The sequence below is a fragment of the Brassica napus genome, chromosome A6 (genome assembly GCF_020379485.1).
Source record: "Brassica napus cultivar Da-Ae chromosome A6, Da-Ae, whole genome shotgun sequence".
NCBI lineage: Eukaryota > Viridiplantae > Streptophyta > Magnoliopsida > Brassicales > Brassicaceae > Brassica > Brassica napus.
Genome location: NC_063439.1, coordinates 6,352,537 through 6,881,597, shown reverse-complemented (window position 1 = coordinate 6,881,597; position 529,061 = coordinate 6,352,537). Strand labels below are relative to the sequence as shown.

The 529,061-nt window shown below is 36.5% G+C and overlaps 112 protein-coding genes, 6 long non-coding RNA genes, 3 other non-coding genes and 7 pseudogenes across 173 annotated transcripts in view; 53 read left to right on the top strand and 75 right to left on the bottom strand.

Moving 5' to 3' along the window:
- Nucleotides 1-294, bottom strand: part of LOC106346704 (translation initiation factor IF-2, chloroplastic-like) — a 5,117-nt gene extending 4,823 nt beyond the window's left edge. Inside the window, exon 1 of the mRNA XM_013786113.3 lies at nucleotides 1-294. This exon is cut by the window's left edge and continues 1,565 nt beyond it. The gene's annotated coding sequence lies outside the window, so the exon portion shown is untranslated.
- Nucleotides 295-529: 235 nt separating this feature from the next.
- Nucleotides 530-4,869, top strand: LOC106346705. Of its 4 annotated transcripts, none has more exons than XM_013786117.3 (7): nucleotides 530-799; nucleotides 989-1,154; nucleotides 1,540-1,666; nucleotides 1,895-2,241; nucleotides 2,338-4,105; nucleotides 4,218-4,468; nucleotides 4,548-4,869. In XM_013786117.3, the coding sequence occupies exons 1-7, from the start codon at nucleotides 648-650 to the stop codon at nucleotides 4,617-4,619; spliced, it is 2,883 nt and encodes a 960-aa protein (XP_013641571.2). In that variant the 5' UTR covers nucleotides 530-647; the 3' UTR covers nucleotides 4,620-4,869. The 4 variants fall into 4 exon arrangements, with proteins under 4 accessions (XP_013641571.2, XP_013641570.2, XP_013641569.2 ...); XM_013786116.3 differs by having other exon boundaries at nucleotides 531-799; nucleotides 1,892-2,241; XM_013786115.3 differs by having other exon boundaries at nucleotides 531-799; nucleotides 974-1,154.
- Nucleotides 4,870-5,444: 575 nt separating this feature from the next.
- LOC106346706 (CASP-like protein 2A1) lies at nucleotides 5,445-6,759 on the bottom strand. Of its 2 annotated transcripts, none has more exons than XM_013786118.3 (3): nucleotides 6,424-6,759; nucleotides 6,004-6,124; nucleotides 5,445-5,910 (listed from the first exon to the last, which is right to left on the bottom strand). In XM_013786118.3, exons 1-3 carry the CDS (start codon nucleotides 6,639-6,641, stop codon nucleotides 5,635-5,637), a joined length of 615 nt encoding a protein of 204 aa, XP_013641572.1. In that variant the 5' UTR covers nucleotides 6,642-6,759; the 3' UTR covers nucleotides 5,445-5,634. The 2 variants fall into 2 exon arrangements, with proteins under 2 accessions (XP_013641572.1, XP_013641573.1); XM_013786119.3 differs by having other exon boundaries at nucleotides 6,004-6,092; nucleotides 6,424-6,718.
- A 3,445-nt stretch (nucleotides 6,760-10,204) lies between these two features.
- Nucleotides 10,205-11,482, bottom strand: LOC106351342 (glutathione S-transferase U26-like). Of its 2 annotated transcripts, XM_048782391.1 has the most exons (3): nucleotides 11,327-11,482; nucleotides 10,892-11,231; nucleotides 10,205-10,718 (listed from the first exon to the last, which is right to left on the bottom strand). In XM_048782391.1, exons 2-3 carry the CDS (start codon nucleotides 11,207-11,209, stop codon nucleotides 10,374-10,376), a joined length of 663 nt encoding a protein of 220 aa, XP_048638348.1. In that variant the 5' UTR covers nucleotides 11,210-11,231; nucleotides 11,327-11,482; the 3' UTR covers nucleotides 10,205-10,373. The 2 variants fall into 2 exon arrangements, with proteins under 2 accessions (XP_048638348.1, XP_013646604.2); XM_013791150.3 differs by having other exon boundaries at nucleotides 10,892-11,419.
- A 692-nt stretch (nucleotides 11,483-12,174) lies between these two features.
- Nucleotides 12,175-13,310, bottom strand: LOC106346708 (glutathione S-transferase U25-like). Its single transcript, XM_013786120.3, has 2 exons — nucleotides 12,869-13,310; nucleotides 12,175-12,674 (listed from the first exon to the last, which is right to left on the bottom strand). The coding sequence occupies exons 1-2, from the start codon at nucleotides 13,181-13,183 to the stop codon at nucleotides 12,330-12,332; spliced, it is 660 nt and encodes a 219-aa protein (XP_013641574.1). The 5' UTR covers nucleotides 13,184-13,310; the 3' UTR covers nucleotides 12,175-12,329.
- An 894-nt stretch (nucleotides 13,311-14,204) lies between these two features.
- Nucleotides 14,205-15,322, bottom strand: LOC106346709 (glutathione S-transferase U24-like). The gene is made up of 2 exons (XM_013786121.3): nucleotides 14,873-15,322; nucleotides 14,205-14,758 (listed from the first exon to the last, which is right to left on the bottom strand). Exons 1-2 carry the CDS (start codon nucleotides 15,185-15,187, stop codon nucleotides 14,426-14,428), a joined length of 648 nt encoding a protein of 215 aa, XP_013641575.1. The 5' UTR covers nucleotides 15,188-15,322; the 3' UTR covers nucleotides 14,205-14,425.
- Nucleotides 15,323-20,187: 4,865 nt separating this feature from the next.
- On the top strand, nucleotides 20,188-22,157 carry LOC106346713 (ribokinase). Its single transcript, XM_013786126.3, has 4 exons — nucleotides 20,188-21,009; nucleotides 21,238-21,423; nucleotides 21,500-21,695; nucleotides 21,806-22,157. Exons 1-4 carry the CDS (start codon nucleotides 20,350-20,352, stop codon nucleotides 21,898-21,900), a joined length of 1,137 nt encoding a protein of 378 aa, XP_013641580.1. The 5' UTR covers nucleotides 20,188-20,349; the 3' UTR covers nucleotides 21,901-22,157.
- Nucleotides 22,158-22,394: 237 nt separating this feature from the next.
- LOC106346714 (exopolygalacturonase) lies at nucleotides 22,395-23,484 on the bottom strand. Its single transcript, XM_048782389.1, has 2 exons — nucleotides 23,163-23,484; nucleotides 22,395-23,070 (listed from the first exon to the last, which is right to left on the bottom strand). The coding sequence occupies exons 1-2, from the start codon at nucleotides 23,472-23,474 to the stop codon at nucleotides 22,540-22,542; spliced, it is 843 nt and encodes a 280-aa protein (XP_048638346.1). The 5' UTR covers nucleotides 23,475-23,484; the 3' UTR covers nucleotides 22,395-22,539.
- Nucleotides 23,485-28,309: 4,825 nt separating this feature from the next.
- On the top strand, nucleotides 28,310-29,058 carry LOC106346716 (VQ motif-containing protein 1). Its single transcript, XM_013786133.3, has one exon. It carries the CDS (start codon nucleotides 28,636-28,638, stop codon nucleotides 28,930-28,932), a length of 297 nt encoding a protein of 98 aa, XP_013641587.1. The 5' UTR covers nucleotides 28,310-28,635; the 3' UTR covers nucleotides 28,933-29,058.
- Nucleotides 29,059-29,074: 16 nt separating this feature from the next.
- LOC106346715 (E3 ubiquitin-protein ligase DA2L) lies at nucleotides 29,075-31,465 on the top strand. Of its 2 annotated transcripts, none has more exons than XM_013786128.3 (9): nucleotides 29,075-29,376; nucleotides 29,557-29,762; nucleotides 29,865-29,916; nucleotides 29,998-30,043; nucleotides 30,153-30,234; nucleotides 30,327-30,471; nucleotides 30,562-30,625; nucleotides 30,796-30,862; nucleotides 30,950-31,465. In XM_013786128.3, exons 2-9 carry the CDS (start codon nucleotides 29,562-29,564, stop codon nucleotides 31,283-31,285), a joined length of 993 nt encoding a protein of 330 aa, XP_013641582.1. In that variant the 5' UTR covers nucleotides 29,075-29,376; nucleotides 29,557-29,561; the 3' UTR covers nucleotides 31,286-31,465. The 2 variants fall into 2 exon arrangements, with proteins under 2 accessions (XP_013641582.1, XP_048638344.1); XM_048782387.1 differs by having other exon boundaries at nucleotides 29,082-29,376; nucleotides 29,551-29,762.
- Nucleotides 31,466-32,911: 1,446 nt separating this feature from the next.
- Nucleotides 32,912-34,922, top strand: LOC106346717 (interactor of constitutive active ROPs 1-like). The gene is made up of 3 exons (XM_013786134.3): nucleotides 32,912-33,240; nucleotides 33,454-33,551; nucleotides 33,639-34,922. Exons 2-3 carry the CDS (start codon nucleotides 33,538-33,540, stop codon nucleotides 34,633-34,635), a joined length of 1,011 nt encoding a protein of 336 aa, XP_013641588.1. The 5' UTR covers nucleotides 32,912-33,240; nucleotides 33,454-33,537; the 3' UTR covers nucleotides 34,636-34,922.
- Nucleotides 34,779-36,867, bottom strand: LOC106346718 (splicing factor YJU2-like). The gene is made up of 7 exons (XM_013786135.3): nucleotides 36,569-36,867; nucleotides 36,110-36,259; nucleotides 35,880-36,014; nucleotides 35,612-35,728; nucleotides 35,396-35,515; nucleotides 35,222-35,285; nucleotides 34,779-35,139 (listed from the first exon to the last, which is right to left on the bottom strand). The coding sequence occupies exons 1-7, from the start codon at nucleotides 36,764-36,766 to the stop codon at nucleotides 34,934-34,936; spliced, it is 990 nt and encodes a 329-aa protein (XP_013641589.1). The 5' UTR covers nucleotides 36,767-36,867; the 3' UTR covers nucleotides 34,779-34,933.
- Nucleotides 36,868-38,329: 1,462 nt separating this feature from the next.
- Nucleotides 38,330-43,137, top strand: LOC106346720 (ubiquitin carboxyl-terminal hydrolase 15-like). Its single transcript, XM_013786137.3, has 15 exons — nucleotides 38,330-38,558; nucleotides 39,148-39,703; nucleotides 39,815-40,184; nucleotides 40,253-40,406; nucleotides 40,502-40,576; nucleotides 40,658-40,791; nucleotides 40,876-40,964; nucleotides 41,036-41,121; nucleotides 41,210-41,372; nucleotides 41,466-41,589; nucleotides 41,665-41,822; nucleotides 41,895-41,979; nucleotides 42,050-42,262; nucleotides 42,348-42,409; nucleotides 42,476-43,137. Exons 2-15 carry the CDS (start codon nucleotides 39,300-39,302, stop codon nucleotides 42,990-42,992), a joined length of 2,634 nt encoding a protein of 877 aa, XP_013641591.1. The 5' UTR covers nucleotides 38,330-38,558; nucleotides 39,148-39,299; the 3' UTR covers nucleotides 42,993-43,137.
- LOC106346728 (heme-binding protein 2) lies at nucleotides 42,993-44,148 on the bottom strand. Its single transcript, XM_013786145.3, has 2 exons — nucleotides 43,679-44,148; nucleotides 42,993-43,563 (listed from the first exon to the last, which is right to left on the bottom strand). Exons 1-2 carry the CDS (start codon nucleotides 43,942-43,944, stop codon nucleotides 43,134-43,136), a joined length of 696 nt encoding a protein of 231 aa, XP_013641599.1. The 5' UTR covers nucleotides 43,945-44,148; the 3' UTR covers nucleotides 42,993-43,133.
- A 4,525-nt stretch (nucleotides 44,149-48,673) lies between these two features.
- BNAA06G38390D lies at nucleotides 48,674-49,097 on the top strand. Its single transcript, XM_013791152.3, has one exon. It carries the CDS (start codon nucleotides 48,674-48,676, stop codon nucleotides 48,950-48,952), a length of 279 nt encoding a protein of 92 aa, XP_013646606.1. The 3' UTR covers nucleotides 48,953-49,097.
- Nucleotides 49,098-57,457: 8,360 nt separating this feature from the next.
- Nucleotides 57,458-60,515, top strand: LOC125610228 (annotated as a pseudogene).
- Nucleotides 60,516-63,461: 2,946 nt separating this feature from the next.
- On the bottom strand, nucleotides 63,462-65,632 carry LOC106346730 (solanesyl diphosphate synthase 2, chloroplastic). The gene is made up of 6 exons (XM_013786147.3): nucleotides 65,204-65,632; nucleotides 64,951-65,075; nucleotides 64,745-64,872; nucleotides 64,560-64,663; nucleotides 64,353-64,480; nucleotides 63,462-64,110 (listed from the first exon to the last, which is right to left on the bottom strand). The coding sequence occupies exons 1-6, from the start codon at nucleotides 65,442-65,444 to the stop codon at nucleotides 63,562-63,564; spliced, it is 1,275 nt and encodes a 424-aa protein (XP_013641601.1). The 5' UTR covers nucleotides 65,445-65,632; the 3' UTR covers nucleotides 63,462-63,561.
- Nucleotides 65,633-71,513: 5,881 nt separating this feature from the next.
- Nucleotides 71,514-74,979, bottom strand: LOC106346731 (SH2 domain-containing protein A). The gene is made up of 12 exons (XM_013786148.3): nucleotides 74,632-74,979; nucleotides 74,257-74,448; nucleotides 73,962-74,171; nucleotides 73,793-73,876; nucleotides 73,640-73,717; nucleotides 73,399-73,563; nucleotides 73,083-73,328; nucleotides 72,703-72,992; nucleotides 72,466-72,628; nucleotides 72,053-72,390; nucleotides 71,902-71,979; nucleotides 71,514-71,823 (listed from the first exon to the last, which is right to left on the bottom strand). Exons 1-12 carry the CDS (start codon nucleotides 74,788-74,790, stop codon nucleotides 71,805-71,807), a joined length of 2,022 nt encoding a protein of 673 aa, XP_013641602.1. The 5' UTR covers nucleotides 74,791-74,979; the 3' UTR covers nucleotides 71,514-71,804.
- Nucleotides 74,980-75,408: 429 nt separating this feature from the next.
- LOC106346732 lies at nucleotides 75,409-83,927 on the bottom strand. The gene is made up of 4 exons (XM_013786149.3): nucleotides 83,471-83,927; nucleotides 82,574-83,163; nucleotides 75,722-76,237; nucleotides 75,409-75,627 (listed from the first exon to the last, which is right to left on the bottom strand). The coding sequence occupies exons 1-4, from the start codon at nucleotides 83,724-83,726 to the stop codon at nucleotides 75,484-75,486; spliced, it is 1,506 nt and encodes a 501-aa protein (XP_013641603.1). The 5' UTR covers nucleotides 83,727-83,927; the 3' UTR covers nucleotides 75,409-75,483.
- Nucleotides 83,928-85,616: 1,689 nt separating this feature from the next.
- On the bottom strand, nucleotides 85,617-87,540 carry LOC106351345 (protein SRG1). The gene is made up of 4 exons (XM_013791153.3): nucleotides 87,118-87,540; nucleotides 86,607-86,854; nucleotides 86,198-86,525; nucleotides 85,617-86,123 (listed from the first exon to the last, which is right to left on the bottom strand). Exons 1-4 carry the CDS (start codon nucleotides 87,376-87,378, stop codon nucleotides 85,878-85,880), a joined length of 1,083 nt encoding a protein of 360 aa, XP_013646607.1. The 5' UTR covers nucleotides 87,379-87,540; the 3' UTR covers nucleotides 85,617-85,877.
- Nucleotides 87,541-88,593: 1,053 nt separating this feature from the next.
- Nucleotides 88,594-92,025, top strand: LOC106346735 (trifunctional UDP-glucose 4,6-dehydratase/UDP-4-keto-6-deoxy-D-glucose 3,5-epimerase/UDP-4-keto-L-rhamnose-reductase RHM1). 4 transcript variants are annotated; one of them, XM_048782384.1, is made up of 4 exons: nucleotides 88,594-88,783; nucleotides 88,991-90,567; nucleotides 90,662-91,106; nucleotides 91,469-92,025. In XM_048782384.1, exons 2-3 carry the CDS (start codon nucleotides 88,999-89,001, stop codon nucleotides 91,103-91,105), a joined length of 2,013 nt encoding a protein of 670 aa, XP_048638341.1. In that variant the 5' UTR covers nucleotides 88,594-88,783; nucleotides 88,991-88,998; the 3' UTR covers nucleotide 91,106; nucleotides 91,469-92,025. The 4 variants fall into 4 exon arrangements, with proteins under 4 accessions (XP_048638341.1, XP_013641605.1, XP_048638342.1 ...); XM_013786151.3 differs by having other exon boundaries at nucleotides 91,464-92,025; XM_048782385.1 differs by having other exon boundaries at nucleotides 91,409-92,025.
- Nucleotides 91,521-95,785, bottom strand: LOC106346734 (probable alpha,alpha-trehalose-phosphate synthase [UDP-forming] 3). The gene is given in 17 exon segments (XM_048782386.1): nucleotides 91,521-91,886; nucleotides 91,961-92,059; nucleotides 92,161-92,291; nucleotides 92,373-92,460; nucleotides 92,543-92,675; nucleotides 92,677-92,897; nucleotides 92,980-93,097; nucleotides 93,192-93,379; nucleotides 93,482-93,582; nucleotides 93,675-93,723; nucleotides 93,820-93,908; nucleotides 93,980-94,130; nucleotides 94,209-94,310; nucleotides 94,415-94,529; nucleotides 94,629-95,014; nucleotides 95,207-95,310; nucleotides 95,391-95,785. Coding segments are annotated over 17 exon segments (2,568 nt in total). The 5' UTR covers nucleotides 95,518-95,785.
- Nucleotides 95,786-99,987: 4,202 nt separating this feature from the next.
- On the bottom strand, nucleotides 99,988-105,510 carry LOC106351346 (probable alpha,alpha-trehalose-phosphate synthase [UDP-forming] 2). Its single transcript, XM_013791154.2, has 16 exons — nucleotides 103,901-105,510; nucleotides 103,716-103,816; nucleotides 103,159-103,544; nucleotides 102,953-103,067; nucleotides 102,748-102,849; nucleotides 102,514-102,664; nucleotides 102,284-102,421; nucleotides 102,083-102,183; nucleotides 101,805-101,992; nucleotides 101,595-101,712; nucleotides 101,354-101,512; nucleotides 101,146-101,268; nucleotides 100,945-101,032; nucleotides 100,717-100,847; nucleotides 100,482-100,580; nucleotides 99,988-100,380 (listed from the first exon to the last, which is right to left on the bottom strand). Exons 1-16 carry the CDS (start codon nucleotides 104,040-104,042, stop codon nucleotides 99,988-99,990), a joined length of 2,535 nt encoding a protein of 844 aa, XP_013646608.1. The 5' UTR covers nucleotides 104,043-105,510.
- A 7-nt stretch (nucleotides 105,511-105,517) lies between these two features.
- On the top strand, nucleotides 105,518-109,619 carry LOC106346736 (ATP-dependent DNA helicase 2 subunit KU70). The gene is made up of 18 exons (XM_013786153.3): nucleotides 105,518-105,641; nucleotides 105,762-105,839; nucleotides 105,918-106,034; nucleotides 106,119-106,233; nucleotides 106,489-106,594; nucleotides 106,707-106,824; nucleotides 106,942-107,025; nucleotides 107,118-107,176; nucleotides 107,379-107,556; nucleotides 107,653-107,729; nucleotides 107,841-107,988; nucleotides 108,074-108,135; nucleotides 108,224-108,284; nucleotides 108,400-108,492; nucleotides 108,590-108,710; nucleotides 108,792-108,894; nucleotides 109,009-109,165; nucleotides 109,259-109,619. Exons 1-18 carry the CDS (start codon nucleotides 105,576-105,578, stop codon nucleotides 109,370-109,372), a joined length of 1,857 nt encoding a protein of 618 aa, XP_013641607.1. The 5' UTR covers nucleotides 105,518-105,575; the 3' UTR covers nucleotides 109,373-109,619.
- Nucleotides 109,620-110,466: 847 nt separating this feature from the next.
- BNAA06G11430D (precursor of CEP13) lies at nucleotides 110,467-112,714 on the bottom strand. Its single transcript, XM_048782383.1, has one exon. It carries the CDS (start codon nucleotides 111,471-111,473, stop codon nucleotides 111,189-111,191), a length of 285 nt encoding a protein of 94 aa, XP_048638340.1. The 5' UTR covers nucleotides 111,474-112,714; the 3' UTR covers nucleotides 110,467-111,188.
- Nucleotides 112,715-112,931: 217 nt separating this feature from the next.
- LOC106351350 (F-box/FBD/LRR-repeat protein At1g16930) lies at nucleotides 112,932-115,872 on the bottom strand. Of its 2 annotated transcripts, XM_013791157.3 has the most exons (4): nucleotides 114,784-115,872; nucleotides 113,744-114,676; nucleotides 113,492-113,632; nucleotides 112,932-113,398 (listed from the first exon to the last, which is right to left on the bottom strand). In XM_013791157.3, the coding sequence occupies exons 2-4, from the start codon at nucleotides 114,659-114,661 to the stop codon at nucleotides 113,111-113,113; spliced, it is 1,347 nt and encodes a 448-aa protein (XP_013646611.1). In that variant the 5' UTR covers nucleotides 114,662-114,676; nucleotides 114,784-115,872; the 3' UTR covers nucleotides 112,932-113,110. The 2 variants fall into 2 exon arrangements, with proteins under 2 accessions (XP_013646611.1, XP_048638339.1); XM_048782382.1 differs by lacking the exon at nucleotides 114,784-115,872 and having other exon boundaries at nucleotides 113,744-114,755.
- A 5,800-nt stretch (nucleotides 115,873-121,672) lies between these two features.
- Nucleotides 121,673-124,298, bottom strand: LOC106351351 (annotated as a pseudogene).
- Nucleotides 124,299-125,664: 1,366 nt separating this feature from the next.
- Nucleotides 125,665-127,014, top strand: LOC106351352. Its single transcript, XM_022687215.2, has 3 exons — nucleotides 125,665-125,865; nucleotides 125,957-126,028; nucleotides 126,212-127,014. Exons 1-3 carry the CDS (start codon nucleotides 125,769-125,771, stop codon nucleotides 126,448-126,450), a joined length of 408 nt encoding a protein of 135 aa, XP_022542936.1. The 5' UTR covers nucleotides 125,665-125,768; the 3' UTR covers nucleotides 126,451-127,014.
- On the bottom strand, nucleotides 126,983-131,877 carry LOC106351353 (F-box/FBD/LRR-repeat protein At1g16930-like). Its single transcript, XM_013791162.3, has 3 exons — nucleotides 128,418-131,877; nucleotides 128,176-128,316; nucleotides 126,983-128,087 (listed from the first exon to the last, which is right to left on the bottom strand). The coding sequence occupies exons 1-3, from the start codon at nucleotides 129,444-129,446 to the stop codon at nucleotides 127,821-127,823; spliced, it is 1,437 nt and encodes a 478-aa protein (XP_013646616.1). The 5' UTR covers nucleotides 129,447-131,877; the 3' UTR covers nucleotides 126,983-127,820.
- LOC125575848 lies at nucleotides 130,885-133,880 on the bottom strand (annotated as a pseudogene).
- On the bottom strand, nucleotides 133,824-136,051 carry LOC106346737 (F-box/FBD/LRR-repeat protein At1g16930). The gene is made up of 4 exons (XM_013786154.3): nucleotides 135,595-136,051; nucleotides 134,602-135,520; nucleotides 134,373-134,513; nucleotides 133,824-134,290 (listed from the first exon to the last, which is right to left on the bottom strand). The coding sequence occupies exons 2-4, from the start codon at nucleotides 135,517-135,519 to the stop codon at nucleotides 133,988-133,990; spliced, it is 1,362 nt and encodes a 453-aa protein (XP_013641608.1). The 5' UTR covers nucleotide 135,520; nucleotides 135,595-136,051; the 3' UTR covers nucleotides 133,824-133,987.
- Nucleotides 135,908-137,363, top strand: LOC106346738 (annotated as a pseudogene).
- A 352-nt stretch (nucleotides 137,364-137,715) lies between these two features.
- LOC106346739 (dol-P-Man:Man(6)GlcNAc(2)-PP-Dol alpha-1,2-mannosyltransferase-like) lies at nucleotides 137,716-140,680 on the top strand. Its single transcript, XM_013786156.3, has 10 exons — nucleotides 137,716-138,087; nucleotides 138,187-138,274; nucleotides 138,368-138,527; nucleotides 138,662-138,879; nucleotides 138,997-139,292; nucleotides 139,426-139,537; nucleotides 139,626-139,764; nucleotides 139,901-140,097; nucleotides 140,188-140,277; nucleotides 140,376-140,680. The coding sequence occupies exons 1-10, from the start codon at nucleotides 137,804-137,806 to the stop codon at nucleotides 140,505-140,507; spliced, it is 1,716 nt and encodes a 571-aa protein (XP_013641610.1). The 5' UTR covers nucleotides 137,716-137,803; the 3' UTR covers nucleotides 140,508-140,680.
- Nucleotides 140,681-140,795: 115 nt separating this feature from the next.
- Nucleotides 140,796-142,932, top strand: LOC106346741 (ubiquitin-conjugating enzyme E2 36). The gene is made up of 8 exons (XM_013786158.3): nucleotides 140,796-141,003; nucleotides 141,180-141,207; nucleotides 141,305-141,391; nucleotides 141,755-141,813; nucleotides 142,142-142,183; nucleotides 142,277-142,350; nucleotides 142,479-142,576; nucleotides 142,679-142,932. Exons 1-8 carry the CDS (start codon nucleotides 140,968-140,970, stop codon nucleotides 142,714-142,716), a joined length of 462 nt encoding a protein of 153 aa, XP_013641612.1. The 5' UTR covers nucleotides 140,796-140,967; the 3' UTR covers nucleotides 142,717-142,932.
- A 29-nt stretch (nucleotides 142,933-142,961) lies between these two features.
- On the bottom strand, nucleotides 142,962-145,098 carry LOC106346740 (ACT domain-containing protein ACR11). Its single transcript, XM_013786157.3, has 10 exons — nucleotides 144,757-145,098; nucleotides 144,616-144,661; nucleotides 144,404-144,526; nucleotides 144,198-144,292; nucleotides 144,027-144,111; nucleotides 143,872-143,931; nucleotides 143,672-143,727; nucleotides 143,452-143,557; nucleotides 143,282-143,350; nucleotides 142,962-143,196 (listed from the first exon to the last, which is right to left on the bottom strand). The coding sequence occupies exons 1-10, from the start codon at nucleotides 144,912-144,914 to the stop codon at nucleotides 143,134-143,136; spliced, it is 861 nt and encodes a 286-aa protein (XP_013641611.1). The 5' UTR covers nucleotides 144,915-145,098; the 3' UTR covers nucleotides 142,962-143,133.
- Nucleotides 145,099-145,324: 226 nt separating this feature from the next.
- Nucleotides 145,325-147,741, top strand: LOC106346742. The gene is made up of 7 exons (XM_013786159.3): nucleotides 145,325-145,863; nucleotides 145,947-146,113; nucleotides 146,240-146,454; nucleotides 146,531-146,785; nucleotides 146,910-146,996; nucleotides 147,079-147,251; nucleotides 147,392-147,741. Exons 1-7 carry the CDS (start codon nucleotides 145,415-145,417, stop codon nucleotides 147,501-147,503), a joined length of 1,458 nt encoding a protein of 485 aa, XP_013641613.1. The 5' UTR covers nucleotides 145,325-145,414; the 3' UTR covers nucleotides 147,504-147,741.
- A 186-nt stretch (nucleotides 147,742-147,927) lies between these two features.
- Nucleotides 147,928-150,626, bottom strand: LOC106346744 (uncharacterized membrane protein At1g16860-like). Of its 5 annotated transcripts, none has more exons than XM_013786162.3 (5): nucleotides 150,289-150,626; nucleotides 148,959-149,807; nucleotides 148,726-148,881; nucleotides 148,438-148,649; nucleotides 147,928-148,342 (listed from the first exon to the last, which is right to left on the bottom strand). In XM_013786162.3, exons 2-5 carry the CDS (start codon nucleotides 149,796-149,798, stop codon nucleotides 148,150-148,152), a joined length of 1,401 nt encoding a protein of 466 aa, XP_013641616.1. In that variant the 5' UTR covers nucleotides 149,799-149,807; nucleotides 150,289-150,626; the 3' UTR covers nucleotides 147,928-148,149. The 5 variants fall into 5 exon arrangements, with proteins under 5 accessions (XP_013641616.1, XP_022542935.1, XP_013641614.1 ...); XM_022687214.2 differs by having other exon boundaries at nucleotides 150,419-150,623; XM_013786160.3 differs by having other exon boundaries at nucleotides 148,959-149,873; nucleotides 150,289-150,616.
- Nucleotides 150,627-156,241: 5,615 nt separating this feature from the next.
- BNAA06G11320D lies at nucleotides 156,242-157,338 on the top strand. Its single transcript, XM_013786163.3, has 2 exons — nucleotides 156,242-156,782; nucleotides 156,874-157,338. The coding sequence occupies exons 1-2, from the start codon at nucleotides 156,556-156,558 to the stop codon at nucleotides 157,094-157,096; spliced, it is 450 nt and encodes a 149-aa protein (XP_013641617.1). The 5' UTR covers nucleotides 156,242-156,555; the 3' UTR covers nucleotides 157,097-157,338.
- A 538-nt stretch (nucleotides 157,339-157,876) lies between these two features.
- LOC106346747 lies at nucleotides 157,877-158,858 on the top strand. The gene is made up of 2 exons (XM_013786166.3): nucleotides 157,877-158,370; nucleotides 158,518-158,858. The coding sequence occupies exons 1-2, from the start codon at nucleotides 157,983-157,985 to the stop codon at nucleotides 158,595-158,597; spliced, it is 468 nt and encodes a 155-aa protein (XP_013641620.1). The 5' UTR covers nucleotides 157,877-157,982; the 3' UTR covers nucleotides 158,598-158,858.
- Nucleotides 158,859-158,964: 106 nt separating this feature from the next.
- LOC106346746 (putative pentatricopeptide repeat-containing protein At1g16830) lies at nucleotides 158,965-161,239 on the bottom strand. Its single transcript, XM_013786165.3, has one exon. It carries the CDS (start codon nucleotides 160,870-160,872, stop codon nucleotides 159,046-159,048), a length of 1,827 nt encoding a protein of 608 aa, XP_013641619.1. The 5' UTR covers nucleotides 160,873-161,239; the 3' UTR covers nucleotides 158,965-159,045.
- Nucleotides 161,240-163,387: 2,148 nt separating this feature from the next.
- On the bottom strand, nucleotides 163,388-163,584 carry LOC125576024. The gene has a single exon (XR_007314560.1). It is a non-coding gene; the product is annotated as a U2 spliceosomal RNA (small nuclear RNA).
- Nucleotides 163,585-163,747: 163 nt separating this feature from the next.
- On the top strand, nucleotides 163,748-164,567 carry LOC111198567. The gene is made up of 3 exons (XR_002652542.2): nucleotides 163,748-164,070; nucleotides 164,150-164,233; nucleotides 164,296-164,567. It is a non-coding gene; the product is annotated as an uncharacterized LOC111198567 (long non-coding RNA).
- A 7-nt stretch (nucleotides 164,568-164,574) lies between these two features.
- LOC106351354 (protein FAM32A-like) lies at nucleotides 164,575-165,847 on the bottom strand. 2 transcript variants are annotated; one of them, XM_013791163.3, is made up of 3 exons: nucleotides 165,736-165,847; nucleotides 165,062-165,222; nucleotides 164,575-164,965 (listed from the first exon to the last, which is right to left on the bottom strand). In XM_013791163.3, exons 2-3 carry the CDS (start codon nucleotides 165,210-165,212, stop codon nucleotides 164,712-164,714), a joined length of 405 nt encoding a protein of 134 aa, XP_013646617.1. In that variant the 5' UTR covers nucleotides 165,213-165,222; nucleotides 165,736-165,847; the 3' UTR covers nucleotides 164,575-164,711. The 2 variants fall into 2 exon arrangements, with proteins under 2 accessions (XP_013646617.1, XP_013646618.1); XM_013791164.3 differs by having other exon boundaries at nucleotides 165,062-165,219; nucleotides 165,736-165,809.
- Nucleotides 165,848-167,094: 1,247 nt separating this feature from the next.
- Nucleotides 167,095-167,768, bottom strand: LOC106351355. The gene has a single exon (XM_013791165.3). The coding sequence runs from the start codon at nucleotides 167,658-167,660 to the stop codon at nucleotides 167,205-167,207; it is 456 nt and encodes a 151-aa protein (XP_013646619.1). The 5' UTR covers nucleotides 167,661-167,768; the 3' UTR covers nucleotides 167,095-167,204.
- Nucleotides 167,769-168,307: 539 nt separating this feature from the next.
- On the bottom strand, nucleotides 168,308-172,570 carry LOC106351356 (U-box domain-containing protein 35). The gene is made up of 10 exons (XM_013791167.3): nucleotides 171,949-172,570; nucleotides 171,774-171,865; nucleotides 171,551-171,672; nucleotides 171,273-171,460; nucleotides 171,129-171,183; nucleotides 170,615-171,047; nucleotides 169,724-170,134; nucleotides 168,732-169,484; nucleotides 168,548-168,633; nucleotides 168,308-168,442 (listed from the first exon to the last, which is right to left on the bottom strand). Exons 1-9 carry the CDS (start codon nucleotides 172,124-172,126, stop codon nucleotides 168,577-168,579), a joined length of 2,289 nt encoding a protein of 762 aa, XP_013646621.1. The 5' UTR covers nucleotides 172,127-172,570; the 3' UTR covers nucleotides 168,308-168,442; nucleotides 168,548-168,576.
- Nucleotides 172,571-173,320: 750 nt separating this feature from the next.
- LOC106346748 (50S ribosomal protein L20) lies at nucleotides 173,321-174,671 on the bottom strand. Its single transcript, XM_013786167.3, has 2 exons — nucleotides 174,379-174,671; nucleotides 173,321-173,669 (listed from the first exon to the last, which is right to left on the bottom strand). Exons 1-2 carry the CDS (start codon nucleotides 174,562-174,564, stop codon nucleotides 173,475-173,477), a joined length of 381 nt encoding a protein of 126 aa, XP_013641621.1. The 5' UTR covers nucleotides 174,565-174,671; the 3' UTR covers nucleotides 173,321-173,474.
- Nucleotides 174,672-174,998: 327 nt separating this feature from the next.
- LOC106346749 (protein HIGH CHLOROPHYLL FLUORESCENCE PHENOTYPE 173, chloroplastic) lies at nucleotides 174,999-178,742 on the bottom strand. The gene is made up of 14 exons (XM_013786168.3): nucleotides 178,631-178,742; nucleotides 177,918-178,527; nucleotides 177,412-177,624; nucleotides 177,112-177,316; nucleotides 176,946-177,021; nucleotides 176,694-176,829; nucleotides 176,491-176,595; nucleotides 176,264-176,344; nucleotides 176,086-176,175; nucleotides 175,917-175,982; nucleotides 175,783-175,839; nucleotides 175,606-175,683; nucleotides 175,407-175,454; nucleotides 174,999-175,302 (listed from the first exon to the last, which is right to left on the bottom strand). The coding sequence occupies exons 2-14, from the start codon at nucleotides 178,509-178,511 to the stop codon at nucleotides 175,231-175,233; spliced, it is 1,821 nt and encodes a 606-aa protein (XP_013641622.1). The 5' UTR covers nucleotides 178,512-178,527; nucleotides 178,631-178,742; the 3' UTR covers nucleotides 174,999-175,230.
- A 2,846-nt stretch (nucleotides 178,743-181,588) lies between these two features.
- On the bottom strand, nucleotides 181,589-189,410 carry LOC106346750 (histone acetyltransferase HAC12). 4 transcript variants are annotated; one of them, XR_007340253.1, is made up of 17 exons: nucleotides 188,725-188,855; nucleotides 188,418-188,532; nucleotides 187,979-188,240; nucleotides 187,553-187,900; nucleotides 186,154-187,379; nucleotides 185,635-185,931; nucleotides 185,264-185,542; nucleotides 184,979-185,107; nucleotides 184,686-184,886; nucleotides 184,464-184,606; nucleotides 184,066-184,378; nucleotides 183,811-183,950; nucleotides 183,549-183,627; nucleotides 182,717-183,109; nucleotides 182,361-182,581; nucleotides 181,864-182,189; nucleotides 181,589-181,833 (listed from the first exon to the last, which is right to left on the bottom strand). XR_007340253.1 is itself a non-coding variant. In XM_013786171.3 (17 exons), the coding sequence occupies exons 2-17, from the start codon at nucleotides 188,769-188,771 to the stop codon at nucleotides 182,075-182,077; spliced, it is 4,308 nt and encodes a 1,435-aa protein (XP_013641625.1). In that variant the 5' UTR covers nucleotides 188,772-188,837; nucleotides 189,220-189,410; the 3' UTR covers nucleotides 181,589-182,074. The 4 variants fall into 4 exon arrangements, 3 of the variants coding, with proteins under 3 accessions (XP_013641625.1, XP_013641626.1, XP_048638334.1); XM_013786171.3 differs by adding an exon at nucleotides 189,220-189,410 and having other exon boundaries at nucleotides 181,589-182,189; nucleotides 188,725-188,837; XM_013786172.3 differs by adding an exon at nucleotides 189,011-189,401 and having other exon boundaries at nucleotides 181,589-182,189; nucleotides 188,725-188,837.
- A 432-nt stretch (nucleotides 189,411-189,842) lies between these two features.
- On the bottom strand, nucleotides 189,843-191,708 carry LOC106346752 (NADH dehydrogenase [ubiquinone] iron-sulfur protein 8-B, mitochondrial). Its single transcript, XM_013786173.3, has 8 exons — nucleotides 191,505-191,708; nucleotides 191,064-191,142; nucleotides 190,935-190,988; nucleotides 190,776-190,867; nucleotides 190,577-190,690; nucleotides 190,416-190,483; nucleotides 190,188-190,299; nucleotides 189,843-190,093 (listed from the first exon to the last, which is right to left on the bottom strand). The coding sequence occupies exons 1-8, from the start codon at nucleotides 191,556-191,558 to the stop codon at nucleotides 189,998-190,000; spliced, it is 669 nt and encodes a 222-aa protein (XP_013641627.1). The 5' UTR covers nucleotides 191,559-191,708; the 3' UTR covers nucleotides 189,843-189,997.
- A 257-nt stretch (nucleotides 191,709-191,965) lies between these two features.
- Nucleotides 191,966-195,399, bottom strand: LOC106346753. The gene is made up of 9 exons (XM_013786174.3): nucleotides 194,575-195,399; nucleotides 194,380-194,509; nucleotides 193,805-194,310; nucleotides 193,645-193,725; nucleotides 193,295-193,399; nucleotides 193,071-193,184; nucleotides 192,894-192,977; nucleotides 192,696-192,767; nucleotides 191,966-192,565 (listed from the first exon to the last, which is right to left on the bottom strand). The coding sequence occupies exons 1-9, from the start codon at nucleotides 194,893-194,895 to the stop codon at nucleotides 192,305-192,307; spliced, it is 1,674 nt and encodes a 557-aa protein (XP_013641628.2). The 5' UTR covers nucleotides 194,896-195,399; the 3' UTR covers nucleotides 191,966-192,304.
- A 1,220-nt stretch (nucleotides 195,400-196,619) lies between these two features.
- LOC106346754 (cold-responsive protein kinase 1) lies at nucleotides 196,620-199,103 on the bottom strand. 2 transcript variants are annotated; one of them, XM_013786177.3, is made up of 7 exons: nucleotides 198,785-199,103; nucleotides 198,428-198,509; nucleotides 198,193-198,308; nucleotides 197,895-198,105; nucleotides 197,582-197,825; nucleotides 197,357-197,507; nucleotides 196,620-197,285 (listed from the first exon to the last, which is right to left on the bottom strand). In XM_013786177.3, the coding sequence occupies exons 2-7, from the start codon at nucleotides 198,483-198,485 to the stop codon at nucleotides 196,875-196,877; spliced, it is 1,191 nt and encodes a 396-aa protein (XP_013641631.1). In that variant the 5' UTR covers nucleotides 198,486-198,509; nucleotides 198,785-199,103; the 3' UTR covers nucleotides 196,620-196,874. The 2 variants fall into 2 exon arrangements, with proteins under 2 accessions (XP_013641631.1, XP_013641629.1); XM_013786175.3 differs by having other exon boundaries at nucleotides 198,428-198,515; nucleotides 198,785-199,102.
- A 1,261-nt stretch (nucleotides 199,104-200,364) lies between these two features.
- On the bottom strand, nucleotides 200,365-203,395 carry LOC106346755 (probable methyltransferase-like protein 25). Its single transcript, XM_013786178.3, has 12 exons — nucleotides 203,164-203,395; nucleotides 202,990-203,085; nucleotides 202,823-202,906; nucleotides 202,678-202,752; nucleotides 202,288-202,368; nucleotides 202,014-202,153; nucleotides 201,704-201,910; nucleotides 201,447-201,621; nucleotides 201,270-201,353; nucleotides 201,061-201,190; nucleotides 200,846-200,982; nucleotides 200,365-200,765 (listed from the first exon to the last, which is right to left on the bottom strand). Exons 1-12 carry the CDS (start codon nucleotides 203,284-203,286, stop codon nucleotides 200,583-200,585), a joined length of 1,515 nt encoding a protein of 504 aa, XP_013641632.1. The 5' UTR covers nucleotides 203,287-203,395; the 3' UTR covers nucleotides 200,365-200,582.
- Nucleotides 203,396-203,654: 259 nt separating this feature from the next.
- On the bottom strand, nucleotides 203,655-204,846 carry LOC106351357 (B3 domain-containing protein At1g16640). Its single transcript, XM_013791168.3, has 2 exons — nucleotides 204,624-204,846; nucleotides 203,655-204,176 (listed from the first exon to the last, which is right to left on the bottom strand). The coding sequence occupies exons 1-2, from the start codon at nucleotides 204,690-204,692 to the stop codon at nucleotides 203,841-203,843; spliced, it is 405 nt and encodes a 134-aa protein (XP_013646622.1). The 5' UTR covers nucleotides 204,693-204,846; the 3' UTR covers nucleotides 203,655-203,840.
- A 2,348-nt stretch (nucleotides 204,847-207,194) lies between these two features.
- Nucleotides 207,195-210,054, top strand: LOC106346756. Its single transcript, XM_013786179.3, has one exon. It carries the CDS (start codon nucleotides 207,363-207,365, stop codon nucleotides 209,847-209,849), a length of 2,487 nt encoding a protein of 828 aa, XP_013641633.1. The 5' UTR covers nucleotides 207,195-207,362; the 3' UTR covers nucleotides 209,850-210,054.
- Nucleotides 210,055-210,739: 685 nt separating this feature from the next.
- Nucleotides 210,740-214,480, bottom strand: LOC106346757 (protein PAT1 homolog). The gene is made up of 6 exons (XM_013786181.3): nucleotides 214,278-214,480; nucleotides 213,950-214,021; nucleotides 213,587-213,738; nucleotides 213,441-213,497; nucleotides 213,242-213,305; nucleotides 210,740-212,900 (listed from the first exon to the last, which is right to left on the bottom strand). Exons 2-6 carry the CDS (start codon nucleotides 213,981-213,983, stop codon nucleotides 210,913-210,915), a joined length of 2,295 nt encoding a protein of 764 aa, XP_013641635.1. The 5' UTR covers nucleotides 213,984-214,021; nucleotides 214,278-214,480; the 3' UTR covers nucleotides 210,740-210,912.
- Nucleotides 214,481-217,856: 3,376 nt separating this feature from the next.
- LOC106346758 (serine/arginine-rich splicing factor SR45-like) lies at nucleotides 217,857-221,041 on the top strand. Its single transcript, XM_013786182.3, has 12 exons — nucleotides 217,857-218,307; nucleotides 218,435-218,509; nucleotides 218,604-218,692; nucleotides 218,846-218,892; nucleotides 218,965-219,045; nucleotides 219,138-219,291; nucleotides 219,372-219,570; nucleotides 219,643-219,708; nucleotides 219,851-219,964; nucleotides 220,250-220,316; nucleotides 220,418-220,455; nucleotides 220,766-221,041. The coding sequence occupies exons 1-12, from the start codon at nucleotides 218,120-218,122 to the stop codon at nucleotides 220,833-220,835; spliced, it is 1,188 nt and encodes a 395-aa protein (XP_013641636.1). The 5' UTR covers nucleotides 217,857-218,119; the 3' UTR covers nucleotides 220,836-221,041.
- LOC106351358 (beta-amyrin synthase 1) lies at nucleotides 221,026-227,634 on the bottom strand. The gene is made up of 18 exons (XM_013791169.3): nucleotides 227,068-227,634; nucleotides 226,566-226,779; nucleotides 224,589-224,774; nucleotides 224,390-224,479; nucleotides 224,107-224,304; nucleotides 223,773-223,857; nucleotides 223,521-223,687; nucleotides 223,264-223,455; nucleotides 223,059-223,172; nucleotides 222,855-222,974; nucleotides 222,653-222,775; nucleotides 222,455-222,553; nucleotides 222,313-222,369; nucleotides 222,025-222,215; nucleotides 221,759-221,936; nucleotides 221,597-221,677; nucleotides 221,443-221,526; nucleotides 221,026-221,330 (listed from the first exon to the last, which is right to left on the bottom strand). Exons 2-18 carry the CDS (start codon nucleotides 226,770-226,772, stop codon nucleotides 221,229-221,231), a joined length of 2,274 nt encoding a protein of 757 aa, XP_013646623.1. The 5' UTR covers nucleotides 226,773-226,779; nucleotides 227,068-227,634; the 3' UTR covers nucleotides 221,026-221,228.
- A 3,870-nt stretch (nucleotides 227,635-231,504) lies between these two features.
- LOC125610227 lies at nucleotides 231,505-232,658 on the bottom strand. Its single transcript, XR_007340252.1, has 3 exons — nucleotides 232,528-232,658; nucleotides 231,932-232,085; nucleotides 231,505-231,790 (listed from the first exon to the last, which is right to left on the bottom strand). It is a non-coding gene; the product is annotated as an uncharacterized LOC125610227 (long non-coding RNA).
- A 1,214-nt stretch (nucleotides 232,659-233,872) lies between these two features.
- LOC106346759 (UDP-glycosyltransferase TURAN) lies at nucleotides 233,873-236,973 on the top strand. 3 transcript variants are annotated; one of them, XM_013786183.3, is made up of 16 exons: nucleotides 233,873-234,009; nucleotides 234,206-234,304; nucleotides 234,390-234,423; nucleotides 234,494-234,549; nucleotides 234,648-234,785; nucleotides 234,857-235,005; nucleotides 235,101-235,190; nucleotides 235,271-235,337; nucleotides 235,442-235,505; nucleotides 235,578-235,683; nucleotides 235,773-235,915; nucleotides 235,997-236,169; nucleotides 236,250-236,302; nucleotides 236,378-236,453; nucleotides 236,548-236,676; nucleotides 236,763-236,973. In XM_013786183.3, exons 2-16 carry the CDS (start codon nucleotides 234,212-234,214, stop codon nucleotides 236,784-236,786), a joined length of 1,395 nt encoding a protein of 464 aa, XP_013641637.1. In that variant the 5' UTR covers nucleotides 233,873-234,009; nucleotides 234,206-234,211; the 3' UTR covers nucleotides 236,787-236,973. The 3 variants fall into 3 exon arrangements, with proteins under 3 accessions (XP_013641637.1, XP_013641638.1, XP_013641640.1); XM_013786184.3 differs by lacking the exon at nucleotides 233,873-234,009 and adding an exon at nucleotides 234,014-234,061; XM_013786186.3 differs by lacking the exon at nucleotides 233,873-234,009 and adding an exon at nucleotides 234,020-234,125.
- Nucleotides 236,932-239,229, bottom strand: LOC106346760 (post-GPI attachment to proteins factor 3). Of its 2 annotated transcripts, none has more exons than XM_013786187.3 (6): nucleotides 239,093-239,229; nucleotides 238,560-238,671; nucleotides 238,143-238,395; nucleotides 237,848-238,044; nucleotides 237,586-237,773; nucleotides 236,932-237,501 (listed from the first exon to the last, which is right to left on the bottom strand). In XM_013786187.3, exons 2-6 carry the CDS (start codon nucleotides 238,652-238,654, stop codon nucleotides 237,203-237,205), a joined length of 1,032 nt encoding a protein of 343 aa, XP_013641641.1. In that variant the 5' UTR covers nucleotides 238,655-238,671; nucleotides 239,093-239,229; the 3' UTR covers nucleotides 236,932-237,202. The 2 variants fall into 2 exon arrangements, with proteins under 2 accessions (XP_013641641.1, XP_013641642.1); XM_013786188.3 differs by having other exon boundaries at nucleotides 239,018-239,097.
- Nucleotides 239,230-240,621: 1,392 nt separating this feature from the next.
- LOC106346761 (molybdenum cofactor sulfurase) lies at nucleotides 240,622-246,352 on the bottom strand. 2 transcript variants are annotated; one of them, XM_013786189.3, is made up of 21 exons: nucleotides 246,130-246,352; nucleotides 245,614-245,712; nucleotides 245,300-245,358; nucleotides 244,889-245,207; nucleotides 244,650-244,776; nucleotides 244,174-244,279; nucleotides 244,042-244,087; nucleotides 243,753-243,791; nucleotides 243,527-243,683; nucleotides 243,249-243,351; nucleotides 242,993-243,109; nucleotides 242,770-242,847; nucleotides 242,575-242,676; nucleotides 242,342-242,441; nucleotides 242,123-242,233; nucleotides 241,950-242,014; nucleotides 241,706-241,860; nucleotides 241,388-241,620; nucleotides 241,183-241,316; nucleotides 240,989-241,099; nucleotides 240,622-240,887 (listed from the first exon to the last, which is right to left on the bottom strand). In XM_013786189.3, exons 1-21 carry the CDS (start codon nucleotides 246,230-246,232, stop codon nucleotides 240,789-240,791), a joined length of 2,463 nt encoding a protein of 820 aa, XP_013641643.1. In that variant the 5' UTR covers nucleotides 246,233-246,352; the 3' UTR covers nucleotides 240,622-240,788. The 2 variants fall into 2 exon arrangements, with proteins under 2 accessions (XP_013641643.1, XP_013641644.1); XM_013786190.3 differs by having other exon boundaries at nucleotides 241,183-241,313.
- A 4,853-nt stretch (nucleotides 246,353-251,205) lies between these two features.
- LOC106346763 (LOB domain-containing protein 3) lies at nucleotides 251,206-253,133 on the top strand. The gene is made up of 2 exons (XM_013786192.3): nucleotides 251,206-251,608; nucleotides 252,682-253,133. Exons 1-2 carry the CDS (start codon nucleotides 251,432-251,434, stop codon nucleotides 252,994-252,996), a joined length of 492 nt encoding a protein of 163 aa, XP_013641646.1. The 5' UTR covers nucleotides 251,206-251,431; the 3' UTR covers nucleotides 252,997-253,133.
- A 264-nt stretch (nucleotides 253,134-253,397) lies between these two features.
- Nucleotides 253,398-255,765, bottom strand: LOC106346762 (uncharacterized protein At4g15545-like). The gene is made up of 9 exons (XM_013786191.2): nucleotides 255,220-255,765; nucleotides 254,935-255,003; nucleotides 254,783-254,839; nucleotides 254,588-254,660; nucleotides 254,437-254,511; nucleotides 254,117-254,350; nucleotides 253,984-254,029; nucleotides 253,819-253,897; nucleotides 253,398-253,733 (listed from the first exon to the last, which is right to left on the bottom strand). The coding sequence occupies exons 1-9, from the start codon at nucleotides 255,487-255,489 to the stop codon at nucleotides 253,641-253,643; spliced, it is 996 nt and encodes a 331-aa protein (XP_013641645.1). The 5' UTR covers nucleotides 255,490-255,765; the 3' UTR covers nucleotides 253,398-253,640.
- A 1,389-nt stretch (nucleotides 255,766-257,154) lies between these two features.
- LOC111198566 lies at nucleotides 257,155-257,604 on the top strand. Its single transcript, XM_022687212.2, has one exon. The coding sequence runs from the start codon at nucleotides 257,224-257,226 to the stop codon at nucleotides 257,491-257,493; it is 270 nt and encodes an 89-aa protein (XP_022542933.1). The 5' UTR covers nucleotides 257,155-257,223; the 3' UTR covers nucleotides 257,494-257,604.
- A 3,334-nt stretch (nucleotides 257,605-260,938) lies between these two features.
- On the top strand, nucleotides 260,939-261,918 carry LOC106351360 (auxin-responsive protein SAUR41). The gene has a single exon (XM_013791170.3). The coding sequence runs from the start codon at nucleotides 261,345-261,347 to the stop codon at nucleotides 261,780-261,782; it is 438 nt and encodes a 145-aa protein (XP_013646624.1). The 5' UTR covers nucleotides 260,939-261,344; the 3' UTR covers nucleotides 261,783-261,918.
- Nucleotides 261,919-265,589: 3,671 nt separating this feature from the next.
- On the bottom strand, nucleotides 265,590-269,993 carry LOC106346765. The gene is made up of 4 exons (XM_013786194.3): nucleotides 269,761-269,993; nucleotides 269,417-269,686; nucleotides 266,787-267,979; nucleotides 265,590-266,699 (listed from the first exon to the last, which is right to left on the bottom strand). The coding sequence occupies exons 1-4, from the start codon at nucleotides 269,761-269,763 to the stop codon at nucleotides 265,793-265,795; spliced, it is 2,373 nt and encodes a 790-aa protein (XP_013641648.1). The 5' UTR covers nucleotides 269,764-269,993; the 3' UTR covers nucleotides 265,590-265,792.
- Nucleotides 269,994-278,275: 8,282 nt separating this feature from the next.
- Nucleotides 278,276-279,289, bottom strand: LOC106351361 (vitellogenin). Its single transcript, XM_013791171.3, has 2 exons — nucleotides 279,019-279,289; nucleotides 278,276-278,922 (listed from the first exon to the last, which is right to left on the bottom strand). Exons 1-2 carry the CDS (start codon nucleotides 279,238-279,240, stop codon nucleotides 278,407-278,409), a joined length of 738 nt encoding a protein of 245 aa, XP_013646625.1. The 5' UTR covers nucleotides 279,241-279,289; the 3' UTR covers nucleotides 278,276-278,406.
- A 5,938-nt stretch (nucleotides 279,290-285,227) lies between these two features.
- LOC106351363 (transcription factor MYB58) lies at nucleotides 285,228-289,895 on the top strand. Its single transcript, XM_048782375.1, is given in 3 exon segments — nucleotides 285,228-288,958; nucleotides 288,960-289,187; nucleotides 289,266-289,895. Coding segments are annotated over 3 exon segments (954 nt in total). The 5' UTR covers nucleotides 285,228-288,815; the 3' UTR covers nucleotides 289,849-289,895.
- A 5,526-nt stretch (nucleotides 289,896-295,421) lies between these two features.
- Nucleotides 295,422-298,463, top strand: LOC106349855. The gene is made up of 7 exons (XR_007340251.1): nucleotides 295,422-296,522; nucleotides 296,589-296,672; nucleotides 296,856-297,009; nucleotides 297,125-297,444; nucleotides 297,519-297,641; nucleotides 297,721-297,822; nucleotides 298,062-298,463. It is a non-coding gene; the product is annotated as an uncharacterized LOC106349855 (long non-coding RNA).
- Nucleotides 298,464-302,611: 4,148 nt separating this feature from the next.
- Nucleotides 302,612-305,321, top strand: LOC125610226. Its single transcript, XR_007340250.1, has 2 exons — nucleotides 302,612-304,013; nucleotides 304,089-305,321. It is a non-coding gene; the product is annotated as an uncharacterized LOC125610226 (long non-coding RNA).
- Nucleotides 305,322-309,142: 3,821 nt separating this feature from the next.
- Nucleotides 309,143-312,852, top strand: LOC125610225 (annotated as a pseudogene).
- BNAA06G11060D lies at nucleotides 311,794-312,315 on the bottom strand. Its single transcript, XM_013789821.1, has one exon. It carries the CDS (start codon nucleotides 312,313-312,315, stop codon nucleotides 311,794-311,796), a length of 522 nt encoding a protein of 173 aa, XP_013645275.1.
- Nucleotides 312,853-316,352: 3,500 nt separating the features above from the next.
- Nucleotides 316,353-319,218, top strand: LOC106346766 (thiosulfate/3-mercaptopyruvate sulfurtransferase 1, mitochondrial-like). Of its 3 annotated transcripts, XM_013786196.3 has the most exons (13): nucleotides 316,405-316,486; nucleotides 316,573-316,663; nucleotides 316,745-316,924; nucleotides 317,046-317,105; nucleotides 317,231-317,293; nucleotides 317,601-317,725; nucleotides 317,830-317,992; nucleotides 318,096-318,155; nucleotides 318,344-318,402; nucleotides 318,506-318,587; nucleotides 318,673-318,736; nucleotides 318,823-318,890; nucleotides 318,985-319,218. In XM_013786196.3, the coding sequence occupies exons 3-13, from the start codon at nucleotides 316,805-316,807 to the stop codon at nucleotides 319,087-319,089; spliced, it is 969 nt and encodes a 322-aa protein (XP_013641650.2). In that variant the 5' UTR covers nucleotides 316,405-316,486; nucleotides 316,573-316,663; nucleotides 316,745-316,804; the 3' UTR covers nucleotides 319,090-319,218. The 3 variants fall into 3 exon arrangements, with proteins under 3 accessions (XP_013641649.2, XP_013641650.2, XP_013641651.2); XM_013786195.3 differs by having other exon boundaries at nucleotides 316,353-316,663; XM_013786197.3 differs by lacking the exons at nucleotides 316,405-316,486; nucleotides 316,573-316,663; nucleotides 316,745-316,924 and having other exon boundaries at nucleotides 317,053-317,105; nucleotides 317,601-317,729.
- LOC111197983 (serine/threonine-protein kinase RHS3-like) lies at nucleotides 318,984-321,984 on the bottom strand. The gene is made up of 3 exons (XM_013786200.3): nucleotides 321,754-321,984; nucleotides 320,917-321,515; nucleotides 318,984-320,558 (listed from the first exon to the last, which is right to left on the bottom strand). Exons 1-3 carry the CDS (start codon nucleotides 321,790-321,792, stop codon nucleotides 319,664-319,666), a joined length of 1,533 nt encoding a protein of 510 aa, XP_013641654.2. The 5' UTR covers nucleotides 321,793-321,984; the 3' UTR covers nucleotides 318,984-319,663.
- Nucleotides 319,337-319,409, top strand: TRNAR-CCG. Its single transcript has one exon. It is a non-coding gene; the product is annotated as a tRNA-Arg (tRNA).
- Nucleotides 321,983-322,995, bottom strand: LOC106346770 (mediator of RNA polymerase II transcription subunit 22b-like). The gene is made up of 3 exons (XM_013786205.3): nucleotides 322,750-322,995; nucleotides 322,530-322,595; nucleotides 321,983-322,339 (listed from the first exon to the last, which is right to left on the bottom strand). Exons 1-3 carry the CDS (start codon nucleotides 322,930-322,932, stop codon nucleotides 322,106-322,108), a joined length of 483 nt encoding a protein of 160 aa, XP_013641659.1. The 5' UTR covers nucleotides 322,933-322,995; the 3' UTR covers nucleotides 321,983-322,105.
- A 332-nt stretch (nucleotides 322,996-323,327) lies between these two features.
- Nucleotides 323,328-325,836, bottom strand: LOC106346773 (dihomomethionine N-hydroxylase-like). Its single transcript, XM_013786207.3, has 3 exons — nucleotides 324,778-325,836; nucleotides 324,215-324,488; nucleotides 323,328-323,940 (listed from the first exon to the last, which is right to left on the bottom strand). The coding sequence occupies exons 1-3, from the start codon at nucleotides 325,756-325,758 to the stop codon at nucleotides 323,573-323,575; spliced, it is 1,623 nt and encodes a 540-aa protein (XP_013641661.2). The 5' UTR covers nucleotides 325,759-325,836; the 3' UTR covers nucleotides 323,328-323,572.
- A 684-nt stretch (nucleotides 325,837-326,520) lies between these two features.
- Nucleotides 326,521-332,712, top strand: LOC106351364 (cation/H(+) antiporter 1-like). The gene is made up of 4 exons (XM_013791172.3): nucleotides 326,521-328,263; nucleotides 328,370-329,347; nucleotides 329,779-330,707; nucleotides 331,004-332,712. The coding sequence occupies exons 1-4, from the start codon at nucleotides 328,105-328,107 to the stop codon at nucleotides 331,281-331,283; spliced, it is 2,346 nt and encodes a 781-aa protein (XP_013646626.3). The 5' UTR covers nucleotides 326,521-328,104; the 3' UTR covers nucleotides 331,284-332,712.
- A 5,858-nt stretch (nucleotides 332,713-338,570) lies between these two features.
- On the bottom strand, nucleotides 338,571-342,863 carry LOC125610224. Its single transcript, XR_007340249.1, has 3 exons — nucleotides 340,699-342,863; nucleotides 340,423-340,612; nucleotides 338,571-339,877 (listed from the first exon to the last, which is right to left on the bottom strand). It is a non-coding gene; the product is annotated as an uncharacterized LOC125610224 (long non-coding RNA).
- An 11,796-nt stretch (nucleotides 342,864-354,659) lies between these two features.
- On the bottom strand, nucleotides 354,660-356,597 carry LOC106346774 (organic cation/carnitine transporter 6-like). The gene has a single exon (XM_013786208.3). It carries the CDS (start codon nucleotides 356,367-356,369, stop codon nucleotides 354,804-354,806), a length of 1,566 nt encoding a protein of 521 aa, XP_013641662.1. The 5' UTR covers nucleotides 356,370-356,597; the 3' UTR covers nucleotides 354,660-354,803.
- Nucleotides 356,598-359,000: 2,403 nt separating this feature from the next.
- Nucleotides 359,001-360,828, bottom strand: LOC106351365 (organic cation/carnitine transporter 6-like). The gene has a single exon (XM_013791173.3). It carries the CDS (start codon nucleotides 360,716-360,718, stop codon nucleotides 359,162-359,164), a length of 1,557 nt encoding a protein of 518 aa, XP_013646627.2. The 5' UTR covers nucleotides 360,719-360,828; the 3' UTR covers nucleotides 359,001-359,161.
- A 2,749-nt stretch (nucleotides 360,829-363,577) lies between these two features.
- Nucleotides 363,578-366,547, top strand: LOC111198848. The gene is made up of 3 exons (XR_002652961.2): nucleotides 363,578-364,686; nucleotides 364,970-365,315; nucleotides 366,222-366,547. It is a non-coding gene; the product is annotated as an uncharacterized LOC111198848 (long non-coding RNA).
- Nucleotides 366,548-367,044: 497 nt separating this feature from the next.
- LOC106346778 (inosine-5'-monophosphate dehydrogenase 2-like) lies at nucleotides 367,045-371,377 on the bottom strand. Its single transcript, XM_013786211.3, has 6 exons — nucleotides 370,875-371,377; nucleotides 370,071-370,666; nucleotides 369,811-369,990; nucleotides 369,439-369,696; nucleotides 367,586-369,339; nucleotides 367,045-367,446 (listed from the first exon to the last, which is right to left on the bottom strand). Exons 1-5 carry the CDS (start codon nucleotides 371,278-371,280, stop codon nucleotides 369,268-369,270), a joined length of 1,512 nt encoding a protein of 503 aa, XP_013641665.1. The 5' UTR covers nucleotides 371,281-371,377; the 3' UTR covers nucleotides 367,045-367,446; nucleotides 367,586-369,267.
- On the top strand, nucleotides 371,359-377,342 carry LOC106346779 (putative cyclin-B3-1). Of its 2 annotated transcripts, none has more exons than XM_022687211.2 (21): nucleotides 371,359-371,727; nucleotides 372,014-372,053; nucleotides 372,134-372,194; nucleotides 372,264-372,296; nucleotides 372,412-372,466; nucleotides 372,561-372,609; nucleotides 372,693-372,786; nucleotides 372,936-372,971; nucleotides 373,202-373,253; nucleotides 373,399-373,444; nucleotides 373,553-373,643; nucleotides 373,792-373,846; nucleotides 375,240-375,527; nucleotides 375,618-375,731; nucleotides 375,871-375,960; nucleotides 376,055-376,216; nucleotides 376,315-376,374; nucleotides 376,467-376,565; nucleotides 376,657-376,835; nucleotides 376,925-377,072; nucleotides 377,158-377,342. In XM_022687211.2, exons 1-20 carry the CDS (start codon nucleotides 371,713-371,715, stop codon nucleotides 377,058-377,060), a joined length of 1,755 nt encoding a protein of 584 aa, XP_022542932.1. In that variant the 5' UTR covers nucleotides 371,359-371,712; the 3' UTR covers nucleotides 377,061-377,072; nucleotides 377,158-377,342. The 2 variants fall into 2 exon arrangements, with proteins under 2 accessions (XP_022542932.1, XP_013641667.1); XM_013786213.3 differs by having other exon boundaries at nucleotides 372,558-372,609.
- Nucleotides 377,289-378,621, bottom strand: LOC106346780. The gene is made up of 2 exons (XM_013786214.3): nucleotides 378,101-378,621; nucleotides 377,289-377,958 (listed from the first exon to the last, which is right to left on the bottom strand). Exons 1-2 carry the CDS (start codon nucleotides 378,424-378,426, stop codon nucleotides 377,469-377,471), a joined length of 816 nt encoding a protein of 271 aa, XP_013641668.2. The 5' UTR covers nucleotides 378,427-378,621; the 3' UTR covers nucleotides 377,289-377,468.
- Nucleotides 378,622-379,679: 1,058 nt separating this feature from the next.
- LOC106346781 (metal tolerance protein 10-like) lies at nucleotides 379,680-382,489 on the bottom strand. The gene is made up of 6 exons (XM_013786215.3): nucleotides 381,855-382,489; nucleotides 381,188-381,300; nucleotides 380,847-381,092; nucleotides 380,603-380,683; nucleotides 380,283-380,513; nucleotides 379,680-380,201 (listed from the first exon to the last, which is right to left on the bottom strand). The coding sequence occupies exons 1-6, from the start codon at nucleotides 382,042-382,044 to the stop codon at nucleotides 379,860-379,862; spliced, it is 1,203 nt and encodes a 400-aa protein (XP_013641669.1). The 5' UTR covers nucleotides 382,045-382,489; the 3' UTR covers nucleotides 379,680-379,859.
- A 98-nt stretch (nucleotides 382,490-382,587) lies between these two features.
- Nucleotides 382,588-386,658, bottom strand: LOC106346782 (glyceraldehyde-3-phosphate dehydrogenase GAPCP2, chloroplastic). Of its 2 annotated transcripts, XR_001270530.3 has the most exons (15): nucleotides 386,398-386,658; nucleotides 386,034-386,122; nucleotides 385,878-385,945; nucleotides 385,752-385,790; nucleotides 385,500-385,600; nucleotides 385,182-385,294; nucleotides 384,937-385,036; nucleotides 384,647-384,793; nucleotides 384,486-384,546; nucleotides 384,289-384,386; nucleotides 383,909-384,051; nucleotides 383,733-383,816; nucleotides 383,563-383,652; nucleotides 383,349-383,458; nucleotides 382,588-382,861 (listed from the first exon to the last, which is right to left on the bottom strand). XR_001270530.3 is itself a non-coding variant. In XM_013786216.3 (14 exons), the coding sequence occupies exons 1-14, from the start codon at nucleotides 386,488-386,490 to the stop codon at nucleotides 383,404-383,406; spliced, it is 1,281 nt and encodes a 426-aa protein (XP_013641670.1). In that variant the 5' UTR covers nucleotides 386,491-386,657; the 3' UTR covers nucleotides 383,088-383,403. The 2 variants fall into 2 exon arrangements, 1 of the variants encoding a protein (XP_013641670.1); XM_013786216.3 differs by lacking the exon at nucleotides 382,588-382,861 and having other exon boundaries at nucleotides 383,088-383,458; nucleotides 386,398-386,657.
- A 221-nt stretch (nucleotides 386,659-386,879) lies between these two features.
- LOC106346784 lies at nucleotides 386,880-390,235 on the top strand. Its single transcript, XM_013786217.3, has 13 exons — nucleotides 386,880-387,136; nucleotides 387,403-387,612; nucleotides 387,704-387,754; nucleotides 387,928-388,058; nucleotides 388,151-388,267; nucleotides 388,372-388,491; nucleotides 388,689-388,750; nucleotides 388,953-389,122; nucleotides 389,199-389,252; nucleotides 389,365-389,474; nucleotides 389,566-389,679; nucleotides 389,798-389,926; nucleotides 390,022-390,235. Exons 2-13 carry the CDS (start codon nucleotides 387,403-387,405, stop codon nucleotides 390,047-390,049), a joined length of 1,296 nt encoding a protein of 431 aa, XP_013641671.1. The 5' UTR covers nucleotides 386,880-387,136; the 3' UTR covers nucleotides 390,050-390,235.
- A 253-nt stretch (nucleotides 390,236-390,488) lies between these two features.
- On the bottom strand, nucleotides 390,489-391,301 carry BNAA06G10880D. Its single transcript, XM_013789826.1, has one exon. It carries the CDS (start codon nucleotides 391,299-391,301, stop codon nucleotides 390,489-390,491), a length of 813 nt encoding a protein of 270 aa, XP_013645280.1.
- A 3,415-nt stretch (nucleotides 391,302-394,716) lies between these two features.
- LOC106346785 lies at nucleotides 394,717-399,593 on the bottom strand. The gene is made up of 9 exons (XM_013786218.3): nucleotides 399,351-399,593; nucleotides 396,625-399,097; nucleotides 396,475-396,558; nucleotides 396,190-396,342; nucleotides 395,922-396,085; nucleotides 395,700-395,847; nucleotides 395,460-395,582; nucleotides 395,291-395,378; nucleotides 394,717-395,060 (listed from the first exon to the last, which is right to left on the bottom strand). Exons 2-9 carry the CDS (start codon nucleotides 399,007-399,009, stop codon nucleotides 394,858-394,860), a joined length of 3,348 nt encoding a protein of 1,115 aa, XP_013641672.2. The 5' UTR covers nucleotides 399,010-399,097; nucleotides 399,351-399,593; the 3' UTR covers nucleotides 394,717-394,857.
- A 902-nt stretch (nucleotides 399,594-400,495) lies between these two features.
- Nucleotides 400,496-401,994, bottom strand: LOC106351366 (F-box/kelch-repeat protein At1g16250-like). Its single transcript, XM_048782373.1, has 2 exons — nucleotides 401,874-401,994; nucleotides 400,496-401,753 (listed from the first exon to the last, which is right to left on the bottom strand). Coding segments are annotated over exons 1-2 (525 nt in total). The 5' UTR covers nucleotides 401,876-401,994; the 3' UTR covers nucleotides 400,496-401,230.
- On the bottom strand, nucleotides 400,619-401,173 carry LOC125575537 (F-box/kelch-repeat protein At1g16250-like). The gene has a single exon (XM_048734973.1). It carries the CDS (start codon nucleotides 401,171-401,173, stop codon nucleotides 400,619-400,621), a length of 555 nt encoding a protein of 184 aa, XP_048590930.1.
- A 150-nt stretch (nucleotides 401,995-402,144) lies between the features above and the next one.
- LOC106346787 (syntaxin-51) lies at nucleotides 402,145-403,578 on the top strand. Its single transcript, XM_013786220.3, has 5 exons — nucleotides 402,145-402,485; nucleotides 402,581-402,786; nucleotides 402,868-402,968; nucleotides 403,041-403,085; nucleotides 403,287-403,578. Exons 1-5 carry the CDS (start codon nucleotides 402,271-402,273, stop codon nucleotides 403,416-403,418), a joined length of 699 nt encoding a protein of 232 aa, XP_013641674.1. The 5' UTR covers nucleotides 402,145-402,270; the 3' UTR covers nucleotides 403,419-403,578.
- Nucleotides 403,579-403,652: 74 nt separating this feature from the next.
- LOC106346786 (probable protein phosphatase 2C 6) lies at nucleotides 403,653-406,250 on the bottom strand. The gene is made up of 5 exons (XM_013786219.3): nucleotides 405,398-406,250; nucleotides 404,863-405,210; nucleotides 404,685-404,802; nucleotides 404,383-404,606; nucleotides 403,653-404,314 (listed from the first exon to the last, which is right to left on the bottom strand). The coding sequence occupies exons 1-5, from the start codon at nucleotides 405,650-405,652 to the stop codon at nucleotides 403,811-403,813; spliced, it is 1,449 nt and encodes a 482-aa protein (XP_013641673.1). The 5' UTR covers nucleotides 405,653-406,250; the 3' UTR covers nucleotides 403,653-403,810.
- A 225-nt stretch (nucleotides 406,251-406,475) lies between these two features.
- Nucleotides 406,476-409,277, bottom strand: LOC106346788 (probable ubiquitin receptor RAD23a). Its single transcript, XM_013786221.3, has 12 exons — nucleotides 409,054-409,277; nucleotides 408,761-408,922; nucleotides 408,390-408,428; nucleotides 408,259-408,297; nucleotides 408,097-408,170; nucleotides 407,819-407,996; nucleotides 407,613-407,738; nucleotides 407,477-407,542; nucleotides 407,246-407,293; nucleotides 407,054-407,163; nucleotides 406,850-406,934; nucleotides 406,476-406,756 (listed from the first exon to the last, which is right to left on the bottom strand). Exons 1-12 carry the CDS (start codon nucleotides 409,117-409,119, stop codon nucleotides 406,640-406,642), a joined length of 1,110 nt encoding a protein of 369 aa, XP_013641675.1. The 5' UTR covers nucleotides 409,120-409,277; the 3' UTR covers nucleotides 406,476-406,639.
- Nucleotides 409,278-410,717: 1,440 nt separating this feature from the next.
- On the top strand, nucleotides 410,718-412,503 carry LOC111198847 (vesicle-associated protein 1-4-like). Its single transcript, XM_022688174.2, has 2 exons — nucleotides 410,718-411,346; nucleotides 411,494-412,503. The coding sequence occupies exons 1-2, from the start codon at nucleotides 411,059-411,061 to the stop codon at nucleotides 411,716-411,718; spliced, it is 513 nt and encodes a 170-aa protein (XP_022543895.1). The 5' UTR covers nucleotides 410,718-411,058; the 3' UTR covers nucleotides 411,719-412,503.
- Nucleotides 412,504-415,617: 3,114 nt separating this feature from the next.
- BNAA06G10790D lies at nucleotides 415,618-416,073 on the top strand. Its single transcript, XM_013786223.3, has one exon. The coding sequence runs from the start codon at nucleotides 415,637-415,639 to the stop codon at nucleotides 415,916-415,918; it is 282 nt and encodes a 93-aa protein (XP_013641677.1). The 5' UTR covers nucleotides 415,618-415,636; the 3' UTR covers nucleotides 415,919-416,073.
- Nucleotides 416,074-416,155: 82 nt separating this feature from the next.
- TRNAK-CUU lies at nucleotides 416,156-416,228 on the top strand. The gene has a single exon. It is a non-coding gene; the product is annotated as a tRNA-Lys (tRNA).
- Nucleotides 416,229-416,383: 155 nt separating this feature from the next.
- Nucleotides 416,384-417,974, bottom strand: BNAA06G10780D. The gene is made up of 5 exons (XM_013786222.3): nucleotides 417,551-417,974; nucleotides 417,230-417,447; nucleotides 417,016-417,144; nucleotides 416,796-416,927; nucleotides 416,384-416,720 (listed from the first exon to the last, which is right to left on the bottom strand). Exons 1-5 carry the CDS (start codon nucleotides 417,882-417,884, stop codon nucleotides 416,607-416,609), a joined length of 927 nt encoding a protein of 308 aa, XP_013641676.1. The 5' UTR covers nucleotides 417,885-417,974; the 3' UTR covers nucleotides 416,384-416,606.
- Nucleotides 417,975-419,256: 1,282 nt separating this feature from the next.
- LOC106346791 (tubby-like protein 8) lies at nucleotides 419,257-421,601 on the top strand. Its single transcript, XM_013786224.3, has 9 exons — nucleotides 419,257-419,998; nucleotides 420,098-420,212; nucleotides 420,324-420,500; nucleotides 420,593-420,648; nucleotides 420,751-420,847; nucleotides 420,919-421,008; nucleotides 421,078-421,170; nucleotides 421,256-421,323; nucleotides 421,419-421,601. Exons 1-9 carry the CDS (start codon nucleotides 419,601-419,603, stop codon nucleotides 421,492-421,494), a joined length of 1,170 nt encoding a protein of 389 aa, XP_013641678.1. The 5' UTR covers nucleotides 419,257-419,600; the 3' UTR covers nucleotides 421,495-421,601.
- A 34-nt stretch (nucleotides 421,602-421,635) lies between these two features.
- Nucleotides 421,636-424,599, bottom strand: LOC106346792 (AP2-like ethylene-responsive transcription factor At1g16060). Its single transcript, XM_013786225.3, has 8 exons — nucleotides 424,321-424,599; nucleotides 424,150-424,232; nucleotides 423,906-423,914; nucleotides 423,427-423,515; nucleotides 423,179-423,252; nucleotides 423,014-423,064; nucleotides 422,808-422,884; nucleotides 421,636-422,175 (listed from the first exon to the last, which is right to left on the bottom strand). Exons 1-8 carry the CDS (start codon nucleotides 424,515-424,517, stop codon nucleotides 421,727-421,729), a joined length of 1,029 nt encoding a protein of 342 aa, XP_013641679.1. The 5' UTR covers nucleotides 424,518-424,599; the 3' UTR covers nucleotides 421,636-421,726.
- Nucleotides 424,600-426,275: 1,676 nt separating this feature from the next.
- Nucleotides 426,276-429,103, bottom strand: LOC106346794 (phosphatidylinositol-glycan biosynthesis class F protein). 3 transcript variants are annotated; one of them, XR_002652540.2, is made up of 9 exons: nucleotides 428,889-429,103; nucleotides 428,735-428,800; nucleotides 428,423-428,465; nucleotides 428,146-428,200; nucleotides 428,004-428,052; nucleotides 427,815-427,882; nucleotides 427,626-427,734; nucleotides 427,283-427,504; nucleotides 426,276-427,183 (listed from the first exon to the last, which is right to left on the bottom strand). XR_002652540.2 is itself a non-coding variant. In XM_048782372.1 (8 exons), exons 1-8 carry the CDS (start codon nucleotides 429,078-429,080, stop codon nucleotides 427,067-427,069), a joined length of 699 nt encoding a protein of 232 aa, XP_048638329.1. In that variant the 5' UTR covers nucleotides 429,081-429,103; the 3' UTR covers nucleotides 426,276-427,066. The 3 variants fall into 3 exon arrangements, 2 of the variants coding, with proteins under 2 accessions (XP_048638329.1, XP_013641681.1); XM_048782372.1 differs by lacking the exon at nucleotides 427,283-427,504; XM_013786227.3 differs by lacking the exon at nucleotides 426,276-427,183 and having other exon boundaries at nucleotides 427,201-427,504.
- Nucleotides 429,104-429,417: 314 nt separating this feature from the next.
- Nucleotides 429,418-431,590, top strand: LOC106346793 (heat shock 70 kDa protein 5-like). The gene has a single exon (XM_013786226.3). The coding sequence runs from the start codon at nucleotides 429,456-429,458 to the stop codon at nucleotides 431,397-431,399; it is 1,944 nt and encodes a 647-aa protein (XP_013641680.1). The 5' UTR covers nucleotides 429,418-429,455; the 3' UTR covers nucleotides 431,400-431,590.
- A 717-nt stretch (nucleotides 431,591-432,307) lies between these two features.
- On the top strand, nucleotides 432,308-434,452 carry BNAA06G10720D. Its single transcript, XM_013791175.3, has 2 exons — nucleotides 432,308-434,026; nucleotides 434,107-434,452. The coding sequence occupies exons 1-2, from the start codon at nucleotides 433,912-433,914 to the stop codon at nucleotides 434,346-434,348; spliced, it is 357 nt and encodes a 118-aa protein (XP_013646629.1). The 5' UTR covers nucleotides 432,308-433,911; the 3' UTR covers nucleotides 434,349-434,452.
- Nucleotides 434,453-434,937: 485 nt separating this feature from the next.
- On the top strand, nucleotides 434,938-437,290 carry LOC106346795 (magnesium transporter MRS2-1-like). Of its 2 annotated transcripts, none has more exons than XM_013786228.3 (6): nucleotides 434,938-435,197; nucleotides 435,291-435,449; nucleotides 435,546-436,155; nucleotides 436,226-436,693; nucleotides 436,781-436,828; nucleotides 436,922-437,290. In XM_013786228.3, exons 3-6 carry the CDS (start codon nucleotides 435,565-435,567, stop codon nucleotides 437,150-437,152), a joined length of 1,338 nt encoding a protein of 445 aa, XP_013641682.1. In that variant the 5' UTR covers nucleotides 434,938-435,197; nucleotides 435,291-435,449; nucleotides 435,546-435,564; the 3' UTR covers nucleotides 437,153-437,290. The 2 variants fall into 2 exon arrangements, with proteins under 2 accessions (XP_013641682.1, XP_013641683.1); XM_013786229.3 differs by having other exon boundaries at nucleotides 434,939-435,197; nucleotides 435,294-435,449.
- A 102-nt stretch (nucleotides 437,291-437,392) lies between these two features.
- Nucleotides 437,393-449,400, top strand: LOC111211018 (putative cyclic nucleotide-gated ion channel 7). Its single transcript, XM_048782371.1, has 10 exons — nucleotides 437,393-438,036; nucleotides 438,236-438,571; nucleotides 438,947-439,186; nucleotides 439,484-444,151; nucleotides 444,473-446,291; nucleotides 446,377-446,947; nucleotides 447,028-447,240; nucleotides 447,319-447,632; nucleotides 448,029-448,377; nucleotides 448,447-449,400. Exons 5-10 carry the CDS (start codon nucleotides 446,245-446,247, stop codon nucleotides 449,176-449,178), a joined length of 2,226 nt encoding a protein of 741 aa, XP_048638328.1. The 5' UTR covers nucleotides 437,393-438,036; nucleotides 438,236-438,571; nucleotides 438,947-439,186; nucleotides 439,484-444,151; nucleotides 444,473-446,244; the 3' UTR covers nucleotides 449,179-449,400.
- LOC106346796 (photosynthetic NDH subunit of subcomplex B 1, chloroplastic) lies at nucleotides 449,163-451,167 on the bottom strand. The gene is made up of 7 exons (XM_013786230.3): nucleotides 450,694-451,167; nucleotides 450,464-450,614; nucleotides 450,191-450,381; nucleotides 449,863-450,120; nucleotides 449,684-449,789; nucleotides 449,504-449,589; nucleotides 449,163-449,418 (listed from the first exon to the last, which is right to left on the bottom strand). The coding sequence occupies exons 1-7, from the start codon at nucleotides 451,110-451,112 to the stop codon at nucleotides 449,250-449,252; spliced, it is 1,380 nt and encodes a 459-aa protein (XP_013641684.1). The 5' UTR covers nucleotides 451,113-451,167; the 3' UTR covers nucleotides 449,163-449,249.
- A 2,778-nt stretch (nucleotides 451,168-453,945) lies between these two features.
- On the top strand, nucleotides 453,946-460,727 carry LOC106346797 (annotated as a pseudogene).
- LOC106346798 (cinnamoyl-CoA reductase 1-like) lies at nucleotides 460,618-469,145 on the bottom strand. Of its 3 annotated transcripts, XM_022687204.2 has the most exons (6): nucleotides 468,849-469,132; nucleotides 468,593-468,747; nucleotides 467,984-468,169; nucleotides 467,519-467,871; nucleotides 461,821-461,913; nucleotides 460,858-461,029 (listed from the first exon to the last, which is right to left on the bottom strand). In XM_022687204.2, exons 1-5 carry the CDS (start codon nucleotides 468,979-468,981, stop codon nucleotides 461,835-461,837), a joined length of 906 nt encoding a protein of 301 aa, XP_022542925.1. In that variant the 5' UTR covers nucleotides 468,982-469,132; the 3' UTR covers nucleotides 460,858-461,029; nucleotides 461,821-461,834. The 3 variants fall into 3 exon arrangements, with proteins under 3 accessions (XP_013641685.1, XP_022542925.1, XP_048638327.1); XM_013786231.3 differs by lacking the exon at nucleotides 461,821-461,913 and having other exon boundaries at nucleotides 460,618-461,029; nucleotides 468,849-469,145; XM_048782370.1 differs by lacking the exon at nucleotides 460,858-461,029 and having other exon boundaries at nucleotides 461,829-462,483.
- Nucleotides 469,146-469,720: 575 nt separating this feature from the next.
- On the bottom strand, nucleotides 469,721-474,265 carry LOC106346800 (sister chromatid cohesion protein PDS5 homolog E-like). 4 transcript variants are annotated; one of them, XM_048782369.1, is made up of 13 exons: nucleotides 473,622-474,265; nucleotides 473,346-473,549; nucleotides 473,067-473,248; nucleotides 472,857-472,983; nucleotides 472,596-472,784; nucleotides 471,686-472,432; nucleotides 471,494-471,589; nucleotides 471,336-471,409; nucleotides 471,199-471,250; nucleotides 471,022-471,108; nucleotides 470,859-470,902; nucleotides 470,693-470,767; nucleotides 469,721-470,611 (listed from the first exon to the last, which is right to left on the bottom strand). In XM_048782369.1, the coding sequence occupies exons 1-13, from the start codon at nucleotides 473,661-473,663 to the stop codon at nucleotides 469,993-469,995; spliced, it is 2,538 nt and encodes an 845-aa protein (XP_048638326.1). In that variant the 5' UTR covers nucleotides 473,664-474,265; the 3' UTR covers nucleotides 469,721-469,992. The 4 variants fall into 4 exon arrangements, with proteins under 4 accessions (XP_048638326.1, XP_048638323.1, XP_048638324.1 ...); XM_048782366.1 differs by having other exon boundaries at nucleotides 473,791-474,265; XM_048782367.1 differs by having other exon boundaries at nucleotides 471,494-471,586; nucleotides 473,791-474,265.
- Nucleotides 474,266-474,456: 191 nt separating this feature from the next.
- On the bottom strand, nucleotides 474,457-475,754 carry LOC106346799 (40S ribosomal protein S12-1). 2 transcript variants are annotated; one of them, XM_013786233.2, is made up of 5 exons: nucleotides 475,700-475,754; nucleotides 475,452-475,516; nucleotides 474,961-475,261; nucleotides 474,810-474,875; nucleotides 474,457-474,682 (listed from the first exon to the last, which is right to left on the bottom strand). In XM_013786233.2, exons 2-5 carry the CDS (start codon nucleotides 475,457-475,459, stop codon nucleotides 474,623-474,625), a joined length of 435 nt encoding a protein of 144 aa, XP_013641687.1. In that variant the 5' UTR covers nucleotides 475,460-475,516; nucleotides 475,700-475,754; the 3' UTR covers nucleotides 474,457-474,622. The 2 variants fall into 2 exon arrangements, with proteins under 2 accessions (XP_013641687.1, XP_013641688.1); XM_013786234.3 differs by lacking the exon at nucleotides 475,700-475,754 and adding an exon at nucleotides 475,627-475,698.
- A 138-nt stretch (nucleotides 475,755-475,892) lies between these two features.
- LOC106351368 (probable CCR4-associated factor 1 homolog 7) lies at nucleotides 475,893-477,316 on the bottom strand. Its single transcript, XM_013791176.3, has 2 exons — nucleotides 476,982-477,316; nucleotides 475,893-476,823 (listed from the first exon to the last, which is right to left on the bottom strand). The coding sequence occupies exon 2, from the start codon at nucleotides 476,762-476,764 to the stop codon at nucleotides 475,934-475,936; it is 831 nt and encodes a 276-aa protein (XP_013646630.1). The 5' UTR covers nucleotides 476,765-476,823; nucleotides 476,982-477,316; the 3' UTR covers nucleotides 475,893-475,933.
- Nucleotides 477,317-477,524: 208 nt separating this feature from the next.
- Nucleotides 477,525-480,907, bottom strand: LOC106346801 (factor of DNA methylation 1-like). The gene is made up of 8 exons (XM_013786236.3): nucleotides 480,692-480,907; nucleotides 479,450-480,362; nucleotides 479,190-479,371; nucleotides 478,980-479,069; nucleotides 478,601-478,888; nucleotides 478,311-478,523; nucleotides 477,924-478,156; nucleotides 477,525-477,704 (listed from the first exon to the last, which is right to left on the bottom strand). The coding sequence occupies exons 2-7, from the start codon at nucleotides 480,354-480,356 to the stop codon at nucleotides 477,926-477,928; spliced, it is 1,911 nt and encodes a 636-aa protein (XP_013641690.2). The 5' UTR covers nucleotides 480,357-480,362; nucleotides 480,692-480,907; the 3' UTR covers nucleotides 477,525-477,704; nucleotides 477,924-477,925.
- A 139-nt stretch (nucleotides 480,908-481,046) lies between these two features.
- BNAA06G10570D lies at nucleotides 481,047-481,556 on the bottom strand. The gene has a single exon (XM_048782365.1). It carries the CDS (start codon nucleotides 481,508-481,510, stop codon nucleotides 481,154-481,156), a length of 357 nt encoding a protein of 118 aa, XP_048638322.1. The 5' UTR covers nucleotides 481,511-481,556; the 3' UTR covers nucleotides 481,047-481,153.
- A 16-nt stretch (nucleotides 481,557-481,572) lies between these two features.
- LOC106396136 lies at nucleotides 481,573-484,327 on the bottom strand (annotated as a pseudogene).
- Nucleotides 484,328-484,942: 615 nt separating this feature from the next.
- On the top strand, nucleotides 484,943-486,661 carry LOC106346805 (Golgi SNAP receptor complex member 1-1). Its single transcript, XM_048782363.1, has 5 exons — nucleotides 484,943-485,271; nucleotides 485,472-485,714; nucleotides 485,866-486,033; nucleotides 486,122-486,235; nucleotides 486,354-486,661. Exons 1-5 carry the CDS (start codon nucleotides 485,233-485,235, stop codon nucleotides 486,465-486,467), a joined length of 678 nt encoding a protein of 225 aa, XP_048638320.1. The 5' UTR covers nucleotides 484,943-485,232; the 3' UTR covers nucleotides 486,468-486,661.
- Nucleotides 486,662-486,715: 54 nt separating this feature from the next.
- Nucleotides 486,716-487,862, bottom strand: BNAA06G10550D (uncharacterized protein At2g39795, mitochondrial). The gene is made up of 3 exons (XM_013786239.3): nucleotides 487,524-487,862; nucleotides 487,074-487,393; nucleotides 486,716-486,979 (listed from the first exon to the last, which is right to left on the bottom strand). The coding sequence occupies exons 1-3, from the start codon at nucleotides 487,767-487,769 to the stop codon at nucleotides 486,817-486,819; spliced, it is 729 nt and encodes a 242-aa protein (XP_013641693.2). The 5' UTR covers nucleotides 487,770-487,862; the 3' UTR covers nucleotides 486,716-486,816.
- A 156-nt stretch (nucleotides 487,863-488,018) lies between these two features.
- Nucleotides 488,019-489,945, bottom strand: LOC106346804 (DCN1-like protein 4). Of its 6 annotated transcripts, none has more exons than XM_013786243.3 (10): nucleotides 489,863-489,945; nucleotides 489,608-489,686; nucleotides 489,343-489,427; nucleotides 489,148-489,222; nucleotides 489,020-489,056; nucleotides 488,870-488,953; nucleotides 488,722-488,782; nucleotides 488,538-488,644; nucleotides 488,378-488,443; nucleotides 488,019-488,296 (listed from the first exon to the last, which is right to left on the bottom strand). In XM_013786243.3, the coding sequence occupies exons 2-10, from the start codon at nucleotides 489,684-489,686 to the stop codon at nucleotides 488,201-488,203; spliced, it is 690 nt and encodes a 229-aa protein (XP_013641697.1). In that variant the 5' UTR covers nucleotides 489,863-489,945; the 3' UTR covers nucleotides 488,019-488,200. The 6 variants fall into 6 exon arrangements, with proteins under 6 accessions (XP_013641697.1, XP_013641694.1, XP_048638318.1 ...); XM_013786240.3 differs by having other exon boundaries at nucleotides 489,825-489,941; XM_048782361.1 differs by having other exon boundaries at nucleotides 489,828-489,911.
- A 536-nt stretch (nucleotides 489,946-490,481) lies between these two features.
- LOC106351369 (ribonuclease 3-like protein 1) lies at nucleotides 490,482-491,943 on the bottom strand. Of its 4 annotated transcripts, none has more exons than XM_013791178.3 (4): nucleotides 491,728-491,943; nucleotides 491,400-491,607; nucleotides 491,009-491,123; nucleotides 490,482-490,888 (listed from the first exon to the last, which is right to left on the bottom strand). In XM_013791178.3, the coding sequence occupies exons 1-4, from the start codon at nucleotides 491,779-491,781 to the stop codon at nucleotides 490,735-490,737; spliced, it is 531 nt and encodes a 176-aa protein (XP_013646632.2). In that variant the 5' UTR covers nucleotides 491,782-491,943; the 3' UTR covers nucleotides 490,482-490,734. The 4 variants fall into 4 exon arrangements, with proteins under 4 accessions (XP_013646632.2, XP_013646631.2, XP_013646633.2 ...); XM_013791177.3 differs by having other exon boundaries at nucleotides 491,400-491,610; nucleotides 491,728-491,933; XM_013791179.3 differs by having other exon boundaries at nucleotides 491,009-491,120; nucleotides 491,400-491,610; nucleotides 491,728-491,933.
- Nucleotides 491,944-492,803: 860 nt separating this feature from the next.
- On the top strand, nucleotides 492,804-495,340 carry LOC106346806 (extensin-like). Its single transcript, XM_013786245.3, has one exon. It carries the CDS (start codon nucleotides 493,092-493,094, stop codon nucleotides 495,207-495,209), a length of 2,118 nt encoding a protein of 705 aa, XP_013641699.2. The 5' UTR covers nucleotides 492,804-493,091; the 3' UTR covers nucleotides 495,210-495,340.
- A 101-nt stretch (nucleotides 495,341-495,441) lies between these two features.
- On the top strand, nucleotides 495,442-496,601 carry LOC106346808 (chlorophyll a-b binding protein CP24, chloroplastic-like). The gene is made up of 2 exons (XM_013786247.3): nucleotides 495,442-495,865; nucleotides 495,975-496,601. Exons 1-2 carry the CDS (start codon nucleotides 495,639-495,641, stop codon nucleotides 496,522-496,524), a joined length of 777 nt encoding a protein of 258 aa, XP_013641701.2. The 5' UTR covers nucleotides 495,442-495,638; the 3' UTR covers nucleotides 496,525-496,601.
- Nucleotides 496,602-496,647: 46 nt separating this feature from the next.
- LOC106346809 lies at nucleotides 496,648-498,784 on the bottom strand. Its single transcript, XM_013786248.3, has 5 exons — nucleotides 497,793-498,784; nucleotides 497,581-497,663; nucleotides 497,309-497,420; nucleotides 497,174-497,226; nucleotides 496,648-497,099 (listed from the first exon to the last, which is right to left on the bottom strand). Exons 1-5 carry the CDS (start codon nucleotides 498,664-498,666, stop codon nucleotides 496,956-496,958), a joined length of 1,266 nt encoding a protein of 421 aa, XP_013641702.2. The 5' UTR covers nucleotides 498,667-498,784; the 3' UTR covers nucleotides 496,648-496,955.
- Nucleotides 498,785-499,450: 666 nt separating this feature from the next.
- On the top strand, nucleotides 499,451-502,402 carry LOC106346810. The gene is made up of 5 exons (XM_013786249.3): nucleotides 499,451-499,916; nucleotides 501,480-501,536; nucleotides 501,637-501,699; nucleotides 501,788-501,859; nucleotides 501,951-502,402. The coding sequence occupies exons 1-5, from the start codon at nucleotides 499,578-499,580 to the stop codon at nucleotides 502,047-502,049; spliced, it is 630 nt and encodes a 209-aa protein (XP_013641703.2). The 5' UTR covers nucleotides 499,451-499,577; the 3' UTR covers nucleotides 502,050-502,402.
- Nucleotides 502,403-505,208: 2,806 nt separating this feature from the next.
- On the top strand, nucleotides 505,209-507,368 carry LOC106346815 (mediator of RNA polymerase II transcription subunit 15a-like). 2 transcript variants are annotated; one of them, XM_013786259.3, is made up of 8 exons: nucleotides 505,269-505,343; nucleotides 505,411-505,519; nucleotides 505,623-505,740; nucleotides 505,862-505,973; nucleotides 506,146-506,266; nucleotides 506,502-506,616; nucleotides 506,714-506,825; nucleotides 506,973-507,368. In XM_013786259.3, the coding sequence occupies exons 3-8, from the start codon at nucleotides 505,643-505,645 to the stop codon at nucleotides 507,027-507,029; spliced, it is 615 nt and encodes a 204-aa protein (XP_013641713.1). In that variant the 5' UTR covers nucleotides 505,269-505,343; nucleotides 505,411-505,519; nucleotides 505,623-505,642; the 3' UTR covers nucleotides 507,030-507,368. The 2 variants fall into 2 exon arrangements, with proteins under 2 accessions (XP_013641712.1, XP_013641713.1); XM_013786258.3 differs by lacking the exon at nucleotides 505,411-505,519 and having other exon boundaries at nucleotides 505,209-505,343.
- Nucleotides 507,369-508,372: 1,004 nt separating this feature from the next.
- Nucleotides 508,373-510,503, top strand: LOC106346816 (mediator of RNA polymerase II transcription subunit 15a). Of its 5 annotated transcripts, none has more exons than XM_013786261.3 (7): nucleotides 508,373-508,451; nucleotides 508,824-508,899; nucleotides 508,996-509,107; nucleotides 509,274-509,391; nucleotides 509,585-509,696; nucleotides 509,881-509,992; nucleotides 510,273-510,503. In XM_013786261.3, exons 2-7 carry the CDS (start codon nucleotides 508,835-508,837, stop codon nucleotides 510,312-510,314), a joined length of 561 nt encoding a protein of 186 aa, XP_013641715.2. In that variant the 5' UTR covers nucleotides 508,373-508,451; nucleotides 508,824-508,834; the 3' UTR covers nucleotides 510,315-510,503. The 5 variants fall into 5 exon arrangements, with proteins under 5 accessions (XP_013641715.2, XP_013641714.2, XP_013641717.2 ...); XM_013786260.3 differs by having other exon boundaries at nucleotides 508,387-508,451; nucleotides 508,792-508,899; XM_013786263.3 differs by having other exon boundaries at nucleotides 508,407-508,451; nucleotides 508,827-508,899.
- A 152-nt stretch (nucleotides 510,504-510,655) lies between these two features.
- Nucleotides 510,656-513,689, top strand: LOC106346813. The gene is made up of 10 exons (XM_013786255.3): nucleotides 510,656-510,893; nucleotides 511,157-511,274; nucleotides 511,482-511,593; nucleotides 511,759-511,879; nucleotides 512,117-512,240; nucleotides 512,368-512,479; nucleotides 512,663-512,783; nucleotides 512,899-513,019; nucleotides 513,127-513,238; nucleotides 513,352-513,689. Exons 2-10 carry the CDS (start codon nucleotides 511,177-511,179, stop codon nucleotides 513,406-513,408), a joined length of 978 nt encoding a protein of 325 aa, XP_013641709.2. The 5' UTR covers nucleotides 510,656-510,893; nucleotides 511,157-511,176; the 3' UTR covers nucleotides 513,409-513,689.
- Nucleotides 513,690-514,386: 697 nt separating this feature from the next.
- Nucleotides 514,387-516,947, top strand: LOC106351314 (mediator of RNA polymerase II transcription subunit 15a-like). The gene is made up of 10 exons (XM_013791128.3): nucleotides 514,387-514,489; nucleotides 514,698-514,811; nucleotides 514,920-515,034; nucleotides 515,206-515,278; nucleotides 515,470-515,617; nucleotides 515,767-515,872; nucleotides 516,007-516,079; nucleotides 516,281-516,356; nucleotides 516,512-516,623; nucleotides 516,699-516,947. Exons 2-10 carry the CDS (start codon nucleotides 514,714-514,716, stop codon nucleotides 516,753-516,755), a joined length of 858 nt encoding a protein of 285 aa, XP_013646582.2. The 5' UTR covers nucleotides 514,387-514,489; nucleotides 514,698-514,713; the 3' UTR covers nucleotides 516,756-516,947.
- A 591-nt stretch (nucleotides 516,948-517,538) lies between these two features.
- Nucleotides 517,539-526,991, top strand: LOC106346638 (mediator of RNA polymerase II transcription subunit 15a). 4 transcript variants are annotated; one of them, XM_048782356.1, is made up of 11 exons: nucleotides 517,539-517,654; nucleotides 521,607-522,063; nucleotides 524,112-524,173; nucleotides 524,331-524,405; nucleotides 524,646-525,075; nucleotides 525,170-525,240; nucleotides 525,449-525,523; nucleotides 525,801-526,053; nucleotides 526,224-526,299; nucleotides 526,463-526,574; nucleotides 526,668-526,991. In XM_048782356.1, exons 5-11 carry the CDS (start codon nucleotides 524,646-524,648, stop codon nucleotides 526,722-526,724), a joined length of 1,074 nt encoding a protein of 357 aa, XP_048638313.1. In that variant the 5' UTR covers nucleotides 517,539-517,654; nucleotides 521,607-522,063; nucleotides 524,112-524,173; nucleotides 524,331-524,405; the 3' UTR covers nucleotides 526,725-526,991. The 4 variants fall into 4 exon arrangements, with proteins under 4 accessions (XP_048638313.1, XP_048638310.1, XP_048638311.1 ...); XM_048782353.1 differs by lacking the exons at nucleotides 517,539-517,654; nucleotides 521,607-522,063 and adding exons at nucleotides 523,475-523,562; nucleotides 523,927-524,029; XM_048782354.1 differs by lacking the exons at nucleotides 517,539-517,654; nucleotides 521,607-522,063 and adding exons at nucleotides 523,504-523,562; nucleotides 523,943-524,029.
- The last annotated feature ends 2,070 nt before the right edge of the window (nucleotides 526,992-529,061 follow it).

Below are 529,061 nucleotides of genomic sequence, written 5' to 3'. Positions count from 1 at the left end.
TAACAAAAATTCACAATAACATCAGAAGCTTTATCTCATTCCAACGGATATCGACCAAGACAACTTCGAAGTTCAAAAAGAAATCGACGAATTATAATCCGATATCAGAAGCTAATCAATGAGCAATTTGGATAGAGAGAGAGAGAAGAGATAAGTGAAGGAGGGAGGAGGAAGAAGGAGAGGGATAACTTTGAAGTTGAGCTTGTGTGGGTGTGGCTGCTTCTATGCCTGAAAATTTTCGCGGATTTCCGATAAGGCCATTTTTTACAAAAACAAAAATTAAAAACCATAATAAATCCTTTTTTCGGTTTTTCCTCTCTCGATAGGTTTTGTCCGAAAAATTCTGGTCCACTAGATTTTCTGTCTGAGAAGACATCAAGTTAAGCTATTGGGCTCGATAATAAAAAAGCCCATTTATAACCGTCTGCTGCGTAACTGACACACGTGGCGTTATTCTAGCCGTGAGTACTACGGAGGGCAACTTCGTCATTATCGATAAGAAACAGAGCATTAAACAAAAAAGTAAATTCGATTAATAAATAACGTAGAGAGAGAGAGAGAGATTGTTGTGACTTTTCTCTCTCTTCTCGACTGTGTGTTTGCAGCCCCGATTTAGAGAAACGAGAGAGTATTGTTGGCGGAGAAGGATGAAGGAAGACGATGTGAGTTCGCGAAACGTAAACCCTAGAAGCAACCGGAACAGTGTAGCCTCGGCTTCCGCTTCCGCCTCTGCAGCTCCCGTTGACAGTCTCCGCCGACGCGCTAGATCGCCTTCTCCTCCTCAGACTGCTGCCGCCAGGTTAACCAAGTCCTAGATCGAGTTCCTAAAGTGATGAATTGTTGTGTGATTTTTGATTTTAATTCGATTCGTTTGTTGGACGTTTCTAGGGTTTTCGTTTTCTAGATTTGTTTAATTTGCAACGATTTCGAATCTTTACATTTTCTGGTAGTGCTTCGATTTAACTTGATAAAGGTATGTTATTGATAGCTCTGTGGGAGCATCTTCTCCTGCTGTTCCGGTGAACGCTGGCAGTGTGGATTGGACGGGTCACGGGCTTGGATCCTCGGGGCGTTCGTGTAGGCCTTGGGATAGAGGGGATTTACTTCGACGCCTTGCCACTTTCAAGCCTTGTAATTGGCTTGGCAAACCCAAAGTAAGAGTCTTTGTATGTTTTCTCCTTTGTATGTTCATGCTCACCAAAACTAGATCTTTTTGAAACAGGCAAAATCTGTAGTGCCTGTAGATTCTTTGCGGTTCCAACAGTATATTTAATGTGCCTTTGAGCTGAAAAGTCAAACATAAGAAGTCATGAAAATGATGCATGCGTTACATATAAAACGGGAATTTAAAAAATGAGGAAGAATAGTTTAGGTTGGTTCATTTTGTGAGGTTATATACGTTTTCTTCTTTCTCTCTTTTCTTTTCGAATGGTCCTTTCTGTATCTTGTGGTATATGTTCCAACTTCCAAGTTTGCACGGGTTGAAGGAGATGTTGTTTGATTAACATTTGTCTTGTCGTGGTATGTTTTTGTTTACAGACGGCTAGTTCTTTGGCTTGTGCTCAGAAAGGATGGGTAAGTATTGACCTGGACAAAATTCAATGCGAATACTGTGGATCCAGTCTGCATTACTCTCCCCCACAGCATCAGTTAAATCATCCCCAAGGTCAATTCTTGTTATTGTTACCAAACTGAACTTCTTTTTCTTTCCAACTGCTCACGAATTTTGATCAATAACCAACTTCTACCAATGAAAAAGAGTTTTTGTTTGGGTCGTAGTCTCTGTCGCTGTGATTTCTTTTCTCAAGTAAGAAAGATTATTAGACATGAAATATGCAGCTTCGCCTTATATGCTGTTAACGTTTGATATTCCTTGTCTATCTTTTGATAGCAGCTGATAGCAGCAAGGAAGAATTCTCCAAGAAGCTTGATGACGCACATGAGGGTTCTTGTCCTTGGATAGGAAATTGCTGTCCAGAAAGCTTAGTTCAGTTTCCTCCAACTCCTCCATCAGCCTTGATTGGAGGTTACAAGGATCGTTGTGATGGGCTCCTACAGTTCTATTCTCTTCCCATCGTTTCGGTGTCTGCAATTGACCAGATGCGTGCTTCAAGACGACTGCAAATTGACCGCCTTTTGGCACAGCCCCAAGTCTATGCCCATGATGATCCCAGTTTAAGAATGGATAATATCTTAGCCGCAGAAACGTCCAAACAAGAGGCTCTCAGTAATTACTCTCGCGTAAGAACTCATGAACATGTGACTTTAAATTTGCGAAACTTCACGCTTGCTAGCCATAGGCTACTGTGTTTCTAATTTGAGTTCATGAACATGTAGGCTCAAAAGCTGATAAGCCTATGTGGATGGGAGCCTAGATGGCTTCCAAACATCCAAGATTGTGAAGAACACTCGGCCCAATCAGCTAGAAATGGGTGCCCTTCAGGCCCATCTAGAAATCAAAGTCGTTTTCAAGATCCTGGTCCAAGCAGGAAACAGTTATCGGCTTCATCCCGAAAAGCCTCTGGAAACTATGAAGTTTTGGGTCCAGAATATAAATCAGAATCAAGATCACCTTTGTTGGATTGTAGTTTATGTGGTGTAACCATCAGAATTTGGGATTTCCTGACCACTTCTCGGCCAGTTCCACTTGCGCCTATCAATGCTAATCTTCCCGAAACAAGCAAGAAAACGGCACTGACACGTGGCAATAGTGCAACAAGTGGAATCAATGGGTGGTTTGCTAATGAAGGCATGGAGCAGCAGCAAAACGAAGATGCTGACGAGGCTGAAACATCAGTTAAGAGGAGAATAGCATCAAACGCAGGTATAAGCTTCTATCAAACTGCAGCTGGGGCATCATCCTCTGCGCAGCTGAACATGTCTGTGACACGTGATAATTACCAATTTAGCGATAGAGGAAAGGAAATTCTGCTAAGGCAGCCATCAGGAAGTGAGGTTGGGGACCGTGCTGCTTCGTATGAGTCACGAGGGCCAAGTACTCGTAAGCGGAACCTGGAGGATGGTGGAAGCACGGCTGATAGGCCTTATCTACGGGTACAACATACAGACAGTGTTGAAGGGACTGTTGTTGACCGTGATGGTGATGAGGTTAATGACGATTCAGCAGGGCCTTCAAAGCGTAGCCGAGGCTCTGAAGTGCATGAAACTTATCTTCCCTCTTATGGGAGAGAGTTATCAGTGGGTGGGCCAAGTCACTCAGTAGATGCTGAAAACGAGAGGGAAGTAAATAGAAGTGACCCATTTAGTGAAGGCAATGAACAAGCTATGGCTTTCCCAGGTGCCAGAGACTCCGCACGTGCTTCCTCTGTCATTGCGATGGATACAATTTGCCACAGTGCCAATGATGATTCTATGGAAAGTGTGGAAAACCAACCAGGGGATTTTGATGACGTAAATTATCCCCCTGCGGCGACAGGTCAAAGTGCCGATCCTTCTGAACTGAATTTCAGCAATCAAGCTCAGCAGAGTGCATGCTTCCAACCAGCTCCGGTTCGGTCTAACGCTGAAGCAGGCATTAGCAGCATAAATGACGGCGAGGAAGTAATGAACACAGAAACTGTCACCGCTCAGGGAAGAGATGGACCGAGTATAGGCGTCAGTGGGGGTAGTGTCGGAATGGGTGCAAGTCACGAAGCAGAGATCCACGGAGCTGACCTTTCAGTCCATAGGGGAGATAGCGTTGTTGGGGACATGGAACCTGTTGCGGAAGTCATAGAAAATCTAGGACAAAGCGGTGAGTTTGCACCGGACCAAGGCGTTACTGATGATTTTGTTCCTGAAGAAATGGACCGGGAAGGTAGGCTCGGGGATATTCAGGATAGGGTGTCTCAGTCCGTTGCAAGGGCGGACAGTGGCTCTAAAATCGTTGATTCATTGAAGGCTGAGTCTGTTGAAAGCGGCGAAAAGATGAGCAACGTAAATGCGTTGATGAACGAAGATAGTGTTCACCCATCATTGTCGTGCAATGCCATTGTGTGTTCTGGTTTTGAAGCATCTAAAGAAGAAGTGACCCAGACGTGGAACGAGTCTCCGCTCAACGCCGGCTTTGCACTCCCTGGATCAAGTTACACTGCCAATGACCAAGGTCTGTATAAATTTTATTCCTTTTGGTTTATTAAACTCTACTGATGCAAACTTCATCACTTTGAAAGAGAGTAGTATGATAAGTATAAAAGCATATACTGATTCATTTTCAGGGCCTCCGAACGGAGATAGCAACGATGAAATTGTGGAGTTTGATCCAATAAAGTATCACAACTGCTACTGCCCTTGGGTAAATGAAAATGTGGCAGCTGCTGGATGTAGCAGCAACAGCTCGAGCTCTTCAAGTATCGCTGAGGCGCTTTGTGGATGGCAATTAACTATTGATGCCCTTGATTCGTTCCAGTCACTCGAGAATGCTCAAATCCAGCCAATGGAATCAGAATCAGCTGCATCTCTCTGCAAGGTTTTGCAACAACTTCCCTTTCCTTTAATCAGATGATCTGGAAATTGACACTTCTTGGCTTAAATTGTCTTGTATGTAGGATGATCACCGAACGCCTTCCCAGAAGCTCTTGAAACGCCACTCTTTCATCAGCAGACATGGGAAAAAATAATAAATTTACTTGCGAGGTACTATTGCAAAAAAAAAAAAAAAAAAAAAAAAAAAAATCTCGATATATAGACCAGTGTGATCACTGGTTAGGTTCTTTAGCTTGGGTTTATCTCGTGGCAGTAAGAACTCTGCATAATCTCTTGAATTGCAACCTGTGTTTTTAAGTTTGTGTAGTAAAGTTACAGATACCTAAACAGAGGTGAGAGGATGATATACTCAATAATCTTATATTTAATTCTTGTTTCTAGTTATGTTTCTCCCTGCTTGATCCTGTTTATCATCATTCTGAAATCTGATCAACAACTCTGGTTGGATCCATATCAATTTACAAGATAATGGGTGCCTTGAACCGTTGTTTTGTAATTAACTACAATACCCCGTAAAAATTTTCATTTCTCCCATTACTTGTTTTTTTTTAATGATTTTCATTTTATACCATTAATGGTGACTAAATGTTTTTCTTCCTGCTTGATCTGGCTTCATCATAATCCTTATTCTAGTCCTAATCAACAACTTTAGGTTGGATTTGTTCTAGTTACTAAGTTAACGAGTACCCTCAAACGTTATGTCGAGGTTGCAAGAGTTTTTTATTTCTCCGGTAATTTTGTAAGGGTCTGACTGGTGATCCTTCAAGAAATAAGAGAAATGAATAAAAAAGGAATAAAATAGCAGGAATGAATATAAATGGTTGTTCCTCATCAAATTTGACAAAGAATAATTTGTTTTTTAATTTTCTACAAAAAAAAGAATGAAAAAGAATTATTATTCTTTGTGAATGATGATTTTTTTTTGAAATGTTAGAGAATGTATTATTCCTGGCCGTTCCTTGATCACCATTCATATTCATATAATTCTCATGTCTAAACATCTGCAAGGAATGGTAAATAGGAAAAAGCAAGCACGCGAAAATGAACATCAGATTACAAGCATTATATTCTTGATAAAAGTTATTAAAGACAGTAGAGACATTGTAAACACGACAAATTAGAGATGTCTTAAATAAAGAAAGCTACGGATCAACTTCCAAAGACAGCAACTTCGACGTTTTTGTTGGAGTCAACGGTGGCTGGAGGATCAAAGCGAGTAAAGAGCTTATAAGAGGAGATAAGAGAGAGAACGACATAAAAGCAAACCACAACGAATGTGATTATAACAGAAGCAGTGGCTTTATGGCAGAAACTGCCAAATGAACTGCACGCATCGCTCCACGTAATGGCATCGTCTCCTTTGTAGGCTAAGTACAGAACTTCAGTAGACACAGCTCCAGCAGCAAGAACCACGTAGGTCAGAATCTGACAGAACCATGTTATGAAATTAGTTTAACTAGTTTTATTAACGGATGGTTTAATAAATAAAACCGAATGTATCAAGAACTAATATGAGACCTGGTCGAGACAGAAGAAGGTCCAAACACGAGGCATAGTGGAAGAAGAACCAGGCATGGCTGCAATGGCTGCTGAGAGAAGAGAGTAGCCTGCACATATTCCATTTGCGTGCACCAAGTACCTAATTGTAAGCTCATTATTACCACTCCTAATAGTTACTTTTTTCCTTTGGTTTTACTGGTCCAAAATAATTAATAATTATGTACATATTAGGGTTCTGATTAGTCTTCCAAAAATATAAATAGATGTAATATGCACATGTATACACGTATGTAGAGTCAATCTGTTGGAACTACAGCGATTATCTTGTTTCCTATGACATTAGGTACATCATCTCACAAACTCTAATGGTATATAATAAGCAAGAAGATGTCACTCTAACATAACTATATATAATATATCTAAGCATGGAGAAGATACCTGAACGCTGTGAGGTTGGAGTAAGAAACTTCGCCGTACTCATTAGTCTGAGAGTCTTTAAGCATGATAACAAGCGCCGCAACACAAAGACCCACCGGAGCTAACCGGAGCATTGTCTCGGCGGTTCGGATACCAGTACTAACCTCCTCCCACTTCTCTGTCGCAGCACCAGCGGAAACACTGTGGCTAGGCTTGAGATGATCATCAATCTTCTCCATTTTCTTAAATTTCTTTGATTTTTCCTCTCTCTAGTTCTTGTTATGGTTGCTTGAGGGGAAAATGTGGTTGGTTATAAACAAGTGGTGGTGATTTTAATGTGTGATATTAAATAAAAAGCAAGTGTTGGATCGATAGGGTTGGTGAAAGCATTTAATTTCGATATTCATTGACACTCCTCGCATTTCCCTAGGAGAAACATTTAAGGGGTTTCTAAATTGACAACAACGCTACAAATGTGAACATTCATAGGTCCACTATGATCTAGCTAGACTGTATAAATTAATTTGTAAAGCTCTATAATTAGTTTTACAACTTTGTATCATACTTTCTTACGATGGACTCAAGCTAGAAAATCACCAACCCTAGGTTTGAACTTTGAAGCAAATATTTCTTCGTTTATGTTTACAAAAATATAAACCATGTTTATAGGATACTGAAATTAGAAGCTGCTCCAATCTCGTGACCGACATAGATCCAAAGTTAGTTGTTTCTTTGCAGAGAACAAATTAAATAGGGTCGTAGTGTTGCTATGTTTTATATGATCACATGGTTAGCTGATTTAATAAAAGCAGCTAACTTTGAATTATATTCCACGATGAATTTTTGGTGGATTAATGAATACTCTTAATTGGCTGTAAAATTTCATAAGCATAAAGCCATATCCATTATGTTGTTGGGCATAAAGACATACTCCGTCTAGGCTTTCTTTCTTTGTATCACAATATATGAATATTACTCCATCCATTTCGAAAAGATTTTAGTTGCCAGCGTATTATTTTCCGTTATTATTCTGATAGCTAAATACAATATCAGATTTCCGCTATTTCAAAAAGATTTTAGTCACATCTATTAAAAAAACATATCAGATTTTAGTTACCAATACATTATTTTCTGTTATTTACTATTTCCCACAATTTTCACTACAAGAAAACAGCGGTATTCTGACGGACGTTCCGACGGAAAATGAATTCCTCGGAATATACCGAGGAATTTCCGAGGCAATTCCGAGGAAACACAAAATTTGGCTTCCTCGGAATTTCCTCGGAATATACTGACGGAATTCCGAGGAAAATTCAGTTCGTCGGAATATTCCGACGGAATACCGAGGAAAATTCAGTTCGTCGGAATATTCCGACGGAATACCGAGGAAAATAGTATTCCTAGGAAAAAACCGATGAATTCCGAGGAAATATTATACACGTTAGAGAGCCGTTGGGGGGATTTTAAAAATTCCGAGGAAATTCCGAGGGCAGAAAGGTTTTCCTCGGAATTTCCTCGGAATAGATCTTGTCGATTTAGGGATTTGATTATACATTCCTTTTCCTCGGAATTTCCTCGGAATTTCCTCGGAATTTTCCGAGGAAATTCCGACGACGATAGAGTTTTCCTCGGAATTCCCTCGGAAAATTCCGAGGAAATTCCGAGGAACTTGGGGTTTTAAACCGAAAACAACGTTTTACGGATTGAATAACACGTATATAACCTTCATTAAGTGTCTTAACCAGATTATGAAGTCAAACTTTGGTGTTTTACCCAATAACAAACACTTTTACGATTGCATGAACGAAAACCACACAACATAAGAGAAGCACTTATACACTTTAACAAACGGTAAAGAGAATACTTACAATTATTTTTGAAATTTTGTTATTTCATGGTTTATGATCATCTATACAAAGAATCCTCAATAGTATGCATTATAATTGTATAAGAAATGAAATACGGCGAAAATAATCGATGTTTTGAAACCCCAAACCCTGGTTCCTCGGAATTTTCTCGGTAAATTCCGAGGAAATTCCGAGGAAACCTGGTTCCTCGGAATATTTTCATTTAACCGGGTAAACCAAGCCGCCAAATATTTCGCGAAAATTGAATTAATGATTTCCGAGGAAATTCCGACGGATATAGTAAATATTTCCGAGGAAATTCCGACGGATAATTTCCGTCGGACCCCTCATTTTATTAGGTCGAGCCCGACCTTCTTCCCCATTTCTCTCCGCCGCAATCTCTCTTTCTCCTGCGATTTCGTCGACTCCTCTCTTCTCCCTTGCGATTTGCGGCGCTTTCTCTCTTCTCCCTCGCGATTTCCACCCTAATCCTCATGTATGAACCCTATCCCACTCTTTTAGGTTAGATTTGTATGGTTTTTAAGTAGATTTGATGATTTTGGAATGAGATTTATAGATTTTGTTAGGGTGAATGGTAGATTTATAGATTTTGTTAGGGTGAATGGTAGATTTGATTTGTATCACTTGATTTGAATTTTTTTTTTTAGTTTTTATTAATTTTGTGGTTATAAAAATCGAATTTGTAATTATATATATATTGAAAACGTTTTTTGTATATAAAATCTATTTTTTGCATTTTAAATTCATTTATATATTTATTAAACATTTTAAAATCTATAAAACTTTTTTAAGATTAAAAATCATATATATAATATTTAAAATTTTTTTTGTGGTTATAAAACGTTTTATGTATTTTATATAAAAAATATAAATTTCTATATTTATTAAACATTTTTAATATTATGAAAACTATTTTTTGTAATTATTTAACATTTTAAATATTTTTAAAACTATTTTTTGTAATTATTAACTGTTTTTGTGATTTATTTAAACTATTTTTTAATTTTTATACTATTTTATATTTATTAAAACTAATTTTGTATTTATAAAACATTTTTTTTATTATAAACACTATTTTATTATTTTTTGTATTTATAAAAACTATTTTGTATTTATAAAAAGATGATTTCATATTTATAAAAATATTTATATTTATTAAAACTAATTTTGTATTTATAAAACATTTTTTTGATTTATAAACACTATTTTATTATTTTTTGTATTTATAAAAACTATTTTGTATTTATAAAAAGATGATTTCATATTTATAAAAATATTTATATTTATTATAACTAATTTTGTATTTATAAAACATTTTTTTATTTATAAAAACTATTTTAGTTTTTTTTGTATTTATAAAAACTATTTTGTATTTATAAAAAGATGATTTCATATTTATAAAAATATTTATATTTATTATAACTAATTTTGTATTTATAAAACATTTTTTTTATTTATAAAAACTATTTTATTTTTTTGTATTTTAAATATATTTTCTATTTCAATTTTAATTTTATATTTTCGAATTTCAATTTAAAAAAATAAATTTATATTTTTTTTTTAATTTTGGAAATATTCCGAGGAAGTGTATCCCTCGGGATATTCCGACGACATCTTCCTCGGAATATTCCGAGGAAATTCCGACGAACATGTGGTCCTCGGAATTTCCTCGGAAATTCGTTTCCTCGGAATTCCGTCGGAAATTTCCGAGGAATTTCTGAGGAAAAATGAAATTCCGAGGAGTTATTTCCGAGGACTTTTTTTGTCGGTATGTCGTCGGAATAGCGTTATTCCGACGACATACCGACGATATTTTCCCTCAGTATGTCGATGTTTTCTTGTAGTGTTTTAACCACTAAAATCTTTATAAACACCATTATATTTTTCAAATTGGTTTTCTTGATTTAATCATTTCAGAGGATACTAAGCGTAAAAGAGGAAACAAACATTTTTATTATGGATAATCCTACTTTAGAAACTAGAAAGTATTAAAAAACAAAAGAAAATACAAATTTCACATAAAACAGAACATAACAGTCTTCTTGATATCAAACCATCTTTTTCCTTATGTGTTCAGACTCATTTCGACAACATGACAAAGATCTACTCAGCTCGCAATTTCCTTCTGAGGACATAAGCATACTCGACAATCTTGTCAGAATCAGCTATTGACATAACCACGCTCTCTCTCTCTAAACACCTCTTGGTCCACTGAGTCAATTTTGGGAACTCTGCTTCGATACTGAACTCACCAAACTTCTCAATGGCTTTGAACCAGCTGTAATATCCCATCAGTGCAATGTCTACGAATCCGAAGACATCCCCACCATAGTAAGTTTTGTCTCCAAGCTCCGTTTCAAGTGTCTTGAAATGTTCAAGCAATTCTTTTTTGGCTGTAACTTGTTCTTCCCCCGTTGTTCCCCATACTTTCCATGATGGGTCGTAAAACTGAACACACACGACACAACATCAAAGTCATAGATCATTAGAAACTGTTGGATGATACGAGTACTTATATATATATATATATATATATATATTTTTTTTTTGAGTACTTATATATTTAATTCAAAGTGATCAAAAGAATATTAAAAGATCAATATCGAAGGAGGAGTTTTGACCTTTTTGTCGATGAAAGCACCCCAGAATCTAGCTTGAGCTTTCTGGTAAGGATCAGAAGGGAGGATAGGATATGTATCGGACCAAACCTCGTCGATGTACTCGAGCTGGATAAGAGGTTCACAGATCTGTTTACCTTTGTGGATGAGAACCGGAATCTTCTTGTGAATTGGATTCGTCTCGATGAGCGAAGATGTCTTCGCCCTAGGGTCTGTCTCCTTGTACTCATACGCCACTCCTTTCTCAGCCAAAGCTATCTTCGTCGTCCCCATCCCGAACATGCTTGGCCAATAATCAAGAAGAATCACTTCGTCGGCCATTTTTTTGAGATCCAGTTTAGCTCTGTTTGAACACAAACTGTTTTTAACTATACCCACTTACTATTATTATCTTTCTTGAAAATTTAGAATGAAGATATGAGATTAGTAGTTTAGTACCTTCTAGTTTTTTTATATTATAGTATCCCCGACCACGAAATAAGGGTTTCCTAGTTTAGCGCTAAACGTAACATGACATGATTATCTTTTAGTATTCTGTTTCTAAATTATAAAATCCTTATAGAATATGTGGACTATGTTGTTCACGTTTACGCCATGACTTAATTATTTCTTACATTAAATGTCAAATAACATTACGATTCAGATCACACTATATTATTGAAGAGTTTTTAAAATTAAAGTAGTATTGTACGTATTTTTAATCTTAGAAAGTGCCCTATTTGCATAAAGCAAGGCTACAAAGTTTGACTTATAAGATCATCACGGTCCGTGTACTCCCATTAAAATCTTTAAAAAAAGTGTTTTTCTATTTTTTTAACTATTTTTTTTTGGATTAAAAAAAAATCTAACTGATCACGAACCATCATATATCAGTTGAGCCCGCGAATAATTAACAGATTCCACGGAATTGAATTCTTGGCAAAAGAATTTAAGAGCACCAACTTGCACAAAAACCTAAAAATCGTAAACTCCATATAATTTTATAATAATTTTTTTTAAGGACTCCAACTAAAGATTATTGGTGGACTTGCTCTAATATGAATATACGATCAACTAAACCATTCCTTCGGTAGTAGTTCAAAAAAAAAAAGCCATTCATTTAGTATAAATTTAGTGAAAGAACGTCTAAGGTTTAACATCTTAATATAATATGAAACCAAAAGATGAATTTTTGTGGTACAGGTTTCACCTATAGCCGTTCTTCTAGTGTACTTAGTCTTGGATGCTTGCATTTAGTTATTGGATCTAGCCTATTCGGCCCGAAACAATAATCACGCCGGGCCAGGTGGGTTGAACCATTGAAGCATTTATCTTATTGTAAACCATCGGTGGATGTTTACATTATTATGATGACTCCAAAACAGAGCAAAAACACGACAGAAATTGAAAAAGGGTAAAAAAAAAAAAAAACAGACAGAACAGAAACTAAAATGGAACACATCTATTCCATACCAAGTCTTTTCTTAAGCTCAGGAACGTACTTAGTGATCTTGTCTGGATCAGGAAGAGACTTAGCCACACTCTCTCTTTTCAGACACCTTTTAGCCCAAGCAATCACCTTTGGACACTCCGCTTCGATGCTGAAGTTCGCAAATTTCTCATATGCGTCAAACCAGCAGTAGAACCCGATCAAGGCTATATCAACATAACCGAACGTTTCGCCTCCAAAGTAAGCCTTGTCTCCAAGCTCGGTCTCTAGCGTCTTCAGCACCTCGATGAACTCCTTCTTCCCCGCTTCTTGCTCCTCGCCTTTCCCTCCCCAGAGAACCCACGTCGGACCAGACACCTAAACCACAATTGTTAATCAGATTAAACCAAACACTAATCTCGATTTTCTTGCCCTATGAAATCTTCTCTTACATTTTTTCCGAATGAATGTTAAATTTATTCAAAAACCAAACTACTTCATTTAACAATGAGATGTTTTACTGTAAATTATAATTTTAAACCAAAATATTAAAAAAAACCTTCTCTTTCTACCTTCTTGTCAATGAAGTCTCCCCAAAACTTGGCCTGAGCTCTTTGGTAAGGATCAGAGGGAAGGAGTGAGTTTCCCCCTGGCCAAGTCTCGTCGATGTACTCGACCTGGATGAGAGATTCACAAACCGGTTTACCATTGTGGATGAGAACCGGGATTTTCTTATGAACCGGGTTCATCTCGAGGAGAATCTGGCTTTTGTTGAATAGATCTTGTTCTCTGTGCTCAAATTTGATGTTTTTCTCCTCAAGAGCAATCCTCGTCCTCATCCCGAACGCACTCGGCCAGTAATCCAGAAGAATCACTTCGTCTGCCATTTGTTTCTCTTGATAATTAAGCTCTCCTCACTGAGATCTTTTATTTATTTGTTCTGTGCAAAGTGTAGTGTATGATGAAGAGAACCAAGTTTCTTTAATTTATAGCGGATATATGCGAAACATAAACAGCGGTCGCATTTTGCTTGCTAAAGTCTTATTTATATTAATTCTCTAGATTAAATTATGAAGTTAGTGAAAATGATATATTCAGCCAGTTCAAAAGTTTTTTTTTCCTTTTATAGTTGATGAAATTAATTCAATCTCTGACTTCGATGTCAAAGGGTTTGTACTTTGCTATGTTGAACTTTCATTTTGAGTTCTTCGATTAGATTTTTAAAACTAAACTAATTTTTAATTATTCAGTGAAACTTATACTTTGTTTTCTGATACATCTTTGATAAAAAATTAAATCAAATACTATTCGAGAGGTTAGTGACGGGCAGAAAGTACTTATTTCGGTGGACCTACTCATTTTAAGATGTTGACCACGTGTTTCGCAAGAGAGACGGTTGATTACGCCACTGCTTACGTCATCGTAACTTTTGACTCTGGATTTCAAACAGCGGTCAACGCCATGGATACTTTAAGGACACATTTAATTTAATCAAAATAGTGTAAATCAATAGTGTAAATCTTAATAATTTTGACTAACAACAGTAAGCAACTTGAGTAATAAAATAGCTGTTTGAAGAAAAAAAAAAGACTAACAACAGTAAGCATGTTATTTACTTTACTGTTCATAAAATGATAAAAAATATTGGGAATTTTAGAATACATTGGGAAATGACTATATGAGCTAGTTTTTGTTATATCAAATTTTTGTAATAGAAAACCACATGGATCATAACATGTGAGTCGATGCTAGAACTTTGGAAGACACCACAAACCGTGAAAGGTAATTTTTATATAAATAAACAGTTAAAGCTAAGTAAGTTTATATTATGGAAGTTTTGTAAAGTTTAGCGTGTTTTGAACCAATCTAACTGCAATCATAAGAAATAGAATAACTGGACTGCTGTAGTTTCATGATTTGACACACATCCTTTATTATAGACTTTTCAACGTATTGAAAATTCATTTCCAAATACAGTGAAGATACAAAAAAAAACCGACAATCAGATCAACACTTACATGCACTTAAACAACCTCACAGAATCACATTATTAAGCAGAAATAAACTTTAGATAGATAGAGAAGACACAACAAGAGCAGACATAGTACAACAGAACACCATAAGAGGATCTACTCGACGCCAAGACGCTGGGAAATGAACGTAGTGACCTTCTCCGACTCAGGCAGGGTTTTAGCGACGCTCTCTCTCTTCAAACACCTTTGGGCCCACGCAGTCAACGTTGGACACTCTGTTTCGATACGCATATTCCCAAACTTGTTGTAGACTCCAAACCAGCTGTAGAACCCAATGAGAGCTATGTCCACATACCCAAACGTTTCGCCTCCGAAGTAATGCTTGTCTCCAAGCTCGGCTTCTAGCGTCTTGAATATATCTATTAACTCCTTGGATGCTTCCTTCTCCTCACCTTTTATCGCCCAAATCCTCCTCGCCGTAACATTCACCTGATATAATCCATTTTGGTTATAGAAGTTGCAATATTTGGTGGAGAAAAAAAATCAAACCAAACCAAGACACTTAAACCGAAACCAGTATATATTTTTACTAAATGAAAATACCTTTTTGTCGATGAAATCTGCCCAAAACTTGGCATGAGCTCTTTGATAAGGATCAGAAGGAAGGAAGGGGTTTTCACCGGGCCAAGTCTCGTCGATGTACTCGACCTGGATGAGAGACTCACAGACCGGTTTACCATTGTGGATGAGAACCGGTATTTTCTTATGAATCGGGTTCATCTCGAGGAGCAAGGAGCCTTTATTCCATAAATCTTGTTCTCTATAATCGAACTTGACTTTTTTCTCCTCCAGAGCGATCCTCGTCCTCATCCCAAACATACTCGCCCAGAAGTCCAGAAGTATCACCTCCTCTGCCATTGTTACTCACTAAAAGCTTGTTTTTTACTTTCTCTTACGTTTCTTTAGCTAATATTGTGTTGTACTGACTGAATTGAAGAGAACTGTAATTGGTGATTTATAGGGGTTCTGAATCGCATTTTGCTTGCCCTCGAATAATAAGAAATTGTATTATATATTGAGGAGAATTTTGATTCGACTACTCTAGCTTTTTGTCGTATTTTAAGCATAGTCAAGAGACTAAGACTATTATTTTATATTGTTGTATTATACTATCATATAGTTTAGTAATGTTATTGAATACTAGGATTAAACCCGCCCTACGGGCGGGTGAATAATTAATTTAAATATATTAAAACGTATAATTTATCACGTCAAATTTATCTTTTTATTTTACAAATCATAAACTTAATTAACTGTTAAAATCATAAAAATATAATTTTTTTAAAAAAGTTTATTTTAGTTTAGCTTATATCGATATGTCACATTGACTATTTTTAAAAATGAAACATATAACTAATAGTTAAATACAATGTTAAATTTTCTAAATTCTCATTCACTTTTATACACAGTCACACACAAAAAATTAAAATTTATTATCATAAACTAAGTTTGTCATACATTTGCTTTGTAATGAAAACTTGTCATCTGTCGACTCGAAAAAATCGTTTCTTTTTTCTAAGAACAAATCATTTTCTCTTCTCTTATGTGCGTTGCCTCTTGAATTTTTTTGCGAAAAAACTCCACTTTCACACAATCAGATTTTGAATTGTGAGTTGTGTCAAAAAAAAAAGATCTCTCTGAGTGATTTAGAGACTTCAGGATAAAAAAAATATTGGTTCACAGAAGAGTAGTGAGTTGGAGAAGAGTAGTGAGTCGTTTCAAACAGTTTCAGCGCATGTTTTCTCTTCTCCTTAACCTTTCTTCTTACTCTCAAGCTTGATCATGTTCTTTTTCAATCAGGGTAGTGAATTTCTTTATTTCTTTTTTCGTATTTGCTGCCTTGACTTCTCTTTTGTATAGCCAAAATTGGGATAATTGTTTGAATCAGTTAATGTGTTTTTCTGATATTGAGTTTTGACTAAATCTAGTTTGGATACAAACTATAAAAATTGGATCCATGCGTGTTTAGCGATTTCTAAAGTAGAAGCCTTTATCATCATTTGACTTTGTCTTTTGCAGATTTATATTTACACCATTGTGGCCGTTTCTTGTTGTGATTTCATCTCTTCTCATCTTTGCATTCTCTCTTTTTTCATCTTTTTCATATCTTCTTCTATTTCTGTATGTTTCTTTATTAGTGTGATTTTATTATTTTAGCTAAAAATTACACGTCAAATTTATCTATTTATTTTATAAATCATAAACTTAGTTAGCTAAACAGAATCTAATTATTTTAAAAATCAAATCACAAACCATAAAATATAATTATTCTTTCAAGTTTGGTCTAATTTAGCTTCTAACGATGTCACCTCGATTATTTTTAGCAAAGAAACATTTAACTAATAGTTGTAGCTTTAATCTAAATCTTATGTTAAATTTTTAAAACTGTCCTTCTTTTTATACACAGTCACACACAAAAAATAAAAGGATATTATCGCAATTAAGTTTATCATCATCTGCTTTTATCGTGGAAACTCATCATCTTTCGACTAAAAAAACAGTTTTTTATCTAAAAATAAATCATTTTTCTTCTTTTATGTGTTTGCCTCTTGAAAATTTCCTCGAAAAAACTCCAGTACACATAATCAGTTTTTGAATTGTGAGCTGTGTCAAAAAGGGTCTCTCTCATTGATAATATGACGAACAAAATCATCATATGTTTTGACTCTAAAATTCATACTTTCAGCCCACATGCAGGTGAATAAACAATAAAAATTACTAATAACTAATAATATGAAATGTTGCTTAGTAATTGAGAAAAAAATGACATTAAAAAATGCTATAAGACAGACAAATATTGAAAACATTAATGTTTCTCGCTCTTAAATTCATATTATGATTGTGTTCAAAAAAAAAAAAATTCATATTATGTATATTTTTCTTCTATTATTGAATTTATTTGCTTTTACTTTTCTGACATTTAAATGATATTAACATGATATTATATACATTAAATATAATATAATTTTGAAATTTATATTATCTCCTCTTATAAAACATAAATTTAATGTTTTCCATTTTGTTGCGTCGTATTAACGAAAATATGTTTTTAACCTGAATTGTAAATTCAAATATAAGAAGAATATACATTAATGTTTTTCATGTGAATTTTTAAATTTATATTTTTAACATAAATTTACTATTTTTATCTGTGTATATAATTTTGAGAGTTATTAAATAATTTATCAATAATTTGTATGTACTTAAAAATATTTATGAAGATTAATTAAATTTTTTAATAAATATATACGAAATAATATGTTCTAGTAGATCAATATGTAATGTAACCAAAATATGTTTTATCCGAAGTTCAATTTTCCAAGTGATTTTTTTTAATGAATCATATGTTTCATATTAAAAACTTATTATTGGAAATGTTTGAGAAAAATTGTCATCAATTTTGAAAATATATTTATACTGTTCGTTCATGAATATGTTTAGGTGTTTTGATTTTCTTCCAGGTCGTATTTTTTTGTTTTCAGTTTGGTTCTGGTTATTGGTTTGGATAAAACAAAACCCGACAACATGTGTCACTTTCTTGTATTTATGCAATATGAACATGTCCTTTGCTTTATGAAATTGTAAGCCTTAAATTCGCTATAACAGATACTCTGAATAAACTCAGATGTTGATCATTACATCCCAAACAACTATAGACAAATATGCTAGAAGTAAGACTAATCCAGAAAATACCATCAAGCATATCATGTATTTCACGGACTCACACTCTTCTAAACATCTGTCCCATGTACCTGCAATGTATTTATATGAAAAAATTGTTTTTAGTAGGACCAAACATCCGTAATGTATCAAAGCGTATAAACCTTGACATTTTTTACCTTTCAAACATAGTTAAGCAGCTTGTGGATTAGTATGTGGAGAAATATGTAATGTTGATCCATTCACGATTCTGAGAGAATCAATGCTGACATCATGGTAGTACCATATTGTGCGCACAGTTCATAAGCAGAATTATGCCATCGCTAGAACAAACATTTGATTGGTCCGCTGGTAATAGAACTCCATCTAACCTGAACCTACAGCTCTCAAACCATTCACTGAACATGAAATCCTGCAAAGCTAGGCTCTTGAGTATTTCTCTTTGTTTAAGGGAAGTGACCTGTGAGAGATGTGAAGCACTGAAGATTGTATAAAGCTCTCCAGATTCTACTCCATGATCTACTGAGTATCCGCATAGCATGTTTCCCATCTCTTCTCGATCTGATTTTGCATCAGGGCCTTCACGTGATCTTATAATCATCTAAAGATGATAAAAATAAACACATTAAAGTTTATATAATCACAAATGAAAACATCATTAGAAGCTTTACACTTACCTTTTAAGTTCGATTGTTTTAGAAAACTCTCAGTGCAATCAGCTCCCCAAAGAAGTCCCTTGTAATTACTTTCGCTCAGACCATCAGCCATCCACGGACACGACCATAAAACATGGTTAAGAGTTATATTCCCATCATCATTCTCGCCAACTTCTCTCCTGTAAACCCTGTCAAGTTCCTCTAATGAACCCAACAATAAAGTGCTATCTTCATGGACCCGAGAGGAGCTTTGAAAGAGGCCGCCATGATTTGTGTAGACACATTATCTGCAAAATCAGATGCGAAAGGTAACGTTTTGAAACAATCGATACACTTGGAATGTAGCACTGGACCGTGTTCACCGTATCTGTCACATGTCTCTTTCAAGAAACCAAACTCTTCTGCAGAAACTCTTGTTTCTGAGCTTCCACTAAGTAAAAATACCCTCGCAGGCATCAAAATCTGTAGTTATCAATCAGAATCTGAGCTTCCACTAAGTAAAAATACCCTCGCAGGCATCAGAAACACTTAAAGAATCTAATTAATTGTAGAGACTATATATAAGTACCATCGAAGCTAAGAGATTGTATCATCATGGTCTCACCAGATGCGGCTGATAAGCTCCTCACCGTTCGGATCACCAACAACACTACTCTCCATTTATCTTCCACCAACTTGGAATCATGAAGACGACACCGTACCGAGCATTCTCTGTGGCATAAACTTCAGCGTATTTGAATTCACATCGCTCTGCTGAACTTTAGCTACATCCTTAATGTTAGCCACAACATAAGAAGAATACAAAGAAGAAGATATGTTCAAAGAAAGAGAGTATCATCACCTCCATAATCAACACCAATAATGAGTTTCACCACAACGGTCTCACAGATGGGTTTGAGGAAATCTGCAGGTGTCTTTGTGGTTCCGGAAACTCTTAACTCCACTTCCACTCATCTTACTTTGTTAATCTGAGAACGATCCTTTATGCAATTGCAAACACAAACTGAGAACATTGAAGGAGGAAAAAAGGGAGCTGAAACGAACCCTTGTAGAGTATTGATGGATCGATTAAGGGGAGAAGACGAAGTGGTAGAGGAGAAGGGAAAAGACTCGCGACTTCAGCTCCGTCGCAGACTTAGGTCTAATCAAATGAAAGAAGCCCAAACCTAACTCAAACGAAGCCCACACATCTAATTGCATTGAAAACAAACTTTAAGCCCATATCTAAAAACGAAATGTTCTGATTGGTTGAATATTTTTAGTGACGTGGCATAGCTGAGAGTTGAGATTATCCCCTTTTAGTATTGTATTGATACGTAATATCTTCATGAGATTTGTAAATAAAAAGGTAAAAAGTTAGTTATTCAAAATTCTTTTGTTGTGCTCAAAATAATTTAGCACATAATCTGTTATGCTCAAATAAGTTGGTTACTTCGTACTTATGAGTTATGATCCATTTCTCCTATAATTGCGTTTGCTTAGGCCACTGCGTGCGTCATCATCGCATTTATGAGTTATGACGGTGGATACTCGAATTAATCACGGTTTTAATAAATCAAAATCTGGATTATACTCGGCACGGTTTAGTAATTTTAGAGCGTGAGTTTCACGTAAGAATCTTTAGTTCAACACTTCGAGTTCGAACACAAAGTTCTCTTCAAACTAAAAATTTCTGCGTTGACTCCGGCGAACAAGCGTACGACGATGATAATGAAAGGGATTTCACTTTCTCAGTCGAATACTTTCCATCCAAACATCAAATTCAATCGATCGAATCCTCCTCCGATCAACATTATCAATCCAATCCTCCGCGTTCCGAGAAGATCCCTCCGTGTTATCTCCCTCTCCGTCGACCCATCGGCAAATCAGAACGCTAAACCCACCGTGAAACCAAACGCGCCTCCGCTGGTGGTAGTGGGATCCGCGAACGCCGACATCTACGTGGAGATCGAAAGACTACCCAAGGAAGGGGAGACGATCTCGGCCAAGACAGGGCAAACGCTCGCCGGCGGGAAAGGCGCGAACCAGGCGGCGTGCGGAGCGAAGCTGGATTATCCGACGTACTTCGTCGGTCGTCTGGGAGAGGACGCGCACGGGAAGCTGATCGCAGGTGCGTTGGGGGGTGGGTCGGAAGGGTGTGGAGTTCGCTTGGATCACGTGAAGTCGGTGAAGGACGAGCCGACGGGGCACGCGGTGGTGATGCTGCAATCGGACGGTCAGAACTCGATTATTATTGTTGGTGGTGCTAATATGAGAGGGTGGCCTGAGAAGATGAGCGATGATGAGCTTGAGGTTGTTAGGAATGCTGGTGTTGTGTTGCTTCAAAGAGAGATCCCTGATTCCATCAACGTTCAAGTTGCTAAGGTCAGATCGATTGATGTATTGTTCGTATAAAGTTTGTGACTTTAATCGTTTCCAATCTTGATTACTCTCAAAGTTAGGTACTTTAGTGAGAATACATCTTGTCTTTTGCAAGTAATGTTTGAAGGATGCAGCTTTAGGTGTAGATGATACAATGGTGTCTTGCAAAAGATGTAGGATTTGGAATTGGAACATAGATTGATCATATGGTTGTGTCATCGTGTCTTGCAGGCTGTGAAGAAAGCAGGTGTTCCGGTCATCCTGGACGTGGGAGGAATGGATACGCCCATTCCGAATGAGCTATTGGATTCCGTCGACATCTTGAGCCCGAATGAGACTGAGCTCAGTCGCTTGACCGGAATGCCTACTGAAACTTTTGAACAGATTAGCCAAGCTGTTGCAAAGTGCCATAAGTTGGTATAAGTTCCTTTGGTTAATCTTTTTTTTTTAATGGGTTTTGGGTTGATAAGGTTTAAGCTATGTTTTTCCTCAGGGAGTTAAGCAAGTTCTAGTGAAACTTGGTTCCAAAGGGTCTGCGTTATTCATAGAAGGGGAAAAACCGATCCAGCAGTCAATTATACCGGCTGCGCAAGTGGTGGATACTACAGGAGCCGGGGATACTTTCACAGCAGCGTTTGCAGTGGCTATGGTAGAGGGCAAGTCACATGAGGAATGCTTGAGATTTGCTGGTAAATTAGTTGTATATGAACTCTTAGGAGTCGAGTTTTCTAACCCATAAATCATTTTAGTTTTGTCTCATTTTCGGTTTAATGGTTCTTCTTTTTTCCGGTTCCTACAGCTGCAGCTGCCTCTCTATGTGTCCAAGTAAAGGGTGCAATACCCAGCATGCCTGATCGAGCATCCGTCTTGAAGCTCCTTCAATCTAGTACTTAAAACTGATACTCTTTCAACTCAATCTTCTTACGGATAAAAGCTAGTCAGGTCACGAGAGAAGAGGTTGAAGCTCATCAGTGGTTGCATTAGTTACACCAAATCAATGATTGTGAATAATGTGTCTTTTGTCTCTTTGAACATCAACTCCTTTTAACTTGTCTTGTGAGTGGACTGATTTCATTATTCTCAAAGAGTCAAAGTCTCCAACACAACGTTATCATTGAGAGATATCAAATAAAAATGTCATATTAAGCTAATTCAATTTCTCTTTGGAACTGGCTTCTATGATATAATCACATTTACACCAGTAATGAAATCATACCAAAGTCAACTATGGACAGTATTCAGTTCAAACAACTCGGAGGAAACATCTTGCCACGAGCAGAACCATTAACGTACTCACACAACGCGGTGGCTGGACCGTCAGATCCATTATGTATTAAGTTGATGTCAATTAACTGAATATCTTTGCATGGAAAGCTTTTACTGCATTGCAGATTTACAGCCACTTTGTTCCTCGACGTTCCCCAAATATTCTTGAACGTCACGTTTCTTATCTGAACATGAGAATCCCCCTGTCATGATCTAATCTGATTAAAAAAATTGAAAAAAGTAAGAAAGATAAGACTGTTTCTTGCGTTAGAAGCTTACTAATTTCGGGCAGGGTGGGTAAGGACAATACTTCTGATCAATGTTGATAGGATGTCGGACATCAACCATCTTGATATTCTCGTACAAGAATCCCGAAACTGTGATCTCAGCAACCGAACATTCCCATGTCTTGAACCTTATACCGTCGCTTGTCCCGTTGAAAACCGTGTCCCTAACCGTAATATCCTCCACATTCTTTTCTTCTTTGTGCTTTCCCAAGCTTCCGACACTGATCCCATGTCCAGGACCACAAGTGATGTTATGGATATCGAAGTTAGTGTTTCCCGAGAGGATTGCGATACAATCGTCTCCGGAACCAATGTGACTGTCCCGAATCTTAACGTTGCTGGACATACCAATCTTGATTCCGTCAGTGTTGGGGCTGTTTCTAGGAGCCGTTACGTTGACGTGAGAGATGTTGAAATGATCTACGCAGAAGAAGTTCAAGTGTTCCGATTTGCTGTTGAGTGATATTAGTCCATTGATTCTTGATTTTCTCACGAAATCGAATGCCATGTTCTGCAAAATTATTAGAGATTAGAGAATATAGGCTTTTCTTTAACAAATATTTTATCAAAATTTAAATTTAAAACGAAAGACGAATATCGTACCGCTGGTAGTCTACGATTCATGTCGAAGTTAGTGGAGGACCAAGAACGACTTCCTTGGCCGTCGATAGTTCCGTGGCCGGTGACTACGAGATTGTCGACGTATTGGAAATTTATCCAAGCGTCTTGTTTGATATGCTTGGGATGTAGAGGAGCCAGTAATAATCCATTGTTGAAGAACATAGTTTTACCTTTGCATGGTCCCTTGAACATGACAGCACTCATATAGAACTTTTTTCTTGGTATGTAAATTTGATTTCTTCCACTATGTGCGCACGCATCTTCCCACGCTTTTATGAATGCCTGAAACACCATAGTGAAAAGCCAAAAAAAAAAAAAAATTAAATATTGTAGATCTTCTATACTAATACAAAGGATTTTTTTTTTTTTGTCTTCGTATACCAATCTACTAGGATAAGACCCGCGCCTTGCGCGGGATTAAGTTATTATTTTTATTATATTTTGGAGAATAAAACAATAGTTTAGCTTCATTTGGATTAGGGGTGTTCAATCCGGATATTGGGTTGGTTTCGGTTCGGTTTTTTTCGGTATTTCGGTTAGTAAAATATAACTACTATTCTAAATCCATCTTTACTTTGACTTTAGTCTTTCACGTACTTTTGAAAGATTTCAACTGGACGACTAAATTGATCAGCCAATCTTGTCGGTTTAAATCATTAGTATTTATATATATATATATATATTTAGTTTGAATATTTATTAAATAAAAATTCATATGCGTTATATTTTATGATCATTTGTAATTTATTATAATAAAAAAAATAATCTATTGATCACAAAATTTTCAGAGTGAGAATATTCAAATTTCTAATAATATATAGACGTTTTGAAAAATTCAAAATATAACATATAAGAAAAAATATAAATGTTTTTATTATATATTTAATGTGATTTTTTAATATCCTTCAATAATATAAAATTAAAAAAAAAACTAAGATACTAAAATTGTTATCAAATATTTATTATTCATAATAATTAATTTTGATATATACGTTAATCATATTAGGTAATTTCGTAGCTTCTAATTAAGGAAAGTGCAAAAAAAATTTGGTAGATTATTTATCAATTTGATAGTTAGTTTAATAAAAAATATAATGTAAGTTAAAATAAACCAACCTATTTTTCTAAGAATAGTAGTATATTTTATATAGTCATTTATTAAATGAGAATTTATAATCAAACAGTTCTATGATCATTCATATCATTTTATAACTGAATATTTAAATCATCGATAACAAAATTTTCAATGTGAAATCTTTAATAAGTTTATAATTTACAAATGTTTTTGAAAATTCATTGAAATTTTAATATTAAAATATTTATGTAATCTTATGGTATATAGTATAATATATATATATATATATATATATTTTATTATTAAATGATATTTTTTACTCATATGGTTTTAAAATCATGTGTATCTTCTTATAATATTAAATAAAAGTTCATATTAATAAAATTTTATGATCATTTGTAACTTATTATGACTAAAAAATAATCTGTTGATCACAAAATTTTCAGAGTGGAGATCTTCAAATTTCTAATAATTTATAGACGTTTTGAAAAATTCAAAATATAACATATAAGAAAAAATATAAATGTTTTTATTATATATTTAATGTGATTTTTAAATATCTTTTAATAATATAAAATTAAAAAAAAACTAAGATACAAAAATTGTTATGAAATATTTATTATTCATAATAATTAATTTTCACATATACGTTAATCATATTAGGTAATTTCGTAGCTTTTATTTAAGAAAAGTGCAAAACATTTTTTGGTACGTCATTTATCAATTCGATAGTTAGTTTAATAAAAAATGTAATATAAGTTAAGATGAACCAACCTATTTTTCTAAGAATAGTATATTTTGTATAGTTATTTATTAAATAAGAATTTATAATCATACGGTTCTATGATCATTCATATCGTTTTATAACAAAATATTTAAATCATCGATAACAAAATTTTCAATCTGAAATCTTTAATAAGTTTATAATTTATAAATGTTCTTGAAAATTCATTGAAAGTTTTAATATTAAAATATTTATGTAATCTTATGGTATATAGTGTTTAATCTATATATATATATATATATATTTATTTTATTATTAAATGATATCTTTTACTCATATGGTTTTAAAATCATGTGTATCTTCTTATAATAAAAATGTTAAACCATTGATCATTAATTTTTAACATAATAATTTTAATAGTTTTAGTCATTTATTGTCGTTTTTAAAAATTCAAAATATAACATATACGAAAAAATCTAAATTTTATTTTTATAGCTAATTTGATTGTTTAATTTATTTTAATAATATAAAATTAAACAAAAAATGATGGAGGAGATATAAATTGTTATCAAATCTTTATTATTAAAATCATTAATTGTCATATATATATTAGTCATTTATGGTAATTCAGTAGGTTTTATTTAAGGAAAGAAAATATCATATCATATCATTATATCATATAGTTTGACCAACTTATGTATCTAACAACATATAAAAATCGAATGTGGACCTACTTATTTTTCAATTGAATGTAATTGACTATCTAATTGAATGCCACCTATGCATTGGGGCCTTTTTTAATTAATACAAAATTGAGGTTACATCTTTTCAAATGTTCCGCAATTAATATATAGGGGATTGGATTTATAGGATTCTATTGTATATTTATGGTTCAACCAGTTAATATGTGTTGTTTCAACGTTTTCGTGCCCAGCTTCAAATTTCCTTGAAAATATGACTCTTTTAGAAACCTAAACCTTTAGGGGATACAAAAGTAAATTCTAAAATATCTCATAACAATTTGAGTATGAAGGATAATGGTGTTTTTAGATATAAAATAATCATAGGAAAATTAAACGGGTAAAAAAAATTAATGTCATGTACATTAACATTATCAGTTTTGCCGTCGCCTTTGGCACCATATTTTCGGACATCAAAGATTTTCCACGTGCCCGATCGACTTGCAACCGCGACGACCAAGAGAAACATACACAAATTCTTAAACACATAACTAATGCAAGCCATGTTTGATTTTTGGAGGATATCAGAATTCTTATATGAGTATTATTTTGTCTTGTCTTGGTCAGGTTTAGATCTTGAATCTCCCATCCAAGGGACAGTTTAGGATCTCACGAAAATAATCCAATTTTGGCACTGGCTTCATTCGAGCTAGATTGCTAGAAATATGTAGAAAACAATTGTGACTAGTTGACCAAAAAAAAAACAATTGTGACTCAGTAGAGTCTATACAAAGCTCTTTTCATTTAATACAAAATTTAATTAGCAATAAATAGACACTTTAAACTAGATACGGTGTCTTTAAAATATATATTTAATGCCATGTTTTTATAAAATTCTTTAATTATAGATTTGTATCCAAACATAAATAACTATAATTTCAGTTCGCACAATATTTTTGTTTTCAATTGGTACTATATCGATGTCTACATAATGCAAAAGCATTTGTAAAACATAGAAATAATGAAAAATAAAAATTTGTTGATCGACTTTCAGGATCTCATCACAATAAAGAAGAGCATCAAACCTTATCAGTTATATTGAAGTTTTGCTACATTATAATTTCACAGCCACTTTGTTCCCAAATGTCTTGTTCCGAATGCATGTGCCCTCTGATAAATCATGATCGGGCTTGTTGGTTAAACACTAATTTGACAGTTTAGCAATTAAAAGACATAGGTTGCGAATTAGCTTTTTTCTAAATTTTTGTAATTCAAAAATCAGTATGATAAATTATTATTAATTTTTTTTGAAAAGTTTAAATCAAACATCAAATTATTATATATGATATTTTTTCTTAGATTAAATACACTTATGATTATGTTGAAATTTAAAAAAACACTCACATATTAGATATATTTTAGAAATTATTTTATACAAATGTTTTTGTTTGATTAATATTTAATTATAATTTACTTTATATCTAATTTTTTAATTTTATAATAGAAAATATTATTTCCATATAACAACACAATATATATAAGAATTATCTTATTTTTGAAATATGTTTTATCAGTTATCTAATATAACATATAAATCTAATATTATATATATAAAAAAAATTGGTTATATATAAAAATAATTAAAAGGTATCACTGAGTTTGGAGAAAAATAACTTTGTAAATAGTGGTATAGAATTTTAACTTTTATAATAGAAAATTTTATTAAAAAATAACAACATATTCATATATAGAAGAATTATCTTATTTTGAAAAATCTAAAATTATTAATACAAATTCATTTTTGATTATATGATCAATTATATATACAAATCTATTAAATATATTATCGGTTTTAATCTTAACCACTTTAATTTTTAATATAAAAGTTATAAAAATCACTTTGCAAATAATAGTATAGATTTGCCCGCATATAAAATAAGAAGATACAAGTGTTCTAGGTTGGTTTCACGTGATGTGATGTGATTCCATATTCCATCAAATAAGGCGTGCTTAGTTTGACCCAGTAAACTAAATAATATGATTCTTTCTCGATCATTAGTTCCTGATAACAATAACAAAAGTTCATTTATTATTTGGTCCACCGAGCAATATGATTCTTTCCAGATCAATAGTTTCTTGATAATAATACCAAAGTCCATTTATTATTTGGTCAGTCAAGGCTGCTTGAATTCTTGACGGTCAAACCTGTTTCACTCATACAAGAACAACGTCAAAGACCGCAGTATATAAAAACAACTTAATTGACCATATGTAGTTTTTTTTTGACAAAAACCATATGTAGTTCTTTTTTTCTTCTTTTATTATTGTCAAAAGAACATAAATTTTGTTTTTTCTAATCTTATAAAATTCTAAACATCTATCACATATGTTTTTTTGTTTAAATATATATATAGAAAATGTCTATGAAAACTATTGGTGAAAGGTAGCAAAATAAACTTTTCACGAGCACAATCTTAAAATAAAGTAACAGTCTCCAATTTCATTTGACCCGTTGTTTACCAAACTCTAAAGTAAAGGTTTTTTTTAATGCAATGTTAGTTAACCGAGTCTAATCTCCTAAGTAAGTGGAAAATCTGCAACAGTCTTTATATTTAAAAACTCGTTAGTCATGAAAGCCTGTGAACGTAACTCCATACGTAAGCATGTTCCAGAATCAAAATATCATTTCAACTTACATATAATTGCTTTTATATAGTTTAAAATTCCATGCTATAGCAATAAAAAATTGCTATTATCCACATAGTTCGTGAAGGATTCGCCACCAATTGTTTCTGAAGATATAATTAAAATAATATAATCTTTTTTGCTGTGTCTATATATATATATATAAAGTCCCATATATCTGTCTACCCATATAAATAGAACAAACATCTAGAGATTCAAAAGGCAAAGTACTCAGAGAGCTAAACCAAATTCTAGTTTTGTTGTCTACAAGAAAAACCAAGTCATCCAAAAATGTCTAGAGTGAGATCTGAGCCGATGAAGGTTGTCTTCATTAACACACAGTACGTCCAGACAGATGCTCGTAGCTTCAAGACGGTTGTTCAAGAACTCACCGGTAAAAACGCCATCGTCGCTGACGGTCCTTTCGAGTTCTCAGGCCATGATTACGGCAGCAAAGACTCGTCACCACAGTTTTCCGGAGGTGGCGGAAGAGAAGCAGAAGGAGGTGTAGAGACGACGGAGTTCGATAGCTTTTTCAGGGAGATGCCTCCGGTCGGCGAATTGTACAATCTATGGTCAGAAAGTTAAGTTGTGTTCAGAAAGCCCATTGGGCCTGTAACAAAGCCCTAATTTACTAAATTAAGAGGCCCATGTAAAACACCGAATCGATCGATCCTTTTTGTTTAATGTATATAAAGAAATGTTCTGCGTTAATTGTGAAACTCTAATAACACCGAAACTCACGCGCGAAAAAGGCGCGTGAAAGAAGGAAGAGGAAGAGTGAAAACAAAGAGAGATGACGATTCTTTTCTTCACTCTTCCACCGTTTCATCTTTATCATCATCACCATCTATCTATCTCTCTCTTAACTTTTCGTCAAAAGATGATACGAAGTTCTCTTTTAATGTTGTGAATATACACATTATACGTAGAGAAGCACACACACACACTCTACTGTAGCTCTCTCAGAGACCAAAGTTCTGATCAGAGTTATCTATCTCTGCCCTCGAGATTCTCTAGAAGCTTGTTAAGGTTTCTTCTTTTGTTCTTAATTATTCATTATCTTCAAGGTTTAAACTTTGTTTTGTCGTTTCAGTTCTTATGAATTGTCGGAAATTGAAGTTTTAGTTTGTTAGTTTCCGAAAAAGGAAACATTTTTGGATTATTACGAGCTCTAAATTTACTAAGTGTTATTGGTCTACCAAGAGACAGGTTCGATGGGTAATAATCTGGGAAAGAAGAGACAAGTTGTGGACGAAAGATACACAAAGCCACAGCAAGGTTTATTATACATGAACAAAGATGTCGACTTCAAAAAGGTTAAGAAACTCATCTTAGACTCTAAGCTCGCTCCTTGCTATCCTGGTGCTGAAGAAACCACTTGTCACGATCTCGAAGAATGTCCCATTTGCTATCTGGTTTGTATTTATTGGTTTATACAAAAATTGTATTTCCTTTCAAGAAGATGAAACTGAATGTGAATGTATCATGTATGTTCTTGTTGTTGTGTGTGTTTGTAGTACTATCCCAGCCTCAATAGGTCAAGATGTTGTTTGAAAAGCATTTGTACAGGTAAAAAAATAATTCATCAACCATAACTAAATTTAGAATCTTTTGCATTCATGTGTTTGTATCTTTTGGTTTAATCTACAGAGTGTTTTCTGCGGATGAAGAATCCTAGTTCATCTCAACCTACTCAGTATCCTTTTGATTGCTATTTGTTAGGCATCGAGCTTTTGATTGTTATGTTAGGCATACAAATTTTAGTGTCTCTTCTTCTCCTTTGTGTCCTCCTTAACATATACGAGATGTCCGTATTGCAAAACATCAAACTATGCTGTTGAGTACCGTGGAGGGAAGACTAAAGAGGAGAAGAGCATTGAACAGATTGTAAGTCACATAATGATAACAGTAACTTACCTTTATATGAGGGATGAGTATATGCCTGATTATGCCCATTTTGTTTTTACTATGTTGTGAAGGAAGAGCAGCGAGTTATAGAAGCCAAAATAAGGATTAGGCAGAAGGAAGTCGAAGAAGATGAAGAAAGAATGCAGAAACGTCTGGAATCACCTTCTTCTAGGACAAGTGAAGTGACAGCTGATACTGAATATGGTTCTGCTGCAGGTTAGTTCTCTCTGTTCAATATTACTTGCATCCTTTTAAAATTTTGTTTTCTCTTGGTCAGCAATATCAGTGACATAACTTTTTGAGCAGAGGAGGATGAGGAAACTGTTTCATCTCAAGACTCATGTCTTACATCACACCCTCGGGTTAGCAGGTTAGTGTTGAGATAAAACAACCATACTTCTGCATTTTCTTTAGTTCTGTTTTCTCTTGAAGGATTTTGATGCTCGAGGAACAGTTACAATTAGGAAGGACTATATGGTGGTCTTGTTAAGTTGTCTCTTTATCAATTTGTTATTTTACATTTTCATATCATTTCTTCAGGGATGGTGAGTTTGACTATGATCTTGAGGATATAATGGTGATGGAAGCAATATGGCTCTCGGTTCAGGTGATTTATTCAGTTACTATTTTCAAGTTCCGTCATTTTTGTTGAACTAAGATAAGCCTTTAACTCTGTTTGTTTGTTTCTGAGCAGGAACCTGGAAGTCAGATGAATAACTCTCCTGAAGAAGATCATAATGTAGGACCATTGATGCCGTTGTCTTCATCATCTTCCCCATCTGGTGGGCTAGCTTGTGCAATCGCTGTTCTTGCTGAACGCCAGCAAATGGTTGGCGAATCTTCCTCCAATCAAAACGTTAGCATTTCATCACACAACATGGGTCCGGGCATGTGCAACAGCAGTCATTACAATGCCATGGAACAAGATAGTAACCATTACCGTCAAGCAACAGGAATCAGCGATACAATGAGATCTGATTTGACTGACGATAGTGGCAGAGAGGTTTCCAGGGAAGTTACATGGCAATAGTGTTTCCCAAAGGAAAGCTAAAGTTCTTCATAGTCTTTGCTTTATGTATATGTTAGTGTGAGTTTGGTGATCTTGGATTGTAGTTTGCAGGATGTTTGTTGATCATTTCATACATGTACCAATAGGAAAAATATTAAATGGTTTTCAGTTTTTTAATATAAAAGGTTTTGATTATCAATATGAACTAATATTGTTATAGGTTGCGACTTGTGATGGATAGGATAATAGTGGGAGGATGATGCTAAGGGACCGAGTTAAAGCAATGAGTTAGTAGTTGAGCAAAACGAAGAGAATATGCTTTGATCTCTTGCTTTGGTCTCTTTGGTATTACATGCAAAGATGAAATAAAACACCAACCTGTGTTAAATAAAAAGGTCGCTTGATGATGCAAGTTTTGGACTTGATTACTGCTAATGTGTGAGTGCTCTCTCACAAGAAAGCGTCAAATAGTTTAGGTTTTAATTAGTTTAGAGCATCTCCAATGTAAAACACCATTTTTTCCTCCAAAATGGAGTAAAAGTGAAAATGAAGTAAAATTGCTCCAATCATACTCCATTTTCCACTTCATAATGGAGTGATGAACAAACAAAAAATAGATTACTCCATTTATGGAGTAAATTTCATTATGGAGTGAGATATAAAGTTGGGTTGGAGCATTCCTTACTCCATATTCACTTTTACTCCATTTTAGAGAAACAAATGGAGTAGGGATGGAGATGCCCTTATGCAATATCTCACTTTAAAAACCCACCAGCCAGTCAACCACTAAAAAATACGCACAAAACCATTTATGCATTCCAAAATCTAACCCAAAGAATACATATAGTATTACAACATATGTTGGCAAAACCTAAACCAAAGAATATAATGATTCACTATTTTCACTCATCTATCTTGAAAACAATTAACTTTTGTTATATCTTATTTTATATCTCTTAAAACATATGTTAATTACATGATTTCAATTTTTCACTTATCAAAATATTTTTTACAAATTTTCTAAATTATTTCTAAGTAGAACTGGTCCAGACAACTTACGGGGGTTAGAAACGTAAAAAAAATCAGTTTTTTTGTTTTTTTTTTTTTTTTTTTTCGACTAAGTTCCGTTTATATTAAAAGATCAATTTTTTTGTTTGTTCACAAGGGGGTACTTGTAATTTCAATAATCTTTTAAGTTACTTTTGCATTTGATTCGAGTTTGAATTTACTTTTTCATTATAAATCAAGTTGTGAGTCATTTGGCAGTTTTCCCAAGAATTATTGTAAACATTTTTCTACATAAATCCACATTTATATCACCAAAACAAATATGCACGTAAATAAAATCAAATATCTTAGATTCAGTTCTCAAACTTTATCATTACATACTCATTTTCTAATTGAGTAACCATTGTCAGGCTTTGGTATAGGGATATTCACTCGTGTGTTATTGACTTATTCGAACCCAAAACCAACCAAAAAAGAGCCGACTTATATAATGATTATTATAGAAACATGATTATTATATGTCTTACGTGTATATGTGGACGTGATTCAGAGACTGAAAATTACATGTTGGTCCTTATTGGCCCCCAATGGTCCCTCGATTTTAAAACTGAAAAACTTCACTACACCCAATTTCGTCAACAACTTTATTTCAAATCTTCAAAACTCACATCTCTCTCCATTTTTTTTTTAATTTCATCTCTCTCTGCTTCTTGATTTTTGAGAGTGTCTTCAAATAAAGCTGTCTGTTTCGAAATTGTGCATGCGTTACATTACAACTCTCTCTCTCTCCTCATCTTGGGTCTTCTTCTGGTTTTATGTCGTTGTTACTTGTTCCTATTAACTCACAATCAGCCAACGACAATCATCTTTCTTTTTCATATTTAGTTCACACACTCTTTTAACTATTTCCACACATTCTCCAAGTTACCTCCGGAATCTCAAATGCAAATAACTCATCTTTCTTTAAGGTAAGTTTCAAACCTTTTTCCTGTTGGATCCTTGCTTATAAAGTGAAAATGAACATAAAAAGGAAAAATCTTTTCAAATTTCTTGTAGCTTTAGAATCATCTTCATTGAGAATGATTATTACCTTGTCTAAGTTCCTTGAAAAGTTCCGACATGAGTCATGGCTTTAATAGTTGCTGTAATAAATGACATTTCTGGTTTTATATATTCTTTAGATTTTCATAACAACTACATAACCTTCGAGCCTCCACCAACTTTGGCTTCTGTCTTAGTTAAATCCTCTGCAGAAAAGACCCAACATGCCAAGACCAAGGTAAATATTTTGACTACATACGATATTGATCTCTGTATGTATGTGGTGTGTGACTAATAAAGGTTGTTATGGTGTTGTCTTCTTTAGAGTTTCAGAGTTGTCTCAGAGGCAAGCTCCGAAGTTGAGGACATCGTCGTCTACTTCTGACTTGAGTCACCCCAACCGTCTGATCAGTACTGACCGGAGTTCTAAGCTTGGTGTTGACCGTAGATCTCCTAGAAGCGGTGGGGCTCCTCCTGGTCAGAAGAAACTTGGGGGCCGAATATCTGATCTGGAGTCGCAGTTAGGACAAGCACAAGAGGAGCTGAGATTGCTCAAAGAGCAGTTGGCTAATGCTAAAGCTGTCAAGGAACAAGCTCAAGATGAGCTTCATCATAATGTCAAATCTAAGAAACCAAACCCTCAGGCTCTAGTGGAAGGACCTGCTTATGAGGCTGATACAATCGATAGAGACGAGATCCCTGGAGATGCGCAGAAAGAGACTGATGTGTTTGAGGTTCCTGTTGAGAAGATTGCTGTAGTAAAAGATGAAGAAGCTGAGAACTTGGTTGCAAAGGAAGATGAGATAAAGATGTTGAAAGCTAGACTGTACGATATGGAGAAAGAAGATGAATCACTAGGCAAAGAAAACGAGAGCTTGAGGAGTCAGCTGAGCGATTCGGCGACAGAGATGTCTAACGTGAAAGCTAATGAAGACGAGATGGCTTCAAAGGTGAGTCGGATGGGGGAAGACTTAGAAGAAAGCAGAGCAAAGACAGCTCACTTAAAGGAGAAGCTCGAGTCCGTAGAAGAAGCGAAAGAGGCTTTAGAGGCTGAGATGAAGAAGCTTAGAGTTCAAACCAAGCAGTGGAGGAAGGCGGCGGATGCTGCAGCTGCCGTTCTTTCTAGAGAGTTTGAGAGGGATCGATCTCGGTCAGCAGAGAAGTGTTTTGCAGGTGGGTTGTTTGACCCGAATGCAGAGGTTGGGTTCCTGGAACCGCCGGGGGTGGCTGATGATTCTGATGATGGATTGGGAAGTGGGAAGAGGAAGAGTTCTGGGATGAAGATGTTTGGTGAGTTGTGGAAGAAGAGAGGACAGAAGTAAGTTGCAGTTACCATTTCTGTTTTTTTTCTTCTTCTTCTAATTGGGATGCATTTTGCTGTATTTATGTGAAGACTTTTGTAAGTTGGTCAGCTTCATCATCAGAAGCTAACTATCAATCCAAATCATTACCAGATTCTCTGCTATTGTCTGTAAAATAATTTTATGAACACTCAAGAAATATGCATCGTATGATCGCACCATCAACTCAGTTATAATATAGCACATGGATGGATTCAATTCTAAAACAGTGATATAGAACTTTGAGAGTGCGAAACCTGTTGGCAACCGAAAATAAAAATCAATCCTCGTCTTCATCACTGCCATAGTTCTGGAATAAAGAAGCTAATCCGGCGTTAGCCACAACGTCAGTCTTCTTCTCCTCGGGTTTTGCAGGAGCAGGAGTCGTCGAAGAAGCTGGCTGAGATTGCTTCTTGATGACTTTTATGTGAACGGCTTTGAAGGGTTGCTTGCTGGTAGCTCGTTTCTTGGGCTCCTTCGGGTTATCTGATTGAAATGGGGGTAAACGTTAAGAAGATTAAACTGAAAAAGGAAATTAAAAACTTGAAAAGAAAAACTGATAACTAACCTGCAGATGAACTAGTCAGAATATCTGTGGGGTTGCTTGGACTTTCTTCTGATGCCTTTCTCTTCTGTATCAAAATAAAAAGAATTAACAGTTAGTCCTGTTTCCAATAAAGGAGACACAAGATGAGCCATGTCTGCAAACGTTTAGAGAAATAAATTTAGATGAAGGAATAACCTTTGAAAGATCTGAAGATGATCCTTCTTTCTTCTCCTTCTGAAGGCTGGGATAATCATCATCATCATCATCATCCTCATCGTCTTCATCTGCAATTCTCCTAACAACTTCTTTCTGTTTCTGCATTTAGATGAAACAAGAGATATTTTAAAAGTTAAGCAAAACTAAATGTCATGTGAAGAACAACATTTACAAAAGAAGGATATGAACACTTACACCAAATATCGACTTTATAACTGCTTCATCTTCTTCTTCTATACGTTTGACCTTCTCAGCGCCTGTTCTTTGCAAGGCCTCCAGCATCGCATCCACGCTCACAGTAGCATGTCTAGACTGCAAAAAAAAAACCGAATAAAAGGAAAAAAATCAGTACAGACAGACTGATTCAAGCATGTAACTGAAGCAAAATATAAGCAAATCTCAGAGTCGACCACTGAGATCAAGAGAGAGAGAGAGAGAAAGGAAGAAGGCATCAGTCACATACCTTCATTGATTTCATCTCATCAAGAGCGGCTATAATATCCATCTCTCTTTTAGAATCCAAAGTCCTATTCTCCAAAGACTTCATAGCGTCCCCCATCTCCTCGGCATCTCTTTTCTGTTGTTCCTTATCAACCGCCTGTACACAAGAAAATACATAAGTAATTTAGTAAACTACAAACTTGTAGTTCAACAACAACCCACAAAGAGCTAAACATTGTCTGAAGTCCTTACCTCGTCTTCAGCACGCCAGGGTTCATAGTTACGACTTGCCCCAGATTCCACAATGTAATCAGAGTTCTGTGGATCCGTCTTCATTGTCAGCTCTGCAGAGCACTTGGTGCACTTGAAGTAAAACCTAAAGATTTGAATCCCTAGATACGTCTGAAACAAAACCAAAAAACTATCTGGTTAGAAAAACAGCACATCAAACAACACAAAGTTTAACTACTGAAGTCGTTATGTTCAAAGTCATCTCCTTGAGACCAAATCATCTAAACCCTAAAACCCCAAATCTGAAATTTTTTTCGGGGCAAGTTTCAATTCAAGAACTGAGGACAATAATTACCCTAATTAATTTCACTGGAATCCTATTAAAATCAAATAACACTCTTATTAAGCTTCCGAATCAAAACGATAAGCGCTACATATAATACGATCCGAAGAAAGCGAAAGAGAAATAGATTCAATTACCTCGCCAACGACGTCTTCTTTACGCGAATTGAACTTGGTTCCCATGTAGATATAGTTTCCGCAGGTGTTGCATCGGACGCTCATGGGAAGCATCATCCGCACCTTGATCTGCTGGTTCTTCGGTCGCCTGAGCCTGGGAAGCTTCGACGGATCGAAGTCCGGCGGGTAATACTTATTAAGCACCTTTCGTTCTCCCATGTCGTCTCTTTCCTCTTCCTCCTCAAGCTCCTTCCTCTAAACAAGATCGCAGGTAAAGAAAGGAAAATTGTGATTTTAAAGCTTTTGGTTCTTTCTCGGCTTCCTTCGTATTATTTATATCTCTCTTGGAGCACCGGCACTATATATCGGGTCATGGGCTTGAGTTATTGGGTTATACTTAATGTTGGGCTAAGGTAAAAAGGTCAAGCCCAATAACAAGATCATAATGATCTTGAGCTAAGCCTTATACTACAGTCACAAGAGAAGCTAACTATAATTTCAAGATAAATCAGATATTATTGTAACCTTAATACAAGAATATTGAAATTACGTAAGAAACCATGAGATTTTATACAATTTGAAAATCTCTCTACTTTCAAACTTTGCTTCCTCCACCGACCGAATGATCCGACAAGGAAAAGATTCACTTGCGGCTGAGCTTCCATTAACTAATTCGGAAACAAGGTCGTGCCAACGAGTAACTAAAGAGAGTTGAGATTGATAAATATAAAGTTCTAGTCTTTAGTTTGATTATGGAATAGTTATGGACTGGTTATGTAAATAACGATAAAATTGTGGTTAAACTCGTGCAAGATTCACTGAAAGAGGGTGACAGTACAACCCTAGAACTGCGGGTCCCACCTAAGTTTTTATTGAAAGTCGTCTTATAGAATATCCAACGGCCAGGATTCGAGATGTGAAACTCATATCGCCTTTTGAGATGAATGGTACAAAACGTGGGACCCGTTTCACTGACAAGTTTAGAACAAATAGCTTGACGCCACGTGACGAATGTCTATTACGAGATGATGCCACGTTCGTGGATGAGCTTGACTAATTTAGCTATTTCAAGAAATCTGCAATAAACATTATTCGTTTGTGTAAGAAAATTGTTGATTATTCATTATTTTATTTTGTTGATAGTACAATTCAAAGTAAAAAACTAAAAAGTAAACTTATTACCGTCAGAAATAGTTTTAGATCTTCTAACAAGTCATTTTCATACTTAGAAAAAAAGAATTACGTTAAGAATATTAGCAGATCTGCATGTATTTTAGGAGACTGAAAGTCTATTCTATACTCTCTCCGTTTCGTAAGTAGTTTTAAGAAATTTTTTTTTTTAAATATAAATAGCTTTTATATTTTTAGGTAATTTTTATATTTATTGAATATAGTGTAACCAATCAAGTTAAATATATTTATTTTTTCTTAGTTAAGTTATATCTAATTTATTTATTATACAATATTTAAAACATAATAATTTTTTTAATTTTTGTGATTTTAGCTAAAACTACTTACATGAAAGGAGTTTTTTTTTTTTGTCAACACATGAAAGGAGTTTACATTATAAAATGGAAGGAGTAGTAAATTCGCTTTCTTTTATTTTTCACATACGTAGTAATAAATTCCATCCAATCCTCACATTCATAAAGAAATATTCCGACATTAATTGTCATACCTATATTTTGGGGTAATAACCAAATTAGCCCTATATTAGTTAATTAACCAAATTTGTCTGCTTTAGTTTTATTTTTAACAGTATCCTGAAGGACGGAGACAGAGTATGCGAAGAGTGTGAAAGCGAAGAGTGTGAACTACACAGGACGAGGAGAGAGAAAGTGTGTTTTAGAAAGAGAGATAGACTGTTTGTGTCTTACCCATTCGAGGAATCAAAGCATCTTTTTTTCTTTCTCGAGCTCACAAAGAAGACGAGACAGAGAGAGAGAGAGAGAGAGATAAGGGGGGAGAAGCTAGGGTTTCTCTTTCTTTCGCATTCGTCTAGCTAAATAAGGTATTTTGCCCAAATTCTCATAAAGCTTGACTCTTTCCTTTTAATGTTTGACCATTTCTCTCAGCTTTTGTACTTTTGTCAAACTTCTTCCTTAATGGTTAGATTCTAAAACAATGGAGGCTTTCACGAACCTAAGATTGCTTTTTTTTTTAATAGCTAGATTCGTCTCTCCTTGAGGTTTTGAGTGATTTTGAGCTGCTTCAGTAGAATAATCCGTACTGCTTTGGGTTCTTTCCTTGGATCGTGACTAAACGATTTGTTTTGTATCTAAAAATTTTGGATCTTTATGGCTCATCTCTTACTTTTGTTACCCACTTTTGCTTTGAGTCGGTGGATTTGTAAGACCTGAGATGCTTTATCATGTTTTGGGGGTTTCTTCATTTTGCAAGAACTGAGAGTAGATTCAATTTAATCTGTAAATCAGATGGATAATCAGAAAAGTTATATTTTTTATAGGCTAAGGTAATGCGAAAATAGGAGTTTTCATGAGTCATTAAGCTAATCAATCACTTTTTAACGGTTAGATTATGGTTCTATTTTTTTTTTTTTAATGTACAGAAACTCATTCAGTTGGTGTACTTAATTGCAGTGTTGTTCCATTTTGGGAAGTAGTTTAAGTAGCGTGAAGTACCTGGAAATAAAGCTTCATAAGAGTGATTTGAGGATTTTGTGAGCTCATGTAGTTTGACGAGAGACCTCTCAGAAGCTGTAAAACCGGGTCATGAATGCGTGGCTAGTGACATGCTCGAACCAAGGGGAGCGGACATACCAATATTGTTCCTGGTTCTGGTTGTACTTCCTGTTGTAGCTTACATACTGTTAGGTAAATGGAGTGAAACTTCTGAAAAAAGAGGAAAGGCTAACTTGCTGGCTCAGATGGCAGCTGAAGAAGCTTTTAGAGCTGAGACCGATGTTAGGGGTGTAAGATTTGAGACTATGGCTACTGAGAATAGGGCTCCGAGAACCAGGACCAAGACTGTTCCTGCTGCGAGTGGTGCTGTAAGAGAGGATTTTGTTGCTGAGCTGAGACCTGATTCTGTGGCTGCTACATGTGGCGTCCCTGTTAATACTGAGGGACATGTATGTGCAAGGTGTTTAAACCCTGCTAAGACTCGCTGCTCCAGATGCAAATCTATTAGATACTGGTATATCTCCACACCCCATTTTGATTTCAGATAAGTTTCTTGTTTTTTCATTATCTAAAAATGTTACAGACATTTTAACTAATGAAAGTCTTTGATTTTTGACGTTTGCAGCTCTGGGAAGTGCCAGATAATTCACTGGAGGTTAGCTCATAAAGACGAATGCATCCCTGCGGAGACTTGCTCTTCTTCATCAGAGAGGGTTTCCTTTGAGAATGATTCTGTCTTGCATGACAACGGCATGGATTCTTCTACAATGTATAGTAATAGTATTAAGCAGACAGCGAAGGGAAAGACTTCAAAAAGCTCTGTTGAATTTGCAAGCGAAGGTATCTCTCAGATTGATATCACACCACGAATTAACACACAAGGGAGAAAAAGCGTGGGAAAACCAAATTCTTCCAAGTCCAACCGAGAATCATTTAGTGGTGAAGCAGCTGCTTGTGCTGGTGGCGATAACAAGAAGGGTCACACTAGACATAAGGTAAGCTTGTTCTTAAAACATTTATCTCCATGTGCTTGAAATCTAAAGCCTAGTGATTTTGCTTGCAGTCAAGAAGCAACATCGGTGCTGTGGAAACAAACTCTAGAAGGCATTCTGTTGATAACTCTTGTATGCAAATGAATGGGCAAACTTTTGAAAGTGGTATGCAGGAAAGTTACAAACACAATTTGGGAGCGAGCAGCTCTTATGCTTGTCCAAACGGTAAGGCCTAATTCCAGAAGCTAATATAAGTTAACTCTAGTTGAGGCTGATACTGTGTGAGATTTGCATCTTCTAATGTTGTTTAATTTAAATAGGGATCAGAGCAGCTACACTGCCCAAATCTGCATGCACAGAGACAAGTAAGAAGGGACAAGTAGCTGCGGTATCAAGTGAGTAGTCTCTGAGACTTTGCTTTGGCATATAAGAATTCATTTGTAGTAATGTCTCATGTTTATATTATCTATATCCAGAGACTCTTAGGTCTAAGGATACAGGCGTGGCTGAAGAAAACAATGGCAACTCCTCAAGCATGGGTTCAAACTTGATGAAAATGATGGGTTTAAGAAATTCCTCAAAGCATGATGATCGACATAAGAACCTGAAGGTTAGTTCCCTTTGGCTCTTTGCTAATTCAAGTTTTATATTTTAGTTTTCTACTTTTTTTTGAGTCAATATCTCTTATTTGCAGATGCTTTTTCCATACGAGGAGTTTGTTAAGTTCTTTCAGTGTGAAGTGTTTTACTTATCACCAAGGGGCCTTGTCAATTGTGGAAACAGGTTTTTACTTCTTTCTAAATCTGTTTTGTGTAAATGGTTTTTTAATACATCAAATCCCTTTTCTTGTCCAGTTGCTATGCAAACGCTGTGTTGCAGTCTCTAACATGTACAAAACCACTTGTTGCTTACTTGCTTCGAAGATCACATTCAAGATCATGTAATGGTTTTTTCCCAATTAATCTTTGTAGCATTAATTCGTACAAGAGTTAGTTACATGGATAATGAATGCTAATCTTTTGAAACAGGTTCTGGGAAAGATTGGTGTCTTATGTGTGAACTTGAGCAACATGTAATGATGCTTAGAGCATCTGGAGGTCCCCTTTCTGCTAGCAGAATCCTCTCACAGATGCGAAGTATAAATTGTCAGATTGGTGATGGGAGTCAAGAAGATGCTCATGAGTTCTTAAGGTTTTTTTCGTACTAGTTCTTAAATGTGATTATATTTTACTGTTTCATTTCGATTTCTCATGAAATTACCTTATATTTTTGACTTGGATGTAGGCTTTTGGTTGCCTCTATGCAATCCATATGTTTAGAGAGACTTGGAGGCGAGACTAAAGTGGATCCAAGGCTGCAAGAAACAACTTTAGTTCAACATATGTTTGGTGGACGTCTCCGCTCAAAGGTGTTTGGATCTCTCGTCTCCAAAAATTATGTCTATTTTGACTGTACATATTCTCACTCTTTCTGTTTAAACCAGGTGAAATGTTTGAGGTGTGATCATGAATCAGAAAGATATGAGAATATAATGGACCTCACACTAGAGATCTACGGATGGGTAGAATCTCTTCAAGATGCATTGACTCAGTTTACTAGACCAGAAGATCTCGATGGAGAAAACATGTATAGATGCAGCAGGTTAGATCCAAAACACCACAATGCTTGTTCTTCTTTGTTGGTATTGAAACTAAATCGTTATTGAAAATGCAGGTGCGCTGGATATGTAAGAGCAAGGAAAGAATTGAGCATTCATGAAGCACCAAACATTCTTACCATTGTTCTCAAGAGATTCCAGGTATCAGTTATTTCAAAATGACACTACTGATTACGCCCTTGGGTTCATTTTCTTCAATTTTCGTTTGCAGGAAGGAAGATATGGGAAAATAAACAAATGTATAAGTTTTCCTGAAATGCTGGACATGATACCTTTCATGACAAGAACAGGAGATGTTCCTCCTCTTTATATGCTTTACGCTGTTATAGTTCACTTGGATACTCTCAACGCATCTTTCTCTGGTCATTACATTTCTTATGTCAAAGATTTGAGAGGCAACTGGTTCAGAATCGATGATTCCGAGGTAAAAAAAAACTAATTTGCATATCCCCCTATTCGTTAATAAGCCAAACGTGTTCTGAACTTTTCTGTTTAAAAAAACTATGCAGATTCATCAAGTGCCAATGACTCAAGTTATGTCAGAAGGAGCTTATATGTTGTTCTACATGAGGTAATAAACCACCTACCAGTTTGTGAACTTCTAATGTTTGCTTCTGAAATTATATAACTTTTGCAGATCGTACCCGCGTCCTCAAAGAGGAGAACACAACGGGAAAGCTCAGGTTCGGCATCCTCAACCAAGAAACGAGATGAAGGAACAGAGGAAACCGGTAAACCGCTTCAAACCGAGAGCGGACTACAACAAGAACTTAGTAGAGTCATCATCAAGCGAATGGTCTCTCTTCACGAGCTCAGACGAAGCAGCTTCATTCACCACAGAATCAACCAGAGACTCTTTCAGCACCGTAGACTACACAGACGGCTGCCACGTCCTAGACTCTTCTTCCTCTCCTTTCTCCATCTTCAACAACTTACACCACAACGTGGAGCCGTCCCCACACAACACCGTCGCCTGCAGAATGTTCTCGGGTACCAAACCCGAAACCCGGTATTTCGTGGAGGAAGAAGCAAATCACAACAACTCGGTCGTGATGGACGACATATCATCCCACGGTTATTACCAGCAGAGTATGTATGTAGATTATGAGACTAACTGTCAGGAACAAACTTACAGTTATGAACAAAACTGGTAGTTAGAATAATTCTGTCTTTTAAATCTCTTTAGGGGTAACTTAACTCGAGTTCCCTAACCCGAAACATTTTGTCTTTTCATGATAATCAACATCTTGTCTGATTTTTATTTATTACATAATTAAAAAAAAAAAGAGTTTCACTTAATCATCCATTTGAAAGGGTAACCAAATCTCATTGACACGACCAATGAACTCGAACGGTGAGTTATACTGAGCCACAGTGTAAGCTGAATCAGCTCCAACACCACCGTCTTCTTTGCTTTTCTCTATGGCGTTGGCCCAAGCTGTACCTTCGAGGCTAGCAGACAGCGCTGCAGCTTCTTCTCCGACGTTATAGTCGGAGACGAAGCCGCTGAACTGTCTCACCGCCACGTACCTAGGGGTCCATTTCTGAATGTGGAGATTCTCGGCTGGAGCTGGATCAGGCTGGTTCTTTTTGGGGACGTAGAAGGAGACAGTGAAGGAAGATTCACAGAGAGGACCGTCGCTTGGTGAGACTTGGCTGATCACCGGAGCTGTCATCTCAATCTTCTGATGATACTCGTTCTTCCCTTGAATGTACGCAAACAACCTGTCCACACATTGAAAAATTCAATCTTTTATCCGGATTAAAACAAAAAAAACAAAATCATTTTGACAAAAATTTTTTTTTTTAAAAAAGACGAGACATGAGTTTGTGTACTTACTGGAAGAAAGCTGTTCTTGTAGCATCCTTGAGAGATATGTCTTGAATCGGTTCAGTGGAAATCCAGACCGTTGTATCGTACCGGCGAATCTCGTACCCGTTTCCCGCGTGAACCACCTCGTAGTTTGGGCACTCGATTCTGTTACACGTCGGCGGGAATTTCCCGACAAGACCCGGTTCGGATATTGGGTTTAGAAGGTCTGAACCGCCGGAGAGGAGGCTGAGGAGGAAAGAGAGCTTGAGGAAGCTTAAACCGGCTAGTTCCATGGCGGTTTTCAAGGTGTGTGTATAGAGCTAACTGGTTGCTTTGTTGCCGGACTTATTATAGTAATGGAGATTCTTGTTACGTCTTCTTAGATTGTGTGGTTGATTTTAGGATAGGTTTTGTGTGTGTGTAAGAATAAAACGTTTGGATCTTTTCTCTCGTTTCTTTTTCACGTACACGTGTAGCTAAAAAAAACTACAGGGTGCATGTTTACATAAAAACAAAACTTTAGGAAACATTTGTAATAAAATTAAACTATAGATTACTTCCATAATGAGGAAATAAACATACTACCAAAACATAAGTGATGAAGAAAAATCAAGGGAGCATTAGTAATACCATAAAGCAAAGTGAGCTCTGTGATGAAGCAAAGTTAGGGGTGATTATGTTTTATTAAAAGTACAAGGATGAATCTGTAAGAAACAAAACTAGAAGGATCATCCTGATATTAATACTACAGAGGACTATATGTGGACTGTGAAGAACGCTGAGACGTGTTTGATGCTCGAGCAAGGCCCCAGAGAGGGAGAGAGAAACTAAACAATCGCTAATAAACAAAGTTGTACCCACCCGGCGCAGAGCGGTTCGGCCCAGAAACATATCATGGACCCGTACGAAATTGCCCCAGCGGAAGTCATTTCCTTCGTTCTTGAACGAGCATTGACATGCTGGTGGATTATGTGCGTTATGTTTTGAAGACATGTTTCATTCTTTATCTTTCAGATCGTTTGAATCCTCAAGTTTTCTAAGGATGATTGATGTTTTAGTATCTAAACATTCATGCATGACTTTGAAGAATCAATCATACCGACTTTTCCAAAGCAACAAAGATGACTCCTATAAGTCACGAAACTTTTTAATCGATGTTTTTTCATGTTTTAGACCATTTCAAAACATTATGCATTTGTCTTTTAGTTTATTTTCTTTTATATCAATTTGGGAATGTAATGACGAAATATAAGACTAAGAATTGCCCACCTCAGCTGCTGAAGGTTCTTAGATTAATCATCTGAATCTCTTTTGTGGAAGTCATTGGCACGTTCTTGGTTTAAGCTTGCCATGTTTTTAAAAAAGATTTGACTTTCGTGATCAAATGTCAACTATGTTTTGATGCATATATGTCTTTCAATCTATATTTTCGAAATTCTTGATGTATGAATTGGGCAAAGTTTTGATATCCAAAAGGAGAAAGTTCAAAGCGCCTGAAGTGTTGACAACGATCAAACAAATAGTAAAGGTCTAAGCTTTTTATATTCTATACTAGTGGTTTGTCCGCGCTACGCGCGGATTGTTTGACATCTGAATTATATAAATTCGTAAATTCTTTTGTTTGTTTGTTGTATAATTTACCAAATAATTTTTTTTTTGTTTCTGAGAAAATTTTCATGTCGGACATAACAAAATTAAAATTTTGGAAACCGTTAAATAGACAGATTGTTTTCATAAAATAGCAATGAAATTTTCTTACTAAAAGGAGATGTAAATCATGTATTAAATTTTATTTGTGCAGTACATAATAGTTGTTCTGTTGTGAATTATATTCTTGACGTATGAAAATGAAACCGGCTTAAAATGAAATAGACAAACTTAGTGCTTATAATAATAGCAGTGGTCACATCTCTTGGTAATCTTGTTTGGTGGCATAACATTGTATACTTAGTTGTTTGTAGAGTGGTGAGATAACAATTGAGTTTCTAAACTCAAACTCCATGTAAAGTTTTTTAATGTGGTTCCATATATTGATCCATTATGAATGTGTGATTATCCAGTGTGTTAAGTGGATCATTAGAGAAAAATTGAAGGGTCATGGTACCAAAGTGACGACAACCTCAGTCCATGAAGCATCACCTTTAGAGGCTTCTAAGTTGTTGTTAGTGTCATGTTCTACGATCACAGCCTGACCTTCTGGTCTAGTTTGGTTCTTGAGAAGAGAGGAGAGAGAGAGAGAGAGACCGAAAATGTTTATAGATTTTGTAAGTTTATCGTTTTACTATACTTTTTTTTTTGCTTAAATTGTTTTACTATCATTTTTTGTAAGCTAATTGTATTACTATCATTGCTATATCAAAGTTTTTTGGTTTTGATTTTCTGTCAAACATTCTTATCATACTGTCCATTTTAATTAGTGAAAATGAACTGACCGACCATAATATTTTTACCACCAGTTACAACAGTAGAGACAAATGAGTTGATAGTTAGAAAACAACGGTTATGGAGAACATTAATTTGTAGTAAAGCCCAAAAATATATTTGAACACATTATACTTGTCCATTTGTGCTGAAAGTGAAAAAATAGAAGAAAAAAAAAAGAAAAATGATATGCTGCTCTTAGTACCAAGCTGACGTGATAAAAAGAAAAGTGAATAGAATTCTCTTATTAATTTAGTAATTTGATTTTTTCTGGATATGTCTACACACATATATATTCAAATATGGGTTTTATATCTGTTATTTCTTTGTGTTTTTGAACAATAAGGATTAGTTTTTTTTTTGTTTATATTTATATTATTTTGTATTTTAGTGATTTTTTCAATTTTTTCTTTAACTATATTTGTTTCAAATTGTAGCTACATATTTTTATTTAAAATGTGATAGTTACAATATATTTTAACTAAGGATAATAGTTTCAATGTTTTGTTTTGTTTTAGAAGGTATATAAATACTTACTATTGTATAAAATTTAATATGTTTAAGAGTTTTGCAGAAAATCAAATATCTATACTATTATTTGCGAAGTAAATTTTTGCAACGGAGCTCTCACGTTAAAAGTTAGAGTGGTTAATATCAATTATACCCTTAATAAATTAAATATATAAATTAATAAAAAATAAAAACGAATTTTATTTTTTAATAATATAAGTGATTAAAGCTAAGAATTATCCAAAATCTAAAAATATATTTAAAAATAAAAAGATAATTTCTGTATATATTATAATAAGATAATTCTTATTATATTGTGTTGTTATCTTATATATTGTATTGTTATCTTGAAATAATATTTTTCTATTATAAAAATTGAAAATTAAGATATGAAATTATTTATAATTAAATATTAATAAAAAAACATTTGTATAAATAAAAAAATTTGTTATATATAAATAATTTGATGTTTTATTTAATTTTTAGAAAATATCAATAAAAATTTATCATTTTGGGTTTTGAATTAATAAAACATAAACTAATAAATGTTCACAAAAAATTAGGCCCGCATGTGCGGGCAAAACACCTAGTATTAGTATATATGTATTGTTGTCAGTTAATTTAATCTATACTATCATGAAGACATACTATCAGACATTTCTTCAACTTCCTGAAGAGCTGTAGCGTAAGCTTTATCATCTGAATAAGCTTCAAAGAATACCATTCACCTCCCATCGTGGATTTGAACACAAACATAGGAAAGTGTTTCGATAGAAGGGGGATTCAAAGTGAAAGGGGCGTTTGGAAGGAGATAAGCCATATGATTGAGAGTCATAGAGTTTTATTCTTGGATATATATGCCACATTTAATGGGAGAGAGTGGGATGAGTGGTGGGAGCAGTGTTAATGGCTTGATTAATGTAGAACAGAGACGAAAACTGAAGCAGTTACACTTGCATTGATCAGAGTTCATGAAATCCGAAGAGGCACCGTGAATGTTCTCTAGCAGCTTAGTTAAAGACAGAGTGACACGTGTCAAATTTTGGAATAGCAAGTGCTGAGGTGGCTGCTTGTGGAGAGTTTCTCTTCGACTTTATTATTATAGATTTTGTTCGTTCATGGCTTTCGAACTCGTAGCTGTCCTTACAGAACGTTACTTATATAATAGATCGGCGCATTTTGAACCTTTCTAGATAATGCAAGTAGTCAATGATAAAGTTGTGTGGTTATTGCAACAAATTAATCTGTGAATCAGATAAGTGGTCCGTGGAAGAACAAGTCTAGTTTTACTAATTCAGATTGCCACAAAGCTACTCTTTTAAAATGAAGTTTTATTTTGTAGTAATGGTTTTCTTGACGTATACATAATCAAATTTAGAAGTCTTCAAAGCCTTGCAAGAAAAAAAAGATCGGTAAAGATCATTTATCCACGCTTAAGCTACATATTGAATGCTATCACCAAATATTATTTCTATAAGAAAACTCTTTTCGCAAATCCTGAACGAACCGGTCACTGAAATAGACATCCATGGTGATGATGATCTTTTCAAATGTTATTGCCAAACCATGATGGAAATGTGCAGTTGAAGCCAAAAATAACCTGCGTTTTTTTACCTTGGAACGCAATTCACTAATCTGAAAACACAAAAGAAGTTGATGTCTCTCTTTCATAATTATGTGCTTAAACTTCTTTAGAACTCCGAAATGCGTAGTGAAGTGATGATTTATTAAAACAATTAATATATTTTTTTCCTGTAAGGAACTTAACATATTTGGTGAAAAGGAAAGAAAGAGACAAATGCTCTTGTCATGCTTACCCACCTTTATCCGTTGAAAAATCTCTCCACCGCATACCCCAAAATATATAATTTGTATTCTTTATCCTAAGTTTTTTCTTATAAAGAGATGTGTAAACACACTAAACATTTTCAGATTTTACAAGCTTTCTTCTTATATCTCCCAAGGGGACCAGATAATCAATCAATATACACATAAATTGGTTCCACCACTTTTCTTGATTTCTCCATTTGAATAGATTCTGTGTTTTTTTTTCCGGTAAACCAACACGATCATGATCTGTTCCCAAGAAGAATGGATGCTTACACTTGTATCGTTGCGATCCTCTGCATAGCCTTGTTTGCAATCAATCTAGTATTTTCTTGTTTCACTTGCTTTTCCATTCTACATAGCTTCATGACACAGACAGACCGAGACTTGAGTGAACTCAGGGAAAATCTCATTGAACCGGAAGAAGCTGAACCAGAGGAGAACGTAATAACCATTGCAGTCTCAAGTAACCAAGGATTTTCTGACTCCATCGAAGGTGATAATTGTGGCCAAGATTGCTCGCATGATATTTGTGCTTGTTGAAGAAAAGTTGATTTATATTTTTACACTCTTCTAATCATCTTTTGCAAATTTTCTTGGGTATCAAAATCCAAAATTTCTTTATTTCTTTCCCTTTGTGTATCGTGAGAGATATAATATAGTCTGAATATAATGTATTTATACTGTCTATATATACATTTAGGTCAACATGTTTTTTTTTTTGCTAAACTGTAAATATCATAAATGAAGAAAAGATTTTACAAAAGTATCATCTTTGGTCTGAACCAACTTGGCAAAAAGAAAGAAAAAACAAGCTGGTTCAACAAACTAACTAGAGACTAGGGACTCATCTAATCCACATAGCCATAAGATCTCTGAATTTCTTGTTCTCCCTCCTCGAAGAGATCACATTTCTCAATTCCTTATCAATACTTCTGAAGACTGCCTCTGCGGGTAGAGAAGTCTGATTATGAATCAAGTTATTCCGCTGTTTCCAGAGATGAAATACCACCGTTTGCGTTGCTAGCTTCCTGAGCAGAGATAGTCTCATTGATGCAGGGGCTCGGATCCAAGAGAGCAGCTCAGCCCAGTCACTGAATGGAGAAGTAGGTGGGTGGCATCTATGGAAGACGTTTCTCCACACATCAAGACTGTACTCGCAGGTCAAAAATAAATGCTCCCTGGTTTCGGGATCTTTTGAGCAGAAGGAACATAGAGGTGAGATTGGGAGTCCCCACGTACTAAGCCTTGCCTTTGTTGGCAGCCTATCATAATTGGCAGTCCACATTGTGAATGCATGCTTCGGAACTGATCCCTTGAACCAGACGACATCGTGCCAATTTTGAATCATCTGCCGTGGCCTCAAAGCTTCCCAAGTGGCAGAGGAGCTGAAAACATGAGAAGGAGAATCATCAGCAATCCATTCATAGCCATCATCAATATCATGAGACAAAGGAAGTTCTATAGTAGTAAGATATGAGTGTAGATCAACTTCCTGTTGAGATCGAGGATGAGGGAGAGACCATGTTAAGCCTCTGGCAACATCAGCTACTACCGCCTCTATCCTGACTCTTAAAGCTCTTGGACCAAGAGGACCTAGGTGCGTGATCAACTGACCCAAAGGTGTCCACGCATCAAACCAGAAACTTGTTGCTTGACCGTTACCAATCACAGGTTTGCAGAATCTTATCGCGAGAGGTCTGAGCTTTAGCAATCTCTTCCATGCCCATGAGTCAGTCCGGACTGCTTCAATAGACCAAAAAGACTGTGAAGATAAATGGATGTCGCGGTGCCAGTCAGCCCAGAGCGAAGAGGAATTAGAGAGCAGTATCCAGATGAATTTTAGACACAATACTTGGTTCCAGACAGAGAGATTACGAAGACCCAACCCGCCTTCCTGCTTAGGTAAACATACAGTTGACCACGCAACCTTTGCAATGCCTCTCCTTTCAATGTTTCCAGACCAGAGGAAACGGGAACAAAGCGATTCAATGATCTTAATGCAACCCTTAGGAAGCATGAAGGCTGAGCACCAGAAGTTGATGATACCAAATATTACCGTTCTCAACAGTTGTAGTCTTCCCGCAAAGGAGAGGGTCTTGACAGACCACGCCCGGAAGCACTTCGTGACTTTGTTGACAAGCGGAGAATACTCCGAAATTTTAAGCTTACGTGACATCAACGGGAGCCCAAGATAGCGGATGGGGAAAGCACCAGATGGGAATCCATAGTCCACTAGAGAAGAGGATTCCCTTTGGTCCAAACCCGCGGTGAATAGCTCCGTCTTTGTAGTGTTCATGGACAAGCCCGACCATGAAGCAAAGTCATCCAAGCATTCAGCTATACCATGTAGGCTGTTACTGCTTCCGTCAAAGAAGATCATAACATCATCAGCAAACATTAGGTGAGATATCTTCACATTCTCTGTTCGCGGATGGTAGCCAATATTACCAGCATCAAATCTAGCAGTGAGAAGCCTTGAAAGACATTCCATAGCAAGAACGAAGAGATATGGGGACAAAGGATCCCCCTGTCTTATTCCTTTAGTGCTGTTAAAAAATCCACCTAGAGCGCCATTTATGGAAATGGAGAAAGATGCAGTGGAGAGGCATTCCTCAATTAATCTGATGTAGCTTTCAGGGATGGCCAGAGCACGAAGAGTTGCAAGGATAAAATCCCATCGCACACAATCGAAAGCTTTCCTGAGGTCGACTTTTAACATGCCACGAGGTGAGATGTTTCGCGTGTTGTATCCATTAACCAAATCGGTGGCAAGCAATACATTCTCAGCCAAGAGTCTTCCAGGGAGGAAAGCTGATTGCGACTTAGAAATCATCAGGGGAAGTATCTCTTTGAGTCTAGAGGCGAGCAGCTTCGAGATTACTTTATAGACCGTATTTAAGCAAGAGATGGGCCTGAATTCTGAGGGATGGGACGCATTGGGGATCTTAGGGATAAGGGCAAGAGCTGCTGAGTTCCACTGTTTAAGAAGGCAGCCAGAGTTGAAGAATTCTAGAATTGCTTCAGTCACCTCCGGGCCAATTATCTCCCACGTAGCTATAAAGAATTCTGCAGAGTAACCGTCGGGTCCACCGGTTTTGTTTCTGGGCAGTGAGTAGAAGGCCTCTTTGATGTCCTCTTTAGTAAACTGTTTATCAAACCCAGCAACCTGCTCCTCAGAACATCTAAAATCGAATAGGAGATCAAGATCACTTTGAATAAACATCGATTGAGAGGCTTCACTTCCCAAAAGCTTCGAGAAGTAATCAACACAGAGCTGCTGAATACCCTCCTGCGACTCAATTCGTTCCCCTACGTCTGAATTCAGGAAATGGATATGATTTATGGCTTGTCTGGTCGCTGCATACCTGTGAAAGAGCCTGGAGTTTCCATCTCCAAAAGCCAACCAATTTATCCTTGACCTCTGGAAAAAGAACGCTGCTTCAGCAGAAGACAGATCCTCCCATTCTTTTAAAGCCTGAATTTCAGCAGAAGCATTCATCGTTGAGGGGGAAGATAACAAGATTTCTTGCGCTTGGATAAGCTTTTCATGAGCTTCAGCCGTTTTCTTCTCAATACCGGAGTAGTTTAGACGACTGAAATCCTTGATGCACTTCTTGAGTAGTTTAAGCTTTTTGGAGACTCTGTACATTGCAGAACCGGTGACGCTGAAAGAGAACCAGTTGACGCAGACCATTTCCCTGAACCCCGGGCTCTTTATAAGGAAGTTGTAAAATCTGAAAGGTTTCTTAGCTCTAGCGCGCTCTGGATCGAGTGAGATTGAGATGACTGCATGATCTGAGAACTCCGGGCTACCGAAGAAGGCAACCGAGGAGGGAAAATTGAAGTACCAGTCGTCATTCACCAGGCATCTGTCGAGCTTTTTTGCGATAGGTGAATTCTTCTGCTTGTTCCACCAAGTAAATGAAGTGCCTCTGAAGTTAAGGTCTTCGACATTAGCATTTAACAGGCACTGGCTGAAGTCCCGCATTCTCTTATCCAGGTTCAGTGACAGCGGTTTAGAGTGCTCTGCAGGTTCTCTAATTTGGTTAAAGTCTCCCATGATCATCCAAGGCTTGGAGCTCACGGCCTGCGAAGAAGCTAAGGAAGAGATTTCTGCCCAAAGATTAGTACGCTCATCAACATCATTAGAAGCATAAATGACAGAGATAATAAAATTTGATTGAGAGGAGGCCCAATTAATCTCGACAGTGATCATCTGAAGAGATTTGGAGATAACAGTTACCAAAATCGAGGGATGCCAAATGATCCAAATTTTACCCAACGGCGAGAAATCATAGTTGTGATCAGCAGACCATCCTGGGAATATATCCGAAACAAACTTATTTAACTTGAGCTGCTTCACATGCGTCTCAAGCAAAGCACCAAAAAGAGGAGAGTTCTTCCTAAACCATCTTCGTAATCCGCTGCGGTGACTGTATTTATTTAAACCGCGTATGTTCCAGCAAAAAAGATCAGTCGACATAAAAACTAATTTGTTTTGGGGCCCCTGCCCCGGTTTCCTTTCTTCCCTGAAAAACGTTTCTTGTTTCGCACAACCTCAAAATCAGGTTCGAGTCTGCTGAATTCACCCTCTTCCAACTCTGAGTCAGTGGACTCAACATCCGATGAATCAGGCTGAACGTCTGAGTGAGAGGACCTGGAGATACCTGAGTTACTTCTATTGATTGAAGGAAGAAGGTAGCTCGCCGAGGCGCTGGTCTCCCCCCTGACTATGTCCTTAGTAGTGCCCAGCTTGGTTTGATGTGGAAACTCCCGCATCGGCGTCAGCGTTTGATTTGGCTGAGGAGGAATCACTGGTGAAGACTGTTCAGCAGGGAGGTCAACATGTTTTGATACATGCTCTGTGCAGCATATATATACCACTTTTTGCTTGAAGTTATTTTTTCTGCAGCATATATATACCATCGAAAGTAATATAAAGCTCAACAACGAAGTTGATAATTGACAGAGACATCAACTACAAAAGAAAAAATATTAGGAAACCAGAAACACAAAGACAACTAACTGCTTATAGTGACAGATTTCTCTTTTTTTGTATTATTTTATCGTTCAGTAACTGTATAATAATAAGAAAAAAACTGAAGGTGATAAATCATTTTAAATGATTGATTAGATATAGAGGTAAATAAAGCGATGTGAAACTTTAATGATTAAAGAGCAGTTAGTTAATGTCATAATCCTTCCCACGAACTCAAAGTTCGATGGATGAATTTAAGAGTATTGATCATAGCCCACCACATGTACCTTCTATTAATAAACAAATAAATGTAATCTATCGTTTTCCAGAAACAGTTGCATTGTTGTTGTGCATCCTCAACAAGTCATCAGGAGTTGCAATAAACCAACTTCCATCTTTCTGAGCCGACAGCTTCTGGTTCACTGAGTCAATAACCACACTCACATTCCCAAACCCATATATCTGAAGACCATTGTGCATTCTATTCGGCTTAGATTTGAACAGGAGCTCCTTCTCCTGCGCAAATACTTCCAACACTTCTTTCAAACTCAGCACCTCATTGTCATCGACCTGAGCCTTAGCCTGAGCCCTAGAGCTGTAAAATGGGTGGGCTCTCCAATGGCCGTCTATGTCCAAATATATTTGGGCTTCCATTAGTTATACCTATATTTCGAAATGGACTTTAAATGGTCAAAATTGGAAAACCATTTAATCTTTGAGAGTTTGTGGAATTGGTTAATATGGACATGGACGGTCCAATTAAAAAAAAAATTCTAAGGTTTCCAAAATTTGGGAAAAAATTGAAAAATTTCATTTCATTGTGAAAGAGAGTTTATGCGACTCATTTGGCGATTTTGGTGATTAAAACTGAGTTCCATCGGAGAAATCGAGTTTTCCCGCCAAAACCGTAAAATCGAGTTTTCCCCGTCAAAACCGTAAAATCGAGTTTCCCGCCAAAACCGTAAAATAGAGTTTTCCCGCCAAAATCACAAAATAGAGTTGTCCCGCCAAAATCGCAAAATCGAGTTTTCCCGCCAAAACCGCAAAATCGAATTTTCCCGCCAAAACCGTAAAATAGAGTTTTCCCGCCAAAATCACAAAATCGAGTTTTCCCGCCAAAATTGCAAAATCGAGTTTTTCCGCCAAAATCGGAAAATCGTGTTCTAACAAAACCGAAAATCGAGTTTTCCTGCCAAAACCGTAAAAAATCGAGTTTTTCCGCCAAAATCGCAAAATCGAGTTTTTCCGCCAAAATTGGAAAATCGTGTTCTAACAAAACCGAAAAATCGAGTTTTCCAGCCAAAACCGTAAAAAATAGAGTTTTTCCGCCAAAATCGCAAAATCGAGTTTTCCCGCCAAAACCGCAAAATCGAGTTTTCCTTGCAGGATTGGAAAATCGAGTTTGTCCGTCAAAACCGCAATGTCGAGTTTTCTGCCAAAACTGTAAAATTTGTAGGCTTATAGATTAAAATTTTAAAAATTTCTTATATGGTCCATTATGGATTCCATGGCAGCCCATGTAAACATGAGTGTTAGTGGGTCTGGTCGTTAATGGACATGGTTCGTAATGGACATGGTCACTCTTTGTCCACAAACAATAAATGCATAAATGGATATGGGCTAATGGACGTGGACTAACCCAGTTTACGGCTCTACTGAGCCCGAACCAGCTCAAAGTGTTTCTTATCTTGTGCCTTTGCCCTTGGCTGAGACACGTCTACTCCTTCAACAGCTTCCATCAACATATCTAAACCACGTTTCAACTGAATCCGGATCCTCTCGTTTGCTGAAAGCTCCTGAGGGAATAACCCTTTCCATCCGTAATACCATTCATGGATCTCTTCGAACCTCGGTTTAGAGAGTAACCAGTGGTACAACACATCCAGCCATCCGTAATACCATTCCTCGGCCTCAAATGTGCATCAATAGGAGCCACAATACCTTGCTGGTTCTTCCCAAGCCCACCTCCCTTGTACCCCATCTTTGCAAGCAGCTTCATACCAATTCCTTTAGTAGCCTTCTCAAACTTACCTATATCACCACCTAAACCATCATCCTTCCTCTTGAAATCTCTTCTCCACCTTCGCCTTCGCTCTCATCTTCGCCCCCGCAGCTATCTTCTTCCCAAAAGCACCCGGCAAGAGACTGTCCTCCTCATTAACATTAACATCAACCTGATTAATCACATTATCCTCACTATCTATTTCATCACTACGTTCACTATAATCCCTAACAACCTCTTGATTAGGCATAAAGGTACCTGCAGAAACAAAATTGACTGGCTTGGTTAAGTCGGCTTCCTCCCGATCCATGCGCCGCCTCGTCCTCCGATCTCCGCCGCTAGAATCATCGGAATACGAATCGCTCTCGGCGAAGACTCCGTAAGAAGCGTCGTCCATGGCGAAATCAAACAGATTCCAAAAACTATCCGCGATTGAACCCAAATCAAGCAACTCGGGGTTTGTAAGTATCGAAAGAAAAATATTTACAAGATTGAGCTTTTTGAATGATATGATGGGCTTATTTATTTGTGTATCAGAGCCCATATGTTTGTTTAACTTTCTCACGTGCTGTTATTTTTGTGTAACTCTCACAGTCTCACGTGATCTCATCTTCTTCCTTTTGGACTCTTGTTGTGGCCAGCCAAAACCTTATGCCTCTTGATACTGAGAGTTAATAAAAATAAAATCGAGTTTTGCCTATAAACATGAGTTATTATGTCTCGTGACCATTGGCTAGAATTAATAGCGATTGTTTAGTAGTTTGTTCATAAAAAAAAATTGGTAAAGAAGGGTGAAAATGAAAGAATATTACATCTCAAATAATACAAATTACAAGGGAAGCATTAGGTATTTTAGCAAAAAAAAAAGGGAAGCATTAGGTAACAATAAATATATTACAAAGGTTTTATTGTTACAACCAAAATATTTAATTGTTCAGTTTTTATTCTAGAAACTAAAACTGGTGTATTCTTATCAGACTAACATGCATGTACACAAATCTAGGTACTAGGTATGAGTCTTTAATCCATACTCCCGTTCATATTAAGTGTCATTTTAGTGAATTTTTTTTGTTATAAAATAAGTATCATTTTCAGTTTTCAATGCAAAATTTATTAATTTTATTCTATTATTTGTTTTTCTATTTGTTGAAATATGGTTAGGTGTATAAGTAATTGTGTTTTTATATATAGAAAACATGCAAAATTAATTGTTTTCTTAATCTGTGTGCAAAAATCTAAAATGACACTAAATATGAAACAGATGAAGTATTTTCTAAAATTACTTAATCACGTTTTTTTGTTAGGAGATAGTTTCCCGTTCTTAATTAAAATTGACAATTATGGTGATTGTTTCAGTTCTCCATTATATTTTTTTCAAATTTCCAATGTTTTTCTTTCTGATATAAAAGTCAATATTTTCTGGTTCACACAGTATAATTAATATAGAGTCAATAAAATTTAGGAATATTTTGTTTTCTCTAACCAACTTTTGTTTGTTTGCAACAATATAAACACATTCTCATCTGTCTTTAAAGAAGAGTTGTTATATTCTGTCTGAACCAATTCAACAAAATCCCTTTTATTCTGTACAAACGACACAGATTTGGGATTTTAGACCACAACACATCCATAAACGTCCTACCTTTTTAGACGTTATTACAACTAAAAGTCGGAGCTGACTATGACTAGACTTTCAGTTTTGTTTCTTTCAAAAATCTTGTTAAAACGTTGAAATCTATAACTACAAATTGTATTCACGGTATAGAAATACGCATTAGTTTAGCGTTGCGATAAGTTTTTTTTTTCACTAACCTTAGTCTATTTATTATTTCTTGAACAAAACAATAAACTACTCCTAGCTAATTATCAAATAAGCTTACGTGATAACTATTTTAATTAACCAACAACGTCTGTAGCTGTTAGGTCTATTTTGTCCGTCGTGGATTTTAGTAAATGATAATGACCCTAGGCTACGCGTAATTGCATTATATTAAAACTTAAAATTAATTGATATGGTTGGACGAACATTATCTCATATAAATTATTAATGTTATATCACATGCGTTTCGTAAGAGAGTTGACATTGCTATTCATCGTCTCCAAAGAACAACGCCACCTGGTTTCATATTTATTGTCTGCCATTAAATTAACTTTACACTAACAAATCAATATCGATTACTATCTAAGTTTTAACTTTGATAAATTTTAAGAATTTCATATTATCTACCTGAATTGCGTGAGAACTCTCCTCTCCCTAACGTATACGACAAAAACAGACTCCAACACAAAAAGGAGAAATGAAAGTAAATGGAAGTATCATAGAGTATATTAAAAGTGTCAAAAAGAAAAAAATACACAAATATTCATGCAATAAAGCCACATGCATGTAGCGTAAGGAGAGGAAGACAAAATTAAATTTTTGGAAATACACACCAAATAACTTTTTTTTTTGAACATTACACCAAAGAACTTGTTGTTATAAATTCATTGCCAGTTGCACATACAGCGATTTATTACATACATCTTCTCTCTATCCTGTGTAATATAAACAAGTTTTATTATACGTTTATATCTATTCACGCAATACAGCTGCCTCCAACATATATAGTCAACTGATGAAATTATAAGCATCATCATTATAGTCTTGTCTCCTTTCTTTTCTCTCTTTTTCATAGATCAATAACAAAAAGATATAGATGATTGAGATAATTGCAGTAAGAAAAGTGTTCTTGATCGGAGTTTCGATCTTGATACTGAATTGGGTATGGAGAGCCGTGAATTGGGTTTGGTTAAGGCCCAAGAGACTGGAGAAATATCTGAAGAAACAAGGATTTTCTGGAAATTCTTACAGAATTTTGATGGGAGATATGAGAGAGAGTAATCAGATGGATCAAGTTGCTCACTCTCTTCCTCTCCCTCTCACCGCTGATTTTCTCCCTCGCATGATGCCTTTTCTCCATCACACTGTTCTAAATCATGGTATGTCTTTTTTTGTCACAAAAATCATGGTATGTCTATCAAACTTAATTAACTTAATTCTCAAGTTTTTGGTGGTTATATATAGTTACTTGAAGAACATGTGAATCTAACTAAGTAAAACCAACTAGACTTGACTTTGTGTTAGATTCATAATTTTTTTTAAATTAATTTGGTTTGGAGTTGCTCATCTTCATCATCTTGGTTTCTATTATTTTCAAAGATATTAACCGAGAGATTCATCAGAGCAAGGGACTAACAGAGTTTATCTGTGTGCATATATTATAATGTTTTTATCTGTACAATCGCATAATTAAGATCTAAATCTGGTATCTTTTTTCTTCTTCTTATGGTTATAATAATCGAAATATAGTTCTTCTTATGGTTATTATAATAATAAATAATCACTTTTTAGCGTATCCTATCAAATTACTTTTCTCAAATACATGAATCATTCTTGTATGTGTGTTTGTTTTCATATGTAGATTAGTTAACCTTCAAATTAACAAACGGTAATGCTTTTTCTAAAAAAATAGGGAAGAAGTGTTTCACATGGTACGGACCGTACCCGAACGTGATAGTAATGGATCCAGAGACACTACGGGAGATAATGTCAAGACACGAACTCTTCCCAAAACCAAAGATTGGGTCACACAATCATGTTTTCCTCAGTGGTCTTCTCAATCATGAAGGTCCTAACTGGTCCAAACATCGAAGCATTCTTAATCCTGCTTTTCGTATCGACAATTTGAAGGTATTTTTATTTTTTGGTGAAGTGATGAAAGAATGAATATACACTGCTCATTTTGACTCTAATAACTATTTTAGCTTTTTTATAATCATTTTTTAACTCTGACATATTGTGAACTTCATGGACGTCATTTTCGGCTCATTCTTTTGATTTTGATCAGTTTCATTCTCTTTTTCCCGTTTTCCGAAAAGAAAGTCAGATATGCGTAACGTCTTTTACCTGTTTCTCTCGGTAGTTGAGAGTTTTTAAAACAATAAATACACTAATCATTTACTGTTAGATATTTTTCTAAAGAATAAATTTAATTATTGTTTCTAAATGAATAAATATTTTAAAATAATACTAATTTAAAGAAAAAATAGCAAACAGAGAAAAGTCAGCAAAGAACTAGAATCCAACACAACTATAAAAGTCTAAAAGGGAAAGAACAGAAAAAGCCAAAAAGACATGTTACAAAAGGGTGAAATCATATTTCAAATCACGAATTTCTAACACAATTTTTTTTGGTCGGCATGACCATTTATCATTTCATTATCTTTAACCAAAAAACTCATTAAATAAATCGTTTTTTGGTGCAAATAAATAAATAAATAAATGTTTATAATCAACAAATCCCATCGTGACCTTTTTGCATAATTGCATGAGACTGGTTTTGATTTTTTCAATAAAATGATATTTTATTTTGGAAATGGATATAGAGCATACTTCCAGCATTCAGCTCAAGTTGCAAAGAGATGTTAGAAGAATGGGAGAAATTAGCATCAGCAAAAGGAACAGTGGAACTTGATTCATGGACTTACTGTCATGACTTGACAAGAAACATGCTTGCTCGTGCTTCTTTTGGTGATTCCTACAAAGATGGCATCAAAATCTTCGAAGTCCAGCAAGAACAAATTGATCTTGGTCTCCAGGCTATTCGTTCCGTCTACATCCCTGGATCAAAGTACGAAAATATATAATTTTATTTAATTTAATGAATTTTGCTGATTAAATTTCATGTTTTCTTTGCAGATTTTTGCCAACAAAGTTCAACAAGAGGTTGAGAGAGACCGAAAGGGACATGAGGGCTATGTTTAAATCTATGATTGAGACAAAAGCGAAGGAGATAAAAAAAGGAAGACAAGCCGACAAGGACAGCGACTTGTTGTTCTCGATGTTGGCTTCGAATACAAAGCAAATCAAAGAACAAGGTCCAGATTCAGGGCTGAGTCTTGATGACCTGATAGATGACTGTAAGGCCTTCTATCTAGCTGGTCAGAATGTGACTTCTTCATTGTTTGTTTGGACTCTTGTTGCTCTAAGCCAACATCAAGATTGGCAAAACAAAGCAAGAGAGGAGATCTCTCAGGCGTTTGGTAGCAACGAGCCAGATTTTGAAGGGTTAAGCCACTTGAAAGTCGTAAGTATTCATTTTCAAAAGCTACTAAACCACACTACAATAAAATAAAATAAAAATTGTTTTATGAACTTTTTTTTTTGGGCCATTATCTTTAGGTATCAATGATCCTCCATGAAGTTCTCCGACTCTACTCTCCAGCTTACTTCACATGTAGGGTAACTAAACAAGAAGTGAAGCTAGAGAAATTCTCTTTACCCGAAGGAGTTGTTGTCACAATACCAATGCTCTTGGTGCACCATGACCCTGATCTTTGGGGAGAGGATGTGAAACAGTTTAAGCCCGAAAGATTCGTCAATGGAGTTGCAAGCGCAACCAAAGGAAGACTCTCGTTCTTGCCGTTTAGCTCGGGACCTCGGACTTGTATTGGTCAAAACTTCTCGATGCTGCAAGCTAAGCTCTTTGTGGCAAAGGTTCTTCAACGGTTTAGTGTAGAGCTCTCTCCATCGTATACTCATGCTCCTTTCCCAGCTGCAACTACGTTCCCACAACACGGAGCTCATTTGATCATTCGCAAAATTTAGAGGAGGTAGAAAAAACAAAGGTGCTTCCTTTTTTTGTTCATCAACAAAACAGAAACTCGAAAGTGTAGTAAATGCAGTTTGAATCCGGTCTTTATTTGGATGATTTTGTATATATAAAAAACAGATTCAAATCTGTAAATTTCAACTTTTTTTTTTGTTCACGAAATTGCTCTTTGCACAATTGTTCAATCACACGCATAAACCATACATACTATACAGATATGTGGCGGTACAAAGGCGGGAAACGCCTCCAACTAATTGAGTAGTTGAAGTTTTATAATTTTAAAATAAATGACACTAAATGACTGTTTTACCCCTCAGCTCGTGCTGTGACTGCTGTCACACATGTGTTTTCATTTTCATATAGTACCGGCAAAACTTAATCATCGAGGCCTTTGTTGTTTTGTTTGTCTAATTTCTACTTCGTTACAGAAAAAATTATCATGCTTTTTTATATGTTAAAAGGAATTTGTCACGTGAAGTGAAATAGGATTTGTCATAGTTTTGTTGAAATCTCGACAAAATAATTAACGAACATGCTTTGAGCTTGTTTAGTTTAGTCTAATATATAAGAGGTACATAATCAAAGAAGATAAAAGGAATATGAATGGTTGGAGAGAAACATGAAATAGTAGTATTCAATTGTTTTAACGATTATCTATAAATATTTAGAAAATGAATAAAAGATAGATATAATTAGGCCTGGGCAAAAGATCCATAACCCGAAATCCGAATCGAACCGAACCCGAACAAAAAAACTCGATCTGTACCCGGTCCGAAATATAAAAAAAATCCGAATGGATATTGTAAAGTGGTACAAAACATATTTAAACTCGAAATGTTATTAACCAAACCCAACGAGTAACTCGAAAAACTGAAAAAAACCAAAAAATCTGAAAAAATATCCGAAGAAACCGATCCGAATATCCAAAATAATATACAACTAGATTTTGATATATGCTTAGAAAGCGCGGATTTGTTTGTTTTTTATTTATTGATCGAAAACTGATTTACAAACTACCATTATTTTTGTTTCGAACCATAACAATTGAGTTTTTAAGTTTTTATCATTTGTTTTTATTTTTCTTTTCAAAATATGGTATTTCTTCGAAATATGGTAGTTGTTCTATAATAATGTTTGAGTTTTAAGATTTGTTTTCATATCCGAACTAGATTCATGGCTGAACCTATAGACCCGATACATTGTATATAATCCGGTTCGTATTTAATGAGAAATTTGTAAATTAAAAATCCGATATAGCCCAGTAAAAATAAAAAAAAACTCACTATTAACCTGTGATCTGATACCATTGATCCGACAAAACATAAAATATCTGATAGTATTTTTAAAAAAAATTGATTAAATTACTCATATATTTTTAATATTACATAAATCAGTGATTCCTTAGAATTTGATGAAATTTTATTATGTTATCCAAATAAAAAATGATAATATAAAAAAACTTATTGATATGAAAATATTAGTTTATATTCTTAATTAGTAACTTATTATAAGTTTGTGTTTTTATTTTAGATTTAAAAATTTATTTTAAGATAAGTTTTTAAAATATTATTGAACACTCGTAATTGCCATATCAATATTATGTATAAAATGACATTATGCATGAAAAATGATATTCAAATATGTATATGATATATGATGTAGGATATAGGATTTTGGTTTGTATTGAAAATCTGTATAATATTCAAATGATCGATTTTAAATATTGATATGTATATTTAAGAAAATAATATTTTCATGTTTGTTAATTTATTTATAGGTCATAATATATTTATACTTATATTCAATTTAAAGTTAGTATATCTTTTAAATATATATATATATATATGCTCATTATTTATATATTCATTTAGATGTATATGTAGGCTCAAAACCAAAAGACTTAAATGTTATTAATGAATTTTATTAAACACTTGTAAAAATAAGAGTATTTTTGAGAAAACTGCAATTTTCGGTATAATTTGAGAATTATCTTCTTTTAATGGTATTGATATAATTATATATACTTCAAATATTCAATTTCATATTTATTTTCATATGGTATCTAACAATAAGTATTTAAAATTTAAATAACTACCTTAAATACTTAATTATATATAAATAAATATATATTTTTTATGTTTTGCTTTTAAATTTTAGATTTTATTTTTAATATATATCTGAACTGATTCGATATAACCTGAATCCGAATGATATATGATTACTTTATGGGTTCTATGATGTCATACAAAACCGACCCGATGTGTTATATTCGAATCCGACCCGTACTTGCAAATTTACTAAAATGGAACCTAGGAGGTGTTATAAAAGAAAACCGAAATTCGAAAAACCCGATCCGAATGCCAACGGGTACCCGAACGTCCAGACCTAAATATAATATAAATATATTAAAACGTTCAATTAAGCCAAGAAACTGTTTCATTATTACTTTTATGACGAGTAAAAAAATAAAATATGTGTGTGAACAAATAAGAGTGTTACAATTTCATATTCCCTGAAGCTAGTCAATCCTTTCAAGATTAAACATTACCATATCCTCGAGAGCTGATCTGAAACCACTTCTAGGAAGACAACTCAAGTTCGTTAAAGCAAGCTCTGCTTTCTCCTTGGCCAACTCTTGAGCTCTCTTGATCCCACCACCACTTCTAACCATTTCAATCGCTTCTTCAAGCGATCCAGGCTCGCAAAACTCAGACTCAATGATCTCTCTTAGCCTCGGCTCATTCTCTAGGGCGAAGATCACTGGCGCCGTTATGTTACCTTTAGCTAAATCATTTGCTGCAGGCTTCCCTAGCTGCTCTGAGGATTGAGTGAAGTCCAAAATGTCATCAACTACTTGGAAAGATAATCCAAGATTTTTCCCGAACTGATACATTTGCTCTGCTACTTCGCTTTCGACGCTACTGAATATTGCAGCTCCTTTGGTGCTTGCAGCTACTAATGAAGCTGTCTTGTAGTAACTCTTGAGTAAGTAGTCATCGAGCTTGACGTCACAGTCGAATAAACTCGATGCTTGCTTTATCTCACCGCTTGCAAAGTCTTTGATCACCTGAAAAAAGATAAATCAAGATTTTTTTTTCTTTGAATAAAAAGGTCCGGAGCCGATAAACAACAACATGTAATATTAGTTTTGTTCTTGAGCATTGAGCACCTCTGACATAATGGTCATTAAACTTTCCAGTTAAGGTAACGACCTTTGGTGATAAACCAAGATTCAGACTTATAGTGTTGTTGTATTGTCTGTCTACCTTCTTCCAATCTCAAGAAAAAGGAAAAGAATCTTGTACTAACCTGACTTATGAGCTTAATGACTTCTAGGTTCTCAAGATTAGCCAAGTACCATGACGCTTGAGCAAACATGAAATCACCAGCTAGCACAGCTACTCTTGTTCCGAAAAGCTCGTGAACCGTTTCCTTTCCTAACAATCACAAAAAAAAAAAAGCTTTAAGAACACTTGCCAGATAAAATGTAAATCCAGATCAAAACTTTTGTCTCACCTCTTCTCATATCACTTTCGTCTAAGACATCGTCGTGTATCAAACTTGCGGTGTGAATCATCTCAATGATCTCAGCTAAACGCCGATGCTCTACCGTAAGCTCCCTGCACCAAAGATTTAACTAGAAATCATCATTTTTATTGCTAAAAGATTACAAAATCTTTAATGACAGTTGTATAGATTACTTTAGGCCAGCTAGTTCCGCAGTGGCTTGTGATACGAGGAAGACCAAACCAGGTCTCATTCTCTTACCACCAGCACTGAATATTTGCTCAGCTGCAGATATCAGAACCGGATTCTCTGCACCAACAATCTAATAACATAGAAGAGGCACTTACACTTAACACTCTATCTCTCACTTTTAAGACACGAGATAGAAGTAAAAACTAACCGAGAGAAGATTGTCGTTCAAACTCTGTAGATCATCAGCCACTACTTCAAACAGACTCTCCAAAGATATTGGCTTTCGTGACTCTTGCCTCAGATTGATCATCACTGTTTTATCTTCACCAAGACCTACACAATCAGAACCCATCAAACTCCAGAACCGAAACAGAGGAAGCATTTAATTACTTAACCAAACCAAACAGAGCAATCATTCAATTGATTGTTTTAAGAAGAAAAAAAAAGCTAAATATCCATACCATTGACCAGAGCACTCTCCTTGGGTTTCGCCGGAATCGCTTTGCAGCTCCCTGAATCTCGCCGGAGAAATACCAAGTTTCCAGCACCGTAGCTTCTTCTACCAATACTACAAACTGTCTTCGAACAGTTCCCAAAGAAGATTCCACGAGTTGTAGGAGAAGAGCTAGAAGAGCACCCGCATGGCATCAGATCAAGAACACTCGTACCACCCAAGTCTATATTCCGACAAGACATCATCATGTCTCGAAACTTCGGAAACTGAGAGTCTTGTTAGATTATGAACACGAGGGAAGTGTAAAAAGTCTTGATTTTGTTTGGGTGGACGAGACAAAACCACATGAGAACTCTCTCTCAAAACTCGACCTTTGGAGGAGAACAAGAGAGAGAGATTTTGAGATTTGTTGTGTCCGTTTTTTTATTCAATATACAAATGGTGAGAGGGAAAAAAAACATTACTTTATCAGTTCAGAAGCTGATATGTCACCACGTGTACAGTACCTATTGGTTTATCATCTAAGTCGTATCAAATTATTTCGATATTATAGAATATCCTTTTCCGATATCAATAAAGTTAGGAGCTCATTACAATATTAATTTTTTTTAGATCTCACTCAGTAACTTTATAACTCTTTTCCTTACCCTACAATAGTACAATTATTAGGTTCTAGAAAAATTAAATACTCTTTCCGTTTTTAATATAAATTATTTAAAAAAAGAATTATGTTTCAAATTATATGACGTTTTCTATTTACTATGTAAAAATTATTAACACTTAATGTTATATGACCAATGATAATATACATTTTATTTTATTATTAGTTAATTTATGATTAGGTAAATAATAAATAATATTTTTGTTTAAAAAATATAAAAAATTAATGATTTTCTTAATCTACGTACACAATTCTAAAACTATTTATATTAAGAAAACAGAAGGAGTATTAACAAAAGAAAAACTGAATTACATATTTACTGTTGTCAAAAAAAAAGAATTACATACTTGATACTTCCATCCATTTGCATGATTGCAGTTAGATTATTAACTTTCTTTTTAGTTATCTTACAATTTTAATCCATGTAGTTTTACTTTTTAAATGACGTGTTCATGCCAATGAACTACCAATCAAAACTTAGTAATGTTATCTTGTCGAATACATTATACATCATTTTTTTTGTCTGAATATGTGATTTGTCTTAATTTAAAGTTATTTCTTTAATCTATATACTAATAAAAGTGAGCTTTTGAGGCTCCATAGGGCGTCCACATCAGCGAAAAAAACATCTTCTAAAAGATGACATGTGGCATTAACAAAAAAATAAAAATAAAAATAAAATACATGTAAAGAAAAATAAATAAATATACAGTATAAAAAATTAAAATATTACATTAAAAATAATAAGTAAATATACAATATAAGAAAAATAAATAAAAAGTAAATATATAATATAAGAAATATAAATATTACATTAAACATCTACCATAATTTATCATCTGATATAAAATAAAGAAAATTAGAATACGTAAATTTATAATTAAAAAATGAAAAAAACTAATTTAACATCTATCTGAAAAATATATCTATACTAATAAAAGAGAGCTTTTGAGGCTCCATAGAGCGTCCAAATCAGCGGAAAAAAACTTCTTCTAAAAGATGACACATGTAATTAACAAAAAAAAAATATACATATAAATAAAAATAAATAATAAGTAAATATACAATATAGGAAATAGAAATCTTACATTAAAATAATAAGTAAATATATGATATAAGGAAAAATAAATAATAAGTAAATATAAAATATAAAAAAGAATAAATAATAAGTAAATATAATATATAAGAAATAAAAACATTACATTAAATATATATCGTAATATTATCATTGGTATAAAAGAAAAAAATTAGAATAAGTAAATATCTTATTATATAAAGTTTGGTTCTTCAAAATTGCTAATTAACACGATTTTGACACATGACAATTATATATTTAAGATTGTAACATGTGTTAATATTGTTTTTTTTCCTAAAATTATTTAAAAAAAAGATAACTGTAAAAAAAAATGATAGTAATTATCCTTTTTAAAAATCTTAAACCAAAAAATTGTAGAAGAGTGTTTAATGTTAATTTTCTTTTATTAGTTCTTAAAGTTGTTAATTAACATGATCGCGACACATGACAGTTATATAATTAAGATTGTGACATTTGTTAATACTATTTTTTTTTCTATCATAAAAAAACTATAATTATTCACATATTAACACGATTTTTTGAAAAAAATAATTGTAATTTTCTTTTTTACAAATCCTATACCAAAAATGATTTGTACAAATAATTTATTTAATATTAATTTTTCTTTACTAAAATCATAAACCAAAAACAATTTGTACAAATAATTTTCCTTTTTCTAAAATAATAAAGAAAAGATAACTGTAAAAAAATGATAGTAATTATCCTTTTTAAAATTCTAAAGCCAAAAAATTGTAAAAGAGTGTTTAATGTTAATTTTCTTTTATTAAGATCTGATTTTTTGAAAAAAGTAATAGAAATTTTCGTTTTTACAATTCCTATACCAAAAACGATTTGTAAAAATAATTTATTTAATACTAATTTTCCTTTTCTAAAATCATAAAAAAAAAGATAACTGTTAAAAATATTAATAGTAATTATCCTTTTTAAAACGTTTAAACACAAAATTGTAAAAGAGTGTTTAATGTTAATTTTCCTTTATTCAAATCCTAATTAAAAAGATCATAAACCAAAAGGAACTACAATTATTCACATCTATATATAGGACTAAGCTCTCTCATATTTTGACACTTCTCATATTTGATCAGCAAGCATAAAGAAAAATATTAGGTGAGTTTTTTGGTCATCGCATGTTCTTTTCTTCTTATAAACTGATGTTAAATTTTTTTTTCATTATTGTCATGCTGGGCACGTAAGTTGTTGCCACAATAATGCTTAGGAGTTTGTACATACAATATATAATTAGTTATGATGTTGTACATAAGTTAATGTCAACGCCAATTTATTACTTTAATACGTTTAATTATGCTTATGTGTGTTCGTTCTATTTATTATTTTCTAACTGAAATTGTAATTCAATTTGCTACTAGGAATTATCAAGAAACAATGGCTTCAGAAAGTTATTTAACACTAGATCATTTAAATAAGAAATGTCCTTACCGTCGTACTGAGTACGTCTTACTAGAAAGTGGGAAGCAAGAAATTTAAATAAGAATAACGAGCTTATAGGAATAAATTTTCTCCTACTTGATAAGATGGTAAATATTTTATTTAAAAAAAATATTATATAGTTTTATTGTTAAAAATAATTTGTTTATTATATAGGAAAATACAATTCAAGGTTGTGTGCATCCTTCTCTTATTGAAAAGTTCGGAGATGGATTACATGAAGGGGCCATTATTGAAATCTGCAAATTTAATTTGCAAGATTACAATAAAAACTACAAAATCTCATATCATAAATTTCAGATAAGATTGACCGAGAGAACAACAATTGCATGTGTGGAGCAACAATTACCTCAAACATCGCTTGAAAATTTTCTATTTCGAAACTATGAAGAGTTTGCTCAACTGAAAGATTCAACATATGATTTATATGGTAATATTTTGTATTTTCTTTGGTCAGTTATTTCTTTATCTTTCCCCTTTTGACTTCGCTTTATATCTTCAGGATAGTTAAATCTCTTGCAGTATTGAATGCAAAGATTGATAGGTTTAAATAATTATTACATCGACTGAAGTTGGATCCTTTCGTATAGAGTCTGCTTGACATTGGTTGATGCATTTGTATGTTTAGTAGGTCATTGATTGATTGATTACTAGGAACACATAATCTGTTTTTTTGTAGCAATTTGGTTGTCAAACATCATATGTTTCTGTCAAATTATTCGGTATTTGTAATGAATTTTGCTTGAAATAACATTATTATATAACACGATTTTTGTTACAGATGTAATCAAATATATAAAGAATATTGAGAAAACGGATGTTCTGTCCTCCGAAGAGTTATTCAACTTTATTGTTAGAAAGGTATATTTTTCAATTCCAATTCTATTAATCAATTTCGATTTTTATTTTTTATTTCTCTTTTACAAAAATTTTATCTTATACAGTAGAATTGACATACAAGCAACACTATGGGCTGAAAAAGCAGAACTATTTGAAGATAAATATCGCGCTTTGAAAAGTAATAATATTTTTCTTATCATGACAAGTGTTTTGATCAAGACATATCAAGGTGTCATTTGTCTCTCAGCATCTTCTGGGACTAAATTCTATTTGAATTATGATTTTGATTCTGTTACCGACTTTCGAAAAAGGTACTATTTAAAAGTTCAGTTCGGGTTCGGATAACCTATTTAAATAATTTTTGAAAATTTAAAATTCATTATATACTTTAAATCCTCAAAATCAATAAATACAATAATATATTACATATAAATTTGAATAACATATGTTAAAACACCTAAAATTGACATATAAATTGGAGCTGTCAAAAAAAAACATATAAATTGGTTTGGTTTGAACATTTTGATAGAGAATCAATAGAAATTTCAAATATATTTTGGTGTTTTCAGTATATTTTAGCTATCTTAGACATTTAGTTTTAACTATTTGTTTATATTTTCAAGTGTTTTACACACCTTAAAAGTATCTTATATATTTTGGATGTTATTAATATACATTAAATCTAAAAATAATTAATATATTTAGGTATATAAATCTATTTAATATATATTCAGATACCCAAAATACTTCGTTTCATTTCTCTAGATACCAAAATTTTGAACCCGTTCGAATATTTAATCAATTTCAATTCAGGTTCTATATTACTTTTTGGATCGGGTATGGTTCAGTTTTTTGGATTTTGTTTTTTTTTTGCCCAGCCCTATATTAATCTCTATTTCATAGTAACATACGAAGACGTTTTCATTAAATTAATATAATAAAAACATGTTATAAAAAATCTTTTAAAATCATTCCAAATTACTATTAATATAGCCTTGCATCATTCCAAAATACGATTTGAGTTGAACTTGAACATGATTATTCCAAAACAGACGATATAGTCTGATCATTAAAAGGTGAACTATTTATAAAAAACAAAAACAAATTATTAAATATTGTAAAACACAAAAGACAAACATCATAAATTATGTAGAAAACAGATTTAAATTCAAAAATGTGTCCACAACATATACATATATTCTAAAATTGATGTAAAATTTTTTTACATTCTTTATATGTTTTCATAAAATTAAAAATCAAACAAAATCCGTGCAACGCACGGGTCCATACCTAGTAAAAAATAAGAAGAAATAAACATTAAGTAAATATACAATATAAAACATGGAAAAACTAAATTAAACATTTATCTGAAAAATATATAGTTAAATGGATAGTGTACATTTAAATAAATAATAAGCAAATATATAATATAAGAAATATAAATATTACATTAAACATCTATCGTAATATTATCATTTGATATAAAAGCAAGAAAATTAGAATAAATAAATATACAATATTGAAAAATTCTCTAGGATAGCCATTTTTAAGTTTTTGTTACAAAATAGCTATAAATGAGAAAAATGACCAAAATAAGTATTATTAAAGAGTAAAAATACATTTATACCCTATGATTAACTAACATAAACTTATAGTTTAGAGTTAAGGGGTGGGGTTTTGAGGATAGGATTTCAAATTTTTAAAAATAAAAATTAAAAATTAAAATTTTCAAAATAAAAGGGGCTATTTTGGTCATTTTCTTTATTGAATGCTATTTTGTGACAAAAACTTAAAAGATCTATTTGAGAGAATTGCTCTACAATATAAGAAAAAATGAATAATGAGTAAATATACAATATGAGAAAGGAAAAATTATATCAAACATCTATTAGAAAAATGTATAGTTTTCTAATTTTTTCTAAGGAAATATGTATTCATACAAGCATATAATTTAGAATTTGTTGTTGTTCAGAATACAACGTTCAAAAAAAAATATATGGTTGACATTTGAAAATAAAAATAGCCCCGCGCGTAGCGCATGTTAACTCCTAGTACTATATAAGATATGGCATATCTAACTTTAATTACAAATCTTTTTAAATTTGGAATAGAGACAACTAAGTACTACCATAATCAATTTTAACTTTTACAACTAGGGAGCATGGACCAGCAATAGTTGGGGTCATAAATGGCCACGCAAATTTATATAATCAAGCCTACGAAGCAAATTTCGTATCTCCTTTCTTTCTTGTCGGAAACTAACAAATATCTCAATCAGTTTTAAAAAGAAAACAAAAATTGCTTTCCACTAATTAATTTTAAAATCACTGAGCTTTACAGAAGTTGGTAACACTAAGAGACTTGGCTAAAAGTTTTAAGGAAAACTCATAACGTCGGAACAACCAAACACCACATTTTTTTTAAGAAAACACAACTTGCTTTCCACTAATTGATTTTTACATCACTGAGCTTTACAGACGTTAGTATCAATAAGAGACTTAGCAAAAAGTATTAAGGAAACCTCAATAATAACAGACAGTTGATTGTAAGAGTGTGTTTTGACATTCAAATGCTCCTTACGATCCTGCAAAAAGATTCAACAAACCAAAATTTCAAGACCTTTACTCTCTTTGCTTCAACCAAAAGCTATTATATCTCTCACCTTCCAAGCCGAGATAGCTCAGGTTCCGCCAATAGCATATCTTGCAACGGTTTCGCATCTGTGTACCTTTCGCTAGAACTACAAAACAAGAAAACAAATGTCACAAGATAGAGAGAGACATAAGAGAGATAGAAATAGAGATCTTTCTTACTCGCAGATGTGATCGACAGCAAGCAATCGATGACGAATAACGAAATCACGACCAACGTAAGTCACAACCAATGAACCAGCATCAGGATGTGGCCAGCTTCTTGAAGTAGGGAACCTGAGGATGAAAGTCCCCGGTTCTTGACTTTGAAGTGAATGTTCCGCCTCTTCTTTAGTAACGAACCCTTCTATCCATTTAGGCGAACAAGAGCGCCACATCCCGTTAATCAATCCTCTGGATATAGAAGTAGCAACAGGGAACAACCAACACCACATCTTCTCAAAATTCTCTTGAGTTATGTAATCGTAGCATCCACATATCCTCCTTAGTAGCTCAAAATCCTGACAAACAATGTCACATTATGAAAACTAAACGTCCAAATCAAAACTTTGATATATGAGAAAAGAGAGAAGAACCTGGTGAGTGAGAGATCTACTGCTGCATTTAGCTATTCTCATGAAATGTTCTTCAATCTCAATCACCACATTGTCCCAATGAACATTTTGATAGTTCCGGGAGATCAGAATCCACGCATTTGTTCCTTCTGCTATCAGCTTTCTCGCCATTTTGATTTGATAACTGACCAAAAATAAAAAAGAATCACGTTTCAACTTATTCTCTGTGATTGAGAGACTGATTAAGTATATATTTACCCGTGATGGGAGCACCCGGAGTAGAGAGAAACTTGATCTGCAAACTCAGAAACTTCCTCATCCCCTGCGTTGTTTGTGATTTCCTTCATAATGAGAGATCTCTCTGTCAAGTTTCCAAGGCAGTATTTGAAAATCGTCGAGTCTGAGATTGTATATCCTCTAGAACCCGTTGAGCCTCTAACTTCAGTGTTGTCTGAGTCAGTTGAAGATTGATCTTCTTCTTCTTCTTCCTCTTCTTCGTCCTGGTTCTGAGGTCCCCATGCCATACTAGTACCATTTCCACCCTCAAACTAACTCAGAGAAAAACAACAATGCAGAATAATTAGTAAGCTTTGGCATAGAAAAAGAGAAATGTAAATCAGAGAGAAACTGGATTTTACCTCACTCTCAGGAATCTTTTCTTCTCCAAATTTGATTCGTTTCATAGACAAGGAGCTATCTGAAGCTCCATTACTTGATGGCACTCCTTCAACTAAAGGACTCAACCTTTTAGGGGTAACAGAATCACCACCGGTCCTTGAGATGCAACGCATCTGGTTGGTAAAAGCTTCGAGGAACGGGTAACATCCCTTGTTTGGTATTTCGAATTTGATACAGAACAATCTCTTGTCACACTTGGAATAATGCTTTAACCAAAAAAAAAAGTTAGAAAATGCCACAATGTCACTCACAATGGCTTAGACTTACAATCACTACCTGAGATATTTTGAGTTTCAAGGAAGCACATCCGTTCAATAAGGTGCACGGTTTATCTTCCGCTGAGAACTCAACTCCATCATAGCTTACAAGAAGGGGAGCCTCCAAGTCACTAGTCTTCTCAACAGGCGTCCCGCTATTAGCATACAGTAGAGAAGCCACAACCTAGGTGTGATCAAACCAATCAGACATGTTTTGCCAAAGGTAAACAAGTTTAGACAAAAGAATAAAGAGTATAAACCTGCACATCCTTGCGCACAGGTTGTCCAATAGCATTTGATAAAACAACATCCAAAGAAAAAATCATCCCGCAAGATGCCTATTAAGAAAACAAAGATGTTCAGTGAGAACATCAAAAGCATAATACAGTTAAGCAATAAAAAACTCTTTAAACCTTTTCGCCAACAATACTCCAAACACCATCTTCATCTACTTCGCAGGTAGATGGCTTCTCAACAGATAACCATAAAGGTGGGTCCTGCGGCCAAGAAATGAATAGCAAAATAAAGAAACATAGGAGAAAGAGTCTTTTAAGACGGCAGATACTTTAAACAGATAGATACCTTTGTGTAATGATTGTTTACATGGACAGTAGAGGGCAAAACTTCTCCACAGTGGATGAAACCTTGAACGCTATAACCATCTCCACCAACACTAAACAGCGAAACCCTTCGCACATTATCTGAGTTCGTGCCATTGGTCATTACAGAAGTCAAAAGTTTCTCTCCTACCATCTTTCCACAAATGTAAAGGCGCATGTAGTTTCTAGAAACCTAAGAAACAAACAGAAATCAATAAATTCAAAGAGTTACTTATTGATATAAAGAGTGTTGTGTCTTCAGAGATGTTATTTATTACCTCACAACCCACATGAACCCATCTTTGAAGAGGGAACTCAGCCGTTGTAGAAACGTTAGGAACCTCGGTCCACGAAGCAGTGTTTACAGGGTCAGGAGCTTCCTTGTGAAGGAGTGTCAACGGCAAAAGGATCATCTTCTTGTTTTCATCTAGCACCAGGAAAGGCGCACTAAAACTCATGTCGGAATGAACCTAAGAAGAAAAACCGTTAGAAAATCTCAAAAGATCCACCCATATCTTCCCTCTATTCCAAAGGTTGAAACTTTTACACGGATATGCGAATCTACTCTATTACAGAACCGAACAGATGAACATTTTTCCGACAACACAAAACATAAAAAAAAAAAAGATTACTTTTAGTTCTCGAGACCTTACCTGTCTGATGATTGTTGAAGGGTACGTGGTGGAATCCAAGAGATAAACCCAGAAGCAGAGAGAGAACGTCTCGAACTCTTGCTTCTCCACTTCGACATCGACATTGAAATCCTCTAAGAGAGAGTACTTCTCGGTGTCGAGTGCACAACCATCCGCCATTATAACCACCCTGAAGGAAGGAAGAAGAAAAAGCTCTCGACTTTGCGAGCGAAGCCCTTGAGAAAAGAAAAACTTCGATCGGGAGAAAAGGAGAGACCTTTGCTATCACTCGCTTTTCTCGTTACACAAACAAACTCAATCGGTATTAGCTTTAAAGGAAACTGAAAAGAAAGGTCTTTCTCTGACGGCTGTTAATTAACGGTTGGTACCGTCTTCCGGTGGTTTCAGTCTATAGGGAAGATCAGGGAATAATCTAGTGCTGCGCGATCACGGTACTAAACTGTATCTAGCCAATCAATATTTTAGATCTTTTTACTGGCCTTGGTACAGTAACATTTCGTCTTTTCTTTTGTAATTTGATTTGGTTTATTCTGATTTGATACAATACAACTATGATTTTATTTGGTTTTCTGTTAAGAAAAATCAAAGTATAATTAAAATTTATTTAATCATTAATATATTCATGTTAATTACAATATTTTAACCAATAGTCGTTTAGTTGGTTCAGACTCTGTTACACTAAAATGTATAATAAATTTCAGTCCGGTTTGACTATTTCGAATTGTTTCGGTTTGTTTTTCTATTTGGATGCCCTAAACATATCTTTCTCAATTCCGATGATATTAACAATCAAGATTCTTGATGAGTTCATTGACATATGTCTTCTATAAGCATTTAAAAGAAAAAATTACACTATTCCACTTGAATACCGGTCTTTGGTACAACAATGTCGAAATCAGATACAGTCCATTCTGCAATTTGGTTCTTGCTCATATATATTTCAGTTCCTAAATCTATTGACGACCAGTGTCTTTTCACCGGTTCTGTCCCTGGATCCTGCAAGTTTGTGTTGTAAACAAAAAAAATTGTAATAATGTATTTACGTTAATGCTAACATGCAGGTATATTTATAGATGGATTACTACAGTACCTGGTAAAAGTGAAGTGACTGAGAGAGTTTTCCGACATCAAGTTCCCAAGTTCTCGGATCTCCAATCCAGCCTTGTCCTTTCTTTGTCGGATACCCAAACTCTTCCCACACAGGATGAGGCAAGATCTGCAGAATCTCCTGCGGCTGTGGATTACTGTACGGGTCGCAAACATCGTACGGAGCTTCCGCGAAACGCGCGTTTCCAGGAACGCAGTAGTAGTGATACGCTTCGTAAGGGAACCTCTCCTTGTCCGTCCTGTGAACTTTAGTCCCGTTTGGAAACGCGTGCTGCGGTGGACAAGCGCCTAGCCGGTTGGGGCTGCAAACGGCCGTTGACTGGGGGTTGATTATCATCTCGCTGTACCTAGTGACGTCGCTTGTGACGTCACCGTCGCATTCGCTACCGTCGTTTTTCCAGCAGCTTCCCATGTCCATTAGATAGAACTGGCTCCCTGAACCGCCACCTTTTAGAATCTCTAGCTTGAATCTAACCTTGAAGTCCGGCGATTTCAGCGTCTTGTGCGTCATAGAAAGATTACAAAAAAAAAAATTATCAAAATTATAAAAAAAAAGATTACAAAACAGAGTATTTTAGTTCCAAAACCATTATAGAGTTACATGTATGGAGTCATAAATATTTTTTTATGTTACTCTTAATAAAAATATTTTTTTTCTATACCATGGAGAATGTACAATCTACGTATAATAACTCTTAAAAATTAAGGGATTTATCTCTTTGGAGAATGTACAATCTAATGAAACTTAGAATTGGAGAAAATATCTCTTTTTCTCTCTTCTCTCTCCTCATCTGTTCCCTTGTTACTGTTCACTCGTTCTAATGGCAGGAGTTTCCTCGCTCCAGCAAGCGTCTGATCCACCAGATCCTGGAGCTGATAACCATGGCTCTGGATCCTCTCTTCACCCATCCCAATTTCCACCGTTACCTCTTTCCCCTGAAGCCGCATCAAAGCCTCAGGTTACTCCTCCAATCCTCCCTTCCTCTCCTTGGGGTGTTGGGAAGATGGATACTCTTAGGTCTCCGGATAATCGCTCTACTACTATAGTCAACCAGGAATCTTTTTCCATGACTATGGATATTTCTCCTACTATAGTGCCGATTCAGATCTCTGAAAAAGGATTGAGAAAATTACAGGTGCTTCCATCAGCAAAAACTAAAGAGATAGACTGTATCTCTGCTCAGTATACTACCCTTCCAGCAAAGACAAAAGGGTCATCTCCTCCTACCGCAGCCATATTATTTGGTACTGTAGCAAACCCTAGACTTGATATCACTACTCAGTCTACAACGGCTTCAGAGTCTTCAAAAGACCTCCCGCCAGCTACAAGACCAGAGATAGTACTAAATCTTTGCTTTGAATCTAAGAAGGTGACTCCTTCTCTGCCAGACTCAGATCCTCCTCCAACTGGCCAAGCTAAAACTTCTGGTCCAGCGGGTCCAGCAGAACCGTCTCCCACAGGGGAAGCAAACTCGAGAAATCTCCCTCGCAAAGATCCTCAAGCTAGCGGGAATTCCTCTAAGCCTCCCCCCTCAGATAGCACTTATGCTGGAAAAGCTAAGATGGGAACGGATAGATCGTTGGAAAGATTAGCTCCTGTGACTTTCTCTCCAGCAGGAATTCCCCAAGTCAAAATCCCAGATGAGGTCTTCAATCGTGGAGCTGAAGCACATAAAGATTTTGTCTTGGGAGTCTTCACTGGGAAAACCCCTTCCTACAGCCAAATTCAAAGCGTACTGACTCACATTTGGGGAAAAGGCACCAAACTGGTTATCCATCTCAGGCCTCAATCTCACTCTATGCTAGTAAAAATTCCTAATGAATACATTCGCCGGAAAGTTGTAGAGCAAGAGATTTGGCATATTGGGACTTCTATGTTTTATGTCGCACAATGGAGTGCCCAACTAGCCATTACGCCTCCCACGATGGACTCCATACCCCTTTGGGCTCATGTTCGAGGTGTTCCCTTTGATCTCTATACAAGAGAGGGGCTCAGTCTAGTGGCTGGCAATATTGGAGATCCGGTGGAAGCTGATGAATTTACTATTCGAATGGTCAGTCTTGATGTCGCTCACGTCAAGGTCAGAGCTAACTGTACAAAGCCTCTCCCTTCAGTGGCTGAGCTTATCAGGAGTGACGGAACTATCATCTCAATTTCGGTTACGTATCCTTGGGCCCCGCCGACTTGCCCTTGTTGTAATCGCCTAGGTCACCTTGAGCAAAGATGTCCTAACGCAAAGTGGGCTCCAACTGCAAAGGGTTCATCTAATGCGCCAAACACTGCTAATCAGCCTGAGCATCAAAAATCGCCTTCTCATTCTCAACCAGCACCCTCATCTCCCTCTAAGGACAAGGGAAAAGGACATCTCCATCCCTCCTCTTCTTCTGCTAAGGATGATGCAGTTGCTGCTGCTGCTTCAACCAGAGATTCGGTTATTACTGCTGACTGTTATACACCGTTTGATAAAGCCCTTGAAAGGACCATCTTCTCTAAAGATACTCTGGTTGCTATCCCATTCTCGCCAGCCATCGTATCTCATGAGGGTGGACCTCAAGTTTTGAAGCCGTTTATAAATGTCTCCTCCTCCAAGAAAAGAAAAGGATCCCATCTGAGTAGAAGATCTTCCCCTGAGTCTACTGGAGGGACCATCAGCGCAAATTTATTCTCAGAAATTTCTTTGGCTAATCCTTTTTCTCTATTGGAACCCCGGAATCTTGGGCATCTCTCTGCAACAGGCTTCTCCTTCAGTATTAAGGAACCGGATGGGCAATCTGGAGATTCGGTTTCTGTCACAGCCATTGTGCTTCCTGAAGGATCTTCTACCCCTGTAGAGGGCTCTTCTCCTCCTGGGGGAAGAAACACAAAAAATCTTTAATGTCAGTAAACATAACTTTTTGGAATGTCAGGGGATTTAATGATAATGCAAAGCACCCGGCTTTTTGGCACTGGCTTAATAGTAATAATATCTATTTTGGAGCAATTTTGGAGACTCATATTAAGGAGTCAAATCTTACTCGGATAATGAACTCCGTCTGTCCTCAGTGGTCTTTTGTCTCTAACCACTCTGAAGATGATGACGGCCGAATAATAATGTTTTGGAAAGCACCTGCGGCTCTTAGTCTTCTGCATAAGTCAAGGCAAGAAATTACGTGCGAAGTTGTGTACCCGGGACTACCTACTTTCACAATGTCGGCTATTTATGCTGATAATACAGTTGATGAAAGGAAGATTCTGTGGGATACCTTACTGGATGTAAAAGCTAGTCTTTCGCTTCACAATTCTCCTTGGATCATAGGGGGAGACTTTAATGAGATCATCCACTGTGCGGAACACTCCTCTCCTGCTTTCAACAGCATCACACCTCAGATGATAGAATTCAAGGATTGCATTGATGAACTTGAAGTTAGGGATCTTCGGTTTCATGGACCGCCATTCACCTGGTCAAATAAACAACCATCTGATCCTATTTCTAAGAAATTGGATAGAGTGATGATTAATGAGGAATGGTTACTCACCTTCCCAAATAGTCTGGCACATTTTATGCCCCCAGATTTCTCAGATCACACTCCAAGCCTTGTCAATTTGGAAGCTGCTCTTCCCGTTGCTGGCACTCGGCCGTTCAAGTTCTACAACTTCTTAACAGCTCATCCAGATTTTTTAGCTACAATCACTGAAGGTTGGGAAATCTCACAGCCTGATTCTTGGTCTCTCTCTAGCCTAAACAAGAAGCAAAAGATCCTCAAGAAGTATCTTAAGAAACTCCACAAGCACAACTACTCTGAAATCCAAAAAAGAGTAGGAGAATGTAATCAAAACCTCAAGGATCTTCAGCTGGAATCTTTGTCCAATCCATCTGAGGAAACCTTCCTAGCTGAGAAACTCTGTACTGAGAAACTACATCATCTTAGACGTGTGGAAGAAGCCTATTTCCATCAGAAATCCAGAATTCAGTGGTTAAAAGAGGGAGACCAAAACACAAGCTTCTATCACAAAGTAGCAATGGCAAGGAACTACTTCAATACAATCCATGAGCTTACTGATATCAATGGAATAACCGCCACTACTCCAGAGGCGGTAGGCCTTCTGGCTGTCCATCATTTCACCAACGTTTTGGGTCCTCCCTTGACAATTGCTGCTCCATCTCTACAGCAGCAGGTCGACCAAGCAACAGTGTATTCCTGCTCTCCTGTACAAGCAGATGAAATGGTCAGGATACCAACAGTGGATGAGATCATGAGAACAATGTTTAAGTTGAATCCCAACAAAAGCCCCGGACCAGATGGCTTCACATCTCGGTTCTATAGCTGCTCTTGGCATTATTTGGGGAAAGAAGTTACAGCGGCAATCAGCAAATTTTTTACCACAGGAGATTTGCCTACTGCCACTAACTCAACTATCTTGACACTAATCCCCAAATTCCCTGGTGCTTCTTCCATAAAGGACTACAGGCCTATCTCGTGTTGCAATACTACTTACAAGGTTATTTCAAAACTCCTAGTTTCGAAATTAAAACCCCTGCTCCCTGAGATCATATTGCCTAATCAGTCAGCGTTCATCAAGGGAAGACTACTTTTAGAAAACTGCCTCCTAGCTTCTGAGATAGTAAGTGGCGATCACAAGAACAAAGGGCCAAAAAGACTAACCTTGAAAGTAGATATTGCCAAGGCTTTTGACTCTGTCAAATGGGATTTCATCATAGCTACCCTCAGCTCTTTGGATCTGCCTTCGCAGTTTATTCAATGGATCAAAGAATGTATCTCGACGACGGCTTTCTCTGTTGGAATTAATGGTTCACTCCATGGCTTCTTCCGTGGTACTCGAGGGTTGCGTCAAGGAGATCCGCTTAGCCCTTACCTGTTTGGTATAGCAATGAATGTGCTGTCACACAAGCTTAATAAAGCGGCTGAAGATGGAACATTTGGGTATCACCCAAGATGTAAAGATTCAAAACTTACCCACCTCTGTTTTGCAGATGACCTCTTGATCTTCTCAGACGGTTCGCTTCCCTCATTGCAAGGCATCATCTCAGTACTTTCCGACTTCCAGATAATTTCAGGGCTGGCAATCAGTCCTCAGAAATCATGTTTGTTCTCGGCTGGCATCTCAAATGTGGAGATTGAAGACCTTGTCGCTTCTTCCGGAATCCCGCAAGGCTTCTTGCCTATGCGCTACCTAGGCCTCCCATTGAACACAAAAAAGCTTTCGCTCATCAACTGTGAACCGCTACTGCAAAAAATCAAGTCAAAAATGAGCTCTTGGACAGTAAAATACCTGTCTTTCGCAGGAAGACTCCAACTCTTAAGCTCAGTGATCTCGGGGATTATCAATTTCTGGTGTGCTGCTTTCATCCTCCCAGTGGAATGCATCAATCAGATCAACTCGATGTGTGCGGCCTTTCTATGGAAAGGTAATCTGGAGGGGAAGTATACAGCACGCGTGGCTTGGGATTCAGTTACGACACCTAAGGAAGAGGGGGGATTAGGCATTCGAAGTATTGCATCATGGAACCGTACTTGCACTTTAAAGCTTCTCTGGATGCTTTTCTTTAAAACAGAATCTGTATGGGTAGCATGGATCCATCAGAATGTTATTAAAGATAAATGCTTCTGGTCAATGAAAGAGAGCCAATCGCAGACTTGGTTATTCAAGCAGATATTGAGATTGAGACAAACAGCAATCAATTGGATGAGAATATTACCAGGAAATGGGAATTCAATCTTCTTCTGGACAACGCCATGGTCTCCATTTGGCCAACTCATCAACTTTGTTGGTCATAATGGACCGAGACAGTATGGTATTCCCCTCTCTTCATCTCTAGCTTCGCTGTGGGTTGGAGAAACTTGGGATATAGGTCCGGCAAGATCTCAGGAGATGGAGCAAGTCCAGATTTTTCTATCAACTGTATCTCTTTCAGAACATGAGGACATGCCGGAATGGAGCAGACTGGGTACCACTCCTGCAACCAACAACAAATTCGTGTCAGCTAAAGTCTACAACTACATAAGGGAATCAAAGCCTTTGGTTCCGTGGCATCATGTGGTTTGGCTGAAAAAAGGAATTCCAAAGTGTAAGACACTTACTTGGATGTTTGTACTCAATAGGTGCCCCACTCGTGATAGGTTACTGTCTTGGGGATTGCAGACGGATCCTCTCTGTCTTCTGTGTAACCTACTTCCAGAGAGCAGAAATCACATTTATTTCTGTTGCTCCTTCTCCTCTGGAATTTGGAGAAACCTTGCTGCGAAACTTCAGTTTGCCATTATCTCAGACGATTGGGATGATACTTTGCAAGGTCTGATCCGTTACACTGGTGATAACCGGTTGCGCTATCTCACAATCCTATCCTGGCAAACGCTGATTCATGAACTATGGCGTGAGCGCAACAATAGGCTCCACCGATCTCACTTCAAGTCGCAGGAAGCTATATTCTCAACCATCTCCTCCACCGTCAAAAACCGTATCTCATCGCTCCGTGAAACTGACCCAATGGAATCGAGTGCCTGCATGCAACTCTGGTTCTCTCTACCGTGAGACCTTTCGATTACTTCATTGAGGAAGACAACGAATATTTTGATTCTGGGCTTTATTTCTTCTACTGCAAAAGCTCCTAAGCCCATGTTTTCCTTTGGGCTACTCTCTCTCGAGACCAAGAACCATGTGGGGCTCAGAATGAATTTACTAACTTTATCCACTAGAACATTGTAATATTCTCACATTATGTATGCTTTTGCCTCCTTTATAATATATGCACCAAATTTTAGCAAAAAAAAAATTAAGGGATTTCATTTAGCCGACCATAATCAACGAAAAATGAAACAGAGGATTGGATCTTACCATCTTCATCATTCCTCTAGTATCGTAATGATACCCACCGGAGAAGCCACGAGAAGCGTCAGCTCGTAGATAAAGCATCAACCATGGATACTTAGAAGAAGTCTTCAACAAATGATGAAACACCCAACTCTCATTACCACCAACTTTCTTCTCCCATTTCACCTTATAGTACGAGTTATTACCAACCACGGAATCATCTTCTTGGTCAGTATCCAAATCCCAAGTCCCATAAAAACTCCCACTCATAAGCCCTTCTTGATCCACAATGCTTGTGTACTTGTGATGCATCGATGGCATGTTCATACATCCTTTTCCAAAACATGGAAACCTTCCCGTAGGAGGAAAAGGTTTCGCCTTTTTGCCGTTTTCCGGACAAATCGCAGCTAAAGTATCTGTGTTACCGTTCTTCAGCATTATCATCCAAAACTGCCATGGGTTTGGGTCGTCTATGACTTGACATTTGTTTCCTAAGTATATCTCCTTTTGAGCAGCGTAGATATCTGCGCTTTCTCCGGCGTTTATGCCTCCGTATGTTCCGTTCTGTACACCGAGTCTATTGTCTACTTCGTCAACTTTGTGGTTGATCTTCACTACATATGTCCCAATAACATAACAAAACAGTTTTAGCTTGAGGTTTAAGACATCAGTTCTTTCTTCACATCTGCGTTTGCGTTTACAGTTTCTTCAGATGAATCTATAATCTTAAACATCTTCTCAAGCAAAAATTATTTGTTGGTATTGACGTCAGCTATTTGCAAAAATGTTATAGAGAAAAACAGAAAATTGTTTGAAATTTCAAAAATGTGAAAAGATTGTTTGAACTTTCCTTTTTTGGATGTAAACGCAAACGCAGAAATTGCATTTGAAGTAAGAACATAACAACAATGTGGATCTTACCGGGCAAGCTAGAGTAATCGAGATCAAAGCAATCTGCCATTCGTGGGCTTCCCATGTTCTTAGCTTCTTCACCAACCTCGTTGCATTGGTTCCATGATTCTATAGCTACCCTTAAGCTATCATTTTTCATCCCGGGATCTCCCAAAGCTGATGCATATTGGATATTTATTGTTGCACAGTCTGATCCGACAAAGGAATATGAAAGAAATGAAAGTATAATCATAAGTTTGAATGACCCATAGGTATTCTTCTCCATTATCGCAGAGCTAAATCTCTGAAATTTTTCTTATTCTATTTTAGTTAGCTTCATAAGTATATATACAAAGCAGAGGCAACTCCATGGCTGGCGTTATGTGGTAACAAACACATTCTTTTAGTTTTCTTTTCTGTTGTTAACAAATTTAACCAATACTATTAAAATGGAAGGAATTTAAATAAATCTACTTAAAAAATTGTTTGGACCTTTCTTTTTTTTTTTTTTTTTTTTGTCTTCTTTATATATCATATATTATCCCTATTTAATCTCACTTTATTATCAGCAAAATAAATATTATTAATTAGGCTTTGGACGTTTAACTTAAAAAAAGATAATTTAACTGATACAACCCATTCAGAAAAGAAAATTATAAATTCAATTAACTTTTGTTACAGAAAAAAAAATTAACCAAATTAACTTTAGACTTTTTTTTTACAAAATCTCAAATTATGAAGACCGTTTTATACATAAATACATATAAATGTAACATTATTTAAATTGTATGGATTTCTAATAATAAAATATCTGTCACAAACTGATTTTTTTTATAAAAAAATTGATAACTTGATAGAAAATTAAAAAAGGAAAAAAAATAATACTTGCTTCACTATTTTGATAGATTGATAATTAATATATTTATAAATAAACTTAACAATATTTGTTAAAAGAAATTTCTTATACAAGTCAAATATATATTAATATATCAAAAATTTATAAAACAAAAAATAAATTATATTTTTCTCAGTGGGTTAATAACGGTCTTTTTGATTTTCAGATACTTTTACTATATTCATTTTATTATATTCTATCTCACTATATATGAGTTACTAGATCTTACGGTTCGACCACAAGTCTGATTCGGATATGAAAACTCAATGAAAACATTGTATCGGACTGAAATAATAATAATAGAACATCTTTTAAATATTTTAGATATCTAATAATAAACATAAATTCATTTAATATTTGAGTTTACGATCACCAAAAAATACCCGTGTTTCTTAAACGCGGGTCAAAATCTAGTTATCTCTTTAAAATTATGAATTTTCTGTATATTTTTCAACCAACTAAAAATAGAGGTTAACCCTAATTTGTAAGTTTTTTTCCTGTTTATCCATTTGTAGAGAATTATATGTTTTTAAGAAAAAGTACTTCCGTCACATTTTACGCTTGAAGAGACCTGTTGTTGTTATCCACAAGACTGCAAAAGAGGTTGGTAATACGTTAAGTGGAATGTATATCTTACGTTGAGGTTTCTTAAGTTATCTAAAGAATCTTGTGAATTAGTTTTTCCTTACAGCGCACGTTAAGACAAAAGCTACTAAGTTTAGGAGTCGGACAGAATTAATTATTTCGCGACAAATCCTCCACTTGTAAGATATCAGTTTGTGAATAATGTGATCACTATTATTAGGTAAAGCTTTATTATTGATAAAAACATTATTGTCTTATTATAGCAACATGTAGAAGCATTTTATCTTTCTTTTTAACAACACGTATAAGCAATTTCAGCTGGAAAACTTGCCTTTAACAAACAAGATGTAAATAGAGAGAGAGAAGGAAGATCAGATCATAGAGATTGTTTGCAGAAGAAATCAAGAAAACAGAGGAGTAGAACAGAGTAGATATAATTTCTTGGTTCACAAGGCATCAGTTTCTTTAGATTCTCAGACCATGATTGCCATCTGGAATGAACCACCGCTTATTCTGATTTTTTTTAATATCATTCCTCATCGTCCATATTCCCTAACCAAGATGGAGAAATATATATAGATTGAAGGAGTGTGGTAAAGCTGTTTTAACATATTAGGATGGATGCAATGTTTTGATATTATAAGTTAATTAGGAGTCATACGATGACGGTGATATGCTTAATTCCACGAATAGCATGAGACTAACACATAATTTGACTATTATTGGAAAGTTGAGTGACGTGTGCTACTATTCTTACATAAGTACCTCTAAGGACCACTAACGCTAAGAAGCCAAGACGCAGAAGCTATGGTCTTATGATACCAAACATACAAGCTATATTCACTGGTTGTTTAATATCTAAAAGATTTAAACCAAAGACAAGAGAAAAACAGTAACAGAGACATGGACTAGTCTGGAGAAGGCAGAGTTTCTTGGGAAACAAGATACCACATCCCCTTAGATTCTCATTGCATCGAGGTAAGCTTTTCCGTAGAGTTCACGGGAGAACAAGCCCTTCAAGTAGTCTTTAGTTATCAGGCTTTTAAATTTTGCACATTTCTTTTGCTTTTCAACGAGACTTTTCGCTGGAGAAATTTCTTTATTCAGTCCTGGATTATGAAATGTCGCAAAAGACAGCCTTTCTTTCTCCGAGTTCACCACCACGCGATGCTCGATGCTTTTGTATATCCCGTTCGTTATGATCTACATTGCACGTTTATCACAACATCTCTACTAATATGCTATCATATTATATCTTTCCATATAATATGGCTTACCTCTAAGACGTCTCCAACGTTGACAATGAAAGCGTTTGGGAGGGGTTTGACAAAAACCCATTTGCCATCTTTCTTGATTTGGAGACCTTCAACTTCATTTACCTGTAACAGTATGGTGAGTGCGACCGCATCGGAATGCGGAGTTAAACCGATCACCTGATGGGGCTCTGGACATGGAGGGTAGTAATTCATCCTCATACTCTGGAACATATCATCAGCAAATCTTTCTTCAATTTCCTCAGGTTTAATCTTCAGGACTTCTCCCATTTTAGCTATTAAGATCTTAGCTATGCTCTTAACTTTAGCGGAATACATCTCTAATGTGTCTCTGAAAAACATAAAAAAATGTAATTAGAGAGAAGTTGTGGAGTTAGTTGAGAATGTTAACACATTTGTATGCATGCAAAACCTAAAGGGAAGAGGTAGCTTGGGAAATAAGTGAGGCTTGCGTAATTGAGCAGGTTGGATTATAAAGAAGAATATATCTGCCCAATCGAGTTTCTGATCTTCTGAAAGTACAAAAGCTTGTCCGAAACCTTCCATCTCATCTGGTTGCTGCCAGAACATCTTCTTTTCTTCCATGGGGAGGTTGAAGAAATCATGGATCTCCAACTTTGTTTGGTCCAAGAAACATGGGTCAATTCCATGGTTCACAAGCTGTAAATGAGTAAATGACCATAAAGACATAACCACAGTGAATAATACTGAAGAAGTGTTATACTGTAAAAAAAAAAAGAAAGAATAGGTATCGTTTTCTAAGAAAATAGTAAACTCAGACGTGACAATTTTAAAAGAAGCTCCACAATTTTTTTTTTAAAGAAGCTCCACAATTTTAAAAGAAGCTCGACAATTTTAAAAGAAGCTCCACATGACGTATAATATAGGTTATTTTGTAAAACAAAGAAGTTAAGAGACTTTGCCTGGAAAAATCCAAATTCTTTGCAAGCCAAGTCGAGTTTCTGAACCTCAGAGTCAGCGTCCATGGCGGTGGAAGAACACAACCGCTTCATGTCGATGATTGGGATATTGGGTATTAGACCAGAATCATCGGTCACTCCAGACTTATCTTGGTCAGGCTGGACATACCTGGGAGGAACGGTTGTGATCATCTTCTCCTTCACCATCTCTTGAACCGAAGGAACTATAATAGAGCTCCACTGAGTTTCTCCTTTGGCTTCCATAGCGGCTTAGTTTCTTCTTGGATGAAACAGAAAAGTTGATGTATATAAAGCTAAAAACCGACTCTATCTGATTTATGGAAAAAACTACTTAAGAAACAGAAAAATGATGTATATAAAGCTAAAAGCCGACTCTATCTAATTTATGGAAAAACTACTTTTTGGTTTTATCGAGCATATGGAATGAATGATCATATTGAACCATAAAAATATTACGTTTAAGTAAGTATCAAGCGGTTCACTCCGATCAAGGATTTGTTTTTTTCCCCACATGCAATTTTATGAATTATTATGATTATATGGAAATGGGTATAGGACGATGTCGCAAAGATCACATCATTTCTTCTTCTTGTAATATTTACCATATAGTGGTGTCACATATGTAATCAAAGTCAATTGATCGTTGAAAATGACGAATAAATCAATAGGCGGTGCGTGAAGCCACATAGCCAATGTCCCAAACGCCGCAACGCGGTTAGAAAGTCTGTCACCACGTTGAGATCCACTCATCGCTCCACGATGTCCTCATGTGCAAATATTCACTTTCGGTTGTATATATATACTCATTCTTACAGTTGTTATATATTTTCCCAACATATATAAATACATACATTTTTCCTTTCAGTATAAATATCAATTAGATTCTGTTTACGTAGACAACTCATGTCTTGAAATTGTACTATGCTTATATTTTAAATCAAAATAAAAAGAAAATTTTCAAATAATTTCTTTTAAGTTTTTATCACAAAATAGTTCTAAAAATGACCAAAAATAGCTTTTTTTATTTTTAAAAAAATTTAATATATATATTTTTTTAAAAAAATTAAAACTCTATCCTCAAAATCTAACTCTTTAACTCTAAACCCTAAATCTAGATTATTTAACTTCAAGTTATAAATGTATATTTTATTCTTTAATAAAATTTTATTTGATCATTTTTTTTATTTTGAATGATATTTTTATAAAAATAAACTAAAAAGAACTATCATATGAAATTTCTCAAATAAATATCATAAATTTTATTTGGGAATATTTGAAGAAAACTGTAAGCTCTACAGCTATTTTTTTTTTAAACATTAAAACTCTACAGTGACACAAAAGCGTTTCACACCAAAATTGACTAACGCGCCGGCCAACACGCACCACACGCTGTGCACCAGCCAGCTAACGTTTCACGGACCCGTAAATTAGTAAGGACGAGAAGGGTGGAATCGTCAAATCAAAAGTGTTAATAATAATTATAAATTCAATTCAGCGACTGACTCCGTCTTCTCCAATAGCCTTGGGTGCTGACTTTTCCTTCCTTCTGAAGACCCCCCCTTTGAATTTATTCCTTCTTCTCCTTCTTCCTCTCACATCTCTAGGCCTTCGCTCATCATCCCATTTCCTAATCCTCACAGATTCAAAGGTACGCTTCGAGTTTCCCCGAGAATGTTATTGCATACTTTTATTTATTCGTATGATCATTCTGCTTCATCTGTTTACTTACGTTAATTGTAATCCTCGAGCTTGCTGTGTAGTTGATTCTCTGATCTGGATCTGCTTCATAGCTTCGATTAGTTAGTTAGATCCGTTGATTTCAAACTCAGATCTCGATTCGATTGATAATCTCCAGGAAACTTGATGGCTTCTTCATACACTCCCAAGAACATTCTAATCACCGGAGCAGCCGGTTTCATCGCCTCGCACGTCGCCAACCGGCTCATCCGAACCTACCCGGACTACAAGATCGTCGTCCTCGACAAGCTCGACTACTGCTCCAACCTCAAGAACCTCAACCCCTCCAAGCACTCCCCCAACTTCAAGTTCGTCAAGGGCGACATCGCCAGCGCCGACCTCGTCAACTACCTCCTCATCACCGAACGCATCGACACCATCATGCACTTCGCCGCCCAGACTCACGTCGACAACTCCTTCGGCAACTCCTTCGAGTTCACCAAGAACAACATCTACGGCACCCACGTCCTCCTCGAGGCCTGTAAAGTCACTGGCCAGATCCGGCGGTTTATCCACGTCAGCACTGACGAGGTCTACGGCGAGACTGATGAGGATGCTGTTGTTGGCAACCACGAGGCTTCTCAGCTTCTCCCCACGAATCCTTACTCCGCTACCAAGGCCGGAGCTGAGATGCTTGTGATGGCGTATGGGAGATCGTACGGGCTTCCGGTTATCACCACGCGTGGGAATAATGTTTATGGGCCTAACCAGTTTCCGGAGAAGCTGATTCCTAAGTTTATGTTGCTGGCGATGAGGGGGAAGGTTCTTCCTATTCATGGAGATGGGAGTAATGTTCGTAGCTATCTTTACTGTGAAGATGTTGCTGAGGCGTTTGAGGTTATTCTTCACAAGGGGGAAGTGGGACATGTTTATAATATTGGTACTAAGAAGGAGAGGAGGGTGAATGATGTTGCGCAAGATATCTGCAAGCTCTTTAACGTGGACCCTGAGGCTAACATCAAGTTTGTGGAGAACAGGCCTTTTAACGACCAGAGGTACTTTTTAGATGATGAGAAGCTTAAGATCTTGGGATGGTCGGAGAGGACCACTTGGGAAGAAGGGTTGAAGAAGACGATGGAGTGGTACACGCAGAACCCGGATTGGTGGGGTGATGTTTCTGGAGCGTTGCTTCCCCACCCGAGGATGCTGGTGATGCCTGGTGGGAGACACTTTGATGGGTCTGAAGAGAACTCTGGAGCAGTCGCTTTGTCTGGAAACTCAAGCCAGAGCCAGATGGTGGTTCCTACACCCAGAAGCAGTGGCTCCACTCAGAACCCTTCACTGAAATTCTTGATATATGGTAAGACAGGATGGATTGGGGGATTGCTTGGGCAGATTTGTGAGAAGCAGGGTATTGCTTTTGAGTATGGGAAAGGGCGGCTTGAGGATCGGTCATCCCTCTTGCAAGATATTCTGACTGTTAAGCCTACCCATGTCTTCAATGCTGCTGGTGTGACAGGGAGACCCAATGTCGACTGGTGCGAGTCTCACAAAACTGAGACAATCCGTGCCAATGTTGCAGGCACTTTGACTCTGGCTGATGTCTGCAGAGAGCACAGCCTCCTGTTGATGAACTTTGCTACTGGTTGTATATTCGAGTACGACGAAAACCATCCGCTAGGTTCAGGCATTGGCTTCAAAGAAGAAGACACACCAAACTTCACTGGTTCTTTCTACTCAAAAACCAAAGCCATGGTAAAATCTCATGATTTCATGTACAATATAAGGTTTCCTCTTTACTTATACGTTCTCGTTTTCTTAAAATGATGTTTGTTGTGACCCGTCATAGGTTGAGGAGCTGCTTAAGGAGTTTGATAACGTATGCACACTAAGGGTTAGGATGCCGATCTCCTCTGATCTCAACAACCCGAGAAACTTCATCACCAAGATTTCCCGGTACAGCAAAGTAGTGAACATCCCAAACAGCATGACCGTGCTGGACGAGCTTCTTCCAATCTCGATAGAGATGGCGAAAAGAAACCTGAAAGGGATTTGGAACTTCACCAACCCCGGTGTTGTGAGTCACAATGAGGTCCTGGAGATGTACAGAGACTACATCGACTCTGACTTCAAATGGGCGAACTTCACACTAGAGGAGCAAGCCAAAGTCATCGTGGCTCCAAGAAGCAACAACGAGCTGGACGCATCTAAGCTCAAGAAAGAGTTCCCTGAATTACTCTCAATCAAGGAGTCTCTGATCAAATATGCATTTGAGCCCAACAAGAGAACTTGAGGTAATATAACTTATCTCAGTTTTGTTTAAACTGGTTTGTTATTAGTTTCTCCCATTGAGTCGTAAGCCAAAAGCAACTTAGCTTTGCCTATATCTAGTTTGGATTCTTATATGTTATTGTTTTGTTGGTATTGTGTTCTTTCATGTTCCACATTTTATAGATAAAAAAACATCATTTCTGTATTATTTGCTGATATTAATACGAACGGTTAAATCCAGAACCTAGATTTATGGTCTCTAGTTAAAGCATTTGATGGTAGAAAACTCTCTACTTTTATTTATTTTTGTTTCTATGAAGAAAAGATTGGTACACCAAAGAAAATGAGAAATCCACTAAGGTCATGCTCCTACATTTCAGAGCAGTGGACTCCTCTTATTATGCAAAATAACTAAACAAAAGACTTGGAAGAAACGATTAGAGTTTGGTCTCTTGGCCCTCGTTGGTCTTCCCGTCTGTGGAGTGTTTCAAATCCGCGTTTCCATTGCGAGTCTGATGTAATTCGCTATCAGAAAATGGGTGGGCCATTGTTGTTGTATCTGCAACTGCAAGACTGTGGAGCAAATCCACAACATCTTGAGATGAGTCAATGACATAGCGAGCTTTTGAGCGAGATTGTCCGATGGCCACAGAGAAGTAATTCTCGTTTTTGAGGTCAAAAACATTCGGTGAAACCTGCTTCTTCTTTAGGGAGTGAATACTTGAAGAAGACTTCGACCTAGTTACATGAGATAACTTGGACGGCACGATTTCTGATTCGAAGAAAGTGTAAATATCTTCGTCCTGTAAAATATATCGTTTAGCTTGATGGAATTCTGAATGAGTAAGGTAGGGATATGTAATAATATAAGCTTTACCTTCTCCAACAAGTAACCACTACAAAAGACATAATCAATGGGTGTGGTCATTGATATTTTACGCATCATTTCTCCCAAAATACGATCAATTGCGGCTCCCTACATAACAAAGAAAGAAGATAGAATCTCGAGTACTGCATAGTGTAGATCATAATTTTTGAATGCATAATATGCGATGAGAAGCATAATTAAGGTTTTACCTTAGTCTCATTCATTGCATGGACTTCAACAGAATGGTTTCCTCGAACAACATCAACTGATGCCTTAGAGATTGGTCCTGCCCATAAGTGCTGTAACATGTCTCTCGCTTGTGTTTTCCCAAATTTAACGTCTATCAAAGAAAAATAGCCAGGACAATGGAAACTTTAACGAATATACAAAGTGTTGTTAAGCAAAACTAATCTTCAATCACCTGCACATTCGTGATTCCATACTAGAGAAGTCTCGCTTGCTTCGAAGAAGGATCTTGGAGTTCGATCTGTGAAGTACTTAAAAACATTCTACAAATATACATGATATCAAGAATTATATTAAGGAAATATCAAAGCTCAAAGTTTTCTCAAAGAATGTAAAATTACTAACCTTTACACCATGGACCCAGTCGAGATTCTTCATGTCTTGAGGCATATTTGTCACCCATTCTCCACTAGGATCTCTCAAGAACATTCCATTTTCTGCAGCCAGCCATATCTTATACTCTCCAAAGACCTGGTTTAAGTACCAAATCAGTGAGATCAGAAAATATATGAAAAGAAAGACCTTAGTAATACACTAATACCTTATCTAATATGTTTCTGCCACTTCTACTCAATACAACTACTGTTGTTTTTGGATCATTGCATAATGCTTTCAATGTTCCCTTTAGCTTTTCGTTTAGTTTAAGATCCAGCTCCTCATTTTGACTATTCATTGGCTCAGTGAGTGTTCCACAGAAACCCTGAAAACATATTCCACAGTTTGTTATATAGTGTTAGAAAAATATAAATTATATTAAAATTTCTCAAAGCTAGCTCAATTACCAAGATTATCAGTCTATGGTTAGACTGTAAATATCGTTGTATCATATCTTGTTGTGGAAGTTCATGTGGGATACTCCTAATTTTCATCTCGGATTCAGCAAAAGCGTCATTGAGTTCACTGCATACAGACATAAACTTTGTCATATAAGCTCTTATCTAAGAGAGCTAATGTTTTGAAGAAATCAAAATGTTCCTTCTTCTTAGGACCATACCTCAAGAAATCACCTCCCCATTTTTCAGCAGAATTAGATATCACATACTGAAAATTAACTCTATGTCTTTCTTCCCTTTCTTCAGCTGGCATAGTTAGAGCGTCTTTAATGGCAGAAGAAACTTCTGTAACATTCCAAGGATTCACAAGTAGAGCTCCAGCACCAAGTGACTGTCCAGCACCTGCAAACTGTATACATTTCATGCAAAAAATCAGTAACTTTTAAACATTAATCTAAAGCATTTTTTGAGTCAATCTATATAACACTGAATGCTGAATTATCTATATTACCTCACTGAGAATAAGAACCCCCTTTTTGCTCTCTTGGCTTGCAACAAACTCATGACTAACGAGATTCAGTCCATCTCTCAAAGACGTTACAAGCATTACATCTAAATGAAAAAAAAAGTAAACAAATTAAACAAGTTATAAAAATGACTAAAGCCAAATCAACAACCATCATGTGTAGTGAAGGAAAATTTACCAGCAGTCGCGTAAAGTGCACATAAGTAATTGGAGGGAACAGAACAATCCTGACAAAGAAAATGAGAGAAAACTCTTATCAAGAAACAATGAAAAAAAAATTATTAAATAATGAAAACTTGAATAGATAGAGAAAGCAAACAAACCATGTGATGAACTGGAAGAGAAGAGATAGAACCAAAACGACCATTAATGCGTCCAACGAGTCCATGAACTTGGTCTCTGACCTTCTGATCTGTAAATAAAGCACAGTCTCAGAACACTTATGCATATTTAGATGCATAGAAGACAACGGAAAGCTTTTACATTCAGGGACAGCATCTCTTGTTGGCACAGCAATTTGCACCAGGACAACTTTATCGCGCCAATCTGGATTTTCTTCAAGAAATTTCTCAAATCCAAGATACTTTTGTGGAATCCCTTTGATCATGTCAAGACGATCAACACCTAATATCACCTGTCAGCACCAAAAAAAAATGTATAATGTAAAAACCTTTTTCAAGTTAAAGTTAATGTAAGAAAAATGTCTAATTACCTTTTTGCCAGAAAATTTCTCTTTAAGCTCATTCATTTGTTGTATGACTTCAGGAAGCTTACATGTGCTTATAAACCGGTCAGGATCTATTCCCATGGGAAGCTAAAACATAGAGATTAGGATTTGTATATTAGGCTTAACTAATTATGATGTGATAATATTAAGTTATGGGAAACGATGTTGAAGATTTGAATATGAAGTCATACAACAACTACACGAGTGAGTCTGCCTTGATCCACAACCCCTTCATGTGTACCTTCAACGCCAAGAATTTGAGTGCATGTACTCACGAAATGTCTTGCAAAATCGTACGTGTGGAAACTGAAAGAAAAAATATATATATTGAAAATTTAAAATATTGTGATCCTATTCACGTGATACCTAACCATGTATTACAAGGTTAGAGTTTAAACTACTCACCCAAGTAAATCAGCTCTAAGAACCGAACGAAGAAGCTCTGATCGCGAGGGCAATGTTTTGTAGACCTCTGAAGAAGGAAATGGTGAATGGAGAAACCATCCAACTTTGATTTTGTTATCGTATTCTTTAAGGTATTGAGGAAGAAACATGAGATGATAATCTTGGCACCAAATAGTATCTCCTTCTTCATAGTTCTCGATTACGACATCAAGAAACATTCGATTTGCTTTCTTGTATGCATCATATTGTGTTTGGAACGTCTTGTTTGCGTCATGATGATATTCTATGGGAAGTCCCATGTGATGAAGAATTGGCCATATTATGCCGTTGCTATAACCATTGTAATATTGATCAAAAACCTCATTAAGGAACACAGGGATACAATTCTGCAAGTTGATAGAACAAAAGAATAGAAAAAGCGTAAGTAATCATCAGATATTTGTGTTAAAAAAAACGAGTTTTGAAAATCTCATGAGTTTTTTCACTCTTATAACATGGAAGTATTTTTACGTTTCATTTATGAATAAACGACAGACGAAAATCAATATACACGTGGATATTTTTGGATCAGTACATACCATTTGAGCAAGAGATTTAGAGAGTGCAGTTTTTTCAACTTCATTATACACATCAAATCCAGGCCATCCAACCCATTTAGTATCATATTGATCTGTCACACCACCTTCAAGAGACCACACCAAACTATTGAACATACTTTTCAAACTGTATTATTTATGTAATCATATATGGCTCATGACTTACCTAGAAGATTAAATTTACCACCAGGACTCATTTCCATAGACCAAGAGTTTTCCCCTGTTTTCTTTGAAGAAACCGGAAGCCGGTTAGCTACCACAAGCAGTCTTGGCCTTTCACCATAAGACATCATCTTCTTTCAAGATCGTAAAGCACTTGTCAAACTAGCTAATGATCTGTAAAACAAAAGGGGTTCAAAGCAAACCAGGCTATGTAAAGAAGCCGAGTAAATATTATATAAGGACGCATTAAACAAAACAATAGCATTTTTCTTTGTATTATTAAACAAAAGATGAATAGAAGATGCATGTCGAGAAACACAGAAAATCACACACTTTTGTGGATAATAAAAATTGTGATGGTAAATGATTTTATCAGGATCACTTCAGTCCCTTTATTATAATTAATAACTTAATTATTTTTAAAAATAAAATAAAACAAGCAGTGTTGATTTATTTGTGGCAGTTGTGTTACAAAAAAGAACCTGTATTTAATTATTTTTTGTTAAAAACAAAGAGTTCAAAAACAAACAAGAAAACTATGAACACTTTTCATCTGACAAACTGTCAAAATAATAACACGAAAGTAGGTAACTAAAAATATAATTTACTGATAATTAAATATTTACTAATATAACGAGAAAAGCGCCTACTGATGTGATCCGATTCGTAAATCGGTTACAAAAGATTGTAGTGTATGCACTTTGTTTACCAGAAAACTCAAAAACTGTCAATGGATGGAAAGTGTGAAGATTGTTCTTGTCTTCCTCCAAATTTATAGGAAGTCGAACTTCAACTTTTGGGGGTGGACATATCTTCTAGTTAGATGTTCTCTTCTCTTGTACACACATGTCAATAGAATATATTATTTACCTTTAAATAAGATTTACATTTTCTTCCTGAAATGTCATGAAATCTGATATATACAGATGCATATCTTTTTGTGTGTTTGGCTTCCATATTCTCTCGACATTATTTACCAAGTGATTTTGACACATGTCATCACCACAATCATTTTAGCAACACATGTCATCACCGCAATCATTTTAACAAAAAAATAATGATATAGTTCACTTAAATGATGACATGAATCATATCTAATTATAACATGACTTAACATATTTACTATGCAAAACTCAACTAAAGAAATTCAAATATAAAATATTATGTATATAATTATTACCATAATTAAAAGATTGAGTATATAATTATTTCATAACTAAAAGATATAAATAAATAATTTAAATCCAATATGCAATTATATTACTTACACTTTAATCAAGTTAACAAAAATGCAACTAAATTTATTTATTATTTTTAGTATTTATATATTATTAATATTTATAATGAAAATTTATCCAAATATGGTAAAATTATTAAGAAAGTATTTGATTCTTAAAATTATATCTTATAACTAAACTGTTCTATATACTATAAATAAAACAAGTGCTCTATATTTTAATCTTTATAATGTTTAGAATTTTACAAATAAAATTTTATGTTATTTACATTTCCAAAAGTTAATCTATCCTGAAAAAATATATTTCAAAGAATATATTACTTTTAAAAAAAGGTTCATTGCCATATTATTTAAAAAATAAAATATTGAAGTTACAAATTATTAATGATATTAAGATTATAGTAACATGGATAATTCGTTTTAGATATTTTGACAAGTTTTTAAAATATTTTAACAATCTAAAATAATTATATTAAAGATAAACATTGTATAAACAATTATATTTATTTTAATTAATTTTTAAAGCACAAAACAAAGGCATATTAATAAAAATATTTTTATATATAATTTAATTTAAAGTTTTATTACTGCACATGATGCAAGAAAACACTTAGTATATTGGATAAGAACTTCAACTAAGTTTGCAAAAAAAAAAACTATATAGTGGTAATCTATATTGAAAATTTGAACATCAACTAAACACAAATTTGAACATTCAAAAAATAATTAAATTTCCATATATATTGTGTATTACATTCTAAAATATTTGATGATATTAATTGTATAAAAATACTCAATTCTAAATCAAATATATATTTTTCCTTTCAGATGATTTCTCTAAGCATAAGAATATTTTTATTTAATGTTTTGTTTTGGACCCAATAATCTTTTTAATTAGTGAAATAGCTATTATTCATGATGACTGAGTTCTGTATCTTCGTTAGTTTGTTCGTTCTTAGTCTATGGATGGAGTTGGACTCGGATGATTATGTAGATCCAGAAAGCGATTTCTTTCAGGTTTTGGCCGGATGGATTTTACACAAAGCAAACAAGAAACCCTAATGTAGTATATCTTTTTTTTTTTTGCACACTCCTAATGTAGTATTTTTTTTTTGTAACACTACTTTCATTAGAAATTAAACTCCAAAGTTTATGGGAGGGGAGGGGGGGAGCTACAAGGGATGCGTTCGACAGAGCTGCTTTGCCAGAGCATCAGCAGCCTTGTTTTCGGAACGTCGGATCCAAACAAAGGACACAAAATCAAAAGCAGCTCCTAATGTAGTATATCTAGTTGAATCTTCTACCAAAATGTTCAGCTCCTCTACTGGCCCCCCTGTGAATAGTGTGTATATAGTGTGTATATATATATATAGAAGAAAATATTATGAAATCATAATTTTTATGTATGCTTATCTGAAATTTTATTGGGTAGACTGCAAATTTGTGCCCCAAAATGTTTTTTTCTTTATTTTTGTTGCTTCCTTTGGTTGTGCTGATGCATTTTTCAATTGATATTCAACATTTTATCATACTAGATTTTTGGCATTCCTCGCTGATAATATTACAAATTCAAGACCTAATTACACTTTTATTTTGCCACAAAAGAACAAGGGTATAATCTTTATTCATTTATATATCTAATATATTAAAACAGAAGTGATGACTTCTTTTTATGTGTGATTTTTTTAGTTTGAACCATTCATAGAAAATATCATATTTTACATAAGTTCATTATTATATCTTTTAATATCTTTATCTTTTTATTTGAAATAAAAATGAATATATTTAAAATGTTCTAACAAAATCTTTTTAAAATCTTCTTAGAATCTTTTTAAATTTACATTCGAAAATTAGTTAGTTTTAATTTAAATTATCATAAAATATAATTAGAAATAAAAATTGAATATAGTTTTGGTTTATAAACGAAAATTTAAATAAAATAAAATTAATTAATTTAAAAAATACATTTACTAATAATTTTTAAAGATTTTGCTAGAAATAAATATTTATTTCTATTATAAGTTTTTTCAAATTTGTTTTCTAATAAAATAAAAATCATGATTTTTTGATGAGTGATATTTTTATTTGGACCATCATTTAAATTTGGGCAAATCTCCAAAATAGCACCTTTCTAAGTTTATATCACAAAATAGCACTCAAAAACTAAAATGACCAAAATAGCATTTTATCTTTTGAAAAATTTAAATTTTTTTATTTTTCAAAATTTGAAATCTTATCCCCAAAACCTCACTTCTCAACTCTAAACCCTAAAACCTAAACTCTAAACCCTAAACCCTAAACTCTAGACCCTAAACCCCACCCCTTGAGTGCTATTTTTGTGACTTTTGGCCTTGAGTGCTACTTTGGGAACAAAAACTTGATTTAATGCTATTTTGGTCTTTTTCTCTTTAAATTTTCAATTAAATGTATATCACTAATGATAATATATATAATATTTTTAACTACTTTAATCATAATATCTTTTATATCCTTTATTTTTTTAAAAAAAAATTAAAATTCTAACAAATCTCTTGAAAAAGATTATAATAAGATCTTAATTGTCATAAATTGAATATAAATATTTTCAAGTAATTTTTTAATTAGTAATGAAATATTACTAAAAGAGTAAAATTATATCCTATTTTATTAATAATAATATCAATCATTTTAAAATAAAAACGTTATATTGAACAAAATATGATAAAATTATTTTAAATTGATAAGTTAACATATTTTATTTTCATAAATATTAAATATTTATGCTAAAAATATAATATGTTGGTAGAACGGGTTAAGATTAGTAAACTATATAATACATGTATAAAAATTTATCTTATCTTAAACTTTTTAATATACAGTAATTTATTATATAAAATTAATAAACATTAAAAAATTACTAAAAAAATCTAGCGATTTGAATTACGGATCATGATTATAATAAATTAAATACAAATTTTGTTTACATATATGTTGTTTCATGCATTAAAAAATTTAGTTTAGTAATCAAACGCAAATTTAATAGGACAAATATATAATAAGCAACATATATATTGTGATGATTTTAATTTACAGCATGAAAACTATAAAATTATTATATTTGGCATAATTATACAAATATTTAAATATGTGAGTAACATTTAAAATATATAATAATTATGTAAAAAAATATCTATATATATAAATGTGAAAATCTATATCCGCACGGTCGTGCGGGTGGAAATCTAGTTAATATTATTTTTTTGGTAAACAAGATGATCCACTAAAACTGAATCACTGATTGATAATATTTAAATACGAGAACTGATAACGAATTACATGTAATGTAAAATCCAAACACTAGCCTTCTGTATCATTGTCACATGATTTATATATCGACTGGCTCAGTGTCTCCTACTGCCAGTTCCCTTATTTTCACATAGTTTATCCAAGGTTTCCAATCTGCGTTTGCATTGCGAGTCTGATAGTCTTCAGTCTCAGACAATGAGTCAGACGTTGTTGCTGTTGTTGTATCTGCAACTGCGAGCTTGTGGAGTAAATCCACAACATCATGAGATGAGTCAACGACGTAGCGAGCTTTTGTGTGAGCTTGTCCAATGGCTACAGAGAAGTAATTTCCTTTCTCGAGGTCAAGAACGTTCAATGAAAGATGTTTCTTCTTCTTTATAGAATGGTTACTTGTAGAAGACTTCGACCTAGTTTCATGAGATAACTTGGATGACACGACTTCTGGTTTGAAGAATGTGTAAATGTCTTCGTCCTATAACATATATATCGACCCGTTTTAAAAAATTTAAAAGCCAAATCGATAAAATGTATCTGGTTAAGTACGTAATGTAGAATATATGAATAGAGTTTTACCTTCTCCAAGAAGTAACCACTACAAAAGACATAATCAACTGGTGTGGTCATAGATTTTTTGCGCACTATTTCTTCCAAGATACGACCCACTGCTACCCCCTATGTAATAGAGAAACATTGAATAACATTTTGCTCCAAAGATGTAAAAAAAAAGAACATTTTGCACCAGGATTATACATTTAATGACTTTGCTATATTGTATAGCTTGAATACCTCAAATGAAATATATTTATACCTTAGTCTCACCCACCGCATGGACTTCAACAGAATGGTTTCCTCGAACAACATCAACTGATGCATTAGAAATTGGTCCTGCCCATAAGTATTGTAACAAGTCTCTTGCTTGTGCTCTCCCAAACTCAACATCTATCAAAAGAGTTACAAGAAGACATATTGTTTTTAACAAAACAGATAAATGCCTGGAAGCAAAACGAGGAAAATCAACTATATATTTCTACATCACCTGCATTTTCATAGTTCCATACTAGAGAAGTCTCGCTTGCTTCGAAGAACGATCTTGGAGTTCGAGCGGTGAAGTACTTGAAAACGTTCTACAACAATATATAAATATTTCAAGAAAAATCTAAAGGAATTTTTTCTTAATATAAAGGAATTCAAGATCACTCAGCTTGATTGTTTTTTTAAAGAATGTAAAATTACTAACCTTTGTACCATCCACCCAATCGAGGTCCATGTTTTCAGGAATATTTGTCACCCATTCTCCAATGGTGTCCCTTAAGAACATTCCATTTTCCGCAGCCAGCCATATGTTATACTCTCCAAATATCTGTTTTAAGTACCAAATCGGTGAGATTATAGATACATATGCTTGAGATAATAAACAAAGATATGTAAAAAGACATTAGTAATACTTTATCTAGTATGTTTTTGCCACTTCTACTCAATACAAGTACTGTTGTTTTTGGATCACTGCATAATGCTTTCAGTGTTCTTTTTAGCTCTGGGTTTAATTTAAGATCCAGTTCTTCATTTTGGTTTTTCATTGGCTCAGTGAGTGTTCCAAAGAATCCCTGTATAACATTAATGAAAATAAGTAACACAATGATATAAAGTTCTAGATATACAACATAAAATCTCCAAAGATAGCTTTACCAAGATTATCAGTCTATTGTTAGACTTAGAATACCGTTGAATCACATCTTGCTGTGGAAGTTCAAGTGGGATTTTCTTAATCTTCATATCGGATTCAGAAAAAGTATCATGGAGTTCACTGCATAGAGTTAATAAAAAATAAGCTCTTACTTATAAGAGTTCATGTTCTGAAGAAAACTAAATGTATCTTCTTATTATTTCAGTATATACCTTATGAAATCATCTCCCCACTTTTTAGCAGAATGAGTTTTCACATACTGAAAATTAAGTCTATGTCTTTCATCCCTTTCTTCAGCTGACATATTTAGAGCTTCTTTAATAGCAGAAGAAACTTCTGTAACATCCCAAGGATTCACAAGAATAGCTCCAGCACCAAGTGACTGTGCAGCACCTGCAAACTGTATAAAATTCCATGTGAAGTCAATAAATAGACATTATTAAGACCTTTTAGATTCAGTGTTAAAAAAAAATGCAAATACTTTTGTTACCTCACTGAGAACAAGAACTCCTTTTTTCGCTTCTTGACAAGCAATAAATTCATAACTCACAAGATTCATTCCATCTCTCAAAGATGTTACAAGCATTACATCTAAATATAAGAATAAAAAACTCATCAAACAAGTTATATAATGAACTGTAACCAAAACCAATGCAGTTATCATATACGTGTAGTAAATGAAATTAATTACCAGCAATCGCGTAAAGTGCACATAAGAAGTTGAAATCAACAGAACAATCCAGGTGATGAATTGGAAGAGAAGAGACAGACCCAAAACGACCGTTAATGCGTCCAGCAAGTCCATGAACTTGACTTTTGAGCTTTTGATCTGTAGAATACACACAAACACACAATCTCAGAAACCTGATGAGCAATATTATCCACTTTATATGTGTTACAATAGAATATAAAAGCTTTTACATTCAGGGACATTATTTCTTGTTGGAACTGCAATTTGCACTAACACAACTTTATCGCGCCAATCCATATTTTCCTGAAGAAATTTCTCAAATCCAAGAAACTTTTGTGGAATCCCTTTGATCATGTCAAGCCGATCAACACCTAATATCACCTGTCAACACAAAAAAACCAAAATGTAAAAATGTTTTCTTTTAAATTGAGCATCAAATAAAGGCTAAAAGAAAAACATGATACCTTTTTGCCAGCAAATCTCTGTTTAAGTTCAGTCATTTGTTGTCTGACTTCAGGCAGCTCACATGCTTTTAAAAACCTATTAGGATCTATTCCAATGGGAAACTGAAAATTCCAAAATAAAATAAATAGAGCTTACTTTTATGATGTGATGATTCAAGTTATAGATAAACAATAAAATGTTAAAGATTTGAATACTGAGACATACAACAGCTACACGAGTGACTTTGCCATGATCAACAATTCCTTCATGTGTTCCTTCAACTCCAAGGATTCGAGTGCATGTTCTCACAAAATGACTTGCAAAATCATAGGTATGGAAGCTGAAAAGAACCATAAAGAAAAATTTAAAACTCTTTTGATCCAAGTCAGATGATTCCTAACCATATATGACAGTTGGAGTTTGGATGTTACCCAAGTAAATCAGCTGTAAGAACCGAGCGAAGAAGCTCTGATCGCGAGGGCAAGGTTTTGAAGACCTCTGAGGAAGGAAATGGTGAATGGAGAAACCATCCAATTTTGATTTTGTTGTTGTATTCTTTAAGATATTGAGGAAGAAACAAAAGATGATAATCATGGATCCAAACAAGATCTCCTTCTTCGTAGTTCTCAATTATGACGTCAAGAAACTTTCGGTTTGCTTTCTTATATGCATCGTATTGTGTTTGGTACGTCTTGTTTGTGTCCTTATGATCTTCTTGTGGAAGTCCCATGTGATGAAGAATTGGCCACAAAATACCATTGCAATACCCATTGTAGTATTGATCAAAAACCTCTTCAAGGAACACTGGTATACATTTCTGTAAGCAGCAAGAACAAAACAAAAAGAATAAATTAATTGAGAATTTGATAATCAGATATATGAAAAGTTCAGGTTCATGCGTATCTATCCCATTATAAATATCTTTTTGAAATGTGAAGTTTCTGACATATATACTTTGATATAAACCGATTAGTTTTCAAATACGTACCATATCGGCTAGAGATTTCGAGAGTGCGTTTTTCCCAACTACATCATACACATCAACTCCAGGCCAACCAACCCATTTGGTCTCGAACTCAGCTGCCACGCCTTCAAGAGATCACACCAATAAACCATTATTGTTAAAACTTTTTTTTTATTAAAATATTTACTCATATAGATTTGTGATCTTACCTAGAAGACCACTGACTAAACCACCAGGACTCATTTCCAGAGACCAAGAATTTTCTCCGGTTCTCTTTGCAGAAACCGGAAGCCGGTTAGCCACCACAAGCAGTCTTTGCCTTTTACTACATGATTCATCATAAGACACCATCTTCTTTCAAGAATCGTAAAGCACTTGTCAAACTAATTAACGACCTGCCCAATTTTCGTGGAAAACAAATTAATTATCAATTAAAACAGGCGCTTCCATGAACAAATATAAACAACTAATTGAATAAATAAAATAGAATAGAAATAAAATAATTAAAATAAAGCTATTGTTTTGCAAAAACAAACAATTAAACACACTTTTTATGAATATCATTTTTTTGGTAAACAAACATGAAGATTTATAAACACTTTTTGTTAGATAATATGGATACGTTTGGATTTGTAAAACTGTTTGCAATGTATGTGTAAAATGGATAATATGGATACGTTTGGATTTGTAAAACTTTTACCAGAAAAGTTGCAAATTATGTGATAGGTGAGCGTGAGAAGATTGTTCTTGTCTTCTTACAAATTTATAAGAAGTTTAAGATTCAACTTTTTGTATGGAGTATCTTCGAGTTTTGTGTTCCTTTTGCATACATGTCATTGTAAGGTATAATCACTTTTCAATCTTATCTTGGTATAATTTTCTTCCATAAAAGGTGATGAGATCTAATATCTACACCTCTTTTTTGTTGTTGTTATGTTTCACTGATATCTTAGATAAATTGGGATAAAAACATACGTGTCTAGTTTTAAAAACAAAAAGACCATGCTGGTCTAAATTCAAAAATTGAGAAATTCGAAACGTATTTGGATGTATATAGACTGTATTATATTCTGTTTTAAATATTTTTATTTGGTAATAGTTATTTAGAAATTGTAAATTTTAATTCAAATCTAAATTTTCGTCCAGTGGCCCATTGACAGGTGTATACCAACTAATATTATTTTCTTTCTTCTGCAAAGTTGAGCTTCTAAAATATTTACTCTTCCCCTTAGTTTTGGCATCAATATATCTAAAAATATTTATGTCATTTTAAGTAGATTTTTTTAAATATGGAGTGCAATTTCTCTAATCTAACTCCTCATGCTCATATTTCAACCAACATTTCATTAACATGTGTATCTGCGGATATGGTTTAAGTCAAGATTTCTTTTTATAAATAGTTAGGCATTAATATGTGAGAACAGATGTCAGTTTATTTTATATAGTATCTCATACTCATATCTCCAATACTTGGATAGCTAACATGTGTCTTTTCCTACTGACTTTATTCAGTAAAACATTTAAAACTCTTAACCATTTGGTACTACAATATCTTGTTGATACGTATGCTAATTTGTCAATACAGTTTTTCAATATTTCCAACAATGACAAATCGCATTAATTAACGTGTCTTAATTAATTTTAATATGTCTTTGTAAAAAAGAATAAAAAAATCTTCTCGCTATGCTCCAATAAAAATCTATTCGTAGTGGCCCAATGAAAAGTCTTCTAATTTTAGCCCAATAAAAAGTCTTCCCGCTGTGGCCCAATAAAAAGCTTCACGTTGTGGCCCAACAAAAACAAAAGACGAACTTTATTGTTCTTTGCTAAAACCCCTTTTGAACATTTTGCATTACTCCTGTGATTTCATTCTTGTGAGAGAAGATGGAACTTGACCCAGAAGATGTTTTCAGAGATGAAGACGAAGACCCAGAAAGCCAATTCTTCCAGGTTTTTGACTTTGCTTCTCTCTCTTCTTCGAGTTTCAGTAGATAAAAAAATAAAAAAACAAAAACCCTAATAAATTGCTGTTTGGTTTATTGAGTGTTTATGTTCTGTTTTGTTTTGCAGGAAAAAGAAGCTTCCAAAGAGTTTGTAGTTTATCTAATCGACTCTTCTCCCAAAATGTTCAGCTCTACTTGCCCCTCTGTAAGTTTTACATTATTTAAACTGATAAAAATCAAATCTTTCCCTATAGTCTGTGTCTTATGCAATTTGTTTTGACAGGAGGATGAGAAACAAGAAAGCCATTTTCACATTGCTGTTAGCTGCATTGCTCAGTCACTCAAGTCTCATATTATCAACCGTTCTAATGATGAAATTGCAATATGCTTCTTTAACACTGTGAGTTCATAGAAGAACACAGTGTTTGTAATTGTTTTATTTCTCTTTTTGTTTATTCACTTGTATTTTGTTGTCAACTTGCAGCGTGAAAAGAAGAATCTTCAAGACCTGAACGGTGTTTATGTCTTTAATGTTCCACAAAGAGAGTGTATTGACCGTCCAACAGCGAGGCTGATTAAAGACTTTGATCTCATTGAAGGTAGTTGCTTGGATACATTTTTTATCATACAAGATTTAACCTTTCTTTTATAATGCTTTAGTACACTAAAGACATTAATGTTAGAATTAAAATCTAGAATGGTTGAGCAAGGTTTCAGCGTCTGAGATCTATATGGTAGATATTCAACTGATTTGTGCTGAACAAGAGTTATTCACTTTGCTGTTTGGTGGTATGCGTTTGTTCACACAGAAAATATCTAAAGGGGAAATGTGTTAATGCATATTTTGGGTGCAGAATCATTCATAAAAGATATTGGCAGTCAAAATGGTATAGTCTCAGATTCTCGGGAGAATTCTCTTTATAGTGCTCTCTGGGTTGCACAAGCACTACTACGCAAAGGGTAATTGATCTTAATCTCATTGTTGGTGGCATGTTTGTGTTATGCATTACACTTTGGTGTTTAACCTGATCACTGTGCTGGTAATGTGTTCTGTGAACAAAAACTTGATAAGATCTTCAAAGACAGCAGATAAGCGCATATTTCTATTCACCAATGAAGATGATCCTTTTGGGAGTATGAGGATTTCTGTTAAAGAAGATATGACAAGGACTACATTGCAGAGGGCTAAGGTAGTTTACTTTCAACCCTCAGTCCTCACTTATCTATCTAAAAGAGAGCTTCTTGTTAATCATACAGAAGGCTAGTTGGTTTACTCTTTTTTTTCTGCTTTTTGGTGATTACTTAAGGATGCACAAGACCTTGGCATCTCAATCGAGCTTCTTCCCCTCATTCACCATGATAAGCAATTCGATATATCTCTCTTCTACAAGGTTAAGCTTTAACCATCTAGTTCTTAACTTGACCTCTAAAACTGGGGGATTTAAAATTTCCATTGATTTTTTTTTTGTCAACATATTTTCAGGATTTAATTGGATTAAATGGTGATGAGCTTACAGAGTTCATGCCATCAGTTGGACAGAAGTATGTTTTTAAAATTCTTTATTCCGTTGCTTATAGCATCATAGTTTACAGATAATCAGTTGGACAGAAGTATGTTTTTTAAAAGAGTTTTTTTGAGAAGTTTCAAGACTTTGAAAGCACGTTTTTGTCTTTGAATTTGGATTCATAGATAATCATGTCACTGGTTGTCTTATTATTGATGAAATGCATCTAAAATTGTCAGGTTAGAGGACATGAAGGATCAACTGAAGAAGCGTGTACTTGCCAAGAGAATAGCAAAACGAATAACGTTTATGATATGTGATGGTGTTTCTATTGAACTGAATGGTTATGCTTTACTCCGTCCTGCTACTCCTGGAACCATAACCTGGCTTGACTCCACTACTAATCTTCCTATAAAGGTAATCTGACAGAGATGCTCTCCATTGAAATTGAGTTCTATCAGATCTACCTTTCGTAGATGTTTTTAACCACCATGTGGGGACTTGTTTGTGCAGGTGGAAAGATCATATGTTTGTGCGGACACTGGAGCGATAATGCAAGAACCTATTCAACGGATCCAGCCTTACATGAAGTGAGCATCTGAATAGCAGAACCTGATTTGTTTCTAATTTCCTCTTAACCAAAGAAACATTGGTCGTGTCCTGTCAAGTAGTTGGCTTTAATTTTCATTTCTTCTTTCTAGTCGGGATGTCATGTTTACAGCGGTAGAGCTATCCGAACTAAAAAAGATATCAACTGGACACTTAAGACTGCTGGGGTTCAAGCCTCTTAGTTGCCTCAAAGATTATCACAACATGAAGCCTTCTACCTTTCTCTATCCAAGCGATAAGGTTACCTGCTCCCCAAAGATTATGTTTGTTTTGCTTTGTTGTTAACTTGGGGACTCATAGCTTTTGATAATTTTAACTGATGCAGGAAGTTATTGGGAGCACTCGTGCATTCATTGGCTTGCATAGATCCATGATACAGCTTGGACGGTGAGTATATTAGATATATTAATCTATAAAGTTGAATATAACTCTCTGGTATACTAACCTGTGGTCACTGTATCCTCTTGTGTTACAGTTTTGCTGTTGCCTTTTATGGTGGTACGACACCTCCTAGATTGGTTGCACTTGTTGCTCAGGTGAGGAAAACTATCCTAAGAGCTTTCTTCCACATTACTATATATCATTTTTATTTTTATTAATTTTGCTTTATTTAAGAACCTACTCAAATATTTTTTTCTTAAACCTGAACAGGATGAAATAGAGAGTGATGGTGGTCAAGTGGAGCCACCAGGGATGAATATGATATACCTTCCATACGCTAATGATTTTAGAGATATCGAAGAGGCAAGATGAAAGAAAAACCTTTTTTAAAACGTTACTTGGTTCCAACATTATTCAATGTATGTTAAGTTCTGACTAGTTGATGGGGGTATTTGGTCAGTTGCATTCAAAACCTGGTGTAGCTGCTCCTCGAGCATCAGAAGATCAGCTTAAAAAGGCATCAGCGCTAATGCGACGTCTAGAGTTAAAGGACTTTTCTGTTTGCCAATTTGCTAATCCCGGTATGCTTAACTCACCTCTACTCTTGCTTCTTCTATTAGTTGTTCTGAGCTGCTGAGTTTGAAAGTCTCTCTTTGTTACAGCTTTACAGAGACACTACGCGATGTTGCAAGCCATTGCATTGGACGAAAACGAGCTTGGTGAAACAAGAGATGAGACTCTTCCTGACGAAGGAGGAATGAACAGGTTACAACTTTTTAAAAGAAACTCTGTTTTGTTATTCCATACATAAGCCCCCATACACAAAAAAATGTTGGAATCTTCTTATCTACTGAATCCTGTTTTATTTTTTTCTTGCAGACCTGGAGTTGTAAAAGCAATAGAAGAATTTAAAGAGTCTATTTACGGTGATGACTCTGAGGAAGAAAGTGACTCGGGGGCAAAGGAGAAATCAAGAAAGCGAAAAGCTGCAGATGCAGGAGACTATGACTTTGTCGAGCTTGCAAAAACCGGGAAGGTGAAACCATCATCTTTAACGTTGGTTTGCGTTTATATAATCCCCTTTTAGATCTCTGCTTGATGATCTCAACGTTTTGTTTTCTTTGTTTAGCTTAAAGACTTGACGGTTGTGGAGCTGAAGACATACTTGACTGCCAACAATCTACCCCTCAGCGGGAAGAAAGATGCTCTCATCAATAGGATTCTGGCTCACGTCAGTAAATAACCTTAACCGTGATTTGTAACTCCGGCTAGAGAAATTACGTTTTTAATTTCATGTATTGTAAAGCTTGTCGGCTTTTTATGAGAACCGAAGCTGGTTAACTTCCGGTTCATTGTTCAACGTTTTGGCTCACACACATTTTGGATTTTAATTGTAATGGTGTCTCTGTTAAACATACAGAACCGAGCTTTGTCTCTTCTTACCTTTGTAAATTTCTTTTATTCGGTTTTGAAGGATTCCTAAGGACGTACTTGGCACCTGCAAAAAAAAAGAAGTAAACTTCTACTGAACCAAAAATCTTATAGAAGAATTAGATTCCTTTTGTGTAACAAATCATAGAAAAAGAAGTGGAATTAATGGGTTTGTTGTTCTAAGTTAAGACGCAACGATGTTATGAAAAAAGTCACATTTGGTACGATTCACATGCTGATAATGAAAGTAACGTAGTTTACAAGTTTCTAAACAAATCTGGAATAATGCAAATTTACCAAGATTTATATGTACAGTGCATGACAAACACTATTCTTAAAACGTCTTTATTCGGAACCACGTTTATCTGACAACATAAGTCAACCTTTGATATAACAATGGCAATGCCATAGAATCTAAATTGACACCTACTTTTGGATTATACTTAAACTCGACAGATACATGTAAAATTTTGTCGTCAAAATCAACACATGGATTTTTTTTCCAAAGTTGATGGCACGTTAATCTAACATGATGTTACATATGAAATCCATAGGATTTTCCTGATTTTATGTAAGAAACCTGAGTTTAACTATCTAAGTTGAATGTGTAATAAGCGGCTCCATCTTACTAGTTGGTTAGTTAAACTTATTAAAAACAAAAAAAAAACAAAAGAGGAAACCGAGAGAAGCTTCATGACGAAAAGTTAGTCCTTAAATAGTATAATCCCGGAGATAAGCAATAATGGTGTTCCTATTATTGCATGTCTTTTTCATTTTCCTTTTTCTTCTCTTTTTCAAATTCTGAATCTATGCATAGAAGAAAAACGTCAACAGGTCAGAGGAAGACGTCTCTTATCTTACGTAAACTAGACAAATATTTCTCGATTGTTGTCAATTCATAAACTTTTGTCCAGAAAGGTGCCAAAGCAAAGCTTATTCACTTTAAAAGCTATAGGATTATACCATTAGCTTCGTTACTGATGAATTTAGTTTACGTACGCAAACTATTTATATTTTCTCGATTATAGTGGGCACTAGTCATAGTGGGCACTAGTCAAATGTTCATGTTTATATATGTGTAATCGGATCGTCCTGAATCTTTCTTTCTTTCGTTAAAAACTTGTTCCTTAAAATCTTTAGTAATTACTATAATCTTTGGACTTAATTAAATTTGTGAACTTATACTGTAAGCTTAACTATTACACTACTAGCTAGAAATGAAGTAATGTAAATATGGCCACAAATGGAATTTGTAAACTATAGCACTCGAAAATTAAAAAAAATCATGAACAATATCATTTAAAAATGTATTTTTTTTTTTCAGTTTTAGATCTCTTTAGTCTTTACATACATGTATGTACGATACCATATGCCAACACACACACATAGACATATTACAAGTGTAAGATAGTGGTTTTATTACTCAACTACAGATCACACATAAACACAACAACTTCAATATATAGCCGGCACCATATCATTTTATGAAGACACACAAACATTAATCATTAGACGACTTACAATATGATGACAAAAAAAAGATGACAAAAAAAAAAGAAAAGACGACTTACAATATATGATAATATTATGAAATGAAATCGACAATATAAGTCGGTGATATAATGTGCCTAATTACCAACGCCGGGGCTAGGGACCGATCCTAGTTGGCGGTAAATCTCCGCCGAGTTTCCCTGAACCATATGTTGATCGGAATAATCCTTAGGCGGAGAAGTGTGACCCTTGTCGCTTGGACCCGAAGGTGGCACATTGCCCTTTGGTAAAACACTAAGAAACAATCCATTGCTTGCGTCGTAAGGCATTACAACCTTTCTAGCCTCACAAGATTGCGAGACAAAACCTACAATACAAAGCAATAAGCAAATAGTTGAAATGGGGATCCTTGGATGTGCCATTCCGTATAACTGATTTGATAATATTAGAGATTAATTGTTTAATGAAGAAATAAAAGTTTTGGCTTTATTTTTTAGATTTGGTAAGTATGTTTCTGTGTGAATGAATGATAGAGTGGATCTATATATAGAGACAGAAAGAGAGTGGATCTAGTTCAATGGTAATTTGGGTTAGGCACATATGAACTAAGCTGGTGAGTTCGTATATATACACAATACAGTGTTCATGATTGCAACTAGTTGATAAATATGTGTTTGTGCTCTTGTATCTCCAAGAACAGCATACCAAGACATTTCTCACCTTTCATTCTTCTGATAGTATATAGTTACAAAACGAAAGTAACATTTTGGTATTGTTATTCCGCATATATATAAATTTAGCAATAATATAACAATAGCAAAATTGAGTTAATATGACAAAGAAATGTATATTTCGTGGAGAAAAGCATTCAATTTTTTTTTACGATTTTTTTTGAGAAATTTTTTTGAGATTTTTTTTTTTACTTTCAACATTATAAAATACGAAAAAAAGGAAACAATTTTTTTCTCATGATCAATTTCTTATATATGTCTTATTAAGTTCCTGACTAAGAAAATATGTTCCGTAAGAGACTACAAAACTTAATAAATTGCTAATATTGTCATATTCATAGTTGAAGAGTGGCTCATTATTAGTGTGGTTTATTAGTATTCACTATTCAGTATTATGTGACTGCTTTTTATTGTTGGACTTTTGTGTGCTTATAGCTAGATCTTTTTTTTTTTTGGTAAACTAATTATTAGAGATTTTTGCTAACTCTTATCCGTGGGATACAGTATATGTTATAAACAAACGTTACTTAACATACCTCTATTAACTGGAAGATCTAGTGAAAACATACATGTGGTTGAACAACAACTTCACACGTGACAGATTTTCTTGCCAATGCAAAGAGCTCGTTGAGGATCACATAATTTATTTCCTCTATCTGATCTAAACGGAGAGTTTGAATCTCTTGAGGGTTGTTGAATTAGCCATAAATAACTCCCAGTTTCTTCATATCCTCCAAATATTTTGCTCTTACCTCAACAAACACAAGCGATGATAGACACAATGAAAAAATGTATTCCATAATCATAATTTAGAGCTCCTGCAAAGTACAGAGAACAAAAGAAGACAAGTCAGTTAGTATATATGTGACAGGTTCAGAATCTAAGGTTAGTTTAGTTGGTTAACAAGAGAAATATTAACCATGACAAGAGATTTTAGATTTGGACACTTCCTAAGAATGAGATTATGGAATCGTAGATTTGAATTTTAGTTGGATATTGATAGGATATAGAGACTTTGTGTAATTTTAAATATTTTTGAGCAATACAGAAATCTAAAACTAAGATCTGGTAATATTTGTAGAACTTATGACTGTTTTATTATATAATGATAAATTTAAAAGGGAAAAAGGAAAACACAAATAACATCCATGATCCAAATAAGCCTTGATCGTCACTTTCATCGCGAATAAAAATGGTTTGTGTTGAGACAAGTCAATAATATCTTCCTCCAACTTGAAAAACTAAAAATAAACAATGTATACCACGAAATAAGAAAGAAAAAGTGAATTTTAACAAAGCACAACGAGAAGAAAACAAAGCTAGCTTAACTAATCCATGACAACTTCACACCCCTTAGAGAGTCTAGGAATAGATTTGATTTGGTTGATGAAGGTACAGAAACTCTCCCTTAGAGTCAGTTTCTTGAGAGCTGCCCCATTCTTTAGGAAGTATTTTGCTAATTTCATCTTACTTGGTGTTCCAATGAGTGGTGTCTCATTCTTTCTCATGTCTACACCATCAATTGTCTTCAGCTGAACAAACTCAAGAGATGATTTGAAACATTGTGGCACTAATGAAAGATCAACCTGCTCGGTCTTTGTAAGACAATCAAATTCCTGGAAAAAAAATATAACGGGTGAGGAGTTTGAGTTATCATAATAAATCTCAGTGTGGTTTACATGAGAGCATGATCAGTAAATGAGACGCACCAAGACGACGGAGTGTAGATTTGGGCAACTCTCAAGGAGGGCTGGTAGCATCTCCCACTTAGTGTCTTGGAAGCAAGCTTCCAAGTAAGACAAGTTGGAGAACTTAGGTAGCTGTTCCATTTCACAGTAATCATGAATAACCTGTGCACCGAGTAAAAAAAAGACATGAGTTCACTGAGATGTGATAAATGAAATTGTACAAACGTAATGCTCTTGTAAATGAATCAACCATGTATATATATATATACATACATTTAGAGTATCAGCAGAGATGGTCATGTGGCTGACGGTAGATAACCCGGTTAGAAATTTACTGAGCATAGTAATCTTGGAAGAGTCATCTGGTTCCAGTGGCTCATCATCTTCCCCATTAAAGCTAACATCAATGTTTACCTTTGCAGAGGGACCAATACTGTGTATTATGAAGCTATCAGACCTGTGATCATTGAGAGTCATACACTCAAGTCTTGGAGCATCAATTGCCACAACATGACCTTCACTTTCGTCACGCTCACAATCTATACTGAAGCTCTTTAGTGACTGGGAACGCACACGCACAGCTTCCAGAGAATCATTGTAGTCACTGACTATGGTTAACTCTTCAAGAACAGGACAGCTTGATATTAAAGTCTCTAGAGTCGAATCACAAGCGTATATAACCTTCTCTAGATGCATAATCTTGACACAAGGCAACGTTACAGATTCAGGATGATCCAAGTACACGCAGCGGAGACTCAAGTTGACCAATCTCTCACATGAATAGAGAGATGGAGGCATCTTAACTAACGTATCATCATCGTCAAACTCATTATAAACATTGAGATGAAGAATCCTACGCCCAGTCACAGCATCGATCCAAGACTCGAAACGAGATTCATCATGCTCGTATAACTGATATATCAGTTTGAATCTCTCAAATCGTTGCTCATTTTCAGAACAAAGCCTATCCATGATACTCACAAAGACATCATCATCTGAGAATGTTCTAGTATCTAGGTCCAGTACTGGAACATTCAACCAGAGATTTCTCCAACGTTTTGATAAAACGCTGGTGCGAACCGATTCCTTGGTGGAGAAGTCAGAGAGTATCTTGCATAGCAACGAATCAGGTAGATTGCTTAGCCTGTCGAAGTTCCTTTGATTCTCTTTGACAGAGGTTTCGCTATCCATGTCTAATTCCTAATTCTGATATTTAACATGTAAATTGGAGATCGCAAAGTTCGGAAAAAAGTCAACGCAAGATCTCCATGAATAAAAATAAAATCAAAACAGAGATGAGTTACTGAAATTACCTTTTGAGTAAGATAGAAACCACTATAAGTTCTCCGGCAAAACGCCACAGAGATTTCTCGGTGAGGATGAAGAAGAAACTCTCAGTTCGTCGGTCTGCACGAAGATGGCTGTATTTAAAACGTTGGACACTAATTGAGAAGCGCCATTTATTATCGTATACATACAATTATTTATTTATAATCTATGACACGTCGCCCACATGGCATGGAGCGTTGATCACGTAGTCGCCTGAACGCGGCTATTTAAATAAATAAAATCAATTTTGAGAAGGTCTCATCGTGAAGACATATGACTTTGGATTAGAGATGTCAAACGGGATGGGTTGTTGTCGAGCGGATTACAGCGGACCTATCCCGCGTGGACTGCGGTCTTCAAAATATCGGCCCAAACCCGTACTGCAAAATATATAGGTTTTCGCGGGCCGTTCTGCGGGACGCCTCCTTATCAAACCACCTACTACAGTTTTTTTCATGAATGCTCAAGTATAAGAGTTGTGTAAGAGAATTGAAGAGAGCTCATTTAACTTCACTAAAGACTTATCAAAATCAATGCCACAAAGCTCCGTTTGTGCTTGCGTTCTTGAGTTAAAAGCCTTCTTTTGTTATCAGCATAAGCTTTTGTTGAGTTTGAATCTGATTGAGTTGTTATCTTTGTAATAAGTTGGCTCAAGTGTTTTATGTCTTCAACAAACCATCTCACTTTTTAATTATTTGGATTGCAAAGAAAATCGTGAATCACTTTACCAAATTATACAAGTGACGTTTAATACAAGTAACTTTTCTCCTAAACAACACCACTGTAACCAAATTTAATTTAAGAAAAACACCACTTCACAATACTGAAAACAAAACCAATCAACTTAAACAAGAAATATCACATTATAATAAAGCAATTCATAGTTGTGTGTAATAAAAAGAGAAAACCAAATCAAAACAACACCAGAGCTCGAATCGTCATCGCTGGAACTCGAGTCGTCATTGCCGGAGCTCGAATCATCATCACCGGAGCTCGAATCATACATCATCGCCGGAACTCCTTATGTTTTATGGGGGAAAAGACAAGAATCTCTCTCTCTCTCTCTCTCTCTCTCTCTCTCTCTCTCTCTCTCTCTCTCTCTCTCTCTCTCTCTCTCTCTCTCTCTCTCTCTCTCTCTCTCTCTCTCTCTCTCTCTCTCTCTCTCTCTCTCTCTCTCTCTCTCTCTCTCAATTAAGACTTTCCATATTAGGTAATTAAATAGACATATTGATACATTAGTAAATTATGAAAATTATATTTTTCAAATGACAGATCAACGGACCAGATCTCCCGCTTATAACTTTCACGTTCTTACACCATTTTGAGTTATTTCAAATCTCAGTTTAGACTGCTTTCGTCTGATTCATCGCCTAGAGAAGCAAAACACCCACCCCAGATGGCAGAGATGGTAGGGTACTGAGTGGAAGAGAAACAGCAAAGTCTTAAAGATAGATAGTTTATACCCGGAGAATGACAGAGGTTGAATACTTGTATATTTCTATTCTCTCTATTTTATTACTATTAAATTTAGACTTCATATAAACCAAAAATGATTTATTTTTATTTATTTATGACATTGTGATTTTTAAATGGAAGCGTAACTCCAAAATGGAATAGTAACTTTTAAGCGTGTTTTTAAATAATATATTCTAGAAGCGTTTTGGAAGCGAGATTCCGTAAGCTTCCAAGAGGTTCTGATTCCGATTCCGGTTCCAAAGCGGGAAGCGGATGTCTGATGAAACTTCCATGCAACGTAGATTAATTTTATTGTATTATTTGGTGTATATAATATATATTGCATGTAATTTAAATGTGGTTTTAGATATAATATTATCAAATCTCATCAAAAATATATTAAGTGCTAAGAAAATATAGAGATGATTTCATTGTGAATATAAAATAAATAATATAATAATAAGTTATTACTTATATAAAATAATAAACTATTAATTTATAATTTTAATGGGACCATATATTTACATAAAATTTTCTAAAGAATTATTATTTTATCAGTTTGTGCCAAATTCTAAACTAGCCTAAGTTGGAACCGGTAAAATTTATTAATTTATAGATATTATTAATTTATAGAGATTTTACTGTATTTCTAAAACAAAAAAAAAACAAAATTAAGCCGACAACCGAATAAATATCCGAATATCTGAAACACAAATTATATACCTAAAATACCAATTATATATAGTTTATAAATAATCAAATATCTAAAAGAACTATCTGTAAATTAAATTATCCGAAAGTCTGAATTAATCAAAATTTTTTTTTACTCGATATTTTTAATTAAAACTCGATTCTGGAATCATGTTGTTGTTACCCTTTTGAGGATAAAAATCCTTTTTGTCGAGATAGAATGCCGTAAGTATTATGAGAATGATAATATTATTGATATCATGATACACGATATATATACAAGATTACGAGTAGGGTTTTGTACTTAAGATATTTACACACTACTCTTTCCTTATATACTCTACATGCCCCCTCAAGATGGAGGTACTCTTGTAACTCCAATCTTGCCAAATAACTCTTGAAATCTTGAGCGCGGAAGCGGTTTCGTTAAAGCATCAGCAAGTTGATCTCTAGTAGACACATGTGCTACACGCAGAGCCCCCGATTGCACGTTGTTGCGTATGAAATGATAGTCTAACGCGACGTGTTTCATGCGGGAGTGGAAAATGGGATTCGCACACAAGTAAGTGGCACCGACGTTATCACAGTAAATGACCGGTGCAGCAGGCAAGACAATGCCGAGTTCAGACAGTAACGAACAGACCCATTGAAGTTCTGAGGCAGTGTTGGCAACCGCACGATATTCAGCCTCTGTGCTTGATCTAGCAACGCCAGTCTGTTTCTTCGCAGACCATGAGATTGGTGTGGAGCCAAGATAGAGAATATACGCATTTGTGGGGATATAATCATCGGGATCACCAGCCAAGTCTGCGTCCGAGTAAGCATGAAGCGATAGAGGAGAGTTTTTCCTGATGAATATACCATGCGAAATAGTACCAGCCAGATAGCGTAAAAGCCTCTTTGCGGCTTGCCAATGATCATCGTTTGGTTTATGCATGAATTGTGACAGTTTATTCACCGCATAAGCAATATCCGGTCGCGTAAAAGCGAGGTATTGTAAGCTTCCAACAACCATACGATAATCTGTCGGGTTCGTGAGTGAGTTACCCGAGTTGAGCGTGAGCTTAGGATGCGCGGCCAAGGGAGTAGACACATGTTTAGCATCAAGCATCTTAGTCTTGGTGAGTAGATCATGAATATATTTCCTCTGCATCAGATGTAGCCCAGACGAAGTGCGAGTAACCTCGATGCCCAGAAAGTAAGATAAGTTACCAAGATCTTTGATGGAGAACCGGTTGGCAAGCATCTGAATAATCTGATCAACCAACGTGTTGCTGCTTCCGGTAACAACAATATCATCAACATAGAAGAGTATGAAAACCTGATGACCGCCATTTGTGTAGATAAAGAGCGATGTATCAGCTACTGAATTTCTGAAGCCAGCCGCAAGTAATGTGTGTTTCAGTTCCTCATACCAGGCTCGTGGAGCTTGTTTGAGACCGTAAAGAGCTTTCCGGAGGCGACAGACATGGTGAGGCCTATCTTGATCAACAAAACCAGGAGGTTGAGACACATAAACTTCATCTTGTAGAGTGCCTTGCAAGAATGCATTGTTAACATCGAGTTGACGGATACACCAGTCGCGTCTTACTGCCTGCTCAAGAACAATCCGGACAGTAGTGGATTTTATCACCGGGCTAAACGTCTCAGCATAGTCGAGTCCATACTTTTGATTGAAACCACGCGCCACGAGTCTAGCTTTGTACCTGTCAATTTGACCATTAGGAAGATATTTTAGTGTAAAAATCCATTTGGTATCAATGACATTCTGGCCCGGTTCTGGAGGAACCAAGTCAAACGTGTGGTTTCGAGTGACAGCATTGAACTCGTCTGTGCAAGCATTACGCCATCTCGGATCTCGCATAGCCTGGTTCACTGTGGTAGGGATGATGGGTCGGGTGTTGACGGTTAAGTTGTATTTAGAGTTGGGCTTGACAATGTTATTCTTGGCTCGGGTACGCATCTGGTGTTGGTTTGGAGGTTTCGGTGGTGGTTGTGCATTTGTGTTTTGAGAGGATGATGATGAGCTTGGGTTCGGGGAATGAACAGGGGAATTTGGTGGGTTTGAATTTGAGTTTGGTAACTGGTTTGAGGAATTAGGGACCGGGGGTGAGGATGACGTACCTGTCGAATTCATGACAGAAGTCATCTGTTCTCCACAAGCATTGCTCGGGATAGACGACCTCTGTTCTGGTACAGAGTGTACCGGTGATGGTGATGGAGCCATTGTCTGGTGATGATCTGAGCCCGGTGGCGCTGATGAACTAGTAGATACGAGTGGCCGAGTGGGTATGGGTAAGGCTATGGGAAAAGTGTTGACTGTGGTTTCTTGAGGTTGTGGTTGCGGGGAAGATAATGGCTTGGGTTGAGGGAGACGGTATGGATAAGAATCCTCGACAAACTGAACGTGTCTAGAGGTATAGATCCGGCCTGTCGTAGGTTCCAAGCACAAGTAAGCGCTTTGAGTGAGAGAGTACCCGATGAAGACACAAGGTGAAGATCGATCATGAAGTTTTGTCTTTGCATAGGGTCTCAGCCACGGAAAACATAAGCATCCAAAGACGCGAAGTATGTTGTAGTTGGGCGGTTGATGAAAAAGCTTGGCGTAGGGAGAAGTGTTGTTGAGCACGGGAGAGGGTAGTCGGTTTATGAGAATGACTGCAGTAGCAAAAGCGTACGGCCAGTAGGTCTTAGGAACCGCCGCTTGGCTGAGCAATGTGAGACCAGTCTCGACAATATGACGGTGCTTCCGTTCAGCTATACCGTTATGCTCAGGAGTGTGGGGCGGTGAGGTAAGATGAGATATACCATTGGCAACAAGATAAGGTCTAAGGCCAAGATATTCTCCTCCATTATCCGAGTATAGCGTCACGGTCTTGGTGTTAAACTTGTTCTCAACCAAAGCTTTGAAAGCAATGAAGGTCTCACGGACTTGGGATTTATTTTTGAGTGGGTAAAACCATGTGTACCGAGTGAAGTGGTCCACAAAGATAAGGTAGTATTTGAAGTGATCGGTGGAGAGAAGAGGGGAGGTCCAGACATCACTATAAAGACATTCGAGTGGTTGTTTTGTGTGGATAGTGTTTATATGAAAAGGCAATTTATGGGTTTTATTCATGAGACAATCAGAACAAGCAAACTGTTTTTGAACTGAATCAACAACGGGTAAAGAAAATTGAGAAACAATGGACTTTAAAATAGGAGTAGATGGATGACCGAGTCTCGAATGCCAAGAGGAAATAGAGGTTTTGGGTGATGGTGAGGCATGATAGGAAGCGATGGGAGTTGAAGGGATTGGCCACTCGTAAAGTTCGTTCTTAGTTTTGCCTTGGAGCAACCGCGCCCCCGTGCTGAGATCCTTCACCTGAAAATGTGCCGGAAAGAATTCGACAGATACTTGGTTAGTGTTGCATAAACGGTAAACAGAGATGAGATTTTTATGAACATTAGGAACATATAACACATCTCGTAAGGCTAGGGATTGAGAAGAAGTAGGGAGTATAGAAGAACCAGTATGCGAGATCGCAAGACCACTACCGTCGGCTATGGTGACCTCTTCGCCACCGTTGTATGGTTGATGAAGAGATAGGTTGCTGAGATCACTCGTGAGGTGATGTGTGGCGCCGCTATCGAGGATCCAGTTGCTTGCGTTATACGGAGGCACCGCAGCAAGGTTCGCGCGAGGTGGCCAAGGAGCCGCAGTGTAACCAGTTCCAGAGCCGCTCTGATTTTGGAGCTGTGAGCATGTCCTCGCACTATGGCCGTAGACGCCGCAAATCTGGCAACGCCCCTGGTAGCCACGAGTGGTTCTGGTGTCCTGGCGGTTGTTGAAGCTCTGCTGCTGCCATGTTTGAGTCTGACGGGTTCCTTGACGGTTTGAGCCTCCATAACGGTTCTGGTTCTGGTTCCTTGAGTTATTATGCGGCTTGTTACCATTGTAAGTAGCCGCATTCGCGGTCACCGGTGTGGAGAGTGATGGAGGAGCAACGGTTTGGAGCTTAACCTCATGGTTAAGTAAGCGCTCATGTACCTCAGTCAGAGATGGAGGAGTGTCTCGACTTTCAATCTGATCTATGACAGATTTGTATTCGTCTGGAAGCCCATCAATGACATACTCGCTTTGATCTTCATGGTCGAGTGGTTTACCAAGTAGTGCGATCTGATCAAAACGCGTAGTCAGACCTTGAAGATATTCATCAACGGTCTTGTTTTCTTTCTTCCAGTATTTGAGCTGATTCTTCAGTTGTTTGAAGTGAGCACGGCTCGGCTTAGCATATGTGTCAGAGAGAATGGTCTAGATCTCTGCTGCAGTGGTAGCAGTGGACAGAATCGGCTGCAAGGATGTCGAGATGGCTCCAAGGAGAGCTGAGTATAGAAGCCGATCTTGGCGTTTCCACAAAGTGTACGCTGGGTTGGTGGCTATGGTGCCTTCAGTGGTGAGAGTCGGGGGTGGGATGATAACGGATCCATCGATGAATCCCGCTAGATCATATCCATCAAAGAGAGCGTGGACTTGACGGCTCCACATGACAAAGTTTGTGGAGGTCAGCTTGGTAACATTCGTCATGTTGACGTTGAGAATAGTTTGATTGTCGGAGACGTTGATGGTCTCACTGTGATAGGCCGGAGATGATGACATGTTTGTGATAGTAAACAAGAAGATGGGGTGAGGAAGATGGCGGCCGAGAGAGAAAAGAAAATTAGGGATCTTAGGCTCTTGATACCATATTATGAGAATGATAATATTATTGATATCATGATACACGATATATATACAAGATTACGAGTAGGGTTTTGTACTTAAGATATTTACACACTACTCTTTTCTTATATACTCTACAAACACAAAGCTGTGGCTCAGCTAATAATCCATGACAACTTCACATTCAGAAGAGCGTCTTGGAATCGATTCGATTTGGTTGATGATGTTACAGAAACACCTCTTTAGAGCCAGTTCCTGGAGAGCTCCACAATTCTCTAGGAAGTATTTTGCTAAATTCATCTTACTTGAAACTCCCCTGGGTGGTCTCTCTTTCTTTCTTATGTCTACACCGTCAATCGTCTTCAATTCAACATACTCAAGAGATGATTGAAAACATTGGGGCGCTAATGAAAGATCAACCTGTTCCGTTTCTGGAAGACATTCAAAATCCTGAAAAAATGTAACCCGAGAGGAGTTTTGAATTTGAGTTATATATCATAAATCTCTATGTGGTTTACATGAGGGCATGAGTAAATGAGACGCACCAGAATGATAGAGTATAGATTTGGGCAACTCTCAAGCAAGGTCGGCAACATCTCCCACGAAGTGCCTTCGAAGCAAGCTTCCAAGTAAGACAAGTTGGAGAATTGAGGTAGCTGTTCCATTTCACAGTAATCATGAATAATCTGTGCAGCAAGGGATATATATAGAAAACAACATGAGTTTACTAAGAAATGTACGACAATGAAATTGTGCGAGCATAATACTATTGGATCAACCATGTATACATTTATAGTGTCAAAAGAGATGGTGATGTCGCCGACTGTAGATAACCCGGCGAGAAATTCCCTGAGCATAGTAATCTTGGAAGAATCATCTGGCCCCAACGGCTCAGCATATAACACACCAAAGAGAACATCAATGTCTACCATTGCAGAGGGACCAATACTGTGTATTATGATCTTCTCAGACATGTGATCACTGAGAGTCATAGATTCAAGTCTTGGAGCATCAATTGCAACAGCATGACCGTCAATTTCGTAACGCTCACAAACTATTTTGAAGCGTTTTAGCGACTGGGAACGCACACGCACAGCCACCAGAGAATCATTAGCATCACGGACTATTGATAACTCCTCAAGAACAGGACAGCTCGATATTAAAGTCTCCAGAGTCGAATCACCATCATACCTGACGATCTCTAGATGCATAATCTTGACACAAGGCAAGGATACAAATTCAGGATGATCCAAAACAACGCAATAGAGATTTAGTTGACCAATCTCTCACATGAATAGATAGATGGAGGCATTTTAACCAACCCATCATCGCATATCTCATTATGAACATTAAGGTGACGAACTCTACGCCTAGTCACAGCATCGATCCAAGACTTGAAACGAGATGCATCGTGCTCACATACAGTGGCGGAGTTGAACCCATGATTTGAGCCTACTTGTATTTCAAAATAAAAATTGGTACATTATAGTAACTTTAGCCTATTGACCCCATTAATATTTTCTGAAAAACAAGTTGAACCCATGATTTGTTTTTTTTTTATAACAGTTCAACCCATGAATCTTTTGACAACTGAACATATGATTTTTTTTTTTAAAAACTAACGTTTTCTTCTTTGGCTACTGTCCTTTTTTCTAATAAAAAGATTCCATCTAAATTTTCTTTTTTTTCCTACTTCAAAGTTCAACCCTGGTAATATTTTATAGTATACCATTTTTTCTTTTCATCTAAGCTTGTAAATATTTAAAATATTAAATATTAAGTTATATAACATATTAATCAATATTTAAAATCTAATTTATATTTAAAATTTAAATAATATATATTGACCCCTATAGATATTGTGGCTGGCTCCGCCACTGCTCACATACCTCATAGATCAGCTTGAATATCTCCAAGTGTTGCTCATTTTCAGAACCCAAGAACCTATCCATGAAACTTAAAAAGACATCATCATCTCTGATTTTTAAGTCGAGTGCTGGAACATTTAACCAGAGGTTTTTCCAACGCTTTGATAAAACGCTGGTGCAAACCGATTCCTTGGTGGGAAAGTCAGAGAGTATCTTGCATAACAAGGAATCAGGTAGATTGCTTAACCTATCGAAGTTCCTTTGATTCTCTTTCACAGAGGTTTCACCATCCATTTCTAAGGCATTATAAGTCTGAGATGAGATTTAACAATTAAATCTGAGATCACAAATTTGGCAGAAAGTCAACCCAAGATGTCCATGAATTCTAAGAAAATAAAAAAAATAAAAAAATTAAACAGAGATGAGCTACTGAAATTACCTTCCGAGATCCGAGTAAGACATAAACCACTGCAAGTTCTCCGGCAATATATACAGACTTTCTCGTTGGAGAAGAAAAATAAGAAACTCTCAGTTGGATCGTTTTATTTAAAACATTGTCAACGGCATTAATCATCGCGCTAACACGATTGTTTAATACAAATAGAAGCATTGCCTCCGCGCTTGCGCAGAGTCGTGGACAAAATTCTTATTTCATCTCAATATTTGCTAGGGTTATTGTAGTTGTAAATTTTGTGTTTTGAGTTGTTTTTCAAGTTTCTTTTATTGTTATAGGGTTAGAGTTGTGATGATGAACTGTGTATGTATTGTTCTCCACTTATGAAGGACTAAACTGTGTTAGTAATCCCCTATATATTAAAAGAGAAGCATTACAACATATTTTTGTAGCCACATGTCATCACCACAATCCTTCTTAAAATCCTTAGAAAAATATGTTGGTCAACATAAATATATAATAAGTTTTTTTATTAAACTAACCATAAATTAATCATAAATGTTTTTCATTGTTTCCTTAAATAAAAATCACGGAATTACCTAATGTGGCTAAAGTATATATGACAATTAATGATTTTGAATAATAAAGATCTGATAAAAATTAGTCTATTCTCTATCATTTTTTTTTTAATTTTAACTTATTAAAAATAAATTAAACAACCACATTAACTATATAATAAAAATTTAGATTTTTTCCTATATGTTATATTTTGAATTTTTAAAAACGAATATAAATGATTAAAGTTGTTAAAAATCCCACATTGTAATTTTTGTGATCCATGGGTTAAAAGTTATGTTATAACAAGATACAAATGATTACGAAATTACATAAGTAGGAAATCTCATTTAATAAATATCATATATATATGTATATTAGTATTTTTTAAAATAAATTATATACCATATAAAATACATAAGTATTTTAATTTCGAATTTGCTTTGAATTTTTTTGATAAAGATTTTGAACAATTATTAACAACTTAATATTTAGATTTTAAACTTTGCATTGAATGTTTTTAAAATTATAAATTACTAAAACTATTAAACATCCCACAAATTTTTTATTGTTATTATTGATTTAAAAAATTTGTTATAAAGGAATATAAATGATCAAAAATAATATGAGTATAAAATATTTTTTAACAGATGTTAATATTAAAAATATACTATATATCTATGTTAATATCATTTAAACTTAATTTTATACCATATAAAATAGAAAAAAAGTGTTTGTCTGGATTAATAAAATTTATTTAATTATTTGTACCAATTTAATTATATACGTAATAGTTACTAAATTTTTAATTATTCAATATACATTTATTATTTCATAATATGTCAAAAATATATAATACTTAAAAATAATTTATATATAATATTTATTTCGCGCAAGGCGCGGATCTTAACCAAATGTGATTGATATAGTTCATGTTATTGTTTGTTGTGTTACTGAGATTTAATTGTTTGTTTGTCTTTTTAATTTGTTTCTTGTACTGTATACCTTTTGTTAATGAAATTACCTTCTGATTTAAGAAAAAGAAGAACTCTTAGAGCATGTGCAACGCAGGCTTTTAGCTAATCCTTAGCTTTAGTCCTTAGCTTTTTAGGAATAAAAAAATATTAAAAAAGAGGGAAAAGCTAAGGATGAATCCTTAATTAAGGAGAAGAAGGATCAAGTCCTTAATATGCTGGCGCAACGGGATTGGTTAGAGCTTTCTATTTTTTTTTTCTTGATACAAAAATAAAAAAACACCGATCTTTATCCGATTACGGGAGAAAGCTAAAAACTTTGTTAAAAGCTATGGCGAAGAAGATGGGAGTGACGATGAAAATAGGGAACGATGGCGTTGTTGTGATCACCATTTCGAATCCTCCTGTTAACTCTCTGGCCAGCCCAAGTATTAAAAAGCTTCTTACTTTTGATTAATTTCACGATGTTGATTTGCTCTCTCTTTTAAGCTGATTTTTTTATTTTGTGGAATTATTTAGTTATTTCTGGGTTGAAGGAGAAGTTTCAAGATGCGAATCATAGGAGTGATGTTAAGGCCATCGTCTTGACAGGTAAACAAACAAAATTGAGTTTCTTTTGTTTAGATTTTGAAGGATTGTATTCGGATCATGTAGCGTTTAATCTCTATCGAACTTAGCGTTGGTAAAAATTGTGAATTGTCAAAGAAGAGTTTGAAAGTTGAATCCTTTTTTTGGTTTGGTTAAGGCCCCTTGATTGTATTTTGATCATTTCAGAGAACGGTGGAAGATTCTCGGGTGGTTTCAACAAAGACGACGCAGCGGCATTACTGGTATTAACAAAGACGACGCAGTTCTTCCAGTCCATGCTTCGGTCTCGTCCCCTCCCTACCGTCATTGACTTCAATAAACTGTCAGCGCCGTCGCCAAGACAAAACAGCACAGCCTCGTGTTATCCCTCTCCAAGCAGATGGAATTCAACGGTATTGCCTTTGACCTCTACACTCTCAACATAACGATGAACTGCTTCTGCCGCCTCCGGAAACTCGGTTTAGCATTTTTCGTTTTGAGCAAGATCTTGAAACTCGGCTTCACCCCCAGCACGATCACGTTTTCAACTCTGGTAGAGTCTCGAAGGCAGAGTCTCCGAAGCCGTGGCTCTAGTTGATCGTATGGTGGAAACGAAAGTCAGACCAGATCTCATCACGCTCACCACTCTCGTCAACGGACTTTGTCTCAAAGGCTATGTGTCTGAAGCAATGAGTTTGATAGATCGGATGGTGGAACACGGCTTCCGACCTGATGGAGTTACCTATGGAACGGTTTTGAACAGATTGTGCAAGTACGGGGAGACTTCCATGGCCTTGGATTTGCTCAGGAAGATCAAGCACCAGGAAGCCGCTTGTTGCTGCAGTTGAAGGATTAGCTCTTGGTGGTGGTTTAGAACTGGCTATGGTGAGACTTTTCAAGTTTATTTTTAAAAGTATATTTTTGTTGTTGTTCTTGTGTTGTTCTTGTGTTGTTGATTGTACTACTTGTAAAAAAATATATATCTAAGGATTTCATATTGGATAACACCATTGAACCTATAATTATGATTAGAGTTCTTAACTATTCAAAAAAAAAAAAAAACATTATTATATTGCTAAGGATTCCAATGGTGGGTAACACCATTGGAGTTGCTCTTAGTTCGCCTGCGAAATAGTCTGCACGCTTGATTTAAACACGGACACTAATTGATAAGCGGCATTTATTACAACCTTTGTTTAATACAATGATTATTTTATTATACGTCGTCCACGTGGCATTCAACGTCAAGTTTAAAACCATAACACTACGAAAGTAAACAGGCGTAACAGATCATCAACAGACCAATCTTAGAGCATAATTATCCCTAGTTTCTTAGAGGGTTTTTACACTAAAAGAGGTAGTGGCCCCCACAAATTTGCTAAGAGTCGGTCACAAAATGCATGAGTTAAGAACCAACTTTGTTCTGTTTTTTTTTAACTGTTCACGGATCCTACTAACACATAGCGGTCCGCGATTGATTCCTTATTTAATTTTTTATAAAATCAGCCAAAACAGAAAAAAAAAATTTAAGAAACACAAAAAAGATTTCACCGATAATGATGGTCTTAGGCTCTTAGGTTATATGGCTGACTGTGGATCAAATTACAGTCCGTTAATTGTAATGTTTTTCACCCTCTCTGTCACTGTATTTTAGACAGAAAGTGATATTCCTAATGGTTTGTAAGGTAGTATATTCCTCCAACTTGAAAAACGAAAAGATAAACAACGTACATCACGAAATAAAGAAAGAAAAAGGTGAACTTTAATAAAGCACGACGAGGGCAATACCGTAAACACACACAAATCTGTGGCTCAATCAATCTTTCATGACAACTTTACACCCTGTAGAGCTTCTTGGAATCGATTTGATCTCGTCGATGATGTTACAAAAGCTCGAACTTAGAGTCAGTTTCCTGAGAGCTGCAGCATTCTCTAGGAAGTACTTTGCTAATTTAATCTTACTTGATGTTCCCCTGAGTACACCACCATGTGTCTCTAAACGAACAAACTCAAGAGATGACTGGAAACATTGTGGCACTGATGAAAGACCAACCTGCTCCGTCTCTGAAAGAAGCTCATATTTCTAATAAAATACAATCCGAGGAGGAGTATGAGTTATCATAATAAATCTCAGTGTGGTTTACTTGAGACCAAGAGTAAATGAGACGCACCAGGAAGACGGAATGTAGATTTGGGCAACTCTTGAGGAAGGTTGGTAACATCTTCCACGAAGTTTCATGAAAGGAAGCATGCAAGTAAGACAAGTTGGCGAACTGAGGTAGCTGTTCCATTTCACAGTAACCATCAATAACCTGTACGTGCAGTGAGGAAATTAAAAAAAAAAAAAACATGAGTTTACTAAGAAATGTGATTAACAAAATTGTACAAGCGTAATGCTATTGAATCAACATACATTCAGGGTAGCAGCAGAGATGATCATGTCGCTAACTGTCGATAACCCGGTGAGAAATTTACGGAGCATAGTAATCTTGGAAGAATCAACCGGCTCCAGCGGCTCACCATTTTCCTCACCAAAGAGAACATCAATTTGTACCTTTGCAGAGGGACCAATACTGTGTATTATGAAGTTCTCAGAGATGTGATCACTCAGAGTCATACGCTCAAGTCTTGGAGCATCAATTTCAACAACATGACCGTCACTTACCCAACGCTCACAAACTATTTTGAAGCTTTTTAGCGAATGGGAATGCACACGCACAGCCACCAGAAAATCACTGTAAGGATCGCGGGATATGGTTAACTCCTCGAGAACAGGACAGCTAGATATCAAAGTTTCCAGAGTCGAATCGTCATCGTACCTGACCATCTCTAGATGCATAATCTTAACACAAGGCAATGATACAGATTCAGGATGATCCAAGGACACGTGGTAGAGATCTAAGTTCACCAATCTCTCACACGAATAGAGAGACGGAGGCATCTTAAGTATCCCATTATCCAACTCATTACGAACATCAAGATGACGAACCCTACGCCTGGACACAGCATCGATCCAATACTTAAAACGAGATGTATCAAGATGACGAACCCTACTACTGGCCACATCATCCATCCAAGACTTCAAACCAGATGCATTAAAACGATGAACCCTACGCCTGGCCACCCAAGACTTAAAACGAGATGTATCAAGATAGTACACCTGATATTTCAGCTTGAATATCTCCAAGTGGTGCTTATCTTCAGAACACACAAACCTATCCATGAAACTCACAAAGACATCTTGATCTTGGAATTCTCTGGAATTTAAGTCCAGTGCTGGAACATCTAACCAGAGATTTCTCCATCGTTTAGACAAAACGCTGGTGCAAACTGATTCCTTGGTAGGGATGTCAGAGAGTATCTTGCACAGCAAGGAATCAGGCAGATTGCTTAAACTATCCGAGTCCCTTTGATTCTCGTTGACAGCGGTTTCACCGTCCATGTCTAATGCCTAAGTCTGAGATTTAACATGTAAATCAGCAATCGCAAAGTTAGCCGAAAGTGATCTCCATGGATTAAAAAAGTCAAACAGAGATGAGCGATTGAAACTACCTTCCGACCGTTAGCTTTCCGGCAAAGGACCACACAGATTTTCTTGAAGATGAAAAAAAAACCCTCAGCTCGCCGGTCTGCTCTGCACGGAGATTCGTTTGATTTTAAACATAGTCGAGTCGATATTACGGGATATAAGCATATCCTAAACGAAGTTGCTATTAGATTTTAAGAATATTTCCATTATTGTTGTATTTTCCTCTTCATAATATTAGGAAATTTTGTATGTCCACGACATCGAAATTCGATATCAAACTTGCGATTTTAACTTTCAGAATCTAGACTCTCTCCACAATCTCAGACAATGGCAAACCTTCCTCTTGCAACGACAACTTCAAACCGATTTGTCAGTGATTGATAACCCTGGCTCCGATCATATCTCAGCCATTATTCAACGGACGAAATTACGAAGAATGGACTCAGAACTTACGTGTAACTTTGAGGCAGGACTCGAAAGAAATTTGAATTTCAGCGATGGAAGCATACGGAAACACCGGACATTGAAGATTGGCTAGCTAATAATCACTTACATGGATCAAACAGACCATCAAGCCAAAACTCAGATCCAATATCTTCCACAAAGAAGTAGCAAAAGACCTATGGGATCACATCAAGCGAGGATTTGCCCTTAAAAGGTGGCGCACGATATCAACAACTTCAACTTCGTGGCCCTCTTGCAAATTGTGGACAACTGGGATCATCTTTAAATCACCAATCACTCACAGGAATAGAAAAGTGGAGGAATCTTAACTAACTCATCCTCATAAGGAACACTAAAACTAAGAATATGAAAATTAAGACGGCATCCATCCTGGACTTGAAACGAGATGCATCATGTTAACCTATCCACGAAACTCAAAAAGACATCATCACCTGATAATTCTATGGAATTTATGTTCAGTGCTGGAACATTTAACCAGAGATTAACGTTTTGATAAAACACCCCCATGATCCAAATAAAGCCTTAATCGTCACTTCCATCGCCAATAAAAGATGTTTTTGGAAAGAAAAAGGTGAATTTAACAAAAGCACAACGAGGGCGATAACCTAAGAACACAAAGCTGGCTCGACTATCCTATGACAACTTCACACCACATAGAGCGTCTTGGAATCGATCTGATTTGGTAGATCACGTCACCGAAACTCCGGCTTAAAGTCAGTTTCTTAAGAGCTGCAACATTCTCTAGGAAGTATATTGCTAAATTCCTCCTACTTGATGTGCGCACAAGTTCTCTCCCTTTCTTTTTTCTGCTTACAAGGTAAGGTGTCTTTAGGTAAACAAACTCGAGATATGATTGGAAACATTGTGGCAGTAACGTAAGATCAACCTACTCCGTCTCTGGAAGATCAAATTCCTGGAAAAAAAATATAACGAGGAAAAATTTTGAGTCAGAGTTATCACAATAAATCTCAGTGTGGTTTGCACGAGATCATGAGTATATAAGACAGCACCAAGACGACAAAGCATAGATTTGGGCAACTCTGAAGTAAATAAGGCAACATCTCCCACTTAGTGTCTTCAAAGCAAGCATGCAAGTAAGACAAGTTGGAGAACTGAGGTAACTGTTCCATTTCACAGTAACCATGAATAACCTGTACGTGGAGGGAGGAAATTAAAAAAAAAAGCATGAGTTTACTAAGAAATGTGATTAACAAAATTGTGCTATTGAATCAACCATGTATTATACATACATTTAGAGTAGCAGCAGAGATGGACATTTGGCTGACTGTCGATAACCCGGTGAGAAATTTACGGAGCATAGTTACTGTAAACATCCCGAGTTGTGATATATAGAAAGGCTTAAGAGAATTGATTTGGCTACCTATGTTACCAAAGTTGACTTACCTTTTCCGGAACACATCTTGAAAGAACTCTAGAGTTAAGCGTGATTGAGCTGGAGTAGTGGAAGGATGGGTGACCTATCGGGAAGTAATTCGCGATAGCGTGCGAGTGAGGCCAAAGCATGAGAAAAGGTCGGGTGGTGATTGCAGGGTCAGTAAACAGTGATTTCGAGCCTTTGAAAATTAACGGACCGACCGTCAGACGGGATGGAACCACGGGCCGAGAGAGCGGGCGTGGATAGCCCATTAGCCGTGGACGGGTCGGGGCGTTACAGTTACCTTGGAAGAATCAACTGGCTCCAGCGGGTCACCATTTTCCACACCAAAGAGAACATCAATGTGTACCGTTTCAGAGGGACCAATACTGTGTATTATGAAGCTGTCAGACACGTGTTCAGTGAGAGTTAGACACTCTAGTTTTGGAGCATCAATTGCAACAACACGACCGTCAATTATGCCGGGTATACACTCTATTTTGAGTCTCTTCAGTGACTGGGAGCGCACACACACAGCTTTCAGAGAATCATGACAACGGACTATGGTTAATTCCTCGAGAACAGGACAGCTTGATATTAAAGTCTCCAGAGTCGAATCACCACCGTCGTATATGACCATCCATAGATGCATAATCTTGACACAAGGCAAAGATACAGATTCAGGATGATCCAAGAACACGCAGCGGAGATCTAAGTTGACCAATCTCTCACATGAATAGAGAGATGGAGGCATCTTAAGTTCTTAACTAACGTATCTTCATCCACCTCATTACAAATAGTAGTTTATAAATAATCAAATATCTAAAAGTACTATCTATAAACTAGTTGTATCCTGCATATTTCTTTCGGGTTAATATTTAATTATTATTTAGTTCTATTTTTTTATTAAGATAAATATCAAAATAAATAATAAACTAAAAGATATTTAGTTTATTATTTATTTTGATATTTATCTTAATTAGTTGAAATTATTTTGAGAATTTTTAATAGTTTTATAGTTATTTAATTTTAATACCTAGAGTTGTATTGAACTTTTGATGATTTAATACAAAAAAAATGATTTTTAAATGACTTTATAGTACGGAAAAGAGTATTTCAAACATTAGTAAGTTTTTTTATTAATTTCAAACTCTTAGTTTTTGGTATTTTTAGAATCACCAGATCTAATTTTTTCTATCTAGCTTCAACTACAAGTTCACACCCAGTGGAGCTTCTCCCACAAAGAAGTAACAAAAGATCTATGGGATCGCATCAAGCTAGGGGTGTCAATTCGGGCTGGCACAGCCCGACCCGGTCCAAACCCGCAAAGCGCGTAAAAATTTGAGTCCGATCCGGTCTGAAAATATTTTGTGCCTAAAATTAAAAGTTTGGTCCGGTCTTTATAGGACTATAGGGATTTTCGGGTTTTTTGGGCTTTTCGAAAAATAATTTGTCATTGTTACTTCTGATTTTTCATCGTTTTAACATATTCGATTTTTCATTAAAAAAAAACAGTTTCATTTTCTTGTTTTAAAATATTAAGTGAGTTTAAACTTTTATTCTTTATCAAATTTTTTTTACTTTTTTCGTATATTTTAAGAACATATTATAAACAAACCAAATTTAAATAATAAAATACAAGTTATAACTAAACATATAAGAGAATGAAATTTATGATAAAGATGGTCAAACGTTACATACTTTGTAGTTTGAAAAAAAAAACATATTGTACATTAAAGAAGAAAATGCATTTGCAAAATTTAAAATGAGACACTTATAGTGATGAAATAATAAAGTGTATTAACAAATTTTATATTTGCTTTATTAGAGTTTGTATTAAAATATTAAAATTATATGTCAATACTAATAATGATTTTGATTGCAAGAACAATAATATTTAAATTAAAGTATAAAATTTCGGGTTTTCGGATCGGTTCTAGTCCAAATAGGTTTAGATCCAAATGGGCTTAGCCTGAAAGACCTAAAAATTTTGGGTTTATAAAATTAAGCCCAGATCCGATAATTTTTAGAGCTGAGAGCTGGGATCTAATTAACATGTCTACATCAAGCAACGATTTGCTCTTAAAAATGGGGCACAATATCAACAACTTCGTGGCTCTCTTGCAATTTGTGGACAACTGGGATCATCTTTAAAGCAATAATCTCTTACAGTAATAGAAAATTGGAGGTATCCTCATAACGAACACTAAAACTAAGAACATGAAAATGAAGACGGCGAATCCCACGCCTGATAACGGCATCCATCCTGGACTTGAAACGGGATGCATCATATTAACCTATCCATGAAACTCACAAAGACATCATCACCTGAGAATCTTTTGGAATTTATGTTCAGTGTTGGAACATTTAACCAGAGATTTCTCCGGCGTTTTGAGAAAACGCCCGGGGTAAACGGATTCCTCGGTGGAGAAGTCAGGGAGTATCTTGCATAACAAGGAATCGGGTAGATTACTTAACCTATCGAAGAAATCACAAGAAGATTCTGAATGAATCTAATACAGTATCTCTCAACTCTGTATTTTAAACGCAAGAACTTCAAATGAGCAACAATTGCTGAGCCACTAAGGCTTCCGCCACCTTTATTCAAAGTTTGTTACAACTGTTTCTTCCGAGGGAAAGTGAAAAATTCACACCCGGTAGATCTTCTTGGAATCGACATGATTTGGTTGATGATGTAAGAGAAACTCCGACTTACAGTCAGTTCTTTGAGAGCTCCACAATTCTCTAGGAAATATTTTGCTAATTTCATCTTACTTGAGGTTCCCTTGATTGATGTTCGTTCCCTTTTCTTGTATATTATATGAGGTGTCTCCAGCTCTACAACCTCGAGAGATGATTGTAAACATCGTGGCACTGATGAAAGATCAACCAACCTCCTTGGATCCCAATTAAGTCTCTGACAAAAAAGTACAACCCGGGGAGTTTTGAGTTAATCATAATAAACTTCAGTGTGGTTTGCATGAGAGCATAAGACTCACCAGGAAGAAAGAGCGTAGATTTGGGCAACTCTCAAGGAAGGTTGGCAACATCTCCCACGTAGTTTCTTGGAAGCAAGCATGCAAGAAAGACAAGTTGGATAACTGAGGTAGCTGTTCCATTTCACAGTAATCATGAATAACCTGTGCAAGCAAAGGATAAAAGAAAACATGAGTTCACTAACAAAATTGTATAAGCGTAATGCTATTAAACCAACCATGTCTTACATACATCTAGAGTGTCACTAGAGATTTTCATTTCTTTCACTGTAGATAACTTGGTGAGAAATTCGCGGAGCATAGTTATCTTGGAAGAATTATCTGGTCCCAGTGGGACACCTTCTTCCACATTAAAGCGAACATCAATGGCTACCTTTGCTAAGGGACCAATACTATGTAGTATGAAGCTGTGAGATAGGTGATCACTGAGAGTCATAGACTCGAGTCTTGGAGCATCAATTTGAACAGCATGACCTTCACTTGTCCAACGCAAACAATCTAATTTGAAGGTCTTTAGTGACTGGGAACGCACAGACACATCTATCAGATTATCATTGGCACCACGGAATATGGTTAACGCCTCGAGAGCAGGACAGCTTGATATTAAAGTCTCCAGAGTCGAATCACCATCGTACTTGACCCTCTCTAGATGCATAGTCTTGAGACAAGGCAAGGATACAGATTCAGGATGATCCAAGAACACGCGGCGCAGCTTTATGTTCACCACTCTCTCACAAGAATAGAAAGATGGAGGCATCTCAACTAACTCATCATAGTCCACAGAATTCTCAACATTGAATTGAAGAATACTACGCGCAGTCACAGCATCGATACAAGACTTGAAGCGAGATCTAAACTGGTGATAAGCCCAATATTTCAGCCTGAACCTCTCAAGTTGTTGCTTATTTTCCGAACACAGAAACCTATCCACGAGACCCATAACCACGTCATCATCTGAGAAATCGCTGGAATCTAAGTCCAAAGCTGGAACACTTAACCAGAGGTTTCTCCAACGTTTTGATAAGACGCTGGTGCGGACCGATTCCTTTGTGGGAAAGCCAGTGAGGATCTTGCATAACAAGAAATCATCTAGATCGCTTAGCGTATAGGAGTTCATCTGATTCTCTTTGACAGATCTTTCACCATCCATCCTGAATAAAATTCTTTTTTTTTTTAAATCTCAAATCTATTATCCAAATCAAAGATGAGGAGCTACTGAAGTTACCTTCTGTGTGTGTGTAAGATGAAACCACTGTAAGTTCTCCGCCAAAATACCGCACAGAGTTTAAGAAGAAACTCTCAGTTCGCCGGCGTAATAGCCTGCACTGAGATCGCTTCGATTTTCTAAAAGGACACATGGCACGCCATCGAGTGTCAAGGGTTAAAAAATAAATTGTAAAATAAAAATCACCCACGCGCATGACAGATCAACGGACCAGATCTCTGTTTATTATCACAGACAGTCACTGACGGTGACCTTAACCACTCTGAGACCACTCTGCTAGCAAATCTCACTAGCAACCACTCTGAGACGGCGGGCCGCGGAGATGGCAGGGTACAGAGTGGAAGATGACTATGATTACCTCTTCAAAGTAGTTCTTATAGGCGACTCCGGAGTAGGAAAATCCAATCTCCTATCCAGATTCACCAAAAACGAGTTCAACCTCGAGTCTAAATCCACCATTGGGGTCGAGTTCGCCACTCGGACATTAACAGTCGAGGGTAAGGTCATCAAAACTCAGATTTGGGACACGGCTGGTCAAGAGAGGTGTCTTCCTCGTTTCTCCTTCGTTTTTTTTTTTGTCGATTTGTGTATGTGAATCCGTCTTCTAGTTAGATCTTGCTTGGTGAATGCATTGCACACAGATCAATATTTTTCGTTTATTGAATTGAGGAAGCTAGCTGTTGATCCGTTCGTCTGAGCTCATTTGAGACTACATTGGAATTGAATCTATATGCTATATATCAGTGTCTTTTTATATGCTTGTTTATACTAGTTTTTAGCCTTTGGAGTAGTGTCTTGTCTCTTCGTTGACTTTTTGTTCACAAATGTTTTGAAAACGGTTGTCTGAATTGATGGCATTTGACTACCGTTGAAGGAAAGATTATGGAAGCAGCTAATAACTTAATTTAGATTAAATAATAGTTATGTGTTTTGACTCAATACGACCATGATCTGCTTGAGTTGAATCTTATTGAAACGATTGTTTTCACTGCCTTCTTTGACCTGGAAATTTAGTTTACCCTATTGTTGGCAAAATTGTAGGATATGGGATTAGTATGCACACCCTTGACAGCTTGAGATATATATATATATCAGATCGTTTCTTCTGTGACAAATGATTACGAAGACTATTGCTTTATTATCACCTTTGCTCAATTTATATCACTTATTCTCGTCACAATCTTAAGAGGCAGCTTGATTCTCTTCACAGGTACCGTGCCATCACCAGTGCATACTACCGTGGAGCCGTTGGCGCACTCCTAGTATACGATGTAACCCGCCGTGCAACGTTTGAGAACGTAGACCGGTGATTAAAGGAGCTCAAGAACCACACGGACCCAAACATTGTGGTGATGCTCGTCGGTAACAAGTCTGATCTGCGCCATTTACTAGCTGTTCCCACAGAAGATGGAAAATCCTATGCTGAGCAGGAATCGCTTTGCTTCATGGAAACATCTGCCCTTGAAGCCACCAACGTCGAGGACGCCTTCGCAGAGGTGTTAACACAGATTTACCGCATTACAAGCAAGAAGCAAGTCGAAGCGGGTGAAGATGGGAATGGATCTGTCCCCAAAGGTGAGAAAATCGAAGTTAAAAACGATGTTTCTGCTCTGAAGAAACTAGGTTGCTGCTCAAATTGAATGCGTTTTCTTTTTAGTCTGTTGAGAGAGAATATAACCCCAAGGTCAATTGTTTGGTTCTGATCTTGTTTTGTAACAATATCGACATCTATATGAGCTTTAGTACATGATATAATGTTTCTTTAACTTCATTTCAAATTAACGTTGGTCAACCAGTTCCAGACTACCTCAGCAACTGAGCAATTGTGTTTTCGAAGTACTATTCTCAATCTTGTGTAGTATACGAGACAAGAACTAGAAACTTATTCAATGGCGGTCCAAATATCCTATTCCTGACTAACAGTAGAAAAAAGGTGATTCTACTAACGGGTAGCTATTAATTTTTTTTACGGATTTAATATATTAAACTGGTTAATAGCTTATATCTATAATGGGCCAAAGTATAAGTAGCCCATCAATCAAACATTCTAATTCATATTATTATACTTACTGGGCCTAACGATCACTTCCCCATTTAGCTTCCCCTTCCTCACAATCTGACTTTGCCAGATACTTTTCAGTTTTCACTTTTGATTGCTTCACCGAGAAGGGAGCTTCTGCAATCTGCAACTCTCCACGGCCATTTTCCGATGGATCTAACGACGACGCGGCAGAGGCGTCCACTTATAACCGGCTCTTCTTCATCTTCATCTTCATCAAAGCCATACTCGAAGACTGATAAACCCAGCCGATCTAACGGCGGAGATGCGGAGGATCGCGGCCTCGGGTGGTTCTTGCCGTTTATAGCGCTATGCTATCTCCGTTACATGAGCGCGACTTCTAACATCGTTCACGACTGCGACGAAGTCTTCAATTACTGGGAGCCTCTCCACTACCTTCTCTACAAGTCGGGGTTTCAAACCTGGGAATACAGGTCTAGCTCTACATTTTAATGTATTAATATTCAAATTATTGTGCATTTGAGATCGTAATCATGAGATTAGTTATTTTTGTTTGTTTGTTTGTTTTGCAGTTCGAACTTTGCTCTTCGCTCCTACTTATACATTCTCTTCCATGAATTGGCTGGGCGGCCTGCTGCTTGGTGGTTTGGTGGTGATAAGGTAAGCATTGTAGAGTTTCTGGATTGTATTCTAATTTTATATGTAAATGTGTATATATCTTATTTAATTGTGTTTTGTATATCATGTGGATAGGTTAGAGTTTTCTATGCGGTGAGGCTCTTTCTGGGACTGGTTTCTGCAGTGTCAGACACTGTCCTGGTTGTTGCGATCTCCAGAAAGTACGGGAAGCGTCTCGGGACGTACGCAGTTGCTATGCTCTGCTTAACTAGTGGCTGCTTCTTTGCTAGTACCAGTGAGTGCTTCGTTGTACTTGTTTAAGATTATTCTTAATGTTTCCTTAATATGCGTATATTATATTTATAGGCTTCCAAGTTATTCTTTCAGTCTTTAGTTTAGATATTGATTTGTTTCCTTATAATTGGCTAGGTTTCCTCCCGAGTTCGTTCTCTATGTATGCCATGAGTCTGTCTTCTGGTTTGTTGCTTTTCGAGAAGTATGCCATGGCTGTTGCAGTTTCGGTTGTTGGGGTGATTCTTGGCTGGCCGTTTTCTATCCTAGCCTTTTTACCTGTTGTTATTTACTCTCTGGTTAAGAGATTCAAGCAAGCGTTTATCTCTGGAGCCGTCACCTCTGCTCTTCTCCTTGTAAGTCAAACCACCAATCCTAGGTGCTTTCTCTGTGTGCATGTTACTGAGTTTCATCCCCATCTGTAGTATTAAGTTACTGTTTTCTACTCTTAACTAGTTTTGCCTCTTTTCCAGGGAGGCTCAGTACTTGTGGATTACTATTACTACAAGAGATGGACATCTTCGGTTCTGAATCTCTTGGTGTACAATGTCTTAGGGGGTGGAGAAAGCCATCTCTATGGGACTGAAGGACCGTTGTTTTATATAAGAAATGGTTTTAACAACTTCAACTTGTGTTTCGTTTTGGCAATCTTGTTCATCGCACTGTATCCTGTTATCAGAAGAAAGTATGACCATAGCTTGCTTGTTGTGATTTCGCCAATGTATATTTGGCTGGCGTTCATGTCACTTCAGCCCCACAAAGAAGAAAGGTGATCCTTCTGTATCTTTCAGACCAGTTATAAAGGATAGCTTCTAGATCTAGAGAAAACTGATTATATGATACGTTCAGCATATCCTGATACTCGACAAGTAATGTTATTGATTGTCGATCAATTGTTGCAGGTTCCTTTATCCAATATACCCTCTTATATGTGTTTCTGCTTCTGCTGTTATTGAAAACATCCCTGAGCTGTTCCGAGAAAAGTATAGCACAAGCGAAAATCTTCTGGTGACAGTAAGTTATATCATTTTCCGAATTATTATTTTCCATTAATTGAGAAGAATTAGGTTGTACGATTCTCACATTTCGTATTGATATGCAGATAACCAAATACCTCCGACCTGTGATCCTTGGTATTATCTTATGTGCTTCACATGCTCGCACATTTTCTATAATTAATGGCTATTCCGCTCCCTTAGAGGTCTACAAGCTGCTGGAGCACCACGATGATGCTGGACCAGGTATAAACAGAACACTCTCCAATCATTCGTTCATTACATCGCAAGCATAAGTGAAGATAGCATCTCACATTTACTTCTGGAATAACAATTTTTTTAAATCCTGTTGAGTTTTTGGTTGGTTTTATTGACATGTCAGGTTCTGTTCTGTGTGTGGGAAGCGAATGGCATCGATACCCGTCATCGTTTTTCGTGCCTGACTACATTAGCGAAGTACGTTGGATCGATGATGGGTTCCGTGGTCTTCTTCCATTCCCATTTAACAATACACTTGGAGGCACCGCAGCATCACCTCCATACTTCAACAACAAGAACCAAGCATCTGATGAACAATTTGTAAAACCCACACTCTTCTCTCTCATGAAACCCTTGAAAATTATCTAACCACAAAACTTGCTTGATTTGCTTGCTCTTTCCCTTTTTCAGTTAAAGAATATCGAAAGTTGCACATTCCTCATTGAGTTGCAGCTAAGCAGACCGTATCCGTATCGAGGCAGCGACTTATCAACATGGGAGGTATAAGAATGAAACCATTACATTTCACTTTCTCTATTACACAACTAAGTATAGTAGTAGATCGTTCATAACATCTTCCTCGTTTTTTTTGTTTTCAGACGATTGTTGTGCTACCATATCTGGACAGAGAGCTATCGCCAGCAAAGTATAGATCGTTCTTCATCCCTTACAAGTGGCAAGAGAAAAACGTGTTCGGCAAATACGTAATACTAAGAAGAGTACCCAAATGATATCGTCTTTTTTTAAAAACGTTGTAGACAGATTACTTTAAACTCAGTTGATTGGCCAGTTTTTGAGCCGAATGTAATAGCTAATAACTGATCTGTATCGTTTTAAACTTCATTTCCACGGTTGACGGTCTTTTATCGTTTATGAATTAAGATGACTCTTTTGGTTTTGTGAAGCCAATTTTTAGGAAAAGAATTAGAGGATATAGTGACAACCATTATGGGTATGAGGGAATCTTTAAGTTGGCGTTTGACCAACGCGTACGAAAAAAAAAAATTTTTGAAGGGCATCTCGGAAAAAATAAAACTTTTTATTTTATTCTACAAAAAGAGTTCGTAAACATTTTCTGAAGTTATCAACGAGACGAGAGACGAAGAAGCTTCTTTTAGCGAATAGCTCCGTTCTCTGTGAGAAAAACCCTAAATTCTCTGAGAGATCGATCAAATCGGATAGCACGCAATAATGGCGAATAGTAATCTTCCTCGAAGGATCATCAAGGTGCGTTTTCACGATCTTCTGCGAAACTCTCAATTTCTCTCGGTTCCTTTTTTTTTTGTTTTAATCTGGAATCAGAACAAGCAACACACCGGCTTGTAGCTCATCTGAACTGGGATAATTTTTGATTGCTTGATATTATGATCTGACTTCTTTTTGTTTTCTCTCCGATCTGGTAGGAAACTCAACGTCTTCTTAGTGAACCCGGTAAGCTCATTATATCTTTGTTGACACTTCTACAGTTTATTTTTGATATATAGCTGCTTTAAATTGAATTCTCGGTAAATGGTTGTGTGTGTTGCAGCTCCGGGGATAAGTGCGTCTCCGTCAGAGGAAAATATGCGCTACTTCAATGTTATGATTCTTGGTCCTACCCAGTCTCCTTATGAAGGTAAGTCCAAACTCTTTTAAGACTACTCTTAGAGGATGCAACTATAAGCAAGCACTGTATCATTTACCTTTTGTTAGATGAATCTGCTGCGTCAGATGATCTCTGTTGGTTGTAGATTTTGTAGCTTCTGGATTGTTGTTAGTATGATTAAAGACGCGTCTATAAGCTTCACCCTTGATTTCATCACCGACATGTTTTTCTTTGTTCCTCTGTGTTCTTGAATACGCCATGTTAAATCGAAAGTCTGCTTCTTTTTCATATTAGATAATTTCTTCCAGAACCAAGTCTAGTGTATTACATTATCGTTCATTAAATGTCACTTAATTGATGCTTATTTCACTAATTCCATCCTCAATTTTCTAGGTGGAGTTTTCAAGTTGGAGCTCTTTTTACCTGAAGAATATCCCATGGCAGCTCCCAAGGTAAACTTGCTTCATCTTTTCTGAGTTTTTCTCATTTTCTTTTCATTTCATGTTTTGTCTCCATTCATTTTACATTCTGTGCTACCTTGAGTAAAATTAGTGTTACGCAACAATATTAAGTGAGCGCATTGTAAATGGCTATAGAAGTGAATTGTCTTTACTCTTTCATATTTTTGGATTATTGTTCCAAATGGGTTTATGAGATTGGCGAATGTGATTTTTGGACAACCTCAAATGCATTTTCACTTACTAAGATAGTAAGATTACACAAAGTACCCAAGTTTCTATGTTGATATACGGTTTGGGGTTTTTTTGATTTGTAACACAGGTTAGGTTTCTCACCAAGATTTACCATCCTAATATTGACAAGGTTTGTTGTTTCTCTTACCATCAAGATAACTATCCAAAACACATGCCTTATATTATATGTCCTTATGAAACGTGTTTTGTAATTTTATATTAGCTTGGAAGAATCTGCCTTGATATACTGAAAGACAAGTGGAGTCCTGCGCTACAAATAAGAACTGTGCTCTTGAGGTATAAATAATATTCCATTGATCCACCCTCGCTATTCTCTTCTAAACCAAGGACAATATATTAATATATCAGTTATTTAATATTAATTATTGACACTATAATTCTCCAATGCCGATGTTAAAAAAAAGTATTCAAGCTCTTCTAAGTGCACCAAATCCAGATGATCCCCTCTCTGAGAACATAGCTAAGCACTGGAAAAGCAATGAAGCAGAAGCTGTGGAGACAGGTGATGATAATATATTACCTAGAAACTGAAAAAGTTGCAACAAAATCGTTTTTCCTCTTCTATAATCTTCTAATCTCGTATCAATGTGGACAATATATGCAGCTAAGGAGTGGACTCGTCTATATGCAAGTGGCGCTTGATATAGAGTGCAGAAGGAGAAAGTTCTTTGTCATTTTAAATAACATTATATATGGTGAAACACTATATCTCAAGGTTTTATCTGAATCCTTCTTTCTAAAACAGGAAAGAAAAAGATTTGTACTCTATGAATCTGTATAACTAGGGGGGGTCTAAGACTCGTTTATCCACATTTGCAAACTAACTTTCTTCAAATAGCTTTGTCTGTGTTGAATATCCTCTATAATCATTTAATCGTTGTGAATGAAGGTAAATGTGATAAATGGTTGGAGTAGGGAAAATGTTACTATTACAGATGTATGAGACGGCCACTAAAATGAAGCAGCTTATTTTGTCAAATGTAAAAAAGAAAGTAGTCATGTGGAATGATATTTTTCGAATTGTTTTTTTTTTCTTTCTTATAAATGGCATTTTCAGATTCAGAAACTGGAGTCGTCAGTAGATGGACGCCTCAAGAAGTACCTCAGACTATTGGCAAGAACCTACAAACAACATTTTGACTTTACTCATTTAAACGGCAAAACAAGATTTAAAATAAAAAGTCTGGTTTCTGGACTTCTGAATTACCTGCTGAAGAGGCTTGATTAGGGCTTTGTTTCTGTAACTTACGTGGAACTTAACCTTAGCCAACAAACCCTGTTTTGTTTGTTTCACATAAAACAAGAAGAAGAAGAAGAAGCAACATGAGCAAAAAGCAGAGTGGTTGGTTATATCTTAGGTTTAAAATCACTAGTTACCTCAGTGTCGAATTCTCCAGATTCGACAGCGACGCTGATATCTGTAATGTTCTTCACTAGCTCAACTAATAGTCCAGGCCTATCCGCTGTTTCTATGTATAGTAAACTGCATTCTCAACAACAATACTTATGGATCATACATTAAAAGATAGTGTTTTATAGTTGAGATCATTGGAGAAAAGGTTTTTGAAGTTGAGATAAGGTATGGGTTTCCCTTTACCTGCGGTCTGGTCCATCATCTTCAATTTTTATATGCGTTGCTATGTCCACATCAACCTGTCAACGTCCCATTCCAAAATAGAGTTGCGTGCTTACTATCTTATTGACCCGCCAAATAGAAATATGTTCATTATCTAGCTAAGTCTTTGTTCCTCTTAAAAGAAGTGAATAAAGAGCATCAAGCTTAAAAGTTTCTTTTACCTGTTCAGTTGGTGGAAGAACACCAAAAGCTGCTCCCATTGCCAACTGAGAACTTGATTCCTGATCCAAATAATTGACAAGCAATGTGTGAGTTAAGAAATGCTACGCAAGATATAAACGTTTATTTTAAGATAACGACAAGTTGTTGGTTATACAGGATGAAACTCGAGCAAATTGTTAATGACAGTGAGACGGATGGCCTCGAGCAATTCAGGGTCTTCTACTTTTCTTCCACTATCCCTGTTTCAGATAAATACACAAGATTCAATCTAGAGTCAGCTCTATGATTTGATTAAAAAGTAACGTTAATGTTAATAAAGACATACGCTTTAGTAATGGCAAATTTGTTGTGCTTGCCAGAAGAATCGAGGTAGACATTAGCCTTGACAACATTCAGACCCAAATTTTTGAGCGCATTCATCTGCACAAAACATTTGATCAGATAAGAATGGAGAGCATGTGACTTGAAACACTCGCAGAACAACACTCAGCAAACATAAAGTAGGAACTAGGAAGAAGAAGACTTCATTACAGTGTCAAGTAGAGCTCCTAGACGATCTCCAAATGTTACTTCAACAACGGTTGCATCAGGGTCAGAATCTTGGTCGATTATGACCACTGGAGTTGGGACTTCGTCAGAATCCTGCTTACCATTCTTCAAAAAGAAAAAGAAAACACTTTTTAAAATATTTTATTTTGATCGTTGGTACTATACTCTTCTCGTGTAATCCGATCATTTCATACCTCCACAGCAGTAGCGTTTGCTGCTCGAGGCTTCAACCCCGATAATCTGACACAGGAAAGTAACACAAGTTTCACCAATATACAAAAACAAAGCTCAAACAAATCATTGCTAAAACAGCTCATAACATAAAAAATAGAAACCTGAGTCGCTGAAGATTTATAATAGGCTTATCGACAAATCCAAACGTGATTGTGCTAGGAGGAAGACATAAAGCTCCAAGATCACGTCTGATTGCGGGAGAAGTAGAAGCATCAGTGAAGCAAAGAGCAGAACCAGAAGCAGAGGCCATAGCCACCATAGCTGACTTGAACCCGAAGCAAAAAAAAAAAAGAACGTTAGAGACTAAAAGTGAAGAAGAACAAGAGCCTCTGGACACCTCTGGTGTTATCCGCCATGAGAGGATGATAATTTAAAAAAAAAAAGAAAAAAAATAACAAATTATCTTCAACGTTAGATAGTCATCTCTCTTGCTTTCACTTTCCTTCCCCACTCTTCCATATGATAATTCATTAAATTCCCACCAAAAATATCTTATTTTTATTTTTTAAATTTTCGAATACGACAAACTTCTTTTATCCTATTGGTCTAATTAAATTTACCGCGTAATTAATTTTAATAAATGGGCTTAACTTTCCATCAATAAGGCCCACTAATGTAATGGGCCTAGCGCTAAAGTGATTGATATCGGAAATTACAAGTGTGCCACTCACTTCCCCTCTCTCTTTCGTTGGTTCGTTCAGATTTGCATCCCTCTCTAAAACCTTGACGACGCCGGAGAGAGACGAACTATAAAAAAAAATGTTTAGATCCGTCGTGAGAATCACCTCCAGGAATCTCAATCTCAATCTCAACCGTAGATCTCTGATTCCAAACGACACCGTTTCCCATTTCCCTTCCCCTCCTTCAGCTTCGGCAGCAACACTCATCCCTAACTTAGACCACGCTCATCGCCGCCGCTTCTCATCTTCCAAGAGCACGAAATCTTCCATCACCAAGACGAAGAAGTCCGACGGCAAGAAATCCAAATCCAAAGGCGGCGAATCCGGCGCCGCCGCCGGAGCCGAGGACGGAGAGTTCGGCGGCTCCGCTGGAGACGACCTCGAGGCCGGTCGCGCCAAGAGGCTGGCTGATGACGAGAAGACTCCGTCTCTGGATGTAGGTCCTAATGGGAGACCTCTGTTCACTCCCAGAGATGTTACGCTCTCCAAGCTCTCTCACAAAGATATCGGCTCCTACTTCAAATTCGAGTACTATTCTCTCTTTCCTTTATTATATATAGTCTTCTGTTATGCATCATTGTGTGTTTATGTGTGTGATGTGTGGATGATAGTGAGGCAGCGTTGAAAGCAGTTTTGCCGGAGGGGTTGGCTTCAGGGATTGAAGAAGAGTTTAAAGAATCATGGAGACCTGCGTTGCTTGTGAGGAAGAGTTTCTTGGATCTGAGGGATAACTTCAGACGCATTGCTGATCCTCCTATGTGGCCTAGTGAGGGTAAAGGTGTGTTCTTTTGTTTCCTCCAAGTTTCTATCTTTAAGTGGTTTAAGAAGAGTGGCTTGTTAGTTAGTTTTACAGGATTTGTAGCACCATAGGTTTTTAAATCATTGCCTACTTTGTTCTGTAAAGGTGGTGTGAAGCCTAAGAAGCAGATTATCTTGGATGGTCCTGTTAAGAGTGGAAAGAGTATTGCTTTGGCGATGCTTGTTCACTGGGCACGTAACGAAGGCTGGCTAGTTCTGTATGCACCCAAAGGACGTGACTGGACTCATGGAGGCTACTTCTACAAGAATCAACATACAGGCTTTTGGGACACTCCTCTACAAGCTGAGAGTATTCTCAAGGCAAGATTTCTTGCAAAAGGACTTACTTACTCCTAAGTTAATATTATTTCTTTAATAAAGTTGATTTTTTCTGTAGGATTTTGTCAAGTTCAATGAACCTCGCTTAAGGGAGTTGCGGTGCAACGTCTATGATCCCATTGTGCTTGGAGAGGGTGCGGGTGTAGGATACTTGAAAGGGCAAGAGACTATGCCGATTCCCGAGGATTCAACTCTGTATGACCTTGTGCAAATGGGGATTAATAGCACCCACGCTGCTGTTAGTGTCGTTGTGCGACTTAGGAAAGAACTTTCACTCGTTAAAGATGTTCCAGTCTTGATTGCAATTGATCAAGTTAGTCCCCCAAACTTTCTCATTTATGATACCATATTTGTGTCGTCTACTATTGTAAAAGCTATGCCTCTTTTTCACTAATCTTTTACTGCTGCTTGTTTCTTGTTGTTTACTTGTCTTTCAGTATAACAATTGGTTTACGTTCAGTGAGTTTGAAGAGCCCGTGACACCACGTTCTTGCCGACCTATACATGCCAGAGAACTTACGACGGTAAATTTCTTTTGTGAATTCTTGTCTGAACTCAGACAAACAAACAAAAAAAATTCCCAATTCACACAATTCATTTTGGCAGGTGAATGCTTTTAGGAGCATGATGCATGATGATATGATGGTGGGTGCATTCTCACATTCAACAGCAGTAGGTAAACTACGCAAAGACTTGCCAGATGTTCCAGCCGATGCTCGTCAGAATTTTCCTCGTTATAGTTTAGATGAAGCAGAAGCTGTCTGCTATTACTACCTTCGGTGAGTTACACGAAATACGTCTTTACGAGATAATAACAATTGTTAACTCTTGAAACATAGCTAATAAGTTACATATCATTAAGCTGATCTACTTGAGTTAGGCGTGAGGTATTGATGTCATGAATACGCTTTTGTTGCAGGCAAAGACTGGTTAGGCGTGAGGTATTCTCAGAAGAAAACTGGAAGAAGATATACTATTTGGCTAATGGAAATGGAGCAGAGATGCGTTGGTTAGTCCCTTTCATGCGTTGAGAAACAAACACATGAACAAACAACATAGTTCTTTTGATGTTGATTACTTTAATGTGCCATTTTGCTGGTGTTTGAAGTTATCCCATTAGCTTGGGAAAGAAACTCTTTTCAGTTTCTGATTTAAAAGGAAGAATTCTTGTTATTTGAGTTTGCTAGTTTAGGTTTTTGTCTTGTCTGTAAAAGACTTGTGGTTGGATCTAAATCTCTTCATAATAAAATCACAATGCCTTTCATTTAATAATGAGACGAGTTGATCACACACATTCACAAAGTAGATGCAATAAAATGAAGCTGTGCAAACGTTGGATTATATTGAACGGATTATACCAAATAGGAACAAAATAAATGAATAGAAAACAATTGAGTTTCAAAAATACATCAAAATGAGTTCTGTTTTTTCACAAAAAAAAAAAAAGAAAAGAGATTTGACCATAACATATTACACTATATAACACTTTGAGTAGAACTTACTTAAAAGAGCTCTATACAAACCAAAAAAAAAAGAAGAAGAATACAATTAGCTCATTTTAGGCATATGAAACCACACCACCCACCACCAAACGGACGCACCAGAAGAACCACATTTTTAAAGATCTTATGAAAAAAAAAATCAATGAAACCAAACTTTGATGTTGCTGTGATGGACTTAGACCGGTATTGCATCAACGTTCGAAGAGTCTTCACATCTCAATACAACTCCTTCAAGGGTTGTTGGGAAAGTGCATCTCCTCCATTGCCAACCAGCTGCAAGTGGCTCAGATGGTGGCACTATCATTAACACATTATCGTTTCTCTGCACCACTCCAATCACACTCACTGTGCTTCCTTCTTTTATATACCTGACAATAAAACCCCAACACAGAGATTCAGTATCAATATGCTTCTAATAAATACTTTAGAACTCGTTTGTTAAAGAAAATGATTGTTTGTTTACCCTTCTTTGAGCCGCATTATTCGATCATCGCTCGATAGATTCTTCTTCTTTAACCAATGAACAAAATCTGGAGACATTTGCTCATTTCCGTGCTTAAAATCTATGACAGCAGAATCATCTACCAGAGGTGTCACCTTTGCACCGTTTCCAGTTTTGACTAAGGCTCTGAGTCCAGATTGAAAATCTGATATGTAAAAGTCCACCACATGTCTCTGCCACACATATAAAAGAAGTTTATTATTGATTGAGTTGGGGCAGATAATATAAAAACATAGGGAAATCACTAACCTCTGATGATCTCAGTCCCCAAGTGAACAAACGATGTGAAGAATTAGCTGGTTTTGAACCCCATCCACGATACTCATATAGACACGTGGATGTGTACACACATCTTGGAACTCTCTGATATGATGACTCAAGCGGCACATTACCACAAGTAACCACCTACATATAATAACAAAGTGAATCAAGATCATAAACATAGCAAACCATAATGACTATAGATTCATTCATCAGCTTACCCCAGTGACCTTCACGTATTGACCATTTTTCGCAGTTCTAAGGTCAGCATCAGGATAACGAGCAACGAAATCTACCACACCACGTCTCCCCCAACATACATTCCAAATGAAAAGCGTCGCAACAACTGCAAAGAAGATTGCAACAACAATGAGGAGCATCGGATTATGAACTGCACCGAGGATGAAGCCTCCGGCAAGGAACCCCATTATAAATATAAGAACGATCAGCCACAAGACAGGCTTAGGGAAGCTCTTGAGGCTGGAGAAGTCATCTGGAGGACCAAGGGTAGTTACAGCCGGGTTGTGGACAACAGCAGAAGGCATATGAGTCTTCAACGAACCAGACGAGTCTAAAGGACCAGAAACCTTTCTAGGAGCTCCAGATGAGTTCAGAGGACCTGATGTTATAAGACCTGTGGCCGGAAGAACAACGGGAATAGGACCGGAGTTTTGCCGGGATTGAGGGCCAGATGATTTCTTGAGAGGCTCTCCGTGTTTAGATAAAGGTCCGGAGTTCGTTTTCTTCATGGAGAGAGAACCAGCAGCGGAAGCCAAAGAGCCAGACATACGAGTAGTGGAAGCGTTGGGAGCTCCTTGACCTGATTGTGCAAATGAGCCGGACCTTGAAGGAGCACCGGGGATGGGACCGGACTTTCTTGACTTGGACCCATCGGTTGGAATCTCGAACATCTTCCCAAGCTCTCCTGACTTCTTGATGTCGCCGCCCGTGTAAGGCATGGCTACTGAGCTCATCGTTGGAGGTCTTTCTTTGGGTTGCTCAGGGCGTCCAGACACGAAGAGGCCGTTGCCGAGCTGGTGAGAAGGGTATCTCGAACCCATTTCCGTTTACTTACAGAAACAAAAAAAAAAAACTTGATGAATGAGAGGACCCACAAGAGGTGAGAACTTCAAATCCTACAGAAACAACAGAGGAAGAAAAGAGAGATGACTCAAAAATGAAGACTGCTTCACATGTAATTGACATAAACAAATATTAAAATAATGAATTTTTTAAAAAAAATACATCGCCAGATCGAGATTGTGACAGGCGAAACCATGGGCGATGATGGTACAGGACAACAATCAGAAAATACAAAAAACAAAAAAAATGATTCAGAGACCTATGCCGACAAGCGAACCGACAGAACTGAGTTAATAAGAAATCAAACACAAGTTGAAGTGGACCAGTAACTATAAGCTCAGATCTCTAAGTTATCAAAATCGTCTCATTAAACAAAAGAACAGCAAAAACAAAAACAAAAACAAAAGACGATCACACAAGCAAAATCGAATCTAGGAACAATGAGGAGAGGGTTTGTTTGATTCGTACCTGAGAGAGAGTAAAAGATTCAGAGAAAATGTAGTTGACGCCGAGAGAGAAAAAAAAAAAGAAGTATCAGGAAAAGTAGTTGTAGTTGCTATTCTGGGAGTGGCAGTAGAAAACAGAAAGGAAGCAATACTGAGGAAGACGGGATCCCATATCCCTTGAGCTCTCTTCTCCCTCGTCTTGGATCTTGATCTTTCTCTCTATCTCTCTTTGAGTTGTACCAGCTGATGAGTTGTCTCAGTCTCTCTCTCTCTCTCTCTCTCTCCTCTTCGCTTTACTCTCTCTCTCTAAAAGGCTAAGTTTTATTTTTATTGTCCACCAAACTGAGAGAGAAGGAAGAAGAAACACTCTCTTCTTTTTTATTACAAGAGAAAACAAAAAAATATATAAAGAAATCGTAAAATTTAAAATTTGAAAATTAATGTTTTTCAATGTCGACAATACGAAACTGTATTTTATATTCATTTAATAATAGGATTTAAATCATTTGGTAGAAATATGATGTAACATGTCCAGTATAATCTTCTTTTCACCTAATTTCCTTGTAATGAAAATTAGTTGGTCTTTCTATTCTACAATCTACATATGACGTTTTAATTGGTTCGTTTTGCTTTTGTCGATTTGGTTAATTATCGGAAACTTTTCTTTCAAGCAAAGTAAAATCTATACTATACTAAAAGGGGAATATCCTCCACTCTAAAGCTATCCACATCAGATTAAATAATCCACCAATCAAAATACATTTAAGTGCCATATCATTTCTGAATTACCACATCAATTTTATTAAGACAATTGGGCTTTTCCGAAAAACGATTAATCATAGACCTTTGCCTTTCTTCTTCCAAAACTAAAAAGTTTTATAACTCTTATTTTGCTTCCAAACTCTTTTCTTCTTCTCTTCCCTATCCATAAATTTTGTTTCAGATCTCTAATTATAACAATGATTCTTATCTCTTGAAATCACCTCCTTCGGTCAAAAAAGAAAGAATCAATGGTGATGAGTCTCATAGATGAGTGATGGTCGTGTAATCATATTCATGTCCTCATAATCAGCTTTGCATCAAGAAGAAGCTGAGAGTAACCAATACATATATTTTGAGTATTTCCCCAAATCTTATTTATCCTCTACTTGAAACAATGGTAGTGATTATTGCCAACTTTTGAATTATTGTGCCGTTGGTTAAGTAGGAGAATCTTATGTTTGTTATCTGAAATTAGGAGACCAAAGAAGAGAAGAAGATCCTCACAGAGGAAGAACCTGAACAGAAGAAAAGAAAGCTGTCAAGGTTTGGCTTTTGATTTTTTTTTTTGTTTTCTTCAAATGGTTAGAATCAACGTAGTTAGGCACTAAACATTAAGGAATAAGAGGAAACAAGTGTGTCTTAGTTCAAAAAAAAAAGAGGAAATAAGTGTGTCTTCTGATTTGTGTTATACTCTTTTGTATTTGTGATGCACAAAGCTCGGTCCAGATTTTTACGTATTTGAGCAGAAAGATCTGAGAGTACTATGAAAAAACTAATTTAAGTTATTGTATCTAAAAGGTATTTGATCCGTCACTTCAGATACATTTCATATTAGATCCGTCACTCCAGATATTTCTTTCGTTTTCAGATTTCTATCTTTAATCTCTTATGTTTACTGATGATTTAATGACCACTCCCTCTCATATATTGAATGATTTCGATTTACCAAGTCCTTGAAAACTTTCCCTTTCACGGTCTTATTAGGAAGCAACTGAAGGAGGGACATAGATCTTTCCAACTGTTCGCCCCTGTTGTATTGTGCAGCATGTGAAACCAGAGGAAGGTAACCTATATATGGTATTTGGTCCTGTCTTTTTGCTTCATCTTTTGTTTTTTTTTAATAAAGAAATTATAGCTTGAGCATGTCATGTTTTGGACTCCTGTGCCACTAATCAGGATATGCTCCAGAACCAATTGATGTTTGAAGGATATTATATGCAGACATTCTCTCAAATGGAGGGGAAGTCACATTACAATAGATGGTCCAGTTGATCCTGGTTGGTTTTACAAAAACTATCGACGATTCAAATTTTTAAGTGGTAGAAGGTGAATGATGGGCTTATCGAACTGCAGATTCTTGCTTGGAATCCCGAGTAGAGTCTCTGATTCAAAATTCAAACAGTGAATTCAACGTTTGTTACAACGTTCATCTGTTTTTTTTTTGGGAAAGAGTTGCATTGAGTTTATGTTCCACTAAGCTGAACATTTCGTACTCTTTTTCAGGTGATTATATTACAGATGAATGAACAAAACTGCATCCTGATCTCATGTCTTTACCCTTGGAAGAAGAGAATAAAATTATCTCTAGGATGGATCACAAAGGCAAGATAAATGTAATTGACATATATGCAGGTATCTTGAGATTGTGATTCTTCATGCTATTTCACAAAAAAAAAAAGCACTCTTTTGACATTCTATGAAACTCTTTTACAAGAATATATGTTTTTTTTGGGTATTCAAATATTCAGCTCTGTGGAGTTAGAGGCAATATTAAAGCTCCTGCCAAGGCATTGTTCGGGCAACCAGAAAGAGTCTAAATTTTTAACCTTTTTAGTCAGAGCAAACAAGAGCATAACACAGCCATAGTCCTTGCTCGCTCTTTTGATTGCAATGTAAGTTTAAAAAAATATTGAAGAAAAAATATTAAAATACAGAAAATAGTACTACATCACTTCATATAAAAAGAAAGAGGAGTTGAACGAGAAAGGAAAAAACCACCCACAATACACCTTTGTCATGTTCTTTGTTGTAATTGGGTATTTTGGTTTATTAGAACGTAATTCTGTCTTTAAAACTAAACCAAAAAACTCTGTTTTAAAATAAGAAAAGTTTTTTTACATTAGCCTATAACAATAATTATTACCTATTTACATAGAAAACAATGTAAAAATAAATTATATAGTAATAAAATATATTATAACAATTAAATAATACAGAAATAAAATATTAAACATGATTTGAATAATAAATATAAAAATGTGATGTTAAGATTAATAATATATTTTCAAAATAACCAAAATATGTAAAAAAAAAATATTTTGGATAATAACTAAAGTTTAACAATTTTTAATTTATTTCACATGTGTTCATAATCCCATACATATTTTAGATGATAAAAACAATAAATTGCAAGTTTTATTCATTTCTAATTCAAATTACTATTTATATTTTTATAAATAGATATAATATTGTAATATAAATATTAAATACAATGCTATTTGTATAAATCCGGGCGTAGCCCGGAAAAAATCTCTAGTTCGAAATAATGATTGGTCAACATCGATTGGCAATTGTATTTAGTACCCGTAAATCTTGCATCACCTAATTTATTATTAGCCACCGCTTTTATATGTGAGATTTCATTGATTAGTATGCATTATTCTAAACCTTAATGCGCCAAAGACACGTAAAAGCTAATAATATAACCCAATTATAATGATTGAAGCAAGACGGAGAAAAACCAATTTCTCTAATTTAATTTAGAAACAACATAAGTAGAAAGCAGGACGGAATCAAAGCCGGACGGAAAAGTTTAAAATTGGACAAAAATCTTGGTTTCAGTATTATGAAACTTTTCGAGGAAGTTTCGGAAAATATTTTTCATCAAGATCAAAAATATTTGGATTCTATCAAAAATATTTAGCTCATCAGAACGGGAGCAAAAAATTCGGGATTGATTGCAGATCGAAAATATGCCGGAAAGGTCAAAATCGAGTAAACCGACTAAAAAACTCGAAGTGTCTCTATGTATATGACCAGGACATGTTGTCTAGCATCTAAACTGTCGAATGTCAACACAAAGATGACGTGTAGACGTGCATGGGTGCTGAACATGCAGCTTGACAAGTAATAGCTCGAGTTGTCGCAGTTACCGCGAACTGTGCATGCGGATCGACACACAAAGGGAGGTGTGTCGCAACACATGAAGTTTGTGTATGCTGAAAGACGTGTGGACGTGGGTGTGTCTCTTTTCATGTGTCTTAGACATGCTTCACGACATGTGTGTACATGTGTCGCCGTGCATGTAACCGGAAGCATGTGGGTTGACACACGAGCGCTCGTGTGGCTCGATGTTACTCGCCGAAGATTCTATAAATACCCACAACCCCCACTTCATTTTTCCATATCCAGACCTGTCCAAAGCAATATAAAAAACGTGAGAGAAAGAGTAGAAAAAGAAAGCAAGAGATTCTGAGCTGTTACGAGAGTTTTAGAGAGTTTCCGATGACCGAAATTCTGCCGAAAAGTTCCGAAATTCTTTCCAGAAGCTAGAGGAGGCTCTGTCCGAATTCTGATCAGTCCTGTCCTGTCCAATCAAGACATTGACGTTGGATTTTGGCTAAGCATTTTTCGATCAATCAGCTGCTCACCGGCCTAGAACAGTGTGAGTTGGTTTATTTGAGTTTCGAAAACTCACTAAAACTTTTGTAACAGCTCGAAATCTCTTGATTTCTTTTTCTACTTTTTCTCTCACGTTTTTATGTTGCTTTGAACAAGTCTGTATGTAAAGAAATGAAGTAGGGGTCGTGGGTATTTATAGATATCTTCAGCGAGTAACATCGAGCCACACTGACGCTTGTGTATCAGCATGCATGCTTCCAGTTACATGTGCGGCGACACACGGGCACACACATGTCGTGAGACATGTCTAAAACAGTAAAAAACACACCCACGTCCACACGTCTCTCAGCATGCACAACCTTTATGTGTTGCGACACACCTCCCTTTGTGTGTTGATCCGCATGCACAGTTCGCAGTAACTGCGACAACTCGAGCTATTACTTGTCAAGCTGCATGTTCAGCACCCATGCACGTCTACATTTCATCTTTGTGTTGACATTCAACAGTTTAGATGCTAGACAACACGTCCTGGTCATATACATAGAGACACTTCGAGCTTCTTAGTCGGTTTATGCGATTTTGACCCTTCCAACATATTTTCGATCTGTGATCAACTAATAATTTTTTCGCTCCCGTTCTGATGAGCTAAATAATTTTAATAGACTCCAAAATATTTTTGATCTTGATGAAAAATATTTTCCGAACCTCCAGCCTCTTCGAAAAATTTTTTAATACCAAAATTATGGTTTTTGTCCAATTTCGGGTTTTCCTGTGGTGCTTCAATCCTGTCGTGTTTACTTTATGTCCTGCTTAAATCATGTCTTGTTTCCAACTTATGTTGTCTCTGAATTAATATTCCGCTGATACGAAGTTTTACGGATTACTTTATGATTTAGAACGTTGTGCTTCTAAACCGTCGAGCTTTTGAAATATCGTGCTTTCAAAAATGTTATGCTTCCAAAACATCCGTCTGATTAATCTAAGACATCTTCTAACTATGATCGAACAACTTATTCAACTCATAGTTCACTCACGATCAATTCTTCGACTACCTCGTTTTTCGAAATTTTCCGTTCGATTTTTACCTCTCACGATTCGACCATCAAGCTGATGTTTGGCCAGTCTTTTTTTCATCATCAAGTTTTTATGTGATCAAAATTCAACATTTGTTTCGATACTTAGACTCTCAAATGTTCAGCTCCAGATTTTGACTTTTGTTCTCTCAAGCATTTTATTTTCGATATTTTCCCCTCTTTATATGTTTTTTTTTAATTACGAAGTAACGTAAGAAATATTAACGTACGAATTTTGAGTCGGTCTCTTGATTATAATAAACTAAGCTAGGAATAACCACAGAGACGTGATTACTTGTCTTGATGCTTTGTTAAAAGTTTAGTTTATCTAATAATCGAATGAAAATGATGTGTTGAAATACTAGGTCTCGTCATTTAACATCTTTCCTATCACAATAACTTAAAACGGACCAAATGAACTTTCATGATTATAAAAAAAAAAGCCCTTTCTCCATAAAAAAAAAAATTCTTTCATGATTATATATATTTTCGAACACATCGTCACGGTGTCTGATGATAAACCGGTAAGGCTTGAGTCAGACATGAAAAAAAACGTTAAAAACTTGAAGTGTCGATGTCACAGACACCACGTGTCCGCGTCACAGTGTTACATGAGCCACCTCCTTCACGTTCATAATTTTCGTCGCTTTCTGGTTCACGCGTCGTACACGTGTGTCCACCACGTCTTCTTTCTTAGGTCGCCGACTCGCCTGACAAACCAATAACTTTCGTAAACATTTCTCTTCCCCAGCTTTTATCCCTCCTTTAACTTCACTTTACCTCAATTATTTAGAAACGGAGAGAAAATAGAGAACCCTCAAAACGTAAATAACATGGCAGGGAAAGTAAAGCACGTACAAGTTTTTCATCTGCTATGTCTATGTTCCGTGATCTTCTTTTTTGTACTCTCTGTGAATGTTTCAAGTGAAGCAGTGCCGCCGGAAGATAAAACGGCTACGGTTTGGCTATATAGAATCAAACGGTCTGGTAATGATTATTGGTCGAAACTCAAAGAGACTTTAGGTCGTGGTCACTCCCGCTTTTTTCCTCCTAACATAGAGTAATAAAATATTATAGATCTTAGAAGATACTAATTCAAGCTGTTGATAAACTTTTATTTAGCTCTCGTTCTTTTCTTTACATTTGTGTAGTTTTAGAGGAAAGGATGATGCAGCAGATATGGGAACGGGAGAAAAGATGAAAGAGGCGGTCACAAGGAGCTTCGAGCATAGTAAAGATACGGTGGAGGAAGCTGCCAGATCAGCGGCAGAGGTGGCGTGTGATGCAGCTGAAGCGGTGAAAGAAAAGGTGAAGAGGAGCGTTTCCGGCGGAGAGACGAATCAGCAGCAGTCGGAGGGTACTAATGAACTTTAAGTACGTCGTCACTTTCAGCTCTCATGTTGTTTGTGTGTGTGTTTATTCGATCGGTGACTGAACAACGCAGTTTTGCCACGTATCATATGATTGTATTGTTTCTCTGTCGACCCACATGCTTTTTTATAATTTATATACGCATCGACCATGTCACATGTTGTATGAGTATCGTCCGTCGTTCTTCATTATCCTTTGCGTGTAAAAAAACATTTTAGATTCAACTAATTTCTTCAGCTGGTTGATGAGAAAAGTGATTTACGTAACGCTGTTTTTGCATCAGGATCTGAAATCTCATAATCAAATAAGTATTTAGAGTTCTAGTTTTTTTTTTTTTTTGAAAAAGAGTTACCTCACAAATATCTTTTCTCTATCTTTATGCCAAAAAAACACGAAAATATCTAATTGGGAGTCAAAATATCTTTTCGCGACTCAAAATATCCCTTTATAAAAAGTGTAGATATAATTATATACCACTGAGAATTTAGAAATATATCTTCAGATGCAAAACATCGACAGCAATTCACACACTGTACCTAACATGGCGAATTGAACAGCACCTTTTAAAAAAAGAAAAAGAATCTTAAAATCAGTTGAACGTGTCTTAATTAAACGCCCCTAGAAATAAACTCAAGCCATAGTTTGTCCTAATTTCAGCGATTAGAAGTCGGCTGGGAGACTACAACATAAAAGTAAATCAAAGAAACATTATCACATCGTAGGTAATACAATTAAAAAATTAAAATATCTAAAAAAGAATTTAAAATTTTGTCGATAAAAAGGGGAAGAAATGAGCTTATCCTTTTATCTCCAAAACCAAACTCATCTCATCTTTTAATTACAGCTTTGAAACACAACACAAACCAAACCTATCTACTTCTGTCTCTAGATGGCTCGTTCCCTTTCGATCTCTCTCTCTAAAGTCCGACTCACCGCATCTGCATCCTCTCTCCTCCCTTCATCACACCTCCTTTCCTTCCGATCTCAATCCTCCGACCGTCGCGGCGATCTACACGAAACCGACACCGCCTCGCCGTCGGATCCCTTAATACAGAAGCTAGAAGACGCTGTTCACCGGATATTCGTACGCCGAGCTGCACCTGATTGGCTCCCGTTTGTTCCAGGTGCTTCCTATTACGTCCCGCCTCCAGGATCTGGATCCCAGACTCATGGGGTCGCTCAGCTCGTTGCGAAGCTGGCTAACCCGTTAACTGATGAAGAAACTCTCTCCACCAATTCGACTCACGGATGGCCTTCCTCTGATTATTTCCTCAAAGGTTCGTACTTTGTTCCGATGAGATCCCATTGCAATTGTAAAGTTTTTATTTAAAGTTTGATGTAGTTTAAAGTAGATCGATGAAGGTTTTGTAGAACTGTGTCTTTATTCTCGTTGACAATATTGTTTTTGTCCTTGTGATTTATAGGTGTACAACCTCGATTGATGGAGACTAAGATCGAGACTAGTTCAAGTACTGAGTATCACTCCGAGGACGAGGAAGGGTGAAACTGCACTATTTGAAGATCAGATCATACATGGACTATTATGTGACGACCGAACCAAATTGCATAGACTGCCATACAGACAACCATGTTTGTTTCTTTATTTGTCCCGAAATGTAAAAAGTAATTCGAATAAGAGTAGTTGTTGTATGCTTGTAGCATTTCCCTCTTTTTAATGTAATATTCTTTACCCTTTTTTATCAAGATCTTGTATATATTTCTGTTTTACGAGAAGGTAATGGGATCATCCTGGGTTGGTAGCTCATTGGAAGTATTGTCTCTCAAGTTAACTAACACTTTTATGTAACAACAAATTGAAGCCCTAAGAGACTAATGACTTTGGTATGAGAATATCTAGTAAGATCTTGTAATAAAACAAGATTTTGAAATTAGATTTTCATTCTATAATGAACAAAAGAATTACAGCGCTGATTGAATATACATTATACAACTCACCCAGCAGAAACAGCTAACTCATCGTATGAATCAGAAACACCAACGTTCTCCCTCCATTTCTCAAAAACCGATCTAAACTCAGAACAATCTCTTGGATATCGAGATAAGAGAGACACCACTTTAAACTTAGTGTTAGGATCCAACTCCACTCCTTCCTCAATGCACTCACTTAAAACCTTTCTCAACCTATCCTTGTCCTTCTCCCCGCACAAACCAGAGATAACAGTCCTATAAGTCCGTGCATTCGGCATAACCCCATCGTCTTTCATTTTCTCCAAGAGAGAACAAGCTTCCTCCATCCTCCTCCCACGCACAAGTCCCTTAATCGCAACCGTATACGACACAACATCCAACTCACGTTTCTCCAAGACACAACGGTTAAACAAACGCATCGCGCTACCGTATTCACCAAGCTCTACAAGACTGTCAATCATCACGGTATGAAAATGAGCATCGATCCGGATGCCCTTCCTCTTTACGATCTCGTCGTACATGTTCAGGGCATGGCCATATGCTTCTCCTTGACAAAGCGCAGTGAGAAAGCCAGTGTACGTATAACAATCCAGAGCTAAGTCTCTGTTAGACATGTTGCGGAACACTTTCAACGCGGCCAAAGTGTTACCGACCTTGCAGAGATAGTTCATGAGCGAGTTTCCCATCACAAGATCCAACTCTGTTTCAGTACCAATCGTGATACCGAGATCGAAGTCCCTAGACAAACATAGACTAGAGAGAATCGTAGCAAAAGTATACTGATCCGCCCCTTTCTTCAAACTATGAAGAAAAACGTTACGAGCTTCTTCGAATCTCCCGAGTCTAGTAAACGTATGTATCATCACATTCACAAGAACAATATCTGCAGCCAACCCTTTGGATTGCACTATTCTCACCACACTAAACGCTTCATCAACCATTCCATAATCCATAAACCCTTTGATCAAACTAGTATACGTCACTAGATTCGGGGAACAACCCATCTTGTTAAACAGATCAACCGCCTTACGCGGCTCACCCGAACGAAAAAAACCATTAACCAACATGCTCCATACATTAACAGACACAGAGACTCCACTACATATCATCAACCCAACCACTTGAAACCCTTCAGCAACGCATCCACTTCTACAAAACACTCCAAGAACCTGCCCAAACCTCTCTCCGTTAGGATAAAACCCTTCTCTAATCATCATCTTCAAAACCATCTTAACCCTAACCAGATCCAAATCCTTTCTACTACACAAGTGGCTCAACGCAATGTCGAAACTAAAGAAGTTCCTAACACGGATCCCTTCGAAAACCTCCAAAGCTCGATCAACCAGATTGTACTTGAAAAGAACATCCATCATCATATTCATGGCACGTGTGTTAGGCACGTAACCAAAGGTGCTCATGCCTTTATAAACCTCTATAGCCTTATCGTACACGTGCCCGCGCCAGAAGATTTCAAGCAGCAGCAATAAAACTCGAGGCTTTATTACGCAGCCTGATAGTATCAAAGCTTCTATGACTTGATTGATGCTCTTGTGTCGATGAGTTAGTCTCTCGACGACACTAACCATGTGATCAAAAGCTCGGTCATCGTGGAAGTAGTTGCTCTGCTTCGCGCAGCTGAGGAAGAAAGTTAAGGTTTTTAGATCGGGGGAGGATTCTCGTAAACGAGAGTAGACGTCGTCGTGGGTGAGTGGCGGGTTGGGAGCAGCTCGGTGTCGAGAAAGGTTGCTGATTTGGTTTGGTTTTGATGAGAAGTGAGTGTGAAGCGAGGAGAAGCTGAGCGTGTTGATGAGTTTCCTCCTCTGCTTTACCCAGTTGCATCTCCATAGCATCTTACCCTCCGCGCCAAGATCTTAACCATGAAACGGGTTTCTTTGATAAATTGAGAACTTATCGAAGAGAAAGTTTGCGACTTTGAAAGCGAAAACCGCCGGGAAAGTGAGAGAGGAGACGAAGGAAACGGCGGAGGGTTTTGGATTGGTACGAATTAAACCCTGCTTGTGGCGGAGGCAGCAAAGAGTTAAGGGGATTGGCCGGATTCGGTTTGGTACTTTTGTAAACCGATACACTCCGGTTTTGCTGATTAACTATAAATTTTTTATTTTTTTTAGGTACTTGATTTTTAGCTCTATATTTGGAAGTGGAAATAATATATCTCTATATTTTCTCCTATAAATAGAAAAACTCTATTATAAAAGCATACATCAGAGCCATTTCACCTTTATAGTAAAACTTTTCTATTTTAGAAAAAAAAATATAGAGATAGAAATAAAGATGGGTTGAAGATAGTCTTAGTTAACCATAATTATTTCTTTATACCTTAGTCATGGACATATTATCCAAAATTTGTAAACCGAAACAGAACCAAACCGAAAAAAAACAAAACCAACAACTACAAAAACCCGAACGGTTCCTAGATTTTTAAATCTCAAAAACCGGAACCGAACTGAGAACCAAACGAATACCTCAATATTTTGAATATATTAAAAATATTAATTAGTTTTAATTTTCATATATATAAAATATAATTTATAAATAGCAAATATAAAAAGAAATCTGAGCTATCAGAATATTTATTCGGGTTTAACTCAGGTTTTCGGGATTGCGTTTATTTTTTTGGGCTTTAAACCCGAACCAACCCAAATTATTTGTAATACGGTTCCACTTTGTATTAAAAAAAAAATAAAAAACCTGATCCGAACCCGATATTATCCGAACCGAACTAATCCAAAAATGTCCGGTTCCTAAACGGTTTCTAAATATCCCAACTCGAATAACCCAAAAACTAAATAAACCGACTCGAACCGAAAACCCGAATGCCCATGGCTACACCTTACGAGTATTATCTACAGCAACTCCAACATGAATTTTGTTATCTATATCAAACGATAAATGAAATAAAACATTGTATTACCAAAAACTATCTTTTATAAAAATAAAAAAAAAGTCCAAAAACTATGTCTACAACTAAAAACTATATTAATATAACTATCAAAAGCTATATGAACATGGGAAAGTTGGAAAGATAAGAAAAAAGAAGAAGAAAACACTTTTAAGACAGATTGTGATTTGTGAGTCAGATGTTCAGAGCTCTGAAGGTGCTTTTCGTTCCAAAATCTCTCGGTTTGTTCGTTTCGGTACAGCGTTTCCTGTAGACAGAGAATTCTGACAGAGCATGTAGAGACAGAACAAACATAGTCCTGTTTCAGACAGAAGAGATAACAGTCAGAACCAGGTTATCCGACTGGTTTACATACATTTCAATACGAGGAGGAAGAAGATGAATATACTGAATGAATGTCCAAAAGTTTTGTTAAATTGCTTCGTTTCCTTCATCTTTTGTCAAATACTACAATATATAGTCTTAACAACTGAAAACTATTATATGGTGGTTACTTGCATAAGCAATGGTCACACCCGGTATTATTCGTCTCAGAGCTGCCAAGAAGAAACATTCCTAGTTCACACAAATCCAGTTTAGAAATTTGACAATACATAGAACCTGAAAACATCGTCATTTTTCTTGTTATTGAATAACTACACACAATGTTCAGAATTTTGCAGAATGTTAGTCAATGGTCTTAAACATAATAAGTAAATGCTTTAGTTTTATACTTTTGCCATGCAGGCAGGCAGGCACTCGGATAACACATGTGGTCTAAGAGAACTATCTCTGCTACTGTAATAACGGAGAGACTGGATAGATGAAACTTGCCTTAACAAATAGCCTCTTGTCATGGCCCGTTGGTGTAACTCGCAAAACGGATTCAGCTGCTCCGACAGTATTAGCTAAGAGTGTAATGATGTTACATGCTGTAACCTGTGATATTTGCCACTCCAATGGATCCACAGGTACCCTTCACATAAAAAAAAGTTTTTACTTTGTAGATCATGTGACTGCAAGTATCTTCCAAACAGTGCAAAGTGATCATCATATCAACAACACTTCTGGGTTTATGACTTGTGCATTGATCGTAGAAGAGGTATGAGAATTATAGAGTTATGAGGATGACACAGTGATACACAACCAAAAACTTGTGTGGCTTCTGGATATCAAACGCAGATAGTTTCGCAGAAACAAAAGATTGAGCTCTGTATCCTAATCTGTAATGATGAAACCACACTCAAATCAAGCAAAAGCACACTCTATTTGAACATACACTCGATTATGTAAAACTAAAGACCGCAAAAGCACAGGTTTGATTTGCCGGTTAGACTTCGGTTCTAATACAAATGTCCGTTTGGTTAATGAGTTAAGAAACCCCAACAAGTTTCGAATCTAGACACTTCAGTTACGTGAGCTGAGCCCACGACAGATGATTTCAGAAATTTATTGAACTTTTATTGGCGGGTTAAGCCAGGTCCGTGCTGTAGTGCAACGCATGGACGACTCATGAAAAATCCAGATAGCAAGCTATCTTAATGGACTTTCTCCCTTAAAAAATAAAGTTAATATCGTGTGGCCCGATGGACCATATATCAGATATTAAACTGATAAGAACAGATACTACACTTGATCTTAGCCAAAAGGCCGAGAAAGGTATGAATTGAACGTTGTATACTACGTGCTTTATATACACATCGAATTAAAGCGAACATATCTTCAGTAACCGATGTGGGACGAAGTAAACTCAAAAGAAGCTTTGTTATTTTCGTCCCAACTGTTAATTAATTGTCACGTGTTGCATGTGGCTTGTGTAGGATGTGATGCGAAGTACAGGATCTCTTACTTCTTTTTGACAACTCTTTGTCATTCCGACGTGGCCACTCTTCTTTGTTCACTGGCTACGATCTCTCTTTCTCTGTTTCAACGACAGTTAGATTGTTACGGGTTCTGTACTTCATTCAAGCTCTAGCTTCGCACTATTATTGATATCTTTTTGTTAGTATAACAGAGGATTCTAAAGAGTATTACAAAGCAATCTGGTGAGTGGTGATGTTTCATGTATACATGCTTCGTGGGGTGTCTGTTCCAGCTCTTGACAAAGATTGTCCTTGGGAGTTCCTGCCCCAATATATTAGATTATTAGGTATCGTGTTTACTGCGCATGTTATTTTGTTAATTTCTAAATCCTTGATAAACTGAATTCGAATTGTTCTATTCCGTAGGTGGTGACTTGCATGCTGTAAGTTATAGCTGGATGCTTCCACATTCTGTTCCTTAAATTGGGAACAGCTTTTCTGACAGCCACGGTAATATATGGAATGCAGTCTTTTTTTTTTTTTAGCAACACTCTGAAGTTTATGGAATGCAGTCAGTCTTTGAGAACACTGAAGTTTCAGAAGCTTGAAGATCCAGCTAAGGGTGAAGATACACTTGTTGCCAAATTGAAGTTGTTGTATGACTGGCTTATGGAATCCAAGCCTTGGAGGAAGTAACTGGGTAAGATGATGAGGCCACGAATCTAGTTTTTGTGCCAAAGAAAAATAGTGTGTTGTTGTTATGTTGCCTCATTCCAATTCTTTGTTGGTATAGACAAAAATAATATAGACCTGTGTACTCAAACTCAATAGGCCTCTAATGGTTCAAAGGATTGGATAAAAGATTCCAATGTGTGTTTTCTTTTTTTCATAAAGAGAGTGGAGATCACACAATTGAAATGTTAAGAGAACACAATATAGATCCAACATAAGTTATTCAACAATGACAGAAAGGCAATGAAGAATAAGATTAACCAGGTCCGACTTTAGGGATATCGTAGTGCTCGCTCATGTTAGCCAGGTACTGATTGAAATCCTCAATCCTATTACGGTGAGACTTGTTCGCTTCCTTAGCCAGTTTCTGCACATCAAGTCTCTGCTTCTGCTCTATGTACCTTCTCTCTGCAGGCGTTAACTGATCATCGTCGTATTTCGCCAATTCACTCATACCCGCTTCATCTTCTTCTCCATCAATCAAATTACCTAAAGCTTCGGTGTTTTCTCCTATAAGCAAAACGCCAATACACAACATACGATTGAATGTCAAGAAACAGCTCAAGGCTTATACAAAACTTGTGGAAAGAAGCGGGTCATGTGTACCTTCTATGAGTTCATGATGATCAGTAATTTTAAGAGCTTGTTCTTCTTGTTTCTTTTGTTTCTTCTTCTTCTTGACTCCACCAGCTTTCACATCTAAAGCCTTCCCTTTTAGCTTTAACTTCCCACCAATAACATTGTCATATGCCGACATCTCTCAGCTCCTAGTAAGAACACATTACCACACAACATATATATTAGAAATAAAAAAAAATCCGAATTAGACGAAGACTTTGAGGCACAGAATGTCTGAAACTTAGAAAAGTCAGTGACTTGTTAAAACAATGATAAGTAAAAGCTAGGCAGTTAGCAAATGGAGAGGTATAACATAATCAAAATCAATAAAGAGTTTCCAAAAATATCAACTTCAACATGCTCAGATCAATAAACATCAAAAGATCAATCGGCTAACCTTTAATTCTTTCCCTATAAAATCAATCAGATATCACAGAGATAGGCCTCAAAAATCAAGCAAACAATAAGAGTAATTACATAACCTAGATGTTTTTCGAGAAGGAGGCATAGTAGATCTATAGTGTATACCCTATTAATCAGCATATAATCCATAGCTGCGAAGCGTAATTACCCGTACAGAGACGCAACAGAAACCCAGAATGACAAAAAAAATCGAAGCAGAAGCATGAGTTAGAACTCAAAACCCTAATCAAATCACTCACCTGAAATCGACGGAGGAGTTTGCAGAACGCGAGAACCGAACCAGAAAGAGGAGATTTTTTTTTTTTTTTCTGTTTTATTTAAAAGAAATTATTTCTCTTTCCCACAGGGGCAGGGGGGGGTAAAAAATAAGGTCGGTGGGTTTCCCGCTAAAGAAGCCCATTTATGGACGGCCTAATAGATGAATATAGGCCCATTTAAAGAGTTTCTTGTTCCCGGAATAAAGGTAACAAAATTAAGAATTTCAAAATTGCTTCTCATTCCTCTGTACATAAGCAACTTTAATCCCCGTCGCCGGAAATTTTGGCTTTGCAGTCCGATTGTTTTAAACTGAGAGGAGAAAAGTGTCGAGTAAAGTCTCCTCAAGTGGAGCGCTCTTGAGCCAGCGGAGGAGAATGACGATTCTGATCCCTCTACACTAGTAGGGCGTCTTAACCAGCGCAATGAACAATGGTTACTTTTACATCTCCCTCACGTATCGTTCTTAAACTGAGTGTAATCCAATTTCACCTATTGGGTTTCCACTTCAAGTTGATATTTCCTCCATCCATTTTCTTCTTCAGGTTACAGATGCTTTCACTTTGTTCATATCATTGCTGAAAGACACTCGTTATTGGTCTGAGAAATTCTGAGGAAATGTGGATTTGTGTCCAATGCTGCCAGCATCATCTTGTGAAAGATGCAAGAAGAAAGAGAGGTCATCATACCAGTGAAGAGACCATACATGTTTGGCAAGAAAAAGACAGAACAACAGCAGTTTGAGCAATTGCGCTTCAAAGAAGAGGGAAGAGACATGCTCTGATAGAGAAAGAGGAAATCTGATGGAGATGGTGTACCTCTCTCAACAAAAGGATCAGTGAGAAAGTGACATCCCAAGTGAATCCTAGGCGGAACCAAGAAAAAAATGAAAGGTACAGACAAGAGTAGTAATCCAGAGAATACAAATGTAATTAGTTCGAAGAAGAAGGAAGATCCAAATGCGTGGAAAGAAATCTAAGTAGGATTCATCAAACAAAGCTTGAGGGCAAAATCCACAGATGAAACTCAACAGAGAGAGAGAGAGAGAGAGAGATCAACAAATAAACAAAGGCAATGCTTCTTGTAATCAAGGAGTGTTGAAGATATGACATCCTGGCGGAAACAACAGCTTCAAACTGTTGCTGCCACTCCAAATTCGTCTCCGATTCCTTCACACAAGCACAGATCTCCAAAGCGACCATTGTCCCCAAGTTCAGCTTCAAGCATTCACACAAGACCGCCTAATGCGATCAAAGGGTAAAGATTTGCCTCAAATACTGATTTTTTCAATTAACTCTTTCTTATTTGCAGATTTCACTAAGCACAACAGTAAACAAAGAAGATAACAAAAAACTAACTTTTTATCAGATTTTTTTTGTTCCAACAGTGAAAAAAACTGAAGTTAGCTAATACAACACCAAGTAACCAAATCACATTGGAGAGAATATTCATTTTAAGAGGCAGCTGACGGATCTGTCCCACTCTTAACGGCGGACCAAACCTGACCGATCCCTCTAGTAACGTGAGGCCAGACGGCGCTAATTCCGTTAAGCGCCGCACCGGAAGCTAACCCTAACGCGAAAGTCTCGACGTATCCAGGCTTCGTCTCCAACTTGGCGTCGACAACTGCAAGCCTTCCACTAATGGCGTCGATTTTCCTCCCGTCAGCTAGAAGCTTGCTCTTGCTGGAGGCGTTCTTCGAGGACGAAGCGACTCGGACGAGCGCGTTTTGCAGGTCTTCGATGACCTTAACCGAGGCTTCCGCTGGTTCGAGTCCCCCTTGCTTCTGGTAGTGTGAGATTAGCTCGGCTGCAGTAGGGAATTTCTTCGATTTCTGCTTTGGTGCGGTCTGGTTTTGCTCTGATTTGGTTTCCTCCGCCGCCGCGTTGGGAAACGTAGGTTGCTTCATCTTCTTTGGAGAAACTTATTAGAAATTGATTCTCTTATCTGGGAAACTCTATGCACCAGCTCGTAGGTTGGAGATGGAGATGAAAAGATGATAATAGAGGGACTATTTCAGCCGTGGGTAATGTTTTCTTCGTGGACCTTTTATTGGGCTCAGGCCCACTAATATTACGAAATAAGTTTCTTAATAAATGATTAACCTAACATGATTCTGTCTAATGCCTATGGTTTACACCGTGTAAGTGTAGCTGGCTAGCTTATGTTATTCGAGTGAGTGAAATCCACTATCCAGTATGCAACAGATATTTACTGTCTTCTGAATAAATTAGAGGAATTTTTTAGAATATTTTTTCAAAGTTTGTGTCACAAAAATAGTTTTTAATGAACAAAAATGACAAAAATAAATTTATTAAAAAGTAAAAATACATTTTGATTCTAGGGTTAACTAATATAAACTTAAAGTTTAGAGTTAAGGAGTGGGTTTTAGGGATAGAGTTTCAAACTAAAAAAAAAAAATTAAAATTTTAGAATAAAAAAAATCTATTTTAGTCATTTTCTTTTTTTAGAGCTATTTTTATGATAAAAACTTAAAAATAATTGTCTGAGAGAATTGCCTAATAAATTATGATCCATGTATATAAATATTGTTTCTTAATCGAAAACACAAAAAAAAAAAAAATATTGGCTTTAAATCTCAAACACCTCTCTTCTACAGCTCAAAGAAGCAGTTTTTCTTTTCCTGAATATATACATTGCTCTTGGCTTTCTTATACTGACATTTTTCTCCTGTAAATCAAAATCTCAATCATGAGTGCTTTTGATCAAAAAAAAAAATAATCATGAGTGCTTATCTCAACAAGGTTCAGATAATGTAACAAGAGTGTGCCATACCTTACCAGATTCCTTCACTGTTCTCAACACTATGGGTTTGATATATAAGATCCTGGATTCGATATAGAAGGAGCACTCCTACCTTCCTGCAATACCCCACACACAAAAAACAAAATCTCAAACACCATAGAGAAATATAATAATCTGGTGAATTCTTTTCTTAAATTAAAAGCAATTTTCTTACCGATGTATAAGAGACTTGGCTAGAATGTGAAAACGGTCCATGTCCAGCATAAAACACACTCTCAAGACTCTCTGCACCCAACTCTCTTAGTCTATTAAGCTCAGGCATCACTTCTTTACCAAGATCAGGCCTATCTTTTCTCCTCAACTCAGCACATTGTAACGACAACTTAGCAAGAGACATTGCTTCCTCTAACGGCCAGTCTGGTACCGCAGGATCTAGCATATCTTTCAGCTTCCCTTCTTCAATGGCCTGTTCCACATAATAAGCCAAACCCATTGGCTGTTTCGCAGTCAAAAGCTGCAAAAGCATGATCCCTAGCGAATAAACATCAGACTTCACACCCAACATTCCTGTTTGTTGATACTCAGGGTCGATGTAACAGAACGTTCCCGCAGCTGATGTGACTCTGTACTGAGTCACGTTCTCTGCTACCGCGGGGACGAGTCTCGCTAGCCCTACGTCGCTGATCTTGCTGACGTAGTTGTGGTCGAGAAGAACGTTTCCTGGCTTCAAGTCTCTGTGGACAATTGGTTCTGGTTTGGTCTGGTGTAAGAAGAGGAGACCTGTAGCTATCTCTGCAGCGATTCTGAAACGCAGTTGCCATGATATCGGTGGTGTGTTTCCACGTCTGAAGAGACGGTCGTCTAAGCTTCCTTTGGCCATGTATTCGTAGACGAGGATGCCATATTCTGGACAGGCTCCTAAGAGAAGCACCATGTTTGGATGCCTTATGCAACTTAGTACTTCAACCTGTGTGGCAAAACACACATGAAGTTTCAAACTTTCTCACTCAACAAGACTTTCTTGTAATACAAGTAAACTAAAGTTAACAAAACCTAATACTTCACTCAACAAAACTTTCTTGTGACACAAGTAAACACACATGAAGTTCAAACTTTCTCAATTAACAAGTCTTCTTGCGACACAAGTTAACTAAAAGGAACCGAACCTTATACTACAAAAACCCTCTTTGTGATTGCAGTTCTTACCTCTTTTTGAAACTGTGATCTTCCTTGAGCAGCGTCAGGACGTAAGACCTTAACAGCAACACTTGTGTGATCAAGATGACCTCTATACACAGGCCCATACCCTCCTTCTCCCACTTTTCTTGACTCTGCAAAATTATCAGTTCCTTCTTCGATTTCATGAACAGTGTACTTCCTGTACCGAACCATGGTATACCGAGTGGGAGAATCGCTTTCTTTCAGTGCCTTCATCTCTGCGGTTAGTCTTCTCTTTGCCTCAGCTTCCGCAAGCCTGTTTGCAGCCTCAGCAGCTTCCATGGCTGTTTTGGCCTTTGCCTTCTCATTTTCAATCATTGAAATTGCTGTCTCCTCTGTCATCTTTAGTTCTTCCATTCTTCTTCCCTCTTCTGACCTCAGATTTTTCAGCTCTGTCGCCTAAAACAATGAAGATGTCAGTTTGGTTTTGATGAAAACAACCACTTGAGAAACCAATAAGGAAGTAATGTAATGTATAATCGATGTTCAAGAAATTGTTAGGCATTAACTAAACAATTTGTACGAGGCAGATTAGTCGGAGCCCAAGCCTCCTCCTATATGCTAAAGAATTATTGATTTATTAAATATATTTTACATTTATATAAGATAATTTAGTTTTGAAGTTTAATTATAAAATTTATTTGATGAATTATCAAAATTAGATATATAAAATAAAACAAATTAGATAAATTTGTGAATTTGTACAAACGCTATTAATCAATTTAACAAATGTAGATTAATTTAGATCGATTTTCAACCGATTTAAATCAGTTTAAACCGATTTGAGCCAGATAAACCAGATTTTAAGAAAATCGTTTCGGTTAGAAACGAGTTGCTGCCGCCTATATTGATTTTTAGAAAAATGAGTATAATAATTACCTCTTGCCTTGCGGTTAAAGCTTCTCTGCAAGCTGAACTATACATATCCATGGTTTGTTTTAGCTCTAAACGCAGTCTCCTCATTTGAGCTTCAACATCATCCAAGCTCTGAGATGAGTAAGAGCAAGAAGTTCTTCCACTCTCTTCAGAAGCCGTTGAAGAGTTATTGAGAAAACCTAGATCCGTAAACTTGATCCCTAATCTATGTGACCCAATGCTCTGCTCTGAGCTAGTTGACATTCTTGAGGTTCTTGCTGAGTCTGGTAGATCGTAGGTAAAAGAACACCTATCTCCACTAGTCGGCGTCCCCGAGCTGATAAAGGAGTTTTCTGATCCTTGTTGTGAAGCACTTATGAATGAGAACTCGGACCCTGAATCTGAGAAGTCTCCTATCATTTTCATATTTCCTTGTGGCAGTTTCACAAACCCTGGTCTACACAAAAACATCGAAACCAAGATTTGGGAGATTTTTTAAAGTAATCATACTCGATGAGTAATGTAACACAACATTTACCTTGGACCATCTGAATCAACTGATCTTCGTGCCCTAGTTATTGGGGTAGTGTTAGCTGTTGAAAACAAGAAAGATGAACGTGTGTTGAGTTGCTTGAAACGCAAGAAACCAAGAAACATTTATCCTCAAGATTGAAACAGTCACCTGGTTTGTGTTTTTTCTCAGAGGCAGCAGTTTCCTGATTTTCAAAATCGCTGAGAACTGTTGATTTGTAAGGAGCAGGACGAGAGGAGCTTCGTAAGGAAGAGATTTTGCCTTTGGAAATGACGTAAACATTGCAGAAATCTGGAGCTGCCTTGGACACACTCGTTGGTAAATCCGTTTTGAATCTTCTGTTTGAGTATCAAAACCTAATTCTGGTTAATCTTCTGCTGCACGCAATCAATAAATCTAAACCCTAATGATCAATTTTTTTTTATTACCTCATAAAGCTACTCCTTGATGGAGCACCAAGTACTAAATTCTCGATGGCAGAAACTGTAACGTATTCAACTATCGCTTTGACTTTGTCTGCATCTTCAAGCAAAACATCCAGACAATGTATCTGCACATATATATTAAAAGATAGTTTATAAATTTTAAGCTTTTAACAAAAGAATCAAACCGATTTTAATTAACAAGCTCTAGATTTCAATTATTATTTACTTCTTTACGGCTGCAATAACAGTGGAAAGATACAAAGAGATCTTTTGTTTGTTTATCCATTTGCTGCATATGCATTGTTCCGTCTTCTATGTCTGCAAGTAGAAAAAAAAACTAAACTCACTCATAAGAATCATTGAGCAAAAAAATGAAGGATTGAAAGCATTCCTTAATGAACCTGAAGAAGATTGAGATTTGGGAGCGACATGAATAAGAGCAAGAGTTTGGCCACGAGAAGTAAGATTCTCCATTGTCCATTTGATAGCATTTTGGCTAGTTTTGTCTTTGTCTATTGCAACAGCAACTGAACCACTTAATGTTCCTTTACATGTCGCATCTGTTTTCGGTAGCCACATTATTTGTCTTTCTCCTTCTTCTTCTTCCTTTTTCCGTAAAAGAACAAAAAGAAAACATGCACAAATGGAGGATTTTTTCTACTTTTTCATTAGTAAATGATATTTTTGGAAATAAGTTTTAACAGAAAAATATAATGAAAAATAGATAATGTAATGGGTTGAGAAAGAATTCTATTTTTTTTTGTTGTTTCTTATTTAAGGGGTGCTATTGGATGAAATATCTAATTTCGGAGTTTATAAAACAAACCACACATATGAAGTGTTTATTTAGGAAATTATATAGTATTTGATTTTTATCGAATGTATGGAAACTATAAAGCTAAATATAAAAACATATTTTTGTTTACCTCTCATTTTACTCTTAAAAATGAATGGTACAAAAATAAATAGTAATAAAATATACATCAATAAAGTAAAATTTAGAAGAAGAAAAATAATGGATAATTTTTCGTTTTAGAAAACAACATTAAAGTGTACTACCACCAAATTTTAGCAAAAAAAAAAAAAAAAACATTAAAGTGTACTACTACACCAATAATAATCAGTTAGTTGTTTTTTTCATTTACAAGTTTTATGTGTAGAATGTACTATAAGTAAATATAATTATGTTTAATATAATTTTTATTATCAACAATATTTATAAATAAAATATAAACATAAAAACATAAAGTATCTGAAAACAGTTCTTATAATTAGAAAATGATATAAAAAGCAAAAAAAAAATTAAATCAAATTTTTTGAAAAAACTATTGTATGAATTTTATGAAATTATTTGCTAACTATAAATTGCTTGAATTATTTTAACAATTTTTTTAAAGATATTTAATTGATGGAGATGCTATGGACCACTTAGATCAAATTTCTTGATTGTTATAAATGCTTTCCTTGGCCCATATCAAATGAGACATTTAGAAGAACGTTGATTGTGGGAGTGAGCCCCAGGGGGAAGTTGGTTGTTCTGTGGATTTCAAGACACTTGCCTCCTCCCCACGCCGCATTTGTTGAGCAGTGTATTCACCGGAGACAACGGTGGGGTAGCAAATGCGGTGTTGTTCCTTTTGATTCACGGTTCCGGTACTTGTTTCTTCCGCAAAGAGCACTCATGTGATGAAAGCGCACATGGTTGTGTTGCTAGGGGTTAGGTCTATAACTACTTAGGTGACTAAGGTTTCATTTCTGAAACTAATAAACAAGAAGACAGAAATGCATTCTCTCAAGATTTGCGAAAGTTTAATAGTTATCACCAAACCGGCGTACATGTGATTCAGACCAAAAAACTAAATGGGTATGTGTCCCATTTGAAAGAGAACAAGAAGGGAGAGATGAAAGTAACTTGTTCATATCATAACTAGGCATTAATAGAAGAAATGTCTAGTTTACGAGGAGCTTGGACAACGTTCTTGTTTCCAGGGAAGGAGTTGCGGGAGACGTCAACGAGTGCTTTGAAGCTGTAAGGCTCGTGCATAGATAACTCAGAGAGGACTTTACGGTTCAGCTGGATGTTCTCCTTCATCAGTCCGTGGATAAAGTTACCGTAATTCACCTGTTTCATGCTTTAAACGTTAAGATTCCCAAAAATTTCTTCACCAGAAACAGGGTACTGATCCACATATATTAAAACAGATGCAAAAGAGAGATATACAGTCATTAAACAACAGAACCAAGACTAGAAGTAAACAGAAGTCAAAAAGGGAGAAAATTTTAAGGACAAAGCTGAAACAAGGTAATCGAGTTAGATGAATATGTTTCTTAGGAGCCAAGGTCTCAGTGCGTTTGAAACAATTGACAAGAAAAGTATTGGTCATATCACCAATACGAAATGATTCACTTCTTTGAGCATCATCGACCTAACACATTCACATCCTTAATCTCCATTTAGATTCAGAGATCAAAACCCAAGCGAAGATAGTGCAAAACAAGCAAAATCTGAAATGCCCTTACTTATACACAATAAGTTCTATTTCTACTACGTGGATGCAAACACAGAGAACCATAAAAATAATGAGAATACAGCAACAAGAGATCAACAAACTACACAGAGTTCTGTTCAGAAACCAAACTACAACTTGTGAGGTAGACGAAGACAGTAATCAAACACTCAACTTTACAAAAACTAAAGATCATAAACCCTAAAATAAGTTTGATTTCAAAAGTCTCAATTTATAATCTAATCAAAGGAATCTAGCAGTCAACGGAAGCAATCAGGCGAAACACTAATCAGAATTTTGGGGGAATGCAAAAGAAGAACGTACACCGTGCTGACGGGAGCCAGCGTTGATACGCTCGATCCAGAGACCTCTCATCTCACGTTTCTTGTTGCGCCTGTCTCTGTAAGAGTACTGAAGAGCTTTCTCCACTCTCTCCCTCGCGATTCTTATGCAGTTCTTCGCTCTTCCCCTGAAACCCTTTGCTAGCTTGAATATCTCCTTCTTGTTCATCCTTCTCCTCCTCTCTTCTTCGTCTTCTCCCTTTCCTTCTCTTCGCTGTTTAACGCCGCCTCTCTCTCTCTCTCTGTATTTCGCTTGTGTTTTTTCAGTTCCGTGTCGGGTCGGATCCGAGCCATACCCGGTCACAATTAAATAACCCATTTAACACAGTAAAGCCCATTCCTCAATCTAATGGGCCTCATCCATTATTCCCAACAGACACGTGTTGCCACGTCAGGAAGATGAGACAGAGTCAAAAGAAAGCTCAGGAGAAGACGTCAATGATTATACAAGTACGTCCCCGATTTTTCGACTCTCGCAATGATCTGGATACGACGGAATTATGAGACAATCTGAAATTATGTCATGTTTGCTTATAACATGAGCGAAGATGGACGCTTTTTAACTGTATAAATGACTCATTTTTATGATGAGGGAGGGTTGTGTAATAGAAAACAGAGTTTCGCGCCCTTTTCTTGTATTACACAAACTCAAAAGCTGAATATAAGAGACAACAATGTCACAGGAGATAGATAGGTACCAAGGAAGAATAGATTCTTGTCTGTACAGATTATACAAGTACGTATATATTTATCAGAGGTTGAGATGGATTACAAGAGACAAAATGGAATCAGGGATTCTTTTTTTTCGCTTCTGGATTGCGAGGGACACTTTGTATCACGTGTTCTTCTCAAGTACAGATAGAGCAGGAGTCAGATAGTTGTTCGCCTTGTCTGGCAAATGAGCCACCTGAAAGCAATACATAGAGAGAAAGAGAGAGAAACAAGTAACTTTGTCAGATTATAATGTAAAAGTGGCAACTGTAAGTGTTCCTCTTATGGTTTATTCCTTACCAGCTCGTAGAGCTCTATTCCTTGCTCAGCCACGTATTCATGGCAAACCTGCAAGTAAAAACAAAAGTATGAGAGATATCCATTGTTGCTATTTCTTTGGTTTATAGGCCATAGACCGAGTGTTTCTTAGTTTTGGTTTCTTCTTATGAGTCAATAGTTGAATCATATTTTCAGCTGCTTTTTATAAATTGCAACTCACATCAAAGCTTTTGTTTCTCGCTGTTGAATCGTGCAGTGACTTGACACAAATATCAGCCACATCCGCGCAACTGATGCCCTGTAAAATGATTAGATAAATTGCGAATTTGAGAGTTGAGTGAGTTCACTGGGACACAGCGTAGTGACTTGTGTTGTGAGTCTTGTGAGTGAAACTAACCTGAGATATTCTGTTTCCCTGATCAAATATCAGAGCTCGTTGACCGCCTGGCTCCTCCTGTATCAGAAAATTTGTATATATATATAAGTCAATCCATAGACATATACATTGGCTAAAACTCAAAGAAGAGTTACCTTCAAGGGACCGGGACGAATAATGGTGTATCCAAGACCTGATCTTCTCAATGAATCTTCGCCAGCCTGACAAATTTAGCGGACAGTGAGAGAAAGAGCAAGAGATGTGAGAACATACTTACCCACTCGCTCAAAAACCCTGTGTTTCAGACAAAAAGACTAGACTCACCCTCTTAGCCTTTAGCACTTGCTCCCTTCTGTTGGGCTCTACTCCAGAACCAGTACATGAAACCAAAATAAAGTCGGTTTCTTGACCCGCCTACAGAAAAAAAGCAGAAAGTTGATACCTCTCCTGTCTTCCAACCGTTGAAGTTCATCAAGAAGGATTAAGTTGGAGTACTACTTACAGGCAAAGCTTTGATGTACTCGAATACAAGGCTAAAGCTTCTTAGATCTTGTTGTGCGCCAGCAACACCATCAACTGGTCTCTGAAAGAGATAAAAAAGAACCCAATACATTGCTAAATTCACACACAAGGAATGAAAGTATTTGGATAGCAAGGAATGAAAGTATTTGGATAGCAATGATCAAACCCCAAAAACAAGTGCTGAATCATCCAAAAAGAGAAGCAAACCTGTCTTTTAGGCTCAAAACGTATTGTCAATGTATGAACGAGAAACGGATCTAGCGGTGGATCTTCTGGATTAACCGGACGGAAAGCTGAAAATGGTACCCTTACCTGCCCAAAGAACCAAAGTTTTAGCGAGAGAAGTAGCTTAAAAAGGGGTAGCATGCCAATAATGAGCAAGAGAGCAAGACACATGATGCTTTCCATACCCTACAAAATCCAGCTTTGGTAGTAATCCTTGCGAAATAGAGTTTGCTCTGAGACATATCTGACGATGGACCAGCTTCAAGGATTACAACATATGATCTTCCGTTCCCACCAACAGAAAGAACTAAGCCTTCGTACCTATTGATATAAAAAAATAAGCACACAAAAGAAGCTAATGCTATCTATCCCCTTTCTCTACTTTTCCATGATCCAATCATTTCACAGAATAAGATGAGAATAAGGACGGTTAATACCTGTCAAGAGTGGAACCTAGTGGAAGTGAGAGTTTCTTAGACAACTCAACATATCCTCCTCGGGTGAAAACATAACCTGCATTTGAAAACCCGGTTAAACCACCGTACACCTCAAAAGAATAAACTTTTGCATCGCCTAACTATCGTAAGAGTGAGTAGTGTGTACCTGAAAACTCAGCTCTCTCAGATTCGGTGAACTCAAACTTAGCATCCATCCCACCATCATATTTAGAAGCAGTTGTATCCTGAAAGTAAGTCCCTTGACGAACTTCCCAACCGTCAAGCGCCTCAGCTGACTTGAACTTCGCAATCAAAAGCTTGCTTTTGCTGCTTTTACCAGCTCTCAGCTGCGCCAGTCTATTATTGTAATCCTGCAAAGCACTCAAACAAAAAACATACACATGAATGATTACTCTCTCTTCTCAAAAAAACAAAACCAACTAATTGTTTAGTCAATCATATATACCTGAAAAGCCTTGGTGAGGTTATAAACACCCAAATGATCAACACGGACGAGGTCAGCAGTGATAGTAGACCGAGCAGTGGCGCAGTAAATGATCTTGCTGCAGCTTTCCACCGCAGACTTAAGCGTTGACGGTTCTCCCACATCTCCCACCACAATATCTACCGATCTTGGTAACATACTTATCACTTCCTCATCCATTTTCCTCACCAACGCCTATAAACAGTAACACCAATACTTTATACTCCCTCCTTTTTATAATAGATGATATTAAAATTAAGAAATTTACTTTTCTTTAAAAAGTAGTTTTAAAAAAATCATTCAACCAATTACATAAATGACTACAACATTTAATTGTACACAGTTTTCAATAAAGTTAAAAATAACATAAAAATATCAAAACATCATCTATATTGAAACAATAAAAATCTTCTAAAACATCATTTATTATAAAACAGAAAGAGTATTATACGAATCAGTATTTTATTTATTTAAATGTTAAATTGAACCTTGACGGTGTAGCCACGGAGCATGAGTTTACGGACGACGATACGGCCGATTCGGCTAGTAGCTCCAACGACTAAAACGGTGACGTTTTGAGCGCCGGGGACAGCGAACTCGCACATAGGCCCTTCTCTAATGAGAAGACTGTCGAGAGCGTCCTGCTCATCGGGTCTGTTCGTCCTCGAAATCTGACCCAAGCCGGAGAACTTCCGCCACACCTCGTCGAAGAGCTGCCGCGATCGCCGTCCCAAACCCACGGGATTCACATCGTCGAGTTTCAGCGGCGGCGGAGACGGAGACTGAGTCTGCGGAGGCGGAGGAGGAGGTGCGACATCGAGTTTCTTCGCAGCCGTCTCTTCGCCTTCCTTTGTAGCTGTGGTGACGGGTCGGTTTCTGGGCTTCTTTTCGCGGCGGTTCTTGTCGGAGGATGGAGACGGAGGTGGAGGAGAAGAGGAAGATTGAGCCCTAGGGATTGCGATCTGGGACCGATCGTGAAAATCCCATCTGTGGATTCTGCTGAAACTGTTGCCAAAATTCGAACTTAGAAACCTCCTCGCTTCAGTCGCTGCCATGTTACTCCCAACAATACCGCCCACCATGTTTGAAACTCTGTTTCTACACCAAAAAAACAGAGAGCTCAAGGTTCAATTTTCTCAAGCAAAAAATATTATTTCAAATACTCTAAATATTTTGGATAATTATTTATATATGTATTTACACTTGTTATATGAATCTTTGCATGCTAGCCTGTCACTTAGAAGACGCTTCTTGGTCGAAATTGTAAACGGATAACGAAAGTGAGATTTTTTAGAAAAATAAAAACAATTAGAAGAATAAAAAAGAGAGACTTACATAGAGAGACACATTATGTCTTATGTTTACGCTTGGAGACACATTGTCTAGTTGACACACTTTATGTGTACAGTTGTTTTATTTTGGACAGAAATGACCTTTCCTTTGAATAAGCTGAAGAATATTATTTTTAAAGAGGCATCCGAAAGCTAACTAGATTTATGTTTGGTTGCAGTTAAAATTAAAGGTTTAAACGGTTTGAAGACGTAAAAATCAACGTACAATTCAACAACAATTGAGTTAGTTAGTTATTTTATTTATATTATTATTATTTTTCATTCCATTTTATGTTTATTTGTTCTTTTTCCAAAGTTTAAGACATATAAAGCAAAAATAATTAATACTATAAATTATAATTTCTTTTTCTCTACATTTTAACATCCATTTTCATATATATTTTTTATAGATTTTAATAATTATATAAAAATACGTGGACACGAGAAATGTGGACAGACAATTGTGGACATAGAAAAAAAAATACATGGACACGATAAGTGTGGACAGAAAATTGTGGACATAGAAGAAAAATACGTTAACAATGATTATTTTTCACTCCATTTTATGTTTTTTTGTTTTTTTCTCCAAAGTTTAAGACATATAAAGCAAAAATAATTACTACTATAAATTGTAATTTCTTTTTCTCTACATTTTAACATCTATTTTCATATATATATTTTTTATATATTTTAACAATTATATAAAAATACGTGGACACGAGAAATGTGGACAGACAATTGTGGACATAGAAAAAAACATGGATACGATAAGTGTGGACAGAAAATTGTGGACATAGAAGAAAAATAAGTTAACAGTTATTATTTTTCATTCCATTTTATGTTTATTTGTTTTTTTCAAAGTCTAAGACATATAAAGCAAAAATAATTACTACTATAAATTGTAATTTCTTTTTCTCTACATTTTACCATCTATTTTCATATATATTTTTTATATATTTTAATGTGGACAGAAAATTATGGACATAGAAAAACAATACATGGACAAGAGAAGTGTGGACATAGAAGAAAAATAAGTTAATAGAAAAGATGTGGACATATAGATGGATGAAAAAACGTTAAAAAAAACTTTTATTTTCATTTTTTAGTTTTTTTCTGTTTGGTTAAAAGAATTATTTGGTAACATATATATTTAGTTTGTAAATAGTTCATATTTGAAAAATATTTATAGAGAGAAGATAAGCGTGGACGGCTACATGTGGACATATAAACATGTAGGAGTACATGCGTATGAGTGTGGACGGGTAATCATGAACGGTTATTTGTGGACAGATATGCATGAACATATGCATATGGATAAAATATACATATGGATAGATAGACGTGCGTGGATCTGTACAATGGACAATTATTTGGTGGTGATTTGTGTTTGTGTGACAAAACATATATGCCAAACAAAATGTCAACCTTATGAATAATGAGATATCAAAAGCATAAACAGTTAGCAATGAAGCTCTTATCCTTTTCCTCAGCAATGTTCCAAACACCATCTTCATCTAATTCAATTTCAGAGGTAGATGGCTTTTCAACAGATAACCATAAAGGTAGGTCTTGAGACAAAGAAATAAAATGTTTTAAAAAAACACAGGATAAGAGTATTTCCGAATGCAAGACGGAAGAGACATAAACAGATACCTTTGTGTACTGATTCTTTACACGGAGTGAACCTGAGAAGAAAACTAAATCTATTGTATATATGATGACTTGCATAGAAGAGAAATTGGGACGAGAATACACACTCATACTCCAATTGTTGTTCCAACTGCTTCAAAAATTAACAAACGAAAAGGGAACAAATCACCATCAATAAGAACATGAATAGGAAAAAGTTTGAAACTTTGTCTCATACCAATCATTGCACGATCTACGGCTAGAGTTGCAGGGTTTGTGTCTTTGCAGATTTGCAGAGGTTCTAAGAGGAATTGCAGCGGCTCTAAGAGAATTAAAAGTGTGTATGGCGCCAGTGGTTGCTCGTGGTGAAGAACAGAGCCCTCTGTCTGAGCTAAACGAGATGATGATTGGTTCAAGCCTTTTGCTGGAGCTCAACGAGAGAGGGAGAGTGGTTCCGTCGGTGGGGTTTAGGGATGTAGCTTTCCATTAACGATAGATATTGTTATTTAAGCGGATTAGAGATTGTGATTTGTGAGAATTGGGGAAGTTAGAATTTTATCAGTTAATGATTTTGTTTTTAAAAAAAAAAAATCTGCTTAGTTACAACAAGAAGGTAACGAGAGAGAAAAAGCTTTCAAGGGTATAATGGACAAACGGTAAGACAAATGTGTGTTGCAAGTGGGATGTGTTCTTTAGTGTAATTAGAAAGTCAAAATGTGTCCTCCAATGTAAATTTCTCAATAAAAAATGGTTGGATCGGAGGAGTTTGACATATCAGAAGGAGAGAGAGTGAGGGACGAGGATAGAAGATGACCACATAATCTGCCTTGTACGTTTTTCGACAGTGATATGACTTGTGAGCCAATTAACAAGCCACGTACACTCTCGCTTTTCCTCTTCTTTTTATTTTCTATTAATAATTTACTTTTCTTGGATAATTTAGCATTCTTTTAATTTTTCGATAATAATTTTACTTTTCATGGATAATTTAAAATTCTTTTTATTTTTTATAATAACTTATTTTTTCATAGATAATATAACCGGACAATTCTTTCAAATAACATTTTTTAAATTTTTGTCACAAAATAATTCTCAAAAAAAAATGACAAAAACTTTAAAAGGTTATCCTATGAAATTTCTCTAATTTAATACCAAACTTAAGAAATAAAAATCCGTAGAATGTCGTGAGAGCGATTACCTTGTTAAAACCAAAACCTATTCCAATTAAGGATGTGAGAATGTTATTAACACAGTGAATTCAAAAATGTTAACAGACGTCTCCCCCCATATACACTCTCTTCATCTTACTTGACTAGAAGAAGTTATGGTAAGCAAAAACAGAGAAGTTATAGTGTCATTGAATCACCATCCAGATCAAGCTACTGAACTGAACTAAAGAGTCTTGAAACCTAACAACCAGAGCATAAGATCCTTCTACTAAAAATGGGCACCCGAGAGCTTGTGCCCCAAGTTAATCACCACCATCATCATCACTCCATGACTTGTGACAAAAAAAAATACGAATCTATCTGTTAAACCGTTATTGGGTTTGAATCCATGCTTCTTCACTAGCTGGTAATATTCACATCGTTGTCTTCTTCTTCAAGTGAATTACCTTTCGGAAGGAAAATTAGATTTTCGCTTTTGTTTATATATCCTAAATCAAATAAATATATGCAACTGAATCAACCGGAGGTCCCAGCGACTTCTGCGGCTCTCTGTCGCACCATCTCCATGACGGCTGCCCTGCGCCGTGATTCTGATCGCTGCTGTATCCTTCTCAGATGTTCCTTCAGCTCCCTGAATAGGGAGATTCACAATGATCAATACAAACTATACAAACCATTCCTTTTAAAAGCTTTACAGCACGAAGACTCGGATAAAACAAAGGGTAACTAGTGAATAATCGAGATCCCACAAAGAAATTAATTGCAAAAGTGTTAGACAGGGATAGAAGTTAAAAGAGATTACCCGCATCGAACTACATCGCAATTTGATTCATTGCAGGCCCGAGCGTGGCTTTGCAAGAGATGCACCATTTTCTTGCACCGATCACAGCCTCCTCCAACACGTATTTTGCAATGGACGGCATGTTGAAATAGCCTATTCACATAGCGGCAGTTGGGATATTGACAATCTTTAGCAAGACGGCATTGTATCGCATGCACCAGAAGATCGCGCATTATCGTGAACTGCGAAAATTAAACAATGAAAACGTTACTTCATAGAAGTTTCGGGAGCTAAACAGTATATATCTACCTAATAAGCAGCCTAGAGCAAAAGAAGAAGGTGCAGCTTTTTCGAAAGGAGAGAATATCTTTTAATACCTGCAAGACTCGCAATTGCCTAGCTTCTTTATTCTGAGCATTCTGATCACCTAGTGACGGACGATTTGTCAACTTGTGAGGATGATTAACACAGCCTTCTCTACTGTAACAAGCATTGCATACATCGTAGTCCGGGCAAACTTCACAACGCCAACCTTGACCACTTTCGATATCGAGGTGACATGCGTTACATGTTGCGACAAAAGCAGGAGCAGTTGGATTGTGCAAATGATAAAGCACCATCATTGAGGAATGTTTTGCCCGCCTCAGTGTATCATACTGATAATGGTTCCCTTGACAAAGACTCAGGAATGCTTGCCTCGTATCAAAAAATTCACTTTCAAGTATCGCATCTCTATCCGTGGTGTCTGCAGGAATATCGGTGATCTCAACCTACAAAATACACAAACAATAAATAATCTCATGATATAATATAAAATACAGAGACACATGAGACTAGACGAGAGAACCTCTTCTCAAATTCCAAAACTATATGATACGAGCTTTGCAACTATGCTTTTGTTCTCGTAATAGGAGCTGTTGCTAACTCGACAAAAAACAAACAAACTAAAGACTAAACTAAGCAACCGTTTTAACCCTAGTGGCTCTTAGAGAATAAGGTTAATTGTCGGAACATGATATAGGAGACATTATAGTGTTTAAGTTAAACTAAACTAAAACCTAACCAAAAGTACTTTTATCCTTAACTACGGATAAAATACACACCAAAACCTTAATACTACAATAAAGAAAGGAAATAGACACAACACTCAGGTTCTTTCGTCGACTGTATGTTAAACCGTAACGTGTATCACAAGTCAATGTAACTTACATGATACAGTGTATGTTGATTCTTTTGATTAACAGGATGCCTTTCTTTGCCCCATCGTTTCAGTTCAGCCTCATAGCACCTGAAAGGTTGAATAACGTATCAGAGATAGAATCACTCTATCAGGTAAAATACACGCATGGGTTTAGCAATAGGTCTCTCTCTTCCAAGAAGATAAAAACAACAGCTTCCAAGTTATACCAACAAAAGCGCGGGAAAGAGAAAAAAAAGAATTAACTAGCAAAAGAGGCAGGACAATTCTTACCCGTCACATAACTGGAAGTCTTTGCACTGGCTGCAGACCCAACGATTTCCAGTTACCATCAGTGTACAGCAATGCGTGCAACAAGGCTGCAAGTGAACCATGATAAAATCCTCCTTCATGGGGCGAATGGTCTCACCAAGCTAAAAACGTACATAAACAACATTAACAAGTAAACACAAAACCAAGCTAGACAAAAGAGCCGAACTACTGAAACTCATATGCAAGAGAGGAAGGGTGCTAGAAAGAAACGATTACTTTATGCATTAGCAGCTGATCTATAGACATATCCCTAGACAGATCCGACTGGCCGGATCCTTTTAGAGCCCTTTTTGTAATGGGTTTCTTCAGAATTCTTTTCTTATTTCCCTTTCCACCATCATCTTCATGACACATTTGTTGTATGATATCCTCTGCTGCACCTGGCCAATAGTCACCATCGAAATACGGGAGCCTAGCTGCCGTAACCTTAGCTCTACATTCACCAATTTGCAAGAAAAAATGGTCATACAGATTTGTAGTTCCCACTACAATCCCTTCCTTTGCAGCTTTTCTCAACATTGCTAAGTACCTATACCAGGAGCAAATGGAGGATGTAAAAGATTTTATCATTCGAAAATTTTATGAAGAAAATAACCAAATGCAATTGGACTGACCACCCCCGTAGTTTATCAGACTTTGGCGTTTTCTGAATTTCTGGATGGCAATATAGGATATAGTCATCACCCTTCAGTGGTGGACAAGCCCATATATAGCAGCTTGTGAAACCACGCATTTTGCAGTAATCCAGGTAACCAATCTGAAAAAAGCATCAATGCATACCCTTGAATTCTCCATGCAATGTAAAGACACAAGTCTTGGTTAAAACCTGGACTTACTAGAATTTCTTGGTATACAAAAGTGCGCAGAGCCTCTCCATAAGCACATTTAATCGCAGGTCTAAAGTATTTCACAGAATCCAGATACGAGAGATACACACGACGATGATTAGGAGATGAACATTCGGATCCAAATTCTTGGACATACATCCCGAACAAGCAAACTTCTACACCTTCAATCTTTTGGAATAATAGAACCACCTGGCAAAATAAAATTTACTGTTTGAAGAACAGTATCATGAAAATGTGAATGTGAAGTAAATACAACAGTGGTGTGCGTGAATCATTCTTACCTTGGACTTGTATGGAAATTCTGTGGGGAAATTATCCTCCCTAAAAATTTCAAGAAATCGAGATTTGACTTCCAGCTTCTTGTCAACGGATAGAACAACTCTAACAACAAGGGATTCAGCAGTAGGAATCTGTCAGTGGGAGAAAGAAAAGGAAAAAAAAAGGGTGACAAAACAGTAAACTTCAATCCATCGTTTCCAGAGAAGCACAATTTAATTGAAGATAAGACTCAGAGATGCAAAATCACATGAAACCTTAAACCTTGTACAAGTCAACCGCGAGATTACCTCATCACAAATTTTTCCTTGAGCCCTGGCTCTCTCAGTCCTTTCCTGCTCCAGCCTTTGAAACAACCGCTGCTCTATATGGTCACTGAGAATCGTTTTTGGCAGGTCTTTCGCTCCAAGAACAGCGCTTTGAAGCAAAGGCTTTCTCTCATTGTGCTCTACCTCAAGTATATAGCAATTCGGGCAGGTGTACTCAGCTTGCCCCCCATCATTCCTTCTCCCATTAAATAGAGCACATATTTGATGCTGCCAGGCCTCACATTTATCACACTGGACCCACTGCAAAAAATATGTAACGCAATAAAAAAACTAAGAAAACCTACAAGGTGAGAGGTACATGACTATAAAAATTTACCGAGTGGATAGCTTACCCATTCTTCAGTCTCTTCATCGTTTGTCTTTTTCTCGAGTCTTGCCTTCGGCATCGAAGTCCCTTCAGCGAGTATAGTGTCTCCTCGGGATCCATTATAACAGGGAATACAAAAGTAATGCCGATGTTCACCAGATACAACTGTATAGTACATCGCATTTCTTTTGATACGAGCACCACAAGGAGTACAATAAATCGGTGGTGGCTCGAACGTAAGCTTCTCCACCGCACATAACTGGCAGGAATTCTCACTCATCGAATTCTCCATGGCCTGATTCTTTTCTGCATTGACTTTATTCTGTAGACAAATAGAAATTATATGACAAGTTATTCATCAGCGAGCACATACTTTCAGATAATGTGGAGAGAACTGTTTAACGGAGCATCTCAGTTGCGCTCTTAAAAATTCATCCTGAACAAATAACAACTGTATAACCAATGCCACGAAGAGTAAACAAAGAAAAATCAACGAATAAAACTTGATTTTCTCTAAACTTTCGAAGTAAATAAAGTTGCACACCTGGCCAATCCACTGACGAAGACCACGAATATGTTCTCTCACTTGTTCGGGAGTGAAAAATTCAGTCAAAGAAACACCCTTTATCTTTGGGTTTCCAGATTTTGATGCAACAACATAAGCAGACTCCACCAGAACTTCTTTCTTCGTCTCTTGCTCCATTTTTATGTTTTCTTGCTTTGGCGAGGCACCAGATAGATCATGTTGACCTGGTTCACTGACAGGCCTATGCTTGGGATCATTTTCAAAAGCTTCATGCTGTTTCTCTTTGATGCCGAATCCAGCTTGAACAGAAATATCAGAAATTTCTTCTATCACTTCCACGTTCTCCGACTTCAATACCGCATGTGCATCGCTGTGCCTATGATCCTCTCTTTCAGCATCCTGAGATAATTCTGTTTCTGTTTTTGAAACAGTGGAGCTTTTACAACTTTCAGTATCAGAGACCACTGGTTGAAAAGACGGCTCCACTTTCAACCGTTTTGATGAAGCTTGCAAATTATCTAAAGTGTCAGCACAGCCAGGGGCACTAGAAACAGCTCCAGCAGTAGCGCACAGTGAATCATTTGATACTACATCTCTGTTCACCGCGATGCTTTTGTTTTGTGAACGGGCCTGGAGACGCGCATTAGCTTGTTGCTGATTGTAGGTTCTTCTCACTGGTACACAGAGGCGGCACCGAATATTCTTGCAGGTTTTAAAGTGGATAATCAATGACTTTGTGATACCACAACGCGAATACAAACACCGAGGTTTTACACAACTGTCCATGTGACTCCATAGTTTCTGAACAGTAACGCAATTTCGCTCTGTGCACTTCCCTACTGGCGGTTTGCAGGACTGTGCATGAAGTAGAAACAAGAGCCATCTCTGTTGATATGCAATAGAATTTTGCAGACTATGGGATTCGGATATGGTAGAAGTATGATTTTGATCAATAACAGACCCTTCGGTCAAATTATTAGGTTGAGCTTCATCTATTCCGGTACTTCTTCGACGGAAACCCTCCTCAGCCTTCTGTTCACTTGACATACCATTAGAATTTTGAGTGTTTTCCTGAGACTGGGAAGGCCATTGACCCCGTGGACTGGGTTCTAATTCTACTCCAACAGCAAGATTTCTAAAACTGTTCTTAGGATCAGAACCTATATTCTGAGGGCGTAACATTTGCTGAATCTGTCGGATTCCTAATCCAAAGGTGTCAGGGTTTTTTGTTCTATAACCTTCCCCTGAAATATGAAATCACATGCTTTAGATATTACAAGTATCACAAGCGCAAAACCTCAGGAAAGAAACATACAGTATACATATTAAATCAGATTATCAAGACAAAAAATGAGAAAATTACGCAGCTTTCGTGACAGGGATGTTATACAGGGATGTTATACAAGGATTAGGGTACCTGGCTCTACACTTTTTTCGTTCACTCCAACACCATCATTTACAGAGATATTGGACACACCAGCCGGTTTTGGTTGCATGTCAGGTCTACGGCCAGCAGTCATTTGGTTTGAAAACATTTGAATATTTTGACCACCAATATCCTGCCTTTGCTGCTGTTGCTGAGACTGAAGTACCATCGTGATCTCAGCAGAAAATCCATCACTGTTGTTATCAGTACCATTGCTAGCGAACCCAGGTATAGGAATCATCTGGGCAGTACTTCTTTGAGAACCCAAGGATGCCAGGTTCCCTCCGGAACCAAGAGAAAAGTTTCTCGATGAATGTTGGTATCCAGTAGAGACATTGCCTGCAAACAAATTGCTAAGGTGTCAGGGACACATGAGATGAAAAGGATCTATGAGCATTTTATAACGGGAAAAAGAACCTTCATGCATGCCACCAGCAGCTAGAAGGTTTCCAGTGTTCACAGCTGTACTTGTGCTGTTGTTGTTTCCAGCTACTGTAGCATCAGCAGAGGTTGTAACCATCGAACTAGGATTACCCGCTGCGTGTGATAATCCTGGAGTAGGTATCATCGCTCCAACCGAAGAGGAATCAGCAAGTAACTGATTGTAGTTACTCATGTATCTGCTTTTCATTAGGGCCATAATCCGAGACTCAAGGGTTGACCGGTTCACGTAATCCTCCTGTAGTATAAGTTGGAACGTACCACAAACGAAAACAAATATTTCAAGTAAGGACATGAATCAATAGGCTGCATCTAGATGTCAAAAAGCATCACTCAATCTTGTTGGAATTTCACAAGTAAACCGAATCATAAACGCTAACTACCAACTTTAGACACGGCAGATATATTGAGATACCTTTGAGTTAGCAATCTTATACAGCCCTTCCTCCAAGCGTCTAGCAACCTCCATACACTTTGCCTTTGACGCAGCATCAACAGGAGATTGTTGCCGTTGCAGTAGAATGTTGAAGCTGGAAGATCAAGGAGGTTCAGTTAACACTAAAATATAAGGTCATAAGAAACAAAGAAGATATAAAGTAACGCAGCCAAGAAAGTAATCAGTTCGATCGTTCCGACGACACATTGAGATAACAGTAACTCAATCCACTATAAACAAATATAAGATGAAGTAAACAAACATAGGTGAAAGGTTGAAGACTTACACAAAGTTTTGCATGTACTGCCGGAGTTTCAGGTTATCATGGTCCATAGGACCAGCGATGTTACGTGAAGGCCCTCCACTAGCACCAGCACCAGATGAAGCAACAATTTAATTCTGCATTCGTTCACATTAGTCTACAGTTGAACTCGAATGATAAGAGTCTAAGACTAGACATGATCAAAAAGCATTGCAAAAACCAACAACATTGGATGAAAATAGCGAGAGGAGCAACAAGAAAGCAACCAAAATACATCCGAACATCCCCACAATTATATCAAAAAAACAACCTCGAAACAAAGAAACAAACTCTCTTCTCTCGAAAGGTCACGGAAACAAAATCGTTACGATGATCGAGACCACGAAACGCAGTAGAACAGAGGCAATAGAGAGTCGGTGATGATCGAGTGTCGCACGTGTGAGTGAGTGAACTCAAACACGCGAGGAAGATAAGGAGACAAAATTAGGATCAAAGGAGCAAGTGTCAGAGATTACAGACCCTAGAGGCGAAACAAGAAGGAGAAGCCGAAGATATGATCGGTGAATTTTCGAAAGATCGGAGAGGTTTCCGCCGGGGTCGGAGTTCTTCCAAGATTTTTTAGGGCGATTTTGGGGATTTTCTTTTTCTCCTTTTACCTTTTTGGGGATTTTCCGTTTTTTTATTTTTATTTTGGAAGTAGTAGTACTAATTAGTAAGCAAAAAGACAGGTTATATATAACATTTTTACCTTAATTAATGGTTTCTTTTCATTACATACGTGTATATTATTTTTTGAAGGAACCTAGCAAATTTACTTGGGTTAGAGGCACCCACCCAATTAGCACCATTTGATACTACTAGAGCTTTGTCCATTGTAGTACTACTGCTTTCGATTTTCAAACCGGCAAGGACACGTACATTAGCTTGTTCCTCAAGGCAGGTCGTGACTGGCCTCCTTGCAGTTTTTTTTTATAGTGGCTAATAAATGCCCTTTGTGGGAGGACGACTACGAACATACAAACACCGAGGTTCAACACAGCTTGAAACAGAAACAAGAGCCATCTTTGCTGATTTTAGAAGTCGTGACTGTCTCTGTTTCTTTTCTTCAGCTACTTTACAGCAGTACTTTACACTAGGCTAGAGAGAGTAACAACTCCATGTAATCATAACTTCATATTCCAAAGTGTTCGGTATGGTATTTATGGTCCAATTTAAACCGTAAACAAAACCAACCCCAGTTTTCACATCAGTATCTTTATTCAAACCAATAAATCAGGCGAAAGACCTTCGGAAACATTCAGCGGTAGAGGCTCTCCGACTTCAGATTCTCGGCAATCTCTGTCTCCCACCGATCTCCATTCTCAAGAAGTTTCTCTTTGTCATACAAAAGTTCCTGCAGCGTTTTCATAAAAAAGAAGAATCAGATACACCATCTTAACTTTAGGATCATGGACAAATGGTATGTCTCTATCTATTCTAGTGTTTACCTCATGGGTCTCGGTTGCAAACTCAAAGTTGGGTCCTTCGACGATTGCATCAACAGGGCAAGCTTCTTGGCAGAAACCACAGTAGATGCACTTTGTCATGTCGATATCATACCTGTGTACAGCTCCAAACCATCACTACACTTACACTATGAAATGTACATAACCAGAGAGACAAGATGGTATCTAGAAGAAAGCATATGGTTAATGAATGGGAGCTTAAGTGGAGACCTAGTGGTTCTGCGGCTTCCATCTTCCCTCTCCTCTGCCTCTATGGTGATTGCTTGAGCTGGACATACCTGATGAAAAGGAAAAAAAAACCCAGTATCCCTCAAATTTCAGGTGAATTGTGATGCTATGGTACGAGTAACATAAGACTTTTAAAAACTTACAGCTTCACAGAGTTTACAAGCAATGCAGCGTTCTTCCCCAGTTGGATACCTTCGAAGAGCGTGCTCACCACGGAAGCGAGGGCTCAATGGACCCTTTTCAAAAGGATAATTGATCTGCATACAGGACAAAAACTTCAGAATTCACAAAATGTTTCTTCTTTCAACCTAATAACTAAAGTCAGGGAAGACTGTCACTCACAGTAACTTTTGGATCAAAGAAGTACTTGAGGGTCAGAGACAAACCCCGGACCATTTCAGTGAGAAATAGGGTGTTCATGCTCCGCTCAAAGACTGTAAAATTAAGAACCGTCAATACTCATAGAAAGGTAGAAAAGTGTGCGTGGATCAAATAGCTTACCAGTGCTCCAGTCCTTGGAGATCTCCTTAGCAAGTTTCTCAGCTTCTTCATCATCTGCAAGTTATAAAGGCAAACCATTAATTAGTCTAATCATATATGCCTGAAACAAGAGAAGAAATATATATATACCTTTGTTAGTGCCATACGATATAGCACGGGATTGTAGCGCAGAGAGATGAGGTCCCTGTAAAGCTTGCCCCGAAAAAACCTATACAAGAAGAATCTCATCATTATCATAACCCAGCAGAAGAAGCTAAAGAACCTAAAAGTTAACTATAACAAAGGTTGCTCTCACTTAAAGGACATGTACTTGCAGAGATTGAGCTAAAACATTACCACCAACACCACCCATTCTATCTTAAAGGAAGAGTAACGACATATAGAATAATATAGCCTCCTGATGATAATCAACAATAACAATAAACTAAATCTTTAAAATCTGTAGCCAGTTCCAATTGGTGTTAAATTACAAATTCCAATTTCCACCAATCTATAGACCAAAAGATGCAGATTGGAATGGATAGCAACACTCAGGACATAAAATGCAAAAAAAAAAAAAAAGAGTCATACGAGATGTCGGGCGCGGAGAGCATTGAACGACCTGCGAGCTAGCAATGAAGCCATTGATGGAGCTCCAAATATCACTTTCACTGGTATTACACGCTAACCTTGAACACGATGATACACAAATAAACCCGAGAAAGTTCGATCTCTCTCACAAGGACAAGGGCATGGACACGAAGAAGACAACAAAACTCGGATCAGATGTTAATTTACAAATTTACCCTTGTTATTAATGGTCATAACCGGGGAAAATCAACTTTACATCAAACCGGATTTATTTTATCTGGTATGACACACACATTCCAAGTTCTCAAGGTCTGGACCAAACCAAACCAGACCATTGACCACTGTTCACAGTCAGACAAAACACAAACTGTTGAACAATTTGGTAATCACAGATTCAGTTAAATGTGTGAACTTTTCAACAGAAAATAAATAGAATCAAACTAATTTAGACAGCATTACCATGAGAATGGATCATGGATCTAAATTACTAATATGAGAAAAACACAATTTTTAAAACTTCATGTTTATCGTTAACCGGTCTTCTTGGGTTTCTCTCAGATAATAAAAAACATAACTTGATAGTACACAAACCTCCACAGGTTCTATTTACAGACAAGGGATCTAAAAGTGTTCGTTTCAAGCTTGCCCATGTCTGTATCTTCTTCATTAGCACCTTAAGATGTTGTTCCTTTTAGGGTCTTTCTTCATATTCACATGGCTGAATTACTGAACAAGGCATAGAGCGCCATTGACCCCCATTGTTGTTGATCTCGCCATTTGAAGTTGATTTGGGTATTCCCTCAAGTTGATGTTCTTCGAGATTGTTTCTTGGTTAACTTGAAAGGACTCCAGCTTTTTCTGCGTTTTGATGTCTCACAGAAGAGGCCAGAAGCCATGGCTTGTTGAAGCCATAGCTCAAACTCTTCCTCATCCTCGTCCATCATCTCCACATCAAGATCCCACGGGAACCTGCTTGAGTTTGATCTCTGCGTTGTCTTTTCCAAACCAACCATGTTCACATGGAAACTTGGTCTATGTGTGTTTGGTCTACATGCCATTCCCTTCAATTGAAAAAAAAAAATTATATACATATCATCATCTTCACATACTGTAATAGTTTTAAAGCTAATCCAAGCCACTTTAGTGAAAACAACGCATCATTAGATTCTTGAGATGCCTTAGTGCACCAACCTGGCATATAGCCCATTCTGAGACATCAAAGATCTTGCTCTCGGCACAAACAAAAGCTCGCGGTATTTCAATCTACGAGACAAGACAACAAAAGAGTTAAACAACCATTACTAGTAAACAAAGTAGGAAGAAAGAACTGAAAGCTAAAAAAAAAAATTTAAGAAAATTAAAAAAAAAAAAAAGAACTGAAAGCCTAACCTTATGTGCTTTCTCAAATACTAAAGTCCCTTTGTGTTCAACCCATCCGTCACCATCTTTGGCTTGATGATATTGACCACAGTCCTATTAATTTTAATAAAAGCAATAACCATTTAACAAAGAGAAAGAAAAAGATATCATGCAATTGTAAGGAGAAGTGGGAGTGAGTTAGCTAACCTGACACCATCTGGCCTTTGCCTTACTCCTGTTGGTACATACCCAAATGTGTGAATTACCGCACTTAGTACAATGTATGCGCCTTGACTCTTCTGATCGATAATCTGGACCATTCTGAAATAACCAAATTCAAAAAATATCTGTTCATCAACTTTTTATAAGAATAAAAAAGAATAATAACACATAAGGCATCAGAAATTTCAGAACAGACTGTATCAACAAACCTGATGCGAAGAAGCATGTGATGTCTGACAGACAGTCCTGGTCCTAGATTCTTCTTTCTTCAACTGCTCATCGTAATCTCTCCTCTTAACAGCATCAGAGAGAACCTGAAAATTCATCCTTTTCATGTCTAGATATTCATAATAGAAAGAAAATAGCGTCTGATTACAGCATATAATCTGAAAACTACCTAGTATGTTCTAAAAATCGGTATAGGCGGCTGGTCTTAATATCTCATGCATATGATTAAAATCAGTTTAAACCGTTCTAAATCAGTTAAAATTGATCTAAATTAGTCTAAATTTGTTAACCAATAAAGTCAGTCCAAATCCGCAAGTAAGCTGAAAACTACCTCATAAGCACATTGAAGTTTCTTGAATGATTCACTTGCCAAAGGACTTCCCCTATTCTTATCCGGATGAACAAGCATTGCCTAAGAACAGAGAAACACAACCACAAAGTTAACTCACAAGCCAAGAGAACATACAAAAGTCAGTTTCAAAACAACATACCTTCTTTCTATACTCCTTCTTAAGCACCGCAGCATCAATCTTCTTATGCCGAGGGAACCCCAATGCTTCATAGTGATTCAAACTATCCAGTATTCTTTTCATCTCATCAGCTGAACCCGTCTCTTCCACACTTACTACTTTAACACTAGAAACCTCCTTCAAGTCACTAACAACAGTTGCCGGAGACGCCGGCTTATTAGCCGACTTATTCTCGTGAACCTTCTTCTCTGGTACTTCTTCAACAGGAGGAGGAGAAGGGTACTCAAACTCTCCTGGAAACTCCTCCTCTAGCACAGTTTCAGGCTTCTTCGGCTCCTCCGGCTGTGCTTTCTCACTAACGCTATCGCACCACTGAAGAAGACGAATAAATACATCGTTGGACAAGAAGGCAAGATTCATCGAGAGAATAACTCCAGGCCATCCAAGTCTGACATTGACAGAGTAAATCGCGTAAACCGTGGCCATAAGAACCACAACTCTTGCGTGATTCAACGAGAACAAATAACCTGATTCAAAAGAAGTTGAGAGAAATTAAACAAAAGAGTAAATAAGAAAAGAAGTATATTGACACTTGCCTGCAACTATGAATAATGTTCCGGTGATCCAAAAGTTAGCGTACATCCACATAATCAAAATCCCAAATAGTCCTACAATGAAGATCCCCGGAGTGCAACCTAAGTACACAACAACAGCACCAGCAGCTCCCTGCAATGATAAAAAAAAATCAAGAACGACTCGATTAAGAGCAGAGGGGTCTAAGAGGGTCTTACCATACCGAGGAGGACATAGACCAAGCAAGAAACTGAAGTCAGGCTGAGAAAGCAACTCCACATGATGAGAAGCAAAGCAGCTGAGCCGAACTTGGCACAGGACTGGAAACCCCTCAAAACGCAGTCTTTCCAGTAAGAAAACGACAAACTAAGCAGCCCTAATAGCTTCCCGCATCCACTGCACACTAGCGGCCAGTGACGCTCCACGAAAGCTTCCGTCCTTCCCCCATAACATTGCATTGCAGCACAAACCCACGAGCATAAATGTTTCTGAGACTGCAACCACTTCCAACCTTGCTTAACCAATCCTATATCCTCCATTACTAAACAAAGATTCTCAAACCCCAAACCCCAAACTCTACCTCCACACCTCAGATTAATTGATAGCCTTCGTGCTTATTGGCCATTACAAGATGTTCGGTAGCTAATTCAATTGCCTACCCCTCTTCCTAAAACGCAAAACCCTAACTTTATCCAACAACAATCAGTCTAGTGCACATCCTCAAACCGGATCCATAAAGCCTAACTAATCGCCAGTATTTGCCGGTGAAACAGCTTTGTTAGAGCATCACCGCGCACCGACAAGCACTCCCCAGGTTCGGTGAGAAGAGAGAGAGTGAAGAAAAAAAAAGTAAAAGAGATGAACTTTAGTTAAAGTAAATGGGTTACTAGTGTAAAGATAAGCTCGGGAAATAGGAAACCACAAAAAGAGCTCATGGAAGAAAAGAAAAAGTTGGAAACTTTTAAAAGATTCAAAAAAGTTCTTCGGGGAGAGAGAGAGAAGAGGAACACAGATACAACAGTGGCGTATAAAGACAGAGATTAGAGACGAAGGCAACATTAAAATACTTTACCTTTATACTACTGTTCTTTACTTCTTATCGTTTTGGACTTGGATTAAGTGAACATTAAATTCGTGGGCCCCACATCCCAACCGAACCGTGCTGTTTTGACCAGACCGAGCTGATGTCAATCAATCGGACAGGACTTGGTTTAACCTCTCGGTTAAGACTCACTCAAAAGCACTGAACCTAACTAAACATAGAGATCCAATGTTTAAAACATCTCTAAGCTGTTAGTCAGGTGCCTTAAAGCATCTCCAAAAAAACTATATATTTGAAATTTTAATGTGTTATTTTCTAAAAATAAAACTTCAAATTTAATTTTAAAATTATTTTTAATTTATATTATGGTCCTTATATTTGTCATAATTAATATAAATCTATAAAGCTTTTATAAATAACTAGCACATATATAAAAATACTATAAAAATATTAATTAATAAAATCTTATACTAAAATATAAAATTATAAATAAAATAATTAATTAAATATAAACTACAAGAAAATATCACATTATTACATAAAATTATTTCCACAATGCTTCATCTTCGGTTACACAAAATTTGTTTGGAAAATATTTTAGAAGTTCTAGAGCAAATTTACTAGACTATTAGTATTGTTGTAATATTCAAATTTGTATAATAATTATGTCTTCATGTATCTTTAAAAAAATTATTAAGTTTCTTTTGTAATATTCTTGTTGTCTAATTCTAGTTTTAAAATATTATAAATCTTATTTTAAAAAATTTCTTTAATTTTATGTGTAAATTTTAAATTTATAAAAATAAATTTAAAATATTTAAGGTATACAAAAGTATTAAAGATTAAAACGATAAATAAAAAATACTTAAGAATTATAAATATGATGTGCAATTAATTATAAGGACCAAGATGCAAATAAAAAATGAAACTTCAAATTTAGAGTTTTGAGAAGTGAAACATCATATTACTCTAAATTTGAAGTTTTGAAATTCCTTTTTGGAGATCAAAAAGTTTTATATTTGAAATTATAGAGTTTATTTTGGAGATGTTCTTATAAAAGATTTATGCTTTAGATGGAGGCCTAAAATTCTTAGAACAATTTTTCAAAAGAATTGGTTTTAAAATGTTGTTTTGCTCATATCCGATTTGTTGATTAAGCGGACTTTGTCCGAGGCCTATTCCAGTTTTTAGAACACGATCAGACAGAGAACACACCGTTCCTAACTAAACTACCTCTTTCATTACTTATTCAGATATTTTCTTTTTTAGGACCAATGCAGATTCAAACTTATATACATACACTCAAATCTTAGTTTAAAACTGAAGACAACCTTAACAAGAGTGAGGCAGAAAACCTCATTCTCTTACAGTTGCTATCAATTCAAAAATCTAACAGAAAACCTCTGTTTGCATCCAATAAAGAAGAAAAGATGATGATGAGAGACAGAAACATCAATCACTTTTTTTTTATCTTTTCTAAATAGTACTGCTGAACGAAGAAACCGCAGCAGCTGATGAAGCCCCTGATGAGTAAACATTTGAGTTGTCTCTAGTCCCGGAGCTAGACGATGCATTATAAGAAGAAGGGTTCGTGTAGTTGTTTCTGTTCACTTCGTCATCTGGCTTTGTTTCCACTACGGGTCCTCTCACTTTCAAGTCCATAAAATCAGATATCAAACCCGGCCTGGTTATTTTCCTTGTGTCTATATCCTTCTCCCCTGTCAACAGCTTCACCACCGTGGACATGGTTGGTCTTAGCTTTGGACTGTCTTGCGTGCACAGAAGACCGATTTTTAGGTACCGGCAAGCTTCCTCTGCGTCGAAGACTCCGTTTAGCCCTGCGTCGACAAGATCCACGAGCTCATTCCGCTCATAAAGTTCCCATGCCTGTGGAATGTAAGACAAGGTTAAGAGCTTAGACATGTCTAACTACAAAAGAAGAAAGGCAAGAGAGTTACTCTTTCTAGGAGATATTGATATTCAGTTGGTAACCGAGTGTTTTTGTTGCTTCTTGCACTGACTATCTCCATCAGAAGGACTCCAAAGCTGTATATATCTGCTTTACGCGTTAACTGTCCTCTAACAGCATACTCCGGCGCTAAATAACCACTGCACACAACACATGTTAAGACCTGAAGTTTTAAGCTCGAGTAAGAAAAGGAATCATGTGGAACTCAACTCACATTGTACCGGCGACACGAGTGCTGACATGAGTCATGTTGGGTGGCATAAGCCTCGCGAGTCCAAAATCAGAGATCTTGGGGGATAAGTCTCTGTCAAGTAGAATGTTGCTCGCCTTGATATCTCTGTGGATAATATGCGGCCTTACTTCTTCGTGAAGAAAGGCAAGACCTTTAGCAACACCAATGCAGATCTTGGCTCGAGTTCTCCAATCAAACTGTATCCCACTCCTAGTGTATCCCCCAGCTGAAAATAAAAACATTCATTCGGTTAGAAAATGATAAGCTGACACATTAAACAAAGTAGGAGAGTTACCTAGAAGCGTCTTGTCAAGGCTATTGTTCTCGAGGTAGTTGTAAATGAGAATCCTGTGATTCCCCTCCACGCAGCAACCATAAAGCTTGACAAGATTCTCATGCTGTATCTCTGATATCACGTTGATCTCAGTCAAGAACTCTTTAACGCCTTGTCTTGACTCAGCCGAGAGGACTTTGATAGCTGCGATTTTTCCATCTTTAAGATGGCCCTAAAGTCATCAAAAATGTTAGAAAAGATGAATTAGATAATTTTGAATAAGAAGAGTGCAAAACAATTGATTTTTTTTATCATTTACCTTATACACAGAACCAAACCCTCCTTCACCAATTTTATTGTGGGGATTGAAATCATCTGTAGCCTGACGAATCTCTTTGTATTTGTAAATCTTTACGTTTTGTATCGATGCGATTCCTGTTTTGCAAAAAAAGACACAACACACACTAAAATTAGAGGAAGCCAGTAACATACATGACTATGAAGAGTTAAAGCTCAGAAACTAGTAATCATATCCACTTGGTTTAATTAAGTACCTCCATCATCAACTTCAGAAGGTCCTCCTCCCCTTCGTGAGAACCAGGAGCAACCCATCAATGTAAGACAGAGACCTGACAACTGTTTCTGCCATTACCAACGGAAAAAAAACGAGACACAATTAAGAGATTTGATTTCAAGCTAGTGAAACCATACATAGATCGATTTCAATTACTTCCTCAATAAGAATCTCCCCAAAACAAAAAAACATCCTAGTGGGGGGACCATAAACCTCAAAAGTTAAAGCAGCAGCAAACAAAAAGCTGTCAACTTTGAATTTTGGTTTTTTTTTTCTCAAAACATAGAAACATTAGCAGATAAAACGAAATTCAAGACATGGAGAGAGAGAAACCCACCTGAGAGAGAGAGAGAGAGATTCAGACAGATATCGCAGGTAGAAGACTTGCTAAGTTGGTATAAAAAAGGCAGTGTCTTTACGCGATCAGAGTCGCTGTCTCTTCTTTTGCCGCGTGTGTGGATATCAGATTACGGATTCGTTGAAATGGAGTTAATAGATGGGAGGAATGAATAAGGAAGACGGGTCTGGTCTTCGAATGGTGGCTGGGTAAAAGTCAATGAGTCACTCGTAAGCACACGTCAGTATCTTCTTGTACGTTGCTCCGAGACGACCAAGCACGCTACCGTCTCTTTTTTAACTTTTTTTTTCTTCATGTTTTAAAAATGTCTCTCCGTTATGATTAACGGCTTTTAATAATCGTTTTAACTATTTGACTATTTTGTATTGTTATTAGCTACGTTGCACGGAAGCTTCATCGGACGTCCGTTTCCCGCTTCGGAACCGGAATCGGAATCGGAACCTTGTGGAAGCTCGCGGAATCTCGCTTCCAAAACGTTTCTAAAATATTCTCTTTAAAAACTTGTTGGAAGCTTACGATTCCGTTTTGGAATCACGCTTCCGTTTTAAAAAAAAATGTAATGTATATCAATAAAATATAAAACCATAGTTTTAATCTATATAAAATAAAAAAATTAATAGAAATGAATATTGAATTATACATATACAAATATTAAAAATAATACTATAAATCATCTTTATGCATTGAGATTTTTTTATTAAAGATATAGCACAAATTGAAATATATTGTGTCAATTATTTATCAAGTAATAAAAATAATTAATATAATATTTTTTGTAAACTTCATTTATGTGTATTTTTACAGTTTTAATATAAAATCATTTCAAAATTATTATAAATGAATAAATGCATTATTTCAAATTTAAATCATATAATTTTTAGTCCTAATTTTTTTAAAATTAATATATATATATATATTTATATATGGATATACGCTTCCAACACGTACCCGCTTCATAATATTTTAAAAAATCTCGTTTCTGCACTTCCTTACGCTTCCGCTTCCACGTACCCGCTTCCGTTTCCATGTAACATAGGTTATTAGTCTTTAGCTTTATGCTTCATTCATGCGCATAATTCTTCATTTCACTTTGAATTTGCTTTTCGAAGTATAGGCGAATGTCTTTTGTCCACTAAGGATGAACCAATTATTAGCCTTCTTGGTTACAATAGTCAAATAAATGCTGTTTTCAACATGTATCCTAAGAAAATCTAAACATCTTTTTTTTTTGTCAAAAGAAAAGCATCATGATATTCTTTTGTACTGCTTAACATTTTTTAATTCAAATAGTTGAATATATATTCCTCCACACGTAATTCACACACACAATGTATATGTTGTAATAATGAACAGCGTGTCAAATGGATAAATATAATTACAAATACACTAATCTTTTAAAACCATGAACAAATCTATTGACTAGGATTTTAATATAGCTGTTTAGTTTGTACTATAACAGAATCATGTAGATTTAGGTTTCAAATTGATGATTTCAGTTTTTTATAATTGCAAGTTGTAATATGAACGTGAAATAACAAATAAAAAAATGGAGTTGCTAATTAAGAATGAGTTTGTTTAATATGTAAAGTCAAAACATGAGTTTTGAAAGCAATTACGGTGGTAAAGTCAAAGGAAACCTTAATACATTTCCTAGTTTGTTTCTTGTACATCACGAACAACAAGAAAGAAATAAAACTGTGTTCACACAACGGAGAAAAAGCAGAGTCCTCTAGACACTTCAGGTGAAATCTCTTTAACTGCTCAATAAGCTTTACGGTCAAAGCCTTTTAGCAATGATGGCGACGTTCCTAGGTGAGAGGGTGGGGTCAAAGATGGGAAGCATTGAAACTTCAAGGGAGTCTCCTTGTTCTTGGAGAAACATAAGTCTATCAAGCAAGATCAATGTCTCAAGCACTGGTCCTAGTGCAGCTCTAATAGACCAGTAAGGTCCTATCAGTTCCTACATATTTTAGACAAGCATCCATCAAATGCATGAGAGAATCAGAGACAAAAGAGAGAGAGTTGAGGAATAGCTTTTACCGTGAATGCATTAGCTTCATTCCATGTGGCAGTCAGGTCAAGATCTTGAGGATGTTCTAGATTCAGGCGGGAAAATGCTGACAGGCAAAACTTCTCAAAAGAAGAACTTGTATGCGTCGTGGATTTCTTGTCGATGTCTGCAGTTAGTTATAGAGATTAAGCAAACCAATCTTGGTCTCGCCTAATTACAGAATCTACTCCATCTAAATCCTAACCTTTCCTGCTTGTTTCTAATTTTGATGGAGTTTCAAGAGCTTTTCTTTGCTTCTGACGACGGAAGGCCTTCCCTTGCCGCCCAATAGAAGGACTTGTCGCTAAAACCTCTGGATAATGTTTTGAAAGAACCTTCAAAGAGTCAATACGTTGTTGCTTTGTTAGAGACAATAGCTGAAAATTCGCAAACAGAACCAGACTTTATATTTACCATTTGGAAAGCAGCACGAAAAGAGTGCAACTCGAAGTTCTGCAGACCAGCATCTTCTCCCAAGCTGCTCCATCTCTCAGCACTCTGACAAACCACATCAAGTCTCCAATAAATAAATTCCAGAGAAGAACATACAAAACAACAACGCTACAACATTCAGAAACAGATATGCAATACCTGACAAGCTAGATCACGTGCATTTTTGCCAAGCGAGAATCCTAAAGATTTGAGACCAGCGCTCATGGGAAAACCACATTTGGAACACGAATCCTCACTTGTTTTCTCAGATAATAAGTTGTAACAGCAGCCAATGCTCACTACGGCTTTAACTTCTTCACACTCTATAAAAGTCCTGACGAAATCAAGTTGCAGATTGTTTCAGGTTTTAGGGTCTAAGCACAGCAAACTGAAACAACCAAAGCATTCAAACTAACCTTAGCATTGTAACGGATAGATCTCCACATGCATGGAGGCCAGCAAGCACAAGTGAACACGATCTCTTTGGACCTTCATTCAATGCACCTGCATCTAAATCCAAGTCATTTTCCTCCAGAGGAACATTGGTTAAGGATTTTAACATCTCTGTGGATAATACACGGCATGTAATCGTCGTTGGAGCATCTGGGCACTTGTTTCCTGAACTAACAGAGAAGAGGTTAAGTCTAAAAGACAAGTGTTGTGCGGAAAGAATAAGGAAAACAATGAGTGACTTTCCAAGTTAATATGAATAGACAATGTGCTTACCCAGATTTACGCATTTGTGAAGCAAAATGTTTTCTTATACGTGCTGCTCGTGCATCAGTTACATTTCCATGATGAGATGATGAATCAATCGCAATAACTGAGTGCTTATACTGGAAAGAAAGAACCTGCGCTAGATAACCCTGAAATAATATTTTCACAATGTTACATTGTTTAACACACTTATGGAAAACTATATACTTTTAAGTTATATAAAAGCGAAAAACTCATCAAGCAAAAAGTTCCTTGGACAACCAAAGGGATTGAAGTCAGATACCTGGCCAGAACCGACATCAACAACAGTAGATTCTCCAACACTGTTAACAACTGAGCTGACAACAGAGGAAAGAACTTCAACCTGCTACCAAGAAATTCATGAAAACATATTTACCAAATAAACGATTGAACTAAAACATTGGTTTTGCACCAAGAAATTTTATATAAATGTTATGAGCTTTAGGTGATTATCACAACTAGAATACTTCTCTATTTTTTTTACATGTGAAGTAACAAATGGTTGGACTTGGACCTGATCAGCTACAAACCATTAGATATTCTCTTTTCAATTTTAAGTTACTTGGATTGGGGTTAGTCACCAACTGAAAGAAACAGCTGCAAACTTCTGAAGGCCATACCAAAAAGTAGACATCATTGAAAGAAACCGTACCTCATGTTTTTTCTTGAGATTCATGCCTTGTGAAAGAACGGTGCTAAGCGGTGTCACATTCACATCTCCGAGTATCTGCCAACAGCGGAAAAATGATTTTAACATATTCAGGTCTAGAGTCTATAATACAAGGGAGAGTTTATACCGTCTGTAAATCAGCTTGCTCTCTAGGAAACGATAGAGACCTTAGCGTGTGAACAAAGTCCTTGAGTGAAGCAGGCCAGTGATCCTAACACACAGACGCGTATCAATCACTACTTTTAAGCCAAACTAAACCAGACCCTTTGTTATTAATCAAGTTCTCAGCTTTACCTGAACAGTACCGGAGGGAATGAGAAGAATATTCTCCAGCTTCTCATTCCTTAGGCAGCTCATCCAGTCCTCGTCAACAGCTTCCCATTGCTTATCCTGAAATTAACAACAAACCCATCAAGAAGACGAACTTTTTAAGATTGTTTCCACCGGAAAGATCAAAACTTTGGATACCTTGAAGAAATTGACAACGTGAGCATTGATCAGGAAAGAGAAGGGTTTGAGGAAATCAATAATGGCGGTGATCCATTCTAGGGTTTCAGATCTCGTGTTGCAAGAGTACTTGCCGCTCTTCATTTTTCTCCGACGGCCCAAGTAGGGAAAGGGTTGAACTTTCCGCCGCTAAACGCCGGCGAAAATAACAGAGAAGAACACTTGCTTAGCCAGTCTAAAATTATTTCTAAAAAGACCCCGTGACTTTTTAATTTATTCAATTTGGGCTAATACTTATTATTTCTAACAAATACATCCTTCCTGTCACGTGACCAAAGCTGAAACCTTCTCATTTGAACCGAGTATTCAACATACAATAATGCTACCAAATACTTTTTTTTTTGCTACCAAATACTTTATCTCGTTCTCTTTGTTAACACTCTCTTGTGTGAAATACAAATATCACATGAATGATAAACAAACAAGAGTCTTTTAATCCATCTTCTAAACCGTTCTAAACAAGGATTTATCATTTATAGCAGACAATAAAGGGTTGGTGTTCATTAGATTAAACATCTTGTTACATAGACTCAAATAAATAAACTGATATACTAATAGACTCAAATAAATAAACTGATATACTAACTTTAAAAAGCAGCATTTGCTTCCCACCTACGTGGATGATACATACTCAAGTTTCAGTTACTCTTGTTCTTCTCTTCCTCTTCTTCTTCTTCGCCGGTTGCATAGTCACCAACATCTACTACGGCTTGAGGAAAGACTCTAAGCTCGCTAACCCCGCCATGACCAAATATGACAACATAAAAGGTCCGGTCGCAATCATAGATGAATTCCATCATCTTCCCGTCTTCAAGCTCGTTATCCTTTACAAAGTTTTCCCAACCAACAGTTAAGAACACAGTCTCTCCTCTTTTCTTCATCCTAATCGTCCAGGATCTCCCATAGTAGTCTAGGAGCTCCACCGTATTTGGCAATGGATCCGGAAAGTATTCGTTGAAGGCCAACGGAATCGCCTTAACATATATGATAACATACAAATTCAACCTCTCAGAACACACAATAGAAGCAGCAACGCACAACACAAGAGACTCTAGTTCCAAAAATAAACAGTCTTGAATGTTTTCAGTCTCAAATAAATACTTTCTTTCGGCAGCTAAGGCGCTCTAATCATATCTAAATAAATAAAGTAAGATAGTAAGAATATAACATGATATATAAAAACAAAGAGCCACCAAACAACAGATCTGATAATGACACATTTCTGCTTTTTTGGGCTAATTTGAAGCTACAGAACAAAAACAAAATTTAAGGCGACTTTAAGTTCTTTTCTCAAAAGCAGTTTAACTTTAAAACCCCATAAGTCTCTAAATTTTCTTAAAAATATATGTACAAAATATTTATTTTACTCTGAAGAAAGCAAGCAAAAAAAAAGAAAGATAGAGAGAGAGAGAGATTGTCACCAATGATTTAGCTGACTTATGTAAGATGAAAGGCTTAATAAAACGTTGGTCCTCATCAGGGGCAGCCATGGGAAAGAAAATCTAGAGATTTAAGAGAAAGTAAAGTTAGACACTTTAAATCCTTGTGTACAGAAACGGGAAGAGAAATTTTTTTGTTTTGTTGTTTTTTCTGAGCTAAGGAGACGATGATGTCATATTCAAACAACTTGCCAGCTTTTATGACGTCCCGTAAAACGAACCCTGACGATATAAATGAACTCTTAATACTATTGGGCCGAGTGATGGAAGCCCAGTAGCCTCATTCAAACCCGTACAGATTGAAATGAGGGCTTTTAATCTTGAAGCTAATAGAACTCAAAACCCTATAGTTTTCCACTATATAAATCTCACTCCTTTAGGTTCCGAAAAGTTGCAAATATGTTTTTTTTTCTGATTCAGTATCATTTTTTTTTTTTTTGTCAATAGTACTATTGGTTTTTGTGTGTTTCTCAAAAAAAATTATGAGAGGTAGAGAGCGATGATAATGATGATGATGATGTTACCATAGAACAATCCAACTCTGACATCTTCTGATGAATTTTACATCATGCACTACCATCTGAATCTCGCTCTCTCTCTATTATTTTAATTTTATATCGTTAAGTCTTTAGCTTGTTCCAAAACCGTCTCACCGGGTCTTAGTTCATCAGTTAGGCCAATGACAAGTTCGACTCGATTTTGTTAGACGCACATATTGTGGTAATCAAGAAAATATCAGGATATATGATTTTGATAATAAATGTGTCATATAAGTTTATTATTTTAGAATAGCCTTTTGACGTTAAAAAAAAAAAAGTTTATTATTTAGATTTCTTAACAAGGCAATTCAGAAGAATCTTCAAAGACAGATCATGAATATGATTTTGATAATAAAGTTGACCTAAAAGAATTTGATGATAAATATGTAAGATTATTTAGTGGGGTCACATATGTTAAGGAATAAATATGATAGAGCCATTAATCAATTAGCATATTTAAGTGGTCACTATTGTGAATAAGGAAAATGCTTGGGCATAAGTGTTATGAAATATTTATATGTGGATACCTTAAGTAATTTCTAGTTTAATGAAGGGCTGAATTAGAAATTAATTCTCTATATATAAAGAGGTTTATGGTCCCCAAAACAACCCTAGCCGAAAATAAGGAATTCTCTACATCCCATCACTAGAGAACTAAAGTCACATAGAGTTTGTTTTGGAAGATCCATTCTCTAACTTCGGGTACCCTTTCAGGTTTGAATCGGATATTTCGGATTTTTGGATATTTCGATATAGAGGTATAGAACCCGTTCGGGTATTTCTGTACTTCGGGTCGGGTTCGGATATTTTTAGTTGGGATTCGGTTATTTCAGATCGGGTTCGGATATTTAGATTTTAGAAAAAAAATTAAATTTTTCATTTCTCAAATTTCTTGTATTTAAAAATATAAGTTTCACTTAACTAATTTAACTTTCACTTAACTGTTTTTTTTTTATTTTTATTAGATTGAACGGTTAATATATTTGGACATAACATTTTGAAACTAAAAAGATAGTAATTTGATTATTGTTTTTAAATTTTGGATGTAACTTTTTGAAATAAAAAACTTGACATGCATTTGAGTGAATAACAAATCATTTTTTTCGTAATTGTATATATACCATATGAACTTAAATTATGTGTAGTATCAATATAAATATTTTATATAAAATAAGATATGTAAACTAGAAATATAAGGTTAATTATATATATGTTCGGTTATCTTCGGATATCCATTCGGGTTCGAATATTATCCATTCGGGTTCGGGTATCCAATCTCTCATAATTCAATACCCGTTGGGATATTTTGCTACTTCAGTTCGGATTTTGGTTCTGATTTTTTGGATCGAGTTCGGATACCACTTTGGATACCGGGTAAAGTACCCACCTCTAATTTTCTCTATTTAAAAAAGGGTTGCCAACGGCTCTGTTCTTTTATTTCGTAAGTGAAAGCCTTAACGGCTAGTTTATATAAGGATCATACGTGTCTTCATCGAAGCCGTCCAAAATAGACAACGGTGATTCATCAATACCAATTGAATAGAATATTTTTAAAGTTGACCTCAATGTTTTGAGAAACATCAATTTCTTCTCAAATGTTTCTATATTATCCACTAAATCCAATTTAGACACAAACTCAAGGTAAAAAAAAAAGACTTCTCAAGGAATCAAACGGAATAAAAATACTCGTATTCAAATCTTATTCTACACCATTAATCCAATTTAGACACAAACTCAAGGTTAAAAAAAAAAAAATTCTCAAGGAATCAAACGGAATAAAAATGCTCGTATTCAATCTTATTCTACATAGAATGGTAACTTATCCTTATATTGCCACTGCAAAACCCCCCACTAAAATAGTGAATCACAGAGCATATCACATTTAAAAGTTTATGGGAGATAATTGAAACCTTTGGAAAACGAAGAGGTTTTGTTTCAAAAAAGGAAAACCAAGGGGTTCAATTTACAAATATAAAAACCATTTTGTATATATAACATAAATACGCCAAACGTGCAACTAGCCGTTACGATCTCTCCTCACTGTCCTTTTAAAATTCAAAATTGTGGGATCTTTTAAGCATCCAACGTAATCTTTCAGATTCTTGATATCTTCTTTCCTTTAACGAGCAAAAGAACTGAGATCCTCTAAATAACTCATTCCTAGAGATTTCAACCATCAATCATGGATTCTTCTTCTCCTTCGATCCCTTCCCGTCCAAACCCTAAACCAAGAAACTCCGAGACAGGAGATCTGATGCGGCGGAGCTTTCGAGCCAGCCCATTTCCTGGGAAACTCACCCGGGGGGCCGAGTCTGGGGATAAGGAGAACCAGATCTCAGATGCGGTGGTCAAAGCTCCAAAGGCTTCCAAGAACTTCATGTCGCCGACCATTTCTGCTGTTTCCAAGATCAATCCGTCACCGAGGAAGAAGATCTTGTCTGACAAGAACGAACTGTCTCGTTCCTTCGACAAAACCCATCATCAACATCCTCAGGTTCGGTCTTCTGTCACGTTTTGTGATGTGGTTAGCTTCATTGGGGAAGAAGATAAAGATAAAGATCAGATTTTTATCTGTGAAAAGAAGAAGGAGGAGGAGGGGGAGTCTCATGACGTCACTGTTACTGATATGGATGATTCGAGCTTCGACGTTAGTCCTCTCCCTGCTTCGGTTCCGTTCACGTTCCCTGCGTTTGAGGCGAATGAAGTTGATGCGTCGGTGACGCCTTACGATCCGAAGAAGAATTACTTGTCGCCGAGGCCTCAGTTTCTTCATTATAGGCCAAATCCAAGACTCGAGCATGCTTCTGAGGAGTGTAAGCAGCTTGAGGAGATTTTTAGCTCTGATAGCTCTTCTGCTGATACTGATTTGTCTGGAGAGGAGAGCCAACAAGAGGAGGAAGTTGCTTCTCAGCAAAGTGTGGAGGCAGAGGAGAGCCAGCACGAAGAGGAAGTTGCTTGTCAGCAGAGTGTAGAGGCAGTGGAAAGCCAACAAGTGGAGGAAGGTGTAGTAGCAGTAGAAGAAGAGGGTGAAGTAACCCTAGAGGAGAGTGATGATGAGGAGCACTTGGAAGCAGTGGAGAGTGAAGAAGAAGAAGAAGAAGAAGAAGAAGTAGTGGTTGGTGAAAGCACTGAAGAAGCAGAAGAAACTCATCAGGTCCCAAGACAATCTCGGTTCAAGATATCCAAGTTGCTTGGTTGGATCTTGGTTCTTGGTGTGGCGTACACGTTATTGGTTTCCTCGGTGACAATTATTCAGCCTAACATCAGTCAAGCTTCACAATTCTACAAGTTTCATATCCCACCAGAGATCACAACGTCCGCAAGAGAGAGCTTTGAGCAGTTGAGTGAGAAGCTTGGGATGTGGGCTGGATCATCACTTGTTTACATGGATAAGTTGATCTCTAGTCTACGAGAAGAAGAAGGGTATGGTCCGTTTCAGTTCCATAATCTTACTGGTGTTTTGGAAGAGACAAGATTGTCTGATGCTGTTTTCCAGCCAACGAGTGGTAAGATCAGTGTTGCTAGGTCGCTAGTGGATAGCCTAGACGTGAGCATTGAAATGGATACAGAAGAAGAGAATGGTGTTACTCAGGAGCCTGAAGAACTGGAGAGCAGTGGTGAAACCGAACTTGAAGATGTCTACGAAGAGGATAGCAATGAACTGGAGCAAGAGAGTGAAGGAGGAGAGATCACTTTGGCCACAGTTACAGAGATGAATGTGGGTGAAGTGTATTCAGAATCTCTTTCTGAAGAAGAAGAGAGTGGTGGCCAAGATACTGATGGTGTTGAAGAGCAGAGAGAATATGAAGAAAATGAAGTTCATGAACATGAAACTACATCAGCCCAAAACGATGAGAAGATGATGGAAGAATCTGAATCCACCGGACACCATCTTGATGATGTGGAGCCTGCTGCAATCAGTGGTCACCAGCAAGAAGACACTAGTGCATTAGCCAACTCTGACAATGTACCAGAAGAAGGAGGTATTGGGGAAACTGGTGAAGCCAGCTTGGATGTTTCAGCAGAAACTAGTGATGTAGATGGTAATGATTTGGAAGAAGAGAGTGGGATTGGTGAAGAACTTTCTGTTAATGCAGAAGACTGGAAGGAGATACTGTTGAACAACCAGAAGAAAGTGATAGTCTTGGTGTCGACTGTGCTGGTTATGCTTGCTGCAGCAGCTGCTTTCTTGTTAGCTAACAAGAAGGTAAAACCTGTGATGCAAGAAGAAGATGAACCAACAACAATCTCTGACGCTAAAGAGGTAAACGTTGAGCATGCGCCAGTAGAGAATCTGATCAAGGAAAGGCTGTCTTCACTGAACTTTCAGGAGGAGGAAGAGGAAGTTAATGATGACAGGAAAAGAGAGGAGGTATCATCATTCCCTTCTGAGATGAGTTTCAGTTTCCACAAGGACAAGTCATTACGCAGCTGCAGCAACAGGGATGAGCTTAAGGAATATCAAAGCGGTGGAGGTAGGAAGAGTAATGACAGCGGTGAATCAATGGCTTCATCGGCATCAGAATACTCCATAGGGGGCTCTGTCTCATACGGAAGTTTCACAACATACGAGAAGATACAAAAGAGGAGTGGTCGTAAAGAGGAAGAGATGGTAACACCAGTGAGGCGTTCAAGCAGGATCAGGAACCATCAACATTCTGGACAATGAATTTAGAATTTAGCTTTAGACTTCATGATGTACTCCTACTGATCTGTAGCAAGCTTTTTCATCTCACTGAAGCTTAGTAGTATGTTGAGTTTGTTGTGATTCTCTCCTTTAAAGTTTCTTGCTTTAGTATTTGTCTGACATTGTACTTCAACAGTGTGATGAGCCTCTTTTGGCTTTGTTTTAATAATATGTTTGTTTTTCATCACAGTATAGCCTTGTAGGTAAAACCTTAATGGCTTATAGGTAAAACCTTGGCTTTTGCTGTGATAATACAATAGCTTGGACTACATTGGATTCATCATTTTTTCCATCAATTACCATATTCTACCTAAGACTCTTTGCTTCTCAGGCTTAAGATTACAACCTTGCCTTTGTTTAAACGTAAATGGACAAGAGAATCAAGTTCTCAAACAAGTTGTTCTTTAAACTTGGGTTCAAAAGTCAAAACGAAAAAATATAGCAGAAATACAAACGTTTGAAACACACTAGGAGTAGTATTTTATTCGGGACATATTTTACCTTTCTTTTTTTCTGAGATGGGTCATAAAGTTAAGTTTGTAAGACATGAACATGAGAATCATGAATACATAAGCGAACTCATAGCCAGACATATCACCCATTCTTTTACTTCAACAATGATCATTGTTCTACGAGGCTTGTTTATTAGCCTGCAATTCACCTACTAATACCATGGTGGTACATTTGAATTGATCGAGAGGCAATACACATCACAGCCCCAAGAACACTTAGCTACACTATCAGCCACTTTGTTCGACACACATTAAAAGACAAAAAAAAAATGAAACAAAAACCAAAGTAAGATTTTGGTCCCGAGGAAAAAATCAAAACCGTTAGACCTTCTCAGTCATCTTAAATAAAACACATCCAAACATAGAACAGTAACTGCCATTTGCTATCTTTTATGTAAAACAAGCTTTAAACCTTCCCTGTACATGCAAACTTCTCCTGTTTCTTTCACATCATTAATGTCATCAAGAAAAAGAAAAAGAAATCAAAGAAAGAAGAGTTCTGCTCCATGCGGAACTTTCGTTTTTTCTTACTATCATTGACTTATGACTGTGTCCGTTTTCTGGCTACCAAGCTTCAAGAACTCCACAAGTATTCTCTTTTGCTCATCACTAATGTGTGGGAAACTCGCACGTAGAAGCTCGATTGGCATTTCCCTGACAATGGCTTGTGCAGCAGCTTCAGTCATCTCTGCGCCAAAGTGTGGTGACAACTGCGAATTCAAGTTCTGCATTATACTGTCGTACTTGCTGATGCAATGTTTCATCAGCAAGTTGAAGAACTCATCAAAGGACGCACGCCACAGATTCATGCCTGCGTTGTTGTAATGATTAGCACGGAGAAGCTCGGCAGCTCTATCGAGTGCACATTTGAGAATAACCGTAGCTTCGTCTCCCACGGGACTACCCAAGGGACGAAGCGGTGGCTGTTCAGAAGAACAAGAAACCGCTGCTAGGCACGCACTTACGGGTCCAAGATCCATGGTTTGAATGCACAAAACGATGACTTTCGCAAGTTTGATTGTAGTTTCCCTGGTTTCGGTATCTGACGACCGAGCTCCGAACAAGGACCTTAAGTGTCTGAAAATGGCCATGGAAACTATTCGCATCAGGTCGCTGCCAGGGATAAGAAGCTGGAGGTACCTTGTAAGTAGCTTCCGACCCTTTCGAAGGGAGATAATCCTCAGAAACACGAGGTTATCCTGAGATTCAATCCCATCGTTTTGCCCATTCTTGCCGAGAGGGTCAACAAGCTGCAGCGACACTGCAAGCCCATCCAACAGAGCTTGCCGCTTTTGCCTCAACTGGTTTCCACCGTCTTGGACTTGATTGAACTTTAAGAACCGGTCAATATCATCTACTTCCAGGAAGAGGTAGAGACCTTCCTCAATAATCACCCTAGCTGCAAGCATTGGTTCTTGTTCGAGAGGCTTGGCTGTATCCTTATGCTCCAGGTTACCAGATTTAGGATCCATTTCAAGCAGAGGACGAGGCCTGCGGACAGAAGAGAAAGGAACTCGACCAAGAGCGTCAACATGAAGAAACGCATGGGGCTCGTTGTTAGTACGTGCACGAGATGGAAGGTCTCTCAAATGATTCGGACAGAAGCGATGCTTCTGCTTTTCACCCTCAGGTTTCTTAGCAAGACGAGCCTGGTGGTAATAATCATCCACGTAAGGATCATTGGTAAGTGTGCCTGCAAGCTGGATTTTTAGCATGTTCTCTATTTCATCAGCTGACATGTATTTTGACCGGAAACGACTATCTCTCCTTTGAAGACCGCCATCAAAACTCTGTTGATGAAACCGCATGTTTTGTCTGTTCCCCTGACCTGATCCTGGTCTTGCTTCCCGCATATCACCAAACCCAAGCATTGCATCATAACTGCCTGAGGATGAAGAACGAGAAAGGTGGGAATTAAAAAACTGAGGTTGCATTCCTGGCAAATGCCCATGAGGCTGCATCGGATGTGGTATATTATTCTGGTGAACCGGCATCTGAGGCATCCTCTGCTGTGGAGGCAACAAACCGTTTTGATGAGGTAACTGTTGTTGTGGCAACATGTTGTTCATGATCCCAGAAGTATCCTCAGGATACATGTTTGGCCGATTCATCCATTGAGCTGGTGGGCGATTGTTCAGAGGTTGAAACTGAGGCACGTTTCCAGGGAGCTGTGGTGACCCATGATGCATGCCAACCAACCGAGGATGAGAACCTGGAAAAGGGGAGAGATTTGGAGATCCCATATGAGGCCCACCAGAATGATATTGCTGATCTGGCGGTCTGCCACCAGATGACTTTGGCAGAAGAATAGGTTCGCTGGAAAATTGTTGCTGATGCTGTTGCGGCCGCTGGAGATGCTGTGGCTCAGGATATGATATTGCTCGGTGCAGGTTTCTTTGCTCAATAAGATCTGGAGTAGAAAAAGGCTGAGATATCCACCTTTTGTCATTGGAATCCAGTATCTGCTGGCCATACAAATTTGGCAACTCCTCCCCCTGGTTCCGTCCATCAACAAAATAATCTAGGAAGAAAGATGAATGATAAAGGGGTTAATTACCGATCTAGTGAACTGCTAACCCTAAAGCCTTAGTACAAGACACGGAAGATCCCAAAAGTGATGCCCAAACAACCACAACATGAATAAAGAAAAATGAGCTGGAAGCTGGAAATCTATCACACCATAAAATTCTCAAGTAATGAACACAACTAAATAGAACATCCTCTATATTCCCCATAGAGAAACTTAAGATCAGCTCTGACCTACAGACAGTATGCGATGAGCAAAATTGATGCAACAAACAATGATATCATTTATTTGTTCCTTGTGTAAAGAGATAATATTCAATGCACATAATAACTCACTCTGTCTTGATCCATTGTCAGCTATTGGTACCGTGCTTCTATGTCCGTCATGATCCCTATTCAGCTGTAACAGCAAAGAATAAAACTCCTCAGGTTATAAGCTTCAAGAAAATAAGTTCTTGCTCGAGCACAAGCAAAGAGAACCACGAGATGATGGGAGTACGACAATTAATCAGAGCTTGGTTTAAAGCTAGCTGACCTTTGAAAATGTGCCAGCAAGATCATCAACGTCGGAGAGAGTTCTGGAAAGTTCAGTCTGCAAGTATTGAGGAGAACTGTAAGTCACACATGAAGACATGGAAGAGATTAAAAAAAAGATGGGGTTGAGGTATAATAAATAATAACCTCTTCCTTATGAAAGGCGAAATCTTGTCCTATCCCAGCAGCAGCAAGAGGAAACTCGTCTTCTTCGTCATCCAAGCCACCAAGCTCAACCTCCTCAACAACATGGTTCCCAAAAAAGGCATACTGAGATGCATCAAAGACAGAATCACCACCTGCACCAAAGAAATAATCAAATTAAGCTATGTGGATCTCTAAAGGATAATACTTTACTCCAGCAATGAATTGATTAGGAGATGAAACTGTTGCAAACCAGGAATGAATCTCTATTCATGAACCATCGAAGATGGAGATCAAGCTAGCTTGAGATAAAAGCTACTTAAAAAAAAAAAAGAGTATACTTGAATAATAGAGAATCAACAAAACCTGTAGAGATATCTCCAATCTGCTTTAGATCCATGGACGCGGAAGCTTGTTTGAATAGTACTACTACTCCCACTGCCAAATCCAGCACCAGTATTATTAGTCTTAGCTTTATTTTAAAAGAACAAAACTTGGAATCGATTGAAAGAAATAATCGGAAAACCCAGATTAGACCAAAAAAAAAAAGAGTTGAACGGAGAAAACAAAACCCTAAAACGATGCAGCTATCAAAAAATTCAATTTTTTTCGAAATCCTGAACCCCTAAATGTATACTAGGACACTGTGAATCTCAGATCAAAATCGGATTACAGCGGAAAAAAGGAAACGAACCGTTCTGGAGGAGGAGGAGGAAAGCAGATAGAATTGGCTGCTGCCTCCAGGAACGATGAGAGCGAGAGAAGTTTGGGATTTGAGGGAAATGAATGAATGATGGATAAATTTGGGTTACTTTGACAAAATTGAAACCAAACAAAAATTTCTTTTAGGAGAATGAGGAGAGGAGGTGGTGATGTGGGGTTGGGCGGTTGCCAGCTTTATCTTTTGAAAAGGATGTGTATTTTATTTTCCCTTTCTTTTTTTTTATTAATGTTTTATTGATAAGTTCTTTAACTTACATAAACCGACCATAATTTTTTTAATACGATGCGGAATGGTTGTGCGACCATAGTTTAGACAATTCTTGATTACCAGCATTGTTAAATCGATTAGAACATTTTTCTAATGATTAGTTGAGTTTTTAAATTACGAGTTGCTACTTCATAGCTTTTTTTTTATTTTGAAAGAAGAAAAAAAACAAAATTCATGAAATTAATGGCAAAACGAATAAACGAAGAGAAGTTTACATTGAGAAACACTTTGTGTTTTTTGTTAACGCTGAAAAGCACTTTATGGATATAAGACACATTGTTGGACAGCTGTCTTTTTGGTGGACACAAAAGTCCTTTAAAGAACCAAACCAGATATCTCCTCAATTAGAATAAATGAAAAAGGTGCAAAAGTAAAAGTAGTTGTATGGATTTTAGGGTCTCTTTCCTGACCGTCGGATCATTTTTTAAAAGAAGATCTAATGGCTCAGAAGAGGCGTATTGGTTTGGCTCGTAATAAATGTTGTTCCTTAAACGTAACTTGTTGTAGGTTTCGTTTTTCAACGAAGGTGAGAGATAAGGCGAGGAGAGATATAAGAGATAGAACAGATCGCTTCAGAAGTCACGGTTATTTTGGTTATGGATGTCTTGTTTGTGGTTGTGGTGGTGTATTCAAAATAGCATCCACATGTAGATTGGATTGTGGCTAAAGAAGGTGTGGCTACATGGGTGTTGTGGTTGAAACCATCAAGGTGGGTTGTGGTTAGAGAGGTTATGGCTACATGGGTGTTGTGGTTGAAACCATGAAGTTGGGTTGTGGTTAGAGAAGTTGTGGTCAGAAGAGGCATATTGGTTTGGCTCGTAATAGATATTTATAAATTGAATAAAGAAGAAAAAAATTTGTGAATCGATACATTATGGATCTGATTCGTCATTTAGTAAAGTTTCTCTGTAAAATCATTCATCATTCATCATTATCATGAAACAACGATTAAGATTTTCTGTGGACACAATTCAGTGGTCGAACACACTTCTGTGGACACAATTTATGTGAACGTGAAAAAGTTACAAAATTTTCCGTGGACACCGTATCTACCACCACCTTCTCCTCCTCATGTCTTCCACCTCATATTCACATCAACCACCACAACATCCACCAACACGGCATCCACCACAACTTCCTCCTCCTCACATCTTCCACCTCCGTATCCACATCCACCACAACAGCATCCACAGCCACGACATCCACCACCACATCCTCCTCCTCACGTCTTCCACCTCCGTATCAACATCCACCACCATAGCATCCACCATCACGGCATCCATAATCACCACCAGCTCTTCATCCTCACGTCTTCTACCTCTGTATCTACATCCACCACAACGGCATCCACCACCACCTCCTCCTCTCGGGTAAATCAATTAGTTTATCTGTCGGGTGAATCAATAAGTTTATCTGTCGGAAGAGGAGAGGGATCAATAAGTTCAAGGAGCGGAGTCTAACCTTCCAATTGTAGTTTTTCTAGACTTTTGATGTCGAGAGCAGTCTCTGAGAAGATGATAACGCGAAAGACGAAACACAAATCCAACTTCCGTGAGGAGGGACAGCAAATCAAAAAGAGGAGGGTTTGGGCAGAACTTCGATTATGAAATTAGATTTGGGGCCAATTTCAGATTATGAAATTTGGATCTACAAGATGTCGCCGTAGAAAATAATTAGGGTTCATCGGGTTTTGTAAAAAGGGGAAAAGATAAGGTGAGATTGGAGAGAGGTGTGTTCAACGGGTTTTGTAAAAAGTTTAAAAAGTTTGGAGAGAGAATTGGTTGGGTTGAGTTATCTAGTTAACTAAAAGTTAGGTTGAGTCATCTAGTTAACTAAAGGTTGAGGTTATATTAGTAAACCTAGCAAAAGAAAGTGTGTTGTAGCACAATGTGTCTCTGAGTGAAATTGGAAACACAGAATGTGTCTCTGAGGGTAAAAATTTCATAAAGGAAACACAACATGTAAAAAGCCTAAAAGGCCATCAAAAAGTTAGCCATGGCCTTATAAGCTAAAAGAAAGAAAAATTTACATTGAGGGACACATTTTGTCTTTTCAATTACAGTATAAGACACAATGCACATGTGACACACTTATTATGGTTGATTTGTCCATTTTATCCTTCTATATATATTATACAGTTATATGTGTTTTAATTTATTTATCTTTATTGTTCTTTTGTGTTCAATTTCTTCACCGACAACAAATACTAAATTAAAACACAATTGAAACAAAGAATATCTCACCTCGATATAATTTCATTTTACCATCTAAATGTAATTATCAACAGTTTCAATCAAGTTATGGATCCATCATTCCAACTTGTCCACAATCCATGTTTCTTATTTTTTTATTCATGCCGTTTAACCCTCCACCGTTTCCGATTTCTTCCTCAGCCCAGAAAATGATGTCTGTCACAGTCCTTCCATCAACTTCACCAGATTTGAAGGTTCAAAGACCATCAGATTCGGATCTCCGCCGAACACGTTAACGAAGCTTGTATTTAAGTTTATGATTACCAAAAAAATCGAAAAAAGTCCCAAATATACTTCAATTCACGAACCCTAATTCCACCTTTTTCTAGATTTTTCTGGTTGCAATTCCTTGTCATGTTTTACTCAAATCCATTTCAGTCCCCTTCTCCATGAATCAGAATCCTTTTCTTTTATTTCGTGGCCATCATCTCTTCTGAGTCACCATTGAACAAGATCCACAAATGTTCCTGCTCCCCGTAAGCAGGTCCGAGCTCCGGTGTGGAGGGGACGACGCGACAGCGAGCAGGTCCGAGCTTCGTTGTGGAGAAGAAAATGGCAAGCTCTCGTGGTCTCATCCACATCGACAAAATTACATTGTCGGCAATTCATTTTCTTTGAGATCCAGATTTCTTGAAGCAACAAAATTATACCATCCACAATTCATTTGTCTAAGTTTTGTCTAAGTTTTGTTGTCCATATTCATATCATCCATATTTTAGTGTCTATATCCACTTTTTTTTTTCTGTATGTATGTTAAAATATATGAAAATGGATGTTGAAAAATAGAGAATTTTATATATAAATTAATGTAGCAATTATTTTTTGTTTTATATATTTTAGAAATTAAGATAAATCTAAATGAAATCATAAAGTAAGGTAAGAAAAGAATAACATAAAATATAGATAGAATAACCAGAAAAATAACTAGACCAAAACTAAAGTTACGATTTGTAATTACCCCAAAGACACTAAACGACAATTTTGTTTCTTGTCTCACTAAGGGTATATATGTCAAGAAAGAGCTAGCTGTTCAGAGAAAGTGTTTCACCAGCACAAAGTGTCTTAAGGTGTAAAAAAAGATAAAAAAGTGTCCCAGTAGGTAATGCACTCATAAAAGAAAAGCCCTTTAAAATAATAATTACCCGCCACGTATCACTCATCTCGCGGAATTTTTTAATACTTGTAAAAAAAAAAAAGAGTAAAATTCACAGTAACTCTCTTTTCTTTTTATCCGCTTTTAGGGTTTTGAAGCAAAGTTTCGTCGTCTTCGCGATTCTGCTCGATAATCGCCCCATGGCGAAACCAAGTCGTGGACGTCGTTCACCTTCCGTCTCTGGGTCTTCCTCTCGTTCCAGCTCCAGATCTCGTTCGACTCCGTCCAGGTCTATTTCCCGTTCCAGATCGCTCTCTTCTTCTTCTTCTTCATCTCCTTCCAGGAGCGTTAGCTCTGGGAGTCGCAGTCCTCCTCCTCGTGGTAAAAGGTTAGAGTTGTCTTTCTAACTTTTTTTTCCAATTCTTGAATTCGGTACTGTTGCATTTATCATATTTAAATAATTATGTGTAAAATTCTTATTCGCGTGGCGTGAATGTTCTGATCTATCTTTGCAGTTCTGCTGGGCCTGCTAGTAGGCGAGGTCGCTCTCCTCCTCCTCCTCAGTCTAAAGGAGCCTCTTCACCCTCTAGGTAAAACGCTACCGTTTCAACTGATATGTAGTTTAATGCTTTCAATTAGATCCTCACTTTTTGCTGAGTTAACACAATCGAATTATGATTTCAGGAAAGCTGCACCTGTTCAAGAATCACTTGTTCTCCATGTTGATTCTCTCAGCAGGAATGTGAATGAAGGCCATCTCAAAGAAATATTTGGTATGTTGGTTGATCTTTTCATATAGGTCGTTATTGTCATAGCCCATCACTGGCATTATTGCTATTGTAGTTTTCTGCTGACTAACTTGATTGGCTACATTTTAAAACTTCACACTCTGTGTTAGTAATTAGTTTTCGTTCTCGTAATTTTAGGCAACTTTGGTGAAGTTGTTCATGTGGAACTTGCCATGGATCGAGCTGTAAGCTGCTATTTCGATGTTCTCTGTTATTTCCTGGCATTACGTGTTCATAACTCATTTGCATATTAACAGGTTAATCTTCCAAAAGGATATGCTTATGTTGAGTTCAAGGCAAGAGAGGGTGCTGAGAAAGCTCAGCTGTTTATGGATGGTGTATGTCTTTTTCCAAATATGAGCATGCACTATTTTATTTACTTAGCATAATGGCTGAAAAGATTTATACTTGTCTTGTTTATTTAACGCAGGGTCAAATTGATGGAAATGTTGTCAAAGCAAAGTTCACACTGCCACCGCGTCAGAAAGTATCTTCACCCCCTAAACCTGTCTCAAGAGAGGCTCCTAAATCTGATAGTGCCGGTGCTGACATTGAGAAAGATGGGCCCAGGCGCCCAAGAGAGAGTACGTCTTTGTTTATATTTTTGTTATTGCTGTAACATATGTTTTAATTGTGTCAATGATTCTCATCAATATGTGATTAGCTTCTCCGCAACGGAAACCAGTACTTTCTCCAAGAAGGCGATCACCTCTTCCTAGGAGAGGCGCGTCACCTAGAAGATTACCTGATTCTCCCCCTCGTCGAAGGCCAAGCTCTCCTATCCGCCGGCGTGGTGATACACCACCTAGACGCAGGGCTGCATCGCCATCTTCTCCTCCAAGACGACGTAGATCTCCTCCGAGGTCAGCTGTTTGCACCATTTGTTTTCTGTGGCTATTTTAGAAATTAATCGCTCATCTTTTATGTATCAACAGGGGCTCCCCTAGAAGAATCCGTGGCAGCCCTGTTCGTAGACGGTCTCCTCCTCCTCTAAGACGAAGGTAAGTCCATTCATAATTACAAAAATTACTGAACCAGCCTACAAAGCAGTAGTGTTTGGACGATAGGAACTACTGCGTTGTAGGCTGGTTCATTGGAGCTAGAAAAAGTGTCAGTTTTGTAATTATATTGAATTGGTTTCAGGTCACCTCCAAGGAGACTACGCAGTCCTCTAAGAAGATCTCCAATCCGCAGACGTAGCCGATCCCCAATTCGTAGACCTGTTCGCTCTCGTTCAAGGTCGCTTTCACCCCGCAGGTATGTTTAAACCCATTAAGAATGTTTTTTGGGCTACCTTTGACATCTCCGGGATTTTATTTCGTTGCAGTTACATAGCTGAGATAGTACCTATGATGATATGAGTCGTGACATGTCTTTTGCTCTTGTTTTTTCCTAGTATACTTCAAGTTCCTACTTTGTGTTATCCTTGCATGTAGTTTTGTGACATATTGATTCCTGTACACATATATACCGCATATGATAAGTTATATAGATCTATGTGGAGTATGCTATTGGTGTAAATGTGTCTTTCTTTATAAGCAGGGGACGAGGTCCAGCTGGGAGACGTGGGAGGTCATCTTCATACTCTAGTTCGCCAAGTCCCAGAAGGGTAAGGGCTTGTTGCAGATACTTTTTAGCTATAAAATGTTGATGCCTTGTTGAGTAGTGTTTTGATTTTTTTTTTCTTGTGTGCGTTATTGAAACTCACAGGTTCCTAGGAAGATTTCAAGGAGCCGCAGTCCTAGAAGGTAAACACTTTCTTTACTGAACACTAGTCCTCACTCCTCATCTTAACTGGAAACACTTTATGTTTGCAGAATGCATTAGTAGGAAAATGCTCATTGTTTAGATGTGTAGTAAAGTCGATCCATATCTTGATGAAAGACACACAGTAAACATTTGGAACGGACACTAGTTATTGAGCTCCACGTGATTGATATGTTAACGTGAAAATATTTGTTCGCACTAGTTATATCAAAGACAATATGTGCAGTGCTTAACAGTGGTGATCATCTTTGATGTGAATGAGTTTGTTGTTGTTGGCTGTTAAATGTGTAGGCCACTGAGAGGGAAAAGAAGCAGCAGTAACAGTAGCAGCAGCAGCTCACCGCCTCCTCGCAAAACATAATGTAATAAATGTAGTTTTAAAAGAAGAAGAAAAACTTGTCTTTCAGCACCTTCTCCATCTCCCATTCAAAGCTATATTATCTGTCTCGATCGGCTGAAGTTTACCAGTGTGGACCAAACGAGAGTTGTGGCTTTTGTAGTGTTTGGATGTTTAAAGACTCTTTTGTGTATCGTCCATTATCTATCTGAGTTTAGTATCTTATCTTATGAGTACTACGGACTCTAAATTTTTCTCACTCCCGTTAAAAAGCGAAGACGACTTCTTGAATATAGTTTTATTCATGGTACAATCCAATGGAAAGAGACCAAAAAGAAAAGAGTGTAACAACATACATGACCGGGTCACTATGTGAAATAATGTGTATAACTAAAAAATCTTGAGTAGCTGCAAAAGCTAAATAACTTTGCGGTACTCTGCAAGCGCCCATATAGGGAAGATGTTTCTGTAGGTGACATAGTTTAGAAAACAATTCTTCATGAACACTCCTGTCATTTCCTGCACACAAGCAGCAACATATGTTATTATAATAATAATTCAAGTAAAAATAATTTCTTTGGTCAATATGATATTTTGGATGTAGAAAAAGAGAGAGAGATCATATTAGTACCTGTTGAGGATAATCTCCGTTTTCCAACTGCGAATTGATGATAAGTTTGGCAGCACGGTGAAGAGGCACTGGATCTCTCTCGGCCTGATAACAAAACATTAAAACATGACATTCATTTTAAACATATACTTTAATCAAGAAATGTTTGACAAACCTGTCCCGTTTGAATTAGACCCATCAATGCCCAAGCGGTTTGCACCAGGTTTGATCTTCCTCCTTCCAACTCTATGTATCTCTGCATTATCCAACAAGATTCAAGACTCTGTTGCTTAAAGCACTTTCTAAAACGTTGAAAAGATTGTAAAAGAGACAGTACCTTTTCAGAGCAAGACAAATAGCTTTCTCCCCAACCTCCACTGCTGTTTTGTTTCTTGAGAAGGAAGGCAACACCTTCACGTATAGCCAAACAGTTTTCATACGTTTTACCAACTGCTACTAAGCCTTCAAGAGCAAACCATGTTGCATATGTGTAGCATACTCCCCAGCTTCCATACCTTTGCCAGTTAAAAAAATGAGATACTTGTCCTGATTAATGCTTTGGCCTTAGATATACACTCTTTTTTAAGTTTAATGGGACAGTACCATGAACCATCTGCTTCTTGTGTGTTTTCTATAAATTGCACCGCCTTTTCAATGGTTCTATCAATCTCTCTGGTCCTGTGATCTGGATATAGTTTCTTGAACATGATCAATGCTTGGATAACCGATGAAGTACATTCCACGTACTCACGCTCGATAACAAGATCAGCTAGCATCTCTGTAGGGTTGAACAACTGGAACACATATTTACAAAAAAGGATATGGGTTTAGTCTGATGATAAAAAATCTCTTAATATTATTTGTAGATAAAGTAGAACAGTAAGTTATTACTTCTAACCATCCATATCCACGGGCAGGCTCCCATGCTGTCATACCTCCATTTTCACTCTACAAATAAAGCAATGGTCACAAGAGTTTGATTTCATTTGTCATTTTAACATAAAACATTTGTCTTAGGGATTGATATTCTCACCTGATAAGATAGTAAGAGGTTCACAGAATCGTATAGCTGCTCAGGATCCATTCTTGGGCCAACAACGTCAGGTGGCATCTTGGAGAGCAGAAGACAACACTATATATGAAACCAAGAAGAGATGTATGTTAATTGAGACAAACATTATCCTTAGAACAACAACAAGATCTCTAAGTTTTGTGTTTTGTGATTGATTACTTTAAATGCTTCGGCTGAACAATCTGAAACATTCCAACCCTGATCTCGATCAGAGAAAGTCCATCCTCCTTTGGATATGTGTCGGTTCATCTTCTTGAAATCTCCCGAAGGGTTTTCTCTGATCTTCAAAGTTCTTTGACTCAGGAATAAACACATATATATTCAACTAACTATATAGAGCACTAGTATAATATGAAGTTACCTGAGATCTCTTAATGAAATCATGTCCTTTCTTGAGTACATGAGCGGTTTCATTAGACATGTTACTAGCAAGTAAAGCTTGAATCGCAAGTGATGTGTCCCAAAGTTGACTTCCAAAACTCTGCATCATAAATGCTTGGAACTCAAGTAACCTAGTGATTGAGCGTATACATATATAGGTTAGAACTATATATAAGACTTTTACCTGCACTTTCATCCCATCCTCAGCAATCCAAAAATAATCTGGAACTCTAGCGAGATGCTTCTTGAAATATTCTCCGTTTGGATCTTCAACCCAAGAAGCAAGTACGCACATTGCCTGTTTTTAGTCAGATCATACATATTCTTAAATATCATTCTTGTCATGTCTTATAAACTTTTGTTTAAAAGGACTACTCAATGTGTTTCACCTTCCCAGCGCATCCAATGTTGATATACCGGCTATTTTCATCTTCATAGTGTATGTAATCCACCACTACCTTAAGAGCCTTTTCTCTCACAAGCTTGTTCAGTGGCCAACGTGTAAGCAAAGGCTCGCCGAAAACGTGAAGACTATCCCATACAAAATCTTGAATAGAAGGATGTGGATAATACATGTCTTCCTACATGGTACAACATAAGAATCTTGCAGAGAAAGAAAGAAACAAATAAAAAAGCGTGAACTAACCTTTGCGTATGAACGTCGTGCTTTATTCCAATCGATTTCTTCATAAGGTTGTACGTAGAGTTCTTCTCGAAGTTGCAGAATAAGAGGTGTTATTGGACCAACAAATCTCTTTCCATAAAAGTAAGACGTGACCAAGTAAACCAGCCGGCAAAAGCATGTAGTTTTCCCTGTTGTTATTATTGTTTCTTACTTCAAAAACATCATATCACACAACAAAAGAAATTACTCCAAGATTTTACAAAAATAACAAACCAAGATGTATTGGAAGCCAAGAAGGTAGGAGCCAGATCTCTGGAGGCATTGGGTTGGTTCCACTCCAATCATAGATTCCAAGTATCTACACAGACAAATACAATATAATGGATATAAACACAACTACCTTTTTGAATATATATATATTTCTTATGTGCATGGTTAATTCTCAACCACATGAAACATTCGTCCTGGCCTCCAAATTTTAAAGAACTATTATACATATATTGCATGGCCTCTTAAATTACCAAAACAAATTATTGAAATTAACCTAAAATGTTTATGGCCCACTAAATCTTAGATCCGGTCATGCTTATGTTTCTGAAAATCTTACCGAGAGCCAAGACTTTCCCCAAGAAGGTATGTAAGTCACACCACCATGATCAAGAATCCATTGCCTTGCTCGCTTGCAGGCGTTTCTTGGTCCTCCATCTGGACCTTCTCCAAGAATACGCAAACATATGTAGTTCAGTGCGGTGCAAAACATACCGCTCTTGCCTTCTATGTGTAATCCCCAACCCCCATCTTCATTCTGAGAAGCAAAATATAACACATAAGTTAATACCAGATCAGTGTTTCCAGTTCCTGTACTCAGGTAAACTAGTGCAACACTGTACCTGGTGACAATATATGTATCGAAGCATCTCTTTACGATGCTCTTTAGTGAACATCTCATCAAGATGTCCTGTGATATAGAAACAAAACACCTTGCAGCAACAACAACAACAACGAAAAAACACATACTTCAATTACTCAATTTCTTTTACCAAACCTTTACTTGTAGTCCAAGAATGGTTTTCCCGCATAAAAACTTACCATGACCGGAACATAGAAGAGTGGACCTGTGATTTCAGCTGGCCAGTGGCCGTCGCTGCTCTGCAACGCCGAGAAATAGTGAACGGATCGTCGCAATGCATTGGTCGCTTCTTCTTTCGTGATTCTCTGTGCATCGTCGACCTTCACCGGCGGGATTACTTGCTCGAACTTCTTCTCCTTGAGGAACTAATATGGTATCATTATGTTCAAATATCAGCAACTCGTATTGAGTTACAGAAAATTAAATTATCATTTATTGTCATAGGCAAATATACTACCACTTGTAGGAAAATTTAGAATTAATTTTTATTATTTTGTTTACAGGAAATTTAGTTACATTTAAGTTACAAGAAACAAAAATTAGTTACATTTCATGGATTTCCCAATATATTATATGATTATGTTAAAAATCTATCTTTTGTTACTTATATTTTATATATCCTAGCTTAATTTAGCTTATTAGTCTATTTAAAAAGGAATAATTTTCAAAATGCCTTATTTATGAATCAAAATTTGAAAAATACATCTCATTTTTTTTAAACTACACTTTTTATATGTAAAAAGATAATTTTATCCTAATTTTAGCTATAATGTTTAAATTTTAAATTAAGATATTATTATCGTTGAGATTGCTTATATTCAAGATTCACTTACGTTAAATTTGTAAGATAAGAAATCTTTATTATTATGAAATATGTTAAAGTATTTCTATTGTTAGTTTTTTTAGCTATATAAATAAAAAGTTGTTGCTGGTATTATCTATCCGATTAATTCTTTATTATAATTTGAGATTCTCTTGTAACAAGATCGTAGACTAATTTGTGTCTCTCTTGCTATTAGTAGATCCAAAATACAGACAGTGCTTTTGAAAATGCTATATCTCTGATGTTCTTATTTGTTACTCATTATTTTTGTACTTTGATGTGATTGTTATAAATAGACATGTTAGAATTCCATAGACCAAACAAAATTGATGTTGGCAAGAAAAGAGACGATTTCGACCAGATCAAAATAAAAATATGTAAAATCAAATTACATCCAGGAATATATTATGAAGAATTAAGAACTACATGGAATTCATTATGTCTATTTGTTAAATTAATAGTGAACGAGAAATTAAATATTAGACATGCTTATTATTTATTTATTTTTAAATTATTAAAATAAATATAAAATATATCTTATAGGATTTTGTCAACAATATGATATTATAAAATAAAAACATTAAAATACTATTTAAAAATTAAAAATCAATGTTAAAATTTTAAAATAATTTAAATTCATAATTCTAAAGTTAATCACAGTTTAGTAAAATATTAAATAAATATAAACGTTTCAAAAGGATAATTTAGTCAATTTACTTAGATAAAAGTGTAGTTATCAAAAAGTATAAATAAGAGTGTAGTATTAAAATTAAAATCTTATATTGAAATATTTATCCAAATTTTTCCATTTAATTTGTCAGCATTTCTAATATATACATAATTAAAATAACTCAGACCAGAATAACATAATTTTGGATAATTTTATTAATTTTAAAATAAAGTTAGTAAAATTAACAGCCATATAATATTGTTCTAATATCCTCCCATATGAGTTTGCCAAAAAAAAAAAATCCTCCCATATGTTACTTAGTAATAAATAATAATGAAAATTTTCAATATTCTTACAATTTTTCCACCTTGATCTACTAATATATTTTCCACAATTGTATACTGAAATCAGATTACAAGTATATGTTCTTGAAGTTTTTCCTATATATATGTCTTATTCAGATCGAAATAGTTAAAACTAATTAAAATGAAAAGTACAACTCGAATATATTTTTTCCAAATAAATATTGAATCAAATAAAATCAAAATTTTTATGTTTAGCATAAATTTATAAGAAATAAGGAAAACATTTTTTTTTGGTAAAAGAAAAACATAGTGTTGTATTAAACAAACAATAATAACGCTAATAATAAGGAAAACGTACCTGCATGCGCCATAAAAGATCACCGCAAGCTTTAACCCGATGGCGGCAATTGTAAAAAGTACGACGAGCCTCCTCGACGGCGAACAGTTCCTCTGACGTGCCGGCATTTGGATCAAACTCCCATATTTGCCGACCAGCGAAGTTGTTAGTGCTTATCAAATACGGATTATCTTCTCCTCTTCCTTCTCCTATATTCAACCTCCACATTTTTCCACTTTAAACAGCAGGAAAGAAAAAGATATTATATATTCACATGGGAAAACTATATTTTTTAAAAGGTTATAACTACATAAAACACTAAGACAGTAATTCTAACTTTATAGGTAAATACAATTGCATCAATGGATCATACTTAGGATTTTGCAATAAGAATATATATATATACATATATAATACACCAAGCACAGAGTCAGAAGAATGATCTAGATATTATATGATATAACTTCATCATCGTACAATAAGATATATATGTATCAACTCGAGAGGATGTGAGAGATATTACAAGTGGTGCGTTGGTATCGTTCTTCGATGAACACTTGGGATAGCTTTGGAATGAAGTAAATGGTACTACGAGGCGTTTTGTGGGTATATATATACATAATTCACAGATTCACAGGAGCTGATCTGATCCCCAAAAAAATATTATTATACTACTTATGCAGGGGTGGTTCTAGGTGAGAACTAGACCGGGCAAGTGCCACATACAAAATTTGAAATTTTCATTAAGTTTTTATTGAATGTAGAAAATCTCAAATGGTTTTATCTCCAATGCTTCATGCACTTCTGGTTTGAAAACTTTATTATTTTATAAGATTTTAAAATTCAAATACTTTTCTATAGCAATAAATTATAATAATAAATCTTATTATATACTTGAATACAACTTTTTTTTTTAAATCAAGTTTTGTATTAATAATATACTCTCTTTTTAGTCAGCAAAATGTAAAATAGTACTCTATTATATGAAGATATAACTTCAGTCTTCAGGTTATTGTCCCACTCATTTCTCCATTTTGTCCGAAGGAAAGAATTCTAGAGTATTAAGTAACTGTTAACCGAGCAAAAAAAAGTAACTGTTAACCTCGTAAAATCAATAAAACACTTATGAATTACATATGGTTGGTTGGCCGTCGTCGATGTCTTAAGTGGGGAAAATCCAAAGTTTCATAAGTTTTGGAGATAGTGTGAGTTCTAGGTTTGAAGTCCCCTAGTTAAAAAAAAAAAACTAAACACGCACAAAACAAATATCTTAACCGACCAATACAACAAATAGACGATGACCACAAAAAAAAACAGACCTCCTCACACATCTTTATGTGGAGTCTTCAATTATAACTCTTGAATTTAAATTAGTTCACGTACAACTGTTTATTATTCGAAATAAAAATAAGATTTAGTAGGGACTATTGAACATTGAATTTTGATGATTTAGAAATCCAAGCAAAATATGTGTTAGTGTTATTGTATCTGTGATTTCAATTTTTTTGCTCAAGTCATATGTTATTAATTAGAAATTTCTCAACATTAACTAAAATTAAATTTTATTTACGCTTACATTTTACTTATAAATTTTAGTGGCTTAAGAAAAAAATATGCCAAAAATATAAATACATAAATCCGAAAAACTTAGATTTACAAATACTAATTAAATTTTGTTTGATTTAAGAATCATTATACTCTCTAAGGATTAAATCATATATGGATTTGTAAATCAAATAAAATGATGTTATTTTATTTGATTGATTTTTTTATATAATTTACAATTCTGAAAATAAATGATTATAATAATAAAAATAAGTTTAAATTATTTTTTTGTAAATTCAACATTTACTTGTATAATTGAATAACATTGACTTTCAGTTAGTGTTTAGAAAACTAATAATAGATGATTGTCAAAGATTTTGAAACCCCTAAACTAATAGTAGATGATTTTGTCAATTCGTACTGAGTTTTGTTGTGCGTTGACATAAACATATTCTTAATACTTTAAAGCAAAACAAAATCTTGTCATTAGAAGTTGACAAATCCTTGATAGAATGCAATTTATAATTAAATACCTTTAGGCGTGTTTTGAAACCCGACCCGGATCCGCGGTTGAACCGGTAAACTCGGTGACCCAGAAAAAATCCGGTTTGGATTTTATGAAAAACCCAATATTTAGAAACCTGCAAAAACTATTAAAAACCGGCAAAAACCCACTAAACCCCAGAACTCGATACCGGTTGAACCACCAGTTGAACCAATAAATAACTTTTACTCTTTTTTTAGTTTTTACATTATGTTTTATATTCTAAGTTTTCAATTAAAAAGTTAGGTGCTGACAAAAAAAATAGGTTTTTCCTTTTCAGTTTTATATTTGTAATTTTTAGATTTTGATGAAGATTTTTTACTATGTGACCTAAAAAAAATGAAGTGAACGATGATGGAGAACACCAAAATTATTTGCTGTGATTTGATGTTAGTTTATTTCTGGTATTGACAATTTATTACAATGATCTTTTACTTTAGTTTATTTTGAATTTGAAGTTAATTTATTATTCACATTAGATATTTAAATATTTGTGAGTTTTATATCTTGATTTTTTTAGATGTCATAACTCTTACTTTGTTACAGAAATTTTAAGTAGTCTAAACGATTTTTTTTGATATTTTGCATGTCAAATGAAAATAAAAATATAAAAACTAAAGTTAAGTATTTGCTAAATACTTTTTAAACATAAAGTATATACATATCCAAACTATTATTTTATGTTTTAAAAAATATTTAGAAAATATTAAACTTTAGTTTTTATATATTTATTTTCATAACTAATATATTATCATATAATATAACTAATTCATTTATTAACCTGCGGTTCACCTGCGGTCGACCCAGCGACCCAACGACTCAGCGACCCGGTAAGTCGTCCGGTTCAGTGTCCGGGTCAGGTTTAAAAACATGAACAATTGTTGTGCCTATCGGTGAGCATGGCCGGCTTAACACTGTTATGGTCTTAGGACAAAAAAAATTACCCTTTAAAATTTATATTTAGATAATACTTAAAATATTTTTAAAATTTAATCAGTTATATTTTGTAGATTTTGTGATGAAAATAAAACTATATACATATCAAATATTTTTAGACATTTTTCAATTTTATTTATGATATGTATTATTATTTTTGTAAAAAATATAGATTTATAAAAAAAATTGGTCCTCTTAATTATTAATATGCGAAAAGACACAGATTTGGGGACGGAGCGGTCACACCGCTTGTCTTCCCTATCAACCGGCCCGGTGTGATGATATCTAGTATACAAAAGAAAGCTATTTCTAGTATACAAAAGAAAGCTATTTAGTTTACAAAAAAAAAAAAAAAAAAAGCTATTTAACAACCACTTCAACGCATACGTACATTTAGTTCCAACGACAACAAGATCTTCAACGCATACGTACATTTAGTGCCAACAACAACAAGATCGTTGGATTTATGAGCTATATCAGTGACTTCACAAGCTACCACCACACATTTCAAACGCCCTTTCGGCTTTGGCCTTAATAAAAGATGGCCCTCCTTCACGTTCTGCGATGACAGAAGACGATACAAAAATAATGCATCAGGATTCAGGCTCGTTAAACGCCATTTTGGCATTTATGGCCCTCCTTTACGTCCTGCAAAGAGAAAGCTGGCACAAAAAATATTGCCACAACATGGTTCAGAAACTAGGTCCAGTCAGGCCTAAGCACATGCATTTACTGCATCTGAAAGTTAAGACATCACTAGGCTTGATAGGGTTGTGGTTCAAACAAACTTGGACGTTCCAAGTAAATCTGTAAGGAGAGTGGCTTGCTGTTCAAAGACTTGACCAGCGTTATAACTTCCTGCTTCAGCTACTGCTTTGTATCTGTTGGAATCCATGTTGTTAGTAAACGCGAATTAAATTTGAACTTGAGAAGTAAAATATGATTGAGTCAAATATTTAGGTTTTCTATAATAATTATACTATAAAATAATATTTACAATCTATTAAATCCGTATTTATGTACTACTAGATCCTTTTTCCGCGCTACGCGCGGATTATATATTTAAATTTGTTACATTTATCATTTTTATTTGTATGTGAGTTTTTGTATATTAAATTATATATAACTAATTTTTTAAATTTGATTTTTTTTTTAATTTTTGTTTTGAATTAAGTATTTCTATTATATGTAACACAATTGACTAACAAAATATGAAGAATCAAGTTCGAGATTTTAGAGTTATGTAAAAAAAATATAATTATGTATAGAGCATAAATTATCTTAGTTTAAAAGATCGGAATCTCATCTCGAATAAATAGCCTTAAATATTTTTTTATTTAATTTTTAATTACAATGTGATCTATTTTGATTGGATATGTCTTTTAAAATAAATTTTGGTTTTGTTATATTATTGAATCATTTTTTAACTTAATTTTGATTCATTTTTGTTTGTTTGATGTTTTGATGTATATTAGTAATTACTACGCTGGTTATTGTGAATTTTATGTGCAGTCTATGTAACCTAAAAAATATGAGTTGCATAACTAAAATTAGAAATTTGACTGTGCTTATTGTCTTGTAATTTACAGTTGCATGTTTATGTTTGTGCTGTTGAGCTTGTAGTAGTTTCATATATTTAAAGTTTGTAATTAGTTTAGGAAACCTGAGTTAGTTAAAGGTGGTGATGTGTTTATGTTGGAAACCAAAATAAGCCAATAATTGGTCCTGATTCCTCTTTCTTTGGGGTGTTACATGAGTCAAACTGTTTAAAAGTGGGTATGTGTCACAACATGTGATACAATATAGAGAATATAAACCAACATCAATCGTCCAGTGTGTAGACAGGAAAAAAGTAGACACTTGTTGCATAGAAACTAAGCTACATGTGTTTTAGGGTAGAGAACTTGAATATTCAATTTGTTACCGATGGTTAAATTATGCAAAAGGTGATCTATAATCCACATAATTAGTGGAGTTGCAGGGGAAATGCATATTATTCCTGTCTCATAATCTGACTACAAAGCATGGATATATATCCTCGTTACAATATAAACTAATATCCTCGTTTCCCTATTTTCGAACTGGACTCCATGACTTCTTTAATCTTGAGCTCAATATTGAGTGTGCGCTATGCAAGAAAAAGCAACTTTGATGCTACTCAATTGATTAAGTGAAGCATGTTAATGTACTCCACTTCGCATCTATAGCTTAACATAAGAACCTACATTTACGATCACATCCTTGATGAGCATAATATTGAACGATATACTTAGGCCAGCAACTTTGGAAGAAGCATGCCAATAAAATGATATTATTAGATGAAAAATTAGAAAAAAAACTGAGACGAATAGCTGATGATGACCTATGTATTCCACTTCAAGATCCAACTTGATTGTGTCCCTCCGCTTGAGACTTGTTTCTCTCTTATTCTCATACTTCAGTATCATTTTCTCTGAACAGGCACTAAATATTTTGACCATAGCCTCTAGATACAATGTAGGGAATCATAAGTTTAGCTGCAACACAGATTAAAAAAAGAAATAAATCTTTAATGCCATAAGCACTGCAATATCTAAAACGCATAGATATTACAAACCTACTTTATCTCTTCTTCTTAACTTCCACTAATGTAGGTCTACTAATATCTATGCGTTTAAGTTAGATAACTAAAAGTTAGATAATCGGCTCTAAGATCTCAGCAAGAACTCCCTAGAGAAACACAAAGGAAGTTACTTAATAAGTACCAAAAAAAGCAAAAACGAAATAGTTCCTCCATCAATTGAAAACCATATTAACTTGTCATAAGAAAGTGTTCTCGAAGGACATGCCTTGCAGCAATCAGATCTGAGATAACAACAAAATCATTTCGACCAAACAGGTTTATACAATCCTTCATGCTTTAGATGAAAAATATCACGGAAGCAAACAAAATTGGTAGCTTCAAATAAACGAACACACCTCCTAATGTGTTTGAATTTAGAGTGGTGGAGAAGACGAAGTGGTAGAGGAAAAGAGCCTCGTGACTTACGCCTCGTAGCGTGTTAGGTTTCTAGGTTTAGTTAAATAAAAAATAAAGCCCAAACCTAAACCAAATGAAGTCCACACCCCCTAAGTCCACTCTAAACAAATTTTAAGCCCAGATCCGAAATGAAATGTTCCTATTGGTCGAATATATATGGTGACGTGGCAGCCTAAAAACTCAGGATATATTGCTTTTAGTATTGTGATATCAACTTCAAAATCTAATGTTTTTTTTTTCTTTACGAAAAAATCATTATCTAACAAAGATATATTTTCTAATCCTGAAAAGCATATTGTACTGCAGATCTGTAAGTCTGTAACCCCCACACCCCGGATACTGAACTTGAGTCTATTTTCGTCGCGTTCAGTCCAAAGAATATGACTCTTTATCGGAAGATTCACTTCCAAAATCAACAATCTATAGCTAGCCTTCTTTTTTTTTTAACCCACTTCATGAAGTGACTTTAGAATATGACTTTTTTTTACCTCCCCCTCCCACCAACTAGGGGTGGGCGTTCGCGTACCCGTTCGGGTTCGGATCGGGTATTTCGGATTTTCGGGTATTTCGGTATAGAGGTGTAGAACCCGTTCGGGTATTTCTATATTTCGGGTCGGGTTCGGGTATTTTTAGTTCGGATTCGGTTATTTCGGATCGGGTTCGGATATTTAGATTTTGAAAAAAAAAAATTAAAATTTTTATTTCTCAAATTTCTAGTATTTAATAATATAACTTTCAGTTAACTAATTTTTTTATTTAGATTGAATGGTTAATAGATTTGGACATAACATTTTAAAACTAAAAAGACATTAATTTAGTTATTTTTTAAAAAAAGTTGGATGTAACTTTTTGTTAATTTTTAAAATAAAAAACTTGACATGCATTTTAAGTGAGTAGCAAATCATTTTTTCCGTAATTGTATGTACATCTTATGAACTTAAAGTATGTGTAGTATCAATATAAATATTTTATATAAAATGAGAGATGTAAACTAGAAATATAAGGTTAATTATACATATGTTCGGTTATCTTCGGATATCCATTTGGGTTCGGGTATTACCCGTTCGGGTCCGGGTATCCAATCTCTTCTTATTCAATACCCGTTCGGGTATTTTGCTACTTCGGTTCGGATTTTGGTTCGGGTTTTTCGGATCGGGTTCGAGTACCACTTCGGATATCGGGTAAAGTGCCCACCCCTACCACCTACAATATGCTTCGAGCGTTCGAGTGGCAAAAGATACACGTGATAAGCACGTGACTCTTTTATTCCGTAAGAAAATAAGACATGGGCTTCTAGCTAATAGGCCCATTTAATTCCTTCTCGGGCCCGAATTTGCTTGTCCACTAGTGTATCGCCTCTCCGCCGCGTCACTCATCGGAAAAGAAGTTTCTGCCCGGCTCATTATTGACGGAGACACACCGTAAGATTCCATTTTTAAAATTAGTGTGTATGATCTGACATCTTTTTGTGGAGTATGTATATAGAATCGCATTGAAAGTTTTGAGTTTTTATAGTTTCTCGTGGATCAGTAGCAAAGTCTGTTGAGATCAATGTAAATCTGAGCTCTCGATCAAGGAAAGGTGCTAATAGTTAACTTTTTGTGATGGGATCTTTAGGATAGGATGGGGAAGAGAGGAAGAGCTTGTGTAGTGGTACTTGGAGATCTTGGTCGAAGTCCTCGTATGCAATATCACGCTCTCTCTCTTGCTCGTCAGGTTTGCTCTCATTTTTTTTATCCGGTTCTTGATCATCTATCTCATCCTTAGCTTATCAATAATCAATACACACATTATAATGCAGGCATCACTTCAAGTGGACATTGTTGCTTATGGAGGTAAAAAGATTCACAATTTAATGTTAGCTTATCAATAATCATTTTAAATGCCTTTGGAATTCATGAATAGGTTCTATACCTCATGAAGCTGTTTTAAAGCATCCTTCGATCCACATTCATACCATGGTATTATTCCATCAAATTCTTTACTTAAACTTCTTGAAAAGTATGTAGATTCATCATCTGTTTGTTTCTTTCTTTCTTTCTTTGGGGGGCTAAAACAGGCGCAGCCTCGGTTCATTAACCTCTTGCCAAAGATACTCTATCCTGTAACTCTATTGCTCAAGGCGTTTATTCAGTTTACAATGCTTCTCTGGTTTCTTTTTGTCAAAGTACCAGCACCTGACATTTTCTTGGTTCAGGTACAATCTTTGTAAGTTTCGAGTCATTTTGCGAAGTTTTCAGAAGGTTTACAGAGTTTTTTTTCCTGCAGAATCCACCTTCCGTTCCAACACTAATTGCTGTTAAGTGGGCGAGTTCATGGAGGCGTGCAGCGTTTGTTGTAGATTGGCATAATTTTGGATACACATTGCTGGCATTGTCTTTAGGAAGAAACAATCTCTTTGTATCCTTATACCGCTGGTAAGTATACAACTAAACATTGTGGTTTAAACTATCTATGGAACTTTTTTTTTTTATCTCAAAGGGTGAAAGTGATAATCTTTGCATTGTTTTAGGTTTGAGAAGCATTACGGAAAGATGGCAACGGGTTCGCTCTGTGTGACAAAAGCAATGCAACATGAATTGGAACAGAACTGGGGAGTGAGGTGAGATGAAATGGCTCATAGATCATACATAACCTGAAATATTTGGATTCTGATTTCGTATGCAATAATGTTCTGAACAGTGCCAGAGTTTTATATGATCAACCTCCTGAGTTCTTCCGCCCCGCTTTGCTTGAAGAAAAGCATGAGGTTAGCTGGTATTTTCTTTCCTTTTTCGATTAGTTTTATCAATCACTTTCTCTCCAGGTAGAGTGTAGTATTGAAGGTAATAGAAAATTTGGTTACTTCTTCAGTTGTTTTGCCGAGTGAAGAAAGATCTTTGTCATCCAATTGGTGTCTATGATATCATTAGCAGAGGTATATCCATGTTTTGATTCCTTTCAAGTTTCTCCATTCATTGTGATACCAAATCTGTTAATTCAAATATAGAGTTGGAGAATCAAGAGCCCAGCGAAACCCTTTTTACAACCAAAAGAAACGATGAAATATCGCTGAAGCAAAACAGACCAGCTCTTGTTGTGAGCAGTACAAGCTGGTGAGGACACATCACTATTCTTTGATCACTTTCGCTCTTGTGGCATCATCTTTCCGTGATAGTGAGTACTAGAACATGAACTTTTTCAGGACCCCTGATGAGAATTTTGGTATCCTATTAGAAGCCGCAGTGATGTATGATCGGCGTGTTGCTGCAAGATCAGAAGGAAGCGAGACAGCTGAAATTGCAGAAGAGCAACGCCTTTATCCCAATTTGCTGTTCATCATTACAGGTAAAGATGATGTTTTCTTGTTTCAGAGCATAATGATATTTCGCTGTATCTGTTTTTGATCTTGAGCTATTGTCCATGAAGGTAAAGGACCTGAAAAGGAGATGTACGAGGAGAAAATCAAAAGATTAAACCTCAAACATGTGGCATTTCGTACAATGTGGCTCTCAGCTGAAGATTACCCATTGCTTTTAGGCTCTGCAGATCTCGGTGTTTGCTTACACACTTCCTCATCTGGTTTAGACCTTCCCATGAAGGTAACTCCGTTATAATGTAGACCTCATATGCGCTAATAAAGTCATTTGGCTAACTTGTTAGCCATGTCTGGCGTTTTTAGGTGGTTGATATGTTTGGATGTGGCCTTCCAGTTTGTTCAGTTTCCTACTCATGGTAAACAATCACTGACTTTTAATACTTTCACGGACAGAGTCTATAATAACTATTAAACTTAAAACATTCGTGAAGCATTCAAGAACTTGTTAAGGATGGGCAGAACGGACTCTTGTTTTCATCTTCGTCGGAATTAGCAGATCAGTTACTGGTGAGTAACTTCTTTGTCTTTCTTATAAAGACACTTCTTTAACCTTAGTTAACAACGGTAATGTTATTATTGTATCATGTTTTGTTCTGAACAGATTCTCTTCAAGGGTTTTCCGGGGAACTGCGATGCCTTAATGTCACTTAAAGCGGGTGCAATGGAGACTGGTTCTTCGGGTCGATGGGCAACAGAATGGGAAGATTGTGCAAAACCTTTGATTAATCAGGCAAAGTCCATCAGTTCCCTCTCTCTCTATCTCACACACATATTCTTTTGTTGGACTCTCTCTCATAAGATGTCTGATCCATGCAGGTCGTATCTCAAAATGCGGAATGATGAAAGGAGAACTCAAAACTGGTGTGCTGGGGTGTTCCTCACAACTTATTATGTAGAATCAAATTTTGTTAACACAATCATATAGACCACAAGATTTGTCTTAAGATGACAACAGCCTGAGTTGAACAAGACTGGCAAAAGCGTGTGTATGAATGAGAAACTGTTATAAAAATCTCAACTGATCAAAGTCAAGCCCAAGGCAAATTTCAGAACTAAAAACATTGAAAAAGAAACATCTGCATCTGTCAGTAAATAAAATCACAGACCACCTATCTTTAAACAAAAACGAAACTGCTTTTCTTCTTAATGTTTGAATCCATATTCCCTCGTCTTTTTCCCCAGTGATTGTGATTTTATGGTCGATAGAAATCATATGCAAATCGAACAAACATCCCTGTGAGACTAGGCAAGCAGACTTACTTCGCCTTTGTCTTAGATTTCTTGAGAAGACTAGAAGTTCTGAACTCAGCATCGTCTCTAATAAAGCTCCACCAGAGAACAGTAAGAGGAATGGTGATGGCGTGCCAGATGGAGTGAGCATCGAAGTAGCCTTCATATGGAGGAAAATCATATATCTCCAAAAGCATAGCTAAACCTCCAGCTACCACAACCACCCAAAGTTTCCAACTAGAAGGATGTCTCGAGACAGCCGCCCATCTTGCCCATAGCAGTAGCTGAGCGACTCCCATGGTCACACACACAATCATGTTCCAACCTGTAAACCAACATTAAATTCCACTACACCAAAAGAAAACATATTGACTTAGTTTCAGATTAGAGGAAAGAGTCTGATGTATACCATAGTCGAGTTTGTAGAAGTTGATGTATAGTATGTGGGTGGTGACGAAAGCTAGTATTGGAGCGGATACCATGACTCTTGCAGCCTCGACTCGAACATCAAAGGTTCTTAGGATGGCTAAGATGAGAGAGAATCCGAGAACTGCTATTGCAGATGAGTAGTCCAACCTCTCTGTGATATCAACATCCCTGTGAAACCATAAAATCATAAATGATATATGATTTAGAATGTGGATAATAAAGTAATGTGTACACGTGATTACCTGCTGTGGAAAACTGCACTCCAGAACCAAGAGTTCATGGAGAGGAGACCGTACATATGCCACAAGCCAACGTATTCATAGTAAGCCGTCTTATCTTGCTTCAGAGGCAGCTTATAGTAAAGTGTAATGAAGAAGGAAAGCCAGCCATGGAAATGCATCGCTAGGTTGAGCACAGAGAAGGCAACAGAAGCAGGCTCCTAACAACAAGCAAAGGTAAAAAAAAAAATCAAAAACTCCGTTGAAGTGATTGAAGAAGAAAACAAAGTGGCCGTTAAACGTGAGAAAAAGTCAGTACCTGGATCCCAAGAACACGCTTGAAGGGCCATTTACCATGGTACTTGACAGGGACATGACCAAGAGATTCCCGTTCTTTCTCTCTATTAACCATACAGTGATAACGGCAATCACCTTGACATCCCAGCTTTTGCCATTGCAAATACAGAGGCTCTTGTGTGTACCATGGACCACCACTGGATGAAGAAGAATTGCACTGAGGAAAACACACTTGTCCGATACAACCGTTTCTCTCGCATTCTGCAACACATGTCCTGATACCAAAAAAAGTCGCCAGATAACAACAACATTTGAGCTTTCTACTAACCAAAAACCAAGTTCATGCTAGAAACTCCAAGGACAAAGAGGCTGTCTTGTGCATTAATTAGAAGTCAAGCTCTGCAAGAATCCTAAAGAAATTGAAAAGGATTATTTATACCTGTAGGTTGGATCGGCATCGCCAAGACTAGCATATGAAACACTGAAAAGGCATGACAACACTAGCAATAGCGCTGCACAGTAACGGACTGCCATCTGAGAAGATCAACAAGCTGAAAGATGCATTCAAAATATGAATCAGACCATCAAAAGCAGAAAAAGAAAAGAATTTGAGCTACATGAATATCTTCATATGATTATTCCACTAAAGAATGTACGAAAAGAAGTGATCCTTTGAATTATAATTCGAACTCAAAAGACTTTCCAGAGTCTCTTCATCAACGATCGAAATTTCCGTGAAGAAGTTCTAAAGAATCAAGATTTATTCGTAACATTATCCTAACGCTTTCCAGATTCGATCAGATTAGTGAAAGATCATATATAAGTAAATCAAATTCAGAGCCTAAATAAACCTCCATAGAGATCTAGTAATCACGCAACATACAAAAAGATGAGAACCTATCAGATAGAATCCAGGGACAACAACAAAACACATAGCAGAAAGATCCGAGTAGATCAGATGGACGGACATACCTCCAAGTACGAGTCTGGTCTTCGCAACAAAGTTATGCTTGTGAGAACCACAAATAGATATATCGCTGTAATTATTAGAGAGAAGAACCAAGGAGAAACCAAAGCACGTGTTTTCTTTTACTTTTATTTATACAAAACGATGCGTTTCGTATGATTTACTTCTACCCTATGTTACATGGAAACGGAAGCGGATACGTGGAAGCGGATACGTGGAAGCGGAAGCGTAAGGAAGCGCATAAGCGAGATTTTTTAAAATATTAGGAAACGGATACGTGTTGGAAGCGTATATCTATATATATATATATATAAGATTTTTTAAAAAAAATTAGGACTAAAAATTATATGATTTAAATTTGAAATAAAATATTTATTCATTTATAATAATTTTGAAATGATTTTATATTAAAACTGTAAAAATACAAATAAATTAAGTTTACAAAAATATATTATATTAATTATTTTCAATACTTCATAAATAATTGACTCAATATATTTCAATATGTGTTATATCTTTAACAAAATATCTCAATGCATAAAGATAATTTATAATATTAGTTTTAATATTTGTATATTTCTAACTCTATATTCATTACTATTATTATTTTTATTTAATATAGATTAAAAACTATGGTTTTATATTTGATTGATATATATTGCAATTTTTTTTAAAACAGAAGCGTGATTCCAAAACGGAATCGTAAGCTTCCAACGTGTTTTTAAGAAGAATAATTTAGAAGCGTTTTGGAAGCGAGATTCCGCAAGCTTCCACAAGGTTCCGATTCTGATTCCGGTTCCGAAGCGGGAAGCGGACATCTGATGAAGCTTCCATGCAACATAGCTTCTACCATCTCTTTATTTTAATCTTCCTATTTATCTTAGAGAAAAAGATTAGGATAACACTAAACCAACTTTTTATTTCCAAAGTAGCACTCAAGGCTCAAAGTCACAAAAATAGGTTTCATTAAAGAGGTAAATATATATTTATACCCATTGGGTTAATTAATCCAAACCTTAGGGTTTAAAGTTAAGGGGTGGGGTTTTAGAATTAGGGTTTAAAATTTTATAAAAAATAAATACTAAAAGAAAAAATAAAAATTTTAAAAACTGTTTTAAAAAATATTTTTAAATTATAAAAAGAAAATTAAAAAAAAATAAAAAAAAATTCGAAAAAGAAATTTCAAAATTTTTTTTATAAAATTTCGAATCTGAAAACATATAATCTGAAACTATAAAAAAAATTCTTTTTTTAATTTTTTAAATTTTTATTTTTTTTATTTTTATTTTTTGTTTATTTATTTAATTTTAAATCAAGGATATTAGAAATATTTTATTCTTTAATGAATGTCATTTTTGTGATTTTCTCCTTCTAGTGCTATTTTTGAGACATAAACTTCTAGTGATATGAGTCTGTAAATGTTCTTGCTGTCAAAAAAAAAAAAAAAAACTTCAAAATGTGCTATTATTGACAATTGTCCTTTATCTTATCTTCTATCCGTTAATTTTGTATTTACTTACAAATAACTCTATTCTACTCGGAATTTATTTTATTTTCTTTTTTTTTTAGAAAGTTGAACATACAATGGTATACAAATCAAGTAACATATTTTCTGAAATGCATGTTGTCTTCCTGTGGTTTTTTAGATTTTTTATGCAATTATTGGTATACACACACATTAATGAAGGTTCAAGCGTGAACCTATTCTCTCTCTGGATTGACTTCTTCCCCAACTCGAATCCAAGACTCTACTTTTGCATCATGCTCATATCTCAGAAGAGTTCCAAACAAGATCTTTCCCTGAATCCAAATGAAAAAGACCATCATTTCGTTACTTCAACAATTATCAAATATCATTTTCTTTTTCTTCATGGAGAAAAGATGGATCAAGAATGTTTTACCTTTACTCTCCTATATGAAGCTAAGGTTGTTAAGGGCTCGTTGGATTTCTTCACTTGTCCACTTTCGTTACTTATGTTTATCATCTGGCACCGATTACAACCGCCCAACGACTGGGAAACACACCACAAAAGAAACTGTGACCATTTGTACAATATGATCACGAATCAAGTGTTAAAAGGGTCCATGGACATACCGTGAAATTAGTGTCTCCTATCTTGAGAGTTCTCCATTTATCTTCTGCGTATGGTTCACCTCCGGCTATAACCAGATTTGGTCTGAACCTCTGTGGATTAAGTTTCTCAAGATATCGGTTCGGATCCTTGCCTTCTGCAACTCAAATCAGTTTTATCAAGCCAAGAGCGAATAAGGAATAAGATGTAACGGAGATGGAGACGTACTTTCTTCTAATCTTCTGTTTAGGTCAGCAACACTCTCCTCGGAGATCAACAAGAACTGAGCTTCGTTAGCAAAGTTGATATTGCTTTCCAAAACTCTGCACAACCCAGGACTCTTGTTTCTGTTCAAGCAGTGTTTTGAAGTTGAGCTAGAGTACTGTAACAGCTTGCATTGCCGGCCAATGGCATTGGTGAACCAACAATTGATTCTTGTTTCCTCGTTGTGATTTTCGAGTCTGCGCCAGAAAGTTATAGTTAGATTTATCAAGAAAGGCAGTTGAAGTAAGACATTATACGTGAGGAAGATGAAGCAAAGCATACATGTTGTTGTCATGTGCATCGAATTCATCGCTCCTTGGGTTATATGAATTAGACTTGATTTTGATGTACAGCTTGTCTTTGCAACGAGCAGATTCTACAACCAATAATCCTTCCTCAAGGTCGATAAAGGTGCTAATAAGAGACATCTCAGGCACCTAGAAGGCATTCCCAACCGAATCAAAATCTTTGCTGACAAATCTGTAAGCATAGAGATTCAAGTTAGGAGATGTTCTAGTTCTAATACCTTCTTTTGGGTAATAAGTTCGCCCGTCAGACCCTGAATCATCCATTCCCGATCATGCAACAGGCCTTATTAGTATTTTTCAAACATAAACACACAAGTCAATCACAAACGTCAAAGAGGTCCCCAGGCCAACCACTAATAATTGCAAGAAAATCAATACTGGATTAAGATACCTGTTCTGCAAAGTGGCCAACGATTTACAGAAAATCCAGCACAAGACTTGATTGGATATATGGTAACTGATTTAAGGTAGTAGCCTGGAATGGATTCTTTACTTTCAAGTTCTGTGTTTACCAACAAAAAGCGGGAGCCTTTGATTCAGACACCATATATAGTCTACACATGCGCTTTATAAGTGTGGCTCTAACACCTTAAAAGATTAAAGCTAATACCTTCACTAGAAAGTTGAGCAAACCTTCCATTGACGGCAATTCCATTCCCAATCTTCGTTGGAGGTGAAACAAATGAACTTACGATAAAATCGATAAATTTCTGTCAACCAAGCATAGACTTCAAATTAGGTAACAACAGCAGAAGAGTAAAACATGAGATTAGTTCAAATAAAATTCTACAGCCTCGCACACATTGAACTGAGGAAAAGCTAAATAAGGGAACCTATATATACCTTGGCCTCTTCAAAGGTTGACATATAACCAAACGAAACCCTAACAGCTCCTGTTGGTTTTCCGTTTATCACATCATTGTCATCCCAGCAAACATGCCCAGCCTGGGTTAAAATAAAAGATGTCAGGTTCAAGTCCTGATCTGGTAACTCCAAAGCCAGTAAGAAGAATGATAAGCAAAAAGAGAACAATTGTACCTCAACATTAGACAGTAGATCAGAATGAGACAAGTCGAGATACTTTGCACATGCGCCAGGATTGCAGAAGCATCCTGTCTACACCAAAATCAATTCCGCATCAAGTAACTTAATGCAAGATTTACACATTGCCAAAGACTGCAAAACCCTCATCTTACTCAAGTAACTTCTATTCTGTTTCCAAAGAGGAAAAAGAAAACTGAACTGTGTTTCCAAAACATACCCGTAACTGAATTCCAGATAGAGAAGCAAGCTTTTCCACCTCCAGGTAGCCAAACCAAGAGCCATCAGGTCTCTTCAAGTTGAATGTAACCGTTGGGCCTGATTTATGTGAAGATAACTATAAAAATAAAAAGTTAGAATGAATCAAATACTATTGTTTTCCTTTTTATTGAAGCATTATTCACCAAATAAATGAAAGCCATATGATTGATAAATTATGTGAAACGAGAGATCTCTTTTATTATGAAAGCCCTTACGTTCAAATTTTCGCTGCCATACAGAACACATACACCAGCTCCGTTTCCATGTCTTAAAGCCTGAAGTTTCTTCTTCACGTATATGGAGAGTGATGTTGTGTGCCTGGGAAATAGATACAGAAGACAGCTTTAGCTTTAATACACTAGCAGATGGTTTGGAGGGAATTTTTAAAGTTCTACAAATTTCAAACAATGATTAGAAACGACCAACTAGATGATCTTCTATAGAGAAGAGAATTTATAGTCAATTTTCAAAGGTAAGCACAAGTTCTACTCACATCCAAATTGCTGAAGTAGTAAGGGACTTGAGTAATTTGAATCCATGGCGGATGGCTGCTATGCTCAAGAACGAAGCAGAACCATCCTCAAAAAACTCCTCCACCCTTTCCCTTCTTTTAACAAAGTCAATGTCAGCAATTGAAGCAGCAACAGTTCCTGTAAGCAATATGTTCATCAAATGGCATACTAATTCAACCATTTCACACAACCAAATGAGATGCATACCTCCACTAAAGTAAGTCTTTTTAAGCAATTTGGCAGCATCTGTAGATTAAAGAGAAAAGCATCATGTCAAAAAACCAGCATTTGCAATCTTTGTTTCAGCAAATAGTACAAGTAGATCTTGCTTGAGAGATGAGTCTGAAAAGAAAGAACAATAAAATGAAAACAATACGGAGATCTTAACAACATAACTGCTTTGTCTGAGTTGTGAAATTAAAGAGAATGTTTCTGAACTACAGTCACATTTATGAAGAGACACATAAGGAGATGAACCTAAGGAACAATTACGCACCATTCCGTACAAGGAGAGCACCAAGCCCAGTAGGATAACCAAACAACTTCATGAGAACAGTGAAAACAAGAAAGTTAAAATCTGAAAACTAAACACCTAACTCTTTATTATTAGAAAAATTGAAGGATATACCTTGTAGAATGACATAACAACAAAATCTGCAGGGAACTCCGATAAATTAGGTGGTTGTGTAGCACAGCCTTTTGCAGCATCTATCAAAACCATCCACCGTTTGCTCCTAATAACAATGCATAAGCCATGATGCAAGTCAAAATAAAAAAAAAAACAAAAAAACTAACTTCTTCAACTCCTATATACACTTGAAATCAAATAAAAAGTATCGGATCAAGCTAAACTAGTTCTTCCAAAAGTTTCCAAGCGCTTTTGGGGCTCATATTATAATTTGTGCTTAGTCATCAAAATGTGCACGGTTCATTTCTAGATGTCACTACTTCTCTTATTCAAAGGCTGTATATAACTCAAACTCAAGAATCATGTACATGAAATATTCACTATGCACAAGTATTGATGCTGACAGACATTCAGTATTACCAATTCAAGCCACAGAGGAGAATAAGAGATGAGGAGAGAGTGTAAGACGCACGTACTTGGCAAAGGGAGTGCCTTCCAGGGTAGCTTCATTATTTTCTTTAATCAAGTTCACCAGATCGAGGTTGAACCTCAAACCGGTAAAATTGCACTCCGAAGGGAAAGCAAATAGATTACAGGCATCTCCTGTAAATATTTAAAAAAACGAGATACACAGGATAAGATGAGACACGCTACATCTTGAACAGACTTTATTCAGGATGAAAGAACAAAGAGAAGATTCTTCGAGCAAACGGACCTCTTGACTCTTCGTTTTGGAGTTTAGAAGTGTTTCTCGTCTGCACAGCACGAGGCTTTACCTTGATAAATGGTCCTGAACTTGCTAGCTGACCGGGCTGGTTAGCTACCTCTTCAATATCCACTGCACATGCTGAAGCACCTTTGCCTAATGCATATTCCCTAATACCAAGTACACTGTTGTGGTTCTCCATGGTATACACAAAATTGCTGTCCTGGGTCCACGGAAATGTCTCCCCGACAATCTTCAGGGCTGCTGTGGCTCCAGACGTGAATACGCAGCTGTAGTCTTCAGGAGATGCATTGAAGTATTCAAGTACCTGACTCCAGTGTGCAATGCAGATACATTACAAAACAAAAATTCTCCAATATTCTATGGATAACAGCTCAAGATATGTTAAGAAAGTTGTACCTGACGCCGAGCATCAGCTATAATTTCACTGGTTGCTGAACTGATATCACTTTGACTATCTAAATCACTATTAAGGAACCCTTTCAGAAACATAATCTTACAAAAAAAAAAATTACTGTCCATACTAACAAGATCTACAGAGGAAGCTAACATGGTTCTTTCTCACTAATAAACATCATAGTTTCACAATCCTTAAGTCACAAACTTATCAAAGAAATGCAAAATCTGAGATTCAGAGCCTACTAGGATCTGCCATCTCATGTAGTAAAACGAAATGTAAAACATTTCTTATGAGGTCCAAAAGATGAGGATACGTGGATTTCCATAAACACTGCTTGTAAAGTCCTTGAAGATATTTTCCATCTGCAACTCAGAATACAAAGTAGAACCAGCATGGTCCAAGTACACAACACCTGCACATACCACATAAACTTTTTAAGTTCAAGCTTCAAAACTCATAAGTTTAAACAACAAACTGATAAAGCATAAACATTATACTAGAAGGAGAATTCTTATAATACCAAAAAAATACATTAAAAAAGTTTGATTCATTCTAAGCAATATCTGAAATGTTTATATGAGTGTACTGATCAGTGTACTAATCACCAATGGTTCTAATTTCTACTAACTAATGCCGAATTTTCCACCGACCAAGACCAAACACAAACTCAATTCATTTCGAAACTCTCAAGTAGTTTAGCTGTTCCTACACGGACCCAACCAATTCTTCGGAATTTAAGCTCAAAAGCTTCGATTTTTCGAAGTCTCTGGAGAAGAACTCATACAAGATTCGAGGAACAGAAGGAAAACTAGAAGATTAAAAACAAAACCTTGGTCTAGTCTCTTGAACTCAGTCTCGCGGATCTCGTTGATGTTCTTTGGACCATCTGGGTATCCATAATAATCTCCGAATTCCTTCAGAAATTCTTCCATGGCGATAATCTTCGAGATGGAATCTCTCTCTCTCTCTATCTCTCTTTCGATGTTTAATCTCAGAAAAATCGTCGACGAAAAAACAACGCCGGTGATTCCCGGCTTTTTTAAAATAAAATATATTTCCTCTTTTATATTTGTTTTATGTAATATAGAAAAAATGGAAATATGGAAAGCAGCTAAAACTAAAACCTGTAAGTGGAAAACCTGTTAACTTTTAGCCCAATACTGAAAGCCCATTTACATTAACTCTTGAATGTTGATTAGACCAGTGGACCGACTAACTAATTACCTACCCATTTATTAACAACTGATACAAATTAATTTCCTAACCTTTTGATTGTTTTCTTTTCTTGCAGATTCTCTTTTAGTGTTATACTAGACTTTGATCCGCGCATCCGCGCAGATATATATTTCAAAAGTTTATTTTTATTTGTTTTTTATGTCAATAATATAAGTGCTATGCAAAATACCTGAATCTGAAGAACCTAACCGATCTCGATTCGAAAAAGTAGTACCAAACCCAAACCGAAATTGATTAAATATCTAAATTATTCAAAAAAAATTGTTTTTGGAGAATCGAAACCGAATCCGATCCGAACCGAAATATTCTGGATACCCGAATGTATCCGAAATATATATATATATATATTAATTATTTTAAAATTTAATATATATAAAAACATCTAGAATATATTTTATACTTTTAAGCTGGTTTAATAATTGAAAATATATACAAATAATCAATATTAAATATATAAAATAGTAAAAATTTACTTAAAACGCCAAAAATACTTATAATAATTATTGATTCTCTATCCAAATATTTGAACTAAAATAATTTATATGTTAAGTTTAGGTATTCTGACATATGTTATTCAAATTTATATTTAACATATATTTTTATAGTTTTTTAGAAATTTAAAGTATATAAATATATAATAAAGTTTAAAATTTTAAACGTAATTTAAATGTGTTATTCGAACTCGAACCGAACCCGCAAAAATCTGCAGCGAACCCGAACAGAAATTTAGAAATATTAGAATGAGGCTGAAATCTTTGATCCCGGAAACCCGAAACTCCAACACACCTGAACCGAACCCGATTAGGTACCAGATAGATGATAGTTTCTCATAATATAATGGACTTCAAATTTTTTTAAAAAATATAAGCCATTACTTTTTTTTTCTCTTAATATACTGCTATCCACGTTTCCAAACAAACCTATTTTTTAAAACTACAATCTATGTTTCCAAACAAACATCTTTTTTAAAACTGCAATCCATGTTTCCAAACAACCTTTTTTTCTTAAACTACAATCTATGTTTCCAAACAATTTTTTAAAAATACATATTTCAAAAAAACCTAATTTGTACTTGAGTTATAATAAGATAAATATTGTGGCCAACAACAACAACACTAAAACGAAATCTTCAAACTGAAACTTTAATGAAAATGAACATCTCTATTACGAAATATTTAAGTAAAATCTTTATTTGGCTGTACAATATTACACTACAAGAAAACACAATTTTAACGACGAGAATTAACGAGAAAAAAATATCCTCGTAAAATTACGTCTTTTTTTAACTGGTTTTTCATATTAAAAGTGAAAAGAAATAAAATGATACAAGCCTAAGACTTCTGTTTGTTAAAGCAGCCCAATACTAAATCATACAACTCAAAATACCACCAAATCAAAAATCATAACTTAGCCCGAATGGGCCCAAATTGGAACATAGAAAGTAACGGGGAGGGGAATAATTTCTCTCTTCAATTAAGCAAAAGCGATCAGGTTAACCACCGCTGCATCATGATCGAAGCCGACGAGGGATTAGCATTGCGATAGGATAGTATCATGTCCTTCACTTGCCTGTCAATTTGCCTGATTAGAGATGGAGCAGAACTGAATGTATTCCGATGGAGCCTAGAGTTACGTTCCGACCAAGACCAGTAGAGACATGATTGCCAACAGAGGAGGGAGAGGATTCCAAGGGCAGACCGGCGATTCTGACGTTGTAGTTGATCAAGCACTTTGTTCCAATTTCTCTCAGATTGCAGGCACACCGACGAGCAAGGGAACTCAAGATTTCCCAAGTATAGAAACAGTCGAAGAAGAGGTGATCTCGGCTCTTAGCTTGCACGTTACAGAGCAGACAGAGTGGTGAAGTGGCAAGGCCCCAACCTATCATTTTGTCTCTTGTTGGATACCGGTTGAGCACAAGCAGCCAAGAGAGGAAGCTTTGTCGAGGAATACCTCCCTTGTTCCAAACTGTCTGGTGCCAAGGGACTGTAGGCATGTGCTGCAACAGGTGATCATAAACTTGCCCTGTAAAGTACCTATTGACCAATTTTCCTCCAATCTCCCAAACATAATATTCTTCTTCATTTAGGTAAATGGTTGTTAGTATGGTGTGGACCTCAACCTGAGATTATGAACGAGCAGGGGGAATCTGCCAAGCACTGTTACTATAGAGGGATGCCAGGGGGAATCTGCGAAAGCTCGATTGTTGGACACGTTATCCAACTGGAAGGATGATTGGATCATGAAGGGTTATGAGCAGGAAAAACCCGCTGAGCTCACCACAGCTGTGTAGGATGGCTTCATCCGTTATTGGAACCTGCAATCGTTCATTAAAGTCTCCAACAGTTGATCTGCCTCCCGCCTGACAGGTCAACGGTCCGATGCTTCACATTACAGGTCAAAAACTCTACGCCGGCGTCCGTATGGATATGGTAAATATTTTAATTAATTAATTATTTTTTTTAATATATTCTAACTTCTTAAATGTTTTTTAGGCCAAAGAAACAGGACACCTCCCGTCTCTTAAGGATCTTTACGAGAGGACGCACAAGAACAAATCTAGGCAATTTATTGATCCTAAGTCCGAGCAAATCTACAACGAGGTGGTTGCTCGGATTGAAGACCGCCAAACCCAGCTGACCCAACAGTCTCTCGATGGAATACCGGTCAGGCGGTCACATTATCCACACTTGAAGTGGATCAGATTTACGAAGAGGTAAAAATTTTTAAATCTTTTGTTATTATTATTCATTTAATCTATTTTTTTATCACTAACGTAAATTTTTTTTTAAGGTTGTCCATAAGAAAAATGGACGTACGCTGGGGATTGGTTCCGTCAATGATGTTCCAAAAGCGACATCGTCTAATGGTCTGAGACGGGCTGATGAAGTCACCCAGCTGCTTTCCGTGTTGAACTTGATGCGGTCAGCGTTCACAGCTTGTATGAGTTCAATCGAAGGCTTTCTAAACACTTTAGCGGCTGAAAATCCTCATTTGGAGACCATGTTGGCGGAGATGCAGACACAAAATCCCGTTCCAGAGCCATCCCACACACAGGAAGATGAAGAAGAAGTGCGGAGGAGGAGTCATGAGTTCTTCACCGAGATGAACAATAACAACCCTTAGTTTTTTTTCTTCTTTTTATTTTGTATTATAAATTTGAAACGTAAATATTTACAAAATATTTTCGTATTGATTTATTATATACATTTTTTAAAAATTGGAAATAAATTTTTGATTATATTATTTTTTGTAAAAAATAAAGAATCGAAGCAAATTCGTAGCTAATTTACGTCTAATTAACGAGGAAACTGGAAATTGTTACCGAGAAATTTACCATGAAAGACACGCAGATTCGTCGTAAATTTAGACGAAATTGAGCGTCTACTTTACGAGGAAATTATTTATGTGTACTTTACGAGGAAAATGTTTACGTGTATTTTACGAGGAAATAATTTACGTGTACTTTACGAGGAATTGATTTACGTGTACTTTACGACGAAACTGTTCACGTGGCCTTTACGAGGAAAATGTTCATGTGGCTTTTACGAAAAAATAATGTACGTGACTTTTACGATGAAATTATTGACCCCACTTTACGATGAAACCTCTCCTCGGAAGTTTACGACGAATTAGCGAGGAAATATACGTTACGACGAACGTTTAACGAGGAAATGAATTTCATAACTAATTCGTCGTAAACTCTATTTTAGGACGAAATAATCACGAAAACAGTCGTTATAAATATGTTTTCTTGTAGTGTTATAATCGCTTACACCATAAAGGAAAAGAAAATCTGTTACCAATTATTTGAATTTTTTCTCAAAAGTTATAATCGTTTTCAAGTATTTTATTTTCTAATGGTATGAGTTATAACAACCGACCAAGAACACCAACTATTAACTGCATGAGTGTGAGTGTATAATTCAATTTTGTCACCAAACGATCTCTTTCTTTTAGTAGTTATTATGATTGATTAACTATCCATCCTTTTATGATCTTATTATTGTTGATACGTATATGATATATTTCCTCTGTTTTTGCAATTTTTTATTGTAACTCGTTTAAATAAAAATTGTTTGTTTCAAAATATAATTAGTTTTCATAATTTTAAATAACTTTTATTTTTATTGGGTTTAGCATGACCAATCAAATAATATATATTTATTTACAATTGGTTTAACTACATTTAATTTGTATATCAAATACTACTTTTGGAAAAATTAAGAAGGGAGTATATAATGTAAGAGATCAAACTACTGTTTGAAGTTTATAAAACTGTAAAATATTGTTATTATATGTTCAAATGCCGTGTTTCTTGTTGATTAATCGATGTGTTAACTGTTAAGCAATCAAATTTTAATATTATTGTAAAGACAAATTGTATTTACTTGAGTAACTCGCTACTAACATCAGCAGATATACAGCATCAGAAAATCGTATCAAAACGATATCATATGATTATAAAGAAAACTATATCTTGATTCACCAAGAAGTGACAATCCCATACACGACAAAAACAAGAAGTAAATAGAGAAGCAATGTTGCTTCAACTTGCAAGAAACTATAGAGAAGAGTCAAAACAATTATGTGTATAGTATTCAATTCGATATACAAATAAAACAAAAAGAAAACATTTCAACGTAAACATAGATATAAAAAAAACTTATGAGAAATTTTCCAGGTGGGCCATGGAAATCTTAAGGCATAGAGATGGGATTTTTTGTCCAAACAAAGCAAATCTAATGGCTTATTGCTTTAGGGTTGGACCCACAAGAAGATTTCATGTCTCACTTTCTCGTCTTCTCTATATAAACAGACTCACTGATTATTCTCTAACTCCTTCTTCTCCTCTTGATCATTTGCTGTCAAGTCTCAAAAACTGTTTCTTCTAAATGAGACGAAAGGGTCACAGTCACGGAGCAGTGTCGCCTTGTGCCGCGTGTAAGCTTCTCCGGCGAAAATGTGTGGAAGACTGCGTCTTTGCTCCATATTTCCCGGCTAAAGAGCCTTACAAGTTTGCCATTGTCCATAAGATTTTCGGTGCTAGTAATGTCAATAAGATGTTGCAGGTGAAATTCACTTCTCTATTTTGTCTTTTTTGCTGTTATATTTATGACCGGATATATATAACTAGCTATGAAATATACTTTTTTTTTGGTAAAAACTATGAAACATGTATATTTGAACTGAGAAAAGGCATTATTGTGTAAACATGTATATATAATCTGACTGTTTGACCAAAAAAACTGACTAGGGCTTGTAACTTTGATTCCTTCCTTTTTTCAAAAAAAAAAAAAAAAAAACTTTGATTCCTTCCTGCTGCAATTTTACCATTATGTGAGTTTAAGTGGAAGTTTAAACGTTATGCGTATAAGCGGCAGAGAAAAGAAACTATTTATATAGTAGTCATGAAATAATTTACATTTTAGATTAGTTTGGATGATCATTCATGCGTATAAAACCCTTTAATTTGTTTTAAATTCTCGATTAGTTGTGATTTTATTAATTTGTATATATGTTTTTTGATCTTGTCAATGTCATACTCATATTTGCTTTTTATAAGTATTTTATATCTTTGGAAAGTATTGAAACCGCGTGTAAGAATAGCGTAGGAAGTCACTTTCTAGTTCTAACAAAAGTCTATATTGCATGTCACGTTAAAAGGCAAAATCATGCATTATTTTCTTCTTATTTGTTATCTTATGACTAATTTATCACGCGGTGAATAATTTATGTATATAAAAGCGACTGTTTACTGTTTTCTACTGTTAATATATTTATGTCTTTGCAAAATCATTACAAACAAACAAACTTCATCATGTGTTTCAAACATATAGTTATTACGTAAAGGCATCACAAGTAGTGCAATATCATTTGAGAGTCATCATTGAAAGTTTCTAAGAACACAATCAAATATTTATCTGAGCAAGACCATTAAACCCTAAAATTACATGGTTTCACAGTATCTCTGCATCCATCATTGCACGAGTTTGACAAAAACTTACCATAAGTGCAACATTAGACTCAAGAAGACCAAACATAATTTAGTCATTTATTAAACATGCTAGATAGTTCATATAAACTATATATATATACAAGTCATTAAGGAATAAAGTAAATCAATTATAACGTTATATCGTAGGTGCTGTCGGAAAACCACCGGAGCGACGCCGTGAATTCGATTGTGTACGAGGCCAACGCGAGGGTTCAGGATCCTGTGTACGGATGTGTAGGAATAATATCATCATTACAGAGACAACTCGAGACTCTCCAAACTCAGCTCGCTTTTGCTCAGGCCGAACTGGTTCATATGAAAACGCTCCACCGTATTGACACTAAACCGCCACCCTACATGGCGAGTGGCATTAGTTTTCCGGCGAACAAAGACTTATCTAATGACGTCGACATGGCTTTTGCGTACGAGAATGGTGCCGGAGAGTCCCTTTGGTCGTGCTAGCTTTAGCCTGATCTTATCCTTGCAATAGTTTTTTAAGAAATGATAAGATTATATGCTATATAGCCTGTGTCATATGAACGTGGTAAGTGTATAACTAAAGTAAATCAAAGTAGCAACTAAAGAATTAAGATTATAAACTTTGTTTGTCTGCCTTCTTTTTTGGGAAAGTAAAAAAGAAAAAGAAAAGATAGAGGCATAACGATGTAGTATGTCTCTTTAAATATTTTTTTTATCACTGTACTATGTCTCTTTTGAATAAAATAAATAATGTCCCATATTCATAATACATAAATATGAAATAGTGTTGCATATTCATGGTATGATTTCTAACTCTTGAAAGAATAATATGCTACTTACTGATGCAATTTATATATATACGTTACTCTACAAGTATGTTAGTATATACCATATCTTATCTTTTATTTAAATAAAAACGTAAGACAACGCCTATTTCCATTAAATATGCATTTAGGATCAAAGGGAGATATCACGGGAGAGCAACACTAAACACTTTCGAAAGCGAGATCTTTCATTGTTTGTTCTGAAAAGAAAAAACACTTTCCATGTCACTAGATATGGTCGAGAATTACACATACTACAATGGTTGTGATCATCATTTGGTGGAGATTCAAGACTCGTAAAGTTTAACGCATGTTTCTGTTGAGAAGACCTTGGAAAGACAGGTAGAGATCTTTGTTCTCTTCCCCAAATATCTCATCTGCTTTCCTCAAAGTTTCCTGTCAAAAGCATCACTCATTTAAAATCCTTAATCCGAACATACCGAAAAAAGAAAAAAATGGCGCACAGGCAACGGTTTCTTACCTCTCGGGTTTGCTTCTGAGCGTTGAGTTCCTTGATGTTAGCTAAGAAGGCACTGAACTGCTCATATGATAATCGGCTCCTAATAGTGATATAAAACAAATAAAATCAACAAAACTAAACTGTGACTAATGATACTAAGACAAGAAGAGGTGAAGAAGGTCTCACCTGGCTTGTCTGAAGAATTCCTTACCGTCCATACGAGGTGTACGAGCTGGACAAGAGTTTTAAAAACATTTTATCTATAAGAACCATGTTATCAATGTATACAAGTTAGTGATCTTTGAGATCTTGTATGAACCTGGGAGTGTACGGTTGCGAGGTGGAGAATTTGCAGCTGATGATTGCTGACTTGAAGGGTACCATATTGTTGTCTTTGTAGGAGAAACTGCACCGGATGTTCTTTTGGGAGAACCTGCTGCAGAGTAGCCTCGAGGGGACACGCTTGTGGAGATGATCTTCGGCGTTGCGGATGGGGTAAGGCGTGGAGAGATGTATGGTGTCATTGAGAATTTGTTTCCGGCATATTTTGAAGCTGCAAAAAAAAGTAGAAAGTCATATGTGATTCTTAAGAGCAGCATAGAGATAAAACCATAACATAGGAGGTTGACTCGGTATTACCTTCGACAGCTGGATTGTTCATGTCGGAAGATCCACTGTAAGAACGGTGTGTTGAGTGTACGCTGGTCCTTTCATCTGCTTGGTTGAACGGTGTTCAGAAACAAAACAAGGCAAATTTTTAATTGGGAAAACGAAAACTGATGTTCTGTACCTTTGCCTGTATATGAACCAGTTGATCCAATACTTGACTGGTCGCATGCCTTTATATCAACAGGCTCTGTTTGCTGTAATAACAAAATGGAGAAGACGCAAGATTACATTCTCTTGGACCAGAGACCAGAAGCAAGCAAGATACACATAGAACAATAAAATAATGTGTGAATAAGATAAAGCTTGAATATCTTACAGGAGGAGCACTCTCGTCGCTCAAAGATTTGATTAACTGCCGCTTGAATGTCTCCAGCTAAAATAAAATAAAATAAAATAGAAACATTAGCTGTTGTGTCTCCCACACCCACCAGTATAGAACAAACCATAAAGCATCAGTAAAATTCTCACCTTAGCCAAATCACGAGTGAGTTTTGTTACAGTCATTGCCAGTGAATCTTTCTCCTTTGTCAGGATCATCTTTTACAAGAATAACAGATACACAATCAATAACTTATACCCCGTGGTTACAGTTCTTATATAGCAGGGGAAAATAAACATGGCACATGTAACGATTATATATAGCTCTATTGAACATCAACCAATGCACCAATTAAATAAAAAAGTAACGGAACCATAAGGTAAAAGCAACACAAAGGGGATAACGAGATGGAGTTTTTTTTTTAGTTATCTCACATTCTCCTCGAGGACGGTCTTCAACCTCGAATCAACCTCGCGACGGTCTCTCTCGAGGCGAGACGCCTTCTCCTCGAGCTCACGGACGACGGTTTCTTTACCCTGAAGCTTCTGTCTCAATTCAACCACCTCAGAGTCCAGATTCGAGACCCTCGAAGCTATCGCCATTGAAGTGATCTTCCTCGCGAGATCCAGCTGCTCAAAAGGATCCATCGGAATCACCGACAGAACCTCATCGGAGAGCTCCAGATCCAGCCTGTCGTCTCCCATTGCCTCTCTTTCACTAACGTTTCGTATCTCGTCGCAAGGGATAACGTTTCTTTTTTCTTTTTTTTCTTTTGTTGCCTCTTTCTAGTGTGTTTGAAATTGAAACGCCAAACCCGAGACGATTAGGGTTTGTTTGCCTTCTTGTCCGAATGCTTGTTGTTTGCAGAAGCGAAAGCCTTTACACGTGTTCGTTTTTAATTGGCTATTTATCTTTGTTGTCTCTGTTTTGAATTTTTTCTTGGTTCGAATTTTAAAGAAAACGATTTTGATTACTTTTTCCCTCCAAACCAGAGAAAACCCACTTTTTGGTTATACTTTCGGAAAGTTATTGTTTTGTTTTGTGCTAGTGCGATTTTGGTCCTACATTTCAAAATCACAAATTGACAAATTGCGACGTGAATTGGCATTTATTATTAGGTGTTATTAAAATATTCCATAGTGGCCTATTGAATTATTTATAAAAACATATTGGCAATAGTTAAAGTTTTAGCATTTTTCTGGTTACAAGTTGAGATGTCACATCTATGCAGTTGAGCTGAATCGCCAGACACGTGTATAAATACATATAAATTTCGTATCTACGTATGTCCTATTTCTTTAAATGCACAAACACATAACTGGTTTTTCTGGTTCGCAATAACTATTTTATACGGTTTTACAATTTAATCAGAACCTATATGTCAGGTTTTTATATATCGTGTCGTGGGGTGCATAATTCATGAAGCCTAAAAGATACTTCGTTTGTATCATCTGGTATATCAAGAAACCGGACTATACCAAACCGGACTATACCAAACCGATGAGTGACAAGTATCGATTAATATGGCCGACTTGTTTTTCTAAAACAAAAACAGTTTAAGACTTGTTGGGTTTTTTAACTTTTTAAGTTTTATATGACTAGGTGTTTTGTCCGCGAAGCGGGCCTAAATATTTTTATAAATTTTGAAAAGTTCTTTGTAAACTATATTCATTATACTAAAATAAATCTTAAAATAACAAAATATTATATTTTTAATTATATAATTAAAAAAATTATTTGATTAATATTTAATTATATAATTTATGTTTTTTTAACTTTTTACTAAAAGACTTTTTCAGATAACAATACAATATATATATATTATTTGATTAATATTTAGTTATATAATTTATGTTTTTAAATTTTTACTAAAAGACTTTTTGAGATAACAATACAATATATATAAAAATTATCTTTTTTTTAAAATTATATTTTCTGATTTTGGATAATTTTTAATATTATTAATTTGAATCAATTATCTAATCGAATAAATTAAAATTTTGTTTTATTTTTTAATTTATTTATACATTTTATTCATTAAGGATATAAAGGATATTAACCACTCTAACTTTTAACATGAGAGCTCGATTCCAAAAACTTACTTCGCAAATAATAGTATAGATTAAACACATCAGTTAGGAGTATTGTTTTTTTTCATGCCGTTCACCGGTTATGCATGATCGTTTATTGGCAAAAAAAAATTATTAAACCGGACTAAAACAAGCATTTTACCCGGTATAAACCGGTTCGCCTAACAGCATTTATTGCTCGTCCGGCCAGAGTGGTGTCTCGAGCGTATACAATAGATACACGTACATGAAATTACATACACATGTGTAGTCGGACAGTGTGTAGTATATATAAACACCTCTCGATGCAAAGAAAAACACCAGCTTCTGAGTTTTCTTTTGTTATATAGACCCAAGTCACCCAACTAAATGTATTGTCTTCAAGTTGCAGCTTATCACTTGTTCTTCAACGCTTCGCGGTTATGTTATCTTCTTGCTTTAATTGTTTTTGTCTTTCTCAGATTCTCTTCTATTTTCCATAATATCTCAATGGTTAATCACGTTGGCGAATCCAGAACGGCTTCGTTTTTGGCGATCGTTGATACACAACAAGCTCAGAGAGATCTGAATGTAACTTTCTCTGGTGCTTTCTTAGGATATGTAATCCAAGATATTGCTGACAAATTGTGTTGTAGTTAGTTGTTTAATGTTTATGTACTTATATAATAACGATGATTATGCTTTGCTTTGTATTTTATCTCCAGTTCGACTGGAGGTTTATTGCATAGTAGTTATGCCGTCTTGCGTTAATCCAGCTTATAATTGTGTTAGTTTAGCCTTTAGGACGACAACAAAATATTTAATTCGGTTCAATAGTGTGACTATATATCCATATTAGTCCACGGCAGTCAAATAACAATCATATAATGCAAGTTGCAAACCATTCAATACCTGCAGATAAAGGTCTTAGCAAGCTCGATCCTATATGGACATATTTAATAGATATGTTCAATTTGTTTTCCATATTACAATATAAAACAATCTAATCAGAAACTAAATGATATTTTGAATTTTATTTTTAACGTCAATTATATGTTATCGTTAGCTAATCACTTAATCTTGTGTAAAGTATTTGGAGTCAATTATGTAACTAGCTAATGCAAAATAAATAAATACAGAAAATGCAGTCCGGTTTATAAAATATTGGGCCCTTATACTTTTTAAAGAGCCGAACAAATTAAATTATTTCGGGCCGAAACAGTAGGCCCACGTGTTTGTGATGAAGATCTTTTATTTAGTAAGTCGGATAAAACATATTTATCCCTTGGAGATAATTTGTTTGTATAATACGAGATTGATCCGTACCGAGGTAAGAGAAAGAAGGACAGGCAGAGAGTTGGTGGGTCACACTCTGTTTGAATGAGTGACCGTACAACCTACAACCTAACCCACCTGCCACTCTTTAATACCTTTAATTGCACGTCATTTATAAATAAATACAACTCTTTACTTGATTTTGATTTTTAATTTTGTCTTTTCTATTTTCCCTCTTTCGATTGAACCCATCCACTTTCTTAAAAAGACGATTATTATGTGTGTATGTAAATAGAAAATATAAAAATAGTTGAAAAGTCGTAATGAAAAATATACTGTTGATAGAATCATTAAAGATGTCGTTTTTGCATGTTTAGTTTTTTTTCTTCTGTAAACATGCCGTTTAGTTAATGAAACAATTAATTAAAAAAACAAAATTAGTAATATCCAGAACGCACAAGGGACAAGAGTGTCGTGAACAACTTGTCTAGCGACTCTAAAGTTGGCCGATGTTTTGTTTATGCCTCGATGGTCATTTATATAAATGTAACTATTTGAGTTTCTTTTTCTTAAGAACTTGTATGTTTTTGTAGGAACTTGCATGTTTGATACATGCGAATAACGTTTGGCAGACAAGAATTAGTGAAGTAAATATCTAAACGAACAATATATGTATGAAAATCTTGAGGAAATGTCAAACTTTGTCGGCCAAAAATATATGTTTAATAAAAATATATACAAAATATCATAATAATACAAATAAACAGCAAAAATGAAGATCCAAATTTTCTCGATCTATTCTCTTTGACTTTATTGGTCACTCTTGTAGTCTTAAAGAACGTTGAACTTAAACCATCCGCGGAGATTTCATCCAACCATCTTTAATTTATTGACCAATTTGCTTAAAAATAAACGAAACTCCATATTAATTTTTTTTTTTTTTTTTAACAGGAGGTTCAAAGGTGACCCGTAATCCGCACATGGTTTCCGTTTGCCCAAAGGCCCGTAATCCGCACATGGTTTCCGATTGCCAACCATCTAATCCCCCTGGCCCGGAACCAGCCGGCACTAATACCCATTACCCAAGGACCCAGCACCAACGCCGCGATAACTTTAAACTTGGGGAGGGCGTAAAGCATTCCGTGGCCACATGGAGTATTCGAACCCGGGTCCGTATTGGTGTGTTAACTACCTCAAGACCATATTAATTTATTTTGTATATTAAGGCTAAACCACCAACCCCATAACCCAAGGAGTTAAAAACATTTCCTGTTTCTTTCACCTTTGACCATGATGATGTAAGAACAACTTGTTAAATCATACTCGAATTTGATGTTTAAAATCACGGACTACTTCGCCTGTTTGCTCTAAAATCCACTAGCTCAATTTAATAATTTATATAGTAGTATTAATATACAAAATGACGTACTCCTTCCGTTTCAATTTAATTGTCGTTGTAGGAAAAAAATTTCGTTTCAAAATAAATATCGTTTTAAAATTTTAATACAAAATTTATTAATAAAATTTTTCATTTTATTTTTCTATTGGTTTGAATATGGTTAGGTGTATACATAATTGTGTTTTTGTTTTAAAAATATACAAAATCATATGTTTTTTTAATATGTGTGCATAAATATAAAACGACAACTAAAATGAAACATAAAGAATAATAAATTAGAATGTTCATAAGAGAGGTTTACCATCAGAGACAGTTCATATATATAATACACATCTTAAATAAACTGGCAGTTTATATCATACACCCCTAGCAACAAAATAGCAAAACGATTACGTGAATTAGGAGTTTCCATGACATAAGTAAAAAATGGTTACTACTTACTATGTTTGACCAAAAAAAAAAAAAAGGTTACTACTTACTATGTTGATTTTTAAGTTTATAGTATTACTTCACATTTATGACTTATCTATCTCTCTAATCTATACTAGCTGGTTTTAACGCAGTGGTTATCAAGATATAATTAACCTTTTGGATCATTACAAAGTAGTCCAAACTTAATAACAAAACTAAGAAATAGTACTCTGTAAATTAAACTATAATTATTTAAAAATTAATTATTAATTATAAAGCCCACATGAATACTAGCCCTGAGCTTAAAAGTTAGAGAAATGGTGTATTGAGCTTAAAAGTTAGAGAAATGGTGTATATTCAACTTAACTATTCAGCGTATTTTGATTTTTTTTTAATAGCATGTGCACTCAGGCCCGTGCCTCTTATAAGGCAGATAAAACATTAGCTTTAGGCCACAATTTTTTTTAGGCCACAATTTTTTTTTAAAAAAATTAGGCCACATTTTCTATTTTATGTACAGTACTTTTCATTTTATTTAGCTTGATATAAAACCACGGATACTTGTTAACAAATCTTCTTCTTTATTTCTTCCTTCATATTTTTTAAAAAAATTTAATCTTCTTCTTTATTTCTTTACTTAGTATGGAAAAATCTTAAATCTTGTTAACACGTTGATTAATAATTAGTTATAAAGTGCTTTTGAATTGAATTTTAGTATAACAATGGTTGTTGGGGGGTGGTATTTATAAAATTATTTATGTTCGGAGATCGAACTTCTAAAAATGGCACTACAAGCAGAAGTTAAAAGAGTTGTTGAAATATTGAACTCTATGAAAGTAATGGAAGATTTTAGTATAACTCATGGATTGTTTATCAAATATGTTAGCAATTCTTTTTCAAAAAAAATATATGTTAGCAATTCCAGTTTAGGTTGCTTCTGCAGAATTTGTTTTTTAAAGTTGAAGTTGATAAAAATATTTACGATTTACTATATGTCACAAAAGAGACTGAATGAGAAATAGAAGATGTGTTTTTAACAAATAAAAATTTATTAGGGTTACATTTGAAAAAAATGCTTCAGGCCACCAAAATGTTTGGGACGGCACTGTGTGCACTTTTATCCATTTCAACTATAGCTAAAAAAGTTTCTGGATATTTATAATTTATAAAACTATAAATTCTGAATACATTTTATAGATTTAATTAACTTGTCAATAAAGAATTCAGTATTTTAAATTTATTTTTCTGAAAGTTAAATTTACTTGGATGTACCTGGCAAGTACCGCCTATGTACTCTCTCTCCCTTATGCGCTCGTCATAGTCTTTCCATGTGTTCTGTCTCTATATAATCCCTCTCTTCTCACTCACTCTCTCTCTAGCTTCGAATTTTATCTCTCTTCAAAAACCCCCCGGAGAAACAAGAAAAATGAAGCATCTGATCCGCCGCCTCTCTCGCGTCGCCGACTCATCCACCGAGTTCTCCCTCCGCAGATCCACCTTCTCCTTCCGCACCCGCCGCGGCCATCACCGTCTCCACGCGCAGCCGCCGTGGTCGATTTGTCAGGCGAGACGAGTCAACACCGTCCCCGCAGGCCACGTACCCGTCTACGTCGGCGAAGAGATGGAGAGGTTTATCGTGAGCGCGGAGCTCCTGAACCATCCGGTCTTCGTCGGACTTCTCAACAGATCCGCTCAGGAGTACGGTTACGCTCAGAAGGGAGTCCTCCACATCCCCTGCCACGTCATCGTGTTCGAGCGCGTGGTGGAAACGCTCCGGTTAGGATTCAACGAATCCGGCGAGGTGCAGGAGCTCGTGGCGTCGTTGCTCTCCGGAGATGAGGTGATACCTGGAACTACAGAGTAGCTCTGAAAGCATCCAAACTGCTGATGGTGTTTTCTCAGCTTTAAAAAAAAAAAACAATTACATCTTCATTTCCACGGTTTTGTAAATATAATTCAAGTTTTTATCTGTTTTTATCGAAAAACATAACTTTCGTTTAGACCAAACCAACTCGAGACTGAATCTGCAGAAACTGAACATAGATCTCCGACCACTCTGTAACTGAAACGCCTCTTGTGTTTTTTTTTCTTCTGGCCGCCAATAAATTAAAAAGAGAAAACAAAAGAAACGTGTGCCCCATACGTTTTATGTACCGTTTGGTTTAACAATCAAATTAACTCAATTTCGAAATTGCACGTTTCGGGTTACATATGTCATAAGAAACGTACGGATGGTAAGGTAATGGACTAATGGTGGGATTCGACCGCAAAGTTTGAATCTAAAATCTTGAATTCAACCATGTATCACACATTGAGTAAGAATCAGATAATTCAACTATAAGGTCTTGTCTAGTGAGTAAAGTTGTAACTCTTTTTATTTATTTATCAGCAGATTTATCAGAATCTGCTGATAAAAGTTATTGAAAGATTATATTCTGCATCCACCAAGAAAAGGAATGAAGATATTCCGAGAACCGTTGACGACGGACAGAGGACGCAATGGCAAATTGTGGACAAGCGTCGGGTCAGATTCGTCATTTTGTAATAGTATGGATATCTGTGCACCGTACGGTTCCCTTCAGATTTGGCTCCGAATGGTAACAGCGGATTGAGCAGTGCGGGATAAGCGGGTTGAATACTGCGGTACGGTTTAACTGCGGTTTGTTCAAGAGAAACGCATGCTGCGGAACAACTGCGGTTTGTGTAAAATAAGCGGTTCAAAAAATAGTATGAATGGTAACATGTATAATAAATAGTATAACGGCGGGATACATATAATATATTTTAAAAAAGCAATGATACTAATATAATATTTTAAAATATAAAATTTATTTATAAATTAGTTTATATATCTCAAATATGAAATTTACTATGCTATTACTGAAATTTTATTTAATTTATAAAATAAATTATATATTGGAGAACTTTACAAATCAGATTCACATATACCTCATCTAAAATATTGTATTCAAAACTTTAGCTAGGCATGGACACATTTATCCAGAACCAAAATGAACCAAACCGAAAAATGAAGTTTGGTTTGGATTTGGGTTTTGATCCTATCATTTATACTAGTGGATCATATATCTTTAGAACCGAAAAGCTAGAACCGAACGAAAAACTGAACCATAATTGAATCGAGATCCGAATAGGTATGTGAATTTCTATAATATAGTTTATATATTGATAAATATTAACTATATTTGTTTTTATAATAATCTAATCTATGTTGCATGGAAATTCGGTTGAAGGTATGTTTCATGTTTCGGAAACGTTTCAGAATCGGAATCTTTCGGAAACTCGCAGAAACGCATTGGAAACTCGTTTCTTAAAAATCTCAGTTTGGAAACTTAGTGGAAACTTGCGTTTCTATTGTGGAAACTCGCGTTTCTGTTTTGGAAACGCTAAAACTTTCCAATTAGTTATGATTTGTTGTTATGATTTTTATTTTTGTTAAACTATTTAATATTTAAGTACTCGGTTTTTGTTATTTTGAATTTTTATATGATTTTGATGTTTAATAATGACTTTGGATATAAGCAGATTCTCAACTTTGTTATCCAAACCGAACTGAAACCGAACCAAACTTTCTAAATACCAAACGGATCCTAAAGCTCTAGAACCGAAGAAACGAAAGAACCAACTGAAACTGAACCGAAAAGTAGTATTGATGTAATTGAGTGAAACATATTTATAATTATATAGACAAAATAAAATTAAGTAAATAAGTAAAGATAATATAAAGATATAGTAGATAAATGTATAGAATAAAAATAATTTATTTACAATAATATAACCTCTTAACCACACTATATTTTTGAATACAGATTAATGTGCTCTAAATAATGTGTTAATATGTAAAATTTTAGAAATATTTTATTATTGATGAAAAACAATCAATAAAGAACCGCACGTTGAAACACATCTCATTTGCTGTGGTTAAAGTTTGCATGGCGTTCCACTGATTTTCTTACGTAATGCGAACCGCCTGCGTTTCAGTTGATTTTTATATTATTTAATTTTCAGCTTAAACACATCTAAATATTTGTGTTGAATGGTAACCTTAATTGCGGTCCAGTCCGTCCCGCATGTCAACCGCACTATACATTCATAGCCAAAGTACAGAGAGCTACAACTAAACGTCCAAGTTGCAGTTGAAATAAACAATAAATACGGAAAGATCTAAGAAAATAATTTTATACTACCACTATTTTTATAGTATGCATATATATAGTTGAAGGTCGGCGTACATTATTTTTTGGCGCAAACTTTTCATTGTTATTACGTTTAATCAGTAGTATTATTTTAAGAGTTTTAATGTTTTTGTAAGAGAACAAATATTGATATCATGAACTCATTTTAGCTTTGTTATAGGACTGCAAATGTGTTACCAAAAGAAGAAAAAAATGTAAATGCTATCGATTTGATTCACATAATTAAATTTTAGATAAAATTTGTCTGGTTGTACATAGACAACCAGTAAAGATAACATGATTTATTGATTTTAAGTTGCATCTAATTAACAACAAGGAGACATAAGGTATTTTGTTTTTAGGCCGGTCATACCGTCAAAGTATAAATTCATTTTATAGGTTTGTTTCCCCTTCTATGTAACCAAACTCTTTGGTTATTTGACACCGAAAGTTCTGAATTAATAATGTAATGACACATTTGAGTGGATAATCCACTAGTAACATCAAAAAGTATTTTTGTACCATATATATTGATAAATTACTGTCAACAGAAAGCCAAGAGAATTTCTCAGATTGTTTTTTTCAGTTGTTCAGTATTATTTATTGTATTAAATTGTAAAATTTAATAAATAGGCAAAAATAATATTGCGACCGCAGCATATCATTTTAAATTGTATATGCAGGTGGTCCATTCCAAGACACTCGACAAACAAAGAATAGCAACATGTGTTTGCTTATAACAATAAAAATAAATAAATGTATTTTTGAGGCTTTATGTAGTTCTTAACGTTAAAATGGTTGCTATTGGAATTTATATTCCATTATGAAAAATATAACTTAGAATGTCGTAGAATGAAAATAAAATTCTTTTTGTTTTGAATAGTAAAACTCGAATCAGAGCTCGTAATCGTATAACACCACTATAGCTGTATAAAAATAAATTAGTGTTAGAACCAGAATTATATCTCAATTATAAACAGCATGGATCAGAATTGTACGGTGCGGGACTTTTATATTTTTGGGGTATTGTACGGTGTGGGACTATTTGCCGGAATATCGAGATCTACAATTATTATTTTTATTAATAAATCAGCAAAATTCAGTGACCTGACAACCAACAATTGGCTAGAAGGTTGATATGGCAAATCTATGGCACATGTGTTGCTTCATTTCGTACGATGTTGAGGAAACTTAAGTACGAGCTAACGAGTTAGCATAAAGTATAAATAATAAATCACAGCTGGCATTCTTATGATTGGGCTTGGGTCGTTTATGTAGATAATGAATGCTAAAGATTAGATGTGTCATAAACGTTTTATTCACAAAATGAGCTGAACCGTGGCCGTGGGAGTCTGTTTGTGTTACAAAAAATCTGTGAACAAGTCTCAGAATTGCATCTGATGATATGTTTTAACTGTTAAACAATAAGCTAGAAGATCAATTACAACCACCTGCTTGTTAGCTAATGGCACAGCAACTGAGAAACATGATTTATTACTGCAAAACGTGTTGCGTTTCTTCTTGCAAAAGGTAAACCGAGGCACGATGAGGCTACTTTTACAATCATTTGAATCTGGAAAAGATTTGCTTATATATATTACCGAGTAACCGACTATGATCTGCTAATCTCGATGATTTTAATTTTTAGACGCCTTTTCTTCTTCAAGTAAAAGATTTCATACTAGTTTTTCGATTGTTGAATCTGCTGGAGAAGCGCTGCTGCTAGCTGCAACGTTGCTTGGAGACGCTTCTGTGGATTAGCCTCGTTTTCTTCCTCTTCTTGGGCGTTGCTGCTACCTTGTAGCTGTACATTTTGATACCCTGGAGGTGCGCTTGGTGTCTGCTCGTGTTGCAAAGGGTGGAAACTTGATCGAGCGTCTGCTGCATATCTCTCTGGCTGATTTGATGTGTTGTCTACTTGGTATTGCTGTCTGGACATAGAGGAAGCTAAGTGTGTAAGCTGTTCAGGCTGAAACCCTGATGGAATCTCCGTTTCACGAAAACGACTTGGATCTGCGTTTTGCTGAGCAACAAACCTGCTATGCTCTTGAAGATCTTTCAAAAGTGGTTGCATCTGTGAGCTTCTGGTGTTGGTAACTGACACATCACGAGGTGGCCAAACCCTTCCAGAGTACTGATCGTCCCTTCTCTCAATGTATGGATCCATAGGTGAATGTTGAACAGGTGGACCCGGATTACGTGGGTTTCCAACATCAGGAAAAGCTCCACTATCCTCTGGATATGATGTTTCACCGTATCTCCTCTCACTTTGCTGTTGAACAGACCCATATCCAGAACCTTCGTATTCTGACCGTAGAATAACCCCAGAGATGCTTAGTTTCCCAGGAACTTTAAGTACCTTTTCGGAGAAATCAGATGGAGGCACAAGGAACAACGTCGTCGTGTCATCCAATTTAGAAACAGCTGCCCGCTGCTTCTCCTCCAGATAATGCATAAACTCGTTATAGAACACAATATCAGTATCGCTTCCAGGAACGAAGAAAACCACCCACGCTTGAGATGACTGGTAGTAATGATTCGCCAGCATGTCCAGACCAGTTCTTGCCGTGCAATCTAGAAACTCGGGCCTTCATTTACAAAACCATAAACCGAACCAAATCAACAAATTTCATCACAAGAAGTGCAGAAAATAAAATATTTAGAAAACAACTTACAGCATCATATCCATCGCTTTGCCCACAGGAAAACATTTAGCACGACAGATAGGATTGCCTCCCTTTGCAATAGTCCCTTCCCAGTTCCAGTCCTTAAGCGATGGCCGAGTCTGTTCAAGTGTATGCCGTCTCCCTTCAGGCAGAGAAAATTCTCCCACCAACTCATCATGTGGTTCACGAAAGCTACTCTTCTCCCCGTTCCTTATAGCCATATTCAACGGATTCTCAACTGTTTGCTTGTATCTTACTTGTCCAGCCTCATAGTTACGCTCAAAGGCTTTATTGGGAGAAAAATCAGCAGATGCCCTTGAAAAAGAGCGTCTTTCTTGCCCTACACCAGAAACCACATGCCCTGGGAGCTGCCTCTCTGCCTGAAAGGATCTTGTCTTCACTCTCTTGGTGTCCTGGTAGTAGTAGTCTTCTTCGGATAAACCCCGTGGCTCTTCGTACACTGAACTCCTTGGAGGAAACCTGTGAGGATCATCACGGAATGTGGAACCCATTTCCCTATGATATTCATGCATATCCTGAGGCAACTTGTGTGGAGACCTCGACCTTCTATAAGGAGGCCCTCCTCCATCATATTCATTCCTTGAGGCTCTTTTCCTGTTAAACATGTAATCTTCAGACTCTTCCAAATCCCTGTAATGTGGATCTCTGACATTGGAAGTTCTGCTGATGCTCCCATAGTTTCTATCCTGATGAAAGTAACCTTCTGAAGATCCCAGTCGATCAACAGATCTGTAAGGCGGAGAGAATGATCGACCAGACGGACCCCTTCCACTGCTAGATGAGGAAGGCTCACTCTTTGCAAAAGAAATATGCACTCGAGGATTGCCAAATAATTTACCCTGAAGAGTTTCTTTTGCCTTGCAAGCTGCCATTAGGTTCCGGAATTGAACAAATGCATAACTACGACCAGGGAATATGGTGACCTTCGTTATATCTCCGAATGGAGAGAAGACCTTCATCAAGAGCTCTTCATCTACTTTCAACGAAGCTGGGAATCCTATATATAGTACCTCACTGGGTTCTGCATCTCTATCACTCATTTTGTTTGATCTGCTATATGCGTCTGGGCTCTCGTAACGCATTCTGGAGTCCTTTTGGAAAAAAGGTGACCCTCTTGCTCCAGACCGCTGCTCATCATGACGAAATGTATTTTCTGTGCGTGGTCCAGTTGAGGACTTTTCCTGCGATAAACAGTATCACGAAGTTATAACTATTAACCAATGCCCTACTTCACTGCATGATCAAGAACAAAAAGGTTCTTAAGTTACTGTGCATTACTATCTACGATATACACTAGATAACAAGTTGTAATCAAGTTCAGGAAATTCTTGAGCATCTGGATGTCAGCTAGAACTCTTTGTATGGAAAGAGCTGCCTGTGGAGATCAATATGTGTGAGTTTTTAAACAATATACCAGTCCTCAGCATAACATCGAAAATAGAATGGAACTCTTCAATAATTATAACATGAAGGCAATGAAATCATGCCAGAGAAGCATAACCAGAAACAAACAACAAGCTTAAGATGTTTGGCCAGGTAAGTTTCTTGTATCATCTATAAGGCAATGAAAGTTATGATCAATTTTACTGGCCTGCTGCAACGCTGGAATTGGTGAATATATAGCAAATGGTGCTTTTGATCAATTCATCTGATGTCTACAATTAGGTAAGCACTTCAAACGCATGAGTCTGTTATGGCATTGGGTAGTTGAATAGAACCATATGCAAATTATGAAACATGGTGAAGATAAGCTTTAACATGGTGAGCTTTAACATGGTGAACTTTAACAAGGCCTTGAACACATGGTGGGTTACTGACATATCAAGTAGAAAATCTGAAGGTATGTCATCAACTGATGGCTTGAAATTTTTGGTCGTCTGTAACTATTAAGTTCATAATGAAATAATGGAAGGGAGGAAAAGTTACTCAGGATCTAGATGTTCATGTCGTTCATCTTCATAGCTACTGAAGCAATCAAATTCAGACTAAATGGACTAATGTCAAGATAATTCTATTAATAAGTTAAGACTTTTGTCAATAAATCATCAGGAGTTGTTTGGTAAACATCAGCTCCAAGAGACAGAAAGCTTAATGGAAATTTCTATATTTTCTCTGTTTGAATATTTACGTCAAGACATATCTCACTTGGGGTCTACTACCAAGTTCATATGATTTGTCAATGAAAATCTGAATGCTTGTCAACATTATGGCTGAGAGTGCCTGTAGTGTGAATGATAAAGGTGAATGCTTGTGAGGGTTACACTGGATGCCTTGGATGTGGAAACACATTTGATGCTAGAATACAGATGGCCAGGATATGGTTTTCAACAGAAACTGATTCTAAGTTAACTACTGAACTTTCACCATTCAGTAGCTATATAGCAGAGTGTGATGCTTTGTGTGTTGCGTTGCTCATGGCTAGGTTACTTAACCTTTCACATACTAAGATAACAATCTTAGTGCCTGTGGAATTCTACCAACACTTAGACATCTAATAAAACACACTAACCGATAAACTTCCAAATGCTAAGTAAGAATCTATATACTCTCTAATCATTCTCTAAACACTAACCTCAAAATTCAAATTCAAAGTAAGGAAGAGAGATCTCAAGACTAACCGGCTTAGCGAACTCGATCTTAAGCGGGTTGCCATTGAGCGGGAAGCCTTGAAGCGAGTCAATAGCAGCGAAAGCATCTTCGTCGTGTTTAAAATTGAGGAACGCGTAGCTCCTTGCAGGCTGAAACGCAACGCTCTCCAATTCTCCAAACCTCAAGAACCTATCGGCGAGTTCCCGTTCCGATATCCCAAGGGGAAGGTTCCCTACCCAGAGATGCCGCGACGGAGGGTTCCTTCCTCTCTCCTCCTTCCTTCCTCCGCCTCTAACTGACTGTAAACACACAAAAACACACAACATCAGCATACAATCTCTCGCGGCGTGGAGAGAGAAAGGATAACACAGACCATTTCGAAATCGTTTTCAGTGATCAGATCTGATGCGTATTCAGATGAGATTCAGCACCATTGTATCACTCTCTCTCGTTCACTTTTTTTTTTCTTTCTATTCTCAGGGCTTCGCGAAATCTCCAATTCTCTCTCTCTCTGTCGATTGAATGAAACGTGTGCTCTTCCTCTCGAGACGGCGGTTTTGGAAAAGGGCACCTATACTATCGGTTCGTTACCAAACCGGCTCACATGATTTTTAAAAAGATAGTATATATTTTGTTACTAAATCTGACTCAATTAAATGTTTTTCTTATTTCGTTACCAAATCTGTCTCAATTAAATATTTTTCTATTTCGTTACCAGTAACCAAATCAGCAAATATTTCTCAATTCAAATCTGTTATATATTTTGTGACTCTCTTAATTATGTTTCTAATATCTCGTTACCAAATCTCAACTAATAAATGCTTTTATAAGAGCACATAGAATCTCAAAGAGTTTCTCAAATATTTGAAAAAAACACTCAGAGCATTAAGAAAGTTTGAGGATTTTTAAAATTATGGAGTTTTTGAGATATTTTGAGTCTTCCATTATTTAAGTAAGTTTCTCTACTATTTAAGTAGGTTTTCCACATAGAAAAAAAAGGCCAAGGGTGACCAGAAGCTAGTGAACATCCATGCGCAACTGTTGTGATGAGTGTCGGTTTTTCTCACTTGATGAATGAAGATGATACTCCTCTTTTTTTTTGGTTTTGGTTGATCATATAAGCTCTTCATATGTAGTGATATGAATATTCACAAATTTATTTCACAAATTTCCTGGCGACAAGTGGAAGAACATCAACAATAATGTCGTCTGAGACATGTAAGTGGGTTACACTACGTTGTCTGGATGAAAAAAATCTGTAGCTTTTGAACCGCTCTCTTTGGTATATGTACTTTTCTACTTCTTAGGGTTGCCTTTAAGAAAAAACACTAACTGCAAACGAGTGAATGGAAGATGCTGACTCACCGGTTTAAGACTCTTTTTAAAGGATACAAATACAATAACTCAATAACAATGTTATAAGGTCACAAGCCTTTTGTGGACGTGTGAAGCGCTTCAAGATCTGCATATTACGAAGTGATCCTTGAGTGGTCTTCCATTGAGGCATGGAAGGCGTTGACCTCTCCAGCATGTTTCCCCAACGTTTCTTATGGACTCTCACGTCTCCTCAGAAAAGCTAACGAATTTGAGCAGTTTCAAGTGTTGTTGACTCCTCCTGGTATCAACTCTATTGCATTATCTATTGCTCTTAGTGTGACTAAGGACCGCAGGTATATATCAATCTTATCTAGCTCGAGGTGGTCCCGCCAATTCCTAGGTACTGCAGCAGCTGTATGCCCCAGCCCTCCTGCTCAGGCGTCTTGCTCCTATTTCTTTAAAGGAGCTTTTTTCTCTTTTCTATTACGGCATCTATTGATGTCTGTCTTTGCTTTCTCTTAATTGCTGTGATCCTTCCACTCTTTTGTTAGTCTTTTATGGCTTTGATACTGCACAAGTCGTTTGACTTGATTCTTAATGGATTTTTTCCTTGACCAAAAAAAAAGGTCAAGCCTTTAACAAAAAAACAATGTTGTAAGGACATAACAGAAAAAGAAAAAAAAAAAAAGAAAAAAATTGTTGTAAGGACACTGGTTTGAACGTTGGTACTACTATTTATTAGAAAGTCACTGTCCAATTAAACACAAAAATAATTGCTTATTTGGTTTCAATAATTTTGTGTTCGAAAAAAATGAATTGACTTAGACGAAAATTCGTAGTAGCCGACTCAATAAACACGAGAGTTTTAATAATATGATAAAGACAAATACCAACTAAAACGTACTAGTAGTAGTCTAGTACATACTACATAGCTTGGCCACTCCGTCAGGAATGTGTTAAATGAAAAACTGTCATTCTACGATTTACTTTTTACTTTAGGTCATACCCGAACAAAGTATCCTTCCTTTATAACTATGTTTCAATAGCACAACTAAAACATTTATTTTGGAGAAATGGACTTATTTTTTTTCGTAGACTTCTGCACTTAATGAAGAAAAAATTGAAATTTGAAAATGGCTCTCTTCACAAATAAAAACGGAAAGAAATAAATGTACATTATTTGTATTTGTGTGTGTGCATGAACATGCATTGTTTGCCAATGAAATGAAGCTTGGTCAGCGAAACTTTAATGACTCGTCCTTCCACTTAAATTCTCATTTACTCGTCACTCGTCGGTTTTGTGTTAGTAACAGTCTAACACATTCATTACTACACCATTCATTTCTACCTAACAATTAACTAAAGCTAACCATGACCATTACCTAAAGCTAACCAGACCCATTAACTAAAGCTAACCATAACATTAATTACAGTCAGACCATTAACTAAAGCTACATCAGACCTTTAACTAAAGCTAACCAGGACACAGCAGAGTAATTGCAAAGAACAAAAGCACCGCAAATAACAGAAGCACCACAAACATCTATTCAGACCAGAAGCTACATCAGACCATTAACTAAAGCTACAAAAGAGTAATTGCTAACCTGTATTGCAATGAGCTTTGTTCCAAGGACTTGGTTAATTCCCTTCATCATTCGTATTACAAACGCAAAGAACAAAAGCAAATTCATCCATTCATCTGACGAAACAAAGACATAAAGAACAAAATTAATCAAGACACGTTCTAATAAGACACACCACAAACATATAGTCTTTCAATATAGTCTCTCGATAGATTGCAAGAACACGTTAACAAGAAGTAGCTTCTCTTATTAATCTCTTAGGGAAAATTACTCAAAACCCTAAGCTCACAATCACAATGTTTCTCTTAAGTGTTGCAACAATTCTGCAACTCCTTTTATATCAATAGATAACTCCTAAACTCATTAGTAAATAAACTTTCAAGATAATCCTAAACCTTATAGATAACCATAACAAGATAGGAATAGGATTACTTGTTTCCCAAGCTATTTTAAGATTACTCCAACATTGTCCCCCTTAAGCTTAAAATAGCTTTGGGACACATCTTCAACTCCAATCAAACTTCTCATTTCTTTGTATCGTATTCTTCCAAGTCCTTTGGTTAGAATGTCTGCTTTCTGAATGCTTCCTGGTACATGTTGAACTTCAATCAGATTGTTGTCAACACACTCCCTTATAAAATGATAGCGACGATGAATATGTTTGCTGCGTCCATGGAAGACTGGGTTCTTGGTTAAGGCTATTGCAGACTTGTTATCAATCAGAACCACTACTTTCTCACACTCCTTTCCCATGATCTCACTAAGTAATTCTTGAAGCCAAATTGCCTGCTTTGCTGCCTCGGTTGCTGCCATAAATTCTGCTTCACAGGATGAGAGAGCAACTGTCTCTTGTTTCTGAGAACACCAGGTTATGGGTGAATCTAAGAAGTAAAAGACATGACCTGTCGTGCTTCTGCCGTCGTCCTCGTCCACATTGTGACTTGCGTCACTATAACCTATTAGCTTTGTATTTGTTCCCCGTTTGAACACTAATCCAAAACCAAGTGTTCCCTGTAAGTAGCGCAAGATTTGCTTTATGGCTGCGGCGTGTGACGTCTTCGGGTCCTGCATATACCTACTCATCACTCCAACCGAAAAGGATAAGTCGGGTCGAGTATGAAGTAAATATCTGAGACACCCGATGCTTCTTCTGTACTCTTTCTCGTTCACGCTTTGCTCATCTAGTGCTTTAGACATCTTCAAGCTTGGATCCATAGGTACTTGAACTGTGTTGCAGTCACGCATTCCACATTCTTCTAGTATCTTCTTGGCGTATCTTTCCTGTTTCAGCGTGATGCCTTCATTGTGTTGATCAACCTCAATGCCCAGATAGTATGTTAATTTACCCAAATCACTCATTTCAAACCTTTCAGACATTCCTTTCTTAAACTCTTCGATCATCACACGACTTGTACCAGTCACAAGAAGGTCATCAACATACACTGCAACAAGCAATAGATGTTCTTTCTCTTGGCGTCGATAAACTGCTGGTTCTTTTGCACACTTTACGAACTTCAATTCTCCTAAAACTCTGTTTAATTTTTCGTTCCATGCTCTTGGAGCCTGACGTAGACCGTAGAGTGCCTTTTTAAGCCTGTATACTTTTCCTTCCTGTCCTTTAACCACGAATCCTTCTGGTTGGGAGACGTACACTTCTTCTTTAAGGTCTCCGTGTAAGAATGCAGTCTTGACGTCCAAGTGATGAACTTGCCAACCTTGTGATGCTGCTAATGCAAGTAAGAACCGGACAGTTTCAATACGTGCCACGGGCGCAAAAACCTCATCAAAGTCGACACCATGTCTCTGTATGTAGCCCTTTGCTACTAGTCTTGCCTTGAATTTGTTGATGCTTCCGTCAGAGTTTCGTTTGATCTTAAAGATCCATTTGAGCCCTATTGCCTTTGCTCCAACAGGTAGTTCAGCTAAGTCCCATGTTTTGTTTTTGACTATTGATTTGATCTCGTCTTCGCAAGCATCTCTCCATACTTTCTTTTCTTTAGCTTCTTCGAAGCTCCATGGTTCATCATTTATGCTTAGCAATAACCGCTCTCCTTCTAGCTCTGCCAGAAGGATGTAATCATCAAGGTAACCAGGTAACTTTCTTTCTCTAGTGGATCTCCTTAGCTCTGGTTCATCATGATCATCATCGTGATCCTCATCTTCTTCTCCTTGGTTTATTGTATCTGTAGCTTGGGTTTCTGTTGCTTCTTCTTCGTTGTCGACGACAGTGGTGTCGTCATCAACTCCGTGATTCCCAAACTGACTGATACCAATGCGGAACACTCCCGTCTCTCCTCTTTCATTAATCTTCTTCCAGTCCCAGCTCTTCGTTTCATCAAATATCACATCTCTACTTACCACCATTCTTTTTGTCGTTGGATCAAGTAACCTATAGGCCTTAGATCCTGGCTCGGTTCCGAGATGTACGAGCTGTCGAGACCTGTTGTCGAGTTTCTTGAGATGTTGTGAGTCTACTTTAGCATATCCAATACATCCAAAAATCCGCAGGTGCTCTATGTTTGGTTTCCTGCCTTTGAACAGCTCGTAGGGTGTTGTCTTGATGACTCGAGTTGCAGCTCTGTTTATAAGGTAAGTCGCATGTCTCACTGCCTCGCCCCAGAGGTAGTTTGGTAGCTCCATATGCTTCAACATACTTCTAGTCATGTTAAGAAGAGTTCGATTCCGTCTTTCTACTACCCCGTTTTGTTGAGGGGTGTAGGGAGCTGTTAGGTGTCTTGTAATTCCATTCGTCTCGCAAAATATGTTGAACTCGTTAGACACAAATTCACCTCCTCTGTCTGTTCTAAGAGTTTTGATCACAGTTCCTGTTTCCTTCTCAACTACAGCCTTGAATTTTCTGAACTTGTCGAATGCTTCTCCTTTTTCCTTCAAGAGTATACTCCACATATACCTGGAATGGTCATCAATGAGAACAAAAATATATCGATTTTGAGAGGGTGTGGATGGTGTTATAGGCCCGCAGAGGTCTCCATGTATAAGTTCGAGTGTTTTCTCAGCTCGATATGCAGTCGCTTTTGGAAACATCTGTCTTGCTTGTTTGCCAAGTAAGCAAGAGGAGCATGTTTCTTTATCAATCTCGATCTTAGGTAGTCCATACACGAGCTCTCTGTTGGCCATTAGTCGCATTGTTTCTCTCCCTATGTGACCTAACCGTGCATGCCACTTTGCGGAGTCGCTTGGAACTGAGAGCTGTAGGCATTCCTCATTGCTGTCAATAGTTACCTTATATAGCCGATTCTTAGATCGTCTTGCTTTTACGATCAATTTTCCATCTTTGTCTTGTAATGTAAGGTAATCATCTTTCATTCTGATGTCGCAGCCGGACTCTGTAGCTTGACCTAGGCTAATTATATTGCTTTTTAGGTCTGGTATATAATAGACATCAGCAAGAATCTTCTTTCCTCCTTCCTTGGTGAGGAACAGTATTGGCCCTTTTCCTTTGATGTCGATGCGAGAGTCGTCTCCAAATCTTACTTTGCCAGTGATTGACTCGTCGATTTCCTTAAAGTATCTCCGGTCGCCAGTCATATGATTGCTTGCCCCATTGTCTAGATACCATACTCTTTCATTTTCTGAATTTGCTTCAAAGTCAAGTGGGTTAACGTTCTTCTCGTTAAGGTATACCACCTCATGCATCATCAGTTCCTCTGCTTCCTGTGTTGCATCATCTTTCTCTTTTGTTTCTGTGGCTATCTGTAGCTTGAGTAGACGATCAGGACATACAGACGCGAAGTGACCCATCTTGTCACACCGAAAGCATTCGATCTTGGACATGTCGAAAGTATTTTGGTACCGGTTTTGGTACTGGTCGTTGTACCGATCGTTGTACCTTCCCCTTCCTCGTCCTCTGTTATTAAATCGACCACCACGTCCTCTACCTCTATAGTTGTTGCTGTAGGTTGAAGCAGGTTGAGATTCAGTATTTTCTGCGTACATGAGTTTGTTCTGTGTTTCATCTTCTTCCTCAGCAACTCTCTCTTCATAAGCTTTTAACCGGCCAATTATATCCTCGAAGCTTGTGGTTTTAAGATCAAGGACCTGTTCTAATGATGCCACAATATGTATATATTTTCTTCGTGGTAAGCTGGATAAGAACTTCTTCACCAATTTTGTTTCTTCAATAACTTCTCCTAGAGCAGATGATTTAGATGAGATCTCCGATAGTTTTCCCACAAAGTCATCAATTGTATCACTGTCTTTCATCTTCATTCTCTCAAATTCTGCGGTTAATGTTTGTAGTCTTGCCTCGCGTACACGATCTGCTCCCATGTGTCTTGATTTAATCGCATCCCATACTTTCTTGGCTGTGTCAAACTCTCCTACCTGGAGAATGAGTGCCTCGGGTATAGACTGGAAGAGTAGAGCAGTAGCCATGTCGTTCTTCTCTCCATTATCAGATTCATTCTCTATGACCTCCCAAACTTTATGAACCCTCAATAGCACTTTAACTCGCATTGCCCATACCGTATAGTTTGTCGAAGTTAGCATCGGACACTTTATGGAAGAGGATCCTCCCCCTTCCTTAACTTTCGTAGTGACAATGTCGCCCATAACTTCTGTGATCGTATCCTAGAGGCTCTGATACCACAATATAGTCTTTCAATATAGTCTCTCGATAGATTGCAAGAACACGTTAACAAGAAGTAGCTTCTCTTATTAATCTCTTAGGGAAAATTACTCAAAACCCTAAGCTCACAATCACAATGTTTCTCTTAAGTGTTGCAACAATTCTGCAACTCCTTTTATATCAATAGATAACTCCTAAACTCATTAGTAAATAAACTTTCAAGATAATCCTAAACCTTATAGATAACCATAACAAGATAGGAATAGGATTACTTGTTTCCCAAGCTATTTTAAGATTACTCCAACAAAACAAATTAAAATCTTCAAAATCGAACAACAAGAATCAGAAGCTTTACCTTTACATTGGAGGAGAGCCACCGAGATAGTTCTCCGTCGCTGTCGTGCTTGACAGCCACCGGGATACAGAATCGACAAGACAAACAAATAAAAATACATGCAAAATTGATCAGAACAAGAACATGCATAATCTAAATACATGCATAATTGAACAACACAACACTCGCTTTACCTTCGAGGAGAGACACCGTGAGGGAGTTCCGTCGCCGTCGAGGGAAGAGACACCGAGAAAGAGAGAGACAAACCAGAGATGCACCGATAGAAAGAGAAGTCGCCGTCGAGAGAGAGAAACAAGAGAAAGAGTCGACAGAGACACCGAAAGAGAGGTAGCCGCCGAGAGAAAGCGAGAGCAACCAACAGAGAGAGAGAAACCAGACAACCGCCGACGAGAGGAGAAGTCGCCGTCGGTGTAGAGAATCACCGTCTTGAGAGAGAATCGACAGAAGGACAGAAGAGAGAACGAGAGAAGAGAGACGGAGAGGAGAGAGGCGAGACCGCTTCAACTTCTCCTCTGGCCACTCACGCTTTGACAGATGTCCATCTGTATACGCTTCTTCTAACTCCTAATTAGGAGGCGTATATTGCTTTAATCTATTTTTCTCATTTAATTTTAATCCCAATTTACTTAAGATACACCAATAAGAGACAGCGTTAAACCTGCTCTTAACTTCTTCATTGGATACAAAACACACTTAAGAAGGGCTATTTGCTTAATTAATGACTACTGTCATGAAGCATATCAGGGTTTTCTTATACAGCACCAGAGGCGTACTTCAGGTTTTCATAAACAGCTCCAACGAAATAAAATAGTTAGTCGTAAGTATAGTGAATTAAGCGTATAAATAACAGCATAAGAATAATATTTTGTTGGTTTAAAAAAAATAATTGAAAATAACTTCAACTAACTTCGAACTAAGCCATGACTTTGGGTTATTCCTTAAATTTAAAAAGAACATGACAGGAGTACCGAGTACGGTTGAATTATGTAATATAATATCAGATTTAACACTTGCATACCGCTTAGAGTAACTTTATTAGATAGGATTAAGTGATTAACACAGCCATTTTCATTAACACCCATCTCTTTCTTTTTCTTTTCAATTAATTAAACCCCTAGTTTATCTATGATTTACAAAATTTGAACCTTCAAAAGAAAAAAACGAAACATTCATACATCATATGTTGAGATCAATTTTAGGCCTTTTCACGGCAGGCAAAGCAACAAACGAATGACACCTTGGGCATTTCGGATTGTTCTTCATCACCAGTACATACGACAAGCACCCAGGACATCCAACCGCCACGGGAGACGACCCGGCGGTGGAAGCGGTTTGATCGCAAACGTCCTCCTCTTCTGGTGATTTGCGTTTCTTTAAAGTCTCGGATGAAACTTTCCCTGCCCTCTCAAGAGCAGACTTCACCTTGTCGAGGGTGCAAACGCTCTGGAAACTCGAACTCGCCGATGATACGCAGAGAGAAGAAGACGATGATGATGCTGGCGATGATGATGAAGAGGTGACTAGTTTCAGTTCAAGGCTTGTGTCGTCGAAGAGGCTTAACAATGGTCTCACCGGAGATTTGCTAGGAAAATTTAAATCTTGAAATTTTCGAAAAGTTTGGTTGGATTGTTCTGCGCGACGATGATGAGACGAGGTTGTTGAGTTTTGTTGTTGCAGATACACTTTCCCTGACTGTTATCAATATATATATATAAAAAAAAGATCAAATATCATATTAATAATCTCAATAACTACAAAACGAAACTACATAGAAATATAGCAACGAACCTTTAGGTCGAGACGCTTTTCCCAACCGTTGGGGACTTTCAGGTCAAGGTCAAGCTCCAGCGACTGATCGCCTCCTCCTCCTCCTCGACAACTGCCGCTTCCGAGGAGATCACGGGTCATTAGAGCCACCGACGATCCCTGTTGGGCGGAATCTTTTACCGTGGTTCTATCGTCATTGTACCTACTTAGTAACCGTACGAGAGAGCTTACGTCAGCAGTCATTTCAGAAAGCAGAGAGAAAGAGAGAGCGAGATCAGTTATGGGGACTGGTTAGGCAGAGAGAGTTATATAGATGGGGCCAAGAAGAAGAAAAAAAAGTCGAGAGAGAGTTTAAGAGGCGGTTATAGCAAATTTAAAGCCAATAAAATTGTTTCATTAATTATTGAAATTTAATTTTTGTATTAAGGTAAGTTATTATTTTATTTGCATGACGAATCATATATGTTTTCATTGTTCTGCTACTTGTTTCCATCGTGAAAAAACAAGTCTCTGTGTAATTGATTTGACAATTTGGAGACTGAACCAATTCATGTCTACGTAGGGAATTCTAGGTAATACTATAAACCATCAACCAACCCATAGTGCTCTTGTGACATTTACAATACAACTTAGGACTTAAGAGTATTGGTTTAAAAGAAAAGAGAAGCATACTTTTTTTTCCGTAACTAAACAAAGTTTTTATGACTAAAACAATAAATAAATAAACAATGGACGGAGGAATTCGAGGAGGAAGCAAACACAAAGTGTAATAACTGCGAAGAAGAACGCATTAAGTGCGTGGAAACTTCACTTATTTAATTAACTACGCATTGATGAATGATAGGTTTAATGCAGTTTCGTCTTCTTTCGTATCGGGCACGTCAATGATATTTAATGAAGTAGGTAGTGGTACGAATGTGGTATTGAGAGTAAACCAGCATTGGTATTAATATGACCAAATATTTCTTGACTTTTCGAAATCATATAATTACAAGCAAATAACATTTCTTTAAAATACTCATTTACACCTTTGACCTAAAACAATTATTCATCATCTCCATAATTATTATCAGACTTACCTATATTCTTTTTGTTACTGCATACCTAAATTTGGCTATAGTTATTAATTGATATAAGAGAAAACTGGGAAATATCTAAAATATACTAATACTAATAAACATTAAGAAAATATAACACTTTGTTTACGTTTTGTAATTACGTTTTAGGAATTAAGTTTTGGGATTATACGTCGTTCAAATATAGGGCTTAGTTAGTTCTAAATATTTTTTTTAAGGTTTTATTGTCATAATTTAGTATCTGAATCCAGATTTTTATTGGAATTTGTACGTTTTGTTAGTTTTTAACTGTTTTGTATGTGTCCATTGTTATAGTCATTAAGTTACGGTGTTTGTATATTAAATTTTATAAAGCTATATTCTTTTTTTTCCGGCAAAAAAGCTATATTCTAAGCCAGTTACAAAAAAAAAGAAGCTATATTCAATGTAGATGAATTATTATTTTTTAATCACCATAGAAATTGTCTCTAAATTATTTGTTCAATAGTGCTATTACGCATGTTCAAATTTAAATAGTAACACAAGAGATGAACAAGGGCACTAGCATAATACGCTTCTTAATTTAATCAAATGTCAATTGTGGTAAGCTCGTTGGGACACAAGCCACCACGTATGACGTGCTTTTCGTCGGAAGGTGTGTGGCAACGAACTTTTTCGCTCGCTCATCCAACTAATTGAATTATATCTCGACCTTTGTTTTCAATTAATTCAATTATTCTTTATGACCTTATAATCTAATACTAATCAATAGTTTCACTTTACAATGAGTCACATGTTTCGGTTTTTGAATACGTGCATATCTCTTATATTTACCGTAAAATGTGCTCAGCAAGCAAACGAAATTAATAACGTCCTTCTTAACTTTGGTAGAAACAACACTTACTGTCGATGATAAAATAAATTCGAGATTTTCTTGCTACTCCAAATGCATTCTGCGTTTAGATGCGTATAGTTAGCTGCCAACCTTTGTTGCTTATAAGAGTAATTGGTCAGCAACAAATGTTAAAAAGGTGAAATTGCGAGAAAGTAGGTTGATGGGACCAAACATTCAAATGGACTTTGTATGAGAAAACATATTTTAGCATTAAAAGCATTTCCAAAAGACAATATATAACTTCAAATATGAAGTTTTTTACTTTACTAAAAAAAATTTCAAAACTTCAAATATGAAGTTTCATATTTTTATTTACATTTTGGTCCCTACAATTACATATCACATTTATGATTCATAAATATTTTCTTGTTTCTTGTTTTAATCCTTATAAAAATTATATCCCATAAATATTTAAGTTTTGTTTAAAAAATTAAAGTTTACACACAAAATTAAATAAAACTTTAAAATAAGATTTAAAATATTTAAAACTAGATTTAGATAACAAAATATACAAAAGAAACTTAAAAAAAAAGCTTTTAAAAATTACATGAAGACATAACTATTACATAAATTTAAATATTACAACAATACTAATAGTCAGGTAAGTTTGATCTGGAACCTTCAAAATTTTCAAATATTGTTTAATTTTTTTTGTGTAACTGAAGATAATTGTTGTTGTTGTTGATGTCTTTTCGTACAATTCTTTCTTGTTCATATTGAATATATTCACGAGTATTAATATCGTCGATAAAATTTAGTTTTTAGCAATATTTTATGTTTCTCTTTTACTTTCTTGTTCTGATCTAATGTATTTACAAGTATTAATATAACCCGATTTCAACAATTTTTATCAATAATATACAAATTAAAAATGAGGAGAGCTATTTTTACTTCGAAATGCACTAGTAGATCATATATTATGCATTACGAAAATCACTTTATGGAACAAAATGATATTTTTCTTGAAGTTTAATATTAATTAAGTTATTTTGTTTAAAACTTTATATTTTAATATAATATTTATTAATTAATATTGTTGTAATATGTTAATATATGTGGTAGTTATTTACATAAGTTTTATGAATTCAAATTAGTTATGACAAATATAAGGACCATATCATAAAATAAAAATAGTTTTGAAATTGAGTTTGAAGTTTTACTTTTGGAGAATAATACCTTTAAATTTTAAATATAGAGTTTTGGAAACTTCAAAATAGAGTTTTTTTTTAGATGCTCTAAGCCTATAAGGACATCTCCATTGAGAGTTCAATGGGGGAGTTCACACGGTTTTCGAAAAAAAAAAATATTAAAATAAGTAAAAGTGGTGAACCTGTCTCTTGCAAGTTCACTGCAGTGAACCCGGGTCAACACTGTAGCGCGGGTCCCACGGTACGTGGCGGCCCGCGATTGGTCCGATTAATTCTTTTTTTTTTTCTTAAAAAAACAAAATTCAAACAGAAAAAAAAATAATAAAAAAATGCTTTGTGAACCCCTCCCATGGAGTTCACTGATGTACATGGCCTAAGGGGTTTAAAACGCCGAATGCAAAAAAAAATGAAGCTCTTTCATTTTCAACACGCATAGTGGTCAATAAACATTAATAATACATATAGCATTCACGAGATATCGTTGAATAGTTGAAGAAGTGGATTTATTTTCTGAGATGGCCTGGTTATGAGAGAACTACGGATACAGAAATACAAGGATACGAACAAACAATATGGGAGTTACTCCTACTCCTAAGAGCATCTCCAAAAGAAACTCTATAACTCTAAATATAGAGTTTTTTGCTCTCCAAAAAGGAACTTCAAAACTTCAAATTTGAAGTTTTGAAGAGTGAAACTCCAAATATAGAGTTTCACTTTTCAAAACTTCAAATTTGAAGTTTCATCTTTTTATTTGCATTTTGGTCCTTACAATTATACATCATATTTATAATTCTTAAATATTTTTTTGTTTATTGTTTTAATCCTTAAAACTTTTATATCTCATAAATATTTCAAATTTGTTTTATAAATTTAAGTTTTACACATGAAATTAAATAAAAAGATTTTGAAACAAGATTTATAATATTTTAAAACTAGAATTAAACAACAAGAATATTATAAAAAGACATGATAAAAACTTATTAAAAAGACACATGAAGACATAATTATTACTCAAATTTAAATATTATAACAACACTAATAGTCTGGTAAATTTGCTCTGGAACCTCCCAAATCTCCAAAATATTGTCTAAACAAATTTTGTGTAACCGAAGATGATTGTTGTTGTTGTTTTTGTCACATTTTTTCGTATGATTCTTTCTTGTTCAGATCGAATGTATTCACGAATATTAACATCATCGATAGAAGCTAAGTTTTTTAGCAATATTTTATTTTCCTATTTTACTTCTTTAAAAGCTAACTTTTTTGCTTCATTTTGCAGTCGTAATTAAATCATCTCATGACCTTTTTTCCTGCTTGTTGTACTTTCGTTTAAAAGATCAAGGATTTTTTCGTTTGATGATATCAAACTATCAACAGCCATATTATGAGGATATTCGATTTCAAATATTTATATATGTGTACTAGTTATTTATAGAAATTTTATGAATTTATATAAACTATGACAAATATAAGGACCATAGTGTAAAATATAAATAATTTTGAAGTTAGGTTTGAAGTTTTACTTTTGGAGAAAAACACATTAAAACTTCAAATATAGAGTTTTAGAAACTTCAAAATAGAGTTCCTTTTTGGAGATGCTCTAACTAGACGGCTAGCGCCTTAAATGAATTAAACTGGACATATATTTATTAATGATAGCAAAACTGGTCTTGGGATTTGAATGCACTTTAATGCGGGATCGGTAAGGGTTATTAATAATACTAGTACTTCTGAAAAAAGTATCTTGAAAACCTTAAATTCCGAGGTCATAAAGGAAGTTGAAGCAGCCTGAGATCGGATTCTCCACCACCAACTAACTTTTTATATGTATAAAAAAGTTTGTGTCGTTCAAACCGTTGCTTGATCGACTTTTAGCAAAACAATATTGGAATAATATACTATATCTATTATAAGCAAAGTTGTATCACCACCGTCGCCACCACTTGTATCACTTTACATCGACAGAAAACACACACACAACACAGAGTTACAGACTCATAGTTATCGAGAGCTGGGCTTAGGCTAAGACAAAAAAAGGCCAATACAGAGTAACGTAAGTCCCATATAACCCAGCCTAACCATATCAGAAGTTCTCGAGGGCCGGACTTAAACTAAAATGGTCCTTATGGTATCCGCATATAAAAACGTTTGGCAAATGCATTTTTTTTACACTCCAAAGATTTCTTGTTTCTCTCCTGTTGTTTTAAATACTACGATATAAAGTATGCACCGCCAATTTCAACTCAAGTTCTCGGCATGACATATATTAATATACTGTATTTTTTTTTTTGAACACAACATATTAATTTACTGTATACATATGAGTTTTACAAGGCATGGTAAAATAAATTTATTTAGTACATGTAACGGTGCGTCATGCACATGTAATGTGATCGTCTAATCCTTTCTCAATCCACCACTTAATGTGTTTACTAATCTAGGTACTTCTTTTCGGATTATAAATAATGGAGTCCTGTGTTTGGACCTTATGGGTGATAGGTTAGGTAGTCGGGAATCACTGAAAAATTAAGCCATCACTCATGTTAAGCAAATCTTCTACCAACCAACTCATATAATGTTTACATTTTTATTTTATATAATTACAAGATTAAGTACCTATATTGGGGTTAATTTATAAATTTCATCAGTCTTCAATTAATCGAACACATCGTTATGTGATGATTTGGTAACACTAATCACCCACATTTCTGTTCAATCAAATAAAATATCATACTTAACTAATTAAGACGCGACTCAAGTATATCTGATTCTACATTATATGACATTTTATAAAGAGATTTTGAGTTAATCACCTGTCATCCAAATTATGTATTATCAATCATATTGTTTTGAGACGCAGCGTAGCTTGTCACTATTAACCCAGAAAATATGAAAACATGAGCATGCACATAATCAACTATATTTTTCTTGTATATATATAGTTTGAGTTTCTTAGATTACTTAAAAATGACCAATAGTGAACGCGCGTATCAAAAAATAAATAATGCGTGGATGCGTTGTTTGCTTTTGAAACACAAACTTCCATTAAATTTAAAGTCAAGGACTACATAGCTATGAGGGAATTAAACATCCACATTAAAACAATTTATAAACTACAACAACCAATAAAAACAAGCATGATAAATCTTCATATGAAGTTGACAACAAATTCAACGCCAAGTTTGAATGCGTCGATAAAGCTTCCAGACAAAATTGGACAGCTGAGAGATAGTCACAAGTGACGTTGAGAGACAGTGTTCACCAACGAGAAAAACTGGAGTAATCTCGATTGCACTTTCAGACCCCGTACAGACTGCTCCACAAGATAACAAATCGATGAATAAACTGAAACTAAAATTCAAAAAAAAATCCGAGAAATTTTCTCCATTCATAAAAAGGAGACATGGTAGTGAAGTACTCTCCACAATAAATGAAGAAGTGAGAGTTGTGCGCCGACAACATGACCTTACTAGCTTTTGATGGCTCATATCTGGACGCCGGAATGAATTCCCACCTACATCGGACACCAGATTCACAAACAAATGGCTCAAAGCTGAACGCCGGAGTGGATTTCCACCTACATCGGACGCCAGGTTTATAAACAGATGGTTCAAAGATGGACGCCGGAGTGGATTTCCACCTACATCGGATACCAAACTTAACACTTGTTGTGAGAGAATCACAACAAGGTATGTTTGTAGTGGTTGATGGCATGGATCTTGGATATCGTTTTAGACCGAGCTTAAACGATCTGGAGGGCGGAGGAGGCGAGACATGGATGATGGAAATGATGGAGCATGGAATAGAGATGACGCTAGACCAGGCTCTAGTGAGCCTCAAACCATCAGACGAGACAACAAAAACTTCAAGAGTCCTCGGCTTGAGTATAGTTGAAACGAAGAGGTTGACGACATCACACGAAAGAGCCCACCAAAAGTGAGAGACCGAAAGAACCAGAAGGTTTTAGAATATTTTTGTATCTAATACATTCAAATAGGGTTTTAGGGAAAGGATGGAGCATGGAAGACGACGTTGTTTGCTTATCATTACAAATACATTCAATTTTAGAATTTTTTGTATCAAAAGATCTTTTTATTGTTACACATTCAGATAGTTAATGTATAGTTGGTTTCTGATGTGAAGGTACGGATAACTTGTTCAATTAGACCATTGTTAACACAAAAGTCAATAAAATATGGTTCTTGCTACAGACGATTTTGTTTGGCAGTCAATATCTTGTTTAATTGCGACCAAAGTGTGAACATTAAAGTTTCTCTTATCTTTGTTAGTGTCTCACCGAACTTTAAAGTTTCTCTTTAAGATATAGTACAATATCTTTGTTAGTGTCTCATCAAGACCATTGTTAGTGTCTCACCGAACTACAACATATTTACACAAGAAAAAGTTCATGTAAAATATAGGGGAAAGTTAAGATATAGTACAATATTTTTTTCTTTTTCTCATTGTGACAGTTCAACTTTCTTACATTTTTCAACTTAGTTTACTAAAGTTTCTCTTTCAGTGAAACTTAATTGATTCAAGTTTAAATAACGTTTCGTAAGTTGTTCACCAAACAATTGAAACCTATAATAGATCTTACTTAATTATATATAGATGTAATCTACTGCTGTAGCAAGACATTTACATTCAATCCAGTAATTTAAATTGATTTTTTTTCGTTCAAGATCCAACATATTTATTTTAAATTTAATGTCATGAAATAGTCATGACAGATAATTGGGTACTCTTAAAACTATGTATATTGTTCATGCAAGTATGAATATCGACTCAAATAAATATAAACCATAACCTCACTATTAAATTGAACTCTCTATGAGAGATGAAAACCAACTGTATGTTAAGTAAGCGATTGATCCAAGTAGCCTACGTAGAACGTAGAGAGGAGGGAGTGTCCGTCCCTGACATCTGCAACGTCCTCCCACTTTCTATTGATTTTACTGGTTAACCAACTCAAGGTGATTTAGTGTTGAAAGGTTCATTTTAGAATTGGGGAACACTTGGTGGGTTCAAATATGATCGGATCTGTATATTTTTTAATGACTAGTAACATTCAATTCTATACATCCTTCATAAATTTTCTGTTTTGAGATTTGATATATGCCACCTCAACTTCACACAAAAGCCATAAACTGGATGCATGACTGCAATTTTAGTTTTTTTTTGGTCAGCATAATTTTAGTTGATCATGCTTGAAAATTTGAGTCTATATAGAAGTTAAATCGGGGAAAGTCTACTATTAAAAAAAAATTTCTAATAAAAATTAAAGGTAATAGTTGTTTGGTTAAAATGGCAGCAGGTAGGGCTTTATAAAAAAATAAAATACAAAATTATAAAAATTCTTAAAGATTAGCTGTAGTCTATTGGACTTCCTTATATTAATTAAGGACCTGTGAGCTTGGCGCTCGGGAGAGTCGACGGCTGGCTTAGAATGGACCATCACAAGACATGAAGAAGTACTACAATTTGCGGTAATGGAGCAACATGTGTTCTCACTTCTCATGGGAGAAGGATTGGCACTTAGATCAGCGCTTCTGAAATGCAAGGATCTGGGAATCCGGAACTTGAAATATGAAGCTGATTTATCGCTGCTTATTAATAGCAACAAGAATAGAAACACTCTACTTGTATGGAGTCGTGGCGGATATTCGCTGCATTGCGAACTATTTTGAATTTATCTCGTTTGATTGAATTTCTAGGAAAGAAAACAGAGCAGCTGATATGCTTGCAAAACAAGTACTACTTGCATCAAGTGAGGGCTTTGCTCTTGCTTAAAATCTTTTTATTTTAATGACAGTTGTGTTTCAAAAAAAAATTAAGGACCTGTGAAAAGATTTATCTTGTGAGCTTATACTAGGTTTTTTTTTGCTTTGTTGTTTATACGTAAATGAGGTTGTAGAAAATTACTATACTCATTCACAGTTTCTTAAAACCCTAGCCAGTCAAATTCTAATTTATGCTTCTATTCTTTTAGAGACTAATGATTTATTCAAATTTATTTATCTAGTACATTTCCTAACATGACATGGCGGCCTAAAGGTAGTAGCATACTTGCGTCTCGTTTGGTAGATCAATTATCTCAAAAGCATAGAGAAAAACAATTATGAGTTAAGTTCTTTATATGAATTATCCGCTTTTTTTTTCTCTTTTTCTGTGGAAACGTTTTCAAAAGTTGGTAGCCATCGACAGAAAAATCGTTATGGCCCTTTCTGATTTGACTTAGAAAAGACTTAATGACCCATACTGAGTTAGTCAAAGTTCAAAGTTTACTATAAGCTAATATTAAGTTATTAACTAATATAAGTTGCGCAAGTTTGTACTATACAAGCTTAGTCAATTCTTTTTACAGAACGATAATAATCACAAAGATATATCAGAGGCATTTTAAGATGTTTTAGATTGACTAGGAATTGTGAGACTCAATATTGAAGTTTCAAAAATATTTATAATTCAATGTGAGATAATATTTATAACATAATTACTATTTATTTTGACATATAAATGGGAAGTATATAATTAGAAAAGAAGGAATATTCAACCACAAATATTGATAGTAATTAATTTAAACAAATCTGATTTGACCATTGTCATTGTTTTTTGATTATAACATGTTTTTAAAAGTCAGGATCACACACCAATTTTTTTGTATAAATATTGGTAAGAAAAATCTCAAACGTGTGTATGTGAGAGAGAGTAGAGAGAATGGGCAAAGGAAGAGCGCCATGTTGTGACAAAACCAAAGTGAAGAGAGGACAATGGAGCTACGACGAAGACCTGAAACTCATCTCTTTCATTAACAAGTATGGTCATGAAAATTGGAGATCTCTCCCAGAACAAGCTGGTACGTAATGTTTCTGATCTTAAAGCCTTGGTCTTCCTTAAGCTTTTTGTCATCTTCTTGTTCTGATTCTTTGTGTCTATATTATATATGCATGCAATGAAAGGATTGTTGAGGTGTGGCAAGAGTTGTCGTCTTCGATGGATTAACTACCTCAGGCCTGATGTGAAACGTGGCAATTTTAGCGTAGAGGAAGAAGAAACCATCATTAAACTTCACCAGAGCATTGGAAGCAAGTATGTGCTATCTTGTTATTGTCTTGTGTGGCTCAAAGTTTTTGGATGGTGACTATCTTTTCTGCATTTTCGTTTCAGGTGGTCGAAGATTGCTTCTAAACTGCCAGGACGAACAGACAACGAGATAAAGAATGTGTGGCATACCCATCTCAAGAAAAGATTGAGCTCGAACACCAACCTTAATGCCGATCGTGATGAAGCGGCAACAAAAGGTTCTTTGAATAGAGAAGAGACATCTCAAGAGTCATCCCCTAATGCGTCTATGTCTTCTGGTGGCTCCAAGATCTCTAGCAAAGAAGACGGTGTACAGATAGGTCAAACGTTTCAGTATTTAGAAGGCCATAGCGAAGTTACGAAGACGTTACAAGAGGTAGACAAACCAGAGCTGCTGGAGATATCTTTTGGTGTAGATCCTGAAATATGGAGTTTCATTAATGGTTTAGATTCATTCCAACAACCTGAGAACAGTTTGGCTCCAAGGGCTCATCAAGACTCCCAAGAAGATGAAGTTGAGAAATGGTTCAAGCACCTGGAAACCGAACTCGGGTTAGAAGAAAACGATAGCCAACAACAACGGAGCATAGTGATGCTAACAAAGAATCATCGTCATCATCACCTTGGAGAGTTACGAGCTCTTGATAAACCATTGACGAAGCCATAAACAAACTCAAATTATACTGATTATACTCAGTGAAAGCTAAATTCTTGGAACTTTTAGTAAAATAACAAGATCAGGTAAGCGCATGTGCCATGTAGTATCAATAGAGAAGAAACGTAGATATTACACACAGAGCGTTAAAATTTTCTTTGCAAAAGATTGCTTGTGAAACCAAGTAAGCCTATCAGCTAGCAACCATCCATAAATATAAGGTGAGAAAGATTAATTGCTGAACAAAACTTATGAACCTTTAAATTCACTTTTCCTTCTAGGATCAATCAAAGTGTCATGTAAACAACTAATTAAAGAATATTAAATTTATTTAAAAATAACTAAAAAAAAAGAATAATGCTAATTTTAACAACGCTGATGCCGCCAGCTAAACCGTAAACCCGAAATCTTAAATTTTCAACCCTAAACCGTAAATCTTAAACCCAAACCCTATACCCTAAACCTAAACCTTATATCCTAAACCCAAATCCTAGACCCTTAACCCAAACTGTATACTTTTTTTTTTTTGAAACACATATTTAATTGAAATGAGAAGGTTAGTTGGAAGCATTAACAGCATCCACAACAACCACAACAACCACATGTTCAGATACACTTAAGGCGTTCTTAGCTAGCCCATCGGCTAAACTATTCTTTGCTCTAGGAATCCATACAAAGGAGACATAATCGAAGATGTCAGAGAAGGAGAGAACATCTGCTACAATGCTATGCAGCTCCGGGTCCGAGGATTTGAGTTGAGACTCTTAATCAGCGGAGCCGAATCAGATTCAAAACGCAATGCCTTCAACTCAAGCCTTCGGCAGGTAGCCACCGCCTCTCTAAGCGCCAAGCCTTCCGCCATGAGGGGGGAGGAGACGAACTCCATCACCTTTTGAAAAGATTGCGTTTGTGGTTGTGCAAGCAGGGCCCAACCCATGCCTGCCGTATTTGAGTCAGAGTTCCAAGCCGCATCTGATTTCACCACCGTAGCTCCATGGGTAGGTGGAAGTTCGTGAAACTTTCTTCCATTGCTTAGTTGCTTTTCTGGTTTACTATTGGCACTCCACTCCCGAGCTAGCACGATTGCAGAGGAAAGAGTATCTTCCGGCGAGGCCAGTAAGCCTTCGAACACATATCTATTACGGGCTTTCCAGAGAGCCCACGCGATCCAGGGGAAGAGTCCTCCCGCAACAATCCCAGAAGGTGGTAAGCATTTTTTATTGCAGACTGAGGGCCAGACCAAGTGTAAATCTAGCATTCCTTTAACATCCATCTCAGTAATAAAGGGGGCGAGAAGCCAGACCTTTTGAGCAAACTGACACTATAATAGGAGATGAGTGATAGATTATATGCCTCCACAGCGTTTACAAGTCGGATCAACGTTTATATGTCGCTGGACCAGTCTTTCCCCAACCGGTAAGGCCCGTTCAGCAGTTTCCACGAAGAAAGCTTCACTTTTGGAGCAATGTCCAAGTTCCAAACGTTTCTTCTCCAGTTGAAATACAACGGTAAGGTCTCTTCACCATTGTCTTCTTGCACAACTATATAGTATCCAGATTTAGCTGAGTACTCTCCAGATTTCGAGCCTAACCAACAAATCTTGTCCGACGCTCCCGAGAGGCTTGGTTTCAAACAGAGGACCTGTTCTTCATAGTCAGGGATCAGTAGTTGGATTTTGCTTCTGTCCCACCGCCTTTCTCCTGGTACCATGAGATCGGACACAAGCAAGGCAGAAGCTGATTCCGGAGAGGGTCCCATAGGTCTTTCTTGCGCGTCAAGGCTGAGCCAGGGATCTTGCCAGAGGTTGATAGAAAACCCATCTCCAACCGCCCATCCAATATTTTCCAACAAGAGATCACACCCCACCAAAATGCCTCTCCAGCCGTGAGAGATAACAGTAGTTTCTAAAGCAAGAAGAAAGTTGTTGTCTGCGAAATACTTCCCCTTCAACATTTTTCCTAGTAAGGAATCAGGGTTACACAGCAGTCTCCACACAATTTTTGCTAATAGAGAGTCATTTAACTTCATGAAATCCCGCATACCAAGCCCACCAACTGCCTTCGGGGTTGCTATTTTATCCCATGCAACCCAAGCCATCTTGCGAGTACTTTCGTTGTTGTCCCACCAAAACCGCGTGACCACCGACTGGATACGCTGGCACAAAGAATTTGGGAGTTTGAAGCATGTCTTAGAATAGGAAGAGATAGGAGAGAGCACGCTCTGGAGCATAACCAACTTGCCGGCAGTTGAGAGGAATTTTGTTGACCAACTCTTTACCTTTTGCTTGATCCAATCAATTATAGAGGCAAAAAGGTCTCTCTTCATCCTTCCAAAATGTTTCACCCAAAACATCAAAATTGAAAAATTTAGTTTCGAGTCGATTATAGTTATCCGTATTATAGCAGAATCAAAACATAAGCTCAATCTGACAAAAAAAAAATCTTAAGTTTGGGACAACAAAGTGATTACACATAAACTAATGAAACTCAACACATTAAAAAAAAACACGAGAAGATTCAAGGATGAGACTGATAAACACATGCAACAGCCTCCTTATCAAGTCACCCCCAATATTTTTGTTCTCTCGGCAACTAGAAACATTCTCAAGACACTAAGTAAACAAAAGAGGCTAATTAATTATTCCCAGACACACCAAAACAGCCTTTGAATCACTTACAAAGAGTTCCATCACTCTCACATGTGTAAACGATAAGATAGTATGGTAAATTACAGCTTTCGACAAAAAAAATATACTTCGGCAAAAAGAAGAAGAAGAAAAGAATGTAGCTTTCACGCAAACACAACTATATATAATTTGTCTTTCATAAAAAGAATGTTATTAAGAACGTTTTTGCAAAGAAAACACACATATCTATTTTATCAGAGCAGCTGACGATTAGATTTAGTGAGGCTGAAAGAATGACAGCACAATTATTTATATACCCGTACAAACCTAGTCTAAGTCGCCGACCTTTATTTAGGCCTTATCACGACAAAGAAAAAAACAACTAAAACCGGTTCAATATTTTTTTTTTTTGATCAAACTAATTGCATTAATATAAAAGTAGCTTACACTCCAACAATGGAGTTTGTTACAGACGCTGCGAGAACTGATTTCGCCAAGGAATCAGCTTCGATATTGAAGTTCCGCGAGATAAAAGTAAAAGAGACTGAATCAAAGAGAGGGATAAAATGATAGATATCAAACATGATCCCGAACAGTTCAGGTTGGGACTCTCCCTTGTTCAACAAGTTGATCAAGGAAAGTGAGTCGGAGAGAACCGCTAGGGATCGGACGTTTGAGTAAACTGCAGTCACTACTGCGAGACGGACAGCTAAGGCTTCTGCCAAAAGTGCTGATGAAACGTGAGAGTGAAACTCTGAAATGTTGAGCATTATTCGGGGGACATCACCTGAACACACACCGCCTAATCCACAACCTCTGGAGGTGGCGTCCCATGCTGCATCAACTTTGCAAACCAGTACGCCAGGAGGAAAGGTAGGAGGGGGAGTAGGTGATCTTCGAAAGGCCTGTAAGTCTCCGGCCTGTATGTGAGATGGTGCAGGTAAGGTTTGTTGCGCAGCTTCCCATTCCTTGGCATCCAAGATACTTTTAAGAGCTATTTCTGGGGCCGAGAACACTCTGTTTTCAAATACCAGCTTGTTCCTTGCTTTCCACAAATTCCACACAACCCAAGGCCAGAGTGGTGAGACTAGACCTGTCGGAGGTAGCGGCCTGTAATTTGTTCCCGTTTTCAGGAGCTCTGAGAGAGAAGAGAGTGAGGCTGGTGGGTGCATAGATAGAGGGAGTAGACTCCAGACTTCCTCCGCCACTGGGCAATTGAGAAAAACGTGAGTATCCGATTCCGGAGCTCCACACTTCTTACACGTAAAGGCTGTGATTCCCCTTCTCTCTAGGTTCTCACTAACCGGAATTGCCTTTCTTATAACTTTCCAGAGAAAATCCTTAATCTTAGGTGAAGTACGAACATTCCACAAGTGTTTTAACCAGTCAATCGGTTGTGGTGCTTCTTGGTCCATACCTTTGTCTAAAATGCCAATTCCATATCCTGTTTTTGTTGAATATCTTCCTGATTTCTCTGGTAGCCAACGTAAAGTATCATAGGAGGGAACTGAACTTGTTTTTATTGTCAAAATATCTCCCTCATACTGAGGTAAAAACTCCCTGATCTTCTCAATATTCCACTGATTCGATATTGGGCATAGCAGATCACTGACCTTCAAGCCAATGCCTTCTATCGATGGAGGTCCTACCGGTTGCAAGGGAGTTTTGAAGGAGAGCCAAGGATCACCCCATACTCGAACTGATTCACCGTTACCTATAGCCCAGCTTAATCCTTTTCGTAGTAAGTCCCTACCAGCGAGGATGCTTCGCCATCCATGTGAAGCAGTCAAAGGAACAGAGCATTCTAGGAAAGTGGAATTCTTCGTATATTTGCCCAATAAAATCCGAGACAACAGTGATTGTGGCTCCGTTAGAATCTTCCATCCTATTTTCGCCAAGAGGGCATCATTAAACGTTTCAACGTCCCGGAAGCCAAGTTCTCCTGCGTATTTAGGCATTGCCATAGATGTCCAGGCGACCCAACACATCTTTTTCCTCTCCGGATTCGCATCCCACCAGAAACGAGTGAGAATAGATTGAATTTGCTTACAGAGTGACATGGGGAGCTTGAAACATGACATAGCATAGCAGGGCATGGCTGAGAGAACAGACTTTAACATGATTTGTTTTCCGGCTCCAGATAAGAACCTTGACGTCCAACTATGCGATTTTTGTCGGAGTCTATCTACAATGGACGCAAAGATGTCTTTCTTTCTTCGACTGAAGTTCTCCGGTAGGCCTAGGTATTTTCCAATGCCACCTTCAGCCGAGATTTCCATCGTGTCTTTAACCCGTGAGCGTACAAGCTCTGGTGTCTTAGCCGAAAATGTTATAGCTGATTTCTGAGGGTTTATTCTTTGTCCAGATACAGCTTCGTAGGTGGAGAGTATCTTCATTAGAGCAGCAATACATCTCGGACTTGATTTGCAGAAAAACATCGTGTCATCGGCAAACAACAGATGGTTGATGGCAGGGCTACCTCTTGCGACCTTAATCCCCGGTAGAGTCCCATTCTCTTGGCCTTTATTGCAAAGCGCCGATAGGATTTCAGTACAGAGAATAAAAATGTGTGGAGACAACGGGTCGCCTTGTCTAAGCCCCCTAGACGGCTTCACCAACCCTTGTGGAACTCCATTTATCAGAAAGGAGTAGGAGACAGACTCAATGCAGCACATGATCCAATTTACCCATATCGGATCAAACCCCAGTACGTAGGCGCAGAACCTCCCTTACGAAGCTCCATTCTATCCGATCATAAGCTTTGCTCATGTCTGTCTTGACAGCCATTGAGCAAAACTTTGTTGCATCTGATGTACGAAGAAAGTGGAGTGTCTCGTGCGAAACCGGTTCAATATAATTCCGATATTTGGTACGACTTTCCGGTTATTTTGTTTTGCTTCAAATCATTCTGGGAACCGCCGACGAAACAAAAGTGGATATCGCAATGTTTGAAAAAGGTGGAAGAAACGTTACCAGACTGAGTGGAAGTTTCTCGCTCGAATTAACTTGTTTCCACCAAGATGGTTTCTCTCAGATCACTAGAGAAGCCACGGAGGAGAAAGGTGTGGATGCGCTTTGAGTCAACGGATTGGTTCGTCTTTGTGTTCGACACACAAACACTTTGACAAACTTGCACACAGAGTTTGGCCGAATCAACCACGCACTCTACCTGTGAGAAACGAAGCTTCTTCGATTACCGGGAAGGGATATATCTTTTTGCGGATGATGTGTGATCTTGGTATAAGGGCCAAGTGGCTTTGTGATTGCTCAGTTTTAGTAACAGGTTGTGGTCCGTCTGGTTCTATGTTCAAGACAAGGGATTCAACTTCACGGCTTGTGGCTGGTTTGCTGTCTGAGTAGTGCTATTTTGCATCTCTACGGAGTTTATGGTTTGGTTTCGTGTTCACTGAAAGTCTTTGAGAAGATGGATCGAGAAGCAACTAAACCCTTGAAAGACTGGACAGCCTTTCTGCAAACAGTTTAGCTGAGCTTGATGTCAGGAGCGCCGAGGGGTTGCCCCTTCGCAGTTAACTGGGGTTGATCTCCAACAATCCTCTATAGCCTTGTTCTTCTTACGAACGCTGGCCATCAGCGTCAGTAACTGAAAAGCACATCTTCACTATCTTCACTGAAAAGTTTGACATCAATGATTGGTTCCCTCAAGACATCCTCTCTGAAATATTTGCAAAGGCACTCTCTGAGGACATTCCTCCAGGCGTCAATGCATATCAGCATGATGGTGCTGGTGTTAGTTTGAATGTAGAGAACCATGATCCTAAAAACTGGTCTTATTTTCGGAAACTGGCCGAGGAAGAGTTCAGTGTAAGAGATGTTCCCCCAGGCTTTCCATCTGACATGGAAGATAGCGGAGTGGATACCAAGCGGCATCACGACCAGAGATGGTATTACAGCAGAGAATAGTGTGGATCCTCAGCTGAATGAAGGTCAAGATTGTGATTATGTTGCTGGCACTGACGAGGATGCACAGATGAAGGTCACAGAGAGTGAGGAGTTTGGTGCTATGGTTGAGAATCTAAGGACTCTGGATTTTGAACATGAGGTATATAGCAGATTTGATTACAAGATTCCATAACGAGCATGTACTAATGAGGATGAATACTTGTAGGATGATGAAAATACAGAAACAAGGAATGCTCAGCTTCCTCCACTTGGTTCGCCTTTGGCAGATTATGATGCAAGTGGGTTGCAGGTATGATGGATTTTAAAATCTCATACCTGGTAGAACCTTTATTTGATTGCATTTGACTTGAGAACAGGTTATGTGCCAGTGTTTTTTTTTTTAAAAATTTCGGACATGTTAGAAGAATCATACATCAAATTAATGATCTAGTTCTAACCTTGGTCTGATTCTTTTGTTCTTAATTGTTTCTAGATCATTTATGAATGATGTTCTCGAGGAGCTAAAGGCACTTGGTTCTGGCACGTTCGGTACACTGTATCATGGCAAATGGAGAGGATCAGATGTTGCCATTAAGAGGATAAAGAAGAGTTGATTTGCTGGTCGATCTTCGGAACAAGAGAGATTAGTGAGTGTTTCTGCATTTCTCCATTGCATATTTTTCCGTGAGCATACTGCATATGTTATACTTCGTGGGATGTGTTTATCAATATATTTTTCTTTTTTTTCTTCCTATTTCATAGACTGAAATTCTGTCAAAGCTTCATCATCCAAATGTGGTTCCATTTTATGGTGTTGTAAAAGATGGACCTGGTGGAACATTAGTTACTGTAACAGAGTTCATGGTTGATGGCTCTCTGAGACATGTTTTAATCTGGAAAGATAGGTACAAATCTCTCTTATAACGTTTTTCTGGTGGCCGGTTAAGAGATTATTTGCTTTTCCTTGTGTTATGTTTTCAGACACCTGAAATATTTGCACGCCAAAAACATTGTTCACTTCGATTTTGAAATGTGATAACTTACTTGTAAACCTTAAAGATCCCTCTCGCCCGGTCTGCAAGGTAAAAGCTTCAATGGTATGATGCTTTTTTGAACAACATCAGATTGTGTGCCTTATATTCTGTTCTTACTCTAGGTTGGTGATTTCGGTTTGTCGAAAACTAAAAGAAATACATTAGTATCTGGTGGTGTACGTGGAACCCTTCCATCGATGGCACCAGAGCTTCTAAATGGTAGCAGCAGCAAAGTTTCAGAGAAGGTAAAAAATATAATGTTTCATAGTGAGTAAAAAGAATGGAAACGAAACCACTCGAGTTATTACTCGTTTACACATGCAGGTGGATGTCTTCTCTTTTGGTATAGCCTTGTGGGAGATTCTGACTGGAGAGAGACAGGGAGAGAGGAACCATATGCTAATATGCACTATGGTGCAATAATAGGTGCGTATTTACCGATTACCATTAGGTCGGTTTGATAAGATTAATGTTTTGGTTTAGTTTGAGTTATGCTTTGACTGATTTTCAATGAAACTGAGGTTCTAATCAGGTTATGTTCTTCTTCTGGACTCGGTTGTTGTGTTTCCAACTTTCCAATGGGGAATTATCTGTATATTTTGCCTGATCGTTTCTTTTTGGTCTGGGACACGACCATGTCTAAATTACTCTACGGTCAAGTGCAGGTGGGATAGTGAAGCTATACCAAGTTACTGTGAGTCTGACTGGAGAATACTAATGTGGAAGAGTGTTAGGCGCCTAATCCAACGACACGGCCATCCTTCACTGAGATAGCTGGTCGGTTACATGTGATGACAACTGCTGCAACTTCGAACCAGTCCAAACCGCCATATCACAATAAAGCTTCAAAGTAAAACATAGTCTTTTAATCTTTACTCTTTTTCAATGTTTTGGGTCAGGAGGGAGATATTTGTTGACCATTTTCTTCTTTCCCTTTTTCTTTTACCAAAACCATAAACATGTTTAAGTAATAAAATTGGTTTGAGGCGTTTAGTCAAAATTGTTTTATCTGACGTTGGTATATAAGAACTACTATTTTAACCCTCGCTGAGCGGGAGGGTATTTTATTTTACTTCTAATATACAATTAACATGTTAAGTTATTTACAAATGTGTTTAAAATGGTTATAAATTATGAAGTTGGATTATATTAAACATATGGTTATATAATTTTCGATATTTGATTTTGTAGAATTTTCACTAATTTCCCAGAGCCGAGATCAAATAAATAGAACCGGCAATCCTAACCCAAAATCACCTCTCAAATTCTAATATTTTACTTATTTTAAAATAATGACATTATTTAAATTAATATTTAAAAAATTAGCTAAAAATTAACTAAAATCATAGTGAACAAAGCAAAATTAATTCCCAAATAATATAACAAATAAATAGGTATAAGAAAAAAACATTTGAGGTAAATTATGGAATAAAGAAGTAGTACGGGGGATAAAACCGAAAATATTATTTAACGAAGAAGATGAAGAAAAATATATTTATTTATTAATAGGTGGGAATGCTCTTCTAGGGGTCGAAAATAAAACATTGTGTTCTACTAACATGAAGGGCTCGTCCACAAAGAAGACCCTAAGGTTTTTTTTTGCTGTTTTTCTTTGTTTAGTTATTGTGAGTGATATTAAATTTTCAGATTGAATTTATGAATTAAGAGGGCAAATATAAGCCCTGATGGATATCAAAAAGTAGAGCAAAGTAAACAAACAGAGAGCAATAGATTAGTTAAATACCAAAAGAACAACTCAGTCTAAATTGATGGCATTAAAATACATGAGAAGACATAGCTGAAAGGACACATTAGTAGTACAACAAAAGGTGCCTCCTGAACAAAAAAACCTAGGGATGAAATGACTTCTCAGTGGTCGTGGTCAGCAATGACTTGGTCAGGAGAGCTGTGAACAGACTTGGCAGGTGAGTTGTGGTCAGGTAAGTTGTGGTCATGTGACTTGTGGCTAGAAGACTTGGTTAGGAGACTTGTGAACAGGTGAGCGGTGGTCAGTCGAGCCGTTATCAAGATATTTGTGGTCAGGAGATTTTCAGCTGGCGATATGAGAATCTATCAGTTTCAAAAAGTCTTTCAGGAAGACGATGTTCTCTGCAAATTTTTAAACAAGATGCAAAGAGTTGAGGTTTAGATCGAGAAGATAAAGTAGACTTAAGTAGTTGATTTTGAAATCAGAATCTAACCTTCCATATCGGTGGTTGTCTGTGAAACAAATCGGCGGAGAAGAACATGCGGCGGAAGAGAACACATAAAGTTGTCTGGAACAAAAATGGAGACACATAGACAAAGATTCAGGAACAATTTCTCTGGCCTTCCAAGTCGGAGTGTCTAGCCGCCCAAATTTGTAGATCTAGAAGATATTGAAAAGGAGAAAGGTATTAGGGTTTGGTCTCGTTCGTGAGACTTGACTCTATTTAGGGATTTCGAAAAAAAGAGATAAGGTTATCCTCCTATATATTAAATGAATTTCGCTTATGTGTCGATCACTGATGAAGTTCCAAAAAATTGTTATAATTTGATTGGTCAATGATTTTTAATTTTTATTTATTTTAATTAGATCTAAAATTAATGGTAAGTTTATAATCAATTAATATCACTTACCAAATAATCTATAGAATATTGCAGATAATAACTTATGGTAACTAAATGTTGAAATTATGGAAAGATCAGTAATGTTTGATCAATTATATTATTTATAAACTATATAATATAATGAACAAATATTTTATATAAAATAACAAAAATATTTTTTTTGTCATCAGTTTTAAATTTTACATAATGAATTATATTCGTATATAATTTTATAATAACTATTAAAATCTTATAAAGCCTACAAATGCTTTATAAATTATTAATAATGTTTTTTGAAAAACTCAAAAATATTTATCATATTTTGTGAAATCAACTTATCATAAGTTTAAGATTCTTTATAAAAGCATATATATAATTTATAAAAATAAAATTATATGTTAAAACGAGAAGTCACTTAAGTTATTTTTGCTTACATTTATATCACATGTAAGTTTTAAGATTTTTTTTTAATTTGATAGTTTGATTGATCGAACATTATAATAATGAAGTGATAGATAAGATAATTCTATGATTATTTTAAAATTGATAAGATGATGCTATGATTATACAATGTTTTAAAATAGATATTATTTTCTTTGATCATGAATTTGTTAATCATTTGATCAAAATCATTTAAAATAAATATTTTAGCTACTTAAATTATATTATTGAATTATCACTATATCTCATGATTCTAAAAATATAACATTAAAATTTTAGATTTTCAAAATATTTTGACTTTAAAATTTTCTTATATTTATAGTTATTATTCAAAATTTATTGAATTATATGTACAATATTTATTGTATACAATACTTATTTCCGCGAATTCACGGGCAACCACCTGGTTTGTTTTATAATAAAATATTTTATTTGATTTAAAAAGGAACGTCTGTTGTGGCTAATTAGAAAATTTAAGAAATACACAATTCTATTAGTTAGAGGTTAGGTTGGTAAATTCACTAAAAGAAAATGTCTTCTAGGTTTAAAATGTCTTTTGTGTAATAAGGAACTTAGAATGTGTCTCCTATAGTCATTTTCTCTTCAAAATTAGCATAAATCATTCACTCTAAAATCCCGAATTTTTCTCATACAAAACCAATTGATTTCACGATCTCTAAAACCGGTCTGACTCCTTCTATTATAAAACTCACCATGAACTTCATCTTTCCTACCTTCTCTTGTGTAACTTTTTCTTCTATTCATGGATTCTAGGTAATTGCAGTTGTAGAGGTTTAGACACGTCTCCTTTTTTTCCATCTCAATTCAATCTTCTATACATACTTTCACCCTAAATGTATGTGATCCTTTTTTGCAGGAAACATATCAAAACTTATACTTAAGTTTCCGTTCTATAAGAATCTAAGGAGAAAAGGTTGAACTTTTTCAGATATTCAACTTATAATGTTCAGGTGAGTTATAAAATTAAGTTTAAATTGTAATGTTGGTTGATCATATTTTCATCGCTCGGTTATATTTCCTTGGATACTAGCACTATACGCATGGATCTCAAACCATGTTCTAACAAGTAAAATTCATTTTGAATAGGAAAATACTTTCCACTGCTTGACAATTGATCCTTAATGCTTTGTCTACATCAGCCTTATGAAAAATAAAGCTTTAATTATGTTTGATTTTTAATATAAAACCAGGTTATCCCTTATATATTAAATGAGAATCATTGTAATAAATGCGTTCAAACTAAACTAGATACATGTCACGTGTATAAACATTGTAATAAATGCGTTTACACTAAAATGGACACATGTCACATGTAGAGAGTTTTTCAACCAAACTCTACATAAATATGTTCACACTATATATTTTACGTTTTTTAATATAAAACTCAAATGCATGATTCTTCTTTACATTATTTTTACTGTTTAGGAATAGAGCTCGACAAATTATTAATAAATTTTTATTCTATTCGCTATCCTCTTTAATTCGAATAAAAAATCCGGATATCTATTACTCTACGAAGCAAATCAAATACTAAAATGCAATATCCGTAAAAAAAAAAATCAAATCACAAATATCAATATTTATAGGAACGAATATCCAATTTGATTTGTTATACGCATATATATACACATATATTTAAAGAATTATATATAAGTTATATATATTATAGTTTATGTAAATTTTACAATATTTTTGTTTTTAAATAGTTTCATTTTAAGAATTTTTTTTTTCATGTATTATTTTGAAAAAAATGTCATTAATATTAATTAATAGTATCTTTGTATATTTATCAACCATCTTTATATACTTTTACATACACATACACGTGCACATTGACATGAGCACCTTATAACTAAGTATTTATTACAACTGAAATATTTAATTTTTTTGTAAGTTAAAATATTTTTTTCTTAATGCTTCTTTCACTATCGACCAAATTGTAGTATAATATAAAACCATTGGTTCGACATCACGACTATCTAAGATTCATAACATGAAAACAAACAAATAATTGTAACTTTTGATTATCACAGGAAAAAAAAACAAAAACATCAAACATTTCAACTGAACAAACCAAATAAATATTGATTTAAAATAATAGTTATATTTTAGGATATTAAAAATCAAACAACAACCTAAAACCAAACCGATATCCAGATTAAACATATTAATATCTTATTATTAAAAAATAGCGAAACTAATGATCGCATTCTGCGCAAGACGCGGGTTATTACCTAGTAACCTGATATATATGAAGTCATTATTAAATCCATTCCGGAAGTGTATTTAATTTTTGTATATCAAAACAATATGCGATTAAAAACACACTTATAGGATAAATATGTTCGTATTTATTAGGGTGTTCTGTTCCAACTTTAAATCTGAAAAGTACATAGTTGTATTGTATGTCTTATATTTAGGTGTGGTTTGTCATATTAGGAGGATTCCATCAGGAAGATTTGAGGAGCAATAGAGGAACAAGATACGTAAGTATGTATATCTCTTTACAATTTTTAATACCATTTTGGATCTTGCTATATGTTTTGGTTTTTGCCTAATCATCCTGAGTCATTATTAACTACAATGTGTTGATGTTCATGTTGTGGTTGAGATAGTTTTTGTGTCTGTTCTGCAACTATATGTGTTCCTATGGTTCATCTTCACTAAAGCTGGATAGATAATATACCGTGAGAAAGGTAATGTTTCAAAGTCCATAAACGTTGAAAAGAGGGATATCTATTAGGGAGAATTTTTGTCATACTTAGAACATTGCTAACATATTTTCAGGAACTATGATAGCAGTTGAGCTCTTAAAGAATCATGTCCTTCTTCTAACATGGAGCTGCAAACAACCTTTGAAGGGAGTCCATAATTTCCTAGATCAGATTTCTTCAGTCACTGTAAGTGTCAATTAAGAATATGCTTTGATGTGTCAGCTAAGAACAGATTTCTTTCACAAAGCCATTTTGATTCGAGTTTTTAATCGATGTTTGATGTCTCAGTTAGATTTAAATTATAGCAGCATACTTAGGTAGTAAAGATCACATATTCTCAAACTAATGTGTAAAGTAGTTTAAATTACGTGTTACATGCTGATTTTTTTTCCGTCTTATTGTTTTTCTGACCTTTGATTTGTAAAATTGTTTACAGGGAGATTTTTAATGAAGCACTAGATTGAATTACTGGAAACAAGAAGGAAAATATATAAATTTCTCATAAACATGTTTGGAATTAGAGAAAATACAAGAAAATCCGGAGAGGAAGAAAAAAAGGTAGTTAAGAAAGCTTCAAATTAATATTTGCCTTGAACAAAGTAATTTATATCAGTATTGAACTTAAACCGATCTAAAGTAAATAAGTAATATTTATTTTTATTTTGTTTTTTAACAGTTTATATATATAACTAAGATTTTTTTTTTCGCAAGAAAAATTATTTCCGTGCGTAGCATGGGGCCTACACTAGTTAGCTTATAAAGAATAGAGCAAAAGTTTTGGCTTCGGCGCGCAAAGAAACAAAGCTATCGCGAACGTCTCTGCAACAAGCAACAATGGAGAATGGAGATCAGGTGCGATTTCTTCATAAATCTAGGGTTTCGAATTCTTGGTGTTGATTGGATTCTGATTAATCTTGTTTATTGCAGAATAACCAACTCAGGCCAAAGAAGCCAAAGGACTTTACGTGGTTGATTGACGTTAGGGGTGGGCATTTCGGTTTAGTTTCGGGTTCGGTTTGGTTTGGATAATTTGGGTTTTATAAAACTCAAATCAATTAAAACCAAAGTAGCTTTGGTTTGGGTTTGGTTTGGGTTTAATTCGATTCGGTTCAGTTCGGTTTGGTTTAGATTTAGTTCGGTTTACATTATTATGGTCTAGTTTGGTTCGGTGTAGTTCGGGTTGGTTATAAAATATGAAGCATCATTTTTATACTTTTTTAAAAAATAATCAACTCATAAACAATAGAGTGAGAATATAAAAACGTATGCTACATGATTTTATATATAATAGTATTATTTGAATTATATTTATAATTATTTTTTAAAGATATGAAATTTATGAAAAAATGAAAAACGAAACTTTAACTAAAATTTACAATATGTTAATACATATATATATATATATATATATATATTGGATTATCGGTTTGGTTCGGTTTGGTTCGGTTTAAACCCAAACTAAACCAAACCGTTCGGATTGAGTAAAACATGAACCAATTGGGTTACATAAAGAGCACGGTTTGGTTTGGTTCGGTTTAACTTCGGTTTGGTTGGGTCGGTTCGGTTCGGTTTGGGTTTTTTGCCCACCCCTAATTGACGTCGCCGAAGCTGCGTGGGAGTATTTAACCAGGGAAAGGCAGACGCCTACGCCGCCGCAGCAGAGAAATCCGCCGCCGCAGACAACTCCGCCGCCGCAGACAACTCCGCCGCCGCAGCCAACTCCGCCGCCGCAGACAACTCCGCCGCCGCAGCCAACTCCGCCGCCGAAAACTTCGCCGATTTGTCTTTTCGATGGAACAGGGAAAGAGCGCTTGAAGATTCCACCGCACTTCCCAAGTACGTGGGAGATGATGCGAGACGGTTACGTTCCTTACGGAAAGAAGAAGCTCCGTGGATTCTGAAGATCAAGAAGAAAAAACGTTTTTTTCTTTTTTTGCATTTGTGTGATGAATCTCTGTTAATTGTTCACATCTCTTTTAATCAAAAAGTACATACAATAGGATGAGAGCTTGGTGAGGCAAGTGATGTTTGCTTTACTAAATATCACAAACAAGAGGCAAGTGATGTTTAAACAGTATCAGTGAAATGGATATTGTCCACTAAAAGAGTTGTCTTGCCGTTGAAATATAGTAAAGCAAGTGATGTTTAAAGCCTGGTGAAGAGGGATCAGTAGGATCAATATGAAAGCACACTGAACCAATTCCTTGCAGAAACCTTGAAGGGAGAGCCTCTTCCACTACAAGGTAACGTTTCCAATATGGTAGTGTTGATTATATTTGTGAGTAGCCTTTTTTTGTCTCACCATTATATGCTCTGACCACAAACTCTTCACTTCTCTGGCTGCGCATGGATATTTAACTAGTTCAAAGAGAAGTATAGGTTTTTGTCATTGAAACTGTAAAGATATTCCACATTATATTCCTGATCCTCTGCAATAAAGTTTGACCATAAGATATTTTTTTTCCAACTAGAAATGATAATGTACCGAGCCAACCACTCTGCTGTCTTTGCAAACACTTGTAACATCCTTAAGCCAGTTTCCTTGTCTTTTTGTTGTACCGCATAATGAGCGGCTTGCGGTCACTTACCATTTCCTGCAGAGGAAGAGAGAAATGCAAAAACTCTGAGTTCAGAAAGGGAATAATCGATCTCAAGAGCAGCTATAAAACAAGAAGGCTCAAAAGTACTAGCTTTTCAAGGAACTGCCCGCTTTGAAAACATGTTCTGCGTCATGATTTAAAACACTCAGGGATAGGTGACAGTGAAGCATACCGGATCCAGTATTGAATCAAAATGTCTTCGGACAGTAATATCAGCAACAGCCTGCAGTAACAACTAACAAGGAATGCTTGAAGGGAAGCCAAATGAAAACTATACAAGTTTTCATCCAAACATTCTGCCCTTTAGCCTCTACCAACATTTAACCATTTCACCTCTCACCACAGGATCCATCCACATTGCATCTAAATCATCTGGTTCAACACAATCATTCCAGTACATGAAACTGTTGGCCATTCTTTCATTGATATACGACCTTTCCATTGCCATCTGTCAGAAATTATAAAACTCAATCCTAAAATCTCTGTAGAGAAGCAAGCGCAAACATAAGTTTATTAGAGCATGAGCATTGGTGAACCCCTCTTTGGGGTTCACAAGTTTATTTTAATATCTTTTTGTGGGTCCATGAATAGTTATGAACCTGTAATTGTTTTTTTCTGCATTGGTGAACCTGAAGTATGAGTTCATAACAATAAAATAATAATATTTTTTTTTTTTAATATTCAAATTATCCAGAAAACAAGAATAAAATATTCAAAATATTATTAAATTTTTGAAAACTATTTATTCAATACATTAAAAGATTAGATTACATAAATTGAGAAATAGAAAAACAAACAAAGTTTATTCATCTTCATCACCAAACTTTTGCCAAATATTTTCCATTAAATCAGCTTTCAAACGAGCATGCTTCTCTTGATCTCGGACTTCTCTGCGCATGGCTAACATATCACCGGCATGAATACTTTCTCTGGTTGTCACCTTTGAACTTCTGCTTGACTCTCCTGATTCGAACTCAGAAGTATTTATTTGAGCGTATCCGTGTCGTTCGTTCTCTACAATCATATTGTGCAATATGACACAAGTTCTCATTATCTTTCCTATCTTTTCCTTGTCCCATTGTAGAGCTGGGTTTTTAACAATTGCAAACCTCGACTGCAATACTCCAAAAGCCCGTTCGACATCTTTTCTGGCGGATTCTTGCTTTTGTGCAAATTTCTCGGCTTTAGGACCTTAGCTCGTCGGGGAGAGAGTGCGCCGTCGATTAGAACCACTAAATCACCCACAGTCGGCGTCGCACGAGAAATCGCCTCCGAGATAGAGAAACCCTAGTTTTCGAAAGGAGAAGAGAAAATGATTCCTCTCACGCGATTCCCTTTTTTTCTCCGCTTCGACGCGATACCGCGTGGCCACTCTTGCGTCGACACGTGCCATAAACCCGTATCATACGGGTTCACTCCCATGAACCGGATCACTCATTTAAATCAATTTTTTCTTTTTTTTTTAATTTTGGCCCATATGATACCGAGCCCATGACCCCTTCTAAATACGTCGATGCGCATGCTCTTAGAACATACTATCAATGTATAGAGTCTGGTTTAGTTTATTGGTATTATGATTTTATTTGGTTTACAAGATCAGTTCGGTTTAGTTTATTACTTGACTGATATTGTAAACCAAATGAAATCATAATACCAATAAACTAAACCAGACTCTATACATTGATATAGAACACATCGTTTACAGCATCCGTAAGCAACATGCTTGCCATATTCAAATCGAATTCCACATTAAACACGAAGACGAGTCAACCCATCTCAGCGAAAATAAAACTCAAATCGTAAAATATATTTAGAAACTACAGTAGCATGTCATGTCAACAAACCATGCCCAAGGCATAAGCGCGAAAGACTCTTTCGAGAACGTCGACGACAAGAGCAGAGAAAAGGAGATGAAGATTCAAATTGATCTTCGGGAAATTCTACTGAGAAGCCAGAACACTACAGAGGAGACTGTGATGACGAACGAAACGTAGAAGAATGCCACCTGGCGGTCGGAGCTGGACCAGCTCGACGTCGTTTCAAAAGGGAAAAATCTCATAAAAAACCTTCAAAGTGTCATTTAGTAACACTTTAAATTTTGAAGTTCACTTTTAACCTTCAAAATGACATTTTTATCATAAAAACCTCCAAAAAAGAAAAATACCGGTTGAACAGGTTAAAAACAGTTTTTTTTTTCCAAAAAATAACTATTTAATTAATAAAATAAACAAAAAAAATTAATAAAAACCAAAAAATTTAGCAAAAAATAAGAAAAATAAATAAAGATTAAAAAATAAATAAAAAATAGAAAAAATAAATAAGATCAAATTAAAATAGAGAAAAATAAAAAAAAATCATAAATTTCAAAAAAATGAAAATTCAAAAATAAATTCATTTTCAAATATTTTTTTTATCAACATTCATTTTCAAATATAATGTCAGAAATTATCATTGGAGATATGCTAAAAACCGTTCATTTCCGCCATATCTCCAATGACGGTTTTTGGCATATCTCCAATGATAATTTCAGACATTATATTTGAAACTGAATTTTTTTTTTGAATTTTCATTTTTTTCAATTTATTATTTTTTCTGTATTTTAATTTGATCTTATTTATTTTTGATTTTTGAGTTATTTTTTATTTAATTTTCTAAATCTTTATTTATTTTTCTCACATTTTTTTTAATTTATGAGTGTTTTTGTTATTTTTTCGATTTTTATTAAATTATTTATTTATTTATTAATTAAATAATTATTTTTTGAAAAAAAATTGTTTTTAACCAATTCAGCTGGTCATTTTTCTTCTTTGAAGGTTTTTTATGATAAAAATGTCACTTTGAAAATTAAAAGTGTTAGTGAAAAAATTTCAAGTTATAAAGTGCTAATAAGTGACACTTTCAAAAATTTTTATGCGATTTTTCTGTTTCTAAAGTGAAGTTACTTTCAGCGGTAGAGACATGTGGACTTTTTTGCCGCCTGTCATCTTGAAAATGGAAATAAAGGCTAGACCATTTAAGTTTGCATGTTTTGTTAATAATCTATTGGTTTTATTTTATTGAAAACTGTGATATTTTTTTATAGTAATTTTAAGTTTGTTTAAAAAATAAATTAAATTAAAAGTTAACATTTGAAAAAATAATAGAAAAACTGAAATATATCAGTAATCAAACTTTAGAAAAAAAATGCAAAGAAATAAAAAAAAATCAAAAAATTTATTTTATTGTTTTATTTTTGTTATTAATTTTTATTTCAATTTCAAACAAAAATAATTAACTAAAATATACTAAAATTAATTAAAACCTGAAAAATTATCATACGTTTTTTTCTAAAAACTAAATTTACTGTAAAATCAAAAACTAAAAAAATTAAAATAAATATTTTATTAATTTTTAAAACAAAAATCTAAAGCTAAAAACCAAAATCGCCATTCTTGTTTTTTCAAAATCTAAAAACTACTGCAAAATCAAAAACCAAAAACTAAAAGTCATTCAAACAATTATCACCTAATTATAATATTGATATTTTTTTTAGAACCCAAGAGTATTTCCTACTGACAATGTTTTTGATTTGAATTTTTGCACCTGATTTTTTAAAATAAAATATATTGTGAATAAGACATGAATTAGCCGTCAAAAAAAAGACATGAATTAAGAATGTTCTGTTGGATATACCATATTTCCATTGTCTACGTTTTTGTAAAACAAAATTGTAACTCCAATCACACATCCATTCATATTTCCAATTTTGATTTTACACTTCCTATAAATTTCAATTACATTGTGATTGCATATAAAGTGTCTGAAAGAAAAGTAGTACATTGTGATTGATTATATAGTTTGTAATTTATGATCAGATAAATATTTTTTGAATCTGGTAAATGAATCATCAAAAGTGTGTATGTGAGATAGTATAGAGAATGGGCAAAGAAGAGCGCCATGTTGTGACAAAACCAAAGTGAAGAGAGGACCATGGAGCTACGACGGAAGACTTGAAACTCATCTCTTTCATTAACAAGTATGGTCATATGAGAATTGGAGATCTCTCCCCCTGAACAAGCTGGTAATGTTTCTGATCATAAAGCCTTGGTCTTCCTTAAGCTTTTTGTAATCTTCTGGTTCTGTTTCCTCGTGTCTATATTATATATGCATGCAATTGCAATTGCAATGAAGGATTGTTGAGGTGTGACAAGAGACAAGAGTTGTCGCCTTCAATGGATTAATTACCTCAGACCTGATGTGAAACGTGGCAATTTCAGCGTGGAGGAAGAAGAAACCATCACTGAACTTCACCAGAGCATTGAAGCAAGTATGTGTTATTTTGTTAATGTCTTGTCTGGGCTCAAAGTTTTTGGATTCTGACAATATTTTTTTGCATTTTGGTTTCAGGTGGTCAAAGATTGCTTCTAAACTGCCAGGACGAACATACAAAGTGATAAAGAATGCGTGGTATACCCATCTCAAGAAAAGATTGATCTCATACACCAACCTTAATCCCGATGAGGAAGTGGCAACAAAAGGTTCTTTGAGTAGAGAAGAGACCTTTAAAGAGTCATTTCCTAATGCTTCTATGTCTTTTGGTGGTTCCAACGTTTTAAGCATTTTACAAGGTTACAATGAATTTACGAGGATGTTATAAGAGGTAGACAAACCAGAGCTGCTGGAGATGCCTTTTGATGTAGATCCTGACATATGGAGATTCGTTAATGGTTCAAATTCATTTCAACAACCTGAGAACAGTTTGACTCCAAGGGCTCATCAAGACTCTCAAGGAGATGAAGTTGATAAATGGTTCAACTACCTGGAAAGCGAACTCGGGTTATAGAAGAAAACGATAGCCAACAAAAACAGCATAGTGATGCTAACATAGAATCATCGTCATCATCAATCTTGGAGAGTTACAAGATCCTGATAAATCATTAATGAAGCCATAAAGGAACTCAAAGTACTGACTATCCTCAGTGAAGTCGATGTACGATAGAGGTATATTCTTGGCACTTTTAGTAAAATAATAAGATCAGGTGGGTGCATGTAGTTGCAATAGAGAAGAAATGTAGATATGCATTAAAAAATTTCAGGCAAAAGATTGCTTTGTGTTGAAACCAAGTAACCCTATCAGCTTGCAACCATCCAGAAATATACATTGATAAAGATTAATTGTTATTTTCTCGAAATTGATTCAGCAGCTAAGATTTTTAAATACAAACAAATAAAGAAGGCTTGAGTTCTTTTAAGAAGTTTTACTCTCAATTGTGTACCAAATCGCATCCCACCAAGCAATCAACACGTTGTGGGAGTTTTCTTGTAGAACAGAAGAAGAAGTTACTATAAAATGTTATCTGATCTACTCAGTGAGTCACGAGAAGATTTTTACTGAATCATTACCAATAAGATTTTTATTTGGTAACCCTGCTTTTTCTGTTCTTTATGTGATAAATTGTTTCCGTAACTATGTGTTAACTGTTACAGTTACGTGTTAACAATCTTATACGAAGATTATACAAAGGGCAGATGCAATGAGATTTCTGGTTTGATCACAATGAAGACTCTTCTGCAAGCAACCAAAAAGAACATTATGGTTATGAGTGTCGCAATTTTCTGTAAAGTAGTTTGTGTATATGGCAAAACTTTTATCGATATGATATGTTGTATTTACCTATTAGGCTATTCACACAAACCCTAAGTAGCCAATTACATGTTATACTTATCTACTTATAAGATACATGTATATCTATCTAATAGGATATGTGTATATCCGTATAATCCTGATATATTATTGAAAAATGTTTTGGGACTAGAAGGAACACAGGTCTGACAATTCACGTTCAAGTCAAGCAAACACAAGGAAGACTATATTTCTTCACTTCGTTGAAAAGTAATGAACTTCAGAGCAAATTCTCTAATAATAATTATAAAAAAATTATATCTCTAATAAAAATCATGAAAAAAACAAGTATATATTTCATTGCATAGTAAAGCAAAAGTGGCAACAAATTTTCCACAAACCAATATTGAAAACCTAAAAACCTCTTACTTCAGTCACCCCCAGCTTGAGCTCGGTTCATGGCAGCCAGGTCCATCTTTCGTTTTTCCTCTTTGGCGAAGGTGGCAAAGGCCTTTTCCTCTGTAGCTTTCGCAAGAGCGAGAATCGGCTCATAGTAATTAATGCGAGCATCCATACACTTTTTCAGAACGGGAAGGTGTTCCTTACACTTTGCCATTCTTGGATTAGACTCAAGACAGTCTACTAAAGACTTAAAAGAATCTTTGCAACCACCATCCTTCATGAAATCGGAAAACCTCTCAAATACTTGGTCGTCCATCTCTGCGTCTCCTTCCTTGGTTTGGTCTGTTGACAATTCTCCCTTGGTGGTGGGGAATAAGGCGTGGAGCCCGTTCCACCATACTTGTAGAGAAACTTGGGCCATCTCTAGTATTTTCTCTTTGTCGGGATGGTCGTCCAGATTCTTCTCCTCTTTCAGTTTCAGTTCGTGGAATTTCTCTAACGTGAACAGGTCGTATCTAGAATTTGACTCGGTGGATGACGTGATCCCCATTCTTTATCAGAGCAGCTGACGATTAGATTTAGAGAGCCTGAAAGAATGACAGCACAATGATTTATATACCCGTACAAACCCTAGCTAGTTTAAGGCCCTGTTCGTTTGGTGGTCGCCAGCGTCAGCGACTAGAGTCAGCGACCAGCGACTGCGACTTGATGTCGCTGATAGTTGTTCGTTTCCATGTCGCGCGGTTGATCGCAGCGGTTGTCGCTGGATTGTTCGTTTCCATGTCGTGCGGTTGATCGCAGCGATTGATCGCAATTGTCGCTACGTCGTTCGTTTCGGTGTCGCTTGCGACCAGATCTTTACATTTAAATTATTTATTTAATTTTTGACAAAAATATGTTTACAATTATTTCTATTTTTTTTAATTCGTTTTTAGTTACTCAGTTTTTATTTTAAATTTATACATATCTTGTAAATAAACTCATATTAATAAACTAAATATAAACTCAAATTTAAAAACTAAAAATCAAATGCTAATGAGGTACTTTTCTCTTGCCACACCTAATGACCATGTCAACAGATCCCAGTCTTCTAACGACACTTTCCATACCGTAAGCTTCAGCTTATTCGTTTAATTGTTATCGCTGTTTGTTGAGGCTCTCTATTATTGATTTTGTTTTTTTTCCTAGGTCATACACATTGCAGCTGCAACTGAGATTAATTCAAGACTCATCCCTAGTTTGAAAACTTTGCATTCCACTCTCGACTCTAAGGTCTGACCTCTCTTCTCAACTGACACACTTGATCTACTCGCTGAGTTGCAACATGGTACTTGCACCAAAATTGAATTAAAAAATACTACAATCTGAGTCATAACAAAAGAAATGAAACAAAAGTCATAAGCTTAAAACAAAATATCATTATTAACCATTCTTCTTGTCTAGTTGTTGTCTTGCTGTGATTTATGTCTAAACCTGAAAAGATAATACAAATGAAAGTGAATCAAAGGTGAAGAACTAATAATATACAAACACATTCTAAACCAATCATAGACAGTGTCATTAAGAAAGCAAAACTGAAACATAACTCTAATGAAACTAAAACTGAAACATACGTGAAAGAACAAAGCAATATTAAGACATGATCAAGGACTTTTAATAATTCAAATCGAAAACCCATCTCTGCAAAACATATTATAATCCCAAAAACCCAAAACATATTATAATCCCAAAAACTTAGATGATCAAAACATATTATAATCCCAAAACCCAGAACTATGCAATTTTCTTACAGGTACAACAATAAGACAACATTTTGAAACATGCCCATCTCACTGATTTCAGTATTAAACCCTCCTAAATCTCTCAAGTGAAAGGTCGAGATCGATCGTACCTGAGTTCCAATCAGAATCAGAGAGAGAACTGCCTGAAAGTTGAAAAGAAAAGGAGAGAGAGAGAGAGAGAGAGAGAGAGAGAGAGAGAGAGAGAGAGAGAGAGAGAGAGAGAGAGAGAGAGAGAGAGAGAGAGAGAAAGAGAGAGAGAACTGACCTTTGAGCTTTGATGGTAGCCTGCGTGAGAGAGCTGAGGAGGAGCGATGATGACGAAAGGCGTAAAGAGATTTAGGGCTAAGGGTATTGTTTTGTGATTTTGAAAATAGATCAAGGGTGTTTTTGTCTTTTTACACTATTTTATTTTTTTTTTGGTCGCTGGTTTTCAATCGCAACGCTGAAATTTTCAGCGATCAAAAATTTTGAACGCCGAACGCTGGCGTCTGGTCGCGGCGATCAGTCGCAGAACCGGCGACCACCAAACGAACAGCGTTTAGTCGCTAGGACTGGTCGCTGACGCTAGCGACCTGCAAACGAACAGGGCCTAAGTCGCCGACCTTTAACCTAGAAATTTAGGCTTTATCACACCAAACACTAAGGGCTTATTGAACTATTTTGGAAAAGTTTTAGGATTTCATATTTGGTGGAATTTAACTGAGATATTTGGATTTTTGGACTTTGACCAAGATTTTGAGGAGAGATTTGGTAGAATTTTAAAATACAAACAAAATCAGATCTTGTAATATCTTTTTTTTTTAATAGTAATCTCTTTCAAACTTCTCATACATATATAACCATTAAGTGATGATAGAAGAAACATGTCCTTTCCAAAAACTGTAAAAAGTATTGAACAAAGAAGGGTGGTAAATAGGATAGAGAAAAAGACTAGGATAGCTCCAAACCAAGTTTTTGTTCCCAAAGTAGCATTCAAGATTCAAAGTCACAAAAATAGGTTTCATTAAAGAGGTAAATATACACTTATACCCATTGGGTTAATTAATCCAAACCTTAGGGTTTAGAGTTAAGGGGTGGGGGTTTAGGAATTAGGGTTTAAAATTTTATAAAAAATAAATACTAAAATAAAAAATAAAAATTAAAAATTAAAAAAACAGTTTCAAAAAGTATTTTTAAATTATAAAAAGAAAATTTGAAAAAAAATAAAAAAAAAAATTTCGAAAAAAATAAAAAAATAAAAAAAAATCGAATCTGAAAACATATAATCTGAAACTATAAAAAAAATTTCTTTTTTTCATTTTTTTCATTTTTATTTATTTTTGTTTGTTTATTTAATTTTAAACCAAGGATATAAGAGATATTTTACCCTTTAATGAATATCATTTTTGTGACTTTCTCCTTCTAGTGCTATTTTTGAGACATAAACTTCAAAAAGTGCTATTATTGACAATTGCGCAATAGGATATGTGTATATCCATATAAATCCTGACACGTACTGTACCTTCTTGAAAAAAGGTTGGGACTAGAAGGAACCATAAACAAGACAATATTTCTTCACTTCGTCGACATAAAGAAACGTAATCTAACTTCAAAGGAAATTATATCTTCTAATATTAACCATGAAAAAAAAAAACAAGTATTATTTCATTCCTTAGTAAAGCAAAAGTGGCAACAAATTTTCCACAAGCCAATATTGAAAACCTCTTGCTCGCTGGCAGCCAGCTCTTCTGCAATGCGAAGGCCTTTTCCTCTTTAGCTTTCGCAAGAGCGAGAATCGGCTCATAGTAACTAATGCGAGCATCCATTCACTTCTTCAGAATCGGCAAGTGTTCCTTACACTTACCCATACTTTAAGTGTGTCCTCAAGACAGTACTCTACCAGAGCACTAAAAGACTTTTTGCAACCACCTTCTTTCATGAAATCTGAAAACCTCTCAAATACTTGGTCGTCCTCGTCCATCTCTGTGCCTCCTTCCTTTGGAGGACCTATTGACAATTCTCCCTTGGTGGGGAATAAGGCGTGGATCCCGTTCCACCACACGTCTTGAGAAGCTTCGGATATTGCTTGTATTCCAACTCTCTTTTCTCCGGCATGTCCTCCAATTTCTCCTCTTTCAGTTGGTGGAGTTTCTCTAACGTGAACAGGTGGTATCTAGAATTGGGCTCGGTGGATGACGTGATCCCCATTCTTTATCAGCCGCTGACGATTAGATTTGGAGGCTGAAAGAATTACAAAACAATCATTTATATACCCGTAAGTATCTGGTTTTAGCAGCTGACTATATTATTATTAACCATGAATTAATAAATTCATTTATTTTATTATATAATAATATATTAGCTATTGAAAAGTATAAAAATGTTTTATGTTTTAAAACACATTTTAAAAACATATTTGTCTTTATTTTTATTTTCGTTTTACAAACAAAATATAAAAATAAAAATTAGACTAATTTAACAATTTTTCTAACCAGTTAAGACTTATGAAATATGATAAAAAAATATCAAGACTTAAACTTTATAAGTATTTAAATTAAATATGAATGATAAAATTAAACTTTAAATTTAAATAGATTGTCAATAACAAAAATAAGCTAATACCAAACTACTTATACTAACTTTGTTTTTTTCCATAGTAAAAAAATTATAAATAAAATACTTCAATCGGTATTATATATAATAAAAAAAAATCAGAAAATTTAATCAGAATTTTCAAAAATTACCATCAAAATTTTCTGGGCTAGAAGATTTGTGCCTTTAATGGGCCTATGGATAAAAGATGATCAAAGACCAAATTATATATAGCTTTAGCATTTTTACGTTTAATAAAGAGAACAGACTAACTAACCAATCAAAGTCCGGATAAGGTGTCGGAACACTGATCAGAAGCAGCATCGTTAATAACAACGCTCGAGAGAAAGTTGCCAGCTTTGGTTCCCGGTGAGAATCTGACAGAAAGTTGTCGGCTTTAAAACTCTAACAACTGTTTTGCTCTGCACTTATATGGCTTCGACCCTTCTGTCAAGAACTTTTTTGGTAGCTGGTCGCTGCGTGATTAATCCTTCTCTATCTTCTACTCTCCCGCAGAAGTCTCGTGGTTTCGCAACAGTTCTGAATGTAAGTTCTAATCAATTCGATTTGAGATTATTCTCTCCTTTGTTGTTTGAGATGAATATTTTGTAACGATGGTAATTTCAGAAGAGAGCATTCAGCTCACAGTTACGCTCTGCCTATTCAGCTCCCTACGTTGGTCGAGTTATGGCTTCTTCTACTGGAGTTGGACCAAAAGCTGGTTACGCGACATCATCCATGTCTACCAAAGAACCAGTTGTTTCTGTTGATTGGCTCCACTCTAATCTCAGAGAGGCTGATATAAAGGTAAACAGCTATTTTTTTGGATGTAATGGATTATTATGATTGTAATTTTCACATTTCTTCAAGACTTTGTCGTCTCCAATGATTATTAATCTTATTGTAAGTTGTTTCTTTGTCTGGTCAGGTGTTGGATGCCACATGGTACATGCCACATGAGCAAAGAAACCCAATCCAAGAGTATCAAGTAAGGACTATGTACTTTTTGTTAGATAACTAAATAAATAAATAAAAGCTTTTAAGCCTTTGATCTGGATTAAAATTAAGACAAGACTTTATTTTGATTTTCTTGTATGCTGCCTTCTTCTACAGGTTGCTCATATTCCAGGTGCTCGCTTCTTTGATTTGGATGGAATATCAGATAGAAGAACTAATGTAAGCTATCACGGTCTTTTTTTTTCCCTTAGAGACGATGTTACCATGTTGTTTATTTCTAACTTGTTGACCATCACCATTATGATTCATGTCCGAGTGAAACCTTAACAGAAAGTATACCCTTGATTGCAGATACTAAAGTGGAAAATATTGTCAACTTAATTTTGATTGCGAATGTCCTTTTTCTTTAGAACTTTCCTATTAAAACCTTTTGGTATTGCTTCTGGTTTTGAGCTTCTATGCGTCTTATGAATGCACAACCAACCACCAATACTTTTTTGTAAATTATTTGAATCACATGTGACAGTTACCACACATGCTACCGTCTGAGGAAGCTTTTGCTGCTGCTTGTTCTGCTCTTGGAATCGAGAACAAAGATGGAGTGGTTGTGTATGATGGAAAGGGCCTCTTTAGCGCAGCTCGTGTTTGGTGGTGGGTTACAGATCTCATGTCCCTAAGCTTTTTGCCTTTGCTAAATACTTTTTCTTTTGGAGGTGTTATCAAATCTGATGAACCCTTGTTTTTTATCAAAACAGGATGTTTAGAGTCTTTGGACATGAAAATGTATGGGTACTTGATGGAGGCTTACCGAAATGGCGTGCTTCAGGCTATGACGTTGAATCTAGTGCTACAAGTGATGCCATTTTGAAAGCCAATGCAGCAAGTGAGGTTGTAGAGAAAATTTATAAAGGACAATCAGTAAGTTTGTTCATTCATATAAATGCTTTTTGCCAATGTAAATTGCAGTTTCAGTCTGTTTACTGTTACTTATGGCTTATACACATCTTTGCTGCTTGCGCAGATTAGTCCAGTAACTTTCAAGACGAAGTTCCAGCCACATCTTGTATGGACACTTGATCAGGTTAGTGTTTCCTAAACTTCAAGATTGGTTCCATGATCACTCTTTTTGTTGCTCAAAATCAAATCTTGAGTGAAATTGAAGCAGACTAGTGTGCATATTCAAAGTTGTCACTCTTGTTATAACTCAAGTGTATAGATAGATTAGATGTTTATGGATAGTTTTCTTGAAAAGCTATTTTTAATTGACAGGTCAAGGAAAATATGGAGAATAAGACTTATCAGCACATAGATGCACGTGCAAAAGTTAGGTATGCTTCCAAAAAAGTTGTTTATTGTGGAATAAAGTTGCATTCTAATGTAAACTTTACTTTTGACCAAAAAAAAAAAAATGTAAACTTTACTATTTAACAGATTTGATGGTACTGCTCCAGATCTTCGCAAAGGAATACCAAGCGGTCATATACCCGGTAGCAAGTGTGTCCATTATCCCCAGGTAAGCCACTGTAAAAATTGGAGAGCTTACAGTTATTATTTTTGCGCTTTGACAACAGAAAATGCGATAATATGTTCGTATGCAGATGTTTGATTCTTCTCAAATACTGTTACCAGCTGAGGAGCTTAAGAAACGGTTTGAAGAAGAAGGTAAACTAAAAGTCATCTTGTTAACACACATTCTCTCTAAGTAGGTTTTTTAATTTCCAAGCGATCACCATTTAGTTTATTTGCAGACATTTCCGTGGACAGTCCAATCATGGCCTCATGTGGAAGCGGTGTAACAGCTTGTATTTTGGCATTGGTAACTTTTCTGTATGCTTATAGAGAATTCAGTCAATTTTTTTTGTGACCTTACGGTAAAAAAAACAGAGAGACTGATTTCTCTTACTGGTCAGGGACTTCATCGTCTGGGAAAAACAGATGTGCCAATCTATGATGGATCTTGGACTGAATGGGCAATGGAACCAAACATGCCCAAGGTGGGTTCTTCATCAGCATGAGAGAGTCCGATGAAAAAAGCTACAAGATCATAATGTCATAGACTCGGATTGGAACCTGTCCATTTTCTTTCTGCATTATGATTCTGGAGTTTTAGTTACCTTTGTGGAGATTGTTAAAAATTCGAAGTCCTTACGGAAAACCAGCAAATAGTTTCTATTCTCTCAAACACATATCATGTAAAAATCCAAACAAGATGGTAAAATAGATGACCGTTCATATTATATAACTTTTGTTGTAAGACAAACAGGCCGCGTGGCCTAATGGATAAGGCGCTCGCCTCCGGAGCGGGAGATTGTGGGTTCGAGTCCCACCGTGGTCGACTTTTCGTTTCTTTATATTATGCTTTTTCTTTTAACTCATCTTTATCACTTTGCCCTTAATCTTTTGCAGGTTAGAACACTAACCATATCATACAAAGGTAATGGTGATGCATATGGCACACACACCTGTACTTTCAATGTTACAAATTCATTTGTGAACAATGTTTTTTTTTTGTTGATAGATAAAATTTTACATTAGTAACAAGTAAAGGAAAGAAAAAAAATCTTATAAATATGATCCTCGTTGTTGATGCTAGAAATATTCAAAATCGATGTAATCAGGATCACTTCCACCACGTGTACCTTTATCACACACCTTCTTCTCCTTCCCTCCGTCCGCCACCGCCGCCGCCAACACCGGCAAAAACTCCTTCTCCTTCTCCTTCTCTTTCCTCTCGTAACACGAAAAGTCCACCGGCTCCGGCACATGCGGCGGGGTCTGTCCCCGGATCAACGCCCAGTTCACACCTTCAAAGAACGGATGCTGCTTGATCTCCGTCGCGCCTCTCTTATACGCGATCCTCTTCTGCGGCTCTTTCACCAGCAAACCTTTGATCAAATCCTTCGCCGTGGAACTCACCTGAGAATTCTCCGGGAACCTCAGAGGCTGCCCTATCACGTTATAAAGCGTCGCTTTGTTCCCCTGCCCTTTAAACGGCGTCGCTCCGTGGAGAAGCTCGTAGATAAAGATCCCGAACGTCCACCAGTCCACGGCGCTTCCGTGGCCTTCGTTGCGTATAATCTCCGGCGCTAAGTACTCGTGGGTCCCGACGAAAGACATCGACTTTACGTTCGCCGGCTCTGCCATGAGTTCCGGTAGTGATCCCTCGCCGATGTCGGATTTTGACTTTCGGTTCTTCTTGGAGGAGTGGAGGATTCGCAGGAAGAAGGTGGATGGTTGGTAACATCCTTGGACCGCCGCATCGTCGTTGATTATTCCGGTGGTAGTTTTGCTGCCGCTGCTGACGTGGACGGAGGGAGATTTGACGAGTGTTGGGTTGACTGAGCAACGGAGAGATAAGTCGAAGTCGGAGAGCATGATGTGACCGTCGTCTCGGACCAGAACGTTCTCTGGCTTTAAGTCTCGGTACACGATTCCGAGCATGTGTAAGTATTCTAACGCTAGTAGCACTTCTGATGCAAAGAACCTGTTAAGCAGCAACAAAACAGAACACATGTTGTGTTTCCATACTTTGGTTTTGCTCTGTTTTAATATGCTAAAAACTCTGTTCCAAAAATAGTAGTTTTGGAATTTTTATTTGTTTCACAAAGATCATAGTTTTGCCTTTTCAATATAAATTTATAAACAAAATTACTACATATAATATAATGTATCTGTCAATGTTCAAGAAATTACTAGACAATTAAGCGTTTTTTATGAAGGATTAGCACCTAGACATGTGTTATCTAGACTGAATTTTAGAAAAATCGTTTCGTTTATAACCAATTTGCTGCCTAAATGGGGTGCTTAGGAGATGACTATACCAATTTTTTTAGAACACTAACCTTGCAGCTTCTTCTGTGAAACACTTGTTAGGTTGCTTCTGCCTCAAGGAATAAAGATTGCCTCCGCTACAAAACTCCATGACCAAGCAATAGAACTTATCAGTCTCGAAGTGAGAGTAAAGAGTAGGCAAGAAAGGATGATCAAGCTGAGACAGAATCTCTCTCTCCGTCTGAGCTCTCAACAGCTTGTTCCTGCTCACAAGAGAAGCCCTATCCATCACTTTCATCGCGAAGTACGTCGTCTTGTGTGCTCCTTTGAGCTCAACGAGATAAACACTTCCTATATCTCCGTAACCTAGCCGTTTCAAGACGCGGAAATCGCTGATACCGAGCTTGACTCCTCTGGCTTTCAGATAGTTCACCGCGTCCCACCTGATATCTCCTCCTGTGTGAGGCTTGTTGGATGATGTGCTTTCCATGCTATTGCTTCGTGAGCTCATGGTACTGTGTACAAGACGGGTATTCAGATTGATGGTGAGAGACGACTCTGTTTTTATTAGATATCCCTCAACCTTCTTTGTCTTTTGATCAAATTGTTTCTCCACATCTTTGCTAGATGGTTGTTGAGATGTTGAGGCCGAGTCACGATGAAGACTCTTCTGCAAGTAACCAAAAAAGAACATTATTGTTATGAGTCTCACAACTTTCTGTAAAATAGTTTGTGTATATGACACAACTTTATAGTCTTTATCGACATGATATTTTGTGTTTATCTATTCACACAAGATCACCCTAAGTAGCCAAACTTATCTATACATGTATATCTAATAGGATATGTGTATATCCGTATAACTCCTGATACTTTCTTCAAGGATGATATGATTGAGAGATGATTACCTTCGGCGAGACAACCTTGCTTCCGGGCTTCAGTAACATCGTCGACCAGGTAAGTTAGATCAAAGAGTTTCCTGGCGTCGTGATAGGGAACTGAAAACTTTGGTCTTTAAACTTAAAGCATCAATGTTCATGACTTTTGTTGCTTTATCATATAGTTTCCGACATTACTTGTTGTCACGAATATACCAAAAGCTTCATTGTCAACGATGATTGGTGAGCACGTCGTGAATTTAAAAACAGTATTGATATCTACCTTCTATGTAGACGAATGAAACACGTTGAAATAATAAAAATAGATTAGATGTCAAGGCCCATTAAGAGCCTGAATATTTGGGCTATTTAACTAAATCCCTTAAACGTCTGGAGTCAACCTCTGAGAAGAAGAGTAATAGTGCGCCTCGAGCTCTTTAAGACTCGCTGATGCATCATCCCCTATTCTAGCCAACAGTCGATTAGTCTTCTCTGCCTCTTGATCAAACTCTGCGATCCTTTGCTCGACATGGTCGTTAAGTGATGCAAATCCAGAGAAGATCGCTGTTTGCTTCAGCTCCGATACGAGCTTCAAAATAGAATCAGCTGCTTGAACCTGCCATCATATCATTATTAATGAAATAACTCAGTTAAAACAAACTCAATTAGTGTATATATAAGCTAGCAAAACAAAGTAGACAATAGATATATTTCAATATCAATCCATTAACACAATATGCGCATCAGATTCAAGATTCTGCCCTAAACCCTAATAATGGTGGTGGCATCTTCAAGCAGTTAATTACCATTTTAGAAGCTCGCATCTCCATCATGTATGCTTCTTGCGAGTTCTTCACCGGAAGATCGCTCACCTACCCAAAAAAACCAAACAAGTTCAACTCAATTAACAGCCGAGTAAAAAGACTAAAACTTTGGCCAATACAACGGTGGTAGTCTTCAATCGAGTCTATTCTTATGCATTTGAGATTGATCTCAAGTCTGTAAATCGGGAGGAACATCACTTACCCTCGCGACATTAACGATTTGGGTGAAGTTATCGACGACAGATGTGATGTCAGTCTCTACTCTCTGTAATAACGCCTTTTGCTTCTGTAATGCTGCTGCAGCTGCTGCGGCCGTTGGTCCGGCTCCTTCACCGGATCCGGACATACCGCCACCGGCACCACCGGCTTTGTTCTTCATCATCATTACTCTGTCCTTGCGGAGAACAGAAGAAAAGTTTGTTACGGACGGAGGATTAAAGCGAGATTATGGTCTGAAAGTATATATACTGGGCCTAAACTATTAAATGATTCTTGGGCCTGAACTACTGAAATTATTACTGGGCCTAATATACTGAGCCCATTACTTTCCGAGTTTATATTTAACAGTAGATGAATACTTTGGGTAGGTAGTCACGTTTAGCCTGAGCATGTGGAAGTGGAACGATCTTATTGTTGTCATGTCACTGACATTACTATTGTACTACTGTCTACGTATGGAAACACCTTCTTTTATTTGGTGGAATCACCTTTTAGTATTGTAATCCATAAACATTCTCAAGTCAACCTGATCGTCGCTAAGCTCTTTAGCTATAATTATCGTGACTCGAAATGTTTAATTGTTATTAAGTAACAGAGGTACACGAAATTTTGAAAAGACTTGATATATAAGAGGGGAAAAACACACACACATGAAACAATGGCTATATTTGGCCAAGGACAGTCTTAAACAACAACAAACTGAAGTCACGTGAATATAACATAGAAAAGATGAACCGTTGTATGATATAACAGAGAAACAACGGCTGTCTTGTTTCCTTTTTCTGTTATGTGTTTTTTCTTTCTTCTCAAGGGCAGAATTTTGGATAAAGGTTGGGTGCCAAGCGTGGCTCAACGGACAAGAGAAGAGGTTTAGCCATAAGCAATGCATCATCTTCCTCTAGACTTAACGGTCCGTAACCAGGATGGAGTTTCCAGTTAAACGCTTGAAGAAACCTAGCCAACATTATAACCATCATGATCGTCCCGACTTTGACACCGACGCAGCCACGCCGACCGGTACCAAACGACACGAAACGCAATTCACTTTCGACCAGAGAAAGCTCCTTCGAGATTCCATCTCCTTCGAGGTGACGCTCTGGTTTGTATACCAATGGATCTTTCCATACTTTGGAGCTCCGGCCTATTCCTGGACGCCCTACATGAATGTGGCTACCTGTCCAAAACCAATATATACTTTCTTAATATATGTATCATATCAAATTATTGGTGGCTCAACTGGTTACATGTTTGATTTTATCTTTTTCTTATGTGTATGTGTGGAATATTCAGATGCATCATAATTAAAAAAAAAACTGTCATGGATTTACCTGTAAAAATATCAACAATATTCCTTATATATACGGTTGGTGGAATATTTTATAATCTAACCACGCATAACCTTAACTATTGTAAAAACGTAATTCCTAAGATAATATACAACTTTTTACCTTTGGGAATGAAATAACCCCCGAGGGTGGTATCTTGACGAGCCACATGTGTAGGGACATAATGAGCACTAGGGTGAATCCTGAATGTTTCTCTGCAACAAGCTTTTAAGTAGTTTAGATTTGGTATGTCAGATTCCTGAACAAGCCTGTCTCTTCCCACCACTTCGTCTAACTCCTTCAAAGCTTTTTTGAGAATCTCCGGGTTTTTTAACATTTCCGCAAGTGTCCATTCCATGTTATTTGCCGGATTATCGATCGCTGCTATACAAAACTCCTGCAGAAACAAAACATCAAACAATAGATTTTAGTGGGATCCTAAAACAATTAATAAAAGTTGATTCTCCATACAAAAAAAAAAAATAATATTATTTTTAGTAGATATATTTCTTTTGAAACAAAAATCATGTATAACTATCCCTAATGCCATTTTCAATAGTATCAGTAGTGTATATATATACTGTAATGTATTACTTCGATGATCATAGTATTTTGTATTAATATCTTGTAATTGTCTAATGTTATATAATCAATTATAGTAGTAAAATAGTATAGTGTTTACTTACAACGCATTGAGCTTTGACCTCATCCGGCGTGATATAATACTTTCCATTTTCATCTTTTAGCGTAATGAAAGTATCAATCCAATCTTCAACAGCTGCTTTCCCACCTTTTTCCCTCCATAGCTCCACCCTCTCGTCAATGATCGGATTGTTGTAACTGCGAACTTTATTACAGTACATTACCACCCTCTCCTCTTGACCATCAATGTTCCAACCTCTAAACCATTTTTCCAAGTAATCCGCCGGAGAGAAACTCGGCAAACAGTTTAAGGTTTCGAAAATCGCATCAAGATGATCTTTCTCCGCTTGTCCTAACCTTCCCTCGTCGGAGAAAACATTTTCTTTCGTGATATGTCTCCTTCCAAACAACAATCTCATGGTCACAGCGTAACCATAAACCCTCGAGAACTCTCTAACGTCAGCAGTCTCAGACCGTTTGTACATGGAGAGAAGGTAAGCAAGGAGGTTGTCCGCTTCAACAGTTCTCGCAGCTACTAACATGTTTAATGTTTTAACGGACATAATCTCCGTAGTGATCACTCTTTTCATCTTCATGAACTGTTCACCGTAGGGTGAGTTCCCCATTGATTTGTGATTGCCTCCGATGGTTCTCATGTTGAAAAGATTTGGCCGGTCTGCGAAGTCGGCGTCTCGCTCTTTAAGCGCTTCTCGAGCGATCTCGTCAGAGTTTATGACGATGGCGTGTGTTCCGGCGAAGTTGAAACATGCGATCTCCGGGTTTTGCCCTTTCAAGGCGATGTCGATATATTTGTGCCTAGGACGAGTCATCATTAGTTCGGGCAAATTGCCGAGGATGGGCCATCCTGGTGGTCCAGGAGGAAGCTGACGAGACCGGTCTTTGGTTTTTGTGGGTCTTGATAGTATTCGGCCAAGCAAACTGATTGATGCCATGGACAAGATAAAGACTAGTAGGATTTGAAAAGGGTATGGTAATGATGTTGTAAGGCTCATCATCATTGTCATGATGTTTGTGTGTGTGAGTAGAGAGAGAGTTGTGTGCTCGTTAGCAATGAACACTAACAAGTTTGTGAATCTGTCTCTTGTGTTTTAAGTATTTATAGATTCGATATCATGCATGTGATGCTCACGTGAGGGTTTGGGCTTATGGGTAGGTACTAAGGAAATCACGTTTATATATTTTATATCTAATTTCCAGCGACTGATCATGTTGAATAATAAACTATTATACTTAGGTTGATTTAAAGTTGAACGTTTGTTATCAAAATATATGCATGCGGTTGTATAAGTGATGTAGTAAAGTTTAACTAAATGAAAGCAATTTTTAAGTTGGTTTACCAAAAATAAAAGAAGATAATTAGTCTTTATAAAATGGCAAATTGATTGAAAGAAATGGAGAATAGCTAGCTAGCTTTTGAGAATGCATAGTTCTGCCACTTATAGCGAGCATGTAGCATGTAGGAGGTACGTAGATCGTTGGCATGACTAACATTTTTTTTTTGGGTAAAGCATGGCTAGCAAATGTGAACATCGAAAACAATTGTGCCTGGAGCAAATATGGAACGGTCTCGGGAGATGCACATATCACGCCCCAATGTACACTATCTAAAGTCTGTAGTCGTTGGGTGGAGGCTCTCCTATATGAGGCCTAATCTTGGAGGTCATCATGATGTTCTTCATAGGTTCGGTACGTCTCAAACTGAGTTGCTAATATTTGGTGACTAAAGTAATTTCCAGTAATTGGGATATGTTTAATAATTGAGATCAGTCTAATGGTTTCATGCATGATTATAAAACTACATGGTATATGTTAGCTTTGAAAGCAAAATTATGATTAAAAATGAATTAAAAATGAATTCATTGTTTGTTTTCTTTTAGAGTATCTTCAATCTATTTTAATATATTTCTCTATAATAACATTTAGAAAAAAATATACTCAGTTATCTATATATTTATTATTATTTTCAATTTAAAATAAAAATTGCTATTTTTCTCTGCAAATAAATAAAGAAATAGCATTTTCTATGTTTATCTAGTTATAGATATGCTATTTCAGAGGAATACGCATTGGAGATGATTTTAGTTATGCATGGTCTTTTAAAGTTTTTTTTTCCAAAGGAACAAGAAGATTAAAGGAAATTAGAAAAAAAATACTGAACATAAATGAAGAATAAATGTATGTAAAGAAATTATAACAAAAAGATAAAGAAGGCAAAAAGTGATTTTGTACGAAGGAAATAGAATTTTGACTAGAAAGTAAAGGGGAGCTCTTGGGTAGGTAACCACGTTTATAGATTACATGTATATCGAAATTCCGTTGGTATATGTCGTCAATTTTAATCTAGAAACATTACATCAGCAGTTCATTAACAATGCCCATAATTTATCTCTAGAACAAATAAATGAACTTAATAACGTAATATAATTGAAATGTTTTCAGTATTTGAATTCAGGAAGTAACGTTTTACCAAACCTTGTTGCTTTTTCTTAGCAAAAAAAAAAAACCTTGTTGCTTTTCTCATCTTCTTGTCAAATAATCATCTGTTCCCTTGTTTTTTTTTATCTTTTTTTTTTTGGCAAGGTAGCATATTTCCAGATTCTAACTCTGAAACATTTTCATATTTATATGATATTTACATTCCTATAAAACAACCTTGTTGCTTTTATTTGATGATTGTTTTTTTTTCGTTTCTTGATGTAAATATGTAATACACGGATCCATTTTGAAGATCTATATGTATATATTTTTTCAACGAATCTTATTGTAAGAAGAGTTCATAAATTATATAACTACCGTATACTAATATGTTACTATAATCATCAAGTTGCACTAGCTAGTTGCTGCAGCTGTACAAGCTTGTCAGGGGATGGGAGATATGATGTCTTTTAAAATGTATATGGTTTGATCATTGGAAGCTTAAGTAATCTGATATATTTTAAAGTAATCTTTAATCAAGCGAAAAACTGAGGAGACGTAGTTTTGTTTCATGTAAAAATACCAGTAGGTATACATACCCTTTATCAAAAAAAAAATATACCAGTAGGTTACGTTACATGTACTTTCCGGTTTTAGTAATTTTATCCGCTTTTAATGAGGAACACTGGATATGTTTACAAGAACAATAATGGAAAAAGTTAGAGGCATGGAGTAATCGAAGGATAATCACGTAAACCAGTAAATGCAAACCCTTCAAACGCCAACCAAAATTAAAGGAAAAATTAAAACATTGAAAATATTTTCTGAAAAATATATATTCTTGGCTTAACAATAAATCTAGGTTTCTTTCACACTTTTCAGATTTTTTTTTGTTGCACGAAACTTTGGAGAATGCTCATAATCGAATCAAGAAAATGGATCCAAAAATGTTGTTCTGTCTACCGGAAGGAGATGCATTGTTTAATCCACTCAATACAATGTTTATTCAAATGGCTTGCATTCTCGTCTTCTCTCAGTTCTTCTATCTCTTCCTTAAACCCTGTGGCCAAGCTGGTCCCGTTGCTCAAATTCTCGTAAGTTTTTTACTTCTATTTTTGTATTTTATTGACTCCAAACATTATGATACTGAAACCCCCACGTGAGATATTCAGAAACTAACATTTTTATTGTTATATTCAGGCTGGGATTGTATTGAGTTTGCTCACAATAATCCAAAAGGTCCACGATTTCTTCCTCCAAAAAGACTCAGCAAGCTATTACATCTTTTTCTCATTTCTTTTACGAACATGTTTCATGTTCTTGATCGGTCTCGAACTTGATCTTGACTTTATGAAACGAAACTTGAAGAACTCCATTGTCATAACCTTAGGCTCCTTAGTCTCTTGTGCCATCATCTGGATCCCTTTCCTCTGGTTCCTCGTTCGTTTTCTACATATCAAAGGGGACATCTTAACGTTGTACGTAGCCTTCCTGGTTACCTTATCGAACACGGCATCTCCTGTGGTCATCCGCTCAATCATTGACTGGAAACTCCACACATCTGAGATCGGAAGGCTAGCGATATCCTGCGGATTGTTCATCGAGATGACCAACATTTTCATCTACACTATGGTCATTGCTTACATCTCCGGGAAAATGACAGGAGACATCTTTGCCTACACATTTGCCACGGTTGTTATAATTTTCATCAATAGATTCTTAGCTTCATGGCTCCCCAAAAGAAACCCTAAAGAGAAGTACCTCTCCAAAGCTGAAACGCTCGCTTTTTTCATCCTTATTCTAATAATTGCGTTAACCATTGAGTCCAGCAACATAAACTCAACTGGTTTCGTGTTCTTGATTGGACTAATGTTTCCAAGAGAAGGTAAAACTTACAGAACGATGATCAACCGGCTGAGTTACCCGATTCACGAGTTTGTTCTTCCGGTTTACTTTGGTTACATCGGGTTTAGATTCAGCGTCCACTCTCTAACCAAACGTCATTACCTAGTCCTCTGTACGATAGTGGCTTTAAGCATGGTAGCGAAGCTTCTAGGAGTCTTATGTGCATGTTTATTCCTTAAGATCCCAAAGAAGTATTGGCTTTTCTTGTCTACGATTCTCTCAGTAAAAGGTCATATTGGTCTGGTCCTCCTCGACTCAAACTTGACCTACAAGGTAACTACATTTTAGAGATAATATCTTTAAATATCAGTAATCAAGTTTTTTGTTCAAAAACTAGTTTACAAAGGAGAAAATTACCAAAATAGCATTAATTTAAAATTAACAAGACATTTTTATGTTTTAATTTGAGTTTTTGATTATAGGTTAGGGTTTAGTATTTAGAATGTGAGATTCTTATTAGAATTCACAACATAAGATATTTTAGTGTTTTATTAATTAATAAATATTAATATTTTAGGATTTTTTCTCTTTGATTGCTATTTTTATGACAAAAGTAATTAGTGTTATTTTTTAAAAAGGTGTTATTTATGAGATTTGATACATTATAGTTTTTTTTTAAATAGTTTTTTTTTTACATTATAATAGTAACAAGTCAGATAATAATCTTCTCTTTGTTTTCTGATTATTTTTTTCTCTCTTTGTAGAAATGGTTTACTCCGATAATTCATGATATGCTCATTGCGACACTGGTGATCACGACTTTGTTAAGCGGAGTAATATCTTCTTTATTACTTAGAACGCAAGAAAAGGGTTTCTCACACCGAAAAACATCGCTTGAGTTCCACGATACCAAAGAGGAGCTACGTGTGCTGACTTGCGTCTACGGTGTACGTCAAGCTCGTGGACTAATCTCTCTAATCTCTGCTCTAAATGGAGCTTCTTCTTCACCTTTCACACCTTATCTCATGCACCTCATACCCCTCTCCAAGAAGCGAAAAACTGAACTACTGTACCACGAACTAGACGTAGATGGAGTGAACTCCACTGGAGGAGACGATGAGTTTGGAACCAACGAAGGACTAGAGATCAATGACTCGATTGATTCATTCACTAGAGACAGAAAGGTCATGATCCGGCAAGTGAAACGAGTAGCGCTGATGCAGAACATGCACGAAGAGATCTGTAACGGGAGCGAAGATCTTCGCGTCTCCATCGTGTTTCTTCCGTTCCATAAACACCAGAGGATCGATGGGAAAACTACAAACGACGGGGAAGCTTTTCGGGATATGAACCGGAAGGTGCTAAAGCAAGCACAGTGTTCGATCGGTATCTTTGTGGATAGAAACATAACAGGGTTTCGCCAGCTTCACGGGTTTGAGTCGGTGCAACACGTCGCTGCATTGTTCTTTGGTGGTCCTGATGATCGTGAGGCTCTGTCCTTGTGCCAGTGGCTTATCAATAACTCTCAAATTCACCTCACTATCATACAGTTTGTCGCGGATGGCTCAGAGACAGAGAATCTTGTCGGAGACGCGGTGACCAAAGAAAACAACGATGTTTTAATGGAGATTGTTGGTAACGATCAGACAAACGACGAAACTGATCGAAGTTTCTTAGAGGAATACTATAACAGGTAATTTACAAGATTCTACTTCTTACTAATCCTATGTTTCCAGCTTTAGCCAGTTCATGAAAGGTTTTGAGCACAATCGGATGAAACATTAATCTTACAATCCAAATTTTAAGGAAATATTATGTATTTGTTGCATGGCCCAAAAATTATAAATATTTTTTGTTACAATTAACCTAATAATGTTTATCGCCCTCATAAATTTCAGATCTTTAGTACTAGGGTTGTGGATAATTTCTAGACCTGAAACATTGGCATTTTTTTCATTGACCGAACTGGTTTTGGTTTATTTTTGGCAGATTTGTAACGACGGGGCAAGTTGGATTCATAGAGAAGCGAGTAAGCAACGGAGAGCAAACACTGACGATTCTGAGAGAGATAGGAGAGATGTATTCACTGTTTGTGGTGGGAAAACACAGAGGAGATTGCCTAATGACGTCAGGAATGAACGATTGGGAAGAGTGTCCGGAACTAGGAACGGTCGGAGATTTCTTGGCTTCATCAAATATGGATGTAAATGCTTCTGTATTAGTAGTTCAAAGATATAGACACTCATTTGAAATCTTTGTGGATGAATAGCAAAATATTCTTTACTTTTACACAACAATATTTCCATCTTATTTTTAACAGTTTCTTACATCACATATCACACATAACAATTTGAAAACATATCACAAACTCTTAGAACATCTGCATCAATGAACCTTGAGGGGGATCATAACTTTAATTTTTTATTATTTTTTTCGTTTGATTTTTTTTTTTAAAATAAAAATAAGCGGACCAATCACGGGCCACCACGTGGCTAGTGCTTATGGTTTGATCTCTGTTTTCTTGTTCTTCCATTGTGTCGCAGAGACTTGAACCTTTTGTCTCGGGTAGAATCAAAACGAATAATACCAAACCAGACATTGCAATTCCGAAAATGGCAAAGGAAACTGATGGTAGATCTCTTCCTATCGAAGCAATGAGCGGACAGCAAGCTCCTCCAACAACAAGAGCCTGTCTAAACATCATTGTTGCGGAACTTCTTACACAAGTAGGAAACATTTCAACCATGTAAACCGCCATTAGGTTAAATCCGGTCCTTGCACAGAAAAAAGTCCCAAGTTCAAACGCAAACGCGATACCGGTTTTTCCGAAAACGCTTAGAACGAAACAAAGCACCCACGATGCTCCACCTAGTAAGGTGTTCACAAGAACAGAGGTTCTTCTGTTGACCCTCTCCAATATGAACGAGTGATAATGAAAGTAGGCAACTCCACCGCTGCATTTAGGGTTTCACTCAAATATATGTTGACGTCTATGTCTCTAGCTGCTAATGGAACTCCGTAGTATGACATTCCCATCCCAAACAATATGATCATAACAACTAATATCCTCCGAAAAGCCCACTTTCGGAAGAAAAAGTCCTTAATCGAGTACCTAGGTAGTGATTCAACGGTTTCTTGCCCCAGGGGTAACGTAGAAACTAGTGATTCCAAGTAGGTTTTGTTCTTAGATGACAGGCTTTTGAGAACAACAATGGCTTCTTCGTTGTTTCCTTGCAAGTGAAGCCACCGTGGTGATTCGAGTGCGAAGAGGTAGAGGAAGGAGGATACAATGGAATGTTGCGGGAACGGCTGCGTAGACATAGAGATATCTCCACGAAGAGTGTCGAGCAAGGTAAGCGATTCCAGACAATGACATAAACCCTAAAACGAAAAGGGTAAATGGAATCATGGTAACTCTCGGTCTCCACTTGGTGGGGACTCGCTCATTGATGAGAACCAGCGCATATGACCATGTCTGTGATCTCGTGAATCCGATGACAAACTTTAGGGTTGTGTAAATCCATACATTGGTTGAAAAGACTGTAGGAACCTTATTTTACTACCATAGGACAACTGATATTTGTAAAGAATAATAAGAACATAAACTAAAATTTCAATACCAAAATATAAAAATAAAGAAGAATTGCAGAGTCGAGATAGTTAATCTCTTTCCTTAAATCTTTGAACGCCCCGTAGTGTGACGGTTTTATGGCGCTCAGATTCCCAAGATACAACTGCAGCATTATTTCTGTTTACCATCACCGAAAAACAGAATCTATCGAACCTATTTCTGTGATGTACTCTCAGACTCAAAATAAAAAAAATACTAGCATAACTATTCTGAGTGGGAGAAATGTTCTTGATTGTATGAATGTGTGTGTTTTCTAAATGGCTCACAAGCCTTTATATAGAAATATAATGAGAAGCACAAGTTTCATTTTTCAACACAAAAATGAAACCTCCATAGTGCACTAATGGAGTTTTTAATTCTTGTCATTATTATGTGAATTTATTCCACATTTTGACCAAGAAATTAAAGAATAAAATTATTATTGTTTTGACCAATTCAAACAAAATAATATACTTTAAAATGGATTTCTTTTTTATATTTTATCAATATAAAAGATCAACATATATTTGGTTTATAAGATTAAGTCAATGAACATGAAGTCCAACTAACAAATCAAAAAACCCAAATCCAAGTTCAAATATCCAATGTGTGTATTTGCTTCTTTATACAAGTTTTTCAAATCACACACATTAGAACTCCATTTCTCATTCAAATAAAACTTCTTTTTTTGACATATGAATACATTATTCATAATGTTCAAAAAATAGTTCCAACAATCCCCCACATGAATAGAAATGACTCTAGACACTAGACGACTCGACAGACTTTCTAGACAAGACTCAACTTCCTAGACAAGACTCGACAAGACCTAACTAAGGACTTTTGAGAGTACAAACGAAAAATCCACTGCATGATGAGTTGGTAGCAATTTTTCAGCCTTGAACCAGTCATTGTTAATAGCTATCGGATTTACTCGGCCAGGAGGTGGCCATGATGTCTTGAACCTCCCGGGCTTTGGTGTAAACCTAGACAATAGCCATAACACAGCTTCATTCTCTCACAGAATTAGGTTCTCTATTGTGTTCATTTTGGCCGTGAACAGTCTTGGTTAATCATGAGTGAACTTGGAGAATATAGCCTTTCCTTCATTCTCCTAGAAACGGCCCCATTTCACACTCATAAGGTGATTTGCCATTAACTTTGTTTAGAGGAGTATCATGTACTACTCCATTCATATCTCAAAGCTATGGACACAAATCATTAAAAGCTAATGCTTATCCTGTATTCCTTACATGTAGCACTGTTTAATCATCATAGAAATTGGGTATAGACCGAAGTCTTACAGTGCTTTGGGCAGACTTAGTTTCACTTAGTTGTCTCCTTGAACGTATTTCTTGGGATCTCCAGTCAGTTAGGTAGAGTTACCGCGAAACCTCATCTTAATTCACAGGCGACCCATTCCTTTTGATGATATAACAATTTGATCTCATGACACACCTTTAATTAAAGGATCCTAGGTTGTCACCATAGTGAACATAATCTCTTGAGATTAGTCGAGATCAATTGTCTAATGATTTTTGTCATCTTTTATTCAAGATACAATTAACTATTATACACAAAACTCAGTGTATGACACTAGTTTGTTTTTTTTAATAAAAAAAAATATATTGTGATAACTATCACTAAGTTCATTTGGCCTCTTGCCAACGACTTTATATGGTAAGCAAAGCTTCCCCCCACATTTCTTGAGATAGCTCAAAACATGCATAATTACATTTAACATCTCTTAAGAGTTTAGAAAATTAATCTACAACTCCTTTAGATTTAAATGAATTAAAAGCAATTTCAAAAATTATTACAATTTTCTTGAAAAATGTGTTTCATTCTTAGAAATTCACATTTTACATCCAACTATTTTCATAGTTTTCTTAAGTTGATTTATAAATCCAACTTGTATGTTTTGGATCTTTCCAAACACATATTTTGCTTTTTAGCAAATAAACATATCATTACAAGATATTATTTTACCATCAAAACCATTATATGATTATTTTCAACCATATTGACTTTATAAACTACAATACACATGTTAGTTTCAGTCATATTGGTCTGAAAATTCTCATTGTTTTTGTATGGTCAATCTTTTTACAACTAGCGTTTAAGCATTGACAAAATATGAATGTTTTGATCATTATCAACAACATTATCTTTTCTAAATGAAAAATGATTCTTATGTGGCAGACCTCTCCCAAACTTAATTTGGGGCGTCGACTCACGAATCCATTTCCATTTATACAACATGATTCCTTAAGAATCAAAATGTTCTTTCTGACAACGGTTTCACCATATTTTTGAAACTTGAATCATTTTTTTTTTCTCTTGATCAAACACTTAATAATCAAAATTAAGTTGTTCCAAAAAATCTGAAACAGAAATAAAAAACGTTAGCATTCTTGATAACTAAAACACATAATTATCTTTAGCCAAGTCAAAGCATTAACAGATTTTGAACAAATAAATTATTTGATCATGTAAACTGACGAATTTGATCACAACTAAATGCAAAACAAATACACAAAGTAAATGCATTAAAAGCTTTAAAAAAAAAAAAGCCACAAGAACAAACGCTCCACACTTGCTAATATATGCAAGATCATACAAGTCACACTTTTGTTTCAAAATAATTTTAAAAATCAAGCGAAAGTGCAACACGACGGTTTCAACACGTCAAAAGACAAATCAAATCAAATTGTTTTTTTTTTCTTTCAGAAAATCTGTAACTAATGATCAACGCTTGATGATAAAGAAGATTCACAGAAAAACAATAGCTAAGATTATTATAAGAAATCCCTGCGCATGATCGATCTGAAAAGATCATAACAATTGCTTTTTCATCACCATGAATTCTCGAATTCCTGTTTTTATGATAAACAAGATCCGATTCCAGCATCTTTAACCTGTTCTTAAAAAAAACTTTTAACAAATATCAGTATTGTTAGTGCAGAAGCATAAACAATATTTAAAGATTTAAGAGTGTAGGAACCTTATTTTACTACCATAGGACAACTGATATTTGTAAAGAATAATAAGAACATAAACTAAAATTTCAATACCAAAATATAAAAATAAAGAAGAATTGCAGAGTCGAGATAGTTAATCTCTTTCCTTAAATCTTTAAACGCCCCGTAGTGTGACGGTTTTGTGGCGCTCAGATTCCCAAGATACAACTGCAGCATTATTTCTGTTTACCATCACCGAAAAACAGAATCTATCGAACCTATTTCTGTGATGTACTCTCAGACTCAAAATAAAAAAAATACTAGCATAACTATTCTGAGTGGGAGAAATGTTCTTGATTGTATGAATGTGTGTGTTTTCTAAATGGCTCACAAGCCTTTATATAGAAATATAATGAGAAGCACAAGTTTCATTTTTCAACACAAAAATGAAACCTCCATAGTGCACTAATGGAGTTTTTAATTCTTGTCATTATTATGTGAATTTATTCCACATTTTGACCAAGAAATTAAAGAATAAAATTATTATTGTTTTGACCAATTCAAACAAAATAATATACTTTAAAATGGATTTCTTTTTTATATTTTATCAATATAAAAGATCAACATATATTTGGTTTATAAGATTAAGTCAATGAACATGAAGTCCAACTAACAAATCAAAAAACCCAAATCCAAGTTCAAATATCCAATGTGTGTATTTGCTTCTTTATACAAGTTTTTCAAATCACACACATTAGACCTCCATTTCTCATTCAAATAAAACTTCTTTTTTTGACATATGAATACATTATTCATAATGTTCAAAAAATAGTTCCAACAAAGACAACAGAGATTGAAGTGATTGACATTGCAAAGGTTGAGAACAAAACTAGTTTCTTGCGACCCAAGGAACCATCTGGGATTAACGCTAGAAAGAATCCACCAACGATGGCACCGATGTAGAAAGCAGAGGTAGGCATACCTCTGAGTAATGAGCTCGAGCACTCGAGTCCAAATTCTGAAATGACGGTTTTGTCCTTGGAGCCACCGTCCCATTCCCATGCTGATCTTGGGAGCTTGCAGATGTCGGAAGTGGAATGGTCGCAGATCGTGTGGTTAAGACAGTGCCACGTGGGGTATGCGTCTGTGTAAACGGTAATGAATATCTGCTGAGCATTGAAGAACAAAGCGAGTCCAACGAGGACTACCTGGAAGAGTTGCCAGAACCCAAAATCTGATAGACTGTGTTCGACAATGTTGTCGAAAGTTAAAGCTTTGGTCTGGCTCTGTCGTTGACGTCGGAATCATCGGCGCATATATGAGACTGGTGGATCAAATTATCAAGCCCATTGGCTTTGATAATATTAGTGAAAAGAAATGATATGGGCTGTGCATTAAAAAGCCCAGAATGTCAAGATTGACATTGTGCAAAGTCCCACATCAGGGAACCAAAGCACATGAGAAGAGTATAGATAAGTCTTAAGCACATAAGGGTGTAAACGGCTTAAGAAGAGAGGATGGCTCTCCACGCATGCCGCCGTTCGGCCAGACCGGCGTTGGCCTTGGGTCTTGGATCTTAGTTGAAGGTCTCCGGTCCAATAAAAATAGTTTTTTGGACCAAGTTAAGCTCTAACGTTCTGCCATTTAATTCTCGAAAAACGGTATGCATTTTATTTTAAACATCACGTAGTTCGTTTAAAAACACCACGATGTCTCTCTTCTTGACGATAAGTTTAAACGAGAAAAGATCTTGCAGAGAAAGTTTCGTAACGCCTCGCCTCCGAGATCCTCGCGAGATTTTCGCTAACGTGCGGACGTGCTGCATCAGTTACGGAAAGTGGCTCTTCTTCTCCTCTTTATAAACTTGTCTCCTCCTTCATTTTTCATTACGTTTTTTCACAACCAAAACCAGCAAATCCTATAACGTAATTAAGTCTAGAGATTGTTTTGTAGAAATATTAGTTCGTAGAGGTTCTTCATGAGTGTTGCGTGATAACCTATCATCATTTTATCCCGGGACTCATATTCGTACAGATTCTCGCACTAACAGAGCGAATATTAAGAGTTAAGGAAAGAGATTCGTCTCGATTCTATGCTTTCATTTTCGTTACGGTTTTGAATCATCTATATATTTTCCTTAACATCGTTTATATTATATAGTTTCTTTTGATCCGGTTTTCCGGCTTCTACAGAGACAACAGCAGTGGTTCTGACTGGTCAGCCATCAATATTGTTTGGGTTTTAAAACTTTTTTTCCTTTGATAGGATTGGCTGTTGGATGATAATATTTCCTTTCTTATCAACTAAATATATATATCTAAAGTCTGAATCTGTGTTATCACTAAATACAAATCTTAGATCTTTAACCATAACGTGTAATTTCAGTTTGATAGTCGTGAGAAGCGTGGGTTGACGTCCATACTACTAGACTACTAGTATTTTAAAACCTGCTCGTGAGAAACGTGGGTCAGTAATTAAGTACAGTAATTAATTGGATGTCTCTCTATTAATGACGTCCATGCTTATAGGTCGTGCCATGAATATAGTAGCAACACATAGTAATGACTTATAACTAATACAAGTAGCATAGGCAGACCTTGAGATTTATAAAGTCATAAACATTTACGTTAATTGGAAACCATAAACTTATATATATTAACTCTGAAATGTTTTCACTAGATTCACAATTTCGAATAGTTTCGGAGAGATCGAAGACCATTAGCATATGAACAAAATATCTTTGATCAAAGGGAAAAGATCATTACTTCACTCCAAGTAAATATTATTCCTCATTAGGTGATATTTTTGCTATATTTGAAAACGTAATAACTTTTTTTAAAATCATATGCACGAACAAAATTTAATGACAAATTATTGATAAGATAACTTAGCAACTATCTCAAGGTCTTAGAAATCTATTTATAAAAATGAAAATACAGTGAACGTTTGATTATCTTTTAATGGATTCAAGTTCTATATCTAACTAGAGACGGTTCCGGGCTACGCCCGGATTATTTTCAAATATTATAATTTTATATAAAGAATTGTAAAAGTTTTAAAATAGAACTCAAAATTAGCTTTTTCTTAATATTAAAATGTACATTAAGCAAAAAAAGATTAGAAGTTAACCAAACTTGTTTATGATTGTTATTTCTTTATTTCTATTTTGGTATCCTTTGAATTTTTAAGCTACTATTTTTTTTGGTAATGTACCCGAAACATTGCAGCAGCTTCGTCCCATAAGACCTTCCTTTGAATATTCTCAATGTTCGCTCCATTATCACCAATCTTTCTCTTTACTACATGTTCTTCCTCCATTTTTTTGCCTCTTGCTCTACACCAAACTTCTTTCTTTAGCCTTCTTAGCCTTCTCAGTTGCTTCTGCGAGTGTCTCCATTTTCCCAACCATATCTTTGTTTATTTATTCCAACCTCTCTTTGCTTATTTTCTCTGTTTCTTTGGCTACCTCGATCTCAGAATTTCTGCAACCCTTGTGTTGGCTTTTTCTTAAGCCTCATGAGTACACTTGCTAAGCTCATATTACTCTGTTAGTAACAGTGTTAGGCTTGACGGACAATCAACATTGTTTTACTTGAAAGCATGTTCGCTCTCGAAAACCTTGATGGAAACAGCTAATGCCAATCTCTAAAAATCTTTAGCAGCCTCAATTTCTTCTTAGCTGCAAATAAACTGCTCTCAATTGTACCTGGTCGAGCCTTTTCTTCCTTTGCCTCTTCTCAAAACATTCGCAGCTTTTCACAAGCAAGGCCAGGATGATCTCCCTTCATCAGCTTCTTGAGTTGCTTGCTGCAACTGCTTCAGTAGCTCCACCATTTCCTCGCTGGCTTCCTTTCCTTGGACTCAGCAAGAATGATTTTTATCTCGTTCTCATCTTCTAGAGTAGTTATCTCTATAGATTCCATTTCTTTTGTATGGAACTTGTTCTGTAATGAGATATCTCTGGTTGCTACCAAGTCGTATGTTCCCTCCTTCGGCTTGTATGTTTCAATATGGTCATTCAAACATCAAGGAGATACGTCGCAAAAGATGAAACTGGCACCAATCTATATCACCAGCGATCTCTGATCTCTTATGAACCTAAATGAGAGGTATTGTTAAAATTGTTAGTGGTTAGATCAAAAATCTTAATAACTCTGCTTTGCACTTGCATTACCATAATAATGAGTGGCAGTTGTGTATATACACATACTCAGCATCAGAGTAGATTCCAAGCTTAAGCCCTTTGCTATGAACATAATATGATAAAGCTTTGATAATCGTAACCAGGTTTTCCTGTCAGATATATCAGAAACACATCTTAGTTTCATTCTTAAATTGTCAAAACATCTCAGTAAAAAAAAAAATCAGGTATAGAAACACTAAAAGAGAAGTAAAACAAAGTAACGAACACCAAACTATACGTATGTTGATATACTTGCTACCTATTGCAGAGAGACCACTTCAAACAAATGCATCAGTTGCTGAGAAACTCATATTATTTTTAAATATAATGATAATTAATATATCAATCTTGTATCAGATTACTTTTCTTAATAATAGAATCAATAATCACGGGTTTGTTTAATATGAGAGTTCATTGATGTTACGCTGAAAGTGATTCTAGCTTCTTTTTCTTTTTTGTTATCTGTTAGATTAATAAAAGGTCATCAAGACCAACATTTATGCAATATGCCTCAAAAACTCAATGGAAACTACACTAATAGCAAAAACATATATAAATGTTCGCAGTTGTAAAATCACAAAGAAGCAAACGTTTATAATTAAGCGTAAGACAAAGATATTAGATCAGTGTGAGGTTCAATGTTCCAAATACGCACCGTTTGATCAAAAGAACCATAAGCAGGCTTTGTCCCCTGGGATAGTAGATAAGAATTAGCGCTGAGATCTGCCTGAGACTTCTTTCTGATCCACACGACTCATATCCTCTACGGTTGAAGCCTTCCCTCTTCCTTTCCCTTGGATTATGTATATCCGTTTTGGCCAATCCAAAGGGTCTATGCTTTACATCTAATTGACAATAGGGAAAGAAATTAAAGTCGCTGTTTTTTTCGTAAAAGAAACTTGAAACAGGATACAAAAAAGTAAGCACCTACCGAATATGAAAATGTACACGCTTGTTTGGTAGATAATTTTATATCAACATCTTTTCCTCCAGTTCAACACAACATCTTAAAATCCTCATGAGATTCCTCAGCTTGTAATCTTCAAAAAAAAAAACAGAATCACGAAGACTAATGAGTTTCCATCAATAGCTGTAAGATATAAACAGAGTTTGAAAGCTTATCAGAAGCGCCTAATCTACTTGGGTGGTTTGAAATTGACAATCAAGCAACATCTATAAAAGTAGATAATGCGTTTACTTTGATCCAAAATGCACAATATATTTGAGAAAGAACATGTACATTGTATATGTATACGGATATAGTCTCTTATGAAAAATGCAATGAACTTGAACACGTTGACACGATTTTCTTGCTGTCTTTATCAACGATGTCCCCACTTCCTTGGACTGTCCAAAACCTAATCAATCCCATTCCCAACTATAAACCAAACCAAGTTAATTTTGTTTGTGAGTTTAATGTATGAGATCGAATCAGAAAGAAAACCAAACCGACATTAACTAATATAGCTACCGCCGACAATGTAAGATTCATATACTTTACTTCTTCAATCTTAATCTCGTTGATATTACAAAAGCACGAAACTAAATGTAATACATTTGTTCCAAAAAATCCCCTAATACCATTAGCATAACAAATAAAGATTATATAACTGAAATTCAAAAGATTTTTAAAATAAACCAAAATAAAATATCAAAGAAAGGGATACATCATGAAGACATACTATCTTGTTTAGCTCAGCTCCGTTACGGACCCATTCTTGTGGCCGGCCCATAAGTGAAAAATACCAACCAGTGAGTCTGTCTAGAACACACCTTTGTGTCTGTCTGTCTGTCTCCACTGAAAATGGCTTGTGGGTTTTGCTCCCTGCGTCCCACTCTCACTTCCTTATTCTCCTCGTCCCACGCTTTTGCGCTTGCGCACACTCCACACTGGCGTTCGAGCTCCCTCCGTATCTCCCCCACTTTATCAGCTACAACTCTTCCAATTAGCTCCTCCTCCTCCTCCTTCTTCACGTGGGATGACGTCTTCGAGATCGGTCGGAAGGAGTTATCTGCCAGCGTAAGCTTCATCATCTGAATAAGCTTCAAAGAATACTCATTCGCCTCCCATCTTGGAATTGAGCACAAACACAGGAAAGAGTTTCCATGGAAGGAGGATTGTACAGTGGATCTATTGTCGGATTTCTAGTTAGGGCTTCAAGGAAATCAAAGTAAAAACTGAAACCGATACACTTGCTTTGATCGGAGTTTGAATAGATCGTGATATCCAAAGAGGCACAACAAATGGTCAAGCATCTTAGTTAAAAGAAGAAGGGGAAAGGGCAAAGAGATGAGATGTCGACATTATAAGATTTTCCCAGATTTGGGCTTCTTCCCTTTTCACGGATCAAAAAAAATTAACAGCCCAAGATCAACCCAATTTTGGTTTGACGTGGAGGAAAGAACCAACCCCATTGGATGATTTTAATTGCTGACGTGGACACTCTACCTATTGATCTTATTCCCCTTTTATTATTGTTAGATTTCTTCAACAAAACATTTAATTAAAAAATCCCACCTTACATAAGGATATCTATACTATATTAAAAGGGTTATATGAGCATCAGAGAGTGTGTCCACGTAGGACAATTAAATCATCCAATAAGAAACAACATATTTGCCACGTCATATCTGATCTTATGTCACTCTAAATAAACCAGCTCATTTAAAATCATTTACGAAATTGTATTTAGCAAATAACATGAATCCATCATTGAGCTCATTCTCTGTCTGAAACATAATAGCTGTAAATACTGTATATTCATGTATTTTTCAATCTCATCATTTCAACATCTTCGTTGTTAAACTATAATCTAATCTCTCCTTGATACATTTACATAAGTTAGTTATTTATGTTATTACACAAAGAGTTGTAACTCTTCAAGTTGTGTCCTTTAGTATAAAGAGTTGTGTCTCTTATACTTGTATTGATTCGATCTCTATATAAAGATCAATCATCTGTTGTAAACTTAATCACCGAATCTCAATAATACAAAAGTATTTTCAGAAAAGTTTATAAGCCTGAAACGTCTATCTTATTCTTTCTCTCGAACTCGTGTGTAACACACTGTGATCGTTGTGTAACACAAGCGGTTGGTAAAATATTAACATGGTGTCAGAGCTTTACGTTTGAGAGGACAAAGAACAAAGCACTAGTAAGAGAAACACTTGGCGTGGAGAAAAGGAGGCTAGAGGATTTTGTCATACGATTTCGGAATCACTCGAAACGATGAAGAATCAAGTAATCCCCATATTTGATGGAGAGAAGTACGACTTCTGGAGCATCAAGATGACAACCATTCTCAAGACCAGGAAGTTATGGTCTGTGGTTGAAGAAGGCGTAGCAGCCCCACCAGCACAAGTGGATGAAACCCCTGAAACAGCAAGGGCAAGATCGCTTAGAGAAGAAGCGATGATGAACGATACATTGGCTTTGCAAATCTTGCAAACTGCTGTATCGGATCATATATTCTCACGGATTGCAGCAGCATCAACATCCAAAGAGGCGTGGGATGCATTGAAGGAGGAGTATGAAGGCTCTCCTCAAGTTCGTTTGATTAAACTTCAAACATTGCGAAGGGAGTATGAGAATCTGAAGATGTATGAGAATGAAGACATTAAGGTCTTCACAGATAAGATAGTTGAATTGGCAAATCAATTAACTTATCATGGTGAACAGAAGTCAGATGTTCAACTCATACAGAAGATACTCATCTCTCTCCCAGCCAAGTTCGATAGCATAGTCAGTGTGTTGGAGCAAACAAGCGATTTGACTTCAACAAAGATGACAGAGTTGATCGGGATCTTGAAGGCTCATGAAGCAAGGCTGGCTGCAAGAGAAGAAAGCACCAGTGAAGGAGCATTCGATGCTCGTGTTAAACACAAAAATTCTGGTGTTACACAAGACAACTCAAAGCGCCAAGGAGGCAAGAAGTGGTGCGGTTTCTGCAAGAGAAACAACCACAATGAGAGCGAGTGTTGGAGGAAACAGAAGAAGGAAGATCCAAAGAAGGATCACAGAAGTAACAAGGAGTGTTACAATTGTGGCAAGTTAGGCCACTTTGCAAATCAGTGCTACTCAAAGAAGAAAGAGAAGGCACATGTGAGTTTTGAAGAAAACTCAAATGAAGATCACATGTTGTTTAGTGCGAGCGAAGCAGCAACAACAGTGATGGAAGATGTCTGGTTAGTAGACAGTGGAGCAACTAATCATATGACAAAGGAGGAGAGTTACTTCTCAAAGCTTGATAGGAGTATCAAGGTTCCAATAAAGATTGGAAATGGAAGCACAGTCATGACAGCCGGTAAAGGAGACATTACCGTCATGACCAAAGGTGGCAAGAAGACCATCAGAAATGTATTCTTGGTTCCGGGTTTGGCAAAAAATTTGTTGAGTGTTCCACAAATTGTCTCAAGCGGATACCGGGTGAGTTTCCAAGAGAAGAGATGCATCATAGATGATGCAAAAGGAAGGAGGATAATGGATATCCCAATGACTCACAAAAGCTATCGAATCAGGATGAGTTCGGCTCAGGTAGAAGAGGCCTTGAGCGCTAGTGAGCAAGGAAAGATGGAGACATGGCACAAGAGACTTGGTCATGTAGGCGACAAAAGGTTGCAACAAATGCAAGACAAAGACTTGGTAAAGGGATTACCAAAGTTTAAAGTCAAGAAGGAAGCATGTGAGGCGTGTAGACTTGGAAAGCAATCACGCAAAAGCTTCCCAAAGGAATCTCAAACTAAGACAAGAGAGAAGCTTGAGATTGTACATACGGATGTATGTGGGCCGATGCAGCACCAGTCTGTTGATGGAAGCCGATACTTTTTGCTATTCTTGGATGATCATACTCACATGTGTTGGGTATACTTCATGAAGCAAAAGTCAGAGACATTCTCACTGTTCAAAAGGTTCAAAGCAATGGTGGAGAAGCAGTCGGATTGTACCATCAAGACACTGAGATCAGATGGAGGTGGTGAGTTCACTTCACGAGAATTCAACCGGTTCTGTGAAGAAGAAGGAATCAATAAGCAAGTCACCTTGCCTTATTCACCACAACAAAATGGTGCAGCGGAGCGCATGAATAGGACCTTGGTGGAGATGGCTAGATCTATGTTGGCAGAACAAGACTTACCGCTCAAGTTATGGGCAGAAGCGGTATACACTGCCTCATATCTTCAAAACCGTCTGCCATCAAAGGCAATAGAAGAAGATGTCACTCCTATAGAGAAGTGGTGTGGACACAAGCCAGATGTGTCACACATGAGAATGTTTGGTAGCATATGCTACATACATATCCCAAATCAAAAGAGGAGGAAGCTAGACGTCAAGGCAAAGCGTGGAGTCTTTGTTGGATATAGCAACCAATCCAAAGGCTATAGAGTTCTCATTTTGGAGAATGAGAAGATTGAAGTATCAAGAGATGTCGAGTTTGAAGAAGGAAAGAAGTGGGATTGGAAAAGGCAAGAAGAAGTGAGGAAGACATTGGAGTTGTCTATGGAAGACTCTCACTCGCCTGAGGATCAAACCGAAGGTGCATCCAGTCCTGAGGAACAAACCGAAGGTGCATCCAGTCCTGAGGAACAATTTGGAGGTACTTTCAGCCCTATTTCTTTTCAAAATGATGATCATGATACTAGTAGTGGAGATGAAGAAACTTCTGAGGCACCAAGGAAGTTCAAGTCCATGGTTGATATCATGGAAAGGGCACCGAGAGTAGAGCTTGATGAAGCGGCTCAAGCTATAGAAGCTTGTCTTCATGCAAATGAAGAACCATACACTTATGATGAAGCGTGTGGTACCAAGGAATGGAGAGAAGCAATGAATGAGGAGATAGCCATGATTGAGAAGAACAAGACGTGGGAACTAGTGGACAAGCCAAAGAAGAAGAATGTGATAAGTGTGAAGTGGATCTACAAGATCAAGACCGATGCAAACGGCAATCACATCAAGCACAAGGCGCGGCTAGTTGCAAGAGGGTTCTCTCAAGAGTATGGTGTTGACTACCTTGAGACGTTTGCTCCTGTCTCAAGGCATGATACAATACGAGCCATACTTGCCTATGCGGCTCAGATGAAGTGGCGATTGTATCAGATGGATGTGAAGTCAGCCTTTCTCAATGGCGACCTCAAGGAAGAAGTGTATGTCACACAACCGCCTGGGTATGTGACACACGGGAAGGAACACAAAGTGTTAAGGCTACACAAAGCTTTATATGGTTTAAAGCAAGCCCCAAGGGCATGGTATGGAAGGATAGATTCATACTTTCTTCAAAACGGTTTTGAGAGGAGTATGAATGATGCGGCTTTATACATCATGAAGCAAGGAGGAGATGTGTTGATCGTGAGTCTATATGTGGATGATATAATCATCACAGGAAGCAACATTCAGAGCATCAACACATTCAAGGAGAACATGAAGAAAGAATTCGAGATGGTGGATCTTGGATTGTTGAACTACTTTCTTGGAATGGAAGTAATTCAAGACGATGGAGGCATATTTCTTTCACAAGAAAAGTATGCAAACAAACTTGTAGACAAGTTTGGGATGCGAGACAGCAAGAGTGTAAGCAACCCACTTACACCACAAGGAAAAGGAGTTGAGGATGACAAGGAGTATGGAGATCCGACTAAGTATAGAAGCATCATTGGAGGGCTTTTGTACTTGTGTGCATCAAGACCTGATGTGATGTATGCAAGCGCATATCTCTCAAGATACATGTCATCACCTCGCATGAAGCACTACCAAGAAGCCAAGAGGGTGTTAAGATATGTCAAAGGAACATCAAACTTTGGAGTGTACTTCACAAGCGTGAAAGAACCAAGACTTCTAGGCTACACAGACAGCGATTGGGGTGGTTCTAAGGAAGACAAGAAAAGCACTTCAGGTTATGTGTTTACTCTTGGATCAGCCATGTTCTGTTGGCAGTCAAGCAAGCAACAAACAGTGGCGCAATCAACAGCTGAAGCGGAGTACATAGCCGTGTGTGCAGCAGCAAATCAAGCAGTGTGGTTACAAAGACTATTTGAAGACTTTGGTCAGAAGTTTGAAGGAGGCATTCCGATCTTATGTGACAACAAATCAGCAATAGCAATTGGGAAGAATCCGGTGCAACACAGAAGGACGAAGCACATAGAGATCAAGTACCATTTCGTGAGGGAAGCTGAGCAAAAGGGAATCATTGAACTGAAGTATTGCAAAGGGGATGATCAACTCGCAGACATTCTCACAAAGGCATTGGGCGGTTCAAGATTTGAAGATCTAAGGAAGCAGCTTGGAGTCAAGTCGAGATATGATTAAGGAGGAGTGTTAAACTATAATCTAATCTCTCCTTGATACATTTACATAAGTTAGTTATTTATGTTATTACACAAAGAGTTGTAACTCTTCAAGTTGTGTCCTTTAGTATAAAGAGTTGTGTCTCTTATACTTGTATTGATTCGATCTCTATATAAAGATCAATCATCTGTTGTAAACTTAATCACCGAATCTCAATAATACAAAAGTATTTTCAGAAAAGTTTATAAGCCTGAAACGTCTATCTTATTCTTTCTCTCGAACTCGTGTGTAACACACTGTGATCGTTGTGTAACACAAGCGGTTGGTAAAAGATTAACATTCGTCACTACCACTTCCCATTCTCAGTTTAAACGTATACGTTCAACATGTAAACCTCATAAAGCTCAAATATTAGTTACAAATATCCTTAAATCATCGTCGGTTTCCATTCCACCACCTATACACCTTATATCGTCGCTTTGATCGTCCCCAAATCGCAGCCGCCGCTCTCGCCGGAAACTTTCTCACTGCCTTCAACAGCGGGTCATCCCGATCTCTCCCGGCCAGTTGAAACCACTCCGACGGCAACCACACGCCGACGTTGGGGAGCACGACCCATAGAAGCCTATGTGGACCTCGCCAGAGTTGTGGATCTCGCCGGGGCAAGCACTATCCACAGGCCAATCTTGACTCGCCGTGTTTCCCTCCAAGCCGATCTATACCCGTAGCTGCTTGATTCGACCTCCGCCGTTTCCGCTCAAAACAGATCTAAGAAACCACCGCTTCGATCTTGCCGTCCTCTAGCAAAACCATGAAGAGGAGAGAACCAGATATGTGCTCGCTTCCATAGCTTCAGCCGTTTCATATGCAGCTCCGTCGGACTCCGCACCACACACGGCCGGAGAAGGAGAGGGGGTTTCGGAGAAGACATGCAACCAAAAACTTCAGTTCAGCACCGCCGAAATACACAGAAAAAAAAACGAGGAGGACAAGCCCTCTCCGCCGTCGGCTTATGTGGTGGAGGTTTGTTCAAAGGTTTGGAAGTTCATCACAAAAAGAGCCATGATTGTCATATCTTTCTTCGTCTGTACATAGATTTGCTCATGCTTCTTGATTTGATTTCAAAAGTGAAACGTCTCTCATGAATTCATTTTTTTTTTAACTGTAGCTCATTGTATCGAGATTCACATGATCAAAAGTATGAAGAAGGGAAGAAATGATCTCTCATCTGCTGATAACTTAACTTATAGAAAGAGTCACTTTTGAAATGTTTTTCAGTTGAGTCTATGTTATAATTGTTAGCTGTACAGATTGTTAGTTGCTTCACACTACCACTCCAACGGTTAAGTTAGAACCGGCAAGTAAAGAAAAAGCTGGTAAGCTTCATATCCAAAATTTTTTATGTTTAAGTTGTTCTGTTGCAATATAATAAAATTAACAATAGTTCTTATTTCCACTATATAATTTTGTCTACTTTGAAAGGAATATGGTCACCTAATTTTAATATCTTGGAAGACATATTACAGGGACTAAGCTATAAAATATGTAGTGCTGTATTAGGCGTGCTATTCTGGACGAGTATTCTGAACTTGAGCTAACTCATTTAGACAAGTCCTGTTTTACTGATTCCAACACTGTATGATTCTAAGTTCTTGAACTAATATGTTTCCTTTGATTCAAAAATTATCGTAGCTAATTCTCTAGAAAATTTGCAGGAGCAGTTATATTCAGATTTTGTGAGGCGCAAAAGAACACACATGAACAGAAACAGTGATATAACATTGGGTGGCAGAGGTGAGAAGCTGCAGAGAAAACAGAGCCGAGAGTCACCATTGGGTGGCCAAGTTGTCTTGAGAGGAAAAGAACAGAGGCTCAAGAGAGAGCCAAGTGAATGATCAACAAAATTTGGAGGAACAAAAATGAATAGATACTGACTAGGGAGATTCTCTTGCATCTTGCAAGGAGAATGGTCTTAGTTTTGGTTTACTGATTTTACTTGCTTATAATCCTGAGTCGTGGTTCATGAAGAATATATTCAAGAGAATCTTAGCATTGGTGGTCATTATACTCTATAAAAACATGCATGTTAGAAACAAAGTGGATCAAATCAAAACCAGAACTGAGGACTGAAAGAAAAGAAGGCGATGGAATCTGAGAGGAAAAAAAGTAACGAGACACCTCAAATAGAACACTCGACTGATACTTTGGACGCAATAAACTGATGTGTAGTGAAAACTACGTTGATTATGTACTTTTACTATAAATAAGGACATTTAGAATTTTCGAGTTGACCAAACTTCTCTCTTTTCAACTATCTCAGTTGGTGGCAAATGAGTTTAAATACAGCATATTCAAATTCAAATGATATCATAACTTTCATACTGGTACGAAGAAATAAAATGATTCCAACTAAGATTTTTGTATATTACTCACTTTATTAGTCATATAATCATGTTTTAAGTAATGATTGGAAGTAGTATTTACAAAAAAAAAAGTAATGTTTGGAAGTCATAAGGTCAAAAGTGTATAAAACAATATTTTCTATCTTGGAATTCAATAATCTTAAAGACAAAACAAAGTTTAAATCAATTATAAGCTAATAATTGTTGTATATAAAAGCCTAAATTATCTAAGATTAAGAGTACAAAGATTATAATTAAAGTTTAATTAACTTTTTTTTTGTCATCAACAACAGACTCATTAAAGTTTAATTAACTTATATTCATCGTTTTCATCATATATGATTCCAATAATAAAACTATAACAAATAATGAGTTATTCTTTTTTTACTTTTACTTTATTATATAAACATAAAATTACAGCAAAATTTAATAGAATAGTAAAGTTACAACCAATTGTGAGCTCTTGCCATTCTAAATTTGTCAGACAAAAATACATTAACAAATTTAAATCTACTAATTTATGTTTTTGTAATTGGTAGAAATATATATAACAGATATTTAAATATAAATAAACAAATCTCAATTTAATTAAATTTTATTTGAAAACCCCGGGCAAGTGAGTCATCACTACTATATAAAAGGAGTTATTTTTAGAGTGTTTAAAGAGTGTCACATCAGATGAAATATTCCTGACCAATCATATTGACATGTCATCACGGATTGGCCAATAATGAAATAACTTGGGAAGAGCAGATCATGTGTTTTCTTATCGAGCAGCAGATCACGTGCTTCAGCCCAATAATTAAGTTAATTTTCACAGCCCAGCTTTACCAAACACTCATGACCCAAACAAAATACTACTGGCCCAACCTAATTTTATTAAATAAAATTTGTTGTTCACCAAGCAATATATAATACAATCATTTTTTGTAGATCTAAAGTGGTACGTCTAACTATATGGGACAACGAGATGGCTAATTTTAAGGAGTTAAATAGCATACCTACCAGGAAAAATCAAATCGTAATCATCACAAGTATCATTTCACGGTTACATGAAGATAATAAACTAAACATGAAGTTTATGTCAAACTAAATGCTTACAAATATTTCACTATTACAGGGAAACTATCACTCACAATCACACCAAGATCCCGTTTTTACTTTGACAACGACATTGATATCATATAACGCTTTCAAAAGAGGAATAAACTGCTATCCTAAGCCTGATGGCATAACTCCACACTAGATTTCCACCCGCACAACCGTGCGGATATATATTTTCACATTTTTATATATACATATTTGTTTTACATAATTATTATATATTTTTAGTGTTACTCACATATTTAAATGTTTGTATAATTATGCCAAATATAATAATTTTATAGTTTTCATGCTGTAAATTAAAATCATCACATATATATGTTGCTTATTATATATTTGTCCTATTGAATTTGTGTTTGATTACTAAACTAAAATTTTTAATGCATAAAACAACATATATAAAAACAATTTTTTATTTAATTTATTATAATCATGATCCGTAATTCAAATCGCTAGATTTTTTAAGTAATTTTTAATGTTTATTAATTTTATATAATAAATTACTGTATATTAAAAAGTTTAAGATAAGTTAAATTTTTATACATGTATTATATAGTTTACTAATATTAACCCGTTCTACCAAAATATTATATTTTAGCATAAATATTTTATATTTATGAAAATAAAATATGTTAACTTATTAATTTAAAATAATTTTATCATATTTTGTTCAATATAACGTTTTTATTTTAAAATGATAGATATTATTATTAAGTTGATAAAATATGATATAATTTTATTCTTTTAGTAACATTTCATTACTAATTACAAAATTAGTTGAAAATATTTATATTCAATTTATGACAATTAAAATCTTATTATAATCTTTTTCAAGAGATTTGTTAGAATTTTAATTTTTTTTTTAAAAATGAAAAGATATAAAAGATATTATGATTAAAGTAGTTAAAAATATTATATATATTAGCATTAGTGATATACATTTAATATAAAATTTAAATGATAGTCCAAATAAAAATATCACTCATCAAAAAATCATGATTTTATTTTTATTAGAAAACAAATTTGAAAAAATTAAAATAGAAATAAATATTTATATCTAACAAAATCTTTAAAAATTATTAGTAAATGTATTTTTGAAATTAATTAATTTCAATTTATTTAAATTTTCATTTATAAACCAAAACTATATTCAATTTTAATTTCTAATTATATTTTATGATAATTTAAATTAAAACTAACTAATTTTTGAAAGTAAATTTAAAAAGATTCTAAGAAGATTTTAAAAAGATTTTGTTAGAACATTTTAAATATATTCATTTGTATTTCAAATAAAAAGATAAAAATATTAAAAGATATAATAATGAATTTATGTAAAATATGATATTTTCTAGGAATGGTCCAAACTAAAAATATCACACATGAAAAGAAGTCATGACTTCTGTTTTAATATATTAGATGGGATCGAACAACAAGACAACAAACGACATCAGTCAACTGTTTTTAAATTTATATTACCGCTTCCAACGTCAATTAAAAAGACACACTCAAATACTTTTTTCTCCTACGGAAATTGATTGCTCAACACAATATATTATTCAAAATTACTGTTGTTTAGAAAAGAGAAACTGATCACCATATCACATTAAAACAAAAACTCTATAGTTAATTCTACAACAAAAAAAAATTAACTTACACTTTCTTAAACTAAAAACTAGCAATAAAATATATATTTACTTTAATTAAACATGTTATCCGCGCGAAGCGCGGACACCGACTCTAGTGTAACTAATATCCACAAAAGCAGGTGTGTTTAGTCAAATATATGGTGATTTTTGTCTTCTAGCTATATAAAAATAGTATAGGGTTGGTGATCTTCCGTGGAAGATCGCCTAAAGAGCTTTTTCTCAATCTTATTTCTTTGGAGCGTTAATCACAGCTAATCAGGTACGATTTTTTTAATGCTTTCTAAACAGGAATGATAGAGAAAGAGATAACTTTCGAAAAACAAAGATAGGAAAAAGATATCGAATCTTCTAGAATTATTATATTACACCTTTTTGGTCAGCAAAACATAGATTTTTTGGTTCAAATACGCAAAACATAATCTACATTACATAAACATGAGTTGCCCTTGATTTGATTCCATGTTGGTCGTCATCACGTTGAGAATCAACATGCAAGTTGATTAATATATCCTTAGTTACGAAAGACTTTAAATTAGGCCTACTTTAAGTAAGTAACCAAATTTCGGATCTATAACTTGGTCTCTTATGACGGTATGAGTATGACAAAGAAAACAATCGAAAACCATCAAACCTATTGAAGCCAAGTCAACAAAGGCAAAACATTAGTTTTTTTTTGGGCAAAACATTAGTTTTATTATAAAAAAAAACAGGTAGAGAAATATCATAAGATGTCACAAAAAATAGCACATAAAATAATCAAAATACCATTCATTAAAATGTATAAATACGCATAGACCCATATATAGTATTAAATAGTTAACAATTAGTGTATTGATTTTTGGGGTGTAGATTAAATTAATAATATTTTTAATAATTATTTTAGAGTAATAACATTTTTAATAACTATTTTAAAATTATTTATTTATATTAGATAAATTATTCATTAAAATAAGATAGTTTTCACTTTTAATAAATTTTATTTTGATCATTTGCCTTACATATGGCATGATCAGCCAGAATGAAAAGACAACAACGGTTCTGTCTGATCAGCCATTAATATTGTTTCGGGTCTCTAGCTTTTTCTTTTCTTTTCTTTTCTTTTCTTTTCAAGTATAGTTGTTGGCTATTGGATGATCATTGCCCTTCTTATCAGCTATATATATATATATCCCCTATATATTATTTGAGAAGAATTATAATATTTTCTTATAGGCACGTGTCATCACTAAAATGATTCTTAGAATCTTTAGAAAAATAGGTTAGTTCAACTAAATATATAATAAGTTTTTTATTAAACCACAATAAATACATTATTAATATGCTTCATTATTTCCTTAAAAAAGATTTCGGAATTACCTAATGTAGCTAAAGTATATATGACCATTAATGTTTTTGAATAATAAATATTTGATAAAAATAAGTGTGTATTATAATTATATTTGTTTAATTTTAAGCAATTAAAATAAATTAAACAATCATAGTAACTATATAATAAAAATTAAAAAAATTATTTATATATTATATTTTAAATTTTTAAAAACGAGTATAAATTACTAAAACTGTTAAAAGTTTCACATTCAAATTTTGTGATCTATGATTTAAAACTTTTGTTATGACATGATACAAATAATTAAAAAATAATATAAGTTGAAAGTCTTATTTAATAAGTATCAAAAATAAAAGATATATAAATATATGTATCATTTTAAATTAAACTATATGCCATATAAAAATACATAAATATTTTAATTTTGAAATTTACTTTGAATATTTTTTTGACAAAAATTTGAAAAAATATTGATAACTTAATTTTTTTAAATATTATAAATTACTTAAACCATTAATCCCACAGTGAAAATTTTGTTATCACTAAGTTAGACTTTTTGCTATAACAGCTACAAATGATAAAAAAAATATGAGCAAAAAGCATCATCTAATAAATATTAATATTAAAATTATATCATATATATGTTACTATCATTTAAATTTAATTATATATCATATCAAATAGAAAAAATATTTTTTCGATTTATAAAATTTATTTATATGTTCGCACCAATTTAATTATATAAGTAGTAGATAATGACTTTTTAATTATTCAATATATATTTATTATTTTATAATATGTTATAAACATATAATATATAAAATAATTTATATATATAATGTTCATCACGCGCAAGACGCAGGTCTTAACCTAGTATATATATATATATCTGAATCTTTGTTATCATTATTTACAAAGCTAGATCTTTAATCATACAGTGTTTTAGTTTGATAGAATCTAGTACTAGAGTTTCTATAACATTCTCTTTTTAGAAGAGATCTTAACACTAGGCATTAAGTTATTTGCGACTCTTGGTTTTTGTATATTTGGTAATGTAATTTTGAAGGTTTTCAACTTCAATCTGACAGATTATTTGCCGTGACACTAGTTAAAAGACATAGACACTCATTGGATAGCTTTGTGGACGAATATCAAATTTTATTTAGGTTTACATAACAATACTTCAACTCACTTTTTATCAGTATTTTGCTTCAACACCCACATATATTTGAAAACATATTAAGATAGATAATTTATAAGATAAAGAAACTCTTAAACTCATCAACAACGGCTAGAGTTTATAGCTTGATCTCTTTTTTCTTGTTCTTCCATTGTATCGCAGAGGCTTGAACCTTTTGTCTCGGGTAGAATCAAAACGAACAACCCCAAACCAGACATGGCAACTCCGAAAATCGCAAAGGATACTGATGGTAGATCTCTTACAATGGAAGCAATGAGCGGACAACAAGCTCCTCCAACAACAAGGGCCTGTCTAAACATCATTGTTGCAGAACTTCTTACACAAGTAGGAAACATTTCAACCATATAAACCGCCATTAGGTTAAATCCGATCCTTGCACAGAAAAACGTCGCTAGCTCAAACGCAAACGCAATGCCTGTTTTCCCAAGAACGCTGAGAACGAAACAAAGCACTCCTGAAGCTCCACCTAGTAATGTATTCACTAGAACAGAGCTTCTTCTGTTGACCCTCTCCAATATGATCGGAGTGATAACAAAAGAAGGCAACTCCACCACTGCGTTTAGGGTTTCAGATAAGTAGATGTTGACGTCTATGTCTCTAGCTGCTAAAGGAACTCCGTAGTATGATATTCCCAATCCAAACATTATGATCATAACAACCACAATCCTCCGAAAAGCCCACTTTCGGAAGAAGAAGTCCTTAATCGAGTACCTTGGCAGTTCTTCAGAGGTTTCTTGCTCCAGGGGTAACACAGAAACTAGTGATTCCAAGTAGGGTTTGTTCTTCGACGACATGCTTTTGAGAACTTTAATGGCTTCTTCGTCGTTTCCTTGCAAGTGAAGCCACCGAGGTGATTCGAGTGCGAATATGTACAGAAAGATACAGTATAATAATGCGGGAACGGCTGTGTAGAGATAGAGAAATCTCCATGAAGAGTGTTGAGCAAGGTAAGCGATTCCAGACAATGACATAAACCCTAAAACGAAAAAGGTAAATGGAATCATGGTAGCTCTCGGTCTCCATTTGGTGGAGACTCGCTCGCTGATGAGAACCATCGCATATGACCATGTCTGTGATTTCGAGAACCCGTTGACAAACTTTAGGGTTGTGTAAATCCATACGTTGATTGAGAAAACAACAGAGATTGCAGTCACTGACGTAGCAAAAGTTGAGAGAAAAACTAGTTTCTTGCGGCCCAAGAAACCATCTGGGATTAAAGCTAGAACGAATCCACCAACAATGCCACCGATGTAGAAAGCAGAGGTAGGCATACCTCTGAGTAATGAGCTCGAGCACTCGAGTCCAAAATCTGAAATGATGGTTTTGTCCGTGGAGCCACCGTCCCATTCCCAAGCTGATCTTGGGAGCTTGCAGATGTCGGAAGTGGCATGATCGCAGATCGTGTGGTTAAGACAGTGCCATGTAGGGTATGCGTCTGTGTAAACCGTGATGAATATCTGCTGAGCATCGAAGAGCAAAGTGAGTCCAACGAGGATTACCTGGAAGAGTTGCCAGAACCCAAAATCTGATAGACTGTGTTCGACAATGCTGTCGAAAGTTAAAGCTTCTGGTCTGGTTTTGTGGTCGACGTTAGAATCATCGGCGCCGATATGAGACAGCAACAATGGTTCTGAAGGACCAGACATTAATATTGTTTGGGGTTTTAGAGATTTTTCTTTTCTTTTCAAGGGGTTGGCTATTGGATGATTGGATGATCATTGCCCTTCTTACAGCTTATATATAATAATCTGAATCTGAGTTTTCATTAAATACAAACCTATAACATTTCTAACAAGAGTAGTGGGGGTAAATTTTTTTGTTAATTATTATAATTTTAGATTATATTGTTATTGATTTATTAATTATAATAACTTAACATAATTTATTATTATTGGTTATATTATAATTTTTTTTAAAAAAAATTAACTATAGTATTATTATTATTTTTGTCAACTAACTATAGTAATATTTAAAAATTAAATATTGTTTAGCAAATTAATATTTATTTTGAAATGATATTTTTTTTAATAATTTAACTTATTAAAAGAAGTTATCAGATTTTTAGATATTCTTTTGATTATTAATTTTTTTAATCTATTACTAAATTTTTAAAAGACTACCAGAGTTAAGTAAATTTAACAAAATTTCAAACTTTTAAATCAACCAACTCTAATAAACTCTTAATTCTAAAGTCTATCTAACTTTAAAAAAAAATCTCAACGTGTTTTAGTTTGACATGAGTTACAAAATGTGCCATGAGTCGTGAAAAGCGTGGGGACGATGAAGTCAATATTATGATAATGAGAATTTAATTTGCTGTTTTTCTTTTAGTGGCGTTCATACTTATAGGTGATGCCATAAATTTAGTAGTACCACATAATAATAACTTGTCATTAATACTTGTAGATATGGTTTTAAAAATTTTGGACTGGATGAGGAAGAACACACATCAGCAGAGAGGAACAGAAATACCTCTGATCAAAGTGAAGAGATCATTATTTCACCCCAAGTGATATCAATACTCATTAGTCATTAGCTTATATTTGTACGAATATCATATGCACAATTGCACAAACAAATTTAATGTCAATATTTAAAAAGTAAGTTAGCAACTAACTCAAAATCGAGAATGAAGATTTGGATTATATGGTTTATATGAAAACCAAAAAATGAAAAGATGGTTAGAGACATTAATTAACAGAGATCTTATTGATATTATTGGACATGCTGATGACGCATGCAACACTTGAGATGAAGCAAATTTAAGTGGAGATCATACAAAATATGTACTCTCTATACGATAACCGCAATTCCTATGGTTACACAAATTTTGTATTGTTGATGGTTCTTGACACCAAGATTCTAGTGGATCTGGATGGTGATAACTGATGAGACTTGTCAGCTGTTAGGAGCTAGGAACCAACGACGTCGTCTTTCTTTACTGATTTGAAACTCTCATTTGAACAATGCAATGTATAATGTAGCATTCAACAAGCCAATATGCTGGGCACCTATTGCCCAAATGTCGTTACAATCCAACATCCTGAAAATTAGCACAACTCTTTTACAGAGATAAACCTAAAATATGCTTCTAATCATTCATCAAGTTTTATATACTTTGGTCCGCTAATTACATTGCCAACTTTTTTTATTGAAGAACACTAAATCTTTTTGTAAATGTTTGATTTTTATAGATTTTTATATTCCAATTTACGTTTCTATTAACACTTCGAGATTGAATAATAAAATTTTCTCTGTAATAGATAAAGTTTCAACAGCTCATATAACGTATTAACATGTGTAGGGGTGCAATTTCCAATGTTTCAACAGCATCCAGGTGATTATGAATTTTCTTATCATATGGTGTTTTGTCTTTATTACTTTGTTGAGTGGGTTAGAACATCTCCAATGGTGATACCCCATTGGAATCCTTAGAAAAAGTGTTTTTTGATTTTTTAATTATTATTTTTTTTCTTTTTCAGATAAATAAAAAAAAATATCAACCAATCACGAGCTGACACATATCGTAGAGGCACACAAAGGCACAAATAGTGCAAGGATTCACTAAAAAAATCTTTATTTAGGAATTTTAAAGGTTGAATCCTTAGCTTTTGGTAGAATCCATTGATTATTTAATTATTGTTTTTTAAGGACTCTCCCTTTAAGGATTGCTGTTGCGGATGTTCTTACACATCTTGCTATATATAGTTCGTCTTCTTCTGCTTTCTTTTTCTTTTTGACTGACCTTCATTAGCTTTCTTTCAGACTGCACCGTAAAGTATTGTAACTTCCAAACTTATTTGTTTATATGTAGTCCGTATATTAATAGAAGAAAAACTACGTATAGAACTGTTATTTCACCATCACTGAAATTCTGTTACACGCTATCACTTAAATCTGTTATTTTGCTTCTTCTTCACATCGTCTTTTGTTACTACATTCACTGTCTCACCATCCTTCTCCAGAACCACAAATCCTATCCAAAACCGCATCGATCTTGTCGAGATCAACATCCCACGGAACATAGTAATCTCTGTTCTCAAAGCTACGCATGTAATCATATATGTTCATCTTTCATATTAGGCCACTCCGATTTTGAGACATAACCCAACAAACACGGAGTCAATGTCCCTGCTCATTCAGACAACAACAAAAGTCCATTCAGTATTCACTAGACCCTACTTACATTTACAGCTATGAATCATTACAAAACCTGAGAGAAAAAAAAAAGCAAAAACAGAAACAGTAGTACCACTGAGAATTTTTTGATATCTTTGTGGATGAATAGCAAAATATTATTTAGTCATTACACAACAATACTTCAACTTCATCTTCAACTTCAACTCACTTCTTATAAGTCTTTTACATCAACACAGACACCACATATATTCGAAAACATATGAAGATAGAGCATTTATAAGCTAAGCTTCTAAATTCATCAACAATGGCTAGTGTTTATGGTTTGATCTCTCTTCTCTTGTTCTTCCATTGTATCGCAGAGGCTTGAACCTTTTGTCTCGGGTAGAATCAAAACGAACAATCCAAAACCTGACATGGCAACTCCGAAAATCGCAAAGGATACTGATGGTAAATCTCTCCCAATGGAAGCAATGAGCGGACAACAAGCTCCTCCAACGACAAGAGCCTGTCTAAACATCATTGTTGCGGAACTTCTCACACATGTCGGAAACATTTCAACCATATAAACCGCCATTAGGTTGAATCCGATTCTTGCACAGAAAAATGTCGCTAGCTCAAACGCAAACGCCATCCCTGTTTTCCCGAGAAGACTGAGAACGAAACAAAGCACTCCCGAGGCTCCACCGAGTAAGGTATTCACTAGAACAGAGCTTCTTCTGTTGAACCTCTCCAATAAGATCGGAGTGATAACGAAAGTAGGCAACTCCACCACTGCGTTTAGGGTTTCGCTCAAGTATATGTTGACGTCTATATCTCTAGCTGCTAATGGAACTCCATAGTACGATATTCCCAATCCAAACAATATGATCATAACAACTACAATCCTCCGAAAAGCCCACTTTCGGAAGAAGAAGTCCTTAATAGAGTACCTTGGCAGCTCTTCAGAGGTTTCTTGCTCCGGAGGTAACTGAGAAACTAGTGATTCCAAGTAGGGTTTGTTCTTGGATGACATGCTTTTGAGAACATTAATAGCTTCTTCGTCGTTTCCTTGCATGTGAAGCCACCTAGGTGATTCGAGTGCGAATATGTAGAGGAAGATACAGTAGAATATTGCGGGAACAGCTGTGTAGAGATAGAGAAATCTCCATGAAGAGTGTTGAGCAAGGAAGGCGATTCCAGACAATGACATAAACCCTAAAACGAAAAAGGTAAATGGAATCATCGTAGCTCTCGGTCTCCATCTGGTGGAGACTCGCTCACTGATGAGAACCAGCGCGTATGACCATGTCTGTGATCTCGAGAACCCGATGATAAACTTTAGCGTTGTGTAGATCCATACGTTGGTTGAGAAGGCAACAGAGATTGAAGTGATTGACATAGCAAAGGTAGAGAGCAAAACTAGTTTCTTGCGGCCTAAGGAACCATCTGGGATTAACGCTAGAACGAATCCTCCAACAATGGCACCGATGTAGAAAGCAGAGCTAGGCATACTTCTGAGTAATGAGCTCGAGCACTCGAGTCCAAAATCTGAAATGACGGTTTTGTCCTTGGAGCCACCGTCCCATTCCCAGGCTGATCTTGGGAGCTGGCAGATGTCGGAAGTGGAATGATCGCAGATCGTGTGGTTAAGACAGTGCCACGTGGGGTATGCGTCTGTATAAACCGTGATGAATATCTGCTGAGCATCGAAGAACAAAGCGAGTCCAACGAGGATTACCTGGAAGAGTTGCCAGAACCCAAAATCTGATAGACTCTGTTCGACAATGTTGTCGAAAGTTAAAGCTTCTGATCTGGTTTTGTGGTCGACGTTGGAATCATCGACAGACAACAACAATGGTTTTGACTGATCAGCCATTAATATTGTTTGAGCTTTAGAGCTTTTTCTTTTTTTTATTGAAGGGAGTTGGCTATTGGATGAATGCTCACTTATCAGCTATATATAAATCTGTGCTTTCATTAAAACAGATCTCGGATTTATAAAGGGATTAATGAGAGTTGAATTTTCGTTAATTATAATTCTGAACTTTTATTGTTATCTAACATTATTAGTTATATATTTTAGTAAAAAAATATTTGTATTGGTTTGATGATTTTAAATTACATTCAATATTAATTTTTATTCAAAAAATTAGTTTTAACTGACAACTTTGTTAAAATACAAGTAACACCTTCTCCCTTAATCATGCCGTGTTTGGGTTTGATATGAGTTATTGTATTTAAAATGTGCTTGTGAGAAGGGTGGGTTGACGAAGTCAATAGTATGAAATTAAGTTTGTACTAATTTGTTGTTTCTCTTAGTGCGTTCATACTTATAGGCCGCGTCATAAATATAGTAGTACCACATAGTATGTAATATTTGTAGATATGTACTGAATATTTTCTGAAATTGGATGAGGGGGAAGACATCAGCAGAGGAACATGAATATCTCAGATCATTACTTCACCAGTTCACCCCAAGAGATATCATTCCTCATTATGTGATATTCTAGTTCCCCAAGAGATATCTTTCCTCATTATGTGATATTCTTTGTTATAATATTTGAAAACGTAGTAACTTTATAAGATCATTTAATGTCAAGTATTTGAAAAGTTAATTTACCAACTAATTCAAGGTGTTACAAATCTGTCTGTTTTGTTACAATTTTTATCAAAAATAAACATGCGGTGAACGTGTGATCGAGAAAGTATCTTTCGAAAGACAAGATAGAACAAGACAAAGTTACAAAAAAAAAAAAAGATAGGACAAGACAAGATGTAGTAACTACTAGCACATTTAAATTACATTGTTTTGGTCAACAAAACATAGTCTATAGTACCTAATTACCTATACAATTGCCTTAATTTTAATTCCATTTTGGTCGTCATCACGTTGGCAATCAACATGCTAGTTGTTTATATTTTCTTTGGTTACAAAATATTTTATAACCAACCTAATTTGGTTCTACAATTCGGTCTTTTATGAAGGTAGTTCTCTTATATAGGGGAAAAAATTCATATTACTGATAGTTTAATCTAACACACAATGGCTATCGTATATTAATTCTTACTGCTTAAGAATCTTTAGTAGTCAATTTCATGAGAAATTTTGACAAGTTATATAGTTGAAACACATGTATTGTTTGTTAGATTAAATTAGCCGTAAACAAAGTAGAATGTGTGATACCTTTTTATTTCTCTTCTAAAGAGACGTTTATTAAAAATTGTAAACTAGAAACCTAATACATTTTACAACATTTTCCTCACCAGATTTAAGATTTATCCAACATGCAAATTAATTCTTGCTCCAAAAATGGGTAAAGCTTCAACAACTCATATTATGGAGTAAGAGCATGTTTATTGGTAAAACCCTTAGGTGGTTTTTAGTGAATTTTTAACTATTAAATTTAAGATAAAAAAGTTTGTTAAGAGACCTTCAATTTTAATGGTTTACTAGATTTTGACCCGCGCAGGCGCGCGGGTGTATATTTTGAAAAATATGTTGATATTTGTTTTTCATGTAATTATTAAGATTTGAAAAAATGAATCCGAAGAACATAACCGATACCGATCCAAAAATATAGTACCAAATCCGAATATAAATTGATTAAATATTCTAATTATTCAAAATTTTGTTATTTAGAGAACCGAATCTGATCCGAACCGAAGTATTTGGGTATCCGAATTTATCTAAAAATAGATTTATATACTTATATATATTAATAATTTTTAGATTTAACATATATAAAACATCAAAAATGATACTTTTAAATTGGTTTAAATACTTGAAAATATATATAGATAGTCAAAAGTAAATATCTGAAATAGATAAAGTATACTCAAATCACCAAAAATACTTAAAATAATTATTGATTCCGTATCCAAATTTTTAAATCAAGCCAATTGATATGTTAAGCTTAAGTATTATGACATATGTTATTCAAATTTATACGTAATATATTATTTTATTTATACATTTTGAGAAATTTAAAATATATAATGATTTAAGACTTTAAAAATAATTTAAATTAGTTATCCAAACCCAAACCAAACCCGCAAAGATCCAAATCGAACTCAAACCAAAATTAGAAACATTTTAATAAAGCTGAAATCTTTGACCCCGAAAACCGAAATACAAACCGATCAGAACCAAACCCGTATGGGTACCCAAAAGTCCATCCCTAGTCATTATTATATATCGTATTTTATCATCATATAATTAATCGTATTTTATATGTACCATCATATAAGTAAGTATATAATTAATAGTATTTTATACATACCATCATATAAATAATTACATATATTATATTTTTAAAACTTAATATGAAATATAAAAATCATAATTTGAGTTGGTATTTCAAACTGTGCTTTGTATTGTATTTTTCTTATATATATTGACAATATTTTTTTATAATGGTTATTGAAAAATAGTTTAGTAAAAATCTATTTTTGAATATATGTATATTTTTGAATCAATTTTTGATATAAATCAAATTTGAATTATTATTTTGATTTGAAATATGTATATAAAGTTTAAATTTTGTTTTATGGTTAGTTTAGAAAAAAAAAATTAGGCAATTAGATAGATCCATTTTGGTATATTTTAAAAGTGGCCTAGATAACTTTCAATTTTTTTAAAAAACATAAGCCCATTACTTTTTTTCTTAATACTACTATCCTTGTTTTCAAACAAAATTTTTTTTTTTTTAAAAACTGCAATCCATGTTTCCAAACACTCCAAATTTTTTAATAGCCCTATTCAAATCTCCAAACAATCTAATTTTGTACTTGAGTTTTAATAAGATAGACTAGATTTTGACCCGCGCGCCCGCGCGGGTTTTTATTTTTTTTAATATATTTTTAAACTATTTAAGGATATTGAAGTACAATTTATTTACATGTTTTTAGGTTGTTACAATCTTTGACGGACATAGGATAGTCCGACTCCTTCCCATTCTAGAAATTTATAATATCTTAATTGTACTAAAGCCCTAAAAACACAATATCCGAAAAAACGGATCGTATTGTAACGGGTACTCTGATGTACTTGTCGATCTGATTTTGTAAGCAAAATCTATTTTTTTTTGCACAAATGAAACATTATTATTGATTATTCTTATTACTTTTTATAACTTGTGCAATTTGTTTTCAAAATTGTATAACTTGTGCAATTTTTTATTTTAGATGAATTTGGACTAATAATATATGTACCACTTGTTTTGTTATGATTTTTTTTCTAAATTTTAAAACATATTGAAAATTTTAATTCAAAAAAAATTATATGAAATGTTATTAATAATAAATTTTTTTTCTGATAATTATATTCTCTAACTATTTATATGGGACTAAACTAATTAAGATAATAATATATATATAAAATAGTGTTTTTTTAATATTTAAAATTTCAGTTATGGAGTTTTAATTTTTTCACAAAAAAACAACAACCATAAGATGCTATATAAAATATAGTATTCATTAACTTTCTTTATATAAAAAATGTAAATGTCAATTATTTACAAAATTGGGCTATACCATAAACTTCCTAAATTATTTACACATTACATTAAATCTGGCCCATATAAAAATTGTAATCAATGTCCATTAGCCCAACTAATTACTCCGGGAAAGGGTTTGTTATCTAACATGCTAATAAAAAACTAAAACAATTTTTTTTTTTGCTTCTTTTTTCTCGATCTGTCGCTGCCTCTCTCTCTTTCTTAACTCTTTGTCTTCTTCGTGTTCTTCAATCCTTCAAACACCTAACTCAAATACAGAATCTGAACTACTTTGATTTCATGTTCACTCTCAATCCAGATTAAATACAATCGATCTATTGTATTACAGGTTAGACTTTTAAAATTTGTTTGCTCTAATTTCATTGCAATGGTTTGCCAGATTTTATATTGTTAAATACCATCGATCTATTGTATTATGGGTTTCGTGGTTTTTAATCTGTTTGATCTATTGTATTTGGAATGAGGTCTCAAAAGGTTTTAGATTGTTAAATTAGTTTCTTTTTAAAATTGTTTGTTTTCTGTAGAACAGTCTTCGTTTCTATGGTCGGATGGTTACAATTTAGAATTGTAATGGAACTGTAACGAAAGCTTTAACATGAAAACTTTTACAGGTTGATGCAACATATAAAATGGAGCTTTCTTTGAAACATCATCTCCACCATGTTTCATCTCCGCCATGTAACTGATTCTGACAATAAGCAGATAAGTATAAATTTTTTATGTTTGTTTGTTCTGTAAAATCTCATTTATTATCCTTCTTTCTCAATTCATTGTGTTTGTTTGTTCTGTAAAATGTTTGAGAATAATTTATATGTTTTATTTGATTTATGAGGAAAACGAAGATTCAATCCTGAATTCTAACAATTCCCTATACGCATTTGTCGTAGAGAACAAAGACCAGACTCGAGATGACCAATTCCATATACGCATTTGTCGACCAACTGGAACAAAACAATGGTTAGTAAATTCTACTTTTTAATTTTTGATATTACGTGAATGAATTATCTATTGGTTTATTAGTTTCATTGTATTGATTTAAATTATTTGAAACGGGTTTGGGTATCTATTGAAAAAAGTACATATATGATGTGGAGTGTATACCTCTGTATTCGCTGATTTTTGAAAACCTTATCAAGCATATAATACTTTCATCATTAGCTTCTTCCACCGATTCAAATTGCTCAGCATATTTTCCCAATAAGCAACATGCCACTTCATGACCACTGAGAGAGATACCAAAATTTATTGAAACTTAGGATACAAAATGTTAAAATAATTATTAAAAGCTATTACTAAAACTACCTTGTATCACGCAAACGGAAAAAGAACTATTTTTGTGTCATTTCCCTTAGCTTGGACCATAGCTACTGGTCCAAGATCAGTAACATGTCCCATGATATTTGTTTTAATAACAAATAAAGATTTACTTTATTATAATAGTTAACAACTATATATATACAAAAAGTAAAAATCGTTATGTACACATACCAATTAGAAAATGGGGTTTCAGCTTTCCATTACCAATCTCCTCGTAGTTAGCCAGATTAAGGAAGTGATTATCATTCCGATAATCAGAAGGGGTTATTGATGTGTCTCCTATGATTGTCATCTTGTACTGCTGCGTCTTAGGTCGATATTGACCCACTCCTACCCCAGTTATTTTCACGGTGTCAATGACCTTCCATTCACCAACACGTAGGTAACGTTGAACACGAGTTATTTGAGATCTCTTGCATGATGTTTGGATTTAGCACCCTTTTAAGAAAACATAGTAGAATATGAGTAACTATTAGATGGGAATCGATATACATATGTATATATATTCTGTCAAAGAAAAATGTATCTTACAGTTTGGTCAACCAGGACGCACTCAAGAATATCTCTTCCATAGCTGGTGGTTTGTTTCCAGGAATGAAGCAGTTTCAGAGTGAGACGCCATTCATCTCTGAACAGTTTGAGATCCTTAATAAGACATATTTTTCTTTCGTTTGACATGTTTGCTGTGAGACCTCGATGCTAAAGTCTTTGAATGTAGTCTCAGTATATATAGATGGGTGATGAAATATAGGTTAAGCTGTATTTATGGCGAGGATATATGTATCATCGATATTTTTTCCTTTCTGTTTTTGACGAAATCATATATATTGTAATATATGTTATTCAAACTTAGATACTATTGATCTTGTTCACGCGAAATGTTTGTTCAATTATGGAAGTTCTATTTAATTGGTTAATACTTTTTAGAATATATTGCTATTCAATCTTAGATATTTCCTAAATATCTTCATCATAAATAGTTAGGGTATATACTATTTTGTTCCTATTGATGCTTTTACGTGGGGAGAAGGTATTCATCGATCAGTTACAGTGAATAAGATCTTATAAGATAAGAATGAGATATTTAAGGTAATAACTTTTTTTTCAAAATTCAAATCGATGGGTTATAGTAAACATGGATTTCGATGGGCTTTAGGAAAACCTGCAGACACAACAATTTAAACAAACCCTGTTTCCAAACAGATTTAATTTTTAAACTACTAATCAAGTTTCCAAACAATCCCATTTTGTACTTCAGTTTTAATAAGATAGATTGGTTGTTTCTTAATGATGGTATATAAGAACACAAGTTAAGAAAATGGAGATAAAGAATGTGAGATAAACAAGAAAGATGATGGAGACTTCAATATTTTGAGAAAGAGAAGAATGGTATCTGATTTATAAAGTTTGTTTATGAATTACAAGTGTGTCTCGTGAATTACAAGGGTGTCTTGTGACACCAGACTACAACGAGAACACACACACACATACATTTCTCATCACTACACACACACAACAACTACATCTCTCGTGACTGACTACACAAGACTACAACAACAACTATACTCTTCTTCTGAAAATCACAGACCTTTCACCATTTATCAAATCACAGTGCTTTCACCACTTCACTTCAACTATAGCTTTTACCTTGATTAACAATTGGTATGTGTTTGAGATACTATCACAAGACAATGCAACGGTGCCCGAGAAACCATCACTCTGTCGTTTCTTTATCCTCCCTTAACTTTAGCATGCCTCTTGTTCTTCCAATCTAAAGACACAAAGACAGGAAAATATCAAAACAGAGCAAATAGAAAGGTTTTGTCCAATTGAAACAACGGTTTATCCAATTCAACATAGCAAATACAACGGTTATATCCAATTCAAAAGATCAAAGACAAAGGTTTTACCTTTATAAAAAATCTTGGGGGGTTTCGTCTGGTAGAGAGAAAGATTTGACCTTTCGATTCGCTTGAAACAGTCACCGTTCTCCTTCGTCTCCGACAGCCACCACGAGTTTTAGATCTCGTCGTTTTTTTTGGTCGAAGACAGAAACTGATAGAGGGGACGCCGATTTCCATCATCGACAAAAGCCTCCGGGAGCGCCGACGTTTCGTTGAGGAGAAGCTCCTTGAAGAAGAGAAATCGACGAACGCAGAGAGGAGCGAAGGAAAAGAAAAAGAAGGAAAAAAAGAAAAGAGACCAAACCGACAGACCCACTTCTCCTCAATCCAATGAACAATAGACACGTGGCTCGTAAGGGACGTGCCCTCGCTCCCTTAATTAAGGGACGGAGCTTAGTTTAATTCATGTTTTTCTTTTATTTTTAATGCAACTAAACCTAAGATACCAGCTTAAGGACTGCCTATAAACATGCTCTAACATTCTTAGGGGTGCAATTTCCCATATGTTTCAGCGAATGCATGTGATTCTGAATTTTCTTATCTCTGGTGTTGTCTTTATTCATCTCGGAATGGGTTAGGACTTAGGAGGATGGACGTTCATTTGGACACGGGCGTAGGAGCATTGGATCACACATCTAGCTATATAGTTCTTCATTTGCTTTCTTGCAGTCTCCACTGTTAACTTTTGCAATTTCCAAAGTATAATGCTTGTATATGCTAGTTTGTATATTTTAAAAAGAAAACTACGTATGAACTAACCATAGACAAAATCACTTAAATCTACTACTATTTTGAATTTTGCATCACGTTGAAACTTTTATTTTGAAACATGACAAATAAAACAACAAAGTTCGATACAATTTTTTTTTTTTTTTGAAAAAAGTTCGATACAATTTTTATTAGTTTGGTATCTCAAACTATAGAAATGTTCAGACCAATCTTCAAAAGAAAATGTAACTTACCGATAAACCCTCTCTCCATTTATTTAAATGAGTGCCAAAGCAGGACTCCATATACGTGTGACAACTCATGTTCGAAGATCGATTTTAAAGTTTAAGTATCCATTAAATGACTATGATGCATCATTTGTTGGGAATTAACTATTAAACAAACGTGGAATTGTTGCGACCAAGAGTGGAATAAGTTGGTATCGTTGGGTGTTATACTTTAATCCATACAGTTTAGACTATGACCAAGACCAAGAGTGGACAAGTTGGTATCGTAGGGTGTTATGCTAATCCAAACTGTTTAAATCAAAGTTTAAAGTTTAGTTATATAAGCACTAGGCATACTTTAGTGTCATAAACATCAATGATCGATTTTATAAACTAATTGCAGCTTACAAGTTGTAACTTAACATGCTATAGATTGTAATCCAACACTTTGTTGGCGGATACGTAAAAACAAAAACTCAGAAACAAAGCCTCCTGACGTCTGACTTCCCCTTGGTCCGTTTTTAAATGTTTTGAGCCATCAAACATTTTGTATTATTGAAGGAGAAAAACGAGAGCAGTACAAATATGTTTAAGCAATCAAACAGCTCTCTTATCTTTCATTTTTGTGTGTTTAATACAAAACTGAAATCACGAACATAAACAAAACGAAACACGATAATAAGATTACACCAAATATCAAGGGAGACAAGGTCTTTATAGCAGCGTTACATAAGAAAGTAAACTCAGAAAAAGCTAAAATGATTTCTTTTCGTAAGAAACAAGTCCATGGACTCCTCCTTCAATCTGTGCTGCACCGGTACGAGCCTAATTCAAAACCATCAAAACGCAAACACTAGCATCAAAAATTGGCGAAACTCAACAAAGCTCAAAGAGACTTTCCAACTAGTAGAAATATCAGCGTACCTCTAGTCTAAGGACCTTTTCTCTCAATAGCTCGTGAGCGGATTGCAAAGAGGAAGCACCAAGATCTTGGAAACCTTGCTTCACGGCATGCATTGTGTATGGTATGAACTTCAACACCGAGCCTTTATCCGCCACTGCTCCCACCACTCCTTGTGCAATCTTGAGCTTCGCGGTGTCTCCCAAGTATCTTTGATCGCTTCCTTTTGTCATCGCTTCTAATGAACCCATGCCTCTGTACTTTTTCACTCTCCTACCGTTCTGCAATTAATACAAAACAGACCAAGAAAAAGCCCAATCCTTGAGGAAACATAGCAAAATCATTGGAAGTGGTTATAATCAATTTTTAAAAAGTAGGAAGTCGTGTGCAATTACTCGATATTCGTAAGCACCAGGAGCCTCAGTGCTTCCAGCTAAGAAGCTTCCCATCATCACAGTTGATGCTCCAAGGACTAGAGCCTTCACAATGTGACCAGAGTTTGATATCCCTCCATCTGCTATAACAGGTACACCGTGCTGAGCAGCAAGGGTCGAGACTTTGTACACAGCAGTAGCCTAAGATAGTAGCAATCCCATCAGTTCACAGAATCAACTCAGAACTGTATGAGTTAAAAAATAAAAGCTTTTTAATTTACCTGTCCACGTCCAACAGCACAAACCTCTTGTGTAGTGCATATAGACCCAGACCCCATACCAACTCTCAGCCCATCAACTCCAGCTTTGATCAAGTTCTCAGCCTGGTACATAGTCACCACATTCCCACCGACCACATCCAACTCCGGATACAAATTCTTCACATATTTAATCATCTCAATCTGGTAAATAGAGTTCCCTTGCGAACTATCCAACACCACAACATTAGCTCCAGCTTTCACCAAATGCTCTAACCTCTCCTTATCTGACTCCCTTGTCCCTATGGCTGCACCCACCATCCACTTACCGTCCGGACCAACGGTTCCTGACCCTAACTTAGGATATCCTTTAACCCTCTCCACATCGTCTTTTGTCACTACATTCACGGTCTCACCATCCTTCTCCAGAACCACAAAGCCTTTCTGCTTATCTTCCAAAACCGCATCGATCTTGTCGAGATCGATATCCCACGGAACATAGTAGTCTCTGCTCTCACAGCTACGCATGTAATCATATATCTTCATTTCCTTTTGTTCATCTTTCATAGAAGACCACTCCGATTTTGAGACATAACCCAACAAACTCGGTGTCAATGTCCCTACTCATTCAGACAACAACAAAAGTCCATTCAGTATTCATTAAACTCTTCTTCACAGACATTATTACAGCTTTCAATCATTACAAAACTGTTGAGAGAAACAAAACAAAAGAAAACAAAACAAAAGAAAACAAAAACAGTAGTACCACTAAGACAATCATAATCATTGTGTAAGCTTTTGACTCATATAAAGGAGATAACTTTTTACCTGTCTGAGAGACAAAAACGAAGGAAGAAGGACCAAAGTCATCAACCGAACCAATCAGATGGTCAGGGCACTTAAAAACGGCGTCGGAGGCAATCGGAACACGGAGGGATTTAGCGTGGCGGATGAGGGAAGCCTGAGTGGCGGTGTCGCAGTTATAGTGGACGATTCCGATACCTCCGAGCGCGGCCATAGCAGCAGCCATGTGGGACTCGGAGACGGTGTCCATGGGGGAAGCGACGCAGGGGATGGAGAGAGGGACGCGCTTGCTGAGGCGCGTGGATAAGGAGACGGCGTCCGTGGAGAAGTCGATGTAGTGAGGGAGGAATATCACGTCGTCGTAGGTGTAGGAGTATCCCTGCGCGAAGAGCTTCTCCGCTGAGAATCCATCCTCGAATCCTGAAGCCATCGAAGCTACAGTAAATGGCGTCGCTGCCGAGAGTGAGATATGAACAGAGAGAGAGAGAGGATAAAGCTAGGGTTTAGTGAGTGAGGGTGGAGTTGGTGAAAAGTTTAGGAGCGAAATAAACATAATTATACAATTCTGAACCGAATCAAATCGAATTTTGTTTTTAACCGGTTGGTTTATTTACGGTTTATGTTTATTTGAACAATAAATTGATGGGCCTTACTGGGCCACGGGTAAGGTCCAAAAGTTACGGATAGTCACCTTTTTCGAGTCGGATAACGAGTATCAGATAGCCCATAATGCAGGGGTATAATCGTAAATCTTTTTAAAGCTATATTTCAAAATTCGAAGGAGCGGCGTCACTCACCGTCTCTCTCTCTCTCTCTCTCGCGTTGAGTCTGAATAAGCGGAAGATCTGGAGATCGAAGGACAATGGCGTTCGCGAAGGTAACTTTTTCTTGAAAAATACTTAATTTTCGTCAAGATTAGGGTTGTTATTACGTTCTTAGGAGATGAGTTTGAGATCGAGTGACTGTTCCTGTTTTCGTAAGGTTACAATTGAGATAACCATCGTTCTCGTAATTCTAATCGAGATTAGGGTTTGAAATCTTTGATTGTTTCTTGTTAGGTTAAGGTTTTTGCCTCTTCAGTGATTCAATTTGAAAGAAATCGAATGAATACATTAGATTTTGAGTTCTTACTTTCAGTTGCTATGGATTTTGTTTGTTCGTAGGCACCACGACTAGGTAAAGATGACACCCTTGGGAACCGAGGTACGTGCCTGGTGAATTATATTCAGTCTTACAACAAATGGTTTAGTTCTAAGTTATTTGTATATATACTTATGAAACAGCATGGACCAGGAGTTTCAAAGTGTATTACGATACACAGAAGACTGATCCAGCTTGTAAAGTGTAAGTTTCTCTCTTGTGGGAGTATTTGTTCGTTTTACAATCTGAGTAATACTGTTATTGTTTATGCAGAGGTGTTGCACACAAGACTCGTATTCTTTTAAGGTTTGTTTTATAAAAGAATTATGTATTTTACTGGTGCATATTTGTCTTAGAACATTGAAGATTAGACATTACAAAGTTTTAAGAAAATTAATCTTCTGCTTTTTACATTGTTTAGGAGAAAATCTGTGACGATTAGCAGTGGCGCAACTTCTAACACAAACAATATGAAGGTTTCTCCTTTTCCTTTTCTTTTTGAGTTCAATGGATTGTAGGATCTTATGCAATTACGTGTAAGTGCATTTTTTGTTGTTATTGAAATAGAAGGGAACTTCAAGAATCACGGGCCAGAACAAAAGCAGTAATGAAAATTCTGGTAAGCTTATAGCCGAGAGTTATCATTATATTTCTGGGATGTATTTTTGTAAGTTAAACTCAGAAACTGTGTCTCTTTTCCAGAGAAATATACTCAGGTCACAAGAAAGGCATTGGCTGATTTGAGTAATGTTGGTGGGAACACTTTAAGGCCAGCGCTTTCTGGCAGCAGTACCATGTAGGTTTGCTTAACTTTAAGGGTTCTTTTCGTGCTTTCTCGTGGATCAAAGTGATAAATTCCCATTGTCTTCTTAATCAAACTGATTGTTTAGGAAGCATATTTTTCCTCTGTTCTAAAGTCATTCTATTGAAAATGCAACAATGCAGGAAATGGAATGGTGTAAAATGTTCAAATCCGCAAAGGTATGCCGTAATCTATAGCTGTTGCTATGAACATCACATACATACAGGAGCATTAAATCTCTATATTAGATTAGTAGCTTCTCTCTTGTTTTTCTAAGAAATAGAAGCGTTTGCTTTTGAAGCCCTTTTGTCAATAAATTGTCCTCTTGCCATATGTTTTCTTTTGTATCTGCTGAAAATAATTCTACATCTTTTTTTGATTAACTTTCTTAATTTGTTTGTTCTTGCAGAAAACTACCAGCTTTAAAAAGAATAAGCCTCACAGACAAGAATACAAAGAAGGTTGTTATCAATATACTTTGATATTGGTGTTTTCTTACAGTTAGCTGGTTATATACTCGTGAGGCTAATCATTTAGGATATCCTGCTTAATTTGATATGACTCTACTCTCTGTCCTTGATTTTGATTACTTCCTTTTCCGAGCAGGACAATGTCTCAAGCTTAGATTCAAAACAATTGGGTCAGGGTCCAGGTAACATGGATTTCTTTTCTAAACTCCCGACGTGTGATAGAAATATGTATGTTAAAGCTGTAACGTGATTGGCTCAGCCTCTGATATGAGCAAGTTGCATTGTTTCAGCTAGTAAAGTCAGCAACAAAGCCCTCCCACAGCTAAGCAGTGCCAGAAGCTTTACCAGGAAAATTCGGACAAGTGTCGGTTCTTTACCATCGTAAGTAAATATGCTTGTTTATTGTATCATCGCTTAAGAAGTGAAGCTGTTGCTTCTCATCTTTGAGAACCAGAATTTTTTCTTATCATCATTTATGAGAAGCAGCCTGAGATATACGCTGCTAAGTTCATTTTCTTTGCATGGTCAGGGACCGCACCAACCAGAGTAAGAATACTGTTCGTATCGCAAGGAAATCTATCAAGGTAATATACCTTAACTAGATTCTGACCCGCCCTTGAAAGGGCGGGTATATTTTTTGTTTACGTTCTTTTTGTAAAATTTAATATTTATATTTATGTTATTTTTTGTAATCATATTTGTGTTTAATATTAATTTAATATCATTTTGGTAACTATATTTAATATGTCAAGTTACATAACTATACACTTGTGTCATATGCATATCATAAATTATTTTCACTTTATTCCTAAAGTTTGTGACATATTATATATTCTTATTAATTACCTAACATAACTAATCAAGAATATTTTGTATCAAAAAAACCCCCACTCGGAATCGATACGAAAATAAAAGTCTCATACTCTATTAGACCTGGCGTATATATTCGGACGGTTCTTAAAGTTTATATCCCATAACCAATATCAAATCCAACCAGCACCGTAAACCGAAGAAATTTTTTGAAAAATATTTGAAAAATATATATTTTTAAAATATTCTGTTATATATATGTGGGTTAATATGTACTTCACTAACTGTAAGTAAAATCACATCTACTAAATATTTTTAATCGAATAACCTATTTTAAACTCGTTAAACTAAAATTGTCATCCTCACCATCTAGAGTAACAATTAAGCGAAGAACATCATCCATGGATGGATGGCGAGGTTCCATATTGACTATCATAAGATCTTTTGCTATAACTGGTCTTTTCATAAGTATATATTTTTATAAATAATACTTCCATAATAATTTCAACTTAAATAGTGATCTTAAATTTACTTCCAAAAATATACTTTGTTGTTTGTTATAGTTTTCATAGATTGTGCTTGCTTTTCAAATTTCTCATTTTAACATATATATTTTTTGCATGCATATATACGAACTATATAGTATAGCCTTTCAAGGATAATCATAATGTGTCTCTTAAATAAGTTATAGTATTCGGTTTGTATATTGGCCATATAATTAGGTACCAGAATTCGATATTTGTTGTTTGTTGCCATATACCTAGCCTATAAAATAGGAGCTTAAGTGGTTATGGAAGATGGTTACGTTTTTTTTAACAGGAAGGTGGTTACGATTTTTTAGATACAGTTATATTTTATGTTATACATTTACATTTTAGATGCAGTTATATTTTTAAATTGGACATAACTTTTATCAATTGGTCACACTGCTGTTTTAATAGAATAGATTCCTTTCTTTTCATGCAAGTAGTTCCTTTTCATAAAAGGCCAACGCTAATTTAAGCTCTCTCAACAATATTATTGCCCTGTCTACCTTCATGAACTGCTAAAGCTCAGTCTTTTGTTTGTTTGCTCTTATTATCCTGATCATTTCATCTGCCAATAGCCACAGTCGTATTGAGAATTTTAGTTTAGTATTGATTTAATACGCTTTCTCGCTCACTGAAGATCCAGACAACTGTGAAGACTTCGCTGCAAAAGCGTAGTCCTCTTAAGAATCCCCCGGTCGGTAGAAGCAAATCACAATCTATCCTTTCAGTCCCTTCACCTGAAGAAGCTGCATCGGCACTGTCAATTCCGGAACAAGTTGAAACAGAAGGTCTTAAAGAAGATACTCAAGGAGAGAGTTCATCTAATGCAAAAACAGACTCAGCTACGAAAGTGTTGAATGTTTCAGCGAGACCAAAATCAAAACGTAGAAAGTCTTTCACATCTCTACTAGTGAGTGGATCGAAGGTACACACAAAAATCTACTAGCAATTGTGTGTGTGACCTGTTGTTTTTCTTTTCCAATATTGCTAATAACTTTACTTGCAATTCCATAAGAAAAATGATGAGACTGCACAGCAAGAAAAACTTCCAAACATTGATGATGAATCCAATCAGCTAGAAGTTGCAGAATACGTGGACGACATATATCAGTTCTATTGGACTGCTGAGGTAATCCACTTGTTCCACATACATACAACCTTTCTTTCCCTTATACTCATGTTTTTCTTCTTATGCTCTTGAATATTGAATAAATTCCACAAGACAAATTTAAGCTTTCCAGTAGTTTTGACTTGATATGCTGCTGCAGGCGTTAAATCCAGCTTTGGGATACTACTTGTCAACTCAGACAAAAGTTAGTCCAATTACGCGTGGGATTTTGATAAACTGGCTTATCGAAGTGAGTGCAGTTTTTATCATTTTTTGATCAACTTGATATTAACGCTACTTAGTCTTTTGAATCATATATCTCGCTATTGCTTATTTGTTTGCAGGTTCATTCCAAATTTGATCTGATGCATGAGACTCTCTACCTCACAATGAATTTATTGGATCGCTACCTCTCCCAAGTTCCAGTACAGAAAAATGAGATGCAATTGATTGGTCTTACTGCGCTCTTACTAGCCTCTAAATACGAGGACTATTGGCACCCTAGGGTAAGAGTGACACTAATCCTGAAAGCCAAATCCTCTCCTCAACTCCATATGGCTTATAACTTAAATTTACAGAATCTATTGTATATGTCCATGTGCAGATCAAAGACTTGATTAGCATCTCCGCAGAAACTTACACAAGAGAACAAATCCTGGGAATGGTATAAATAAACTCTGTTTATGGTTCCACTTCTCTAGCCATTTTGTTGACAATTATTTGTCGTTTGCATTGTTAATCTTCTTCTTTTTTTAGGAGAGGATTATGCTCAAACAGTTAAAGTTCCGTTTGAATGAAGCGACCCCTTACGTTTTCATGTTGAGGTTCCTAAAAGCTGCTCAATCAAACAAGAAGGTATGGGTGGAACTAGTATCTGATAAGCTATATAAAATGTAAAAACAAACATGTATGACTAAGCAGGCATTTGATACTACTATTTTGTCAGCTTCAACAACTCTCCTTCTACCTAATAGAGCTGTGCTTGGTTGAGTATGAAGCTTTGAAGTTCAAGTCTTCGTTGCTCTGCGCATCAGCCATCTATGTAGCCCGCTGCACTTTACATATGACACCAGTTTGGACCGCGCTTCTAAACAGCCATACACACTACAATGTCTCCCAAATGAAGTAAACTGTCTCTTTAACATCAACATCTTGCAGATCACCTGACTGATTACAATGGTTAAACTCCTTTTTATACAATTGTTTTATCACAGGGATTGTTCTGACATGATCCTAAACTTCCATAAAGCTGCGAAGACAGGAAAACTGAGGGTCACTTATGACAAGTACATGAAATCAGAACTAAGTAACGTCGCAGTCTTGAAACCCTTGGACAAGCTTCCTCTCTAAACCAATCTTAAGGTATGTTCATATTGCTGGAAGCTTGTTTTCTATTCGCTTCTTTTATTGGAACTGAATCTTATTCATGCTTACTCGGAAACTGCAGGGAGATTCATCTACATAGACTCTAGCCAGATATTAAAAGAAAACTCAGGCTAATGGTGATTCTTGATTAGGTGGATGTTGTTTTGCTGTGTGCTTCTAATATTTCAAATGATCACAAAGACAAAACTCCAATGTAGTGACAAAGTTGTATAAAGCTTCTGCAATGACATTACACTTTTATGTTTCCTCAAAAGCTTAAAGTCAACCAGATCTACTCACAATATATTATATTATACAACCTTCAAAATGTAAAACCTATATACACCTGAGAAGGGTGTGTCTCTGAGTATGTGTATAACAACTCTACTTCCACTACGAGCATGTGATTAGTCTGTCTGTCACAAGCATATGCTCTGTCTTGTCCACTGTCCGCCTCACCGCTTGGTAGAACTCGATCCATGAAGATGAACACGAGTCGACAGGACCGGAAAAGAAGGTTGGATGGGGACTACTTGCAGGGGAAGCAGTGACCAAATCCAAAACCGAAGCTGCTGGTTTGAGCTGATGAGGGAAGTTGAAGGCCAAGTTATCGACTTTATGCTCATAGATTTTGCCATTACGGTCGAGTTTATACCGAGAAGTGCCTTGAAACTCTCCTTTAGCTTCCCATGGGACTCTAGGCACTCCCTTGAGAGTCCACCTGATAAGAATCATGTTCTCTGATGGTTGCCATACCCTGAAGATCTCAAGTGAGATGTCTCTGAACAATATCTTCCCGTGAAACCTGAGTGCCCAGAAGATCAACTTGTAGTTCTCAATCCCACTGAATGTGTTCATTGGATCCACAAACGTTACATCATCCCTGTAAAACATATAAAGAATCTAAATTTGCAAATTCACAAAGAGAAGTTCAAAGTTAAGATCTTTATTGTAGACTCCATCGAAAGATTCGTTCTTTCATCCATTATCATTAAAAATCAAACGACCCAGATGAGGAAATTGACCTGTAGATGTCGTAGTTTAGATCTTTAGCGAAGATTAAAGGCAAATCTTCACGAAGCGTACGGACAGCGAGACCGAGATTGATGTAGAACTCATCTCTGTCGTGGTTATGCTTGTCTTGCGGAGTGGGTTTTGTCTTAACCTGGGCATCTTGAAGAGGAGGAGACTGGACGGAAGAAAGGGAGAGTGTAGAGAGACTATCTTCATCAAACACGTAGCCTGTTGAAGACGATGTCGATTGAGATGGAGTGAAGATGGGTCTAAGGTTTGGGGATTTTCCGGTTTGGAGAAGTATCGAAGGTGATAGATTAGAGAGAAGAAAAGACATGGCTGCTGGTTTTTTTGAGAGCTGGGTCTTTGTGTTTCTTCTTTACGTTTTCATGGCGAAGATTCTGAGCTTAGAGAATGTCTGGTTGAGAAGAGCAGTGAAGCACGGAAGTTTTGTTGGAAGATAGATAGCCAAGCTCTTTTCTTTCTCTTTTGAGTGGTTTTAATTTAAACTTTCATTATTTTATTTTCTTTATCTTTATTTTCAGTTTAGTGATTAAATTAGTTTTCTTATAGACCGAAATGAGATTATGAAAAGTCAATTAATTTTGCTTCAAACAGAATTCAAACAACACACAGTGCACTTTACTAAAAGACAAGATGCACGGAATAAAACAAATTAAATAAAGTATATTTAATATTTAATTGAAATATTAAATATAAATTTTTTTATAAGACATAATCTACCAATTGTGAAATCGTATATGGAAAAATTGTTTTTAATTTATAAATTTTTTTTTAATTTGTAAGAGATAATTATAAACAAAATATATAAAAATGCAGTTAAAAAGTATTTAAAAAGTTGTAAACAGTTTTATAACTTATGTGATTAAACACATGAAAATAGTTACTCCACCTATTACAAATCTTTGAGTTATAATAATTTCACTCGTATATGTATAGAATCAAACGCCTATATAAAAATTATAGATTCAAAACTATATAGAGAAATATAACGAAAAAAATTATAATAGGTGAAGTAACTCAAAGATATAGAGAAATATAACGAAAAAATCTCATATCAGATTCAGTTCATATTTTTTGGTTCCGGATATTTAAAATATATTCGAATGAAATGAATTTTTTTTATTTTAATTTGGATTGAGTTTTTTGATAAATTTAAATGTATCTGAAATATCCAGTTTTGATATGCTTTTTTTATATCTAAACATGTACAAAAATATTCAAAATAATTTAAAATATTTCAATTATTCAAAAAGTAATTTATATATTGACATTTACAACTGGATTATAATTTTTTATATTTGAATTATTATAATTATTAATATAGCTAATAATTTAGATATATATTTATAGTTTGGATATTTTTGGATATATGTTACATTCTGGATTTGGTTCGAGTTGAGATCAGGTTTTTCAGATATAAAAATCATGTACCGTGATCAGCTTCGGTACCTTAAAATTGGGAACCATCCGGTACAGAATTTCGTATCAAGCTAATTTGCTTGTTTTTGTTCATAATCTAACGGCATACAGTGCATTTGCCATTAATAGAGACAACACAATGTTCGATAGTTAAACCACACACATTTCTTTCGCATATTTAGAGAAACGACATTCATTCTATCTCCATACAGACAAAACGACGTGAGAGAACAAAAACTAGAGAACAAAAACTAGAGAGAAGATTACTCATATCATTCACCTCCTGAATCTTATTTCTGATCTGTGTTCTTCTACAAAGCTCGAAAACTAACTATACTTGTGTTCAGGACGATGAGTGAACTCAAAGTCTATGTGAACAAAAGCTCGTTCCACCTCAGCAAGTTGCTCGAGCTTCTCCTGAAGAGTCTCTCCGATGTTGTGAGCCTCTTGCAGTCTCATGTCCTCTGGCAGCACAATGTCAACCTCTACAAAGTAGTGTGAACCGAAAGTGTAGGCTCTTACTGTGTCGATATGCTTGATTTGTTCGTGATGGTTCCATATCAAGAACGTCAGTTTCGCCAAGAAGTCTGGAGGGGCTGAGCGTCCGATCAGCGAGTGGACGTTCTCTAGTACGGTTCTTGCCCATGTCCCTATGGTGTACAAAGCTATCTGCAACCGTGGAAAGCAAGAAACGTTTTTGTAATCCAACAAGACATTATCATTTCACATTTTTAAAAGTTTTTTACTTACAAGTATAGCACCGGAGGGATCAATCCACCAGTAGAATTTGACGGCCAAGACAGCTGTTGCCAAGCCGATTGAATTGGTGACAACGTCAAAGAGGTGATCCTGAGCGTAGGCCCTAACGATCTCGTTCTGAAAACCTCTGCAGTAAAGCATGAGTAGGAACTTCACTATGGTGACAGAGACCATGATCCCTATCATCCATTTCTCCTCTGTGCTATTCATATGAATACCACTCTGCAACAAGAAAATAAAAAGAGAATTGGTTAGATACACATCATCAAGTAACAGATGAAAGCAGTTACCGGAAAACAATGTGATGTTACCTTGGAGACTAGTTGCCTTCCTGACTCTAGCAAAACTTGCAGTCCAAGAGTTGCCATCACGGACGCAAACACAATGATGCCCTGTCAAGGCAGAACACACAAGTTCTGTGACCATCTGGTTTGGCTTAAAGGTATGCAAGTTTTCTTGTGAGACAAGAAAAAGCTGGTCATTGGTGAATCAGAACACAAAGTACCACTTGGTCTATAGAAACCAAACAAAGAGTTACAAGACAGAAGATCATACCACAGGTTGCATCCGTCGTTTGCCAATAGGATAATGAAAATGGTTTGGTTTTCTCATGGCATTAGCTGTAAACCAGAGAATAAAACCAGACAAGAGATCCAAGAGAGAGTCCAGAGTTGAAGCAATCACAGCCATGGATCTACTCTCCATAGATGCATAAACCTTTGCCACAAAAAGCACCAAATTTGTAGCGTTGGAGATGTGAACAGCCAGTCTCTCACTCTTTGCAAGCTTCTTCATTTCTTCCTGTAAAAACCAAGAAAAGACTGAGGATGCTTAAAGGATAAACGTACGAAACCTTAAAGAGAACAAAGAGTAAAGGAACAGGTATAGAGCAGGACCTCAGTTGGAGCTCCAGAAGCAAAACCGGTTTCATGGATAGACTCCATCTCGTTGAAGCCTTCGAGGAGCCTCTCTTGCTTCTTGTAGTATTCAGAGACTTTACGTTCCTTCCCTACATTGAAGAAAACAGAGGATGGTTAAACTTAAAACCCTTTTTCAAGATATATAACAGTTTGATCCTCGATAATAATGGGATTTAACAGTTTCTAAATCATATTCTACAAGGCGTTAAACCTCTATACAGAATCTGATTCAGAGCATCCACATAATTTAAAAAAGAATAAAGAATCTAGCATATACAAACTCCAAAAGATGTAATCTTAAGATTCCATTAAAATTGTTGTTAAAAAAAATGAAGATTCCATTAAAAGTTGATAACTTTGAATCAACAAAAGAAAAAAAATTAATACTCCCTTGAATCAATCAATAATATATTTTCTAAACAAGGTTAAACAGAAGAACAATTAATTCCCTCACAGATGAGTGTGACACTTTATAACTTAATCCAACAACTACACATTTGCTTAATTACTTAATTCTGTTTCATGCACGCGATGAAGTTCTTATAAGAAACTCACGTTCGATGATCCACACGAATCAAACGGATTGAGCGCAGATCACGAAACCAAAACAAAAGAAGTGAAACACGAAGAACAACAAACTCACTGGGAGTACGGAAGTAGCGGGAAAAGCGAGTTCGAACGTCGTGATGGCCGGTGGACGACGGGGAAGAAGGAAGTCGAAAAGTGTCGAGGCTGAGACGCCAGGACGACGAAAGCGGCGGCGCATCTTCGTCGCTAGGTAAAAGCTCGACATTGTATTGGTCCGACGTACGTGTAATATGCTCCGTAGCCATTCTCCGATCACTTTCTCTCTGCGTTGGAGATTTTGAAAAGAAAAAAAAAAAAGTGGTTCCGGGGAAGTTGTGAGAGAGAAACCAAAACTGGTTGCTTGTATGAGAAAATATAGGGAAGTTAAAGTATACGAGTCTCACACAACTCTCTCTCTCTCTAACATAAAAGTTTATGTTAATATCAACACAAAAAAATGTCAATTATATATTTTCTGTGTTCAATATTTAAAAAATATTTTACAGGAAAAATATATATACACACAAACACAAGTGTTTACAGACCTACGTCTAAACTAGGAGTTGAATTGGTAAAAAAGTTACACGTAATCGCCACAGCGAGGAAAAATAAGAGCATGTATTATATAGTTTCACTTTAAATTATGTTAAAAAAAGCATAGTGCTATCTCTTTTTCAAGATAGAGATATAGGTCACACGAGATACATTTTGTCTGTGTGTTCTTAAGATGTGCACATAATTGGAATCTTTATAGTGAAATTTTTTATGAGGGAGGTGACGAAGTAGGTGGTCATTGGTGATACCAAAAAGACGTGGTCCAAAGAACCGGACCAAAACAACAATGAGTCCCTAATGCTTTTACATTACACGTTCGCAAGTTCCTTCATCTAATAGAAAAAAATCAAACCTGGTAGCGTAAATTAAAGAAACTTTAGAATTATGTTGATAGAGACTAAAATGATTAATTATGCAGTGCCACATTTGGTTGAGATCAAAGTGGATTTCCACGATTGCAAAAAAGCTTTTGTCCCCTTATACCTTTTCCTCCATTTTCTCCGAGTGCGTTTTCTTTCATGTAACATCCTGTTATTAACAAAATCAAAATCACATAAATATCTAAAGCCTATATTAATTAGTGTATCAGCTAATTTTTCCTGAAAGTGGATGTGATGTCACTCTTGCATCACCTATTTTATTCAGTCCAAAGTTAAATCAATCAACTTTTTGCGTACCTAATTATCCTAAAATCTTAACATTATGCTAGTTATGCTCAGTGTCTCAGAGCCACATTCTTGTCTACTCATGAGTGTTTCACTGTCACAGAATTTCAATTGTTCATATCATCTCCACAATTATGAATTAACTAAAAGGGGATACCGTTCTCCCAAAGGGAGTTCAAGCCCGGGCATGAGATACCCGCCGCCAACAATTTTTTTCTTAATACAACATAAAAGTCTTCTTCTTATTAGAATCGTATGGTTTCAAAACCAAGTCGTGATACCATAGCAAAACCGGAAGGTTCATCATTCGAACCCCACCCAACAACCACAAAAAAAAAACAGCTAGGTACCTAATGCATAGAGCATGGATAAAATCTCTGGCTTCTGCAAGAAACTGCCATGGTTTTAGCGGATGGCTGAAACTAACGCCATATGCTCTATCAGGTCAAGGACTCGGTTGCTGTAACATGTACAAATCCCGCAAAATATCTTTAGCCTTTGCATACTGTCAAATGCCAAATTGTTGGTAGAGGAATGAAAGACAGAGAGAGACTCAGTGTTTACCTGTAACCCCATTCGTTGTCATACCAGGAGACAAGCTTCATGAAGGACTTGCTTAATCCAATCCCAGCATTAGCATCAAAGATACTTGACCTGAACGATCAGCACATTTGAGAACCATAACTAGATTTTGAAATCCGTAATCCATTACAAGATTCCTTTAAGTGGGATACCTTGAATCTCCGACAAAATCGCTGGAGACGACATCTTCTTCTGTGTACCCCATAATTCCCCTAAGTGGTCCTTCTGAAGCAAACCTATCAACAGTTTTCACATCAAAATAGTGAGATGTGCATACAGTTCAACGTCAAGTTTAGGTAACGATAATGATATGGGAAATTAGTCATACTTGATGGCTGCCTTGACATCTTCGTACGATGCATCCTTCTCAAGTCGACAAGTTAAATCCACAACAGAAACATTTGGTGTTGGAACACGGAAAGCCATTCCCGTTAGTTTTCCATTGAGTTCTGGAAGAACCTTACCAACAGCCTATTGAGACGAGCAAGAAAAAAAAATTATTGCCATCTCTCCAAAAGATAATTTCTATTTTATCTTTTTTTTCGCCAAATAGAACATAGCTCGATGAGTTAATACGATCACTATGTAGAAAAAGATATAGGGTGTGACTTTCTTTATAAGTCTATCAATTGGTCTATATAAATGAGATACATGATCCAACATGATTCCAGATTGGATGTGTAAATGTAACCCTATGATTTTGTGTACCTTTGCAGCGCCGGTTGAGCTAGGAATGATGTTTTGACTGGCACCTCGGCCTCCTCTCCAGTCCTTCATTGATGGGCCGTCCACAGTTTTCTGAGTTGCTGAATACAGAAAGAAGATATGAACAAAAAAACGTAATTTAGTCTTCTCAGGTTATTGATATACAGAGACTTATAACAAGATGACCAAGAATCCAGTACCTGTGGTCGCATGAACTGTTGTCATCAAGCCTTCAAGAATTCCAAATTCCTCATGCACCACCTTAAATTTACAATTAGGGGCAAGCAACAATTTATTTAACCTACTAAAGCTCTTCACAACAAGTTATTCATAGGAAAAATAATGTGCAATGTTTACAAACCTTAGCAAGAGGTGCAAGACAATTGGTGGTACAGCTTGCATTCGAGACAATATCCATGTTAGGTCTGTATGTCCTCTCATTTACTCCAACAACAAACATTGGTGCGTCCGCTGAAGGGGCAGAAATGATGACTTTCTTGGCGCCACCCTGCACAGACAGTAAAAGTTCAAGCAAATAATAAGCCATTTTAACAGACGAATATTTAAATTACTTAAGATAAGGACTAGTATTCAACGTTAGCATTAGTGACACAAGTACATTAACAAGTGCGTTCAAATGAAATTGCACACCTTCAAATGTGACGAAGCTTTTGCAAGGGTGGTGAATACTCCGGAAGATTCAACCACATAATCAGCTCCAAGATCAGCCCAAGGGATCTCAGCTGGGTCTCTGAGGAAGGACCAATAAGATATCAGGTTCTAGAAAGAAGAGTAAGCTTATTGCCTTATCAATAGAAAAAACATGACAACTAATTCATAATTTGACCATGTCTAAACAGATTACCTCTATATGAGGCAACATTTTAACAAATTACCTCTTGCTGACAACTTTGACTTCTTTTCCATTGATCTCCAAAGTGGAATCGTCAATTACATTGATGGTTCCTTTGTAATTTCCATGAGTAGAATCATACTTGAACATGTATGCCTGCATACGAGGGGATAGAAGATTTGCAGTAAGTTTTCTATACAAGTATCCCATGCCCTCTTAAACCGATTCCATTAAAACTATACTGGGTTCAAGCCAACGAGATGGAATTGCTACAATTATAAGTAATCCCCGGCTCACTAGTAAGAGTAAAACGGTACAGCAAGCCGCATCAACTGCTAGATAAGACAGTAATCATCCCTACCATGTACTTGGCGTCTATGAATGGGTCGTTGACTGCTACAACCTCAATATCATCTCTGAAAGTTGCGATACGAAGGACCAACCTTCCAATCCGACCAAAACCTATCCCACACATAGTAAAGACTCAAGCATTTGTAATTAAGAAGTGAAAAAGGTAGGAAACGAGAAGTATATCAGAAGGAATGGAGGCATATACTTATCCAATGACGAGGGGTTTCAAAATGAAAATCAGCAATGGATTAGAAGAACATACCATTGATCCCGACCTTAGTCTTTCCACTGCTCCTTGACCCTATACAAGTCCACCAAATCAAATTCGGTAGTAAGAATACAGCCTCATATACAGCTACGTAGTTTCAATGAATTTTTGTTTTCTTACTGTAGACAGTAGGAGGCGCTTCTGTAGCTGTCGCCTTGATAGGTTGAACACTTCGCGCATTGCATATTCTGTACAATTGAACATAAAAACACTTCTGAGAATCTAGAAAAGAAAACAACTAGCAATTTACATGTGCTACAGAGTTTGTGACTGAACTGTAAAGATGAAGATGACCCTGTTGAAACCGCAGCACCGGAGAATCTGGACGAGGTCAGGTTGCGACTAAATCCAAGACTTGACGTGACCTAATCGTTTAAGACAAAATACGAAACGTATAAAACTTCAATGCTACCTTATCACCGATTCAGATTCTCATCAGCTAACACATGCTAAACGACTAGAGACGTTCAATTGCAACGCATGGTAGAGAAGATCAAGATACAATAACAGCCACCAAGTTTACTCTACACTGAATCAATCGAAACCAGAGAGCTAAAGATGAGACGAAGCGAAACGTGAGCTTAAACATATCAAATCGAGCTCAACCTCGACAGAGGAGAAACGAGAAAACGCTTTATACCTGAGAATGGCCGTACGACGGAGATGTGTGAAGCTCGACACGAGGAGCGGCGGCGGAAGTGGCGGCAGATCTGAGAAGGGAAGAGCAGGCCATCGCTAAGCTACATGAGAACAAAGAGACCTCGCCGCTAAAACCCCAAAACGCTTCTGAGTGTAACTGTAGACGGATATTCTCATGTAAATATGCTTACGACTCTGCAGAGACGATGATGTTGTGTTCCGCTGCGGCACGGCCCATCGTAGCTAATAGCGCGATGAGAATTAAAGGCTGAGATTTTACAGAATCAACAACATCAGGCCCATATGAGAGGGCCTGCAGCCATATTTGAACAACGTTGACGTATTAATGACGGTTGGGGGTTAAAGGAAGCCATAAAGCGACGTTACTCCTTGCCACGTCAGACTAATGGGCCTAGCCTTTATTTCCAATTTTTAGGTCGACACGTGCACAAAGTCCAGCTGGCTCTCCCGCTAAAAATAGCTTTGACGTTAAAACGACGACGAACTGGTCCAGCTCCGAGTCGCCAGGTGGCGTTCTTCTGCGTTTCGTTCGTCATCACAGTCTCTCCTCTGTGTGATGTTCTGGCTCTCCCGTTAAAAATGGCGAACCGTTGGTTTCTTCCTCGTTCTTATTCTCTGAGTATCCGTAGAATTTCCCGAAGATCAATTTGAATCTTCATCTCCTTTTCTCTGCTCCTGTCGTCGACGTTCTCGTCCTTCGGGCTTACGCCTTCGGCAAGGTTTTCTCCAATCTTTCTCTGCTCGTTCGTTTCTGCCACTTGTCGATTTTCAATGCAATTTGATTGTTCTTTGCTCCTAGTTTCCTAACTGATTTTACGATTTGAGTTTTTTTTCGTGTTTGGGATGTGTAGAATAAGATTTTGGATTTGCGCTTGCACCTCCTCCCATATCGATTATGTGGCTTGAGCTCCTCTCTTTTCATTAGCTAGCTGTGTGGTTGTAAAGATCTTCAATAGCTTCTGTGATAATTATTTGTTTCTGACAGATGCCAATGGAAAGGTCGTACAGCAATGCAAGAATGGCCAATAGTTTCATGTACTGGAATGATTGTGTTGACCCGGATGATTTAGAGGCAATGTGGATGGATCCTGCGGTGAGAGCTGAATGGATAGAGGTTGGGGAGACTAAAGGGCAGAAGGTTCACCTCTCAAGGGATCCTGATGGGCAGCCTTATCTCACACAGACTGAGATGAAGGTAATCAATCACTTTCTGAAAATCGTTGTGTGTTTGGCTGGAAACTTCATATGGTTTTCATCTGGCTTCAAGCATTCCTTGTTACTTGCAGGCTGTTGCTGATATTACTGTACGAAGACACTTTGATTCAATACTGGATCCGGTATGCTTCATTGTCACCTATCACTGAGTGTTTTATTCTTGACGCAGAACTTATTTTCAAAGTGGGCAGTTCCTTGAAAAACTATTACTTTTGAGCTTCATTTTAGTTACTCTTGAGATCGATTTTATTCCCTTTCTGATCTCAGAGTTTTGCATTTCTTTCTTCATCTGCAGGAAATGATATGCGCCATTGCGGAGCTTGAAAGCGACCGGAAGCCTCTCATTATGCGGTACAACAAAAAGACCAAGGAAACTGGCTTAGGGATGTTACAAGTTTTTGCAAAGACAGCAGAGTGGTTGGCTGGGTACGTTATCAGTTTTAGTTTCCGTCCTGTTCGACATCTTAAGCTTTTTTTAAGAAAACTTATGTTCTGGTATTGGTCAAACTTTATTGCAGAGGACAAGGCTATCAGGAATATAATGTGGATGACAATCCTGATCTTCTTCACAAGCCCTTTATTAATGTATATTTTGCGGCGGCTTACCTGAAATGGTTGACAGACTATCAGAATAAGTATGATACATTGTCCCTAATTTGCTAGCTTTACAATTTCAGTGACAAAAATACTATATATCTCTCCTGGACTACTTAAAGATTTGACAATTATTCATGTGCAGCCAGAGAAGTGAAGAGTTTGTTGTCAGAGCCTATAATGGTGGGACAAAAAAGGCGACTCACAAGTCTACACTACCATATTGGAAACGATACCTTGTAGTGAAAGAGGCTCTCCCTTCAAGGTTTGTTGTTTCTGTTCTCTGATTCTTCTGTCTACCTAGTTTCTGCTGTCACATTTAATGCATGGTTGCAAGGAAAAGGTTTTGTTTGGCAGTGTTCTTTCATATTGTTACTTTTGTCCGCAACAGTTGCACCAAGAAGATTGAAAAGCAAAGCTTGTGTATTGAAACGGCAGTTTGTTTGGTTATTGTTGTTGCAGAAAACATGTCGATGCTGGTCCTTCAAGCTTTCATCCTACTAATCCCACTTCACCTGGCTCAAGTAATCTCTCCCTATTTGTATATTTATGTATCTTACAACAATAACAAGCCCATTTCAAGCATTTTATGATCTCCATAAATCTTATGAGTAGCATGGCCCAGTGTGTCAATGTTTTAGCTGCAAATGCACGCGGATTTCAAGAACCTATATCATTCTCTTTTATGTTTTGATATGAATTAGAATGTACCCTCTGATTTGACAGACACCAATTTCACATACTGGGACTCTAGAGCTTCCCCTGAAGATATGGAAGATATGTGGAATCATCCCGAAGTATGTAAAGAGTGGACAAAATCCAAAGAAGAAAGGGGAAAAGTTCGTTTCTCACAAGATAGTGAAAAGCGGCCTTACCTTTCTCGAGGAGAAATGAAGGTACTGTCTTTTAACTGAGCATAGTTTTCAACGTATTTGCTTAAAAGAGTAATATGATGTAATGTTTCTTTTCCAGGCTGTTGCAGAAATAATCGTTTCAGAGTACTTCAGCACAAAAGGAATTAAAGTTGTAAGTGAGCGTACCTGTTAACCATTACCTGCTTTACTACATTTCAATGGCAAGAAACTTCTTTAGTGGACACTTAATTGTTTTATTTATAACTTCCTTTTCACTGATGCAGCCTCTTGTTTGCGCTGTTGCTGATACTGTGAGCATGAGGTTTGTGAACGGTACTGGGAAGAAGGTGGGGATTCTTGGAGTGGACTACAAAACTGCTGCCTGGTTAAACACGTAAGTTTGTGACACAACTTCATTTCTTTATAGTCACAATAAACTGTCTAAAAAAACTTCAAATCTAAATGTGTCTGGTTTCTGAATGAAGGGAGCTAGGATATCGAGCATACAGAGTCGATTCAGCAGACGATCTAACCAAACCATTTGTTTCTATGTACTTCGGTGTAGCCTATTTGGTTTGGTTATCCGAGTATGAAGGAAGGTAAGCCTCCCACTCCAAAAATTTCCACTTAAACTTCTGATTATCTGAGTCAAATATTATCAATCTGAGTCAGTGGAGACAATACATTTATATTTTTTTTCAAACGACTTGTACGCAGGGAAAGGAGTAATCAGTTCATTATCCAAGCTTATATCAAAGGTCCCGAGCACGTCGATCTTGAGGCAGCATCATGTCCACTCTGGCTCAAGGTCGAGCAAGCTCTGAGTTACTATGAAGAGCCCAAGAGGTAATCAATGTGCATAACCTAAGCGATTTATGTTTACCTGATAGAAACTAAAAAAAAAAAAAGAATATGAATTTGATGGTTCTTTGTTTCATCAGGGATACGGGAGGCTGCATTATCCTATAAGACGAGCTTCTAATACACACATATATGATGAAAGATTGTTTGTTACTCAACATTTCATTTCTGCTGTTTCTTTGCTTATATTTTTTGTCCTTTCTTAATTCTTTGTCCTTATTGTGTTTGTATGTGAATGATTGATTAACATTTAACAGCGTTATATATATCAAACAAATGACTGATTCTTTAAAACAATCTTTGATATGTTGGAATATAGAAATAAGCATATCTCATAACCAAACTATGAAGGAGCTATCATTTACTAAGCAAAACTAGCACTGCTTTGGTTTTATATTAGAGTAGCATTGGTTCATGATTTTTAACAACCATCAGGTTTATACAAAAGCCAACCTCATGCAAAATTATGAACAAGGTTGTACAACAAACTGCAAAGCAATGGGGGTTGATTTGCTCTCTGCTAAGCTACTGATGATTTGGTTGTCCTTCAGCTGAGAGAAGGCTTACCAGACATTTTGTTAATCATTTTCCACTTGTCCTTGAGGTCACTTGGAACCCGGTCTTCGTGAAATACATCCCGACCAAACTCCAAGATCTTGCGCCATGGAATATTCCTGATTCCAGGGAATTTCTCCACACCAACCCTAAGCATCTGTTCTTCTGCCTGCGTCCAAAATACTCTTTTACGTTTTCGTTGCTTGGGATCATGAAGCGCAGTTCCGTTCTTCGGAGGAGGGACTGAGCGAAAAGGCTGTGCTACGATTGGCTGGTGGATGACCAAAGCTAACTCTTGAACATTGTCTGTAGAGATAGGATGATGCTCTCTTTGTTCATCCTCTTCAGAAATGTGATTATTCTCACTAAATCCTCCTCCTAGCTCCTGAGACTGAGTTTCAGCCGCAACTTCTTTCATTCTCTGATCCTTCTCCATCTCCATAAATTTCTCGTACGATTCATCATCACATTCCTTTCTACCTTGTGAAACATTTCCCTCAGCTACATTCTCACTAACACCAGACTTGTCTATCCCTAAAAGCTTATCTCTTAGCTTCAACGACTTGAGCACAAGACGCTTGTACCAACAGTAAGGGCAAAAGAAATTACCGAACTCATCAAAGTCAGGTTCATCACATGTACAGCTTTGATGAATGGATATAAGACATTGCTCTCCATGACATACTAAAACCCAATCGTCTTTTCCATCACACACGTAACAAGCATTATCCTTCTTTTCACTTTCCGAATCGGAGCCAGGAGATGAAATTCGAAGTCTCTTCTTATTATCAACGGCACTAGTCATACCTGTTTGTTTGTTTGTTCTCCCAATCAAATCACAACGACCAGGGGAAGATGAGATGAAAGAGATCGAGAGATTGGTCTCAGATTTTTTTCTGTTTCGAGGAGGGTTTGTCAGGGCTTGAGATATATCGTCTAAAGCAATACGACCAGGAGGTTAAGTTTGGTTTATGATTGGTCGGATTCTTCTGTTGTTAACCGATATAGAAATGGTGAAAAACCCAATCTTGTAGATCCGGTTTAATGTTCAGGTTCGGCTAAACCGGATTTGAACTCAAACTCGCCAATGGAAGAACCCGAGGAAGGTGGAATCACCTCTTCATAGCACAAACTCAACCCCAGAAGCTTGATCCTAACCAGAACGCTCCTCAATTCGAGAAATTCACAAGTCCTAAACCCTAGCTCCGACACCAACTTCGAAGCCCTCGGATTATCCGAAACGTGCAAGGAGCTCAGCATGCGTAAACCAACTCCAGTTCAGATACACTGCGTGCCCAAGATTCTAGCGGGACGAGACGTTTTGGGGCTTGCTCAGACCGGTAGCGGCAAAACGGCGGCGTTTGCTTTACTTCATACTTAACCGCCTCGCTGAAGATCCTTATGGAGTGTTTGAGCTCGCTGACAGTTCAAGGCTTTGGGTTCCTGTTTGAATCTGGGTTGCTCTGTGATTGTGATAAGCTAGCGTGCGTTGGCTTTTTTTTTTTTACTCAGAGGAAGCTGAAGGAAGAAGAAATTTAAGAAATGCTTCTAGAAGAAGATGATGAGTGAATAAACGACTACTCTGAGAAAAAAGTTTAGCAGTGTTTTAATTAACTCTAAAGTAAACTCCATCCATTTCAAAATTGATAATATTTTAATTTTTGAACACAGATTAAAAAAAAATATATCAAATTTTAATATTAAATACATAATTTTTGCTATTAATTTACTTTTTTATAATTTTAAACCAATAAAATTTCAAAAAATATAATTAATTTTCTTAAAATTTACAATTAGTCATTGTTAGTTGATAAAAAATAAATTGAAAAAATAAAAAAATATATCATTTTGAAACACTTTTTTTTCTAAAATATATATCTTTTAAAACGGAGAGATTATTGTTTAGTGAGTGGTATATTTACTTAATATATCATATATTTACTTAAAATTGTCATTTTTTAAATAATAAATTGTTATAACTGATCCCAAAACAAATATTTTTTTTCTTTTCTCTCTATTTTTATTGTTACGAGATAAACATTGCTTATGTTTAGTGATCTCTTCTCTAACAAGAAATAGAGATTAGAAGATAAAAAGATAAGAAGATAAAATTTGTTTAGTGATCAATTATAATAATTCACTAGATCATGACCCGACCGGGCGGGTGTTTATTTTTTGTTTCAAATTTGTTTTGTTTATATTCATGTTTTATTTGTAATAGTTAGTATGTATTACATTGAGTAGTAACTGTATCCGTGTTAGTAATCATATTTTATCAACGATATTTAATATCAAATAGAGATACTGAAAAATAAAAATGAAGATAATGATGCATTAAAATAAGAAATATAAAAAACAATTTTGCCAATTTAAAATATAATGATTAAATAGTTTAAGATTTTGAATATATGGGGATCAAATATTGTTGGTAAGTAGGATCCTGTGGAGCCAACTTCTCGTGTGTCCGAGATGTGAAATGCCAAATCTCCTATGGGTTCCTAGAGTTTCCTATGCCCTTATTTCATAATTTTTTTTTGATCAAAATCAAAACTCCCAAATCAAATCCTTTCCGGTCATCAAAACTAAACTCTAACTCCCCTATGGATTAGTGAATCCATGGGCAAATATTTAAATTCTATACCTTTCAAATTCAGAAAAAAAGTATTTTAAAATCGCTTTTAATCACATTTTGATAAATCTGTGTACACTCGGATTTAATAAATTCTGTTTTCAAATTTTGAACTTGTTGTAGAGACTTCCGCATGTAAAGCAAGGAAGAACTGATTTGGAAAAATAATTTATACCATATAATATTAACGTAAATACCAAAAACAAAATTACACAATATATTTTTTTTTGCAAAATACACAATATATTATTAACGTACATATAAATATTGCTGTTATAGTTTACAGTACCAGTAACATGATGTCAATGCTAATTAGTGTTTTGGAGTAATGTTAGATACTATATAATTATATGATATGAAAGAAGAATTGAATTGATGATTTACTTTGAAGTCATCCGATTTATAACATAACATTCTATCATGGTGAAGACTTTAAGTCATTGTTTCCGTTTTTGTAGTGTATAGTATAGCATTAAATAATCGAAAAAGACAAGCTAATTTTAAGGAAAGATTAATAATAGTTTCAGTGGCATTCGAAAGTAATTAACATTGAAAATTCACGGTTAGTTTAATTTTGTACTTTTATTTTAATAGATTAGATTACTTAGAAAATGACATTTTTAGTAGCTCTACAACTCATTAAACGATATAGTATTATTGATGATTGAAAAAAAAAATGGTAAACTGCTCCCCGGCGAATGAATATTAAATCACCGATGAATATCTAAATGTAGTCGGGTTCGTTTAGTGACACTGAAATACTATATTACCACCCTACTACTAGCACATGTTTTTATTGATGATTGAAGACCACTCTTTCTCAAAAAAAAGTTTTATCTTCATTCATCTTCTCGTACATTTCTTGAACTTCTTAGACCGTAGCTCAGAAAAGGTAAAAACCAAACACAACTGGTAGCTTATCATATTGTAGGGGGAATGGATATGCTGACGCAAACGAGAAGCTTGATTTCACGACCTCATATCGTCATCACAACGCCTAGGAGAATCAAAGTGTTGCTCCAGTTTTCTCTAGAACCAAGGTTTGGATCAAAGTAATGGGAGATGCTAGTTTGAATTACCGCTGCACACACTTCAAGAATAAAATGGTGTGTAGAATCTATTTGACCCCCAAAAGAAACGAATCTATTTGGGATGATACTATGTTTGGAACATCAAATAATTAACCAAAATTAAATAGGGTTCTCTCGCTAAGATCGGTACCTACTGTTAACTTCATAGTTTTTCTGCTTAACTTTAAATCCTTGACCATTGATTTTGATATGACATCTAATTTATAATGGGTTCAGGGCTTGTCATGGGGCAAGCAGAATGAAACATTTGCCTCAAATCCTCTAAATTTTTTTAAAAAAATTCTATATAAATAATCCCATAAATTTATGAAATTTTTTTTTAAACACCCAAATTATTGAAATCTTTCTTATATTATCTAAGCCTCGAAAATTTCAAGACGGACTCTAAATGGGTTAGTTTTCTTTTTGCATGCAAATACTAGTTCTTCATATATACCAGTAACAGGTCTTTTTTCCACATTAGTAAGAAAAATAACGTGAGATAAAACAACTTTTGACTCTTGATACAACGCCTCAAACCAATTTTATTACTTAAACTTGTTTATGGTTTTGGTAAATGAAAAGGGAAAGGAGAAAAGGGTCAACAAATATCTTCCTCCTGATCCCAAAACATTGAAAAGAGTAAAAGACTACAGATTGCTTTACTTTGAAGCCTTATTGTGAGCTGGCGGTTTGGACTGGTTCGAAGTTGCAGCAGTTGTCATCACACGTAACCGGCCAGCTATCTCCGTGAAGGATGGCCGTGCCGTCGGATTAGGCGCCCAGCATTCCTCCATTAATATTCTCCAGTCAGAGTCACAGTAACTTGGTATGGTCGGCCTCAGTGTGTTGTTCACTATCCCACCTGCACTTGAACGTAGAGTAGTTAGGCATAGTCATGTCCAAGACCCAAAAAAAAAACGACCAGACCAGATATACAAATAAAGTTTCATTTCTTCCACACCGGAAAAACAACAACCGAGTCCAAAAGAACATAACCTGACTACAACCTCAATTTCATTGAGAATCATTCATAGCATAACTCAAACCGAACCAAAACATTAATCTTATCAAATAGTATTTACTGATACGCACCTATTATTGCACCATAGTGCATATTAGCATATGGTTCCTCTCCAGTTAGAATCTCCCACAAGACTATACCAAAAGAGAAGACATCCACCTGCATGTGTAAACGAGTAATTACTCAGAGTGGGTTCGTTTCTATTCTTCTTACTCACTATCAAATATATTATATTTTTACCTTCTCTGAAACTTTGCTGCTGCTACCATTTAGAAGCTCTGGTGCCATCCATGGAAGGGTTCCACGTACACCTCCAGATACTAATGTATTTCTTTTAATTTTAGACAAACCGAAATCACCAACCTAGAGCAACAACAAGTGAAAAAGTTTAAGGTACACAATCTGATGTTGTTCAAAAAGACATTGCCGTTCAAAAAAAAAAAAAGTTCAAAAAGACATCATATCAATGAAAGCTTTTACCTTGCAGATTGGGCGAGAAGGATCTTTGAGGTTTACAAGTAAGTTGTCACATTTCAAATCAAAGTGAACAATGTTTTTGGCGTGCAAATATTCCATTCCAAATGCAGCATCCATTGCAATGATTAGTCTCTTACGACGATCCAGGTGTCTGAAAACATAGCAAAGAATCTATAACCGATCATCAGAGAGGAAAACAGACAAACTTATAAGAGAGATTTGTACCTATCTTTCCTGACTAGAACATGTCTCAGAGAACCATCAACCATGTACTCTGTTACAGTAGCCAATGTTCCACCTGGTCCATCTTTTACAACACCATAAAACGCAACCACATTTGGATGATGAAGCTTTGAAAGAATCTCAGCCTCTCCCCAGAATTCACCAGTCTAGAAACAGAAAAAACAAAATATTCATAAATCACTTACTTTGAAATCATTTTAACATATGCTCAAGGGAAAATATGGAATAGAGAAATGTAAAAAACACTCACTAATCTCTCTTGTTCAGAAGATCGACCAGCAAAGCAACTCTTCTTTATCCTCTTGATGGCAACATCTGATCCTCTCCATTTCCCATGGTACACTGTACCGAACGTGCCAGAACCAAGTTCCTTCAGCTCCTCCAGATCATCATTCATAATGATCTAAGACACAATCAAGAACAAAAGAATCAGACCAAGGTTGGAACCAGATAAATTAATTTGATGTTTTTTTCTTTCAAAATGTCTGAAAACTGCAAAGTTTTACCAGGTATAAGATTTTAAAATCCATCATACCTGCAACCCACTTGCATCATAATCTGCCAAAGGCGAACCAAGTGGAGGAAGCTGAGCATTCCTTGTTTCTGTCTTTTCATCATCCTACAAGTATTCATCCTCATTAGTACATTCTTGTAATGGAATCTTGTAATCAAAGCTGCCATATACCTCATGTTCACAATCCGGAGTCCTTAGATTCTCAACCATAGCACCAAACTCCTCATTCTCTGTGACCTTCATCTGTGCACCCTCGTGATCTTGACCTACATTCAGCTGAGGATCCCCACGGTTCTCTGTTGTAACGCCATCTCTGGTCAAAGGAGCAACGTGATGCAACATGGTATTCACTCCGCTATCTTCCATGTCAGATGGAAAGCCTGGTGGAACATCTCTTTCACTGAACTCTTCCTCGGCCAGTTTCCGAAAATAAGACCAGTTTTTAGGATCATGGTTCTCTACATTCAGACTAACACCAGCACCATCATGCTGATATGCATTGGCGCCTGGTGGCATGTCCTCAGAGAGTGCCTTTGCAAATATTTCAGAGAGGAAGTCCTGAGGGAACCGATCATTGATGTCGATAAGAACACTTGAAGAAGCTCGGTTTTCAGGGATTACATGATTAGTGGATGTGTCTATATTACTATTAGGACCTTCACTATCGATATCTCCACCACTGACCCCAACCTTTTCAGAGATTGTTTCATTAACAATATGTGAATCTTCATGTGATATCCCCTCTCCTTGTTTTGCTGGATCTTGCTGCCCAGTGATGGCTTGTGAATGAGACATTAAGAACTGAGAGTCATCAGATTTGGACAGGCGGTTTAACATTTCTAACTGTTCCCGAGGTATCCTCTCCGAACCATATACCCTCCGCGTGGGTGGTAAAGGCTCCGGGTAATCAAGATCAATTAAGTTTGACTCAGAGTCAGTCTGAGCAAGACCACATGTACCACTTGATGTTGAAAGCTGATCATCCTCACCAGATACAGGAACCTGCTCAGGAGAAACAGCCTCGCGGTAAGCAGAAGGCTTCACAGGATTGTTATTGTTCTGTCGTGGGTCTCTTCTTGGGGGCAACATATGTGCAGGTTCCTGGCTATGTACAGTTGGAGAAAGTGGTGCCTCCCGAACTACGCAGTGATTCTTACCCTCGATATTATCCCCTTGAGGAGGAGTGTTCTGGCGATTTTCAGGCTCTATATTCTCACAAACTTTCATCTCAGGACTTATGTTTAGCTCTCCTGCCTGCACTGCTGCGTTTTGCTGTTGATGGTTTGGCTGCTGCCCTTGGAAAGGCATGGAAATAGAGTAATTGGAAGAACCTTGTTGATGATACATTGGATACTGTTGTCTTTCTTCATAGTACTGTGGGTACATTCCATAGGAGCCGGAGGAGATAGATTGTGGATACTGAAGAGTAGAACCTGGTGGAATAGATTGAGGATACTGAAGAGATGGACTTGGAGGAATGACCTGTGCATACTGACGTGTAGAGTTCGGCGGATACTGATAAGCAGCACTGTGTGGAATAGATTGAGGAGGATACTGTAGCATAGAACTTGGTGGAGCAGACTCAGAATACTGAATAGAGGATTGTTGGAGATCAACCCCTGTTAACTGCGAAGGGGAAACACTGTTGATGCCTTCACTGTTCCTAACATCCATCTCAGCCAAACTGTTTGCAGAAAGACTGTCATGTCTATTCAGAGTTGAGTTGCTTCTTGATCCAATGTCCATATCATTAACAGCCACAACATACTGAAACTCGGAGTCAACATCACTCTGATTAACACCCAAAAGAGAACCATCCAAATCACCGACTGAGAAAAGAAACATTCTAAGCCTTTGCGAACCGCCACGGTTCTCCATCTCATTATACTCCTCCATCATGTTCTGTAGATCTTCATCGCACGATACAGACACCAAGGCATCAAGATCTTCACCAGGAAGCTGGTACTTCACAACGTGAGTCCTGTAGTATATCTCAAGAACTTTTTGCCTGAGCTCTTGCCAAGATACGTCCTTTCTTATGGAAATAATGTGTGTTTCCCCTCCAACGTATCTAAGCTTCGAGTCGCCTGGACGTGGGAGTATTCTCCCACCAAAGCTACAAAGGATTTTAACCTTTGCCGTTAAACTACCTGAGGCTGACGAAGAAGATGCATATCCATGGAAGTTTCCTAAACTTCTATCTTGGCATAGTAAAGCCTCTGGTGCTGATTGGATATGCCCAAGTTTGTTTCCAAACTCATGAAGCGGAAAGTTTCCTCTCTCATAGTCCATCATCCCATTTGCCACCATGTCACCAGCTGCATTGGGGTTTGCAGACCGTTGAGAAATCACTCTATCTCGCAGAAACTCGAGAGAGAACTCCTCTCCTGTTTGTATGGAGTAATGAAGCCCCGGCCTAACATCTGAAGCATTCAAATTTGGAGGCTGGGACAAAACTGTTTGTTCAGGTATAAATGCTTGAGGGATAGAGTCATTCACATATCCAGGTTCCATACCCTGTTGCTGGAAGGGAAACTGTGGTCTGTTTCTATCCATCACAACAAACAACAACAACCACAGGCAGAACCTGACATGCTGAACCGCAGAGTTGCTTCAGAGATTGCCGAACCTCGCATATAATAAACTGCAATGAAGAGAAATAGATATAAAGTTAGAAGCTTTGAATCCTCCAGATAAGACCAGTAATCTCATTCAGACATAATCGATTGTGAGTGAATAGTTTTTGACAAGAAAACTCCAAAAGCATGCTTTTTGATTCTAAAAATGGAAACTTTTCAACAGCAAACTCTCACCAAATAATCAAAAACCTCAATAGAAAAAAACCCACAGGCCATAGTAATTAACCAAAAAAAAAACAAGAAAATGTAGAGCTTGACCTGTGCGGTGAGAAAGATCAATAACGATTGTGAGAAATAGCTATAATCCAAAACATCTTCTCTTTGCTCAAATCTCAGGATAAATACATCAAAAACTTTAACATCTCCATCTTCTTCTTCTTTTTGTTCTCTCTCGCTTCCTCTTTAGTTGTCCTCGTTTCTCTCAAGGGATTAGATTATATTAAAATACTTCACTTTTTTGATAAAAATAACCAAATTGTCAGACTTTTTGTAATGGAAAAATACAAAATCTTTAGTGGTAAGTAAGATTAAATAAACTTAACTCCGTCTGACTCGGTTTCTAAAACCAGAAGATAAGTGAACCGTTCATCTTTCAAGAGATGGGAAAATAGACGGCTAAGATGATAGAATAAGATGTGGTGGAGTATTGGAATTAAATACCGTAAGCTTATGTTATACGGTTTTGCATTAAATGGGACTCTCAATTTCATCAGATCCTATATTCATAAGCAACAACGTGGGGTTACTTTTCAAATATCCTTTTCATGACAACGGATTCTCTAATTTCTTTATACGTAATGTATTATTTTCCCTTTAGGATCCTGTAAATGTACAGTTTTCTGAATTCTGATTAATATGGATTTCATATAAATATGCATTTCTGTAATCCTAATAGCATGTTCTGTGTTGGGTTTGTATTCAGAATTTATGATACACCTCTGTGCAGGAGAAAAAGACGCATAACAAAATACATGAAGCTTAGTAGCTTACTAACCCTCCAATACACTGAATGTGAGTGATGCAGTAATTGCTTGAATAAACTTGTTCAAATCATTAACATATTGAATTCACTTCAAATCAAACTGTTCGAAGCTTTTTTTTACCCGAAAAAATGCATTATAGTTATAGGTTGCCTTCCTTCACTGATAACTAGTTTCCTTAAAACAAAAGCATCCACGCACACTGATAACTTGTATCCTTTGACAAGTAATGGAACCAAGTCCTTGCTCAACAAAGGACCACCACACAGATTCACAGCACACAGAAGAATTATGAAAGGGTGTTAGTAACGTATCCTTGTCGAAATGCAACGATGATAGACTGCAAAGTAAATGACTATAAAATGCTAATATGAAAAGAACACAACTCTTATTATTTATTTATACACACAAGCCATGCAAGACTCGGCAGGAGAAATGAAGAGGCAGGTTACTTGTATTTTAAAAGACTAAAGCAAATATTAATTACACAACATAAAGGATAGATTGTAATAATGTGTGCATCCAGAAAGAATCTATCACCTTTGGTTAAGGTGGAGATGATTCTTCCAAGGATGCACACCCAGTGATAGGCCCACCGGCTGGAAGGTACATAGGTTTGGCCTCTCTCCAGATCAGAGGCCTAACTAAAGGGTCACATACCCTCACGACAGACAATCTCTCAAATCCCCCTGCACCTGATTTTTCCAGTTTAAGGAACCGGCCTCCTATAACATAAAGCTCATCCCTTAGAGCTGCAAACCCGTGTCCGAGCACCTGTGGCTCTCTCGGATCATCAGGAAGAACGACACCACAAGGAACTGAGCCAAGAGTATACCATTCTCCTTCATCATCTGTATCCCTAGTCTGGATCAAACTTCCTCCCAGTACTTGGGTTACTATAGAGTAGAGTCGATCATCTTTCATCACCTGAACAGCATAATTCATCTTCCTAGGGAGAGGCCAGATATCCACCACAGTGGACCAAGTCATCTCTAATGGACTGAAGGCTTGAGTAGAAATTTGCTCTCCAGCTCTCAGCACATGAAATGACCCTTTGTACGATAACCCAAACCAAGAGCAGTTCATTTCTGGTCCAGGCATTGCTGGTAAATCCTCCCACCTATCAGCCACAGGATCATAAACCTCAGCAGATGAAACTCAACTGGATTGCGTTAAATTGAAACCTCCAGCAACATAAACCTTGCCAGAGACAGCAGCACAAGCAAAGCGAGTCCTCGGTGTTCTCATTCCAGCAACCATTTTCCACTCTTTCTTAAACGGATCAAACCGCATGACGACATTAGTGACAACAAAAGGCTCCTCACGAGGAAACGATGACACATAGCAACCCCCGATCACAAGAAGACAACTCGAAACACAAACACACGCAAAACCAGAATGATCCCAACCATCCTGAATAGCTTCATTCCTAGGCAGTGGATGCCACCGGTCAGCATCAGGGTCATAAGCAACCAATTGGTTGTTAGAATGAGCAAACAACCAGCTCTCTGACCATCCATTTCTAGCTTTATAGCAAGAGTAAGCCTCACATCGAACTAGATCTCTCCAATCTTTAGAGACACATTCGAGCTTTCCATGATAGCCGTGAGAAAGCTTCGATATGCATCTCAAAGCCAAATCATCAGGCAAACCTGGGATGATAGACTGTTCTATGGTCCCCCTGAAAACATAGACGCTATGTTAAAGGTTAAAGCTTAAAGGTCGTATCTTCAACCGTGGATAAATGTAAAAGGATCAAACTTTAACAGTGTGAAAAACTAATTAGAGAGCTAAAGCTTACATGATTCGAGCTTGAGACTTGAGAATGTCTACTGATTCCGATCGATCCCCTTGCTCGAACTTGCTTTAGAACCACCCCAACAGTCACTCTTAAAGTCCACAACTTTACCCAAGAGACAGAGAAAGAAGGGAGACAAGAATAGTTTCAATATTTGGTCCTTCAGTTATATATGTTTTCCGTTTTCATCCACTTAACGTTTGTAAAATAGTTATTAACCCCCTCTCACATTCTATAACATCATCCGCAAAACGTCGTCGTTTCGATTCAGCTTTCAGATAAAGATCTCTCCTTTCTACAGTTTGATCTCGTTGTCACCGTTCAGAAAGCTGATCTCTTAATTTCACTTTCTCTTTGTTCATAATTTTTGTTCTTGAAAGTGATTTGTGTACTCAGGCCAATGGCGTCTTCGTCGGATTCATGGATGAGAGAATACAACGAGGCCTTAAAACTAGCTGAAGATATAAACGGAATGATCTCAGAAAGGAACAAGTCTTCCTTAACAGGGCCTGACGCTCAGCGTCGTGCTTCAGCTATACGAAGAAAGATCACAATTTTCGGAACACGTTTAGAGAGTCTCCAGTCTCTTCTTGCCAAAATCCATGGAAAGCCCATGTAAGCAAGTCACTAAAGCTCCAAACTTTTAACAGTTTTTAAGTGAAAAGTGTTGATCTTTGACCTTTGTGAATGGATCTTCTGAACGTCTACAGTTCAGAGAAGGAGATGAACAGACGCAAGGATATGATTGGGAATTTGAGATCGCAGGCGAATCAGATGGCGAGTGCTTTGAACATGTCGAATTTTGCTAATAGAGACAGCTTGCTTGGGTCGGAGATAAAGGCGGATGATAGCATGAGTAGAGTTGCTAGCATGGATAACCAAGGGATTGTTGGGTTTCAGCGACAAGTTATGAGAGGTAAAAGCTGTTTTGGGTAGTTTGTTGGTTTAGTTTTGTATTAGTTTCTTTATTTGAGTTTGTTTTTTTTTGGCGAGGTAGAACAAGATGAAGGGCTTGAGAAGTTGGAGGAAACAGTGATGAGTACAAAACACATTGCTCTAGCTGTTAATGAGGAGCTTGGCTTGCAGACAAGGCTTATCGTATGTTGTTTGTTTTTTTGGCTGCCTTGATTTGGTTTTCATTGTTGTAACAAAGCCTGGGGTTGTATGCAGGATGACTTAGACTACCATGTGGATGTTACTGACTCTCGCTTACGGGTAATATATCCTTCATTTCTTATATGTTTTGAGAATTTATTTTGGTGAGTCATAAGCTAAAGTTGGTTGATCCATGCATGACATGAAGTGAATTGATTTAATCGAAAGTTATACTATTGCTCGACCAAAAACTATGTTATTCCAAGCTAATTAACTTTAGTATAGGCATTGATATATTCCGTTTGTTGTTTTTTATTACAGAGAGTGCAAAAGAATCTTGCTGTCATGAACAAGAATATGAGAAGTGGCTGTTCTTGCATGTCGATGCTCTTGTCAATGCTCGGGATCGTTGGTCTCGCTGTTGTAATATGGCTGCTCGTTAAGTATTTGTAATCCCAATGTCAGAGAAACTGTTTATTAGTTTCTCCCTAGTTCATTTCCAGCCTCTGTGTGAATGGTCTCAGTGTATCTTCTGATTCCACATTTGTGATTTTCATTCCTCTTCTGTTGTGAGAACCTTAATAAGTATATATTATGTGTTCAGTTTTCTCAATTGTTGTCATCATCAATATCAAAGAGCTAGTAGTAAGTAAAAGGCAGAGACATAAACGTATCTGTAAAGACATCTTCCACGAAAAAACTAGTCTTGAGTTCATTATATGAAACCATAAACAGTTTGTGACATTAGTAAACACTGATTTTTATGTCATCATTGGAAAGAAAACCAATCATGAAATGAAAATCAGTGATTGTTTGTTTGTTCACTTTTCTGAGTATTTGTTGATTCACAGCCATTTTCTCCAGCTACCTGATCTGAGCTCACCAGAGAAGAACCTAGGAATGCTCAAGAGACTGTTGACTCTAGTCAAGCCTTCCAACGCCGACCACTCTTCATCATCCTTGACAGATATACATTCAGCAAGTGTTGTTGTTTTCTTGGACTCATTCCTGCAACTCTCAGACGTTTTTGCTTCCTTCATCTCCAAAACCGGTACAATCTCATCAGTCTCTGCTAAAGCCTCTCCTTTCTTCTCACCATCTTTGCTTGATGTGATATTAACACTCTCTGTAGACTCTTTGCGTGAATGAACAACGGTTTCCGAAACTTCCATGGATGCTGAATCTTCGAGAAAGAGACATACTACAGCGCAGTCATCGTTCTTGGAAGTAGGATACTTGAGCCTCCACGCTCGAACAGCTGTGCATACTAAAGCACGAGCCGCAGTGTTTCTACTAGGAGCTGAAGCCACAATATCAACAGCTTCTTTGTTTGACAAAACATCCCACACCTAGCACAATCAGAGATTTAGCTGCTTTGATTAAAAAAAAAAACACAAGAAGCAGAAGAAGAATGTACCCCATCAGTGGCTAGAATAATGAACTGATCTCTTTCAGTGAGGCGGCGGTAGTTGATATCCGGAACAGAGATCAGACCGTAATCTTTAAGACAGAAGTCTCCAAAAGCTCGAGCCATTGCCAGACCAGGTGAATCGCTGTTTGGTAGCCACACACGTGCAACCTCAGGCTCATCTTGTAAGGCAAACACTCTACCTTTACATCTCTGGATTCTTGCGGATTCACCTGACATACATAGAGAAGAAAGTCAAGTCCATGCTTCCAAGATGATCAACTGTTAAGGGAAGAGATGTATATATATACTTGGCAAATCAGGTTTTAAGTCTATGGTTAGCTGTACAGCGATGAGAGCATTCTCATCGTCTCTCGTCGCAAGAACAGCCCTCGAGTCACCAATATTCCCCACCACCAGATCCTTACCCTATAACCAAGAGCAGTTAATCTACATAGTCAATGAGAGTATAAAGTAACGGAGTTTCACCTGTTTGATGACGGTAACAGAAGTTGTTCCGCTGCAGAAACAGTTGATGGTTGGATGCATTTTTAACTCTTTATCCATCTGTTGACAAGTCTTGAGCAACGCCCGTTTCAGAGGGAGATACATTTGGGGAAGTGGCAGCTTGTCGTCTTTCTCACACCATTGCTCTTCTTCATCTATGCAAGTAGCAGAGTTGATGACGCTCGTGGAGTCCATCCCTAAAGTCTTTTTCAATTGGGTTGATAAAGTGAAAGGTAACATGTCTCGGACTCTCCTAGCAACCATATGACCAAACGGACCATGTCCATCGAATACACCACATAGCACTGTATCGCTTCTTGAACAGAAATTCTGAAATTGGAAAAAAAAAAAGAGTTTCATGCAGTAACTAAGATTGCTTCTAAACGTTCAGAACATCACAAGAAGAACATAAATAGCAACAAGAGATTATAACAGACAATGCTACATTTCATCATAGTGAAACAAAACCCCTAGAAAGTGAAACTCTTTTTAGTAAAGAAGGAAAGAAGAAACAAACCTCCCAGACAAGCATGGCGTCTTGGTTAGTTCCTTTGCTGCCTTGTTGTGTATAAAGACAAGCACTTTCACTTGAACCATTACCAACAAGCCGACCCAACAACTGCTCAGTCTCTTTGATTTCGCCGCCGCTAGTTAAATCTTTCTCCCTCCTTTGCCGCCCTGAGCCTTGTCTCTCCACCGTGGTGGTGGCGGCGCTTGTTGTCACAGTTTCATTCCTCGTGGTCTTATTGATTTTCGAACTACAGAGACCCATTTGAAAACACACAGAGAACCAGGAGAGAAAAAACTACAAATCTTTTTTTTTTTTAAACGAAAGCTAAGAATGTATCAGAGACTTCTTTTTGGTTGTTGTCTGAGGTTTGGTCGGCAATAAATACTCGGTTAAAAGACTCACCAGCTTCCTCCAGTACAAACATCAAAATGAAAAAAAACTGAGAGAAAGAGAGAGAGACAAATTTACATCTTTATGAAACCGTAGTAACAATCAAAACCTCGTAAGCTGTTTTGACAATTCTCTGTTGGAAAAAAGAAGCCAAAACTTGAACAGAGAGACCAGAGCACAAAGTTTTACTAACTCCACTTCCGTGAAGACTATTCAATAAAGCATAAAGTTAATATATTTTTTATTCGACAAAAGAATTGAGTGAGTGAGGGTGAAAGTGAAATAATCAGACAGCGGTCGTAGCTTAGTTCTGCAGCAGCAGCACGATAACGAGGTGCACGTGAGGTCATTTACTTATCTCTCAGTTTAAAATTATTCTTTACTGTTACATTCAAAAATTACAATAACCAATTGTAACTGGACACGCATACTTTTGTCCTCTGCTGTTTCATCAAAGCTCAATGATTTAACATTTTCATAATGTCCCATTCCGTTTTCTTTGTGAAAAAGTTGAATAAAATGCCTCTAGTTTGATAACAGAGGCTCGAATAGATTAACACTATTTTTATTTCTTTTTCTTTTTGTCCCCAAGAATGTAGTTCAAAAATATGTAGGCACTCGAGCTTTTACTTGGGCATGATTGGCTTTGTACCAACACACAACTACTAACAAAGACGAACGCTAATCGCAAACGTGGGAAAGCAAATGATTCTTTATGAATAATATGAGAGGCGATGTAAGAATAAGATATGAGATCATCTGAGATTCTGAGTAGAGTTAAAACGAACGGTTTAGTTGAAAGATATGGGATTAGGAATAAAACTTTTTTTTTTCATTCTTCTGCTCTGTTGCGGGAACTCAGTCTTCAAAATCTGCGGAGTTCTCTAGCAGATAGTTAGCAGCCAATTGCTCGTTACGGTCACACGCAATGAAGGCTTCTATCACTAATGCTCTATCAAATCCCATTGCCTCAAGCTGTTATCAATTAAAGACGTTTTAAGGCAAGACTTAGAAAACAGGAGAAAACTGATATTTGTGATAATTGTAATGAGGAATGTATGTATGTACCCGTTGAATCGCTTCTTGCTCTGCAGGAGTAACGTTAACTGCATTGGGCATCTCTTGCTCCGGTTGGTCAAAAACATCCATTTCCCTGACAGTTTTGCAGTCAATTAGAGTCATGGGACAATATATAGACGTGATTGCTTTGTTAATCACCCAGTGGCCAAGCCAAGAAAACGATCTGCAGACTATATATTAGAGAGTACTCACCCGTCAGATCCTTCGTAAGGCTCGTTGAGCAACTGAACAAATTCGGCTTGGTTCTCTTGAATTAGCCTCAGAAGTTGTGGGTTCTGCTTTCCCAGCTCTAGAAGCATAGGCTGTAACAGAAGCAATGATGAGATGTTCAGAAACAATTAAAAAGGTCAGGCTACTAATCTGTGGACCCAAAAGCTGACTTACCTGCAGAATCTGGGGGTTGGAATTGACCATGGATCGTAATTGTTGGAACTAAAACAAATGGAAACGTAACAATATTAGTGTACGAGGACGCTGTGTCTCGAATGATTACAGCAATATACACGTCCCTGAAGGTGATGAAACATGCTTCTAACAAATCTAGCTACCAAGTTCCAAATCATCATTCTACTTGATCTAAGAAAAGAAAAGAAGGAATAAGGATTTAACGACAACCTGATCATTGCTTCTGAGGAATTCAAGCGATCCAAGATCTCCAGCACCCGCATCAGACACTGCCTCCTGGGTAAATAACAAGGGAACTTAACTTCAACAAACACTTTTTCAATGCACAAAAGTACCAAGCTCTTACCTGGGGAAACAAATTCAAAGGAGATGCATTAGGTCCTCCAGAGGCAGGAGGAGGAGCGGCATGTTCTGCACCAGATCCCACTCCCGATATGGTAGTTAGTGGAACATCTTCACTTTCAGGAATTCCCTGAAAGCAAAACCAAATCTCAGAAGTTTCATTTCCTTAAAACATTCAAAGAAGACTGTTACAGAGAAGTGGGAACATACAGAATATAGATAATCCACTGCTCTCTCGAGGTTGTAATACGCTGCACGAAGTGCACGAAGAACTGTTTCTTCGTCCCAGCTGCCTCCTCCCATTTCCATTATTTGTTGAACCCTTTGCTCCACACTACTGCCACTAATTAAAGTCGCCGGAGTCTGGCCATTGGTATCACTTTGTGCCCTATACAGACAATAAAAATATAAATTCAGTTAACATATGTTAAAGAAGACTAACTTTTTTTTTTTCCAAGAAGCCTCTTATGTCAAAGAATGAAACTTACGCCGGTTGTACTTGGGCAAGAGTAGAATTTGCAGCAGGCACAGCTATAGATTGGGTTGTGGACGGAGCTGCAGGCTGGTTAATTTGTACGAACTTGTATTAAATGAACCAAGGAAATCAAATGGTGACTGGATAAACAAGAACATATATGCAAGAAAATTACCGTAGTTGAAGATGGGGTAGAAGTGGTCGTGGAAGTAGGCTGTGAGATATGAACAAAGTTTTGCAATGAGAACACTGGACTGATAAAGTGATGTGCAACACCAAGGAGAAAAGAAAAAGAAATACGCTTACCAGAGTAGAAGATGGACCAGCTGAACTTGCAGTTTTGCTCTATCAATAGCAAAAGACAAAAGGTAAGGATATTGTCACCTCGACACAGGCAAAGAACTATATGTAATTTTCAGTAACAAGAAAAGAAAAAAAACAAAGCATGCAAGTTCTTCAGCTGTTAATAATTAATTAAACAGAACACCAAAGGTTTGAAGAACCAGTATAACATAGGTTATCTTGTAGCGTTTCGTAACCTATTACTTATTCAAGATTAAAAAAAAAAAAAAATCATCTCATTTATTGCTCATACTAAACATTATCCTTGTACCCTTATACCAGATGATAGAAATCAGAAACTGCATCACCCTATACAAAAAAAAAAATAAAAGCACCTTGCTAAGCATGACAACAAGAAACCCCTCCTCGGTGACCTTGTTCTCCACCAAAGTAGTTTCATCTTTCAAAACCTTTCCATTGTGAATCAACAGTTGCTGTCCACATGGATAACTTTCTTTGCTCTGTGAATCTTCAATGCTCTTCTTCACCGACATTATCTTCAATTACAACACATACACACACTCCACTCAACTAACACATTAATCGAGAAACTTGAAATTTTGAATCTAGCAATTCATCAAATTCGTATTTTACGATAAATGGGTACTTTAAAGACAAGGGGACTGACCGTGTCGGTGGGCAGAACCCTAATTTCAAAACGGCTACCCTTGAGCGTCTTAACGGTGAGCTTCATGTCGAAGAATTGAAGCGATTACCGGCGGCGTCGGGGGAGTCCGGCGAGATAGAGAATTGACCTAAAAAGAGCGATGTTTCCAGTAAAACAACTCTACAGCAGTCGCGATCTACCGAGCGTTTCGGATTTTAAAACGCGCCAAGAGCAACCCACGTGCGGTTCACGCCAAATCCTTGTGCATCGCACGTGACACACTATCTAAACACATCAAATATCTCTCCCGTATTTTCCATTTCTCATTTCTTTTGGTAAACTTCCATTTTCATTTTAAACTATTTTTCATTTTTGTAACTTCCATTTTCATTTTTAACTTTTTTTTAACTTGACTTTGATTTTAAACTATTTTCAGTAATATTTAAGTGAAGCATGTGATTCCAAAATATGAAGGTTTTACAAATTAGTAATATTACGAGGAATAATATACTTTCTATCAAATGAAATAATTAAATTTATTATACTCCCTTTGTTTTGAAATGTCGATAATTTTAGCAAAAACATGTTTGTTTCACAATGTAAGATGTTTACATAATCCAAAACACCTTTTACATTTATTATATGTTGTGTGACCAATCAAATAATTCATACATTTTTATTATTGGTTGAATTTATGTATTAAATGCTATTTTTTCAAATGTAAAAGTTTTTTTAATATTCACACTTTTAATTAAAACTACTTACGAATAAAAACAGAGGGAAAATAAATGAACCAGCAAAAGGCCATGCGTAGGATAGCAGCACACGAGACTTCAATCAATAGAAATTATGCTTTTCCAAATTTTATGAAAATGAGAATCTGGCAGTGAATATTACTGATAAGGTCCATGAGAAAATATCAGTTTGGTTCCTTGCTCAATAGCTTGACAGAAAAGATGAAAAAGAGAAGGATATATGGAAAAGGAACAAAAGAGACAAAATCCCCTATATATTAATTCTGAAGCACTATAACAGGGACGACGGGAAGAAAAAAATTTTTGTAGGGAGCAAAACTAAATATATTCATAGAACTAAGGAAGATTTGTTAAAAACATGGGAGCATACTGAAAAATAGTAGCGTTTTACAAAGAATTTTCAAAATGAGTTGGGGGCAGATGACCCCATGTTACTCCATGTGGCTCCGCCACTGTATTACAACATGTTTTCGTAGCCACGTGTAATCACGAGAATGATTTTTAGAATTGTTAAAAAAAATAAGTTGGTCCATATAAACATATACTATGTTTTTTATTAAACTAACTATCAAATTAATTAATAGTGTATAAAAGAATATTTTTTATTTCCTTAAATAAAAGCTTCAAAATTACCTAATATGGTTAACATATATATGACAATTAATGATTATAAATAATACATATTTGATATAAAAAAAATATAACCTCTCTCTTTTTTGTTTAATTTTATACTATTAAAATAAATTAAATAATTACATTAAGCATATAATAAAAACAATTCGATCTAATATGTTATATTTTGGATTATTAAAAACGACTATAAATTATTAAAAATGGTAAAAGTCCCATATTAAAAAATTTGTGATCAATGGTTTAACTTTTTTTTTGTTCAAACAAGATACAAATGATCATATATCATAGAGACGGGCGTTCGGAACCAGACAAGATAAAGTCTATCCCATGTGAGCTACATTAACAAAAACAACGTTCACTTTTAAGTATATTAGTACTATATGTGTTCGATCCGGTCGGTAATAAATTTATAAATTGTGATTGGATCTTCAAAAGTTCTCATTAATTAACATGTATTCTTCTATAGTCAATGCACTTCAATGTCAAGTTTCATAGATTAGACGTGCGCTCCTTTAAGAGTTGACGGCTAAGCGTATACATATTTAGGGTCTGAAAAGCTTAGCGTCTCCACAATAAACATTAATCATCTCTTTAGTTCTTTAATCTTGTCTTGGGAAAGATATACATATCAATTTTGAATGGGCCTCAAGGTCTTGACTCCACAACATCAAGTTTTCATCAATTTCCGTGGAGATGAACTGCGCAACTACTTCATTAGCCATCTCGTGGATGCCCTTCAACGGAATGAGATAAATGTCTTTACAGACAAGAAGGAGAAAAAATGTGAAGATATAAGCAATCTTTTCAAAAGGATCGAAGAGTCGAAGATCGCGGTAGCCGTGTTCTCAAAAAGGTATACGGAATCAAGATGGTGTTTGGATGAGCTTGTGAAGATGAAAGAACGTGCAGATCTAGGTAAACTCAAGGTATATGATCTATGTTGGGTTATAGGACCTAGCTAGACCAATGATGTATGATGTATCTTGTCAGTAGTGTAGATCTGCATATTAACGGTATTACTAATACTAATTATTGTGAGAATTAATGTATATATTTAATCTCTTCCACAAAAGGTTTTTCCAATCTTCTACAATGTCACTACACACGAAGTGAAACTCCTTGAGGGAGATTTTGGCACGCATTTTAGGCGTCTGGAGTGGGACTATCGGTCTGAGCAACGTAGAGTCGATAAATGGAAAGAGGCGTTGGTCTGTGTATCCGGTAAGATTGGGTTGACGTTCAATGATAAAAGGTATAACTCATATCATTCAAATCTTTTATTTCGGTACATTATCTGAAATTAAATTATGTAAGAAATCTCTTCTAAATTCTGGTGAAAAACTGTGATGTTTTAGGGCGTCAATATTAGATATTGGAAAAGAATTGACATTTTCTTAATAGTTATCGTTACTTGTTCAAGTTGGTAAAAAGTTAAATTGGTCCATACTAATGTAAGCTCTATGGATTTTCATATTAAACAACTTTCATGAGTATATATTAGTTCATATATTTTTTTTGTTTAAAACAACTTGTCCTATACTTATATTTTAAGCTACGTCAGGGAGGTAAGTTGTTATGTGAGTTATATTATTGGGTTTCATCAAATCATGAAATATGTATATGCACTTCATTCTTGTTATTTTGTCTCTCTCGTTTTGTAGCTTATCAGAGAGCGATTTTACTAAAAGTACCGTGAAGGAAATCTTCATATTGCTACAAACCATTCCCTCGGTGCAAGCCGAAAATTGTCTTGTTAAGAAACTTTTTCTTTTTGGGTATAATCTTCTTGTTAAGAGACTTCCGGTAATAGGAGAAACTTCTGCAATGAAAATGGATTCTTTCATATCCTCCGAGGCTCAAAAAGGAAGCATAGATAGTCCATCTGAATCTAAGATCAAAAGTTTCAGTGGAAACAACTCTTTAGCTCCTCATGAAGCCATTGCCTCGGGACAGGGTCCAACCCCGATAGAAACAAGCCGTATCATGTTTAAGCCTCGTGGCGATATTCCACAAACAGCCACTGACTTTGACAACAAAATGTCAAAAGTTCAAATGTTTGAACAAAAATTTGCAAGTCGAATGACTCGAAACCTAGATAGTCAACCTCGTGGCAATATTCCACAGACAGCCACTGACTTTGACAACAAAATGTCAAAAGTTCAAATGTTTGAACAAAAATTTGCAAGTCGAATGACTCGAAACCTAGATAGTCCACCTGAAGCTAAGATCAAAAGTTTCACTGGAAGCAGCTCTTTAGCTCCTCATGAAACCATTGCCTCGGGACAGGTTCCAACCCCGACAGAGACAAGCCGTATCACGTTTAAGCCTCGTGGCGATATTCCTTAGACAGCCACTGACTTTGACAACAAAATGTCAAAAGTTCGCTTGTTTGAACAAAAAATTGGTAATCGTAGAAGTTGATCTCAAAATAATTTATGGTTTATTTTGCAACATGGTCCTGTTATCATTATGTTTAGACAATCTATAATAATTTAAGTGAGTTAGCATTTCTATACTCAGTTCTGTTTAGAAAGATATATGGTCCTTTATCTTGGTGTGATGTGAATATAAATATTAGGGCCAAGAAGCCGCCTGATACTCTCGTAAAATCAAGAGTTACATGAGGATACATACTCTAGTATCAACAATGCATGCAATGTATCAAATTTAGTTAAAATTTACGGTTAATGCATGCAATGCATCAAATTTAGTTAAAATTTACGGTTGTTTGCTAAAATATTAAACCATGATTAACCTCAGTCTCTTACCTAGAGTTCTTAGACCATCTCCAATAAAAGGAATTGGAGTTCTTAATATATGTAAATAATTGTGATTGTGGAATCCCATAAATAAGGATTCTTAAAGATTCTTAAAATTTTCTTTTAAGAACTTTTACCTATAGATTCCACAAAAATTGTGGACTCCATAAATACTTATACATATATAATATATACGTACATATAGATATATATATATATATATATCCCCTGTATATTAAAGGAGAAGCATTACAACATATTTTTGTAGCCACATGTCATAACCACAATCATTCTTAGAATCCTTAGAAAAATAGTTGGTCCATATAAATATATAATAAGCTTTTTATTAAAATAACCATAAATTAATCATAAATGTTCTTCATTGTTTCCTTAAATAAAAATCACAGAATTACCTAATGTGGCTAAAGTATATATGATAATTAATTATTTTGAATAATAAAGATTTGATAAAAATCAGTCTATTCTCTATCATTTTAATTCATTTTTAAAATAAATTAAACAACCACATTAACTATATAATAAAAATTTAGATTTTTTCGTATATGTTATATTTTGAATTTTAAAAAACGAATATAAATGACTAAAGTTGTTAAAAATCTCACACTAAAATTTTTGTGATCCATGGTTTAAAATTTATGTTATAACAAGATACAAATGATTACGAAATTACATAAGCAAGAAGTCTCATTTAATAAATATTATATATATGCATATTAATATTTTTTAAAATAAATTATATACCATATAAAATACATAAGTATTTTAATTTCGAATTTAATTTGAAATTTTTTGATAAACATTTTGAACAATTATTGACAACTTAATATTTAGATTTTAAACTTTGCATTGAATGTTTTTAAAATTATAAATTACTAAAACTATTAAACATCCCATAAATTTTTTTATTGTTATCATTAATTTAAAATTTTTGTTATAAAAAAAATACAAACGATCAAAAATAATATGAGTATATAATATTTTTAAATAGATGTCAATATTAAAAATATACTATATATCAATGTTAATATCATTTAAACTTAATTTTATAACATATAAAATAGAAAAAAGTGTTTGTCTGGATAAATAAATTTTATTTAAGTATTTGTATCAATTTAATTATATACGTAATAGTTACTAAATTTATAATTATTCAATATATATTTATTATTTCGTAATATGTAAAAAATATATAATACTTAAAAATAATTTATATATAACATTCATCCCGCGCAAGGCGCGGGTCTTAACCTAGTATATATATATATATATATATATATATATATATATAACACATATATTAAGAACCCCAATGAAAAGAATTTCCATTGGAGATGCTCTTAGATTCGGCTAATAGACGATTATTAGTTTTTCTTAGATTTTAACTAAGAAAAGTCAAGAACCGTTTCTTAGCCGAAAAGTATTCAATTTTTTTTATCAAATTATGAGTTAAACCCCGGACTAAGACCCATTTTACCGATTACATTTACATGTGTATTTTTATAAACTGCACATAGCCTAACAATAAAAAACAGGGACGGGCCTTCTTGTAATCCAAGTTTGTGAATGAGTTGAGTTCTAGACACACACAGACAAAAAGAGGTTCTATCTAAATCTAGATGTCCCCAAAATAGTGTAAAATTGTTCTATAGCAAATGTCTTCTAGATTTATTATGGTACGTGTTCGTAAACGGCCTCTGGATGCTGCAAGAGTCAGATCGTATAGGTAAACGCTAGAACATGCCAATCATTATATCCAAAACAACACATGCCCATCATCCAAATTTTAGCAAAGAAAAAACACATGCCCATCATCATCTTTTAAAAAAGCTAAACATCAATATCTCTCTTCCTTATTTATCTTTTTTTAAAAATTGTAATATAAAAATCGCTAAATCCCCGTCGTTATGTAACGGACTTAAATAAACCGCGTTCCCGCATATCCGCCCCACGCTCAAGCCACCAAGCCACAGAGGAGATTGATTTTGATCTCTCTATCTCAATATCGGAAACGCTGCCGGAGAAAACATCGTTTAGCGGCGGGACTAATCTTGCTGCGGACGGACCAGCTTCTTTTCCTTCTCCAGATCTCTAACCGATTCTCACCTCTTCCTGTGTCTCCGGTTCGTTTTCTCCACCTTCTTTTGGATCTCTTTCCTCAGCCATTGGCATGATATTCTGATTACGTTGATCGTCCATTTTCTCGAATCCATTGTGCATTGACGACAAATCGTTGTTAAGATCGATGCCACGATAGATCGAAACGTCGCCGTTTCCGAATTTAATAACCTCGTCTTGACAGATCAGTAAACATGGGCTTACGATTGATAAAAAAAAGCCTATACGTTACATTCAATCTGATTGGATCTTCTCCTCTCCTCCCAAAATTTGATTGGTTGTGCATTTGTGTGAATTTGCAGGTTTGGTTATACCAAAGCCATGGTTCTTGATGGGATTGTATCTTCACCATTAAGGAGACACCAGTCTCTGAAGAAGCAGTGGGAAGACTTGGGTAGCTGCTCCACCGTTGTCAACAGGCATCGATATCTCTTAACCGCTTTGGTTCTTTTGGCCGTCCTCTGCACTGTTTATCTTTACTTTGCTGTCACTTTGGGCGCTAGGTACTCCTCCACGTGTTATGGCTTGACCGGGAAAGAGAAGGCAATGTGTCAATTACAACACGTTCAAGCTATCTCCAAAGGCAAACTCAAATTCTTCTAGTGTGGCATGGAAGCTGATACCCCCACCTTATTCTTATTGATCTCCAACATTATTTTTTTTTAAATTGATCGTCCAATGTTATTTGTGTGTATTATTTTTATTACTGCATGGTGAACAACCAGAGATTTTTATAATCGAAGAGATGAGAGTATACATTTGCAGAGTTTTGGGGGCGGTGGTGATTCCATGAACACTCGGTATGGAATAAGTTAGTAATCCAAATACGTTCAGCACGAAGCCCGTCTAGCTCAGTTGGTAGAGCGCAAGGCTCTTAACCTTGTGGTCGTGGGTTCGAGCCCCACGGTGGGCGCATTGTTTTTACTTTTTTTTTTCCTTTATATTGGCTGGAATCAGGGGCTTGCTACAATTGCAATGGATGATGACTTCATGTTTTAAATGACAAAAAGTTTTGGTTCAAATTTGACCCAAAAAAAAAAAGATTTGGTTCAATTTGGGCAATTCGGATGCAAAAAAAACGCAAGGCTCTATATCAATTTAAACTGATGGGACAAGAACCAGACATTTGATCGTTGAATACGCAGACTTTTCACTAATAAAAGTCTGGACCTTTTTTTTAACAAAGTGTCAAACGTTTTACCGTTATTTGGCTTCTCATACGTGTACAAAGCTCAAACTAGTTTCAGACCAATCATCTATCTACTAATATATCGCAAACTCTCTCAAGGCTCTATATCACTTTTAGCTCTCTCAACCATTGGGTGTGGAGTTGACATGGATCAGGTTTCCCTTCTGCTATTGCCTTCTCTGATAGCGAATAAAACCAACCATTCCTCCATTTAAACTGCATAATAAAAAGACAAACTAGTTGAGACACAAGAGTCTGGTCCACTAGCACTTTAGAAAAAGAGATACATACTTCTTTAACAGCGGTTGGGAAATGAGCAACAGCGCGAGAATAAGCACATAGTCTCTCCACCATGTTGTCTTCAAACGTTAGTCCCTTTTCTGCAGCAGCAGCTGCTGCGAGTTCTTGGATGAGTCTGGACACCTGAACTTATAAATTAATTAGAAATTAGAAGTAAACAACGATTCTCTTAAATGCTAAAACAAGAACAGAGGAATGGAAGTTTTAGTACTTCGTCTCTGTATTCTTTCTCCACCATGCCAACACTTGCACCTGGATGACGAGCTCCAACAAGCATAAACGCACAAATCCATATGAGTTTCTCTAGCATTTGCTTCTGAAAAGCTTCTTTCTCAAGTACCTAACCAATGAAACACCGAGAAAAGAAGACGCACATTAGTTTTCTTGTTGTTGTAGAATAGGAAAAGGTTTGTTTCTTGTAAAACCTTGCAAGAGAGGCCACCAGATTGAAGTCTTGCAGCTACATCCGAAGCCCATTTGCCATAAGCAGCGGTTAAACCTTCTGGGTTAGTGTCAGTTATTCCATCCACAGGAGGCTCACCTAACTTCGACACAGCAAAATAAGCCAACACTTGGTCTATATCACCCAAACCTTTGCTCTCAAACCACGGCTCCATCATTCCATTTTGGAAAAACACCAAATCTGATTATTTACACATAACCGTTTACTATAAAGAACCACATAATCATAACATCTGAAAATTTGATTCACTTAGGAATCTTAAGAGTAGAGAGAAAGTTTCAACCTTTCCATCTAGACTGAGGGGTAGCTTGAAGAACAGCATCGAGATCATCGTTTCTAGTACAAACCAAAATGGGTCCTTCGAAATCAACCGGGACTGCTTCTCCTCTCTTCACCAACAAATCCTCGCCGTTACCCATTTCCTGCAACGCCCTTCCGACTCTTCCCCCACCCACGATCACAGCAGGAGCCACCTTTTTAGCAGAGGTGGCCATAGCCATTGGCACCGCGAGTCTTGCGCTTGGAGCTGATGGTTTAAGAGATTTAGAACGACGGAGAAGCAAGAAACGAGTCGAAACAGAGGAGATAGCAAACAGAGTGGTGGTGGCTTTAGCCATTGAAAGGATGATAATGGGCTTCGACGAAGTTGTGGCCTCTCATGGTTTTGGACTATTTCGGAAACAGTGATGGGTTATTAGCCACTCGATGATTTGAGGCTCAGACCACTATAGCTTATCGGCTTTGGTTGATTCGCGAAGCTGAAAACAACATGACATGCGGTTTGAGAAAACCAAAACGGCAAGTAGTTCGATGGTTTGAGTATTTTTAAAAAAACTCGGAGATGCTCAAAATCCGGTTTAACCAGTTCAGATACGACTACGTTCAATCCGGATATCGGTTCGGTTTCGGTTCGGTTTTTTTCGGTTTTCGGTATTTCGGTTAGTAAAATATAACTACCATTCTAAATCCATATTTACTTCGGTTCGGTTTATATGCTGTCGGTTTTCGGTTTATTCGGTTTTATACCAAAAACATAATTATTTTTTTTGAGATCATATTATATAAATTTTAGAGTCATATTGTCAACACCGTCATTTATTAAAAATATATTACATGTTCAAATAAATGAACAAAAAAGTAAAAATACTTCTATCATCAAATAAAATAATCAAATCTATAACTAAAATCAAAGCTTGAAATTTTGAAAATAAAAACATGAAACAAAACAGAAACATGAAAGAAAAGTTTTTCCACTCTTCCATATTTAGTGTTCATTAAAGTCATGCTTTTTCAATTGAAAAGTTTTCATTAATTATTGTACATCAAATTTATAATCTTCATATTAATTTAGTGAAGACTAAAATAAAGCAAAAAAATCAAAAAAGACTTAGAAAATAAGATGTCTGAATTGTGATGTATTGTTATTTAGTTATAGTTCAATTGTTTTACAAATTAAGGTTTTTTATTACTATAAAATTATGGTAACAATTATTAACATAAATTTAACTTATGTAACAAATAGATTTTCATGTATTGTTATAAAATAGATACATATTTACATGTTTCTACTTTTAATCGGTTTTGTTCGGTTTATTCGGTTTAATCGGTTATATACCAAACTATATCCAAATCCTACGGTTTTTATAAAATTATATCCATTCGGTTTATATAGTATATACCAAAACCAAACCATATTGTCTATTTCGGTTCGGTTCGGTTCGGTACGGTTCGGTTTTACCATATTGAACAGCCCTAGTTCTAGTCAAAGATATGAATAATTTTGGTTTACTAACTTTTAATCCAACAAAACCAAAGTTGTACCAAACCAAACTTTTTTATTTTTTTGATCAGTGTACCAAACCAAACCAAATGGTAATTAATCTGTTTATATTACTCGGTTTTTCAAACACGGTTCCCGCTAATAATCAAATCTCCCTCAACCCAATCATAAAATCTCAGTTTCCCGACAAAGGAAAACGACAAGGAAGAATCCCACTACTAGTAGTATTATTTAGTGACAGTTTGGGTCCATAGAAAATCGAGAAAAAGGCAAAATAAAACACATAACCTCTTCTTCTTGTTGTTGAGACAGAGAGTGTCTTTGGTTTCGTGCTCTCGCACAATCCCCGATGGTTTATTCAAATTCAAATGGAAAACATTGTGGAACTTTTTAAAACGTTACTCATTATCGCCAAATTCTCTTTCAGGTCAAACCTAACTCACCACCTTTTGTCAACACCTATCAACATCTTCAAAATTCGAAAAAAGATATAAATAAACTCTCTGCCCCCTCAGAAAGTTTTAAACTTGAAAGCAACCCAGAAGCCTAAACCATGGCTGGTTCGAGAAAAGAGAACGACGAAAATAAAGAAAACGTGGAGACAGTCTCACGCTCTGTTTCCGTTAAGAAAGGAGAGGACAAGGAGAATGTCTCCCCGGAAAACAGCTCTGCCTCTGTGGAAACTAAGAAGCAAGATCGAGCTTTGAAGTCTAAATCGATGAAGGGAGATTCTAAGTTTCCCAATGAGGTAACAAACTTCAAATCTTTCTCGACGGGTGGTCGAACAGCTCTGAAGCAGACATCGCTGCAAGTGTGTATGCAGCTGAACAGTGATGAGGTCGATAAGGGTATGAAAACTTGGACTAGTGTTGATTCTGAGCATTTGAAAGTCTGGGAATTTTCGGATTCCGAAGCTGCCCCTGCTTCCTCTTGGTCTACTTTGCCTAATAGGTAACAAAAAAAAAAAAAAAAGAACTCAGTTACTAAAATTCTTGTGCTTTTTTTTTTCTTGTCTTGAGCATGTGTATATATATACAACTTGTTGAACAGGGCTTTGCTGTGTAAGACGCTACCTTTGGATGTGGGTAGATGCACTTGTCTGATCGTCAAAGAACAATCACCAGAAGGGTTACGCGACGGTTCTGTATATTCACTTTATACACATGTAAGTGTTACATATATATCTGATCTAGTATGATACTGTTTGAGAATTGAGATGCAGAGATGTTAATGTTTCTGAAAGCTTACAAGTGTTGTGTTGGATGATGTGTTTCAGGAAGGTCGTGGAAGGAAAGACCGGAAGCTAGCAGTGGCTTACCACAGGCGGCGTAACGGGAAGTCTGTGTTTAGGATTGCACAGAATGTTAAGGGGTTATTGTGCAGTTCGGATGAAAGTTATGTTGGTTCTATGACGGCTAATCTCATGGGTTCTAAGTACTACATTTGGGATAAGGTCAGAAACTTGAGCTGAATGTATTGGTGTTGGTTCTGCTGAGTGGTCTGAAACTCTAGCTGAATCTTTCTGCTCTTTTGATTTCACTGTAGGGAGTTCGAATTGGATCTGTTGGTAAAATGGTGAAGCCGCTTCTCTCAGTTGTAATGTAAGCTTTGAGGATATACAAATGCTGTGTGTCTTTTGGTGAATTTGACTCTACCTTAGTTTTGGGTTTCTTTGCTTATTATGTCTGTGTTGGCTTCTGCAGCTTCACACCTACTATAACAACTTGGACAGGGAGCTACAGAAGAATGAGAGCTTTGCTACCAAAGCAGCAGCCAGTACAGAAGACTAACAGTAAGCAGGTAAAGGCTTAATCTTGAAGCTTCTCTCTATAAATCTTTCATTCCTAAAACATAAAAGAATATGTTCATAGGTCCAACAAGCTAGTAAACTACCGCTTGATTGGCTTGAGAATAAGGATCAAGTTCAGGAGCTATGCTCAAGGATACCACATTACAACAAAGTAAGTCTCATGGGGATTCATCATTGATTTTCTGAAGCTTGAATTCACTCAGTCTTTCCTTTGCATTAGATCTCCAAGCAAAACGAGTTGGACTTCAGAGACAGAGGAAGAACAAGTCTAAAAATACAAAGCTCGGTGAAAAACTTTCAGCTCACACTCACGGTACATTTCCACAACTCTTCTGAGCTTTAATCAAAAACACACACAATCTCCAAAATTTTAAACATTCTGTGTTATTTAAAAACAGGAGAATTCAAGGCAGACGATTCTTCAGATGGGAAGAGTAGACAAAGCAAAGTATGTAATTGACTTCAGGTAATTGCTACTAAACATAAAACATACTTTAAGCTTAGGATTAATAAGGCTTTGGTTCAACTGTCTATATAACATGTTGTTTTATCTGTTTGCAGGTATCCATTCTCAGGCTACCAAGCATTCTGCATCTGCTTAGCTTCCATTGATTCCAAGCTTTGTTGTACTGTTTGATCATTAGAACTTGGAGAAGAGTTCAATCTCTGAACATCCCTCCAACTATCATATCATAATGTATCCCTTACTATTCTGCATTATCAATTCCTCTATCTCACTGCCTATCAAAATCCCAAAACGAAAACGAATCTTTGAAAGTGTTAAAAAAGATTCAAACTTTATTATATAAGATTGTCACAAAAGAAAGAATAATACTAAAAACAAAACTTATCAAATCCATTTTTTTTGTTTAGCAATCATTCAACTCGCTGTAGAAATCAGGCGTGAGGAAAGAATCTAAACCACCGAAGATGACGTCATCATCTTCCACCTTCCCCGAGTCTTGACACCCGAAATACGTCTGTATATCGTCCGGGAAGCTCCGGCGAGACGGAGCGATCTCCGGCGGCGTCGATGGTCCGACCACCTCCTCTGCGTTCGAGCAAGGCGAGGACTTTAGGAACTTCGTTTTCCGGTCATCGTTTTCGTCGGAGGAGGATTGGCTCTGCGACGGTGCCGACTCGTGGTCGGGGTTTATAAACGGGCTGGGATCGGAATGCGGGATGTTCGCGGCGTCGATAGGGCTCTCCGGCGCCGGCAGTTTGAGATAACGGTTTATGTCGAAGTTGGTAACGGCGTTAAGTCCACGGTACTCGATTGCTGCCACGTCATAGGCAATGGCCGCTTCTTCTTGTGTAGCTACAAGAGGGTAAAATATCATAATCAAAATATTAAGGACTTATGCATAATTTAAGGAACTTTAGTTGTCCCAAAAAAGAAGATTTACTACTGGTTATTAGTTGTTACATTTTACCAATACGTAAAGGTAAAAACTATGCTACAAGCCTACAACTACAAGTCAATAGAAATGTACTTTTCCGTTGATTTTTTTTTCCTTAAAAACTAGTAGATGTACTTTTCCCCTTGATGGGGCAATATGGGAAACATAATCATAAATAGTGGAATTAATTTGGCCAGTTAAATTGGATGAGCGACTTAGAGTTTAAACCATACAATAAATATATATAATGTCAACATAAGAAAAAAAACTATATAATAAATTAAAGGCTTGACTAAGTGGTTGGGTTTGGTGATCTATTTCCCAACCAACTCGAGATCTGATTACGTGCATGCAAATCGATATAGCAACTCCCTCTTAAAAGATTTATAAGTAGAAAAGTTAAGCTACTATGAAAATAAAAACACACATAGTATGTGTGTAGTTCTTTTCTTTAGCATATATATATATATATATATATCACCGTCAAATTTTATAACTTACTACGATCAAGATGCATATATCATAACTAGTCTAGTCTTATTAAGGTTACCATAAGTTCCGAGGTATAGATACTTATTGCCAAACACTCTTCCTATTCGAGCTTCCCATCTCCCATTATGGTGATGCCTGCAAGTCCATAACAGTTACCTTATCAACATTTTTAGTTATACTACTATTACTATATATACTGAGGTTGTTATTTGTTCTTATTATCCTAAGCAAAAATATATAGGATATTGAAGAGTCTCGGTTTACTTTGCAACGCCTCTGTATTTTGACACACCACGTGAAAACCCACTACTTTTCCTGTTAAAAATGTAATGACAAAATATTACTATTAATCAACTCTTGGTTTGTTAACAGACAAAGATGATTAGCTAATCACCAGTCACAAAATATAATAAGTTATTTAATTATCACCTTCTTAAAGATCCAATATACTCTTCCTTCGACTGGCTATCCATTTCTTTGAGGTCTTCTTCATAATTACACAGCTATAAATCACACACAAAAATCAATAGTTATAAAACACTCAAAATGAAATTAATAATTTGTAAACATGCTTCCTCGTTTGTATTCTATTTGTAAAAGAAAACAAGTAGGCGAAAAAGATTGTGAAGTAAACAAAGATCATGTGAACAGTTAACTTAGGTTCCGAGAAAAATTACAGGGAAGTTCAAGACTGTGTCTCGTCCCCAATATTTCAATGCTGCTAAGTCGTAGGCACGTGCTGCTGCATCTTCCTCGTCATATGCACCTGTGCAACACCATATATTAATATATGTTTTATATAACTTTTTTTTTTGAACTTAAATGTTTTATATAACTTGCTTTAATTTTTCATTAGTAAATATTTAAACTTGTGAACGGTAAATGTGAATAGAATAAAAGATGGATGCCATCAAATTAGAATCATTATTCGTTCGTTGTGTCACTCTCAGTAGATGTAATGTGAACTTTTTCTTTTTGATTTGCCAACATATCCACTTTCTAAAGAACTGAGAAAATACATATTTTCATTTTTAATATGCTATTATATCCTTTTTTTTGTCACTGATATGCTATTATATCCTTTATAAAGTGTTGGCTACCAATCCGGGAGTGCAAAAAGAAAACGCCATATGAAAAATGACCAAAACAAACTCACCTAAATATACTGCACGTGATGAGTCGGCCAATATTCCGGTCAGTATCGTCAGAGAAAAAAAAACACATTAACAACTAAAATAAAAACAAATTAATTTCATAAAGATAGTAATTACTTTCATTCAAATCAAAAACAGTAACGACGAGCTAATTCCTCCGGATTAATCGGAGTAAACATATCAAAACGTCGTTTCTTTATTTCATCAAATACATACGAGTGCTATGTGTACGTATAGACTACTGACCTTGTCTTCCTTTCTTGCTTTGAGTCTCGTTCCAACTATTCTTATCCCACAAATGCGCTTCGTACCTTCCAGTCCATCTATGCCTAATGCAAAATGTATATGTAAACAATTAAGGAAAAAAAAACGTTTTAAAACGGTGACTTTTTGAGTGTGTTGCCTTCTCCCACAAACCTGGTGACTCCTCTATACATAGAGCTGCGTTGTGGAGGAGCGTCTCGCGGTTGCGATTGGCGTTTTCGTTTAGTTTTAACGACTACCGATGATGCTGATGACTCATCTGTGGTTTTATCCTCAACGGAAGTCTTCTTGTTCCGCCGTGAGATCTCTTTCATTACCGGAGAGTCTTGGAGTTGGACGGAGATATGCATAAACAAGAAGTAGAAGTAGAGGGAACAATAAAGAGAAGAAAATGATGAAATGGTTTTCTTTCTAAGGAGACTATAAAGGGAAATGGTTGAGTATTTAAATTAATAATTTCTGTTTATTTTTTAAAAAACATTTTTATAGTTTATTTCTTTAAAATGTCTTCTTTTCTACGGCTCTCTTTGTACTTATGCAATTAGATTTCTCTCATTAAATAAAAATCAAAAACCATTTGTATCTGATTTGATTAGCATCAGTTTTCAATACAAAAACAAATCTTCCGTTGATTAAATCTTTAATTCAGGAGAAATAAGGAACGGACACGTGGATATTTAGACACGCTTGGCCAAGAATCGTGGAGAAAATAGACAATCAAAACCGGAGCTTCGTAATTTCTCAGCTTCTTGGTTGATCTACTTCTTTGTTTGGTCGGGCCGCCATGAAAGATACACACTTCTATAATGTTAATGATCAAACCTCCTAGTATAATTATGTCATTTATATTGGATTATATTTGATGTCCTTCAAACAATTTTTAGCAATATGTGTCAATTCAGGGGGGAATCCAGACAAATTTTCTAATGGGTGCATAATGTCGATAAACCATATTATATACACACGTATTTGTAAAAATATGAAAATGGGTGCATAGAACTTCCAATTATAAAAAGTATTTGAGTGTAATCATTCTCAAATGAACTAATTTACTTATAATTTATATGTATAACATAAGAATTATTAAAATTTTATGGGTGCACTTGCATCCACCACAAGCTTCAATGTAGATTCGCCCGTGTCATTGGGTCTCTTATTCATCTAAAACACACATTTTACGAAGTAACAATGTTACAGTTTGAGAATCAACGAAGAAGATGACATTGATGTAACAAACTTTCTTATTTCTGATAAACGTAAACAAAGTACATGGTGAAGTTTATATAGTAGTATTCGGTTTACATTGTAACTATACCGAATAACTAAACCACATTAAACCAACATGTATTTAATCCTTATACTCTAATAAACAATAATAATCAAATCATAATTGTTGTTCAAAGTAAAAACAATAATAATCATATAACCATGGAAAGCCTCCAAGGCTCCACCACCAAATTTCCAATGACAAAACATACTTTATATTAACAAAATTACAAACCATGCAAAAATTCTACATGCTATATGTATTCGTCTCTTGTCTTATAGTTCCTTCTTTTGCATAAATCATCATCGTTTTTAACATCGGACATGTATGGATAAAAATCACCATGTAGTAATTTATATTGTTAGTAAAGCTACAATTAAATGTGTGTACCTGCCCCCGGCTGCTCCTTGATGGGACGGGAAGGAAATGTCAACAATTATGGTAAAAATAGTCTTCAAGAGGACTATCTGAAATGAGCCATGTGATACATTGCGTGTTAACTAATGCAATTAGTTAGCGACTTAAAAGATACACCACACTTAACAAATATAATTACTAGTACTAAAAAAGTTTGACGAGATACACCATGCTAGTTAAATCATGAATACATGTTTTAAATAAGATAAAGACTGGTCTCGTATCATAATTACGTTCAAGTATAAAAAGTGAAACCTCCATATTACATTGTTCTTATTTAGATCGTGATCGTTACTAACTATTATCAGTTTTACATTGAGCTGACGACGTTTCGGACCCTAAAAATTTATATATTTTTTTTGGTTTGGCTAAGAAAATATCATGTGATGATATATGTTTTTGGTTTGGCTAAGAAAATATCAAATGATGTAAGTTCTCTTATATCAGTCAATACATGCCATCATTTAACAGTCAGACCGTTTACTGATATGATATTTTTTTGTCTACAAACTTCAAACCAATCAAAATGTTAACAGTCTTGTCATGTCTATTAAAAAGAAAGAGAGAAAATGACAAAAAAAAAAAAAAAAAGAAAGAGAGAAGGATGAGGGCGAGATATAAATGAGAAATGCAAGTAAATGGTAACCACACCACCCTTTTCGGGTATGCCATCTTTTTACGGCGTTTTACCATATGTTTCAGACACGGAGCTCACGCACTTTCGCAGCATTGAACACATTCATGTGAGAGTGAGGCCCAAATGAGACCATTTCAGCCAATAACCGCTCGCCACGACATCCGACAGAGTTTGTCCATGATCTCTGCAGTGTACAGTCAACACTGTGCGTTGGTATCAAGTACAATACTTTATTTACTCTGTTGCAAATTTAGATAAAAAAAATAACGGAATCTATAGATTCTATGTACATCCATCCGCTCTGTTTTTTTTTTTTTGTAGTGACAGAGAACTGATCTATGTCTTGGATCTACTGATTACACTGAATGACGATTACTGTTGTTTGATTTGTATAAATGTTATGATGTGTCTTTTTAAGAAATTATTATTTTATTATCTTCTAACTCATATCAGTGAAATTAACCCATAAATAATGTCCATTAACATAAAAACAAGGCAACTTTTAACTCCTTGTCGGTTTTTAAAATAAAAAAAAAACGACAAGGCATCTGGTACGCTGATTATATTATAGGCATCAACTAAATTGAGCCTAGCCCAATCCATAAGACTTTCAATGAGCCTGCGTCCATTGTCAGTAATCTGAATGGTTTTGGAGAAGATTGGTTTTTTGATATGTGCCTGATGATCCTGACTTCCTTAAGAGTGAAAAGAATTGCAAGAAAGCAAAGACAATGATTTATAATTTTGCAATTATGAAACACTTGCTTGATTCTATGTGGAAGATAATATATAACCTCTGTTCAAGCTCACAAAAATCTTGTCCTATTGTTTGTTGCCTCTCAATCTAGCTAGTAATCAAGTCAAAACAAAAAGAAATTCGTTTTGGGTACCGTCAATCCATTCTAGGCTACTTTCAAACTCTTGTGTTTCCTGAGAAACAAGATCAAACACAAGGAGACAATTTGTCCAACAATGTAGCCTCCTATAGCTCCATAACACACACATATTGGCCATTCCTATTTAGAATAATAATAATATAACGATTAGTTAGTTATACATAAACATCTACTCAACCACCATGACCAAGAACAAGAACTAATATGTTGCACGTATAAATTTGGGATAGTAAAATATTACCTGCCATGGCCTTTCCCAGTCAAGCGGCATAGGCCAAGCTCCAAACCATCCTCCAATAATTGCTCCATATGCTGGAACAAGGATCATATACTCTATATTTCCACTAGGTCTATAAGAAACAACAAAATACGGATTAAATACATAAAATTTGTGTGATCTGCCATATAAGGAAGAAAATAAATAACTTACTTCACGGAAGCGAATACACGATGCCAATCTGTCAATGATGCACCAAATACTACAGTTGCTGGTACAAACTATAAAGTTCAAAAATAACTAGAGACAATCAAAGGTTTGTCCCAAACTGCAGACACATGCGCAGTATCAACATCATTACATCTTTTTAAGTGATATGAGCTGCAGCAGGAGGCAGCTTACCGTGAAAACAGACATAAGAAAGGACCAGTGAATTGTTTTTGGTAGATATCTGCATGAGATGAGAGGTAAATGCTCATGTCAGCATTAGAAAATCCTGCAATCTCCATGTAGAGTTAGAGAAAAAAATCTTGGTGAAACATACTGCGCTCCAATAGGTGCACCCAAAGCAACTGCTCCCAAAGCATTCATAAGAGCCCCTATTAATCAAACAAGAAATTCCTTAGAGAACTGACATTCAATGGAATCCGTCCTACTTGAGTTTTGATTAACTGGGTAAGCTATTACATAGTTGCTAACTCGAAGAGCTGGGGAGATTACTTACATCACACAATAATCAACTTAAATTTTACAAGTGAAGCCATTGGTTGTTTCTATTATACGTACCAACGATAATAAGTTGAAAAGCAACAAACACAAACCTGAAATAAGTCCTAAGATGCTTCGCCCAACAGCCTTACAACACTGGAAAGCAAATTTAAAGAAAACATTAATAGAGAGTTAAAGCACAAGAAACCAAACGCATTGTGCCTTCCCTATGCAAAGCAAAACACTTCTTCAGCTTCTCTAATTTCAAAGTGCAACACCTTAACAAAAAGAAACTATTTTTACTAAAACTGCATGGTTTAACCGATTCCATGGCATAGAGCAAAAGAGTAAGTAAAACGAGAAAAGATAGCTTCTTTAAACCTTTCAGCTTCACTGAAACATTATTAAAAAAAAATAACACTCACCGAACATTCCGTTGGGGCTTTCCGTAGAAAGCTGTAGACGATCACCACAACCGGAAACTCAATACTCTGGAAATTTAACATCAAAACAAGGCTATATTAACTAAAAAAAAATCAACAATTGAGCATTAATATCAAAATAATTGGAGTACAGTACCCAGAGGAGAAACAGAGTTCGAGATGGATCAGAGACGAGATCGACTGAAAATTTGTATCGAGCCACCCAGAATCCGACGGCCAGAAACAATCCAGTCATCAAGTAAACAGAAAACGCACCCAGCGCTGATATCGAACCATTGCTAGATACCCCAATGGAGGTTTCCAGCTTCTTCTGCTTAGCTTCTTTCATGGCTTTTCCTTCTCTCTCGTCTTCCGGATCCGAACGAGCGAAGAAGACGGAGAAAAAACTATTGGGCCTTTATATTTACATATGGGCTTAAATATTAAACCCATAATAGGCCTTTATGGCCCGAAAGGTTGTTTAAAGGAAACATTTACCCCCGGCGAATCCAGAAGTCTCTGGTACTTGTTTGAGATTTCGCCATCTTTCTACATCATCCCCGTGGCTTGTTACTTCCACGAGCTCTCTCTCGAAATGTCGTCTCTCACCCGTCCAATGCCTATATATATCTGCTTCCATCGATTCAAATTCCTCATCAATAAGCAGAGAAGCAAACAACAACAGCTCAAAGAAATCGAAAAAACCTAATCTTCGCAATCAACAATGGCGACTAAATCGGATAAAGCTATCGGCATCGATCTCGGCACCACGTACAGCTGCGTCGGAGTGTGGATCAACGACCGCGTGGAGATCATCCCCAACGACCAAGGCAACCGCACGACTCCTTCCTACGTCGCCTTCACCGACACGGAGCGGTTGATCGGCGACGCGGCGAAGAATCAAGTCGCGCTGAACCCTCACAACACCGTCTTCGACGCGAAGCGTCTCATCGGGAGGAGATTCACCGATCCGTCTGTTCAGAGCGATATGCGGCACTGGCCGTTCAAGGTTGTCTCCGGTCCTGGGGACAAGCCGATGATCGTGGTCTCGTACAAGAACGAAGAGAAGCAGTTCTCTCCCGAGGAGATATCTTCGATGGTGTTGGTTAAGATGAAGGAAGTCGCAGAGTCCTTTTTGGGTCACACTGTTGAAAACGCTGTCGTTACGGTCCCTGCTTACTTTAATGACTCTCAGAGACAGGCCACGAAGGACGCGGGTTCGATCTCCGGGCTTAATGTTTTGAGGATTATTAACGAGCCCACTGCTGCAGCTATTGCTTACGGGTTAGACAAGAAAGGGACTAAGACTGGTGAGAGGAACGTTTTGATTTTCGATCTTGGAGGTGGAACGTTTGATGTTTCGTTGTTGACGATTGAAGAAGGTGTGTTCGAGGTGAAAGCTACGGCTGGTGATACTCACCTCGGTGGTGAGGACTTTGATAACAGGCTTGTGAACCATTTCGTGGCGGAGTTCAAGAGGAAGCATAAGAAGGATGTTAGTGGGAACGCGAGGGCGTTGAGGAGGTTGAGAACGGCTTGTGAGAGAGCGAAGAGAACGCTTTCCTCTACTGCTCAGACGACTATAGAGATTGATTCTTTGCACGAGGGTGTTGATTTCTACGCGACGATATCGCGTGCGAGGTTTGAGGAGATGAACATGGATCTCTTCAGGAAATGTATGGATCCTGTGGAGAAAGTTTTGAGAGATGCTAAGCTTGACAAGAGCCGTGTCCATGAGGTGGTTCTTGTGGGAGGATCCACGAGGATTCCTAAGATTCAGCAGCTTCTGCAAGACTTTTTTAATGGGAAGGAGCTTTGTAAAAGCATTAACCCTGATGAAGCTGTTGCTTATGGAGCTGCGGTTCAGGCGGCGATTCTGACTGGTGAAGGAAGCGACAAGGTGCAAGATCTTCTCCTTCTTGACGTGGCGCCGCTGAGCCTCGGAATCGAGACGGCTGGTGGAGTGATGACTGTGTTGATCCCGAGGAACACGACGGTTCCTTGTAAGAAGGAGCAAGTGTTCTCTACCTATGCGGACAATCAGCCTGGTGTTCTGATCCAAGTCTATGAAGGAGAGCGTGCGAGGACTAAAGACAACAACCTTCTTGGAACCTTTGAGCTTAAAGGCATTCCTCCTGCGCCGCGTGGAGTCCCTCAGATCAATGTTTGTTTTGATATCGACGCCAATGGGATCTTGAACGTGTCGGCCGAGGATAAAACGGCGGGTGTGAAGAACCAGATCACGATCACGAACGACAAAGGGAGGTTGAGCAAAGAGGAGATAGAGAAGATGGTGCAAGATGCTGAGAAGTACAAGGCGGAGGATGAGCAGGTGAAGAAGAGAGTGGAGGCCAAGAACTCGCTGGAGAACTATGCGTACAACATGAGAAACACGGTCAGGGATGAGAAACTGGCGCAGAAGCTGGATCAAGAAGGTAAGCAGAAGATTGAGAAGGCGATTGATGAGACAATTGAGTGGATTGAAGGAAACCAGCTGGCGGAAGTTGATGAGTTTGAGTTCAAGTTGAAAGAGCTGGAGGGTATCTGTAACCCAATCATCTCCAAGATGTATCAGGCTGGTGCTGGTGCCGGATATCCCGATGGTGGTATGCCCGCAAGCGGTGGCTCCGGTGGTGCTGGAGGTCCGAAGATAGAAGAGGTTGATTAAAGCAGTGGAAAACAAAGAGTGTGTGCCGTTGGAAAGTCTTTATTTGTATCGTGTGTCTTAAGTATCTGAGAGTGCCTGTATTGCTATTGAAACTATTGAGAGTACTCTAGTTGTATGCTTTACCCAATTTCAGTTTTTTATTGTTGTTTCAATCCCTTTTATATTATTTGAGGAGCATTAATTTAAACTAACCTTGACTTCATGTGTTATTAACCAAATTGCCATTTCTTAGGTGTCAACACTAGAATCATTCTCACACCCTTTAATTAAATACCCTCTCCTCATTAGACTAATTACATATATTGCCATTATTCATTACAATATAACTTAACATAATATATTATATGACTCCTATCTAAATAACTGATAACTCATTTGATCATTCATTACCCATTTCTCACGCAGCCTCCTTCGTATTAATAAAAAATACTTTTATTATTGATTTTTGTAGTCACTTTATGTTTCTATATCCATGAAGTAGATACAAATATATTACTAAAAGTAGTATAACACAGGTTTTAGTTCAAGAAATATTTCTCATCTATCTTGAGACGCCTATCATCTTTATAATATAAATACAAATAAAAATCGAATATAGCTCGAAACGCCTATCATCTTTGAGAATATAAAAATCTCAAGTACAAATCTGTTTTTGTATAAGTAAGAAGGTTCGTCTCACTTAAATGATATCAACTATAAAGCAATTTTAATATCTTCAAAATGTAGAAGGAGCTATATAACTGCTTGATCTATATGGTTTGTATTAATTTTCTTATTTCAGAAGTCTTTATTGTCCAATGGTCATATGTTATTTTTTTATATCAACCTCACATATATAAACTCATTATAGGTATAGTTATATTGAATATATAAAAAAATGTCTTAAGCTATAGCCTTAACCGGTTAGCTACGTATGTTATTATGTTGAATTTGAAAAATTTATTAGTCCGCTTGGACAAATTAAATTAGATATCAATTCAAAATTTTCATTGATTGTCTTTTTAAGTGATTAAGTATTTATCGATAATTACGGTTGTATATAAAGAAAGTTAGATTATTCTGATTGGACAAATTAAATTACATATCAATTCCTAATTTTAATTGATTGATTTTTTATAATCATTAATCATTCATCTGCAATTACGGTTGTATATAAAGAAAGTTAGATTTAAAACTGAGTTACGGCTTTACACCTTCAATCTACTTCAAAAACTAATATTTTTAAATCTACTTCAATTACACCTAACCAATTACACAAGTTTTTTTGGGAAAAAAAGTACATTATATAAATCTGCATAATTTTATTCAATATTTTATTATATCTAATATTTGTGACTATTTTTTTTATTTTATAATATCTATAGATTAAAGTAATAATCTCTTTTAATCACTCATGCCGCGCAGGGCGCAGATTATTAAGTTAAAGACCAACTTTGAATTGTTAACTACGTCAAATTTAGAATGGAAAGTGATTGTCACTGATTGATTTTTACATTTAATTTGATTGACCAGCACCATATTAATTTCCTATAATACAACAATCAAATAGTGTACGATAAGGAACAAATGAAGTAATATATTCAGATTTTGATTTGAAATAGAAAATTTGATTATGACAATTAATGATAGCGAGTATACCCTAGACCTAGACGCCTTGCATATATAAATACTAGGCTTTATATCTACATCTCCTCACCATTCTCTCCTTCTCAAAACATCTATACCACTACGATCTAGCATTCACAACAGTCATGGAATTGTTTAACCATCAATTTCTAATTTATTTTTGTTTTCTTATATTTTGTTTCTGAAGGGTTTTATTAGTTTATTGCTTATGTTTCATTTTATTTCTATTTAATAATTTATTTATATTAGTATTTGCTTACTCTTATTATTTATTAATTCGCTTCCACGACCTATAATTCAATTAAACAAACAAAAATACAAGTTAAAGAAAAACGAAGATTAAATGGTTAGTGAATGGTTAGTGAAACGCATAATTTTCTTTAAAGTTTTTAAAATATGTAGTATTTCTTTCTATGATTTCTACCTTTATAATAACTATTAATTAAAAGTGATAAAATTTTTAGATCTACTCACTCCGCGCAGAGCGCGGGTTATCACCTAGTTAGTAAATAAAGTGATTCTTCCTGTCAAAACTTTTCAGCTGCAGTTGCAGACCTCCAAAAAGTTTGTCTCGAAACTTCCTTGCAACACAACTCTTTCAGACATTAAAAAAAAAAAAACTCTTTTAAGACATGATCATCCATCAAGCTACACACATACACTTTAAAAAAATATAGGTTGATATCTGTGAATCGTCTTTGCGTGCAGTCACTGTTTTGTCCTGTTAAAGCAAATCTGATCTTTGGAGTGTCAGAAAGAAACGTATCTTAAATCCATCACTAGTCATATTACAAAACATGTTCTGTCTTGGACCCACCTACGTGCATATATACACACTTTTAGCTTCAGAACAGTCACTTCAAATCCACCAAATCTCAAATAGCAAATGGAGAGAACATTTCTCGCATTGTTAATCCTCCTCTTCCTCTGCTTCTCCATCTCATCAGATTCCACGGAGCTCAGGCCATCAGCAAGCTTACTCGACCAAAAACAAGTCCATGGTGCTCTGTTTTAAGCATCTATTGTATCTCTTTAAGTTTATAGCCAAAATGTTAAAAGTATTATCCTTCGTATATGGCAGGGGCTACAGTTAAAGACATAAAAGGAGAGGAAAAAGAAGACAAGAGCATATACATCTTCAGGGCAGGGAAAGGAGCTCATGGTCATGGGTTTAAAGGTGGAAGAGGTGGAGGCCGGAAAGCATCTCCCAAACGTAACGCTGCCATGGACCACCGGCCACCGTTGTTCTTCTCGGCCGTCTCCATTCTTTTCACAGGCTTTATAATGCTCTCATTAGGTCCATTCGACATGTTGATAAGATGACTATGTTGTGTGCCTAAATGTTTCAACTTGAGAGTTAACATGTGTTACTCAGAAAACTTCAAATTTTATTATACCTTATACGGAACTTAAGTACTATTGTATTATGAACATCGCATAAACTTTCTCGAGCTACGGAGATTACTAGACAAACTCTGAAAATTGGCATAGCATAATACTTAACATTTTACCAAAAAAAATTAAAAAAAACTTTCTCGAGCTAGCTTTAAACCGACAGCCACAATGACTGGTGGAGATAATCGGGTCGGGTTATCAAAGAATCGGGTCAAAAATCTGAAACGGGTCGCCGAATATTTGTTTGTAGATTCTCTACTGCTGACGTCATCTCTGCCTCTTTCTGTCTTTTTCAGATCGCACGTTGTGTGAAATCTCAAACAATTTTGATCAATCAGTTTGGTGTCGTACTCTCTCTTACTTTAATAATTGAACCTTATTAATGACAACAAACATTAGTCACATTACAGTGGATTATTATAATTGGAAGATAGAGATAACCGGTAAATTAGAGTCCAAACCAGAGTAAATTAGTTAAAGTCGGTCGGTTAGGAGTCAGGTTAACCCACATGAGGTCACTACTTGGCGACTAAACGAAAAGCTATTTGCGTGTTACTCGTATCCATCGCTCGTTTTGTTTCTTCCTTCTTCTTCTTCTCTTCTTCTTCATCCATATAATAATTTACAGCAAAACAATATCCATTACGTGTTTACTTGGGAACTCCCGAGAAGCCTCCACCGAGATCTGTTCGGTCTGTCTGGTTCTAGGGTTTTCCCTTCGACGAGTCTCTCTATTTGATTGGATTCACTGTGATGAAACCAATCTCCGTAGCAGAGGTAAAGATTCTTCTGATATATCTGGTTCTGGTTAGGATTCTCTTCGCTTAGTACGCTTCTACATGATTTGTTTGGTTGATTTCAAATCTGCAGCAGTTCGATCCTGTTGCTGGTGTTTTGTCTCCACAAGACGGCGAGTTCCCCCAAGTTTCCAGCTTTCTTGTCTGAATCTGAGATTAGTTCAGTAACATCTGCCTTGGATAGAGTTAACAACAACGACGAGATCAACTTTTTTATTTAATTTAAAAACTGGTATATTTTTTGAGTTATTTTTATTCTTTTGATGCTTGCACTGTTTCTAGTCACTAGACATTTTAATGATCTATGTTAATATTTTTGCATTTTCAGTGTCTGATTCTTTGCTACAATGTCTGAACTAAAAGAGCGCCTGCTTCCACCAAGACCTGCATCAGCTTTGAATCTCAGAGACGCTGCTGCTGCGTCTCGCTCTTCTGCTTCCGGAAGAACTTCTCTTCTCGGAGTTGACGTCTTGGGTCTTAAGAAGCGTGGACAAGGCCTGCGTTCTTGGATCCGTGTTGATACTTCTGGGAACACTCAGGTCATGGAGGTCGACAAGTTCACTATGATGCGTAGATGTGACTTGCCCGCTCGTGATCTTCGCCTTCTTGATCCTTTGTTCGTCTACCCCTCAACTATCCTCGGCCGAGAGAAGGCTATTGTTGTGAACTTGGAGCAGATCCGGTGTATTATCACCGCAGATGAAGTTCTGCTCCTGAACTCTCTTGACAACTATGTCCTGAGGTATGTTGTCGAGTTGCAGCAGAGGCTAAAGACTAGTGGTGTAGGTGAGGTTTGGCAGCAGGATAATGGGCAGTTGAGTAGGAGGAGGAGGAGCTTTGATAATAGTTTTGAGAACTCGTCTCCTGATTATTTGCCTTTCGAGTTTAGAGCTCTTGAAATCGCCCTCGAAGCTGCTTGTACCTTTCTCGATTCTCAGGTTAGTAGTTTAATGCTGGCTGAGCTTAGATTTAACTTGTAGTTGATTGTATTTTGGTAATTCTCTATAGGCTTCAGAGTTGGAGATTGAGGCATACCCTTTACTAGACGAGCTTACCTCAAAGATCAGTACACTAAACTTGGAACGTGTACGTAGACTAAAGAGCAGACTTGTAGCACTTACAAGAAGAGTCCAGAAAGTTAGGGATGAGATCGAGCAGCTGATGGATGATGATGGAGATATGGCGGAAATGTATCTCACTGAGAAGAAGAAGAGGATGGAAGGATCTTTGTACGGCGACCACCAGTCCTTGCTCGGTTACAGATCAAATGATGGCTTATCTGTTTCCGCACCTGTCTCTCCTGTTTCTTCTCCACCTGATTCACGTAGTAGACTCGATAGAAGCGTGAGTATTGCTAGGAGCAGACATGACAGTGCAAGGAGTTCAGAAGGCGTGACAGAGAATATAGAAGAGCTGGAGATGTTGCTGGAAGCTTACTTTGTCGTCATTGATAGTACTCTAAACAAATTGACATCGGTAATTTGGTGTCCTCCCTGTTTCAATTTTTCAAAAATCTTTCATCGTTGGACAGCTTTAACCGTGTGTGTCCCCCTCACTTTACAGTTGAAGGAGTACATTGATGATACTGAAGATTTCATTAACATTCAACTGGTAATACCTCAAGATTCAATCTCTTTATATCAACCACAGCTGAATGGTTAATCCAGATTGAGAAACCTCAGGAGTCTTTTGATGTTTTGGCAGGATAATGTGAGGAATCAGCTGATCCAGTTCGAGTTGCTTCTGACGACTGCAACATTCGTTGTAGCCATATTTGGGGTGGTAGCAGGGATATTTGGAATGAACTTTGAGATAGATTTCTTCACTCAGCCAGGTGCATTCAGATGGGTACTTATAATTACAGGAATCTGCGGCTTTGTCATATTTTCGGCGTTTGTCTGGTTCTTCAAGTATAGAAGACTCATGCCTCTATGAGAAGGAGGGAGGACATGATGAATATGCTTGCCCCCCAGTTATTATGTTGCTTATTACATCATTACATGACTGTTGATTTGTTTCCTTTGCACAATTAAACATTGCCAATGCAAATGTGATAAAATCTTTTGTCATTTATTTTTTTTTTTTTTTTTTTTGAACACTTTTTGTCATCAATACAATACTAAAAGTTGAATAAGAGCTTCATTGAGCCTATCCACGTCAGCTGAAAAAATCAGCCAGTAATATTGCAACAATCATCCACGTCATCCATGTCATAAGAGCGTTCGGGAAAAAAATACCGAAACTTACGTGTCCTAATGGCCTAGAGTCAAGCCCACTTCTCAAAACGATTCACACCTTTGTCTTCTCTGTTTCGTATTCCTGCAAATCTCCGTTACCAACAACCCTTTCTTTATCAATCAATTATATCATTTATTCCTTTTTTACGGTTTCCTTTCACCTCCTCCCTATGTATCTTCTCCTATAAAGATCTTTCTTCAAAATTTTAACTCAAACCAAAATAAAAAAACCTCCACTAATAAAGGTAAAGCCTATGGCCATGGAAAATAAATAATTCAGAGTCTCTCGCTCTTCCTCTACTCTATAGCTATAAAACGGCGAAATCCACCGTGTTTGCCATCAAGTTTGCTTGCTTCAATTGTTGCAGCTTCATAACTCGTGCCCTGTTTGTCATATGAGTTCCCCACATACGATGCTGATTACGAGTTCATGACTCATGGAGGTCAGACCAGTGGGGAAGTCGGACAACGAACGGTTGAGAGTTCGCCGACGCCGAGGAGGTTTAGTGTATGATATCCATGGCCACTCAGGAGACGTGATACGAATTAGGATTTTGGGAGTGGATCTGATATCGATACTAGGTAAGACGAATTAGATTTAGGTTAGTGATTGTCTATCTTTTGAATCTTGGTTCCGACCAATCTATTGTTTGTGTTGTGTGTGTGCAAAGTGCTTTCCGTTTTGATTTCTTAGAATTAAGAAGTATGAAAACTAATCCATTGTTTGGAATAAAGTATTGGCCTTAACTGATACATGGTTTGTCTTCATGTTCTGTACAAGAAATTCATGGCATACACTGAAATTCTCTAAACATTTGAAGATCAAGAGGAGTTAAAAGAGGTTTTGACCTTCGAATGCTAGCAAGAAGGTGGATCAATGAGAAGCTTTTCGAATATACTCTGTACACATTCCTTTTACATATCCTTCTCTCCAATATTTGTGTTGCCAGTGTTAACAATGGTGGCTTCCCTAAACCCACGTCTGTTTTATTCTCCTTAACTAACAAAATGTGTTTCACGTAGCATTTAAAGCACTGAATTTTTCTCAGGGTTATGGAGATGGGGAAGAAGCTTGCAGAGAGGATAAGGAAGCAAAGGGGCTTACATTGTCCTGAGTGTATGTGCTTTAATCATTTCACTCTCACTATTAAAGCTTCTTATTTTTTTGTTGCACATACACCTGTAGCACTAATATTATTATTACCTTTTTTATAACTGGGTATAATATGCTTACGTGATATAGTTCAAATAAGAATATATATGATTTATAAAATTTGATTGTTACTGTTTTCAATGGTGTATATATGTTACTTTGTCTTATTTATTTTCTATGCAGCTAATTGTGGCTTTAAAAATTTATTTTCTACACCGAAGAAAAGAAGAAGCCCATGACTGTTTTAACGTTTTGTTCTCTTCTAGGCTCTGTAAATGTTCTTAAAACTGGTGTTTTGATGATTATGTGCCTCACATTTGTTTTTCTTTCTATGTATAGGTTAAATCACAGCTCATTGAATGAAAAAAGTACCTAACTCCGTATTTTCCAATGGTCTTACATAATTGTCTCCAGTGGGATCAGGAGCCTTATGCTGCTGTCGATATACTACAGATTCCACCAACATCATATCTTCAAAGGCAAAAAGAGGGAAGATGAACATGGCGACTTGAAGCCAGCCTCTATCGCTGAGGGTGGAAACTGCAGCAAACCATAGTAGACACTAGAAGGTGCTCGCAGGTAAACACTACATGTATTACGTCTTCTTTGTTGTTTTTTTATTCTCCCTTTCTTTATATGGCATCTTACTAGATATTTCCAAATGAAATTTGGTAGTTCATCATAAAACTTCTCTATTTGATTAAGAAAGGGGAGTCATTCACCAATGATGTTTTATGGTTACATGGATTCCAGTTTTATTCATATGAAACTCTAATACATGCTTATCGAACAAAACAATGTTTAGCGACATTTGTATTTATTAGTGAATTAATTTTTTTACATGGTTTCTCATATTGCTTCATGTGCACTGTGCAGGTTGAAGCAAAAGAAGTTTTTTTTTTCTGTTACAAAGCTTTCCCAATCTAAAGACACAGGTTTGGGAGAGAATGATTTACTTGATCATGAAGGAACTTTCTCTATCAGCTGATAAGGTTCGTAGTTTGTAATTTGCCTAAGTAGCTGAATCCTAACACTAATACTGAAGGTATAGTTTCTGAATTCTGATAAGTTGTTTGTTTTTCTATGGTTAGTATTGTTACAAGCTCCCTGATCAACGATATGAATAGCAAGATTGCTATGTATCTTGCAAATGGTATAACTCTCTAATACCGAATAATAGACGAAACCCTTTTTACACAAATTAGGTGGTACTTGAAACAAGCGATTGTGGATAAGAACTATGTTGTTTTAAGCTCTGTTAGTAAGTTCTTTTGCATGCTTCTTAGTTGCAAAACCAAAACTCAGGTTATGCTGCAAAATGATTAGTTTCATAAATATCAGCTTCTACATTGATATATATGTAGAAAATAAGAGAAAGAAGAAAAGCTTACAAGGATTAAGGATGTTAGGGGGCTTTAAAAGGATAAAGCACTGCAAGAAATGAACGGCAAAAGCAACATTTTGAAGTATTGGATATAACACGTGTTTTTTTTAATCGTGGGAGTATTCCTTATGTACTGCTATTAGATTACTTGATAAGATAAGAAATGTATTTCTTAATTTGCTTCACCAGTGCCAACAATCACAAAATTATAATTTATTCTTCCTTCTTTCAGGTTCTAATGATTGGTTGTTATTTGAGTTGTTGTGATTTTTAGTAGGGATGTGTAAAGGAAGATGGAATCTAACAAGTCAGTGTCGGAGGTTGATGATGAAATTGAGGGTGAGGATCGTAGTAAATAGGTTTGTAGTTGATCATTTTAAATTACGTTAGATTGTGTATAATCAAATTCATGATGAGAATGGTGACTAAGGTTGAAGTTTATAGCATAAGTACAAATGGCTGATCTATTTGTCTTCTTTATGTTTTCATAAAATTGTTATGGGAATGATTGAAAGATAGTGTTTTTCTTTATTATTCTCTTTGTTTTAATACTTCCACAAAATGTTTTATTCACTACATGATTTAGATTCTTACTTTATATATTTGTGATCTCATAATTCTATTTTGACATGTGATCAGTTCAAACAAAAGGTTAGATGAAAGTTGGTAAATAAAAATTTATTTATTTGGCCAAGATAATATCATTGTTTCAAATTTGTGTCCAATTCTAAATTTATACATTTCTAACCTATTAGATATAATATACTTTTGTAGATAAATTATCAAAAAGACAACTTAGTGATAAAGCAGTATAAGGAGTTGTATTAATCTTTGATGATGCAACTAAATAAAACATAAAATATTCAGAAAATTACTAAGTAATAAATTAATAAGTAAAATGAATAAAATTTGATATCTAATATGAGTTTGCAAAGAAGTAAGAAGAAAATAAAACATTAAGGATTATAAAATGGTAAAATAAAGAGTAAATAAACACACAAATTTATTACTTCAAATATATATGTAATAAGTTTGAATCAAGTTGAGTCTGTTTATTTTGCTACCAAAACAAATTTGAACCAAGTAGTAAACAATAAATCTATCAAATTTTCAAAACAAATTATTAATTTATTTTTTAAATATCTAAAATAAAATTAAACGTCAATATATAAATATATATATATATATATATATATATATGAATACATATATATAATTAAAATCATATATTAAGGATCTTTGATATATCATGCATATTATAATATTTTTTACAAATGATAAAGAATACATTCTAACATCGTATTCACATTTCATTCAAATAATAAGAAACCACAATAATTCTATTAAATAATATACCCAAAATGCACTCATACAACTTATGGCCAAACTTACAATCAAATGTACATTATGTCTAGCCACTTACAAACACATTCATATTAGATAAATTTATAAATACAATTTGTGTTTACTTATTTAAATTTCAAAATAGATTTTATTTATTTATTTATTTTAAAGGTCCATCCTAATATTATTTAGAAAATACACATCACAGAAAAAACTTACCAAAAAAAAATACAAAAACATAATTCGTTATAGGTTTGTTTTTCTAGAGGTACAAACAAAAAATATAATCCGAAAGAAAAATTACAAAAATGTTTTAATCTTGAAATATCTCACATGTAACTTTTGTACATTTCTTCATATGAAATGGCCAATCAATACATTTTTGACAATTTCAAAGCATATAAGATTTAAAATAAATTATCTTGATAACAATCATTAATCCAAACATATGTAAAGGTGAATGGAAAATAAATTTCATTATCATGTTTGATTTTTTCTAATTGATTTTTTAAAACAATACATAAATTATTATTCACCTCAGCATTTGGAATAAAATATTATTCTTATTTTACCTAAGATGAAGCTAATAAAAACATATATTATATAGAAGACTAATGTCACATTCAAAAAGCCACAATATATACCTTAAAAAACTCAATCTATATACATTTGTTTTATGGTTTTCTGATTTATTAATTCTTAATTCATTAAATTGTTTTAAAAATACACAAAATCAATAAATATTATAAAAAAACTATTTTTGGTCTATTAATTGACTGTAAATAATATCTAAAAGCATTTTCCGCGCGTAGCGCGGTCAGAAACTCTAGTTTATTTAGAAACGGGTAACCGAACATAGTTGACATCATACATGTGTTAATTATACTATATAAAAGAGGCTAAATTAAAGCTCCCTAAACACTGCCACATAGGCAAAAAAATCCTCACCAATCATTCAGCCATGTCATTTCGGATTGGGTTTGAAATTAAAAAAATTTAGTCACCTTTGCAGCCCATTTGACCCATCTCGCTACCCATTTAAACCATTCTCACCAGCCTACTAAAACATCTGGAGTTCTCTGATTCCTATCAGTTTTTATCTATTTGAAGCATGGATTTAATAACGTTATCGATTGATTCTGATCAAAGGCCCTAAAGCCCCATTCTCAGCCCAAAATAGTAAAAATCAATTTTTGGTATTTTATATAAACGTGTATTCCGTGTAGTTGAATAAGAAAGCCTAACCAATAGTAGTTGATACATGGTATAGTTTTCCATCAGTACCCACAGTCAAAATAACAAAATATTTTTCTTTCTAATATCAGAGTCATCAAATGCGAACAAGGTGACACGAAAACGTGGACGGGCCGCTAGAGATACGGAATAAAGTGAAAGGTATACACAAAATTTAATAGAGACATGTCTCGCACTAATTGATCAAACAATTACAATTATTCATTTATTTAATCAATTTTTTTGCGGACAGCTCCATCTGCGGGAATTATGCAACAACATTTCGCCCCTCAATTCTTTGACTGTGAGTTATCCATCTATTATTCACAAGAAACTAATACTATATAAATATATTATATATATATATATATATAATTAATTGATAATTTCGTACATATATTTTACTAATAATGCTTTTATGGGAAAAAATGTTCCCTCCGTAGGTGGCTGTGAAGTATGTGCGTGTATTTATTGACTAGATGAATATTAACACACATTTAAAATTTAAATCCATGCAGTGTCAAGAAAATATACACGTGCCATGCGAAGGACAATATTGCTATCTAAAAGTCAATGTTTTTAAATCCGATCCGGACAATGAACCGAACGATTTACCGGGTTGCTGGGTTACTGGGTCGACCGTGGATGAACTGCGGATTAATAAATAAATAAATTTTATTATATAATAATATATCAGCTATGTACAATAAAAAAAATAGAAACTAAAGTTTTAATTTTCTAAATGTTTTTTAAAAAACATAAAATAATAGTTTGGATATGTATATGTTTTATGTTTAAAAACTTTTAGAAAATACTTTACTTTTATTTTCATTTGACATACAAAATATCAAAAAGTAGTTTAGACTATCTAAAATTTTCTCCAACAAAGTAAGATTTACGACATCTAAAAAATCAAGACATAAAATTTATAAATATTTAAATGTCTAATTGAATAATAAATTATACTTCAAATACAAAATAAACCAAAAATAAAAAATTATTGTAATAAAATGTCGATAACGGAAATAAACTAACACCAAATCACATCAACTAATTTTAGTTATCTCTACCATCGTTCACTTCATTTTCTTCAGGTGGCATAGTGAAACTGAAATCTTCATCAAAATCTAAAAATCACAAATATAAAACTGAAAAAGAAAAACCTAACTTTTTTTGTCAGCATCTAACTTCTTAATTGTAAATTTAGAATATAAAATATAATCTAAAAACTTAATCAAAAACTTTAAAAAATGAAGTAAAAGTTATTTATTGGTTCGACCGGTGGTTCAACCGGTATCGGATTGCGGGTTTTACTGGATTTTTACGAGTTTTTACGGGTTTTTAAATATTGGGTTTTTCATAAAATCCAAACCGGATTTTTTCGGAATCATCGGGTTTACCGATTCAACCGCGGGTCCGGGTCGGGTTTCAAGAAGGATGGAAGGCAAGCACCAAATAGTACAACTACAGCTTCACATTAAAATAAATTAATTATGTAGACTAACCAACAACCAGTTTGATTACAGGACCTAACACATCTACGTCCGCAAGAAATAGACAAATCGATAGAGCTCAAGGAAAAGGTACATACTTTCTTACTTTATATGCATTATATATATATTCACATTAAACCATTAATACAACTTGCATCATCATAAGTTCTTAGTGTTCAATATATTTAAATTAAAATTAGAGGAACTTAAAATCGTTAATATAATCAGTATATTAACATATTTCTTAAATTCAATTAGTTATCTATTTATAAAAAAATGTTGTACACGAAAAAAAATAAGTTTTTAGATCGGGTCAACTAACCATTTACCTGATAATGGAGTTACCACTGGTTCCAAATACCTATTAAATCATCATCTTATAGTCGTCTCTTGACTATTTAATGTTTTCAGCCCCTTCAGATGTATCATCCTCCTCTGAAGCGAGAACAAACCCAATTTTAGAATGTCCATCATGTGGTGCTTTGGTTTGAGAATCTGAGAGCACCGGAAGAGACCCTAAAACAAAAGAATTACACTTCAGCATTTGTTGCAACCAAGGACTGATAAAACTTCCGCCTCTGAGACAACCTCCCCCATTGTTAGAAAAGCTACTGCAATATATACAATTTTGCGAGACAATCCGAGTCTACAATGCCCTCCTAGCTTTTACATCTATTGGAGCGAAATTAGATTACAGTGTTGTTTTTGGCAGAAGGTCATTCACATTCTGTATTCAAGGGCAGACTTACCACCATATCGGATCCCTCATTCCTAAGCCAAGTTTACCACCCAAGTACCTACAAATCTATATTTTTGATACGGCAAACGAAATTAAAAATCGGCTGGAAGCTTTAGGTCAAACAACCTCTGAAGGAAAAGCAGACGAAGCCACATTAAAAGTCCTTATAGAAATGATGGATGCCAACAATTGCCTTGCAAAAGTTTTTAGACGGGTTCGAGAATGCTATGAGGCAAACTCTGGACAAGATTTTACAGTCTCATATCTGATAAAGGGAATGGCAAACAATATGACTTACCTCAATCAAATGAGGTAGCTGGACTTATTGTTGGCGACATGTCAGACACTATCTGTGAGAGAGATATAGTCGTCCAGTTTCAGTCAACTAATTTGAAGGAGATACGAGATGATCATCCGCTATACATGAACCTCCAGTTTCCACTTTTGTTCTCTTATGGTGATTATGGTTTCAATACCGAAATCCTTTTGCATTTAGAGGAAGGAAGCTCGAGGACAAGAAAATTTCTCAGTATCCGGTAATTTTATGCTTCCCAAATACAAACGCGGTTAAAAGAAAGAATAACACTCATTAAATTTGGACAATTTTGTTACTTAATTAAACATGTTATCCGCGCGAAGCGCGGACACCGACTCTAGTTATACTTAAAAACAAATCAAACATCTATATACAGATAGAGAGATACATATATATTTTAGAACCACGTACATGTTTTGTATCTGAAAGCAATTGGCTCAAAAAACGAGTAAACCCTCCTCTGGATGTAACTAAAAATCAGGTGTACAGATTTGAGTTGCTTTCTATTGGAACCTTTAGAGCTTGAAAGAAGAAACAATGTCATGAATACTCAGGAACTTATATGGGCCTATATGAAAGCCCATTATCATTTTAAACACAGTATGTGTTTTGTTACATGCTAGTGTAAATATAACCTTTCTCTTTTACTTGTTTTACACCCAACCAAAAAACGCGGTAAATACGCTATAACAGTCCCACATTCCAGGATGTGGAGCTTCGTAGACCCCAAACAAATTCCTTCCCAACAATATAGTAGGGAGGAACACGTGTCCACCACCTTCAAGGCTAATTGTTTGTCATTAGTGTATGATTAAGATTATTAAGGCTTATATCAACCATGCCAAGTAGGAACCCTCCTTTTCTTCTTTCTCAAGTTTCCTTTTAGCCCTAGCTAGATTATGCAAAATCATTCACTTTTTTCAACGTTATCGAATATCACTGTAATTAATTGAGAAATTCAGATCTTTTAATGCTCTCATTTGTTGGATGTTCTAGTCTTTTTCTCCCATTTTTATTTCATATAATCTGAGATCTGGGGGTGAAATTAGGTTTTATGTTTTGGGGGTGATCTTGCTAGATTACACGCATGAAACGTACACAGCACACATGTGATTGTTTCTCAAGAACATGTATAAATCCCAATACATAAGCGGCCAGCGAGAAAAATTTGTTAGGTAACAAAAAGAAAATAAAAACGCAAATATTTATTCTTTTGTTTCCCTAACAGTTTCTTCTGATAAATAAATAAGCGTTTCACAGGTTAGATGATCTAGATTCAAGTGCTTCTCATGCTACTGGAATGATGACGAAGAGAAACTGTTTCGGATTCCCCGTCAAGAATCGAGGTAGCGAAAAGAAGAGAGCCTCCAAATCTTTCAGGGAAGGTGTCAAAATCGGATCAGAAGGTCTGTTTTCCATCGGCAAATCTGTAACGAGAGCTGTTTTCCCTGAAGATCTAAGAATATCAGAGAAGAAAATCTTCGACCCTCAAGACAAAACACTTCTCATATGGAACAGAATGTTGGTCATTTCTTGTATTTTAGCTGTCTCCGTTGATCCGCTCTTCTTCTATCTCCCCATTGTGGACAACTCGGGGAGCAGCTGTATAGGGATTGACACGAAGCTAGCCGTTACAACAACGACTCTTAGAACGATTCTTGACGTCTTTTATCTAACTAGAATGGCTCTTCAGTTTCGTACAGCTTACATAGCTCCTTCTTCTCGTGTGTTTGGTCGTGGTGAGCTTGTGATTGATCCTGCTAAGATCGCTCAACGGTATTTAACACGTTATTTCATTGTTGATTTCCTCGCAGTGCTTCCCTTACCGCAGGTAAAAATAAAAGAGCCTTGATCAACACTCTAGGTTTCATCAGAAGGACTTTATTAGGGTTTTTTTGTGTGGTTTTGTAGATTGCGGTATGGAAGTTTCTTCACGGATCGAAAGGAATGGACGTGTTACCTACTAAAACGGCTCTATTGAACATTGTAATCACGCAGTACATTCCAAGATTCGTTAGGTTTATACCGTTAACATCGGAATTAAAGAAGACTGCGGGAGCTTTTGCTGAAGGTGCTTGGGCTGGTGCTGCTTATTATCTCCTTTGGTATATGCTTGCAAGCCACGTAAGTGTATCTATACTTGACTCTTGTTTTGATTAGGTGTTGTTATGATTGTTACATTTACGTTTTTTTTTTTGGCAGATAACTGGAGCTTTCTGGTACATGTTGTCAGTGGAACGTAATGATACTTGTTGGAGATTTGCGTGTAAAGTCCAACCAGATCCAAAACTATGTGTTCAGATTCTGTATTGTGGGACCAAATTTGTGAGCAGCCGTGAAACAGAATGGATCAAGACAGTCCCTGAGCTTCTCAAGAGCAACTGTTCTGCTAAAGCAGATGATGCAAAGTTCAACTATGGGATCTATGGCCAGGCTATATCTTCAGGCATTGTATCATCAACAACGTTTTTCTCCAAGTTCTGTTATTGTCTTTGGTGGGGTCTTCAAAATCTCAGGTAAACTGCGTCAAAATCTATGAATGTACCAGTTTCTTGTGGGGTGTTTTAGACACTGTTCTAAAAATCAGTTTAGGCGGAAATGTTTTTTCTAAACCAATTTAAAAATGGATCTAGACATTCAAAATATCGGTTTAGGCACCTGCTTAAAGAATAATCTTGTATAAATTTTTTTTAGTAGCAGTCTAGCAATTTTTTGAATATTGATTTTTTAAACAAAAGATTATTTGTAAAATAAACAAAAATAGGTAAATTAGATTTGTAGTAAGATGGTAGAAAGAAATAAGAAGAGAAAGGAGAAGAGAGGAGTGGAAATTTGGTTATTTAGTGAATTATAGTTTTTTTGTTGTTATATGGCGAAATTTCCCTTTAAACAATATGGTGTTTCTTGCACAGCACGTTAGGTCAAGGGCTGCAAACAAGTACATTTCCAGGAGAGGTTCTGTTCTCCATTGCGATTGCTATAGCTGGGCTTCTTCTTTTCGCGCTTCTGATCGGGAACATGCAGACTTATCTTCAGTCACTTACCGTTCGTCTTGAGGAGATGAGGATCAAAAGACGCGACTCTGAACAGTGGATGCACCACAGGTCACTTCCACAGAACCTTAGGGAAAGAGTCAGACGATATGATCAATACAAATGGTTAGAAACAAGAGGCGTCGACGAAGAGAACATAGTCCAGAGTTTACCAAAGGATCTAAGGAGAGACATAAAACGCCATCTCTGTCTGAATTTAGTTAGGAGGGTAAGTCTTCAAAATCATAATGGTTAAACTTGCTTTACAAGGAACTAAGAATGTGTTCTGTTTGTGCAGGTTCCTCTGTTTGCTAATATGGATGAAAGATTACTTGACGCGATCTGCGAGAGGTTAAAGCCAAGTCTCTACACGGAGAGTACTTACATTGTCCGTGAGGGAGACCCGGTTAACGAAATGCTCTTCATAATCAGAGGCCGGTTAGAGAGTGTAACCACAGATGGAGGACGAAGCGGTTTCTTCAACAGAGGGTTACTGAAAGAAGGAGACTTTTGTGGTGAAGAGCTTCTGACTTGGGCACTTGATCCCAAAGCAGGCTCAAACCTACCTTCTTCCACAAGAACGGTAAAGGCTCTGACTGAAGTAGAGGCTTTCGCTCTCGAAGCCGAAGAGCTCAAGTTTGTAGCAAGTCAGTTTAGGAGACTTCATAGCCGACAGGTTCAACAGACTTTTAGGTTTTACTCACAGCAATGGAGAACTTGGGCTTCTTCCTTCATCCAAGCTGCTTGGCGTCGCCATTCGAGAAGGAAGAACGCTGAGCTGAGAAGGATAGAAGAAGAGGAAGACGAGATGGGTTATGAAGATGAGTATGATGATGATGATGCTGAGGAGGAAGACGAGAGGACTCCAGTGTTTACAAGAACCGAGTCTTCTTCTAGACTACGTTCGACGATATTTGCTTCGAGATTTGCTGCTAATGCATTGAAAGGTCACAGACTAAGGAGCACAGAGAGTTCAAAGAGGTTGTTGAATCTGCAAAAGCCTCCGGAACCTGATTTTGATGCTGAATAAATGCATTTATTATACACATAAAATGCTATATATATATTATGTAACTTGTTTCACAAACTTTTTAAGATTATTTACACGAGAGCCAATGATCCTTCAAAGACCTGCATTGCATTTTTAACAGCTCCTACGTCGATATCGGCTAGATTCCCAGTCTTTGAAGCAACAATGACACAGTTACTCCTCTCTTCTGCGTCTGGTACAAAGAGATTTGCTTTCTCTTCTGAAGAGAACAACCCAATACTGTAAGAAGAAGAACAACAAACACACACATGTCAGTTATTGAAAAATAACTGATCAGTGTCCGTCCTAATCAGATAAGTTTCACCTTGGTTTGTCTCTAGCATTAGCTAGTTGAATAGCAGCTGTGTTTGTAGCGATAACTCCAGCAGAATCATTTATCAGAGCAGCCAACTAAGTAAAGGTCAAGAAATGGAATCAAGTTAGATTAAAGTTTCTCAACCTTTTTTCAGTAGATACAAGTCAAATGCCTAAGGCTTAGAGATACCTGTCCTGGTGTTGTGATGAACACTATAGATGTATCATCACCCACATATTCTTCAACGTTTTCTCTCTCTTTCTCATGTGGAATCACATAGACCGGCTTGAATCCCCTGCCATTTTTTTCAGAATATGAAAATCGACATTTCAGCAAAAACATATACAACTCTAAGGTTGTATAGTTACCTTATACCCCTTGTTATCTGAGCCCATTTTGTAAGTGGAAGCAAACTATCACTATCTCCTTTTGATTGCATCGACGCCTTTGAATCTGATTCGATCCCATGGATCACTATAAACTTCCCTGTCTCCACTCCAGCTTCCCTGTACTTGTTAGCAACAACCTCTTTCAATCTCCGTGAAACCGACACCCTAAGTGGCAGCACAGGAGTCCTTGGAACACTCCTGAACGGTCTTCCTAACCAATCCTCCATCTGGTCATACCTGAAAACCATAAAACAGTCAATAAAACTTTCCATTCTGATTGCCTTGTGAAAGAAGCTAACTAACTCACATTTTATAACCTAATTCAGAAAGGTTGGTGTTTTCAGCTGTAAAGGTTTCAGATAGCATCAGACCAGCTCCAGCTGAGTTGACATTTGGGTAAATGTAGCTAACTCTGTCTCTAGCCGTTGTCATGAACAAGAACGCTGCGTGGCCTAACCCTGCGAGCTTTGTGGATAGAATCATGTCATAGTACCTTCCCTGTAACATTTAAAAGTTAATTTAAACATGTCTGATTAAAAAACAGAACAACAAAAAGGTTTTTTTTTTAAAAGGTACAAACTTTGAGAAGTCCGATCATGTCTGTATACTCAGCAGGTTCAGGCCAATGATCGTCTGGATCATACACATTAGCCCATCTCACGTTTTTATTTAACTCGTAAGTTTGTTTTCCTCTCTCTGTCGTTAAGACATCTACCTGAACACCAGGGTACCTTACAAACAACATGAAAAACGTTCAGACAATGTTCTGCATTTTCAGTAAAAAAGACTTTTTTTTTTAACTTTTTTTACCTGTCTTTAAGTAGCTGAATCGTCGGGAAAAATAGTAGATTCTCGTAAACACCGCCGGAGACGACGCAGCAACACCGTCGGACATCTCCTCTGATTTTCAGCGGCAAAGAAGCGAGCTCGACGGTGTAACCCATTGGGAACTTCAAGAACCCGTATGGGTTATCAGGATTATCCGGTGGTCTGGGGTCCTCTTCTTGCTTTCCGTCGGCGAAGAGTGAACCGTATTCGTTATTGAGGTCTTCACCGTCGTCGAATGGGTCGAGCCACGCGCTCTTCTTCTTCTTGAGGTTGACTGATACATCGAGGGATCTGGAGGGTAGCCGGGTTTGGAAGTTGAGGAAGACGAGTGGTTTGGTGGAAAACGGCGGCGTTTTGAAGAAGGGAGAAATGGGTTTGGGTGATTGAGGAAGTGAAGCCATGGGAGAGTGTTGAAGGTGTTTTGAGCCAAAGAATGGAAAAAGTTTTTGGATGTTTTGAATGTTTAAGGAAAGAGAAGAGATCACGTTCGAAACTAGGATAAGTGGGTCCCAATTGTTGTTACTTTTCCACCTTAGAATAAATTATTCATTTAATTTTGTCTCATAGTAATAAATCTTGAGATTACACGAGCAAAACATTCCCTAATATAGTAATCTGAATCATTAAGACATTAAGCATATGCTTAAACATTACAGTAATCAAACCCATCTTATTGTCGGGTCGAATAAAAAAAGAAGAACTAAACGATGACGTGACTGACAAGCGGTGACTAGTGAACGACCTTCTTCTCTTCTCTGTCTCTCGTCGTTCAGAAAGCTTTTCTGGGTTTTTTCTGAAGTCAAAAGGGTTTTCTCGTCGCTGTTTCAAGTCTTTTCTCTGTGATTTTTATCGCTTTGTCATTGTTTCTACCCACCGTAAGCAACTTGGCTTGGTTTGCTAGAAGATTCCTTAACGGGAATTAAAAGCTTCATTAGCTATATAAAGCGTAGATTTTTCGATACTACTCTCTCTAAATATGTTTTGGAATTAGCAAATTCTGTAGATTTAGTACTAGATCAGTGAATACCGAAGGAACATAACCTCGATGACTGCTTCGTATTCCTCTGATGCGTCCTCTTCTTGCGAGTCGTCGCCTTTGAGTTTGAGCGCGGCGGCTTCTTAAGGCTGTGAGGTGAAGCGGGTCTGTCTCCTCCTCTGGTACATGTGCGGCGGTGAGAAGGAAGCAGGTTAATGAGAAAGAAGACAATGTTGCGGCAGGTGTTAGTAACAGTGACTGCTTCGCTGATGGTCGGAAACGATGTGCCTGGACGACTACGCCTCAATCTGTTGAGAATGTACTCTCTTGGCTCTCTTATGTTTCGCATCTTTCTCTTTGCTTCCCTGCTTATAGTTATAGTTGAACATGGATCATTTAAGAAGTACATGTGGAACTTTGTGAACAATAAGGGGCCTACACAGAGCCAGTTCAGGTATGGAAGACAAGTCCCTGTGAAGACATCAAAGGCTGACCTTATAAGCAAAGATATTGTACGAAGAGGCTTTCGCAGCGTCAGTCCAAGGTTTATTTACTCCTTCATGCAAGCAGTTGGTCTCACAAACGACCATCTCATGGGCTGCTTCCGATACCAAGACTGTTGCGTAGTTGACTAGTTGCAGAGACAACAACAACAACGAAGGCCAAAAAGAAGAGCGAGAGTGATAAATAAACTTAAGTGCAATCCTGAAAGCTAATTGAGTACCATGCATATTGTTTCCTTCCAAAGATTATTTAACACAACGAGATTTTGCTACCGTACGCTCAAGTGTTCTGTTTTTATTTTTCTTGCGTTGTATAGAGATGTTTTTGGGTTATGCTTAGTACAATGTTGTCCAAAAAAAATGAAAAGATATAGCTGTGTTCGTTTCTTCGCCGCAAGACGCAGCCGTAGCGACCAAAAAATAAACGGGAATCATGGCAACACCCAACACAGTCACAGATGACCGCAGTGGCAATTAACAACACACAACACCGATGACGCAGCGGCAATAGAAGGGACGCTGAAATTTGTAGCGGCACTGACGTTTCGTTTTTTGTGACTCCGGAAATCTGTTAGCGGTTACTTTAACTTCAGATTCTATTATTTGATCATCTTCACTATGATTTTTCTTGCCTTTTCTGCTGCGTCTAGCAATTGAGAAACGAACACTGCTTATATATAGGTCATCAGTAGTTTCATACTTGTATATATATCTTTGAATGAATGGTAATGGTATTACAATATTCAGATTCATATAGTACAGTATCACGATTGGAGTTACCATTGAAATTTTACGATAAAAAAAAAACCGCAAAGATTTATTTTTTCGTATGAATTCAAATTAATTGTATAAATAGGGACAAAGGTGAATGTTGCAACTTCAGAGGAAAAAAAAAACTGTGTTCATCGTGTCACGTTTAAGTAGTCTTATTTAAAGATTTAAGAAAGATTTTATCCTTTTCTATTCGTTTTTTTTTTTAAACTTCTTAATAAAATAACAGCCGTGCATTGTGGAGGTCGAATTCAACTTTAGCATATTCCTTGACCTACGTTGAAAACTAATGGCTCCGGCTCGTGTCTTATATAGCCTAAAAGGTAGTCAATTACATGCAAGAAAAAAAAATCAAAGCTCCTATACAAAAAAAAAAAGATCAAAGTAAATTGAAGGGGTATATTAATTAGAGTACTAATTACGCGTCCTCAGTGATATGTCAAGAGGCATTACGTGTCGATTATAACGGAAACACAAGTATTGAGTGTTGACTATCGAATCTTACCAAAGTAAAAGTGTAGTGGGTCCCCCTCTTAGATCCTAACCACGCGCACTTCCTCGTGGGTCCCGTCTTTGTCTTTACCGGTTGTCTTACTGTTGTTAATGGTTAAGCCTTTGAAGTTGGTTTACTTGGCACCATTTTTAAACCACTTCTTCTTTTGCTAAGATCTTTTTCTTTTTCGGAAACATATTTAAAATTTTGGACATTACTTATTTACCATTTGAAAATTTGAGGAATATGAATTGAAGATTTTTTGTAATCTAATATAACCTTTTCCAAAAGTATTGATTTCAGCTTTTTCTAAGAATTTATTTATTATAAATTTTTAAAATAGACAAAATGATATAGTATAGATTGCATTAATAAATTTAGAGAGATTACTTTCCTAAAGCACCACCATTCCTTTATTTTTTTCTTTTTATTAATGCAAATGCCAAAATTATTCTTAAATGAGTTTCTTAGTTCGACATTCTCTTACATTTGACTAATACACGCGCATCTGTATATATATACATATATATCCTCTTTACAGAACTTTGGATGTTGGCATAATAGACAGAGAGAAGAGAAGAGACATAACAGAGGCAATGGCAAGTGGAGGCAGCACAAGTTTCTCCAACTCCAACTCTAATAAGATCCTTGTCTCTGAGGTTTCTGTCTTCTTTCCTTTCTTTCTCAAATTTGGGTCCAAGAAAAAAAAGAGAGAGGGTCTTCTAGTTTTTGATGTTTGTTTACATATTATTATTGTTGCATGCAGAAAAAGAGCTGGAAAAACTTCTTCTCATACTTAATAGGCCCTGGGTTTCTTGTTTCCATTGCTTACATTGATCCTGGAAACTGTAAGATTCGCTCTTTATTTTCCAAAAATATATACCACTTTATATATTATACACACAAAGCCATGCAATTTTTTTTCACTCTTTTTGTTACAGTTGAGACTGATCTGCAATCAGGAGCTCAATACAAGTATGAAGTACGTTAATTAACCTTTACTAGGCCTCGATTCTTTGTTAACGTTTACGGTATGCATTGATTGTGTATATATATATATTTTACAACGTCCTTTATCAAATGTTAACGAAAACTCTAAATTTAAGCCTTTAGTAAAAAAAAAAGAAGCTAAATCTAGTTTTGGAACACAATCTATCTTTTTTTTTGTAACACTGGAACACAATCTATCTAGACCTCAGGTTTTACTGATTTTGATAAAACGATACTGGTAACAATGAACAGTTACTCTGGATCATATTGGTGGCGTCATGTGCAGCGTTGGTGATTCAGTCTCTGGCTGCAAATCTTGGTGTTGTCACAGGTTCAACTCTAAAATCTAATAAAAGTCTTTCTTCCTTTCTAATCTTTATATACACATTAGTTTGCTTTATAGTAGACTATTGCAGGGAAGCATCTAGCAGAGCATTGTAGAGCTGAGTACTCCAAAGTTCCAAACTTCATGTTATGGGTAGTAGCCGAAATCGCTGTAGTCGCTTGTGACATTCCAGAAGGCATGGCATGATGTCTTTTTTTTTATCTTGCAGTGATTAAGTTTTTATTTTCCTCTTTTCAATATCTCAAGAAAATGATAAAAATTAATGGTCAGTTATTGGTTTTCTCTGTGTACAGTAATTGGAACAGCATTTGCTTTAAACATGCTTTTCAATATCCCGGTTTGGATTGGTGTTCTTCTCACAGGGTTTAGTACATTGATTCTTCTTGCACTTCAAAAATATGGGGTATATATTTATTTTTTTATACTGCTCTTGCATATCTTGGTTTTTTATTCTTATCTGTTTCTTGAGGCTTTTACATTGTGCTAAGTTTGTTCTTTTCAGATTAGGAAGCTCGAGTTCTTGATTGCGTTTCTTGTGTTAACTATTGCTGTATGCTTCCTTATTGAGCTTCATTACTCAAAGCCAGACCCAAAAGAAGTCCTCTATGGTCTCTTTGTTCCACAGTTGAAGGGAAATGGTGCAACTGGATTAGCCATCTCTCTCCTCGGTGCCATGGTTATGCCGTAAGAAACTATATGTCTCTCTCTCTCTCTCTCCCTCAACCAAATTACAAAGAAGTTGTAACGACCCGGATTTTTCGAACCAGAGTCTTCTTTTATTTTTTTTTATTTAATTTCCCAAACCATTCATTAAACCAAGTTTGGTTTAATTATTTAAGAAAAGTGTAAACCATTCGGTCTTTTACCTTCTCACTTCCTCCTGTGTATGGGCTATTATATATTACCTAATAATATATATGTATCATCTTCTTCCTCTCAAGGCAGCCGCCTCCTCCATCCAAGCTTCTTTGATCTCCCATGATATCTCTTTCTTGATCTCCAATCCTTTTAATTGAGCTCTTGTGCTTGGCCATCGGAGAAGACGTGACGCATCCACCATCTTCAATCACCACCAGCCACTGTCATTGGAGGAGAGCCACTGTCGCTGGAGGATCACCATTGGAGAGCACCGGAGCTATCTCCACGCTTTGTCAGTGATGTGACGGTGAACCGAGATGAGGTGACACGAACCCGCATTGGAACCACGACGTTCGCCACCACCAACCACCACGGACACCGATCTACACCACCTCCTGCCGCGAACCATTGGGCGACTCATCTCATGTCACCGTAAAGCCGCACTCTGGTGGGCGGAGCCACCGTCATCAACCGTAAGCCTCATGCGTACGATTAAGTTGTCCCCTTTTTCCTCGTTACTTGACTAACAAGTATAATTGTCATAAACCCTATTTATATTTCATTTTAGTTATGCTTCTTCCCTTGTGTTTGTTTCTTTCCGATCTGGTGTGATGCGGGCGAGACGTCGAGAGCTAAGGCAAAACCCTAGTTTTCTTGTTGTTCAAGTTATGTTGTTATCTCCTATCTGTTTCCGGCTCTCCGATATAACAAAGGTGAGGGTCTATTCCGTAAATCCCGTACCAGTGTAGAATTCTCTCTATCGTAGTTTAGATTTCGAATCATGATCCGTCTATTTGAATTGAGTCCGTTTGAGTCTTGATTGTTAGTTAGTTCATTCATTGTAAACTGGAACTAGGGGTCTAGAGGATTCAACCTTTGATTGAATTGTCTGATGTTAAGAAATGCGATATATATATGTATGTACACATAGTTATGAGTAGGGACTATGTGCGCGGGCGGGGGCTCAGAGATGTCTGGGCTAGCGACGCTACTTTGATTGTGCGGGCAGGGGTTCAGAGACGTCTGGACTTGCGATGCTACTTGTGCGGGCGTGTGGTGCAAAGACGTTTGTACCATGGACGCTACTTGAGAGGGCGGGGGTACAGAGACATACTGTACTAGCGACGCTACGTATTATATATCCATATGAGGAGATGCGGGGTGTATGGACTAGCTTTATGCTATCATCGCATTGTTTGGTTTGTGTGACGCTCTAGGCGTCGTGTGTGTTCATGTTAGAGCTAAACTTCCATAGTGGGAGTTCTATTTACTCAAGTCAGTGGTTTGCGTGTTTAGCATCCCATACCTCACTGAGTGATTCCCCTGTTGCTCACCCCTCTTCTTCCCCTTGCAGGTGAGCTTGCCGAGTGTTGGATATCTGGACGGTTTGGTGTCTTTGGGATAATTTATTTATTTCGGTTTTGATTACTAATTTATACAAATTTTAGATTCAATTTATTTTGATATATTTTTATACTTCAATTTAAAAATGTATTTCTTTGGAAATTATTTTATTAAACATTATGATATTTTTGTCTGATTTTGAATAACTCGGTTTAATTCGATATTTCACCGGTAGTAACACACCGTTCTCCATCTAGGAGGAGACGGGTGTTACAATTTGGTATCAGAGCGGGGTTCCGTCCCGGCTCTGACCCGGGATGGCGATTTATGGGACTCGGATTTCGACGGTTTTCAATGTTTCGGAATTGGGGTTTTAAAAAAAAAAAAAAAAAAAAAAAAATTTGACACCAAGAAGTCCAGTATCATTCATTTACTTCATAGTGTTCCTGATTTTTTTTTTTTCTTTGAAGGAGAAGACTGGGTTTATGATAGTTTCCTTTGTTTTCCATCTTGTGTTCTTCTTCCTTCATAGTCGTTGAAATTCTTTCTCGGTTCTCTCTAAGAATTCGGGACGAATTCCAATTAAGTGGGGAAGAATTGTAACGACCCGGATTTTTCGAACCAGAGTCTTCTTTTATTTTTTTTATTTTAATTTCCCAAACCATTCATTAAACCAAGTTTGGTTTAATTATTTAAGAAAAGTGTAAACCATTCGGTCTTTTACCTTCTCACTTCCTCCTGTGTATGGGCTATTATATATTACCTAATAATATATATGTATCATCTTCTTCCTCTCAAGGCAGCCGCCTCCTCCATCCAAGCTTCTTTGATCTCCCATGATATCTCTTTCTTGATCTCCAATCCTTTTAATTGAGCTCTTGTGCTTGGCCATCGGAGAAGACGTGACGCATCCACCATCTTCAATCACCACCAGCCACTGTCATTGGAGGAGAGCCACTGTCGCTGGAGGATCACCATTGGAGAGCACCGGAGCTATCTCCACGCTTTGTCAGTGATGTGACGGTGAACCGAGATGAGGTGACACGAACCCGCATTGGAACCACGACGTTCGCCACCACCAACCACCACGGACACCGATCTACACCACCTCCTGCCGCGAACCATTGGGCGACTCATCTCATGTCACCGTAAAGCCGCACTCTGGTGGGCGGAGCCACCGTCATCAACCGTAAGCCTCATGCGTACGATTAAGTTGTCCCCTTTTTCCTCGTTACTTGACTAACAAGTATAATTGTCATAAACCCTATTTATATTTCATTTTAGTTATGCTTCTTCCCTTGTGTTTGTTTCTTTCCGATCTGGTGTGATGCGGGCGAGACGTCGAGAGCTAAGGCAAAACCCTAGTTTTCTTGTTGTTCAAGTTATGTTGTTATCTCCTATCTGTTTCCGGCTCTCCGATATAACAAAGGTGAGGGTCTATTCCGTAAATCCCGTACCAGTGTAGAATTCTCTCTATCGTAGTTTAGATTTCGAATCATGATCCGTCTATTTGAATTGAGTCCGTTTGAGTCTTGATTGTTAGTTAGTTCATTCATTGTAAACTGGAACTAGGGGTCTAGAGGATTCAACCTTTGATTGAATTGTCTGATGTTAAGAAATGCGATATATATATGTATGTACACATAGTTATGAGTAGGGACTATGTGCGCGGGCGGGGGCTCAGAGATGTCTGGGCTAGCGACGCTACTTTGATTGTGCGGGCAGGGGTTCAGAGACGTCTGGACTTGCGATGCTACTTGTGCGGGCGTGTGGTGCAAAGACGTTTGTACCATGGACGCTACTTGAGAGGGCGGGGGTACAGAGACATACTGTACTAGCGACGCTACGTATTATATATCCATATGAGGAGATGCGGGGTGTATGGACTAGCTTTATGCTATCATCGCATTGTTTGGTTTGTGTGACGCTCTAGGCGTCGTGTGTGTTCATGTTAGAGCTAAACTTCCATAGTGGGAGTTCTATTTACTCAAGTCAGTGGTTTGCGTGTTTAGCATCCCATACCTCACTGAGTGATTCCCCTGTTGCTCACCCCTCTTCTTCCCCTTGCAGGTGAGCTTGCCGAGTGTTGGATATCTGGACGGTTTGGTGTCTTTGGGATAATTTATTTATTTCGGTTTTGATTACTAATTTATACAAATTTTAGATTCAATTTATTTTGATATATTTTTATACTTCAATTTAAAAATGTATTTCTTTGGAAATTATTTTATTAAACATTATGATATTTTTGTCCGATTTTGAATAACTCGGTTTAATTCGATATTTCACCGGTAGTAACACACCGTTCTCCATCTAGGAGGAGACGGGTGTTACAGAAGTTCTCATATGTTTCTTCTTCACAGGCACAACCTCTTTCTACACTCAGCTTTAGTTCTCTCTAGAAAGATTCCTCGTTCAGTAACCGGCATCAAGGTGATTAATCACCAAACATACATAACCTTTCGTTGATGTTATGAGTCTAAGTTCCTCGTTGTCATCTATAGGAAGCTTGTCGGTATTACATGATAGAAAGCGGATTAGCACTTACGGTGGCATTCCTCATAAATGTCTCCGTGATATCAGTGAGTGGTGCTGTTTGTAATGCCTCAGATTTGAGTCCAGAAGATCAAGCTAGCTGTGAAGATTTGGATTTAAACAAAGCTTCGTTTCTTCTACGTGTAAGTCCTTAAACCCTACAAGCTTTGGTTTCAACCTCTTGCATAAGTTAAGACTAAAGGATATATATATACTTCTTGCATTCTTATGATTACCACAGAACGTTGTGGGTAAATGGAGCTCAAAGCTTTTTGCTATTGCGTTGCTTGCTTCGGGTCAGAGTTCTACAATAACTGGAACATATGCTGGACAATACGTAATGCAGGGGTTTCTTAATTTAACAATAAGGCCATGGCTCAGAAACTTCTTAACAAGATGTTTAGCTATAATCCCAAGTTTAATTGTAGCTCTCATAGGTGGCTCAGCTGGAGCCGGAAAGTTAATCATCATTGCCTCGGTAACTCATTATCTCAGATCCAATCTCTGAATCATACTATACATAATTAAACATTAATCATCTTATCTGTTTTGCAGATGGTCTTATCTTTTGAGCTCCCATTTGCTTTAGTCCCACTTCTCAAATTCACATGCAGCAAAACCAAAATGGGCTCACACGCCAATTCACTCCTGGTAATAACTTTTACTTCCCTTATATATATGGATCATATATAATATCATTGATCGTGTCTTTTTTTTTCTGTAGATTTCATCTGTGACGTGGATCATTGGTGGACTTATTATGGGTATCAACATATATTATCTAGTAAGCAGTTTCATCAAGCTGATTCTTCATGGTCACATGAAGCTTGTAGCCGTCGTCTTCTTAGGAATTCTTGGATTCTCAGGCATTGCCATTTACTTAGCTGCCATTGGTTACCTTGTCTTCCGTAAAAACAGAGAATCCTCCACACTAGCCTCTAACTCTCAGACAGCGGATACACTTCCTAGAGAAGACATTGTGAACATGCATACCTAATGGAGTAGCGGTCACAGGCAAGTTAGACTGAAGAGTTTATTAAGATAGAACAAACATTGTTTACTTTTTGTGATGTATTACATATAACAAACATGAAGTTGTTAACTTAGTCTGATATATTAAATAGAGTAAACATGAAGCAAGCATTTGAAGCCTTCAAGACAAAATCAAAATTCAGACAAGACATTTTGAAACAAGGATTTCACATAAACAGAGACAGTAACAAAACATCTGTTTGTTTGTTTTTTTTTTAAATAGAAAGCATATATCAATCGGCTAAGGATGATACTTCAGGTAATAAGCTATTCAAGACTCGATCTTGATGCCATTTTGGCTTTCTTGTGATGTAGAAGGAGGAGGTGGAGGAAGATGACCTTTCTCTTGCAAGCTCTTAACTGTGTCATAAAGGCTTTGCTTGGTGGAAGTGAACTCTAAGCCTAAGTCCTTAATCTTTTGGTTAGTGAACTTGTATGGCTTGGCTCTTGGGTTGTTCTCGTCCTTGCACCTGCACAATTAACCAAATTAACACAATCGCTTTTTGGGTAAGCAATCTTTCTTGAACTTTATTTACGATAAAGCGATTGATTTGTCTAATTAAAGTTAGGCAAAGAACAAAGACTAAATTTCCTTTTTACAAAAAAAAAAAACAAACAGAGACTAAATTTACTACAGCTACCATCTATTAAAAATGTCTATCAACATATAATACTGTGGTTTACAAAATGTCCACGTTAGTAGTAGGTGACAAGTGGACTTGGACTTATGTTGTGAGTTCTTGGTACACCAACTTTCACCACAAACTATATAAAAAAGAACATGGGGCCAACTCACGCATCATTGAGTCTCAATCAAAATAAGAAGAGGTAAAAGAAAGAAAAAACATTCATGTTTAAAAATATAACTGAAAGAATTTTCTATATTTTTAAGCTATGTCAAGATTCGGTCACACTATCGTCTAAACTAGACACACGCATTCATGTTTATAGACTAGTGTTGGTGATGACTTATTGTATTGATATACACTAATGAATAATGAGCACGTGTGCCATACATGTAACTGTATAACATAAAGTCTTACACAAAAATAATCGAAATAATGCTGTTAACAAAGAAGAGTACTTGAGGGTTGAGACAGGTCATTCTCTTAATAGCTACATATTTCATTTCTTTTTGTTCTTTATATCTAAAGAAGTGGAAAACTATGTGGTTACTACGCGTTATTGGTGCATGGGTGCCAAGTATATAATATACATGAATTATATTTGGACCACAATGCTTGATAATGATATGATGAACCTTTTTTGACATCCTCAGGGGGTGCGCCACATTGAAGATAACCTGAACCCTGATATACGGTTGTGTGACTGGTTGACTTGGGCGAAGGAAAATCTGCAACAATACACTTTAACTATGAAAATATCCAGAAAAGGTGCTTCACCTGCCAAAGGCTCAATCATGAGAAAAAAATTTGTCCTTTAGAGGTCAGACAGAGACAGGAAGAAGCCCAGCTAAGAAGAAACCGTATCATTGCAGAAAAAAAAAGGATGGACCCTGTCTTGTCTACAGATGACCCTCTAAGGGGTGTTTTAGAAGAGTCTCAAGTTGGTGTAAACCCCTTAACTGGGAGACCGAAGATTGCCACTGTGGTTCTTGAAGAGATGAGGAAGTACATTGTCGCAGATACTGGTGAAGATATCGCCTTAAAGATTGAAAAGATCAAGAAAACAGTCCGTGAAGCGGAGGCTGATCCGATCACTCAAAAGACTGTTTTGAGTCTGGAGCCATTGCCTGTAGTCACTGCTGATCTCAACAGAGGAAAGGGTCTGGTGTTTGACTATGGAGAAAGAGAGATGGACCGCAGAAACCTTGACTTGAATGTCAACCCGGAGAAGCTCTTATCAGCATCTATGAGGGCAATGAGATGTGAAAATGTCTCCAATGCTATGGCGCTCCGAAACTCTGAAACAAGTGGTAGAGATGTGTATCAGCCTTCTGGTTCGCTTCCTATCTGTTCAACGGTTTTCAAACCTGGTTCATCAGAACCTTTTAAATCCGGGACAGTTAGTAGGCGAACAGTGGCTAGAAAGAGGCCGTCTAAAGCTCAACGGAATTCAAACCAAAATGCTCTGGTGATTGCTACGAAGTTCCAAGAAGGCACTAGAAGGGAAGGAAAACAGGAGATGGGATCGAAGAAGAGAAAGAAAGATCTGCAGGAGGGAGAAGACATCTCTACCAACAAGGCGCAATGCCTGAAGGTGGTCCCAAAGGGGGGACTGCCGAGTCCCCAATGAGCATCTTCAGTTGGAATTGTCAGGGCTTGGGGCGGCCTCAAGGCTTGACAATTCAACGACTCCGGGAACTGCGTCAACACCACTTTCCGGAGATATTGTTTTTGATGGAAACTAAAAATGTTCGAAATATGTTGGTAGATTTGCAAGTTTGGTTAGGATATGATAGAGTTTTTACTGTTGATCCGGTGGGATTGAGCGGTGGTTTGGCTCTCTTTTGGAAGAAAAACATAAATATTAATATCAAGTATTCGGATAAGAATATTATCGACTGTTTGGTTCAGTATGGCGAGTACACCTTCTTTTTATCTTGTATATATGGTGTGCCTTATGCTGATGGTAAAGAAGTTGTATGGGAGAGGCTGAGCAGAATTGGGTGCTCTCGAAAAGAACCTTGGTGTCTCATTGGAGACTTTAACGAGATTCTAAACAATGAGGAGAAGACAGGAGGGCCGAGGCGTTCTGAAGAGTCTTTCATTCCATTCTCAGATATGCTCACCTGTTGTGAGATGGAGGAATTAAGCAGCTCAGGAGATCGATTCACGTGGGCTGGAAAGAGATGGGAAAAATGGATCAGATGCTGTTTAGATAGAAGTTTTGGCAACAAAGCTTGGCTGGAAATATTTCCAGGATCCAACCAAACCTTCATGGAGAAACGAGGTTCCGATCACAGGCCTGTTTGGTTGAAGCTGTGCGACTCTCATGAGGACAGACGAGGTCTCTTCCGCTTTGATAAGAGGTTCCTCCGACGACCTGACATTGAGAAAGAAATTAGTGAAGTTTGGTCTAATCAACATCATGCTGCAGGGACCAACGTAGCTCAAAAGATCAGGAACTGCAGAAGTATTTTAAGCCGTTGGAAAAGGAAGGAAAACTTCAATGCCAAAGATAAAATCAGGTCTCTCCAGCTTAGACTTGAATGGTTCCAATCCAAACCTTATCCTTGCCGTTTTATGGTTGATCTGATCACAAGGGATCTCTTGCTAGCCTATAAAGAAGATGAGTTGTTTTGGAAGCAAAAGAGCAGGGACAAATGGTTGGTTTTTGGCGACAGGAGCTCCAAGTTCTTCCATGATTCTGTCAAAACCAACAGATCAAAGAACCAGCTTCTTAAGCTTAAAGATAAGAACAACCATGATCAGTGGTCGGATGGTGCCAAAGCGGAAGTTGCAGTGGAGTACTTTTCTGAGCTTTTCAAATCTTCAAATCCCACCTCTTATGAACCGGCGTTTGAGAGCTTCCTACCAAGAGTGTCAGGGGAGATGAACGAGCAACTAACGAGACAGATCTCCAAAGACGAAGTGACCCTGGCCATTTTCTCTATATGTGCAGACAGTGCACCGGGTCCTGACGGAATGACCGCGGCTTTCTTTCAAAAATACTGGGGGATTCTAGGAGATCAAGTTACTTCAGAGATACAGCAAGTCTTCTGTTCAGGGACCATGCCTAGGGAATGGAATCTCACATACCTTTGTCTCCTACCGAAGATATCAAATCCCGACCTCATGACTGACTTACGCCCAATAAGTTTGTGTTCGGTTCTCTACAAAGCGGTGGCTAAGATTTTAGTCAAGAGGTTTCAACCTCATCTCCACTCCATAGTCTCTGTTAACCAGTCAGCCTTCATGAGAGATAGAGTGATCTCGGATAATATTATCATAGCTCACGAAGCTGTCCATGCTTTAAAAGGCCACCCACAGATCTCAAAGGAGTTTATGACTGTCAAAACTGACATGTCAAAAGCCTATGACAGAGTTGAGTGGAGTTATTTGAGAAGTCTGTTGGCAGCTTTGGGGTTTGACAACAGAGTGGTGCAATGGGTGATGATGTGTGTAACAACGGTAACATATTCGGTGCTCATTAATGACCACCCGTTTGGATTGATCACACCTCAGAGGGGTATTAGACAGGGAGATCCTCTTTCTCCATTCTTGTTTGTGCTATGCACCGAAGGTCTCACCCATCTCCTTAATGTGGTGGAAAGGAATGGCTTGCTTGATGGAATGCAGTTTGCTAGCGATGGCCCTTCTATCCACCATCTCCTCTTTGCAGATGATAGTCTATTCATGTGTAAGGCCTCACATGATCAAGCTACGGTCCTGAACAGAATTCTGCAATATTACGGCAAGGCTACTGGTCAAACCATTAATCTGCAAAAGTCATCCATTTCCTTTGGGAATATGGTTGGAGAAGAGACCAGAGCGCAAGTCCGAGTCATCATGGGCATTGTTAGTGAAGGAGGAACCAGTAAATATCTCGGTCTGCCGGAATGTTTCTCAGGATCAAAGGTAGATATGTTGTCATTTATTAAGGATCGCTCACAAGCAAGGCTGGACAGCTGGTACCTCAGGCAAATTTCTCCGGGAGGAAAAGAGATTTTGTTAAAATCAACGGTTGGAGGAATGCCGGTTTTTGCAATGTCTGTATTTCGTTTGCCCAAAACGGTCACCGCCAAGATATCTAGCATGATGGCTAATTACTGGTGGGGAGATGATTCAAACAAACGGAAAATTCATTGGATTGCTTGGGACAAGTTATGCTTACCTAAAGACCGAGGAGGCATTGGCTTTAGAGACCTTGAATGCTTCAATCAGGCTCTGTTAGCGAAACAAGGATGGAAGATCTTAAATGCACCTGGTTGTCTACTGTCAAGGTTCCTCAAAAGCATATACTTCAACAACGGTGATTTCCTTTCAGCTACATTGGGATCTCGGCCCTCCTATGCCTGGAGAAGCATCTTATTCGGTAGGGAGTTGTTGCAAGAAGGAATTCGACACAGAGTTGGAAATGGTTCAGCGACAAAGGTGTGGCTGGATAAATGGATCGAGGATCCTGTCGAAGGACTTAGAGCCCCATGGATTAAAAACTACTCGTTTGATGTCAACCTGAGAGCAGCTGATCTCATTAACGTAGAATCAAGAAGGTGGGATGTGAACAAACTTGCAGAAATTTTTGTTCCAGCGGACGTGGAGATTATCATGAAAAATCAGCCGGTTGTGAACAAGGAGGATTTTGTATCCTGGAGGTTCAATAAAAGTGGACAGATTTCAGTCAAATCTGCTTACTGGTTAGCGACAGACATGAAGATGAGAATGGCCCTCCCGCAAGCCTTTGCTCTCCCCTCCCTGAACGGCTTGATAGAGAAAGCTTGGAAAGTTCAAACATCACCTAAGCTGAGAATTTTCATCTGGAGAGCTTTAAGTGACGCTCTCCCGGTTTCAGATCTTATCATTGGAAGAGGCATGAAGATTGATGGGAGATGCCAAACCTGTGGTGATGAGGGTGAATCAATTAACCACTTAATCTTTCTATGCCCTTTTGCGAGACAGGTGTGGGCGTTGTCCCCTATTCCTTATCCAAGAGAGGGGTTCAGTACTTCTTCTGTCTTTGCAAACTTTGAATTCCTCTTCAACATACGTAAATCTCGTAATGTACAAAGCGAGGAAGGTAGAGTTTGGCCTTGGGTTGTCTGGAATATATGGAAAAGAAGGAATGGTTTTTTGTTTGAAAATCGCTGTTATAATCCACTAGAAGTATCAGCCAAAGCAGTCAGAGATGCGGAGGAATGGTTTGTGGCCCAGAGCATTGAGAAGGAGTGGAAAGAATTGGACAAGATAACCCCACCAGTACCTGAACGTCGATGGTTTCCGCCCAAACCAGGTTGGAAGATGTGTAACGTTGGGTTTACTTTTGATGGCAACAAAAAAATTGCAGGTGGTGGGTGGGTTTTAAGAAACGAGAGGGGGGTGGTTTTACTCCACAGCAGAAGATCTTTTGCAGGGATCAAAACAAAGGATGAAGCAAGATTTGAGGTTCTGTTGTGGGCTGCAGAAAGTATGAAAAGCCACAGACAGACTAAGGTCATCATGGCTGGTGAATTTAGTGAGCTTTTTGGAGCAGTGCAGAGGCCAGAGGCGTGGCCATCCTTTCTATTTCAGGGCACGGAGATACGAAGAGAACTTTCAGGTGTGGAGGAGTTTGAGTTATCGGTGGTTAACAGAAGTGCAAACAGAGGAGCTTTTTTCATTGCTCAAAGCGTTACAAATTTGGGGCTTGCTAATTCGTATGTGGCTGCAGGGCATCCTCCTTGGTTATTTGAATTTTTTGTCAATGAAAGTCGACTCCTCTGATGGCCGGTTAAGTTTTTTGGGTTAGATAGCACTACATTTGGCTAGTAGGGTTCTTATGTGAGTGGAGTAATGGGAGCTGTGGGTTAGCCCCTCCTTTTGGTATAGCGCCTCTTGGTTATGTTTTTTGTGTACTGAGGCTTTAGATTGTAATGGTGCTGTTACCCTTGTGGTAACTAATGGAATGAATCATCCTTTGACGGAAAAAAAAAGATATGATGAACCTTTTTTGAACCTTTTACATTTACCTTTTACTTACTAGTTAGCTGTAAAAGATTCAAGCACTTCTTTTTTCAAAAAAGATACAAGCATTACTTCAGTCAACTGTGATATATGCATTTTAAATAATATGTTTCTGTTCCAACTATAACTTAGAAAACCACGTATTTGTCGAGTTTTATTATTTTACTGTATGTATCTGTTAAATATAATTTTACATAAATATTAAAATTACGAAGTAATGTGTTTATGTTGATTTTTTAATCTTTAACAAAAATACTTTGATTTTAACTCTTTTTCGTCTTTCATAACCAACTATAGTTATGTTAGTAAATATTATGCGGTATTCGTTTCACTTACTTGGTTGGAAGTGGGTACTCCGGGAATAACTTAGCCAGAATCTCAACAACTTCGCCTCGGTGAAGGGCGCTTTCGGCGAGGAGATAACGTCCAGAGGCCGTGGGTGCCTCGTAGACCAGTACATGAGCCAGCGCGACATCGCGAACATCCACATAAGCCTGAGTCAAATTAGCATAAGTCTTAGCTGACCCGGTTAGGTACTTGAGGACATGGAAGAGACTGGCGTTGATCGTCGGCTGTAACGGCGGTCCAAGAACCAGCACCGGATTCAAAACCACCAGGTCAACACCTTTCTCCTTCGCCGTCTCCCACGCGGCTTGCTCCGCCACCATCTTGCCGTAACAATACCAGTTCTACATAACACATACCAAATACCAATTAGACCAAACATCAAAATAAATTAGTATTGTGTTACATCACATCATATAATAATTAGTTAATACAAGGATTAAAAGTCAAGAAGACCTTTGTGTTTTTGCAAAACTCAAGATCACTCCAACAACTTTCGTCAACGACGGCTTCAGGGTCACGGTTCGGGTCCATGTAGACGGCACCAATTGAGGAGGTGATGACCACGCGCTTGACCTTTGCTTCAGCAGCCGCATTAATTACGAACTTGGCTCCGTTCACGGCAGGTTCCACCATTTGCTCCTGAATAGTATTGATAGTATTCATTGATTAGAAGAAAATCAATGAATACCTAATTTGACATATTAATTGTATTCATTGATTTGCCCCTTCCAGCAATTTAATATCTAACCATCTTTTTGGTCAGATGTTATACATTCATTAGAAGAAAACGGGATAGTGATTTTCTCATGTAATTCAACGTCTTGAAATCAAAATAATTAATACTTAACCAAACTACAACATATCCAATGAATAATATACTTCAAAAGATTTTTAACTTATTTCATGCGATATTTTACTAATAGATTAAAATAATTTTCGTAACCGAAAGCGATTTGATACCAATGCACATTATCTCATGTAGGACCCTAATTTTATTCATTTTTCTCACAAGCCACAGAAAGTGCTAGAAAAATACAAAACCACTCAGAGAAAGATACTCACGGGATCGTCAGTGACCGGAGAAGCCGTGTGAAACACGCCGTCGCAGCCATCAATCGCCGTTTTAAGAGCCTCGTAGTCCTGAAGATCTGCCTTGCACAGAATCAGTCTCTCCTTGGCTCCTTCGAGTTCTCTCAAATGTGTATTCTTTGGATCATCTGCATAAATCATTAATAACAAATTAACAAAAACACATATTCAATTATCAAATCCAACAAATAAAAAAAAAAGAAGAAGAAAGATTAGTATAATACTGGACCTGGATTCCGTACGGTTCCTTTGACGGTGTAGCCTCTCTCGAGGAGTAACTTAACAATCCAAGAAGCTATGTATCCACCAGCTCCGGTGACGCACACGGTTTTCCCGGCCGGTGAGGATTCGGCGAGTGGCATTTTTCCAGCGGTCGAAAGTATATGCTTCGGTTTGTGAAGAAAATGATTAATGCGTCGTTACAAAGTGAGTTACGGTTTGTGTATATATAAAGATCTCAAAGGAAGTTTTATCCTTATGATGCAACACTTGTCAAAGTTTCACCTAACCATGGTAATGAGTGTTTGGTCTACATAATTTATATTTTATTTACATATATATCTACTAAAAAGACAAACAAAATTATGATATAAATTTACTCACAAAATATAATAATTTTAATAGAAAGAGGGGTTGGTTGGTGGAAGAAGGATTATTTTGAACAATACACCTTTAGAATAAAAAATCATAAACTTGGGACAAAACTTTGAAATGTACACCTACAATCATTTCACTCTTGGTAATATATCTATCAATAATCCTTGATAATGACATAGATCTTCTATAATTTGGATGATGTGTGTTGTGTATATAAGGAAATAAAATAGATTTACATATTTTCTAATGATTTCTTGTATTACTATGCTGGATATGTTACAAATACAATAGTTCTAGAAGAATATGGGTTTACAAGAATGTGTATAGATGGAAAAGACAAGTCGTAAGTTATGTTTACAGTTTACTTGTCAACTCATTCAATAATAGATGTTTGGTTTTAGATTTAGACACTCTTGTCTGCAAAGTTCAAAGCTATGTGTCTATTACAGGAAATGCTGGGACGACTACACGCACTATCACTGTTTGTGTATGATGGACAGCAAATATTAATGCACAAACTTGTATTTTAAATATGTATATTTAGATAGCTAGGTGACATCAGATCAAACTAGTTCCATGATAAGACATACGTCAGAAGACTCCACTAAACAATAACAACCATAAGTCTCTAAACAAGCAGCTTCCACTAAACATATCAGTTACCTAAACCACAATAACCCATCTTATTTTTCCTGAATTAACATCATCTAACCATATTCTTATTCACGGATCAAACTGAAACACGAATAGTACCGACTTCTGCTTTATCAGTCTCTTCATTCTTTCAGTTCATTCACTACTCTCTGATCATCTTCGTTTTCTACCTTACCAGTCTCAGGCACGCTTCTATGACTCTCCTCAGACATATCCTCCTTATCAATCAATTTTGTGCCTGCAGGTATCTCTTTTGCTGATTCTCTCCCTTGAACCTCAGTATTGGATTCTTCATTTGGCTCTTTCACAGACTCTCGCTCTACTCCATCAGCTTTGGCAGCTGGCTCCTTTGCTACTTTATGTTCTTCTCCATCAGTTTCTGATTTTGCATTTGACTTGTTTGTAGTAGACTTTAACTCTTCTCCACCAGCTTTGGTTTCATCATTTGAATCGTCAGGTAGATCTTGGTGATCTCTCTTACATTCAGGCTCTGCATCTGATTCTTTCCCGAATTTCAGCCTGTCTTCACCCTTGGTTTCAGGTTCTTCCTTGTCATCGCAATCCTGTTCACTTCCCTGGTGCATAGATCGAGTCACCCTCTGCCTTTTCTCAGTCCTGCCCTTTGTTCTGTCAGTTTCAGCATTCGGCTCTTTTGAGGATTTTAGATTCTGCTCTTCTCTGCTTTTGCTTACGCCCTTCAGCTTACTTGAGTTTGTTACAGGGTCGTTCTTCTTTGAGAATCTATATCCATAAATATGAGAGATTTCATTCAAGGATCAAACCTTCTATACCAAAAACTAAAACTATTGTAAATATTCACACCTGACGTCTGAAGAACTGCTCAGTTCCACATTCTTAGACACATTTTTTCTCTTCACCGCTTTCTGCATCCGTATTCTGCCATATAAAAGCAAAACCTCAAGACTAAAGAGGTGCCAAGTTAAAAAATATAAATGATTCAGGCAGACCAAATATGTTTCTCACTTACATGTCAGATAAAAGAGTAGAATCAGGCAGATCAATCTCCTTTTCCTGCTTTAAGATTTTGGAAATAAATCAATACACACATCAGTTTGATTTTATTTTTTTTGTGAATGATAGAAAAAATGGTGAATGAATAAAGATGGGCACAATATAAACAAAAATCTCGCATCACTGGATGAAGAATTGTCCTTGATCATCTCCCAACGTTCTTTTTTAAGATCAAGGTTTTCAACATCCCCATCAGTATAAGATACCTGCAACGAGCAGCAGTAGGAAAATTCTAAATCAATCACTTATGCAACAAACTGAGAATTTCGAATTAGTAGTCAGCGAAGTTAACTCACTACATGCTTCTTCTGACGACTAGAATAAGACTTTATGACGCCTTCATAAAACCTGTGCAAATATCAATGGTAAGAGAATGCTCAATTCATCACACAGTATTCAAAACGGAAGTTGGCATGTTCCACAATACACTTACTTCTTGTCCAATGGCCACCAGACTTTCAGTCTCTTACCAACTAATTCCTCACCAAGCTCACCATTATGGGACTCCTGCAAATATGAATATAGCACATATGAAACACTCACACAAATCAAAGCTTCATACCGTAGACACAAAAGGCAATGATTCCACACCACTTCCTCTCCAGCTGTCCGTTTCCTCTTGTGATGGCTTTTGGCAGTTTGTTCAGACTCTTTCCTCGGAGGCGTTATTGCACGAGAACTCTTCTTCTACACAGTTTATTCAATTATAAGTTTACGGAAGAAGGAAGTTCTTGAGTTTATATTTTGACAAGAAAATTCATTTTCATCATATATGCTAGCTACCTTGTTCTTTGATGACTGGAGAATATGTGAATCCATGCTTGCACCTTTTGATTCTGAGTGGACTGGTTTTTTCCCACAGTCCCCTACCCTCTTAGATTCTGCAAGTGGCTTCTTTGCAGGCGTTGTCGCTAAACCATTCTGTGCTCTCTCATCTTTAGACTTTGCAAGTGGCTTCTTTGCAGATGCTTTTTCTGAACCATTCTGTGCTCTCTCCTTTTTACTTGACTTTGCAGCAGTCTTTATGCTATCTTCAGGCTTTTCAAGGTCAGATTCCATGAAACCTTCTTCTTCAGCATCATCTTTCTTCACAATCTGTTTCTTTGATACTAGTGCAGCTAAAGAACCTGCATCAAGATTTGTATCTTCGATCTTACTCCGACTCCGTTTACGTGACCCCTTCCTAGCCTTACTAGAGGCAACAGACTGATTCGTTTGACCAACTTCACTAGGCAAAGATGTTTTCTTGGCAGTCAGCTTTCCAAGTGACGAATCACCAACTTCTTTTTCCTGCACCTTCTTGCTTGAAGATGTCTTCATTGAACAGCCTTCTCCAGTATTCATTAGAGTGAGTTCCTGTCCTCTCCTCCTTATTGACCCTGATTCTGTCTCTACGTCTGTACTTTGAGACTGTACTTGTTTCAAATCGTTGCCATATCTTGCTTTGTCATCTCCATGGGCTCGAGTTCCACATCTTGCAATTCTCTTGGACATATTCCCTTTGTTAGAAAGCCTAAAATCCAGCTGTCCCTACATCAAAAGATTTTTGAAATATTGGTTAAGCAACAAACAATGTGAAAAGGGACTTAACACTTAAAATGACAAAGCCTACCAAATATGTATATTCAAGACTTAACCACAAAACCACTGTGTAAGCAATTAAACCAAGAGCTCAAGGCGTTAAGGATGAAACCTCAGCTTGTTTGGGCTTAACAACGATGTGTGCTTCAGCTTCGCCTTGGCATATTGCCAAAACTAATGGAGAATACATTTCCAAGCTAGTCCCTGTTGACTTCAAAGCTTCAATGATGCACGGTTGAAGCTTACAGGCGCAAGTAATTAGAACCTTCTCCGCAAGCCACGAAGCCACTGGTGAGAAGTCCTGCGCCATAGAGACAAGCAAAATCAGATCTCATGTCTATTGAAAAGCTTTGGAGAGTCGAGAAAAACTCACCCGGCTTTCTTTGTTGACAGCAGCCAAGAGGATCTCGAGCAAATCCATGGGTACTTCTTCACTTTCATGGATAACTGTCACCATTATCGCTTCCATTGAAAGAAGTACCGATTCAGGATGATTCGGTCTTTTAACAGATGCACAAAAGAATAGCCCATCAGCGTTGCACTTGCATAAAACATATAAGACTTAATGGATGAGCATTGTTACCTAATGGTTTTCAAGAACTGCCGAAACATCTTTAGAATAAGGTCATCACACTCCAAGTCCAACATCACCAATGATAATCTGACCCTAGAAACAGTATCAAGCACCCCAACGGCTTTCTTATAGCTACGACAGGAAGTATCAGCTAGTTTTCCAAAGGCTCTTACTGTCACCTTGAAGATCTCCTGTAAAGCCAGAGAAGCAAAACAAAATGCCATGTGAACAGAGTTACTGAAATTCAAAGGATCATAACTGTAACTGTAGATTAATGGTATAATCAACCTTCATTTGATCATCGTCATATGGGACCTCTGGGGCAGTTATCCTCATGATCTCGGTTAAGCAGGAGACAACGTAGACCCTAACATCAGAATCACGGTTTCTTAAGAGATGAGCAGATACCAAAGCCTTCATCAATGGTCTCAGTGCGTTTTGCACTGAAACAATAGGATCTTGCACTAGCTTGGAGAGCTGACCCTCGGCTTCCTGCACAGAGAAGCATCGAAATCAGATGGATTGAACATCATAAAAACGCATAGAAACACTAAAAGGTTTCACCTTTACTCTACAAAGGCATCTTCCATCAAACATTGAACACATTCATAGAGCAAAAAAGATCCCAACTTTTTATTCGGATCGGCAAGAAAAGAGAAACCCTTGTAATCTAATCCCAACCAGAACCCATTTGTAAGGAGAAAACGTTACAAAATCAGAGAATGATTCACACATTGAGAAGATGGAGAAGCGCTTTGGTAGATGATGGAGGCTTGAGGAGGTTTTTTCCAGCATTGAGGAGTGCTTCAGAGAGTTCAGTGTCTCCGACAAGAGGACCCATCTTTTCTTCTTCTGAAAACAACACCTAATGATTGATTCAAAACCCTACAAAACAGCTGTTCTTGCCGCCTCAAAATCCAAATTGGTCAGAGAGAGAGAGAAAAATGACAACTTTACCAGTCTGATGTGCCTTTTATAGTACGCTGTGTTGAACATGCAACAACTGTGATGTATAGAGGAGATAAATAAACTCTCATCAAGAGTTAAAAACAAACGTTTTAAGTCTATAATCAACTGTTAATTGATGCTAAGCTCGGACTCGTCACTTCCCGCCCTTTTTCCAAACTTTTCACTTTTAAGAAATTGAAAATTTGAATGTGTTTTTGTATTCGTCTAAAAAGGTGAAAACCATAGGGTAAGTAACAGATGAATACTATAGCTAACTTCACTCGAGATTAGCTGGAATAAACTGAAGGATGAGTTCAACAAAAGAAACCACAAAAGCTTTTAAGAAAAGAGTAGGGAAAGTTTCCAATTTCATTCTCTTATAACCTTCATTGAAGCTTGATTAAGATTAGCCTGTAAAATTTTCAACATTTATTTTATGCAAAAAATATACTAGTAGGCAAAGAAACTTCAATAAAATGGGACTTGTAAGAGTCGAGCTTACATAACAGCAAAACTTGATCATGTTCAAAACAAAGCGCGAGAGCTGTCTGCTAAAATATTATAACCAAAGATAAAACAGGCATTGAGAAACTCGAGATTTAAAATGCGCCTTAAACTTAGTTAGATTCAATGTGCTTCTTGACGATATTGAGGGCAGTTGTATCCTCACCGTAGTCCTGAAACAGCAAGCAAAAAAACACAAAGTAAACAACCAGATACAAGATAAAAAAAAAAGACGAAATTAATTATATGGATTAGAGACTAGTCACTATATAATCTCATTCACATGAATTGAGACAATACCTTGACTACAAGACATGAGCATCCAACAACCTTCCTGGCATTACCCTCAGAGTCAATCTTACAGAGCTGAAACATCATCAAATACTCAAATCAGAAATATAACTTTTAATCAGGTAAGTATATGGAGATTAAGGAAAGCATAAGGACTTACACCAGCCCATTCGCCGAGGGTCTTGGCACTTGGAACCGTAAGCAAGTTGATGTTGTGATCAGCGCAGAGAGCCTTAACAAGCTTCACGTAATCAGGCTGGTTGCAATCTTCAGCCAAGACACAGAGCTGAGCCACACGCTTCTCAATAAGCTTAGCGCTCTCATGGAGACCACGAACAACACCACCGTGAGCACGAGCTTTCCTAAGAGTCAACTCCAATGCGGTCAACAAGTCCATGTCCTCAGGGATGATGGCCGCTGGCTCAGCAACGGGAGGAACAACAACGGGAGCAGCCTCTTCACTGAATGAAAAGGATTCAGACAATCATTATCAGGATTCATATCACAACCTCAACCTATCTAGAATAAATCATCTCCATTGTAATCTAATCAAGTTCCAACTAGAGGTAAATTATCACAGACGGTTGGCTAGTTATCACTGATTCCGCAGGATGAGAAATGCAGCATAGCCACAACGCAAGAGAAGCTTACCCTGACATGGTGTCTCTTTTAAAATGACTTTAAAGACCGGAAAATAAACAGTAAGTCCTTGTTATCTGCCAAATTTAAACCAAAAGAAAACTCTCAGCTCAAACAAAATACTATGAATGAAACTATTAATACAGTAACAGCTGCCTAAGAAGAACATAGTTAGACTATCCAATACATGGACCAGATAGTAATCGTGAGGAATAGATCAGATCGTGCAGCGTTTGATGAACTGAAAAAATGAGACTAACCTCAAAAGACGAATACGGCTGCAGCAGAAAGGATTGAGAAAGAAAATCGTGAACTATTTATATGGAGCCTTTAAAGTTGTCTAAAACCCTAATGGATCCGTACGGACCCGGCCCATATATTTGGGCTTTTAGTGATCTAATAATGGGCTTCTTTTCGAAAAATGCAAAAGAAAGACCATATAAAACTGTTTTCTTCATTTTTTTTCAATTTGTATTATCAGCAAGGAGTATTAATTAACATTTTCCTAATCCATACAAAACACCACAATACATATCCAAGGAACGACCAGCGAAGCGCGTCTCCTTCATCCTCCTAAACACACGCGCCGTCAGCAAACTATCCGACCCCGCCTGGTGCGAGATCCCGACTCTCTCCACCTCGAGTCGCTCCGCCACCGAGCTCAGACCGCCGAAGAGATCGTAGCAGAAACCAATCATGTGTTTGATATCGAAAACCCTCGGGAAAAACATCTTCACCAGATACAAAAACTCCAATTGCTTCTCCGGCAGATTCCTCCCGGTGAGGAGCCTCAGCAAGTACCCGAAGTCGTACCCGCAGTGGAACGTCACCCACTGTATCTCCTCGTTGAGCACCACTCCAGATCCCATGAGAAGATCCGCGAACCGTTTGGACTCGATGCCGACTCTGCTGTTTCTATCGAAGTCGATCCCCGAGCGGCGGAGAAGCTCGATGGAGTCAGGGGCGTACATGTCGGTCCTGAGGTTGAATTCTCTGAAGTTGAATTGCCAGACGCATTGCCTCTTGTTGGTTCCGAAGGTTGGGAGGTTTCCTTGGTCGTCGGATAAGGTGAGGCCGAGCTGGATCATGTTGAGCATGTTGACGTTCGTCTTTAACGACTCGTAGCAGGTGGAGTCGTCGCGCCTTGGGTTGGTGTCCGTGGTTACTTTCTTGCACACGGTTCCGGGGAACTCTGTGTCCATGGCCACGTAAGGGAAATAGTTAATGGCTTGCGAGATCAGAGACATCTCGTGGTGGAGATTCTCGTTCCAGACGTTGCGGATTTCGATTTCGATCGCGTCGTCTTGTTTTGTAACCATTGTCATCTCGATTGAAAAAACTAGAACGGATCTTAGAGGAAGATCCGATCTGGTTTGATCAGTATCTGCGATCATCAAAATTCAAACGCTTGAGAACAATCAATCACCTAAAAGATGGCGATATCTTGCGTAAAGATTCAACGAAATAAAAATGAGAACAAGGGAATCAATAGATGGAATGATGGATGATGTGATATCGAAACGCGGAGGCGGGGAATCGAACCTGGATTCAAAGGAAGAAGGTAAATAGATTAGATCTTCTTCTTTTTTCTGGAGAAGGCGGCGAATCTCCAGGTTAGGGTTATAGAAGATGTGGTGGTTTATGGAAGAAGCGGGAAATTGGGAGAAGAAGGAAGAGGGTGTTAAATATAAATTGAATTTTCTCCAGTCTTTGGCAAAATAATAATAAATCGATTTTACCTTTTCAGGCTTTTATTTTTGTTGACTCTTCGCCACTAATTTTTTCTTTGTTTTCAACACCAAATTAAATCCTAATTTGATCTTAGCATTTATTAGTTATTAGGGCTCTCATTTCTTTACCAAGAAGAAACCTACAAAAAAAAACTATAGACCAATATAATTTAAAGCCTCCCTAACCCCACAAAACTTGTTTATTCTAGCATAAACAATAATCAAACTTTCTCATTTTAATTACTGTTATAAAATTATGTATCCAACATAACCAAATTATGTTTCTTTTTAATTAATATTATATAATGTGGGGAGGCTTAAATGAAGAACTTGAGACAGAGCATAAAACAGAACATTAATGTGAAAAACAAACTAGCTTATTTGGCTGTTCGAAATCTTTCAAAGAAAAATATTCAAAGATACAAGTCTTGGGGATACCGAGAGTAAATAAGTAACTCCTTTATTTTACATCACTTCAATCTCAGTTATTTAATAGACATAAAGCTTAACCATTACTTCTACTTCCTCCATCATCCTGCAACCAAAGTAGAAAAGACCATTGGATTCTCCAGACCAAATCAGAATTAAAGTTCTTCAACTAATGAGAGACCATGTCCCTGCTGTCATTTGTAACAAGAATTTGTACTCTAAAGAAGGTTCTCATTTCTCAGGTTATGGAGTGTATAGCAAATTTAAACCAACATATAAGCTCTATAAAGAGAGACCTGTGTCAACTGAGGAGGATAAAGCATACCTTCAGGTTCTTTTGCGTTTCACAGTTTTGATGTCGTTTGAAATGAAATTAATCACTTCCTTCAATGTTGCTTTCCTTCCTACTTTGAAGTTCCAAAGTTCTGAGGTGGTGTATCGACCACTTGCATTGTACTCGTTCATCTCCTCGAGAGCTGTTTTAACAGCGTTATGCACCTCTTCTCCCCACTCTCCTTTAAGCTTCTTAAGCTGCTCATCGTCTTCGTCCACCACTTCCTGTTAACCATTAACCATCTAACACCATTACTGCTGACTCACAAAACAGTTATACCAAAATATAGATTAAAACTATCAACATTCCCAGAATCACTGGTTTCTCCAACATATTTAACTCAAAAAGTGGGAGAAGACAGTGGGAAAGAGAACGTGCCTTTGCTTTGTCCCCGGTTCCTTCACGTCTGAACGGTTGCCATGACGAATCCTTGAGGTTCTCTTGCCATGTAGAGCAAAGGGTGGCAGCTTCAACCGTAGCTTCATCTTCCGAAAATCTCTTCTTGCAAACATTCAGGAACGGCTTCTCATCAAGTTCTCCCATCCTCTTGACCCCGATATCAGTTTCGGCACCCAACAATCCTGTCAAACCCTGAAAAGAAAGAGCTTTCAGACCTTAAACAACATAGGCAGCAATCACAGATAGGTCCAACTTTTGTGTGTTAGTACCGCAATTAGTTTTTTCCGTGCTGCTTGTATCTCATCATTGCTTTGACGTTCTTTTGTCATCAGTGCTGAGTTCATCTGCTCTAGCCCTTCTAACTCAGACTTCTTATCCTCCAGCTCATCATTCATCTCCTTCATTTTCTGCTTGACCGCCTCGTCATCATCATCCCCCAAATGCTTCATCACTTGTAATTTTCCTTTCAGCTCTTGAATCTCCATTTCCAGTGTCTGTTTGGTGTCTAGCTGCGTCTCAAGCTGAAGGATCTTGCTCAAAGCCTCTTCTTTTTGCCTCTGCAGTTTATCAAGGAGAGAATTTCAAACTCAAGACATAAATGAGGGAAAGCTTTTTTATACAGTCTGAGTTGTGTACGACAAAATATACCTTATGCTCTTCTACAAGTCTCAAAACGCTCTCGTCAGCCTTTTTCTGCTCATGGGAGGCTAACTGGAGGGAAATGTTCATAGCATCATTCTGACAAACCAAGAAAATACAAAATGATTATTAGTACCTACGAAAACATAAATTTATACAAAATGATGCACAGACTGATTGCTTCTTATGTATGATACTGAATACAAGGACGGATACTACCTTTTTCTTCTCTTCATCAAGCTTTTGTCTCTCCAGTTCAGTTAGTGCTTCCTTTTTGTCCAACGCCTTGGACCACTCCGAAAGTTTCTGCATCTTCTTCTCAAGTTCATTGCTTAGCCTCTCCTTATCGTTAAGGATCTTCTGGATGCTGAGAATCGACATCTGCTGCATCTTCTTCGTTTCTGAGGAGATAAAATAAAAAACATTAGTCAGATACCTTTAAAGACGATAAGTGAATCATTAGCTTTTCAGTAACAAACCATTAGCATAAGCCTCGTGCAAGGTTTTCTTCTCGTCAAGGACCCTCTTCAGTGACATCGCCGTCTTGTTGTAACTGTACTGAACCTTGTTCAGATCTTCATTCGTCATAGCAATGATATCCGAAAGCTGTTCAAGAACGCTGTTCCTATCCTGCGCCTTTTCTTGAGAAATATCCGAAACCGTTCTCAGTTTCCCCTCCTTGGAGAGGTACTCACCAATCGGCCCTTCGGAGTGATAGTCCTCTGCACGTGCACACCAACCATAGGCTTTGGACACTGAACCACCTCCTCTCTTCTCCACCCACTCCTTTTTGCTGCAACCTATACTCTCAAACTCCTTCTCAAGCTCCGTCGCGCTCGCAAACCCGCTCCAGTCGCTGTTGAACTTAGCAACCACCCCAACAATCAAACCCTGCTCGACCCAAAAGGCGTGCACCTCAACAGGCTTGAACCTAGAAAGCTCCTTCAACCAACAAGCCGAATCAAGAAGAGCCTCCTTGTCATCAGTCTCTTTCAAAGGGCTAACGATAATCCCCATCCACGGCCAGACGTAAACCTCACCCGGTTTGGCTTCTGACTCGTTCAACTGAGGAGGAACAGGAGGAGGGCGTGGAAGCGGCTCAGCATCACAAGCGAGCTCGTTCTGTAAGTACCTTGCCAAGGCGAGATGGTTAGCCTTCTGTTTAGCGCTTCTGCTGGCGGATCCTTTGGAGACTCCGGAGGCATGCGCCATGAGCTCCTTGTATTTGTAGTCTTGCTTTTTCTTGTTTGAGCAAAAGGGGCATCTCAGCGTCCCGTTCACCTTAACCTTGTACTTCCCGTTCTGGAGGAGCAGGTAAGGCGTTTCGGAGTAGTCATCGATCTCTGACTCGCTGATCTCGGACTCTTCATCAGATGAAACACCCATCTTTACCTGGAACGTACCATTGCAAAAGATTGGAACTTTACAAAAGAAAATCTCCATCCATTCACCAAAACTAAGGTTAAGAAAAACTCTACGAGAAATCGAATAAACTTTTGAGATAAAAATGCATGTTTAGAAAAAGTTTGATGATCCCTGATACAGCTTATACAAGATGTGTTACGAGATCTACTCGTGCATGATAAGGAAGCGAAAGAAAAGTCCAAAATATTCTACAGACGATGTGAGGTACAGCGTTAAAAGGTTTTCACGAGATGCCCTGAAGAAACAACACCATAGAAAGATACATTGGGAGAGCATGGAAGAAGCGTGGAGCTTACTTGAGTCGGCGATGAAGCGAGGAGGAGAGAAGAGAGGAGTCCGACGAGAGATTTATGAGCAAATGAGCCAATAGGAAAAAGTTAGGGATCAGCTCAACAGTAAAGTAAAGCAGGGTAGCGACTAGGGATAAAAGAAAAAAATAAAACCAGAAAACATAATAATAAATGTCAAGAGTGGGATTTGAACCCACGCCCTTTCGGACCAGTACCTGAAACTCGGCCATCTTGACTAACGTTTGACTATTTTCCATATCGAACCGGTTATTGAAATTGATGGTTACAACAGAACCGATAATAGTTTGAGCAGTTGTGTGCTTGTCGATAATCTCGATTCTCGAGGATGAACAAATCGAGATGGTGGTGACACTTTAATCTTGAATTCAGTGAAAGTAAACATCGTTTTCTCAACTGTAAACTCAAAAATTCAAATCTCATTTAATAATCTTTATTAATACAGTACATTCAAAGGGGCAGGATGGGTCGGGTTTGACCCGGATCCGGACGTGATCTTCGAGATTTCCAAATGAAGAGAAGCAGAGCCGCGATAACAACTCCAACGGCGTCCGCGACGGCGTCTCTAGCGGAGGCACCTGCGGAAGGGAAGAAGCCGAACTGATCGGCGGCTTCTTTAGCCGCACCGGCGGCGAGTGAGAACGCAGATCCGATCCAGATGGAGTGACGTCGCAGGAAGGAGTAGCGGGAGAGAGACGCGAGAGTTGAGAAGAGGAGAGAGATGGTGAAGCAGAATATTACATGGTAGAACTTGTCTGGAGCAAGCCACGGGTCTTCTCCACCGTCGTTAAATAGTGTCGTCTCCATCTCTTGCCTCTAACAAATGAGAGAGAGAGAGAGAGAGAGAGAGAGAGAGAGAGAGAGAGAGAGAGAGAGAGAGAGAGAGAGAGAGAGAGAGATGATAACGTAACCTTGAGCCCTACTTGAGATTAACAATAAGATCAATACACTAACAGTAGATAAATACATCGAGCTAAGAAGTCACAAATACTTAAGCTTGAAGGTGAAAGGCTGTGTCCACTTTCTAAACACTTTCCACTCTCTCCACATGTCTGAAAGACTCGGTGTTAGCTTCGGGCAGCTTTGGACAGCCTTGGGAGTAAAACTGTCTCAGGTTTGGAACATCCAGAGCACTCCAGCAGATTGACTTCAGTTCATCCAAATCACTTGCTCTAAGTAGTTCAAGCTTCTCGAAAGGAACCACCACAATATCTGTATGCGCATTGATTATACTCATTCCCTTCTCTCTATTTAGTATCTCTTCTATACTTGATGGACCTGACACAGATAAAACCTTGAGACTTTGAGCAAACATTACCCATGTGACCATGTCAAATCCTTTGGACCTTCTAAACGGGCTACATGTACAGCCGAAAGCTGCTTGAAGCCTGGAGAATTTGGACACTGAAGACTCCCATTGCTTTCACAATCTATCTTTATCTCAGAGATTTTGGAGTTCCATATTGTAAACCGTTCAAGACGTCCCAGAGCTATAGTGTTTAATACCACAACTGGTGCTGACATATTGCTGAGACATAAGCTTCTAATACTTCTTGCCAGCCTGTCCGCTTCTTGTATGCTTCTCAGAATCATGACATCTTCCACCGTTGCTGTTAAAATACTCAAGTGCTCCAAGATTTGTATCTCTTTCATTAATATGTCATCAACGCAAACTCTGGAGCAAAATAGTTTCAACACTTGAAGATTTGGAACACTTGTTGCTATCCCGGAAACACTCTCAAGTTCACGAGTGAACTCCAGGTTCAACTCGACTAGTCGCCTTAGCTTCTTCAAACCATCTGGTAACGATTTGAGTCATGTGTATGATAAGTTTAGATATTGCAAGGAACCTAAGTTGGAAATCTCTTCTGGTAATCCAGAAAGACTGAAGTTCCTCGAAAGATCTAAGATCACAAGTGCAGGCATAAACCGAAAGAATTCACCTGAAATCTCCACCAACTTATTATTCTGGAGTAACAAGGTTGAGAGCTTGGGGCACTTGGCACAGCAAGATATCTCTGTAATCTGGTTGCTCATTAAAGACATCTTTCTCACAAGCTCCCACTTGATGTCTTTTGGTATATGGCGTAAATGCGCACCAGGTCTAGCACAAAAAGTTTCTTTAGACTTAGATGCTATCCACAGAGCCATCTCGCGTATCACATCATGCATTTTCACAGTCAATGTGAGGACACCATGCATCAGTAGATGGGAATGAACTAATGAACCGATTATATCATAACCTTGATTCTTAGCTCCATCTTCGTTGATGTTTTCATCAAGAAACCCTTCGTGAATCCAGTAACCTATCAACTTCTCCTTCCCTATTTCATAATCTTCCGGGAACAAAGAACAATATAGGAAGCACATTTTGACTTTTTCATCCTTTAAACTATCATAACTGAACTTCAAAATAGCAAGAATCTTTTCTTCCATCCCTGGAAACTCGTGGCTAGAAGAGCTAAGAACGTTGATAGCATGATGCCATTCTTGTACAGTCTCTTTACATGCCATGGCTTTGCCAATGACACATAGTGCAAGTGGCAAGCCACAACATTTCTCAGCAATTTTTCTTGCGAGTGGAAGAACATCGTGATGGCTCTTTATGGGATTGTCTCCACCTTTCTGTTGAAACAGCTCCCATGCTTCATTCTTTGACAAACAAACAACTTCCATCATATCATCAACCTCCATGTCTTTGCAAACTTCCTTTGAACGGGTGGTGAAAACTAACTTGGATCCGTTTTCTCCGGTTGGTGGTGGAACTCCCACCTTGTTCAAATCTATCTCACTCCATAAATCATCCAACAGCAGAACAAACTTCTTTCGGTTTAGGATATTCTTGATGCGAGAGGCTCTCTCATTCTCAGTTTCTTGTTTCCATTCCTTGTCAAGGCACAACCTTCTCAAGATCTGCTCCTGAACACCCTCGTTTTGCAAATCTTTAGAAACCACAACCCACATCACAACATCGAATCCATTAACCACTTGAAAGAATCTGTTGTTGATACAAGCCAAGAGTGTAGTTTTGCCCACTCCCCCCATACCGTAAAGACCCAAAGTTCTTTTGTCATCTTTCATGAGTCTGTCCCATGCCTTATCCACCATTGAGTCCAAACCAACTGTGGTTTGGATATGCTTCTTCTCCACCTTCGGTACAGGAACTTTTTCTGCCACCACTTCAAAAACTCCTTTAGCTAGAAGACCTTCAACTTCTTTTAACATGTTCAAAACTTTTTTACCGTAGTTGCAGCTTGTTATGCACTTCTTAGAACAATATCCAAGCAGACACAATCTTTTAGCTTCGGGGTTGACTTTGCCTCAAGCAGATCGTTGACTTGGGATCCAACACATTGTACCCTTGAAAACCATCCTTGAACTTGAGAAAGCCGTTGCAGACCTTTATCTTCTTCTATGACGACTCTTCTTCGAAGATCATCTCGTCTCTCTTCAAGTTCTTGCATAGCTTTCTCCAGAGCCTTGAGGTTTGCTTCCATTGTGTGAATGTAGTTTCCATCACCGAATAAGCAGCCACAAGTGTGATTCAACGTTTGATCACACGATATGTCTAGCGATACACAGTTTCCCATCTTTCTCAAAGAGAGAGAGAGAAAAAAAGAAGAACACAAGCGTATAGTAATGGTACAGCACTTTAGTACTCTACACCAATAATGGAGAAACTGTTGAAGAGGTCTCATATCCACTAAAAGTGATATGGAACAACAAATATGAAAACCAGCGCAGCTTCACTGTCCACATACTGAACCGGTTAAAATCAAATTGAGCAAAATGAACCGAAAACATACTGAAACAAATTGAACTCGTCGATTAAACCGGAAAAAGGGTAAATCGAGCTTTCCAGTAAAAGTTAGTTTTGTTTTACGGTTCAGAGTTAACGGTGAAAAAAAACGTAGAAGTGAAAGACCAAGAGATTCCATGTGAGGACGGACGGGTCCACACAAAACCAATCCGTAACACTCAAGTGAAGCAAAGCGTAAAAGAAACAGAGCGAGGTCGAAGAAGTGAAGCAAGGCGTAGTGAAAACAGAAAATAATGTCTTTATGGGGCCTAGTATATGGGCTTAAAATCATCCTGGACCAAGCCGACCATATTTTATTATTGAACGTTGTCGTTTCCCTTAGAAGTTTTATGCAAATCACGTGTCAATGGTAAGTTTGACTAGCACGTGTGAGTGCGTATAACCTTAGGGTGGGGTGAGAAACACTGGATCATAGCGCTCATAATCATCGTCATTCTCGAATTAATTAGTTGATTAAGGAACCAATTTGCCACTGAAGGGGCACGCAGAAACACTATCTGCGTCTCCGAACCCAACTCTCTTCTTCTTATTCTCTCGATCTGATCCGTTTCTACTTCTCTCGATATCGAACCAATTGGAAGGTTTAATCACGAGGAAGCTTCTTGGGGAAAGTTTAGCATCTGATTAGTATCGGGATCTCTTGCCGCAAAATAGACGATCTACTTTCAAAAAGGAGAGATTTTGATTTTGACTGATTCAATTGGATTCCATGGACGTTCCTAGCTCTTGGGATGCTTTACGCAAACAGGTAACTGGAATTGGGGTTTGATTCGAAGCTTGAAATTCGAATTGGGTTTTCTGTGAGCTGATTCGTTGGTGATTTCTTGTTGGCTCAATTCTCAAAGATTATCGGATATATAAATGTAATGTTGAGTAGATGCAATTGCCTTTTGGTACTTAAAATGAAGATGCTTTGTTGTTGTTGTCTGCGTTTTGGATTTTTGGCAGGCTAGAAAGATTGAAGCTCAGCTTGACGAGCAGATGCATTCTTATCGCAGACTTGTTTCCACTAATAAGGCTTTAACCAAGTCAGATGGTGCAGAGAGTGATCTTGAAGCTGGGATTGATTTACTGCTTAGGCAACTGCAACAAGTTAATGCGCAGATGCAAGCTTGGGTTTCTTCTGGTGGTTCAGAAATGGTCTCTCATACTTTAACTCGACATCAGGAGATCCTTCAAGATCTCACACAGGTATTATCACATTTTCTCACTCACACCATTTCACAAATATCTGATTTATTTTATTTTTTTTTGGATTAGTTTATGACATCCTATGTTGTAATTACTAATTAATCAGTCTTTGTTCCTGTGTGTGAATGACTACTTAATTCAAAATTTGCAGGAGTTTTATCGACACCGGTCAAGTCTTAAAGCAAAACAAGAGCATGCTTCACTTCTTGAGGACTTTAGGGAATTTGATCGGACTAGATTAGACTTAGAAGAAGGGGGTGGCTCTACAGAACAAGCCCTGCTCAAAGAACATGTGGGAATCAACCGCAATACCGCGCAGGTAAATAAAATCCTATGCCACTGTTTGACTCTACAGCTGTATCACACCCCATTTCTTATGTGACCTCACTATTATATAAACGGTGCAGATGGATGGTGTCATTTCACAAGCTCAGGCAACGCTGGGTACACTCGTGTTTCAGCGTTCAACTTTTGGAGGCATCAACTCTAAGCTTAGCAATGTCACCAGCCGTCTACCCACGGTACAAAGAGCTTTCCTTTCTCTTATTTTGCAAACTTCCTTTGCTCTTTACTTTCTTTTTGGTTGGATATGCCTCTTTATACCTCATCTCTGCAATACTACGGTTAAATCCACTGCAGGTGAACACTATTCTATCAGCGATAAAGAGGAAAAAGTCGATGGATACAATCATTCTTTCACTCGTTGCGGCTGTATGCACTTTTCTCATACTCATCTACTGGCTAACCAAGTAGAAATTACCATTTCCTTGGATTCATCTCCCTGCAGGGCCACGTCTGGTTTCTCCCCATTATGTTGATTTGTTATGTGATCATCAGTGTTCTAGTAAAGAATCTAAAGATCAAAACTACAAATATTTTGTGCAAGTGTACAGCGAACTTCAATCCCTACTTTCCAGTTTAGCTTATTCAACCCTCTGTTTCTCTCATCTTATACTGGTTTTTAGCTCTTTAGCATGTTTCCACATGAAGGATAATACGAGTATTTGAAAATAAATCTGAATTTAATACTGAAAATTATAAATAATTAAGTACGTATCAAACATTCATCTGATGCTTGAGAATGTTGTGTGTAGAAGAAAATTTATTTTTGCTCAACATAAGATTTAACAGTCTCCATCCATCTAATATACTCTGCTTTATCTTTGTTCTTCATGTACTGATGCAAGAACACAGCAAGATCATCACTTATACCTCTTTCCTCCAAAAATTGATAAACCGAGTCTTGAAGTTCATCTTCCATTTCACTGTACATTTAATTAAAAGGTAAAGTTTTAGTTTAATCAGAAACAGATGAAAGCAAACTTTATATATAAAAAGAAGAAGATGAGATCAGTGTACTCGAATTCTGGTCCAACATAGGCATTAGGTGAGTTCTTGCTGCTTTTACGAACAAAGAACTTGGAGATCTGTATAGTATCAGGCCAAGCAGAACACATGATCTCTAAGGTCTGACCGTCCTTAGAAATGTTGACAACGAAGGTAATGTGAAGCTGAACATCTTCAGGGTCACCGCTTGTAGATTTTGATGATGGAACTGATCCATCAAACATGGTAGCTTCGATCTTAATATCTTCCTTGTCCCCATATTTTCTTCTCAAGCTAACCCACTGCTCTCCTGGCCGCTCGTCCACCGTGAATGGACCAAACCTGTCCTCAGGCTGCAAATACGTATGCAAAAAAAAAAAGTAGACAAGATCATTCAGACAGAGACAGGAACCAGTTTCATAAAGTTCCAACCTTTCCTATAACAAACATCATAGGTGAACTCGAGGACAGTTGCAAGAATACCTTAAGAGGAGGAGAGTGATCGAGTTCGGACTGAATCTCCGAACGAATTAATCGGAGAATGTTACCCTCGAACGCCGACTTCCTCATTTCCGACACGTAACTCCCCGAGCTTAGAAACTTGGGAACAATTAAGAAACTAGAGTTTTGAGTTGGCTGAAGACATATCCTAGGGTGTCGGCAGGAAAACGAAGGTGATAAGTTAGCAGATAGCACTGTTCTTCTCAGACATCTGACGAGGCGAGACATTGACAGAGATGGAAGAAGAAGACAGTACAGAAGCAAAGATCCAGTCTTCTCCTAGGGTTTAAGAGAACATCTTCTTCGCTGTGTTTATTTCTTAATATTGGTCTAATCTAATCTAATCTACACCGTCCGTTTTAAAACGAATCTAATGGTTATAAAATGGTCTGAGAGTGTAGCAGCAGAGACATGTCTGGTCTGCTTCATTATGCCCCGATTTAACATTGGTTTACTAATAAAACTGGATATAGAGTATAGTATTTCAAACATAGTGTGTTCCCCTCTATTGAAGTTAATCACATGTAACAAAAATCATATAATGTGTTTTTTTTTAAAAACAATATGAAGAAAACTGAAATAAAAATCTGCTTGAATCTGTTTGTTGTGAGACAAACGATCCTGCAAACACCAAACGGATACACAGGTAAAAGCGCTTTTCAGGCTTGTTTTTCACGAATCCACTCAACAAAATTGTCGAGAACCAATGGCCATGCAAGCTCTGGATTGTATTCCGTCATCTCCGGGAAACTTATCTATAAATTTCTTTAGTTAGTTGATGACACTGCCAACCAAAGCCAGTAACTAAAAAAAAAAGAATTAGGAAGCATACATACCTCATTACAGAACCTGTAAAAGCCCATCCATTGATCCATGTTTATGACTTTGTAGTCGTTTTGGATCTGTTGTCAACACACACACAACCTCAGTCATGGGGTTACAAGATAGCGAGTAAAGTAAAAAAAGAAGAAGAAGAGATTATTGAGTGAAGCAAACCTTTAAATACTCGACAAAGTAGTCAACTTGGGGTCGGAATGTAGATCCCATGACAATCTCCAGGAGTTGACATATAGTCTCAATGTCTATGCTCTTCTGCTTTTCCTCTGGCATTTTAACAATAAACAAAGATCATATAAAAAACATGTGGAAAACAAAAAAAATTCTCATGCAAGAACCTTACCTGTTAAGCAATAGCGGAAGGCATAAGCATAGAAATCTGCAAAATTTGATTGCCTCCTAACCTTAAACAGATTAAAAAAGGAAGACAAAACTTAGCATGATTAAGTGCTCGCTCAGAAAGATGTCGATCAAATCATAAAACTTGGAACCTCTTTCTCAAGCTCGGGAAGGGCTTTCTTCAGTTTATTGAGTGTATCAGCTCTTAAAGCCTTAAGGCCTCTTCTCCACTCCTCCTACACATGTACACAGTTAGCTACCAAACCTGATTCGTGTTTATCAAATCTATAGCTAGCTCTTACCTGTGTAAAGTAGCCTTGTTTCTCAGATTTCATTTTCCTACAATGTGAGAGTTTTTTTAAAATTCTGCTATTATAATACATATAAACTTTGATGGATGGATGATAATAAAGTAGTAGTAGTGAAGTACCAAGCAAGCATCAAGATTCTGATATCAGTATGAGGCACTTCCAAATTGGAACAGAGCTCCTCTATTCCTTCAGGACTGGTTCAGAGGTATATAAATAATAATAATAATAATAATAATAATAATAATAATAATAACCAAAAACATATATTATTATTATTAAGAGAAAAGCTGAAAGAAAGAAGAGAGGAGAGTTACTCAATGAGATTGGAAGAAGTGTTGGCGTACTGATTAAACAAATGGTCTATTCGATCCATCTCTTTAGTCGTCGCCTTACTCGAAGCTGAACCCATTTTTTTTTAATCAATAAGTCATCTTAACAAATCACAAACCTAATTGCAGAAGAAGATGGTTGATTCGATTTCAATTGTCAAGTAGAAAGATTCTAAATCCAATTTTCACATAAACCCTAGGACGATGTGTTTGGTTCAATGATCGGGGGAAAGAGAAGAGGAGGAGGAACCTGAGCGAAAGAGATCCGTGGTGGAAGATGTGATTGAATCCGATTTCTTCTTCGATGATGCAGCAGCAGAACGACGCATCTGTGGAAGAGAGAACGAACCAAGTATTAATAAATACGCAAACGAATAAGGAAGAAAATAATAATTAATTAAATTAAAATCAACAAAAAGAGAAACCCAGAAGAGGAAAGAAAGAGTAGAGAGAAGAAGAAGATGCACCACGAACGCTAAAGCTGAGATGAGACCAAGGAAGGCACCTGATTGGATGATGAGAATTGTGAAGAGACGATTGATTTCCTCTTATTATTATTATATAGATAGATGGTACAACATTTTTATTATGTATCTGTATTTTATAACAACATATACGCAATCATAAAGTATTCTCTCATACGTACATTATTTTTTCTTTTTTTCTTTTTTTTTTAGTTTCCCACTTGGTTCGAGATACTAATTCAATTTTTATCTCTATTGTATATGAATTTATTATATCCCTCAAGGTTTTGTTGTCAGATGTTCAAGCCTTACCACTTTGTTTGATCTCTGAGCCTTGAACATTTCAAATGCTCTTTCATTAACATCTGTTTCATACAGATGCTGCCAAGACAGGCTAAAATTCTTGCACATATTCCAGATAAAGCCAGTAGAACAGTAGTCTAAGCTTAGATTTTGTAATACTATTCTTGTAAATACACTTTTCATCCTCTGACTTAAACTTCTGTAAGATAGTCATCTACAGTTGTATACTAGTCATGCAATAGATGGTAGAGGAGCAGTTTTTTTCAGTCAATGCAAGTCCTTTATTTATCTACTAGATATTATATATCTTTGACAAAATCATTTCATCTGAGTCCACTCTTTGACTGACTGTTGCGGTGAGAAACAAAAGAGATAGAATTGATAACCCATACTTTTAAAGTTTACTTCCTTTGATAGAAATCAACATAGTCTCTCATACGAGGTGAGCATGTTTACCTTTTGAGCTCCCTACCTAGGTAGAGCTTCTTCTATCAAATGCCAATTAGCATGAAAAAACTAGAAGACTACGTAGTCATGTTAACAGATTCTAAATGGCAAAGATCATTACACGCTTCTCCTGTTGCCTTGTCCGCCCAGAAGCTTTGTCAGTCTAAAGGGTATGACCAACATTCTTGAGAAACCAAAGCGCTACTTCTGCTGCCTGCTCAGCTGCGATTTTCTTCTTGTTGTGTGGATCCCCGAAACACTCCAGTACCGTTATCCCTGAAGCTTCCTTGATTTCAACACTGACTTCAACTTTAAATCTGAACCACAACAAACCAAAAAACAAAAAAAAGCCATGTTAATGTTAGAAGATTTTAATCTGAAAAGAAGACAAAATGTAAAAGACAGAGAGAGAGTGGAGAAACCAAACCCACACTTACAATTTCGTATTGTCAGGGCCGTCTTGGTTGAAGAACGTATACAATGGTGCTTTCCAATGCCTCACACCACATAGCTTATACAACTGTTCTCTGGCACACACTTTCTGAGCCTCTTCTAAACACACGCATTTTGAAAAAAAAAAACAAAACAAAATGTCAATATAGATGTAACAACATGCATCATCATAACTAAAAACCTGAAACCTGAGACACCATCTGAAAACTTTTAGCTTTTCATTAAATGAAATTTTGAAGAAACATATCAAGAAAGGAAACATATCAGTGAACAGTTTCATTCAATAGAGTGACAGCTTTGAATTCTTAAAAGTTAAAACCCTTGTAGCTTAATTACAAAACCGCAGATAAGTAAAAATGAGTAAAAGTCCATTACCTTCAGTAGTTTCGGACTTGGTTGCATGAGGCACCAAAGCTGCTGCTGCTTCTGGTTCAGAAACTACAGGAAGCTTATTCTCAGCCTCTACATGTGTGATGTTTGACTCCATCTTTGAAGAGTCATTGTCTTCTTCAACATCATCATTCAGCTTCCTCATCTTAAACCCATTTTCGCATCTCTGTATCATCATCCTCGGTTTTGGTGTCTGCTAATTAACCAAAACAAAAATGGATTAAACCCCAAAACAGTTGAAAACTGACACTAACTCAAGTTAGGGTTAAGATTTCAACCGGGAAATTTATATATCAAATCGGATTATTCTTACCATAGAGGAAGCGTTGGGAACTGGTGATGAGGGATCTTCAGGAGGGAGATACATCGTTGAGACTGAAGAAGATGACAAAGTGAATTTTTTTTATAGATTAGCTCGAATTTTTTTATGATAATCTTCTGGTGACCTTTAACTTTCCCAGTAATAAGTAGTTCGTGTCTTCTCTCGTCTGTGTCGGAACTCGGAACACATGTGTTTATCCGTGTACTTGGGAGATATCATAATTAATTACATGGGGGTTTAAATTTAAAGAGGCCTTTGCTTCGTTTCGTATATTAACGGCCCTTAAAGGCCACTTTTAGTGGGCTAACTTAGAGACGGTTTGAAGAAACTGGCCCAATACGAATAAGGCCTTTTAAGCTTTGATTTTTTAATGTGTGGTGGGGTCAGGTAATAACGCAGAGCAGCTTAAGCAACGGCGTGAGACAAGATTACAATTCCTCGAAAAGAAGAATTCGTTTCTAATTCAATGCTGTTTTCTTCGCAGCAGAGAAGAATCGAAGAGTTAGCGCCACGTTATATGTGTTATTTGCATGCATTTATTTTTTTACTTCTTCTACTCTCTTACTTATTGTTTGTATGTTCATCTTATCTACTCTACTCAAATATGTTTCATCTCCACGTTCCATTCTTCCAGATGGCGTGCCTTCTTTGACCAGTTCCGATCAAACCGGATCTTTAGACCCATGATATTAACCAAACCGCTTTTAAAATCCAACCATCATGATCTTGGTTGGTCTATTGATGTAACAGATGACTCTATCTCGTAACCAAATATGTTGTGCTGCTTAAAGTCGGACTTACTAGAGATTACTACAAATCTACAACACAATTTCTGTCGATATTCACTTCAATATTCTTTGAACAGAGAGGCTGTGAGCTGGCTAACACTCACTTCAGAGCTCTAAATTACGAGTAGTCAGTTTTACTTATTGCATCTTTGCATTGGATTGTGAAACCAAATAACTATTCTCCTTTATTACCAAAATCATTCATTGAATGCTTACAAAATTAAAGTCTTTCTTTCGTAGTGACAAACGTAGAAATTCCCAAAATTCCAAAGCATTGCCGACCGTCAATGATTCTACTATAAATGTATACATATGCGTTGTTCAGTTCTTGCATGGCTTAGGAAGTTAGAAGAAAAAAACAGAGATGAAACGAGTTGTAATAATATGTTTAGTTACACTGCTGTTGTTTAGTGTTTCAATAACAGAATCTATTGCTAATTCACAGACACAAAGAGACCAAGACAAGAAAGGTTTGGTTAGAAAAAGACACGGAAGGGTCAAAAGCAGAAGACAAAACCGAAGTAGAAACGGCGAAGCCTTTGCTACTAAATGCGATGTGTTCTTTAGATGCGTGTTTGGCACTTGCGGTCAATGGAACTTCCCAATTGTGCCTTGTCCTCAAAACCCTTTCCTGCCTCCTCCGCAAGCTTTACCACCACCTATTTCACCACCAGCACTGCCACCCCCGGTTGTCACACCCTGCCCACCACCACCGCCACCACCGTGTGTTACTTGTGTAGAAGCATCACCACCACCACCGCCAATCCCTGTTCCTTGCCCACCTCCACCATTGCCACCACCATCGCCTCCTCCTCCCGTGCCTTGCATTACTTGCGTCACAACCCCGACACCGTCTCCACCCCCGGCGCCTTGCATTACTTGTGTCTCAGCCCCGGCACCGCCTCCTGCTCAGCCTTGTGTTGTTTGCACCACGGCACCGGCTCCACCTGCACCAGTGCCTTGCCCACCGACACCAGTAGCACCCGTTATCCCATTTGTCCCTATACCGATTATACTCCCTCCGTTACCACCTTTATTTCCAACTCAGCCACCACCAACACCATCGGCAACGCCTTCTCCGGTTCCAATCCTACCTCCACCTACTCCAGTGCTGCCACCACCAACACCATCGGCAACGCCTTCTCCGGTTCCAATCCTACCTCCACCTACTCCAGTGCTGCCACCACCAACACCATCAGCAACGCCTTCTCCGGTTCCAATCTTACCTCCACCTACTCCGGTTCTACCCCTCCCGCCACCTTCTGCTCCTCTTCCACCACCATTATCTTCTTCTCTTCCATCACCACCCCTTCCATTAGTCTTATCTCACCACCAACACTACCTGGCGGCTCAGTTTCTCTGCCACCATTTACGATGACACCACCTCTTTTAGGTGGTGGCGGTCCAGGAATCATCAGTTCACCACCTCCTCTTTTAGGTGGCGGAGCTCCGGGAATCACAGGTTCACCTCCTCCTCTATTACGCGGTGGCTCTCCGGGAACCATTAGTTCACCACTTCCGTTTTTAGGCGGTGGAGCTCCGGGAACCATTAGTTCACCTCTTCCTCCTTTATTTGGCGGCGGCATTCCAGGAATCACCAGTTCACCTCCTCCTCCTCTTTTAGGCGGGGGCACTCCATTAATCACTGGTTCACCTCCGCTTTTAGGAAGAGGAAATCCAGGAACAACCGAATCACCTTCTCCGCCTCCTATTTTAGGAGCCGAAGTCCCAGGGACTAATGATACACCTCCTCCGCCGTTGGTGGCTGACCTCCCACCAGTGACATGGTTTTCACCACCTGATACAACCAACGGATCACCACCCCCATCATCTGTTATCATCCTTCCTCCGCCATTAGATCGTTCTACATTAACACCACCAACTTCACAATTTCCACCGCCAGATATAACCACTGGAACTCCACCACCCGCACCGGATACCCCTTCACTTCTCCCACCACCAGTAGACGATTTTCCACTGATCCCATCCCCGCCTGACTTATCTACACCAGATTTTTCACCACCTGATGTAACAATCGAGCCACCAATTGACCAGTCAACACCACCGCCACCCATCCTTCCCGAGATTCTGCCTCCACCAGTTGAAGATTTCCCGCCAATTATTCCTCCACCGGTTCAAGACCTACCTCCGATAATACCACCTGACCAAACAACTCCAGAGTTTCCACCACCTGATGAAACAACCGAGCCACCAATTGACCAATCAACACCATCGCCAGTAGTCCTTCCCGTGATTCTGCCTCCACCAGTTGAAGATTTCCCGCCAGTTATTCCTCCACCAGTTCAAGACCTCCCTTCCATTTTACCTCCACCGGTTCAAGAGTTGCCGCCTATTTTGCCTCCACCAGTTGAAGATTTTCCGCCCATTCTACCCCCACCGGTTCAAGAACTTCCGCCGGTTTTCACAACACCTCCGATCGTGCAAGATCCACCTACAGTTCCAATATTCTGCACACCACCAGCCTTAGGAGATTTCCCACCGCAAACTCCCGTCTTTACCACGCCACCGGAGGTAACGAATCCATGGCTACCGCCGGAGCAACCACCGGTTACGTCCAACCCAACAATACCGGAAAATCCATATCCAAACCCGGACATGGGTTCAAATCAACCGGTGGTTCAGCTTCCTGCACCCTCTTGGGATTCCCCGCCATTTAATCGCTGATTTTCTGTATTTTTGAAATTTCTCCCTTTTTAAATGATAAATATGTAACGTAACCTAAACGTAATAAGCAAGCAATGCCACCTCGTACATATTCATGGCTGTAAATTTGCATTTTCAACAAGTTAATAATCAGAGTTGTCCACGTGTCATTTTTATTTAAAAAAAAACAGAATATACAAATGCTGAGTTGGTAAGTACGAGACAAGGGTGAGTGATGTGGATATGGTGAAGTTGGTTCTGAGTTCTGATTGGTTAGATATCTATCCACGACAGCCTCTGAGATTTCGTCTATAGATTCTCATCATCTCCTCATTCTCCCTCTAAATCTCCTCTCTTCGATTCTTTTTTCTCCAGAAAACAGAGAGAACACAACACTCACTTCCACTCTTGAGATTAAAAAAAAAACAGAGGAGACTTATTAGAGATCTCATGGCGATGGCTGTCTCCGGAGCTGTGCTCAGCGGTCTTGGTTCTTCCTTCCTCGCCGGAGGCAAGAGGAGTGCTGCCGCGTTGGGAAACAACGTAGGCGCTGGAGCTGCGAGAGTTGGCCGGAAAACTCTGATTGTCGCTGCTGCGGCTGCTCAGCCCAAGAAATCTTGGATCCCCGCCGTTAAAGGTGGCGGCAACTTCCTTGACCCTGAATGGCTCGACGGCTCGTAAGTCTATTCACTCAAAACTCAACGTTTCATGAACGATCATTTGTAGACTGAATCTCAAAAAGTTAAGAATTTTCTGAGTCACATGTGATGTGAATGGTTTTGATAGGCTACCCGGAGACTTCGGGTTCGACCCATTGGGTTTAGGAAAGGACCCGGCTTTTCTGAAATGGTACAGAGAGGCAGAGCTGATCCACGGCCGATGGGCGATGGCAGCTGTTCTTGGAATCTTCGTTGGCCAGGCATGGAGCGGCGTGCCGTGGTTCGAAGCTGGAGCTGATCCACGTGCCATCGCACCTTTCTCTTTCGGGTCACTTCTTGGGACCCAGCTGCTTCTCATGGGCTGGGTGGAGAGCAAACGGTGGGTGGACTTCTTCAACCCTGACTCTCAGTCTGTTGAGTGGGCGACCCCGTGGTCGAGGACCGCTGAGAATTTCGCTAACTACACTGGTGATCAAGGATATCCAGGTGGAAGATTCTTTGATCCGTTGGGTCTCGCCGGGAAGTCGCGTGATGGTGTTTATGAGCCAGACAGGGAGAAGCTGGAGCGGTTGAAGCTTGCGGAGATTAAGCACTCGAGGCTTGCTATGCTTGCAATGTTGATCTTTTACTTTGAGGCTGGTCAGGGGAAAACGCCTCTAGGTGCCCTTGGTTTGTAAGATTGATGATGTTTTTGAGTCTGTAGATATAACCTGATGCTCCCTCTTCTTGAATGTGACATTTCGGGTCAAGATCATATCATTGCTTCAAAATATCAACTTTGCTTATGAAAAAATGTAAAATGAAATCATGAAAAGGCGTGTTCGTATTAACTTTTATTACCACAATCCAAATATGGAAGGGACTAATACCCTATTATTAAACATGAAGGAAAGAGATACATAACTTCATTCTGTTGCAGCAAAATGCATGACTGAAGAGCTCAAAGTGAAACAATAGAGAAACAAAATAGAGCTGGTCGAGATTCTTCCTGAGAGTAAAATGCCTAACAGGGTTTGAACAGCTAAGTCTCACTCACAAGTCACAACAGAGTGTTGCCTAAACCAAAAGAGTGCGGAGATAGAACCATGGGGTTCTTAGTGCACAAAGCTTAGAACTTGTAATCCGGGTTGTCACGAAGGCTGAGTTTTGACAGGACAAGGCAGTAAGAATCCCAGTCAGTTCGTCTTAGATATTTCAGCAGCTTCTTCCGTTTCTGCACCATAGCAAAAAGTCCCTTCCGAGAGTGCTTGTCCTGCGGTTATACAGCCACAGGGTAAGGCATTAGGGGGTACATAAAGAATATCGATATAAACTTTGAAGTTTTACCTTCTTGTGCAGAGCAGAGGATAGATGCTTGATTTTAGTAGTGAGCTGCGCAACTACAAAGGAGAGACCGGATACATCAAAAGACAATCTAACCAAAACCGTCTCAGAACCATTCGCCTTATACATAGAATTTACCTTGCACACGTGCAGACCCACAATCAGATTCCGACATCTTGAAATCTTCCCTGACTTTCGTGAGCTCAATTTTCATCTTCTCCGCAGATGACAGATTATCTGTGTGGAAGTACTTCGTTGACGAAGTCACATAAAAAAGATCAATACCCATAGTTTATTTAACGGCCACAACAGATCAACAATAGCATTGTATAAAACCATCATAGACCAAAGAAGCATTTTGTTTCCAAATACTACTAGCTTCAAGGTCCAAGAGCGACAAAAATACTTACAGTATCAACAAGATCATCTTTTGGAGGATAAAGCTTGTATTCAGGGGTACCATCCAAATATCCCATAATGTCCTGATTCTGCTCTGCAATCACATAAACCTCCTTAGTCCTCAGACGACATAAAATGTCATTTCAACAGCAATACATCGCTACAGACAACAAAATCAAACCAATAACGAAGCTCAGAGAGTCATCAGAGGCTTAGAACGTACGGGAAATAGCTTCATTGATGGCTGCTTCATTCCGAAACGTTCCAATAACATTTCTGATTACAGACACGTTCCCACGCTGATTATAAACCTCTTTCTCCTCCACTTGCCTTAGCTCAACCAACCTCTCATTCAACTCCTCCAACGAGAACCATCCTTCTTCTTTCTTCCCCTCTGGCCTAAGCCTCCTTAGCTTCTCACCCAACTCATCTTCCCTATAAATCTTCAGAAACTCCGTCGTCATCTCCTCTGTTTCACCTTCCCTTTCATTCCCAAAGACTGAAGCCGGCAATGGTTCTCCTCCTCTTCCAGCGTTTCCCTTCAAAGTGCTCTTGAAACTTCGAAAGGACACTCCTTTCATCTCCCCGTTGTTCAAAGCGTTGGACTTTGACTTCAAAGTCTTCAAATTTTCCCATAAGTTACTCGAATCGATCTCCTCCGCTTTGCGATTCCGAGGATCCGCTACCACGTTCTGCTTATAGAGCGCCTCGAAGGAAATGTGCGGCCGAGACTGCGACGAATCCCTCGGAGGTGGAGCGGCGGCGGTGGATCTGCGCTGGAACTTGGCGAGGTTGATTCCCAGATCCTGTAGAGACCCGCGTGACTTGTGATCGGAGAATGTACTACTCGATCCGCGATTCGGAGATTGGGCGTCGGAGGATCCAGCGAATGGCTTTCTCTCTTGCTCCTGCTGTATTTTCTGCTTGAGAGTGGACTTGATGTCGGTGAAGGGAGAAGAGTACGACGGTGGCGGTGGTGGCTGGGAGGGCTTTTCAGCGGATTGGGGAGGTGGGTCTGATGAGGAGTTGGAGAAGAAACGAGTGAGAGATGGGTTTGATTGGAGCCTTCGTTGACGTCTGGCGAGAAGAGACGCCATGGTTGTGGCTGCTTTGAAGGATTTAGGGCTTTGGATGATGATGACGACGACGATAATGGATTTACAGTGAATCCGGTTTAGTTGAAATGAAATGTTTAAGACTTTTCCCGGTTCAGGCGAAGTCTGATAAACCGGATATAATTCTGAAATGAAACTACTTCTCTTTTGCGGAAAGTGTCCGATGAAGGACATGTGAGAAAAGCCCATTGATCTTTTACTCTTTTCTATTTAAACCCTTGAGGCCCAATAGGCGATGGAGTATTTTATAACTAACCGACCATTTCATGGGAACTGGTTTGTTTAAAAATACTTTTGTCAATCTTAACATTGATTTTTGCAAAAAAAAATATACAAAGTAAATATGAATAGATATCTGTATACATAATTTAAACTTTAAAACATCTCTGTAAAAGGGAAAATAAGTACAGATTACAATGTTCTGTCTATGTATACCTTATACTACAATGGCAATAATATGGCATTATAACACTATGAAGTTCCATATTAAGCGTGAAAGTGATGACAATAAGAAAGACCTCACACGTCCACAAAATTTTCCCGAAACTGCATATACAGTGGATGTAACCGAACCGTCAAGCAAGGAATAAAAAAACAATCTCATTCATCGCGCGTATAGTTCAGACGCTACTTTGGCTTGGAGACAAAGCACAAAGACTCCATGATGCCACATAAGTATTCCTGTGGGTCCCACATACACCAAGAAAGAAAATAAAAAGACGAAATAATTTCAATCTATCTAACTGTGTGTGTGAAAACGTTCCTAATGCATATATATAAAAATCCACCCATTTAATGTGCCACGGAGATTTTTCTTCTTCTCCACTTTTCGCCACCATTTCTCATTTCTCTCTCTCTCTCTCTTAATTTGGTGGACGGTCCAAACCTAGGCTATGACCGGCGCAGACTGGACTCAGGAGGCTATGAGCGATGATTCATTGGTGGCGGAGGCTCTGATCTGCCTCCACCACGCTGAGCCGCCTCCTCCTCCTGTGAAGAACGGCGGGTCCGATCTCAAGCTGAAATGGAACGTGCGACAGCGGAGGAGCAAGGCTGCGACACCGTCAATAAAGAAGGGAGATCACACGCGTTCCAGTCCCACTACGCCTCTTTCCTGGAGCGGCGCTACCTCTCTCAGCGGTGGTGGAGGCGGAGGCAGCGGCGCTCCTGCTGTTGATGGAGTTGAGGAGTCAAGCGGCGGCGTGAAACTGTCAGAGGCCGTTAGATCTAAGGTTCGTTTTGGATATTTCGATATCCCTTTGTTATTAGTTTTTGAAACTCTTGCGTTACTCTATTTGGGATGCGTGACTGGCAAACGCCTGGACCGCCACACTAGCTACCGTATAATACCTAAAGCCTAGTCATATCTTTTTTTGGCGATATCCGACTTCACGTTATCTCGGTCTTCCTTTTTTATCGCAACTACTTCCATTTTTCTATGTTTCTCTTAAGGTCATTTTCGTCATTTCCTTACGGGATCGGTCTCTTTGCCGGTCACGCAACCTTAGGCCCTCTTCGATTCAATACTCCGACTATACGTTGACCGTTATATTCTTCAGTTACCGTACTAAGCGGCACGTTCTTCTAAACTCGAAGTATATATTCTCTGTTTTTTTTTTTTAGCTTTCTGCGTTTCCAGTGTCAGTTTCAATAAGATCCTCGCATCTAGAAGTTGCCTCTTTGGTTATCAAGTTCACGTCACGATGCTTCTTGTTCTTGGTTCCTGAAGCTGGTCGGGATTGACGAGATTACCCTTTGTCATAGAGCCTGCTCAGGGATAATTCGGTCAACTAGAGTAGTTACGCTGGCGTTATTTAAAATTGCTTATAATGAGGGGTTGCCTCTTTTATGGGTCGAGAGGCGTTTTCGTGGCGAATTAGGTCTGGGCTATGGGTTTGGTGCGTGTGTGGTGTAATCAGATGCAGCGTAGCGCATAGCAACTCCCATAGGTTAATGCTGACGTGGAATAAAAAGTCAAAAACTTCCCTCACGACACTTTGACTGCAAACCAAAACACCTTTGGTCTGGTCAAAATCACTTACCCCTGTTCCTCCCATTGTGAGATTATATTATTATTATTGACAGCCTCGTCTATTTAGCAGTTTCCTTTTTTCTGAATGAAAAAATTTAGCAGTTTTTTCTATATGGTTTAAGCTGGAATCAACTTAAATAAGTAGAAGAAGCCATAAAGTCACCAGTATTTGGGTTAGAAGTAATTAAATAAAAAGAAAAGGAATGTGATAGTGACATGTGGTTATGTGGATAATTCGTGACAATGGGAGGCAAGGGAGAGGTGTGGGGTTTGTTGCCAAGGGAAGACACGCGTAAAGTCACGCTCCAGTCACGTGATTCTATTCTTCCTTTGGAATTGGGTGTGTCTCGACGTAAGAGGAGAAAAAGAGGCACCTCTGTTCATATTTGCTTTTTTCCTTGGTGTAAGAAGTTGACCAAGAAAGAAGATTCCTTTCGTTTAATGTTTTTTTTTAAATATGTCTAAGATTTAGTGATTTGGTTTAGACCTTTAAGTAGTGATATCTTTGTTACTGATTGACCACTTTATTTTTATGATCATCCTTTATATGTAGCAGAGATTCTTCTTTAATCGTATCATTTGTGTATCTACTACACTTCCACTCTAGTTGATAACTTGAAATGATGGTATATGCTGATTATGGGCTTGTGAATAACATGTCTCTTTATTCTCTGAAGTCATTGCGAACTGGTTTAAAATGTGGCTTGAACTTGATATGTTGTGAGAAGCCACTATCTGATCTTCTTGGTGGGTTTTCATGCAGATATCTCAAACGAGTGTAACAACAACAACCCCTTTCAAGAGATCAAGAAAGAAAAAGGTAAGCAAACCAAAAAATAAGTATTTTCCTATTCTGGTAGAATCACATAGTTATGTACTATTATGTCTTATGTTTAATCATTGTATGTGGCTCTCCACAGACGCTTGCTGAACTTAAAGAGGAAGAGAGCTTGCTCTTAAAGGAAAAGAAAAGCCTCAAAAATGTAAAAAAAACTCTTTTCCCATCTTCTTTGAACGTCAAGTGCATAGTCCAAAACCTCTTTAACATTTTTTACTTGTTGCGTGAATCAGGAACTCGCAAGTATGCGCGATATGCTGAAGCAACAAAGAGCAAGAAACGAGTCGTTAAAGAAAATCCAGCAGGTTAAAACAAAACCTAGTAAACATGATCACATATTTGAGTAAATATGTACCCCATATATATCTTTTACAGGTGGTAGATATGTATGTGCAGGCTGCTGAGTCACAAAAGAATGATGATTCCTCCTCGTTTTTGCTGCCTGACCTTAACATACCCCTTGATAACAGCCCTGTGGAACCAGCTAATATATAACCAGCCACAGCACAGCCATCAAACATGGATATTCTTTTGTCAGCCACACACGTTCAAGACTACGCTATAACTGTAACTATATTTATGATATGGATAAGTCTATAAATAGATAATCGTTCTCCCCTGTCATTGTCTTCTTTGCGGAAGGGGAAAAGGATTCTAATGGCAGTGGAGACGAGTTAAATGTTTTTGAGTCTTTTTCTTTTCTTTCATAGATATTAATTCTTACGTCGTAGCAAGTTTTTGATCTCTCTCTTGTGCTATCAAAAGATGAGATGTAATTTGATAATTAATCTATTATATAGGTACGTTTCTTCTTTTATTGTTTGTTATAAATTTACAATTCGACTTTCCATCTTCTGCTATGTGGTATTGGATGCGAGAGAAGTATTCTCTCCATTGAAGTTTCTGTCGATGGATGATCTACTTTTTTTAATAACAATTATGAAATGTGTGGAAGTGTTCTACGAGAATAGATCATTAAAACTGGTGCTGATCATATGAGATATTGGATGCGAGAGAAGTATTCTCTCTATTGAAGTTTCTGTCGATGGATGATCTACTTTTTTAATAACAATTATGAAATGTGTGGAAGTGTTCTACGAGAATAGATCATTAAAACTGGTGCTGATCATATGAGATATTTATTATTAACAAGTTGTAATACCTCGGTGGATTCATTCTTCTAATGAGTTTTTTCATACTCATCATCCATATCCTGTATAAAAGCTCAATTCATATAAATCTGTTGAGAAGTTCTGAGTGTAAAGATAATCCATATGCTGTGTGGTAGTTTGTTTCCTGTAAAATTCTTGGTCAATGTTTGTGTTTCTTCTCTGTTTTCATGTAGTTATGAACTTATGATGAGTTTACTTACTCTATAAACTCTGCTTTTCATTGCTTGTAAACCGTAGGTTACTTGATGGATAATAACAATTTGACACCTTCTCTTTCAAAAGGCGAGCCTGTCATGGACACATGTGACTGGAGAGCTCAATTGCCATCTGATTCACGCGAGAAGATAATCGGCAAGATATAACTTTGGTTGATATACCTTTGTGTTATCTTTCTCTTTTTTTTTTTTGGTGGTATCTTTCTTCTTTTCACTCTTATTGACCAATCATTGTGTGTTGCGCAGAATGGAAACACAAGGAAGCAGCTTCCGTGCTCTGGACCAGAAGAAATTAAAGAGCTTAGGAGAATTGCTTCCAGATTCGAGGAGAGAATTTTTGGTTGTGCTGCTAACCAGGTAATACAAAGAGTTTTTTGTGAGGCAGTGGCGTACCTGTAAAGCTTAGAAACCTTCCTGATCTTCTTTTATTTTTGATACTTTCAGATGGATTACCTTGGGAAAATATCCATGAAGATGCTGACTATGGAGACTACTAAATTGCAAAGTGCAGCTTGTTCTTCTTCTTCTTCTTCTTCTTTACCTCTTCATTTACCTATCACCGGTGTTTATTACAGTCTGCCACTGAATCCAGGTATAAGCCCTTCATGCATGTAGTAGCAGAAGCTTTTATTGGTGTGTAGATTTTTAACGTATTAATCTCTTCATATAAGTTAGATTTATATGCTAGTATATACTAAAACACATAATAATAATAATAATAACATGAAATTTTTTGAGTGTGTTTGAAATATTATCACGATTCATTTGTTAGTCGTCTTGTTGGACATATAAAGGTTCTCATCAGATGACAATGGAAGGCCCCGTCAAAGCAGAGCCTGCTGTGAACACATGTGACTGGAGAACTTGTCTGTCACCGGATTCACGCAAGAAGAATGCCAACAAAATGTAAGTTCATTATACATTCTCTCCAGAATTGTCATCTTTGCTCACTTCAGAGCTAGCTTAATGCTAAATATGTTTGTGTACGGCTAAACTGTTTGTCATTTGAGCAGAAAGGGAACACTACAGAAACATTTCCGAACTGTGAGAAAGAAGGAAACAAATAGCTCAAGAGGATTGCTGTCAGCTTTGAGGAGTTGATTTTCAACACTGCTATTGATCAGGTTTCATCTTTTTTTTTTATCTTGTAATATTGGTAGAACGGTGGAATGAATTTCATGCGTAACGATTGGTTCTAGGTATTCAATTTCACCACTGTCTATGGATTACAAACAAAAACTTCTGATTCGTTTGTGTGAACCTTGATATCAACTCCTTCTGGTTTGATATTTTATAAACTAATAAGTTGTTCATACGTTGAAACATTAGCTAAGTGAACCAAGTGTCGAGCGACGAAGGCGGATCGGAAAGTTTCTAAGGATCCGGGTTCGAAACCTCACACTTAGACTATTCGTTCGTTTGGCCAAGTGAAAAGGGGTATCTAATCTCTTTTGCAAGCAATTGGATCTGCTTTAGCCGGATATTCCAGATAAAAAAAACATTACCTAAGTGAAGTGACATTTTGTTATTGTTCGATGTCTTTTAAGCACAATTTTAATAGGTTTTAATAAATACTATAACATCTTTTTTTTGTCAACAATAAATACTATAACATCTAATAATACAATAGAAATCCATTGATCAAGATACATAATTCCATATTCCGTTAAAAGTTAAAACAATCTAATCAAAATACAAAGGAGGGATATCTCGGAAAGTTAAGGTATCCGGATCAAGATTCGTTGGATCCGTGGATTTAGTTTTCAGATCCAGATTTGTGGCTTCCGAATATCTGGATTCTGAATATCCGTCTAGATATCATATTATCCGCGGATATCCGGATCCGCATCCGAATTCGTAAAAATATTTAAAGGAATAAAAAATATTTTTTAAAATATTTGAATTTTAAAAAATAATACATAAATTAAATATTTATACAAGATTTATAAATATATATATATATCTATGTATATAGTATTAAAAATTAAAATATAATATTAGAAAAACTAATTTTATCTATAAATATTAATATATCAATATAATTATCAATAAAATTTAAATTTTTTTTTTTAAAAAATACGGATTCGGATATCCGGACCTAAAAATCAAGATATCATGATTCGGTTTTGATGGATCCGAGATTTTACTATCCAGATTCGGATATCCCAAATATCATATTTCAGAGCGGATCCGGAGCAGATTTTGGAACTAATCCGGATCTCAGATAATAAGTCCAGGCCTAACTCTTACTAATCAAATTTCAGTGGGTCCCCATGTAACATTTTTCTCAGAAAAATTCATTACATATTTACACTTATGTTCAAAGCAAGCTCTTGGTCTTGGTCTTCGTCTAGGTCTCTGCTCGTCGCAACCCTCAACACAGCTCTTGCAGCAAATCTGAGGTGATTTGTTTTCTCGATTTTTCAAAAATCTTTGATTTTAGGGTTTTGTTTTTCTTCTTGTGGTCAGGAAGCAAGAAAAGTATTGTGGCTCGCTTTTTTTTCCTTGTACAAGTAGGAGAATATATGAATTTTGATTATTTCAACCGATCAGTGAACGAAGTTGGTACTGATCAGAGGTTTAACTCAGCATTATGCTTTCTTGTGCTCCAAGTCTCCATAATTACAAGACATTTTGGAGCTAATCACACTTTAATCTGTTTTTTTCCTTTTTAATTGAAGTTATAAAAGTATTGATCTTGATGGGGACTTCTGTTAATAACGGAGAACCTGTCATGGACACAAATGACTGGGGAACTCAATTGTCATCTGATTCACGACAGAAGATCGTCAACAAGATGTAACTTCATATCATCATATCTCCATTTTTCTATTTATATATATCCTCTAGAACGAGAAGGTATCTAAGCTGTTTCTTTTTGTTTTATTGTTCTTACATGATTTTCTTGCCACTTGCGCAGACTGGAAACACTAAAAAAGCACCTTCCATTTTCTGAACCAGAAGGAATTAACGAACTCAAGAGAATTGCTGCCAGGTTCGAGGAGAAAGTATTCAGCAGTGCTGTTCACCAGGTAATACACACGTCCTCCTCTATATTTGTTTCTTTAGTGTTGTTTTATATTAGAGATTTACGAGGGAAATGCACATGGAAAAAAAAAGATACGATCTTTTTGTAGCCCCATTATACGGTGGTGTATTGAAAGCCATGTATACCTGATTTTTCTTATTATTTCGAATTTTCAGACTGATTACCTCAGGAAAATATCCTTGAAGATGCTGATTATGGAGACTAAAGATCAGAACACAGCTGGTTCCTCTTCTTCTATCCCTGCTGATAGTAACAACCCAGCCTTGGATGAACTCGGTAAGCAACGTCCTTCATGTACTTAGCAGAAGCTGGTTTTGAAAATGCATTCTCCTTTGTGTGTGAGTTATATGCCAATAGGCACCTAAATATGAAGTTTCAGCGGTTAATAGTTTATCCATCTTTGTGGTCTCGTTGTTCTCCGTGCCTTCATTTGAAAATATTCCATTTGGTTTGTTATGTGTTTTTTTTCTTATGGAGATCTACCCTTTGATGCTTTATGAATACTCCACAGACAGTCTCATGATCAATGTAGAGCGTTTTCTCCTGAACGAAGAACCTGCCATGAGCTCAGGTGACTGGAGAGCTCAACTGCCACCGGATTCACGCCAGAAGAATGTTGACAAGTTGTAAGTTCAGTAATATATATCTGTAGGAAACATAATGTTATAACATTTTGTCATAGTGCGTTGCCCTATAAGTACTACTCTTTTGTCATTTGAGCAGAATGGAAACTCTGGAGAAACATGTTCCGTATTTAGAGCAAGAAGGAATTGAGGAGGTCAGGAGAATTGCTATCAGCTTCGAGGAGTTAATTTTCAACACTGCTTTAAACCAGGTTTCACTTTCCTCTTCTTCATTCTATTTTTGCCAACACTGTTGAAAGGAGTGGGATGGTAGAGAACGGTGTTGTGAAAATTTATTAAACTTCATGTGTGCTTTCTTGACACCATCTTGATTAAGAATGGTTTGTTTCGAGTTTCAGGTGGATTACTTTCGCAAAATATCCTTAAAGATGCAGACTATGGAAGAGGACAACTAAGTAAAATTGCGTTGAAGGGGAGCATTTGGAACTTTCAGGCGATTCCATATAATATGTATTGATAATATTAAGAACGGAGCTTGAAAGCCTCCAAAGTTAAAAGACATGAATAAAAGAATGTTAATTCCGTTTGTATAATCGCCGATGAAAAATTTCTTGCGGAGGAAGCCTCGCCATGCTCTCACTCATGTTAAGTAAGGCTTGTAGTCCTCTTCGGGTTTGTATGTATGTATGCTATTTGCTTATGCAAAAGCATTTAATTACCTGTCCAGTGTTCACATACAATATTTTGTTAAATGCTCTATTAAGCGTTATTCTAGCCTTTTAATTTTTCTTTCATTATAAATGTCGTTTATATTTTTAATGCATAAATGAAATAATTTTTCTATTTTTTACCATTATTTTTATCTTACTAATTAACAAAATAATGTATTAAATAGAAGCAAAATATCAAATTTAATAAATTTTTTTTAATTTGTATGCAAAAACTTTAAATGACAGTTATTATGAAACTGAGAGAATATATAATGATGTTGTTCCCAAGTAATGAGAAGAAGATTCGAAGGCATTGCCTTACTTTGATCTATCAATGTTGAATAAATAGCCAGACAGAAATTAGAGACTTAAGAGTTAATGAATTATATATTAATTTTATATATAATTTGTAGTTATATAAGATATTTTAAAATATTATTTTGATGAATTATTAAAATTAAATATACAGAACAAAAAGAGATAATTTGTAGATTTTTACTAATTTTATTGTTTAGTCTAATAAATTTAAATTTATTTAAAGATATATTAACTGATTTAAAATAGCTTAACCGATTTAAATTATATAAATTAAATTTTAAAAAATCATATTTATTTTGATTTGGTTTGGTTTAGATACCGTCAGTTTTTTGTTTATTTGGCTTTATACTAAAAACTATAAATATATTTATCTTTTAAATCATTTTATAAATTTTAATTGATTTATTTAGAAAAAAATCATAAATATATTTTTCTTTTAATATATATTTTTAATATATTGAAGTGCATTTATCCAAAATTTCCCTTTAAATTATCTAAAAAAACACCCAGTTTTAAAATATAAATGGATTGATGATGGCAGAAAAAAATATAAATAGACCGATAAAGATAAATAAGTCTCACTATTAGTAAAACTTAGTTAAAAATATAATCAAAATGCTATAAAATAAAGTTTAGATAATTGTACTGACTAATAAAATTTCAGTGAGTCCTCCTTGTAACACTATATTGGGCCTATATATCTGGGCTCACTAGACCGTGTCTCCTCTTTATTGCTTACTTGGGCCGGTTTACACATACTAGTTTCGATTTCATTTGATCTGTTTACAAATTTAGATGCAAAGCAAAGTATTGGTGGTCCCCTGCTCGTCGTCCTCCCCGCAACCTGAGGTGATTTGCTTTTCGAATTTCGTTATTTTTCGTCTTTGATTTTAGGGTTTCGTTATCTTCTTGTGGCTGGGCTGCGAGAAAAGCATTGTGGCTCGTTTTCTTTTTCCTTCCATTTTAGAAGGAGGAGATTATATGATTTTTTTTTTTTTTTAATTTCAACCAATCACTGAACGAAGTTGGTACTGAACTAGTGTTGAGAGGTTCAACTGAATAGTTTGTTTCTTGTGCCATACGCTGGTACAGTGCGTTTTTTCAGTGTATCGTGCCCTAGAAAATATTACAAGACATGTGAGGGTTAATCACACTTTTTAACTTGTTTTCTAATTGAGTTATATAATAGAAGTACTTAGATGGGGACTTGTGTTGATAAAGGAGAAACTGCCATGGACACACATGACTGGAGAGCTCAATTGCCATCTGGTGGACGCCAGAAGGTCGTCAACAAGATGTAACTTAACTTCTTCTTCATCATCATAATATCTCTTGTTGTATAGATCAATAAGTTCTCTTTTGTTTCTTCTTACTTGATTTTACTTGCATGCAGAATGGAAGCACTGCATAAGTACCTTCGAGTTTCTGGACCAGAGGAAATGAACGAGCTCAGGAAGATTGCTTCCAGATTCGAGGAGAAAATTTTCAGCGATGCTGTTAACCTGGTAACACTTCCTCCTATGTACATTTTGTTCCCTCTGTGTGGTTTTCTATGGAGATTGGCGAGTGGCAATGGACATGGATCAAGAAGATATGATCTTTAAGGCCCCCATTATATGATAGCTAGCTATGTATATATAACTGATCCTTGTTTTCTTTTCGAAATTTCAGACTGATTACCTTCGGAAAATATCCATCAAGATGCTGCCTTTGGATACTAAAGCACCAAATGCAGCTGGTTCTTCTTTACCGATCCCTGGTGGTTATAACCGTCTGCCCTTGAATCCGGGTATAAAGCCCTTCATGCATGTAGTAGCATTAGCTTTTGTTGGTGTGTAAAGTTAACGCATTGATCTCTTCATGTAAGCTTAGATGTATGTATATGATATAAACTAGAACACATAATAATAACATGAAATTTTTGGGTGTGTTTGAAATATCATCACAATTCATTTGTTAAGTCGTCTTGTGAACATATACAGGTTGTCATCAGATGACAGTCGAAGGACCCGTCGAAGCAGAGCCTGTTGTGAACACAGGTGACTGGAGAACTTGTCTGCCACCGGATTCACGCAAGAAGAATGCCAACAAAATGTAAGTTCATTATACACACTGCGTATTAGTTGTCTATTCGAAATTGTCATCTTTGCTCACTTCAGAGCCAGCTTAGTGCTAAAGCTCTGTAGAAAAACAATGTTACAACGTTCTGACACAGTGCCGTAGGTGTGACCTATGTTGATGATGTACAGTTAAACTGTTTGTTTTGTCATTTGAGCAGAAAGGGAACACTAAAGAAACATGTTCCAAACTGTGGGAAAGAAGGAGATATAGAGCTCAAGAAAATTGCTGATAGCTTTGAGGAGTTGATTTTCAACACTGCTATTGATCAGGTTTCATCTTTCTATCTTGTAATATCGGTAGGACGGTGGAATGAAATTCATGCAGCAAAACTCTTGTTTATAGTGGTCTAAGTCAAAACAATTAGTTATTATTATTCTCTTAATCTACATGCTGTGGAGTGGCGTTTTTAGCTCTAGAAAAGGCAAATTCACCGTATATGGATTGCAAACCAATGAACCTTGTTACCGTATGATCCTCTCTCCAGCGACAGTGAACCTTGATATCAAAACTTCTTTTGGTTTGATATTCTCTGTTTATCTCGAGTTTCAGGTGGATTATCTTCACAAAACATCCTTCAAGATCACACCTTGAAACCTCCAAAGTTCGAGGCAGGAATAAACATGGAGGGATTTTTCTAACGCATCCGTAATCCTCAACAAGGAAAAACAACGTTTCCTTTATTTAACTGGTGTAGAATCAAAACTATTTTGTAGCAGTTGATTTAAGGGAACATTTATTTTATTTTTCTTAAGAAATGAATAAGTATAATGGTTGATATTAGATTCAGTAACTAAATTTAATTAGACGTGGATCCAGAAGTAAATTTTAATGGAGGTAAAAAAGTTGATTGATAATTTGTTAAACAAAATACTACTCCACAATCTAATCAAAATGCTAAGAAGGCAATGGGGCAGATTTTTTTCTTTAAAAAATGTGTGCAATAAAATAAAATAGTTTTTTTTTTAGTTCTGACTAATCAAATTTCAGTGGGCCCCTTGTAACATCTTTTCTCTGAAAAATTCATTACATATTTGGGTTCATATAATAAGGCCATGTCACCTCTTTTCACTTTTCTATTTACATTTATGTTCAAGCAAGTTCTTGGTCTTGGTCTTTGGTCTCTGCTCGTCGCAACTCTGAATCCCCGAAAGCCCTTGCAGCAAATCTGAGGTGATTTTGTTTTCTCGAATTTTCCGTCTTTGATTTTAGGGGTTTGTTTTCTTCTTCTGGTCCGGATGCAAGAAAAGAAAAGTATCGTGGCTTGTTTATTTCACGTTTACAAGTATTATGTCGACCAATCAGTGAAAGAAGTTGGTACTTGATCAGAAGTTTAGATCAATAGTTTGTTTTCTTGTGCTCTAAGTCTCCATAATTACAAGACATTTGGAGCTTAATCACACTTTAATCGATCTGTTTTTCTTTTTTAACTGAAGTTATAAAAGTCCTGATCTTGATGGCCCCTTCGGTTAATAACGGAGAACCTGCCATGGACGCAAATGACTGGAGAACTCATTTGCCATTTGATTCACGACAGAAGATCGTCAACAAAATGTAACTTCATCATTCACATCTCCTTTTTTTCTTTAATTATATATATATATATATATATATATATATATATATATATATATATATATATATATATATATATCCTCTAGAACTAGAAGGTTTATATGCTGCTATTATATATTCTTGATCAATAAGCTTTTTTTGTTTTTGGTAAATTATTCTTACATGATTGACTTGCAACTTGCGCAGAATGGCTACACTAATGAAGCACCTTCCATATTCTGGACCAGAAGGAATCAACGAGCTCAAGAGAATAGCTGTAAGGTTCGAGGAGAAAGTTTTCAGCAGTTCTGTTCACCAGGTAATAAATAATACACACGTCCTCTGTATTTGTTTCGTTAGTATATGGTTTTATATAGAGATTTGCCAAAGCAATGGACATGGAAAATAAGCATATGACACGTCCTCTGTATGCTGGCCATGTATACCTACCGATCCTGATTTTCTTTTATTTTGTTACTTTCAGAATGACTACCTTCGGAAAATATCTATGAAGATGTTGACTATGGAGACTAAATCGCAAAATGTAGCCGGCTCCGCTTCTTCTATCCCTGCTGATAGTAGCAACCTAGCCTTCGATGAACTTAGTAAGCAACGCGTCCTTCATCTACTTAGCAGAAGCTGGTTTTGGTTAATCCATTATTCTCCATGTGTGTGAGCTAATCTAAATGCCACAATAGGCACCTACTATGAAGTATTCAGCGGTTAATTGTTATCCATCTTTGTCCTCCGTGCCTTCATTTGAAATAGATTCCATTTGGTTTGTTATGTGTTTTGTTTTCTTATAAGATCTACCCTTTGATGCTTTTGTGAATATTCCACAGACAATCTCATGATCAATAATGGCAATGTAGAGCCTTTTCTCCTGAACGAAGAACCTGCCATTAACTCAGTTGACTGGAGAACTCAACTGCCACCGGGTTCACGACAGAACATCGTCAACAAGATGTAACTTCATCATCACATCTCCTGTTTTGTATATATATATTTTCTATAACTAGAAGGTTTCTATGCTGCTATTATATATATAAGTTAAATTTTTTGGTAATTGTTCTTACATGATTTACTTGCGCAGAATGGATACACTAAAGAAGCACTTTCCGTATTCTGGACCAGAAGGGATTAACGAGCTCAAGAGAATTGCTGCCAGGTTCGAGGAGAAAATTTTCAGCAGTGCTGTTCACCAGGTAACACACACCTCTTGTCCTCCTTTATATTAATTTTGTTTGGTTAGTGTGGGTTTATATTAGAGATTTGCAAAAACCAATGGACATGGGAAAATAAGATATGATCTTTTGTAGCCCCCCATTATACCGTTGGTGTATGAAAGCTATGATCCTGATTTTCTTTTTTTATTTTTGAATTTTCAGACTGATTACCTCCGGAAAATATCGATGAAGATCCTGACTATGGAGACTAAAGCTCAAAATGCAGCTGGTTTCGATTCTTCTATCCTTGCTGATAGTAACAACCTAACCTTGGATGAAATTAGTAAGCAACGTCCTTCGTGTACTTGGCAGAAGCTGGTTTTAGTGTGCTAAATAACGCATTCTCCTTGTGGAGCTTATATGGTCTAAACCCTTGATGCTTTGTGAATATCCCACAGTGAATCATTTGATCAAGGACAATGCAGAGCCTTCTCTCCTGAACGTGGAACCTGCCATAAACTCAGGTCATTGGAGAATTCAACTGCCACCTGATTCACGCCAGAAGAATATCGACAAGCTGTAAGTTCGTTTCATTTTATTTTTGTTTTTGTTAAAAACGTTTTGTCATAGTAGTGCCTTGACCTATGAATAATATCTTCTTTTTTTTTTTTTGTCATTTGGCGCAGAATGGAAACACTGAAGAAACATGTTTCGTATTCAGGGCAAGAAGGAATTGAGGAGCTCAGGAGAATCGCTATCAGCTTCGAGGAGTTAATATTCAACACTGCTTTAAACCAGGTCTCACTCACTTCCCTCTTCTTCATTATATTTTTAGCTAACATTAGTGAAGCAGTGGGGATGACGGTGCTGTGAAAATTTCTTGATTGAGCATGGTTTGTTTCGAGTTTCAGGTGGATTACTTTCGCAAAATATCCTTAAAGATGCAGACTATGGAAAAGGACGACTAAGTAAAATTGCGTTGAAGGGGGAGCGTTTGGAACTTTCAGGCGATTCCACATATGTATTGATGATAATGTTAAGAAGTAGAGCTTAAAAGCCTCCAAAGTTAAAGGCATGAATAAAAGTTTTTATAATCGGTAACATATTTCTTGCGGAGGAAGCCTCGCCTTGCTCTCTCTCATGTTAAGTCAGGCTTGTAGTCCTCCTCTTCGGTATTTATTGAATGTGTGCAACTATACAATGAAACCTTGCAACCATTAATGATTGCAATCTTTGCTAATTAACCATATAGATAAATGTAACCTTTGGTGATTAACCATTGCAACTATTTACTAATTATTGCAACTCTTCATTAATTTTTGCAACTTTTGATTTAACCATTGCAACTATTGGTTGCAACTCTTCATTCTCTATATAACGAGGTGTAGGCATTGAAAAATGGAAATAGAAAAAATCAGAAACTAATAGTTAGTAAGAAAGAGAGAGAGAAAAAGATTCATTATTTAAAGATCATCAAAACTTTGAAAAAACACGTATAAACACTAAAGTTCCTATTTGTTTCTCTTGTATCTTAGCGTAGAACAAGAGTGAGACTTTGATTTTCGTGTAACCCAAGGTTCGAAATAGGATCAAAAGAAAGCACTGGCGATTCAATCATTATCCAAATATATAATTCATAATTTTTCAGGTTACAACCCAAATTAACCAACATTTATATATATATATATATATATGCTTATGTAAAACCTTCTTTAGTTACGTACAAGATTCTTTCCACAAGTATAAAACAGTTAATATTGTTATCCTAATAATGAGGAGAAGAAGAAGATTCAAAAGCATTGCGTTACTTTTGATTTTATTGTCGTCTTGTCACTCAAAACAAAACGAAGTAACCATGATTAAAGGAGTTAAAAAGTTAAATTAGTTTGGGCTAGTTTAAGCTCAATGGGCCATAGTATAAAAGCCCTAGCTCTGACTTCAATTTCTCCTTTCCCGTTGTTCTTCCGCCCTTTGGTTTCCTTCGCTGTAAAGGGAACGCTGGTGTGCGACTTTGACCTCGAAACTGCGTAATCTCATCGTCGATTCAAGGTCCAGTTTCCTAATTGCGTTTCTGTTTTCTCGAATCTAGGGCTTGGCTTTGAGATTTTTTTTCCCTTGCGGCTTGGATTCGAGAGAAAGTGTTTCGTTTTCTTACAATAATGAGAGTAGATGAAGTCGTTTTGTTTGTAATAGTTAAGATTCTTTATTTTTAATCTCATTTGTCCGGTATTTTGATGATGCTTTGTGGATTGTAAAGGCAGGACACACACTTAATGGGACCTTCTTGTCCTAATGGGGAACGTGCGATTGACACATTGGACTGGAGAACTCAATTGCAGTCTGATGCACGTGAGAGCATTGTCAACATGATGTACGTTTATTATATCTATTAGATTGTATATGTCACATGAACGTTTTCACATTTTCTTGATTTTGTTTTGGTTTTAAATTAAATAACTTTTTTTTTCTGTTAGCGCAGAACGGAAGCACTGAAGAAACAGCACCTTCCATTTTCTGGACCAGAGGGAGTCAACGAGCACAGTAAAATTGCCTCCAGATTTGAGGATAAAGTTTTCAACACTGCTGCTAACTTGGTAATATGCTCAACATCTCTTCTTTGTTTTCTCTAGTGTCCTAAACATAACAATGGAATTGGACTAAAGAGCTGACATTTGGTAGCCATATATTTGATTTTTGTATGCCTTCCAGATTTGTCTCATGTCATGCTTTTGGTCTGATTTTCCCTTTTTTATTTGGAGTCTCAGAATGATTACCTTCGGAAAATATCCTTAGAGGTGCTGACGATAGAAAACACGGTTAAAAATGCAGCTGATCCGGGTACTAACAATCAATCCCTTTGTGCTCTATTTCCGTAAGCCTAGCAAAATATTTTCTAATTACTCCATCTTGCATTAGAAGGTTGTTTTGTCGCTTGTAACCTTTTGTAGTTAAACCAAAAGGAACTTTTCAAAAACAAAGAAGAAGAGAATTTGTATCTAAAGTTTGAGTAACTGTTGTGATTGCTATAGCCGGTAAGGCTAATGTCGATGTAGGAAGCCTAATGGACAATAACAGTCTGAGGCCTTCTTATCTTCCCAACAGAGAACCTGCCGTGGACACAGGAGACTGGAGAACTCAACTGCCACCTGCTACTCGCAGGATGATTGTCAACAATATGTGAGTTTGTTTTGTCTCATTCAAAAGAGCTGTCATCTTTCTCACCTAGTATCATTTCCCCCAAGCCAGTTTGATGTTATATCCTTTAGAAATAGAGTGTTATTGTTATGGTTTCATATCTCGTTTCACCCAATAATTATATAATGTAGAACGGATACACTAGTGAAGCACCATTCCGGGACAGAGAGATCCAACGAGCGCAGGGGATTTGCTGCCAGATTGGAGGAGAATATTTTCAACAGTGCTGATCACCAGGTGATTCACTGGCTTTACAACATCAATGTCTATTTCAATATTTCATACACCCTACTTTATGAGGATTGAATGTATACCTTCTTGATTTAATTCATAACTTGTTTTTTGGTCTGATATTTTATATAAACATCCAGATTGATTACCTTCGCCAAATATCCGCAAAGATATCTCTCCTTGCTGCCAGCAACAGCCTACCCTTGGATCTAGGTAAATGACTTTCTTTCTCCGAGATTGAAGTCCTTCATGTAGTAGCAGAAGCTTGTTTTGGATATGGTAAATTTTAGTCCATTTTAAGTGTGTAATAAATGGATGTTGGAGATCAGTTGCATCCATTTTCCCACTTGATTTGTTTCTCTTGAAGGTTTTAAATGGAGTTAGAAATCTGTTGTCAATGCTTTATTCACATAGGTCATCTTGGCATAAACAGAGGTGACTGGAGAACTCAACATCCACCAGGTTCACGCCAGAAGAATGTCAACAAGCTGTGAGTTTGTTCCTCCAAATTTTTCATATTTTCTACCATTTCCTCCCCAAAGCCAATTTAATGATAAAAATCTGTAGAAATAAAACGTTGTCGGTATTGGTTTGACCTAGTGCATATGCTTAAAGATAGAGAAGTTACTTTTGTCATTCGAGCAGATTGGAAACACTGAAGAAACATGTTCCATATTCTGGGAAAGAAGGAATCGAGGAGCTCATGAGGATTGCTGTCAGCTTCGAGGAGTTAATTTTCAACACTGCGAGAAATCAGGTTTCACTATATTTTGATTAAGCTCAATGTGTTACGTTTCGTTTTTGATGTTTGTGTGTCCATTTCGAGTTTCAGGTGGATTACTTGAGCAAAATATCCTTAAAGATGCAGAATTTGGAAGAGGCAACCTAAGTCAAACAAGGGGAGTGTTCTCAAAGCGGTTTAAATTATTCTAGGATTAGCAAAGTCCATATACATATTTGTATATAAAAAACACACCTTGAAGAGTTAGAAAGGAAATACATGGATAAACATGTCAAATGTATACTTACTTTGGGATAATTTCTGGTTTTTCCAACATCAATTGAAAAAGTTTTTTCTTTTTTTTGGTTAAAAACAAAAACAGAGTTACCAGTACCACTTATAAATAGGTTTCCTTATTGATACACCCTACAATCGCTGTAAAAGATTAAACATGTGTTTTATATCTGATTTAGATCCGCGGTCAAACAGGCAAATTTGGTGATTTTGATAACTAACTTATTTATTTCTTCATGAAATATCTATTATTTAACAATCTGACAAAACTCGTAAAAACATTTAAATTATGGCCAGCGATTGAAACATGGGCCAAAATAAGCTTTTTTTTTTCTTAAATTTTCAAAATTTCCTGATTACATTTTGTTCTATATTTGAAATAAAAAGTGAAAAACATTTAAATTTCTCCTTTGCCACATATACTCTGTATATCCTTTGACTTTTTTTTGTCATCCGGTTCAGTGTTCGGTCGTGTTTAAGACATTGGGTTAAACCATATGATGAGATAAACGTCGTCGTACAAAGTGACTCGTAGTTGGCTGGTTCATCTTGTAATTTCTCATTTAATTGGAGGGGTTTGTCGTAACTAAATATCCACAGCGACGACTTTGAAAACTTTGGTAAGCTATAAGTTGCGAGGATACGTAATGGAGTCAGGTTATGATTCTACGTTTGACCATATAGATCCTTTATATGTTGTTCAATTCCGTTTCTCCAACCCTAATCGTTTGTAGCAACCGTGAATTCGCCTCGACAGGCTTTGGATATTTGAGGTAAAATTTTCAAATCTTGTGATCGGGAGTCTCGTGAAGACATACTACTATATAGCCATCACGCTTTATTGATTGTGGTTCTCGGTTCTTAATACTATTTAGGAGAATAGATTTGACTTTGTTGGTGCGATTGAGCTTACTCGTTTTGTCGGATATGCTACTTTGAGGTTGACTCTGTCTCTTTCTTGCTACCAATAGCAAACAGAAATGAAAAAATTGACTGATCAGTGAAGTCAACTGATTTTGATTTTCTTTAGAATTGGTGATTCCGTGGCTCAAACTTGCTATTATTATTAGCCTAGCTGCTCTGAATCTTGGCATAAAATCGGATTTCTCAGTGTCCATATTAGGCTTAGGCGTTTTTAACTCAACCTGAAATATCGACCTTAACCCGAACCGGAAAAACCAAAACCGTGTTGGATAAGCTTCAAGTTGTTACTTAGGAAACAAGTTATTCAAAAAGGAAATTTGAATAACTAAAGCCTAATAGGTTTAGGATTAAGTTAAGATTCCTAGATCATATTGTAATAGGATAAAGCTAAGTTTTCTATTGCATATATAAACAGATCCAATGTAAGAGAGATCTTAAGAAAGTTAAGAGAAGAAAGATTAATAAAACGAAGCAACTGTTTTGTTATACAAAAGTCTTACACAAACACATACGTTTTAGTTCGACTTTAAAAGATAAAAGAGAGGCGTTTTTCAAAGTTTAAAGAATTCAAGAAGCTTGTTGAGAAGGACGTTAACAAAGAGATTCAGACACTTCGAACGGACAGAGGTGGAGAGTTCACATCAAGAGAGTTTCAGGATTTCTGTAATAAAAGTGGCATTAAACGTCATCTTACCGCTCCATACACACCGCAGCAGAATGGTGTGGTTGAAAGAAGGAATCGCACATTAATGGAAATGTCTCGTAGCCTTCTAAAGGCTATGAACGTTCCAAATTATATGTGGGGTGAGGCTGTACGTCACGCTACTTATCTGATCAACCGTGTTCCTACAAGGGCATTAAAGAATCAGACACCATATGAGAGTCTAAAGAAAAGAAAGCCGAGCATTGGTCACCTAAAGGTATTTGGTTGCATTGCTCACGCAAAGATAGACGCTGCTCTCGTGAGAAAACTTGACGATAGATCACAGACCCTAGTTCATCTCGGAACTGAACCAGGATCCAAGGCTTATAGACTGTATAATCCTACAGCAAGACGTATAGTTGTAAGCCGCGACGTGATCTTTAATGAGAAGGCTTGCTGGAAGTGGAAGGGAGATAAAAAAGAGAAGACAAGCGAGCCTGGTATGTTCCAACTATCTTGGGGAACGACAATGGATGTTGGCCATGGTCCCTTCAGCATCACACCGCAGCAAGAAGAAGTTACAGAAGTAGCTACGGATCAAGTTATAAACACAGAAGATGCAACAACCGTAGACAATCATGATCAAGTGGAAGACACAGGGTCCGAAGAAACAGAGATGCCTGAACCTAGAAGATCAACTCGACAAACTTCTCATCCAAGCTACCTAGATGATTATCTGCTAATGGCTAATCTAGAGTGTGAGATGCTCCTTCTATCACTCGATGATGAACCACGTAGCTACCAGGAAGCAAGCAAAAGTAAGCGATGGAGAGTAGCATGCTCAGACGAGATTGACTCAATCAACAAGAATGAAACTTGGGTATTGATCGATAAGCCATCTGGAGTAAAGGTTATTGGTCTTCGATGGGTCTTTAAGATTAAACGTGATGCAGATGGCAATATAATCAAGTTCAAAGCAAGATTGGTAGCTAAGGGATATGTCCAAGAACTTGGGATTGATTTTGACGAGGTGTTTGCACCTGTAGCACGCATAGAAACAATCAGGCTCTTGATAGGTTTAGCTGCTACAAGTCAATGGGAGATCCACCACTTAGATGTCAAAACAGCCTTCCTGCACGGAGAATTAAACGAAGACGTATATGTAGCACAGCCTGAAGGTTTTGAAAAGAAGGGAGAAGAGCACAAAGTTTTCAAACTTTCTAAGGCTTTATATGGAGTTCGACAAGCTCCACGGGCATGGAACACAAAGCTTAATCAGATCCTGAAGAGCTTAAACTTTGTCAAGTGCTCAAAAGAAAACTCAGTCTATCGGAAGGAAGAAGGCAAGAAGCTTTTGATAGTAGCTATCTATGTTGACGACCTGTTTGTTACTGGAAATACACTCAGCTCGATCATGGAGTTTAAGAAAGCAATGGCAAAGAAGTTTGAAATGTCAGACCTTGGTAAACTAACTTATTACCTTGGTATTGAAGTAAAACAAGGCTCTGACGGTATAAAGATCAAACAAGAAGCTTATGCACGACGCATACTGGAAGAAGCAAAGATGGACGCTTGCAACTCAACCCAAATACCTATGGAGTTTGGTTTAAAGCTGTCGAAATCAACAGAGGAAGCAGAGATCGATGCAACGATCTTTAGGAGAAGGATCGGATGTCTAAGATACTTGTTACACACAAGACCCGACTTAGCCTTCTCTGTTGGAATACTCAGCCGGTACATGCATTCCCCTCGTGTATCTCATGGGAACGTACTAAAGAACGTTCTGAAATACTTGCAAGGAACTATGGGATACGGTCTAAAGTTCAAAGGTCTTGGATCACAATCTCTCATTGGTTTCAGCGATAGTAGTCACAACACAGATCCTGACGATGGCAAGAGCACCACCGGACACTTGTTCTGTTTCGGCGAAACTCCTATAACGTGGTGTTCTCAAAAGCAAGAAACTGTGACTCTCTCGTCTTGTGAAGCCGAGTTTATGGCTGCAACTGAAGCTGCAAAGCAAGCCATTTGGCTTCAAGACTTGATGAGAGAGATTACAGGGAAGAAGATCGCAAAGACACTGATCCGTGTGGACAACAAGTCAGCTATTGCCTTAACCAAGAATCCAGTCTTTCACCGACGAAGCAACACATTCATAAGAAGTATCACTTTATACGAGAATGCGTTGAAAGAGGTCTGATTGACGTTGAATATGTCCCTGGAAAAGATCAGCTTGCGGACATATTGACTAAAGCTTTGGCAAGGATTCAGTTCAAAGAAATGAGGGATCGAATTCAAGTTCTCAACTTAAGCAAAGAAAATATGAAGCTTAAGAGGGAGAATGTTGGATAAGCTTCAAGTTGTTACTTAGGAAACAAGTTATTCAAAAAGGAAATTTGAATAACTAAAGCCTAATAGGTTTAGGATTAAGTTAAGATTCCTAGATCATATTGTAATAGGATAAAGCTAAGTTTTCTATTGCATATATAAACAGATCCAATGTAAGAGAGATCTTAAGAAAGTTAAGAGAAGAAAGATTAATAAAACGAAGCAACTGTTTTGTTATACAAAAGTCTTACACAAACACATACGTTTTAGTTCGACTTTAAACCGAATCCGAACTGTTTTATAAAAATATCCGAATGGGACTTATGAGCTTACTATTTTGGATTTTGGTTATAACCCGAACCGAAATCCGAAATTAGTTAAATATGTTAATGTTTTTATATATACTAAGGTGATTTAGATATTTTAGAGTATTCAGAATATTTTTGTAATTTTTTTTATTTGTTATTTTGAATACTTTTTAGTTAATTTAGATAGTTTAACTAATTTTTAAATAAATTTGTAATAATTTATATATTTTGAAAAAAATTTAGTCAATTTTGGAGGTTTTTTAAAATATATTTTTGTACGACTTTAAACATTGGTTAAATCCGATCCGAACCGAGCCCTGAAGAAACTGAACCGAACCCGATCCGATAATTAGTAAAAACCAAATGATACATATGAGCATAATACCAAAAATCCGAATCACCCGGACCGAAACCGAATGGACCACCGAAGGCCCAGGCCTAGTCCATATAACCCATCTTGTCTTGTGTGTGTGGTCGTTTGTTTCCTCAAGTTTTTTTTTTTTTGGTTATTTTCTCTTCAAGGTTTGTATACGTAGGAAGGAACACTTGATGGATAACAACAACTGGAGACCTTCCGTTCCAAAAGGAGAACCTGGTGACTGGAGAAATCAGTTGCCACAGCATTTGATGTCTCAACAAAACAGCCTTCATCAGCAACCATTAGGCACTCAAAGAAGTGTTGCAGGACTGCAGCAACCACAACAACAGTTGCTCAGTTCCCAGACTAACCAGCAGTCGGTGCACATGTTATCACAGCCAACCGTTGGGCTGCATCAGGCTGCTCATGGCTTGTTTCTGTTTCAGGGCCAACTGTCGCATCATCAGCAGTTAGGTTTGCAACAACAACCTAATCTGCTATAACAGAGGCTACAATCTTCAGGTCAAGTCACAGGTTCTCTGCGTCCACCTCAAAATGTAGTGGACCAACAGAGACAACAACTATATCAATCCCAAAGAACCCTTCCGGAGATTCCATCATGTATGCTTTTTCTACATCCTTGTGAATACTTTAGTTTCTCATACTTTACATAATCCCACCTCAGCAGGATCTGATGCCGAGCAAACCCCCGTTTTTAATAAATTTTAGCATTGGTAGACTCCACGGCACAGATGGAAAGTGCAAATGGTGTTGATTGGCAAGAGGAGGTTTACCAAAAGGTAGTTGTTTCTTTCTAGTTAATGCTTCTGTAGTGTCCTCTTACTCTTGCTGAATTCTGGGAGATAAAATAAGTTCGCTATATATAGTACTAATTCTGTCTACGCTTATTAAAGTGTCAAGATTATCACTGCAATGAATAATCGTGTGACCACATGGTGCTTTGTCTTTGCAGATCAGAACTATAAACGAAAAGTACTTAGCAGAACTTCACGAAATCTACCAGAGAGCTTCAGCCAAGTTGGAGAAAGTACGTTACGATGTTTTTTTCTCTAAGAGAGTAGTGTCATAGTGTGTGTATGTCCTCCGAAACACTAGTAGCTGGGAGAATTTCTATGAATTCAATGCAAACACTTTGCTTTGTCCACATAGGTAATCTTGGCATAAACAGAGTGACTGGAGAGCTCTACATCCACCAGGTTCACGCCAGAAGAATGTCAACACATTGTGAGTTTTGTTCCTCTTCCAAATTTGTCATATTTTCTCACTCTTGCTACTCTTTTGTCAGTCATAAGTCAATTTAATGATCAAAATTCTGTAGAAGTAGAATGTTTCACAAAGTTTTGTTGTATTGCTTTGACACTATGAATAGGCTTATAGATAGACAAGTTACTTTTGTCATTTGAGTAGATTGGAAACACTGAGGAAACATATTCCATATTCTGGGGAAGAAGGAATCGAAGAGCTCATGAGAGTTGCTGTCAGCTTCGAGGAGTTAATTTTCAACACCGCGACAAGTCAGGTTTCACTTTTCAATGTGTTCATTCATACTTGATTCGTTCTTGATGTTGTGTGTTCATTTCGAGTTTCAGGTGGATTACTTGAGCAAAATATCCTCAAGGATGCAGAGTATGGAAGAGGGAAGCGAAATCAAACAAGAGGAGTTTTCAAAACGGCGTAAAACTTCCTAAGGAAAGCTAGTCCATAATTTATATTTGTATATAAAGAACACACCTTGAAGAGTTAAAAAAAAAAAACAAGAAAAGGCATGAATAAACCTTCTTTGTTTCTGGTCTTTGTTTATGTTCCTAGTCTTCTCCAATTTGGGAGCTTTTGGCTCTTGAGGTATAGTACCCGCCAGCTTTGTATTCCATCAACGCATCCTAACAATGTATCTCAGTTTGCATAATTTTATGAATGAAAATGGGGTTTAGTGAAGTTGTAGTTGACACTTGACAAGATTATACAGTAATTTATCATTAATAGTAGGGGGTTTTTGGTAATTTAAAAGCCGCGCGACGACATTGAAAACTTGGACATCCTTTACTTCTTCATCCCGATCAATCCTACTCCTTTGTAACAAACCGTGAAGTCGCCTCGAGGTGAAATTTTCTATTCTCGTTTTCTCTTGTGATCAGTAGTCTCGAGAAGACATATTATCTAGCTATCGCGCTTTACAGATTGTGGTTCTCGGTCCTTATACTATTTAGGAGAATAGATTTAACCTTTTTTTTTTTTGGTGTGATTGACACAGTATGCTTACTCGTTTTACGATATGCTACTTTGAGGTTGAGTCTGTCGCTTTTTTTTGTTAACAAGAGTAAACAAAAATGAAAAATTTGGTTTTGATTCTCTATTAGGGTTGGTTGGTGATTCCGTGTCTCAAACTTGTTAGAATTAGCCTTTGGCTGCTCTGATTCTTGTCAATATAATTCATCTCTGTGTGTGGTCGTTTGTTTTCTGTAGATTTTTGTAACCGTAGGGAACACTTAGATGGATAACAACAATTGGAGGCCTTCCGGAGACCAACAGAGACAACAACTGTATCAATCCCCGGAGATGCCATCATGTATGCCTTTACATCCTTGTGAATACTTTAGGTTCTGATGCTCAACAAAACCTTTTTTTTTAATTAATTGTAACATCGCTAGACTCCACGGCACAGACGGAAAGTGGAAATGCGGTTGATTGGCAAGAGGAGGTTTTCCAAAAGGTAGTTTTCTTTTTTTCTAATTTGGGTATTGCTTCCGGCTTCTTAGTCTTGCTGTCAACTAAGTTTGCTGTATATATATGCAACACGACAGGCGATCTTACATAAATATCATTGTAATGAGTAATCCGTGTGTGTCCATGGTGCTTTGTCTTTGCAGATCAAAACTATACAAGAAGCGTACTTACCTGATCTTGCCGTAATCTATCAGAGAGCTGCATCCAGGGTGCAGCAAGTAAGTTTTTTTTTCTAAGAGAGTAGTGTGTATGTCCTCCAGAACAGTAGTACCTGCGAGAGTTTCTATGCAAGACCAATTCGATATTGCAAAAGAAAGTCATACAAATTTGGTATTTTTACTGTCCGGTGGAAAGTAATTGTCGGATATTTATTTTCCTTCCCAAACTGACAAAGGTTGTAGCTTGCATCTATGTGCTTGTCTCTTTTCCTATTGAGCACATTCCTTTTTTCTCCCCAGATGGGTTCTCTTCCGCGGCAACGAAGATCAGAGCAGTTTGAGAAATTGAAACAGTTCAAGGCAGCGGTGGAGCGAATGATACTATTCCTATCGGTGTCAAAGAGAGATGTCATACCTGCATTAAGGGATAAGGTGGCTATCTATGAGAAGCAGACTATAGATTTGGTAAATATGCTAAGACCGAGGAATCCAGTTCAGCAAGGGGAGCTTCCCCAACAATCATCTCATGGTGTGTTTTCTTCTCAAGGCCAACAGTCACAAAATCAGCCATCCCAGCAGCAGATGATGCCCCTTCAGTCGCATCATCAGCACTTACAACAACCTAATCTGCTACAAAGGCTACAATCTTCAGGCCAATTCACAGGTTCCCTGCTTCCACCTCAAAATGTAGTGGACCAACAGAGACAAACCCTTCCAGAGATTCCATCCTGTGTGTATGCGTTTACATCCTTGTGAATACTTTACATAAGTTAATCCCTCAGCTGGATCTGATGCTAAACAAACCCCATTTTTATAAATTGTAGCATTGTTAAACTCCATGGCACAGACGGAAAGTGGAAATTCTGTTGATTGGCAAGAGGAGGTTTACCAAAAGGTAGTTTTTCTTTCTAGTTTGGGTAATGCTTCAGGCCTTGCCGTCAGTACTCATAAGTGTTTGGGGGAGATAAAATAAGTTTGCTATCTTTATAGCTATTCTGTCTACGTTTATTAAATCTATAAGAGATAAATGCAACACGGCAGGCGATCTTATTTTGATATCATCGTAATGATTAACCGTGTGATCTTTGTGCTTGTCTTTGCAGATCAAAACTTTGAGAGATACGTACTTATCAGATCTAAAAGAAGTCAAACAGAGAGTTGCAGCCAAGTTGCAGCAAGTAAGTTGCTATATATTTTTCTAGGAGAGTAGAGTGTATGTCCTCCGAAACAGTAGAGTATCTGAGCGAGAATTCCTATGAATTCAATGCAAAACCGGTTCGATATTGCAAAAGAAAGTCATACAACTTTGGCATCTTGAAAACCATTGCACCAAAAGATGCTCGTATTTTTACTGTCCACTAGAAAGTAAACATCGGATATTTATGTTCCTTTAGCTTGCAATCTATGTGCTCGTCTCTTTCTTGTTGAAAACATTCTTTTTTTTGTCTCGAGCAGAATTATTTTCCGCATCAACAAAGATCTCTGCAGTTTAATAGATTGAAACAATTAAAGACAATGTTGGAGCGAATGATACAATTCCTATCCGTTTCAAAGAGAAATATAAAACCTGCATTAAAGGATAAGGTGGCTTCTTATGAGAGGAAGATTAAACGTTTCGTAAATATGCACATGCCGACGAAGCCAGTTCAGCAAGGGCAGCTTCCGCAACCTCAGATGCAGCCTGTGAAGCAACAGTCATCTCAGAACGGTAATCACTCTCATGATAGTCAAGAAAATCCGTCGATGCAGTTCATTTACGTGGTGTAATATATGGATGTTGGAGCTCAGCTGCATCCATTTTCCCACTTGATTTGTTTCTCTTGAAAGTTTTGAATGGAGTTAGAAATCTGAACTTAATGCTTTGCTTTGTCCACATAGGTAATCTTGGCATAAACAGAGGTGACTGGAGAGCTCTACATCCACCAAGTTCACGCCAGAAGAATGTCAACACGCTGTGAGTTTGTTCATCCTCCATATTTGTCATATTTTCTCACTTTTAGCTACTTATTATTCCCTCCCCCAAAGCCAGTTTAATGATAAAACTATGTTGAATTGTAGAATGTTTTACAACGTTTAGCCATGAATATGTTTATAAGTTACTTTTGTCATTTGAGCAGATTGGAAACACTGAAGAAACATGTTCCATATTCTGGGGAAGAAGGAATCGAAGAGCTCATGAGAATTGCTGTGAGCTTCGAGGAGTTAATTTTCAACACCGCGAAAAATCAGGTTTCACTATTTGTGATTAAGCTCAATGTGTACTTCCTTTGATATCATCCCCTCCTTTGTTTCTTGATGTTGTGTGTTGATTTCGAGTTTCAGATGGACTACTTTTGCAAACTATCCTTGAAGATGCAGAGTATGAAAGAGGAAAGCTAAAGCCAAATAAGGGGGAAGGCAAGTGCATGTACATATTTGTGTATAAAGAAACAACCTGCAAGAGGCATGAAGCCATGAATAAACATGTCAAGTGTGATTTCTAGTTTCTTAGTAACAGTAGCAAAGGAAAAAGAATCTCTTCCTTTTTTTTGGTGGAAACAAAAACTAATAGAGTTATCACTTATTTTGATAAAAGAAAATAGAGTTATCACTTATAAATAGGTTTATGTAACTCTTAATATTCATTTATTTCGTTTTGGTTGATTAGTTGATATGCGCTACAAGAACTACTTTTGAAAGTTTAAACGACATGAATGAATCGATATTAAAACGTCGTCTTAAAGAACCTTTCGACACACAATTGTTACTAATAAAAGGGAGCTTTTGAGTCTCTATAGGGCGTCCACATCAGCGGAAAAAATTTCTCCCGAAAGATGACATGTGGCATAAAATAAAGTTTTACATTTTAATATTACTTATTTTCGAAAATTGTAAAAAATATGTAAACATACAGCATAAAAAATGAAAAAACTACATTAAACATATGTAAGATTATTATTTTTCACTTAAAAAAAAGACGGCTTATCTCCATAATGTAACATTACCGTTTTATAAAAAAAACAAAAAAAATTATATATAATTTCGAAAATAATAAATATATGTAAAACATACAACATAAAAATGGAAATACTACATTAAACATATTTGTCTAAGTTCTTCTATTAAACATTGCCGTTTTACATTAAAAATGGAAAAATACATAAATATTTAAACATCTATCTTAAAATATAAAATATAGACATTAACTAAATATAAAGTATAAGAAAGAGAAATACTCAATCTATATAAAAATAAATAATAAGTAAATATTATAAATATACGAATTATATATACAATAATAAGTAAATGCACAATTTTAAAAAAATGGAAAGAGTACATTAAATATTAAACATCTATCTTAAATGTAAAATATAGATATTAAGTAAATAGAAAGTATAAGAAAAAGAAATACACAACTTAAAAACAATGGAAAAAGTATATTAAGATTTAAACTTCTCATAAAAATGGAAAAACTACATTAAACATATGTAAGATTACCATTTTTCACTAAAAAAAAAAGACGGCTTATCTCCATAATGTAACATTACTATTTTGTAAAAAACAAATTATATATAATTTCGAAAATAATAAATAATATGTAAACCTACAACATAAAAATGGAAATACTACATTAAACATATGTAAAATTACCATTTTACATCTAAAAATAACAATAATATGTAAACATACAATATAAAAAAATGGAAAAACTACATTAAATATATGTAAGATTACCATTGTTCACTAAAAAATGGTTTATCTTCATAATGTAACATTACCATTTTATAAAAAAAAAAAGACAAAAAACATAAATATAACTATTTGACTATTTGTCCAAGTTCTTCTATTAAACATTGCCATTTTACATTAAAAATAGAAAAATACGTAAAGATTTAAACATCTATCTTAAAATATAAAATATAGACATTAACTAAATATAAAGTATAAGAAAGAGAAATACTCAATATAAAAAAAAATAAATAATAAGTAAATATTATAAATATATAAATATACGAATTATATATACAATAATAAGTAAATGCACAATTTTTAAAAAATGGAAAGAGTACATTAAATATTAAACATCTATCTTAAATTGTTACTAATAAAAGGGAGCTTTTGAGTCTCTATAGGGCGTCCACATCAGCGGAAAAAATTTCTCCCGAAAGATGACATGTGGCATAAAATAAAGTTTTACATTTTAATATTACTTATTTTCGAAAATTGTAAAAAATATGTAAACATACAGCATAAAAAAAGAAAAAACTACATTAAACATATGTAAGATTATTATTTTTCACTTAAAAAAAAGACGGCTTATCTCCATAATGTAACATTACCGTTTTATGGCGTCCACATCAGCGGAAAAAATTTCTCCCGAAAGATGACATGTGGCATAAAATAAAGTTTTACATTTTAATATTACTTATTTTCGAAAATTGTAAAAAATATGTAAACATACAGCATAAAAAATGAAAAAACTACATTAAACATATGTAAGATTATTATTTTTCACTTAAAAAAAAGACGGCTTATCTCCATAATGTAACATTACCGTTTTATAAAAAAAACAAAAAAATTATATATAATTTCGAAAATAATAAATATATGTAAAACATACAACATAAAAATGGAAATACTACATTAAACATATTTGTCTAAGTTCTTCTATTAAACATTGCCGTTTTACATTAAAAATGGAAAAATACATAAATATTTAAACATCTATCTTAAAAT

Bases quoted from the DNA above. Each gene is read 5' to 3' on its own strand.
- LOC106351342 (XM_048782391.1), bottom strand. From the start codon at position 11,209: ATGGCCGACGAAGTGATTCTTCTTGATTATTGGCCAAGCATGTTCGGG. The intron at 10,719-10,891 runs GTCAAAACTCCT...GTGTGTGTTCAG, and splicing joins GTGCTTTCATCGACAAAAAG to TTTTACGACCCATCATGGAA.
- LOC106351364 (XM_013791172.3), top strand. From the start codon at position 328,105: ATGGATCCAAAAATGTTGTTCTGTCTACCGGAAGGAGATGCATTGTTT. The intron at 328,264-328,369 runs GTAAGTTTTTTA...TGTTATATTCAG, and splicing joins GTCCCGTTGCTCAAATTCTC to GCTGGGATTGTATTGAGTTT. The intron at 330,708-331,003 runs GTAATTTACAAG...TATTTTTGGCAG, and splicing joins TTAGAGGAATACTATAACAG to ATTTGTAACGACGGGGCAAG.
- LOC106346782 (XM_013786216.3), bottom strand. From the start codon at position 386,490: ATGGCCTGCTCTTCCCTTCTCAGATCTGCCGCCACTTCCGCCGCCGCT. The intron at 384,547-384,646 runs GTTTGTAAACAT...TGTAAATTTAAG, and splicing joins GTCTTGCACCTCTTGCTAAG to GTGGTGCATGAGGAATTTGG. The intron at 384,052-384,288 runs GTACACAAAATC...TCGTCTCAATAG, and splicing joins GCTCAACCGGCGCTGCAAAG to GCTGTTGGTAAGGTTCTTCC.
- LOC111197983 (XM_013786200.3), bottom strand. From the start codon at position 321,792: ATGTTACTGAAGCCCGGAAGCAAGGTTGTCTCGCCGAAG. The intron at 321,516-321,753 runs GTAATCATCTCT...GGTTACTTGCAG, and splicing joins GCAAGGTTGTCTCGCCGAAG to AAGAGTCTTCATCGTGACTC. The intron at 320,559-320,916 runs GTTAGTGTTCTA...GCTGCTTAACAG, and splicing joins TTCACAGAAGAAGCTGCAAG to GTTCTTTGCATCAGAAGTGC.
- LOC106346795 (XM_013786228.3), top strand. From the start codon at position 435,565: ATGTCTGAACTAAAAGAGCGCCTGCTTCCACCAAGACCTGCATCAGCT. The intron at 436,156-436,225 runs GTTAGTAGTTTA...AATTCTCTATAG, and splicing joins GTACCTTTCTCGATTCTCAG to GCTTCAGAGTTGGAGATTGA. The intron at 436,829-436,921 runs GTAATACCTCAA...ATGTTTTGGCAG, and splicing joins ATTTCATTAACATTCAACTG to GATAATGTGAGGAATCAGCT.
- LOC106346714 (XM_048782389.1), bottom strand. From the start codon at position 23,474: ATGGTGTTTCAGGCATTCATAAAAGCGTGGGAAGATGCGTGCGCACAT. The intron at 23,071-23,162 runs GTACGATATTCG...ATAATTTTGCAG, and splicing joins TGAATCGTAGACTACCAGCG to AACATGGCATTCGATTTCGT.
- BNAA06G11320D (XM_013786163.3), top strand. From the start codon at position 156,556: ATGGCAGGGAAAGTAAAGCACGTACAAGTTTTTCATCTGCTATGTCTA. The intron at 156,783-156,873 runs GTAATAAAATAT...ACATTTGTGTAG, and splicing joins TTTTTTCCTCCTAACATAGA to TTTTAGAGGAAAGGATGATG.
- LOC106351357 (XM_013791168.3), bottom strand. From the start codon at position 204,692: ATGGCTGCCCCTGATGAGGACCAACGTTTTATTAAGCCTTTCATCTTA. The intron at 204,177-204,623 runs GTGACAATCTCT...ATATATGTTAAG, and splicing joins ATAAGTCAGCTAAATCATTG to GCGATTCCGTTGGCCTTCAA.
- LOC106346780 (XM_013786214.3), bottom strand. From the start codon at position 378,426: ATGTCTTTTCTTCTCTCTAATCTATCACCTTCGATACTTCTCCAAACC. The intron at 377,959-378,100 runs GTCAATTTCCTC...TATGTTTTACAG, and splicing joins CTAAACTACGACATCTACAG to GGATGATGTAACGTTTGTGG.
- LOC106346762 (XM_013786191.2), bottom strand. From the start codon at position 255,489: ATGGGAGACGACAGGCTGGATCTGGAGCTCTCCGATGAGGTTCTGTCG. The intron at 255,004-255,219 runs GTGAGATAACTA...TTCTTGTAAAAG, and splicing joins AGACCGTCCTCGAGGAGAAT to ATGATCCTGACAAAGGAGAA. The intron at 254,512-254,587 runs GTACAGAACATC...TCAACCAAGCAG, and splicing joins TGGTTCATATACAGGCAAAG to ATGAAAGGACCAGCGTACAC.
- LOC106346750 (XM_013786171.3), bottom strand. From the start codon at position 188,771: ATGGACCATGATAACCTGAAACTCCGGCAGTACATGCAAAACTTTGT. The intron at 184,379-184,463 runs GTCAGTCCAATT...CTCCTGGTATAG, and splicing joins TCTGATAAACTACGGGGGTG to GTACTTAGCAATGTTGAGAA. The intron at 183,628-183,810 runs GTAAGAATTGTC...TCAACCTTTCAG, and splicing joins GACTTCCAGTTATGTGACGG to GTGCTATGAGGCTGAACTGA.
- LOC106351356 (XM_013791167.3), bottom strand. From the start codon at position 172,126: ATGTGGCTACCGAAAACAGATGCGACATGTAAAGGAACATTAAGTGGT. The intron at 171,461-171,550 runs GTAATAAAAAAA...ATACTCAAACAG, and splicing joins TCAAGGAGTAGCTTTATGAG to AAGATTCAAAACGGATTTAC. The intron at 169,485-169,723 runs GTAAGAACTGCA...TTTGCCACACAG, and splicing joins GATCACAGTTTCAAAAAGAG to GTTGAAGTACTAAGTTGCAT.
- BNAA06G10880D (XM_013789826.1), bottom strand. From the start codon at position 391,301: ATGACTAGTGCCGTTGATAATAAGAAGAGACTTCGAATTTCATCTCCT.
- LOC106346705 (XM_013786114.3), top strand. From the start codon at position 648: ATGAAGGAAGACGATGTGAGTTCGCGAAACGTAAACCCTAGAAGCAAC. The intron at 1,155-1,539 runs GTAAGAGTCTTT...TTTTGTTTACAG, and splicing joins ATTGGCTTGGCAAACCCAAA to ACGGCTAGTTCTTTGGCTTG. The intron at 1,667-1,891 runs GTCAATTCTTGT...ATCTTTTGATAG, and splicing joins TCAGTTAAATCATCCCCAAG to CAGCTGATAGCAGCAAGGAA.
- LOC106346805 (XM_048782363.1), top strand. From the start codon at position 485,233: ATGGACGTTCCTAGCTCTTGGGATGCTTTACGCAAACAG. The intron at 485,272-485,471 runs GTAACTGGAATT...GATTTTTGGCAG, and splicing joins GGGATGCTTTACGCAAACAG to GCTAGAAAGATTGAAGCTCA. The intron at 486,236-486,353 runs GTACAAAGAGCT...AATCCACTGCAG, and splicing joins TCACCAGCCGTCTACCCACG to GTGAACACTATTCTATCAGC.
- LOC106346638 (XM_048782353.1), top strand. From the start codon at position 523,954: ATGGATAACAACAATTGGAGGCCTTCCGGAGACCAACAGAGACAACAA. The intron at 524,174-524,330 runs GTAGTTTTCTTT...TTGTCTTTGCAG, and splicing joins AAGAGGAGGTTTTCCAAAAG to ATCAAAACTATACAAGAAGC. The intron at 524,406-524,645 runs GTAAGTTTTTTT...TTTTCTCCCCAG, and splicing joins CTGCATCCAGGGTGCAGCAA to ATGGGTTCTCTTCCGCGGCA.
- LOC106346752 (XM_013786173.3), bottom strand. From the start codon at position 191,558: ATGGCTTCATTGCTAGCTCGCAGGTCGTTCAATGCTCTCCGCGCCCGA. The intron at 190,691-190,775 runs GTGAGTGACAGT...TCCTGTATGCAG, and splicing joins TCTTTGATCCAAAAGTTACT to ATCAATTATCCTTTTGAAAA. The intron at 190,484-190,576 runs GTAAGTTTTTAA...CCTTTTCATCAG, and splicing joins CTTGTAAACTCTGTGAAGCT to GTATGTCCAGCTCAAGCAAT.
- LOC106346778 (XM_013786211.3), bottom strand. From the start codon at position 371,280: ATGGCTTCAGGATTCGAGGATGGATTCTCAGCGGAGAAGCTCTTCGCG. The intron at 369,991-370,070 runs GTAAATTAAAAA...CTACTATCTTAG, and splicing joins GTGCTGTTGGACGTGGACAG to GCTACTGCTGTGTACAAAGT. The intron at 369,697-369,810 runs GTAATTGCACAC...TATTAATTGCAG, and splicing joins CTGGTGCTTACGAATATCGA to AACGGTAGGAGAGTGAAAAA.
- LOC106351350 (XM_013791157.3), bottom strand. From the start codon at position 114,661: ATGGATAGCGAAACCTCTGTCAAAGAGAATCAAAGGAACTTCGACAGG. The intron at 113,633-113,743 runs GTATGTATATAT...CTCGGTGCACAG, and splicing joins TCTCTGCTGATACTCTAAAT to GTTATTCATGATTACTGTGA. The intron at 113,399-113,491 runs GTGCGTCTCATT...TTTTTTTTCCAG, and splicing joins ATCTACACTCCGTCGTCTTG to GAATTTGATTGTCTTACAAA.
- LOC106346815 (XM_013786258.3), top strand. From the start codon at position 505,643: ATGGGGACTTCTGTTAATAACGGAGAACCTGTCATGGACACAAATGAC. The intron at 505,974-506,145 runs GTAATACACACG...TCGAATTTTCAG, and splicing joins TCAGCAGTGCTGTTCACCAG to ACTGATTACCTCAGGAAAAT. The intron at 506,826-506,972 runs GTTTCACTTTCC...TTCGAGTTTCAG, and splicing joins TCAACACTGCTTTAAACCAG to GTGGATTACTTTCGCAAAAT.
- LOC106351365 (XM_013791173.3), bottom strand. From the start codon at position 360,718: ATGGCTGATCAGTCAAAACCATTGTTGTTGTCTGTCGATGATTCCAAC.
- BNAA06G10550D (XM_013786239.3), bottom strand. From the start codon at position 487,769: ATGTCTCGCCTCGTCAGATGTCTGAGAAGAACAGTGCTATCTGCTAAC. The intron at 487,394-487,523 runs GTATTCTTGCAA...ACGTATTTGCAG, and splicing joins ATCACTCTCCTCCTCTTAAG to CCTGAGGACAGGTTTGGTCC. The intron at 486,980-487,073 runs GTACACTGATCT...TTAAATGTACAG, and splicing joins TATGTTGGACCAGAATTCGA to TGAAATGGAAGATGAACTTC.
- LOC106346766 (XM_013786195.3), top strand. From the start codon at position 316,550: ATGGCTTCGACCCTTCTGTCAAGAACTTTTTTGGTAGCTGGTCGCTGC. The intron at 318,403-318,505 runs GTATGCTTCCAA...ACTATTTAACAG, and splicing joins GATGCACGTGCAAAAGTTAG to ATTTGATGGTACTGCTCCAG. The intron at 318,588-318,672 runs GTAAGCCACTGT...GTTCGTATGCAG, and splicing joins AGTGTGTCCATTATCCCCAG to ATGTTTGATTCTTCTCAAAT.
- LOC106346781 (XM_013786215.3), bottom strand. From the start codon at position 382,044: ATGGCTACGGAGCATATTACACGTACGTCGGACCAATACAATGTCGAG. The intron at 381,093-381,187 runs GTCCTGCTCTAT...TGGTTTTTACAG, and splicing joins CTTCTGGAGCTCCAACTGAG to GAAGAAATGAAGAAGCTTGC. The intron at 380,514-380,602 runs GTAACATCACAT...TTCTTGTTGCAG, and splicing joins GAAGGCAACTAGTCTCCAAG to AGTGGTATTCATATGAATAG.
- LOC106351369 (XM_013791177.3), bottom strand. From the start codon at position 491,781: ATGTATCTCCCTCCTGAAGATCCCTCATCACCAGTTCCCAACGCTTCC. The intron at 491,611-491,727 runs GTAAGAATAATC...TTGGTTAATTAG, and splicing joins TTCCCAACGCTTCCTCTATG to CAGACACCAAAACCGAGGAT. The intron at 491,124-491,399 runs GTAATGGACTTT...GCGTGTGTTTAG, and splicing joins CAAGTCCGAAACTACTGAAG to AAGAGGCTCAGAAAGTGTGT.
- LOC106346801 (XM_013786236.3), bottom strand. From the start codon at position 480,356: ATGGGTGTTTCATCTGATGAAGAGTCCGAGATCAGCGAGTCAGAGATC. The intron at 479,372-479,449 runs GTTTGTTACTGA...TTATCTCCTCAG, and splicing joins GCACGAGGCTTATGCTAATG to AAACGAAGAAGATGCAGCAG. The intron at 479,070-479,189 runs GTAGTATCCGTC...TTGGTTTGTCAG, and splicing joins TTGATGAAGAGAAGAAAAAG to AATGATGCTATGAACATTTC.
- LOC106346756 (XM_013786179.3), top strand. From the start codon at position 207,363: ATGGATTCTTCTTCTCCTTCGATCCCTTCCCGTCCAAACCCTAAACCA.
- LOC106346706 (XM_013786118.3), bottom strand. From the start codon at position 6,641: ATGGAGAAGATTGATGATCATCTCAAGCCTAGCCACAGTGTTTCCGCT. The intron at 6,125-6,423 runs GTATCTTCTCCA...GCTTACAATTAG, and splicing joins TCCAACCTCACAGCGTTCAG to GTACTTGGTGCACGCAAATG. The intron at 5,911-6,003 runs GTCTCATATTAG...TGGTTCTGTCAG, and splicing joins CCTTCTTCTGTCTCGACCAG to ATTCTGACCTACGTGGTTCT.
- LOC106346804 (XM_013786243.3), bottom strand. From the start codon at position 489,686: ATGCGTCGTTCTGCTGCTGCATCATCGAAGAAGAAATCGGATTCAATC. The intron at 488,783-488,869 runs GTTCCAAGTTTT...AATCTGTTTAAG, and splicing joins TTCCCGAGCTTGAGAAAGAG to GTTAGGAGGCAATCAAATTT. The intron at 488,645-488,721 runs GTAAGGTTCTTG...TTAAAATGCCAG, and splicing joins CTTCCGCTATTGCTTAACAG to AGGAAAAGCAGAAGAGCATA.
- LOC106346755 (XM_013786178.3), bottom strand. From the start codon at position 203,286: ATGAAGAGCGGCAAGTACTCTTGCAACACGAGATCTGAAACCCTAGAA. The intron at 203,086-203,163 runs GTATCCAAAGTT...TGTTAATTTCAG, and splicing joins ACGTTGTCAATTTCTTCAAG to GATAAGCAATGGGAAGCTGT. The intron at 202,753-202,822 runs GTATAAACTCTC...CGCTGTTGGCAG, and splicing joins AGCAAGCTGATTTACAGACG to ATACTCGGAGATGTGAATGT.
- LOC106346753 (XM_013786174.3), bottom strand. From the start codon at position 194,895: ATGGAGGATATAGGATTGGTTAAGCAAGGTTGGAAGTGGTTGCAGTCT. The intron at 193,400-193,644 runs GTAGTTTTCAGC...ATGAATTTTCAG, and splicing joins AACTTCAATGTGCTTATGAG to GTTCTCTCTGATGCTGTTAA. The intron at 192,566-192,695 runs GTTGGTGCACTA...TTTCAATTGAAG, and splicing joins CAGAATGGGCTATATGCCAG to GGAATGGCATGTAGACCAAA.
- LOC106346735 (XM_048782384.1), top strand. From the start codon at position 88,999: ATGGCTTCTTCATACACTCCCAAGAACATTCTAATCACCGGAGCAGCC. The intron at 90,568-90,661 runs GTAAAATCTCAT...GACCCGTCATAG, and splicing joins ACTCAAAAACCAAAGCCATG to GTTGAGGAGCTGCTTAAGGA.
- BNAA06G11060D (XM_013789821.1), bottom strand. From the start codon at position 312,315: ATGGGGATCACGTCATCCACCGAGTCAAATTCTAGATACGACCTGTTC.
- LOC106346741 (XM_013786158.3), top strand. From the start codon at position 140,968: ATGGCGAATAGTAATCTTCCTCGAAGGATCATCAAG. The intron at 142,351-142,478 runs GTATAAATAATA...GTTAAAAAAAAG, and splicing joins ATAAGAACTGTGCTCTTGAG to TATTCAAGCTCTTCTAAGTG. The intron at 142,577-142,678 runs GTGATGATAATA...CAATATATGCAG, and splicing joins AGCAGAAGCTGTGGAGACAG to CTAAGGAGTGGACTCGTCTA.
- LOC106346796 (XM_013786230.3), bottom strand. From the start codon at position 451,112: ATGGCTTCACTTCCTCAATCACCCAAACCCATTTCTCCCTTCTTCAAA. The intron at 449,790-449,862 runs GTAACTATACAA...AAAAAATGGCAG, and splicing joins CAGATAACAAGGGGTATAAG to GGGATTCAAGCCGGTCTATG. The intron at 449,590-449,683 runs GTATCTCTAAGC...ACCTTTACTTAG, and splicing joins TCATCACAACACCAGGACAG to TTGGCTGCTCTGATAAATGA.
- LOC106346816 (XM_013786260.3), top strand. From the start codon at position 508,802: ATGGGGACTTGTGTTGATAAAGGAGAAACTGCCATGGACACACATGAC. The intron at 508,900-508,995 runs GTAACTTAACTT...ACTTGCATGCAG, and splicing joins CAGAAGGTCGTCAACAAGAT to AATGGAAGCACTGCATAAGT. The intron at 509,108-509,273 runs GTAACACTTCCT...TCGAAATTTCAG, and splicing joins TCAGCGATGCTGTTAACCTG to ACTGATTACCTTCGGAAAAT.
- LOC106346748 (XM_013786167.3), bottom strand. From the start codon at position 174,564: ATGAACAAGAAGGAGATATTCAAGCTAGCAAAGGGTTTCAGGGGAAGA. The intron at 173,670-174,378 runs GTACGTTCTTCT...AGCATGAAACAG, and splicing joins CTGGCTCCCGTCAGCACGGT to GTGAATTACGGTAACTTTAT.
- LOC106346787 (XM_013786220.3), top strand. From the start codon at position 402,271: ATGGCGTCTTCGTCGGATTCATGGATGAGAGAATACAACGAGGCCTTA. The intron at 402,486-402,580 runs GTAAGCAAGTCA...GAACGTCTACAG, and splicing joins AAAATCCATGGAAAGCCCAT to TTCAGAGAAGGAGATGAACA. The intron at 403,086-403,286 runs GTAATATATCCT...TTTTTATTACAG, and splicing joins TTACTGACTCTCGCTTACGG to AGAGTGCAAAAGAATCTTGC.
- LOC106351355 (XM_013791165.3), bottom strand. From the start codon at position 167,660: ATGAAGCAACCTACGTTTCCCAACGCGGCGGCGGAGGAAACCAAATCA.
- LOC106346744 (XM_013786162.3), bottom strand. From the start codon at position 149,798: ATGGGTTCGAGATACCCTTCTCACCAGCTCGGCAACGGCCTCTTCGTG. The intron at 148,650-148,725 runs GTTAGTGATTTC...TATGTGTGGCAG, and splicing joins GGGGACTGAGATCATCAGAG to AGACATGTGGTGGACTTTTA. The intron at 148,343-148,437 runs GTAAACAAACAA...TTTTATTGTCAG, and splicing joins ATAATGCGGCTCAAAGAAGG to GTATATAAAAGAAGGAAGCA.
- LOC106351353 (XM_013791162.3), bottom strand. From the start codon at position 129,446: ATGGACGGTGAAACCGCTGTCAACGAGAATCAAAGGGACTCGGATAGT. The intron at 128,317-128,417 runs GTATGTTGATTC...CTGCACGTACAG, and splicing joins TCTCTGCTGCTACCCTGAAT to GTTATTGATGGTTACTGTGA. The intron at 128,088-128,175 runs GTGCGTCTCATT...GTATTTTATTAG, and splicing joins ATCTACATTCCGTCTTCCTG to AAATATGAGCTTCTTTCAGA.
- LOC106346779 (XM_013786213.3), top strand. The intron at 372,467-372,557 runs GTTTCTCCTTTT...TTATTGAAATAG, and splicing joins CTAACACAAACAATATGAAG to AAGGGAACTTCAAGAATCAC. The intron at 376,836-376,924 runs GTAAACTGTCTC...GTTTTATCACAG, and splicing joins TACAATGTCTCCCAAATGAA to GGATTGTTCTGACATGATCC.
- BNAA06G38390D (XM_013791152.3), top strand. From the start codon at position 48,674: ATGGATGCTTACACTTGTATCGTTGCGATCCTCTGCATAGCCTTGTTT.
- LOC106346785 (XM_013786218.3), bottom strand. From the start codon at position 399,009: ATGGATAGAAACAGACCACAGTTTCCCTTCCAGCAACAGGGTATGGAA. The intron at 396,559-396,624 runs GTATATGGCAGC...GAATACTTGTAG, and splicing joins CTCCGGATTGTGAACATGAG to GATGATGAAAAGACAGAAAC. The intron at 395,848-395,921 runs GTACAAATCTCT...CTATGTTTTCAG, and splicing joins GTTCTAGTCAGGAAAGATAG to ACACCTGGATCGTCGTAAGA.
- LOC106351345 (XM_013791153.3), bottom strand. From the start codon at position 87,378: ATGGAAGCCAAAGGAGAAACTCAGTGGAGCTCTATTATAGTTCCTTCG. The intron at 86,526-86,606 runs GTTTTGCATGCA...TATGTTTTTCAG, and splicing joins AAGCTACCTCTTCCCTTTAG to AGACACATTAGAGATGTATT. The intron at 86,124-86,197 runs GTAAGCCATATT...CGTGCAATGTAG, and splicing joins ACGTTGGAGACGTCTTAGAG to ATCATAACGAACGGGATATA.
- LOC106346736 (XM_013786153.3), top strand. From the start codon at position 105,576: ATGGAACTTGACCCAGAAGATGTTTTCAGAGATGAAGACGAAGACCCA. The intron at 107,026-107,117 runs GTTAAGCTTTAA...ACATATTTTCAG, and splicing joins ATATATCTCTCTTCTACAAG to GATTTAATTGGATTAAATGG. The intron at 107,177-107,378 runs GTATGTTTTTAA...TAAAATTGTCAG, and splicing joins ATGCCATCAGTTGGACAGAA to GTTAGAGGACATGAAGGATC.
- LOC106346800 (XM_048782366.1), bottom strand. From the start codon at position 473,898: ATGGGTCCTCTTGTCGGAGACACTGAACTCTCTGAAGCACTCCTCAAT. The intron at 472,984-473,066 runs GTAACAATGCTC...ATCTGTTAAAAG, and splicing joins CAGTTCTTGAAAACCATTAG to ACCGAATCATCCTGAATCGG. The intron at 471,590-471,685 runs GTAGCTAGCATA...TAAACTGTGTAG, and splicing joins TCCAGTCATCAAAGAACAAG to AAGAAGAGTTCTCGTGCAAT.
- LOC106346806 (XM_013786245.3), top strand. From the start codon at position 493,092: ATGCGTGTTTGGCACTTGCGGTCAATGGAACTTCCCAATTGTGCCTTG.
- LOC106346794 (XM_048782372.1), bottom strand. From the start codon at position 429,080: ATGAAAGAAGCTAAGCAGAAGAAGCTGGAAACCTCCATTGGGGTATCT. The intron at 428,801-428,888 runs GTACTGTACTCC...TTAAATTTCCAG, and splicing joins GAACTCTGTTTCTCCTCTGG to AGTATTGAGTTTCCGGTTGT. The intron at 428,466-428,734 runs GTGAGTGTTATT...TTTGCTTTCCAG, and splicing joins AAGCCCCAACGGAATGTTCG to TGTTGTAAGGCTGTTGGGCG.
- LOC106346728 (XM_013786145.3), bottom strand. From the start codon at position 43,944: ATGGAACTAGCCGGTTTAAGCTTCCTCAAGCTCTCTTTCCTCCTCAGC. The intron at 43,564-43,678 runs GTAAGTACACAA...ATGTGTGGACAG, and splicing joins ACAAGAACAGCTTTCTTCCA to GTTGTTTGCGTACATTCAAG.
- LOC106346716 (XM_013786133.3), top strand. From the start codon at position 28,636: ATGTCTAGAGTGAGATCTGAGCCGATGAAGGTTGTCTTCATTAACACA.
- LOC106346713 (XM_013786126.3), top strand. From the start codon at position 20,350: ATGATAATGAAAGGGATTTCACTTTCTCAGTCGAATACTTTCCATCCA. The intron at 21,010-21,237 runs GTCAGATCGATT...CGTGTCTTGCAG, and splicing joins TCAACGTTCAAGTTGCTAAG to GCTGTGAAGAAAGCAGGTGT. The intron at 21,424-21,499 runs GTATAAGTTCCT...GTTTTTCCTCAG, and splicing joins TTGCAAAGTGCCATAAGTTG to GGAGTTAAGCAAGTTCTAGT.
- LOC106351314 (XM_013791128.3), top strand. From the start codon at position 514,714: ATGGGACCTTCTTGTCCTAATGGGGAACGTGCGATTGACACATTGGAC. The intron at 515,279-515,469 runs GTACTAACAATC...TGATTGCTATAG, and splicing joins TAAAAATGCAGCTGATCCGG to CCGGTAAGGCTAATGTCGAT. The intron at 515,618-515,766 runs GTGAGTTTGTTT...TATATAATGTAG, and splicing joins AGGATGATTGTCAACAATAT to AACGGATACACTAGTGAAGC.
- LOC106346765 (XM_013786194.3), bottom strand. The intron at 267,980-269,416 runs GTTAGTCTTGAG...TGTTTATCGCAG, and splicing joins AGATCGAGTTCGCTAAGCCG to GAAAAGTCCTCAACTGGACC. The intron at 266,700-266,786 runs GTAAGTTGTTTT...TTGTAAATGAAG, and splicing joins AAAGCGATGGATATGATGCT to GCCCGAGTTTCTAGATTGCA.
- LOC106346813 (XM_013786255.3), top strand. From the start codon at position 511,177: ATGGCCCCTTCGGTTAATAACGGAGAACCTGCCATGGACGCAAATGAC. The intron at 513,020-513,126 runs GTAAGTTCGTTT...CATTTGGCGCAG, and splicing joins CAGAAGAATATCGACAAGCT to AATGGAAACACTGAAGAAAC. The intron at 513,239-513,351 runs GTCTCACTCACT...TTCGAGTTTCAG, and splicing joins TCAACACTGCTTTAAACCAG to GTGGATTACTTTCGCAAAAT.
- LOC106346784 (XM_013786217.3), top strand. From the start codon at position 387,403: ATGCCAATGGAAAGGTCGTACAGCAATGCAAGAATGGCCAATAGTTTC. The intron at 388,059-388,150 runs GTACGTTATCAG...ACTTTATTGCAG, and splicing joins ACAGCAGAGTGGTTGGCTGG to AGGACAAGGCTATCAGGAAT. The intron at 388,268-388,371 runs GTATGATACATT...ATTCATGTGCAG, and splicing joins TTGACAGACTATCAGAATAA to CCAGAGAAGTGAAGAGTTTG.
- LOC106346773 (XM_013786207.3), bottom strand. From the start codon at position 325,758: ATGACAATGATGATGAGCCTTACAACATCATTACCATACCCTTTTCAA. The intron at 324,489-324,777 runs GTAAGTAAACAC...TTGTTTCTGCAG, and splicing joins AGGTCAAAGCTCAATGCGTT to GAGTTTTGTATAGCAGCGAT. The intron at 323,941-324,214 runs GTAAAAAGTTGT...GGTTTTGGACAG, and splicing joins GGGTTATTTCATTCCCAAAG to GTAGCCACATTCATGTAGGG.
- LOC106351358 (XM_013791169.3), bottom strand. From the start codon at position 226,772: ATGTGGAGGTTGAATATAGGAGAAGGAAGAGGAGAAGATAATCCGTAT. The intron at 222,975-223,058 runs GTAAAAGTCTTA...TTTATGATGCAG, and splicing joins AGGATGGGATGAAAGTGCAG to AGTTTTGGAAGTCAACTTTG. The intron at 221,937-222,024 runs GTACTGTCCCAT...TAACTGGCAAAG, and splicing joins CAAGAAGCAGATGGTTCATG to GTATGGAAGCTGGGGAGTAT.
- LOC111198847 (XM_022688174.2), top strand. From the start codon at position 411,059: ATGGGCCTCAAGGTCTTGACTCCACAACATCAAGTTTTCATCAATTTC. The intron at 411,347-411,493 runs GTATATGATCTA...CTTCCACAAAAG, and splicing joins CAGATCTAGGTAAACTCAAG to GTTTTTCCAATCTTCTACAA.
- LOC106346747 (XM_013786166.3), top strand. From the start codon at position 157,983: ATGGCTCGTTCCCTTTCGATCTCTCTCTCTAAAGTCCGACTCACCGCA. The intron at 158,371-158,517 runs GTTCGTACTTTG...TGTGATTTATAG, and splicing joins CTCTGATTATTTCCTCAAAG to GTGTACAACCTCGATTGATG.
- LOC106346732 (XM_013786149.3), bottom strand. From the start codon at position 83,726: ATGGAGAAGAATACCTATGGGTCATTCAAACTTATGATTATACTTTCA. The intron at 83,164-83,470 runs GTAAGATCCACA...GGACATATGTAG, and splicing joins CGATTACTCTAGCTTGCCCG to TGAAGATCAACCACAAAGTT. The intron at 75,628-75,721 runs GTACTGTAGTAA...ACAAACTTGCAG, and splicing joins AGTCACTTCACTTTTACCAG to GATCCAGGGACAGAACCGGT.
- LOC106346737 (XM_013786154.3), bottom strand. From the start codon at position 135,519: ATGGATGGTGAAAGATCTGTCAAAGAGAATCAGATGAACTCCTATACG. The intron at 134,514-134,601 runs GTATGTAAGACA...TTGCTTGCACAG, and splicing joins TCTCTAGTGACACTCTAGAT to GTTATTCATGATTACTGTGA. The intron at 134,291-134,372 runs GTGAGTCTTATG...CTTTTTTGTCAG, and splicing joins ATCTACGCTCTTTCTTCCTG to AGACTTAATTGGGATCCAAG.
- LOC106346730 (XM_013786147.3), bottom strand. From the start codon at position 65,444: ATGATGATGTCTTGTCGGAATATAGACTTGGGTGGTACGAGTGTTCTT. The intron at 64,873-64,950 runs GTTAGTTTTTAC...CTATGTTATTAG, and splicing joins TGAACGACAATCTTCTCTCG to ATTGTTGGTGCAGAGAATCC. The intron at 64,664-64,744 runs GTAATCTATACA...TCTTTGGTGCAG, and splicing joins GCGGAACTAGCTGGCCTAAA to GGAGCTTACGGTAGAGCATC.
- LOC106346808 (XM_013786247.3), top strand. From the start codon at position 495,639: ATGGCGATGGCTGTCTCCGGAGCTGTGCTCAGCGGTCTTGGTTCTTCC. The intron at 495,866-495,974 runs GTAAGTCTATTC...TGGTTTTGATAG, and splicing joins CCTGAATGGCTCGACGGCTC to GCTACCCGGAGACTTCGGGT.
- LOC106346731 (XM_013786148.3), bottom strand. From the start codon at position 74,790: ATGGCGGATGGTTGTGCACTCGACACCGAGAAGTACTCTCTCTTAGAG. The intron at 73,718-73,792 runs GTTTAAAGAGTT...TTTTCTTAATAG, and splicing joins GGAGTATTGTTGGCGAAAAG to GCATCTTGCGGGATGATTTT. The intron at 72,391-72,465 runs GTTCTTCTCTCT...ATTGTTTGTCAG, and splicing joins GTAGATCTCTCACTCACCAG to GATTTTGAGCTACTAAGGAG.
- BNAA06G10570D (XM_048782365.1), bottom strand. From the start codon at position 481,510: ATGGAGACGACACTATTTAACGACGGTGGAGAAGACCCGTGGCTTGCT.
- LOC106351361 (XM_013791171.3), bottom strand. From the start codon at position 279,240: ATGACTGCTGACGTAAGCTCTCTCGTACGGTTACTAAGTAGGTACAAT. The intron at 278,923-279,018 runs GTTCGTTGCTAT...TATTGATAACAG, and splicing joins AAAAGCGTCTCGACCTAAAG to TCAGGGAAAGTGTATCTGCA.
- LOC106346758 (XM_013786182.3), top strand. From the start codon at position 218,120: ATGGCGAAACCAAGTCGTGGACGTCGTTCACCTTCCGTCTCTGGGTCT. The intron at 218,510-218,603 runs GTAAAACGCTAC...TTATGATTTCAG, and splicing joins GGAGCCTCTTCACCCTCTAG to GAAAGCTGCACCTGTTCAAG. The intron at 218,893-218,964 runs GTAAGCTGCTAT...GCATATTAACAG, and splicing joins AACTTGCCATGGATCGAGCT to GTTAATCTTCCAAAAGGATA.
- LOC106346754 (XM_013786177.3), bottom strand. From the start codon at position 198,485: ATGGGTTGCTCCTGGTTCTCACGAAGGGGAGGAGGACCTTCTGAAGTT. The intron at 198,309-198,427 runs GTACTTAATTAA...TTTGCAAAACAG, and splicing joins TTCTGAAGTTGATGATGGAG to GAATCGCATCGATACAAAAC. The intron at 197,286-197,356 runs GTAACTCTCTTG...TACATTCCACAG, and splicing joins ATCAATATCTCCTAGAAAGA to GCATGGGAACTTTATGAGCG.
- LOC106346746 (XM_013786165.3), bottom strand. From the start codon at position 160,872: ATGCTATGGAGATGCAACTGGGTAAAGCAGAGGAGGAAACTCATCAAC.
- LOC106346763 (XM_013786192.3), top strand. From the start codon at position 251,432: ATGAGACGAAAGGGTCACAGTCACGGAGCAGTGTCGCCTTGTGCCGCG. The intron at 251,609-252,681 runs GTGAAATTCACT...GTTATATCGTAG, and splicing joins ATGTCAATAAGATGTTGCAG to GTGCTGTCGGAAAACCACCG.
- LOC106346774 (XM_013786208.3), bottom strand. From the start codon at position 356,369: ATGTCTGGTCCTTCAGAACCATTGTTGCTGTCTCATATCGGCGCCGAT.
- LOC111198566 (XM_022687212.2), top strand. From the start codon at position 257,224: ATGTATTGTCTTCAAGTTGCAGCTTATCACTTGTTCTTCAACGCTTCG.
- LOC106346761 (XM_013786189.3), bottom strand. From the start codon at position 246,232: ATGGAAGAATTTCTGAAGGAATTCGGAGATTATTATGGATACCCAGAT. The intron at 244,280-244,649 runs GTACGTGCGTCT...CATTGTTATTAG, and splicing joins GAAGGCACTCCCTTTGCCAA to GAGCAAACGGTGGATGGTTT. The intron at 242,234-242,341 runs GTATTAGCTTTA...TGGTAAACACAG, and splicing joins TGCTCAACTTTCTAGTGAAG to AACTTGAAAGTAAAGAATCC.
- LOC106351352 (XM_022687215.2), top strand. From the start codon at position 125,769: ATGGCGAAGAAGATGGGAGTGACGATGAAAATAGGGAACGATGGCGTT. The intron at 125,866-125,956 runs GTATTAAAAAGC...GGAATTATTTAG, and splicing joins TAACTCTCTGGCCAGCCCAA to TTATTTCTGGGTTGAAGGAG. The intron at 126,029-126,211 runs GTAAACAAACAA...TGATCATTTCAG, and splicing joins TAAGGCCATCGTCTTGACAG to AGAACGGTGGAAGATTCTCG.
- BNAA06G10720D (XM_013791175.3), top strand. From the start codon at position 433,912: ATGGAGAGAACATTTCTCGCATTGTTAATCCTCCTCTTCCTCTGCTTC. The intron at 434,027-434,106 runs GTGCTCTGTTTT...CGTATATGGCAG, and splicing joins CGACCAAAAACAAGTCCATG to GGGCTACAGTTAAAGACATA.
- LOC106346749 (XM_013786168.3), bottom strand. From the start codon at position 178,511: ATGGTGGGCGGTATTGTTGGGAGTAACATGGCAGCGACTGAAGCGAGG. The intron at 177,317-177,411 runs GTATATATGATT...AGTGCTTTGCAG, and splicing joins ACCTCACCAAGGCTTTTCAG to GATTACAATAATAGACTGGC. The intron at 177,022-177,111 runs GTACACACTACT...TTTCAAATGCAG, and splicing joins TGAGAGAGCTGAGTTTTCAG to GTTATGTTTTCACCCGAGGA.
- LOC106346708 (XM_013786120.3), bottom strand. From the start codon at position 13,183: ATGGCAGACGAAGTGATTCTTCTGGATTACTGGCCGAGTGCGTTCGGG. The intron at 12,675-12,868 runs GTAGAAAGAGAA...ATTGTGGTTTAG, and splicing joins GAGACTTCATTGACAAGAAG to GTGTCTGGTCCGACGTGGGT.
- LOC106346799 (XM_013786233.2), bottom strand. The intron at 474,876-474,960 runs GTAAGTCCTTAT...ATGATGTTTCAG, and splicing joins CCCTCGGCGAATGGGCTGGT to CTCTGTAAGATTGACTCTGA. The intron at 474,683-474,809 runs GTATTGTCTCAA...TTGCTGTTTCAG, and splicing joins GCTCATGTCTTGTAGTCAAG to GACTACGGTGAGGATACAAC.
- BNAA06G11430D (XM_048782383.1), bottom strand. From the start codon at position 111,473: ATGGCACATCCAAGGATCCCCATTTCAACTATTTGCTTATTGCTTTGT.
- LOC106346720 (XM_013786137.3), top strand. From the start codon at position 39,300: ATGCTCGAACCAAGGGGAGCGGACATACCAATATTGTTCCTGGTTCTG. The intron at 41,122-41,209 runs GTAATGGTTTTT...CTTTTGAAACAG, and splicing joins AAGATCACATTCAAGATCAT to GTTCTGGGAAAGATTGGTGT. The intron at 42,410-42,475 runs GTAATAAACCAC...TAACTTTTGCAG, and splicing joins TATATGTTGTTCTACATGAG to ATCGTACCCGCGTCCTCAAA.
- LOC106346760 (XM_013786187.3), bottom strand. From the start codon at position 238,654: ATGGCAGTCCGTTACTGTGCAGCGCTATTGCTAGTGTTGTCATGCCTT. The intron at 238,396-238,559 runs GTATAAATAATC...TTTTGGTATCAG, and splicing joins GATGCCGATCCAACCTACAG to GACATGTGTTGCAGAATGCG. The intron at 238,045-238,142 runs GTACTGACTTTT...GCTTGTTGTTAG, and splicing joins AGCGTGTTCTTGGGATCCAG to GAGCCTGCTTCTGTTGCCTT.
- LOC106346739 (XM_013786156.3), top strand. From the start codon at position 137,804: ATGGATCTAACGACGACGCGGCAGAGGCGTCCACTTATAACCGGCTCT. The intron at 139,293-139,425 runs GTGATCCTTCTG...CAATTGTTGCAG, and splicing joins CAGCCCCACAAAGAAGAAAG to GTTCCTTTATCCAATATACC. The intron at 140,098-140,187 runs GTAAAACCCACA...TCCCTTTTTCAG, and splicing joins AAGCATCTGATGAACAATTT to TTAAAGAATATCGAAAGTTG.
- LOC106346757 (XM_013786181.3), bottom strand. From the start codon at position 213,983: ATGGATCTAAAGCAGATTGGAGATATCTCTACAG. The intron at 213,498-213,586 runs GTTATTATTTAT...CAATACTTGCAG, and splicing joins TCGCCTTTCATAAGGAAGAG to ACTGAACTTTCCAGAACTCT. The intron at 212,901-213,241 runs GTGAGTTATTAT...CTTTCTTCCTAG, and splicing joins TGACAATGGATCAAGACAGA to ATTATTTTGTTGATGGACGG.
- BNAA06G10780D (XM_013786222.3), bottom strand. From the start codon at position 417,884: ATGGCTAAAGCCACCACCACTCTGTTTGCTATCTCCTCTGTTTCGACT. The intron at 417,145-417,229 runs GTTTTACAAGAA...TTCATTGGTTAG, and splicing joins CTGGTGGCCTCTCTTGCAAG to GTACTTGAGAAAGAAGCTTT. The intron at 416,721-416,795 runs GTATGTATCTCT...TTTATTATGCAG, and splicing joins TCCCAACCGCTGTTAAAGAA to TTTAAATGGAGGAATGGTTG.
- LOC106346715 (XM_013786128.3), top strand. From the start codon at position 29,562: ATGGGTAATAATCTGGGAAAGAAGAGACAAGTTGTGGACGAAAGATAC. The intron at 30,044-30,152 runs GTATCCTTTTGA...AACATATACGAG, and splicing joins AGTTCATCTCAACCTACTCA to ATGTCCGTATTGCAAAACAT. The intron at 30,626-30,795 runs GTTAGTGTTGAG...TCATTTCTTCAG, and splicing joins TCACACCCTCGGGTTAGCAG to GGATGGTGAGTTTGACTATG.
- LOC106346759 (XM_013786183.3), top strand. From the start codon at position 234,212: ATGGGGAAGAGAGGAAGAGCTTGTGTAGTGGTACTTGGAGATCTTGGT. The intron at 234,305-234,389 runs GTTTGCTCTCAT...ATTATAATGCAG, and splicing joins CTCTCTCTCTTGCTCGTCAG to GCATCACTTCAAGTGGACAT. The intron at 235,006-235,100 runs GTAAGTATACAA...GCATTGTTTTAG, and splicing joins TTTGTATCCTTATACCGCTG to GTTTGAGAAGCATTACGGAA.
- LOC106346718 (XM_013786135.3), bottom strand. From the start codon at position 36,766: ATGGGAGAACGAAAGGTGCTTAATAAGTATTACCCGCCGGACTTCGAT. The intron at 35,286-35,395 runs GTTATTCCTTCA...ATTTTGATACAG, and splicing joins CATCTTCAGATCTTTCAAAG to AAGAGAAAGGCATCAGAAGA. The intron at 35,140-35,221 runs GTTAGTTATCAG...CATTTCAATCAG, and splicing joins TCTGACTAGTTCATCTGCAG to ATAACCCGAAGGAGCCCAAG.
- BNAA06G10790D (XM_013786223.3), top strand. From the start codon at position 415,637: ATGGTTCTTGATGGGATTGTATCTTCACCATTAAGGAGACACCAGTCT.
- LOC106351346 (XM_013791154.2), bottom strand. From the start codon at position 104,042: ATGGTGTCTTATGATGAATCATGTAGTAAAAGGCAAAGACTGCTTGTG. The intron at 103,545-103,715 runs GTACGTATTTGA...TGCTGCTTACAG, and splicing joins CGAAATCTCTAGCCGATATG to AAATGTATACCAGTGTTCCT. The intron at 100,581-100,716 runs GTATAAATATAT...TCTATTACATAG, and splicing joins ATGCGGTGGGTGAGACTAAG to GGGGTAGCAGTGGGTCGTAT.
- LOC106346810 (XM_013786249.3), top strand. From the start codon at position 499,578: ATGACCGGCGCAGACTGGACTCAGGAGGCTATGAGCGATGATTCATTG. The intron at 501,537-501,636 runs GTAAGCAAACCA...GGCTCTCCACAG, and splicing joins AGAGATCAAGAAAGAAAAAG to ACGCTTGCTGAACTTAAAGA. The intron at 501,860-501,950 runs GTTAAAACAAAA...ATGTATGTGCAG, and splicing joins CGTTAAAGAAAATCCAGCAG to GCTGCTGAGTCACAAAAGAA.
- LOC106346786 (XM_013786219.3), bottom strand. From the start codon at position 405,652: ATGGGTCTCTGTAGTTCGAAAATCAATAAGACCACGAGGAATGAAACT. The intron at 405,211-405,397 runs GTTTGTTTCTTC...TTCCAATTTCAG, and splicing joins ACGCCATGCTTGTCTGGGAG to AATTTCTGTTCAAGAAGCGA. The intron at 404,607-404,684 runs GTATATATATAC...TATGTATGTCAG, and splicing joins CTTAAAACCTGATTTGCCAA to GTGAATCCGCAAGAATCCAG.
- LOC106351360 (XM_013791170.3), top strand. From the start codon at position 261,345: ATGAAGCATCTGATCCGCCGCCTCTCTCGCGTCGCCGACTCATCCACC.
- LOC106346709 (XM_013786121.3), bottom strand. From the start codon at position 15,187: ATGGCAGAGGAGGTGATACTTCTGGACTTCTGGGCGAGTATGTTTGGG. The intron at 14,759-14,872 runs GTATTTTCATTT...GGATTATATCAG, and splicing joins CAGATTTCATCGACAAAAAG to GTGAATGTTACGGCGAGGAG.
- LOC106346809 (XM_013786248.3), bottom strand. From the start codon at position 498,666: ATGGCGTCTCTTCTCGCCAGACGTCAACGAAGGCTCCAATCAAACCCA. The intron at 497,227-497,308 runs GTAAATTCTATG...TCTCCTTTGTAG, and splicing joins TGGGTCTGCACGTGTGCAAG to TTGCGCAGCTCACTACTAAA. The intron at 497,100-497,173 runs GTAAAACTTCAA...GTATAACCGCAG, and splicing joins CCTCTGCTCTGCACAAGAAG to GACAAGCACTCTCGGAAGGG.
- LOC106346742 (XM_013786159.3), top strand. From the start codon at position 145,415: ATGTTTAGATCCGTCGTGAGAATCACCTCCAGGAATCTCAATCTCAAT. The intron at 146,114-146,239 runs GTGTGTTCTTTT...TGTTCTGTAAAG, and splicing joins GTGGCCTAGTGAGGGTAAAG to GTGGTGTGAAGCCTAAGAAG. The intron at 146,786-146,909 runs GTTAGTCCCCCA...CTTGTCTTTCAG, and splicing joins TCTTGATTGCAATTGATCAA to TATAACAATTGGTTTACGTT.
- LOC106346770 (XM_013786205.3), bottom strand. From the start codon at position 322,932: ATGATGATGAAGAACAAAGCCGGTGGTGCCGGTGGCGGTATGTCCGGA. The intron at 322,596-322,749 runs GTAAGTGATGTT...TTTTTTGGGTAG, and splicing joins AAATCGTTAATGTCGCGAGG to GTGAGCGATCTTCCGGTGAA. The intron at 322,340-322,529 runs GTAATTAACTGC...ATATGATGGCAG, and splicing joins AGATGCGAGCTTCTAAAATG to GTTCAAGCAGCTGATTCTAT.
- LOC111211018 (XM_048782371.1), top strand. From the start codon at position 446,245: ATGTATAAATCCCAATACATAAGCGGCCAGCGAGAAAAATTTGTTAG. The intron at 446,948-447,027 runs GTAAAAATAAAA...GTGGTTTTGTAG, and splicing joins CAGTGCTTCCCTTACCGCAG to ATTGCGGTATGGAAGTTTCT. The intron at 447,241-447,318 runs GTAAGTGTATCT...TTTTTTTGGCAG, and splicing joins GGTATATGCTTGCAAGCCAC to ATAACTGGAGCTTTCTGGTA.
- LOC106346798 (XM_013786231.3), bottom strand. From the start codon at position 468,981: ATGCCACTCGCCGAATCCTCACCGGCCGGGAAAACCGTGTGCGTCACC. The intron at 468,748-468,848 runs GTCCAGTATTAT...TGATTTATGCAG, and splicing joins AGGAACCGTACGGAATCCAG to ATGATCCAAAGAATACACAT. The intron at 461,030-467,518 runs GTAAGTGAAACG...TTAATTGTGCAG, and splicing joins GAGTACCCACTTCCAACCAA to GTGCAAGGACGAGAACAACC.
- LOC106346792 (XM_013786225.3), bottom strand. From the start codon at position 424,517: ATGCATATCTCCGTCCAACTCCAAGACTCTCCGGTAATGAAAGAGATC. The intron at 424,233-424,320 runs GTTTGTGGGAGA...ATTTTGCATTAG, and splicing joins ATGTATAGAGGAGTCACCAG to GCATAGATGGACTGGAAGGT. The intron at 422,885-423,013 runs GTAAACCGAGAC...ATGGACTTGCAG, and splicing joins AAATACAGAGGCGTTGCAAA to GCATCACCATAATGGGAGAT.
- LOC106346788 (XM_013786221.3), bottom strand. From the start codon at position 409,119: ATGAAGCTCACCGTTAAGACGCTCAAGGGTAGCCGTTTTGAAATTAGG. The intron at 407,739-407,818 runs GTATGTTCCCAC...TTTTGCTTTCAG, and splicing joins CAGTGGATTATCTATATTCT to GGAATTCCTGAAAGTGAAGA. The intron at 407,543-407,612 runs GTAAGAGCTTGG...TTATTTACCCAG, and splicing joins CTTTGAATTTGTTTCCCCAG to GAGGCAGTGTCTGATGCGGG.
- LOC106346793 (XM_013786226.3), top strand. From the start codon at position 429,456: ATGGCGACTAAATCGGATAAAGCTATCGGCATCGATCTCGGCACCACG.
- LOC106351354 (XM_013791163.3), bottom strand. From the start codon at position 165,212: ATGTCGGCATATGACAATGTTATTGGTGGGAAGTTAAAGCTAAAAGGG. The intron at 164,966-165,061 runs GTACACATGACC...TTTTGCTTATAG, and splicing joins TCATCATGAACTCATAGAAG to GAGAAAACACCGAAGCTTTA.
- LOC106346791 (XM_013786224.3), top strand. From the start codon at position 419,601: ATGGCTGGTTCGAGAAAAGAGAACGACGAAAATAAAGAAAACGTGGAG. The intron at 420,213-420,323 runs GTAAGTGTTACA...GATGTGTTTCAG, and splicing joins TATATTCACTTTATACACAT to GAAGGTCGTGGAAGGAAAGA. The intron at 420,501-420,592 runs GTCAGAAACTTG...ATTTCACTGTAG, and splicing joins AGTACTACATTTGGGATAAG to GGAGTTCGAATTGGATCTGT.
- LOC106346740 (XM_013786157.3), bottom strand. From the start codon at position 144,914: ATGGTGGCTATGGCCTCTGCTTCTGGTTCTGCTCTTTGCTTCACTGAT. The intron at 143,728-143,871 runs GTAAAAGAAACT...GGACGTTGACAG, and splicing joins TTCTTCCACCAACTGAACAG to GTTGATGTGGACATAGCAAC. The intron at 143,197-143,281 runs GTAATTCAGAAG...TGTTGTTTGTAG, and splicing joins TAATCAAGCCTCTTCAGCAG to GTTCTTGCCAATAGTCTGAG.
- LOC125575537 (XM_048734973.1), bottom strand. From the start codon at position 401,173: ATGCCTGGACCAGAAATGAACTGCTCTTGGTTTGGGTTATCGTACAAA.
- LOC106351368 (XM_013791176.3), bottom strand. From the start codon at position 476,764: ATGACAATGGTTACAAAACAAGACGACGCGATCGAAATCGAAATCCGC.